The sequence below is a fragment of the Gavia stellata genome, chromosome 6, assembly GCF_030936135.1.
Source record: "Gavia stellata isolate bGavSte3 chromosome 6, bGavSte3.hap2, whole genome shotgun sequence".
In the NCBI taxonomy this organism is placed as follows: domain Eukaryota; kingdom Metazoa; phylum Chordata; class Aves; order Gaviiformes; family Gaviidae; genus Gavia; species Gavia stellata.
This window is the reverse complement of record NC_082599.1, coordinates 62,245,162-62,770,864: the sequence shown is the minus strand read 5'-3', so window position 1 is coordinate 62,770,864 and position 525,703 is coordinate 62,245,162. Positions and strand designations below refer to the sequence as shown.

Sequence of the window (525,703 nt, the reverse complement as noted above, 5' to 3'; positions counted from 1 at the left end):
ATTAACTGGCAATTGGGTTTCTTGTGTTTCCCTGCAGGAAAAGAATACCCAGATCCTGAGGGCAAAAGTCTGCCCTGGGATCTTCTCCGGGCTGTCTTCCCCATTTCAGCACCCCATGTGGGTTGGTCTGGACTCCCATGTTTCTGGTTTTACAGTGAGTGAGGCATCACAGCACAGCCCCAGCCCAATACTCCTACACCACTGCAGCTCTGTCTTGCCAGATGCCAAGACTGTACCTCTACCTCAGCCTTTGTCTCCCCGCCCCTCTATGCTCCCAGACAAATACAGTGATCCTGTGGATGTCTGTGAGAAGAAGGAGGCAGAAAACACTACTGTCCCGTTACTCATGACTGCCACGCTGACCTGGCACCAGGAAAGGGGGTGTCCTTCAGGTACGTCTTTGCCTTATAGCACTCTGAATTAGCAGCCTGCAGACCTCAAGGACTGTCTGGCATGTAGGTTTATCCACCCCTCCCATGTCCCTGCTTGGGCCCCGATTTTTTTTTCCTTCTTAAAAAAAAAAAAAAGTCGCTGTGTAGATTGCAGTGAGCTGAACGGCACCATGGTAAAGAGCTGGCACCCTCTGCCTCTTGCCCTGGAGTTCTATGAATATCTGTAGGGAGCTTGCTGGTCCACAAAGCTAGACCTGTGAGAGGCCTGGCAGAAGAATGAATGGAAAACTGCTTTTCACACCACGTACAGCGGCTAAGAGTATGTGGTGATGCCGCCTGCTCTCTGCAATGCTCCAGCTGACTTCTAGCATATTGTAAATGATGTTATGAAGGACCTGCTTCATTACTACAGCAGCATGTCCAGATGACATCTTTGATATTCTGCACCACTTAAGAGGCATATGTAGACCATGTCTGGGAGGTCTTGAGTTTCCTGTGGCAGCACGGAATGCTATGCCAAACTCCTCAAGTTGTGCCAGGGGAGGTTCAGGCTGGATATTAGGAAAAATTTCTTTACTGAGAGAGTGGTGAAACACTGGAGTAAGCTGCCCAGGGAGACGGTGGAGTCACCATCATTGGAGGTGTTCGAGGAACATGTGGACAAGGCATTGTGGGACATGGTTTAACGGGCATGGTGGTGTTAGTTGATGGTTGGACTTGATGATCTTACAGGTCTTTTCCAACCTTAATGATTCTGTGATTCTGTGATTTGAGAAATGGTCCTTTGACCAGCAGAGGGTGGAGTTCCTGAGGCCCCAACATCTTGCGTATGGACCCCAAAAAAGTTGAAGCCATCACTTTCTGGTGTGCAGGCAGTGCAAAGGATCTTAGGGTTTGCTCCACAGACTGCCTCACCCTTCCCATAGCATGTTTTATGATGCCGTGGCCTCCTAGACAGCATAATTAGTGACCAAGGGGCCCACGTAACAGCCAGATTTTTAAAGGAGCTTATGGGCCTTCCTCCAAGTGCAAACACTCCTCTCCCTGTACCACCTCCCAGACGAGTCATCAGACTGAACATCATTCAAATCCTGGATCAATAAATCCAGCATTACAGCAACTTTCTCCAAAGATGAGGGGGCCACCATCTTCCTATTGATAGTATTTGTCCATACTAACGACATCCACATATTTACACAGCAGACTCCATTCCTTGCTTATTTGGTTTCCTCCTGTGATGTCATCCAGCCACACCAGCTGCTTTGTGCTTACTTGCAAGTCGGAGATCTGCTCACACAACACCAACAGGGTTCAATCCTCCCGTACCTCAGCTGGACAAGGCCCAAAGGGCCTATAAAAGATGAGTCTTGGCTGGTTCTTGGCAGTTCTCCTGGGACATGGTCTGCAGAGGAACAAATCTAGCTCAAGCCTCCTCCAGCTCTGTTGCAAGCTGAAGTCTTGGAATACTCGTGTCGACAGGGAGGAAGAATATGGGCAATGCTGTGCTGTAGTGTTTATCTCCAGACAACACCAAGAAACATGTCTCTCCCAATATTCTTTCTCCACAGGGGCATTTGAGATTGGAAACCACAGGAGTCAGGATGAAGCTAGAGGTTGCCCTTATCAGGGTGGTAGGAGTGAAGATGATGGCTCTTCACCCCATTTCCTGGAAAGACTCTTACAAGGGAAGGGGCAAGCTCAAGAGCGGGCATTAGCTCAGGAGCAGCCGGGACACAGTGCCGACGTGCCGTGGCATTGTGTGCTCTCAGCTCTACACTAGCAGAATTTCTCAATTCTCAACAGCCAACTCTTCTAGCAGGTGGAACAGCTCAAGGGACAGATAGACAAGCAGTTCCTTTGGAAGATCTCTGTGCCCCTTTCTGTTGAAACACTGCAGAGCAGCGCTACCTCCTGCAGCCACAGTTCAGGAAGGCCCAACTCTTGGGAGCAGCCCCAAGGCCAGCTGTGCTCTGTACAACTTGGCAGAGGAAAGACATCAGCAGCCTCAGCAGGAAGCGGAAGCGGACACATCCTGCGAGATTGCTGCTATGGATATAAATTGTGGTTGCCTGCACATGCATTGGAGAGGCAGAAATGGAGAGAAGAGACCGAATGTGTCTGTGGAGAACGTGGCTAGGGAAGGGAGCTGGAGGAAGCTTGCAGAACTTGCCGGCATATGGATGCAGATGGAGAGAGGGAAATCAGAGCTTTTTGTTTATTTAATTTTGGGCTACAGTCTAGGTAGGCTAAAAGGCCTGTGCAGCCCTAGCAACGTGGTCACCACAGACCAGACATGGTTCATGTCTATCATGAGCTGGCCAACCCCTAATAGTCTTCCCACAGACTGGTAAGAGTCAGACATAGGAAGGCTCCAGTGGCTTCTTTTCTTTCCAGAGTGATGTGCTTACAAAAGGCAGTGGCCCAGCAGAGAGTCTCAGAGATGACTTTTCACACGTTGAAATTCTGTACCCACTTCTGATTTCTGAGGCGCATAGCACAAGCTGATCCTACCTTTGGTCCTGGTGTCCCAGGTCCCAACACTGCTTTCCCTGATGACCAGCTTATGGAGGACAAGTTCTAAAGTCCCCCCCCAGCCCTTTTACCCAGACAAAAAGAGGTGACCTGCAGCAGCTGTTCCCTTTTACACATTGCTGAGATATGGGACAGGGCTCCACAGAGCTTGTGTCTTGGTTTGGAGCTTCCAGCAAGCAGCAGCTCTGCTCTCCTAGGTGGAAGAAAGAGGCAGGTCCCTCCACCCCAGCCTGAGCAGGTGGTGAAAGCTGTCTGGCATGAACACAAACAGCAAACGAGGTGGGAACGTGCATCACCCACAGACGGCATGTTGTGTTACCAGGAACTAAGCACAGACCACCGGTCTGCAGGGACAGAGGAAGTTTCGGTTTAGAACGGCATCCACAGGGAGGTAAGGAAAGGGAGATGTGCATGGCATACTAGAAAGACATGCTGGCAGTTAGGACCAAAGGCCTTTACGCTAAAGGATTCCTGGCAACTAGCTTCTGATGTGCATGCAGCAGATATCCTATTTTGTGAGAAGAAGAATTTAGTTGTATAAGCATAAACTACATCTTGTTACAAAGTTTCTGAGCATCCATTGTTCTATCTGGGAGATCTCAGAGAGTAGTATTATCTGCTGCTGAGATGCCCGGTATGAACACAAAGCATCTCCAATGCCCATGCAAAATCCAACATACTGGGCTTACCATGCATATATTTCTCAGTTAACTACACTTCTAACCAGAACACAAGGCACTTGCTCCACATGCATCTGTCACGTGTACAGCTGACGTGCAGTGGATCTGTAAGCACTGAGTAATCACATCCCTGTGATTTCTAGTCAACCCTTCCTACATTACGTAGTTTCCAGGAAAAGAATACAAGAGGATTCTACCAATGTTGTGTCACCTAACTGACTACAGTAAGTTTAGGCTTTTTTTTAAGAAAGGTCTTAAAATTTAAACATGGTGGATTTCAAATAGATCTGTGTAACCAGTACACTCTCCTTCCTCTACCACTTACCATTCAAATATCAGAGGCAAACAAGTAAAAGAATTCACTGCACACAGTAAAAGTATACAGGAGGACCATGCCAGATAATTTACCACCTGGATGTTCTCCCAATACTGAGAAGAGGCACTAAGAATGATATTTCAGGAATGATACAGAAAAAAACCTTCGATGTCATGGTAACAGAACAAAGAACCAGAGCCCCTCTCAGAGTTATTTTCATAAGCAAAAGAAACTGTACCTCTGAATTGATGAGCAGCCTGTGGCAACAGAGCTGCTTTCCAACATCTGACAAATCAGAGAGGAAAAGAAAAAAAAAAATCTAAAAAGGTATTTCAGTACTGAAGAAATATGCACAGAGCACTCAGAAAATAGGGTAAAGGAGAAAGCCTGAGAGGGAGATAAAAATACGGCACATAATTTTCCCCCTCAACTAGGAGTTGACTCACCCCGACTGCTACACAGTGTCCATGAGACTATAGGAACCAGAAGCTTTTTGTGTCCTGTACTACACTCACCTGAAAAAACTCCTATATATTTATTCTCAGGACTCTGAACACTATGCAGTGACAACCCAGCAGACAAGTCTGCAACGCTGTGTGTACCGTTCAACTGGTGTGTCTGGATTTGTCTTACACTAGAGGAAAAACTTGAAAAAGCAGGTGAAAATAGAGCCATTCAGAAGAGCACAAAATAGCGTACTCTGTCTCAAATTCCTTTACTGTCAATTTATGTAACAGAAACTCAAAATTCTGCAGAATGTGTGCATGTACATATCTGTATAGAGAATGAGGGAGAGAAAGAGAAAGAAGAAAAATAGGAAGAAGAGAAGTTTGGGTATACCAGAGAGACAAAAGGTAAAGGACTCCTCTATGACTAACCGTCAGTGATCGTCCAGCTGGCAGCCTGATTAAATAGCATTTCTTAAGGGTCAACACTGAGGCTGACACTGTTTAACAACTTCACCAATGACCTGGCCAAGGGGATGGAAGGACCCTGGGCGAGTTTGCATGTGACACAAAATTGCAGGGAGCACGTGATAGGCTCAAAGGCAGGCCTGTCATTCAGATCAACCTTGACAAGTTGGAAGAATGGGCCACCAGGCACCTCATAATATACGCAGGGAGAGGTTGAGGTAACTGGGTTTGTCCAGCCAAGAGAGGAGAAGACTAAATGAGAGATCTGATTGCCATCTTCAACTACCTCAGGGGGTTTATAGAGATGCACAGCTAAACAAGAAGCAACAGACTCAAACTGAAACAACAGAAATTCTGACTGGAGAGGAGAAAAAGATTCTTCACTCTTAGAACAGTTGAACAGGTTGGCCAGAGAGATGGTAGGATCTACATCCTTGGAGATTTTAAAAAAATCACCTGTCCAGGGCCTTGAGCAACCTGATCTAGCCCGTAGTTAAATCCACTTGGAGCAGGATGGACTACAGACCTTTAGAGGTCCCTTGCAAGCTAAATATTTTCTATGGTGCTGTAATATTACTTATAATCATAAAATGATAATATCCTTGCCTGCTAATGTCTAAAGAAAATAGCTGTTTCAAGTCTGTCTTAAATGAGTTGTTTCCTTACCACTATTGCATCCCAGGGTACTGGGGATAGGAAGCAAGAAAAAGTGAATATTGCACTTCTATCCCAACGTGTTGTCTCCTTAGTGAGAAGAGCAGGATCCTATTTGTCTGCATTTCCATTCTGGAGATATGAAGTACTTCAAAGACCTTGTACATCAGACTGTCAATAGGGGAACACCACAAGAATCAGAAATCAGCAAGAGCAGCTGAAACAAGAGATTCCACTGCAAGACTGCACAGAAATTCTGCATAGGAAGTACCTCTGCGTATCACCACAGCTGGTATAGGTGGAAGTGGCACATCTCCTTGGAGTAATATTACTCATTTGATATTTTCATTCAACATCAGGTAAGACATTTGGATGCCAGTAAAGCCTTTGAAAGAGTTTAGTGTAGGCAAAGGATTAATTATACCAGTGGAAATTCGTAGTGGTACAAGAACTGTAGGGGTGTAAGGTTAAAGGGAAAAAAACCCAAAACCAGGTGAGAGGGATATCAGGCCAAGGAACTTCATTTACATAAATCCTTAATAATCAGTCCAGTATATATCAGTCCAATAATATTTCTGATTTCACAGCAGATTAAGTCCATGATAATAGAATTTTCTGAGGACACTAAGCATTGTCCATGGGGAACTGCAACACCATCCAGAATTACTTGGATATTATACAGAATGAAGTGATAGCATCTCAGTGAAAGGTAATGGCTCAATATCCAGGCTGTGCAAATAGTTGCAAACCAGTCACAATGTTTAGAAACTCAAGAAGAAGGCGGCAAGTAGGATCTTCAGTTGCAAGAGGAAATGAACTGCCTGCAAAGTTAAAAAAATTGAGTTGCCATTACCCAAAGCACAAGTAAAACTCATCTGGAATTTCCTCATACGGAATTTAATTTGTGTACATCCCTGGTCACCTATGTTTAAGAAAATGTGATCCACAATTCAGGGAACAGAAGATTTCTCCTAAGAGATAAAGCAAAACCAGCTCAGAGTGCTCAGCCTATCAGAACCCAAAACAAAAGACGACAGGGTCAAGAGAAGCCAAGATAGAGTTTGGTTTTGTTCTTTGTAAATACAGCATAGGGGTACACAGCTGGAAGTGAGGAGAACGATTTAAGGTAACAGAAGAATTGGCAGAAGAACAACAAGATATAAATTGGCTATGATTAAATTTAAACTGGAAATTAAAAATGGGCTTCTAACAATCAGGGAGTGACATTCTGGACCAGCTCCCAATAAACATAGACAGAATAACAAATCTGAATAGCTGATAATTGCTGTAAAGGATTACATGTGACTGCAAGATGCTTGACTCAATGATCAACAGATTTCTTCCAGCTCCCATCAGCCTAATTCCTATATAAATTATGAATACATGGTAGCTTCCTAAACTTCCACCAATGTATCTCTCAAGGACATTGTCTTCGTCACCTTATCAAGAGTTTAGTAATAAAATTCAGTACTGTATGGTGGCCTGGAAGCAGTAATATGTCACTGAAGCATGAAGCATGAGCAGGGATGTCATTAGCCACTGCCCAGAATGAATTTTAACACAATGCTACTCAAGAAAATTTTCCCAGATCATCTTGTTGATCAGGTCTGATCACTGTGCTAAGCTGTAACTTTCCCTCTGCTTGTTGACAGATTGCAGCTGGCATGGCTATTCTGAGCTAGTCATGGGAATAAAAAAAAAAAAAAAATGTGGGTCTAGTAACTGTATTAATGATCCTTGTATTGGCTGAGTGATAAAATTTACATAAGCATTTCATGCTGCTGATAATTTGGAGGCAGAAGGACAATGCAGTTTTTCCTCCTCCGTGGTAATAACTTGGAAAAGATTACATGCAAGCTAGTAGAGTGAGAAAGTAAGAGCTTTCAAATGCCATATGCCAAAAGTGTCAAAGCTGACAACAAGAATACGTCACTGCTGGCTGCAACAGTTGTCCCGGTCGATTCTGGAATGCCAAACCAAGGCATCTGCAAGAAGGGAAAACTACTATTCATGTTTTGAATAGTTGACCTTATTCAAGGTCAGTCAAGTAAAACTGGTTTTTATCTGTGACTAAAATTTTCTTTGCAGATAGATTTTATAAAATGATTTTTTAAATAATTGGCAGTTGTATGTATATTTGGTTAAAATAAACAAATTGTACTCTCAGTTATATGAATGTTACTTTCATGGACCTCACTGGGGTTTACTGCATGATAGACGTGTCCATAATTACATCAATATGTTTTCAAAGTCAGCAGAGACACCTAAATCAGAAGACAAGCTGCCTGGCAACAAAACTATAGCTGCTCAGCCTCTCTGAAGGTAAAGTTACCTGGAGATGAACAATAAACAGCAGAATTATGGGATTATCAATCAATTAACTGAAGGTGAAAAAAACAAATATAGCTTTACACTGTCCAGACAAAAGTTCCTGATTAAGCAGTTACGGCTTTGTGTTATTTTACTTGTGTGTTTATAGCCGCCCTCCCTACTTCTTCTGGAACATGGAACAAATGTCAGATGACACAATTTAAAACATTGTTCCCCGTTCTGGAAAAGGAACAGGTCCAGATGGTCATCATTTGATACCCCAGACTGGACTTGGTACCAAAATAGATGAAATCTCCTTAAGACATATGAATCTATCGTTGTCAATCACTCTCACGTTCTCTTCACTGTGGAATCATTTGGTGGGACTGAATGGGCTGGATGCCAGGATACCGCTTTTGATCTCAGGCCTGGGCTTTCGTTCTCTGCCCAAGCGATGTCACAGGAGTACCAGTCTCCAGCTCTGTCACAGCCATGCCTGTGTCTGGCCATGGACTTCATGGATCTGGATCCTGCCCTGCAGACTTGTTTTCCCAGGTTGGCCTCAGAGGTGCCTCATCACCGTGATCTGGATTCTTGGCTGAACCCGGCTGCCAACCCTGGGTCTGCCCTGCTTGTTTGGCTGGTAAGGACCCTGCCCTCCCAGTCTTGTTATCGTGCTCGGCCCCTGGCTGGTCCTCGCTGCTCCCTGACATCTTTCCCAAACCCATTCCCTCTTGGACTTTTGAAAGACTTCCCTTCTTCAGAAGCAGGCGGATAAGAATACTGGCTTTTTCTGTATTCTCTACACAGCATGGGAACAGAGGCAAAACCTGGCTGCACAGTCCAAATGCTCTGAGCCTACACAACTTTTCAGGCATGCTGATATTTTTTCCTCAGGGCATGGAATACGTTATCTTAGCATTAAAAGTACAGTAAGAATGTAATTTTTTTTTCTTCACTAATGTCACTAATTTTAGCCAGGAAAAAGCATTTATGTAAGAGTTACACCCCCTCATCCTCCAAAAATATTTGTTTCCTTGTATTGTCTGCAAGCAGCCGAGCTTTAAGTAACTACTTTTCCCTAAAGACAATCTCAATTACATGGAAAATCTCATGAGTTTCGGCAGCTTGTGACTGGAAGGCCATAAAGGAAATTTACAGAAATCCTAGCCCCCTCTTACACAGGATGCGTTTCTAATGATAGTATGAACCTTGTGCTTATTCTAAAATAGAGATTTAAGAACATCGTCACATGCAAGTCTGATCATTTTGTTCTAAAATTGAGTAGAAGTAACTCACGAAGAACGTTGGTTATTCATGTATCAGTTTTTCATCCAATGATAATTTAGCTTTCTTTTCTGATTGCCATAGGAAAAAAATAATTGCAAGTTTGATGCTGTCTTCTGAGCTTCATCGGAATTGATATGCACAAAACAAATCTACTCTTCTCTTTTCAGTGGTCAAGCCTGACTGGTAGCCTTCTTAGGTGAAGCTCAGGGCTGAGATAGTTCATTTGGATCATACTAAGTTTAATTTACAAGTGCTGGGTGATACAAGATAAAAAGCTGTGGATTAGTCAGCAGCTTCAGAAGAAAGTGTCTCAATCTTCAGTTTTTCCCTACTAACCTCGTCAAAACTAGTGTCATATTTCCAGCACTAAATTCAAAATGACGGCTTTTTTCCTTGTGTAGATTCAGAAATTTGCAGGAGTAAAACCAGATTCAGGACCAATATCTTTAACATGAGCAATGAAATTTTCTTTTCTGTTTTCTGTCAGTGAATTGAACTAAAAAATTGGTCATTTCATGGGAATTTACTTTTCTGATAGATCCCTGCACTTAAATTTAATGATGAAATCACCATGGCAATCCTTTTTGATTTTCTGTTTAAAGCCTTCCTCTCACCTTGTTTAGTCCAAAATGTTTTTTAGTTTTGTGAAGCTTTCATAAAGAAAAGCACGCATACATTACAATTTTTACTTTTTTTCCTGACAAATATAGTCAGTGTATGATCATCTGAACAGGCATTCATTTCTAAGTTTGTGATCCATTTGTCTTTCCCTGCAAAGATGGGATCTCATATAAAATTTCCTCCCATTGGACACATTTTTTGCAGTACAAAATTGTCATTCATAATAGAGACAGCTGTAAAATCAATTCAGAGAGCAAGCTGGTATGACTCTTTGGGAGAGTACACTTTTAGCATCTGTAGTATCCTGTGTCAAGGATTCCCATAGTTTAACTGAATATTATGTTAAGAACTATTTTTTTGTTTGTCTGTTTTGAAATGCTTACTCAGCAACTTTATTTGATGTCCTCAGTTCTTACATCAGAAGGCAAAGTAAACAGTTATTCATGCAGCTCAAGTTCTGATAGGCTTTTCTAAAAATACCTCAGTCATCTCTCTTCTGTCAGAGTTCTTGCATGTTCTTGCATGTATTACCGACCTCTGTTTCTCCTTTATACCCCTCTCAGAATCTTTCTGACTGTGCTAGATCCATTTTTTAGACTGCTGAAGTGAGAAGAGGGGAAAAAAGAACAACTTACAACATATCAGATGCAGGCATGTAATGGGTTTATACAGTGGCTTAGCGATAATTTCTTTTCTCTGCTTACTACCATCAAATACAATGTCACATAATTAATAGACGAAAAAATATTTCAGGGATGAGGGAATGGATGACACACACAATGTAACGGCATATCTTTCATTCCTCCAGGAAACTAAGTTAAAATTACTTAAGAGAATCATGTTACTGTTTCCGTAGAGGATACTTTTTTTATCTGTTGTAGCAATGTAGTATTGGTAGTTTTGGATGTGTGCAAACTCGTGTTGGAGGGTATATGAGAAAACTTCCTTTGATGGCAGACCACCCATTCACTTACCTATTTTACAGATTGTCATTAGTCTGACATCAAATGAAGCAATGAATTTCCTTCAAAATGCAGGTAACTTGTTTTATCATAACTAGCTTTTTATTGGTAACTGGGAAAGTTCACCAACTGTGAATCATTTAGGATTCAAAGGACAGAAGTTACTTCTGTCTTTGCGTAAAACAATACCTATGTCTTGCGTCACCTTTTTGTCACTTGAACAACTCAGGTTCCCCTCTGCTCCTTACTATTCTGCATAATTTCCTATATTATCTAATGCAATGTTATATACTAAGGCTTAGTAAAAAGCCCAGTTAAATGATAGCCCTACAGTTTACAAAGCTGGCACTGGTCTCTTCAGCGGTATTAGTTTCTGCTGATCATTTTAGCACCTGGAATCCCATGGTCTATGTTAGAGCCGATTCCTCCTGCCTAGATTACTCTTTGCGATTCACTTCCAACCATTCACTGCAGAGCTGTCATTTTGGCAGTCCAGCTTTTCTTACGCTGGGTCCATGGGGCACCACGTAGATGGTATAGGAAGACCAAAAGCTGGATCCAAATTTTGGTACTGAGGGCTCAAACAGATAAAACTCAGAATATACTTTTTCTTGCGATTTCCCTTGAAAAAATCAGCTCTGAAGCCCATACGGTACCCAGGGGAAGATCCCAATTTCCACAGGAGCCGCCCCTCTTACAATTACGCGTAGCTCATTGAAAGACAGGAGACCCGTATTTGAGCTTAAATGCAGTTCCTGGGCAGAGGGCATGTATAGCGGTCTCAAGTGAGGCTACTCCGAGCAGTCAAACCCTACTTGCGCCCTTGGGGCTCTGCTAGCAGCCCCCCTCTTAGGTCCTCCTGTCTCACTGTCACATAGAGACTCCAGACAGGTGATACGGGGCTTTTTCTTAGCCTCTGCAGTGGGGTTCGAGTGCTGTTTTATTGATGGTATGTTTGGCACGTCCTAGGTATGGTGTGTAACAGGGTGTATGCGTGTTTGATCCCAGAGCACGCCAAGAGGACCGTTTTAAAGGGTACTTGCCAAAAGAACAGACGCTTGTCCACACTGCTACCTCAGTCCTCTCCCAATAGCTATCCAATAGTTAGCCAAGGCTTGTTTGGAAGAATGTTGGCTAATACAGCCCCAAAGCACTGTGCAAACAGTTAAACAACTGGGATGATCATATGCCCTGTTTACTCCTGTAGAGTATGATTATACTGACTCCTGCATCCAGATGCTACCAGAGTGGATTACTGAAGAGGGAGAAGCAATAGGTTTGGTAAATCCTCTCTAGCAGAGGCTGTCTGTGGTGGGTTGACCTTGGCTGGCTGTCAGGTGCCCACCAAGCCGTTCTATCACTCCTCCCCTCCTCAACAGGACGAGGGGAGCAAATGTGACAAAAAGCTTGTGGATCGAGAAAAGGACAGGGAGATCACTCACCAATTACCGTCATGGGCAAAACAGACTCGACTTGGGGAAATTAGTTTAATTTATTGCCAATTAAACAGAGTAGGATAACAAGAAATAAGAACAAATCTAGAAACACCTTTCCGCCACCCATCCCGTCTCCCCAGGCTCAACTTCACTCCCAACTTCTCTACCTCCTCCCCCCAAGCAGCACAGGGTGACGGGGAATGGGGGTTGCAGTCAGTTCATCACACATTGTCTCTGTTGCTCCTTCCTCCTCACGCTCTTCCCCCGCTCCAGCGTGGGGTCCCTCCCACGGGAGACAGTCCTTCATGACCTTCTCCAATACAGGGTCCTTCCTATAGGCTGCAGTTCTTCAAGAACTGCTCCAGGATGGGTCCTTTCCATGGGGTCACCAGTCCTTCAGGAGCGGAATGCTCCATCGTGGGTCCCCCATGAGGTCACAGGTCCTGCCAGAAAACCTGCTCCTGCGTGGGCCTCTCTCCATGGGGCCACCGTTCCTGCCAGGAGCTTGCTCCAGTGTGGGCTCTCCACGGGCTGCAGCTTCCTTCAGGGCATGTCCACCTGCTCCGGCATGGGGTCCTCCATGGGCTGCAGGTGGATATCTGCTCCACCGTGGACCTCCACGGGCTGCAGGTGGATATCTGCTCCACCGTGGACCTCCATGGGCTGCAGGGGCACAGCCTGCCTCACCATGGTCTTCACCACGGGCCGCAAGGGAATCTCTGCTCTGGCGCCTGGAGCACCTCCTACCCCTCCTTCTTCACTGACCTTGGGGTCTGCAGGGCTGTTTCTCTCACGTATTTTCCCTCCTCTCTTCACAGCTGCTGTACAGCATATTTTTTCCCCTTCTTAGACATGTTATCACAGGGGCACCACCCTGGGCTCAGCTTTGGCCAGTGGTAGGTCCATCTTGGAGCCGGCTGGAACTGGCTCTCATGGGGGCAGCTCCTGGTCTCTTCTCACAGAAGCCACCCCTGCAGCGCACCCCCTACCAAAACCTTGCCACGCAAACCCAAGACACTATGATAGATACCTGTTGAATGCCAATTGTAAATAATAAGCATTATTATAACTTAACTATGACAGGACTGAAACAAAACCCAAGTTCTAAGCACAAAACAACCGCAATTCCAAATACTGACTAAATCAATCCACTTTTAATGTTTATTTTCTTGCTATTGCTGAAAAGATTTGTAGCATAGTCAATACGTAGTCATTGGCATCAGAGCACTGGCTGTGAATACTAAAACAAAACCAAGATTCCAACTATGAAATCATTTACCTTTCAAAACACTTACTAAAGAAATAATTTTGTGGCTTACATCACACAGTTTGAATACTTTATTTCCTATTTTCTTAAAAATATTTATAAAAGAATCAGGGCTTCCTTGCCTACTAATGGAAGTATTTAACCCAGGACTAATATGTAACTGAAGCCTTACTGTGGGAAAATTTTCTGTTTGTCGAGAGAATTTGAACTGACTTAATCTATAAAAAGCCACAGTTTGTTGGTTGAAAATATTATAGTTATTTGAAATGTTCCACTTTTTGAGCGATTCCTCCAGAAAAATACAAAGCATAAGTGTAACAAGCAAGAACCAAAATCGACTGAAATAAGCAGGAGTCTTTAATTAACTACACTTTGATGAAACCCTGAAACTATCTAGGAAGAAGGGTGACACACTATATTGAAATAGTTTCTACTTCCTTGCACAGAACCTAAGACAGAAGCAGCTCGGAGACCAATGGCCTAATCCAGAATAGAATCATAGAATCATTTAGCTTGAAAAAGACCCTTAAGATCACTGGGTCCAACCATAAACCTAACACTGCCAAGTCCACCACTAAACCATGTCCCTAAGTGCCATGTCTACATGTCTTTTAAATACCTCCAGGGATGGTGCCTCCACCACAGAATCACAGAACCACTATGGTTGGAAAAGACCTGTAAGATCATCAAGTCCAACCATCACCCCAACCCCACCATGCCCACTAAACCATGTCCCGCAGTGCCACGTCCACATGTTCCTTGAACACCTACAGGGATGGTGACTCCACCACCTCCCTGGGCAGCCTGTTCCAATGCTTGATAACCCTTTCAGTGAAGAAATTTTTCCTCATATCCAGCCTGAACCTCCCCTGGTGCAACTTGAGGCCATTTCCTCTTGTCCTGTCGCTTGTTACTTGGGAGAAGAGACCAACACCCACCTCACCACAACCCCCTTTCAGGCAGTTGTAGAGAGCGATGAGGTGTCCCCTCAGCCTCTTCTTCTCCAGACTGAACAACCCCAGCTCCCTCAGCCGCTCCTCATCAGACTTGTGCTCCAGACCCCTCACCAGCTTCGTCGCCCTTCTCTGGACACACTCCAGCACCTCAATGTCCTTCTTGTAGTGAGGGGCCCAAAACTGAACACCGCATTCGAGGTGCGGCCTCACCAGTGCCGAGTACAGGGGCACGATCCCCTCCCTACTCCCGCTGGCCACACTATTTCTGATACAGGCCAGGATGGCGTTGGCCTTCTTGGCCACCTGGGCACACTGCTGGCTCATATTCAGCCGGCTGTCGATCAACACCCCCAGGTCCTTTTCTGCCGGGCAGCTTTCCAGCCACTCGTCCCCAAGCCTGTAGCGTTGCATGGGGTTGTTGTGACCCAAGTGCAGGACCCGGCACTTGGCCTTGTTGAACCTCACACAATTGCCCTCGGCCCATCGATCCAGCCTGTCCAGATCCCTCTGCAGAGCCTTCCGACCTAAACGGTTCTATGATTCTACGATTCTGAATGAAAAGCCTCATCTCCTGCCGTGACTAGCAGGCTCCCACAAGCCGCCGCCTGAGGGAGCTGAACCGGCTCGCTCCCGCCTTCAGAACTCCTTTCGTCTCCCTCAGGGAACAGCAACAGCTCAGCATGGCCACGCCCAGGCGGCTGCTCCAGCTCGCCAGCAGCCAGCGGCGGAGCAGCGGGAGGCTGGCTCGGCTCGGCTCGGCTCTCCAGGCCCAGCGTCCCGCCGGTCCCGGTGCCGGGCCCGGCCCCCGCGCAGCCCGTCCCGCCCCGCGCCACCGCCCAGCAGCTACGCCCACCCCGGGCCGCAAGGGGCGGGGCAATCGAGGGCGCAGGCCCCGCCCCCCTGGCGCCCCGCCCCGCCGCGGCCCCGTCCAGCCTGGCGCGGCAGGCGAGAGCGGCTACCCCAGGGCTACCCGAGCGCGCGCCTGCGCCAGGACGGCAGCAGCGCCCTTCAGAAGTGCCCGCGCGTAAAAGGAAAAAAAAAATAAATAGTACTCGCGGAAGGGCGTGGCCGGTGCGGGAGGAACCGCTCCCTTCAGTCGGTCAAGACGGGCGCTTTCAACGCTCGGCCTCTGCAGGGAGCGCCTTCTGCCGTCTTTTCCGCTGCCACTAGTCAGGCAGCGGCGAGGTCACCCCCGAGGCGGCGCAGGCTCGCTGGGTCCTCGCTGAGGCGGCGGCGCGCCGTGTGACGCACTGCGGCCGCGCCCCCGCGCCGCTGCCGGGGCTGGGCGGAGGGACGCGTGTGGCTGCGCCGGGCGCCGCCGGGCAGCGGGGCCGGCGTCGGGCGCGGCGGCCACTATGATGCCTGGAGAGACACCGCCGCCGCCGGCCGGGACTGCAGCCGCCGCCGCGGCCTGCGCCAACTGCGGTGTTCTCCAGCAGGTAGCGACCGGCCGCCGTCCCCGTGGCGCTGGAGCGCCTGGGGCGGGGTTTTTGCTGAGGGACGCGACCGTGGGGCTGCGCCGGGCCGCTGGCGGGCGGGAAGCGCGGGGGGCCGCGGTCACCGCCGCCGGTGCGGCGGGAGTTGGGATAGCGAACGTGGCGAAGGGGCTCTGTAAAGGGAGCGGCGGGACCTGCTCGGGGCTTTCTGGGCGTATCCTTTCGAGTTTGCTGCGGCGCGGTGGAAGGAGCGTCGTCGTGTCCCTCCGTTATTCAGCGCCCTTAAGCGAGCTGTCGTTTGAGAGTACGACGCTTTGGGCAGCGTTTGTTTCCCCTTTAAATGAGGGGAAGGTCCCGCGGAGAGTTCGGAGGGCGGAGGAGATCTTCGGACACACTTAAAATGAGTATGGGTTGAGGATCTGGGAAGTCCATGGGCTCAGATGCCCTTTCTTGGTAACGTTCTGCCAAAGCTTGACTTGATTTTGGGAGAAAAAGTTACGGGGGTTTTAGTATGTCATCTACCGTAAAGGCAAAGCTTGAAGAGCTGTTGTAGTAAAGCCTCACCTAAGTACGCGTACTTTCTCGTGGAGCCTGCGTCCTCTGGATGTATTTGTACGAGTGTATTGTTGGTGAATTAGTAACTTGTCACTAAGAGAACTGAAAAAAAAAGAAGACAGGTTATTTTATTGCGTAGAACATTAGCAATCAATTTAGGGGTTATTTACAGTATTATAGTACTGTTTTTTGGGGTGAAACGTCTTTACCAACTTGAGACTCTTCCTTACAGAATATAAATGAATACGTAGCCGCGTTAATTGCACTGAAGCAAAAAATGATTGATGGAGAGTAAGTACAATTGCACAAGTGTTATTTTTTTGTTTTGGTTTTTATTGCTCTTACGTTCTTAAAGCAATGCAGCGAATACGTCTTGGGGAATGTAGATATTCGTTGATGCGCAAGACTTAATCCTCCTCAAAATGAAAGTAACTTCTTTGCGAACAGGTCCTAAATCTAGACTGTAAGACTTCTTTAATTTATGCCCTAAACCATCTGTGTGTAATGGTAGTAAAGCAGGGCTATTTTGTGTAGCTATAATAGCTTATATATTATTATGAATACTAGCAGAAGCAGCTCTTTGAGGAGATTTATTTCATTTTATCTGTTGTGAAGAATATAATATGAGATCTACAAGTCAAGCAGAGGTGTATATGAACCTTTTCAACAGAATTTAGTCCCAGCATTAAGGTGTGAAGTGCTGTTGGGATTAAATAGCAGAATATGAAAAGTGATGCCGAACATCAGTCAGAACAGTAAGGTTCTAAAATGCTTCTCGTAGTTTGCTTTCTTTTCTGTGATTGCTTCCACTTCTCAATAACCATCAACGTATGTTTGTATGGAATAATGTATGGAGATATGTCATGTATACTTCCATACCATGGCCTAATATCCTTGCTATGTCTCCTAATTGTAACAGTTTATTTCTCATGTCCCCTTTCCCAGATACACGTCAATCCGGCTTTAGCAAATCTAAATTCCAGTCCTGCATTCTGGTTTCCAAAAAGTATTTAAGAGAGCCCTCACTGTCTTAACTGGGACCCTTTTCTTCAAAGCTCCTTTACTCCGTGTCCATAGAATCCTTTTCTTACCTCCAAACTTTGCGTCTCTCTTCTCTCTGCCAGTGCATGCGTTTCTTGTGGGAATTACCTCTCCTTTAACTATTTGCAGCTCAGCCCCTTTCTTCTTTGCCTTATTTGATTACTCTTAACTGTTGCGAGAGAAAGCAATGCAGCCCTCTCTGTACTGGAGTAACTGCCACGGTACTTCTTTTTCTTGTCCTTTCTTAAAAACCGTAACATTTGAGGAAAGGAGAGAATAGCTTTCCTTGGTGCTGTCCCGTGGCTCACTGTACACCTTGGGTACAGTTACCCTCTTATGGCTGCTAGGAGAATAGTGTAAAGATTTAAGCCTTTTAGGGTCTTTTGAACTATTTTTCTTACAGTTATGTGTTCTTTCCTAGAAAAACATCCTTTTAAGTTTGGGAACTAGGATATGATCTTCTGATTATACGTGTATTTTTTGATTATATGTCTATTACGTTCTTTACTTAAATAATGCTTTTTGGGTGGTTGTTTTTTTTTTTAAGGCTGCGAATAGTTAATGGCTACAAATTCATGTAATTGCCAGTTGGTTTTTTTTCTATTTTAAAGCAGCCTGCTTTGAGGTTTAAATGGCTTAACGAAACAAAAGGGTTATATAGACTGCTATCAGAAAATGCAAACCAATTTTACACTTTCTGTATTTATCTATAAAGCAAAAGGAAAGGTATCCTAGGACATGATTGTCAAAATCAGGTGAGAAAATGAGTAATGTCTTTTTTTTTCCTTGCAGTCGTTTGCTGACAGAGTATCAACAGAAATGCACTGATATCCTTTACTTTTCTGTTAGTGTTCTTACAGAATGAGTATATCCATATTTCTTATAAGAGGGCTGGAGGCTTTTTATCTAAGGTTTAATTTAAGAGATGATGCCTCTAGTAAAAAAACAGACTGGATAGGTTTTGTAAAGAAAATAGGGCTTTGGAATTAAAACTGTCCACTTAAGATCTGTCTGGGTCTAATATATGGCTTAATATGGACTATTTGAAATCTGTGTTGCTGAGAATGGCTCAAGTGTTTTCATGTAACAGAAGCTCTGCTTATTCACTTCAAAAGTATTGAAATGTTTCAATTAAACACTTAGTTCTGCAAGTCCTGTGTTTTTTGGGTGGAAGCCTTTCTTGGATGTTTCTTTGCAAGTGGCGATTGGATTGAAATATACTTAAGGACGTTCGATAAACTGTTTTAAATTTCTACCTTAACAAGAGATTACAGCTTCAATTTGCTGAACGGTAAGTTTGATTTAACCTGTTTACTAAAGATGCTATGTTCTCTGTGTCTTGGACGGTTTTAGGAGTCTGTCATTGTAACAGCAACAGCCCTGGGTCTAGGCTGAGCTTTTAATATGGTCCTTTCTTTTACCATGCTTCCTAGGCCATAGTTAGCAAAGATACCCTTGATGAGGAGAGAAATCTGTCCTTCTTCTACAATACCTGTGTGAAATTCTTTCCTGGCCCGTGTTATGTAAGAGTCTAAAGTGACCAAGTGGAGATGTGGATCTCATCTTTTGGTGGTGGTTAAATGCAAGTGTATTTGGGGTGGTCCTATGTGTATGAAGCATTTTGTCTTAGAGTTGTGGCTGTGTGCCCTTGCCTACTCGATTATAGAGGAAGAGGCAGCATATAATCTTTATGGACTCCATCCTGCCTGCTGAAAAATCCTGCAGTTGGACTCTGCTCTTATTTCACAGCGCTACCTATGTCGAGACACTTACTCCTGGCACTTCAGTGTAGGCAGCTGGGCACTACTCCTGTGTGGCACATGCCATCTGCTTGCATCTAGCTTTAGGCTCAGTTTAATTTTTTTAAACCGGATCTTGAATTTTCTTTGAATCTAGAATGATGGATGGAAAAATGAGAACACTTACACTGTTAAAAGCCTTTGGGTATCTCTCACAGCATTTTTTCCATAGAGAAGAGCAAAATACTCAAGACACTTGCCTGAAGAATCAGAACATTGAGTTTGAAAGCACCCATGGGTTTTGGCAACTTTTTTTTTTAATTACACTTCCCATTTCAGGGAGATCTCTGCTCTTCGCTGCCAAGTGGAGCAGATGCTACAGAAAATCCTGCCTCTGGAAAAGTGCCAGGAAGAGTTGGGTTCCTTGAAAGCGGAGCTGGAAGAGAAAAAGGTGTGCTTGTAAGGTTTAAATAACTTGCACTTTTTCTGCTGAAGGAAATGTATATATTTAAAGCTCGTCTTAATGAGGCAGGCTTTAATGATCCCTGTTGTTATTTCCAGCTCATTGGGACAGGCAGGTCTGGTTTTAGGTGAAATTAATTAAATGGTAGCAGGTTTCAGATAGGCAAAAAGTTCAGGCTTTTGTAGTTCCTATGACTTTTTTTATCAGATTATTTGGGTTTTCTTTCCTTATTTAGGAAGGAAAGAGATGCGTTCCTTTGGTTTTCTGTTGTGATCTTATTAGATTACTGAACTCTCTCTAACTTGTACTACTAAAAGGTGCAAAGAGGGCCTGTGCAGAATAGGATTTGGCTTCTGTTCCCATTTTGAACATATGCTTTTCCATTATTAGCTACTCGAGTTTATTCCTAGTTTCTCTCCCATCTCTTAGCTGAGATTTAGTCTACAGAAGAAATGCTTTTGACTGTTCAAATCACCTAAATACATGTATTTTCTAGACATTAACTATTATTTCTGCAAAAAATACCCCACCCTCTTTCTTATAGTTTTTTCATGCTGGTACAAGGTAGGATATTAACATTTGTCTTGTCGCTGTACCTAGTTTTTCTTCTGTGTTAGAACTGGTTTTGAAATCCTTTTCCCTCACCATGCATTAGTAGCTAATGTCCTGATGGCACTTTTTCAGAAAAAGCAGGATTATATGTGTGGTGTATAAAAGTTGTTCTATTGACTTCAGCTTTGAGTTCCTATCCAGATAGGTGTTGGAGGCACATACTCAAAAGATGGATATAAATTTATTTATTTGGTTATTATAACTTTTGCCTTTAAAGAAGAATAACCTGACTTGTCAACTTGCTTGTTTTCTCATTGAATATGCTTTTTTGGCTCTGCACTGTTTTCATTAGAACAGGTAAAGTGTCTGCCATTTTTTTTTTTTTTTTTGCCCTCAGTAAGGACATATTTTAACTGTGCTTTCCTTCTCCGCAGAGTTCTCTCAAGATTTATCGGGAGAGTCAACTGGAATATGTTAAAATTAAAGAAGAGATAGTAAACAGTGATGCTGTGTGAGTGGTGCTTCTTTTTTTCACAACCTTGCTTTCCCCCTCTTACCTCTTCCAGAACTTGGTCTTGTATGTTATCTAGTTATGCTTTCCATTTTGCTAAAACTTTTATACTTAGGCATTCTTAGAACAGGAAGTTGATAGAAGAATGGTCTTAAATTTTGTAGCAAACACTCTGGAAGGTAGTATTAGTTTAATTATTATCCTGTCTTGAAGTGGCTTTTGGTGGTTGTTTAGTGAAGGTTTTTAAGAACAGGATGAGATTGGAGAATGAGCTGTAGTTTCTCCAGCTTTAAGTGGTTCTTAGTCTTGGCTTTTTGATATTGCCGTCCGTTTCTGTTGTGCTGATAAGTCCGTGAGCCCAATATGTAAATGACATTGCCAAAGTGATCTGCACTTGAAATCAGTCCTTAAAATAATTGTTTTTAAAGAAACAGCTCAGCAGGCCCTAAACTGTCCCTCATGTTTGGAAATGGCCAGGAGGGATTTGGCACCAAAAATGCAGAAGCCATTTTTGCTGCTGTAGTACAGAATATTGTGAAGCTGTGCCTTGATAATTCCCAAAGTTTGTTCTTCCAGTAACAAGTCACTCAAATGCTTCCTTGCCTGGAGCATATGTGTGTGTTATCATGTCTTACAGCTCTGGATGGACTCTCCGGTGAATTTATCTAATTGCTTTTTAACCCTGTTATACTCCTAGCCTCTAAATCACCTGTATTGGGGAACTGTGACTTCTCAGTATTGTATGGAAAGGTACTTATGCTCTCAAAAGAGAAGCAGCTAACATACAGCTGGGTGTTGTGAGTTTGTAGTTGTGGTTATTTTTTTCCACGTGCATCACTTTGCACTTACCAGCACCAATGATTGCTCTCTAGTCACTTGGGATTCTAAGACACTTCTGCTGTTTTTTGTAGTCAGCTTTTATTTCTGATGTGTTCCAGCACACATTCCAATGGTGACTCCTTCCTTCCTTCCTTGTAAACTGGCTATAATTTTTAACTTTGGTGTTTCTAAGCTATTTTTGGTGTTACCAGCAGGTTGAGGGAGGTTATCATTCTCCTCTACTCAGCACTGGTGAGACCACCCGTGGAGTACTGTGTCCAGGTCTGGGCTCCCCAGTACAAGAGAGACATGGACACACTGGAGAGAGTCCAACGAAGGGCCCTGGAGGTGATCAAGGGACTGAAGCATTTCTCGAATGAGATACCCTAGTATCTTTACATGGCTTATGAAACGTGCTGTACTCACAAGAGCAGCAGCAAGCCACTGTCATCCAAAAGATTGTACAAATAGATGATCATTGTTGTCACTTGCTGTTGTGACTTCTGCTAGACTGCACTTATTTAATGTATAGGTACTCTATGTCCTCTGAGTTTAAAGGAATCTTTAGCATGTTATCCTATGTAAGAGCAGCAGAGAGCAGCTACCCCATTGCTAACTGCATCTTAAGAGGGAACTGACCACCCTAATGTGCTGCCAATATACTGTGTCAATATAGATATATCGCCTATCTCCTATCTGTCACTCATATCTTCAAGAAGGAGGAGCCAGGGAACTAGAGGCTGGTCAGTCTCACCTTCATCCCTGGGAAGGTGACGGAGCAGCTCATCCTGGAACCCATTTCTAGGCACACAGAGGACAAGAAACTCCTCGGGAGTAGCCAGCATGGCTTCAGCGACTTAATAAACTTCTGTGATGAACTGGTGCACCTGGTAGATGGGGGGAGAGCAGTGGCTGGTGTCTGCCAGGCCTTCAGTAAGGCCTCTGACACTGTCTCCCCCACGAGCCTCGTAGCCCCTCAAGCTGTTGCTGCGGGGGCTGGATGAGCAGGCGGTGAAGTGGATTGAAAACCGGCTGAATGGCCGGTCCCTGAGGGCGGTGATGGGCAGCACGGAGTCTAGTTGGAGGCTGGTAACTAGCAGTGAACCCTGGGGGGAGAGGAGGGCCACGTACTTGGTCCAGTCCTGTTCAACATCTTCATTAGTGATCTGCACGATGGGGCCGAGCGTACCCTCAGTGACGTTGCCAGTGACACAAAGGGGAAGGAGTGGCTGGTATAGGCCAGAGGGGCACGCGGCCATCCAGCGCGAGCTTGATGGGCTGGAGACATGGGCTGACAGAAAGCTTGGCAAGTTCAGCACGGAGAAGTGCAAAGTCCCACACCTGGCGAGGAACAGCCCCACGCAGCAGTATATGCTGGGGGCCACCCAGCCGGAAAGCAGCTTGGCAGAAAAGGACCTGGGTGTCCCACTGGACACCAAGTTGGACGTGAGCCAGCGATGTGTGCTTGCAGCAGAGGAGGCTACTAATATCCTGGGCTGCATTAGGCAAAGTATTGCAGGCAGGCTGAGGGAGGTGATCCTTCCTCTCTACTCAGCACTGGTGAGGCCACCCCCGGAGCACTGTGTCCAGTTCTGGGCTCCCCAGTACAGGAGAGACATGGACACACTGGAGAGAGTCCAGTGAAGGGCCATGAAGATGACTGGGGGACTGGAGCATCTCTCCATTAAGGAAAGGCTGAGAGAGCTGGGGCTGTTCAGCCTGGAGAGGAGACGGCTCAGGGGCGGTATTATCAATGTCTATAAATACCTGAAGGGAGGGTGCAAAGAGGACAGAGCCATGCTTTTTTCCATGGTGCCCAGTGACAAGACAAGAGGCAACGGGCACCAACTGAAACACAGGAGGTTCCCTCTGAACATCAGGAAACACTCTTCTTACTGGGAGGATGACTGAGCATTGGGACAGTTTGCCCAGGGAGGTTGTGGCCTCTCTGTCCTTGGAGATATTCAGCAGCCGTTTGGTCGTGGTCCTGGGCAGTGAGCTCTAGGTAGCTCTGCTTGAGCAGGGTTGGTTGGACAAGATGATTTCCACAGGTCCCTTCTGACCTCAACCATTCTGTGATGGTATAGCTATTTTATATACCATTTTAAGCAGTAGGTCACATAAGTTCAGTAATTTGAGAGCTGAGTTTCTTCAGAAGCAGAATTCTAGTGAATTGTTCATAAAACGAATGTTAATCTACAGTTACTGTAAAATAATTTAGGTCAAAAATTATCTCTCAAGTCCTTTGATCCAATCTGCCATTCAGAGCCAGTGTCAAAGTTAGGTTGCTCAGGACCTTGTCTAGTTGTTTTGAATATTTACAAGGATAGCAATTCCCCAATTCTGAGCCTATAACAAGTGTGATAACTTGAGACAAATATGCATGTCCATTGTGAAGAAGGTTTTAAGTATGAAATCACTCCTATGGACAAGCTTTGAAAGAAGTACTCAAAATGTTAGACTGTTCCAGCAGTAAGGTTGCTCATTTAAATTTAAAGATCACATTCTCTTTAAGGATGAAATAAATGACCGACACAGTTGTTGTTTGTATTTCTATTTTTCAACTTTTGAGTATTACAAATATAGTCACATTATGTTTTTTGTAGTTTGGGTAGATTATAATACTGTATGTATTCTGCTTCTGAATGCAACTTCTGTTAGCGTAGGTTTCTGTCAGCTGAAGTTGTGCATGCATCTTAAAGATCAGATGGGAGCTTGAGTTGCATAGCATAAGAGGAGTTCTGTCCAAATGCATCATCTACAGACCTTGCTTTCTGAGAATTACTGGATTTAACATTTACTTATTTTCTTTCTTAATGTAATTGCATGTGTTGATGAAATTAGTCAGCATACTGCTGCACCTGTAAAATTAACTATTTTGTCTGTAAATACCATTGCAATGATAAATGTTGGCATTTAGTGGCTGTCTGGTTATTCAGATTCTTAGTTGTTTGTATCATAGAATTTCTGTCTCCAGTTGAAAAGGACCTATAAGGATCACTGAGTCCAGCTCCCCACTCCTTACAGGACTGCCTAAAATTAAACCATCTGACTAAGAGCGTCGTTCAGATGCTCCTTGAACTCTGACAGGCTTGGTGCCCCCCTTCCCTGCGGAGCCTGTTCCAGGGACCGACCACTTTCTCAGTGAAGAACCTTTTCCTAATGTCCAGTCTGAATTTCCCCTGACGCAGCTTCATTCCATTCCCTCGTGTCCTACCGCTGGTCACCAGAGAGAGATCAGCACCTCTCCCTCCACTGCCCCCCTTGAGGAAGTTGTAGACTGCAATGAGGGCACCCCTCAGCCTTCTCTAAGCCATACAAACCAAGTGACCTCAGCTGCCCCTCATAAGTCTCGCTCTTGAGACCACTCCCCATCTTGGTCACCCTTCTGTGGACACACTCTAATAGTTTGATGTCCTTCTTATATTGAGGTGCCCAAAACTGCACACAGGACTCAAGGTGGGGCCACACCAGTGCAGTGTGGAGTGGGACAATCACCTCCCTTGACCAGCTAGCGATGCTGTGCTTGATGCACCCCAGGACACGGTTGGCCCTTTTGGCTGCTAGGGCACACTGTTGACTCACATTCAACTTGCCATCAACTCAACCCCCCACAGGCTGCTCTCCAGCCTCTCATCCCCCTATTTGTATGTATAACCAGGATTACCCTATCCCAGGTGGAGAATCTGGCACTTGCTCTCGTTAAATATTGCACCGTTGGTGATTGCCCAGCTCTCTAGCCTATCCAGATCTCTCTGTAAGGCCTTCCTACCATCGAGGGAATCCAAAGCTCCTACTCTTATATCACCGGCAAACTTACTTAATGTACACGTTTGACTTGTGTCCAGATCATTTATAAAAACATTAAAGAGCACTGGCCCTAAAATTGAGCTCTGAGGAACCCCACTGGTGTCTGACTGCCAGCCTGATGTAACCCCATTTACTGTAACTCTTTGAGCCCGACCTGTCAGCCAGTTGCTCACCCAATGTGTTATGGACTTGTCTAGCTGTGTGCTGGACATTTTGTCCGGAAGGATACTGTGAGAGACAGTATCAAAAACTTTGTTAAAATCCAAAAATATCCACATCTACTGGCTTCCCTTGGTCAACTAGATGGGTGACCTTGTTGTAAAAGAAAATCAAGATGGTTAAGCAGGACTTTCCCTTTGCTGGCTATGACCAATGACTGCTTTCTCTCTTGAGTGTTTTTCAATAACTCCCAGAATAACCTTCTCCATCATTTTACCAGGCACTGGAGTGAGACTGACAGGCCTGCAATTAGCAGGGTCTTCCTTACCCTTCTTGAAAATCGGGACATTTACCAGCTTCCAGTCAACAGGGACCTCTCCAGACTCCCAAGCCCATTGAAAAATACAGGAGAGGGGTCCTGTGATAACATTGGCCAGGTCTTCTAGTACCCTGGGATGAATCCCATCAGGCCCTATAGACGTACGTGCATCCAGCTGGAGCAGCAAGTCTTGAAGAAGTTCAAAGTTGGCTGGGAGTTTATCATCCCCCCAGTCACGGTCTTCTAACACATGGCTCTGGGGAATCCCAGGGCCCATCGTCGGTGTTAAAGACAGAGGCATTGAACGTCTCTGCTTTGTCTATGTCCCTATTTGTTAGGTGACCGACCTTATCAAGTAATGGACCAATGTTATCTCTGATCCTCCTTTTGCTGTTAACATGTTTTAAAAAACCCTTTTTGTTGTCCTTCGGAGTACTGGCCAGCTTGAACTCTAATCGCGCTTTGGTTGCACGAATCTTTTCCCTACAATGGTGAACGGCATCTTTGTAGTCCTCCTGTGTTGCCTGTCCTTGCTTCCAATATCCATACCTTGTAGGTGCAGTACTTCTATGCGTTGGTCAGAAGATAATATACAGAGAAACAGAAGTTCGTTACCAGCTATTTTTTAAAGGACAACCCCCCCTCTTTTTTTTTTTTGCTGCAAAGATGTTTTATGAGAATTTTTTCCTGAAATTCTCACCTATGGCTTGACTGTCAGAGCCATCATCTGAGCATAGAGAGACTTAAGTATGAGCCTGTTCTGGCTGAGAAGGCCCAAAAGCATCCATCTATTACTTTATAGTATAAATGCTTTGACCACTGAACATGCCAAAGGTGGTCAATCATCCTGTTTCTGAGTGGGTTTTCAAATGTATTCCAGTTAATGTCTGAAGTAATGAGGAAAGCTTGCACATCCCGAAAGGCTTAGGCTGTAAATCTCAATCCGTTATACAAGTTTTAATATGGGGAATGGATGAACAGTGTTCTTCATGCAAGGGATCAGTGAGCGTTGGTAGCTTGTGTTTGTCAGGACAGAGTCCTCTACTTATCACAAGAGTTTAAGAACTGTTTCTGGGCTATTGGGATTTAACAGAAGGCAATAATAGAAGTATTTCCTTTTTTTTTAATTTTCCAGTTCTGCGTATGTTTTACGTATAAGGTAGGATTGGAAGTGCTGAAGTCAAAATTGTTCAGGATGCATATTTTTTTTTGGTTTGGGTTGGCTTTAGTAAACACCTGGATATTCTGAACAAAAAGCTGTGGGACATAAGTGATCCTGGTTATCTCATTGCTTAGGTCTTATTGACTCTACAGTTACCTGAAAGGGGGTTGCAGAGAGGTGGGTGTTGGTCTCTTCTCCCAAGTGACAAGCGACAGGACAAGAGGAAATGGCCTCAAGTTGCACCAGGGGAGGTTCAGGCTGGATATTAGGAGAAATTTCTTTGCTGAGAGAGTGGTGAATCATTGGAACAGGCTGCCCAGGGAGGTGGTCGAGTCACCATCCCTGGAGGTGTTCAAGGAATGTGTGGACGTGGCATTGTGGGACATGGTTTAGTGGGCATGGTGGGGTTGGGGTGATGGTTGGACTTGATGATCTTACAGGTCTTTTCCAACTGTAGTGATTCTGTGATTCTGTCACTGTAAGCAAGGCTTAATTGGTTTTAAGGAGTAAAACTAACCTGTTTGCATTACACTGTAGAAATGCAAAAACCAGAAGCCAGTTTTCTTGGCTTTTGTTTGTAACTCCAGGTTGTAGCTGGAGGTATATTTATGTACCTGGATTGGTGGAGTGACTCTCTTAAGAGCAAACTCTACCTCTGTAACAGATACAGCTGTTTGGGTGAGAATGTCTGCAACATGCCACTGATTTAAGTTTTCAACTTCAGGGGGACATTGGTCTCGCAGGTCGTCGGTCTAAGAAGTGTGTTTTCCCTGAAATGGCTAGATTTTTTTTTCCTGGCTTTTTATGCAACGTAATTCTATAAAACAATGATGTATTAATGCCTTCTTTTTAACAGGAGAAAGAAACTGGAAACAAAAGTGAAGAAACTTGAAGGTAACTTTCTACATTGTGTTACTGTGCTGTTGTCCTACTCCATCTCTTGATTCCTTTTTTATCCAACGAAGTAATTGCAACTTTCTAACTCTGAGGCCCCAAGGAGCAAGGCAGGGCAGTACTATGTGAGGTGCTTAGTCTCTGAATTACATCAGCCCTCCTGCAAAATGGTTTCTGTTGAGTATCTTAGGCACGTGGTGTAACTGAAGTTGGAAGGGAACTTCTGGTCATTAAAACCTCAGAGGATGGAGTCTGCCCAGCCTGGTCAGGCAACCTGATTCACTGCAGGACTGTCTTCATGGTGAAAAAGCTTTTCCTTATAGCCAGTTGGAAATGCTCTTGTTTCAACCTATGCCTGATGTCTCTCGTCCTCCCACCATGCACCACTGAACAGTCTCATTCCATCTTCTTGATGGTACCATGTAGGTACAGGAAAGCTGCTTTTGGATCCCTTCTAAGGTTTTTTTGTTGTTTTTTTTTTCCCTCTCAAGCTAAGTAAGTCTAGTTCAATGAGCCTGTTTTCATAGGGCATGTGCTCCAGCGTTCTAATAATCTTGACCAGATTCTTCTCGTCATGTTTATAATCATATTTAAATATGTAGTGATCCTGACACATGTTTTCTGATTTTTAAATGTTCTGGCAGTTGGTTTTTGGTTGGTTGGTTTGTTTGTTTGTTTTGTTTTTAAGTAGAGATAAAGCACTTGCCTTGTGGCACTGTGTTTTTCTTGTTTTGCTGGTGGAGGGTGGATACGCATAAAGCATCCTGATACTTAACTTGCTGTACTGTTAGTTGGCGAGGCAAATATTTTCATTCATGGCACACTTAACAGCTGTGCTTACCACAGTTTTAAAGTACAATGAACTGAGTGACTTGTATCTTAGGGTTAGAAACCCCCCAAATCCTACTGTAAAGTACAGGTGCGGGGTGTTTATTTTGACGAGCATTTTGGAGTTCCATTACGTGGCAGCAAGGTTTTTATACCGTCTTGCCCCAAAAACTCAAATTCTGGCAGAGCTAGAACAAAATACTGTGAGAGAGTTTGCATCAGGCCCAACCTGAGTGACTAGTTTATCTGTTTTGTTCTTTTCTATGTTCATTAAATATCCCAGACCTCATATTTTAGCCTGGTGTCTTTTGCCAATCTGAAATTTTCCCATGATTGTTTTTTGTCAGCCTACCACCTGAGCTGCCTTTTTAATGCTCTTTCTTTTGATACGCTCTCTTCTGTGACCTGATCTGATCAGCAGGCAAGTTCCATCTGTCTTTTCTCTGCTGTCCATGTGTAAGTCACCAAGCTGATCTCTCAGGAGTTCTCTCAAGTATCTCTCTCGCTTGAGAATTTCCCTAGGAACCTCACATTCAATCCGCACTTACCTGCCCTGTACTTTTTATTCGCACCCATCTGCACTCTTCCTGGGTGTCTGTTAGACATTAAGACATAAAGTACTCATCTCTGTTTATTAGTCTTGAGTGCTATCTACATCTTTCTAATGCAGTTGGCTATGGTGTTTTCGTCTTTGAACCAGAGTCCTCTTTTTAAATAAGAGAATAAAAGGCATGAAAAAAAACATTGCACCTCATTCTTAATTTCATTCCCTTTTTTCACTTGGTGTATATTGTTCTACAGTACAGTATCCTTACAGTATGACCCACTCTTCATTCTTGCTTGTAAGTGAGAAAAGTAATAAATGTATTTCGGTAGTTCAGAACAGTAATTATGCTGTGGAAGATGACATACTTGTATGCATGAGTTGTCTTAATGAGCCAAAGAAAACTTCAATAGATTTGTATTTCACACTATCTATTTTTTTTCCTGTTGATTTGATTTGCAAACTGGTGACCAATACTACTTAAATTAGTTGTCTCTTATATTGTCGTTTCTAACTTCAATTTTGGTTCTCGAAGAGGCAGCAACAAAGCATACACAGGACGTCAGACAACTGAAAACTGAAAAGAAAAGGCTTGAAAAGGAGCTAAAGAAGGCACAAGTAAGACTTGCCTGGTCTTTTGGATGAAGCTTCTTTTAGTATTTGGGAGGGGAAAGGAAGCTACTGGTAATAGAGATACTGAAATAGTAGAATTACATTTGTTGGGGATATTGAGTAACTAAACATAGCAGTTCACCTTAAGAGATAGAAATTTTCCAACTGAAGCATGACCTTTGAAATGTTGATTTAGATTTCATGCTAATTAAGAGTAGATGCTCTACAAACTACGTATGGCATGAAAAATTAATATTATTTAATTTTAACAGGGAAAACTTGATGGTGTACTTAAAGAGAAGTTCAGAAAAGGTAAGTGTTCACCTTTGATTGCCTTCAGATTCATGTGTGGTATTGCTCCATTTGAACATTTCCTTTGCTCCCTCTCCTCTTTTTAATAGTTAAGCATGTGGAGACCCAGAGTTCAAGTGAAGATCTTACAACAGATATAGACAAAGGTAAGATTTTTTGCAAGATTGTTCTCTGTGCGGAACCAACCATTATGAATATACTGCAACTCTTCTGGGGTTGCATTTTTGGAAACAGAGGATACTTACAGAAATGCTTTAAGAGCAGATGTGCTTGATACAAAAATGTTACACTGATGAGGGGCTAATGTCATAGATGACAATTTGAGTTTTGCAGTAAGTAAAACACTTGATTCATTAAAATGACTAGTCTACCCCACGTGTGTGTGAAGTCGATCAATGTGCAATTATAAAACACAACGCAAACACTGAGAAAAATACAAACGATCTCGTTGTCTTTGAAGCTTATTGAAATCATAAAGGAAGCATGCAAAGCAAAAGACACAAGAGAGGAGTGTAATCTGCTACAATTTCTATGTGAAGCTCTGTAAATCAAGTGGAAATCCAGGATGTGTAGTTGTTTCTTATCCTATTGACTTTTTTCCCCCAATGATGTAAAATACCTGCTACAAATTATCTGAATCTAACTGTGTAGTGGAGCAAACTCCTTCTAAACTTCCTCTGAAGTACTGCAGCCAAACTTTAAGCAAATTTATTTTTTGCATTTTTGCAGTCTTTTAAAATACTGGTATTGGTTTTGAATTGTTTAGAAATTCTGAAGGCAATTTTCAGGCAAAAGAAGAACTTTCCTGTTCTATTTCTTGCTTTGTAATATTTGTATATAAAGTTTGTTGACAAAATTAAACTTTTCTGAAAAAGGTAGACCTTGTCAGTTCTTGTTTGTCTTGGCATATTTTTATTGCCTTTTGGATTGTACTAAATTGGTACCCAATTTCATCCTTTAATTTTTAATTAATGGCAAAATGGGGAAATTAAGATCTGAGCTCTAATTTGAGCTTCAAAAAGCAGCAAGGCGTTATTACTAATGAGAAATAGTTAGCGTTGTTAATAGCTGTCATGCAAAATTTGGCACGTTTTCCTCTTATGTCCTGAGGTTTTTGTAATATGTCTCTTCATAAAAGAGTAGCAGTTTGCTGTGGTCTTCGACTTACGGAATTGGCACAAAACCAATAGTCTCAGTTCCTGATTGTTGGATCTGATGGTAGTTTTGGCATAAGTAGGTGACATGCTTGTGTATTTTATGCACCTGCCCTTCTGATTCTGGAACTAGGTTGTTCGGTGTCACCTAGCAATGGTGCTGTTAGGACTCCAGACAATGTCTACTAATGTTGTGGCCTGATAATTAATTCAGATACATTTAATGTGCTGTTACTCCATGGTAAGACTAAGATGAGTTACTACTGAGCAGGCATAAAGAAAGAACGTGATACAAGTACTTTCTTCCTAAAAGATTTCCTCCCCCATTTATGCTCGTCACCTGTTTTAGAAAGCTATTTATTTCCCCTAATGCTACATTCAAATCTGCTTTTATATTTTATTCTGGCAGCTGCTACAACTTTTTGCCACCCTCACTATAGAAAGGAAAAGCTAAAGCATTTTGCAACTGTTCCTTCAGTCTGCTGTGTGGCTGTGGCCAATACAGGATCCATTCCCTCAATGGCATCTAGCATTTCTCTTTCTCTGAAGCTAAAATGCCCTTATGTCCCTTGTCTTAATTTTTGTTGTGGGTATTTTGTTGTAGGCATGTCTGTGTTCTGAGTAAAAATAAAGAAACATAAATTCTTAGCTCTCTGAGCAAATGAGGTTTTCCTCAATTTATAAAAATATTTATTTTAACAGAAAAAATAAGGCTCTTGTTAGAAGAACTCTGGATGTGCATTGACAGTGCAACAGGAAAAAGAGAGAATCAGGAAAACGATCCTGTCTTGGGTGAGATGGCATGCAGTCGTGAAATTTTCTTGGAGCTGTCTCTTTTTCTGACCAAAAATAAATATTGGTACGTTTTTTCAGCTTCTGTTCAGGATAAGGCATGGCCTGAAAAAAGAAGACTGACTGTTACGGAAGGTAAGTTCCAGTAAATGTGAATTTATTAATATGCAAGTGGATTAATTTAGTCTTACTGGGATATCATCAGGTTGGGTACTATTTGCATAACACTTTTTTGACAGACTTAAATACTTTCCTTGGTGATTGCCTGGTCAAGTACATGTGTGATTAGAATATTTGAAAATAATTGCAAATATTAATTTGAACAACCAAGTAAACTGGAATGCTCTTCTGAATAAAAGCTGTTGTAATCTACTGCTGGAATTGAGAAGTCAAATTATTTTACTATCAGCTGCTTTGACTGTTTCTAAGTAGTCAAAACTCACCTCTCATGTTTATACCTTCATTATTATATCATTATAAACTCTGCAGTATGTAAGGTGAAATACAGGATGCAAGTGCTCTTTTTAGTCTGAAACAAACGCATGGTAACATAGTTGGATTGTAAAATTTAAGAAGCCATTATCACCATTTTCTTCAGTCATACCTGCCTGAATAATAATAGATAACAGTGCATTGATTTTCATATTCGTGATATAGAGAGACAAAAGGTATAATTTGGTGACAGCTTTAATTTTGTACCGTGATATTCGGTATAATAATAAAACATAATCTGAGTAGTTATCCACATGCACATTCACAGCAAACTTGAACGGCTTTAACTTCACTTAACAGATGTCATTTTCCTTCTGCCCTCAAGAGTAATAGGTGCCTTGAAACTGCTTTAGTATTTCTGTAGTTGTCTCTCCACAGTGTGCCTATTAATCTTTCATTTTTATTTTATTTTCTCTACTACTTTGGTTTTCTGTAGCTCAGGCTGTCGAGATACTGTCTGGGATAAGTACCCTGCCTTATTAAGAGCTTTGAAGCTGAACTGTTATCCTGTCTCCCCACCCTGTTAAGTCTGGAGATTTGCTACCAGTGTAGATCCCAATGAATCTAGTTTCAGATGGTGTTCCAGTCAAATCCACTTAAGAGGTGCCAAAATCTAAGGACCGGCTCATAAGCCAGTTTATCAACCTCACTGCCACCAGTTTAATCCAGCAGATCTGTGGCTTCAGCTCCAGCTTCAAAACTGAGCTAGACAGTTGTCCCCTAAGATCCTGAATTTGATTTCTTGATCAATGGTCAGTCAAATGACAAGAACAAGCACAAGAAACTGAAGAGTTTGAAATACGGGTGATTTCAAGGGTATCGGGTCCTAGTGTCATCCCTGTGCCATCCATCACAAGGGGACCTTTAGATTCCAGGAGTCCTGTCCCATCTTTCCTATTGACATCTTCTCAAGGAAACTACAGTGCTTTCACCAAAGGGAAAAATTGTCCATAACGGTCCCTTCTAGTCAGTCCCTCTTTTGCTTTTGTTGGAGTGGCTAGATACCATAGAAATACATCTTGCTTTCTGTTGCTTTGGGTTTGGTTTTTTCCCTCTTCAAGCCTAGGACAGACATCTTCTTGTTCTGCCTCTCATGAAAGCGGCCATTACCTTGGATTCGTAATAACAAAATGCTTATGTTTACCAATGCAATCTTCTAGGAAAACAAAGGATCTTAATGAGCTTGCCCTAATTGCTTGTCCCATATTATAATGGTTTCATCTTAGAGAGCAAATCAGCTTGATGGTAGTATTGCTGAAGCACCTTCTCCAGAGAATGTCAGTTCATCTGTCTGCCTGGATCTAGCCTTTCAGAAAGATATGTTTTTGGCCGATTTCTCCATACACTCCAGTGTGCTGTAAAATATCCACAGCTTTCCTTTACAATCACTGCCTTCTCTGTTCCACCAAGGTTGATACCGCTTTGAATGGCTTTCTTGAAGAACATGTTCATGTATGAAAACTGGAAGACCCATCAGGCTTTTTCCAAGAAACGTGCCATTGTGAAAGCCTCATAGGACAATGAGGTTTTGCCAAACTGAATTTAAAAGCATTTTTGCTTGGTCTTGGTAGCATTGTTACAAATCTGCCAGTAATAAAGTTTACTGTACCTGCAGTTGACTGCCAGACCAATAACCTTAGACCATAATCTAAGGTTAATAAGACATTGCTGGTTTTTTAGACATCGGAAAACTGTTTCCCATGTAATTTGTGCATAAAGTCACCTACATTGCAAATGGGCCTGTGAAGAAGCATTTGAAGAATCTTGCAGCCCAGTGCTGAAGATTTTGGTAGTTTGGATTCTCCCAACACGCACTGTTCATATACAGGCTTATGGTGTGAGAGGAGATGAGGGAAGATGGGAAGACCATGTCTGGGAGGAGCTGAGCCTCTTCAAGTAGTATGTATAACGGGGTTCTGAGCTAAATCTGGCCTACTGCAGAGCTATACCCATCTTATCTCATCTTCCTTCTCGTTTGGGGATCTAGGATAGGAGAGAAGCTGCATATAGATTTTAAGAGCAGGGATGGAAAGGAGCGCGCTGGAGGTACCTTGGTGTCTGCTTTAATACAAGATAAAAGGAGATGCAAGGCAGGGGCATTACATGTAAAATACAAAGATAAGACTGTGTAGGACCTGTGTATGATTTATGATCCTGAGATTAAAGTCCATAGGATGTGAGTGATTTAAGAAGCAGACCTCTTTTCTGTCTTGAAGACCACATGAAAATCTTTCAAGATAACATCTTTTTAGATAGCGTAGCATTGCTTATTTAGTTTCAGGTATGCAGCGTTCACCATAATTATTTGTTTCATATGATGGAATGCGTGAATTTGCTGTCTCGAAAAACAGAATACTGTTTAGTACCAAGGCAACCGATGTTAGCATTGGATTGCTTATTTAATCTCTGCTCTCCTTTCTCCATTCTTCATCAAGAAAGTATTTCACAGTAGCGTGTGGTAGATTGTGATGGTGTTTTCAGATCAGAGTAATCTCAGAAGTGGGAGAAGGCCGCAATGTAAGGGTTTGAAGCTATGTGGACTAGATTCCAGCTTGTAGATCTGAGGACAAAACTTAATCATTTTGGCAAGTGAAGTAATGAAAAAAGGCGTGATTCCCTGGATAAAGTAAAATTTGTGAAATACGATCTTTGAGAGGATACTTCTCATGAGAAGGGCTCGATATCAGTAGGGCTTTTCCTGGACCTGAAGTTCAGGCCAAGGTGCCAAAGAGTTGGCTGTTTCCTATGGAGAAGTTACTATATCTTGAACCTTTGAAAACTGCAATGACAACTCTTCCTACAGATGAAGGGGTAACCATAAGAAAAGCATCTCATTCCTAAAGAAATTCAAGGTTACCAGGGACTGGGTTAAAACGGGACAAGGAGAGAAGGATGAAGAATCTCTTAGTTATTCAGAAGTTTTATCTTTGATCCATTTCTCAGAGGAAGCTTTTCAGTGGATGGTGTGTATCAATATTCTTGGGCTCCTTATTAGGCGTATGACTGACCTTGAGAGTATAGATAGGATGTAAAGTTCCTGATAACTTAGTGCTGTTGTGTAGGTCACTGTGCAGAGTAAACTTCCCAATAGTCTAATTGAAGTTCTTCTAGGGGCAAAATATAGAACTGTGTGTTTCTGCCCGCTTCAGTGTGGAGAAAGTTCTGAACTTAAAACTGGTTGGCACAACGGAGCATGAAAGAAATCTGATATAATCTATGATTATATCTTAGAGAGAACCACCTTCTGAATTTTCCTTCTTCTCTTTGTTCCTGCTTGTGAAGGATCTCCTTTTCCCTTGGATGTTATAATGGGACTCAAATTGTAAGAGGGATCTAGGTTTTTCATGACGAGATGTAGAACATCCTGGAAGCTCTATGTGTCTGTGGCTCTTAAACAGCTTTATAAAACAGTGTGTGATCTTAAGGCCTGTAAGATGCTGCTTTGACTAAAGGAGATACCAGAGCTTACTTATCTTTGGGGAAAATGAGGTGGTAAGGCCCTTTAGGCTGAACAGTTTCTGCCTCTTCCTACTGTCCGTTGCAGCAATTGAGATTTTGATATGGAGCTGCTCTGTGAAGTGACTGAGATGGATCTTGGAAACAGCGTTTTGATAGTTTTCCTACTAAATACTTTAGTGGAGCCAACGTATCAGAATGTGCTTGAAGGTTATTGGGAGACAGATCTCTGGGAGGTCAGTTTCACCTCTCAAATTAAATTAGTATTTTTGAATCTGATACTACCATTGATGCTGCTGCAGGAGTACTGTGCCCAGTTCTGGGCTCCCCAGTTCAAGAAGGACCGGGAGCTGCTGGAGAGGGTACAGCAAAGGGCTACAAGGATGGTTAGGGGACTGGAACATCTTTGTTATGAGGAAAGGCTGAGGGACTTGGGGCTTTTCAGTCTGGAGAAGAGAAGACTGAGGGGGGATCTTACTAATGCTTATCAATACTTCAGGGGTGGGTGCCAGGAGGACGGAGCCAGTCTTTTTTCAGTGGTGCCCAGTGACAGGACAAGAGGTAACGGGCACAAACTTGGTCATAGGAAGTTCCATCTAAACATGAGGAGGAACTTCTTTACTTTGAGGGTGGCAGAGCACTGGAACAAGCTGCCCAGAGAGGTTGTGGGGTCTCCTTCTCTGCAGATATTCAAAACTCGCCTGGACGCATTCCTGTGCAACCTGCTCTAGGTGACCCTTCTCTGGTGGGTGGGTTGGACTAGAGGATCTCCACGGGTCCCTTCCAACCCCTGTCATTCTGTAATTCTGCAAGTTCTAGTAGTGGATAAACACCAGCAGCAATAATGAAGCACACTGTTCTTTTTTATTTTTCAAACAGCATGCAAGTTGTGCCAATTAAATCAATACATCCTCTGTTCAAAACCATTTTGTGCATGTGCTGTTCTTTATACTGTGGGATGGTACTTGGATGTACACAGAATAGGCTTGATCCTTGCTTGAATACTGCTGATTCTGTGTCCGGTAGTGTTTGAGAGCACTGTAAACAAGATCACACATACAAATGGCATATAAGAATTGCAAATACTACGTAGTAGGTTCTAGTTCCATGTGGTACACTGGGGTTTCGGGCTATTGATTTCTACTGTTTTATTGGAGGTCATATTTTCTTTTTATAATACCACAGAATTTAAATTTCAGAAAACCGGGCCATCTTTTCACTGTTAAAAGTATCTAGCACAATTATAATCAATATTTAAATTGTCTCTACTGTTTAGACTTTCCTGGGGCAATGTGTTTTGCCTGCATGCATAAGAAATGGCTTACTGTGTAATAGTCAAAAGTGTGATTTGAAAAGGAACAAAACAAAAGTACAATGCAAAGAATCACACAGAGCATTTGGACATGTTTTCTTGCTGCTAGAATAACTTTGTAAAACTGGTATAGTTGACATAATCTTGAAAGGGTTGTCAACTGCTTGGTAGCTTTCATTGTCTTAGTGGTTTAAACTCCTTTGTGCATAGGTATGTCGTGGGGGAACCTCACTTCTAAGAAGGTTCTTTTTAAGGGTTCAGCTTTAACTAAGTTACATCATTAAAGACAAAGTTTTGTATGATTAGACTCAATATTGGAATTTAAAGAACAAACACTTTAAAAGTGTATGCGTATTAAATAATAAAACTAGGAATATAGCTAAGAGCTCCCTTACTGGGTTTCTGGCAGGGTATGATTGTAACTGGCCTGCAAGTGCAGCTGCTGGCTCAAAGCTGCAGGTTGCTTTAAGCTGAGAGTGGGGAATGTCACTGCATGCTTGTCCTGCTTTTCCTGAACATCAGTTACGGGGCTAAAACTAAAATAAATCATTGAGCTATATGGACCTTCAGTCCTACCCAGTATGGCCCTTCCTGATAAGAAAAACGGGGAAGAATAATAGTCTTAATAGTCAGAAAGTGGTTGGGCGGAGCTCTTTGCACATACATACACCTTTTTCATGACAAAAGAATTGTTTGTGAATAACAATATCTGATGTCTATAAGGAAAATATTTCTGAAAGTGACATTAAGTGCTTCTTATTACTAGTCTCTGGGAACATCCCTTGAAAAGTTGGTAATGCATTCTTATTACTATGATGTATTATCTCTATAAAGAAAAATGGGAAATTCTTAACAATATTTTTGTGTCTTAGAAACTGTACAAATCCACCAAAAGATCAGGAGGTGTGATGGCAAAACGCTACCTTGGTATTCCTCACTAGAAAGTGCTGGAAAGCAAAATTCTGTCACAGCCATGCAACTTCAAGCGAGTACCGAGCCTTTTGGAGGTGACCGTGTTGAGAACAGGACTACTGAAGAACGTCTGCATGGTGGTGAGGATGAAACTGTAGATGCAATCATACAGACAGATGGGGCACACAGCAGTTCAGACTTTTCTGACCAGGAGCAAAAGGGCCCAGGTGGAAATGTGATAGATATATTGAACTGGGCCAGGCCTCTCCCTGCTCTACTTTCTCCAGTACAGCTTTCACCACTAACTACACAGGTGAGTTTCAGGATGTGTCTGACTTGGCACTAAGTTGGTCGTATAATTACTGCAAAAATAGTGATTTGCTATTCCTGGGCTTTTTAGGTTTTTTGAGTATCAGTATTAGTTACTCATGCACTCAGAAGGTTTCTGTGTGAGTGTTTAGATCCATATGGATACTATTTTATCTTCTAGCATACTGCCTGTGGAAGGGGGCAAAACATAATTTTCAGAAGTATATTTAAAACAAAGTCAGCCGTGTCTCAACTGCTGTCATAGTTTCTTTTCCTGATGTTGCAGACTTACAGTCCCAACTCCTGTTGGGTATAAGTGTGGCTTTCATAGCAAAATTCCACAGCTTGGAAGTCAAGGGGAACCTACTCAGATGTTGTTTTCCAGTAATCTTAAAGTGCGAGTAGGTGGGTAAAGAAGTCTCTGACTTTTCACAGAGGTACTTCCCATTTGCTATGAAAAACAATGATGAAGAAGGATGTCATTCTGTTGATCAGCCTTAATCTCTCAAAAGCACTGCACGTCAGGGCCACCAGTGTATTTGTTTAGAGAAACAGATCTTAAAACCGATACCAGGCTTTGGAATATTAATTTTGTATTTTTCATTAAAGGATCTATTGTTTGGAGAAGTCACAGGTTCCAGCGACGAAGAAGTTGATTGCAGTGCTTCTGCAGTGGAGGATATTTTACAAGAAGACCAAGTTCAACCTCAGAGTTATAATGTATTCAGCCTCAATGAGGAGTGTAACAGACAGAGCAAATCACGTGAGCATGGTCTTGATGCAGAAAACTCATGTAACCTGAGTTGGAATGAAAAGAATGTTCATATCGGGCCAAAGATGTCAAGCAAGGAGGAGAGAGATGCTGAAACAGAGCAAGCTGAAGCTGCTACTTTAATTACAAACATGCACACTAACAAAGATTGTTTGGAGGAGAATTCTGAGAAAATGGAAACCGAGAAGAGAGAACTAACTGAAGCAACAGCGTATGAACTGCAAGCCATCGAAGAACAGAAACGAGATAGTGAGGACTTGCACAGTGAAGAGGGAGGCTCTTCAGCTGACTGTATGTTACACAGTTTCAAGCTTCAGAATCAGGTTGAAAAATGTAGTGAGGTAGAGCAAACAGAGGAGAATGTAATCTTAATCAGAGCTGTTGATTATGAGGGTACGCATGAAAAGCATGGTGAATTAATGAAAGCAGAAAGAGATGGATTATCAGGAGAGAGAGAAACTCCCAGGGCAGTATCTGTTCCCCAAAATGTTACTCATTTGCCACCTGAGCAATGCATTGTGCTTCAAAGTGAAGATGCTGAGGAGAAATTTGATGTGTTGATACAGAATGAAGGGGTTGAAAATGAGTCAAAAAATGTAATCAAAGTAACTAATATGGCAAATGATGTACGGGAAAACATAAAACAAGTGATAACTGGAGAGGAAATAACAGCTGCGATACAGATGAAAGGACTTTGTGCAGAGGCAAATAATGAGAGACAGCTCTCTGAAAATGTATCGTCTGATTTCAGTAGTTCAAAATCCTTCTGTGAAGTGGAGTGTCCTAAAGACCTAATGACACAGCGTGATGGTGAGGGAATAATTATGGAGACTGAGGCAGGCACTGGAGCTATTGAGATCTCAGCACACTCTCAGAGCTCTGAAATAAAACCAGTCAGTGAAGAGATACTGGAGAAACAATGTGTGCAAACAATAAAAGATGAAGCGGACAGAGAATGCGAACCAGAGACTGTTAAAGTCTCTAGACTTTACTTACCTGTATCTGCTATTGAAGGAATCAGAAATTCATTGTCTATGGATGTCATAGACAAAAATGTAGGTATGGAGAGGACTGCTTTGTCAGCCTTTCCAAAAGATGATGAACAGCTCAAAATTGAAGATGTGAATATAACCAGACCTGAGACTACTGAACTAGCCATGAAATTTAACAGAGAAAGTGTTCTAGAAATAGCTGAATCATCAGAGCTACTCCATAGTGCAGAAAATGGAAAATTAGTAGAGATAAAGGAGGGGGGATATTTAAAAGGCAAAGCACAGCAGGAAGAAAATGGTAGTAATTTATTGCAAGGGAAGTCAGACTTGGAAAGTATACTTGCGCTACCGAAGATGGCCTGCATTACTGATGCAGAAAGCAGTGTAGCTAAGTGCGAATCCTCCGTGTTAGATTTTACAGAAATAAAAGGTGAAATAAAACAACCTGAAAACCCGTGTAGTACATTAGAATGTAGGTTGTCCAAAACTCAAAACTTTAGAGAGTTTGAATCGCAAGAGACTGAATTCAAAGTTAATCCAGAAGATTTCGGAGAGGAAAGCAGTGAGCTGTTAGAAAGAGCGGATACCATTGACTCTGTCTTAGTAGAAAGTAATCTTACTTCTCAGGCACAGTTTGCAAAACCTCTGAATCAGGTCTTGGTAACTGAAAATGTTAAATGTGATGAAATAAAAGGGGAATTAAATAAACAAAGCAAGGAATTGGTGACTGAGACTTGTTCCAGTTCATTTAACTGGGAAGAGAATGTTGCGAAGAAAAATAATATTTCAGAGATCATCTGCCAGCCTGCTTCAGAAATGGATTTTAATAGTGGCTTGGCTTTTTCTACTCAAGAGGACTTGGAGATGGGCTGTATAAATACTGAAGAAACAGATTCTCCTGTGCAAGTGGGAGTTGGCTTGGAATCCACAGTGCCTCCTGATCTAAATTTCAGTCTTCAGAAAACTGACAGTTTTGTTGAAACTAATTTCACAGAAAAGGCTGCTTTTTCCCATACATGGGAAAACAAAGGAGATAAAATTTGTGTTACGGGTAGTGCATTTAACTGTTCTTCAGAAAGCTTGGAAGAGGGTGCTGAGATCCCATCTGCTGAAAAAGACAACATGTGCGAAGACCTGGACTGCCCTGAGAGGGAATATATACACAAAAATGAAGTGAAAATTCCAGATGAGAAGGAGCAGCCAGTGGACAAAGAACCTCAGGCATCTGATAAATCACAGATCTTGGATGCAAACTCGTGTAATAAGGATACTTTTCTTCTCCAAAAGTTTGATTGTCAAGAATCAGGATGCAGGACTTCTACGTGGGAGGTTAGAACAGATCCTCCTAGAACTGGTTCACTAACAGCTGGGGAAGAAAGCGAAGAATTGAATAGTTTTGAGGCGTCTGGGAAAAATGCCATAAAAAGGTCTAAAAATGATTTTGATACGCCAGAGCAGAGCAATGAATCTGAAGAGAAAGACTGTTCTATACAAAAAGTTAGATATGCAAACAGTTCTGAATGTGTTCCCATGTTCAGAAAGGAACTGAGAGCTTCCACGAGAATTGCAGTGAGTGCTCTGGGAAGTGGTGCAGTTGTTGATGCTGATTACCAAGCATGTGAACCTCATTCAACAATGCACCCAGGAAATACTTTGGCAGTTAGTCATCTAAAAGCAGACACTATGGTGAACGTGGATACACACTGTGAAACAAACGCCTCTCCAGATACTGCAAATAAGTCGCTAAGTGTGGTTGGGGAGGGTTATGCTAAAAACTTACCCTCTAGGGAAAGAGAGTGTATATTAGAAACCTCTGAAAATACTGAGGGTGCTAGTAAATGCATGGTAGATTCTAACAGAGCTGGATGCATCAATGACAGCGAAGAAAGTCTGTTAAAAACTGAGACATCAAAAGAAAGCCCTGTACTATGCCAGATGTTAACCACATTCTCAGAAACTTGCAGCATGGCTGTAAAACCCAGTAAATTAAATACAAGAATGTTAGCACTTGGCAATTCCTCAGAAGAAAAGGATTCTGAAAAACTTCAGTCCAACGTGGAGCAAAGTCTACTACATGGTGTTGATGCGGGGGTCTCAGTGTTCAAAGAATATAATCGTAATCGAACTTGCACTGCTTGCAACACAAGAGAAAACAACACTGATGTTATCTTAGATGGTAGCAGTAGTAAAAACCTTTTTGTCAAGTATCTTCCAAATCCAGCCCTATCAGATGTAGAGTGCAATTGTCAGACAGTTCGGCAGCCTTCTGAGCCACAAAAAACAGTATTTGAGAAGCTACGTATGTTGGAGTCAGAGTCTGGTGTGGATGTTGCTCTCAAAAAGAGCAATAAATTGAAGTGCAAAGAGCAAGAACCATCTGGAATCTCGACTGTTTCAACCAAGACAGCTGCCCAAATAATGCATGCCAAGCTATCAAAGAGGCTGTTTCAAGGTAAAAGAAAAACAAAGACTCTCAAAGTTAAGCTAACTCAGCCAGTTCTTGCAAATGCTGATACTTCTGTGCCAACAAAATGCTCATCCGAGACTATAAATAAAATTAGGCAAGAGATGGGTCCTCCTCTGCCCCCCTTGCTACTGCCTTTGGTTGCTACTCCTCCAAAAGCTGCATGTCCCATGTCCCCAGTAATGTCTTCTACTGATCGATCCTCTTTGCTTTCCCCTCTTGATGACCTCATATCCCCACTCCGTGAAACTCCTGTTCCTCCTCTCATGTCTCCGTTAACAGATACTCCAACAGTAAAATCTGCTCTTTTATTTTCTCCTCCCTCACCCTCAGAACTGGCAGTAGGTAGAAGGATTCGCTCCTCACCTTTGAAATTTTGTACTTCCATTCCAAAGCATGCACTTCCTGTCCCAGGAAGATTTCCTCTGTTTGCAGCCGACAGTGCTGCTCCAGGTGCTCCTCAGGAGAACTCTGTGAAAATATTGGACACTATGTATCCCGAGCTGTCTGCAAGGGCAAGGACACTGAACATTCTGAAAGGCAATATTCAGCTTAACCGATGTGCTTTTTCAGACAGCCAAAGTTTGCCAGGACCTGTGGCTCAAATAGGTGGGTTCAAAGCGATTGCATCTACATCAACTGCTTTTGTTAAAACTGGGAGCAATTTGAAATCTGATAGCAGCAAAGATCAGGACAAAGATGTGCAAAATCAGCGATCATTTTCAAGCTCATCAAATAGTCTTGAAAAACGGACGCTATTGCCAGTATCTATGCCAAGAAGTGCAAAGAGACTGAGGTTGGACAGTGAACCACCAAAGCTGGAGCCCAATGATATTGCTGCTATCGGTAATTCTAAAAATACAATCTCTGAAATGCAGGAGGCTTTGCGTGACAAAAGCTGTGAAGTCAGTGATTCGGCACACAGTTCCAGTTTAGAAGCATCACTACCGGTAAAGAAGGTTATTGATCCTGAGTGCCAGAAAGTTTCTTTGGCATTGAAGAAAATTGCTGAATCCTGTTTTGACTTGTTACCAGTTATTAAAGGTCATGTGTATGTCAGGAATATCTCCAAGATTCCAATAATGAGAGATGAAGAGAAAGAAGTTGTTTATGAGTTTGGTATAAAAAACAAAGTAAGTAGCATAATTTTTAATTTTGTGTTTTAATAATGACTTCTGTGCAGATGAAAAGAGTATGAGTATGTAGTATTTGAATTCTCAATTGTTCAGGCAATATGCAGTGCCAAAGTGTAGTCTTAAAAGGTTATCAGACATCCAAACTTGTATGACTTAAGAAAATACAGAACTTCACAAGAAATTACTGTTCAGTGGTGTCCAAGATGCAAAACTGCATTTGTAAATACGTTTGCTTTCCTGAAGTATGCATAAACCACTTTATTTTTGCAGCATTTTTTGTAGTGGATAGCATTAACAATTGTAGGAGGAGTTCCTCTAAAAGTGTGAGGTTCGATTACCTTTTTTTAATTTTTCAATAAAATAAGAAAAAACTGCATTGTATATACAATAGTGACATACCCTTTCATTCCATGTTTACCTTTATTATTCCACATCAGGTTGTTTAAATGAATTTTATTGGAAAAACCTTTCATTAGTTCGTTTCTTAGAACTTGCTTAGCATCGGTGTTGAAAAAATTCACTGTAATTGCCATCTTTCTCATAGATAATTTGTAGTCTGCAGCAGAGCAATTCACCAACTGATGCATGGCTGCATTTTGCCCTGCTTCAGTTCTTGAACGTCATTAAGCTCTCCACAGAAGTTGCTACCAAGTTCTTGGGTTATCTTTGTTAGGAGTTGCCAAATCTGGTAACTTCACAGAAGCAAGGCTGCGGCAACTTTATGTTTCCAGGTCCAGCCAGTAGCCAGGCTGAGTACGTACTCCTGATAGGCACACACGCACAGGTTCCCTTCTCTGGCTGATCAGGGTGAAAGCCTGGTAGTGGAAAATACATACCTGCGCATACAGATGGTATGGATCCCTCCAGCAGCTAACGTTAGACCCTCAGTATATCCAGTAGTTGACTCCTGTTGTCCCCACTTGTGTCACGCACTGACAGACTTACAGACACAGAAGCGCACACACGTCCCTCCAGTAGCTGGTCCAGACCTATGGCCTTACCTGCCTCTGACCCTCAGACCCCCGGTCTTTCAGGTAGCTGGCTTGGACCTTCTGGTTCCTCGTGAAGCCAACATTCAGACTCCCTGGTGTCTGCAGGTACCCAGTCTAAACCAGTGGCCTCTCCAGCACCTGGCTTCTAAGCCTCTTCACAGAATGACAGAATCACAGAATCACTACAGTTGGAAAAGACCTGTAAGATCATCAAGTCCAACCATCACCCCAACCCCACCATGCCCACTAAACCATGTCCTGCAGTGCCACGTCCACACGTTCCTTGAACACCTCCAGGGATGGTGACTCCCCCACTTCCCTGGGCAGCCTGTTCCAGTGTTTCACCACTGCTGGTGAACTGTTGTTCTACTCCACACTTTTAGCCCTCCCTCTAAAAATCCTGTAGTAAGTCTTGCACAATCCCAGTATTCTCCTTCCTTGCATCTCACATTGAGTCCCACGTTACTGTAGACAGTAACCCCCCCTCCCCACCTCCTGCAGTGTGTAAGGTGATCTGGGGTGAGACTCTGCTGTTGATTAATCACAGTCTCACACCTGGACAATGGGCTGTTTGTCCTCCTGTGACAGCTCTGGGAGTCACCAAGTCAGGGTGCTCCATTTGCTCTAATTAGGTTCTTGGTGCTCCTCTACCTGGAAGTGCTCAAAGCCAGGTTGGACGGGTCTTTGAGCAACCTGGTCTGGTGGAAGGTGTCCCTGCCCATGGCAGCGGGGGTTGGAACTAGATGACCTTTAAGGTCCCTTCCAACCCAAACCATTCTATGATTCTGTGATTATTCCTCTCCTCACTTTTTGTTTAAGGAAGATAATTTTTAATCACATAACTAAACGATTTATATTTAAAGAATAGTAGTCCTATTCTGCATCTGTTTAAGGCATGTTTATTCTGGGAAGTTACTCCTCACTCTTTTTTCTTTCGCTGCTTGCCTCTAATTTACTTTTCTGCATTTTTATATGTATGCAAACAGTATTACTGCAAATAAGATAGTGGTTCTTTTTACTTGTCATACTACTATAATGTGATCAAATATTCTCAAGTGTTTAATAGTCTAACAATATTTTTTGTGCCTTATAGCATTTAGCAGAGTCGTTGCTGGATGTTATTCTCAATAAACTCAAGGCTCAGAAGAATGCCACAAATTACATTTTCAATCAGGCTCTGTGTCGAGTCTACACAGGAATTTGTCGACAGTTGGGAGATTTGGAAAGAGCCCGCCTTTTCTGCTATAGCCTACTTAAAGAAGGTATAGTATGGCTTAGTGGTCTTGTATCTTAAATATGCTGTGTGTCTTTGCTGTAGTGTTCGGGAATGATTATGTTTGTAAAAAAAAACCAAAAATCCTGTGAAAGGGACATTTTCCTTAGAACTTTTTATATAGTGCAGAAATATAGACTGTTCCAGAAGAAATTTCCCTTCTCACAGTTCCTTCACACCTGTGTCTCAGTTTGGTGATGGCCTGGGCTCTTAGTAGCATACTCATTTTTCCAAAGAAGTATTTTATTTAGGATCCTCTGTGCTTTTGTTTTTGCCCCACCATCTCCAAAATGATAATGTGATTCCAGGGAATTTTGTACTTTTTGCTTATTAGTATTTTCTTATTTTAACTGAGTAAACAGTGATTCATAAACCAAGTGTGATTTAAAAATATGGATTGGCTTAAAATAGTGTCAGGAGTTGGACAATACCTTGATGCTTTTGTACAACATGTCCTCCTTAAAGTTTTATTACTTCCCATTATCCAAAGTCTTGCTTGGTTGAGGGGTTTTGTCTTTTTGGTTCCTTTCCTCTCACCCCCCTGCCCTTTGTTCCCAGTAACAAAGGTAATACATACATACTATCACTGTACTAAATTAAGAGTCTGTCTTAGTTCTGGAAGGACTTCACTTAGTTTGAAAATACCGAGCCATCCAGGGCTCAAAACAGTACACTGGTATCTGTATTTCAAATTAAAATAAAATAAAATTTGAGAGCACTGAGGAGCAAAACGCTACAGCTTTTGATTGCTTCAGTTAGTCGTTATCTTCCATGTAACATCCACATCTTTTTTCTTTTTTGTTATTTTTATCTTATTAAGGATTGTGATTTTATTTTGTTCTTAATTATCTTCTTTTTTTTGTTGGGTTGGGATATTTTTGTTTAGGGTTTTTTGCTTGGGTTCTTTTTGGAATTCCTGTTTTCTTACCTGTTTTTCTGTCCTTCATGCAATCCATCATAACTCGCCTTTCACTTTTTTCATGTTAATAGTTTTAATACTGCACCATGTTGGAAACTATTACTTACCAAATATCTTTTCTTAGTCTAAATTAACAATTAAGCCTTTTTTTTGCAGTACCTTGGTACTTTGTCTTTTTGTGGGCTCTTGCAAATATCAAACATTCCCCTTTTTTTCCTTTCTTTTTCTGGGTAAGACCCAAACTTCAGTAGCTAAATGCAGATTTTTGTTGAATGATTTTCTATTCTATACTTTGAATTGCATAAATTCCTATTGCGGTTCTTCTGTGGTTTTATTGTTATCTTCTGAGTGTGAACAGCTGTAAACACATCTTAAGGGTTGTTTGTTTTTTTAATTTGTTTATTTTGATTTGATTACAATGCATTCATTTTAGGGTTTTTTCTTTCATGTGGTTTCACATATTAATTCCCATCAGAATTATGGCAACAGAAGTGTGAGCTATGTGCCAGCTACACAATTGCCAAATTGACTGTAAACAGTCAGTACTACCTCATTAAACTTGACTCATCTGTTCTCTTGACTTCTTGTCCATCCTTTTTTGTTCTGTTCTTTCAGGTATTCTGCCTTAAATGACTATAAATTAGATGTTAACTTTCTTTGGTTGTTTTTCCTTTAATGCCTCCTCTGTTCTCCTCCTTTTTTCTTTTTTTCATTTCTTCTTTTGATGCCCTTTAACTCTTACTGATCACTGAATGAGTCTTTTAAGTGTTCCAAATTCATGGGCAGGCAATTCAAGTTGTAGCATGTAGATAATTCTAGTTTAGCAACAGTCCTTGTTCTGGAAAAAAAAAGTTTATTCTTCTGTGATGAGGGGCTTCAAAGTAGAGAAGGTCCATCCAAGACACTGGATGGAACTGTAAAATCTTTATACTCAGTGAACCCATTAAAGCCTCTTGATTTGATGTATTTTCGTATGCTCTCTAGTTCTTAGAATCATAGAATCATTTAGCTTGAAAAAGACCCTTAATATCATCAAGTCCAACCATAAACCTAACACTGCCAAGTCCACCACTAAACCATGTCCCTAAGTGCCACATCTACTCAACTTTTAAATACCTCCATGGTGCCTCCACCACCTCCCTGGGTAGCCTTTTCCAATGCTTGATAACCCTTTCGGTGAAGAAATTTTTCCTAACATCCAATCTAAACCTCCCCTGGTGCAACTTGAGGCCATTTCCTCTTGTCCTGTCACTAGTCACTTGGGAGAAGAGACCAGCACCCACCTCACCACAACCCCCTTTCCGGTAGTTGTAGAGAGCAATAAGGTCTCCCCTCAGCCTCCTCTTCTCCAGGCTGAACAACCCCAGCTCCCTCAGCCGCTCCTCATCAGACTTGTGCTCCAGACCCCTCACCAGCTCCGTCGCCCTTCTCTGGACATGCTCCAGCACCTCGATGTCCTTCTTGGAGTGAGGGGCCCAAAACTGAACACAGCATTCGAGGTGCGGCCTCACCAGTGCCGAGTACAGGGGCACGATCACCTCCCTGCTCCTGCTGCCCACACCATTTCTGATACAGGCCAGGATGCCATTGGCCTTCTTGGCCACCTGGGCACACTGCTGGCTCATATTCAGCTGGCTGTCAGCCAGCACCCCCAGGTCCTTTTCCGCCAGGCAGCTTTCCAGCCACTCGTCCCCAAGCCTGTAGCGTTGCATGGGGTTGTTGTGACCCAAGTGCAGGACCCGGCACTTGGCCTTGTTGAACCTCACACAATTGCCCTCGGCCCATCCATCCAGCCTGTCCGGATCCCTCTGCAGAGCCTTCCTACCCTCCAGCAGATCAACACTCCCGCCCAACTTGGTGTCATCTGCAAACTTACTGAGGGAGCACTCGATCCCCTCATCCAGATCATCGATAAAGATATTAAACAGAATTGGCCCCAGTACCAAGCCCTGGGGGACTCCGCTTGTGACCGGCCGCCAACTGGATTTAACTCCGTTCACCACAACCCTTTGGGCCTGACCATCCAGCCAGTTTTTTACCCCACGAAGAGTACGCTCATCCAAGCCATGAGCAGTCAGTTTCTCCAGGAGAATGCTGTGGGAAATGGTGTCAAAGGCTTTGCTAAAGTCCAGGTAGACAACATCCACAGCCTTTCCCTCATCCACTAAGCGGGTCACCTTGTCACAGAAGGAGATCAGATTAGTCAGGCAGGACCTGCCTTTCATAAACCCATGCTGACTGGGCCTCATCGCCTGGTATGTGCTGGCGATGGCACTCAAGATGATCTGCTCCATAACCTTCCCTGGCTCTTTCCAGCCCTTCTCGTAGATGGGCATCACATTTGCTAACCTCCAGTCCACTGGGACCTCCCCAGTTAGCCAGGATTGCTGGTAGATGATGGATAGTGACTTGGTGAGCACTTCCACCAGCTTCCACAGTATCCTTGGGTGGATCCTGTCCGGTCCCATGGACTTGTGGGTGTCTTAAGTGGTGCAACAGGTCGCTAACCATTTGCCCTTGGACTGTGGGGGCTTCATTCTGCTCCCTGTCTCTGTCTTCCAGCTCAGGGGGCTGGGTACCCAGAGAACAACTTATCTTACTATTAAAGACTGAGGCAAGGGCGGCATTAAGTACCTCAGCCTTTTCCTCATCCTTTGTCACTACGTTTCCCCCCACATCCAGTAAAGGATGAAGATTCTCCTCAGCCCTCCTTTTGTTGCTAATGTATTTATAGAAACATTTTTTATCGTCTTTTGCAGCAGTCGCCAGATTAAGTTCTGGTTGGGCTTTGGCCCTTCTAATTTTCTCCCTGCATAACCTCACGACATCCTTGTAGTCGTCCTGAGCTGCCTGCCCCTTCTTCTAAAGGTCATAAACTCTCTTTTTTTTCCCTGAGTTCCAGCCAAAGCTCTCTGTTCAGCCAGGCCGGTCTTCTTCCCCCCCAGCTCGTCTTTTGGCACATGGGGACAGCCTGCTCCTGCGCCTTTAAGACTTCCGTCTTGAAGAATGTCCAGCCTTCCTGGACTCCTTTGCCCTTCAGGACTGCCTCCCAAGGGACTCTGTCAACCAGGCTCCTAAACAGGCCAAAGTCAGCCCTCCGGAAGTCCAAGGTAGCAGTTCTGCTCACCCCTCTCCTTCTCCAAGAATCGAAAGCTCATATCATTTTGTGATCGCTATGCCCAAGACAGCCTCCAACCATCGCATCACCCACAAGTCCTTCTCTGTTCACAAACAACAGGTCCAGCGGGGCGCCTTCCCTAGTTGTCTCACTCACCAGCTGTGTCAGGAAATTCTCTTCCACACACTCCAGGAACCTCCTAGACTGTTCCTTCTCTGCTGTATTGTATTTCCAGCAGACATCTGGTAAGTTGAAGTACCCCACAAGAACAAGGGCTAGCGATCATGAGACTTCCTCCAGCTGCTTACAGAATATTTTGTCTGCCTCTTCATCCTGGTAGGGTGATCTATAACAGACTCCCACCGTGATGTCTGCCTTGTTGGCCATCCCCCTGATGCTCACCCACAGACATTCAACCCTATCGTCACCATCATTAACCTTTAGACAGTCAAAACACTCCATAACATACAGGGCTACCCCACTGCCTCACCTTTCTTGCCTATCCCTTCTGAAAAGTTTATAGCCATCCACTGCAGCACTCCAGTTGTGCGAGTCATCCCACCATGTTTCCATGATTACAATTATATCATAGTTTCCCAGCTGCAGAATGTCTTCCAGCTCCTTGTGTTAGTTGCCCCTGCTGCGTGCATTGGTGTAGATGCACTTAGTTGGGCTATTGATCCTGCCACCTTTTTGTGGAGAGAAACCCTAATTCCTGTGTGACTATTCTTAGGCGCTTCCGTGGTTTCTAACACTATCAGTAACCCTCGCATGGCTTTCCATCCCCTACCTCCACTGAGACGGCTGACCGAAGGACCTCACTGGCCCACCGCCCCTAAAACATTGGCGTGCTGCCCCCAGGCTTATCTCTAGCGAGCCTGGTTTTATCCCTTTCGCCCTTCAAATCTAGTTTAAAGCTCTTTCAGTGAGCCCTGCTAACTCCTGTGCAAAGATCCTTTTCCCCCTTTGAGACAGCTGTACCCTGTCTGTCGCCAGCAGGCCTGGTGTCACGTAAACCGACCCATGATCAAAAAACCCAAAATTCTGCCAGTGACACCGGGCTGGGAGCCAGGTATTGATCTGCTGGCTCTTTCTGTTTCTTCCCTCATTCCCTGCAACTGGAAGGATAGACGAGAACACTACTTGTGCTCCTGATCCCTTAACCAGTCATCCTAAGGCCCTGATCTTTCTTAAGATCTTTCTAAAACTGTAGAAGTTATGCTGGAGTGAAGAGGGAAGACACATTTAGGTTTTCAGTTTTCATTGGGTTTTGCAGCTTTTTATAGTGACAGTAGTGTTTCAGGCATATGTATTGCAGTATTGCATTTCGTGCATGAAAGTGACGTCTACTTCTTGCTTATTCCAATGTACTTTTTATTGCTTGCAGTCTACACACTCATGTTTTATCTTAATATTTTGTCTTGAAGATCTCTGCTTTGGTGTTCAGAAGGGTCTATTAGCTTCCCTTTGATAGCCTGGAACTCTGTCCTCTCTTACTCATCTAGTTTTCACAGATTTCACAGAATGACAGGGGTTGGAAGGGACCTCTGGAGATCCTCTAGTCCAACCCACCCGCCAGGGCAGGTTCACCTAGAGCAGGTTGCACAGGAATGCGTCCAGGCGAGTTTTGAATATCTGCAGAGAAGGAGACCCCACAACCTCTCTGGGCAGCTTGTTCCAGTGCTCTGCCACCCTCAAAGTAAAGAAGTTCCTCCTCATGTTTAGATGGAACTTCCTATGACCAAGTTTGTGCCCGTTACCTCTTGTCCTGTCACTGGGCACCACTGAAAAAAGACTGGCTCCGTCCTCCTGGCACCCACCCCTGAAGTATTGATAAGCATTAGTGAGATCCCTCCTCAGTCTTCTCTTCTCCAGACTAAAAAGCCCCAAGTCCCTCAGCCTTTCCTCATAACAAAGATGTTCCAGTCCCCTAATCATCTTTGTACCCTCTCCGGCAGTTTCCTGTCCTTCTTGAACCGGGGAGCCCAGAACTGGACACAGTACTCCAGACACGGCCTCACCAGGGCAGAGTTGAGGGGGAGGATAACCTCCCTCGCCCTGCCTGCCACACTCTTCTTGATGCACCCCAGGATGCCATTGGCCTTCTTGGCCCCAAGGGCACATTGCTATATATATATTTGTCAGATACTTGCTCTGAATTAATTTAATGAGGTTTCTTCCATTATATCAGTAGCACACATATTTGTCTATGGAAGTACAAATTTTGACGTGCATCATTCATATATGCTCACTTACAACTTGTAGAATTTCCCTGACAGAGTCTGGAAAATGGCTGAGCAATATCAGATTTCATATTTGAATTGTATGAAAGTTCTTTGCAAAGGTTTTTTTTTTTCCATGTGGATTTCATAGGTGCATGGGTGCAAGGTGTTAGCAAGTACTGGGGATTTGTACTGAAGACCTGATTTTCACGGTATTACGCATCTCAGCATTATTTTTTTCGTTTGGACTAGCTCTAGTTTGATCCAGTGTATTAGGTAGGCTTCTGGACTGCATCTTCCAGTTTAATTTCATCCTAAAAGAATCCAGTTGCAATGCTCCAAGACCTCTCTCCTTAGTGAAATACAGTGTAGTAAGAAGGATGAAGGGAGACTAACCTCAAAATGCAAAAGGAAAGGTCCTTTTGCGCTGTCGTTACACAGCGAAGTCCAGTGAAGCCTTTTTTTTTTTTCCCTTAAAAAAAAGAGTGAAATTACAATGGGGGAGGTGGCTTGGGGCAGTGTTTTTTTTTTTCTTGGGTGCTTTTTTTTAGTCAGTCTCAGGACTGAGGTGTGCTAGTATGACTCCCCTTCCCTGGGCTGCAGTTGTTAGGTGACTTCTATGCTTTCTTTCCTAGTTATCTTGCTGAAGAGTGTACTAGCTTTTAATGCCTGAGTATTATTTTTTTGTTTTTAGATGTTAAAAACTTACTTTATTCTCTCTTTTTTTCCTTAGACTTTCCAGACTCAGAAAAATTGATTTTATTTATCACGAATGTATGGTCTGACATATTTGTCTTCCAAGGTGCAATTAACAAAGCTATGCAAGTAGTTGTCAGGCAGAGTGCAAGCAATGAGATGGTGGCCTGTTTGAGTGCTTATCTCAACTGGGAACAGGTAACGTCTACGTTCATTGTCCGTATTAGGTTTTGTCTGCATTGGTGGCTTTGCTGGCTGAATCAAATCAAGCCGCTTACTTCTGATGGAGGGTGGGAAGATACCCTGTGAATCTCCCATGGAGTCTGTACAATTGCACATCTAATGGTGCTTCAAGACTTTTTCCTTTGTCTAGACCCTACTAGAACACAACACTTTTCTTGTTTTCCCTATTAAATACTAATCCCTCTATTAAACATTAAAAGTAAACATGGTTTTTAAACTTCGACTGGAGTATTCTTGGACTAGGGAATTCTGTCCCTCTGTGGAACTGTGACTTCGATGTTCTTCGAGGTGTTTTGTTTTGTTTTGCTTGAGATTTTTAGTATGTGTTGGGCTTGTCTGTCTTTTATAGTTCTCTGTGTAACAGGTAATTATCACAGTTAATTTCAAGATGAGCCTCTGTCTTTTTACTCATGATCTTTCTGTGAGGTAGACTGTAAATACCCATTTATCTCCAAAAAAACACCAGCCGATTAATTTCATAAGCAGTTGGCACGATCAGTACAAAACTGCAGTGATGGCAGAAGAAGGATGACCAATGTTAAGGACTTCAGGACTTCTGAGATTTGACTTCAAGTCTTTGAGCCCTTGGGCAAGTCATTTAATTTCTGTCAGTTTTCAGCAGGCACATATTACCATCCTGAAAGGGATGTTGCAAAGATGAAAAATTGGGACACACTTGATACCCGTAGGAGCAAATTTATATCATCCAGATGAAAAGCCGTACTTTGCTTATGGAGAAGGAGTTTGTGTACCAGGCTTGTGTGTCTGCTTTAAAGGCTAAGGCCCCGGTAGTTTTGAAAACCCTGCATTGATGCCAGGCTTGCTTGGTGGAAGTGCTATAGTTCTGTAAATACCAAGTGAACAAAATCATCTTGATTTGTAGCTCACCTATTTCCTATCCCAACATGCTGCTCCACAACTGCCTTGGGGGCTGCAGCTGGGCTTAGTGCTCTCAGCGTAACCTTTAGGTGTTGTACCCACTAGAAAAAGCATGATTTTTAGATCTGAAACCAGTCCTGAATTTAATATGGTACCACTGGAATTACAGCCCCTATAACCCTCCCGATTTAGTGCAGGTTTACAGTGGAGTGAGTTAAGAGGGCATGGATTTGTATCTGTTTCTTTTTTTGATTAAATTGCAGTTGTGATGGCGCATTAAGCGCCGATATTCAGAGTTATGCTGTGCTGCAATCCCTGTTTAGCAAAGAATTTGTATTCTCCATTCTGTTAGGTTACAGCTTTCAATCTCATGCCGATAGAGATGCACATAAGTATGTCTCAGTAAACGTTCCTGGAAATATTAATTCTGTGCACTCACACTACCTGCTTTCTGTATGGATCTCTATGAAATGTGAGAGCTGCTGCAGCTGGGGAGAAGGACCTCAGGAATTTCTATATTGACAATAGCAGATGGCATCATCCTACCTGTAAGATGTTTTTTACTTAGGTGGAAATACAGGGACAAATTTCAAGTGGATTGTGGTCGACAGTCTGTTATAATTTTAGGAGAAGATTATTCCACTTATGAAAGTAAAGCTCATGTAGAATGGGTATTTAGTTCTTGGTCAAAGTATGCCATTTCAGTGACTTGCACCACTGCAGAACTTGCCAGTTACAGAATCACTAAGGTTGGAAAAGACCTGTAAGATCATCAAGTCCAACCATCACCCCAACCCCACCATGCCCACTAAACCATGTCCCGCAGTGCCACGTCCACATGTTCCTTGAACACCTCCAGGGATGGTGACTCCACCACCTCCCTGGGCAGCCTGATCCAGTGTCTCACTGCTCTCTTCGGAAAGACATTTTTCCTAATATCCAGCCTAAAACCTTCCCGGCTGCAACTTGAGGCCATTTCCTCTCATCCTGTCACTTGTCACTTGGGAGAAGAGACCAACACCCACCTCACCACAACCCCCTTTCACGTAGTTGTAGAGAGCGAGAAGGTCTCCCCTCAGCCTCCTCTTCTCCAGGCTAAACAACCCCAGCTCCCTCAGCCGCTCCTCATCAGACTTGTGCTCCAGACCCCTCACCAGCTCCGTCGCCCTTCTCTGGACACGCTCCAGCACCTCAATGTCCTTCTTGGAGTGAGGGGCCCAAAGCTGAACACAGCATTCGAGGTGCGGCCTCACCAGCGCCGAGTACAGGGGCACGATCCCCTCCCTACTCCTGCTGCCCACACTGTTTCTGATCCAGGCCAGGATGCCGTTGGCCTTCTTGGCCACCTGGGCACACTGCTGGCTCATCTTCAGCCGGCTGTCGACCAACATCCCCAGGTCCTTTTCTGCAGGGCAGCTTTCCAGCCACTCGTCCCCAAGCCTGTAGCGTTGCATGGCGTTGTTGTGACCAAAGCTACGAGTGCTTTTGTACTGAGAAGATACGCTGTGAACCCACTTTGTTCGTGTGATAAGCCTAGATTGTTTTCTTAATACTTCAGATATTCAAAGGATGCTTCTTTTTAAATTTCCTTCCCTGGCCTAGCTATTTAATTAGCCAAATTGTTTCACATGACATGTTTTCAGTTATTACTACCTCAACTATTGAAAGTACTTGCTTGGAAATTAGCCCCTAATGAACAATAAACAGTAACAAATTTCAGCATCAGCAAATCATTTAAAAAAAAAAAATTAGAAAGTGAGCAGGATTAGTCTAATCTTCTTGCATTGGAAAACACTCTTCTGTCCTTAAAGCTTCATTGAGAGTAACAAAAATCGCCAAATGGTAGGAGGAGAGAAGAGAGTGGGTGTAGGGTTTGTGGGTTTTGTTGGGGTTTTTTTCCAAACTCTCCTTTTAGTAAAAGCATCGAGAAAAATACTGAGTACTTGAAGATTTTAGTTTAGGTACTCTTTTTGTTTGTGTTCAGTCAAACCCAAAGTTGAATTTATGGTGTGAGATGCTGTGGACAGTCAGAATCAAATATAGGTAAAGAGTTTGGTTCTGGGCTGGTAACTTTTCATGCATTAAGATAATCACCTTCTAAAATTCCAGAGTTCCTCTTTAGATGCTGGCGTTATGGTCTCAAACCTGCTTTTAGAAATGCAGTCATGTCCAAAAGTAGAATTTCAACTGAGTGAGCAATATGGAGAAGATCTGAGTGAAGATGCCTGGCAGTACATATTTGCTGTTGACCTGCTCTGCTCTCACCTGAAGTGGGACTGGACACATGACAATGTTATAAGGTACTGTGGCAAGCAGTTCTTTCCAATGTTTTCCTGTGTTGGGTTTTTGTGGTTTGTTTTGGTGTTGGGGTTTTTTTTTTCCGACTTTGAGATGTTAGGGCTTAGCTTTTAATATAATAAAACATTGCATAGATGCTTAGAAATGAGGGCGTTTTTTACCTGATGAGACCTAGGCTGCTGTGTTTGTGTGCCTTATTTTAAGATAGAATGAGACATCAATGAGGAAATGTAGGATTTTATGGTACCGGTCCAAGAAATTAACCCTGTTTGGACCACTCTAATAAAGAATTGCTTTTAAAATAGCTACATGTGGACAATTGTGAAAGAATTTGAGTTGGGTTGTTCGTCAACAAAGCAAAATGATTGTCTTCCTCTGAACACAATTGTTGGATTCCCCTCTCCCCCATCACGAGAAAATAAGGGTGGAAATTTTGTTGTGTAAATAGCACTCCTTCGGTGCTGGAAGGGGAATGTAACCATACTCATTTGTGTACTATCCCGATTTCAGTCTGATTTTAATTCTAAAATCATTATAATACTTAGATGCAATGTCTTAAATTTTCTGTGAACCCTATAATCCAGTGCACGGACTGTTACCGGACTTAGCTTGGTTTGAAAGACTTCATTTTGATACCTACACTGATCTTTGATACCTACGCTGATCTGACAGCCCCTATTTTCTATGTAGAGGTTACATAACCTAGTAGAATCTCCAAAAATATGGCATTTGTTTATCTATGACATAACATAATCATTGAGTATAAAGTAAATGTATAAATCATCATCAAGTCTTTTATACAAATTCCATGCTTTCAGATAGTAAAGAAGTTACTTTTAGTGAAATACTTTTAAAATGAGTACCAATTAGCTTTGGTGAAAAGTATCTCATTTTAACTAAAGCCATACAGAGTTGATTGTCTGTGGAGTTGTGCTGATAATAGGTAACTAGGTCTATTAGCGTCATTTTAAGGATGAAAAAAGTCTTATCTCAGGTTCTTTCCAGTTCAAAAACAAGCATCAGATCCTACTTGTAACATGCAAACTGAATTTTCAGTCATTTAAGAAGCTTGCATAACATCTCAGCATGACGTTTGAAAGTAACGTGATTTCATACACGTCTATGAAGTCAGTGAAGTTCTTGACTTTAGGTAGAGATGCAGAATGCTGCAGGGAAATGAATGGAAGATGAACAGGAATACTATTCTGAACAGGAATGATTCTTCCAAAAGTTAGCTTTGATTGTTTGGGTTTAAAACCTTCTTTACATTACTCAGATTTGTGGATGCTTGGAATATTATGAGTTTCCCTAGAAAGTGAATTAAAGATGCAAGTGGAGCGAGGGAAATACATGGTAAACAGAAGAACCATTTGCGTTCATTATTGTATAAATATTGTACCACCCCTTCATGCAGTATCAGATTTTCAAATTCATTTGTCGTTCACAGCAAAGTGCTTTGGCCTTCTATGGATAAATGGGTAAAGAAGAGAAAGGGACATGAAACTGCTCAATCCATTCCTGATAGTGTTATAGCACTGACACTCAGGCTGATCGGTGAGTAATCTAAATTCTTGGTTGAACTTCTGCTTTGTGTAAGTATGTCCTTTGAAAGTGTCAGCCTGCTTGGAAAGTGAATTAAAGTATTTTTGCTTTTTTTTGGATCTTGATTGGGTTTTTTCCCCTACTTTCTTCAAAAATTTTCGCCTTAAAAGCCAAACTTTTACAATCCTATGCAGATATTTTCTGTTTGTCAGCCCGTGGAAAGCATGTACTTAAGTTTTGAGAGATGTTACTCTGATTTCACGACAACGAATACCAACATGTTTGATGTATTTAAAATGAAATAATCTGTAGCTGCGTATGCTTTATAGCAAAGTGTATAAAATAAGGTTTTATATACAACATAGTAGTTCTTCCTGCAATTTTAAGTGAAATTCATTTATTTGGGACCTAGACGGCATTCAAGGTAAATAGATAAACTTTGGGTTTCCATAGATATTTTCAGTATGTAGGCTATATAATATTGTGTGTTAAACAGAAATTGCCGTCTTTGAGAGTTTTACACTTACAAATTGTAAACCTGCGGGAGGTTGGATCAATCTGATGAAAAATGCCTTGGGGTCTTTAGTCACAAGAGGAATAGGACAACTGTTGTTCCCAAGACAATATGGTAACAAGAATGACTAATTTTTGTGATTGAAATTTGCATTTTCTGTTGATACTTTTAACAGACAATCAGTCAGTCTAAAAATTTGGAAGTTGACTGTCTAAACATCAGATAGATAGTAACTTTTTTTTCCTTTCAGGTCGATTGGGCCAAATAGGTTTGAAGGAAGGCTATCTGGCTGCAGTGAAGAATATTAGTTCTGTAATTGGACTGTTTGTACAGCATGCGAAAGAGGAAGGTAATGTTTATTAGAGGAATTTTAGTGTAACATCTGCAATGTGAAGTTTTGCCAGTGTAGACAGAACACACACAAATAAGGGTTGTTGGACACTGGAACAGGCTGCCCAGGGAGGTGGTTGAGTCACCATCCCTGGAGGTATTTAAAAGACGTCTGGATGAGGCGCTTAGGGAGATGGTTTAGTGGTGCACTTACCAAGGTTAGGTCTATGGCTGGACTTGATCTTAAAGGTTTTTTCCAACCTAAATGATTCTATGAAATTGAGACGCGCATGCCAGAACAGCCTGCTTGTGTAGTTTTATGTTAGTGTGTAACAGCACAAACAGTTTCCAGTTTGAGTCCCTTTCTCTTCCAAAGGTAACGAAGCAAGTGCACTACCTTCTGCTTGAGACAGAGGACAACTCTGCGGTAATTTCAGCCACCTTGGAATTACACTGCTTCATATAACAGTGTTATCAGCTTCCTCAGAGAACTTAAAGGGGGATCTTAACTTGAGCAGGAATAGCTAATTTGTTACCTGAGCAGCTCATGCTGAAGCTTGCTACTAGCAAGATTGCGGTATTGGGAGAGGGTTGCAGTGCAGTCCAAATTCCTGACTGAGACACAACAAGGCAATTAGGGCAGCACAAATCTATATTCCTAAGTTATTCTGGATGTTAAATACGTTTTGCAGTGAAGCATTGGTTGATGTTAGAGAGCACTTTTGAACCACTTGTACAGTTTCTCTTCCTTGCAATCTCAGGTTCTTCCAAGTAAGTGCTGTATGTCTGTGTCTGTTTCAGACTCTGTGTAAACCTGACTGTTTTCATAAAAGTTGGATCACCCTTAACTAGAGTAAAATCACTAAACGCTCAAATTTTTATGCCCTTTGAATACTGAAAACCTGCTGAATTCAGAAGACTGGGAAGTGCTAGTATAAAATGAGGTGTTAGGAAATTTGTGTGCAGGTGGTCATCTTGCTGCTTTCTGGCTTTAGGCATCCCAATTGTTGACGTGTTTTAATTCCAATTCTTGAACTAATAGTTTCTTTAGATTCAGGTTTCCCAAAAACATTATTGCATATCAAAGTTTCTATAAGCTGATTTGTGTTAACTTCTTGCAGGTGTTCCCTGGGGTGTGCAGCTGGCAGCCATATATTCACTGTGTGACTTGGGTTCAAGCGATCCAGAAGGTATTATTGAGGCCATCCATGCCTGGCGAGCAACAGCTCTTAACAACATCCCTTTTGCTGTCACAAGTAGCATAGCTGAAATCACTTCTCTGTGTAAAATGGAGCTAAACTAAAACCTAGGGAAGTGGACTGATCTAAAGGAAGAAGTGCCTTATTTTACTAAGCAGTAGTTGGTTCCAGTTAAAAACAATACAAAGTGGTGTGTCCTCTTTTATTTTTTTTTTTTTTTATCAGAATGTCTGATGACACAAAGCAAGCTCAAGTATTTTATTTGGCTTTTGTGTTTGAGGGAAGAGTTTTAAAAAAATAAGTAAAAAGACTTGCTTTTCCTAATAACTGATCGGCGATCTGCAAACCAGTGCACCTCTGACTCCTGAGATATTTCTGGTTTGATGTCAATAAAAATCACTAATAGTTTCCATTATTTTACTTCCATCAATTTGGAGCATGGGCTATTTGACACAACAGAAGATTGAACCTGGCTGAAAACCTGGCTCTGTTATTTTGTACTATATTTATAAAGTAACCGTTCAGATAGCAGAACTTTGCCCAGATTCTGCTTTATTTTGCTTGAGGAGTCTCATGACCTTAATTTAAAATACTTGTGTAAGACTGGTAGGAATTGACTTTTTGTGTAACAATCATGTATAGAGTAACAGAGATGTTAAATCTCTGAACTTGTATATATGGCGTATTCTGATAATGTGGCTCACATTTGATATTGTTCCACTTGGGGAATTTTGTGTATGTAAATAGAAAGTTGGTTCAAAAAAAGTTCACGTTTCTAATGATAGCTTCACTACACTCTGTGTTTTTGTATCTTTCATAATAAAAGAAGCAAACACCATTGTGTTCTTGTTGGTCTTTTTAAGTAACACAGAATGAACTGTTCTTTCCAGCTTGCATAAATACTACTTGAGGGGGGCAGAAGGAAATTACCTTTGAGGTCATTTCACTGAATGAACTGCGGTTCTGGCCACTGAAAGAGGGTATGTTGCATCTCCAGAATTTTCTGGAATGCCTTGGGGGCTGGGGAGGTAGTTTTAAAAAATCCATTGAAAACTTCTATTTTCAACCCCTGCTTATAACCGTAGGAAGCGGTGAGCTTTGCTAATGCAGATTCTCATTGTCGTGGGACCTACACTCTGACAGAGCTTTGATGTGGAATCAGTCTTTTTTCCATTTTATTTTGCTCATAAAAAGGTCAAAAGGCTTTTAGTTTGCTGAAGCCAGCTGTGAACTTGGATAATGAAATCTTTAACTCAGAGTGAATCCAACAACATACGGTTTACACCTAATTCTTTCTCCTACGCATTGTGTCCTTCCAGGCGCATCTATGCTTTCAGGCTTGTCTTCAGTCACTTCAGTATCTTTCAGTTGCAGCAAGCACTTTGCAATTTCTTCTGCTTCTTGTAAACTTTTTTGGCACCTGAGGACCAAGTTGTGTTTCTTGGTCCTCTCAGTGGTTTCGGAGTTGCTGCATGAGCTGTAGGCCCTCAGCTCTTGTTGTCTGATCTTGTGTTCCCTGGAGGTTCTGCTCTGCAGCATGCTGAGTTGCTCATTAAAGAAAGGTCATCCCCTTTCTGCAGTTCTGCTTAATTAAGCGCTGCTGTCTTCAACAGACAGGATGCATGCTGCTTTTGGTATTGCCTTTTCTATCGATGCCTGTAGCATCATACTTTAAATTTAACTTAGACACAAGCTTTAGCTTATTCTGCCTTGCCAGTTTGTTTTTACACCTACTTCAGATTAATGTCTTAAAACCTACAGGCTGGTTTTAGTTTGAATGGAATTTTAGAAGAACCTCCCTTATATCTTATGCCTCTTATTCTAGACTCCCTGATAAAGACAAGAAGTAAAATCAATTCACTAATGTTTCTAAATATTCACTGGAAATGTAAAATTCTGGGTTGGAATAGCTGGTACTGACAGTTCAAAATTTATAGCAAAATCATGTATTTTATAAAATATCAATTGTGTATTTTGTGTATTTGTGTATTGTGCAAATATTTTGTTTCTGTTCAAATTGCTTTACACTCTGTTGCTTATCTACAGAAGCATGTTCTTAGTTCACACACCCATTCTTCAGGTCTGCCACCAGAGTTAGTCGGTCTTTGGGGTGTCTGTAGCTGGCATGTTCTCTATGCTCTGTGTGTGACATAAGGGGTAACACATAAGCTGAACCTTCACTTCTTCTCATTTCCTCGCTGAATTGCAATACTTTGTGTCTGACTCCTTTTGATTGTATTTTGATTTCAAAGGCATCTTTCTGTACCGCTTGTCATAGTCATGTTCCATCATATGACTTTCATTCCAGGCGTATTTGTATTGGCACAGCTTAGAACAATGTGCCTGAGAAATGCCACTGCTCTTCTGTATCAAAGATGAAGCATAGTAGCTTCTGAGTTACAGGGCTTCATGCTAGAAGGATTAAGTCTTCAGCTCTAGGAGGCTGGGTCATTTCATCTGTGCCAGATCATTCTCCCTTGCCCTTGATATCTTTGAAAGCTACTAGCTTAAGAAAGACCAAATGAGAAGTGCCTTACAAGCCATCTGGCCTTCTTACCTGCTTTTTCTGGATTCCAGCACTCTTTGGCTGCAGACCAATGCTTAGCTATTCAGGCCATGCTTCAGCACTGACAATTGGTCCTTCCAGCGACACCTGAGGCAAAACTTTACGAGACTGCTTTCTGCCAGCACCAGCGATGCGAAGGCTTTGGTTGCCTTAGTGTTGATTTTTCTTCGGTGCTGCCATGGCCCTCAGCCATTTCCAGCTTTGTGCTAGTACTGTAGGCTGGGGCGTTCAACTCTGTCTTCATTTCTGCTGCTGGTGCTGCTGGCGTGGTCAGCTCTGGTGCAAAGAGCTGGTGTTGATACGCATTGTGACTTTTGTGCCTCTTCAGAACCTGGCTACCAATGCAGTCTCCCAGCCCTCTGAGAGGTTCTTTCCTCTGAAGTGAAACAGAATCAGAATCGCTAAGGTTGGAAAAGCCCTGTAAGATCATCAAGTCCAACCACCAAACCAACCCCACCATGCCCACTAAACCATGTCCCGCAGTGCCACGTGCACACGTTCCTTGAACACGTTCCTTGAAGTTCCTTGAAACCATGCGGAGCAAAGCATCCGCTGATTTCCGCTGCAGCATCCCGGGCATCGCACTGACCTAAGTGAGTTCAACACATTGACCAACTAGGTCAATGAAAAATGTCTAGTAGTGTCGATAACACCTCCGCACAGCAGGCACTGCTACAGATGTCTATCATGAAGGCTTCCAATAAGGATCTGTAGAAATTAATCTGCCTCAGGTTGAAGGTGTGTGATGTCTGGGACACTGGGCACTTTTGATTGTGAGGTCTATGGGGATTTTACGTAGAGCCTTTGCTTATCTTTCTTGCATTAAAATGAGCACAGAATATCTGGAGTGGAAGAAGGACAAAAGTAAGCAAATGTTGACAATAAAAGTATTGCTAATAAATCTGGTAAAGAAAATGAATGGGAAATTGATCAAATAAAAGAACAACGTGAGAAAAGGATCCTAGGTGTTTCAATGCAAAAACATTCCAACCCAAAAATCTTCACAGCAAACAGAAAATCCTGTTGCCTTTAGAATTTTTATAAAACACTGACATTTGAAGTCTCTGAAATTCACAGGGGAAATATCAACGTTTTCCAAGACCAAAAATCTACAGCTATACTAATTTGGAAACAAAAAACAAAGAAAAACCCACAAAGCCATTCACATGAAAAATCTTCTGTTCTGCTAATGTGGCTGTAAGAATAATTTTTTCGTGTGCCAGAATGTGAGCCTGATTTTAATTCTGTTGTTACTCTCTGCTGTCCAATCAAACTGCATTTGAAGAAGCAAAATCAGAATCATTAATACCTGAAGGTGTTTGCTGCTGTTAAATACTAAGCACTCATATAAAAATAATACTTGCACCTCCCACACACAGCGTCAAATTTACGGTATTTAAAGAGCTGTAAAATGTCGATGTCCATAAATAGGTGAAGAAAGTATAGCGATTTTCACCATATGGAAAACTTTATCTGCATAATTCTCATTAATCAGAAATTGCGTAAGTAAATTTCTCATCCAGATATGTGCTCTGAATACTAAAATCCTGTTTTGTGTAAAATACTTAGTCCATTAAAGCAGGGATTTGCAGACTTCTATCATCATTTGCAGATTTTGCTTTCTTGTGTTCTCATACGAACATTCACCTCGAATCCTGTGTTCAGTTTTGGGCCCCTCACTCCAAGAAGAACATTGAGGTGCTGGAGCGTGTCCAGAGAAGGGCGACGAAGCTGGTGAGGGGTCTGGAGCACAAGTCTGATGAGGAGCGGCTGAGGGAGCTGGGGTTGTTCAGTGTGGAGAAGAGGAGGCTGAGGGGAGACCTCATCGCTCTCTACAATTACCTGAAAGGGGGTTGTGGTGAGGTGGGTGTTGGTCTCTTCTCTCAAGTGACTAGTGACAGGACAAGAGGAAATGGCCTCAAGTTGCGCCAGGGGAGGTTCAGGCTGGATATTAGGAAAAATGTCTTTACTGAGAGAGCGGTGAAGCATTGGAACAGGCTGCCCAGGGAGGTGGTGGAGTCACCATCACTGGAGGCATTCATAAAACGTGTAGACGTGGCACTGCAGGACATGGTTTAGTGGTAGAGAGCGATGAGGTCTCCCCTCAGCCTCCTCTTCTCCAGACTGAACAACCCCAGCTCCCTCAGCCGCTCCTCATCAGACTTGTGCTCCAGACCCCTCACCAGCTTCGTCGCCCTTCTCTGGACACGCTCCAGCACCTCAATGTCCTTCTTGGAGTGAGGGGCCCAAAACTGAACACAGCATTCGAGGTGCGGCCTCACCAGTGCCGAGTACAGGGGCACGATCACCTCCCTACTCCTGCTGCCCACACTGTTTCTGATCCAGGCCAGGATGGTGTTGGCCTTCTTGGCCACCTGGGCACAGGGCTGGCTCATATTCAGCCATCTGTGAGCCAGCACCCCCAGGTCCTTTTCTGCCGGGCAGCTTTCCAGCCACTCTTCAACAAGGCCAAAGCAGTTACAAGTTTTCCAGTTTGTAATGACTAATGAAATTACATGCTCTAGCCTCAGTTTTAACTGATGAAATTGCATGTGTGAATGGAAGCCAATCACAGAACCTGAAGTTTTGTTTTCAAAGGGCTGAAATTAGGTGGTTAAATCCATTCAGAATATCACCACACAGCTTCACATTCTTCTCATCCTACCTAACTTTTCAAGAGAAGTCAGTGACTACTATCAGAAGACTGTCAAAGAGAAAAGGGTTCTTCAGAGACAGGCTTCGTAATGCTGCTGTTATTGCACTGGTAGGCTGAGGTCTCCATCTGAAAAATGCTGACCCTTGTTTAATTGCTCAAGGTTTCATACAGCCATGAAATGTTAATGCTTTTGGGTGTTCCGAGCCCATCTGTGGCACTCAACTTAATGCAACTCGCTTTGTGACATTAGTTTTTGCACTTTTTAAATTTAATTTTTTTAACAACCCTTCTGGAGCTTAATGAAGCAAACAGGTACTTAATGGGAGTTAGAAAGAAAATAAGGGAGATATTTACACAAATGGACTAATTTTGGATTATTTTGATTTTTAGTCTTAGATGGCTCAAATTCCTTGAGCTGCCACATCACCCTGGAGATGTCTAAATGTTTGCTGCTGAAAATGGCCTGGGCTTTCTAAATAAAACCTGCATTTTGTTGGCATGCTTTGGCTTGGACAGAATGAATTCTGACGTGGTTTAAGCATCAAGTAGGAGACAGCTCAGTACTTGGCGCAACCTGTCTCCTTGGGCTTCACGTACAGCCACGACCCTGGCTCCAGAGAGCTGTTGATGGTGGTGGATTCCCTATTGATTGCAGAGGCAGTAATCTGTTTGGTTTGGGTTTGGGTTTTTTAAACCTCAGCATGCCAGGGACAAATGCATAGTGTTCATTTAGGGCTCTTCTGAGCTTCTGTAATTGCTCTCCACTTCAATGGTGGTGTGGCATTAGTGGGCAGCTCCATAACACTGCCAGAATATTGGCCCAACAGCAAATCTCTGTCTGAAGACAAGATCCCTACATATGTTAGTAAAGTTCTGAGTCTCTTTGGACCGCCATATACCCCTTCTTTATAACAAACATGAGCACAAATATGGAGACAGATGCCTCTTAGGCTATCGGCCTATCTGTAGATCTGCCATATTCTTTTCTGATTTGGTAGGTTTTCTCTGCAAGCTGGTAGGATTTCTCACCGGAGGTTTTATGTGATTCACTCGATATTAAAGCCCAAAAGTAAAACAGCATGTAGGCAGCATATAGACAAAGTCCCTGAATTGAAAATGAATGGGAATGACTTAGCCATGAAGGTACAAAGAGGAGCAAGCTCTGCCTCCCTGAGGCTTCTGAAGGTAATGTTATTTTAATAAAACACACACAACTGGTTTTAGGTAAAATTATTTCATTCAACTCAAAACAGTTTCTTGTGGCTGTCCATATATTCAAAACTACTTCAGTTTCAGTTTTGTGTAAAGGTGATAGAAAATAAAGCTTGAAGTTCTTTTACTTTATCAATAACATACTGCAGGTTGTGTTTTATTCTTAATTTCTTTTTCACTTTTAATGTTTTTTCCATACATAAATCACTATCCATTTTCTTATTTGTGGTGCATCACAATGGAGCCATTAACCATATCATTAAAAAGATGTGTTAAAGACTGTATTTGGAATCTGAGCATTGGTTTGTGGCCTGTATAGGCTTACGTTGTACTTACTAATTTCTTGCTCAAAGCACCACTTAACATAGGGGTTTTCACTAGTAACGTTGAAACAAAGCATATGAGAAAGGCGTGTTTCATTCAATGTCCAGTTTCAAATTGGAAACACTGATTAACCTCAACATCTAGATAAGAACAAAGTAATAAAAAATAAATAGCCTGTGATCTTAAAGAAAAAAATCTTTGAACATTTGTAAACAGTTTAATTTCTTTAGGTCTTATGACAGATTTTTTCCTCTATCATATTACGTAGCAGCTAGCATGAGTTAAGCCTAGTTAGCACTGCTGTTAGCATAAGCCTATGAACTTCAATGACTTTTTGTTTTAGAAGAAGTAGATAAAATGTAACCAACCTCTTGTCCCAGACAACAAGAAATGTGTTCAAGAAAATAGACAGCGCAACTGTGCAAACAACCAGTTAGTCATCAAGAGGTGTGAACATGTCCAGAAGTGTTTGGAACAGGCAGATTGTGAATGCCAAAAACAGTCGCAGAAAACAACAGCACAATTTGAGCAGACTAATCACCAACAGAGCATTGCGTACTGAGTCCTAAAACTAAGGACACAGGGGCACGTTGCGGGTAATGCACTATACTTGAAACACTTGTTCAGGGAGGAACTCCACTACTGTGCATCAGGACCCAAGACCACCTCCCCAACCCCCATGGAGAGAGTTGGTAGAGTATTTTGTAAGATGAACTTAAATCTTTCCAGGAAAAGTGAATGTTTTTTTTTTCTTTAGATGTAGAAAGAAACTCTGATTCACCAATTCTCTTCAAACACTGAACAAATTCTGCAGATAAATTGTAAGCATTTTAATATTCAGCAGAATATTCTGCGATTCATGACCTGAAGCTTTTCCTGGGTCATTTTGCACTCTGCAGCAGAAGAGTGTGCTCCTCTGACACGGCCCTTTGAAACAGACCTCCAGCACCGCCCTGATGCCTCAGGTGGTTTAGTGGTGGACTTGGCAGTGTTAGGTTAACAGTTGGACTTGATGATCTTAAAGGTCTTTTCCAACCTAAATGACTCTATGAAAGCTATGCTGGCTTCACGCTGTGCAGCTGCTTGCAGTCACTGGCATTACCAGCCAAGGACCCTGGGCATCCTCCAGCATTTGCCTATGTGAATCTCCCCCATTTCCAGGAACTTCCCCTCATTTCCAGGATCCTCCTCTCTCTTCCAGGATCTTTCTTCCAGCCAGGACCTTCACCTTCTTCTTTGCAAGCCCCCAGCCCCCGGTCTCCCAATCTAAATCTATGTGCAGAAATACAATCTATGATGAGTTTCCTAATAGGTGGTTCTGCCTCTTGTTTCTTTATTAATCAGACGATTCAGAACTTGCCACTTTTGTTTAGTTCAGGTCTCATCAAAATTTACAGCCAGCCTGTACGGGCTGTAGCTAGCAAACAGTGGGCTTGTGCACAGTTCAGATGTTCAGTTTCAGAGATTCACACACAAACACACATCCACAATTTTAACTCCTTCTCACATCCCACAGAAAAGCAATAGGATATTTTTTTTGTGCAAGGATCTATTTCGTCCTGCTTCAGGGACAGTAAGTTTACTAGAGATGCTGTAGCCCCAGCCTGTGTAGCCTCGTAAATACGATTTTTGCCATGACTAATGAAAGGTCACAGATTTTGTACTGGCCTGACAGTGCATGGTCTCAGGACTGTCCTGGCCTGTGCTGGTTTTAGCTTGTCAATTTGTCAAGTGATTACTGTCTCATCTGTTTTAGCTTTAGCTCTGGGAATATCCCATACGGTAAAAGTCTGACACAGCTAGGTAGTCAGCGCATAACAAACAGCCCGTTGTGTTAAATAGGCTGGGAGAGGTCAAACTGCAACTTTCAAACTTTACCTGGAAATGAATGAGAAGGGAGCAGGTTGAGATGAGAAAACATACAAATATAGCCCGTTTCAGGTGGCATAGAAATATATGAGGGGGTTTTCTCAGCTTTTAAGACAAGAATGAAAGTGGTGCATTAAATTGAGCATGTCAAGAATAATTTCTTAATCCAGGTGATAGACAGCCCGACCAGAGGAGAAGCATTACTGGACCTGTTGCTCACCAACACAGAAGAACTAATGAGAGATGTCAAAATTGGTGGCAGCTTGGGCTGCAGTGGTCACGCCATGATGGAATTCACAATCTTGAGGGATATGGGCCAGGTGAAGTGTAGAGTCACAACCCTGAATTTCAGGAGAGCAAACTTTCAGTTGTTTAAGGAATTAGTGGATGGGACCCCCTGGGAAACTTCCTTCAGGGACAAAGGAGCTGAATGGAGCTGATACTTTTTAAGGGCATTTTTCTTAAAACACAAGAGCTCTCGATTCCCACATGTAAGAAATCAGGCAAGGAAGACAGGAGACCAGCCTAGCTGAGTAAGGACCTCCTGGTCAAACGGAAGTGTAAGAAGGAAATGCACAGGCAGTGGAACCAGGGACATGTATCCTGGGGAGAATACAAGGACACTACCTGGATGTGTAGGGATGGGATCAGGAAAGCTAAGGCACAATTGGAGCTGAATTTGGCAAGGGATGCGAAGAATAAGAAGGGCTTTTACAGGTATGTTGACCAGAAAAGGAAGATTAAAGGAAATGTACCCACCCTGGTACATAAGACAGGAGAGCTGGTGACAACCAACAAGGCAAAGGCTGAGGTACTCAACAATTGTTTTGCCTCAGTTTTCAGTGGTAATCCCTCTTCCTACATCTCTCAAGCCCCTGAACTTCAAGGCAGGGACTGGGGGAATGAAGTCTTTCCCATCATAGGAGAAGATCAAGTTCGAGACTACCTAAGGAACCTGAACATAAATAAGTCCATGGGACCTGATGAGATACATCCCATGGTCCTGAGAGAATCGGCTGAGGTAGGTGCCAAGCCAGTCTCCATCGTATTTGAAAAGTTATGGCAGTCAGGTGAAGTCCTCAGTGACTGGAAACAGAGGAACATCACACCCATTATTAAAAAGGGTGAAAAGGAGGACCCTGGGAACTACTGGCCAGTCAGCCTCACTCTATGCCTGGTAAAATCGTGGAGAAGATCCTCCTGGAAGATACATTGAAACATATGGAAGACAGGGAGGTGATTAGAGACAGCCAACATGGCTTCACCAATCATGCATCAGTGGAGAAGGGAAGAACTACAGATGTCATCTATCTTAACTTAAGGAACATGTGGATGTGTCATTGCGGGACATGGCATTGCGGGACATGGTTTAATGGGCATGGTGGTGTTAGTTGATGGTTGGACTTGATGATCTTACAGGTCTTTTCCAACTGTAGTGATTCTGTGATTCTGTGACTTCTGAAAGGCCTTTGATACAGCTCCCCACAATGTTCTTGCCACTAAATTGGAGTGATATGGGTTTGACAGATGGACTATTAGATGGATAAGGAACTGGCTGGATGACCACATGCAGACAGTTATAATCAAAGGCTCAACGTCCAAGTGGAAACCAGTAACGAGTGGCATCCCACAAGGGTCTGTACTGGGACCAATACTATTTAATATCTTCATCAATGACATAAACAGTGGGATTGAGTGCACCCTCAGCAAGTTTGCAGATGACACCAAGCTGAGTGGCGTGATTGATTCACTGGAGGGAAGGGATGCCATCCAGAGGGACTGTGACAGGCATGAGGGGTGGGTCCGTGCAAACCTCATGAAGTTCAACAAGTGCAAGGTCCTGCACCTGGGTATGGGCAATCCCCAACATCAATACAGACTGGAGGATGAATGGATTGAGAGCAGCCGTGTGGAGAAGGACTCAGGGATACTGGTGGGTGACAAACTGGATATGAGCTGGCAATGTGCGCTTGCAGCCCAGAAAACCAATCACATCCTGGGCTGCATAAAAAGAAGTGTGAGCAGCAGTTTGAGGAGGTGATTCTCCCCCTCTACTCCTCTATCCTGAGACCCCACCTGGAGTACTGCATCCAGCTCTGGGGTCCTCACACAAGAAAGACATGGACCTGTTAGTGTAGGTCCAGAGGAGGGCCACAAAAATGATAAGATGGCTGGAACACCTCTCTTATGAAGAAAGGTTGAGAGAGTTGGGGTTGTTCAGCCTGGAGAAGAGAAGGCTCCAGGGAGATCTTATTGCGGTCTTTCATTATATAAAGGGGGCTTATAAGAAAGACGGAGAGATTTTTTACCAGCGCCTGTAGTGACAGGACAAGGGGCAACAGTTTTAAACTGCAAGAGGGTAGATTTAGATTGGATATAAGGAAGAAATTTTTTATGGTGAGGCTGGTAAGACACTGGAACAGATTGTCCAGCGAAGTTGTGGATGCCCCATCACTGGAAGTGTTCAAGGTCAGGTTGGACGGGGCTTTGAGCAGCCTGGTCTAGTGAAGGATGTCCTTGTCCATGGCAGGGGGGTTGGACTAGATGATCTTTAAAGGTCCCTTCCAACCCAAATCATACTATGATTCTATGATTCTCTTCTATGGTTTGAGTATGGGTTAGGGGTTAGGGTTAGAAGGGTTAGGGTTTGGCTGAGGAATAGGGTTAGGGTTAGTGTTAACATTAGGGGAAAACATAAAATCATTGCTTTTGAAACACAGAAAGACAGGTTGTGGTTATTTGATCTCATTGCGAATTGCCCCATTCCCAGGGGGAAAAAAAATAAAATATTAATTCAGAGAGGAAATGACTGATCAGAGTTTGTGATGTCAGTCAAGAAAGGAGCTATATAAGTAATAGCAAATCTATAAACCCCTCTGTAATGAGAGGTCTGAGAAGAGGGGCTAACCTATAATATTCAAATGGAAATGAAACATTTGAAAATTCACTAGAAATGCCACATCACCGAGGCACTTTCCATTTATTTTCTTATCTGGTTTTAATGTTATAGCAAGTTCATAATGTGTAGCTTGAGTTATTTCTTATTTTGTAATTGTCTGCATATAAATGACTCACTGGAATATAAAGCATGAACAGAACGTAGATATTACCTGAACATACACGTTCTTTTCCCTGCTTCAATACATTGCCTAAGTAAATTTTTTAAAGTACATTTATACAAATTCTTGTACGGTGTCTCTTCCTTGATTACCTAGTCCTTTTTAATCAGGTATGTATAGTATGTATGCCCTATCACAGTGCTTAAGCATCAAATAGCTGTTTCTAAATGGATGACAAATATAGATAATATGATTCAGCAGATTAATTTCTTAGAAGCTCTAATAAATTCTAAAGAAGTTCCATTGTCAAATACAATTAAGACCTACAGCATAACTTACTAGACAAAACTAAAACAACATTTTGCAGTGTTAACTTCTATCCCTCTGACTGGGAACAGAGTTGGAAACACATCTCATTCTATTCTCCTTTCTGTGAAGCCGTTGGTACTTTAGGCTTGGCTGCTTTAAAAATATTTCTAAGCTTGATGGTTAAGGACTAAGATGGTAGAGTTAGGCAAACAGCCTACATCTTCTTCCAACCCTAAGTACTCCGGAAAGGAAAAGCTCACCATCCCAAAAGTGCTCTGTTGACATCCATCTGGTAGAACACAGAAGAGATAGACAGGATTGACAAGCAGGCAAGCCTAAACCATGACTGCTTTGCAGGTATTTGTAACACATAGCTGTTAAAAAATAATTCATCTAAAAAGGTGGGCAAAAACCACATGTACTTGTAGTAATGTAGAAAAGTCTAGGCCATTTAATTCCATCTCAGTGTGCCCCATTGAGAAGTTGCCCTGATCTCAAGCAACAGCTTTGATCACTGGAGTGCCATGGTTGGGTTCTGAAAATAAAAAGTAGAACATTTTGTAGAATGGCTATAAAAAAAGGGAGAACTAGTATCCGCAGAGAAATTGGAAACTAACTATTTCCCAGAGTTATGTGTGCTCTTGTCAGAGCTGACATAACAAAGAAACATCAAAGGCCATGGAGTTGCTTTCACTGGCTGTCAGATGGTGGGGACTGCTGTGTGAAATGCTGGGATGCACCACTAGCAGAAATTATAGCGGACCGCAGAGTAGAAATAATTGTCAGGCAAGGAAAGGAGAGAAAGGAACAGTTAGTTTTGAAGACCTTGACTTGGCTTAAATTGGAACTTGAGACCCTGAAAGAAATCAAGACATTAAGTGTGAATGAAGGTTAATGCAGGAAGAGGTTAACCTAGAAGGTGAGCTACCAGTTGTATCTCAAGATGAAGACTATAAAATTCTTGCTGTTCTTCCTAGTTATTCTTGCAATCTGGGCAAGTAAACTCCAGCGCGCTGACCACCTAGTTCCTCCTTATTCACCCCTGACTTAGCAAGAATTTCCAAATCACTCTGCTAGGAATAATTTTTTTCCACCTTTGCTGTTGCTACTTTCCCGCTTTACCTCCCCTTTTCCTGCTACACCTATCAGTGATCCCCCATCCTCCAGTGTAGCCATACCCTCACCCCAGGGGTCTACTGATTAAAGTAGAGCCTGGAGTGATAAAGAACCATTTCTGCGGTCCTGGGGACGTCTGACGCCTCTCAGACCAATTTGACAACAGCAGCTAACAGAAATGGGAACTCACAAAAGTCAAGGGTGTAATATACTCACATTGTGTAAGAGATTTGAGAGGGAACTATCATCTTGTTAGGATGACTTTTATCAGGGAAATACCACTCTGAAAAATACAGTGTGTGTCAAACCACAGTGCTGAGTTTATCGATTGAAGGTTTGAATCAGGATTGGTTCTGCAGAACCCTGCTGCACTGGAGTGGTTTCTCTAGGAAAATCTTCAGCTGATTTCTGCAAAGAGCACAGGGCCTGGCAGCAACACAGCCAGAAAACAACCTCTCCAGAAACTATTGCTCTTTCTGTCAATAAGTAGACCCAAGGTTGTTTCTTTTGTTCTTTAATTTTCTTCATAATGAATGTATAGGAAGATGGCATCGAGGCACTGTGAGCAGCATCGCAAGAGTATTGCAAAATCAAACGAAAGAAAGGCAATTTAGCTGACCTAGGGAACTTGCAGCGTGAGAAAAGCACACCAGACAATCCTGGGGAACCTAAGAGGACAGCACAAGAGAATTGGCTCTGCAAACGCTGCCGTTTTCAAGGACCGCAAGGAACCAAGACCACCACAGAGGCGAAGGACCAAGCCTCCCGTAGGAAACAGGCATGCTGCACCGGGACAGGGACAGGTAAAGCAAGGTTCTCCCTCACTTCGTACGGCCTCGAACTATTCCAGTCTCTGCATAAACCCCTGCACACCATGCACTAAGCTGAAACAGCCCTGGGCGAGGGAGACCATCAGCATGAGGCGCCCGGTGTGACAGGGAGCTCCTTTCTCAAAACCCTTTCGGTGGTCCAGCCCTTTCTGGGCGGCGCGGCTGGCGACGGGGGAGAGGAAAGGCCCGTTAGAGAGCTCCTTTCTCTCTACTTTCTTATGTGACTGTTGCTTTCCTCCCTCGCCACCGCTTCATGGCGGCCATAGCGCTGGGCCTAGGGGCAGAGCCTGGGCCTGGCCCCTGCCAGGGGCTGGCGGCTTCTGCTGCCAGCGGCCCCTCGGGTCTGAGGAAGAAAACTCCTCGAGGGGTGTCTGCAGTTACACCCAGCTCCTGCGGGCGCCGAGGCGACCTCTCCGGCCCTGGCTCCGGGGAGAGCCCGCCCTGCGGAAGGAGCCGGGCCCGGGCCCCGCCGCCGGGCCCGCCCCCGCGCAGCAGGAGGGCGGCTGCCGCGGCTGCTCCCCGCGCGGGGCCCTGCGGGCGGCGGCCGCGCTTTCCCTGAGCGGCCTCTGCCCGCGCCCGCGAGCGGCGGGCGGTGCTGCGGCAGCGGGCGGGACCGGCGCCGGAGCGGGCGCCGCGATGCGATTTCGCGCTAAGATCGTGGATCTCGCCTGCCTCAACCACTTCAGCCGTGAGTATGCCAGGGCGGGGGGGCCGGGCCGGGGGACGGCTGTGGCTCGGCGAGCGACCGCGGCCGCCGTTCCCGGAGAAGCGGAGGAGGAAGGGCTGTGCGCGCCGGCGGCCCCCGGGCCGTGGCGGGCGCCGTCAGGCCCAGGCCGCGGGCCCAGAGGCCTTTCCCGGGCGGAGGCAGCGTGAGGCGCTTCCCTTCGTCCCGAGGTGTTCGGGAGCTTCCTCAGCAACACGAGCTGCGTTTTTGTGGAGACTGAACGCTTCTCCCCTGCCCCCCCGGGACGAGGTGTGCGAAGCGGTTGCAGCTGTAACGGCCCCCTCCCTCCATCAGGTGTAATGAACACCATCGCCAAGTTAGCCAGAACCTGCACCCTGCGCCTGACCGTCAGCAAGCTGTATTTCATCCTCTCCGACAAAGTAGCAAACGGAGGCGTCAGTATGTGGTGTGAGCTGTGCCAGGTAAGCCCAGGGAAGTTCAATAACCACACATCGTTGAAAACGTTGGGTCTGGCGCACGAGGCGTTTCTTGTGCACGTAGGCCTCGCCGGAGATGTGCCAGGTCTCTGGAGGCCCGGCCGGTCGCTGAAGGCACTCTGTTTTGCGGGACTGCCTCTCAGTTGCACAGGCCTGGCATGTCTGGCTTTTACCTTGGTTGTCACTTCAGTGTAAAGCTTCCGTGTGTGCTGGTCCACAAGGGCCTGCCCAAAATTGGAAGCAGGAAAGTGTAACTCGCCCGTCATACCCCTTGTTTTAAGGACTGATACGTGTTAGGGGAGGATCTGAAGTTAATAGGTTTAGCCTGAAGCAATGGGCCTTCATGCTTATGCAGCCTGTCTTCATTCCTGCAGGTGATGCCGGGCAGAAGCAAGCTTCCCATTGTACACGTGCAGTTCTAAGCTTAAGATCTGATGCATAAAACTTGCCCCTCTGTCTTTTTTTTATTTATTATTTGCTTTATTTTCTTTCCCAACTTTCAAAAATTGTAGGGGAATTTCTTCGATGAATTTCAGATGGAAGGAGTAGCTGCAGAGCACAATGAAATCTATTTAGAGTTGGTGCCTGAGAACCTGTCAAGAGCATTGAAAACTGCCCAGAGTGCCAAGGCAGTGAAGATCAAGTTGACTAACAAACACTGTCCCTGTCTCAGAGTTGCTGTGGAGCTAGTAAGTGCAACCATGCTTTTATCTTCATTATTAAGAAAAAGCGCTTAAGTGCTTTTCCTAAGATCAAATAGAAGCTTTGGTAGTCTTTGAAACACCTTTTTCTAATGTCTACTTTTCTCTGTTCCTTCATTCTGTAACTCTTCTGTGGATTATTGCCTTCTCATTGAAGCCATTAGGTGAAGGAGGTTTCAGTGTAGTGTTTGGCTCTTCGTTTTGCTTTTGATTGTCCTGCCATTCTGTTTCAAACTGCTGTCTTCCGAATTTTTGTTGTTGTTAACACCTCTTCACTGATTCATCTCTTCAGCTCTAAGGATAGCTTATAGATAGTAATGACCGACACCTCACAATCTCCTCCTTACTAAAAAGGGAAGTCCGCTTAGTATCGGGCCGATAGGAATCTATGGAAAACTGGAACTGCGTGTTTGAGGCACTCAGTTATAGTATGTCCCAGAGTGGGTCTGAAAAGTTTGAATTCAGAATTCAAGTCCTCTTTTTAACTGCAAAAGCATCTTCTCTCTCCCTCAAGCCATCCTTATCAAGCAGCAGTAGGATTGTGACACATGACATTCCTGTGGGGGTTATTCCCAGAAGATTATGGAATGACTTCAGAGAGCCCAGTGTGCCAGACTTTGATGTAAGCCTCTGTTTTTGTATTCCCTATGGAAAGGGGAGGTTGCAAGTGGGATGCTATTGCTGCGGAGTATGCTACCGGTGGGTTTTGGAGAGGAGGTGAAAGAAGAGGGAGGGTTGGAGGCTAGCGGTTTGGAGAGGGATGGGACGTGCCTTCCATCTTGACAAGAGAGTCCAGATCCTGTAAAAGGAGAGCAGGTGGTTACCTGTTGTTGCTGTGATATTCAGGGTGGAAGAAGGGAGGAGCAAAGGACTTGCATGGCTTTAGGCAGGAGCACCTCCAAACCACACAGGTTTAGACTGTTTCCGCTGTTTCGGTACCAAGTGGCCCAAATAATCTGTTCTTTCTGAAATTCATGGCCTACCTGGCAGTTAGGTATATACGTGTTTCCTCCTGATTTTTATATATCCTTTTTGACTTTTAGCAGAGTTGCAAGGAAAGGTCTTTGTGCAAATTAACTCAAAATATTTGAGTTAATGGATGTCTGTTACCTCTATAGCTAAGAGTATTTAAATTCTGAAGACATGACTCAGTAGAAACTTGATGTATTTTGTTCTGTTGTTTCAGATTTACACTGATGCAATTCCAGAAATTATTACAGTACCATGGGAATCATGTTCTTTCCTTTTTGGCTATAGTAACTATTAACTGCTCAGTAACACAGATGAGGGTTCACATGAGAATCTGATCTGCAAAAACCTCTCTCTACTTTATTTTGAACACAGACTTGGGATAGTATGTCTGAAGCAAGTGCTAGAACGGTGGCCTGTTGGTATAATGGGGAAGAGTTCCTCTTTTCCTGAGTCATTTGCTGGTTTCAGTTAAATATGGTGCTCCCTGCACTCAATAGATAACTGAGTCTAAAATAAGATAGAATTGAAGAGAGAAATAAATGCATCACATCCCAGTCACACATGAAATATTTGTGCGAATGCAGTCCTTGTGTCGTTTTAGGTCAGTATTTACCTACCAGTGCTGAAAACAATGAAGAGTGTCGTGGAGAGAATGAAGAATCTCAGCAATTCCATTGTAAGTTAAGGCACTTCAGATGTGTGTCCTACAGACCTTACTTTATCTTGGACATAGTATGTTTCCCTGTTGCCCGGACTGGTGCCCCTGTATTATATCTTATTTTGGGATGGGTCAGGCATTGAGCTAAAGGCACCTTGAAGACTGTGTAAGGGCTGAAGAGAATAATGGGATTTATTTTAGGATTTACACTGAAGAGCTTGTCTTGGTCTTCCCAGAAAGTGGTGCTCTTTACACTGAATCCTTAAAAGAACATGGCATTGTGTTGCTACAAGCCACTCTTTAGAGCTGGTAAGAAATCATGGTCCTTCAGAAAGCTAGCTGGAGATTTTCCAGGTGATTTCATTAAAGAAAGGCCTATTAAGTGAGTCTTGTGTTAGGTGTCTGTGTGAATGAACTTCAGATAAACTTGAGGTAGGATTTAAAGGAAGTCCTACTAATAGCTCCTGGATGTCAGCCTGTGCTTTAGACTCTGACATGGTGGGTTTACAGACCACCCTGGGTTTCTGGAGTGCTTATGGGTCTTCCATTGAAATAGTCCCTCTGCAGTTGGCCAGAAAAGGGGTTTGTTTTTTTTTTAAGTTGTTGTGGCTCACAGTCACCAGAATTGACTGACATGAAAGTTAGTAAGTAAGCATAGCGCTTTGGAATAGTTTGGGGACAGTTTTGGGGCTGTTCATACCAGTTTTGATAAACGGGGAATTTTCTGTAAACTGAGAATACTGAAATTGGGACAGTCTTCGTCTTCCAAGGCTTGGAAGAGTTGAGATTACCCTGGGTTTCTGGCAATTTTGCAAATGGCAGTCATCTTGCAAATAAAAGAGTACGCACTTGAAACTCTTCTCCTTTGTCAGTCTTTTGGGGGGGTTTTTTTTTCTCTCTCCTTCCTTCCCCGTGTGTCCTCAGTGGACGTGCTTACACACAACTAAACACAGTGTATAACAGAGTTGAGGATATTCTCACGCAGGATAGCTGTATGACGGGATTGAACTTTGGTGTTCAGCAACACTCCGAAGAGGTATCGTATCAACACTGGGCATACCCACATTCCTAAGTTCCTTACCTCCTGCTCCAAAGCAGGAAAATAAATAAATGTCTGTGAAATAGCTTTGATAGCTCTAAGGGAGGAGGCAGACTACATGCATCCTCTACATGCTTTCCTGTTATTAAAGAACAAAACCATCAAGTGTCAAAACTAATTATTTGTGCTCGATGCATCTTGGTAGTAAAACTGGTCAAGATCAGTACTGCAAAAGGGCTTAGAAGCTCTTTCAAATAGTACTTGGCCGTTGTTTGTGAGCATTCATCTGTGGGCATCTCCCATTCTATAGGAGATTCTGGTTGTGATTATGAGTGTCTTTTAAAATTTTTGAGAGTACTTCTAATCACAGAAATTAAGTGCTTAGATGTGCTTTAGGAATCCTCTGGTCTGCTTGGGATTTGTGTAAGATATGTACAGTCTCCTTCTAGCTGGACACTTTGTAAGGATGGAAGTTGAAACCTTTCAGCACTTTTCCAGGATTTCTAGCAGTTCAAAGTCCTGCTTGGAGTTGCTGCTCTGGTGCAGCTGTTGTCTGTTTTTAAGTCTTGGAAAGCAACACTGCAACTGCAGGTCAGCTCTTGGTGCATCCCATTTTCTGTGTGTGTCATATGGACTGTGTAGGTGCCTGTTTGTTGAAAAGCTGGATGAAAATGCAGGAAACTGCATTTCTCCAGATTCAGTCTCTCACTCCTAAAGCCTTTTCCTCAGCACATGAACTTCACAAAGCCAGTACTTGTTCTAAAAGTACTGGAGAGCAATTGAATTTCTTTCTTTTCATAATTTCAGGGGGCTTGGTCTAGGATAATTCACACAGGAATGATGAGAAATGCATTTTGTAGCTGAACACACAAATGCTCAAAGAGTACAGTGGAAGCTTGTATTTGAACAAAGCTGCACTTTATTCTTCTGTAATTCTGCAGTGCGAAAGTGGCTTGTCTAAAATTGAGATTGATTGTATTGCAGGTGATTGAAGCAAACTTGAGTGGAGAAATGAACTTGAAAATAGAAACTGACTTAGTATCTGTAACAACACATTTTAAAGACTTGGGAAATCCTCCCTGGGGTAAGTTTCCCTGTTTGTTGCCTCTCTTGTATGTCTGATCTCGCTGATTAAGTGGGATCCTGATAACAGTAGTCACCTTCTGTTAGTCGTTACAAAATAACATCAAGCACTTTGAAGTCTTTAAATGAAACCTTAAAAAGAAAAGTGGCCAATGGCTGTTTCATGTTTGTGGGGGGAATCTCTTCCAGTATCCTTGACAACTCTGTAGGAAAACTGGGCTTTCTCTTCCTTGCACTGCTGTTTCTGAAAAACAATCCCTTTGAGTACCAGCTGTTCAGTGACTATCAGGTGTGTCCTTATAGGTGTTGAAACTCCTTCTGATGTTTTGACTAAGTGTTGTGTTGTTACGCTTTTAGCGTCAGAAGATGGATGTCAAAGTTCTGCTCAAGGCAGAGATCTGGAAAGCATGGCTGAGGCACGCATAGACATCAAGAAGCTGCAGCAGCTGCTTGCTGGACAGCAGGTCAATCCCACAAAAGCATTGTGCAGTAAGTTCGACAGCTCTGCTTGCAAATTCCAGTTAAGGAGGGATGTTTGCCATACTTGTAGTCTCAGCAGAATAGCATATATTCTCTTTTGTCTGTTTGAAACTTGATTGGTTTTGCTGTACCTGAGGACTTTTAATATTTCTATTTTTAGGCAGTAAGCATCAGGCCTTAAGCGTTTGGGGAAGAAGAAAACCATTAAGAAAAATTAAGCCAGGCCCTTTTATAAGTATCAAGTTGAATACTCAGACTGACTAATCTTGGGTGTCTTTTTGTTGTCTCTGTTTTGAAGTTATTATTTTTTATTATTTTGAGGTATTATTTTTTCAAAAGTCTTAAAACAAAGCCCATAGTTTCTCGCAGAGAAACTGGGATTTACTGACATGTTTGTTTTGGGGTTTTTTCTCAGGTGCTTTCTTACATTCAGCACCAAATTGGTTCTTATACCAAAATGCTTTTTATGCAGCAAGTGTTTCTAACCATAGAAAGCCTATCCTATTTTGGTAACTCTATATACTTTTCCTGAGAACATCTGTGTGTTATGGTTTAGTGCAGATGGTAAGAATTTCCCAGGGAAGATTTAAATCATGAGTATAGCATTATAAGCCTATACATCACAGAATCACAGAATGACAGGGATTGGAAGGACCTCTGGAGATCATCTAGTCCAACCCCCCACCAGAGCAGGGTCACATACAGCAGGTTGCACACAGTGTGTCCAGGTGAGTTTTGAATATCTCCAGAGAAGGAGACTCCACAGCCTCTGTGGGCAGCTTGTTCCAGTGCTCTGCCACCCTCAAAGTAAGGAAGTTCCTCCTCATGTTTAGGTGGAACTTCCTATGACCAAGTTTGTGCCCGTTACCTCTTGTCCTGTCACTGGGCACCACTGAAAAAAGACTGGCCCCATCCTCCTGGCACCCACCCCTGAGGTATTTATAAGCATTGATAAGATTCCCCCCTCAGTCTTCTCTTCTCCAGACTAAAAAGCCCCAAGTCCCTCAGCCTTTCCTCATAAGAAAGATGTTCCAGTCCTCTAATCATCTTCGTAGCCCTTTGCTGTACCCTCTCCAGCAGCTCCCGGTCCTTCTTGAACCAGGGAGCCCAGAACTGGACACAGTACTCCAGATGCACCTCACCAGGGCAGAGTGGAGGGGGAGGATAACCTCCCTCACCCTGCTAGCCACACTCTTCTTGATGCACCCCAGGATGCCATTGGCATTCTTGGCCCCAAGGGCACACTGCTGGCTCATGGTCATCCGTTGTCCCCCAGGACTCCCAGGTCCCTTTCCACAGAGCTGCTCTCCAGCAGGTCAGCCCCCAACCCGTACTGATGCATGGGGTTATTCCTCCCCAGGTGCAGTACCCTACACTTGCATTTGTTGAATTTCATAAGGTTCCTCTCTGCCCAACTCTCCAGCATGTCCAGGTCACTCTGAATGGCAACGCAGCCTTCCGGTGTGTCCGCCGCTCCTCCCAGTTTTGTCATCAGCAAACTTGCTGAGGGCACACTCTATCCCTTCATCCAGGTCATTGATGAACATACTGAACAGGACTGGACTCAGTACTGACCCCTGGGCAACATCGCTTGTTACAGACCTCCAACTAGACTCTGTGCCACTAATCACAACCCTCGGAGCTTTATCTATCAGCCAGTTTTCAATCCACCCCCCTGTCCGTTCATCTAACCCGCACTTCCTTTGTCTATGAGTATGATGGGGGAGACGGTGTCGAAAGTCTTACTGAAGTCGAGGTAGACAACATCCACTGCCCTCCCCTCATCTATCCATCCAGTCATGCCATCGTAGAAGGCTATCAGATTGGTCAGACATGACTTCCCCTTGGTGAATCCATGTTGACGACTTCTGATAACCTTCTTTTCCTCCAGATGCTTTGAGGTGATGCCCAAAACGAGTTGTTCCATCATCTTTCCAGGGATGGAGGTGAGGCTGACTGGCCTGTAGTTTCCTGGGTCTTCCTTCTTGCCCTTTTTGAAGACTGGAGTGACACTGGCTTTCCTCCAGTCCTCAGGCACTTCGCCTGTTCTCCAGGACCTTTCAAAGATGATGGAGAGTGGCCCAGCAATGACTTCTGCCAGCTCTCTCAGCACTCGCGGGTGCATCCCGTCAGGACCCATGGACTTGTGGATGTCCAGTTTACTTAACTGGTCTCTAACTTGATCCTCCTCAACCAAGGGAAAGTCTTCCTTCTTCCAGACTTTCTCTGTTACCTCCAAAGTCTGGGACTCGTGAGGGCTGGCCGGAGCAGTAAAGACTGAAGCAAAGGCAGCATTCAGTAACTCTGCCTTCTCTGCATCATCTGTCACCATGGCACCTGTCTCAATCAACAGCAGGACCACATTTTCTCTAGTTTTCCTTTTGTCTCCGATGTACTTGAAGAGACCCTTCCTGTTGACCTTGACATCCCTTGCCAGGTTTAATTCCAAGGAGGCCTTGGCTTTCCTCGTTTCATCCCTGCATACTCTGACAGCATTTTTGTAATCTTCCCAAGTGGTCAGACCCTTCTTCCACATACTGTAAACTTCCTTCTTCCACTTGAGCTTTTTCAGAAGCTCCCTGCTCAACCATGCAGGTCTCCTGCTTCCCTTGCATGATTTCTTGGTCTTAGGGATGCACCGATCCTGAGCTTGGAGGAAGTGGGACTTTAATATCACCCAGCTCTCTTGAGCCCCCCTACCCTCTAGAGCCCTAACCCATGGGATTTCTCCAAGCAGTTCCTTGAGGAGATCAAAGTTAGCCCTCCTCAAGTCCAAGGTTGCAATCCTACTTGTTTTGTGCATACTGCACATGATCCTAAGCTCTGTCTTCTCATGATCGCTACAGCCAAGGCTGCCCCCAACCTTAATGTCCCTCTTTGTTTGTCAGTACTAGGTCCAGTAGTACACCCCTCCTTGTTGGCTCCTCCACCACCTGAGTCAAAAAGTTACCATCAATACACTGGAGGAACCTCCTGGACTGTACATGCCTGGCTGTGTGTCCTTCCCAGCAGATATCAGGGTGATTGAAGTCCCCCATGAGAACCAAGGCCTGTGATTGTGAGGCGACTCTCAGCTGTCGGGTTTTTTTTTTTTTACATATTTCGTTTTTGGTATCCAACTTTCATAGCCTCTTTAGTAATGCTTCATAGACTCTCAAGGACGTGAATATTACAGGATGATATGTCTAGTCATCCTTCTGTCAGAAGTGGCAGAAGCATTGTATTCTTATGGTGGCATTCTGCAGAAGATGTAATTTTAAAGTATTTTTCCTGCTTTAAACTGGATTTGTGGGGGGTTTTTTTGTCTTTACAGATATTGTAAGTAATAGAATTGTCCATTTCATCTTGCTCCATGAGGATGTTTCGCTTCAATATTTTATTCCGGCACTTGCCTGAATGTTTTGGAATCTCAGTCGTTTTCCAGCCTGAGGCCTTTTCCACGAAGTCTGAACACTTTCATGAGTTGCTGGAGTACTCTCATGTGATGTGCTGTTAGATGCAGGCATCAGGTGGACATTATTTCCATATTTATTAAATTATTCAAAATACCTCCTCATCCAGGTGGCCATTTCTGCGAAGAGTTACATGTTATGAAAGACACAACACCGGGGAGCTGGTGTATCTGAGCGTTACGGGGAGCAAAACTGGAATTTGTATGTGCTTTTGGGATGCTTTGGGCTGTGGGGAGGGCAACATAGGATTTTTTTTCTCATTGAGAAAACATAAAGGTAGAATTGACCTGTGGAGCTGCTGCTGGGTGTATTCGTTATTCTCCGAACAAGCTATTGTACCTCCGTGGAGCAGGAGAGCCCTCTGGAGGGTTGACAGATTGGTATTTGCCTGGGCAGGTGAGCACAGCCCTCCTGACGTGGTACTGGATTGACATCTCTTCCAGCAGTGATGTACATGGACCTGATGCTACTGCATGTTGTGCAGCAGAAATGTGTCTGAAGCAGAGGAGCTTCCTGTGGCTGCCAGCGTGTGACAGGGTGTAACAGATGCGAAGGAGCACCAACAGCTCAGCAGCATCTGTTTGTACCTGGTTGTATCTTTTCCTTGCTCCAGCATACCTCAGTAGTTCTGTTAGTGCTTGAACTGATGTGTTTAGCTCTTGGCCTAAGAGGATGAGATAAACACTCTGAATTACCTTGTTAATGCGGGCAGCGAAGGTCTCTGTCTACGTACAGAATGAGTATTGTATGAGGATAAGCGTGAACACAGCCATTGGTGTGAACTAAAGGGCAAGTTATCCGTGGATCGCGTTTTTTTCCCCTTTCCAGATGGAAAGCATCGTACAACCTGTGTCGTCATGGTGTCAGACACAGTGAGATTGCATCTAGGCTCTGATGCCAAGCAGCCAAGAGCGTGACTAAGTCTCACTGACAGGAGTGCTGCCCCTGCTTCTACTTCCTGGCTACCTCCTTTTCCTCCTTATTCCATGTGTGGTTGTATTTGTTATCCAGCCATGTTCCATATGCCTTTAGTGTTCCACAGGGTTTTGAGCATCTCGTGAAACATCCTGGTTTAGAAATAGTGAGCCTTTGCTGCCAAATGGGATTGGGAGTCTCTGAGTAACTCTTGTTGTGGTCAAAAATGCTGGGTTTTGGGTTGTTTGGGTTTTGTTTTTTTTTTTTTCTCCCAAAGGGTGTTGAGGTTAAGGGAGCAATTAATCTTTGTTCTTGCAGATGCAAATGGTCAAGAGAAGGCTGAAGGAGAGGCAGTGGTTTGGGAATGTGTTGCGGATGGAGTGATAGTGCACTTCACTCATAAGAGAGAAGCAACAATGTATTTTATTGATATAAAAGTGAGTTAAAGTTCAAGGGTAAACGTGACAGTGGTTTAACAAGCTTCAATGGAAAGATACAGGTGGATTATTTGCTGCATAGAGGACAGGGTCAGACCAAACTGTTGGGGTGACCCTCCCATTGAGTCATGAGGTTCAGAGAGGACCCCCTTGTGTTCTGAACTCCTTCTCAGAGAGGAGTCTAGGTGTGGCTGGATCGAGTCCTACTCCCTGACTTGGCCAATGGTTTATGTCTAAAGGAATATATACGCGCAATCAATCCTTTGTATCACTTAGCTAAGGTTTCGAAGTTTAGCATGCTCTTAGCCACTTACTGAGAATCTGTCACAGCAAGGAATCTCTCAACCTCGAGGAGTAACCTTGAGAGGTGTCCCTACTTGAAGGGAGATCCTGGTGTGCAGCCTGCTGTCGTTTCAGGCGAGCTCAATGGGCTGTGGGCTGTCCACTATTTATAGAGTAAGATAATTGACTTATAGTTGTATTTGCATACCAGCGAGGGGGCTGGTCACTGCTCCATACAGCCCTTGGCTGCTGCGTTGCCATCCATCTCCGCAAAGTCCACCTCAAACTGGATGCAGCCATCACAACCCCCAGTGGTGCTTATGGCTTAAGGGAGGTGGGGGGGCACACCGCTGCAGAATGTTACCCTTCTTTGCCTTCTCCCACCATTTCGAGCAGACTAACCAGAAAGCATCTTCCAAATCCTGTTAGTTTTCATGGGCAACTGCAATTACCCAAAAAATCTGTGTAAGATGAAAATAGCTGTACACCAGGTTTCAGCAATTGCATGGTAAGAGGTATGTGGTAAATACTCCTGGGTTTTCTCCTGAGGAGAGGGGGAAAGCTGTCAGAGTATGACACAGAGTATGCACTGTGAAAGTAGGCTTTGAAATCTTTGTATTTTCTCCTTTGAAAAACGCATTCTTTATAACCTGATGGAAATGGCTTTTTCTGATATAGCATAAGAACTAGTAATGATGGCCTCTCAGCTATGCGGGCTCTATGTTTGCTATTTTAAAAAAGAGATCAGAAGTTATAATTGCAAGAAAATGTGTTGGTTTTTTTTTAATAAAAAATAAATACAAGTGGGAGTAATGCTGATACAGGTCAGGACTGTAGAGTGAGATGTCCATTTTGTATTCTGGAGGGGAGAAGGCTAGATGGTCCACAGAGGTGAAGTCTCTCCAGCCCCAGTGCTTTCTTACCCATCCCACCTAAATACAGCACAAGGATAGAGCTCAGCTCTGCCGTCCAGTTGACACGTACATGCTGATCAGAGGGAGGATAATACTTATTCAGGTTTAAACCTGCTGTCATCTGTTGTCAGAGCCCAGAAGGCAGTATTGGGCCTTAACGGCCCTAAGCAGCCTCACCAGGGACGCCTACCTCCCCTCCCTGTCCACGGGCCTGCAGATCCTATTTCAGCTCCTGCTGTGGCATCCTGTACTCCCCTGAGCTCTGTTGTAGGTGGGCCTGGGTCCAGCCCTGTTCCTGAATTGGTGTTTGGATTTCCTAGATTGGCTTTGGATGGGAGCTGTTGCTCTCACCACCTGGTTCTGCTTGCCTGGTTCAGGTTCTGTGGCCCTGTGCCCCAGCTGTAGGGGTGCCGCCTAGCCTGCATTGTGGCCACCCTCTGCTCCTGGCTCCTCGCTCCTGGAGCAGCCTCGCTCTTGCTGCTCCCTGACACCAATCGTGAAGAAATTCTTCTCATTAACGGCCCTAGCTGGTTCCACATGACGAACCAATTGTTTTGTGCCAGAAACATTTTTGTTGTGGCTTAAGCCACCAAGACAAAACAGTTAGGAGCTACTGGTGGGACTACAAAAGAAGACCATCCAGCTTCTCTCCAACACTTTGTTCTCCTAACGCACATTTCTGTTACGGGATGTTGGGAGCAGCCACCACCTCCAGCAGCAGCTCTGGCCCAGGGCTCCTCCTGCACGGCTACTGGAGCCTAGCCTCAAGTACCTGCGTACCAGGGATGTGTATGCCCTGGGCTGAGGGACATAGCTGCTGCTTTCCCACTTGCAGATTCAACCAGCGGAGAAGCTGAGCTTTTGTCCCAGCGACTCGTACAGACACACATAGGACACTGACGTGGCTGGTCACAGTCTGCCACAGACAAGCCGTACCTTCAACTGCATCTACGTACAGGACCCGCGTAAAACAAGCACAGGCAGCCACATCCCCTTCCTCCTCTTCATCTGGCGGAGACAGAAGGTCAGTAGTGCAGGCACACACACGATGCTCTCTAGGTTCACAAGCACATCATTTGTCGAGCCCTCCAGTACTGGCACTGTCTGCCTAGTACCCCTGCCCAGCTCCTGGCCCTCTTACCCGCCCCATGGGTCCCCTGTTTGCTGGCTCATCCAGGTGAGTGCTCTCTAGCAAACGTGCAGCACTCCCACTGTTGCCCCACAGGCATCCCATACCCACAAGTCGCTCTGGCTATAAGCACAGACCCTTCGCCTGCCTAATACCCCAGCTCTGACCCAGGCCTATGTACTCACTGGCTCATCCAGCTTCAGGTTTGACAGCAAATGCGCACCCCACACACACCGGGTTTGGGGAACACACAAACACTTGCACCTCCCCATCAGTCATCATCCATGGTCCTGCTCCATCTGCTGGGACCAAGCCCTGCACATGCCTCACTCATGCCAGTCCCCCCCAGTAGTTGATTTTTGGGACACACACCATTCCCACCCCAGTGGCTGGCGGCTGGGACCCCTGCACTCGCTCCGGTAGCTGACACCACAGCCCTGGGGCACCTACAGCCCCGGTCTGACTCCAGTAGCTGGCACCAATCCCACTCATGCTGTTCCCCCCTGTAGCTGGCACCTAGTCCTTGCAGCACACAGACACAGAGGATAAAGAGGGAGGTTATGCAGAGATAGTGAAGAAAGGACTTAAGAAGAAGATAGGACAGGCGGCGGCGATGAGTGTATTGACCGACCCCCTTTATATGCCTTTCTGCCTACTCCCCCTTTGTTCCTCCCTGCTCCCCCTTGCCCTGCGTATTGCCTCATCAGTTGGCGTATATCCACCCACCCCCTCCAACATGCTGGTCCCTGAGGTTTGCATCTTTACCGGTTGCAAAGTCCAATTTTGCCTGTGTTGTGGGTTGACCCCAGTAGGGAGCTCAGGCCCACGCAGCCACTCGCTCGCTCCCCCCGGTAGGATGGGGGAGAGAATTGGAAGGGTAAAAGTGACAAAACTCGTGGGTTGCGATAAAGACAGTTTAATAGGTAAAGCAAAAGCTGTATGCGCAAGCAAAGCAAAATACGGAATTCATTCACTACTTCCCATCGGCAGGCAGGTGTTCAGCAATCTCCAGGAAAGCAGGGCTCCATCACGTGTAACCCTTACTTGGAAGACAGACTCCAGAACTCCAAATATCCTCTCCTTCCTTCTTCTTTTCACCCAGCTGAGCACAATGCCGTAAGGTATGGAATATCCCTTTGGTCAGTTGTGGTCAGTTGTCCCGGCTGTGTCCCCTCCCAACCTCTTGTGCACCCCCAGCCTACTCGCTGGCGGGGCGGTGTGAGAAACGAAGTCGTTGTCGCTGTGTAAGCACTGCTCAGCAATAACTAAAATATGGGTGTGTTACCAACACTGTTTCGACGACAAATCCAGAACATAGCACCACATGAGCTACTATGAAGAAAATTAACTCTATCCCAGCCAAAAGCAATAGAGCCTGCACTTTCTTGATAGCCCAACAGTTAGTGTGAATGACCAGTTTTGGGGTTTTTTTCTGGTTATTGTCTTTGTTAATGCTAATTGGTCAGGTTTTATACCTGTGTGTCTCCTTCCTTTTCCCTATCATCCCAATATAGGATATGATTAGTCAGATACTTAAAATTTTGTCCAGAGCAATCAACTTCTTCCGTGATGAGTCAATGGGATACCAGCTCCCAAAACTGTGCAGGTACAGTTCTACATTTTAGGTAAGTGTTATTTTGTAACTGGTTACTTGCTAGACCCAAAAATCAAAACCAGGGAGAAGAGGGAATTTTTCCCCTCCATTTTTAAGGGAGCTCCTTCTTTTGTGTACGACTCCGCTGCACGTCCACTTGGTAATGGATAGTGAGGGTGGTGAGTGGTAGGTATTATTCAATTCCATTTCGAGATCACATTTGTTGGCTCTAAGTATACCTGTTAGTATGTGTCCCAAGCAATTCTGTACTTCATATGAGTGATCCCAGTTGATTACTTGGTGCCTTCCTCAAAATATCTGTTAATTTTGGAGAATGTTTCTTGGAAACATCGCTCGACAAATTCAGCATCTGTTTTATGGATTGGAAATTTGACAACTCGCTGTTGGCAGGCAGTGTAAACAGTTCAGTGCAAATACATTTACACTGATGCGGACCATACACTTTTCAAGCTGTAGTCCCATTTCTGCCAAGTTATTAAATCACAGCATCACTATGGTTGGAAAAGACCTATAAGACTATCAAGTCCGACCATCAACCCAACACCACGCCCATTAAACCATGTCCCACAGTGCCACGTCCACACATTCCTTGAAGACCCAATGAGACCAAAAAAAAGATACTTTATTTGGGTTTCTGAGCCACATTGGTTTACTTTGATGTATAAACAGTTATTGCCAGAATGGAAGGGAGATAATGATGTTTAGCAGAGAAGTACGCTCTAGACTTACTGATGGAATACATGGAAGGACATTGCTGTCTGGGTTGGAAGTCCAAGCACAGGGACTGAGAATCACACCTAAATGTATCAGGCAGATAACAACCTCAAATTCTCTCTTGATATTAACATCTGTGTGTAACACCATTCTTTCAAACAAGTGAGTTGCATGTCCTCTGACATTCCATAACCTATATTCCATAACCATAACTTCTAACCAAAAGTTAGAAGTAATTTAATTTTATGTGATTGAGACATCAACAGTATTGGGAGGGGGGATAGCAAATTCTGCAGGTGTTGCCTGTTCGGTTTATATATAAATTTCTGATTTTTTAATTATAGCCTACTTGGCTCCGTAAATCTTACTCTACCCCTCTGTAAGATGGGCTGGGGGAAAAGGATCACTGTTCTTCGTATCATAAACTTTAAGATATAATCAAGCAATTCAGGCAAATGTATGCTTTATACTGTCGTTTTGAACCGACTGACGCTTGGGCTGTTGAGTCACTAGGTCTGCAGAAATCTCAGGAGTAACTGTTCATCTCCTTAATAGAGCTGCTTGTACATAACTCTGCCTCCAGAAAGGGCGAGAGGGTTTTTTTCTTTTCTGCTTTGTTAGGAATATTTATTTGAATGTGTGGGATGTTCAGCCTCTGGGTTTTCAGGTTGAGTGTTTTTTGCTTTGTCAGAAAACAGAACGAGTTGAGGTGTGACACGACCATGCGTTACAGTCAGGAAGGTGTTTGCTGCTTGCATTGACTTGAGGTCACGCAGCACTGAGCATCGGACAATGCTTAAGCCATGGGCTTGGGGTTTCAGTATTATGCTCTTGGGAAGCAATTGTGCAAGATTGCTGCCTCCAATGGCAGAAAATCTTGGAAGTAGAAAACTTGACATAAATTTTCTAATTATCCTGAGATTTGTGTTTGAGATGAGCTGAGTTATGCTTCTGGAGAGATTTCTAGCTTCCTGACCTTCTATTTCAGTTAAAATAGTAGTAGTGCAGGAGAAGGCAGGCATTTAGCAGATGAATAATCTGGAATTGAAGCTTTTTGGACTGGTGAGGGGTTTGGGATCATAATGTGGAATTGTTCTTGGGGGGGGGCGGAAATACCAATTTGCCATGCAGCTGTTAAGAGAAGTTTAGAAGCAGTCTTGCCAGGCGAAGTGGCTTTAAAACATTGTTTTGTTGTTGCGTACTAGAAAAATCAGGAGAACAGGCATCATGTTCCTGTGTATTGTTTTATTATCTGCAAAAAGACCCAAAGTTTAAGATAAGAATGTGGAGAAAAAGGATTAACATCTGCTACTCTACATCACTGAGTTTAGGTCTCTAGTTTAGGAGAGCTGTGCGACTGGAATAGCTTGTCAAATAGCACCAGTGATTTGCATTCTCAAAAATTGGCCTGAAGAGGCTGCTCACCCACCCCGACCAACACCTGCTGCTCTCTGCTTTCCCAGTTCCTCCCCTGAGTTTACATGCTGATGAATTTTTCTTTCTTTGGAGCCGGGGAACTGATTCTGGGTGTCCCTGCCTTGTAAAACCTAGCAGATTCCTTAATTCCTACTGAGGAGCCAGATCCATGCATTCTAATGCCCTGGTGAGAGGACGGAGACAGGCGCTGAGGGACAGGAGGGAAGCTGCCGTACCTCTGTGCTAACTTCTGTTACTCTGAAAAGCTGCATCATGAGCTCCTCGGATTCCCTCTGAACTTTGCTTACCTCTGAGGGGCTTTTCCGTCCTCTTCTTAGGGCCTTCCTCTGGTTTGTGGCTTAAATGTGTGTACCAAGGCTGTATATGTCTATGTTCTTCTGCTGGCAATTGCCCTTTCACTGAGATAGGTTTTATTTTTTCCCTCTTCTTAGTGAGAAAAGCCCTCCTCTGTACCACAAGATGTTTACTGAAGCCAGTTTTATGCCTGTGCTAGCTTCATTTTGCTAAGCAGAATACGATAGAAGATTTTTTTACTCTGTTGCTGGAGGTGATGCTATTGACCTCTTTCTGTGCTGGTACATACTTGAAGCAGTTGCTCCTGAACGTAAGTGTGTAGTACACAAGGTTATGTGTGTACTTTTTGTATGGTTACTGGAAGTTTGTGCCTTAATTTTAATCCAACACCTGTTACATTAACACCTCTGCAGCTGAGTCAGAGCTTTTGCTTTTTATGCCATTTTGAACTGACACATTCCTACATCACATTGGTGTATTTTGGTTCTGCTTCCTAAGGGAACGGTGCTGCATTTTGCTCTTGTTCTCTTCAGATTTCATCCATGTATGTAATTCTAGTCCTTCTGATCACCCAGTTCTTCTTCTGTAGCATTCTCGCTCTCCTGTCCTCTTCATCTGTTTTGCGCCGGGAGGTGCTGGTTTGTTACGATCCCAGTGAAAAAGGCCGCACGCTGTACAGATCCCATCCGTGGAAGGGTTCTCCCATTTTGGGATTCTTACTACGTTGTAATATTTTTGCCTACTTTCAGTGTGGGACCCGTGCCTCTGTGTGTGTGGAGACTGGGACATGTTAGACCTTGGCCCGTCAGTCTTGGGATGCGCTGGACCTGGCATGAGGAAAACGTGTTGGAAGAGTGCTTGAGTGCAAGGGGGAGTTGATAGCCATGCTTCCATGCCTGGCCTATGGAAGGGAGCGTGCCTTTTGGCATAGAGAAGTGAAGACAGGGCATACCTTACTCAGCCCCCAGACTGGGAGAGCGGTGCATAATGTGGTAGTAGGGATATCTTGCTGCAAACTGAAGGCGGGCAGGCAGGGCACCCCATCCTCCATCATACTTGCTTCCCACCCAGTGGAAGGAACAGTCTTGTTGTGTTTTCTGGTGAGGTTCTCCCCAGGTTACACAATGTTTGTTTTCAAGGGATGAATTAAAAAGAGCTAGTACTTCTTTCCCCATTCCCCTTTATTTGGATGAAATGGGTGTCATGGCAGCTGTGCTTCTCACAAAATGAGTTACAAGATAGTGGAGGATCTGTCCCAGCACAACAAAGTGTTGTTAAATATTAATGATTTTTTCTTCTAAAGAGTCTCTACTCATTTATTGCAATCAAAGAACTTGAAAAGCTGGTGCAGATATAGTTACCATTCAAAACAGAGGAGGCAAATAGGACTTAATGATCTTACAGGTCTTTTCCAACCGTAGTGATTCTGTGAAATGCTGAAGTTATATTCAGCTTATATTGCTGAAGTGCTAGTTTTGCTTCTTTTTTGCAGTAGGCTGGCTGGGTTGACTGTAATCTTTGGATTCATTTCAGAGTAATGTCATTGCCATTGATCTATATTTAAGTCACAGTATTGTCCAGAAACATTAATCAAAACAGTTGTTCTGGGTGCAATGCAAATTGGAAGTTATTTATGGAGCATAGAAACAGGTTTTTACAGAAGCTTATAATATTGATCTATCTGTTGATCTTTTGAAAACGAGTGGAAATCCCTCACTATTGCCATTAGATATTGCCTAAGATATCTCCACCCATTGTTATCAGGCACTGTATTAATTTCCTATTGCAGGGCCTTGGTTTTCAAGAAATCTTTCATGTAGATGTTAACTGTCCATTTTGATACACTACCAACCTCTGCTATCTTATATTCTTTTCATCCCTTTTTTTCAAAGTATGTCTTAGAGGGGCATTGAAGAGTGTGAGAGTATAAGAACTCTCTGAACCAACCACCAGCTGCTAAGATAGTAATGAAAAATAATAACTTTATTTACAAGTTATTTCATTCTGGCACTGCGGGGTTAACGCAGAAAATTATTTGCTCCACCATTTCACATGCTATCTCACTCCTGGCTAAATAGAGTTTAAGTTCAGATGCTGCAGTATCTGCTCTCATCTGACATTTAGCAGTACTTCCATTTAATCAAATTTCCTCTGATTTGGAACACCCAAGATTCTGTCAGGGTTAGGTAACAAGAGAAGACAAATCTGAAATGTGAAAAGTTAAATTCTAAATATAAGACAGGGGATTTAGACGAGATGTTGGCCTTGTTCTACCATCTGTCCCAGGGACCAGAAGAAGCTCTCCATCCCTCACATCCAATCCCATCGGTCTTATTCTGGCACGAGCCAATTCTGTGGAGCAGCCTTACACAAGCAAGTCCCTGGCAAGTTTTCTGCCCTGTTGAGAAAGCCCAGGAGGAAGTTAGATTTATCTTTCATTGCTTTTGACTTGCTCCTGATTTTTCAGAGGTACTTGCTTTTAAATTCACCTCCACGTTGATCTCTGTCTGGCCCAAAACAATTTTTGTATCTTTGCATTGAGTTACAATAGTTGTTAAAGAGCTCGGACCTTTCATGACTCTTGGATTTGATTTTTGACTCTGTATATCTTCCATTAAAATTTATCAAGCTCTACATTTTTGATCTATCCAAATGTATATGTGTCACTTTAATATTTGGTTATATTCCTCAGTTAGAAGGTAATAAAAGTTAATTCAGAGAATGATGGCAAGTTTGTGAGTTCGATTGAAACAAGCATTTTAAGCAGCAGCCATAAAAATTGTTCTTGAGCAGCTTCAGAGGTTTAAGGAATTTCTAGAAGATCCTTGGATCAATTGTATTTCTTCACACGCAAACAGACTTTGTCCAATTCAAAGTTAAATCTTGCTTTGAGTGTGTGGTTTGTGTGTTGGGCTTTTTGGTGCCCCCCTTGAAGTTTCTAGCAAGTAATAATAACGTGTAGCCATGCAATGGCTGCATAACTGTCTGACAAACTGAATGCATTTGGCATTTTTTATAACCACCCAAAACAGACTTATGTCTTACAAGTTTGGCATTTGAGAACACTTGACAAATCTTTAGACCTATTTCACGTTGTTTATAGTTGTCCTAGTATAATGTTATGTGTTTTGGTTTCCAGTTTACATCTACAAGGTTAAATTCTGCAGCCACTACTCAGGTCTTATTAGACAAAACTTCTGCAGTCATAGGCTCAGCTGTTTGCTGAAGTGGGTAGGAAAAATCTCTCTGCCTTCAAGAAAGCGTTTTTGTGTGAGTCGGTGAATTGGTATAGAAACTTACCTATAACCTTCTCTTGTTTTCCTTGCTTTCCAGTTACACACTACTGTATTACTGATCCTGATTTTTATGCTGCTTTAGAAAAAGACTTTGCATGTATTCTTTTTTTTTTAATGCCACAGCAATTCAAAAAGAGTGACATTTTGATTAGAAACAGAAAACAATAGAGGGTGCTAAAGAGCTGTGAGAAAACATGTTACTCTGCTCTCCTAAGAAAAACAAAGCTAGGAACAAGCAGTGGAACTCAGTGAACACTTGTGAGAGAGTGCGATTTTTTTTATCGTTTTTCATAAATGACATTTCTCAAACGGGCAGGTTGCCGGTGACTAAATGTAAGACTGGAATTGTTTAAACTTTGTAAGCTATGGAAGAAATATTGTTTCTAGAGCAAGCATCGTGAATGAGCCGGGTCAAGTCATATAGGCACAGACCCTGAGAGATGCTGAACTCAACTGAGATTAGGTGGCTAAATAGCTTACAGGAGCTGGACTTAAGCCTCTCTGTGCTTCAGTGCTTCTTCTGTAAAACAAGAATCTTTGTACTCTACAGCTGGATGCAATATGTGGCAAATAAATGCATGAAGGAATTCCAGTGCATTTGGCTTCTCTGATAGAGGCCTAAATCTAAATTCTAGCCTTCACTTCATAGGTATTTACTCAGGGACATCTTTATTCATGCGCATGTCTCAGTGAATAATCAAGGAAACAAACTGTGTGAATGTGTGTGGGCTGGTGCTGTAAACGTTTGCCTCTCCTTTCCTTTCGTGGCAGGACACCTGTGTTCAGCTCATAGTTAATTAATTAATTCATCTCTCACTTTGTGATGTACTATTGATGACAATCTGAAGCACAATTTATTGCAGTTTGCTAAAGGAATGTTGGACTTCCCCACTTTTTGTACCAAGTCATTGACTAATGAGTTGATTTTTCTTACACTTAACAGATTTAAAAACTAAATTCTATGAGCTTGTATGGTTTACTGTCATGTCTTACAACTATGGAAGATGCCAAGCTGGAGCTCCAAGTAATTTATTCTGATACTTAAGAATCAGGTAGACCTCCAGCAATGGAAACTGTGGGATACTAAATGTAATCAGTCAAATGCAGGAGTCTTTTCCAAAAATGAAAACAGACAGGAAAGAAAATCTTATCTTATACAAGCAAAAGTTAAATCACACTTAGGTCTTAAAGCATTTTAAGCGATGTCCAGTCATGTGCTGGCACTTGTATAATTTGCAGCAAAAACTGGGAACAACTTTAGCCTTTGTTTCACTCAAAATAACTGGCAATGGTAGCAATTGCTAGAAAAATTTTACTTACCACTGTCCCTTTGGTGAATTCATCCCTCCTCAAAGAACACAGAAGCAAACTAGCAACTCAGGAAATTATCTCCGATTTTGTGAAATAGTAGGGAATAATTTGTACACAGGTCTTAGCCTTCTGAGCGGCTCAGAAATAACTGTTAATTTATAGTTGCCAGCTCTCAGCTGGCATAAATCAGTGTAATTCATTTGACATCTGTAGTTACGCCAGTTTATGCCAGCTGAAAGGTATGGCTCTGTGAAGCTTTCAGTAATTCAGATCAGGGAGGTGGTCTGCCTGGTGGCATGGGAACCTTCTTCGTAGATCTCATTTGTGACATTTCTTTTGGAAGCTGAAAATAAATCCCAAATTCCAGTCATGACATTTGAATTTCCAGGAGGCGCTGGCATTTCTGATGAAGACACAAACATCGACATGCCATTGGCACGGCGGTTTGTTATGAGTTGACTTGGCTTCTACCCCGCCAATGGTAGCTATTTGGTTTGTAGTGGCCGTGAGCCTGGGTGGCTTCAGCACAAGATCGAATATTAACAGAATGGAGGGCACTTAGTTTCTCCAGAGCAAAATTAATCCTCGTGGCAGTGTCTGTAGACAAGAAAGTCATAGAATGCCTGCCTCGGGCCCAGGCCAGTGTGCTGACCAAGATCAAGCAGAGTCATGATTACAAGAGGTTTTTCCACTGCTGTGAGGCAAGGCTTCCTCTCAGGGGCTGGGACTTGGTGAAGTGCTCATTTTTCAGGAGGTGGTACTGATCCCTGCAAAGCTTGTCTCCCCAGAAGTCGTTCAGATTGATGGAGTCAGAGATTCAAGAGGGCATTTTGGAAGGGAGGGATGCATTCAGTAATGAGGGAGACGTGGAGCCCATGCGACACGTTACTTGCTTCATTCTAGTCTGAAGATGTTTCATTTTTGGGAGGAAACCCGTATTTGGGAAGTTCAAATGTTTACCTTTAAAGATGTAGAGATAAGGAAGAACATTATGGTTCATTAAATCTCCACCATGGAGCCACACTGGCTCCAAGTCTTTCCATAAACAATTCTCAGATTTGTATCTTTTTCGCCTGCGTCATGTAATGTAGGCACCCCACCAGGCAGGGGTGGTAGTGTTGTCCAAAAATTTGGCTACAGCTTCAGTGCTCGAGTCAGCCAGAGGATAGGAAAGCAAAGTTTCCTGCATCTGTAACTGATGCTGTTAAAGGCAATTTCTGTATTGATTTGGATTCTTAGGGAACAAGCATCATTACAATGACCCTTCCCCATCTCTGTATAGTCTCTCTGTCTCTGGGAGATAGCCGAGGGGTTTTGAACTTACTATATGAAAGGGGGTTGCAGAGAGGTGGGAGTTGCTCTCTTCTCCCAAGTGACAAGTGACAGGACAAGAGGAAATGGCCTCAAGTTGTGCCAGGGGAGGTTTAGACTGGATATTAGGAAAAACGTCTTTACTGAGAGAGTGGTGAAGCACTGGAAGAGGCTGCCCAGGGAGGTGGTGGAGTCCCCATCCCTGGAGGTGTTCAAGGAACGTGTGGACGTGGCACTGGGGGACATGGTTTAGTGGGCATGGTGGGGTTGGGGTCATGGTTGGACTTGATGATCTTACAGGTCTTTTCCAACCTTAGTGATTCTGTGATTCTGTGATATCAGAGTGCCTTCAGGACAGTTTCTGTGAGTGAGCTGCCTTTCAGAGTCTTTGCACATTGCCCCTTGTTTGCAAGTTCACGATCTGAGTCTTTAAGGCTAAAGTCTCAATGGGTAAAAATCTGTAAGTTTCCATGAGAGAAATTAGTTTGCATCAGATGGGCCCTTAAATACTACAACAGCGCAGAAGAGAGTGAAGGCAGATGGAAGATAGGCCCCTTACAGGGGGAACGAGTGATTAATTCCCTCAAGCATGGTATATATTGCTACAGTTGCCAATATTTTAAGAAGAGGTCACCACAAAAACTTGTTTCCTTCATTCTGTGATAGCGTGTTAGTTGCAGAGGATGAATGTATTTACGGAGAGGAGAGAGGAGGCTGCAGAGATGCTATTCATTTGGATTTTTCTTTTACACAAAACCACTTTCTCACAACCAGACTAGTTGGCAAATGAGCTTCTACTTGGCCGCTTTGCACTGGTGGCATGGAAATCTCATCAGACGCAGACAGGGTGCTCCGTCCGATCACCACCACTGTAGGCTTGAAGTAGAGAGAGGTAATCCTTCCCTGTGGATTTGCTATATACTCAAACTGAAAACACCTGTACAATATGTAAGTGGGCAATTTGGTTGTGTAGGGTGTTGCTTTTTCAAAGGACTTCAACACATTCTGTTTTCTAGCCCAGCTCAAGCATATGCTTAGGAGGTCCACTGATTTTAATGAGAATTAAGGAACGCTTCAAGTTAAGGATGAATTTATCGCTAGGCTGAATGTTTTGCCAAATAAGGTCCTAAAATACTTCAGCATGGAAGTTCAACATCATCTTTGACATAATTTCCCTCATTTTTGAAGTGTAAACCACACATTCAGACTTGACTGAAGGAATATTACCAGATGGTGATGTCACTTTTGTAAAGAGCTTTCGCAAGAATAAGAAAATATTGGAAAGAATTTTATTTCATTTACTAAGGTATAGGAGGATTGTTGCTATAATGCCAAAGGAGAAAATCTCATAGATGTGGAAACAAATCTGTTCTGCTGGTGTCCTTCTCCAGCTTTATGCCAACATGTCCATACTTTGATATCCACCACCACCACCTCGCCAAAAAAACCTACAGCTCCTGTACATCTGGAAAGTTTCATGTACTTGGTTTGTGCTATACTATAGCAATCCTGTCAGCGAAATGGTGGGGATGATTACTCACAATTTGCTTGTTGTTAAATTAAATCAGAGAACTCTGTCACGCCATGAGTTAGAATGAGGAGGTGAATTTCATCTTCTTACTGCTGGTAGTTGTTACATGTATTGTAGAAAAATGACAAGAATACTTTCATGGAAGTTTTGTAGGGACTGCACTTTGACAGTGTCACTGAATTTTTTAATTCAGTAGATCTTTTCTTAGAAGGAAGTAGCTGTCAGAACCTGGGAGAAAACTAATTTTCTGATACAACAACTGATTTATGCTAGCAAGCCAGCAGAGGAACTGTTTAAAACTTAATCATTTATACCATCTAAATTATAAAAAGCAGGAGATAATTTACACGCTGGTGGTATCATTTGGTGCTGCTCTATTGCATTCGTTGCAGTTCAGTTGACTCACACCCACGGATGGGTTTGGTTTCTGATGAACTGTCCTTACCCTGGGAAGAACTCTGAGAGTTTCTTTATCAGATTTCCATTTTTTTTTTTGCACTGTATGCACTAGCAGCATAGCTAATAGGAAGAAACAAAAATCTTTGTGAAAAAATAACAGATTTCACTCACTTCCACACTCTGGTATCTCCTTTTCTTTAGCATTTCATCTCTCCTACTTTTACTTGATTTCTGAAAGCTAAAATGTCTGTCAGAGAATGTGCGCTGTCATAATTTATAATGTCAGTATTTACCATATCAATTCTTTCTACAGTTAACTGTCATGGTTTCAGAGACAAGATTTATTTCTATTTGTGGTCTTAATTAGATGTCTCTGACATCTCTATTCTCTTAAAAGTTTTAATGACAGTAACGACAGCTTTTGTTTATTGTCTTTTCATTTATAAAGGCTGATCTGCTTCTGATATCTTAATTTGATCAAAGTGATGCCCTTCATATAGCAAGTTAATGTTCAGCTGTCTTGGTGTGGGGCCAGGGGGAGGCTTACCTAAGCTAACTAACTTGGAAAAGTGTCCACTGTAATATCTGCAAGCGTTGTTCGTACAGCATGCTCTGACACTAAACAGTGGTTAGGAAACGGGATATCTTAAGTACGCTGGGAAAATCCTGAGGAAATTCATTGTACCTATCTCAAATTCCTTAAAATTATACTTGGATTTTGCAGTTTATGGATTGTCCTGGTGTTTAGCATCTCCCAGGAAGCAACTGGCAAGTCACAGAATCAAACACCTGATAATAGACACTGGGTTTTGTTTTGCCTTGAAATATAGCAATTGTAACAAGTTAAATTTTGGATTCAGGATTGGGGATTTTTTTTTACAGTTCTCTCGGATTTGACCTACTTCCTTCTGTTGTGTATTCATAATGTTGATAAGCTGTAAGTATTATTAATTGGCATATTGTCAAGGCCTATTTCATCAAGCCTTTGACACCGTTTCCCACAACATTCTCCTGGAGAAACTGCCTCCTCATGGCTTGGAAGGGTACACTCTTCGCTGGGTAAAAAACTGGCTGGATGGTCGGGCCCAAAGGGTTGTGGTGAATGGAGTTAAATCCAGTTGGCGGCCGGTCATAAGTGATGTTCCCCAGGGCGCGGTGCTGGGGCCAGTTCTGTTTAATATCTTCATCAATGATCTGGATGAGGGGATCGAGTGCTCCCTCTGTAGGTTTGCAGACGACATCAAGTTGGGCGGGAGTGTTGATCTGCTGGAGGGTAGGAAGGCTCTGCAGAGGGATCTGGACAGGCTGGATCGATGGGCCGAGGGCAATTGTGTGAGGTTCAACAAGGCCAAGTGCCGGGTCCTGCACTTGGGTCACAACAACCCCATCCAACCCTACAGGCTTGGGGACGAGTGGCTGGAAAGCTGCCCGGCAGAAAAGGACCTGGGGGTGTTGGTCAACAGCCGGCTGAATATGAGCCAGCAGTGTGCCCAGGTGGCCAAGAAGGCCAACGGCATCCTGGCCTGTATCAGAAAGAGTGTGGCCAGCAGGAGTAGGGAGGGGATCGTGCCCCTGTACTCGGCACTGGTGAGGCCGCACCTCGAATGCTGTGTTCAGTTTTGGGCCCCTCACTCCAAGAAGGACACTGAGGTGCTGGAGCGTGTCCAGAGAAGGGCGACGAAGCTGGTGAGGGGTCTGGAGCACAAGTCTGATGAGGAGCGGCTGAGGGAGCTGGGGTTGTTCAGTCTGGAGAAGAGGAGGCTGAGGGGAGACCTCATCGCTCTCTACAACTACCGGAAAGGGGGTTGTGGTGAGGTGGGTGTTGGTCTCTTCTCCCAAGTGACGAGTGACAGGACAAGAGGAAACGGCCTCAAGTTGTGCAAGGGGAGGTTTAGCTGGATATTAGGAAAATCTTCTTCACTGAAAGGGTTGTCAGACACTGGAACAGGCTGCCCAGGGAGGCGGTTGAGTCACCATCACTGGAGGTGTTTAAAAGACGTGTGGATGAGGTGCTTAGGGACATGGTTTAGTGGTGGACTTGGCAGTGTTAATTAACAATTGGACTTGATGATCTTAAAGGTCTTTTCCAACCTACATGATTCTATGATTTTATGATTCTAAGGTAAAAAATATGCAGCAGGTGATTAATACTTTAGTAATTATGTAGCTTATCCTACCATACTTTTCTTATCCCTGGCTTATTTCGTCTGATTAATTTAAACTTGTAAATTAATCAAATTGTTCTTGATGTGTGTGTTTGGAAAAACACTCAAGTAATACCTGTGTGCATCGTTTTGTGGTAGAACTCTGTTTGCCGTGAGTGTACTGGAGAAAAGTTCTCTAAACTGTGAGAGATAACTGCTGGAGAACCTAAAATTAAAAGCTATGCTAACCTGTCTTTTAATCTTAAGAAAAGCCCAAATTTTAATTGTACCCCCAAGAATCTCTCTTTTAAAAATTATGGAGAAAAAAGGAGAGTGGAGGAGGTGTGGGCTGGGTTGCAATTTCTTGTGGGGAGCAAATCTTTTCCCTAGTTTTCTCTGTCAGTAGTAGATGTGTTACTGACTGAGGTATTTATTCTAGAAGTATAGAAACCAAAACATGTACATTATTGTCTAAAATAGTGCTTAACAGTTAAAAATAGCCATCGAAAAATGTCCATCAAAAAAACTTTTGGATGAAAAATCATATTTTCAGTTAGGATTTTTAAATTATAAATATTAATATCTGAAATGCCAGCTATTTTATTTCTGAAAATTTTAAATTTTGTGTTTTTTTGCTGCCTCTGATTTTCTTCTCCCTTATGGGTCAGGTTCCTTGTGCAGACTTTCTTTCCCAGTACAAAACTACTTCTTACCAGAAAGGGAAGCTACAAGGTATGTGTGTATATAGCTATATAATGGAAGTTTTAGTTAATCAATGAGTCTAAAGTGAGTGGGAGGGGGACAGGGCAAGCCCAGAGTCTGCGCTACCCTCCTGTAAGGGACTGCAGCTGTTGCAGATCTCTGTAGAATATCAGATTTGTAATATTTCCGCTGTAAATTCTTTATGCGAAGTTTAACATTTTTGTCGGTGAAAGAAATGCATTGTCCGACCTGTTCTGCTCAAAACTGTTTTTCCAGAACTTCTAATCTACTCTCTATGAACATACAGAAACTGTTTGGTCCCATTCATGCAAAGTGCAACAGACTAGAACAAAATTCTGCCTTCTCTCATCTCGGAGGCCTGCACAGGGTGACTGTATTTCTCCTGTTAGTCTGCTTCCTAGCAAACCAGAAGGAATGTGTCTGGGTTGGGCTTGGATCACCCAGGGAGCTGTGACACATATGGCAGCACCCGCTGGTGAGTATCTTATCTGCAGCAGGTCCTGTGGCATCAGGAATCTTCCTGCAAACTGCTGCTCAAGCAGCACTGGCCTTCCCGCTCTGAAGAGGGGCTCTGACGCTTTTATGGAAGTAGGGAACACTGGGAGAGATTTCTGCTCCTGAGCCTGGAATTTTGACCTAGTCAATTTTAATCAAGATTCAATTGCTTTATCCAAATAAGTTTATGTAATGCCTTAGTTAAAGACTGGCTGGAACTGTAGCGTATCTAAAACCCCAGTGGTTTCCCTACAATATTCCCTAACAGTCTGTAGGCTTCTTAAGTCATCTGCCATATCTTCCCAGACGATGGAAGCGTTCATCTTGGAGATATGTGAAATGGCTGAACTGTTTAAAAAATCTCACCGATTATTCAGCACTTGTAATAGTGAAAATCTCTGAAATGACTTTGCATTTTACAAAGTCCATTTTTCACTCCAGCCAAACTTGTTCGAATCAGTAGATGATTTTCAACCCTCCTCACTGGCACTTCACATCGGTCTTTACTTTTCATTCTGAAAAATAGCATTCAGTCCATTCTGGTTTTGTTAATGAGAAATTCTTCTCCCTGTTTCCTGGGGCCTTTGCTTGTTTATTTGAAGGTTGATGGTCCCATACTATTCTTTTGTGACTGCACAGCACAGTGCCTTCGGACAGTGCTGGGGTTTTTCCTGGGAAGTAATGTATCCTTCCAACAGATTTCTTTGCAGTTTGTTAGTGTATAACTGGTAGGTTTTGGTGTGGAATGTGCTATAACATTCTAAAGCTAAATTTTGTGAAAAACACTAGGTAAAAACATAGGCTTAAATCTTTCTCTGATGTTCAGTCTGGTTTTACTTGTTATATATGTAATTATTTACAGTGTCACTTAACCATTATTTAAAAAAAAAAATAGGCGGAATTTAAAACTGCAAGTCTGCTAAGAGCTGGAATTGACAGTTTCTATTCATTGGTTGTTGACTACCAAAGTGTAAGCCAAGGGCAACCACACTCCTAACTTAATGTCTCTGGTAAGTGCTTAAACATATCATCCAGAATGTTTGCAATAATCAGGGAAGTCAGGATCTGTACTTGGTTTAAGATGTTTTCTCACTAATTATTATGAGGAAAAAGTCAACTGATAGAGATGTAGCGCTCATTAGTATAAAGAATTCTTGATGGCAGAAATTCCTCATTCCAGAACTCATTGTTATTTGTAGAAGGAGAAGCTGAATTATCTGCTAAGCATAAACTAACGGAGTTAAAGCAGTAGAGAGGCTGTCTTAAACTACTTATTCCTTAGTATCTAAAAAATTCCTACTTACCCTTTCTGCTTTCTCTTGAAGTTATGCAGCAGTAATGCAAGTGGCTTTTCAAGTAGGAATGTCCTATTACGGGCATCACAGAAGTGAAGAAATGCAATGTAATGGGATCATTCTGGACCTATTAGGAAAAACACTGATTATGTTTCACCATTCTTGCTTGTGCCACACCATAAAAAGAAGTGCAGTAGAGAATGTGGAAATGTGACTGAGATAATTAATGTTCTTGTCTACTATTTTCATCACTGGCCACTAAGTATGGGTGACTTTCATAAAGTAACTACTTTAATTTTATTCTTTTCCTGCACATTTCCTATCTGAAAATATGGTAGATTGGCTGCTGATCTGGAATAGTGATCTGTAGCTAGCTGCTTCTTCCCTTTCTACACCTCGGGAAGAAGCTCTTTGAACATCTCTCTCGATTCACCCTACGTATCAGTTGCTAAGATTGGCAAAGACATCTAATTTTGGATTGCTCTGATGAACAGATTGAGATTAGGTATTTAACATACTGGTGAATTTTCCTTAAGGGATGTACTCTGCATCAAGAAACGCCTAATATTCACGGTCCACGTGTACATGCTTAGGTTTGGAAAAAGCTGCTGTTAATAATAGTTAACATGGTTGTTGAAAGTGTAATCACATCAAACTTCAAAATTTTATTTCAGAAGCAGCTTATTTTCAGGAAGCAAGATGGGTCGGACCTTCAGCCGTTGCAACGTGGCACAGACCCTCAGACATGAGTAGGATGACATTGATTTACATCCACCGAGGATCTGATCCTTTGAGGGAGGATGGGAGAAAGTACAGCCGTGGTGGCTGGGAAGGCTAAATCCCATGCCAATGAGGTGTTGCGTGGACTACAGACCTCAGAGAGAGAAGGTAGTTGAAAATCCTATTGTATTTTGCTAGTCCCTGGATGGAAGGAATGGTCTGATCCCTTGAAGAGATTTAGAGTTTTTGGAGTTTCTCAGATTTGTACCTGGTTAGTTGTGCTTTTGTAAACATTCCAGCAGCTGCAGATGAACAAAACGCAATCACCCTTTGACCACGTCTCCTCTTCCCTAGATATCCCCTTTCTGTCTAGAGCTGCAAGGAGGGTAGTACCACAGTTACAACCTTGAAAGCATGCTCCATCACTGTGGTCTGCTGTCTTTGCGGAGTGTTATCTGCAGGGGCGGATACAAGTCATACTTCTGCTTCCTGTCTTGGAGAAGGTTAAATGTGAGATGCAGTGACTGATACTCTCTAACATGAAATGACATAACAGGCATCTTTAGGTTTTACATACTGGTCTACAACACAGTCTGCAAAGCTTAGAGTAATGCATTTCTCAAGTCATAGCTAAATTTTTTTAATTAGTAACTTTTTCTTCATGTCGCACATTTTAAAGACTCTCACAGAACACAGCAATTTAAATGCAACAGTTTTAGACACCGCAACCTGTGGCTGTGTGATTTTCAAGGCTGACAAGCTTTTCCATCATCAACGATAAACTCCATAGGCTGAGGTTTTACCTAGGTGTCGTGAAAGGAAATCTGGTCATGAGGGAGCGGTCACATCCTGAGTTGCAGTTCTCCCACTCCCCCTACACCAGCAGTGTTGATTCAACCAGAGATATCAACTTGTCAAGGTAAAAATCTCACAGCAAAGATAATTTTGACCTTTTTTTCCAGAAAGATGCCTATATTTTAGCCGTGCAGTTAGCATGTTTCCCCAGTTGCACTAAGATGTACTTATTTACTTCTTTGGAGGATCTAGGCTTTAGTGTCCTTCAGTAACATCCCACTGACTTCAGAGTTCCATTTGCATGTTATATACTCATTTAAAAAAAAAAAAAGAGTGCTCAAGTTGATGGTTTAAGCACTTGTTTTCCACACAAGATTTAAAGCTGCAAACTGATTTTTCTTTAGAAATAGAAGGCTTCTGCTTGTGATGTGAACAGTTTCCCCCCTTATTTTGCACTATAAAATGACGTTTGTACCACATAATTGGGCTTGCATTTCCCTAGTGGTAAAAGCCACATGTTGCATCTTCCTTCTTTACGTCATATTTTCAAGCTGCTTGTCGATAATGATTTACCTTTGACAATGCTGCCTTTTGTGATTTTTTTTTATGGATAAAACCTGCAATTTTTATCATTCTCATATATTGCTTTTATTCCCAATAAAACTGCTTTTTGGGCTAGACATCCAGCCAGAATACTGTTGTAATGGAAATAGTGAGGGCTTACTGTATTGCTTCTGTCTGAACTTGAATTTGAGCCTGTTCCCATGTAAATCGGTAGCAAAACTTCCCCTGGCATCTGTGAGAACTGTGTTGGTTGGCTGTCTATCCTATAGACCATACCATACCATACTTCAAGACTACTGTCATTGTTTTAAATCTTTTCCTGATTCGTAATTATGAACAAACTTTTTGCCCCAGTGTAACTGTCTTAATCTCTGCTACTAAGAGTTATCAACTGTTGTTATCATGAAACCAAAAATGTGTATAATCATATTGTGAACAAAGACTCCTACTTCAGAGAGAAAAATGCTTTTTTCGCTGTTATTCATGAGGCATTTTTATGCTAAGAATGAAAATCATTAGAAGGATACGAGAGTATGTGGGAACCTGATCCTGTGTAGACCGCTGGTGATTTTTCCACCAAATTACTTCTACTGATTTCAGGAGACACATCTAAGAAACATGTGACAAACAACTACTTTGGCATAAAGATCCCGTTAATCCCTGTGCCACAAACTGTGTTGGTTATCACCGGCGTCCTGCTGATCATTACCACTCTGAGAGAAAAGAAAGTGAACGTTGTTGATGTGCAAGATCAATTCCTGCTCAGTGCAGAGGCTGTATTATGCACTTACCTCACTTGTTTCTTGGGTGACTCTTTTTTCCACTGCCCATGCACATCTGAATTATCATAAATGAAGGCAGTGTTATAAGGAGGTTTGGTGCCTGTTTGTTGGCAGTTCTGCTGGCCGTGCATCTTGTGCTTCCCAGGATGTGCCATGAAGTTGCAATTGTACCACCTCCTCATGACTCACAGCCCAGCTCTATCCACGTCGCCTCTGGCCACAGCTGTCCATACCCAGCCAGTGGCCGCTTTTTAGTAAGGGTTGTACAGAATTCAGGAATCAAATTTCCTGCATAAATGTGTGCGCTTGCACTTAATTAAAGATAATCCAACTTTCAGTGTAGGCAAAATTTTCTTCCTGAATTCATGAAATGTATGTTGGTCCCACATTTTGTGGCATCCTCTAATGCCAGGGTCTTGGTTACCTGCCTGTGTTTTCCCACGACTCAGCTTCTTCTTCAAACTGGAGTGATTCTAGCATTTTTCTGAGGTGAAAACAGTGAAATCATCAAACTATATGTTTGTCTTTTACTGATTTATAGAACTTGTTCAGAACCTCTTTCCAGGATGAAGAGGGCTTTGCAAGTAGTTGTGACTGGATCATGAGGTTGGTAAAAGAACTGGAGTCTGACTGAAGATGAAGCCCTGAAAAGCTATTTTGAAGAGGTCTGGCATACGCACATGGCAGCAAAACTCTTCATGGGCCTGGAGATGCCTAGATGTCAGGTCAGCGGGGTCCCTTCTGCACCTCTCAGGTGAATATGTTATATCTTTTCGCTCCATCTGTACAACGCAGCTTGACACCTCCCTGGAGAGTTGGAGATCTGTCACAACTTAAATGAATGATTTGATGGTCAAACCATTTCTGATTCCTGGTCAGGAGAAAAATTCCTCTTTTAGCTTTGATTGTAAAACTTAGATGCCCCTTTTGCCTGACAGAAACAGAGGAACAGGAACCAATTATAGGTGTTCTTAAATGGTTTATATATTCAAAGGCATTAGAATGTCTTCAAATATATTAAATAACAAGTTTCTGTCATTCTCATCCCAGTGTGTGTCCAGGAAAACAGATCTTTTGAAGCACAATTTCTCCAAGCTTCTTCTATGCCTTTTCTAATAAGAAAGTAGTCTTCCAAATAATGTTTGGTTTTGGTTTATCAGAAAGGAAAATGTCTTCAGCATGAAAAGGCTATGTCCTATTGTAAAAATAATATAACAGAAAAAACCCCACTAATGCTATAGAGCGCCGTACTCTTTCTTTAAACAGCAATTCCTTAACTGTATTCACAGACTGGCTTAAAACATATATCATCCTTTATCCTCAATCCACATTAGCAAAGGGCTGGTGCAGATCTGAGGATTAGACACCAGAATGACAACTGTGTTTCCCCTCCCAGTTCCAGAAGAAAGTCTCTGATAACTTTATGATGCACAGCTGATCGGCAAATTTTACAAAAGCTTCTATTTTTTCTTAAAAAAAATCAGATAATGTTTGGACTTCAGGGGCAAGATGAAACTCTGCATTAGATTGCACAAGACAAGAAGCCAGGGATAATTTGTGGCAGTAATCTGAAAATACACATGCTGCTTAAAAAGTGAGGTGTAAATAATATATAAATATAAATATAACTAATAACAAAAATCATCAGAAACCTGGTCTTCTCCCAGTGTTAGTGTCGTTCCATCATAATGCAGATTAAGATGTCTATATCTATGTCAGGGTATTTCTAGTGAAATGTTCCAATGCCTTGCCATCAAGGCCAGACCAAGAGTTTTCATATAATTCACTGAGCAAAGACCAGATGAAGTGATGACATGCAAATCAGCAGTTTTGTCAGCCCTATAGTATGGTCTAGGTATCATTTTATCTTGTATAACTACTTAACTAACTCTGTGGCAAAGATGTCAGTTCAACTGAATGGGCTATCATAAGTGCACCTACCTTTTGGCTGCAGTTTGATTCCCGAACTGACCATGAATGGCGATAAAATCATATCCCAAATTGACAGAATGATTTTAACTGACATTCACCAGTAAAGTGTTAGAGATTAGAGCCATCTGCACAGGGAGCAAAAGCGTAACATCCTACAGAGGGCTGAGTGTCCTGGAGTTTAGTTAATTTTTAAAGTCTATTATTTACTTTCTGCTTCCCCTGTTCCAATTATTTTGCACTTCTTGTCAAGAGAAACAGTATGAACTTGTTTAATGAAATTAAGTACACTTTCAAAAAAGCATCAGTCTGAATGGCTTGACAGAAATTAACAAATACAGTAATATCGACATCAAGAGGCCTGCACTTTATTGTAATTCGTGTTCTTAAATAAAGTAGCGTTGTCTGCACCTTACAGATTTTTTTTGGGTTGGTGACCAACATGTGCTTGTTTTTATTACAGACCTTTTATATTATCCTGCCTAAATCTGGATTTTCAGCCTTTTCTGGACTGAAAAATGAGTTCAACAATACCTGTGTATATAAAATTGAAATAGTGATATTTTAAGATTTAAAGTAATGAAACTGAGAAACTTACTTAACTATATGCTGCTGCTGCAGTAGGAAGTTGTTAAATGCAATCAGTTACTCTTAGAAACTGGAGTCTTGAAAGATAATCCCATAGACAGAGACTTGTTTTATTAATAGGAATTATCTTGTGTGGTGGTATGTTTCACTTTCTCCTATTAAGGTTTACAGGATTAGACCTACGGGATTGTTATGTTGAGGTTTGTGTGAGAGTGGTAAAGGCACTGGAATTTCTTTATATAATCTAAACCCACTTCATTTAAATACAGTCAATGACTTCATGAAAAAAAAGAAATAAACGTAATGAAAATGAGTTACTGCGAACTAGAAGACTAAGCACAGGAGATGGTGCCAGGACAACTCAATTATATCTCATCCTTCCCTTGGGATAAACTACTTGGAGAGAACACAGAGAACTTGAGATAAGTTTTAGACCTTGACTTTGTTTGGTTCTTAATCTTGCCAGGTCTTCTGAGCTTATCTTGAGATGCTGAAGAACCCTGCCTCATCTCACAGCCCCCGACCCTGGCTCACGGCAACCCAGGGATGTCTTCAGAGTGGGCAGTTCTGAGGCATTTATTACTGTGTTGGCAAAGGTGGTTCTCAATAACCCGGTGGCATTGGAGTGTAAGTTTCCATCTGCCACGTCAGGAGTCAGTGACATTGCTGGGGAAGAAGCTTACTCAGTTGCTAGCGGAATAGGTCAGCGGTCTTTTGAGGTAGGTGGCAAATGTATTTCAGCAGGTAAGGGACCAAGCATGGAAGATTTCCTCATCTTCTGAGAGGAATGAAGAACAGGAAAGCTGCAGCAGAGCTGGCGCTCTGCTTCTCTCTTCTCTGCGCATTGATAAATTGAAGTGAGGAATGGGTGAACTTACTCAATTAGAGCAACAAGAGAGTTTCTCCTTTTCTTCATGTGTGGTCAACCTGTCAAAACCTAACACGTACACTCCTGCCTGCCTCGACAGAAGACTGGATGCCAGGTTACATTTGCCTGGCATGTTTGCCTGTCACATCATGAATGTTTTTTCAAAATTCAGGAGACAAAAATGAGACTCGATAGAGCTTGTAACCAGATTAACATAGCCAAATGCCTCTTCCATTATTCCTCCCACCCTGGCATGAGGTCTCTGGTCCTCCTCAAACAGCTGCCTCACTTAATAGAACATTCGCAGTGACCTTTCACCATAATTAACAACTATTACTCCTGCATCCAACCGTTCAGAACTGTAAGCTTCTCCCAGACTTGTAATATGTAGACAAACATTGCTGTCTGCAGTACTTACGAGAAGTAGGGAAACGGGCTCAGCCTCATTACTGAATAAGGGCAGCACTCAGAAATTCCAGGGGAAAAGCAGAATCAGGTTATCTTAGTGGGTATTATGTGAGGTAGTATTCACAGCAGCTTCTTCTTTTCCAAACTGAAAAAGAAATTCAAAATTCCAAAGTGAAAACACAAAATTCTGAAAAAGTAAAAAAGGGGACCTTTAATTTTATGCTGTCATGTAAAACAGTTGATTATACTTTTGTCTTCACTGTCTGGCCTTCATTGCTCTTGCTTCTTTTCCCTGCTGGCTTTTTTTCTTGTGAAAATATTTTCACAATTTATTTAAATACATTTATTTATTAAAAAAAAAAATCACATTTCATTTCCACAGACATAAATGCTCTTACATTTTCATTAAGCCCTGTAAATCTACTTGAAGTGTGTAAACAGGAAGAAGATCAGATCTCCAGAGAACTCGGGAGCTGAAAAGGAGAAATGCAGATGCGGAGGTTTTCAGGTGTGTGCCACATCAATTAGACCACTCCCTCTTGAGAAAACAACGGGTCAAAGCAGAAGTCAAGCTCCAGAGCCTCTTACATTATCTGTGCCAAGATCCAGAGTGGTGGTTCAATCTCCAATGCTTTTCTTTAATGCTCCGTGATAGGGATTTTGACAGTTATGAGACGTATTTTCTTTCAGGCAGTTAACAGCAATAGAAGCTTCTGGGAGGTAAATGTCTTCAGCAGTAAAGACCACAAGGTGCTTTGTCATCTTGAGTAACTTAGTGGAGATTCAACAGACAACCGTGGGGAAATGTGGGATCAAAAATGCAAATTTGCGTGTATTTCAGCAGCGGCAATAGCTGGTGAAGGTAACTGGATGTCCCTCTTACCAGAACTTCTATTGCCTCTCTTTAATTTTTGCCCAATAGTTATGATCACTGGTCGTTCCATTCGCTCCCTCTTTGAACCTGATTTTGTTGCCTCCCATTAAGTCAGATCAAGGTTGTTATATCCCTTACCCTGCCTCCCCACAATCTTGCCTGCTCAGACTGCTTAAAGCAGCATCTGTGACCCTTTACTTCATGAAAAAAGTAATACGAAGTTAAACTACAGAAATGAGAGGAGTTCCTACCTTCTGCCTCAGAAATGCCTGAAAACAAAGCAGTCAGTGAGATTCCTTTGCAGGCTGTACAAATTCAGTTATTTCGGGCACTGTGAGACTGTTACAGTTGTCCAGTCAGACCTGCAGTTTAACACAGGCTCTAGAGGCTCTTCAAGTGATTTTCACACCAGCCCACAATACGTGTTCAAGCTCTGCAAACCTCATGGAAAGAGTCAGTCTTGAGCAGTTAGACCAGAGCAAGCTAGAAGGCATTACAACTCACTATAAAATGCTAACATACAATAAACAGAAAGTATCTAGATTCACTAAAGACGCAGAAGGGAGGGAGGATTTAGTTCATGGTCATGTAAGTCTGGTTCCATTAAAGCCTATAGGAAATATCCAAATATACCCAAATATGACCTTATTATATCGTATAGTGATTAAGGAGCTTTAGAATGGATGGCAGGACCAAGTCCTTCTACTATTCAATGTCTGGCTAACTGCATTGGAGTGTTTATATTACAGAAGTTAAATTGATTATACTCTTTTGTTTACCTTTTAAGTAGATACTGTTTCTAGGGGGAAATTGAATAGATCTTAATTAATTTATTTTCATTACAGAAATGCAAGCTATGTATAAATGCTAGATCAGTGGCGGGGGCGGAGGGGGAGGCTAGTGGGGGCTGGCTGGGATTTTATAAATGCAGTTATCACAGAGAAGCAGTGATGCCCAGCCCAATGGAAACAGCCGAGACTGACTCCAAGTTCCTGTAAATTTGTTCTCCTTTCCTTAAAATGTACACTGTGTTTTGCATCAGAACGACCACCTTCTTCAAAACCTGTATGACCGCTTCAATGTGCTGATCGTTTCCACATTTTAACAAATGCATTCGATCGGTATCAATAAAAAGCTACTGTTCATTTGATTAATACTGAATATTTTAGGATGTCATAAAACTCGATTTATATATAAAACCTAATTGCACACAAATCTATTACAACTGTGAAATGCTGCTCGTAAGTGATAAAGCATTCCACACTGTTCCCCTCTATCCTCTTCAGTGAAAGAAAGATCAGATTAGGATTATTACGTAGCCCTGAAAAAATGGGACCGGCCAATCAAAAGATTTTATAGGTGAACTTATTTAATCTCAGATTTTAGGGTATTTTTCTTGCAGAATCACCAGCTACTGCTTCTTAGTTACACTAAGGTCTTCCCAGGCAGATACAGCAGCGTGTAAGTGCCTTAAAATCACAGTCAGCACTTTCCTTGTGCAGAAATGCAGCCAAAGGTCTTTGTGTCGTGCATGTCCTCTGCTTTCAAGAGATCAAAGGGATGTCTCAAAAGATTCCAAAAGCTAGCAGCTCCTGGGCTGTATAACTGTAGCAATTAATGGTTTACTGCAACTTTTTTGTTTGTTTGTTTTTTGCATAGGCTTTCCCACAGCAGTTGTCTATCTGCCACTAACAAATCATTTTAGGGCTGATTTTGGAGTCCTTTCTGTCTGCATCAAAGACATTTGTCTCCTGGACAAATTACAATTCTTCCTAAGGCCACAGGTCCTTGGCCATGGGGAATTACGAACTGTTAATGAAAGAGCTCTGCTCTACTATACCTTTCACTGGGATAATGGTATTCTCCTGTCTTCACTGGCTTCTGATGCTCTGTTTAAACCACTGTAGGTCTCACATGTTTACTGAAAACTGACTGTAGCTTCCTGTTCACAAGGCAGCACAGAGACTTCATGCTGACGGAGTTGGTAGAGGCGATCAAATGTCTTTTCAAAGACCGGTTCCCCAAAAAGTCCAGTCTGTCAAAGTTAAAACTTTTCTTTTTTGACCTTGTTTTTGATAGAAGTGTATTTTAAGGGAAAATCTTGACCTTGTCCAATGGCCTTCGAGTATTAGTAACCATTTTTTGTTACCGTTCCTACCCAAAGCAAATGCCCTTTCTATCTGCTACATGCTGTTGCCAGGGTGGTTCAGCTTCTCTTCAAACACCTAAAGCCTTAGAAGGGCCTAGAAAGCCAGTTTCTTTCCATGATTTAATCCTTTCGTTCAAAAGACACTAAGTTTGTAACAGCTGCTGAAGTATTTCAGGAAAATAGCTGTTTCTACCGTGTTTTATTACATCTGATGCATCCACGCAGCCACCCAAGAATGATTGCATTAGCAGGAGTAACAGTAATAAATAGCTATAATCTGTGTTTGGATGGCAATTACATCATTTCTAAACAATTCCAGAAATTTCTTTTAATGTAATTTCTGCAGCATAAATTGGGGGCAAACTTATAGGACTGGATGGCCATTCTGCATCTGGTTTCTGTTACCAAGAAGCTGACAGACACCATTTGCTCAGACCATCTGCAGAGAAAAAGGTCGGGGTTTTTTTTTTCTTTTAAGACAGACCGCGTTTGCTTTCAGCATCTCAGGCTTGAAGTAACACAAGGCACATGTTACTTCCAGATAAGTGTGGGAATGGTATTGTTAAAATTGTTCCGTGTAGCACTTAGGCCTACACTTGACATGTGAAGGATACGCTCTTGAGAAACTGAATGTCTCATTTTAAATATTTGGTGTGCATTAAGGGGCTGCTGTAATAGGTGTGTGTCTCCCTAACTTTACTAGCATGTAGCAGATCCTCAGTCCTTTTTGAAGTTTGCTAATAGACCCAGATTTTAATTTTAATAATTTGTCTGCCTTTTCACTTGCAACATCCGAACTATGTTAAAATATTTTCTTAATGGATGCCCAGAGTTAAGGAAGACTATAGAACTCTTTTAAACTATCCTAAATAAGAAAGAAACAAGGAGAGCACCTTATGTTACTTGTCACCACGACAATCTTTACCAACTGTTTTTTGTCTGAAGTCCAAATGATGTTGATACCCTAAGGCTTTGTTGACCTGCAGCAGTGACCCAGAGGACAAAGCTGATGCCACATCCCATCCCTTGCCGGCAGAACGAGACCTCCGGATGCCAATGTTGACTGCATCTTCCAAAGCTGGGTGTGCACTGGAGCTGATGTTTGGGAGTGAAGTACACAAAGAGATTAAAAGATTATTGGCTCTTCCTGCAAGGGACTGCCAAACCATCTAACAACCCCTGAAGACAGAGAACAAAATCTCCATGCTGGGTAATAAACTCCACAAATGCATGGATTCTGTTAGATTAGGGGCCAAATTCAGAGAAAGCCACACCCAGTCCGTGAACAGTCAAGTGGATATGCTAAAAAATTATATTCTATTGATACATTTATGAAACAGAAATCCCATCCCTCTTTCAGCCGGTTTTCAGGGTCCAAAATAGATTAAGTACCAAATTTACTTTTGCCAGTGTGGCAGGTGCACCCGCCCTGACAGGAGACCGGGAGTATTAGGACCGCGTTATCCTTACTTTTTGCGCCCTTACCTTCATGCCTTTAGGATGACGACCCTCATGTACACACCTCAGTGTAGGGGCAGGAAAGGCAGGGCCCTTTGGTCAACAGATGAGGCAGGCGGCCAGTTGGTAATGTCCCGAGTGACTTCTTGGCCTGGGGCTATGGACCCCAAAGGAGGAGGAGAGCCTATTACTGTCCAGGTAAAAGGGTTGTCAGAGTTAGTGGAAGGAATACAGAAAGCTGCTTGTATTCAGGCGGTGTATGAAAGGGGGCGGCAAGGGACCCCAGCCACCTTAGACCTCTTATTAGGGGATCACCAGATGCTTTAAAAATACATGTTCAGTCCCCTAACGACAGAATTCGGAGTGCCACAGAACACAATCAACAAAACCCTCAGAACCTGCCTGTGCACCTACTGACTTGGGCAGAGACTTCATGTGACGTAATGACTCACGGGCGCGGGATGGGATGGGCTGATCCGGCTGGTGACGCAGCGGGGTCCGACAAGCCAGTCGCAAACCTCACCCCGGATGGGCCCCCGGCCTGGGATTCTGAACCTTCCCGAGGTAAAACAAACGGATTGAACCCACCATCCGGGAAGCAAGGATCTGTGGCGAAAGGCACTGGCCTTGGGAGTGCCCCGGGCAACGCTGCAGGGGCAATCCACCAATCTTATGCGGAAAATGGTGGAATTGCTAGAGAGGAAAACCAAAGATCAAGGGGAAACATCGACAACTGCCCTTCCTCACAATAGCACAGACACAATTAACCCTTTCACGTCCCTGCAAGGGGAAATGAACGAGTTAAAAAACTAGAAGTCGCAGTTTGGGGTTTGGGAGTGGAATTCCTGCCAATGGTCACTTGATAAGGAACCTTGTATACATATACCCATGGGCCCAAAGAGAGTAAGTTTATAGTTCTTAATAGATACAGGGGCCCAGATTACTGTTTTAAATAAGCAACAAGCCAATGAGTTAGGAATTAAACCATCAAGAAAGACTATAAACATCACCGGGGTGCAGCAGAAAAGCGTCCCATAGCTCAAACTCAACTTCAGCTACCTGGGGAAAAGCAGATGACAGCCATGGAGGTGGCTCTAAGCCCTCGTAAGGGAAATGTATTGGGATTTGACGTATTAGCAGGCAAGCAGTGCTATCTGCCTGATGGCAAGTTGTAGAGCTTCGGAAGCAGAGAAGCAGAGGTCGTCCATGTTAGGACCCTGCAGCTACTACAATTGCAATCCAAAGTAACCCACATTTCTCAGAATCACACAGAATCACACAGAATCACTAAGATTGGAAAAGACCTGTAAGATCATCAAGTCCAACCATCAACTAACACCACCATGCCCACTAAACCATGTCCCACAATGCCACGTCCACACGTTCCTTGAACAGTTCCAGGGATGGTGAAGGTTCTCCGTACCCTCTTGCCAACCGCTGCCAAACAACGCATTTCAGAGGTAATTAGCAACCTGGAAAAAGAGACAGATAATAAGCCGCACTCATTGCCCTTACGATTCTCCAGTCTGGCCGGTTTGTAAGCCTGATGGGTGGTGGTGCTTAACGATTGACTATTGAAAATTAAACAATAACGCCCCGCCACTAACAGCTGCTGTCCTGAGTATAACCTCAATAGTAACAGCAATACAGGCAGCCGCCCATCCATGGATGGCCGCCCTAGATGCCAAGGATATGTTTTTCATGATCCCATTAAGGGAAGAGGATAAGCCTCAGTTTGCCTTTTCTTGGGAAGGGACCCAATCCACCTTTAATCGACTCCCACAAGGATACAAACACTCCCCCCCCACTATTGTCCACAATGCCTTGGCCAAACTCCTCGACACGGTGGAGGTGCCATCAGACATCCACATATACCAGGACATAGATGACATCCTAGTTGGTGGAGATAATAAAGAACAGGTAGGGCAAGTGGCCAAAGCCATCTGGAACCTCTTGACTAAAAATGGGCTGGACATTCCACCTTCCAAATGTCAAGGTCCTGGGCAAGAAATTAAATTCCTAGGAGCCTGGTGGATAGCTGGAGCAGTTGCGGTACCTGATGATTTTTTTTTTTTTCTTTTATTAAAGAGTCTTTCAGGAATACCTAATTTCTTTTTTCACAGTGTAATAATATCCCGCCTCACAGATGTAGTAAGCATTATGGCAAAAGACATGAGCTACATGATACCCCTCCACACTTTGAGATACACAGCAATTACCAACAGCTTTGCCATTTGTATGACAGAGCTTGTTTGGAGGAGGTCCTTGAAGCTGTATGCCAGTGACCATCTACACCCACCTACAGCTGCGGTGCCACTTAGCCCACAACACTTAAATCCTTTATACAGCCTGCTCCTTGGTATTTGATTTAGTCCTTGCGATAGGAGGTTGACATTGCTAGTTTTGGAGGCTGAAAGTCTGCTTCTTCCTAGAAATAATGAGAGAAGGCAGCCAGTATTTCCTCCTGCAGAACAAGTGATGGTAGAGGCGAACTTTCCCAGCTATCTCAGTCTTGTAGCTTAACCTCCATCCAGATGGACTAATTAGTAAATGGCATGTGCCTCAGCACTTTCCACAGAGACATCCACAGGATGTTTACTGCTGCCAGGGATGATAAGGTTTGCTGCGCTGGATTTCTAAAGTGAGTAGTATTACATTCGAATGTTAGAAGCCCTCCTTCAAAGTAGGTTAGCTGTTTACAGGCGAAGAGCTAAGAACTAAAAATATGAGGGTAGGCAGGAGGAATGCTCTCCAGAGATGCAGAAATGTTTTTGTGGCTCTCAGTGTCAGTTCAGTAAAGTGGAGACAAATAGAACAGGTTTAAGACACGTTAGGAAAAAGTATTTTAAGTTTTTTGGCAGCAACACCTGTTTCTATTCTGTCTTATAGGAAAAATAGCAACTGTCTACACATGACAGTAGCTAAACCACTCAAAAAGGCAGAAGTACTACTGCAACACACTGTGCCCTAAAGAACACTATGTCCTGTTGCAGACAGAAAGCGTAAATTTTTTTGCAGATAGTCTTCAGAGAAGTTTCTGACTTTAAGTATTTGATTTGACTGTTGTTAGAATAACGTGGGCAAAGCACAGCACCGTCTTCCAGATGGAAATCTCTTTACTAATTTGGTTTAGTACAGGAAATTCTGTGCTTCTTATTAGGAAGAAGAACAAGCTCCTTTATCACTGTCTTGTTTGGATTGTAACTCTCCTCTTCCCAGCCTGCCTTTTCAGAAACATCACTGTTATGGTCTGCTGTCACATCAGCTTGGGCTATAATGACCTCATATCCCAAGCAATGTTAAACCTTCTCTGGGACTGGCTGGGTGAATTCCAAGAAAAATTTAAGGTGCCACAGGAGCCATTTCTGATGCTTTCAATATGTGACCTTTGGCTGATCTTGAATTGTACCAATAACCCAGTCCGGTGGTAACGATATCCTCTTCTAAATCAGAAGTAAAACTCGGATTTTGATCTTAGGAGGTAATGAGGGAGCCCATTACCTAGTTTTGACTTGACTTTTTGGCCTCCGTGTTTTTCCAGCACCCCACCAGGGGCTTTGCACCCAGCCTACAGCATTTTACCCACAGCCTGCAGTACTAGAGGCTTTATATTTTAGCACGTGTGCACACAAATCAGTTTCATAAAACTCAGTCTTTTTGTTGTAGAGCATCAGGCAGCAATGCACTGCTCCATTGTAACCAAATGGGACAAACAAAAGGTAAATCTATGCATCATGTTTATTTTGGTGTTACAGAAAAATACTTTCATAGTATTTATAAAATCACAGAATCATAGAATCATTATGGTTGGTAAAGACCTTTAAGATCATCAAGTCCAACCATCAACAAACACCACCATGCCCATTAAACCACGTCCCACAATGCCACGTCCACACGTTCCTTGAACAATAAATTCCTATAAAAATATAGTGACATTTAGGAAGGAGCATTATTAAATTTTTGGCTAACAGTGGCTGGGAAATAATTTTTGTCTTAAAACAAAGCCCTTTCTAGTAGTATTACTACTACAGTTACGACACCTGACCTTCCAAAATACCAAGGGAGTGTTCTGATGCTCTGAACATCTGCAATTACACAGAAAAATTAGTCTGCTTGTTTGGATCAGGAAGGTGCTCTTGATGCGAAGCTCCTGGCAGCCTGCTTTTACAGCACTTCAGTTCACATTGTGGGGTGGCCTTGGAGCGCATCAACTGGATTCCTTCTGGATGAAGCTAAGTAAGAAGATGTGCTTCAAGTGCAAGTGGGCATTTGGTCTTTGGGACCCCTCTGAAGCTAGGCCAAGAGTGGGGAACGCCCTGTCCCCAAATGCAACATACTGAAAACGGCACAGTGAGGATGCCAGGTTCTCAACACCAACTGTTACACCGTTAGGATCCGCTCCTGCTGGTCTGCTCTGTCTGCTAAGGTCGGCGTAGGCTAGGGCACCACTTTGTAGTTGACAGCATGGGCTTGCTATGGGCTCTCTGTGTGCCATGAGCCCTGTAACAGGGCAGCATCTTCAAAGGAAATTGCTTCCACACTCAGTTCTGCAGGCATGCTTTCCGTCTGAAAGAGGGACATTTGTTTCTGAAATGTTGAGATGAACAGACAATTTCTTTCTGTGCCGTGATGTTTTTCAAAAAGCAGCTGCCCCATACTTTGCCATGATCCTGATTATAGTGTTTAAAGCCACCTCTCAAAATGTCTTGTTAGAGGCAATTCACATTTATTTATTCAGAAGAAAAGATGAGGTGAGAACATTGTACTCATGCAGATTTTATTGGCTGTTGATCTTATATTTTACTGCTGGTCTCAATGAACTTCACTAACTTCTACAAAGTTCTTTCCAGTTTGACTCTACCCTTTGGACCAGTCTGAGAAATATTCGGGCCCCTACCCTTCTGTGAATCCTCAGACCTGTATCTTGATTTGAAGCTCTCCAATGTTTGGGAAGGCTATCATCAATGTTAGTTTTAATAACTATAAAACATATGTTATTAAATTATTATTTTTATTACATATTCTGATAGTATCAAAAGCACTTGTGGGACTGAGCATCTACTTACCAACTGTCTCCTTTGAAGGTGTTCATGTATAAAAAAAAGAACGTGTACCTGCATTGAATCTGCAACTTCAATTTTACTTTCTAAAGAGCTTTGTGGAGATCCTAAAAGCATTCAAAGTCTAGACTAATTGTGACTGTCAATTATATTTACAGATTTTGAAAAGTTTAGTGCTCTCTTGATTAGAATACTACTACAGAAAATTTTTTCACTACATTTTGGATAAGTTGTCAAATCATTGGCGCTTGTCAGTAAAGAAATAAGTTGCTCCTACTTTATTTCCCAGGTATTGCTGAACAAGAAATACAACACGTTTGAGGAGTGCTTTGAATTTTTTTATTTTCAGTCGGTCATGACTTGACCAAAGCAAATGGAAGTCAATTCCATAAAATATTTCTGGCAGATAATACCATCTCCTTTGTTAAGGATAATGCATGCTGTTACTAATCACAGAATCATGGCAGGGGTGTATTTCCAGTGCATCACCATGACTTAACGTGGTACGAATTTTTGCATACCCTGACAGCTTACCTTCCCCCCTCCCTCAGTGACTCAAAGGAAGTTGGGAAGTGTGAGGGATTTGTATGTTTTTAAAAGAAATTGTGCCTGTAGTTACCTTTTATTCTAAAACAAAGGTTGGAAGCTTGAAAAAACCACATGAGCAATTACTTTGCCTTGTACTGCGGCTTTGACGTTAGGTATTTGTCAAACTGTTGCAGACGAAGGCACTGCCATTAACACAACTTCCATCCAAAGGAACATTTGAAGTTTATTTTTCTGAAGGCAATTTAGTTTTCCAAGTCTCTGAAAGGAAAGAGTATAGAAATTCCCTTCTGCTTTGCAAACAGGTGGTCTAAGGATAAACTTACCTTGTGATCCACAAAAGTTAAATTGAAAAGCAGATGGCTAGAAATTGTCCTCTACCATAGAAATTACGGACGCCTTTTTGAATACCCCTTTCTATTCCTCACCCACACAAGAACATCGTACTCACAGAACCCCTCACTTTACCAGTGAAATAAATGGGATTATTAATGTTCTGAAAGAGGAGTATTCAACACAGTAATGTAGAGGAAAAGCAACTCACCCTCCCCAACACTTTAAACCTATTGGTGAAGAAAGCATATTGTGTTTGTATTACCTGAAAAACTGAAAAAGCTTTTTCTCTTTTTACATTTAGTTTTCCTTTATTTTCCTTTTTATTTTTTCTTTTCTTTTTCTTTTTTTTTTTATTTCCTCTTTTTCTTTTCATTCTTTTTTTTTCTTTGCACATGTGAAAATGCATTACCAAGATTACAAAATGCAGCCCACCTAAATTCGGCAATGTCAGACTAACTTTGAGGTACCATACAAAACTGATTTGTGTGTTTGTGCACGTGTACTATGATACAGTCAACAAATAGATCACTTAGTTCCACTGTTTACCTTGGGTACCTGCCAGTACATGGACAGAAGTTGCTCAGTCATGGAGTACTAAAGTACTTTTCTGGCCACCTTTGTTATATGGGGCCAAAATCCCTGCCTTATTTACTGCACATCAGTTCTCCTTCAGAGTAGGGTTTGAATTATTTCACCACCTCACTCTTTTTTTTAAAAAAAGCAGCCATCAGTACAATTTGTAAAACATTATTATTATTATTATTATTATATCAATATTAATATTAATCGTAATATTAATGTTAATAATAGTGATAGCATTTTTTTTGTAGATGTAAAAGCAAATGGAGAGATTCATGTTCAAACTTTTTATTTTGGGCACTCAGTTAGGAACACTGAAGACCTGATTTTTCAAGGGAATATGTAACAGCTATTCATATATTCAAAGCACAGCTCCCAGAGGATTTAATATCATTTGGAAATTTTTCCACATCTTAAAATCAGAAATGTCTTCCATTAGGTACTCGGCCAATAAGGATCGCAATTAGTGACCACATAAGGTAAGTTTGATTTACGCATCTTTGACTCCCTGCAGTTCCTTTGGTAGAGGCCGAAGCAGAATATAATTTTTCAGAGAATCTATAAAACTATATAATGTTTTTCTCTTCATGCACTCCTCTACATCATTATTTTCACAACTTCGAGATTCCTACAGTCAAGTCGTCTCCATTGTATAACTCTGTCCTGTGTCCAGCATTGTTCCAGCCCTCGATGGCCAAAAAAAAATAATCCCTGCTTAGCCTAAGAGTGGTTTATTATCAATAGATAGGGAAATTCTTGACAATGTGGCAAACGGACAATATGCAAACTTCTTTTTGTTTTTCCCGTAAGGACTATAAAAGGAACATATAAGACGTCTTTTGTTTGCTTGCCTCAAACAGGGCCACTCTCAGCTCTGTAGAGAAGGTAGTTTTTAACAGGGGAAGAATATTTTTTCCCTCTCCAATTCTCCGAAATTGCAGAAAATTTTCAGGAAGTTTTAGTCTGAGGAGATATAAAATATAAAAATTATTATCCCAAAAACTTAAACCTTGGTAAAAATTAAAGGCAATTTGAAGTATCAGCAGTCTTGACACTTAAGCCACAGTGTTAAACTACGTCAGCATAATGAATGTACTATTTACAAGGGAGATGGTGATAGCTTTATCCTGACTACCATGGGATGAAAGAACACTTTACTGTTAAGAGGTAATTATCTAAAAGTGTATTAACAAGTGCTTGCTTTGTTTTATAAAAAAAAAAATTGAACTGTGATCAAGATAAACTGGAAAAGTCTGAGGAGGCTTAGCAATTGTACAACAGAGAAAGGAGTTGAAAGAAGTTGACAAAGCCTGAAACAGAGAATAAAGTTTCTGAACACATATCTTGCAGTTGTGTTGTCAGACTAATTGCTGTGTTTTCATGGATATAACCAATATGTTAGAAACAAACAGGTTTTTTCATCAATTGTAGGCAATGTTATAAATATGTATGATATATGCAAGGGGGATTTTACTCAAGACCCTCACTTGCACAGGAGCACTCCCATATCTCCTGGTCTTTGGTCCTCTGTAAATCCACCATTTGCCCTGTCTTCAATTCTCCTTTGCCTCCACTTCACCAATCTTCTAGGATTGCTAGGGAGGCATCTCCACCCACAGCTGCCTCCTCCAGGGCAGCCTTTCAGCTGCAACAGGTTATATATACGTGTGACTACTTATCTTCAAGAAATGATACTTGAAAGGGCTGCAAGTTATCCATGTGAAAATACATTAAGTATGTGACAAACTCTAATATTAGCTGAAACAATAAATTATCCTCATAGGTCTTTCCAACCAGCAACCAGCAGCAACATCTGGTACCTGACAGAGGAGAGAAAATTATCCAGCCAAACATTAGGCAATTTACTCTTTAGGACTGTGTAAGTGTGAAGAGAACTTAATCTGCAGACAAAGCTAAGGAAATACAGTCACAGAAAAAAAATAAAATAAAATAAAATAAAATAAAATAAAATAAAATAAAATAAAATAAAATAAAATAAAATAAAATAAAATAAAATTATAGGTTCTTTGTGCAAATTGGTGCAATCAATTATGGATTTAAAGTAAGGGAGGTAGCCTTTTGTAATTATTTTTGGAAATGGATATATATAAAACCCAGATCTGCCCGTGAGCATCTCATGACAGTAATCTCTCTGTACGTGGTATGCAATATGGACAAAGGATATTTCTGTGCCAGTGACAAGCAAAGACTTTTTTTAATTAAACAACAACACACCCCAATATCATGTCTGTGCCAGAAATGACTGTAGCAATCAATATTAAATTTAAAACTCAGTTACTGCAAATATAAGCTTTTGTAATCGTGATCCAGGATGCAAGCAACCATGAGACAAATCAGAGAAGCCTTTAACTTTCTTTTTTACTTAGCCTGTCCCAATTCCAGCTTTTCATGCACGTGGATGTGTCAACACTAGTTGCCTACAGCTGCAAGCGCCTCTTTCCTGCAAACAAAATGAGAGAAGAGTTCCCCATTGGGTAACTCAGCACATCATTCTGTGTTCCCCTTGGAGTAAAGGGTAGTCAGATCATAAAACGGGAACAAGCAAAAAGAATGGATTTTTTAATGAAGTTACAGACTGGATTCTTCTTTAAATCGTAAGTTTAATTCCTTACTGCTTAAGCTGATGTAGGAAGCTCCCTGTAACACAAGACGTAAAATATAAGTTGTATCAGACAGGCCTTTTCCCCTTTTCAAAATATTTGCATTAATGCAGTCACAGAAGAGGCCTGTGCAGAGGCATTTTCGCACCTCGAGTAGCTGCAACTGTTCATCTTGATTGTTTTCCTGCCACACATGAAAAGAGTGGTGACTGCAAAACCCCGTCTGCCACCCCTTATTGCTTAATTTAATAATACCCCAGGCTGTTCTTGCTCTTTTCTTCTTTCAGCAGCATGCAGGACTGAGGCTAATAGCAATGTCTCAACTTCTCAGATGGCAACAATCTTCTTCCACTGCTGTCTGGTTTCCACATCTGGTGAACAAATCCCAAGGGCACTGTAGTCTTGGCAGTGCTGTAATTTTACATGACCTTTCATGCCATGATGTCATAATTATTCAAGCTATTACTTGCCTGCTATAATCCTGAAGGTCGATGCCTGTGTTCCTGCCCTGATAATTAAATCCACCTTTTTAGGGTTGCAAGAAAAACTGTCATTTAAACTGTGATGCTTGTGGCCAAAAAGTTAGATTTGCCTTGTATTTGGAAATGCCCAATGTGCACAGGGGCATGTGCATATAGCTGAGATGTGCTGAGATGCAGACGCACCGCCCGGAATGCCCAGAGGGCTTACCTGGAAAGCGCTTGTCTCAAAGCATGTGTATTTACAGAGGTGGTCGAGAAATGTGTTAGATCATAATGCACCGAAACCTTGTTTTCTCATGAAATATTCACCTGTGAAAGCGCTGAGTAACTGACAGCTTCGACTACTTCAAGCACAGTTTGATGACAGTATGGCTGGACTAAATGAATCTGTTATTTTCTCTAGAGATGGTGCCTTACAATGAGATACATTTACAAGAGGCAGTGGTAAAAGTAAGTATTTCTTTCTCTTCAGTGCTTGCTGGGTAACCATATCCATACAGGATGATAGAGAAAAAATATTTTCTACTTAGAAACTTCCCATTTGTTTATTTCTTGATATAGCACTTGGGAGTCCCAGTTGTGATGTTAGAGAACATGCTTGGTAGCTGTAAGGGTGACAAAGCTTTGAAATAGATTACCTAGAGCAGGTGTTAAACTTCCATCAATCAAGGATTTCAAGAACTGATTAGGTCATCATCTCTCCGAAATGACATCGGTGTAGTGATGTGTCACGAGGTTTGGAGACAGACTAGGCAAACTCCTGAAGTCCCTTCTGGCCCTGTTTCCTACGATTTTTCCGGTTGGTGTGCAGGACTCCCTGGGAAACAAAGGGACGTTAAAGTACAATAAAATCAGACCAACGGAAGAGGAAAGGCTATGTTATGCTGAAGTCAGTGATGTTGTCGAGTTTGACAAACAGTATGGGTGATTTTTTTTTTAAATAAGACTTTACTCCATTGTTTCATTTGTGCTCAAGTATTACTGTTTTTCCCCCAGTGCCCCTGATGGAAAGAGCATGGAATTGAGGAGAGTAGGTGAAAACTGACTATTGCAGGAATAATGATTCCTGAGTAACATTTCCAAACTATATGCCTTGTACTTCTTTATTTCGTTATGATGCCCCAAATAGCATCTGCGCATGCTTGCCCTTGAGCAAGTGCCCAATGGCGCACACTGTGACAGAGCCATCACCCTAGCATCTGCAGTCGTGGTCTCTTGAACCTCTTGTCAGGGAACTAAAAGCAAGTTTTGCCCTCAAGCCTGATGTGTAGACAACCACCATGGGATGAACTGGCAAAAAGAATGAGACCCCTTCTGGGATATCTTCTGATCCCCCCCCGCCCAGTTCCATAAGCACGGAAAAGATGAGAAACGGTCGAGCTTGGTGAGAAAAACCCACAAAGCAACCCATGCTTCAGAGGCTAAGACTGGACAAGTCAGGAAAAGATTTGGGCCAGTATCTTCTCCTACAAACAATGATCCAGCTGGCTGGTGGGAAGTCGGGTGGAATGTCTCCTGTCTCTTCTCATGTCTCTTTCATGTCTCTCTCATTCATGTCTCTTCTCCCAAGTGACTAGCGACAGGACAAGAGGAAATGGCCTCAAGTTGTGCCAGGGGAGGTTCAGGCTGGATATTAGGAGAAATTTCTTTGCTGAGAGAGTGGTGAATCATTGGAAGAGGCTGCCCAGGGAGGTGGTGGAGTCACCATCCCTGGAGGTGTTCAAGGAACATGTGGATGAGGCATTGTGGGACATGGTTTAATGGGCATGGTGGGGTTTGTTGATGGTTGGACTTGATGATCTTACAGGTTTTTTCCAACCATAGTTATTCTGTGATTCTGTGATTGTTTTCCCTTTTACCTCTAACTAATTTAAGTGTAGATATTGTTTTCATTCCTCCTTGATAAGCCATTTGCTTCAACAGAGCTGTTTACACTCTTTACTTTCGCGTCTTGCCTTTCCTACCTAGGAGCAAACAGGTCTGACAGCAGCAGAGTGGTCTGGACAGAAAAATCAAAGCGGGGCCTTCAGGGATGCTCACTCAGGTACAAGCATTCCTATTCCTGTTCGGTGTAATCTGACATCCCCGCTGCGCAATGGCAGCACTATGGGATGTGGCAGGCCTGGAGCGCAGCGTCAAGGACTGACGCAGCTAAACTGAAACAGAGCAAGTGTTTTTACGTGAATACCCATGGAGGTAAAATTAATAGGCATACAGAGCACATAACAGAACAGTTTTCCCTGAAAAGCTTCAGGGGTTAATACAAGCACTGCTGGGTTGGCAGTGGATTGTCCCTGGAATAACATCCTTCCCTTTTCACTGAGTGTTTGCTCTAAAAACCCAAACCTTGCTGTTTGCTCTGTGCCTCCAGAAAGGCTTTGCAGATTGCAGCGTCCAGTGGAAGTGACAAAGCAGGATGTTTTCTTTGTGAGAAGGTACCCTGAGTACACAGCCCATCATCACTATTCAACTTCCAAAACAGGGGTGACATGGTGGGAGAGTGCCAGGGAAAGGGCTGGATGTCGTCATCGTCAGCTGTCCTGGCTCAGCAGCGGCAGGAGAAGAGCCGGACAGACGTGACCCCGGGCAGACACCCTGGGTGACTGGTGCGGCAGTGAGGTGGCAGGGTTCTCCAGAGCTCCGAGGAGGCTCTAAAGGCAAGTGCAAAGAGCAAGTCGATTTCCTCCCTTTAAAATCTAATATTTTGTAATATACAGTAACTTTGTTTTATTTTATTGTATCTTGCACTTTTCTGCGTTGCAGCTTCATTCCAGTCAATATTACTGACGTTGCTGAATTAACTCCAGGTCAATAAGTAAAACCAGGTGTGATGCTGGACCCACAGGTTTAAAAAAGCAGGCTCTGCTTTGGAACAGCTCTACGGAGTAATCCCATTTTCCTATGCTGCCAGCGACATGGCATATTCGCAGTTAGCAGCAAAACCACGTTACATGTGTTTTTGCCTCGGTAGCGCAGAACCACAGTGGTTGTGGCAGAGTTTGCTGGACCCTCTTCCATGGCACCCACCAATGATGCAGCTATTGCATTTCATTCCCAAGATCAAAGCCTTGCCTCATTTACATGCGAGCAATTCTATTGAGAAACTCAAATGTAAGTAAGGGAAATGCTGGTCCTGCAGAACTTTTATTCCAAAAGCATTGCACAGCCTTACTTAAGGGGAACGACAGGTCTGACAGTCAAAACAGGTCCTTTTTTTGAGGTTTGAGTACGTGTGCTAAGGAATCATGAGAAAAAAAGAGCGTGGAATGCCAGCCTGCTGTTGGAGCAAAGTTGGGCTCCTAAGTTGCCTTGAAACAACAAAGTATACACAACGTGAAGTTTGTTCCACCTACTCCTTTGAAAGGTCACAGCATCGCAATGAAGCGTAACGTGAGGGTTGATTTTTATGAGGCAGGTTCAGGATGTAAATTTTCCTTTTTTTCATCAGTATCGCTGCGTGAATTTATCTGTTATAAATGCCACAGCAGCCAGTGGAATCCGTGCCTGGGTGGTGCAAATGGTAAATCATTTAACCACCTTCCTTTGCTTTCCACAGCCTTGATTATTACATAGGACCCGTGAGGCATAATATTTGCAAGTGCTAGGCCTTGAGTTAATAGGTATTCTGGTTCTGTTTGATCCTTTCCATTAACAGATGGAAAGGAACATTGATAGAAGACAGTGGCTTGTCTAAAGTACGTCGGATTAGACTTATCCACATAATTTACAGTAGCTGGAATGTAGGATCGGATGATCTCAGTAGATACATATTCATACATTCAGTAGTTTGGCGGATCACTCTGGGGAAAAGAGATGGAAACATAGCTATTTATCTCCCTGTCGCGAAGACTAAAGACAAAAATCTGCAAAACAAAGGCTCAGGTTTGAATTCCAGGTCACATACAAACTGCTGTGGAATAGCAAAATTAGTCACCGCTCCAGCATTAATCTAAGAGGTATGATGGGACTGGCATGCCAGAAAACTTATGTTACTGAGAAATTTGAATATGGTTTGAGTACTCAATTTTAAAAACATAAACTTCAGCCCTTTGTCTCAAGGAGGAGGATTATAAAGATATCCTTAAATGCGCGTCTTCTTGCATTTGCACTGGAAAAAACAACAAGGACTGTGGTTAATCTCTTAGAGCCTCCACATTCTGAACCTTTAAAAATACCCCAATAATTCAGCTGTCTCCACAGGTGTTTGCTGCGTATGTTTTGGGTTTTTTTTTCCCCCATTTCCTGAAAAGCTTTTTCCCATGGAGATGGACGGGGGGCACAGCAGACAAAAATCTATCTTCCCCCTCACCCCAGCTGGAGCGCAGGGCAGAGAATTTGCTGGAGCCAGAGTAACTTGAGAAGCTGTCAGGGCTGCTGGCAGCAGACGGCGGCAGGAGGTAAAAAAGGCTCCGCTTCTGGGGTCTGTTAATTATTAAAGTGCTTGCTAACCGGCTCAGCTCCTTCACTGACTGTTGCTATGAGCCGCTTGCACAAGCTGCGTAGGTTTGTCTCTGCTGGAAGTATGTAGGAATTCCAGAAGCTTGCAGACAAAATGACCACCGAAGTGCAGAATAATAGTTAATTGGCCCAGCTTCTGTCACATCGCACAGAAAATAGGGAGTGACACACTTTTAATGTCAAGGGCCCTATGCTTTGCTGAACTTGTCACGTCTGATGAACTAAAGGCACCCAGGGAGCCTGGCGGTTTCATCTGTTTCCACACAGGGTCTGTCTTCGTTCAGTGTTTTCAGAAGTTGTAAGAAGGGCGGGGGGCGGGGGGGGGGGAAGAGGCAGATGACCCCCAGGCGAAGAACTTAAGATTTTGAAGTCTGAAGTCTGAAACTTTACTTTTCTTCTTTTCATGAGCTACACATTTAACCAGCTATTATTCTCATTAACATAAATCCGGTACAAATACAATGGGAATGTGTATTAGCACGTAAAACTTTATTCGTCTTATGAAAGTGATGTAAGAGTCCAGCTATGGACTTGGACCCCCTGAAATACACGTGTAGCTGCCGCAGTTTCCCTCCAGTTAATAACGCAGCTGAGAATAATATTTTGTTCTATGAAAGACATGCTGTGAGAGTTGTTTCTGAAGTGTAATGAAGACAACATTTCATGTGCTGGTAACTCTTTGCTTCCAGGTGAGGACACTGTACTGCAGATTACCCCAAGAGAAAGGGGGCAAACCCAGTCTTGTAATGACTCAGCTACAACAGCTACTTTGTTTTTCTGTCAATGAAAAATGTTTTTTTCACCTTAATTGAATCAACCAGTTCAAAAAATAACAACAATTGCTTGCAACAACCTGCATCTCACTCTGAGAGCGAGCTATTCCTGCAAACCAGGCTGGGTTATAACATTGTCAAGAGTAATGATTTTTCTACCTGTAAACCCTTTACCTATTCTCTTTAAGGAGTATTTAATATTTTTGTGCCGTAATTATCCCCTTCCAAATTTATAAATAGCTAGTAATTAATACAAACTCTGTGCTTGGAAGATGCACAGTGCATCAATAGGATTCACAAGCTTGAAATCAAGTACGTGTGTAAACATTTAACAGGCTGAGCGCATCGGATCAATTTTTTTTTTTTTGCAAGACGACAGGACGCTTGAAATAACCTATTTTATTTTGCGGCAGCTTTTCCTTGAAACATATTTGACACCAGCAGGCAAAGAGAGAAATACGAGGGCAGAGCTGTAGTCATTACTCCTCTGAGAGCCAGCATGGATCAGCGGCTCCCTGAAGCAAGGACGGGCTCTGATGTGTTTATACAGCGCCTCAAACAAAGGAGCTCTGCTCTCTGGCGGACGCCCCAAAGAGCCACTTTAATACAACCAGTAGTAAGTTACCATGGTGTGGTATCAGACTACACCGTGGTATGTTCCATTCTAAAGATAAGAAATATTTCAAACGGTGCAGAGGTTTAACTGAGTGGAACGCTGCCACACAGCTGATTTACCGGAGGAGAGCAGTGTGTTAGGATAAATGGTGTGGGAATGCAAGTTTTAGAGCCAAGTTGCTGTTGGGTGCTGCGTGGAGCAAAACAGCGCTGGTATCAGTGTACCACAGGCACACCTGTGTAGCTCTGGCTCTTTTCCAAATAGCTCATTGCTAAAGAATCGTACTGCATACATGTCTCTATTTTTAGAGATATATTTAGAATATTTTCTCACTTTCTTCTACTGTTTTCTCTCCACAGTTTTCTTGGGTTTCTCAGGTTGTTTGATAACTTTCAGGTCATACTGTCACAGTAATTTGATGCAGAGATGTCTGTTATGCCCTCTGCACATTGCGTTGCATTTCACGTAACACCTCCTTTTGACACCACATCAAAATGACCTTTACTTCTCTATCATGGGGACTGAAGTGAAAGGGAGGTTTTAAAGCTATACATTGAGACTATCTGGTAATGAAACTTGTGGTGGTTTTCTCTCTGTTACTGTAGTCCTCCCACCATCCCCAAGCCTGATCTACATTACAAAATTTGCAGCTGGGCAGTATCCATGGACGGCAACGCAAACTAGCCAAAAGGGTGTTTCTGCCTTTGAAATAACACCATCTTACTGCCCACGACGCGCTTGCTCCTGGCGTGTGCAATGCTAACAGATACTCAGTTCTCCGTGCCCACCGCAGCATGCCTCTCCGAGCAATCCTGTGCCCCGTCTCACAACACTGACCACCCTTGAAACAGTTTGGAAACTTAACGACGCTATGTGACAACACGCCTGTCTTCCCCCCCCCCGCCCCCCCGCCTTAAAATCTGTCTTTACTTTCTAATCTGTGCTTGCGAACAAAAAGGTCTGGTTTCGCATTAAAAGAGACAATCGCTTAATATTCTGCTCCTGCCTGATCTGCCCATAGAGATACTCCTGGGCAGTCGGGTGGCTGTGGGAAGAGATCAGTGATCCAATAGCCAAGTTATGGGGCTAGCAGAGAAACAGGGAAGCAGAATGAGGGTTGGAAAGCCGCAGTCGCCAAAACAAGAGGTCTGCAGCAGGCTGACCATAGGGCAAGGCTCTGAAGCAGGAGAGGTGAAGCTGTCCCCAAGACATATTCTCCTTATGACAGCCTGCATAGCAGATATGCATTCCAGACACGATGGGAAATGCACCTTCCCTTTGCTCTTTTCCATGGATATCTCATGAGCACTCAATTAAGTACTCTCTATGTGAAGCGTGATGGCAGGGAAACGCGGTCGGTATTTCAAAGAGCAAGTTGGGTTCACAGGAACCACAATGAGAGAAGCAGGGAAGGGAATGGAGGGGAAACTCAGTTAATTTCAACCATGCATTTCCGGACGCATGTGTTTTTAATTCATGTCAGCATCCCAACCCTTCCCCCTTTATTTGAAAGTGCTGCCTTTACATGTAGTCCCAGAGCAAAAGAATAGGGGATTCTAAAGTAGGGATTTTATCTTACACAAATGTAAGAGAAATAAAATAAATTAATATAAATATAATAAATGAAATAAAGTAATATTAGGGCTACATGCTAAACTGCATCTGTTACAAACCAGCAGCAACCCAGAAATATTATGTTATATTGCAAAGACAGAGCAAGAAAAGGACCTTTACACTATACTCTGCCTCTTACAGGGGCATAATTCATGCAGGTAGATGAACCCCTGTATGTAATAGTGATTCCCTTGCTGCCTCTCCTTTTCTTTAAGGAGAAAAATGTAAATGTGTTAAAGATCATGGCCCATTCACAAATGAATCCTCTCAGACAGCACTGGGGTGCTCCTCGTGCCTAGACCTGGGCCAAGCCAACACAGGCCCATTTTGCCTTTGTCGGTAAAGACAAAGAAAGCTCTTATCACAGGCAGACACAGAATAATCTTGGAGTATTTGCCTCCAGGATTGCAACCAGTAAAATACTTTCTTAAATCACAGCAAATTATTTTTATTCCTACTCAAGTATTCCTATTCAGTATCAAGTATTGGCACAGTGCTAAATTATATTTTCTGTGGTTTTTTTCAAAAATAAATTTCTGGCTCAGTAGCAACATTTTTACAGCATGCTTTTTCATAGATTTAGCATCCCTACAGTATCTATACCGACCCACAATGGATGGTTGCGTATGACTCCTTATTTTAATTCCATAATTTTGTCAGTTAAAACATGAGTGCAAAATTCAGCTTGCCAAACTCTTCCCTGGCAGAAATGTAGATAGTTTAAATACAATCATTCATCATAGTCTAATGATTATAGATAAAATATTAGAGTTATAACCCAGCGAGAGTTACAGAACTGTTCGCTTTACAGAGATCTGTTTAAATGATGGGGCATTACAAGGAAGATTTCAGTCAGCCAAAAGCATCCTGCATCTACTTAAGAAGTGGCAGCTGTATCTTTTCTAGCAGCTGCCTCATCTTTTTTGTGAGCCCCGGCAGAGACGTGTGGGCAGGGGCCCCAGAATCGTTGAGGCCATCTCCTCACCCCTAGCAAGGAACTCTGTAGGCAGCCTTTCCAGAAACTTAGGGTTCATCATAAGAGATTTATGGTTTTTCTCCAGCCAGCCAGTGCTCCTGTCCTCCAAAGTTCCCTGCAATTCATCAACAGTTGCATACCACAGAACAGTCATCTCTTCTGTTTATGCATCAGAGGAGTCCGAAATGGGATACTTCAAATCCCTCTCTTATTTCCAGTGCACTGACCAGGTCACAGCTCAGCTGGACACAATCTTGCTCAACAGGCTGTTCTTACCCTGGTGCCCATTGCCTTACCGTGACTTTGCCCCGTCCTAAAAGTCTTGCCTTGTGTTCCTGGGACTCCTGGTTTCCAGCAGACAGCTGGAAAACCCCTTTTTCTGTATCAGGGCAACACTTTCCGGTGGCTTTGGGTTGAAGGGCTGGAGTTAGTACACTTGCAGTTAGGCTCCTTCTGTCTCCTGTGCCCTTCGCAGATTCCCCACATGGTTGCTGGCTGTGGCACACACCGGTAAACGCCTGGGGCAATTCGGGACGTTTAAGCATTTGCTGTCCTGCTCCTTCAAGTGTCCAGCAGCAGTGCTTTCCTATTTGAGGTCCAAGGCACTGTGGGGCCTTGCTTCGAAGGGCCCTAGCCGGGGGTGTGCTCCTTGCAGCGCATGGCCATGGCGGGGGGCATCGAATGGTTCCTCTACTGAACAGTGCTCTACGATGTCAAAAAACCCCTCAAAGTGAATCACTGTCTTGGGTCATCTGCACTACACCATTCCTTGTTGTGGGTAGGCATTTTAATTCCATCAGTGAGTGGAAATCCACCACTTACCTGCAAAGCGAAATAGGCAAGAGAAAGTGTCGGAGTCAGGAAACAATAGCACAGCTTGCAAATTCCTTATGTAGACATAGGCCTAGAGTCCTTGGGAGCGATGCCTTTAAATTTTCATTGTGTTTCAACATTAAATCCCCACTGAGAGGAACAGGATAATTCATCAAAGGCCTAGATAAGTGAACAAAGAACCTCTTCCAGATCTAACTGTGCCAGCGGAGGATACTACACCCAAGAGCAATCTGTCATTGTTTTCTGCCAGAACTACTGGCAAAGCTGGTAGAGTGAGAGCACCAACCCCTGCTTACTCACCAAGACCATAAATGCCAAGATTTACTATTATTTCAGCTGTTGCAGCTAATGCAGGTTGTTTGTTCTTCTTTTTTTTTTTTTTAATAAACTGGCTGATAAAAGGGGCGGTATCCTTTGGTAGATAACGTGATATCAGCTGGGAGCCATAGCTTCTTCCACCAGTGAGAGCAGTGTGTAGGGACCGTGCTTATCGATAGCCCGGGTTAATGGATGATGCACAGAGATGCAAAGAGGATTTGGATAAAGAGGTATCCTGTCCACAGCCGAAGCGGTAGCTTGGAGCAGAGCAGTGATTGAACTCATGCTGTGCTTGTGCTACAGCCTGGGAGCATCAACAGCATCCAGGAGCCCTGTGTCCCCACCGCAGCAGGGAGGGCAAGCCTCTGCACACACGCCGTCATAAACAAACAGCTCTTGGGCTTCTTGCCTTCGGAGAAAGGAGGCGTGGGAAGGAGTTAAGGACAATGTCTGCTTTTCTGTTGGCCTATAATTAAGGTTAAACTATAGAACTAGAGAACTTCTTACTGTAGTTTTTTTATTAAACTTTTCTTTTTAGCTCAGTACTTTTAACAGGGAATGGCAAAAATAGTGTCAGAAATATTCAATCCCGTACCGAAACTATTTTAAATCACTAACCGTATTTTAGTGCACAAAACCTGCATAGATTTTTATCATGAACTCAAACAACGTCACAGCAGTACAGCTATGCATGTTCTTAAGTATTTTCATGTTGACAGACTAACAATCCATTGCATATAGCCAATCACAATATTTTAACGGAAATGATTTAATACAAAATTTGGCCACTTTCTGGGGGAGGGGGGAGAAGTATACCAGCCATTTCTGTATTAGTTTCTACTGCTCTGGATTTGGTTATAGGATATAAATACTACTATACCTCTATTATCCTGATGTGCTAATTACAGTCTTCATATTATCGATTGGTATACTAATTAATAGTACACTAATAATACTAATAAGAATGTTAATTGACTGATTCTACAATTAGCGGTAGAACGACACAATCATACTTTGCCCAAAAGATGGAGCCAGTGGCACTCTGAGGTCTCAGCTTTGTGGCAGGTTGTGGTTTAATAACCAAGTCCCTTAGGCAGCTGGGGAACTCTGACTCCCTGGGCACCATGGCTGCCTTGTAGGAAAAATGCAGCTTCGTTACACTGACTCGTTTCCCGTTTGTCTAACAAATGGTGGCAGATCTGCTTTAAAGTATGTGTACATTTATGTAGTCCGTCTCTTTAGTGGGCTAGATCAGAGCTCAGCCTTAATATATACTTTCAAAATGTACAAAAGCATGTAAGTAAATATGCGTAGACAGTCTGAGTCATGCCATCTACGGCAGAAAGTTAGGTGAAGTAAAATGGCACGCAGTCTGGAGTTAATCATATGTGTTTGTATGTTGTATATGTTAACTACAAGTTTCACTAATCTTTATTTCCTCTTGTATTCTACATCTTACTTGAGTCATCTTCACTCACCTGTAGGGAAAAAAACGTGATCTTCTGAGCAATTAACTAATGACTGCATGATCTTAAAATAAACTGAGGGCTCATGTAGACTTGAACATAGGATGAAAGAGAGATTAAGACTTTGGCATGTTAGTCCTTTAACTAAATTACTTTTGCCTGAAAACTTCCTCCTGTTTGGATTTTAAAGACACATCCTTTGATATGATAAAGCTCCAGCTCTCCTAAATATCCCTCAGCTCTCTCCCTGTCATGTTCTGCACGCTGAGACCTGGCATGAGCATGTTATTGCAAAGGTGAAGCTGGAGGGAGGCCATGGAAGATGGGGGCCAGTCCCACTGACCCCACACCAAAGCCAGCAATGCATTTCAGTATTTTCGGGGACTATAAGAAGCTTTGAAAAAAGAGCTGTTAGAAAGGAAAGGAGACTAGGATGGGTGCAATCCTGAAAGCCAGCTAGCAAAGGAGTGCCAGTTGTGGTGGATATTAGGAGGAGCAGAGTAAAAATAGAACCAAAGAGTAGTTGTTTGTACATAAGAATATAAGTAGAACGTACCAGTGCTATCAATGTGCCAAGTATAGGGAGGTGTATCCCATAATACTATATAAAGTATGTATGTCCTTCCACACTCCTCAATTCATTCCAATACACCTAGAGAAGGTATTTGATTTATATTTGTTTGGCTACCTACAACTATTTATATATCTTGATTTTTAAAAGTGGTAGAGGTGTCACTTCAAATCCTTCTGTCTCCATCTCTTCAATAAAGGTGGGCAGCGCTGATTAAATACCCTCTCCTTACTTAACTTTGGCTTTTAGACAGCATTTTCCTGCCTGGAAGCTCTCCTTTCAATAAATAAGTAAAATACATCTTTGAATATAATGCAGATTACTCAACCAACAGAAGGTGAGAAGAGCAGTGTGGATGCTAGTCCTAAAGAAAGCAACCTTGTGGGGTACAGGCAGCTGGTGAAATGAGGCAGTCTGATAGCCTCAGTGAAGGAAGTAATGAATTTTCCAAGTAGATGTCATGACTGGCGTCTTACAGTGTTTCAAACTCAAAAATGCCTTGCATCCACACAGGAAAGTTTCCATCTTGCTGCAAGCTTAAACCCCAGCAGTCCTGTACTCCCATGCAACATCTAAATCCACATGGACACAAAGAGTATGCAGGATTCCAGGCTTGAGCAGGGTTGACTGGCTCTGTAGATCTCTGCCAGATGTGTAAAGTGCTCTCTAATGTGACTGTCTCATCAGTGATCCCCAAGAAGACTCTCTGAAATTACTGCGCTACAAGTAATAGAGTACAGGAAAAGGAGTATGCATTTTATATAAACAAGCAAACAAAAGACCTCAGATTTAAGACTTGAAGTTGTTAGAAAATGGTAGCGTATGATTGCTGCAGAGTATCTTTCCTGGTTTGGACAAGAGGAAATGGCCTCAAGTTGTGAAGGGAAGGTTCAGGCTGGATATTAGGAAAAATGTCTTTACTGAGAGAGCGGTGAAGCACTGGAAGAGGCTGCCCAGGGAGGTGGTGGAGTCCCCATCCCTGGAGGTGTTCAAGGAACGTGTGGACGTGGCATTGTGGGACATGGTTTAGTGGGCATGGTGGGGTTGGGGTGATGGTTGGACTTGATGATCTTACAGGTCTTTTCCAACCTTAGTGATTCTGTGATTCTGTGGTTCTGTGATTTTTTGCACCAGCTAAACTTAACATAAGACCATGCATATTAGCTATGTACACAATTATTGCTAGTGCTAGAAATGACTGCTTCTATGGACAGACTTCTCACGTAGCTGTATGGGGGGATCTAAACTTAGCAGTCATGAAGGTGTTGTCAAGTCCTGGAACAGGCTGCCCAGGGAGGTGGTTGAGTCACCACCCCTGGAGGTATTTAAAAGATATCTGGATGAGGCGCTTCGGGACATGGTTTAGTGGTGGATGGTAGTTAGGTTAACAGTTGGGCTTGATGATCTTAAGGGTCTTTTCCAACCTAAACGATTCTATGAAATCAAAATGAGAATCACAGAAACAATATGGCATGTCTATGCTGATGCATATAGATAGCAGAAACAACCTGAATTTCAGTAAGAAAAAAAATTTGTGGAAATAGGCAAGTTTGGAAAGGTAGAAAATCACTAGGACATTGTTGAGAGTCTGCAGCAAGAATCTCAGTCTATTCTCTAGGCGTAAAGAGTGGTTTTTTGCCACAGGAAGAAGCACAGGATCTTACAAATGCAGAACTTTTCCATGTCCCTACTTGACACAAAATAAGCAAGCAATTGTCTGAAATACCATTCATGCCAAATGGTTTGTGAAAAGGAGTGTGTTACCTGTCTAATGAAAAAAAATTACACATGCTAAAATAACTAATTAGATAATACATAAGCCATGTAATAACAATTAAAATTATTATGTAAAATGAAAGGCTTAGTTGCAGTTTGAAGACAAATTTAGAAAATAGGATTCCATACCTATTAGAGGTACTTGAAATTCACGTATATTATGGGTGTTCAACATCGGACTGCCAGTTTTGCCTGTGTTCCCTTTGAATGTATGAGGCTGAACAGAAACCACTGACTCCAACACGTTTTCATTTTGGAGTGTATTTGATTCTGAACCTGTCTCAGCTGTAAGGAGTTACCAGGCACTCAAACTTGCACAGAAAAATGAGATAAAAAATACCTCTGTGTTTTTGAAGACTTAACCAAACTATCCCATTTCTGTTTTGACTGCTTTTCATCATTCTGTTCCAGCTTGTGGTTTGTCTTGTGATTCCATGTCTGGCTGTGAATGAATTAAGCCTCTCAATATCCTTTTGATCTCTCATTAATCAGGAGGTTCACCTTTCACAGCTGTCTCTTTCCCCCACTGCCTTTCCTGCTGATCTTCAGACTCCCATGGGGACATCTCTCAGGATGTCTGGGTGTCACCAAGAGGGGAGCAGCTCCGTAACTAGCTGCTCCTCCCAAGGTAGCATTCCCTGAGCCAGCAGCAAAAGCCAATTTCCAGCAGGCAAAGTGTTGCTGTTGGTTATTTTTCTCACCTCCAGATACGTAACTGCTTCCCTTCCCACTTGAGTAGAAAAAAAGTCCCTTTTAACCCTCTCTTTTGTTTTGCCTTGTGAAAGAAGAGGTAAGTGCAATTAGCAGTGACCTCCAAGAAAGCTCAAATGATCGATCAGCCTCATCTCACACTAGTTCTCTGCTTGTACAAAGCTGCTGCTGGCTGCTGGTTGTAAATATTAGCAAGGGACATGTAACAAGCTTTGTTTGTGATGACTGGGAACAAACCTGAATTCGTGTATCCCATTCTAATTCATGGCATATATTCTATACCATTTTAATTAAGGTTCTGATTTTGTTCCAAAGTTTAGACTGACAACACAGTAGCACTGAGCAGATGCGCTGGTCCTGCACGCTCCAGCAAGATACCTCCCTTCTTTGCAGTAACACCAACTAATGGTGGTTTTGCTGAGTGGGAATACAAAAAGACCTCCTGTGTAGTACACGAAGATGAGTAAACCTGAGAATGGTAAACACATTTTAAGATTATACTGTACAGGAAGCTGCCAAGCTCAACCAAAATAAAATGCTGAATAAAGGAGTATGTCATAAATTGTCCTCCTTCCTGGTACGTGTGCATTAGAGTTAGATTCAGGGAGGTGCATCTGTCTGAACTAGTCTTCAGAGTACCTCCTTCGAGGGTTAGATGCTTTTACCATCTATTTCTCACTTGGTGCTGTTGGAGGGAAGGTGATCTTGCATCACGCATCTGCAAGAAGGCTCTAACTATGCAGTCCCTCTTCCAGAAACCAGTTCAACTTCCAAAGGGTACTATTAACTGCTTCTTGGAAGAGTCTGCTGGTTATTGCACACAGTTATAAGGGCAAGACTTGCATTTCAGTCTTATCCACTTCTTTACTAGCATAAAAAATTGCAACATACAAAGAAGCAGGGACTGGATCCCAGGCCCACCCTATCTTGGGCAATGTGGATCTTTTAAGAACAATCCACAGTTACCTCTCACTGAAATCTAACAGGGTTTTGACTCAATTTCTATAAAAAGCCTGTGAGCTTTCCAAAGTCCCAACCAAAAATTATATCTGGATGTAGTCCAGTAAAATGTGATACATTCACAGAATCACAGAATCACTACAGTTGGAAAAGACCTGTAAGATCATCAAGTCCAACCATCAACTAACACCACCATGCCCATTAAAACGTGTCCCACAATGCCACGTCCACACGTTCCTTGAACACCTAAATTGTTGCTTAATGTTTATTTACTGCCAGATATATTTGCCTACTATTTAATATAAGTACCTGGAGATTCTTCCAAGAACTATTACCGCAAACCTCTATATGTGACTATTGCAGAGATTTTTTTTAATCAAGTATCAAAATGATAAAGAATCTGGAAGGAGGAATAAGACAGTCACTTTTTGCTTTGTTTATTTTATTTTTAAGGCAGAATAAAATGGAATGTGCCACTGCTTGGCAATGTTAACCATAGGAGCCAAACAACATCTGTATCAATAAAAAAAGCTGTTATGAACTTACACATATATGGCAGGGGATGTTTCATCTACTAGAGAATGGAGATTAAATGCACTGCATGTTCACACTTTGTGCATGTGGATTTCCAAACTGCATTCAGGAAAGATGGTAGATCTCAGCATAAATACAGTGAATACTGGAACAGGCTTCCCGGAGAGGTGGTCGATGCCCCGTGCCTGTCAGTGTTTCAGAGGCATTTGGACAATGGTCTTAATAACTGTGCTTTAACTTTTGGTCAGTGCTGCAGTGGTCAGGCAGTTGGACTAGGTGATCATTGTAGGTCCCTTCCAACTCCACTATTCTCTTCTCCTCCCTTCTCTTCTCTTCTCTTCTCTTCTCTTCTCTTCTCTTCTCTTCTCTTCTCTTCTCTTCTCTTCTCTTCTCTTCTCTTCTCTTCTCTTCTCTTCTCTTCTCTTCTCTTCTCTTCTCTTTTCTCTTCTCTTCTCTTCTCTTCTCTTCTCTTCTCTTCTCTTCTCTTCTCTTCTCTTCTCTTCTTTCGCTTCGCTTTCTCTTCTCTTCTGTTACGATGAGTCAAATAACGAGACCGTTATTTGCCTGACACGCCAGGGGTTTTTCAGCTCCAAAAACACGTTCAGGGACACAAATCTCAAAGGTTACAAGTGGAAACAGAATTTTACTTTATTTTTCTGAATCCCTTTCAGAGCTGATGCCCACAGGCACTCACACAATGCACATGTGTAGCCAGGAGCAGGCTAATGCATCCTTCAGTTTAGCTTGAAAAAACATCCCTTGCTGTCTGGCAAAGGAAAGCCACAGAGCCACGGAAAGTCACAGCAGGAATATAGGCCAAGAGCCTCTGGTTCCTGAAGAGTGAGAATTTGAAGAATGAAGATAGGTACCGATTACACACAAAACAAGAAGGAGAAGAAGAAGAAGAAGAAGAAGAAGAAAAGGAGGTGTGCGGTACTGTGTGGTGTTTTCAAAAGTATGACACATATTGATGACACGCATACTTTTTGCCTGCTGTGCTTCTTGGCCAATGATGTATGAAAAGTGCTCTCATGCCTGCCTTGCGCTTGTATTGCACGCAGGGAGAGCTAAAAAGTGGCAGCTCCGGATGGTGCAGCGAGCCTGGAGCCCTTCCAAGCACAGAATGATTTGCACAAGCAAGAACCCCTGGGGAAATGGAGCCGAGGGAAGAGCAGAGATCGCTCCTCCTCCAAATGGGCACTGGGCAAGAGAGCCCGAGGGATCCAGGGCACGAGCAGTGCTTTGGAGGTGCAAGAGCAGCAGGCAAGAACTGAGCCAAAAGGGCCCGGAGGAGCCCTGGGAAGGGGCTGTGCTCAATGCTACAGAGGACAAGAAGCAACCCCTGGGGGCCACGCTGGGGGCCCACCCTGGGAGTCCAGAAAGCTTCCTCCCCCCGGATGCGGGGCACGAGGGCCACCTTCGTGGAGCAGGAGCAGCAGGCACCTAGCCAAAATGGCCCAAAGGAGCCCTGGCAGGTGGCCGTGCTCAGTGCTGCAGAGGAAGGCAAAAAAACCCCGGGGACACTGGCTAGCCCACCCTGGGGGAAAAAAAGCCTTCCTCCCCCCAGCTGCAGGGCACGAGGGGCCGTCTTCGTGGTGCATGAGCAGCAGGCAGTGACCCAGCCAAAAGGGACCCGAGGAGCCCTGACAAGTGGCCATGCTCAATGCTGCAGAGGAAGGCAAAAAACCCCCGGGGACCAGTGCCAATCCGCCCCGGGGGAAAATTCCTTCCTGACCCCAGCGCTGGCGATCGGCTAGTCCCTGAGCATGGGAGCAAGACCTGCCTCCTCGTCCCACGGGCTGGTCACGCCTCCCAGGAGATGCCTGAGCCCTACTCTCCCTCAACCTGGAGCCACCTCAGGGGCTTCCCAGAGTGGCCAAAGGCCCCCGGCCTGATCGACCTCGGGGGCAAGAATCCGTCCCGCGCCGGGCAGGGCACCAGTGGGTGCTCCAAAGCCCTGGGACCCCTGCCAACATCTCTGCATCCCATTTCTTACAGCTACTGCCCCTGGCTCCGCAGAGCATGAGGACGGTGAGCTCTGCAGCACTCCTCGAGAAGCCATTCCCTTGGTCTGGCCACTGCTTATCCAGCTGAAAAGGCCTGATGGCCTCGGGCACCTCCAGGGCTTGGTGGTTCTTCTCATCTCCTGAGCAGCTGGTGTCTGTTCCCTAAAGGCTGAGGCAGGATTGCCATCCATCAGATGAGCTTTGAAAGGGCCCCGTTGGGAGCTGGCCTTGCAGCAGAGAGCCTCCAGCAGCCTCGTCCCACCTCCTCCGCTCTTCCTCCCTCAGCCCCCTCTCCAAGTAATTCCACCAGCTCCTCAAGGGCTTCCTCTGGGATGTCTTCGGGCTGCCCCCAGGCCATCTCTGGCAGGGGGACACGGGACGGTGCTCCCTTTTATCCTGTCCCAGGGCATTGTGACTGCTGCGTTGCCGGGTGGTGGCCCTATGACATGGGGGTGACAGGGCCCCCATGCGCAGCCCCACCCACCGCCCCTCCGCCCAGCACCCTTTGGAGGAAGGCCTTTGGGGTGCTGGCCCCGAGGCAGTCCCTGTGCCCAGGAGGCCCAGGGGACTGTCCCTGCCCGTGGTGGCCATGCGCTGGGCACAGCTGCTGGGCCTCCCCGCAAATTCACCTGCACGGCCAGACTAGGGGGAAGGCATTTACACCCTAGACATTCCTCTGGATGTGGGGATGCCCGAGGTGAAAGAAAGGCTTTTGGTTCCCTCTGCATGAACTCTGCAGAGACGTACAGAGCATGCAGCATTTCCTCCCCATTCCTTCCCAGTGCACCAAGGGACATTTGCTACTACCCTGCTTACGCTGAGGTCTTCTTCTTGGAAAGAAGTCCTCAATTGTTTTGTGTTCTCGACCATCTTTTTCCCAGCACTTCAGTAGCTCTTTTCCTCCTCTGGCCTTCAGCCTTGATACCTTTCTTGAAAGTGATGGCAGCCCTCTCAGCCTTTGTCTTGCTCCTGCTAGTCGCCTCCATCTGTAAGCCCTCCATGCCCCTGATCAACTGCTTAGTCTTTCTTTGCCTTCATCCCAGATGGAATTTGTCTTTCGTGAACCTGAGGAATGAGAAACGTCCCACGTGGTGCAGGTCACTTCTCACCAGGGCTTTGCCCAATGCTTGCCTTCCCTATGGAAAGATCTGGCCTGACACACAAGAATGCATTGGCCTCTCTCGTATCTGTGGCTCACAGTCACCCTGTCGTCTACTCATGCCTCCAGGAACGTTTGCCCGCTTTGATGTTTCCAAACTGGAGCAGAAACTCATGGCGCTCCACCTGAGGTTGTGTTACCTGCAGTTCTTCACACGCATGGTTTATTGAGGTGGGGGCTGTCTTTTCCATCAGAGCTCCAGCTGGTAGGGACTATGGGGTCACAGAAACATACCATGAGATACAGCTTGACCCCGCTTCAGTTTGATTTACGGAAGCTAACTCCAGTTCTCAGGTTGGATATCATTCTTCATATCTGTTCTCTGCCCCTGTGCTAGATCCATCACAGTGTTTGGGAATTACTGCCAAATTGGAAACACGGGTTTTCACAAATGAAGAGCAGCTTGCTAGGAATTGTTTAAGGTTCCTCCCTCTTCTCAGTTCATGTTATAAAAATGTTTGGAAAAACTGCGTTCTAATGATTTCTAACCCAGATTCCCTCTGGTGTTAACTGGTGTTCTGGAGCCAAACACCCCAGCATAGCACCTTCACAATACTCACAAGCTCTCAACCCACCCCCAACTAACATTGTTTAGCCACATATTAAAACAAACACACACATGCAAATAAAAAGCATCAGCAACAAACTTTATTGAACTATGTGAAAAGCCAGGCAATACAAAACTGCAATGGAATAATGTGTAGGAGTATTCATACGTGGGTTCAGCGGGGGAAGATTTATAGAACACACAGAAGGGATTCTTTCTGAAGACTTCTTTTTTTTTTGTAATTCTTTGGTCTCTACTAATTCTTATTAATGCAGGTTTGTCTTCTTAAAGGACTTGTTTTGCTCCTATACTCTTTTCTGTGATTTTCCCCTTAAAGATGGCTTAGGAAAGCAGCTTCAGCCATTTGGTAAGGGCTTGCTTTTTGTTCTTCTTTTCTGTGTAGTAGCTGCTACTTCTCAAAAAGAGACAGTTTTTACAGTTCCTCATGTAAGATTACTGCTCTATATGTGTTTTGATTTTTGGCACATAGCCTGGCCACTTCAGAACCATCTTCCTGAGCTGTTTCTCTCCCTGTTGTTCCCAAGGTTTTAAACTTACCATTCTCATGAGATTCTAGTTGCAGGGAGACTAAGTCGTTTTTCGTAGCATATTTAGCCTACATTGTGCATTTGTCTGATCGTTGGAGGAAAGAACAGGGTATCTTGTGGTTTGGTGAAATGCATATGATGATTAGCTTTCCATGCACTTTATACCTGCTATAATTACAGCAGCTGACAGTTTATGTGTCTAACACCACATGTGGGGCTTTAGAGAGCATCGCATGTACTTCAGTGGGAAAAATAACACAGTCTGTCTCCAACACGCAAGTGCTGAAGGTCTCTTACCTCAAAACTTGCTGGGGAGGGTGGGAGGCCAAGTTTCTCTCTCCCATCATAAATCCAAATTACTTAAAATTAGAGTAGGAAATAAAAAACCCCTTGATCCTTCCACTGTCTGTCAGAAAATAGAAGTGTCGGTGTGCTTGCTTTCTGAAGTACCCCTGAAAGTAATATCAATTTATTTTGTGCATTTTCTCTCTCCTTTAAATGCCATTCATATGAAGAAGCAATCTGGATTCCCATTTTCTCTTTAGCACTTTAAAAAGTCTTTACAGGTGTTTAGAGTTTAATAGTTTCAGCTTTCCTGTAGCTCAAGAACTAATATAAAAATAATCTTTTTTTAGTCTCTTATGCAATACACATGGCTTTAGGGGTACTGCAGCTTTGCCACACTAAATACTTTCAGGAAAAAGTCTTAAATTTAGCTCCACCAAAATTAAATTTTTCTGTTGTTTTCTAGGGATGACAGATTTTTTTCACATACTGTAATATGTCCTCATTTTCTTTTCTAAGAAGCCAGAATGCGTAAATTCTCTAAAAGTGCCCTAAACTGTCTGGCAGCACTAGTATGTTTAACATTCCTTCACAGAGCAAGTTTCTCATGCTAAGCATTTCATTTTGTATCTTGCTGCAACAGGAATTTTAAATAATAAGCAGAGTCATAAAAATATGCGGTATATTTAATTTAGAAGGATCAAATTTAGAAAGAATAGTTTTTTAAAAGCTATGCCACACTTTTCTTTTATCTGTAACTTTCTGTGCAATTGAAAACGCAAGGTTATTTTTCCCTGCCTCTATTTTTACATATTATGCCCAATCTCTTCTTTGTAAGAGAAGCCACTTTTCTCTTAAGCGGGTATCCAAATTAGAGTCTGAAATTAAAAATGCAGGAAGCAGAGACACATACAACTGCTAATCTATTTGTGCCTCGTAAACAACGCCAAGCATGCTCTTTTCAGGAGCACAGCGCACACCGAGGCTAACTGTTCTTTCTTAGATGATACGGTATGTTATTCCCATTCGGTTTACTACGCTTCCTGAGCGAGCAACAGTCTGTTCAGTATAAAGACATCACAGGAGAACAAGGACCCTTTGCGCCAGGTGGCCTTATTCATGAAGGTTTTTAGGTACCTATCGGGATTTAAACTAAATAAACTGGGCAGCAAACTCCGATGCCATAATTCACCTGAGTGCCTTAGACATGCTGAGCTCCAATTCTGACAGTCTGAAATGCAGTATCTAACTTCCAAAACCTGAGGATTCCTCCATCTCACACCCATGGGAGCTAGCTCACAATTCAGCTCTTAGCATTTTCTCTAGGCAGACATTTTAGTTAGAGCAAATCTATTTAATATCAGTAATCAGCTAGAGCATGAATAATGCTGATTACATGGGTAGCCTCAGACTGACCCCCTTGTCTGTGACTGCTCTGAATGGAGTCATTTGATGGCAGCCCAACAAATACCACCTCCAGGTTGCCTGGCGTTAATTTAGAGAATGACTCCACAGCGTTTCACTAATCCATCAAATTTATATGCTCAGGCACCACAAGAGCAGAGAACAGGACTCTGGGTTTTATCATTAAGGCTGCTTGGGAACCAGCTCCTGTGAGACAGGGTGACCAATACATCCTAAGAGGAACTTGGTAAATGGCTGTGTACCTGTCTGTGGCCCTTTTGTAAATGGCAGAGAAGCACATGCTATGGCATGCACCTAATTCTGTGATTCTGTAATTCTGTGAATTGCTTGAGATGCAAACTTCTCTAGGGAACTGGAAAACTCTCAACTCTTCCTTTCAAGGGATTAATATACTGGTGCCACTTCAAAATAAATCACAGAATCACAGAATCACTAAGGTTGGAAAAGACCTGTAAGATCATCAAGTCCAACCATCACCCCAACACCACCATGCCCACTAAACCATGTCCCGCAGTGCCACATCCACACGTTCCTTGAACGCTTCCAGTGATGGTGACTCCACCACCTCCCTGGGCAGCCTCTGCCAGTGCTTCACCACTCTCTCAGTAAAGACATTTTTCCTGATATCCAGCCTGAACCTCCCCTGGTGCAACTTGAGGCCATTTCCTCTTGTCCTGTCGCTAGTCACTTGGGAGAAGAGACCAACACCCACCTCACCACAACCCCCTTTCAGGCAGTTGTAGAGAGCGATGAGGTCTCCCCTCAGCCTCCTCTTCTCCAGACTGAACAACCCCAGCTCCATCAGCCGCTCCTCATCAGACTTGTGCTCCAGACCCCTCACCAGCATACGGGGAAACATGTTTAGCTTACTAGCTCGTTTGTGAAAAATATACAAACTATGGCTTGTTTTTTGCAGATGAGGTCTCTATCTCCTCTTAATCTTGAACTGGACGTTAAAGTGGTCATTTCTACGTAAAGGCCTGAGGCAAGAGCTCCTCTATGAAGTTCAGACATCTGTTCAAGCCCCAAGCAGTGGTAAACGGAGACCACATTAGCTATTTGTGTCACTGTTTATAGTAGAAGTCCTGGTGCCGTCTCTCATGGTCTGTGAGGCTTTTTACAGTATACGCTATGATTCCTGTAGTCTGAAACTGGCAGTGGCATTTGTACAGTTCCTGGCAGGTTCTTTATTTGCAGCGGCATAACCACAGCCGAAGCTAGGTAAGCTCTGTTAAATTCACAATTATTTCAAGGATTTTCTGTGAGGCAATGAAGAACTGCCGGTCAGAATGCCGCAACCTACATTTCTTGAGGAAATCTGAAAGGTAGGGAAAGGTGAAGGAAAAAGGTTCACTGCTGCCACGACAGCCTCTTTTGAGAAGGGACTTCAGCGTGGTGCTTATGCTGCCCTTGTCTATGCCCACCATGCATTCTTTACTGCTTTTTGCTGAAAAAGGAAGCACTTCTGTGTGCCATATCGTGTACCTGAAACCCAGCACACATGAATCTAGCAGATGTTGACTACGAAAACCAGAAAAATTTGGCAAACCCCTACAAAAAAAAAGAGTATCTTTTTAAAATTCCCACTCTGGAAAGCGAACACAGATAGTCATTCCCATTTTTTCTACCATTTTTCAAGAAACAACGAGTACCTATAGGCTTCTTGATAAGTAATATCACCAGTGGGAAAGCAAATCTTAAATTTTAAGCCCTCTTGCCTCATCTAAATAAACTCCCAGCATTACAGGGGCTGCTCAGGAGCTCAGGTGGATCCATGGACGGGGGCAAGATGAATGCAGCTGGCAGGGCAGCTGCGGCGAGGGCATGCCTGGTGTTTCTCTCCCAGGCGGATGCTCGTCGACGTGTTGGAAATGCGTGGTGACATCCGAAATGCCCCGGGGAGCCCCTGGGGTCAGGGAGCCGGCCAATCCCGGGCAGGGGGGATTAGGCTGTGTGGGCTGGGAGGGGGCTGCCAGCCCTTGGTTAGCCAGCAGAAAGCGAGGCCACTGCCCCGCACCACCCAGAATGGACTAGGACGGTGGGCTGGACGGGTGGGCTTTCCTCCAGCCCCCAGCGTCCCCCCGCTGCGTGCGGGTCCCCCCCGGAGAAGATGCGAGGGGTTGGTTTTCTTTGCTGCAGGAAGAGCAGCAGCAAGCTGCCACTGGAACGCTCTCTGCCGTTACTGGAACCCAGCCTGACACAGGTACAGGGGAGGGTGTCCTCCGCAGCTTCGCGCGCAGGGCTCTGCCCGTCTCCTCCCTTTCGGCAGCAAAAGTGACAGCTCGATAACCAGGGTTCTGCTAGAGTCCTGCCGTGTTTGTGTTGGGCTGTACTTCCCACACATTCACATCTCAGCGTTTTAAATGACATCCAATAATCCCTTTTCTCGCTCTTCTTTTAGATCTGGCACAGTCCGCTCTCACATGTCTCGAGGGAGCGTTGTAGGGCTGCTGCCGTCTGTAACAGCAGAGTAGATGCTGAGCGAAAGATTTAACTCATCGTTTTTCTTACGCCTGCAGAAGTATTTGGAGAGAGAAAAGGTGGTGCAGAATGAGAAAGGGGTTCTGATTTGCTTTCAGTTGGTCACTGTATTCTCAGAAGGCAATGTGACTTGCTGGGGGGGTTTATTGAGAGAATAATGTTGGAGCAGCCCTTTAAGTTAAGACCCTCACCATAAGGGCTGCACTCCAGGCTGTTTGAGTGTTGTACTAACCAATAAGCACTATAGCATACCTAGTCTTAGCAACAGTCCTGCTCAGTTTATCTCTAGCTGAAGGTTTCTATTCAAGAGTGGGGAGAAATGGTGGATCCACTTTCTTATCTAATTTGGAGTACCAAGCTTTACAACCTTTCTTGAAGTTTATTCTTGCTTCAGCTTTTACTAGTGCAGGATATTAGCAAACTAATACTGAAGGAAATGCCTGCAACTGGAGTCACATTACTGGAATACCTTCTGTATGTATATGAGCATGTGTGTAACAGATACAGTATGTGTGTTTGTCTTTTTACAGAATTTTCTAGCAGCATTTATATTTATGTCTCTTTACGATGATGTTTAGATGGGCACATACACAGCATGTATGTCTTAATAGTCTGAAACTATTACAGCAGTTTCTGTGCTTGCCTGATACTCCATCTGTCAGGCACCCTCTTACAGAAAATAAAAATCAGTTGTTACACTGCAGGTTTTCTGGCTGTATTTTGGGTATGTTTCTTTGGTCTTCACCTAAAAGTTAAATAAAAAATTGTTCCATACAGCATAGATTCTATTTTTCTCTCTCCTTTTTTTCCTTTCTAAGAGTAGGCATCATTCACACATTTAACTAAACAGGATGCTTAGATGTTATTATGGTTAAAACCAGAGTTGGTAACATTTCAAAGATATGTGTCTTCTAGGAATACATAGCTGTACATATGAAGTGTAAACACATATGAAGTATTCTGATTTTTAGGAACAAATCTTTATATAATGCCATACTTTGCACAGTTTCTGCTCTCCAAGCCTGCCAACTCCACTGCTGTTACAATCAATATTTGTTATAAGGAAATGTCTCATTACAACAAAGTACAGAATCCTATTTGATCAATTCTTTTTTTTTTGAAGAAAACTATTTCTGACTTAGAAATTCTCCATGAGCATCCGTGCCTACAAGTAAAGCTTTGATTTTGTGCAGCTATTGTTACAATTATTGCTTAACTGCACCACATGTTGGGATCTTGAAAGCAAAGTTCCTGGCATGAGTGGATTTATATAACCTACTGAATACTCTGATTTATATAACCTACTGAATACCTACTGAAAGTGCACCCTATCCTTAACTGAACGACACATAACTTAAACCTGTCTCTGCCTGTTCCCACTTTGAGTAGCGACGAGACATCGTGTTTCCTTGAGCTGCACAAGTATTTCACTATGCAACTCCAGGGAATGCTTTGGAGCACCACACCTGGGGTGGTAACTCACAAATTTCCCAACATTCTTTTTTTCTGATCTTAAAATTGCAAAAATAACGTGAGAGGGCTCTCATGTGCTGTAAGGATAAAATGCAGGTATACGCCAGACTTATGAAATGAGCTCTTTGGAAACTGTCTACAAAATAACGTACAGTCTGAACAATGTGTTCTGCAAATTTGGATAGGGATGGACTTAAGAAAAATCATGGTGTATTTAAAAAAAAAAAGCTGCCTTTTTGGTGCTATCTAACTTCATGTTTCGACTAATAGGATTTTTGAATATTTCTTCAATCCTTTTCCTCTGTGCCTTTTTAGTTCCTAACACAACAGGGTCTTCATCCAGCTAGTGACTCCTCTGCTGCACTGCTAATTAAAACAATCCCACACTCATGCAAAAAGGAAGTGAAAGCTGTGGAATTAGAAGTAGCTCACGATACATTAACTCAGAGTTATTCTAAAAACAAGGATCAGATACCCATGTTCCGGAAAGTGTGCCGTGTACCTTATATGACACTAGAGCTCTCCTCTTTGTCCATCGGGTGGAAAAGGTGCAAGTTAAAAACGTGTATTCAAAGCCCGCAGTAGAGCAAGTGGAAAGCAAATATATTTGTATCTCAACTCAAAAAGCCAGTATTAATAGTAACTTTTTTCTCTCCGCTCTTCTCCAGCTCATACCTTTAAAGGTCAGTGGAGTTTTGCCCTTCACCTGAACAGGTTTTCATTCTTGATGCTATTTTGGAAGATGAAGTTGTACATTCATTTGAGTTTTCTGAGAAATTATGCTGCTAATATCATATTTGTGAAACATTTTGGAGGTCTAAACAGTGAATTTCACTGTCCGCAATGTAGTTAAAGTAAGGTTTTTCTTCTAAGGTCTTCTTACTTGCTATTAATTAAAAAAAGGCATTAGAAAGAAATATCACTATTTGGAAAAATGTAGCAATGAAAAAATGAAATTTCCAGATTGAGATATTATTTATGGACCATATGAAGAATTCTGCTAGGTCTGTTATAATTATTCATTCTCATGCACACTCGGACTAATGCCCTGATAACATTGGGGCTTGAGATTTGTGAAAATACAAATTTTTTTTGCCTGTAAAGTAATCCAGACATGGTCCGTAGCCAATCTCATTCTAGTATTGAAATGCATAGGAGTCTTCTAGGATATTTACCATGTTGATGTTAAAAGTTAATTTAACACAGTAACATAAGCTTTCATTTCTTTATCCTTCAGAAAAATCAGCTGTACATTTCCACCTATTGATGGGGTGTATCCTGGGGCAAAACTTTAGTGTTTGCAGTTACTTGGTTATAATACCATTTCACTAGCAAAGAGACTATGCTTAACTAGCATAGATGGTCATTCATTATTACTTGTCTCATTCATCAAATGAACAGTCCTACCAAAGCTAGTTTGTTGTGTGAGGTTTGAGGCAAGTTTTTTCTTTATATTTTATGTGAATGACATCATTTGTAATAATAAAAGAAGCATAAAAAATGGACCATGGCACCCAAAAATACCAAACAATGATTTGTAACAGAGAAGACAGGAAAAAAACCCCCACATTTTTTGGTCGTAGAGGATGAATCGACATTTTTTTTAAACACAACCACACTAATAATTTTCATGCTAGTGCACAAACATGTTCTGAGATGCTTCATTATTTCATTTAATACAAGTTACATGATCTTCAAAGGCATATGGGTTGTGTCTCCTCAGAGAAGCTGTGCAATTTCTCGGGACCCTTCCCTGAATGCCTGGCTGTCCCCACTTGAAGGTGGGCAAGGTGTTATGGCCGCATTTTGTGATGAAATTTCTATTTAGAAATGGCACCTCCTGACTTCCAGGGTCAAGACTCTTCATGCTAGTTATAGTATTTTGCGATAGCTTCTTGACTCCTTTAGTACTACTTGAGCTGCGCACTTCAGGAAGCAGGAGCTGGAGTCCGCTATATTGTTTGATATCCTCACTACAGTTGCTGTGGCTAGTTACACAAGTGTAAATCCAGCGACAGCAACTGAACTGCAGTCTTGCTTCAATGGGTCATATTCTAGGAAAGAAAACTCTCTGTCCTAAGTGATGCATGAGAATGAACGAATGCAACTTTGGCTGTTAGCTTTAGACTGAATTTGCAAGGCTTCGCACTGGGAGAGACAGTTCTTCAGTTACAAGCTGTGCACACGCAGGATAAAATCACCGTTCCAGTCACAAACATGAATCCCCACAGCATTTTTACTCACCTTCCGAAGTTCAACTGTACTTTTAAGAAGGAGTCTCAAATTGCAGCGTGCACCATACTGTCTCTGATGTAGCCTCCTGAGGCCTCTGTGCCCTTTTATTTCAGGAAACGAGCGTTTTGCATTGGTGCAGCTGTTATCATCTGGGTGGTTTATTTATCTACTGTCTCAGCTTCCACTTAATTCTGGGACAAAGGAGGTGTTCTTAAAAATCATAGCTTACATGTAATAATGTACATGTACGAACATGTAATACACTATTATAAATGCATACACTGGATCTGGCGCTCAATTGCAGGTACCTCTGTAGCTGCTTCCTGTTGGGTTTTGTGCTAAGGTTGATGTATTATCTGAAATTTAACAAGCTTGTTATGAACCAGGCTAATGGGGATAATTCTTACCTCGCTGTGATGCCTTATTAAAGCCATGAAGAGAGGTCAGCGGGAGGCATGACTCGTTTCAAACAAGCCATTCATAAAGCCATAAATTGGTAAGACTTTAAAAGTGCAGGTTTTCAAGCTGCAATTAAGGACATTTTAATACTGGGTTCCTCTCCAGGGCAAATTTCCCTCTTTGCAAAAGTCCCTCAGAATAGTGTCTTTATAACAGGTCTTAAATGCAACTGGCTTTGCACGGCTTCCACAACACAACTTCAATTTTCCTGTTTAATTACAGCTGCTTGCCCATTAATAAAAATAATGTGATTATGAACAACAAAGCCATAATTGGGAACTGTGGGAAGTTCAAAAAGGACAATTCTGTAACTAGTAAAACAACAGGTACTGTCAGCCACATAATGTTTCAGATGGAAGCCCTGTTTTCTCTTAATATTTTGGTGTAAATACAAATAGTAATCCTTTCTTATCATTGCACCCATTGTTATCTAGATTCTTTCATATCATCTCCTTTAATTCACAGAACTTAAGTTATTCACAGAACTCAAGTTATTCACAGAACTCAAGTTTTTCATGACCCTGCCCTTTTGACTGTGTTGATTCCACCATGTTGATACCATGATTGCTCATGATTCTCTTAAACTCTTGGTGGGATTTATGTGAACCTTTTGCTAATTCTTTGAAAAAAAGTATGTTTGTGTTCTGTAGAGCTGCAGGAAAGAATCTTGAGTAACTTGGACAAAGCAGGTAGAAAAAACCAAATTTTTTCAAGTAGTGACAAAGAAAGTGATGGTAAGCCAGTGCGTTGATATCGTGGGGTTTTGGGTTTTTTTCAGAATTTAAGATAGGTAGTACCATTTCCCCATAAGGGCTACCCCTGTTTTCAAAAACAGATTAATGCTAAATCTGTTTCAGAGTTTCCTTCTTCTATTTTGTCTTGGTGATAAACTTCACGTCCCCCTTTGCTCAGTTAAAGTGCAGTAACAGGATGTTCTGCACTTCTCAGCATGGAAGATACAGCAAGATTAAGTGACAATCACCAGGGAAATCAGAAATTCGGTGGCTATGAAACTGAATATCTGAAATGATCCTTGAGAACATGAGTACTGTTACAACACAGTGAATCAAACTGAAAAGATGGCCAAGTTTGAGGAAAAGCAAAGAATGGCTGCAGGGTCATCCTTTTGTACAAGGGGATTTGCATTGCTGTCTTGCAAGCTGGAGCTCCCTGGGTGGAGAAATTCAGCCGTTAATGATTTACAGATCAAAGTCAGTAGCAAGATAATTGAATAACGTTATTCATGTCACTGAACCTGGGATAGGCTTAAATCTGACAGTCAGCCTGCTGGATGTCAATCTGTCCTGTGACAGTGATAAAATGATGCATTCAGTATTCAGGCATAGGTGTGCTAACATAGAAAATGGCTAGTGGTATTAAAAAAAAATATAATCTGGTGTGCTGCATAGAAGCATGCCAGCCAGGAGCTGTAAGGCTTATTTTGTCCACTTATATAATAATTTTACTCTCTTGTAAATTCTATTTTTTATTAAATGTCTATTAACTGGTTTCCAAGCCCTACAACATTTCATAGAATCACAGAATCATTTAGGTTGGAAAAGACCCTTAAGATCATCAAATCCAACCGTAAACCTAAGCCTGCCAAGTCCACCACTAAACCATGTCCCTAAGCGCCTCACCCACACGTCTTTTAAATACCTCCAGTGATGGTGACTCAACCACTTCTCTGGACAGCCTGTTCCAATGCTTGATAACCCTTTCGGTGAAGAAATTTTTCCTAACATCCAATCTAAACCTCCCCTGGTGCAACTTGAGGCTGTTTCCACTCGTCCCATCACTAGTCACTTGGGAGCAGAGACCAACACCCACCTCTCTGCAACCCCCTTTCAGGCAGTTGTAGAGAGCGATGAGGTCTCCCCTCAGCCTCCTCTTCTCCAGACTGAACAACCCCAGCTCCCTCAGCCGCTCCTCAGCAGACTTGTGCTCCAGACCCCTCACCAGCTTCGTCGCCCTTCTCTGGACACGCTCCAGCACCTCAATGTCCTTCTTGTAGTGAGGGGCCCAACATTGAACACAGCATTCGAGGTGTGGCCTCACCAGTGCCGAGTACAGGGGCACGATCCCCTCCCTGCTCCTGCTGGCCACACTGTTTCTGATACAAGCCAGGATGGCGTTGGCCTTCTTGGCCACCTGGGCACACTGCTGGCTCATCTTCAGCCGGCTGTCAATCAACACCCCCAGGTCCTTTTCTGCGGGGCAGCTTTCCAGCCACTCGTCCCCAAGCCTGCAGCATTGCATGGGGTTGTTGTCACCCAAGTGCAGAACCCGGCACTTGGCCTTGTTGAACCTCACACAATTGCCCTCAGCCCATCCATCCAGCCTGTCCAGATCCCTCTGCAGAGCCTTCCTACCCTCCAGCAGATCAACACTCCCGCCCAACTTGGTGTCATCTGCAAACTTACTGAGGGAGCACTCGATCCCCTCATCCAGATCATTGATGAAGATGTTAAACAGAACTGGCCCCAAAACTGAGCCCTGGGGGACTCCGCTTGTGACCGGCCACCAACTGGATTTAACTCCATTCACCACAACCCTTTGGGCCTGACCATCCAGCCAGCTTTTTACCCCATGAAGAGTACGCTCATCCAAGCCATGAGCAGTCAGTTTCTCCAGGAGAATGCTGTGGGAAATGATGTCAAAGGCTTTACTAAAGTCCAGGTAGACAATATCCACAGCCTTTTCCTCATCCACTAAGCGGATCACCTTGTCACAGAAGGAGATCAGATTAGTCAGGCAGGACCTGCCTTTCATAAACCCGTGCTGACTGGGCCTGATCGTCTGGTTGTCCTGTACGTGCCGGTGATGGCACTCAAGATGATCTGCTAGTGAAATACTAGAAAATGGAGCAGAGAAGCTTAGTTTGTTCAACTTAGTCCAAGCTATTGTCTGTCCTAATCCCAAGGCTTGACTTTTCCCTTGGTGTAAGTGACTAGTCTTTCCTTCTACAGTGTCAAGGATGTGCAGCTCTGCCCATGTCCCCCTGCCCAATAGGACATGTGAGATGCAGTAAAACTTGCAGGCCTCAGAGATCAAATTCCAGGGCACAGGAGAGAAAACCGTGGGCCTGCTAAGCAGTGCAATGAACTGGAGGAGATCCTTGTTATCCTTCTCCCCTCGCAGTTCTCATTTCAAACCTCCGCAGTGTCAGTTCATATCTTTACCTTTTTTTGACTTGGAGGCTTCACTGGCAAAATTTTAGTTATAATATTTAATGCTTAATTTCTTTGCTTTGCCAGCAATTGTCTATGTTCTTTTAAACTTTGTATTCTGTTTAGAATTGCTTAAACAACTTTTTTTGCAAACTGGATTTATTTCTTCATCTTTGCATTGAAAAGAGATCTATGCCAGGCCCCTGTGAGTCTTGAGGTTTGTTCTGAAGTATCCTACAGACAAATTTGCCAGCCAGAAGCCTTCAGTGACTACACAGACATAGGAGCTTCCCTCAGCCAGCTGGCACGAGAAGGAGAAACATTCCAGAAGAGCTTCTTGCCTCCAAATGCCCAGTGCTCCCACCCCCACTTCATCAAACAAATAGCTTCTGCAGCATGCCTGGAAGTACATCAAATTGAGGCTATTTTCAACCAAGGGGAAGGAGTACATTCCAGACTCCTGGGGCCTCGACTGAGAATATGCAGCTGCCAGCGCCCTTTCTCTTTGTGAGGGAGGGATCCAGACCAAACTCTGCCCCTGGCCACAGCTGTAGCAGCGTTATATTGTGTGGATTTCTCTGCAGTATTTGCTTTGAGCAGGTTGTTGGACATTTACTATTCAGAGGGTGGTATTCAGGTTGAACGAACTGGTCCCTTTTGCCTTTTCTACAACAAAGATTACGCTTTGGCTGCAGCTATAGCTTCACAGGGAAGTGGGATGCATCCCACTGATGACGAGTTACAAATTAGGTGCAGAAATTCTGAATCGGGGTAGGTGTTGGTGTTTATTTTTGTTTTCTTATTGTCTAGTAAAATGGACATCTGCCTGCATTCAAATAATTCCATGCTTTGACTGGGCTGTGAAGGCTGCCTCTAGACCTGTGTTCACTTAATCACACGGACTGTGACCAGGGTGACTGTGGCTCCTGCGGTTAACAGCGAACTTCCAATTGATTTTGAAAGGCTAACCTCAGAGTTTGACCAAAGGTCAAATTAGAAGGTAGGAGGGCTACCACTTCTGTAATTTTGCCTACCTGGTGGTGATATTGTGGCTGCATCTGACCTTGGCATTGCACTCCAAGGCTAGGGGTACATTTCAGGACAAGTTCGTTCAACCTGAATGAACGACATGTGGATGTAGTGCCATGTCTCTCTAAAGTGTTGATTGAGATAGCCAAGGCTACGTCCAAATACTTAAAATATAATCACAGTCTTCACATCCTTCTAATATTTGAACATTTTGCTAAACAGAGGTGAGAGATGAGCTTGTAACTACATTTAAGGAACCTAAGTGATTTTTTTAATCACTGGAATACTATTTTTAGTTCTGTACGTGTACTGTCACTTCAGAAAGCAGAAGCAGAATGTTGTTCTTTTACTCCAAATGGGTTTTCTTGAAGACAAAATCTAGGGAAAGAGGTAAACATCTTTATACAAATGATGGCCCCCTCATCCTTCCTCAGTGCCTATACTGAAGGATTTCCGTGCCATGCATTGTGGGGCCAGTCTGTTGAGATGGGCAGGTTGAGCTGCAGGATGACGGTTTCCCCTGGTGATTACAGATGCTGTCTATCTTTTCTGGTTCACATTTTCCCCTTTCCCTTGGAGTACAATCAGATTCTCATTAATAGGGGTTAGAAAAAGCAGTGCTTCAAAAAACACAGGGGTGTATGCGCTGATGTTCTTTTCTTTCAGGGCATTAATGATCTAGGTTTCAAGTACAGCTTGGCAATTTCTGCTATGTTTACTGCTTTCAGCTCTGTAACCACTTTACAGATAACATTTCTGCCAGTGGAGTGGTACCGCAAGCTGCAAGGCTCTCTGTAACAGATGTAGTTGGATATCGATAGTGTAAAGCTTTCAGAAAAAACGATGCTACTACATGATAACTGCAACACCTCATGTGATAGACTAAGTCAGATTTTCCAAAAGAACAGTATGCTTTAAGAGTTTGTACCCTGATGCTGCAATTCCAAGTTTTGCCTTATTTTTACTTCACTTTTGGTTAAGCTCTGCTTAGGTTAGCATGCAGAAAACCTCATCCTTCCCAGGGTAAAATATCTTCAAGCCTTCAAGCATTTACCTGCTTCTGGCTACCATACATGCAAAAGATTGCGAATTAAGCAACTGTATAGATTTACCAAATGCTAACTATAGCTCCTGGGGACCTCAGCTCAACGTAAGCACATTGCAGCTTGGCTCACCTTCACTGAGGGGTAAGTTGCTGTGCAGTCGCCTTCAGGTGAGAGCAGTCACATGGACACTTACAGTGCAATAAGTAGTCTTCTGAGATACTCATACAGCAAATTTTTAAGGCAGCCATACTGTACAGTACTGTTGTACTGTATGGTATCGCCATATTGCAAGGTACCAGTAGCAGAATGGTTCCACTATAGACAGCAGTGTTTCAAGCATACGACTGCACTGCAGGAAACTTCCCTCAGAAAATCTTTGGCTTCAAACACTCACTCGAGTTGGAGACAGTGATGTCTCTTCTCAGGGTTTGGCCACCTGACACAGCTAACTGGTTTAGAAGATGCACTGGTCTTCAGTTCTTTGGTTTAGGTATTTGTTCTTAGTTACTTCTGGTTTGTTTTGATCACCAGAATGTTTCTCACAGGACTGAAGCATTTTAAAGAGAAGAATAGTGCATGCTGAGCTTTGTATGTTTATTTGTACAAATGACGTTTCCTCACAAAAATTAGTCAAATTTCCTGGATTCAGAAAAAAAATAATCATAAGTATACAGCAATTGTTCAAATGCTTGTTTGTAATGGAAATGAAAGAGTTTTTCTCAAGATTTTAGTTTTGGTGACCTGCCCCAGAAACTAAGATCTGAAAAAAAAAATCACTTCTTTGTAGGCTACCTCTTTGGTAAGTGATAGAGATGTCATTAGGACTGTTTAGGCCTTAGACAGAAAGCTCTTTTCTTCTTCTGCCGTCTTCTTCCCTGAAGTCATACGCCACCACACACCATGATGCTGTGAGACCCTTTGGTCAGTGGGGCCCAGGTTCTGCTGTTGAGGGCATGGGCGTCCCTCACACTGGTGTCTCTGGGAGGGTTTAGACAGGATCTGTCCTGACCAGACTGTGTTTGGAGATGATGGAGCCTCTCTCCCTCCCTGAGATCCCACCATCCAGTTGAATCGCAGCCTCACCCTCTTGCTCCGTGCAGGGGAGCCCACACCGACTTCAGCAGGTAAGAGTCGCTCCACGGTGGAGCTCGGCCAGGTGCATGTCTCCAGTTCCTTGATTCCTTTGTCACTGGAGGCCCTGCAGCTGGCATGACATACAGCTGGCTTGGTGCATGTTTATAGGTACTGCTGTAGTGTCTGTACATCTCCCACTACTATTAAAAATGGGATTTACGCATCCCCATGGGTGCTCTAAATGACTTCAAGACCCCACAATGACTGCCAGGGACCTGGTGTATTGGAGATCTACTGCAGAAGGAGTCTAAGGCACGAAAAAGTACCACTCTGTCTAGTAAATAGATGCGTTTAATAGAGGGCTTCAGGGAGGTTGCTGCCTCTCGGATGTCAACACCACCCTAGCCAGAATAGGGTGGCTTAGGTGGCTTAGGTGGCAGGGAAGGGTGAAAGTTACAGAGCTGGGGCTCAGGCTGGGATTGGGGAGCCACATGACAGGTTATGAGAGGAAGGATGAGGAATCTAGTTTGTTCTAATAGCATTTTGTCAGTGATTATTCCTATGTGGATGCTGGAGTGTTACTTTATATATGAAGCTGCGAGCGTTTCAGATCAGATTCTGGTTGCACTGAGTTCTCCTTTTACTGTTTGACTTCAGCTATAGGCAGTAACAGGAAAATGTGGACCTGCAGGATGAAACTCCAACACACCGTGTCCTAAGCTTAGCCCTCTCACTGCGTATGGTAAGAATCAACTTTTAGCTGTTTGACTCCTACAGATCAGTCTCTCCTAGCACTACGCATTCAGATGGATAGGATGAAGACTGCCTTAGATTTTAAATTGATCTTGAGGATTTTTTCAAGGTTTAATAGTAGCAAGGCTGTAGTGTCAGCTCTCACACTGGTTGCATAGTCATTACAGGACGTTTCTGCAGAGACAGAATTAGCTTTGTGTAACAAAACTAAGAGCAACATTGGTATTATGCTTATGGTCACCAGCAGAAGTGTCTGGTTTTGAACCGCTTTCCACACTCAGTCCCCTTGTTCCCACAACCTCACTTTCTCGCTTTCTGCTTTACTTGGAAAGTGTTTCTCCTTCCAGCCAGTTCCTCACAGTGTTTTTACAGTTTAGCTTCTTGTTTCTGCCACTGTGATTCCCTGAACCTTCTGTGGTTTTTTTATGAATAAGTCACCATGCCTAAACTAGATAAAGAGATGTTTTTTTCCTCACTGATGTGATGATCTTATGCTCAGAATACGGATCTTTTTTTTTGGTTGTTTCATTTTGGGCAGTGTCTCCCACTTGGGCGCTTTCCATTGGGGGCAACATAAAGCTGTCACTGGAGATGTTCAGTACACCTCATTTGAACGTGCTTTGCATTTTCTTTATCACATGTCTGTTAAGTCTATGTCCGATGTGTGACTTTGAACCCATTTGTTTTTGTGGCTGGAGGAGGGGCTGGCACCTGGGCAAGCATCCATCTCAGGTGAGTTGATGCCTGTGGGGCCATAGAGCAGAGCTCACATTAGTAGCATAAGTGCTAGGAGACTGCCTGCTCGCAAACCTCTGAGCCCCATTAGCTGGCATTCCCTGCCTGTGCCGGGGTGCTCAAGGCTCCTACCAGTGCTGACGTCTTCTGCTTTAGGGATGCAAAGATCGTGGAAATGAAATTCCCAGACTGCACACGGCGTTACCGAGAAAAGGAGCTACCTCCCGCACCTCCTCGCCTGCCCTGGCAGCCCAGCTCTATTCCCCATGCCTCTGCTGTTAGCCACAACTTCTTCTCTCTGTCTTCTTCCAGAATGACCCGCATCATCCTCTTTTCTTTTTCTTTTCTCCTTTCCCAGAAGTTTTATACGATACTCCAGGCTTCTGTGTGTAATTGTAAATGGGAGGGGTTACTGTCAGTCTGTAATCTCAGTTCTGTACTGCTAGGGCACAATTCATACTCTCCAGTTAAGCCATCGTTGATTTTAATATTTTCCCATATGTTTAACACTAAAAAATCATGGTTATGTGGCTGATGTCCATTAAAAACTACCACAAATTCTTGTCTAAATGATTAAAATTTTCCAACCATAGTACAATGACAGTATAGTAAAAAAACTTGGTCACATCACTTTTACATTTTTCTGTGATTTTATTTCTTCTTCACTCTTTGTGACTGGGGTGTTATTGAATCGAGAACAACAAAAGCGAAATATAAATTAAGCCTGGTAATTTTCATTACATTCCTTCTCCAGATGGATTCTGAGAGGTTTTGGAAGACCTTAATCCAGAATATATGAACAAAGCCTACAGAATGTAATAGTGATAGAACCAGTAGAGTTTTATAAACCTAAGGATAAAGACTGTGTCTTTTGTGTCGAGATTTTTTGAACCAGCCTGTTGAATTTGAGAGCAGGGATCAAATTTTTTATTAAATTCTACACATGCTAAATAAAAATCTATAAAAAGATATCACTTTATATTAAATTCTGAAGTTTTTACAGAAAGGAAAATGAGGAACCAGTTATCACAAGATTTATAATGAAAGCAAAGTGAAAAAAATGAAGGGAAAGTCTTGAGAAATGTTACTGTAGAAGGCAGAAAAATATTTTTATGCTGAGTTAATGTCAATGTAAGCCTTTTTTTTGCTTATGGAATGAAACACCATTAATCATTCATTGTTTGGTGGCTGCTTGATTAAACATAATGCTGACACAATTTCTTTTCAATGTGACTGGTGGAAAATGTCTGCAACACAGCAGAAATCAACATCTGTCATCCATCTTATTCCATACCTGTCCTTTCAATAATCTGCTTGTTTGTGCCACTCACTATGTTGGCTTTTTCTTTCATCTTCTTAGACTGTACATTGCAAAGAGCAAGGTCTGTTTTTCAGGCTATCCCGTGAGTAACTCAATGGTTCTCCGGCAAATTTAAGATGCTATTGCAATAATAGGTGACAGTAATAATGTTTTGAAACTAACATTTTTCCTAAATGTTTTTACATCTTTTCTTCTTGCAGATATATCTAGTATCTTTAATCCTTTCTAAGTTTCATGTTGCACACAGTGTGCAAAGATATAATATAGTAGGCGTTAGTATGTTGGGCCACATATGAAGAGATACAAGCGTACTAGGGATCTCTCTGTATAACCTTTTTCTCAGGAGATGGAATACTGGCAGTTCTAACTGCTCTTTTATTTGCTTTATAAATGTGTGTATTTTCTTTTGTTTTCTTCCCTGACTTTGGCTGGCAATGGTCTGGCTAATTTCTACTCAGCACGTTTAAATCTGCTTTGATATCTCATTAGGGTTTCCACCATACGTGGGAACAGGTGGGAAGCGGAAGCCGCTGTTTGATAGCATTTCCAGCCTTACGTTCAGAAAGGCTGGGGCTAGATCAAGATGCAGATGCCAATTAACTCTCTAAGTGCAGGCTAAGATGGAAAGATGCAGCGGGAGGAGGAAAGGCAGGGGAGAGGATAATTCAGTACCCCGGGGGGGATCTCTCAAGGCATCAGCTCCCACCACAGAAGGGACTGTCTCCAACCCAGCCCCCTGGGCACCTGAACACGCGGCACCTCGCGTCCCCTCAGTCCGGCTTTCTCTCTGGCTTTAAATGCAGAGGCCAGAGAGGTAAAGTAAATGCTTTGCATGGAAAATTTTGGCTGCTTCAGGGCATGAAAAGGAGGCTCTCAATGAGCCTCCACCTCTCCCTGCCACGTATTGCATTGACTCCATGAAGCTCAGAGAGGGGAGTTCTATACCAGAGACATCAGCTGTGTGCATCTCAGTTTCTGTGTCCTCCTGGGGGTTTTTGTGTAAGAATGAATATCTGTTTATTCTGTCTCATCTGAAGCTTTTCCATGGTAAAGTTTAACATGGTCAAGGTGATGGCAGGCCAAAAGGAAAGTATTTGCTCGGTAAACTGCTAGGAAGCACTTCTAGAAGTGTTGTTCTTCATAAGCAATTAAGTCATAATTACAGAGAATGCGCTTCCACGTCCCCTGAGAAATCAGTCTCCAAAGACAAGTGGTGTTTGCGATGGGCTGATAATTCAAATCCCCTATTTCTCACAGTCATCCTAGAGGTGGGCCTGAGGTGCAATGTGACACTGGAGCACCTGTTTCATAGTTTTCCAAATGTAGTTCTAGATGCAGAAGTCAAAGTATTTCCACTGCTCACCTCCTTCCACAGCCCAGACTTGATTTCCTCCGTGTCCTTTCTCTCTTAGAGAACATCTGTAGTATGGAGGATACTCTTTGGTCAGGTGCCAGACACATTAAAGTCATGATTTTCAGTGAATAGAAGAGAAGATGTGGTAATAAATTGATTGCCCTGAAAATAAATGGAGAAAAACTAAGCCATATAAGCTGTTGATATTTGGCTCAAATGCGAGTCCTGTCTAGAAAGATGTGATAATTCTCACTAATTTGGTTTCCTTACTTAGTTCAATATAATGAGCTTGAAATAAATTTTAAAAGGAAAAGCACAGAATTAATATCCAAAGACAGCTATGCCTCATTATTCCTTGCACTGACCAGCGTAAATGACCACTGGAGATCCAGGAAAATAGTGCATCCATCCTATATGCCCGGTAGTAATTATAACTACTCGTAAATGCTATAAGGTGAATGAAGCAACTTGCCTCAAGAAAGACAGGATGAATGCAATGTCTTTGATACTTTATTTTGGTATGTATGTACCTTTTTAATACTCCTTCCCCAGGATGGGACCATGAAAAATGGTGGGCAGGGGAGGTGTTCCCTCCGTGCTGCCAGGCTGGGGTGGCTCAGGTGTGCCAGAACGTGACACACTCGGATGCAGCATTTTCAAGCAGCGCTTCCTTCCAGTGTTAAGTCTTTGAAAACGATAGTTAGCAAAATGCCGTGAGAAGCGTCAACATGAGAGCCATGCAGGCCAACGGTCCTGTGCCTGCCGCTGTCGCCCTGGTTCACAGTACAGCGAGAGGGCAACACTCTTGGATGTCCCTCTGTGTGCTCTCCTCTCCATAGTGTACACCCCGCCACGCCATTAGAGTCCTTGGGCTCTGCGGAGAAGGTGCTTGAGGTTGGGGGGTGTTACCTGGTATGGACAAGAGGACATCATGGGGTCATTGTGTAGTATTGATCATTTCTTTCTCAGAATGAAGCCAATCAAGCGTTAATCAGCTTCGAGGGTAGACCAGGCTTTGGTTTTCTTTTGCCTGATTAAGTTAGCAATTACGGTTTTGACCGTAGTTACTACCTTACTGTTTACCTACGTCTCCTGTTTGATCTAGTCATGCTAAAGGACTAAATTTTCCTCTCTCAAATTTAACTGTCCTCTAGCCAGCCTAAGTGAATACTTTGCCCAGGAATTAAAAAATGGTGTCTGTAATATAATTTGGGGTTTTGATTTCAGTGCAGGATGATTAAAGTGAAATTGGACTGGAAAGAGGAGTCAGTAAAGCAGAAATATTTTTCATCATTAGAAAGAGCATTCCAAAAATAATTCCTTGTGTGCTTCCTCCACTACAGGGCTCTTTTCTTCCAAGTTTAGCTACGTGTTAAAATTTCCAAAGGTAAGGGAAAAACAGTGGAAGAAATGCATTTCCCAACACTTAAATAGCACCGCTGAGTACATGCAGTGCAAAGGAATGCTCTCACCCAAGAATTCCACCATATTTGTCTTTTTTTCAGTACCTTCCTTCTCAGCACAGACAAGTATTTAAATCCTTGCCGCAAGCTTTAGCTGGCGTGGAAAAAGATTACAGAGGGAAAAATAACAAGAAGAGACTTTTTATAACTTGTAGAAAAACACATGCTTGTTTGCATGACCAAATGTGGTGCGGAATAGTTTATTTGCTAAGAAGGCCCTAAACAGTGTCAGTACAGATGGCAATTGAATAAGAACACTTCAATGTATGGCAACACTTGATCAATAAATGTGTGCAGAGACATTGGGAGGATGTCAGCTTTTCAGCTGGCTGCTAATATAAAGAGGTATAGTTTATGCATTGGAGTTCCCCAAAGGTCACACGTAATGGCCCAGAGCCATAAATTAGAAGCCTCGGCTAATAAAGAGGCTGTTTAGTTAAGGCAGAGGTCCAGTTTTCAGGGTTGAAAAATGTTTCCGGTTTCATTTACCATGAAAGGAATTTGGAGAGGACAGGGAAGGGCAGCTGATGATGGATAACGATACAGATACATGGAGGAGAAGGCAAAAAATGTTTACATTGTAACAGGAGAATGGATTAAAAGAACAAGTTGTTGGTTTTCCTCTGCCTGTTCCGATATAAGAGGAAGATGCGGGTTTTATTACATTAAGGACATATTACATTACATATTACATTTTATTACATTAATTAATTAATTTTCCTTGCTTAGAAATCAAGTTCAGGAAAATATTGCTGAATATTGCCCGGAACATGAATATTGGAGGCCAAGCGAGGAGGCCTTGCTGTTGTACAGTCAGGTTGGTCTCCGATGGCGTATCTCGCTGTAGATGGAGATTTTGCCATAGAAGTCTCTGTGGCTGCAATTATTAATATAACTGCCCCCCTCCCCCCCCAAGCTGTGCAATGTTACATGTAACATTTCTGATATTAGTAATTCGTTGATTGGATACTTTTCCTGGCTATTATCACATAAAAGAAATACAGAAGTTAAATTGAATGCTGGTATATAAAAAAATTCCTCCCTCAATCGCACCGTACGACACCTGGGAGGAGGGAAGAGAGAACTTTGTGCTGAATGACTTCCTTTTCAGGGCTTCTTTTATATTGAGCTTAAACAAACCAAACAGTTATGCAACCTGGAAAGTATTACATTTCAGGAAGTCTGGAGTTCTGGAAGTGTTACCCAGCCATGAGGCACTGCAAAGGTATTTAAATGCTTCTCATGGGTCTCCTTTTATGGAGATCAGGTAGTATAGGCAGAAGTTTAAAAAAAAAACCAACAAAAAGCAAACCACCCCAAAACCAACTCCCCCCTGCCAAAAAAAAATCCTAAACCCAGAAGAGATACGGCAACATGAAGTAGTGTTACGATAAATAGGCGACTTTGAAGTAATCAAGCTTCTTTAAAGCCTTGCAGGCCTCTACTCAGGAGCTTGAGACTTTTTTAAACATTTGATTATATGAGGAAGGGATACATACACATAGAGTTACTAGAGATACTATGAATACAGTGAAGGAGGAATGATGCAGCTTGTATTAGACGACTTTATAAAAAATACAATTCTGGCAAGGATAATAGAAATGAAATCCTAATGCACTAGAGGAAGGAAAACACATTTAAACAAACCTGATTTTGAAGCTGAATAAGCTGCATGTAATTTTTCTTTGTTGCACAATATGTGAGCAGCATCTTTCCATCAGACCGAACACATCCTTTCAGAGTGCCAAGATCTGTCGTAGCGTCACCTTTCTCAGCTATTTTGAAGCAGGACCCCCCCCCCCCCCCCGCCCCGTCCCCTTCCCTACACATGCATGTATGTGCTTGTACACCTGCTGCCTTGCAAGGAAAAACTGCATCTGCCTTGACATACCAGCCAGGATAAGGTATTTCGTGTGCATAGCTGTAAGGAAATTGAAAGATCGGCTTGCTTGTATTTTCTTAACAGGTTCATCACAGCTCCAGATAGTCAGGACTACAAATCCTTGTTGTCTTTTTCCAGAGACCTCTTTTTGAGTGTATTTGAAAAGCCTTTCAGGGGATTGTGCAAGTCAGGCACAGAGCAGTGTTAAGGCAATTTGATGAAATTCAACGATATCTCAGTTTAAATAACTCTTCACAGAGCAAGCACAGAATCAGTTGTCTTAAGGATCCGCACAAGTTCCCCTCAAGGAAGGGCTGCCTTGTCCAGAACCACGTATGACCTCAGGAAAAAGAAGACATACAGCTTATTTTTGCATTTTCTTCCCATGATTTAAATATCTACTGCACCAGGTACCTTACATGGGCCTTACAGGAATACACGGCTAAAAGAAGACCCAGATTTCCCTGATGAATGATGGTATATACGTAGGGTAATAGGCTTAAAGTCTGTTGTTTTAAGCCTTATTACTGTGAGACCTTGTAACTGTTCAGCAGCAAGGCTGGAGAAAATACCATGGCTTTAAAACAGAGGTAATGAAAGAAAGTCAATGTACTGCTGTTCGCAAAGCTCACAAGCCATGAGCAAATGGATCATTTCTCTATTTTGATTTTGATAGAGAGAGATCTAAAATTGACTAAGAAGTGAGTATTCACAAAGCAGTCAAAGTGTGGAAACTAAAATGAAAATGAAGTATTTTACAAAACAAAATAATCAGGCTACCTTTAAACAATCATTGCAGAACTAAGAAAAAACAGGTGATTAAAGGATTCACGAATCTTGTCCATTCTGATTAGTATAGCTAGTCAGTGTTTCAAGTTCTTCCACAATCCTGGAAGATAAATAAGGCGTCAGGTTGGCTTCAGACTTGCACTTATCGCTGGCAGTGCTAGTGAAGGCTTCAGCCGGTGCCCACATGCATGTAAATAGCTGCGATCGGAAAGAGGGGACAACAAATAGCGAGTGCCCAGTCTCCTGCTGTTCCCAAAGCTTACTCTTACTAACAGACCCGTACCTCACCATGCTTTCTTGCCCTTTCCAAGTCCAGCATGTTTGATTAATCTTGCCACTTATTAGTTACTATCATTTTATCTCCCAGAATAGGATAATCCCCATCATAATTAGCTGCTCCAGTGTCTTGCCCTAAATGATCCCCTGCGGTGTTGTATCATCATTAATTGGTAAAATGCTTTAGATCTTCCTCAAAAGAGAAGGAAACTGAGCACGGAGTCTCAATCTGTCAGCAGAAGGCCAGCCAGGGCAATTTTCTGCTCTGCATGATAGGGCCCTGAAGCATTTTTCTTGTGTGCCTGACGCTCGGTGTAGAGAGAAGGCTTTTGTATATATTTGCCCTGTTTTTTTTTCCAGATTCTGTTTGCTCAGTAATATCAAGTTTAAGAAACTACAGATATTAAAATATGTTCCATCAAAGAAAAATTAATTTCTTACCGTTCCTAGAATACCTGCAATGCAATTATCTTATTAGTAGCTTCTGTAATTAGAGCAAAAGAGCTCTTCACTGCTCTTCACTGCTATAAACAAGGAATAATTATCACAACTTGATAGTAAAATAGTCAAGGGGTGGGGCGTGTGGTACTTTCAGAGGCAGAAGGATACCAGAAGTGTTAATTGTGGTGCCGCCAATACTGCCAAGCTGTGTTTGCAAACAGAGGGGCCCAGGGCCAGCACTGGCCGAGCACCGAAGCCTCTTGCCAGTGTTGGAGACGGTATGACAGTGCTCACGAAGAGCCCAGGGACAGCACAGTCATTTCTGTGTATCCCAGAGCCGGGTTTCTGTTCAGTTGTTGCTTGTCCACAATTGACCTTTTTCTCTATTGTACTCACCCTTAAATCCTTTCTTGTTTCTGATCTGGTTAAATACCAGTTTCTTTCTACAAAATGGTGTTTGTCAAAATGACACAAACATAATTCTTCATCTAACACACCCACCTTTTTTCCCTTAGCCTTCATCTTGTTCTCTAATCTTTCCTCCGCAATCTTCCCTGCATATTCTGATTTCTGTTGCTTGCTGTAGGCTTTTACTTTTCAGTCATTCTTCAACCCTTGTATTTGGCAGAGTTCCTTGCTTCTTCACTGCCAAACATCTTCACAGTTCTCTTCAGAAAGTTTAATCCAAATAAGTAAAATTTGCTCCTATGAGAAACTTGATTTTCATCTTTACAAGCTCCCTTTTCTTCCTGTACTCAGCGATCGTATCTTTAGGATCAGGAGCACGCGAGAGATGGCTTTATGTCCAACTAGTGTATGCAACTGGGCCTTGCTAAGCTATAGACGGTATTTCTGCTTAGTCTAGTCTGCTCTAAGAGATGGCTCATCATGGTGTGAGTCATTACTTGAGCAGACACAGATGAGGTTCAGCTTGTTGTGAAGATGCTGTCTGTCTTTTCAGGCAGGCTGTGAGCCACCACCAGCATCAGACCTGCCAAGGAAGAGGATTACAGGTGAATGGGAAGAGCGAAACCTGTTTGCCAAATGGTAGGTTTCTCAACAAAGAGTGACTGGCACTAGAAAAAATGGTCTTCTTTTTTCTGCCAGTGAGATGCCGCTGATAATTTGTCATTTGGCAAAGCTAATAACTGGTAATAAGGGATGTCAAGATTTGAGGCAAACTGTGTGAAGATTAAGGAAGTATCCTGGGGGGGACACGTGAGTTTTTGCCCTCTTACTATCTTAAGAGGATCCTGTTACTTACTGACATCAGTCCACCTATAAAGCATAACGCTAAACAACATTTCTGTGTAAATTCCTTCACTGCACTAGATCAGGTGAAAAAACTCTCTTTCATAGCTTTGGTTTCTCTAGAAACCATGGCACGCTGGCTTTCCCCAAAGGATCGGAAAATCTGGCTTTTATGTGTTACATTGAGGAGCTGCTGTCATCATTTACATCACTCATTGCTTGGTAGAACTGGGCCGTGTGGGAAGTACTTTGGATTCGTTGTTCAACAGTGGACTACTGATTTATTTTAGCTTTAGAATAAAATAAAATGTATTTCCTATGAAATGCAAATCCAAGAAGCCAAGAACTGTCGCTAAACATGAAGATTCCTTTTTTTTTTCTCTTTCCTTTTTTTTTTTTTTTCCTTTTTTCTTTAAATTTCTGCTCACCAAGACTTTAAAGTCAGGAATATGAAGAGGAAGATAACTATACTGTTACCACAGCTGTAAAATGGTATAATTGTTGTGTATTCCTTGGAGATGATGCTCTCTGTTTGAGCCATGTCCTGGGATTCAGTCTGGCGCTCTGTGTAAGTATCAGTTAAACCACCAGTCGCAGCATGAACCTAACATGCTCTGAAACTTGTGGTAGGAACCCAAACAAAAGAATAAGCACGTGTAAGCCTCTCCAAGGTTACGTACTGCTGAAAATGCTTCCAGTATGGCAAATGAAATATGAGATGCGTATCCTATATGCATCCTATATGCATATGAGTAAAGCTTAGCTTTTCCTATATAGAATTAGTAAAATGATAACCAATGTCATGAATGAACATTCAGCTGGTCTAAGCAGCAACTTGACTCAATGTAGGGTGCTGGAAAACTTGTTTCTGAGGAGCAGGAGCTCCTGCATAGGCAGCAGTGCCCTGGACCGTGTGCCTTTTGTCACCAAACCCATCTTCCAGAGTTGCGGGGGAAAGCATCCCCGCCATTCTGGCTGTGATTCAAGCCCACACGATGACAACATGCTGTTGTACACCTCTCAATCAACAGGCCCAATATATCTCTCAGTGACAGAGGAACAAACATAAAGGCATCTAGAATTTATGGAAGATTTGACATGAGATACCATCCTATTGCATCCTATATGCAATCCTATTGTATTGATATTTACCAGGAGTAAAATCCTGGCACTGCAAGAAGTCAAGTGGGGACTTTGTCATTGATTTCAGTGGAGTCAAGACTTAATCCTCATGAACCTTGTCCTGTCAAATCATTGGTTAAATTTACCTGGTGTAGAAAGCCAGTACTAGATGTAGACACCAGCCCAATTTTTAAAAGAACCATGAAACTGAGGTTTGAGCTCTTTTCAAAATTCCTTTTGAAGAGAACAGTAGTGCTCATGAAGACCACTTGCAGACCAAGCACCTGGTCAGAGGTTTCTAGAGGAAATGCCACTAAACACCTTGAAAGAAGTAAATTATTTCCTAACTTCAAATGCATGAAAAAATTATGTTAATGTCTGGAGGAAATTAAGAAATCTTTTAAAAACCACTCACCCAAATAAATTAGTAGAGGGGGAGTTATTTGTGGGAAACCCTCCCCCCCACAAACCCAGAAAACACTTTATAAGACATTTAAAGGGGCAGAAAAAGCTTTTTCCCCCCCCTCAATATATCCATATTTCTATCTTTCCATAGTGAAATGTCATTAACATATTTTCTTTACTAAAAATTGCACTACGAGTCTTGATACTTGCCATAAGAAAACTATTTGACAAAGCCGACACTTTTTTTTTAATTGGATTTGAACAAATTTCTTTCAGAGAGAAGAGAAGCCCTCTCCCTCATGTGAAAGTGTTTTAAATACAGGGCCTTTCTGTAGGAAAAAGAAATACTTTTCTGGTGAAGAATGAGCTCTTTTGCCTACCTGAACCTGAGGAAAAGCTTTCTAGCTGAAACACGGGCAGTTACATCATTCTGGTGCCTGCCATAAAAATGTTCAGATTTATGGGAAAGGAAGGGAAATTCAAGCCATGCTGTTGTAGACAAGTTTGTGGCTTAACTGGGGTGTATGTCATCGGAACAGCTGAAGTCTTGGGAGAGAAGATTCTTCAATGATGAAGAATGACCCTGTGGTTCAAGTGCTGTGGGTTTGTACCCTGGCTCTGCCAGAGACTTCCAGTGTGTTCTTGGAGAAGGTTCTCATCCATGTTGGGCTTTAGATCATCTTCTGTGAAATGGGAATAATGACTATTCCTCTCTGCATCCTTTCCTCTATTTAACCTAATTGTTTTCCAATCCACGCACGTAATTTACTTCATGCACACCCACATTCACATCCGCAATTCACATTCACAATCCTACTTGCTTCACTCCTTTTCTAATTTAAAGAGTTAGTCTGGAGAGAAACTATGCCACTTTTTGTCTATTGACAGAGTCACAGACATGACTAAAGACTTCATATTTTAATTTATTTTTTTCCTTAACAAACCACTTTGATAAAACATGCATGAAGAGATCTGGTTGTATCCCATTATATTTCACTCCTGTTGGTTTTTGTTTAGTGCGCACATGTCAAAAACTCTTAATGAGAGCTTTTACCTATTATTTAACGTGATAACTATTCCCATAGTTCCGTACTTTGCCAGGGTGGAAGATTGCACTTGGCAGCCTTACAGAGGGTCGGGGCAGAAGTAAAGGGGGAGCTCTTTTCCGTGCTCTTGGAGAGCATTTCTGAGAGGGTTTAGTGAGAAACAGCCATCATTCCTACTTGCTGCCAAGGAAGACCAGGGGGTCTTTCCTGAGCGTCCCTTCAGCGTTGGAAACTTGTCTCCTGTCTCTTACCCAGGTCACGTCCTTCATATGTTTGGCATTAAAATAATTTTCACTCTGCTGGAAAGGCAGTATTTGGTGGGCTGGTGGGTCATTTCAAGTGCTTATTTAGTCATAACCCTAGGCAGGCTCTTTGAGTGAGTCTGTTTTAAACAAAGGCCTTGCCAGTGTGTGGACTTCCAAACAGCGTAACTGCCCTTCCAGGCGCACGACTGGATTTTCTGAAACCAAGCCAGCTTCTACAACCAACATATAAGAGAGGGTATTTGCTGAACGGCTGTGCTCCCTGGACGGTGACTACCTACACTGAGAGCCTTCCTCATGGCAGAGCCCACATCAGCGGGAGCAGCGGGCTGCCAGCGTAAGCGAGCTTTCCGGCCAAGTCATTAGAGCTCCTCAAAACAGATAAGCACCACGTTTGATGACAACGAGCATTAAAGGTCCAGCCCCAGCCATACGTACTTTGCTTAACACATAGCTTTAAGATTTTGCTTTGAAGCCATAACACACTTCAACATTTTATTTCATCTACGTGTAAGATGACTGGGAACTAAATTTATATTTTGGCTATCAATGTTTTGACTTTTCAAGTTGCTCTTAAACATCTCCTGTTCTGTTCTCCTAAAGCATTTGCAGACAGCTTTTGCCCAGACCATTCCAAGTCTAGTCTGTCAAAAGAGTGGCTTATCTGTTAAGACAGAGAGAAAGGGGAAGATGGTTTTGAGAGGGCAGTAGAAGGGGGATATATTGGAGGTATGTAAAAACAAAAGAAAAAAACTAATGCCTGCCTCTTTTCAACATCCCTTAAGCCCAAAGAAAAGCTGATAAAAAGGTAAAATTTCACTTGAATAAAATCCCAGATTCAATCACATTTGTGCCTTTCAGTGTTTCAACAGCAGTCTTTTTTAATTTTTGTGTTACAATGCTTCAACTTCAAAGCTTTTTTGCTACATATTCTTTTTTAGAATAGCTGAATAATAATAATTCTCCTTACACGTTAGTAATATTTGGATTCAAACAGAATGGAATTTTCACAACTTTATAAACCAGGAAAAATATTGATTTGTTTTAATGCGCCAGTGGTACAACAGCATACGATCCGGAAGGCAACAACTCTCCAGAAGAGACCTGCCACATTTCATATGACGCTATAAACTGCATACAGTATAGGATCAGGCATTGCGCCTTGCCCTGCTTTGTGAAACATCCTTTAATAGCGAGTTCCTTTTGTCCTTCTTAGTCATGAGATAAACAGAAAAGGCCAAGGGATTAATCTGAACCTAGCTCTTTGACATCTTAGGCTGTTCTGCTGAGCATTCAGTCCTCTCTTTAGTCTACAAGTCTGACTGTCTCCAGTGGAATTTATAAACAGCTGTAATGCTGGTCCAAAGATTTATTCTTCCAGTTCATTTTTCTCTAAGAGGACAGAGATGAACTCCAGCAATGGTACCTTGTAAGGCATACAACCCACTCTCCAAATGAATATTTATCACTGATGACTAATAAGAAATGGCATCTCGTAGCCTGAAATAGCCTTTATACATTATAAGGATGAATGATCCATCAGGAACTTGCATAATGCAACTAGATAGAAAATATATTAATTGTGCAAGGATGCCAAATGGTGAGAACAGCCTGCCTGACAACCGGAGCAAGCTGAGGAACCTTTGGAAAAAGTTGCAGATTGTGGTTTGGTTTGAAACAAATTTGCTGAAATCCGTGCATTTATATAGCATACCAAGGGGTTTCCTTAGACGTCTAGTCTCTTAGACGTCTGCCCTGAGCCTGCTGAATGGCTAAAATACCCGTGAAAGCTGCTAAAGTCCCTTTAAAGATTTTAGCACTATTTCTGCTTTACTGTCTTGCCTTTGGTGTTTTTAAAGATTCTCTCCCTTTCCTGATTGCTCTGCCTCTATGTTTGCTAAATACAAAGTAAACCAGCTTAGAACACAGAGGAACCAAGCACTGATGGTGCTGAGGGGATTATTCCAAACCACTTCTCCACTTTCACCCGCAGATGGTTCAATCTTCTTGCTGTGACTCACGCGCCGTTGCCTTTGTCTGGAAAGTGGAAAGTGAATGGTTCAGTAGTGATATTCAGAAAAGACATTTCGAGACTAGAGAAGGATTTAAGACCCATGAAAATTATGCTGCTTCATGGGACCGCTGCGCGGTGCTCGGGAAGCGGGGCTGCTTGCTGGTTTGAGGAGATCCTCCATGTTACACCACAGTCTGTTTTAATACAGAGGGTCACGGTCTCAACCAGATCCTGAGGAGCTTGTGAATTCCCAGCTGTTACACCCCTTGTGCTCCTGCTGTGGCTGGCTGTAGCCAGGATAACCGCCCAGAGGGTTTTTTTCTGACTCTCTGTGAACTCATTTTCCTTCCGAGCAGTAACTTGGAAAGAGAGCAGACTGGTTTTAACTGGCATTGCAAGAAGAAAATAAAAAGGGATTAAATGCTTGAAGCAAACCGGTTCATTTATAAAATTCAGTGTTTTCAACTCTTTCTAATCTTTAGACACGGATTTCTAAAAATTAATAGCTTATTTTTGTAACAGATGAGTGGTCAAATGTATTCATTGTTGGCATAACTCTGCTGTTGTGGAAACCAGTAGTAAAAACTCATATTGACTTCATCCGGACCGGAGGTAGAGCAGTACTAAACGCTTGTGGAAAAAGTGTCTTGAAACTATTGTTCATGAAAAATAGATGAAAGCAGAGAACTCTGAGTATACATTCTTATTATAAGAAGTTTATTAGCTTTGCTGCACCATCAACTAGAGAAAACAGGGGGAAAAAAATAGTTCACTAGTTTAAAGAGGTATAACGTATTTGTGATCTTGACTTCTCAGCTGGCTTTGTAGTATGCGTTTCCAACCACAAAATCTCAGTGCAGAATTTTGGACAAGACTGACACGTTGGATATGACCTTCGGTCTTAGAAAAATCCAAGCAGTAAAATTTGCTGGCTGGGAGTGAACCTACTGCTGAATTCTTGCAGCTCGTAGGAGATTCTTACCGGACACCAGTGCCCAGGCCAAGAGAGGACTGAAGCAGTGGGCTGCTGAAGCACAATTCCTGTGTGGCAGTGCATCACCGTAAAGTAATGCAGTTTAACACTGAAATAGCATGAAATAAAACAGTTGCTAAGCTGAAATATTTCACTTCAGGCCAAATCAGCCTAAAGCAAAATGTTTTATTCCAAGCTACATAGCCCTGGATAAAATCAGCAAAGCTAAAATGCACTTTTTCTATCAGAAAATAATCTGGTAGAAAATTTCTGACCTGCCCTCTCTCTTGTATCAGTATTCCGACCCTATATAAAACCAGTTCTTAATATGTTAGGAGCCTGAGAACCCACAGGAAAAATTTGTAACCACTTGGGAGGGGCCATCAAAATGCTTTAACACTCAGCCCTGTGCTTCGAAGAAGTTATTCTGTTTGCATTAGACCTCTTGTCCAGAAGCAGTTGTGTTAGAGCAAGTCAGTGCCCCCCAGCTCCAGTTTCCCAGCTGTGCATGAGCTGAGTCCGACAGTTCTCAAGGCAGGCGAGGATTCACGGCCCCTGAAGCACATTTTCTTCCAGTATGAGACGGATAGCACCATCCCGGGTTTACCCTGGTTTTCCATAGGCCATTGTTTGTTGAATAAACATAGGGAACAGGATGTGAAAGCTCAGATTCAGCTGACTCCATACAGGTTGGTGAAGTCTTAACCTCTACGATGTGACATGTTTTTACAAGTTGCTGAAAAAATCCCTAGTTTACCATGCAAGAAAAATAAAAATAAGGTAAATACCATGAAATATGTAACTGGAAGTGGACTTTGTTTCTAATTAACATGCAAGAAGGGGAAGCAGGAGATTAAGGGTTCTGATCAGATTTCTGATCTTTATCACTGGCATTAGTAGAACTAATCAAATGGGAAAATTGTGCAAGATTTGGAGCATGATCCTGTTTTCTGTGCAGTCACTGGTGGTTTTATCACCCATTTCTTTGGATAAGATTCCTGGCCCTTAGCCCTTTCAGTTTTGTTGTATAGAAGCTTAGACCTGCTTTTAATTATTTAATTATCCTTTTCTGAATTAGCTTTAATGTTCTTCCTATTTATTTGTACTAAAGAAACTACAACTATTCTTTCAAGTGCTTAAGTGCTGTCTGGATGGGTGGTCCTATTCTTCTTAAAAGACAAAAGTGTTGAAAAAACCCCATCAAGTCCTGACATTAATTAGCTATTTATGGTCTCTTATTAAATGTCAGATTGTCATTTAGTGTAGCCTACACAGCTTAAAAAACTTTAGTTTGGGTTATAAAGTAGACCCTGATTATATGGGACTTACCTTATCCTCCCTGAAATTATTTCTTTCTGTAGACAACTGGATGAAAGACTTTTAGCTGTAGTTTCTAGGCATTTTTTCAGTATTTTTCCATTTTCTTAAGTAAAAGAAGCCAAATAATCCTAGGCAGAAAAACAAATTACTGAAAAGATCATGGCTTCAGCAAGCCAAGGAGAGACTCTGTTTCAAAAGGCTATAAGTAGTAACTAATTAGATAAATTCAAGAAATAAACAATTTAGCATAAATATAAACTCTTGATGTTCAGAATATTGAACATGGAAACGTAAGGGTGAGATTCTGCTGCCATCAAGGGCAATCCCGAATGCACTAAAACCAGTGGAAAGAGTTCAGCTTCACACTTGCGCAAAATCGGTGTTATACCCAAAGACCCTGTTGCACTGGATTAACTTGTAACAGCATCTATTCACTTTTTTTTTCTTAGATCTTAAAAAGACTTAAAGGTTCCAGGCAAAGATCACTCTGCTATGCAATTTATTTATCCGTAAGGAAATGACAGTCCTTTCCCATAAACATTAGAGTCTAAATATATATACCCATACAAATATTTAAAATCTTTTCAACTAGTTTTTAATTTGGTACTTAAATTAAGCAGATGCATTTCTTAAGTAAATCAGAATGTGAAAAAGCTTCAGAATAGTGTACTACAACCTGCAGAAACTGCCCGCTTTGTGAAATGACATGTGGAAAATAGGGCTACAGTCCAGCTCCACAGTGGGGCTTAAGGACTGACAAGGGGCTGCGAGAGCTTCTAGGGAGGCAATTCATCTGCCCAAACACGGATGTCTAGTGCGGGTTAAGGTGCACCCCCTCTTCCCCCAAACCCAAAAGCTGACATTTCATTTGAAAATGAGAGATGGATGTGCCCCTCACACCGCCCCTCCTTCAGGTCAAAAGTGGAGGCTTAGCGCACACCTCCCAGGTCTGGAGGAGCGGTTCTGTGCCCTCAGTGGGGCACACTGATTCCAGGACCCACAGAATTAGTAGCTGATTGGCGACTCCAGTACCAATACATTTTGTGCTGTTTTTCCCGGGGTCTTTGCAGGTGCCTGCCAGAATTCTTAATGCTGGCACCGAGGCATAACATAAGGTCCTATTTACATGCTTCTTATGTAAGTATTTGTATATCTTTCCTGTTAGGAACCTACATCTTGATTGATCTGGTTCATCTTTTAATAGCCCCTGCCCATTTATGTTAGCCAGGGGTAAAAATAAAACTGGATCTTACAGTCCTTCGGTTACTTGGCTGGCTCCCAGGCTTGGAGCTTGTTCTGAAGATTTCAGGAGCAATCTGTTTGTTCTTTGCAGAAGAAACTCTAAGATGCATTGCCTGGCAGCCTTCGTTGTCCAGGTCAAGCCCATACCACCTTCTACACATTTAAATAGGACTGAGACATGCAATTGCAATATGGTGGTCGAACCCAAGCATTGCCTTTCGGTTGAGCTGGCATAACTGCCTTTGCGTGCTTTTTGATCAATGGCAAGTGCAAAGCAAACACATTAACCTAAGTCTCAGAGTCTAGAGGGCTGAAAGCTCAGACACAGGTGCAGACTTCTGCCAGCAGTAAATCATTAAGCTGGGCTATAATATTAATAAAGATTAAAAAAACAAAGCATTTACTGAAAGCAAGAAACAGGGGCTGATTCATAAAAGTAATGAAGGTTAAAAAAAAAAAAATCTCTGTTTTTTAGATGTGATTTCGCTGGGTAAAAAACTGGCTGGATGGCCGGGCCCATAGGGTCGTGGTGAATGGAGTGAAATCCAGTTGGCGGCCGGTCACAAGTGGTGTTCCCCAGGACTCAGTTTTGGGGCCAGTTCTGTTCAATATCTTCATCAATGGTCTGGATGAGGGGATCGAGTGCTCCCTCAGTAAGTTTGCAGATGACAGCAAGTTGGGAGGGAGCGTTGATCTGCTGGAGGGTAGAAGGGCTCTGCAGAGGGATCTGGACAGGCTGGATGGATGGGCCGAGGCCAATTGTATGTGCCTAGTAGTTTCCTCATCAAAGAGGACTCAGTAGCAATCTCTTTTTAAATGCAGGCTTGTCTTACCCCCTACCAAAAAAAAAAGAAGCACCCAAACAAAACTTCCAGATGCACAAAAGTATGTTTTTTTCAACATGACAGGGTTGGGTTTGCTGTGCCAAATTTTGACATAGTCTTTTATTTTAAATGCTCTTCAAATAACATTTTGCAATAATTTTGGTTGTATTTATTCAAGTATAAAAAATAAATGTGGATGGAGAAATGTAGTGGTTAATTGAGTTAGGTATGATAGTGGGAAAAGGCACAGTTTCTTATGCAGTCAATTTTGACTGAACTTTAATCTACTAACTAAATCCATCTCAAATAACCAGTAAAATAAACCAAAAGTTTGCTGCCTTAATCACACTTTTTTATCCCATCCTTTACCCCATGTCTCCTCTCTTTGCCAATTTGTACTGTAAGCTTTTGAGGGCTAGCTACTTGGCAGGGTTTGTCCAGCGCCTAGCATTATCAGCCTTCATTCTGACCTGCTGCTTGGACATCATTTCAATGCACAGGATTAATAATGTGTGGTTATGAGAAAAGTGCCTCCTGAACGAGTTTTGCTATATTTAGATTTAGTGTCATTCTGTTTAGGTACTTCTATATGCCTTGCATTATCTGTGACTTAACACTAATAAAGGGATGAATTCTACCTTCATGTTCTTTACTAATGTTAACCTGATAACATGACTTTTTCAGGCATAAGAGAAAGGTCATGCAAGCTGAGTCTCCTACAGCAAGCAGCTATCCCATAGCTATCTTCATTTTCCATCCATGTTAACATCATCTGTGCTAGTAAAAGCATGGCAGGTACTATCAGCTTCTGGTATTTCTTGTGGAAAAATTATGAAAGCATAAATTCCAATTTCGTCTTCAGGGGAAAAACGCGCATAACAAAAATCAAAGCAAGCTGTCTGTGGTTGATGTTAAATGCAGCTCTGCATAGCTGGTATGCTAAATGAATGCTCAGGGAGGGGTTCTGGATATTGCCTTTCATAAGATACATAACCTGTGGGAACTTTGTTCCTTTTCTCCTTACCATACAGAAGAAAGCCTCTCATAGCCCTTTCTTATGACCACAGCCCCCTGACTTCCATTCAAGCCATAGGATGTTGTATTCTTCCATCTTTAACTTCTCTATGGTAGAGTAGGGGGATTACATCTTCTTCCCCCCTCCCTATTTTCTTCTATCTAACTTCCAGACCTAACCCCAGCGTGGGCTGCAGAAGGACGTTGAGATCTACCATTCAGGAGGCAATGTGGCAGAGCTTAGTGATCTTCGTCTCCCCGCCAGCGAACCCCATGGAGTTTCCACTTAGGATAGAAAAGGTTGATGGTTTCACTTAGAAAAAATAACATCTAAATGTGGGGAGAAAGGCAAGAACAGACATTGCTTTGAGTACTTAAACCCTCACTACTTGTTTTGCTTAGGAGATTAAAAACTGTTTACAGTTTCTGGCAAATTAAGAACAGCTGCTTATAAGCGTAAGGGCCTGTCCTGGTCTTAACCCCCCCCTCCAAGTTATTTAAAAGGCAACAATGAATTTTCGCATAGTTTGATGACTTATGCACTGTGTTTCTATTATAGTACTTTACTCTTTACTCGCTTCCTTTGAGATTTGACCTTGCAAAGCATTTATACAGATGAACACAAGTATGTCATTTATTATTAAAACTTTCTACGGTTAAGACTCGGGCCTTTGGGATATCTGTGCTTTTGTGTGCTAAAAAGGCAAAAGTGACAGCTTTAGTTTCGCCTGAAGAATCCAACAAAATAACACTGCTTCTTTCATTGGGCTCCAAGGTATTCTTGCAGAAGTGCATCATTCTTTTGTGAATTGTTATAATCTCACATATTGTTTTCCTCTCTGAAATCATTGCCACGTTTCACCACATGAATCTTTTATAACTTGTTTTTGCTCATTCTGGTGCTGGGAGCAAGGAGAGGAATCTCTCTGGTGGTACTGTGTGTGTGTGGTCTGGAGCGTGTAGCCGTACATCTTAGCTCTTTGTGAAGAACAAAAGGGCTGCAAGTAAATTTTGTTGATGATAGTATTGCAACATAGATCCGGTATGGCCATGCATCTGCAAAATGAGATTCTTCCTGTGACCTGCGGGAAATTGCATTCCAACAGAAGACCAGATGACATGGTCATTTTTATAAACCAGAGGGTCTCATGTCTCGTGTAGGTGTATCTCGAGCGTTGGCAGATGGGTTCTTTAAGCCTCTGCTGTCTGCTTTTTATCTTTTGCACTGGAATGAATTTAACCTCAGCCGAAGACACAGCAGGAGAGGGGTTATTATTCTGTGTATTACAGTACAGGCAGCAGCCAAAATTGCTATCACCTGGGCTCCAGAAAACCTTTATTATTGCACAGCTTTCTGCAGGTGGCCAAATGTCCCCCCTCACTTCTCCAGCGCACACTACACAAAGTGTATCTACCAACAAAGTGGAAAGGAAGGAAAGAAAATAATCACACAGGTCATATTCTCTTCCTTTGGGTTATTCTCTTCCTGCGCCCTTTGGTTGCGTTTACCGTTCCTTCCCCGGGGTGCTGTATCATCCTTTACATAGTTGCCCCCAAATGACTAATGCGCTGTTCAATCCTACTATATTTACCTACCTTCTGTGTTGATGTGCCAAAAATCTCTTTTCTGATTCTAAAGCCGCCAAGGGAGAAGAGCACAGTGAATGCTAAAGGCTATTTAGAGTAGCTTGTAGGACAGGTACCGAGATGAAAAAACGATCAGTAATATATTACTTTTCCAGTGGGGAAAAATCCAGGCGCTGGCATGCTCTAATAGGAGTATATTTTGTCTACAGGACATTCACATTCTGCTTTTTGGTTTAGTGGTTTGGGGTGGGGGTTAAGTGGAACGCTCAGCCAAACTGCGCCATAAACAATCTCTACCTAGTGAATGATGCCCAGTCTATCTTATCATGACTTAACTAATGTTCATAGTCTACCTGCACGTCTCATGCTTATATTTTATGGAGAACAAAATGCAAAAAAAATGCACGTTTAAACTGTAAACCGCACACATAGAAAATAGCAGAAGCTAAGTTTTTTCAGCCACTGAAGGCATGTAGCCATGTGAAACAGATTCCTCTTTACACCGCTGAACAGCACGCTAGCTAGCATCCTCTTCTGTTTGATGTGCTCACAGAAGCTTTAGTTCCTAAGTATATATACTAATGTTTACACACACTAATGGTAGGAGGACTGAGGTCTTAAGGAACAAGAAACTAGCAAAAAAGAAACCCTTTCAACCTCCTTCCCCTCATCCCCTCTCTGCCTCACTTGGGCCACACAGATTTAAAAACTACTTTCAGATCCATAAGGATGCATCTTAATGGATTTGCAAGAATAACTAATTCTTGTTTTTACAGAGCATTTCTTTGATTTGGAATTTTCAAAGTGTTGCAGAAACACTGATTAATTCAACTTAACCGTATTTACCGTGTGAAAGATACTGCAGTGTTATACCAACCTCACAACATAGGAAACGAGACTAGACAGGTTCAGTGTGAAATTGGGAATGATTAAAACTAGACATCTTAACAAGTGGTCCAATTTTCAGAAAGTCTTAGTCCTCGTTAGTGGTACAAGTTTCACAAGTATCTACTTATGGCCACTAATAAAACTGAATTGGCCAACTATAGGATAGGAAACAGAATACTTAAAATACTTTTTTCTCACCTTTCACAATTAATCTTTTTGTTTACTATAATTGTTTTACTACTTTCCAAACACATTTTCAGAAGATACTGCAAGAAGAGATGCAGCAAGGCTATTTTCTACAGATTTAGTGGCTTTATTATTTTCTCTAATACTTTTTACTTCGTTTAAATATAGGCATGCAGGAAAAACATAGTCTGTATTAACCATTGGAATGAACATAAGTCTTAGGTGGTTGACCCCAATCTATCTTTCATGACAACTGAACAAAGAAATACAAACTCACTTCCATATGTTGCTTACTATTTGCACTCAACCAGATATCTAAACATTCTGAGAATCTGGTCATTCAGCATTGCATGGAAACTTCAATGAGCTTTTGGGGGAACAAGGGATGCAGGATGTGATCCCCTAATGGGAAGCTTGCCAGACTGAAATTAGATGCATTAAGCAATGTGTACAGACACTTGCAACTAACTCTGTTTCTTCTCAGATGGCAGAGACATTCAACAAAATTAGTCTTTATGTCTTAGACCAGCTGGGGAAAAAAACTTTAAATCTTTCAAAATCTTCATTATTTCTTTGTTTAGATCTAGACACAGTCTGGTTGCAAAAACTTAGTTTTCCTATGATCAATGATTTTTAATCAGTCTTTTTACCCTTAAAATTTTAAGACAATAAAATACTCTGTACAAAGTTAGAGGGTAAAACTTTGGCAAAGTCCTGCTGTGTAAGGACACACGGTTACATTTTAAATTAAATGCTTAATGAAAGAAGGTAGTTGTCTTTGGAATTTTGATTTGGGAACTACAGTTCTGACTTTGGACTTTTTTTAGTTCAGCATTTTAACTTCTTTTTTTTGGAGAGACTTTTCGCTTTCATTGACTTTACCATTAGGGATTAAAAGAATGAAAACCAAAAGACAGTGTTTGTTTCTGCTGTAAAAAACATACTTTGAGACCCATCCCCAAGATGTATATATACAAATGTGGCTTTTTTTCACAGAGATTTTTGAGCATGGTAGGGGGATTTTTAATTTGGAATTCAGGCAAATTTAGAAATTATGGATAGCCTGCATGAGATGATAGAAAACTCATTCTTCACATAGCCTGATTGGTTATTCGTGTACTTTTAGCATGTGCAAAAAGCCTAAACATTTTGCTATTTGACAGTGTCCAAGTAGAGGAAATAAGACTTAACTTTTATCGAAGGGAAATTTGAATATGTCCTAGAAATTGCAACGGAATAGTTGGGAGTAAGTAACTATAGAAATGGTGGCGTTGCTGCTCTAGGAGCACTGAGTAGATGCCCAGGCTGCAGTTACACAGTCAGAGCAGTTCTGAGATGTTTGCAGTATAAGGATGATGGGGGTATGGAGGGCTTGTTTGTATGACTTTGAAGCACACCCTCATTGGTTTTCCTCATTTTTCTGCCACGCTTGTTTTCTAACATATTAGCTGCACTAGGAATTTATGAAAGTTGAAGCAGCTGAAAGCCATGGACCGCTTTCAGCTCGGCGCATCCGTCTTTAACCCAGCCTGCTATAGTCTCTCTTGATGCCCTTATGGCAAGTGACTTTGAGTTTTTGTGTCTGCAATGGAAGTTTTTTGACCTTGCATTTGGCAGGCAAGAGGTCTGGGAGAATTCAGGAGCGTATGGATTATAGGAACAGGCAGTACAACCACATTGGTTCACATGAGCCCCTTGCAAGGGACTTAGATGGAAAACTACAAAGATGGGAAAAGAGACGGGTAAAATTGGAGGGGGCAGAAGTTTTATTCCTTCAGCCAGCACACGTGCATTCACATAAAAACTAGTTAGTTTGCACAGGTAGAGCGTTGTGCGGCTGGAGGCTCCAGAACCAGGTGATGAGTGTGCACCCTTTGGTCTGGCATGGATCAGGCTCTCTTTCCTCCACCTATCTTTCCGGGGAGGTGAAAGACAGAGGTGAAGACTTGGCATCAAGCTGGGATTCGCTTGAAGATGGCAAAGTGTGGAGAGGGCAAGGCCCCTCCTGGCCTCTTTAGCTGTCACTCTTGAGAGGAGATCGGTGGCAAGAAAGAGTAACACAAACTTGCTGCTCTGCGCCGGGGTGACTGAAAGCAGAGGAATAGTGACTTTCAAAGGCTAAGGTTGCAGCCTCCACAGTTAATCAGACCCCATTGTTTGTGGCTTTTCTGCTGTCCCCATCAAGGAGACTGCCTGACAGCTTTGCAAAAGGGACACATGAATACTCACACAAATTAAATTACCCGGCTTGCTGATGCTGGAACCTACTTCAAGAGCAGCATTACGTACACGTGTAAGCGCTGGCACTTCGGAGCCGCCAGTAGAATGCATATACTTTGTCCATTAAATGGTACTTTTGTTTTACTTTGAAATCTCACTTTTCTCTCCTTCCTCCTCTTGGATATTTATTCTCGTACATTTGTAAGACTTCACTAGCAGTGCTGCTCTGGACCTGCATATCTTATCACCTGTTCAACAACCCATGGGAGACCAGAGAAGCTAAGTACCATTGAGTAGAACCAAATATTTTTTCTTTAAAAATAATGGGATAAACATATCAAACACAGCTTTTCCTTTTTCCTTTGGTGTAAGCAAGCAAATGTCATTGGGAAGGGTGTTTTTGATCACACGCTTAGGAGAAAGGGTGGTTTTGATGATATGTTTAGGAGTGGGGAGACAGCCTTGCAAGGGGAAAGTTTATTGGGTACTTGGAGGGAGCAGCCTGTATAAACTGTCCCCAGTTCACAGAATCACTGAATCACTAAGGTTGGAAAAAACCTGTAAGATCATCAAGTCCAACCATCACCCCAACCCCACCATGCCCACTAAACCATGTCCCGCAGTGCCACGTCCACACGTTCCTTGAACAGCTCCAGTGATGGTGACTCCACCACCTCCCTGGGCAGCCTCTTCCAATGCTTCACCACTCTCTCAGTAAAGACATTTTTCCTGATATCCAGTCTAAACCTCCCCTGGAGCAACTTAAGGCTGTTTCCTCTTGTGCTGTCGCTACTCACTTGGGAGAAGAGACCAACTTCTGCAGAGCCGCTCTTTGCACGCGTTGTTGGGTTGGGTTTTTTTCCTGAAGGCAGCCTGCGGAGCTGAGTTTTGCTGTGAGTAACAAAAGCCTGGCAGAGAGCAAGGCCAAGTCACCTGCCTGCTCCTGGAATGCCCAAAGCAGCAGAAGGCTGGGGCAGAGGGGCTGGGGAACAGCTCAAAAGCTCGGACACAGGGCAAATGAAAACATTACCGTGGCCGAGGACCGTTTCCTGGTATTTCACTGCTGGTTTTTAGCAAGCAGGGGTGGGAGGGGGAAGGGTCTGGAAAATATTAAATTGGCCCCAGAGGGCATTTTAAAAAAAATCTGGAATTTTGCAGACATTAACTGTCTGTGGCATGGCTGTGTGTTTTTCTTGGAAATCCAGCACAGTTATGTAACGTGTTTGGGCTTTTTTAGCTTTCCTTTCTTTTCAAGGTACCACCAGAGCTTTTGGCTAATGTTTTCATCATTGAAACAAAGCAAGCTTTAAGTATGTGTTCTTACTTTTCATGAATAGCTAAGGTGATTTAAGAACAAACACAAAACCTGCACAATTCTCATTCAGATCTGCATTTATGCAGAGGTTTGCCGTTCTCTTTCTGCTGTGTGAGTCCCCCTGTAAAGCGGCTTTTGACAAAAGACGATACTCTTAGTTTATTTACTTTCAGGGTGAGGTTTTATTTGGGGTGGGAGAGTTAAAGACATAACTATAGGGGGAGCAGTTTAAACGGTTTAGCATAACCCCCTTTTCTTTCTAATCTTTCCAGGCACATATACTGGGATTATAAAACACATGTCTTTTCATTATGTTTCCCAGACACAGTGAAGTTGTTAAGTCTGTCACATCTGTCTGTCCTTTCTCGACCTCCCACATTTTTGGCTTGGGGTGAAAGAGCAGTGTTTCCCCCATAATCGGATGGCAGAGCAGGGAAGGGGGTGTTCCTGCAGCTGAATAGCAGAGCACGATAAATGACATCTTTTCTGAAGCCTTTTAACGCTGGCCCCTTTGGGGGGAAAATTCTTTTGGTTAGGTTTAATTTTGGGGTATCAAAAGGAGAGGTTATGGAGGTAGTGGGTAGAGATAAGAGAACGGCCAGAGTGTTTCTTTTTGACATGTGAAGATCGCTCAGTTCTTTCTCCAAAACAATCCACAGGAATTAGTTTATTTGTATATGCTGGTCTCAGGTTGTGACCCGGGGTAGTTACAGCTCTTGGGTAAGCAGGTCATGGAGATTCAGTTATTAGGTCTTGATGGGAATTACGTTCACACAGGTTTTTTTCTAAACAAAGATCAGAACAGCTTTTAAAAGTATCTCAATAATAATGTTACTTATTAGAGGAACAGAGGAATTAGAGGGATTTTGACAATGTAAAGAGGCTATGCTTGCCTTGGAAAACTTTCCATTTCTGGCTCTAATGTACAGCTCACCCATATGTGTGTCAAGATGAGAGTCAGGCTTATTTTATTCCACCTCCTTCATACTCATGCTGTATTCAGATCTGGAACCTGATTAGGATAGCCAGGCTATCAGCCCTGCCATGGTAGAGCTCTTTACTGCTATTGGCATAAAACTGCTGGTACCAGAGCCAACCAGGGTAATGTATAGTAACTTTTCCATGGGCCCTGATGGGAAGCACCCACGAGTGCTGAGGGAGCTGGCAGATGTCATGGCAAGGCCACTCTCAATAATCTTTGCTCAATCATGGTGGCTGGGAGAAGTGCCTGAAGACTGGAGGAAAGAAAATGTCAATCCTATCTTCAAGGCGGGCGAGAAGGAGGAGCCAGGGAACTACAAGCTGCTCAGCCTCACCTCGGTCCCTGGGAAAGTGGTGGAGCAGCTCATCCTGGAAACCATTTCCAGGCACATGAAGGACAAGAAACTCCTCAGGAGTAGTCAGCGTGGCTTCACCAAGGGGAAGTCATGCTTGACCAACCTGATAACTGTCTACAATGAACTGATGCACCTGGTAGATGAGGGGAGAGCAGTGGCTGCTGTCTGCCAGACCTTCAGTAAGGCCTCTGACACTGTCTCCCCCAAGAGCCTCGTAGCCCCTCAAGCTGTTGCTGCAGGGGCTGGATGAGCAGGCGGTGAGGTGGATTGAAAACCGGCTGAATGGCCGGTCCCTGAGGGCGGTGATGGGCAGCACGGAGTCTAGTTGGAGGCCGGTAAGTAGCCGGGTACCCCAGGAGTCAATACTGGGTCCAGTCCTGTTCAACATCTTCATTAGTGATCTGCACGATGGGGCCGAGCGTACCCTCAGTGACGTTGCCAGTGACACAAAGTGGAAGGAGTGGCTGGTATAGGCCAGAGGGGCACGCGGCCATCCAGCGCGAGCTTGATGGGCTGGAGACATGGGCTGACAGAAAGCTTGGCAAGTTCAGCACGGAGAAGTGCAAAGTCCCACACCTGGCGAGGAACAGCCCCACGCAGCAGTATATGCTGGGGGCCACCCAGCCGGAAAGCAGCTTGGCAGAAAAGGACCGGGGGGGTCGTGGTGGACACCAAGTTGGACGTGAGCCAGCGATGTGTGCTTGCAGCAGAGGAGGCTACCAATATCCTGGGCTGCATTAGGCAAAGTATTGCAGGCAGGCTGAGGGAGGTGATCCTTCCCCTCTATTCAGCACTGGTGAGGCCACCCCCGGAGCACTGTGTCCAGTTCTGGGCTCCCCAGTACAGGAGAGACATGGACACACTGGAGAGAGTCCAGTGAAGGGCCATGAAGATGAATGGGGGACTGGAGCATCTCTCCATTGAGGAAAGGCTGAGAGAGCTGGGGCTGTTCAGCCTGGAGAGGAGACGGCTCAGGGGCGGTATTATCAATGTCTATAAATACCTGAAGGGAGGGTGCAAAGAGGACAGAGCCAGGCTCTTTTCCGTGGTGCCCAGTGACAAGAGGCAACGGGCACCAACTGAAACACAGGAGGTTCCCTCTGAACATCAGGAAATGCTCTTCTTACTGGGAGGATGACTGAGCACTGGGACAGCTTGCCCAAAGATGGTAGAGTCTCCACCCTTGGAGATATTCAAAAGCCGTCTGGATGCGGTCCTGGGCAACTGGTGCTAGGTGGTCCTGGTTGATCAAGGAGTTGGACCAGGTGACCTCCAGAGGTTCTTTCCAACCTCAACCACTCTGTGATTCTGTGATAAGTTAGTATTTAATGATTATTATTATGAGTCTGGAATTCACTCTGGAAACATTAAACCTGATAAACCTAATTTTCCCTCAACTCTACATACTCACATTCCTTCTCAGGAAAAAACAGTGTTTGGGAAAAATTAACAGCAGGGCTGCTCTTGCACAGTTATCAGACTCAGGGCTTGTGACTGACACGAATGCATCACTCTGTCATTCCACCGGTGTCAGAAGGTCTAGGTACCGCTCTGCAGAGCTGAGGTACCATTTCACCTCCTCCAGAAGAGAGTACTTAGTTTCTTCAGCCTTTACAACTGGACGCTCCCTCTAAACTCCTCACCAAAAAGCAGTACTGTTTGTGCAGACTTTGAAAAATGTGAAGTGTTATAGAAGAGCACATTCCTTCTTATTTCTGCCTGGCTCTTAGACGGTGCCATTTAAAGCAGCATGCATGAAAGGCAATGTATTATTGCTCACACAAAACGCTGTTGATTGAGCTCTGTTCAAAACTGGCATAGATTGATCTATCCTATTTAATACTTATTTTTTGTCAGCCCAAGCAGAATGAGATGGCTGACATTTTTCTTCCAAAACTCTAATTTTTGTTATGATGTCCAGATAATCTGAATAATAAGAAACAGCCTGTTAACACATACTGCTAAGGCTGATGGGAGTCTTTTGGCAGTCATACTCTGGAATAACAAAACTGTTTAGTACAGAGGGAAGCTAAGTATTTGAAGAACAGAAGGCTGAGAATTGCACAACCCTGACAATATGTGCAAAATTTAGGAGCTGCTCCTGTTCCCACTGCAACAACGCTAAAAATTCCCTGAGCTTTTGAAAGAATTTTGAGTAACTTCTGTGCAATCCATTTTTTCTCTGTAGATGTTCCAACACAGAAGCAGGGTCATGAAATGAATATATTTTTTGTGCTGCTCAGTAAAAATAATGACACCACAAGGAAAACGTTCCTCTTGCCCGACTAATCCCTCTCCCACCAAATAACTGGCTATAATTTCATTAATGACTTCAGACTGGTGCATTTCCTGGAGAGTTAATGGCAGACTTGATGCTAATACGCCTAGCTTTGCCTCGGGCTGTGGTCATTATTCTCTAGGAAGCGATCTATGTCTTAGCCACAGTTAGTTAATTTGAAATCACTACACATCTGTGCATTTTTTGTTACTTCTTTCCCCACGCTTCTCAGTCCTCCCCAACCTCCCTCTGGTTTTGCTGGTGGCAAGGCTGAAACCCATCTTTTCTAACTGCTAACAAGGGTGGAGGAAGCAGGAGGGGGACTGAATAGTTAAGGAAACTCTTCCATTCCTATTCACTTAAATAATGATGGGACATTAATGCTTGCCTGCCCCTCCTATAAATAAAACCACATTTACCACCTTCTTTAAAAAACCACCCTTTTCATTGCAGGCACTGCACTGGATCAGGTTTGTGGTAACGAGCTCCCTGAATTACCAGTTAATGGAAGTTGACAGTGTTTGGCACATCAAGGAGAGGGTCACCACCTTGTGGAACCCACAGATAAAATTCCCTTCTAATTATCAAGAAATAACCGCTGAGTATTTTTGCATCTAGGTGCCAGAGTCAAGGACTAATCCAGAAGGGAACTTGGCATTTGAGTCCCAAAATGCTCTTTGTTACCTCTGTTAAAGAACGTTGTAATAAAGTCCTGCCATCTCTTTTGCAAGGTTAGCTGCCGAGCTGCCCAGCTGCATTTGAAGAATCTATATACAATGGGAAGTGGTAGCGCTAGTCAAGAAAGCTATAACCTTAGTTATGTACCAGCGGCGTGACTCACTGTCCCCTTCTAATTCTTGATTCTACTTTGCTTTTGAGAAAACAAATACTGTTTTTTCAAAAATACCAGAACAAGCAGCAGAGCCAGAGGAAGCATTGGCTTGATCAGTTAAGCTTTGCAAACCCTTTCACTCATACCAAGTCATATTTAGAAGACGACAGTAACTATAAGTAGGGTCAAAGCACTAAAGCAATGGAAGTGATCATTCCGGTAAGGTAGAACAGCAAAAGTCTTTCAGAAGGGGTTGCCGTTTCCACATTTATGCCATTTAATTTCTGCAGAGGGGTTTCAAACCTGTCCATAGCCATTCCTATACTGTCAAAGTAACAATACTGACTTCAGTTCTCTCCTCTGTCTGCCTTTTATTTGCGGATCAGTCAACAAGGACCAGATGAACTCCCCTTGGAGTGGATGAGCCAGTACAGCTGCCAGCTGGCGAGGTTGCTTTTGTCTAGCTCCTAAAAGTCACCTTCGCATAGACGTTCCCGTATTCTGACTCCAGCCAGTTTGGGATGTTTCAAATACAGCTCATTAGTCATGATTTGCGACTTCTCAAGGAAAAGCTTACATGACAGTATCAGACCTTCGAGTTATCTAAGAATAGCTCTTCCTGCACAGTGACCCTTTCTCCCTTCATCTGTTCCTCATCCTGCAGAAATAACCCATTTGTGCATTCAGACTCTTTGAACACGGAGTTCAGGCAATGGAGGGTGGGGGGAGAAACATGGGAAGATTTATGCAGCGAAAATAAGCTGACAGCCCAGAAACGACCCCGTGTAGGCTACGCAGTGTGTACCTGAACTCCTTCATGCACAAGATCAACTCATTTTATGAAGTAAAATGACTTAAGTCACTTGAAGTCAAATGCCTGGCATAATGGGGGCCAAGTACTCAATTAGAACATCCAAATGGTACAAATAAATAACAGTGTTAAAACCCATGTAATTAATTTCCCTTCTTAGCTGTATAAAAGACATATTGTTTGGACCTGAATCATAACACGCCAGATGTTATCACAACACAAATGTTCAGAAATGATTTCTCATCTCTTCTGTTGCTTGAGGAAAAACCAAAACTGATCGACCCAGTTCCTCCAAATCTATTTTAAGACGCCTCTGCTAGAAGGCTGAAATTCAAATGTTTGGAAATAGGTAATGAACTCTCTTTGCTGTTCAGTTACAGACATCTTTTCCAGCGTGACAGTCAAGTAAACGCGTCTTGAAGTTCTCAGGACGTGTCAGAGGCAGGGAAGCGTTGATTTATACCGTGTCCTTTTTTTGCAGAGGAGGAAACTTGGAAACCCGCAGAGAAGACAGCTGAAAGTTTTTGCCTACGATCCCTTAATTACAGTAGCAAGAGTTATCCAGCGTTACGCCCTCAGGTCCTGGTGGGAGCTACAGCTTCTCAGCACTGTGGGTAAAGCAGCTGTGCCTTTCCTAAAGCTGGAGGCCTAAGAATTAAACCATGCAAAATCACAGCACATTTCTGCAAACTTAAATTGCACGGGAGAGCAAACGCCTTTGGCAAAGAGGGAAACAGAGCCCCTGTCTCTATGCTCGCGGTGCGGCGCTTCCATCACACGGTTATCCTTCCTGCTCCTTAGCAATGCGCATCTTCTTGCAGGCAGGGAAAATAAGTTCTGTTAAAAACTAAAGGGACTTAAGGAACGTACACAGGCGGGCAGATTACACAAAGCAGCAGGAAATTCCTGCAGGTTCTCCCCTTCTGAAACTGTTTTCCAAGTCACGGTGTCAACTTTAAATACCCATTTTTCTCTCCCAAGTTGCTTGGGTAGGGTCAGCTTGCTTTAGCGACAGATTGCTGGGAAGCTCGCTGTTCTTCTGCGCGAAAGCAGCGCTCCCTCCGAAGCGGACTCTTTCGCCAGTTATTAGTGTCGTTGTTATTGTATCCATACCACTCAGTGATGCAAAAACCCTCCCACCCGGCCAGGGAAGGCTAAGTTTCCCCAGCTGGAGACAGCGCTGTCGGCACCGGCTCTCTGATTTGTCGTCCTGGCCCCGGAGGGGGCACGGTGTGGTCAGCTCGGGAGCCCGGTAACAAAAGGGGGAGCGAGAGGGAAGGAGCTCGGAGAGCGGCCGGCAGCCGGGGGAGCTCGGCCCGGCGGGGGAAGCCCAGCGCCGGCCGCGCAGGGGCGGGGGCTCATGGCTGCCGGCGGCGGCTGAGGAGCGGGCAGAGCCCCGGGGCCGCGCTGGAGGCGAGGAGCGGCCGGGAGCGCCCCATGGGCGGCCGGGCGAGCCTGGCGTGCCGCGGGAGGGAGCTCCGTCCCCTGCCCCGTCGCCGCCCGCCGCAAGAGGAGGCTGAGACGATGATTCAGGTACGCGGGACGCGCTTCCCCGGCCCCGGCGCGGAGGGGGCGGCGGGGCGGGCGGCGGAGCTGCCGGGGCCGCGGCCGCCCGCGCCGGGCTCGGCGCCGCCGAAGGGCGGGCCGCGGGGAGGTGCCTGCGCCGGGAGCCTCGCCTCGCCTCGCCCCGCCGGGCCCGGCCGCGCGGCGCCGGCGGCAGCTCCGCTCCGCTCCCTTCGGCGCCGCCCGGGGCGGCGGGGGCTGAGGCAGCGCGGGGCGTGCGCGGCAGCGCCCGCCTCTCCCCGCGGCGGTGAGGAAAACGAAGGCGCGGGGATGCGGGGCGGCGTCTCGGCGCCCTGCCCGACTCCCCGCCGGGGCCTCCCCGGCGCCCGGGCCGAGCCCGGCGCAGCCCCGCGCTCGGCCCCAGGGCGCGCAGGCGGCAGCTCGCTTCCCCCGCTGCGCCGGCGGCTGAGGGGTGCGGAGCCCGCCGGGCCCGTCAGCAGCGGGCGCGCGCCTTCGCCTCCCCCCGCCCGCCTAAATACCCCCCGTTACCTTTGAGCAGACACCCACATCGCTTTTTGGGGCAGCTGCGGAAACGTCCGAACAGGAGGGTGGGCTGGCAATGCTGAGGTGCGCCTACCAGCTTTTCACGGGTGCGAGAGTGCCATCGACTTCGCTTCTGGTTTTCAACCCGTGTGATGTCGGTGAGGGCTTCCCTTTGGCTCTGCGGGGAGAAAACCAGAGAAACTGCCAGAACAGCAGCCCCTGCGCACAACCGCGGACAGGCGGTACCAGAAACCTCTCCTGAGCGTCGGCCCAGAGGCTTTGCGCCACGCAACCCCGGCCGGGGGCTCGCTCCAGCACCCCCGTTCCTGGTTTGCTAAGCAAACCTCTGGACCTTTGAGTTTTCATGTGCTTCCTTCTGGGTTGCCTCTGAAGGCTTGATTCAACGAGGGATTTAAATTAATTTTAAGCCTGTGTTTCAATGTTTGTGCTGACTCGGGTTCGGCACGCTGTAGCGGTCTCCTCTTGCGTGCTCAAGCGAGCAACCTCTTTCATTTCCAGTCCCTTCTGAAAACGTACCATTTCCAGTGAAACCTTTTAGGATTAGTTTCCCAGAAATTCATGAATAATATACCACACAAGTGGTAAAGGGTGGAGATATGCACTAAATAATCTTTACTGGTTTCAGGCTCCCTTTGGCCATCTCACGCGCGCTCTATCTGTGAAACCATCTCCATCACTCTTCTGTCTAACCTTTCAAACCAAGCAGCTTCAAATAACCATTTTATTATAAAAAGCTGCCAAGGAAATAGATGAGTGTATGTTTTCCTGCCAGAATTGCTTTCCTCTGAGGCGCAAGACGGCCAGCGTTCAGTTGTAGACAAGTGACTCATTTAAAGGGCTGAAGTTTTTGCCTTCTCGGAATTAGAAGAAGGAGCTTTATTCCATTTGAAAGCCTATACGATGATCTCCAGTGATTTCTTGCCAAAGAAACATTAGTCTGTGACCTTAGGCATAATATTAAACCTGAAAATCATAATGTTACAATGGAAAGAAAAAAATTATAGTTACAAACTTTTTTTTTCCCCCAGGGATTGATAAATATAAATTTTCTAGTAACTCTCAGCTCCAGCACCATGAGTCTGATTTTTAGAATCTTAATGGAGCATGCTTTACTAGAGGGAAGATGACTAGTTGGTCATTGCGCGGTGATTCGGTCGGCACCAGGGCCCCAAATTTGCTGGATGCTCTTGAAACGCATTAAGAAAACGTTCCATTCTGTATGACTTTGGGAGCAATAGCCGTGCCTTGTTCTCTTTTTCACGCCAGCACTTCTATTACTAGGACTTAGTTAGGGATGGGTAACGCTATTGCTCAGGAACGGTGCCACGCTGCTGTGGTACCTGTTCACCGTGGCAGTTTTGTGTCCCCCCCCCCCTTCGGTTCCTGCTTTTCTTTGTGGCTGCCTGGGGCTGCTAATTGAGAGTCTGCTGCTCAGAGGGCTCTCCAGCTAATTAATGTTATTAGTATTGCTTAGGAGTAACTCTTTTTAAGCTAGATTTTAGTTCCAAGTTTGTTCTTGATTCTTCCTTTCCTTGTTAAAATATCCTGAAGGGTTGAGCGAACCTGAGCATTGAACCCAGGAGCAAGAGAACAAGCTAAACGATGTTCACCTCCTCTTTCTGTGACACTTAAAAGGACAGGGAGAGGGTAACACCAAGCAACAAGATCAAGAAATCCGGTAGTTCCTTAGCACCAGTCCGTAGGGATGTAGCAGGGTAAGCAGAGCTTCACCACCCCCATACCAAGTTCCATGGAATGGATGGTCTGCATTCCTCTCTTATTATACATTAGTATAAATCAAGAATTTCTTCTCTGAAACCAATTGCATTTCATCAGTTTTAAATTAGTATGAGTGATGGGGGAAGCTGGGCCAGTAATTCTCAAAATATTGGTTATAAAATGAGTTCAAATGATGGAGTAGCCCACAAAGCTGGCATAGGCTCCAATTTATGCTGCTGTTACAGAGCAGGAAACATGTGGGCAGGATGTATTAACATCAGTGGCTTTATTTTACATCTGGAACATGAAAAAGGAGGCAACAAGCAACAGCTTAAAATATGAGCTTTCTGTATTGTTGAATTCCTATTGATCTTTCTCTTCCAGCAGGAAGATGTATAATTATACAATAGGCCATCTGAATTTCTACCACTGGGTGGTTGAAATAATTGTAATATTAGACATTCTGCCTCGGAATATGCCAAAAGGTCTTAACAAAGAGTCGAGGGGAAAATGGCATAAATTTGCCTCTAGGAAGGTGTTTTAAAGAGTGAGGGGGTTTGTTCGGTTTGTATTTTCAAGGGGAAGGGTAGATTCAAAGGGAGGGTACGAGTACACTAGACAAGTATTCTTCTCTTGGAGTCGATGGAGTTAAGCTAACTTAAAATCGGCACTAATGCCACAGGTTTGCAGTTATGTTTTTTGCTTAGGCCTCGTCCTGGGGTGGTTTATCAGCTTTCTGTGAGGGGCTGCTGTGACAGCGACAAGTGAATTCCTGGGTCAGTGTGGACTGGAGTCAGGATGCCACGCAAGCGCCAGCCCTGGCTCAGTTTCTGTAGGCAATCCTTCCTGCGCAGATCCCAGTGTTACCTGAAAACTCACTGTCTTAATCTGTCCTTTTTAACCACGTCTTGAAATTTCTCTTTCTTTGTGTATAGTATCGTAAAGGAGGTCAGACTCCCTGAACAATCTTTAGTGAGGACAGACTTCTCAGAGGAGCAGTTCTTGGGAATTTTTTTTTTTTTTTCCTTGGAAGTTGAGTGTGGGAGATAGGAACTTGTTTGCATATAGTTTCTGATAATTCCAGTTCAAGGACTGGTGTTCTTACAGCTCATAACATTTTATGATAAACACCTGTGTTTTGCATTGCTGATACTCTCTTGAAAAAAAAGGTCTGTCAGTCCTGCTCTCTTTTATATCAGCAAGGAAAAAAGCAATAGTGAAAACTGAAGTGCAAAGTAAATAAAGTAACTTTTTCAGAGTTGCTTAGCAAAGGCATAAAAGACTTCAGGTTTCCTGATCCTCGGTGTAATGCTTTTCCGCTGAAGCATATAACTTTGTGAGTAATGAGTTGTCGCTTGTGCAAAGCAAGGAAAAAGGGCAGTCTCAATGGATCTCTGTCCTGTCTTCTCTGTGCGGCTTGTATCTCTGACGCCGGGTGAAAGTGTGCGAATGTGAGGTGCTCCTCTACATCAGAGAGTAGTCAGCAATATTACACAGTCCGTAATCTCCCTGCAAGAATAATCTTGCTTCTGCTGCTGACGATTTATTTGTACAGATGGAAAGAATAGGAAGAAAAGTCGTTCTTCCAGGAACAAGAATTTTAAAGGGTTTTTGGATTGAATACTAAGCAAATAGCAGCATCGGCCCAAAATGCCCACAAGCTCAGAAGTCTTTAGCATCATTTCCTTGTATTGTGTTATACAACAGAAAAGTCGGAATAAAACAACAAGAATCCTTAAGAATAATTCTTTTTGCCAGTGCTAGGTCCTCTGTGCAGATTGCAGGCCAAGATGATGACAACTGTAGAAGACCCAGCCAGTGGGGACATTATTAGTCAAATCCTACTCAAGAAGCTGATGAATCCTGCGGGCCAATCACCCTTTTGTTAATAAATGTGTTCTTTCATCTAATGAACACATTCTGGAGGAAAGTGGCATTGTTTTTGTTGTCGTATGTAGATGGGAAATTCCTCGGACTATGTATCTTGTTCCCACTCTGTTGTTATTGTTTGACCGGTCAGGTTAATTCGTGTAATGTGTCCCTATTGCTCACGTTACTTAGTACGTGAGAATCGTGGGTAAAGTGGAAGCTAGCCTAACACAGACTACCTAACAGTATGCAACTGAAGTTCTTGTCCAGGTTTTCAGCACAATGTCTGGTTCCTTAACTGCAAGTTGTCGATCGTATTTTTAATGACCAAGGAAAGGAAAAAGCTTTTCAAAAACCTCAATCAATTTTTAGCTGCTGTATCAGTTAGGTTTCCAAGTGGTCTCAGACAGGTGAAGCACACTGAAACATAACGGCTGTTACTGGAAGGTATTACATCTTCACTTCAGTATCCTGCCTTCTCTCTGACGGCTGGGATCTGTCCTGTGGAAAATGGGCTGCGTAATTTTCAGTCATTTTAATCTAGTTTTATAGTGGTTTTCAGCAAGAGGGAAGTAAAGATTCTTGTAGAAAAATAAATGCAGCTTCAAAACTTAACAAAAATAATTGCTTAGAGGAACCGATAAATAAAGAAGGATTTAAATCACTTTTTCCTTCCAGAAGAATATTAAGTGAATAGCAGGAAAGAGAAAGTTCCCCAAACGGCTCAGTTACTGCCCTCAAGTGACATCCCGTGAGATGCACAACTTTCCCATGAAACTTACAATAGAAAACAATATTTTTTTAGAGTTTGTGGGTTACTTTGAGCATTGCTGTTGCTTTATAATTTCAGAATTGTTTCTTCCCACAGACTATGAATGTCAAATTGTATTATTCTAAAAGGAAAATTTTATTGTCGGTTCTGTTTTTTTATCTAAATAGGGAGGTTTCCTGGATCTTGGACAGTCTTTGGTTATCCAGAAAACTGATAGAATAAAAGTCTCTGAGAACAGTGAGGGAGAAACAAATGTGTTGAATATAAGTAGGTACAATCTGCTTCAAATCTAGCTGGTTAAAAGCAAGGAGGTTAAATAGTTTCAGGCACCCCACCATTTCATAAAGCTGTTCCGTTGCACAGACGGTTCGGATCACAATTCCATCACCGATACACATTGTTTAATCATCCAAACCAATGATTAAATTAGCGTAATTGTTATTCAAAACATGTGAGTTCTTTTATGATATGTGGAATGAGAGTCATGCTCCTTTTCCTATTTCTTCTTCATTCCAGCTGGTCCTTCCTCCTGGCCTCAGGGCTAATGCAGATCCCACGGCCCTCCAACAGCAGAGAGAGCTCCTGCTGATTTTAATAAATGCTTGAGTAGCACTGGTGCCTGAGCAGCCCTGGCCTCTCTCATGAAAAAGTGAAATGTTACTGGCATTTCCCTTCCTCCTCCACTCTGCTCTGTTCATGCAAGAGGTTGAGGAATGATCATGTGTCTGCCATAGCCGAATGTGTACTCGGTTCCAGCAGCAGCAGGGTTCTGCATTCAACAAAGCACTTGAACATTAAGCAATTTCTTAAGCCTGTTCCTATACAATAAAATAAAACCAGGCTCATGCGATCTTGACATCTCTAGAAATTGAAAATTAATTTTAAAGAGGATTTAATATATTTAACTGAATTAAAGTTTAATCCCCTAGTGACCCATGTATGGTGCTGGTCATGATAAATGTCCCCCTCCTCCCCAAACATAACACCACTTACCATTATGCCCTCTTTTATTTTCCTCCGAAGAGATGACTACTTGATATTTCCTTTTGCTTTGTGGCATCTTCTTAGATACCCTTACAAAACCAGCTTTCTTGCCCACTGCCCTCCTTTTTCCCCTAATGTGGGTACGTAGATAGCATGATGCTTGCGTGTGAAACTGTATCTGTGATGTGTCCTGGTACAGATTTTTCGCTCGTTTAATCCTGGTATTTCATACTGTAACATGCTTAGTTGTTTCTGTATAATATAGGCCCTGGTTTAAGTATCTGCAGTTGCTGAATTGGGGTCTGATTCTATGGCTCTTACAGCAACAACACTTTCGGTGCCGAACCCAGCTCTTTGTGGATTTCTTACAGCATTGTAAGAGTCTGCTGGTGGAACATAAAACACATAAATAAGGTTTAAGAAACGTGATTCAGTCTCATACAAAGCTGATAATGACTGCTCAAAAACTCCAGGCAAGTGAAGCTATCTCTTACCCAGGAAATAATTTATAAGAGGCTATAGTGCCCTGGCAGTTAAAATACAGTTAAAATACCCTGCAGAAAATTAAACTTAGATTTCGGGGGGGGCTTTTTCAGCTTTAGCATGGGTGGTAGTTAACAATATTCTTCATGTTAACCTTCTTATGTGTGGGCATATGTGGGAGGGACCAAGGGAGGAAAATGAGATTTAAGTTAGAAGCTAGCTAACAGCTTGCAAGAAGCTCTGTAAGCCCATATGTTGTAGTCCTGCTTTATTTATGTGAATTCCCACTCTCTAGGTTTGACCATTAGAAGAGTCTGTGGTACATAGTACACGACAAGACTTGAGTCCCAGCGGCTGGATGTTGCAGCTCCTTACATGTTGTGAATTCATTTTACGTGACCTGCCACTTTCTGTAATTGATCACTTCTGGAAAAAACTTTTCCCCTCCACATGGTCAAAAAAACCCCAAATGTGAAGTGGCCTTCTGTTAAAAACAGATGAAGAGAAGACAGCAGTGCACCAACTTTTTGTTGCTTTTCTCCTTCCAGCCTGCTCTGTTTTTAATACATAAAGAGGCACAATAAGTGGGACTAGATTTTCCAGCTAGGCGCAATTTTGCCACGCTAACTCAAGTAAACACAGTGGGGATGTAAAAAGTGAGCACGTGCCTGGTGCTGAGTGTATGCTAGGTGTTTCTCAGCGTGTGTGAGGGGTTGAGATGATTTTTGTCTTAGTTTGTGCCCCCTGTAGTTCCTTGCAAGATGGTGGGGAGGGGAGATTGACTCCGCTTTGTGACAACTGAAGGCATTACGAGATGCTCTTTGGCAGCTCACCCATTTAGGACTTCAATAATGTTTTTGTCCTTAGAAAAAATAATTCAAATACTCCAGGACTTCTTGCATTTGTTGCCTAGCGTTCCATGCAGTCTCTGCCCTACTATTCCACCAATTTCTGAGCCAGCGATTATTATTCTGCTTAACTGGTAGCTCATTTTTCTTGGAGGATTACTATGGGGTGTGTTTATGAAACCCTGTTTTCTTGTTCAGTGACCTGCCACTTGTAAGATCAGATGGGAAAGGAAGTTTGACCTGGAAGGCGCAGTGCAAATTTTATCACCATAGAAGGACGGCAAGTATAAGCATGACAATCACCTGAAATGTGTACGTCCACCTTTATGCTTTATGTCCGAGACAATTACTTTTAATTAAAAGTTCTGCTTGAAATCTGTTCGGATGATCATTGAGAATACCTCTACTTTCAAAATTAGTGGCATCCAAAATAAAACTTGTATGTAAAGTCCTAGAGGTTCTTTTTCAAATGAAGCAAATGACAACCTGAGATGCCACTTATAAGAAGTATGGGAATTTTTAAGTCATCATTTTGATTCCAGTTTTGCAGATTTTCCATTGTCTCTGTCACAACGCAGCACTTTTTCATCTTGGCTGTAATGAAATAAATGGAATGGTGAAAAGACACTTAACAAAAACCAGATCTTCTTACTTCAGTTTATCTGTGCTTTAACCATCAGTCAATACGGCTTTCTACAATAATGGGTTCCTGGCTATTTGTTTTATTCTTATAAGGTCTTTGCAATTAAAGCCAAATACCACTGCCTTGTGGACCTTCCCTTTTGGATTAAGGGCATAAATAGCTGTTTTCAGCTAGCACAAATAACAGAGATGTGAAATGTTTTAGAGAGTCAACTGCCACTATTGTTTATCAGAGCTGTTCCAGATCTGGGGAGAAAAAAATTGAATGAAGCTGGAGGTAACTGAAGTGAATAGGCACTCTCATTTGTTCGTGGCCTGCTTCATTTTATAACACATACATAAAACTGAAGGAAGAAGTCTTTAAGGTGATAGGGTAAAGTGAAGTTTATGTAAAAGTCTTCGACATTCCTACTTATTATCAGCCATCCAGTACCTTTTCCTGTGAGGACTCACATCAAACCTCAAGAGCTCGCTATGGCAAGGATGACCGCTTCAAATCATGATGGTCAGGAGGTGGTCCTGCCTGGTATTTCTGAATTGGCTTTCGAAAACAGAGTTCATTCCCAAATCCCATGTGATGACCAGCTTTGAGCATGCCTTGCTCTCTGACAATGCTGCTGTTAATCCACAGATTTGTCATGCCGCTGTACTTGGTTTGTAGATCTTCCCCCTGGCCCTGGCCCAGCTGGTCATGGAAGTTGCTCCCCCTCTGGGGAAGGGCCAACCGCTATTCCATCCCAGTCTTTTCTGGCTTCCAACCTCAGCCAGCTGGTAAAATAAGGAGAGCTGATAATACAAGAGTCACCCCAAGGTGACATACTGTTTTCTAAAACCCTTTTGGACCCTGCAGGCTTTAGGAAAAGTTACTTACGTCCCAGATCCCCTTCAAAGTTGCCAAAGCTAGGACTTCTCTGTCACTTCTTGAACACTTAAGTTATAATGTTAATCCTAATTGCACCTTTACTCCCTGGGTATGAGTATGAGCAGTTTCTGTAGCAAGAGTTTAGGTTTTAAAAAAAAAATTGTACATACATTTTAGAAAATGCAGCACATAATCTGCATGTGTACATGTGAGAGTACATGTGTGGATGTATTCACATGCCCACAGTGGTTGTTGCTCATATCTCAAGTTACTTGCGAACCCCAGAATGTATTTGACCATGTGGCTAAACTGGTGGTGTATTAATTTTAAGTAATGCAACATAAAGCAGTAAGTCATGATCATGGTGGATCTAGGGCACACCACAGAGCTGTTCCTCTCCTTAGGTCATGATTTTTAACAGCTGAATTATGCCTTTGTATGTGCTGCCTTACAGATGGTGTGAAGTCAGCCACTTTTTCAGGAGCCGTGACACACTGAGCAAGATGTATCTTTGGTTCCCAAATAGATCTTGGGATGGAGGGACCAGGTTGGTTATGTTTTGCCTGTGGGACTTGCAAGAGCTCTGTTAAACTGCTGTGTCCTGCTCTCACAAGTAGCTGGCCTTGGCCCTTTTGTACCTTCTGCCTTGAGAAGGCTGTCATCCACAAACCTTCCCAGCACTAACCTATTCCAAATGCGTCTAACGCTGTGGAGGTGTTAGCCCTCTGGTATGGCAGGAATGTGGATCACAGCCGATGGAAAATGAGCTGTTGCTTTTGGATCTCCACTGTTATCAGTACTTGCCATACTGTTCCGCTGTGCCACCAGGTATGTGACATTCAGGGAGAAAACACGTGGAGAGAATTGGGGCGATATGTGGAAATACTACATATTCTTTCCTTTCTGTTAATTGATGGAGAGCTGCCAGTGATGAATGAGAGCTTGATGTCATAAGCCACTTCTTATTTATCAAAAACAGTTGTAAGGGGGACAGCAAGCAAATGTGCTGTTCAGCATCTTGTTTCTGTCGCTCCCTGTTCTCCGTCATCCAGCTACAGAACACTGACGAAGAGCCTGCTCCTAATGCTTTTTTGTCAGTTATCCAAGCAATCAGAGCCAACAAATGCTTTTTTAAAGTAATAGACTCTCAGAAACTAATGCAAGTTTGGGACTTGAAAGAGCAAAAGGTTTTCATTATGTTTTTAAAGCAAATGTCAAAAATAAACTCTTTTTCATGTCCGTATAAGCCCAACGGGCATGGAATGCCTGCTTCCTGCCAAATCTGGTATTAACTATGGCTATCACTTAGAGGGAAATTAAAACCATTTGGGTCTTTGTCCTTGAAGGCTCCCCATACGATTTATGAAGGCTCTCTGTAGATTTAGTGCAATGTCAGTTCATGGGGTTTCAGTGCACGTATTCAGTGTGGTGCTTCAGCGACGGGCTGATCATGTTGCGGTCTTGAATGCAGTGGTCCAAGGGCCTCATTTAAGTATATGCACAGGGGCACCAGGACCTTGACGTGGGGGGATGTGTGCATGCGTGCATATGGGAGAGAGAAAGAAAGATGATACAGAAGATGAGTGAGTTCAACCTGGGGATTTTGACCTGGATTTCATACAGCTGTAATTTCGGTGGGCGGTTAAACAAAGGGTTGTATTTTTAGCCTGTCTTTAAGGTATTTGGAACAGTTTTTTCTTGCCTTTGTGCTTGAGCGGGGGAAAGTGCTACTTTGTGCATGAGTGTTTTTGATGGGCACTGTAAGAAGACCTATATTCATGTGAAAATAATGATAGTGAGTATAGCACTTCACTCAGCTCTTCCAGCGCCGAGGCACCAGTGGCAGGGCTAACTTGAGGAGGGCTGAAGTCATGCAGAGGGAAGTCTGGTGGCCTATCTGTTGCCCTGAGGTCCTGTGGTTGTAACTTGCCTAAGTAGCAGGAAGCTGAGGTTCACAGTTACTCTGACACTAAAGCATGTCTTCTGTTAACTGCTTATGAGATATTTGACCCATAACTTTTCCCTGAGTCAGTCCTAACTTATTTTCTGTTGACTTCTGGGTAGTTTTAGTTGCAGCAAGTGTGTCCCCACCTGGGAAAAGAAGAGAATCTGTTGGCTCAAACTGAACAAAACTTGCGGTACTTTAGGGTTTGTGGGTTGCGGTGTTTTAAAACCAGGGATCTGAAGGCAAAAGCTGTAGTGTTCTTGGGTTGGAAGGGACCTTGAAGGTCATCTAGTTCCAACCACCCTGCCATGGGCAGGGACACCTTCCACCAGATTAGGTTGCTCAAAGCCCCGTCCAACCTGGCCTTGAACACTTCCAGAGTTGGGACATCTACAACTTCTCTGGGCAACCTGTTCCAGTGCCTCGTCACCCTCATGGTGAAGAATTTCTTCCTAATACCTAATCTAAATCTCCCCTCTTTCAGCTTAAAGCCATTACCCCTTGTGCTATCACTACATACCCTTGTAAAAAGTCCCTCTCCAGCTTTCTTGTAGGCCCCTTCAGGTACTGGAAGGCTGCTAGAAGGTCTCCCCGGAGCCTTCTCTTCTCCAGGCTGAACAACCCCAGCTCTCTCAGCCTGTCTTCACAGGAGAGGTGCTCCAGCCCTCTAATCATCTTTGTGGCCCTCCTCTGGACTTGCTCCAACAGGTCCATGTCCTTATGTTGGGGGCCCCAGAGCTGAACACAGGATTGCAGGTGGGGTCTCATGAGAGTGGAGTAGAGAGGGAGAATCCCCTCCCTTGACCTGCTGGCGACGCTTCTTTTGATGCAGCCCAGGACAGGGTTGGCTTTCTGGGCTGCAAGTGCGCACTGCCGGCTCCTGTTGAGCTTCTCGTCAACCAGCGTCCCCAAGTCCTTCTCCTCAGGGCTCCTCTCAATCCATTCTCTGCCCAGCCTGTATTTGTGCTTGGGATTACCCCAACCCACGTGCAGGACCTTGCACTTGGTCTTGTTGAATTTCACAGAATCACTAAGGTTGGAAAAGACCTGTAAGATCATCAAGTCCAACCATCAACTAACCCCACCCATGCCCACTAAACCATGTCCCACAATGCCACGTCCACACGTTCCTTGAACACCTACAGGGATGGTGACTCCACCACCTCCCTGGGCAGCCTGTTCCAATGCTTGATAACCCTTTCAGTGAAGAAATTTTTCCTAATATCCAGCCTGAACCTCCCCTGGCACAACCTGAGGCCATTTCCTCTTGTCCTGTCACTTGTCACTTGGGAGAAGAGACCAACACCCACCTCCCCACAACCCCCTTTCAGGTAGTTGTAGAGAGCGATGAGGTCTCCCCTCAGCCTCCTCTTCTCCAGACTGAACAACCCCAGCTCCCTCAGCCGCTCCTCATCAGACTTGTGCTCCAGACCCCTCACCAGCTTCGTCGCCCTTCTCTGGACACGCTCCAGCACCTCAATGTCCTTCTTGGAGTGAGGGGCCCAAAACTGAACACAGCATTCGAGGTGTGGCCTCACCAGCGCCGAGTACAGGGGCACGATCCCCTCCCTACTCCTGCAGGCCACACTGTTTCTGATCCAGGCCAGGATGCCATTGGCCTTCTTGGCCACCTGGGCACACTGCTGGCTCATATTCAGCTGGTTGTTGATCAACACCCCCAGGTCCTTTTCTGCGGGGCAGCTTTCCAGCCACTCGTCCCCAAGCCTGTAGCGTTGCCTGGGGTTGTTGTGACCCAAGTGCAGGACCCGGCACTTGGCCTTGTTGAACCTCACACAATTGCCCTCGGCCCATCGATCCAGCCTGTCCAGATCCCTCTGCAGAGCCTTCCTACCCTCCAGCAGATCAACACTCCCGCCCAACTTGGTGTCATCTGCAAACTTGCTGAGGGAGCACTCGATCCCCTCATCCAGATCATCGATAAAGACATTAAACAAGACCAGCCCCAAAACTGAGCCCTGGGGGACTCCACTTGTGACCGGCCGCCAGCTGGATTTAACTCCATTCACCAGAACTCTCTGGGCTCGGCTGTCCAGCCAGTTTTTTACCCAGCGAAGAGTACACCTGTCTAAGCCACGAGCCACCAGCTTCTCCAGGAGAATACTGTGGGGGACAGTGTCAAAGGCTTTACTAAAGTCCAGGTAGACAACATCCACATCATGAGGTTCGCACGGGCCCCACCTCTCAAGCCAGTCAAGGTCCCTCTGGATGGCATCCCTTCCCTCCAGCATGTCGACCGCACCACACAGCTTGGTGTCGTCGGCAAACTTGCTGAGGGTGCACTCAGTCCGTGTCGCTGACTAAGACGTTAAACAGCGCTGGTCCCAATACCGATCCCTGAGGAATGCCACTTGTAACTGGTTGCCACTTGGACATCGAAGTGCTGACCGCAACTCTTTGAGTGCAACCATCCCGCCAATTCCTTATCCACTGAGTGGTCCATCCGTCAAATCCATGTCTCGCCAATTTAGAGACAAGGATGTCGTGCGGGACAGTGTCAAATGCTTTGCTCAAGTCCAGGTAGATGATGTTAGTCGCTCTTCCCATATTCACCAATGCTGTAACCCCATCATAGAAGGCCACCAAATTTGTCAGGCACCATTTGCCCTTGGTGAAGCCATCTTGGCTGTCACCAATCACCTCTGTTTTTCCATGTGCCCTAGCATAGTTTCCAGGAGGATTTGCTCCATGATCTTGCTGGGCACAGAGGTGGGACTGACTGGCCTGTAGCTCCCCAAGTCTTCCTTTTCCCCTTTTTTAAAAATGGGGATGGCTTTATTTTCTCAGCCCTCATGTGGAAAGAATTCCTATTTAGGGATGCATTTACACATGTAGCATGAAGATGTGAGAGTCTGGACAAAAGGAACGCTGATAGAACCCTCAAAAAGAGTGATGGGGTAGCTTCTGTGTCACCAAACCATGCCACTTTGCTGTTTTCCCCCCAGAAAAAGGAGCATGTTTTTCATGTATCAGCTGGGATCAGTGAATGCACTGAACATCCGTAAAAGGAGAAATGGAAGAATACTGTTTTGAAAGCAAAAAGATGTTTTCCTTACTCATCTTATTTCTGCCTTGCAACCCATCTTGAAAGGTCATTGATGCTAAATATTCATTAAAATGTAGAATTAATTGACCAGGACCAAGTGCTTGGCTTCATTGTGGATGGCCCCCATTTTGAGAGGCAGAGGCCCTTCTAGAAGGGCAGACACTGAGCCTTAGGCAGCTCCGACTGAGATTCCAGCAACGCTTGCTGCTTCTTGGGTTTTGCAGCTCTATTGAAGTTGTCAGTGTAACAGCATTGGAATGTCATTCAAAAACTCAGCAAACCTGAACTCGTTTCAGCAATGTCGGGGGGCATTAGATGGAAAAAGGAATTACGTGGAACTCACCAGAGGACAGTATTTTCAGTTTAAATTGTTTTAAACTCCTTTTAATTCCAGCTGAGTTAAAGTTAGCTGCAAAAGGCTGGCTCACGAGATTTAAAAATAGAATCTTAACTTTTTGCTGAAACATGGTGAGAATAAGAAAACAGGATGAGAACGATTAACCTTGCTGCAGGATTGCACACAAAATACTTTGAAGTGGTAGCTGTTACGAAATACGGTGTGGATTTAATAATTTCCTTACAAATATTCATATTCCCCTCTGTTGCGTCCACATACTGTAGAAATTTTCACTAAGAAATTTATGTATTATACTTTGTCACAAAAAAATAAATGCAAGGAATAAATAAATAGCAAGAATCCTTGTTAATACTACTACAGTTGTATTTCAGTGCTATCTTCAGTGTTTTGATCAATTATCACCATAACATTTTAAAGCTAAAGGCCTACTTAATTGAATTATTGCCTTCAACACTTTCGTATCTTGGATGTGACTGCAAACTAAAACCTGGCTTATACCTGTCAAACACTGACAGGGCAAATATGAAAAGTGCATTTTCAGTCTATGTTTACTGAGAAGGAAGATTTGAGTTGGGATTTTGTGGTATGAAGCTGGGATCCCGACTTGAATAAGCATCAATTCACAGGGATTTGACACAGATGAATGGACTGCTGGCTGCTGGATTCTTGAAAATTCTTTGAACCTCTGTTTTTGGCTAACGGTTGGGGGAGAATCACATCTTGCCCTTCCTGTAATAAGTCAGAAAAAAACTTGCCACAAGGCATTCCTCCTCTAAAATCCTGTTGGCAGTTTGGGCCATTATACAGAAACTGGGAGCCAGGATTAGAGAGGAAACCTTGCCAAGAAATCCTAAAAATAGCTGAAAAATATTACTGGTGTCACTGGAAGACTTACGCTTCTAATTACTTTCATATTGTGCCCTTAAACTCTATGGAAATCAGAGTGCATTGAAAGCATTCTTCTGAAAATACTTGCAGATTTTTAAAAAAAACTTGCAAGCTGGACATTGAGCTGTGGATCCGATTCTCCTAGATGTTAAGAAGTCTGACTGCCCTCAGTATACAAGGTAAAATTTAGAAATCATACTACATAGGTGGTTTCCCACCCCCATTCCACCCGTTATACTGTCCCTTTAGCTGAGGGGATAATTGGATTCTGGAATGCAGAGGAATTTATGGTTACATCTCTCTTGATCCAAATATTAATACTTTTTTCTTATTTGAAGGGGGATAACTTTGCTGTAAGCTAAATTTTAAAAAGAAAACACAAAAAATCATGCTGAAAAAATATTTAATGTGTAAATAATTCTAATACTTTTTAAAGGCTGTGCATTTTTGCCCTCCACATGACTTTTGCCTGCTCTGTGTAAGCTATTTTTCATGTATGCTCTTTCTTGTAGACTAAATATTGATCTAATAGAGTATAGGAGCTGCAGAAGTGTTCAGGGTGTTTGGCAAGACACATAGTGACTATTTACTTCATCATGCTTCCATTGAAGATAAGTTCTTAATGGATATAAAAATCAAATTACTTGGGAAAGGAGGGCCAGTAAAGTGTTACTGCTTTGTTAATAAGATGGGTTATTGGCTTTTTTTCTGATTTTTTTTTCTTTTCTGGAAACTCTGAATAAATGAAAACATTGTGATGGTTCAGAGATTCAGTACCGAGAAGAACAATTGAAGAATAATAGAATCCTTACAGGGAACTGGTTTAGCCTCATATTGCGTCCTTTTTCTGTGCTGTCTCAGTCCTTTGCATGAAGAAAGGCAGAGGTTGACTGACTAATGCAGCAGTGGCGATTGTAGTTTTTGGTAGTGACAAAAAAGGGACGTATCACTCAGTGAAGGAAGATCTTTGCGTTGAGCTCATGTGCTTCCTTACATGTGTCCTAGGTTTAGCTTAGCTGTTTGTTTTCTAGAGTATATCCCAAATGGTGGGGTGTATAATGTCTGTACTGAATATCAGACTTGCAAATCAGAAACCTCAGCATCAACATCCAGCATCAGGATGTTGGATTTTATATCTTATTCTTAAGTGAAACTACAGGAGAACCCTATTCTGATCAGAGTGTGCGTGGTGGTGTTGAGGATGTGATGGATTAGAAATCCAAGTACCTTTTACATGCTGAGTTGTTGCTGCTGTTGATAATAACAGTAATTCTGAAACCCATCTATCCATCTTCTGGTCCCACCAGGTAAGAAAAACTTTCTGTATGTGGCCTGCAGATTAAAATGATACTTGCAGCATCAGTTAATACTTCATCTGCCCACCTTGCTTGACTGACAGCCTATGCTTTTGGAGAGACTTCTCAACTGATTTTCGAACCACAGGTATTTAACTTAAGGAGCTGGGATGCCAACATCCAAAACCATGTTCCCAAAAAGTCCTGCTAAAAGGTTGCCTTTCTGCTGGAGAGGGCTGGCCTCACTGCGTGCTTCCTTCGCAGCTTTTGCAGTATGTCCGGTTTTAGCAGTGGCTAGATCAAACAGATCTGGTAGTGTCTAAATCGCTAGTGGAATGACTCTGGGGTGCAGTCGTTGCTCACATGGGTTAGAAATTCTTACAGGGCCTCTTTGCCTAAGAGGGAACTTTCTACAGCTGAAGTCATGCTGTACGTGCCGCAGAGGCACACAGAGATTGGGGGATTGAGGAAAAACACTGTACCCTGTGTAACTGTGCATCCTGGCCATGCTATTACGGTGACTGGAAGAGCACCTCAAAGTACTGATTAGGATATAGTCTCACGGGCTGCTGGACTATGTATATTTTGAGGCACGCTTATTCTGACTTCCATTGACTGACCTCTTTATTGGCTTGAAAGACGTCATGCAAAAACCTACACAAGAGAAGCAAATGACATTAGGACAAGGTACAAATCTACAAATGGGCTTACGACCTGTTTTGCTTCTCTTTTAAATCACGCATGAAAATGTTTAACTGGGACATAACATTGTGAGCTGTGGAATACTTGCAAGCCTAGTTCTCACAGCTGGGTACCGTGCAGAGTGTGGGAAAAAACGGAAACCCAGCTGTAGAGAGAGGCTTCTTCTGAGCCAAAGGGATGACTTCTGAGACCTCAGATGGAAGTGCAAGAGGAGGAAAGAGTTGGTAATTGCAGCATCAGATACATACAACTCTCGGGACATAGCAGAAATGATAGGTTGCAAGCAGAACTGGCAGAGGGCACCCAGAAGTAAGTTCACAGGGGTGTATTTTCATTCTGTCCAGACAGGGTGAGGTTTAGCGGCTGCGCTTATCAGGAAGAGAGTTCAGGCTTCTGAGGCGATACGGTGCTTTCAGTTGCAAGAAGTGCAAAAGGCAACATAACGTCTTGCTTTCTGACAGACTTAAGAAAAAACGTGGTGCAGCAGTTTGGTGTTGCTTACTGCATTTATTGTACGTTCTCGAAACACTGTCCTCGGGAGCTGAATAGTCAGCGTCAGCAAAGAAGTGCTCTGGCTTTTGCCCCCTGGCTTTTTCTGCCCCGGTGCGCGTTGCACACATTCTCCTACCATTACGGCCATCTGAAGGGACAGGTGTTCATAAAGGCGCAAAAATAATTCGCAAGGAGATGAGAATGATTTTACTTTTTAGCCTCTGTCAAAACGATCGAGAAGACAAGTACAAAGATCAAGGGAGGGAAATCCAGACTCCCCCGGAGTAGCAAATCTCTTCTTGGGTTGCTGGTGCCAGAGCATCAGCCCCAGACCTTTTGTTCGGTGAGGCCTCTGTCTCTCAGGTCCTTGCCCTGCTGGTTGGTACCCCCGTTCCTGGTCGGGATATCCCCGAATAGCTGGGGTATCTATTTGCAGCACACATTGCTGGTGGTGCAAGTTTTCGGGCACCGGGCAGGAGGTGTGGGTTGAGAACGCTGCGCTTTCCTCGTGAAGGCGGGGGGGTGAGGTGGGAGCAGCAGCCGCCAGCTATTCCGACCAGCACGGGTCCAGTGCTGGGCCCGAGTGGGACGCCCCGAGTGGGTTGCTCCCCTTCCATCCTCAAACGCCAGACAGACGTAGTGGGAGGTTGGTGGGTTAAGAGCCAGCTCAGTGGCCGTCTGCTTGCACTAGAAAGCGCCAGGTGAAAACACAGCAAATGAAGCCTGAGAAAGCCTGGCTCCTGGAGGAGCGGACGAAGGCAAATGAATCCTAAGATGAGTTCCACAATATGTTTTCCAACACTTCAGCTCGTGATAGATCTATCGTAATTAAAGCTAATTACCAAAAGAAGAAAAGGGAATATAGAGAGTTACGCTGGTTTGGGCCACTGAAGACTGTGTTGGTTCCCCAGCGTTTGTATGCGATGTGGCCTGCTCTAACCAAACCCTCCAGTGGTGGCAGGCAAAGGGAAATAGCCATGGAAGCAAATATGAAAGTCTTCTGTATGCTTTAATCCCATCTAAGGGAGGGGAGACCTCATCGCTCTCTACAACTACCTGAAAGGGGGTTGTGGTGAGGTGGGTGTTGGTCTCTTCTCCCAAGTGACAAGCGACAGGACAAGAGGAAATGGCCTCAAGTTGGTCCAGGGGAGGTTTAGATTGGATATTAGGAAAAATATCTTTCCTGAGAGAGTGGTGAGACACTGGAATAAGCTGCCCAGGAAAGTGGTGGAGTCACCATCACTGGAGGTGTTCAAGGAATGTGTGGACGAGGCACTGCGGGACATGGTTTAGTGGGCACAGGGGTGTTGGGGTGATGGTTGGACTTGATGATCTTACAGGTCTTTCCCAACCTTAGTGATTCTGTGATTCTGATCTAATACCTGGCCGTGACAGTTTTGTCAGCGAAAACCACAGGAACACAAGTTCCGTTGCCGCTGCCTTCCTCCTGTTCAGCCTTTCTCTCCTGCCCTGCAGTGCCCGCACTGTTTGCTGTGGGATTGCTTGTTGTGATGTACAAATGAGTTGCTACAGGCAGTTAGAAGACATCCATCTAACACTGATTCTGGAGAGCCTGAGAGAAGTTTCACTGAAACTGTGACCATTTATCCAAAGGTTGGCTGTTCCTGTTTTAAGAGTTTAATTTGTACTGAGGGAAGGAAAAAAAATAAAGGGACCCTGAGCTACAATATATTCACAAACCAGAAGGAATAAACAAATTCTGTTCCGTTTCTAACTAATTTTTATTATAACTTAATTCTTTTCTTTTTACTTTAAAATTACATCCCGCTGCAGCAGACTTGAATTTTTAGTGAAAAAAATATTTAATCATTTCCTTCCTTTTCAGCTGTTGTAACTGTACTCTGTGAGTTACTACAGGAAGAGTATCTTATTCCTGACTTCCTGATCTGCCTGCAAGCTGATATCTGGTGTCCTCCTGAAACGCACAATTTTGATTGCTGCTCCACCCGGCCATGCCAGGTTTCTGTAAACAAGGTTTATACATCTGAAGATGCCAGAGAAGCAGACGTTTTATGTTTACTCAGGGGTTTTTGGCATCAGGAATTAGCAAACAAACTTAGCACATCCAAAGCCACATGCCTTCTTTAATTGCTCCTATATTAGATTTGGTGAAGGATCACCGTTTTGTCACGCAAGAGATTTTACTGATTAAATTACCGATTGGTGGCTGTGCAAGCAGGCTCAGTCCTGAGTCTCTTTTCGGCTCTCAACAGAAGGAGAAACTGATCTTTAACAGATACTACTGTTCCCTCTGCTTTCTTCCTACCCCATCTGTGTAACAAAGCTGCTGCTTGATCACTCTCTTGACCTTAAACCTTTGGCGACTGGGAGAGAGGAATAAAGAGAGGGTAGAGTAGGGGGGACTCTGAAGTCAGAGGCAGGGAGTGAATGATTTGTACATGGAGATGCAGAAGGGAAGGGAGAGAGCAAAGGAGATCCTGATCGGGAAGGCCCAGACGTTAGATATGAAAGCAAGAGCTGCAAACAAAAGTGGATGAGAAGTGAAACATAAAAATAGCTGAGGAAGTCAGAGATGGGGTGGGGAAGAGACAGGAAGAGGGAGCAAAAGATGAGAAACCAAGAAGTGATAACTTACCACAAGCTGCATAAATTTCTGTAATATGTTTGTATTGGCTTACATTAATATTTATCTAAAAGTTATGCATCTAGGCCATTAAGAATTTAGGCTCCCTACTTAAGTATCCCAAAAAGTGATTTATTTAACCCATGTTAAGATTGCCTACTGCTGTTCGCTGACTACAGAGGGAGCTCAGACAGTTTAAACTTGAAGGCCAGCTTTTAGCTGGCTAAAGTTTGGTAAAATGATTTCTACTTACTGTACTAGAGTTGGATATTTTTGTTTTAAAAATGGTAAAAGATGTGGCTTTCTTAGAGAGAAGAGATCTTGGCGTTCTTGTGGGATCAGGATGGAACTGTAGGTTAGCACCCTTACTGATGGGAAGGAAGAACTGTTTGGGTCAAAATAATCTCGCTTGATGCTTATACTTTCTTTTCACCTGTGTGTGAAGAATATAACAATGTTTGATTTGTGCGTGTGCTTTGTCTATCACTAAAGAATCAACTCTAATAGCTTTTTAGAGATCTTGCCAAATTGTGAGGGTGTAAATAAAAGTATGGGAAGGGTCTCTGAGCACAGCACCTTAGAATGGAGATCATAAAAAAAAAAAGCTGTCCCAGTCGCCACACTTGCAATTATCATCTCCCAAAACTTCAGTTCCCGTGACTGAGAATATAAACCTTAGTTAGTTATTCAATGTAAATTAAGGGATCTCAGTATGTTTCTTTGTCATCTGACTTCTAATTACTTACGTAGCAGCACTGAAAGCTGTGGGCTTCTCTTCCCGTTGAGAAAGGGAAAGCATTGCTTTGAATTCAGTTGTGTTAATCTGGGATGTTTATGGAAAAAACACTGGTAATTGTTTTTGAGGGGTGAAATGAAGAATTTTTCACACACACGTGCACTTGTGCCACATTTAAATGTGTGTCTATAAGTGCCGGTGTTTCTCCGTCCCTGTTGTTTCAAAGTAAAGTATTAGGAACTTTTCTTTTTGCTTCCCTGAAGAAGTCTTGCGCCTCTGAGTAGGGACCCACTAGAAAATGTCTGAGTATAAATAATTTTGCTAAAATGCTGCAAGTAGGCTTGAGCACTTAGGACCATCACAGGGTTTAGGTTCAATTGGCTCTGTTTGTGTACCTTCTTATTTGGAAAACCAGAAGTACATGGTGATGTTTGCCTTGGCTATGCTAAGACAAAAAAGCAGTGGGGTTACTGTGTGTATGTGAAAGATTAAAACACCAAAAAAGTAGAAAGATATAGAGTATTTCTGTGGGAAGTGGAACGATTAAGTAGGCAAACAAAATTATACATAGGAAAGAAGAAAACTTACTGGAATATACGACTTCGGGATTAAATGTTTCGTATTCCTCTCTACATCTCTGAAGACTGAACCACACAAATGAAATTTGCACAGTACAGCCTAGCAGACATCCTGACACAGATTAGCCAAAGCCTTTCCTATGTTTCCTGTATGATTCCAAGCCTGTGTTTGGCGATTTTTATTATGAAGTCTGTGAGAAGTGAAATGCGTGCATAGGTGCTGGATCCTCCGTATTGAAGTTTTGTGTAACCTTTTCTCCGGACGCTTGTGCAGCACGCTCTCGTAGCCCTCGTCCTGCGTGTCCCATCCACGCAGCCAGCGCCCTCATGCTGACTGAAGCTGTGGCGGTGGTTTTTATTGCTCAGAACAGCATCACCTTATTGTATAAGCATCGTCGGGTGCCAACACTCGGACTTCATCCTGGAGGGAGTAAAAATGGATCAATTATTAGTTATTATTAATTATTAGTTATTAGTAACTCTGACCAACGTGCGCGTTGAGAAGAGAGCAGATGGTTTTTGCAGGGTTAGCCCGTCGGCTATCATCCGCTGTTGTAGCGGAGGTGGAAAGAGGAGAGGCTCGGAAAAGCCCCGGCAGCAGCCCCCTCCCTGGCCGGCAAGCCTGCGGGGAGCGGGCGCTGCTGCCGCCCAAGGGCACTGCAGTCCTCCTGCTCCCTAGGCAATTCCCAGGCACGGCCTCGTTTCTGGGAGATATTGTGAAGTTTCAGGAGGAAGCATGTATTTTTATATTTTTTTTAAACATCAAAAAGCTAGCTCCGCCTCATTCTAGAACTAATTAAGCTGGCTCTCTTTTTAGTTGTATTCCAGTATTTACATGTTTACATGGTTTCATAATGGTTACCATGAACAGCTTGCGACTTGATCTCCTTTCGCTATTACTCCATCCTTTTCACTCTCCCTAATTAACCATTGCTGCCTCTTGTTTCCCTGTATATGCTTTTACATTCCTTTTTATCCTAATTTTTCAGGGTGACTGTGTATTGTTTTATTTATTGTAACCAAAATAAAAGAATAAAACCATAACACAATCCTATACAAACCACCTATATTTAAGATAATGGTTTTGTAAATCAGGAAATGGCAATGTTAAGGATGCCCATGCAAAGAACCCGAAGGAAAGCAAAACCAAACCCCAAACTCACCACCAAGAACGAATGCAAATATCTTTTCCTTAGGCCTGTAAATAGCTCCTCTTTGACCTGTAGCTATCCTAAATAAATTTGTAACCTGAAAAGCATGTATTTATTTAACTTGACGATTTCTCTGCTGAAAATGGAACTGCTTAAAAGCGAAAGTCTGGGATCTATGAGACCACAACCTGAACAGAAATGTTATAAATGTTTCCAGAAACAGAAAAATTTGTGGTAATTATAGCTTTTGTAATATACCCTGCTTTTGGTTACACCAAGTGTTCTTTTCTCCATGTGTGATGAAAGCTGGCTGCCGTGGGGAGAGAGGTCTCCCTGGATGAGGTGCCACGTGCCAAAGAGCCTGACTTTCATTTTTGTCAAACTCGGAGCCGTGTCAAGCTGTACCGTAGCCCTGCTGAAAGACAGGCAAGTGACTCTGAATGGCTTGCAAGCACAGAGATACTCAGCGTTACATGCCCGCTTTGTTACTCCTTCCAGCTTGTTTCCTGCTGATTTTTAGCTTGTAAGCAAGCTATCTCCATAAAATAAGTTGTGTCAGCTGTCAAGCTGACTCTGTTATACAGTAAGTGTGACATTTTCCAAGCCTCTGTTCTGCAGCCTGAAGGAGCTGTTGCACACTGCCATTAAGGCTGGGTATTAGGAAAAACTTCTTTACTGAGAGAGTGGTGAGACACTGGAATAAGCTGCCCAGGGAAGTGGTGGAGTCACCATCACTGGAGGTGTTCAAGGAACATGTGGACGAGGCACTGTGGGACATGGTTTAATGGGCATGGTGGTGTTGGTTGATGGTTGGACTTGATGATCTTACAGGTCTTTTCCAACCGTAGTGATTCTGTGTGATTCTGTGATTAAGCCCAGGGCCCCTTCCATCCCCTCCCTTGGGCTACCACGGCCATGGCTTGACCCTAAACAGTCTCCATCTCCATCAAGTTAGTCTCGATCTGCTGGTTTCTGTACATCTCTGCTGTGGTTCATTTTGTAGCTCTCTGTGAGTTTGACTGGTCCTTGATTCCCCTGGCCCTAGAAAAGGAGCAGCAAAACATTAGAGATGGCATGTTCATCACCGACACAGAGAATGTGGTCTCAAATGTCATAGTATTTTCGTAATCCAGAGGAAATGAATGAGAGACAGAAAAGCTTCTCTTGGCTCAGGTGTGCTTGTAATTTGATGCAGGTCTTGGTCAACACAACGCACAAGCATCGGCAGTGACGATTTCCTTCAAAGGTTGCTATTTCATGCTAACTTCTGCTTGGAACGTGAAGGAAAAGAGTATGGAAGAATTTTCACTAGCACAGTCGGAGGACTTCAGCTGTCTTAAAGATCCTGTCCCAGGTTTTCACCCAGTTTAGTGTTATGCCTCCAGAGGGAGAGGTAGTGAGGGGGAAGGAGGCCTTGTTAACCAGGAATGGGGTGATTCATGGACCCTTTGCCATGGTACAGGGCCACTGGCAGGAGGGAGGGGGGTGGCAGAGGCCAAATTTTTGGCAGGTTTGTGAAAGGCAGAACTCTTCTGTGTGTCCCTCTTATCACTGAAGGACGGTGTTAAATTTGAATTCAGCTCTGGCAAACACTGTTTTTCTCTTTTGTGCTCTAGATGCTAATGTTTCTTTGCTGTGAAGAGCCAAGGAAGTGAATGCCCTTTGGTTTGGAAAAGGCGGAAACAGAAGTAGCAAGTGCATGGAAAACAAAGATTTCTATAAGCAGCAAAGTTAATCTGTATTCCTGTGCTTTAGTGTCTTGAGGTCAGTCTCCTCAGTGGACTCTTTGATGGGCAAGGATGTTCTCTCACGGTGGTATTCTTTTGACGGAGGCATTAGTATAGCTTGCTGTCCTCCAGCTAACTCCTGTTTTCAGATAACCTGAAGGAACCATCCAGGATCGAAGTTGCTGAGTTTAAAACCCACTAGAGAAGACACAAAAGACAAGAGATCTAAAGCAAGTTAATTTTTGTACTCACAAGTAATAGTTAGGAAACCAAGCTAAAAATAAAAGACAGACAAATGCATTGTGCAAGGCCACCACGGCCTGCGTTCTTGCAGTCAGATGTTTCGGATCTGCTGCCTCTCACACTACCTCTTGCTGTGAACTTTCAGCTTGTCACAAACATTAAACAAGCACATGTTTTATAGTAAGCTGGAAGGCTTCTGGGAATAAACGAACAGCTCCAGCCAAAGATGAGTCAGAAGAATCTGGCAAACTTGCATGAGGATGCTCTGTAATAGGCATGTTTAAAACCCTCAGGCAGTTCTGATGCCACTGAGAGGTACTTTTTAAGAGGAGTACATATAAATTCAACACATTTACATCCTCTTTCATGATAATTAAACCTTTATTACTGTTAAACACTTTTTATAATGGATATCCAGGCTACAGGCAAAAGTGCTACTGGAATCTTTATCTCCCTATAAAACTTTTAAGTAATTTTGCTCTGATTTTAACTGTTCTAGCTGATTATTAGAGACAGTAAAAGATTCACCTTTTGAGGCAGGTGGCATTTGACCCATCTATACCTCAGGGAGAAGAAAGCTGTTGACTGGCAAGCTTGAGACAGGAGTTGAAAACTCTCGCATCAAAACGCTCAGTACAGCCTCAGAAATTAGGATGATTTGGTTAAATATCTGAATAGCCTTACTGGAAGAGAAGGGCCAGAGCCACTGCAATTAATCTTTTCAAGGAGATTCTTTTCTCAAGTGTCAGCCATAATTATCTGCATTTCTACTGTACTAAGAAAGGGAACGCTTTAACACAAGACGTGGTTGGTTGTGTCCTTCATATTACAGTCACTGGTATATCGCCGATGGTTTCCCATGTAATCGACTGAGACACAGCCAGTCAAGCTCACGGTGTATTTCAGATCTCAGTGCCTAAATCCATGTTGCAAGTATGGGGGTTTGTTATTACTAGTTGGTACTCCTTTCTTTATTTTCTTATTTGTATCTCCAGGTTTTCTTGGTGAGAAAGACATTGGTGTGAACAGAATAAGAAAAGTGATTGATGTTTTATCTTTCTGTGTAGTTTTAAATTCTTTTCCTTCCTCTCAGTCTTTATTCACAGCGATTTTCTTGTCCTATAGTGACAGTGAAAGTGACAGCCTGTACAGTGAAGCATTAGGCACATCTGTCTTGAATATGTCTTTCCCTGGTGACTGAAATGAAAGAAATGAAAGGAGGTTGCAGAGAGGTGGGTGTTGGTCTCTTCTCCCAAGTGACAAGTGACAGGACAAGAGGAAATGGCCTCAAGTTGCGCCAGGGGAGGTTCAGGCTGGATATTAGGAAAAATGTCTTTCCTGAGAGAGTGGTGAAGCATTGGAAGAGGCTGCCCAGGGAGGTGGTGGAGTCCCCATCCCTGGAGGTGTTCAAGGAACGTGTGGACGTGGCACTGCGGGACATGGTTTAGTGGGCATGGTGGGGTTGGGGTGACGGTTGGACTTGATGATCTTACAGGTCTTTTCCAACCTTAATAATGATTCTGTGAAAGGGAATGTGGTCTATGTGAGGCTATAGAATGAGCTGAATGGAAGTAGGTGGTTTAAGATATGCAGTGGTGTATCTTAAGATACACAAGTCGCATACATTTAATAGCTGCCTATGGAGCTACAGAAGGTGTCACAAGCTATGTGTGGGACACCCAGACCCTGCTGGCAGTGTTACAGCCGTCTGCCTGCAGCACTGGGGATGCTGAAGGCCAAAGAGAGGTGGCATAAATACTTCAAGACCAAAATATCATCAAAATGTGTGCAAATTACTTAAAACATTGTAAAGACTTGTACTGAAGAAAGACATTAGTGTCCAGGGAAGTTTCTAACCTGCTAGTTTGTTGCTTTTGCTAGATTCTTTCCTCTAAACACTGGCAAAAAGTTTTTGTAAGGTATTATTTATCTACAAAAAAACAGACTAAACAGGAGTTAGCCTTATTGCTAAAATCAAAGTTAATGGACATTAAATATGAACTTAAATAAATCTGAATTAAATATGAAATATGATAATCTGGAGATAGCACTAAAAATGGAATGAAGAGGGGAAAATGACAAACTTAGCAAAGGGGGTGATTGATTTAAAATGACTGTGCAGATCCAGGCATTTATGGAAATACAAAAGCTTGAGCTAAGTGAAAGGGCAGATGTAAAAACAAAATAAATGGATAGAAACTAATATAATTCTGCTTTATGTGCTACCCAGAGTTTATGTGCAAATACTCTGGTGGCAGAAAGGCACCCCAGGTTCTGAGAGGCCTTGCAGGGCAGGAGGAAGCGAGGAGTGGATCCCAGTTAGGATGAACTGTGTTGTTCCGCTAAAGGATGGGCACATCCATAATTGACAAAAAGGTGGACACCAGCAAGAGCAAAGCAGGCACCGTATGCATCAGCTCTAACAGCAACTACATACGTGGTGGTCAAAGCTGAGGATAATAAAAAGGTGCCGTAAAGGAAACATGGTAAATACAGAAGAAATAAGGACCAGTATTGATCCCAAAGAGTATCCATGGTGGACAGGACAAAAAGTGTAACAGGGGATTCCACTAGAAATGAAAGAGTCGCTGTTGGGTAAACCTTATTTCAAACCATAGCACTCTTCAAAATTGATCAATCAGTCAGTTGTGCCAAAGTAGTTATTTACATGTTTCCCTGATTCTTCTGTCTATATCAAGGTTGTTCTGAAAATGGGACAAAAATTCCTATGTCCAAAATTTTGGGAAGTATTTGAATCCTAAAATGAATATGTAGAGAAGTTCCTCTTACTCTTTGTATGGAGAAGGCAGTGGCTGACAGAATGGGGCTTACAAGACCTGGGCATGGGTTAATACTACGCTAGGAAAAATTGTCTGTAGTTGTAAAGTCAGTCTACTTCACCGTATATCACTTTCAGTGATAACTCACTGAAAAATGGCAAGATGCTTTGGATGTAGGAATAAAGACATGGATTTAATTCTACCTCAAGTCACTGGTATAGTGATAAACTGTGTCGTCCCCCCCTCTAACACAGCTAGGGATTAGCTGTAAGCAAACGCTGTTATCTGATCAGTACTGTTCTGTGATCTATGCAAAATAAGCTGTGACTTTAATACAGCTCGTACTGAACAGGTGGCTGGTTTGAGTGAGTATCGAAAACCCGAACTGAAATGGTGCTTATTTAGCATTTTTGGCATTTCAGCTTTTTCATCGAAATGCTGAAGTTTCATCAAAATGGTCAAACGAGGTCAAATGGGCTGAGTCTCTTGATGGGAGAAGTAACCTCTCTATTTGGTAATCTTTGCTGTTGGAAGAACCTGGGCAGAACAGTAGTAGGGTACTTGCGCTCCTAATTAAACCTGGCTCTGGGGCCTAAGCCAAGGAAAAGAAAGTAGCCTTCCTTTGGACAAGGGCATTCCCTTTCTTTACTTGAGTTTAGTTTCAGATATATCATTACCAAATGCTGAACACGGGATCTCCCCTCCACTCCTATACCTATAAATTACAGAGCAGTAGGTTAGTAGAATTCCTCAGGGCACAAGAGTTAAGGCTGCATGGTGTGCACACTTGAGGTTTCTGTGGCCACATTTGCAAACAATAAATGTTGTCTTTTTATCTTGTTTCCCTTGGGGAACATTTTTTGAGTAATCTGGTTAAATGGTACAAGGATTATAAGTGTGTGTATAAATATATACCCACAATTTATCCCCAGGCAGAAAGATGAATAAAACGTTAAAGGTCAACAGTTGCCTTGTTGCTGAGCCAGTAGTAAGAGGCTGTCTTCTGAGGAGCCAAAGAATTATGCTTTCTTAGTTATGTTCACTCAGATAAGTTACACAAATGTGACTGAAAAGTCCTCTTGAAGTTTGTTAAGGCGCTAACTAACATATCTTAAGACATGTTTGTTGCCCGTATTGTAACTTACTCCTAGCGTGCATCATGGAGGCCTGATAACCTGACTTTAGATGTTCTGTGAAGTTACAAACACAATGCTGTCATCTCAAAACACGCTCTTCGGTGTGTTTCAAGTTGTTTGAGTTTTGTACCTTTTCATGGGGGCTGTTTAAAATACAACCTTAGAAGCCCACCAAGTTTCCTTTTCTAGACCCTCTCTCCTCCACTAAACGCATTAAGCATTGCTGCAATGAGTGTTGGAAGAAAAGGGGAGAAGCCTTGAAAAGAGCAGTCACAAACATCGGAGTCATGCAGTTAGGCTACCACTGTACACTCGTCTGCTATTGCGGCAGGCGTAGGAATGATCCACAATAGCCGTAAGCTTGATAGAGCCTGAAAGAGAAATTCCCTTATTGCACAAGAAATTTGAGTGTGAGGTAACGTCCCTTATTTTAGGCTTAGTTCTGTTCTGCTTACTGAATGAGAGAAAAGCACTGTACCTAGCTCATTTCAGTGGTGCTGCTTTTGGAATAATGCAAGATCAGGAAGATCTGGCAGTCTGTAAATTTGATATACATCAGCTATTCTGTATGAATTTTGCTGACATGAGCAAACAAGTAGATATGCCTTGCCCATAGCAACTTTCTGTAGTCCTAGGCAACATCTTGTTCCGCCTGTAGCTTTGAGAAAGTGGACGTGCTTAGCTGTCCTGTTCATTTTATCATGAGTCTTGGTGTGGGTGTTTTTATCATGAGGTTGGTGTTTTTATAAAGTGCATGTTCTGAAGGTAAGTAATAACATTAATCCCAGTTTTCTTTTTATGAGGAAGGGTCCTGGTTCTGGAGAAAAGCTTGAAAATGTGACCTCTCCAGGCTTACAAAAGAGATGGCAAAGAAAAGGAAGTAAAATGAAGGTTATTATGGATGAAGGGGGAGTTAGTCTTAGAATTTTGTCTTGCTCTACATTGTAAAGTTGCAAAGTTGGCCTGGCACAGCCATGTCAACTGGCAGTCCTTGTATGGAAAATCCCCTTTTCTAAACTGATGGAGCACTGCTGCCAAAGCCTCAGCGGAGATGGCAGAAGAGGAATTCTCTGTGTGCGGCTCCTGTTGTTTGAATAGGTGAGATGGCTGTAGCGGCAGAAGAGACCCTTTAGGCCGGCGCAAACTAAGTCTGCGCTAGGAAGCTATGTTAGCATAAGCGGGCCAAAAGTGTGGGGCAGCACCAATTAGTGGTTCCCAAGCTCTGCCCCAGAAGTTAAGGGCTTTCCCAGGTGCCTGAATGGGCCTAGAAACAGCTCGTGCCAGTGCTTCCTGCACTTACTGTGAATAACATCTTTGCCTCTGCTTGTGTAAGAGCGGCGTAATCTAACAGGTAGGCAGAAGGCAACTTTTCAGAAACGTCTGCTGGGAATGCTGATTTGTAAGAAGGTGGTGTTTTGTCCTCGTTGAGTACAATGAGACAATATGAGTACCAAAGATGCAGTGAAACTGTTAAAACATTCTCCATCCCTACAACAGATTTCAGTGAGAGAATTTTTTGTTTTCTATCCTGAATTTTTCTTGGCTGGTACTACGCTGAGATTGGGTATTGCACAAGTAGCTAATGTGATCCCCTGTGCTTTATAATTGCTGCTGTGCTAAAACTTTTCCTCCTTCTCATTCAACTCTTGTAGTTTTCATTTGTCTTGCAGAGTTGAATGGAAGTCCTGGGAAGATACAACAGGCTTATTTGTGTCTCTTGTTCACCCAGAGTAACGCTGTTCCTCTGTTCTATTTTGTTACAGCTAATTGGAGATATTTTTCTAATTCATTGCGACCACAGTTACATTACTGCAACTCTCCTGAAGTCATTGGACAACGTAAGCCCACACCAGACTTGAAATCGGTGTCTTGCCCTCTCCCCATATGATTCACAGTGGGGAGGAAAAGACTATTTTGATTTATAAACTGTGGAGTGTGGAGGGGAAAGGATACAGGAGTTAGAAACAGGATTTGGTGCCTGGACCCTGGAGGCAGCCATCTGTCAACTCACAGGAAGATATTTTATAAAAAATTTGGTCTTGTTGCATCTCCCATTCATAACGTACATTTACAGGTTAGGTTCCTCTTCTTTGAATCATGTCATTGTGAATTAGAAAGGAGACATCCTATTCCCTGAGGAGACTAACTACCATCCCTATAATCTAAGTGAATGATAGGTGAGCCGTTCAAATCCTTAATGCTTCTCTACAGCTGACATGATAATGAAAGCTGACGAAACTTCCTTAAACTGGAGATGGTATGTAGGGCTGTAAAAAGGAGCCAGGCAACAGTGGAGTCACTGGACAAAGATTTAAGCTCCTTGGGGCACGGTCATTGGTTTTACGTATTACAGAGACATAGCATACTATGCTTAAGAAGGGATAATTACAAGGAAACCCTTGGTTAAATAAATGTCTTGTTTATAGTATTTAAAGAGCGTGGCTCTATCTACCCTTATCTAAAGAATCTTATTTTCAAACTAATGCCTGAAAACCCAGTTCTCTGCCTCCGTATTCTAGAAAACAGTGCTGGCTGACCTGCAGTCCATGAAGGGTCTAAATGGACATGTAAACTTGTGGCTACTCATCTCCAAGGTATTGTGTGGCTTCGCTGATAATTGGGAACTGATACTACTGGACCATAACTGGGAGGTAGGATGCTATGCACAGGCTTGGAGGAAGCTTGCTTTCTTGCTTGGTTTAAGGCAATCCACCCATCTCCACTAATAATTAGTGTATATACATAGTGACGTTGTTCGTAGGCACGCAAATTGTACAGCAGATTCTGTCTCAGAGCTGGTATCTCAAAAATAACATGTCCTCTACTCATTGTTCTGAGTTGGGCCCTGTTTCACTGTGTGAAGACGGGAGGTGGAGGAGGAGGAATATATCATTCTGAAGCGCCCGTGTCACCAAAAAAAAAGGCAGTCGCCAGTGCTTAGAGTACACAAGGAGCGATGCAGCAAGGTTTGATAAGGCATGTTACAACATCACGCTCTTGGTTCTCTGTTTTCTTGAACTTTGTGTAGCCAGCTGCAGCAATGTTTTTGTGCTCTGCCCTAAATTTCCAGTCACGTTGCACTCGGTATATGATACATGGCATTTGATTCATCGTTGCCTCTCATCGCAAAAGTTGAAGAATTGCGCAACTGATCCCTGTGGGTGGAACTTCTGTCCGAGTCCTGTGAGAGGAACTGATTGAGTTCTGAGAAGAGTGAAAAGCAGCAACTGTTCTACTTTTCATTTAGTTCTCTTTCCTACAAGTTTTCTCTGTATCGAGTTACACTTGACTTCCCTCACTCAGTACCACCAGACTTGTGTTGAAAGCGTCTTCTGGATTTGGGGTTTTTTCTGGACTACAGTCGTGCTAGTGTATGATATACAAAGCATCAGTTATACCATGCATCAGAGGCTTTTCTGCAGCCTTCACAATTTCACTTTTAAACTTGCCACTTGCAGCGTTTCTCACTAGTTTCTTCTTAATGCTTCTTTGTTCTTTCAAGAAAAACAAAAAGGAGGAACAGTTCTAGGAAACTGGAGAAGAGCAAAATGTTTATCGGCTAACGTTAAGTACCAGGCATTTTTTGTTATATCACAGGGCATTAAGTATTGGATGACATGAATAATTACACATACAGTGCTCATTGTATCAATATAAATGAGCCTACCTTAAAACTGCATAGTCCTACTCCTGCTTTTTATGGTTATTTTCAGCATGCCATACTATCGCGTAGTGGGCAATGTAGACGTGCCCTTACTTCTGCCTCGCAAGCTGATAACCTGCAAAAATGCAGTCATTTATTAGGAAAATGTGGTAAACTAGTGCAAGGAGAAAATGTTGTAAATACTGTGCAAGATTCTTGTCCGTTCTTCATAAAGAATCAGAGCACCAAATGAGAATCAGATTAATGATAGATTTTTCTGCAGCACACGGTAGGTGTGGGCTGAAGTTATTCGTACGGTTTAGAGAGATCTGGTATTTCTCTTTTGGTTGTGTACCAGTTGAATGTTTCAGAAGGTTAATGTAGATTGATGTTTGATTGCCGCACCTGTAACACAACCACTGGTGTGTTTGGTCAGTCAGCGGATTTAACGTCAGCTTTTTGACCACCACAGATACCGTGTTCCCTACCAGTAAGTCAGTGATGGAAAACAGGTCGTGTGGGTTGATTCCTGGAACGTAGAACATGGGGTTAAATATGGTCAGTTGGTGTGGTAGCTTGAAAATATATGAAATTGTGGCTTAGCGCCCGAAGTTGACATATGCAGGGGCAGTTCTGTAAACAGTACGTGAATGAGATGATTATTACTTGTACAGCACTGCAGCTGTAAGGATTCGTTTTATAGAAAATGAAAGAAAACAATAAAACCTAGTTACCAGAGAACTCTCCTTTTTTCTTGTTGCAAATAAAAATGTAAGCACTGTTAATTTGTGCCTTTTCTTTTTTTCCCCACTAACTGCTTATGGAAATAATTTTAAGATCCTAAGTTCAGGCTAAGTTTGAAACTGTTTCTCACGGTCTTTTGTCAAGATTAAGGTATCATCTGAGTAAGGCAGTTTCCTGGAAATCTTCTCCAAATCAGAGCAGTAGGTTCTGGGAATTGCCTAACTTGCAGATGCATAGAAAAGTGCCCCTGAAAGAAAACTTGGTAAACTGCTTCTGTGGGAAACTAATGCACATTTTGGCAGTACTCTGAGGTACTGATTATAATTTATTTTTGTATTAGCAGAGTAATCCATGAACCATTTTCTCCTCTCCTGAGGGAACCGATTGTTTTGCTTTAGATCAGATTTAAGAAAACCAGAGCCGATCAATTGAATATTCTCTTATATTACCACCTGGAGGGGTTTTTATATTGCTTTTACTATAAAGTACTTCACTTCATTTTACAACTCTTCCATTATAAAATACTCTAGCAGAAAGGTAAAACTTTACTGCCTGTCTTTGTTATCTTGGGAAGAGGCCTTCCCAATGAAAGGTAAAATCATATTGCAGCAAAATAAGCGTTGCACGAAGAATAGGGAGCCTGTAGTACAGACTGGGATTTAGTGGTGGTTGTTCATGCCAGAATACAGAGCTGCTGGGGAGACGTTTATGAAACACTATAAATTCTTACGCTACTGTTTATGTTACATAGCGTTAAGAAGCTCCAAAGAAACTATTATTTTGTGATCTCTGACACTGAAGTCCGATTACAAATTTGTATGAAGTGGCCTGCTTTGAAAGCGAGTACCGAGCTCTAGGAGCCTTGCCCAAGGGAAAGTTGGGATATGTCAAGTACTCTTGACACAAACGTGATGTGTATCTGTATGCCTTACGAGTGGTTATAAACATAGCACGTCAGCACTGTATGTATTTTATGCACATGAAAGAATACTCTTTTGGTTTGGATTTGTGTTATTCAAGCAAAATGGCAACAGGTAGATAGGACTGAAAACCATTTTCCTGTGCCCTGATTTCTGCATAACTCGCTCTCCAAGTTCTTGGTTGCTGACGAGTATGGATGGCTAGTTTCAGCTCAGTGATGATTGAATAAGCAGTCCTCTTCATACCCATTCAAAATCTTCATTGTTTACCTGATACATTACTCAAATTTGGGTGCTCCTATAGAAACCAGTAAGAAAAAAGCACCATGCAAAATCAGGGGCAAGTGACCCCCAGCATGTAAAAGGTATGAGTCACTATCATCACTCCTCTTACTCCATGCTTTGGAATTTTTAAAAGTGTTTGTGGTGTCATTAAGGTAGAAAGCAAGACTATTTTGTTTACCAGGTTAGCTTAGCAACTCCCTTCACACAGTAGATTCCTTGATTCAGCAAGTGTGTATCTGAGATGAATGTTTAACTTGGTCATTGACTACACCTCTAGGCAGGCTCAAATACGTTTAAAGCTCTTTAAAACACAGACACAGATTTTCTCTCTCCCTTCCCATTCTTCCCCATTCCTAGAGAAAGCAAGATGGGGAGGAATTCAGAATATAGAGGTGGTAATTAGGGATGTAAATGTATAAGAAGATACTGTTTGTCAAAGCCGTGTGTTGTAAAATGTAAAGAACACGTAGCTACGCTAAGCTAACACTGCGGCAGTAACCCTCCATACTGAACGTCCTGACATCGAGTCTTCACATCGTATTGCAGCTGGTATGCAAAAATAAATACTTTTTTTCCTTTGGATAGTGTCACTTATGTGTAGAAATATGTGCATCTGCGAGGTGCTATCTGCATATATATGAAGTATTGCCAAAGTGCAAGCGTTTCAAAGTCAAGTGTCAGAGTGCTAAATCACATGATGGTTCAAATTTTTTAAGAGACAATAATTTCTGCCTTCTCTCCTTGGGGTTCAAGTTTTGAAACTTTTGCTTGGAAGCTAGAAGCTGATTGTCATCTTTTTTTTTTGTTTTGCTGGTGAAATTTTCAGGTAATCACGTGATCCACGTGATGGGGCTTTAAGAAAAACACCGACCGTTGGGAGGCTTTGAAGATGCTGATTGTGGGCACCTATGCACTGCTGATTACGAGCTTGATCCCCTTCCCAGAGGCCCTTGGCTTGATTTAGGGACACGTTAGGTTATATTTAAATATGAGCCGTACAGTGGGGTCATGCAGATGACATTGATCCGGCAGGAAGTTTAAGAGAAGCCGTGTCTCGGAGAACGGTGAGATGCACGTGTCTAAAAGGTTTGTAACACATGTTCTCTTTCTCTGCTTGGCACAAAGGGAGAGAAGAGATTTAAGATGTGATGATGAATAAAGGATGTTGATTATGTCTGGCTTCTAAATGTGCCAGAGCTTTCCTAGCAATACAATATAGTCTTGTCCAAGTGAGACACTAAGCATGTCTGGGACAGTTTGTCCGCTGTTCGCTCAGTGTTATTATATTGCTACCTCTCAGTAAGTATCAGTATTTGAATGTCATTGCCTTGCATATGGTCACCTGTCTGCCTAAATATGAAGCCTTGCAAAGAACAGACTTGGATTTGCAAAGAACAGACTTGGATTTGAACTTTGAAGCCCAGCTCTGGGATCTCTAGAGATCTCTGTTTCTTGGGGGTCCTTCCTCCTGAATCCAAAGGATTTGCAAATATTAACCGCTGCATTGCCTAAATCAGCCAGGGGGAAATGCCCAGTGCTAGAATGGGCTGGCTGTAAATCTCGCTTCTAAGAGTGGTAGGGTAAGGTATCTATTCCTGCTTCCGATTCACTTCCATGACCTTGGTTCTGGATCAAGCTACGAAGTGGTCACGTTGATACGGACACCCCGTTTACAGGGGGTCCCAGTCACAAGAGGCGTGTTCAAATCCTTTCCTTTGTCTCTAGTGATAACGCATCCACCTCTCCGGTGAGGCCCCAGCTGTCAGCTGATAGCGTGATCTGGGTTAGGCATCTCAATCCTGTTAATCAAATTCCACTTCGCTTCAGTGAGTATTTGATTACTTTTATTTAACGCGAGGAACGAGCCTCAGGTTATGCCTGTTTCAGCTAAGCTTCGGGATGACTTTGGGGACGGAATTCTTCGCCACAGGAAGGACTCAAACTCTCAGTTCTTGCATCTTGGGTGAGACCTCTGCCTTCTGAAACGCTGAGCAGGACAGTCGTACCTCTCGTTCCGCCCTGCCCGGCTCTGTGGCAGTTCAGGTCATGCAGGTTAGCCCGACCCGCAAGCGGCGGCTGTGATCCGGGATGGCTCCTGGTTTGTGGATCCTGCAGCAGCTCCAGGTGCGGAGCTGCCCTTTCTTGAGCTCCCTCAAGAGCGAGGCAATTCTTGGTGTGTAAGTAGCATAAATGTCAGCGCGCTGAAGAACCGTACTTGCGCGAACACGTGCACGCAGGGAATCTGCGGCCTTAGGCAGCGTCTGAGCTGCGATTTTTGGGGATCGTCCCGGCACCTCAGACGCCGCGCTGAGAAACCGGGGCCGGTGCAGGCCCCTCAGCACCCCGCCGCTCTTGGCCTCCTTGCTGCGGCCGCTTCGCAGCTGCCCGCCCGCGCCTGGTGAGCTCAGGGCTCCGCCGGCAGCCATGGCCGGCCCTCGCCGAGAGAGGTAAGCGCTGGTGCCCCAAGCGCCGCGGCGCCCAGCCTGCACCTAAGCTTCACTCCGCCGGGGCACGAAAGCGCGGCCCTGCGGGGCGGCGGCGCTCCCCGAGACCCCCCCCCCCGCCCCTCAGGGACGAGCCTCCCGGGTGGGGGCCGGGCCTGTCCCGGCGCGGCGGGGGGATCGCCCAGGTAGCAGGGCCGGGGGAGGGCGGTGCCGCCGCCGCAGGGTGAGCGCGGCGGGGCCCGGCCCGCTGGGGCTGCCCCGCGCTTCGCTCCCCCCCCCCCATCCCGCCCTGAGGCGGGAGCGGTGCTACGCGCCTCTTCCCCGCCTCCTCCTCAGCCTCGACCGAGGCGCTGGAGGTTTCTCCCCGGCGGGAGGGACCGTAGGAAATAAAAACAAGTGTGTGCGGCGCGGGGGGAGGAGGATCGCTGCTCCCGCTCTCCGGCCGAGCCGCCCTGCCCTGCCCCGCCGGGGAAGCGAGGTAAACTCGGGCGGCCGTCGGGACCCGGCAGCGTGCCCGGCCGGTGCGGCGGCGCGGGGCTTTGTTTCCTGGTGGGGCGGAGGAGGTCGGGCGGCGGGGAGCGAGGCCCCTCGACGGGCCGCGGTGCCTCCGCGGTGGGGTCCACCCGCCACCGGCCGCGGGAGGGGGGGGGGGGGGGGGGGCGCGCTCTCTCCCCCGGGGCGCGTTAGGGTGGGAGGGGCGTTGTTGCCGGCGGCGGGCCGGAGCGCCCCCCGGGGCCGGCCGGCCTCCCCCGGCGGTGCGGGCCGCGGCAGACGCGGGGGGAGGATCGGGAACGCCGTCCGCTGGGAGAGCGTTCAAGGGTTCGCCTTACGGGGAGGGCAAAGGTAGCGGGGCGCCGGCGCGGGGAGGGCAGGGTGGCGGCGGGCCGGGGGCCGCGCCGTCGGCGGGAGGGGTCCGGCTGAGGGGCCGGGAAGGCGCTGCCGCCTCTCCGCCGCCGGGCTGGGTCTCTCCCCGCCGGGCAGCTTGGCGGTGAGGCGGGCGTTTCGCTCCTGGAAAGTTACTGAACCCTGCGGGCTTGTCAGGCGGGGGCAGCCCCCGGTGCGGGGCTGCGGTGCGCGGGTCGCCGGCTGCCCTCGGCCCCGGCCCCTCGGGCTCACCCCAGAGCGCTGCGGCGCATCTCTACAGCGGCTGTGGTAAATGGGGTTCTCTTCCGTACCCGTCCGGATCTCTCCCGATGCCCAACTTCTAGCCGTTGGCGGTGGTTTGCCATCGCTTGGCTAAAACTGCCGGCTGTCTTACAGAAAGGCCGGAACCTCTAGCTGTGTACTGGTGCTTTTCTTAGATAAATGATCCGTGCGGAGGATCGAGGTTCAGGATCTTTGTGTGTCTTCTGACAACTGCCCAGGTCGTGAGCAGCTTTTGGCATCGGCACTGACCAGGAGCGCAGGCCGCCGTCATCCTCCGAGTCGGGATGGTCTCCTGAGCGGTAAGCAGTTGCGCCTCAACCAAGTGTCTCGTTTCCAAGCCTAGCATTAGGTGATAATTACAGCGTTTTGTGTAATTTGAAATGCGCTTTTTTTTTTTTTGGAAGCTGCTTGCACCTTAAACAGTATATTTTTTTTTTTTTGGTGTTGAGGAGTGCCTGGTGGTAGTCATTACACTTGTAATGGCAGTGTTTACATTTTACTAGGTATGAAACGAAACAGTGGCGAGAGCCACAAGGGATGTAGCTGTACAAACGAGACTTTGGGTCTGGTTTATGTGCTGTTTGATAGGAAACTTCTGGATACTGCTCAAGACCATGACTGATTACAGATGTCTTAAGCTGGCTAATTTTTAAAAGAAACTGCTGCAGTTAGTTAGTCAAGTTTATTGTATAGAAGGCCAAGTGGGGCTTTTGCTGAAACTAATGAAATTCTTGATGACTTTGAAGCCGTGGACTAGAACCTCTGAAGTATTGGAAGTAGTGAGTTTTTCATCCTACATAGCCAAAAGGGGGGTTTTGTTTGTTGTAATTAAATGGATTACTTCTAATAACTAATGTTTATTGGAAGGCTTAATTAGTTATTTGATTTGTTGGAAGTACAGGTGCTCACGAATCGGTGCTGCATTGCCAAGAGTTTTCCATGAGTTAAATTAAAACAATCCGTTTCGGCGTAGATGTGTGTGTGCCAGAGGGAACGATTATGGAGAGAAGGCGGTGGCCACAAGTGGTTTAATCAGTGTTCCTTGCAGTCTCTGACTTAATCCAAAGTACCTTTCTGCAGTTCACGCTTTGTTTTACTGAACGACTGTGATATTTTGGGATATTGTTACCGTTGGCATTATCTTCTTTGGCCTGCTCTTGTCTCCTGGTCATGCAGAAAATATTCATAGCTGGAACATAGAAGCAGCTCCCTGTTGTGGGTTGTTTCTTTGGCTGTGCTGCTTGCAGAGTGGCACATGAGTCCATCCCTCAGGCTTATCTCTCCGGCTTACCTCTCTCTTTGACCGTAAGCTCTACGTCTGGCAGAAGGCGCAGTATCACTGAGATAGTGATAGAATAGCACAGAAGATTGGAAGAATACAGGAATTTCTTTGGCATCTGACAAAGCTGATGGAGAGTTTCTTCTCTTGTGTGTCTGACTTTCCTTCTCTGGAAACGACCAAAACGACAGAGAATGAGGTGGTATTTTGGAGAGATCGGTGAGGCTTATTTGAGTAAAACATTATTAGTATAATTACTTGTGTGTCTGCTAAACATACTCTTTAACAAAAACAGAGATGGTAACCAAAACAGCAAGCAGTGCTAAAATTGCAGAACAGGTGTAATGAAGGAAAACCAAATGTGGTCAAACACTTGCAATACAAGGAAATTAATTTAGAAGTCACTAAACATACTACAAGAAGTGTAATGGTTGGTTAGGCATTTAATTTTAGGGCTAGAGTTCCGTTCTATTCCTAGTGAGAATTTCTCGTGGTGTTTTGCTGGCTGCCAGTTGAAGAATCAAATTGTTAACTTCTTCGCATGTTGGAAGAATATCCTGATCCTTAATGAGTACCTACTGAGAAGGTACAGCTCCTACTGTAGTAACGAGTGCTGAATGTGCCTTATCCATCAGCTTCACAAAGCTTGTCAGAAATTCACATTTTTGTTTTTTTGGGCGGAGAAAAAAAAAGTACTGAAACAGCTTGCGCGTTACTGTTTGCCATTGTCGTCTTGTGATATGAAAAACGCTACGTATAGCTGTAAGTACAGCTTTGCCACACTTCTGCTCTTTAAGTGCAACCTAAAATACTGCATGGGTAGTCTGATTCCTAATTCTGACACTGAGTCTTTGAGTAAAGCTGGGAAGATCTGGATAAACACTTACACTGTGATGTTAAGTAAACCATCAACATGAGGCAAATGAGTAGCTTAAGAATTAAAATGAATTGCTTGAGTGAAATAGCACAGTGGAGCAATTCCTGTTGTTTACCATTCAGAAATGTCAGGCCTTTCTAGCACTAGGGTGGGTTGATAGGTGAAGACTGACCGGCAACGAGGAAGTGAAGCCTAGAACAGAAGAACCTTTGCAGGTCAAGTTAACCTCAGCCTTCTATACAGAGGGCTGAACTACAGGACAAAAGGTAACCAGAAATTATCGCTGAAGAACCTTTTCATTGAAAATCCTTCATGATGGAGACTCTCCATCCATGAAGGAAGATGTGTGTGGTAGGAGAGGTGGGGGACAAGGAGTGAGTTAGTGGTTCAGACTTTTTTTTTGGTTGTTGTTGGGGGTTTTTTTGTTGGTTTTGGGTGGTTTTTTGTTGGTGGTTTTGGGTTTGTTTTTTGGTTGGTTGGTTTGGGGTTTTTTTGTTTTGGTTGGGCTTTTTTTTGTTGTTTTTTTGTTTCTCCTGGCCTTAGTCTCTTTCTGGCTGGAAGGCGAGAAGCAAGCCGGGTGACTGTACAGCCTCTCTGAAAGTCAGTTTGGTCCCTGCTTAATTGTTTCTTACACAGCAGGCCTGTGACAGGGATTTGCATGTAAGTATTTGCAGGTGTTTAGCAGCAAATTATTTTAATGAGGGGTAGAGGATAAGGTGGGGGGAAGCAAGCATCCTGGAAATGTCAAAGCTGTGAAAGTTTTGGCAGGCCAATGTCCCCAAAGTGAGGTCTGCTGTTTGATGGCGAATGAAAACTGAATTTCAGAAGAACAGCCTGGAAGATGATATTTCGCACCTGGGGATAGAGCAATCTGCTACCCTGCTCCTTGCAACACCCCTAACACTCTGACAGGAGCGTACTTCATTGTATTCATTTTGGCTTTTAAAATGAATCCTTTAGTGCAGTGCTTGGAATGGCAGAATAAACATAATACACTATGTCTGATAAATGAGAGAGCGAGGAGGTTTTCTTGCGTTTAAACTACCTTTATGGCAGTGTGGGGGAGTCTGCGGTGATAATGGTAATGCAGTTCGTGTGCGTAAGTGCCCCCTCTCCCTTTTTCCCCCCACTTGATTTGGTAGTCTCCTGTACTGATACATTGCACCATGTAACTGGCCTTTTAAAGTTGCTAATTTTTTTGCACAGTTTAAGAAAATAACTGGACTTGCACACTCCGGACTTCTTAAATTCCAGAAAGGGGTATGGCTGTTCTGTGCTTGATGTATTAAGGCAGAATTTCCATAGCCTGCGGGGTCTGTTGTAGTGATCTGCCAGGGGTAGGAAATGAACATTGCCTTGCTTCACCAGGACTAGGTGGTCACCTTTCTTTTTTCCTTTTTCTTTTTTTTCCTGCCCATGCTACTATCTAATTACCCTGCGGGTACAGACCTGTGTGATAACAGAATTGAGATAATGAATTGCTTGAGGCATGAGGTGACAGATTGATTTGCAGTAATCTAATGGACAGGTGTGTTGATGCAGCCTGCTTCCAGTGCTCCTCTGCTGGAAAAGATCTGAGGAAACTAAGCAGCCTCGGAGACAGGCGAAGGGAAGATGCTGTTACGTCTTTGTAGTTCCTTAAGCTACGTAGACACTCCTGGCTTTGGCGATGGCAGAAAGAGGATGTTAATCCATTTAGGAATGTATTTATTTGTGATTTTGGGGAATGAGAGAGAATGGTGGTGTTTGGAGAGCAGTCTATTAGGTTTACATATTCAGGAGGTGCTTCTAGAGCTTAGCTTTGTTATTTAATCTATCGGTCTTGCATTGATTTCCTGAAAGACAAAGGTGGCAGTGATATCTTTAAGCCTTAACCTCAGAAACAAACAAAAAAAATTAGAGTTGAGGTCATCTCTTTTTTTCTCCAGTTTGTTGAAAGCTGTATGCTTGTGGACAGAGTGAAAAAGTGAGTGATCGTGACTTTAACCTGCAGACATATGTTTTTACTTTCAATTAAAATGCTGCATTTTCTTTTTTCTTGAAGGAGGTAATTTTAATTGGAGAAACTGTGGAATCCTGCAATGTAAGTGAATCTGTAGTTCTCCCTTGTGTTGACAAAAGTCATTAAACCATATATAAAACTTTCAATGTGCCATCCTGCCCTCTTGTCCCTTGCCTACCATTTCTCAGACTGTATGTTCTATAAGCATGTTCCTGCTGATCAATAGAAGTGTATTTACAGCTGTGTTTTTAGTTGATTTAATATGGGTTGGCTTCCTTCTTCCATAGTACTTGCCCTTTTTCTGCAGCTAGCACTGCTAAAATTCATTTGAGAAGGTAAGGTGAAAAAAGAAGCCGCTAGTGTGTAATTTCATGAGGGCTATTTACATTTGCATAATACCGTCTTGTTGGATATGAGGATCTCTGCAGAAATACTTTCTTTAGCAGTGTTTCTTTGCACCAGTGTTTCTTTGCACCAATAAAAAAGTAAAGCACGTTCCACCTTCTGTCTTGCAGCATGAAAATATCTCAGACAGAACCTTCAGGTTTTTGCAAGGCTTCTTGATTGCTGAATTAGGACGCTTTTGTGTCCGAATCACCCGTATTCATCCAGTTTAATACATTTTGAGGCTTTTTTCCTGCTCTCAGGTTTCTGTGTCTCTGTTTTAGTGATTCAGCAGGTGGCTGCAGTTGACAGTGGCTCAGGGAGGGGATGCTTCCCTCTGGCTTGCCACCTTTTCTCTGCAAGGGTGAGGAGGGCCCAGACAGCTGTGTGCTACGTTCTGCACCTCCTTCCAGCATCAGGTTGCCGCTGTTGCTTCTTGCCAGTGCAGAAGCGGCTGCCTCCTCTTCCTCCTGTCCTCTGGCAGCTGCAGTGTCAGTGGCTCAGTCCTGTGTGCTGGCTAGCGTAAGTCCTCCTTTCTCAGGGGAGCAGCTGGGTTTGTGATGGCCAGCGGAGCCTGCTTGTTGCTATCGGGCAGAAAAGTTGGGAGGGTGGGGGGAATTGAGGGCATCCCACTGGGAAGGAGGGAGGGGGAGAAGTTGGTTTTGGGATCTGAGACTAGACCATTGTTGTAAATAATCCAGCGTTCACAGAGCCTGGGAGAGACAGCTACTCTAGCACTGTGTTTGGGGTGCTGTTCTGCAGCGTGGAAGCAAGGGAGAGCAGGAGCTTGAACCTGAGCCTTCCGCGTCACAGGAGCGCGTGCTGGCTTAGAGGTCCTGTGGTCCTCCCGCTTCGGACGCCGTGCGTGCAGACTCTCCCCTTCCCACTTGGGCGCTTTAGTGCGAAGTGGAATTGCTGTACCAGGAGAGACTGAGAGGTGCTCTGGCCAGGCGTAGCTCAAGCATTCCTGGCTGTTTGATACCAACCACAAGCTAACAGATTACTTCGTGAGAAGTTTCTTCTGGAGGTGGGGTGGTTTCTAACAGCTAGCTCTAGCAGTGTTAGGCTCTGTACCACGTTGTGGGCATCCTTGTTTTCTGCCCTTCCTGGGGCTAGTGAAGGGGGAGGCATGATCTGTGTTCCACAGCCTTACATGAGTCCAAATTGTAAAGGACTTAGTCATGGAAACACAACTTGTGTGCATCCAAGCTTTTGTTTTGTCTAGCTTTAATGATTAATAGGTGCCGGTGGCTTGTTACAGGATACTTTCCTAGCAGTCAGTGTCCTGAAAATAGTAACTATGAGAGCAAAGAATATCTTTGTGTGTGTTGTGTGCTTGTACGTCTGGGAACGTGTGATTTCCTGAACATATGTGTTAGGTTTTGTTTACCTGGTGTATCTGAGCCTTTCTATAGTGTTTGCAATCCAAATGTAATTTTTTACAAATTGTTGACATTGTACTTTTGCCAGATTATGGGTAATTCACCTTTATTTTATCTATTTGAAGAAACTTCAGCTGCCTGGATTTTGGTAACAAACTGTTCCCTTTGGGTTTGATGAAGGAGTTGTTATCTGATTTTAGTTCATAAACACACAGTCTGTTGCTATGGTCAAGAAGTGAGAGCCTGGAACCTGACTAGGTCTGTGGTTAAATTCATTGCTGTTGATTTTAGTATGTGCAATCAATTTAATTTGTGTTTGAAAAACCTCTGAAAACACTTCCTTATGAACACGAGGTATCTCACTAATTAAAAATAAGCCTTTCCTTGAGGTGTGCTATCTTTTTTGCAGTCATTAACTTATTCTTGCAGATATCAGCAACTCTCAGCCTTTAGAATTATTTTTATTTTCAGTTGAGACAGATTTGATTTGGAAGATGAAAAGTCAAATACAATTTATGACCTGTTACTGCAGCTTCTGGAAAACCTGGCATTTCCAGTGACAGTTTCAGTAGATTAGGGTGTTGAAGATCAAATTCAGGGGGAAGGATGTATGTTTTTAGTAGTAGACTGAATTTTAAGTAATAATTTTTTTAGATTAGCACATTTCAGTCAAAACGCTGAGATCGTTATTAGTCTGTTTCTTAAAATTCCTCTCTGCTTTCTCCTGGCTAGTCCAAATACTGGATTTTTTTTGAGCAGTAAGGTTATAAGCACCTAGAAAACTGCTGTTCTGTTTTAGCTGCTCTTGCTCTCTGATTATGGTTTGTTGAAAGCAAAATTGTATTTTTCAAATATCAGCAATACACCTGTTTTTGAAGTGCATCTTCAATCTGTAAGTAAAATACGACAAGTAAATATTGGCAAGTCTCATACACTTTCTTTATCAGTTATGACTCTGGAAAGAAGTGTCTGACAGTAATTCTGTAGTTGTTTTCAAAAGAGTGTTCCATGTTTTGTGCTTTTTGTAACCTTGCAGGTGTTCCCTTTCAGCAGATACTCAGCAGTGGCCTTGCTGCAGCTTGAATCCAGCTGTTCTGCATTATTTGGAGAGCTTTTCATGTTCTGCAGTATTTTTATGGATGCCAATATTCTTTTACTTATTTCTTGCTTTCTAATACACCACGGTTACTTAACATACTTTGGAGCTATCCTGTCACTCCTTTGTCTGCCTGCTCTACAAATGCATACTTAAGTGTGTAGGCTTGAATCTTACGTTAAGATTTGTCTGTCTATGTTAAATTACATCTGTGTTTCAAGATGCTTAATGATGGAGCAGGGGAAGAAATAGGTTAACTTCTGGCTGGAAACTTAATTTTCTTCCCTAGAGCTCTTGCCTTTAGAGGCTTAAAAATTTTGCATTTTCAGTCTAATATTTTGCTTTTACTTCTGTGCTGCTTCATGGGATATGCTTCATTTGTGTATTATTATTTTTTTTCCCCTCTTGGTAAGCGCTGGACTCTTCTCCAAGTAGTGGCTTTCCTGAAGCAGAATGGTTTTAGCGTTAGCGTTGATGAAGTGCATCATGGGAGTTGTAGTTCTTGCTAAAGAAACTAATCTCTAGAGGAATTATGCCAGAAGCCAACTAGAACTCCATCCCCCAGGAAGCGCAAGAGTAGCGTGCCAAAATCTTTTGGCTTTTGCTGTGAGTATTCTTTTGTCAAATACCTGCTCTCTCTGCTATGCAAATTTCATTTTGAAGAAAACAGTAATTTTTAAAAATGCAGTTTTGACTTTTTATTTCTATGCAAGTGAAACACTTTGACTGTTTCCTGTGTGTATGCGTGCTGTTACTTGCAGTTTTATTTTGAAATGCAGATGCTTGTTCTGTCCTGAAGAGATAATGGCCGTTCTTTTTTGCACATTAGGGGCATAAAGCGTGTCAACAAGCTGACCTTTCCTGAAAGCTAGAGACTAGATCATGAGGTACCCCAGCTTTGGTTATAGCCTGCAGGAGATAGTGTGCTACTCCCCAAGAAAGAAAACTTGGTTGCTAATTGGGCAAGAACGGTTGCCTTCAGCTGCGACATCTGGAATCTGCAAGTACAGAACAGTACTTCTGGGGAAAAACAGGACTGAAACGTTGGTTCATAGTTTAAGATAATAGTGTCAGACTAGTCAGTGATCATGTGGTTAAAGAAATGTGTTGCCAGAAGGAACTGACAAATAATCAGAAGCAACTTTGAGAATTGTTTTTTAATGGCTTGTGCTCATTTGAGAAGGGGAAAGCACCTTGTCATCCCTAGGTTAATGAATTAACACTTCGTATAAACACCCAGTTGAGCTGGTTAGTGCTTTATCAGTGTGTTTTTAAGTGAAACTGTGTTCCCTGCAGGTGGGAGATTCTATGAAAACATAACTATTCTGCTTAATAGAAAACATAGTTAGGCTGAGCTGGTATGACTTGCCGTGTCATGGAAAAGCCATGGTATGGCTTTTCTTCCTTTTAATAGATTCTTTATTGAGTTTTATTTTGTTTTTGAAGAATGTGGTGATTAATGCTTGGAGCACAGGACTGAAATTCAAGTAAAGCAGACTTTACTGTTATACGTTCTCCATGTCACTGACTCATGCTAAGATTGTCATCAGTAACATAGCTTGTAATGTAAAAGGATATACAGTGAGAGAGTTTGATACATAGCCTCATTGGGATCCATTTTCTGTCTTTTTGGAGGCGATAATCGTTCCTACCTCTTGCAAAGCACCTCCAGGTTCTCAGGTGTCATCTGCACAGTGACGCTCGTCGTTTTTTCGCCAGGCGGAATTGTGCATCCTGTGCTTGGAGCAGGGCTGTGGGTGCTGCTGCGGGGGGAGAAGGGGAAGGGAAGGGCTCTGCCTGCTGGGAGGCCCAGTGAAGTGTGCTGCCTGGGGAGGCTGGGCAAGCTCTTAACAGGCAGAAAGCCCCCCTGGTTCCTTTTAAGCTTGGCGTTTAGAAAGAGAGCTGGAGGGCCTTGTCGCTCTTGAGACTCAGACCCTTGCCAGTGAGAAAACGTGGTTTCCCTTTCCTGATGGCACTTCGGAGCTTTGAGGTGCGTTCCTCTGCTTTCGGCTTCCGTTCTGAGCGTCGCGAATGTCGTTCCTTCCCTGGGCATCCTGGAGCAACTTCTTTCTCCTTTAAGTCCTTCAAGGAAATGGATGTTTCTTTTACAGTTTGCTTGTAGAGGGAGCGTTGCCTGTATAAACATTTTTCACGTTGTTCAGTTTACTTGCTTTGGCTTACCTATGTGGGTGCAGTTACAGTTATTTGTAGTTGTTCCCTAATAAGTGCTCTGAAGACTTGTAGAGCTGAGAAGAGAGAAACATTTCAAAATGGAGTGCGAGTGTTCAAGCAGGCAGAATTTTTCACTTCGTTGTACTCAAAACGGTGAGGGAAACGAAGCACGTGTGCAGAGCAAATCGAGGTTTTCCTATGAGTCATTAACTATCTTTTGACAGCTCTCAGAAGAGTGGTGAGCTTGCTCCATTTATTTCTTAATGACACCAAATTGGGCACCAGTTTTGTTTGTTTACCATGGCCATGAAATTTGCTGTACGTGCTAATAGATTTGGGAGTTTCAGTTCAAGTAACTCTGACTGTATTCAGAACTGAAGTTCTCCTGCACTTTCTGAAAGAAAAGCGTTATGCTCAGGTGAAGATTGAGTGCAACTTCAGTGTGATACAGCTGATACAACGAAGTATTTCAGGTGTAGCTGGATCCATTAGTTAATGAAGAAATTTAATGGTTGGGAAAAGCGTGAATTCACCTGACTGAGGTTACAAGAATACAAACTGAGGATTTCACAGATTTAGGCTTGTTGCCTAGAGGCATAGACAATTTCCTAGGTATCGTAACTATTGCTGAGCAGCATTCAGCAAGAGAAAAGGTATTCAAGAGAGAGGCGGTCAGTGGGAAAGCAGGGGAAAAATGAAAATGCTCCTGCTTAAAAGCGGTATGAAAAGGCATAGAGAAGAAAAGAAAGAGCGTTTCTGGGGTGATACTTTCAACCTGCGTAGATCTTTGGATGTAGGGTTCCTGAGAAATCTAACAGTTGAGATCATTTCGGGGCCACAGAGTCTGTGTATGCTGCTATGCCTTTGTGTTGATGCAGAATTGGCAGACCTGAGTTATGTGTCGTTTAACCCAGACTTCAGGAGTAAAAAGAGTGTTTCTTGATTGTATTTTGGCTCTGTTAGTTATTTGTCCTTTGCTAGGAATCAAGTTTCCATTTTTAGGGTGATGTGTTTGTAATGAATGAATTGGGGGGGAAGTGGGCAATGACAGGTGAACTTTACAGATACAGACTTCAGCAAGATACTCTGAAGAATAGTACGTTATTTGGCTATGATGTCTATACCAGGTGGTGAAGTACTTCAAGATGCTTTTTGTATTTCTCTTTGTTACTTGTAGTTGAGTAACTTTTTTAAGGTGTGCTGTATTCTATTAGTTACCCAAGTTGTAGCAACAAGGTTATTGATTAATCATGAATAGTTGTATACAAATTTGTTTCCCAACCAAATGACTGAAACGTTCTAAAGGGGAAAGAAAAATATATTAGCTCACTGAAGAAAGAACCACACCTTTTCTTCTATTAATTCTGATGTTCATATACACAGCAGTGCTTCCAAAAATGTGATACAATTTTAGAAACCAGTCCTCGGAGTACCTCCTCCTTTATTGCTAGCTTTCTTTTATAAGTGTAGTGAAACTGGATTACTGCTGACGTTTCAAGTATGTTCATGCACAGATATATTAACCTACCTTCCTGCCTGTTACGTTATATGTTACTGGGGTATCTGGACGGTTTATGCTCCTTCTCGAAGTTACTTAGCTGCATGTCATCCCAATATTAAAAAAAATTGTGTGTCTCCGTTTTCGAGATGATGCACAGCTGTGTGGGAAAACTAAGCCATTTGTCCTTGTTTCCCCAGAGGTCTGTGGTGGGGCAGGGAGCTTTTGACATTTCCGAGATCCAAATGGCGGGATGGTAGCTGAAACGGTTTGTGTCTTAGCCCCCTTTTATCTAATTTTGTGTATGGTCTCTCTGCAAAGGAGGCAGCGGCAAACTTGCGAGCGGTAATGAAATGAGAGAACTTCAAAGCCCAAGGATGGATTTAGCAGGTGGAATTTGAAAGTAAAGCCCCTGTTCCCAGTCCATAACTTCTTCCTGTTAACGCTGCCTGGCACAACTCCTGTTGTTTCATGAGTTGTTGGAGCAACTGATGTTGCTTGTCAGTGAGCCACATCATTCTGTACGGGGCAATTTCCCAAATTATCAACTCTTCAGTATAGTGGAGCTGAGGGATGTAACGTGGGTGATAGCAGGATAGATTTGCTTGTAAACTCCCAGTAGCATTGCCTCCTTAATCTGGCCGGTGTTCTGATGTGGTGAGAATTAGCTGTATTAAGGTTACTCTTGTAGCTCTTGCCAACCTCATCAGCTACTAGGTTTCCTGTTTCTAACCTGTTTTGTGAAAAATGGGAATTTTGACACTTCTGTAGGAATGAAACTGGGCCGTTACGCTAACACTGAGCTTCTTCAGGCTTTTTTGGGAAAAGCGTAGCTTATTTTTGTCCCTAGTTTAGCAGAACAAGAATCTCTTTTTCAGGCCCTCTCCAAGTCATGATAGTTTTCAGCTTGCCTAGGAGAAAGATGTAGGAGAGTTGGACATTGCAGATGCCCTTTTGACATCTAACTAAGGTATTGTGTAAAATACAGTTGAGCAGTGGCAGCTCAAATGTGAATAATATCCTGGAAATACTAGAAGAACTGCCTGTCATAATGCATATATTTGCTTTTTAAAATAGCTTCTCACATTCGCTTTTTCCTGTTTATAAAGGAAATTTGCTTCAAAGAGTCTATTACAGATGATAAATATTACTTTTGCTGTTCTAGCATTTGGAAAGGACAGCCCTATCTCTGGGATGCAGGTGCCATTTCCAACCTGAACCTGCAGTGAATCTTTTTGATGAAGCGTAGTATCTCGTTTGATAGACAATGGGGATAGAACTGTCTCTCGGCTATCTGCATGTGCACGTCTGGGGATGGAGGGGGAAGGGGGAAGAACATAGTCTTTCAAAGAGAAAAGGAGGGTGTGTGTATTCTGGGGAGTATCATATTAATCTAAAAGAGCTAGATGCATTCTTTGAGCTTGACTTTTTGCTCTGGGAGGGACTGGGGGGACGTAGTGTGTATGTGTGTATGGGGGGGTGGTGAACATTCCTGGAGGGGATTAATTTTGAGGTGACTCAAACAGACACTTTGATCCTTTCCATCTGCAGGTTGGCTTGTTTTAGCTTGTTAATATATGGATAGCAAATTCCCTCCTTCCTTTTATGTTTGGAAAATTGCTCATAGCCCACACATGGCTCTGTAATTGGGGAGAGATTGTTCATTCTTGCCTGCAGGAAGACATTTCTCTGTCTGCTGAGCTGGAGTTCCAGACTAGATAGAGGGAATGCAAGAAAAACGTAGATGGGAAGCAGGGCTACACAACTCTTATTTAAGCGATGATTCTTGAAAAAATGGCCACTAATGTATCTGTGTTCCCATCCAGAACACCGTGTATTGAGGATGAGGGAAGTAAAATTGCTCAGTAGTGTTCTCAGCCTCCCCTGTGCCTCAGTGTGTAATGGTGTGGTTGCCTGTAGAACACAGATACTGCGTGGAAACCTCAGTGAGTTTAGGAAAGTTTTCTTTATTGATAATCCGCAATAGTTAAATACCCTCATGAATATCATCAGGTTTTCTTGTTTATTTCCACTTCAGACATCTTAAATACAAGTAGGAATGATTATATATATATATATATTTTTATATATATATATATATAAAAAAAAAATATTCAAGTGACCTGAAGGTAGGCAAGGGTTTGGCGGTATCAAATATTATGCTCTGTTTCTCAACCAAACTTTTTAAAGATTGTTAAAACGTGTATTCTGTTGAACTCGTATTGCCCTGCCTCCTCTCAAGTTGCTCTTTTAAGTCAAGATTTTCCAAAAGTATCAGGATTTTCTTCACACTGGATTTTCTCAGAATTCTGCCTGGGTGCTTATCATGCAGGTAACATAGCACTGGTCAGGTTACAGAGATACTTGATCTCCTACCTCTTCCCCCACCCCAGAAGGCGCTTTGGAAAGGTTTGTGTGTGTGCATGTGTCGTTTGGAACTTTTCGTCTCTGTGAGGGTATATCATGCCACAAGTGAAGATTTTATTTCTTGTTGAAGATAGAAAATAGCAGCACATAACAACCAGAGTCCTGGCGTAAGCTTACAGTATTTAGTTAGTGGAATTTTTTCCCTGTGTTGCTTGTACATCTACATTTAAAGATTTCAGGAGCTTGCTTTGGCTTGGAGTGTTGCAGTTCTCTCTCTGATTATTTTAAGGTCTCACAGAATTCTGTCCATAAATGTGATTGACCAAGGGGTCTGACTGCGTTCCAGGATGAATAATTGCAGTCTGTCCTCAGTTTTGATTAGATGCAAGACTATTCCCTTATCTCTCTGCTTTTGTAGTTGGTGGCTCACTCTGGCTGCTTTGGGGTCCTGACGAAAGAGTACAAGGACTCTTCTCGCCCACCTCACAGAGGCCTTTTTAAAAGAAACTGTGGGGGCAATTTAATCCCCCTAAATTCAAGGTAACCTTTTGTCACCCGCTGGTGGCTGAGCCTCTGCTAGCAGGAGTTTGTGTATTTGAGGTTAAATTTGAGTAAACCAAGTAAAGCATGGGTTTTTTTATGTCTGAGAGGTCTTGCATTTGACCTTCATAGGTGCTATGGTAGTGTTTTAAAAAAGAAAAAAATAATAATCGACAAATCCCACCATTTTACACAAGCATTAAGTGGTTCATAATAATTGAATTGCTTTCTTAACAAATGTCTCTTGAACAAAAGAAGTTGATGACTAAAGTAAGTTGAGTGAGTGAAAGAAAATGAACTGTGTAACAGCTGCAAAAATGAGGTTTTTGGGACTTACTGTATGAGGATCTTTGGAGGTCCTTGGAGGATGATTGCATGTGGCTGTCTCTGTGGAAATACTTGCTTCTAGATTTAGATAGATCAGTCAACAGTGAAGAGCAAGTCATAGCATAGGTCATGATGTAAGTAAGCACTGCTGTAGGTTGTAAGCCACACAAGCTCTTGTTGGCCATAATGCTTGGAAATCATGGCTGCTATAAATAATGGCATGAGTTGGATAACTGTAAGTGCAAGCTTACATTCCAGATAGTCTGATTCTGCTAGAAATTTTCACCTAGATGACCTTGCAGGATCACCTTTCCTGTCTGGGACTGGAGTCAGTGGAAAACCAAGTTGCATGAATCAAATCTTAATCGCAGTTCAGGGAGCCTTATGTTTGGGGAATAACTCACATAAAGCAAGACGTCTGTAAGCAGTCCTCTCCTTCTCACAGAGGATGCTCCTGTGACCACACTCAATCACAGAGAGAAAGTTAAACACAGGCATCCTCCAAAGAGGCAGAGTAATAGAAAGATCTTAAATTTTCTGTAAAATGTCATTATGACAAGATATTTAATTTAGTCTGAAGGCATCTGTCTGTACATGCAGCACATGCCAGCAGTAAGAACAAAAAGGGCATCTGTATGTTGTTTTATAGGTATTATACAATTAATATCTTGGGTATATGTGCATGTTTTGCATGGAACAGATTCATTTGTCGTGCTTGAGTGTGTAGAGTACAGTAGTTTAGGTTACTCAATCCCAGGGTTTGGTTTGGCTTAACTTTAAAGACTTGTTCTAAGAAAAAAATACTAAGCTCCGCCCTTTATTTGCTTGCAAAATGATATTTCTTTGTTTAAAAAGATCTGCACTGGTATTGATGTCTTACTACCTGTTCTGTCAGCAGTAAATTTTGATTTTGATTTTGATTTCAACAGTTCAAGTTGCTATCGTACACAAACACAACACACTGGTGGCTATGTGGGGACAGGTTGAAGTCTCGTGGGCGCGTGGTGAACCGTGGCCTGTTAGGTTGCTCACGGTGGTGAAAGAATAACCGAACAATTTCGAGAAAGTGAAAAGATGGAAAATTAATTGCAGCTAGGGGTGACAACTACAGTCAGTATAGTAATCAGCTGTGAATTGAGCTCAACCTGAACTGAAAACTGGTTGGAACAGCCATTTGGCATTTTGCTTTCCTTTATGCTTCCCTTCCCCTCCTCACCCCTGTTAAACTCAATGCGGAGCTAGGCTGGATGAACTTCAGTCCCAGTGGGATCTGAAACAGGACTGAAATGAAATGTTGCCTTGATCTTCTGGTAATAATATTGGGAAGCTTTTTCAGATGCTTTGGGAAACATTTTTATTGCTTACTTAACTGTTGTTTGATGTACAGAGGAGAAATGGATATACTTAGAGCACACCCATGTGGCCGTGTAGGGGTTAAATGCTATTTAAAAATTGTTTTAATGGGGGGGAAAAGGTTTCTAATTGTAGTGAAGTATTTTTGGAATTTGCCCTGTCAGTTAGTAATATTTCACTAATTAAAGCAACCCTTTGTTTAAACCAGGCTGACAACAGTTCGTCTGGAGAGTTGGCTGGTGGACAAACCGAGGTATGTTCATTCCTCAGCAATTCAACCCATTTTATATGCTGATGTTTCTGAAGTAATGCTTTTAACTTGGAAGAAGGTAATCGCATCTGTGAATTCCTTGCGGTTTCTCTGCTGCTGAGGGTTGCAGCTTATAAACAATTTTATTGCCTTAAAGCCTTGTGTGTAATGAAAATTAACAAATAAAACAAGCATACAGGCACTAGGCTCTTTATGGCTGGAGGCATCAGGTTTGTTTGAATGGCAAAATTAAGGGATTATAAATTTTTGCTGAAAGAATGTTAGCAGAAGGCAGTTCTCCTCCCTTTCTCTTGCTCCCTTTCTCTTGCGTACGCTCTTGCTCAGGAGAACAGTCTGTGTTCTGACTGTGGTTTGGTCAATAAGTTTTTATGTGTTTGTGGAAAAGTGGGTTCTCGTTTGGAAATTGTACATTTGCTGTAAAGGAGAGGGAGGGGGCTACCTTGGTATATAGTGTCAGGTTGAACAACAAAAACAGACTGAAAACTTTACAGATTTTTCTGCCCTGAGCTGCATTATATGAAGAAAGTCACATAATGTTAAAAGGCCAACATACACATTTTGCATAGCTAACTGTACACTTGCAGGTTGTATTTGCCCAAGGCGGCGATATCGCCGCCTGCTCTTAGTTGCTTGGTTTTGTTAAATGGCTGGCTGCTTGTAAAGAAGCCTACTTTGCCAGATCAGAGATCCTTAAAGAGTAAAACTTCTGACTGTCCTGGCATTTTGAGTGAAATCTGTTGAGTGATGAATACCTGCTGACTAATGCTTCTGGCTAGGCTGAGACTTGGTAGCTTTCTTTTGAAAGATTACCCCTTCTTCATTAATAGACATTCAGAGATACACCTCAAGTCTTGAAAAAGCAGAATTTGTGTTTTCTCTTCACAACATTTATAAAAACACCAGCCAACAGATCTGCCGTGTCAACAGATCTGCCGTGTCAACAGATCTGCCATGTCAACAGATCTGCAAACGAGCATGTCCAGGCAGTGAAGATAATTCAAAAGTTTTATTTGATTTCAGTAGCAATATTGATATCCTACATGACATGCTCTGTAATAATGAAGAACATAATGGAACGTTTGGATGTCAGAACCAGGATGAGCCTTTGAAATGAGCGTTCTCTACTCTCACTTGTATTTTGTTGTACATTCCCATGAAATTATTTCAAGTTTTGGCAAGTGTGCCATGGGACTGGTACTCTTGTAAATTGCTGTGATCTAGAAATTTGCTTTATTTGAAGAAACTATTCTAGGTATGGTTTTTTTTCTGTGGGGCAGAGGGAGCAGTAACTGTCGTGATGATGAATTAAATCCTTTAAAAGTGCAAGAAAAGAAGTCAAAGCTACAATGGAGTAAAAATTATGAATGCTTTAAAGGAAACTGTCATTGTTCTGAGAGAAGGGGGAGAGAACTGAGTACTTTTCCAGCATGCTGGTATGGAAGTACCCTTGGTGCAACAGACAAGAGAATGGAAACTGAAGAACCCTGATAGAAGTGGTACTGATGAGATTGGAGAGTATTTGATAAGAGACTAAGGGCTTGTGGAGCGAGCTTCCTGGTTGTTAGAAGGAAGAACTTAGGGTTTCAAGTGGATTCTTTGGGCCTTTAAAAAGGATCATGAAAGTCAAGTTCAACATATGTTTTAGAGAGTTTTTCTTTACTCACTGTGATAAGAGATCCTGATTTTAGTGCCCGGGAAAAAACAGGGAGAGTTATTTGGCGATGTAAAGTGATAGTTATTTTGAGCTACAAGGAAGGAGCAGGTCAGTTGAGTTAAGTAACAGTTGCGTTTTATGTAATTGTTTTTCTCAAGGTAGTAGTTTAACTATTTGTCCTTGGGTGAGTGAGCAAGTTAATCAGCTACAGAGCAGGCACGGTATAATAACTTTATAAATGTCTATTGTGCTTGATTTCCATTTCCACAAGAGCTTTAGGTCTTGTAGCTGAATGTGATCCTTGTGCTTAAGCCGTTTTACATTATCCTGGTTCATTCCCATTGCAGAGGAGAGGAATTGAAGTTCCAAGCCTCAGGCCAGTAGCAACAAATCTTTTCCTGGCTGGGTGGGAGCACACTGGGCTCCCAGTTAGTAGCAACCTGCACTAGTCAGTGACCAGAATTGATGTCATTTGTCAAGATAGCTATTTTCTTGTATCCCTACTAAAGGTTAATGTTTGAATGGGAATAGCTAATTGGGAAGGTGGAGTCCATTCGAACAGGCAGGTAAGGTTGTTATCCTATCTCCAGGCTGTAATTGAAGTGACTTTGAAAACTGTTACAATAATAAGGTGGAGGTAAGGGTAACTTAATTCAAATTTTTTTAGGTATAAAAATCTGCAGTTCAGCAGAAATAGGTATAATTATGATGATTAGCTTGCTATAGACGCATTCATTTACTGTCACATGGTATGCTTTGCTGTTGAATTTTTCTTATTCTCAGAGCTGCAGGCCAAACATCAGAATGTCTATCTGAACTGAACGTTGTATGATTTAACACATTTACCGTGAGTTCCTCTCAAAGGCAAAGCTTGACTCTGACGTGGCGAGCACTTTCTCTTTCCGCATGGAAAAATGTGACTGCGTCTTGTGCTAAGCTTGTCTGCCATAGCCTGAATAGCCTGTTCTGCATCGTACTGATTTGAGTACCAGAGTGGGAAGGATGGTTAGAGCTGGAAGCAGCGCGAGGATCAGAAGAGGAGCCTTATTTTGCTGTTTGCTGCAGTGAGCAATGCATCTGTTGCCATCAGGCTACCCTTGATTCCTCCTTAGCATTTTTTTAAATAGTTGTGCCTCGTGAAAGCGGTGGCATACTATGAATGATAGTTTTAATCAGAAAGTTTTGACTGTTGCTTGGGGTTTTTTTTCCGCTTTTTGTGTGCGCGTGGTTCATCTTTTTCAGTAAAAACACAAACCTACCTAGTACTAGCCTTTGCTCTCTCAGAGTTTCCTCTGATTTGCCTGTTAGGGCTTAGGTGAGCGCGGACTCTGTACAGTACAATTTGTGGTTAGTAGCAATAAGGGAATATGGTTGAGACTTTCTGATTTAGTATACTGTTATCACATGATAAACACTTTGAGAGATGTCTTCAGAGTGGTCGGTACCCCTAATCTTGTAATATTGGAGGAAATTAAATAGAAGGTATGCAAGGAGAGTGTTTTTCATCAGCTTGTGTTCCCATAGACTCACCTGACAAGACCACACAGGAACACCAGGAAAAATAGAAAATAAATGGCTAACCACAAGTTGTCTGCTGTCCGATGAAAGTAATGAAATTACAACCTGGAGCAGGATTGTTGAGTAAACATTTCTGATTTTTTGGAGTGGCACTTACATAAAATTACATAAAAAAATTTTTGTAGAAGTCTGTGCAATATTAGTTTGCTTTTGTTTCCTGAAAATGGTTGATCATAACTTTATGGAAAAAAGTGGCAAAGCTTCAGTAAAATAGCAGCAAAAAGGTGAAACTAGATATTATGAAAGAAATGAAGTTCTACCCAAAAGTGCACAATAAAAATTTTCACGTTCCACATTGGATTCTCCCCCACTTCTTAAATTGCTGAATACAAAATATTGTAAGCCAAAAACTTTGGGGCCTCAGGTTTAATAAAGTGCAGAAAATGTGCCTAATTTAAGTTGTTTTGTAAAAGATACTGGTTTAGATTACTGATTGGAACAGTCTTAACTATATGAAGTAAGATAACTTCAGAAAAGGAGGAAATAGCTAAGGACATAATTCCAGTCGTACACACACCCACCCATGGAGTGCTGTTTTCTATAGTATTTGCTATCACTAGTGCTGATGGTAATCTGTATGGGATTGCATGTTTAACTAGGGCTGTGTACATACTGAACCAGAAGTGTTTGGAATCCCTTTGGAATCCCGTTGCTTCTGGCCTGGGGAAATAAATTGAAGTACGTTCTTTGGGGTGGGGAGCCTAGGTGTTGAGTGAAGATGTTCTGGCCACAGATGCTGGTCTGCACTCCCTTCCCTGCTTAGTGTAGCGCTCTAGCTTCTCAAAGTACAACGGCCGGGTAGACTTCACGCCGTCGTTGATACTGTCTGTGTCAGTAGGCCCCAAGAGCCACACTGACAGCCTGGGTTGAAATAAAGTAGTTAAATAAGGATGTGCGTGGGGAGAGGGGGAAACTGAAGTGAGGTTGCCGTTTTTTCCGTCCTACTGAATCACCTTCAATGAGATTTTACCACAGACTTGGAAAGCGTGTTATTTTCTGCTGCTTGAAGATGGAACGTGGTGATGTTAGAGAACACAGATCCTGACTGATGACCGATATTTCCCTGATAGACTCACCTTCCGTGTGCGTGCCTCCTTAGCACAGCAGCTGCTAAACGCGTGTGTATATGATTGTGCAGCTCTCAGCTTGCTTACCTCTGTGTACGTCTAGCCTGGATGCTGACTTTATCAGGAGGATGGAGGGGGAAAAGATACATCTGGAAGGTAGCAGTGCTGACAACAGAGTACCTGCGTGAACTCGAAGTGCCAAATTGAGTGTGTATTGGTGTAGCACACCTGCCTCAAGCAGGATTGTGAGGGTAAGAGGGAAAGCTCAAGCTGTGTGGCAAAATTAGCCTATATGGCATTGCTAAAACGATTCACTGCATTAGTATTAATAATATTTCTTCCGTTTCTCAGTGACTGATTTACTGGCATGGATCTTCATCCCTCTCAGCTGTTTTTCCTGGTCAGTGTTCTGGCACCCAGCTGCCGCCGTCTGTCCTTGTTCAAGCCTGGCGCTGACCTCTTCTTTTGCTTCTGCTCTCCCTTTTTCCACTTGCTTTGCAGATTTTGGTAACTTTCCCGGTTGTTTGTTTGGTGTGGTGTTTTTTTTTTTTGTTTGGGTTTTTTTAATCTTTTTTTTATTGTTGTTTGTTAATATCTGGTTCTTTCTTACCATACCAGAAATTACTTACTAGGAGACATAGCTCTTTTGGTAGCGCTTTGGTATTTGGCTGGGTAACCAACTGCATCATGTCGTCGGAGGGTTCAGTTGTACATTGCTGCAGTCCTTTGTCATTTGCTGCTTTTGTAAACAGGTTCATTAGGGACTATTGAGACAGAGGGAGGAAATATGCATAGAAGTATGTACTTTGCTCGATGTTTTTGTGTACCTGCAAGAATTCATCTGCAGTGGGAAAAGATTTGATTAGAGATTCTAGGTGAAGATGATTTAAAAATAAAAATTAACTGTCAGCATCAGGGTAGACACCTGATGCCTCTGGATTTTTATTTTTGTTATGTCCTTCAACATTTTTTTTTTTCGGTGAACTGAAGATAAACCAGGTATATTCAGAAATAGCCTTTTTTCCCCTGTTATTTAAAGACATGAATTCTAGCCTTCAGATGTCTAGCTCTGAATATGTGGGAGTTCCAGTCTTCATGTAATAAAAGCAGTGTTGTAGCCTCAGAGATGTCAAGGCCAGTTCATTTAACAAAAAAAGAAGAAAGCCATTGACAAACACTGAGCTTTCATGATGCACATAGTCCTTTGCTGCTTTCAGGCGTTTCCTTTGTACAGTATTTTCCCACACAGAACAAAGTGTCGGTTTGCCAATGAGATGAGGATGAAAGAGACAAGTTTTCCAGTGTCTAGAGTAACAATTGTCTTGATGGACTTTCCATCTGTCTCCTAACTGCTTTTCCACCAATACAGATTCGTGCGCAGTGGAGAAATGAAGGTGTTGAAACAAAAATGCAAAGAAATGGAAAAATGTGAGAGCTGCTGCTATTTTACATGAGGAGCGACCATAGCCCCCTCTGTTTGTGCCTGCTGGGAGGAGAGGGGATGAACCACCACTCTCTACAGGCAAGCGATTCCTAGGGGTGTTCGGATGGAGGAGAGCAGTGAGGATTCGGCCGGAGAAAGGCAGCCGCCTTGCCTTTCTCCTGCAGGTGTGCTGCTCCGCCTGCATCCTGCTGGAGGGAGTGCCGGGGCTGTGAACGGGCATGCATTCAGACCCCCTTGGGCACTGTTTTTCTTCAGCGGCTCTCACCCACCTCTAGGCAGAGCTGGACCTATTGTTTTCTGGACTGAAATCTCAGCCAGATCAGAAGGGGAAGGACTTGAAACTCTCTGGGAAAGCAGCAAATACAAAAAAGTTCCTGTATGTTGTTTAAAGTTTGAGGTGGCCAAGCTCAAACTTTAAAGTGGGGAGAGAGATTTATCTGATGATCAGTCCTTTCCAAACACTACTCTCTTATGTTACGTCTGCATCCTGTGGAAACCATCTTTCAACGAAAGCTGATACTGCTTTGTCTCAAGAATTTAAAACTTTGAGAAGAGTACATGCAGTTGATGCTCTAGATGAAGGAGCTCCTCCAAGGTGAACTGTCTACAGATGACAAACGTAAATGTACGTGGCATGAAAGAATAGTACATGAGGCATAGGTCCTGTCTCTTGTTAGAGAGTAGTGAAGTTGCTCTTATGTTCTGTTGCTGTGGAGCGGATCTGTCCTTTTCAGTTGTTAACTTGAAGCTCTGAAACATTATATACATCAGGTCTCAGCACCTGTAAAAGCATATGGTAGAACAAGAGCATGTCCAGAAAGGGATGATCAAAATGGTCAAAGGGGTGGAACAGCTGCGTTTTGGGAAGAGACTGAAAAGGCTGGGACTCTTCATTTTGGAAAACGGAAAGTTTAGGGGGAGTAAGATCAAGGTTTTACAAAAACGTAAAGATGGGGGGTAGGTTGAACTAGGCAGAACTAGTCATGCAATCCCACAGTGCAGAAAGTAGCAAGTGTCAGAACTGGTGGGAGTTGACTTTAAAAGGAACAAACGAAGGTACTTTAAACAAGGGAGAGCGTGACCTTCTGGAACTTGCTGCCGCAGAAGGTCATGGGGCAGACGGTACCAGCATGTTCAGAGCAGAATTCGACAAAATTAGTGGAAGACGGGTCCATGAACAGACACTAAGAGGATGGGTCAGGGATGGACCTTCCAGCATCCCTGGTACAGCAGGAGCATGGAGGGAGCGGGACACAGAAGGGGCAGGGCTGGCTTGCTCTGTTTGAATAGTGTCTCCCTTTGACCCGGCGATGAAGTGCTTGGGTGGGTGAGACGGACGTTGTGCTGACCCACTAAGGCATAACTTATGTTTTGAGCCATATTTTCTACAGTTGGTTGTTGATGCACTGAGTAAACCTTGAATGTAGGTGCTTTGCACATCTCTGACCTCTTTCTTTAAATCTACATTAAGTCCTGGAAGGTCATTTGGACAGAAACTTCCTTTTTAGTTTTGTTTTGGAAAAGAGTACAGTTTGAAAGCCTGGTACCCAGGCAGAGTTTCTTATTAAAGCAATGAAGACCACTGATTTCTTTTGTCTGAGAAAACTACAAAGGCTTCTGCTGCTTAAAATTACAGCACCAAATATTCTAAATGAGGGGAAGTACTGTCTTTCTGTGGTTTGCCATTATTCTTTGGATCCATATGCTCATATAGTAAGGCAGTTTTGTACGACCAAATCATAGGATTTTTTTCCTCTCGACATGAACTTTACTCAGCTGGTTCAGTGAGACCTTTTTTTCCTCACCAGCATCTCCATGTGTCCTCGCTTGAGTCACAAGTCAGGAGCAGACTCCACTGGGAGGGATATTGCCAGCTCAGGCTGCATGATCCCAAGTCAAATCTCTCTTCTCTAGCTTGGGCTGCTTGTCTGTCTTGCTGTGAAATGCCTTGAATGAATGGGGAGTAAACAGGGCGTTTAGCAAATAATCTCTTGTCTTGGCGATCCCTCTGAAGTTACTTGGTAATAGTAAATGGTAGCGATAGTAGTACAACTAGCTATTTGTGTACATTTTAGTGGGTGTGTATGTAAATAGATGTATTTATGTGCTGTGTCTGTCACTGTAGAAATAATCTCTGAATGCGAGTGAAACAGCCAGAAATGCCCTATTTCAATCTGCGTAGAAATCCTTTGGTGTTCTGAGTTTTTTTGGCACCATCCCGAATTCTTGTCATGTAGCATGGGCTCTGCAAAACATATATTCACTGGTGATAGTTGTGGATGTACTTAAACGTGTGTGATCTGGTCAGTTAATGTCATTTGGCTAAAATACTGTGCTACTTTTGAAGCAATAGTATGTTTTCCAAGAACTTATTCTCATAATGGAAGAGCTGCAGAGAATTTCATGTGTTATGCTATTTCTGGAAAATTCTTCATTGTATGTTCATCTTGTCCTTGTGTGAGTGAGACTTTTGACATAATAGCTTTTTATAGTTACCAAAAAGTTACGGTCAGCCCTGTTATTCTAAAAGCCATTTTAGAGAGTGGATGGATAATATCCTATTACTTGGCCTGTATGCACGGCAGGCACTCTTAAATATTTTTCTGGAAATGAAACCTGCAGCAAATGTGGAACACTGGTTGAGGGGTAGGAAAGTTAAAAATGCTGTTTACTGTGGGGAGGGAAGAGAAAAGCTCTAAACTATTTTGTGTTCTCAGTAATAACCAACTGTTGTATTCTGGACAGTCCTGTCTCAACCAGTATTCGCTTCAGGAATGCTAGTTACAGGGAACTGCGGGTAACCTGATGGGGTTTTATTCTTTGATTTTTCTTATGGGATCTCTAGGTTCAGAAATCATGGGACTTTTGCCGAGCAGACTTCGAGTAAGAGATGGGAGGAGAGGAAGTAGAGAGGTGACAGAAGTAGCGATGAGTAACCTTAACTGAAAGGGGAAGAGTTGTCCGGCATTCCCCTCAGCCAGCTGCGCTGTTTTTTCCTTAGTCGTGTGATTTATTTTTGGAGCGATCTCACAGAAATAGATATATAGCTTTGTTTTGCAAAGGTTTTTTTAAGTGGGGCTCTTTTCATGAAGACTGCTTTCGGTCATCCCTTACTTGAACTTTCTTTTGGCCATCCCCTATGGGCATTTCCCTAGCCCGTAAAAGGTGGTGAAATACCCTTTCTGCTAATACACTCCTACCCGCTCCCTCCATGTATTTAAAATAATAGTCATAAGCATTATATCAGCCAGCGGATTTAAAGCTGCCTTGGAGAGTAGAGGAATGCACAAAGAGAGTCCCAGGAAATCGCAGTGTTGTTCGGTAAGTTATTTAGAGAGAGGGTAGGGAAAAGGGGTCGTGTTTGCCTGACATGGATGGGAAGTGAACAAAACGTATCTTTGCTTTATATGATTTTGCTGCTGTGCTAACAGGGTTTTTACAGGCCATGTAAAATTCAGCAGGAGTAGAGTCTGACGTGGGGAAAGTTTATGGGGCTTTGCGTGTATGTTTATAATTTTCTCGTAGCTGGAATATATGATATGTATTGTTACAAGTTTTGGAGATAAATAATGTACAAACAGTTTTTGGCTTTTTTTTCCTCTCCACATAGAGTAACATCTGGAATTAACGATTTCATTTAAAAAGTCTAATTATTTTTGTTGAGACTTGTATTATGAAGTATAACTTAGTCACCACCTGGATCACTTTGGAGGGGACCGATTCTGTGGAAGTAATAAATAATTAGCTAAGTTTGATTATACTTTTTTGTATTGAGCCTGTATGTATGTGAATATAGTTATACACTTTTCTTGCAGATTATTTAAACTGTTTTCATTTTACAGTATTTGCTTGATTCTTTGAGCACAGATCTAAGCCCTGTGACTATCTTTCTAAAGAATGAACCATTATCACAATTGCAGTTTACATGTTGGAAACATGGAGTTGAAATAAACAATGTTGCTTGGTTCTGTTCTTCATTGAAAAATTAACTGTTATGATGTAGTATGGTATTTGGGAATAGCATCGTGAATGCCTCTTCCATAGATGTAATGAACCAGTGTTAAGCCTCTGCCAAGGAGAAATTTCTGTACCAGTATTGCCAAAACCCAAGTTGTGTATCTTGAGTGCTTTAGTCTGTATTGGCTTAAGTGAAATCTGGAGAGTGTTTTTGTGTAAACTGCTTTTCTCTTCTCAAAACGTTACGTCTCTCAAAAGTTTTTGATAAGAGTTGCTGTGAACCTTTTATCTGATGATGATCAGCACCAGGCTATGTAATGAAAATGCTCAGTGATGAGGAGTATGTGAAATTCATCATAGCTGAGGATGCCCATGTAAATCTTTACACAGTCTGCTGTCTTACATTGATGCGAGTCTGGGATAAACTTTCAGCTTCATTAGCTTTCTGTGTGCTGTAGAGAGCCAAGCATGGCCAAAAATATTTCCTTGCGTGGTAAACAAAAGAGAGTTTCATAACGCTAGCAATTGAGACCAGACTTAATTACAGCCTCTTCCTCGGGCAAAAGCTCAGTCTGTAACCTGTGGTTCTGCACTGTTTTCTTCCAGTTTTTGCTCCTAACAATTACATGCGGTTTAGATTCCAGTCTTGAGCCTCATGAAAGGAGCATTGCTTGCTGCCTGCCGTAGTTGTTTCCCTTTTTTTTTTTCCCTTTTTTTTCTTTTTCCCTTTCTTTTTCCTTGGCATCTTCCTTAGTGGAGAACCACAAAAGCTGTACCAGGTGACAACAAAGAAACCTTGGTCTGGGATCCTCTAGGTTTCACAGTAGATTACGCAGAGTTCTTGTATAAATGGCTGTGAGTGCTGAATCTCCTAAATGAACTGTTTAACTGAATTGCTTGGAGAGCCCATAGTGGAACGTACTTAAAATGAACAACAGGGAACAAAAAGGGCACATTTTTTTAATTCGGATGCAAAGGCTGCATTGCAGAATATTGCCAAAATGCCGCAGAGGAACATTACTTTATTTGATGTTTACTTTACAAATGAAATGGACAGATTGACCAGTTGATCAATTAATGTCAAGACCTGCTTACAATAAACTCCAGTATCCAAGCAGTGAGTTCTCATGACAGTTGTCTTGCTTCAGAACAGTGCAAGCGTCAAAGCTTGCGAAGAAGTGTTTGGGAGGTGGGAGATAAGGAGAAGCAGGCTTAGATACAGAATAAACATTCTGTGAAGTTTATCCATGAATTTCTTCAAAACTGCAAGCTCTGCAAAACTTTCCTTTTCAGAGAATGTCACAGGCATGTCCTGTAAACTTCACCCAGAAGGAGAGCTCTGTAGGGAAGAAGAGTGGAGGAGCAGCTGAGGGAGCTGGGGTTGTTCAGTCTGGAGAAGAGGAGGCTGAGGGGAGACCTCATCGCTCTCTACAACGACCTGAAAGGGGGTGGTGGTGAGGTGGGTGTTGGTCTCTTCTCCCAAGCGACTAGTGACAGGACAAGAGGAAACATTCTCAAGTTGCCCCAGGGGAGGTTCAGGCTGGATATTAGGAGAAATGTCTTTACTGAGAGAGCGGTGAAGCATTGGAAGAGGCTGCCCAGGGAGGTGGTGGCGTCACCGTCACTGGAGGTGTTCAAGGAATGTGTGGACGTGGCACTGTGGGACATGGTTTAGTGGGCATGGTGGGGTTGGGGTGACGGCTGGACTTGATGATCTTACAGGTCTTTTCCAACCTCTGTGATTCTGCGAGAATTCTGTTTTTGTCTGTATATCTACAAAGCAGAGAAACTGCAGCACCCAGTGGAGATGGTGGCGTTGCTGATTTTTTTTTCTTTTTTTACATAGAAGAGGCTGTGGTGGTGAGGAACACAGCTCTTTGGGCACAATGCCTGAACCCGTTACGGTGCAGAACCTCCTCACATCAGATTAGTGAAGCTACCTAGATATAATGACATTTCTCCTTCCTCCTAGACTTCTGTCTCTTCAGAAACATCTCCCATGTTTTCAAACGCAAAAAACCCAATCATGACAGATTTTTCGAAAATTATAAATTTGATCTGTTTGCCATCAAGTATGTTCCTACATAATGCTGGAGTTCAGCTGTTCTCTTTCTTTATGGTTTACTTTTAATGTGAATCATCATTCTGACAACATCTTTCAATTTAACCTGAAGTAACACGATGCAGATGTCAGCAGTGGGGGTTACAGGGGAATTTGTGACTTCGGCTTCTACAGTGAGCGGTCGAAGTGTCTAATGAAGTATTTTAATTACAATTCAAATTTATTTCTCAAGTGTTTCATCCCCCGCTTCAGCCTTTTGGGGGCGTGGGCTATTATACGATTTCTCTCACTAATTTCTGCTGATTAATATGCTTCACTGCTGGAAAGATTTTCCTGAGAGTCCAGCTTGAGTTTTATTCCTTCAGCCTAAATAATTTTTACTGTGGTGTTTATGGAAGTATGTTAATTATCTTGGCTTTGCACTGTGGGTAAGACCAACAACGTTTGCTGAAGCTCTTCTTAAGGCCAGGCTGACTGCGCATCCCCACCGGCGAGCACGGCCTCCGAGCACCCGGGCCTGCTCGGGGTGGACAGTCACTGCCATTTGTGTTCCTCGGGGCTCCTCTAGAGATTGGGGTAGACCCATATGGAGACAGCGCTTGGAAGGTAACATCGGTTTTTATGGCTGTTCTTGTGCCTGTGGCGCAGCTGCGTTGTAGACTTTTTTTTGGAGAGGCGTGTTGAATTGCTGAAAGCCACGAAGAAATCCCGCCTTACCTTATTGCCGTAAACTTGTGCGTTGCACCACGCCAGGAAACTTTCTCATCAGATGTACGGGTGGAAGCCTCGCGCTGCGGAGGGACAGCCTTCTGCTTGTAGACACTTGTGCCGCTAAAGCTCGGCACGGGTTTTGAAGTGCTGCATGCAAGCCTGTTTGCAGTACTGAATTTAAGGACAGTAAGGTGCAAATGTGCAACGAAAATGAAGAACGTGGAGAATCATTTGGGGATTTTCATGGTCTGGCAAAATATATTTTTGGTTTTGAGTAGGTAACTGATACTTCCAAAAAGTCTGCCAATGAAAATGAAGGTTGTTACACCCTTCCAGAGGAGATACTGACTCTGTCATAGGCTTTTGGTAGCCCCCTCTGTTGTGTTACCTAAATGTTTCCTAAGTTATAGAAGCCATATAATATCCTTCGCATATATAGTATAGATTTTTGCAGTTCTGTCCCCAATTAGAAATTTCATTATTGCGTTATATTTTAACATGATATTTCAGCTACTGTGACACACTGTGGAAATAATGTTACTTTAAACTAATGTACTTTTCTGCGAGAAAGAAGCAAAAGTGATTTTAAAGTTAGCAATCTGTGCCAGAGTCAGCTTGCATGGACGCTTTTCATCAGTTAAATGAAAAGCCTGAGCTCGCTTCTGCACCAGATGAGTTAAATTTGGTACTGTAATAGAGCATTACTTAGGTTATTTCTAACCAGTTTAAGCTGAAGCTTTTACGTAGGTAAGTTTTTATGTAGATAAGAGATAAGGCCTTAACTCAGAAGGTTGTTGGTTCAGATCATAAAGATTATCCTGTATTTCCTCTTAAAAGATAAGTCATAGAGTGAATTCTGAAGTTATGATATAAAATGTCTTGCAGTGTCTGTGTCACGAGAGGTTCCTCACGCTCTGTTGCTTCCCACACTTGAGAATGGAAAGCTCATGTTACTGAATAAGAGTGAGGATGAGAGAGAGTGAGAGCGCTTTGACATGCTACTACTATGCTACTGACATACTACTGTTATATAGATAATTTAAAATTACGTATTTCACTTAAAAGAGGGAAGGTCTGATGTTATTCCCCTTGCTTTCAGCCTCAAGAAACAGCTTCAAGGTCTCATACCTTCAAAACCAAGTCTTTTAAGAAATCCAAAATTTGTGGAATCTGCAAAGAAGTAATTGCTAGCCAAGGCGTTTCCTGCAGAGGTGAGTAACGCATGATGTGCTGCTTACTTTCTTGCTGTGTGAAGGAAATTAATTTTATATTAACGTTAAAGTTTTTAGGAATCCGTGTTTCTGGAATTCCCCCTGGACTAAGCATAAATGGTACCTCGGTTTATTTCGTTCCTTTGTACACTAATGTTCCCTGCTTCCGTTGAGGAACGGGGTGCCGTAGTAGGTAATTGGACTGTATAATGATGTGCTTTTCTTACTGTGCTGTTCAGGCAGGTTCCAGACTAAGGCAGTGCCTGCGGGGGCTCTCTGAGGAGCGTGTGAGTGATATGTGTGCACAGTGGGTGATGGATGCCTCTGGAATTCAGTCTCCAAATGAGGAAGTGTGTGACCCTCACTCACTGAGGCATGAAGGTTTTCTCTGCATTAATTTGCAAACATTCACAAAAGCAGCCATCTATTTATTTACTTTAACTTTTCCAGTTGTGTTATGCTCTGTCTAATCCTTAGTCCTTCAGTCTAATCGCTCACAGAAGCAATAAAGAGATCGTCCTCCTTGGATGCACAGACTACAGAGACTCGGCTGCCTCTGGCATTGCTGCCTGCTCCTTGCTGGTGTTTTCCCTCGCTCTTCTCCCTTGCTGTGCAGAATTGAGCATACTTGCCTCTTCTCCATGGGATAACTGTGGCGGAACTGAATCTTGGGAAGGCTCAATAGGTCCTTTCTTCTAGTCGTCCAGGGATAGGGGTTTCGATCCCCTGTACTGGTTTAGCCTGGTTAATGTTCAACTCCTGTGACTCTGTGTTAATAAAACTGTCTCTTTACTTGCCGCATGCGTGGTTCACCTCCTAGTAAGAGAATGCTACTGTCTCTTCACTTGAAGTGTAGTCGCTGTTTCCACTTAGAAGCGTTTGCACCACTGCCCGGTTCTAGATGGATCTTTCTCCCACCTCCTCCCTCCCATATTCTTCAGGCACCTTAGGATCCCTCTGAGGGTTTGAGAGGGAGGTGAGAGGTTTGGAGGTGGAAGGAATGTGGCCATTTCCTGAGCTAAGGTACAGCCTTTACAGATGAACAGCTAAATGTAAAATACCTCACTTGTTCAGCATTAGTTATCATCATGGTAGTTATGTGTGTGTTTCTTCAACATATTTCTTCTGTCTGTCCTTCTGGAGGTTGGTTCCAAAGTTCTTAGGATTTAGTTGTTTTCAACTTAGCAGAAGTAGTAGTGTTGGAAAGAAGCGTGCTTAGTGAAGGAACTGCCTGAAGACCCTCTTGATTGGGTTCAGCGTGAAAAGCACTGTACCAGGAGCGAGTCAGTACTTTGAAGGGAATAGAAAAAAAGTTTGTCAGTTTGCTCTGGATTTGAGTTCTCGCAGCCCAGAGCTGCAAGTCTCAAATTCACAAAAGCTGTGTCGGTGTGCTTACCTGCCAGAGCTGCCAAGGGCTTTACCGTGTGTCTGGTCAACGGGTCAGAGGTTAGGATGAGTCTGAGCAAGTTCTCCTTTTGCCCCAGCGTGTAATAGCTTTGGTTCAAACACAGAAACCAACAGTACAGGTAATTTAACACCTCTTTGGCCAGTGTTTATACACAGTTCAAAATATCAGGAAGAAAGCAAAATTCGCATGTATTCAACCCATCAAGGAAAAAAGCTTTCAGGAAAACCAAAAAAACTGAGGAACTACAATCCTACAAGCACTCTTACTGGGATCCCTCCAATACACTCTCCAAACCAATACGTTCACGGCTATGATACATCTGTGCTCATATCCACGCCTCCCTGGGATAATTTCCTGCAGGTTTCTGGGTGCGGTTCTCAGAAGGAGTCCCTTGGTGGTATCTCATAGCCCCTCCTGTTGATGCCAGCCCCAGGCAGACCCACCATCCTTCTTTGCTCCTGGTACGTTTGGATTGTTAGTTGCTTGATATGTACCTGTGGGATGGGAACAACAGGGGTTGCGCAGAGTGAAGTGATGACTCCAAGCAGTTTCAGTTTAATAAGAACCCATCTGTATTTTAACTTACAGCATGGGCTTTATAAAGCAGAGTTTTGGAAAAGATAGAACTAAAAGTTGTCTGTTCCCTTGCCAGCGCTGCAGTACTTGAAACGTACCCTAGTACTGTGAAACTCTGTTAATACGAAGAAAAAGAAACCAGCTGTTTCAGAGCCAACTCCTGGTGCTGCTGCTTCTGGTAAATTCTCCCTGATGTTGCTGACTGAAAGTGAGTGAGTTGGCATTGGGGGCAGGGAGGGGAGAAGAAAAGCCTTTAGTTAAGAAGAAATAAAGTTCCTTTGTGTATCAATGAGAAAATCTTGCTTTTTAACAGTTTCTCCTCGGAAAATAATAGCTCTTTGTACAGACTGCAGGTTCCTTCCAGGCTATAATATCTTATCGGTTAAAGGAAAGTTATGTGTCAAGAGAAACGAGGGGAGGGGAAAGGCTCCAGATTGGTCACTACGTAGTATTTGCTGTTTATCTAGTAATGAATCATCTACCCGTTGTAAGAAAAAAATAAATAGCAAGCCATAACTGGGTGTTGCGTTGGTTAGATAAGTTTTCGTTAGGATGCAGCAGTCATTTTGGGGGTGTGTTGTTTGCAAAATGCGTCCTTTGCTAGTAGCCAGGTCTGAACACAGCGTCTAAAAGCTTTCTATGAAAAATGAATGATTGACTGAAAGGTACGCTTGAATGAGGACGTCCCTTTGTCCTTGTATACTTCAGTTCACCTCAGTAAAGCATACTCAGTTGCAGTGAATTTCTTTTTAACAAGCTCTGCAAAACCAGTGGCAAAAAGGAAAGGCAGATTTGAAGAAGGGGAAGCTCCTGCCTATCTCCCTGCCTGGTAAGCGTGTTTGTAGCTGGGCTGTGTCTTTGATGCAGCTCCTCATTATGAAGAAAGGCCAAAGAGCTGTTGATAGATTTCTACAGTACCTGCCCATGCTGCAGTAAACCGAGGACCACGCGGCTCCCCACGTCTCTTCAGCATTACCTCAGTCTTAAATGCTTTTGAGCTCTGGTTTGGTCTTCTCTGCAGTACAGTTTGATTTCATTCAGGGCTAAGCAGATGCGCATCCTGATCGTGCACATTGACATAGTTAGCCAAAGGGCTGCAGTGTTACAAAAGCCTTTTGATCTTATCTTTTTTTTTAAGCTGCTTACCCTAGATATTGAATAGTCAGTATTTATTTGTAAACAAGCTGTCATAATGATGTAATTTCTATGTAATTTCCATGTGAATTTCCATTTATTATATTGCTTTTATGTTCTAGATACACAAAATATAAATTTTTTTAATTTATATTTTACTTTCTTTTCCTTTGCTTTTTAAAATTATCATTTATCTTTTGTTATGATGTGATCAAATGACTGTTAGTGTAGAACAGAGAGCTTTTTTAGATGCTCTGAATCTTCCCGGTCTCTAGAAAGTACTTTTCTGGCAAATTTAAAAACTAGAGATCAGATCTGGGAAACTCAGGTAGTTTTAAATAATGCAGTATTATTTCCTAGCTCTTAGAGCGTTGATGGGTGAAATAAGTATGAAGAATTGAAATGCTTTACACATTTCTGTTGATGAAGCTCCACTCCCCTCCAGTTGATGATGAAGTTAACGTGTTCAGGTGCTGCTAGTGAGGCTTTAGATGCAATACAAAGCATTGCATGAACTAGATCTTGAACTTGCAGCAACTAATGGTAGTTGGCTGATCTGAGTATCTTTTTGTTAATCTAACCTAGCCGTGAATATGTTGGTTTTGGGAATATGTGTTGGAGTGATCCCAGTAGGAGAGCTTGTAGACTTTTACTTTCTTGTTGTTTTTTTTTTTATTTCTCCTGAAAGCCTTTTTCCCTTCATGGGTTGAATACATGTGAATTTTGCTTTCTTTCTGATACTTTGAACCACGTGTAAATGCTAGCCAAAGAGGTGTTAAATTACAGTCGCATGTACCGTTAGCTGTCTTGTGAGCAGAGAAATGCTTACCATGATATCGTGTGCAAGCTGAGTGTAATAAAGAATACAATCCACCTTCTTTACCTAAAATTAATCTGTATAATAACTTCTGTCTTGTAAGTTGTGTTAACGTATGGTCTCATACAAGTGTTGATTGGCTTACCGCAAGTCCTGCACCGTTTCCTTGAGCATTTAGCATGAAGTAATAGTAGAAAGTACATTTTCTAATCCAATTATAATATCTGTGTTTAATCAAGAGCTTCCAGCTGCTTACAGATCAGTATTTGAAGACAATTGGAGCGGTTTTGCTTCTTAAAGAGGTTTGGTATTTTCCTTTGAAATTCACTTGCTTGTTTGTGATTGTGCTTGTGGTCACGGCTAGTGATTCGCTTAAAATCTCGTTTTGGGTTAGTTGGAGTTACCCCATAGAAAGAGTTCTCTGTATTTAATCAAATGTTTATTGCTTCTGGCAAGACAAAAATACATTTTTATATTGAGACTCATTTGGAGCTGACAAACTGTTCTTAAGGCTTGTTTGTGCATACTGTGTGTGTAAATATATGCATATTTAATGTTATATGATAGCAGGTGGTTTTATATACTCTCAGTAAGTGCTAAGTTCAGTAATAACGTATTAGTATCTTAATAATGTGCAAAGCATGTCTGTGGTTACAGTTCTGGCAGACAAACTAGAAAGTTAGAAATGTCAAAGGAATTTGTATCCTGCTCGCGCCAGTGGCATTACAGTTGACTCTAAATGGCGAAGCATGTCGTGTGTATTTGTGGGGTAGGGGTGTTTGTGTCACCCTGGTTTCCATGGAGTGATCCTTGTGAAATAAGATCCTGTATTACTGGGCACTTATACGGTTGTATTATGAGATCTGTCCATCTATTGATCTTATAATAGATTTTGTATAAGATATATATTAACTGTAATTTCAACATAAATATAACATAACCATCTTACGGTTAATTATGGCAATAGGCATTGGTTAATTAACCATAAGATGGTGAATTATGGCAATAGGCATACCCATATAATTATGTTAATGCTATAATATGGGAGATCCTTGAGAGAATGAAAAGACTACCAAATTAAAAGGGTTTTTTCATCGTATCAGTCTTGCTTTCTGTGTGATGTTTGTATGTACACTTACATGTTTTCTTGAGCACCGATCCAGCAAATTTTATTGCCTTCCATGGGACTGTTTTAAGATGGTTTTAGGATAACTGCTTCAGTTAATACTTTTAAAATTTGTGACGATGGATCTCTTGCATGTATGGCTCAGACTCGTCAAGAAACAGCAGAAAACAAACAAACCAGAGAACCTTACTATTCTCCTAAGCAATTAACTGCTAATTACCTCCAAATTTAAAAGGTATATGGACTTGTGAGGAAATGAGACCTAGAATTTTTTTTTGCTAGCGCTGTGCGTTTTTGGTTGGACCAATATTTGATGATACGACAGGCAGACAACTGCCTGTAAACCAGGATATGGAGGCTGTAGGGCCAAGAAGTGTGGTCTGTTGTTGTCCCTAGAGCATATTACTAGCTTGTAACTGCTGTGAACCCCAAGGAGGAGGGATTATGGAATGCCCAAGCAAGGTTGGGTTAGGTAGGGACCCGGGCTCTTGCTATAAAACCTCCCTTGACTGTCAGCCTTGTTTGTGAGAGGCATCTGGGAGGATGTCCAAGGGAGACTGCATGAATTGATCTAGTGGCAGCAGAGAGGTCTTTTTAGGAACCCCTCAGGAACGGGTGGATGTTGACCTGGATGTGAGTGACACAGAGTGTACTGTTCTGGGGAGGAGGAGGCTGGAAAGAGAAACATGGCCTGCGGCCCGTCTGTGACACCAGAAGCCTGGGAAGGTCAGCCTCTCTCCTCTAGACAAGAGGTGCACACAGTGAATAGCAACTTCCACCAGATCAGTAGAATGTACTCTAATTAACACAGCTGTACACGCTCTGCATTCATATTTCAGCGCAGAGCTTAGATAGCGAAACATGGAAGCTATGTGCATAACAACAGCAAAGACATGAAAGGGAAGGATGAATAAAGACTTACTGAAGCATACAGAGATAGAGAAGAAGCCACTGTAATTAGTGGGTGCGACACAAGTGGTACATGAGCATCCTGGCTGAACACAGTCCTCTCTGGAGCTGGGAGAAGCGCTAAAATTGACATCCTTTGATGGCATGTTGTTACCCCAGTGGGAACTGGGGGAGGAATTTTGGCAGGAATCTCTAAGGTAAGTTCCTACTAATTTAAAAATAAGAAAAATACACACGGCAAAAACCTCTAGTAGAGCGTTTAATGTTCATAGCAGCTGTGCTGCATCACAAATATTAGATGATGTTTCAGAAAGTTGTCTGTAGTGAAAACATGAGCTCCCTATTTGTTTACCTCATAAGGACCGACTTCATCATGCCAGAATTTGATCAGTGGTTGTAAAATTTATTTTAAAGTTCAAACCGCTAAGGTTCATTACAGCTAATAAATTAAAAAGGAAAGAAAAAAGCACAAAGTAAATGGGATCCCTTGTGGCCCCCCCCTGCATTTTTTCCAGGAAAACCAATGACTGCTATGTGATCTGGTATACCTGCAATTTTATAAACTTAGCCCACTTGAAGAGAACCCAAAATTCCTAAGGGTAAATTGAAGGTAGACTTACCTGCTTTATCCCAAAAATCTGAAATGAAACGTTAACCATCATCAGAGTGTATAATTTGAGTGCGATGAACTTGATATGCCATGCGGGGAAAGGAACCTTAAAATAAATCTTGATGCGTTTGGCTAAAACATCATGCTTCTAATTGGCTTCGAACCAAGAAGGGTGGTGGAGTGGGAACTACCATGAGAGGCAGAAATAATGTATAGGAAGATAAAGTTTAAATAAAGAAGAGATGGGTGAAGAAATCTGTTGTACGTAATGCTGAAGAGTTTGTTCTGGTACATGAAGAAAGCTTCAAGAAACTAAGCCAGGCTACGAACATAACTCCATTTAGACACACTCAGGATCTGAACCCTATAAATAGGTAAGAGGGGGAGCTCTTAGCTGATTTTATGCCGAGTCCCCATTAATTATCATTAATGAGATTTAAAAAATACCCTTGGAAAACATGCCTACAACTGTGTAAGTACTTGAAGGATCACGTTGATGACCTCCTTTGCATAGCCTTTACTGTTTTCTCTTCTGGCGAAGGTCGTTGTCACTCACGTTTTCTGTGGGAGCTTAGGAACAGCTGCGACTCAAAACTTCCAGGCCCACGAGGTCTTATCCACATAATAAATAAGTCTTTAAGAACATCAGCTTTCTTATTTTGAAGATCACCCATTTTAAGGCAATCTTATTTTTCTCTGATCCTTGCTCTTAGCATAATTTATGCAGGATATGTTTTCAGGATCCATCACAGGCAGGCAGACTCCTAGAGTTCTTGCACTGTCTGCAGCCACGAGAAAAACCTGGAGCCAGTCCAGCTGTTAAAAAAAAAAGGCTTCATGTTTTCATGGTTTCATGTGGTTTGCTGGCTATGGTAAACCATAGTCTGGTGAAATGGTTTTGTGGATGAAATGTTGCAACATGGGGTTGTCTGTTCAGCTGGAGGGAGGAGGTCTAAAAATAACCTTTGGTTCCAAACTGGATTAAGGTTTAATAATTTCCTACCTGCCTTGCAAGCGTAGCTTAAAAAGGTGAGAAAAAGTTGCTGTATGGGTACTTTCATTTAAAAATGTGAAAACATTTTCACTGTGCTAATGTTCTGCCTTTGTAATGGCATCTACGGGAAATTAAACAAAAAAACAAACAAAACAAAAAAAAAAAACAAAACACCCCACCCAGGAGTTTTCAGGCTGCAGTTAAAATGATAAAGTTAGACTATAAATTTCCCAGGAAAAAACCCCAAACCAAAAGAAAAAAAACAAACAAACCAAAAAATCCTTGGTGGTCAATAGTCTTCCTACAAGACAGGAAGACAGTGGGAGTAAAGGAAAAGAACAGCCATACTATCGCAGCAGTAGTGCCAAAATACTTTTCTCTTAATAAAGATTTTTCCACTGCTGTTGTCAGCAACAGCAAGTGGAATATTTCATCTGCGGGAAAGCTCATTCACAACGCTCTCCTGTATAGCCAGCCCAAGGAAAAATTGCTGAAGCTTTGCACAAAGCTTTTAGCCTTCATCTTCAGTAACAATGTCTGCAGCCCCTGTCATGAACTGCTGGGAGGAATATTCAGCTGAAGAGACAATGGTTGGCTGAATATGAGAAAAGAAGAAAAGAAAACCTAGGAAAATGTTTGAGGCGCAGGAAACGCACCAGCAGATGTTGTTGCTGTCGTGTGGCTGCTAGACTTGCGACATCTTTGGCATGTGACTGATGATAACTTCTTAAAAATAGAAGTGTTTACTTTTGCAGCTAAAGCCCAATATTTCTGGCTAGAGGACTCTTCCCCCACCCCACACCCAAAGGTATCTCTGCCCCACTCAAAACTGCATGCCGTCTTATTTTTAATGCTGCAGTTGTTAATTTCCGCGTGTCTATTTTTCATACTGCTTTCATTTTGGATCTTTATCTTGAGTTGAATTGTTGCAGAGCTGGCAGGAACAGGAAAAGCAGAAAACCAGAAACAGCAGAAAAGTGTGTGTTGGGGTGAGTTTTTTCTAATAATCTGATCACGGTGTTATTCAACACTTGTCGAAATAGAAATGGCCGGCACATTGCACCGTTCTCTCCATTTGGGATATTTTGGTCATGGACGTCTTTGTGTACCAAGCTCTGCCTGGAGAAGACCCTGTCATGGTGGCCTTGCTATGCATTTGTTAAAACATCTTGATTTCCTTTCTGAAAAAAAGGAAAACATCTTTTCTTCAGCACCAGTGAACGAGCGGTGAAGCACTGGCAGAGGCTGCCCAGGGAGGTGGTGGAGTCCCCATCCCTGGAGGTGTTCAAGGAACGTGTGGACGTGGCACTGTGGGACATGGTTTAGTGGGCATGGTGGTGTTGGGGTGATGGTTGGACTTGATGATCTTACAGGTCTTTTCCAACCGTAGTGATTCTGTGATTTCCTGCAGGAGGGAGGTGTTGCTCAGTAGTGGTATCACTAGCCTAGCTACTATAATAGCTGGGCTTTACCACGCCTGCGACGCTGACACCCATCTTTCCGTGGTATTAAGAGAGAAGACTGCAATTGCGAACTATAAAAGCTAAGTCTTGATTACACAAATCTTTTTATATGCTCGGTTTAGATTACATTTTGTCGTGAATCATCGAGGACTCTTCCATTACGGTCAAAAAATAGCTGTAATAGCGTGTGTCTGTTTTGGGGAAGCTGAGTTGGAGATGCTGAGGGCAAGAACATCTCTCAAGCAGCTAGGCCTATTCCTCGGTATCCTAATTTATTATTTTTCACCAGGAAGTTAAAAATTAATATCAAGAGCGGCAAAGTATATGCTTTTGGGGCAAGTGATCTTTTTCAGGGATTAGTAAGGTATTAAACTGAGTTACAGCTCTTAGATTCTCTATTTATATGCAAGTGTCTGCCCCAAGAGGATTTCTGAATTGCCGTGTTTGTACCCTTGCTACACGTAGAGCCATTTAAAAACAAACGCGCACAGACCCACCATGGAGAACCACTGATAAAAGCTGTGGTTAAGTGCGAGGCTGGCCTTAGAAACTAGTTGTGTTTTAATGCTCGCTGCGCGTGCAGTGTGACAGAACGTTTGTATGGAATATATAGAATATATTGCCATACCGTATGCCCATTAAATGCTAAAATGTGACAAGGTGAGCAGTCCACACAGGGAAAAACTTAAGCTCTTTGTCCTGGTAAACTGTAAATCATTCTGTGGTTAGTTTACAGAAGTACTCTCTTACTTTGGAAATGGTTTTCAGAGAGCATCTTAGATGTGTGAATGTCAAAAGTAGAACTTCCATTTCATAAAAATTTTGGAGCTTAAGTCTGAAAAATACGATTCACCATGCTTATCCTTCTGCCTTTAGTCTGGCAGCAGTATTGTTGACTTGCAGGAGTTAACACATCTTCATTTGGATGCAGAGAAATGTCTTTTTGGCTTTTTTTCTTTCTTCCCCTTTAAAAAAAAAAAAAAAGGGATTCTCAGAGCTATTGTTTAGGAACTGTTTTGAAGTGTAGTAAATTGACTAAATATGGCTTGGCTTCCATTTCGTTGCCAGCCAGCTTGGGACAGTTGTTCTTGGAACTGATGCCACAATCCTTAAACACAAATTTGGAAAGTCTGGTATTTGACGAGAGCTGATGTGTGGGATGCAGACATTCAGCTGTTCGCTTGAAGAACTGAAGTAGCCTTCCTGAGTGTGACATTGATTAAGTCCTCCGGACTGTCTCAGGCACTTTTTTTTTAAAATTCAAATACACTTGGGCTGTAGTCCTGGAAGGAGCTGAGTGCTATTTCGCTTGTAAGCTTTGCCTGAAGAATGCCAACATTCGGTAGAAGCTGCTTGTTGAGATCTTTTAACTGTAAGTTGCGTGTATTTTCCTTAACAATTGATGTGCTGTGAGTACGCTCGGTCGTTCTTACGTTTTTGCCTTGCATGGTTGTCGCACTGAAAAGGTGCGAGTTGCACGATCGTGGTATAATGCTGCTTTTTTGGCTTTAGAAATTTTCTGGAAGTGCATCTCTTTACTGCTTGAGGCTTTCCATAAAAACAGCTGGCATGTTGAAACGTCGTCCAGTCTCTCTGGCAATCTAATGATTGAGGTAATCCATCTCTTTGCCAGTACTGGGAATGCTTGGGCTGAGACAAACCCAGCCTTGGGCTGAGGGGCTGCAACCACCCGGGCAGGATGGTTCTGCAAGGTGGTAGCGTTAGCTCCGGCAAGACGAATTCTAAGTAACGAAATACCAAGCAAATTGATTTTTCTCCCTGCGTGAGTGCTAATTTGCTGGCGTTGGTGAAGGGTTCTCTCACCGTTCATGATGTTAGCAGCTATAGCGGAGAAACCCATACACGTTGCACTGTAGGAGGATGCGTCTGGGAAGGCAGCGGTGCTTCTCTCCACTAACTCTTCCGTGCTCGGATACTTGGAGAGTTGTGGCTGCTGCAGCACAGCCCTTTTTCCATTCGCTTTCTCTCTATGTGCCTGCGTCGTGCCTTCTCGTACCCAATTCATGGCATTTTCTTGCTACCTCCCTTTCTTTCTAATGCTGCTGATACTGCCTCCCCCTCACCCCCCCACATGTGTATATCTACTTTTTCCCCCCCCCTCCCTTCTGGAGGGTGTGGGAAATAGAGGAGACAAGAAAACAGAAGAAGGAATTAGTTTGGAAGTATTCTGACTTAACTCTATCTGTACTTTAAAAACAACCTCAAAAGTTTATTCTCATGACTCTATTGCACTAGCAATAAAATTGTTGGTAGGAATTATCATCTAGATATTGATAACTGGCTGCAGGTTAGTCATCCAAGGTATACTTTCTTCCAGTCAGTTAATTCTTAAGCAGTGTTCTATGGTAACAGCCGCTGCCTTTTTTTTTCCTTTTTTTTTTTTCCCCAGTTGGTTTTAGCAAGTGGTTGTATGTTTACTACAAACGAGGCTTTTGTGGGTTTTGGTGTGTGTATATGTGTGCATATGCATGTATATATTTGTGTACATATGTTCACACGTGTATATATATATTTGTAAATGTGTTTAAATACACACACTTATATAGACCTTCATATACATAAAAAGATGACCTGACCGGCAAATGAAAACTTGTGACGCTTGCTGTACCTCAGCGGGACGTACGTAGATTATGCAAAATGCTTTGGATGCTTGAGCATCTGGGAAATGCCAAGAAGGGTCCGTCAAAATGGGCTCAGTCATTTCAAGTTGTGTTGTTCTGGGCAGAGATTTGGTCTGCTGGTGGAACTCAGACCTGTCGAGAAAAGGGAATTGGTGTTTGGATCTGTTAGGCTTGGGGATCCGTTTCTGTCACTGGGAGGTGGCTGGTGTGCTTTTTTGGAGCGAGCTGTGCAATGAGCAGTCCGATGGTCAGCCGGGAGGGAAGGGGGAGAACCTCCTTTCGGCTTCTGAGCACAAAGGGCTGCTTTGTTTGCTCCCAGCACCTGGACAGTCAGTGATCTCATTTCAGAGTGCTTTTTTCTCTCCAGTTTTATTATGATAATCAGCTTTATTAGACAGGGAGAGAAGGTAATGACTTAACTCAGTCTAATCCATGAAAGTGCTGGATTTGGATATGAACAGGGTATTTCTGGATGCTGAGGAGGAGTGAAGCTGTCTTTGTGAACGAATCGGATCTCTATCCTCAGAATTTTACGGATTTAAATACCTGAAAAAATACGCAGTTTGTTTCAGCCGGCGGAGAGCTTTGCCTGATGTGTATTTGGCTAATTACCTCTTGAGGCTTTAGCCCTTGTTTCCTTTGAGTCTTGGAAATACAGCAATGCTTGTTCCTAATGCGGTCTTCCTTGAATTACGTATGGAGTTGGTACGCCATACGTCTGTGTTGCTTACGAGTTTGAATGGGACGCTGCTGCAAGACTCAGTCATCCTGTTGCTGTCCAGGCTAAACTCATGCCTGACCTCGGTGGTTTCTTTCCAGAAAAGACAGTACTGTTGTGTTACACAAGGGCAGCAAACTCTGACTTTTCGTGTACGTGGAAACGCAATGGCTGCATTTACTGGTATCTACATCTTTAATAAAGATATTGTGTATTACAGAATCACTAAGGTTGGAAAAGACCTGTAAGATCACCAAGTCCAACCATCAACTAACCCCACCATGCCCACTAAAACATGTCCCACAATGCCACATCCACACGTTCCTCGAACACCTCCAGGGATGGTGACTCCACCACCTCCCTGGGCAGCCTGTTCCAATGCTTCACCACTCTCTCAGGAAAGACATTTTTCCTAATATCCAGCCTGAACCTCCCCTGGCGCAACTTGAGGCCATTTCCTCTTGTCCTGTCGCTTGTCACCTGGGAGAAGAGAGCAACACCCACCTCACCACAACCCCCTTTCAGGCAGTTGTAGAGAGCGATGAGGTCTCCCCTCAGCCTCCTCTTCTCCAGACTGAACAACCCCAGCTCCCTCAGCCGCTCCTCATCAGACTTGTGCTCCAGACCCCTCACCAGCTTCGTCGCCCTTCTCTGGACACGCTCCAGCACCTCAATGTCCTTCTTGTAGGGAGGGGCCCAACACTGAACACAACATTCGAGGTGAATTGTTGGTGACATTCGTGATTTGGTTTTGCATGAGCCAGTAGCAAAATCATGGAAGGTGTCATGGAATGAAATCGATTTTTGTTTTGTATTTCACCTTGCCCCCCAGAAATGTAGGCATAAGCAACAGTGAAGAAGAGGAGAACCTTGCCTCTAATATCAGGGCTTCCTGAGAGATTTACTGTTTTATTCTTTACCTTTTGTGATTGTCTTTTTTTCTGTTGTTGTTCTCATTTGGTTCCACTGTTTTGCAGGAGATCTCAAAGTAGGTTATAGAAGAAACAGATAGCATGTACGCATATTTTTAGAGCATCTGTTAGCCTTTTGCAAAGTCAAAGCTAATCATGCTGATATTTAAAATACGGATTCTACTAAATATGTAGTTTTGGTGCGTGAAAACACTTAATGAATTTAGGCATCCCCCATGCTGTCACGCAAGAAAATGAAGTTTTTACTATGGATTAAAAGCCGTCTTCCATTTGCCTGAAGGTTGATAGCGTTTGTAAGTGGTATGCGGCTATTGATCAGTATCAGTGCTAATAGAGCAGCATGTTTGTGTGAACACTAATTCATTTTTAGGATAAGACTCTTGATCCTGTGAAGCACGATAAATAAAGACCTCATTCTTAACTTCTATCTGGGGAAAATAAGTGAACGCAGCACCTGCAAGATGGCATAAGAAAATGGGTCAGTAAGCCTTACTTTTTTTTTCCACTGAGAAGTGACTGGAGCGTGAAGGTTTTTCATGCAGTAGTCGATGCACTGGAATCCGAAATGGGCATGGCTGGCCTCACATCTTGGTAGCTGGATCTTTCCTGTTGGGTCAGGCTGTAGAGTATCCCTCTCTCGGTCGAAGCACCGAGAAATGAGCACGGCTTTCAGCTTCAGTGGTCTAAGGTTAGGTCCCAGTTAATCTTCTGGCTAAACCTCTCTGGTATTCTGCGGCTTGCTGATCCTGGAGATTGAATAAGTAAATTTTTCCTGAATTTCAAATACAGTTTAGCTCACAGTAACCCAAAGGATAGGCATTGCAGGGAAATAAAGCAAATTTCAGGGTAAAGAAGGAAGTGCATATAAATGGAAAAGCTATTAAAACCAGCCTGTGTTGGATTCTAGCTGTTAGGCTCTTGCATCCTAGTTACGTGGGTGCTCATCTGGCTACTTGGTAGGTTAGGTGCTGTTTTCTGAATCCAGACTTGCTAGTATGATTCATCCTTTCCTGCTCTTAGGTCAGCAGGAATTTAAAAGAAATCAAGTGCTTACTTCTTGGAAGTAATGTTTGCACCACTGTGTAAACGGTATTTCCCAATCAGGAGTTAAAGTCTGAACAGTCACGGTCGCTTGTGAGTTTGCAGTCGCCCTGCTTTTCTTAGGTCTCTGGAACTGCTGATACGACTGAGATTCACCGGTTGCATCGGGAACAGTTTGATCCTGATACCTGCATTATTCAGGTGGTAGCGCTTCTGGTGAACGTCAAGCTGTAAAGGTTGGGTGTCAAGATAATCAGCCCATGAAGTTTAACCAGACATACCTTATCAGAAGCTGATGGAATGCGCAGATCTGATAATGTTGCTGTAATTAACTTAATGTTTCAGGAAGGGGGGAAAAACTAACTGCTTTTCTTTTTAGGGTTTTTTGGTTTGGTTTGAAGTATGTGAATGCTTTTTATACGTACAGACTTGAGTTTGGCCAGCTCTCTAGTAGAAAGCTGTTCTAAAGAAATGGAGGGGACAATCCACCTGCTCTTTTACTCATATATTTTATTTGCTTTTGTTTTAGTTTGCAAGTATGCCTGCCACAGGAAATGTGAAGAAAAGGTAAGCAGATTTATTTGCCTCCTGTCTTGCTGTTGATCCACATGTATTTGAAGTTGAGACTACAAAAGCTGTATCAACTAATTAAGAATAAGATGATTATTAAATTGGATGCCTAGCTGTCAAAAAATAATATTTTTGTAATTGCAGAGGTATAGTTCTTGCTGTTAATAAAAAATAGGTCCCTATGTAGTCAAAACATCTGCATCAGTGGTTGAGTTTCTCATTCCTCCCACAGGAGGATGTATTTCAAGTTGAAAACAGCAAGTTAAGTGGGTGAAATACAAACCACACAGTTCTACCAGAAAAGAAGAAAACATGTATCTGAGTGAATAAAGTGTATATATGTATACACACCCCCCTCTATATATATATATACACACCCCACCGTGTGTGTGTGCGCGCATATACAAACGCACCTATATATATATATACAAATTTTTTTACAGCAACAGAGATTTAAAGGCAAACTTTTGGCATTGGATTATGAAAAGTATAAGCATATTACTAATTTATTTTCAGTGTCTACTGTAGATAGTTTCCACCCAGTTCAGTTTCATTACTAGATTTTTGTTAGTTTTTAAAATCTCGGAGTCCCTTTCACACAAGGTGAGATCGGTACTTCCATGGTCTCAGATGATTTAAAATTTCCCCATCCCTAGATTTGTGTAAATCAAAGACATTTACAGAGTGTTGCAGCCTAAATTTAGCAGTCTTGGAGGGATTTACTATTTTACCAGAACCACTCTCATGGGATAATACTCCCTGCTTTTAACTAAACCTTTTGATTAGTACTTGCTGTCTATGAAGACAGCATTTTTTTGGAGTTAGAGCACTAGAGCTTCTGGAGACCACGGATCTAGTCCTACTACCGGCGTTGTTGACTTGATGTTTGACTTGTGCAAGGATTTGGTTGTTTCAGTGCTTCCAAGAAATAAAACTAAATTCAAGAGAAGAACCTCTACTTAGAGATTTGTCAGGCCATTTGGGGCAATTCTAGTAAATAAAATTGTCAGCTGGCTGAGCGTCTCCCATTTTGAGTGAAAATGGTACTCATGCGTTTGAAAATCGCCGTGTTATGCGGTATGTTGGAAAAATGCAGAATTTTGGTTTTTTCGTGAAATAAGATGATGAAGTACACGCAGCGGTAATTAAGTTTGCAAGTAAGGTATTACTTTTTGAAGGTTTTCATCAACTCTGTACGTACAATAATGATTAGTATTAATACTATAGTAATAGTGCTCTAGAAGTAGAAGGGAAACAGTTTGGTAGATGACCAGATGCTGTAATTGATCCTTCTTTGCACAGGAGCTTTGGTCCTCTAAATAGCACTTGCAGTACGGAGTTCTACCAGCTTCACTGGGGAAGGATCTGGTTTGTTGATAACATTGGTAGCTTGCACATTTGCTTGGGTAGGTGCTGCATAGATCTAGAGTTTCCAGAAGTGATGGTGCTGGAGACTGTGGTAAGAAATTCTTTAAACTTGTTTTGGAGACAAATAATCTCATACGCGTGCCATATGTTAAAAACGGGAAACGGTATTTCAACTAGTATTTATGCTCTCGGGCATTTGGGTGTTGAGTGTTGAAAAGACTGATATATGGAGTGCCAAAAGTCTATAGTAGCGTAACTATCATCGAGATACTGGTATATTTTATAGTTTTTAAATAATTGAAAAGAAATTACTAGCCTGTATTACAGAAGATAAAAGAATAAGGTATGGGAACAAGACCAAATTTAATAATCAATTATTTCTTACAAGAGGCTTTTTTCTGATTTTCAGAGTAGTAGTAAGCCACCAAGTAGCTTAAATTTGGAATTTTTCTAGGAGTCTTTTTTTCTGACTACTTGTAGGAGGCTTACAGCAACGTTGTGTATTGTTCATCACGATTCAGATCTGAATTTTGCCTTTATTGCCTGAAATGGTGTTTGTATTTTCCTTTATCAGTTTAAGGCAGGAATGATTCTGGTGGGTTTTAAGCTGGACTGAGGCTATACTAACACCATCTAAGGATGTTGCAGGCAACCTTGAGGATACCTGTAGCCATAATCATATGCGTTGATTCAGACCCACGTGTGTCGAAAGAGTTTCATGGCCTCCAGCTGATGGGCAAGTATCTCTTCTCCCTAGAACATATTTTACTTCCAAGACAAGTATTACTCCTTGCGTTTTCTATAAAACTACCTATCCACATCTTATGGGGAGTAACTATTTTTGCATTAGTTGAACATCCCCCAAGACAAGATGTGTAAGCAGTTAGTCAGCTGACGGTCATGTGGAAAGGGAGTGAATGAGAACAAAGAGCATCGCGCTTACGAGATCCTTCAGTCGTTTTGGAAGAGAATGCGTCGGCATGGTAAAGCATTACTGGAAAGACGACGGGGGTCATGACTGTTCAGAAAAGCATTATTATGTGCAAGTCTAGCCATAAAGCCCCATAACGAAACCGATGATGTCATAAATGTGTTCAGGTAAAAAGAGCAGCTCAGGCCTTACACTGGCAACACAACAGTGCAGGTTTTCCAGAGTTTGTCGAGACAATACCGCTATTACGCTTGCAAATGAAAACCAAAAATGTCTTGTTCTATAAATCATCCATGAAAATAAAGTTTACGCAGACCTGAAAATAAAGTGGACTCTGAATTTGATCAGAAGGTACAAACGAAGGAAGAATCACGTTTTGGAATTGTTTGGGGTGTCAGCTGCTGCCATGGAGGATGAACCCTGAATCGGTTCTGTGGGGGCTCTCCAGTTGCCCTGACTTAACAGCGAGTACAAAATAACAAATGCAGACAAGCACTGTAGCGATACTTCAAAACCTAGGGCACAACTGGAAGAAAATCTGAAGTTACAAAAACAAAAGAAAAGAAGCCGAGATTAGCTTGCACCAATTTAGGCTGTTCCGTTTGGTGCCGTTATATCAGTTGCAGAAAGATTGTAACATTTGAAATGACGTAGCATAAATCCACTACACGGTGCGGATAGATACCGGCGTGGGAATTGGGTGAGCTGTAAAAGAAAGTTACCCAAAAACCCAACCAAAACAAAAGTGCCAGAAGCCCAGACTCCGCTGTCTTGGAATTGTCTGTGGAAAGAAAAACAAACAAAGAAGTGAACATAGTGGATGCCTGGATATAAAACCTTAAGAGGTATATCCATCTCTGTCAGGTTACTGTTTGTGATTTAGCCCTGAAGGGGAGGGCGGGTGCGTGGCTACAGGGATGAATTAATGGAAATTAAGGATCCACAAATTCAGAACAGATGTCAGGAAGCAGTATTTCACACAGAGAGCCACAAATATCTGAACCAAGTCTCCCAGGCAAGTTTGTTCAGATAAAAAGCAGTGAGGTGCATCCTGGCCTGTGCAACGTTGGAGATCTCGGTGCACGCCGGGGTCCATAGAAGCATTTGATTCCGGTACAGCCTCTGAGGACAGCTGTTTTGCCTGCGTACTGCTCGATGGGCTGCTTCTGCACCCCTCAGCGTGGTGTGCCTTGGCAGCGCTGAGCTAGGATAGCCCCATTGCTCTGGGCCGCGGAAACTTGATACGTGTTAATAAAGGCACACGGTTGTATCCGTAACGTGACTTTTCTGGTATTCTTGCTGTCCGTACTCATGGTCAGGTGTTGTCCTGCTGACACATATGCGTGCTCATTGAGGAGGGGTGCTGAACCATGCTTCTCTGCATGTTAATAGAAAAGAGAGCCTAAAAATGCTGCCCTGCTTGAACGGTACCGGGGTGGTGTTAACCTGCTGGACCATAGTGATGTCTCTTCTGATCATGGGAAGCCTGCATAAACTTGCCATTGACCTTGCACAGATTAAGCTATTGTAGTATATTTGGTTTTGCAGCAGGCTTATTTAGAACTAAAGCCAACATTTCAAATTGTTATGTTATACCAGCTTATAACTGGTATAGCTTATAACCTATCTCAATTGACTATAAAAAAAATGAATTTTTTTGTGCTTTAGTCATCTGTGCTTTTTTCTTTGAAGTGATGGGGGCAGAAAACCATTCTAGAGGAAAGTGTTTGCTCTTCCTCTATGTGCTGTATTTTAAAACTCCCTCTAAAAGACAACGTTTTTGTTTTCACTCTGAAAAACATCTGAAGAATGAATTCTGAAAGAATTTCGTTTTGCCGTACAAATCCCAGTTCATTTAGGTAACTGCTATCCTCTATGGCCTCGGTCCGTGCGTGTTTAACTTGGAAGTGTTTCTGTATGCCTATGCGTTCAGACGCACGTGTGTAATTAGTGCTTCCTGAGGTTTCTGAAGGTACAGCATGTCTAATGCCCCGCGGCTTTACTCCGGATTTTGCTCCGGGAACTTGAGTGCCCTTTGTTTTGTAGCTTTGTCTCGGGCATGTCTCTCTGCGTATGATATAGGAATACTTGTTTGTCCCACCGCAAGGCTTTCACATCGCTCTCTGTCCTGGGATACCATTTTTTCCATCTTTTACTCGGTCAGTTAGGTATGTGGTACAGAGCTGGGGCTTCGAAAGGCATCATCTCATGACTCTAGCCAAACTTTATTCTTTGAAGTCTGGGAATTTGAAAATCAGTTTCTATCTCCAGTCCTGTGGGAAGACTGAAAGTGGGAGGGGGAACCTCTTGACCATGTTTTCTTGACCTGTTTCTTGTATGTTAATTCTCCTTCTTGAGAACTTTATTAAGTTTGTAAGCCAATGCTTAAATTCTCTTACAATCAGTAAGCTTAAGTATTTGCTGAAGTCTTTTGCTGAATCAGGTGTGATCCAGCTTTATGCCTTTGCCTAGCAAACATTGCACGTGTCCTTAATTCAACCTGGAAGATATTTTTGCTACGCTTAAGCCAAAAAGGCATTTTTTTTACATAATACAGTTTGACTCTTTGCTAGTCTGAAATGATCTGTCAAAGAAACCAATACCCTAGGCAGATGGCACTCTGGCTTTTTCCAGTTCCAGTAAAATCAATTTATATATGGGTTTGATTCAGCACCCTTCCTCCTTTGCCTTTCAAGAAGCTGTCTTGGACATCTCAGTGGAGTGCAGATTTAATCAAAGCTTCAGAATTTTGTATTAATGGTCTAAACCTCTTGTTTAGACTAGTTTCCTGAGCTGTAGTGTGCCACTTGAATGCTGGTAAAGGTAGACCAAATAATTTATTACTTTCAAATTCTATAGTTTATTTTTTGTAGAGAAATAATAGATTTATATTTTTAACATTTTATCATTTATAAAGCCACCAAAATTGTTTTGATCATAAAAGGTATAAACTCTGATGTGACACTTTGTCCTGCTACTTTGCTCAAAGGCCATGTTGTTTCTAATTTATTTTCCTAGGTATTTCTGTCCGAGCAAATGTAATTCTTCCCTTGACCCTGCTCTTCCTTTTTCTTTAAACTGTTCAAGCTGTTGCTGATTGAAGAGGATTGAAGGAAGGCTCCTCACTGCCCCCAAATCCATAGTCCCTTGTGATAGCCTAATCTTTTTCTTTCTTAGTCTCTTTAACAGTCTAGGAAATACAGACATCATTACAGAAAAACTCATAGAAATAAAGAGAAATTTAACTTGGATTACTGTAAAACACCATGACTAGCAGCACTATAGACGGGAGAGTGCAGTAGTTATGTTCAAAAAATGTGTGGACGTGGCACTGCGGGACATGGTTTAGTGGGCATGGTGGGGTTGGGGTGATGGTTGGACTTGATGATCTTAAAGGTCTTTTCCAACCGTAGTGATTCTGTAATCACGGCAATAAAAATTAGCAAGGAGGTGATAGATGGTTTTGGTCCGGGGTTGCGTGTTCAACTTGTATAGTGAAAATAAAGAACTTCCTATCTACCTATCTATATATATATCTGTATGTATAGACGGACTAATATTTGTCCGATATTTTCAGTTTGGAGATTTAAATCGCAAGCTGTATTACCTCTCAAAAGGCTCTATTGACTTTTGTCACTTGGGTACTTGGACCGGTTTGTGATCAAACCTTGTGCTTACTTGGGGCAGCCTTATTGAGGCTGTAAGGCTGGGCTCGGGCTTTGGCAGTGGAGGGGCATGAAGGCAGATGCTTTTACCCAGTGAAGAGAATCAGCGGCCCTTGGCAGTCCCGTGGGACAGATACTTAGGGGAGAAACCTACACTGCACTGCCTTGTCACAATTTCTCTTGTGTGTTTTTGGAGCAAGAAGGAAAGGTCCTTCTCTCTCTTGTGTAAGGTTGAGGAAAAGAGACGGCGTGGTTTTTGTTATCCTTGCCAAGAGTTCCAAGGCAAGTCATGTGGGCTATTGCTTCATTTACCTTCCTGAAATCGAGCTTAGGCTCCTGAAATCACATCTAACGTGGTAGTTCCCACCAAGTGGCTGATGGATACACATGCTCGTGTTCCCTCTCTTACACGCATTTGTAACATACACACCCATGCAGACAAGGCAACTACGTGAGCTACTTCTTCCCCCCCGCCCAGTCTGGCTTCTCTATAAAGAGGTCTGATGTCATGCACTGTAATTCATCGTAACTGGAACGTCCCCTGAACTTCATCAGGAATTCAGCGTTATCTGAATTTAACGTTATTGCACCCTGGTCCATCTTTTAAACAGCTCAATTAACTGTTCAGAATTGAGTTATGGACAGTGCATTCTTATTAGTCATATAATAACCAAAACTATATTTCATTTGTGGTTGTGGATTAGTTTCATGTTTTCCTACTACTTGTGTAAATAATGTCTAAATGAAAAAAAAAAAAACAACCACCCCCCCAACCCAAATATTTTACCCTTAGTCCTCTTTTCTCTTAAGAATGCTAAATCTAATTTTTGCTCTGCGCATTGCCCTCTCTGCTTCTGTTTTTACTTTTATGCCTCCTGTATCAGGAGTTTAGTTTAAATCCTAACCTCAAATGTTCACGCTGGGCTTTGATTTTTGTAAGAAAGATTGGAAAGAAGCCTTTCTGTTTAAAAGTTCTTCACTTCTAGTTCCTCCGTATTGCACTGAAGTCAGAAGAGCAGGAGGGTGGTGACTCTCACTCCGTGTGCAGTGCACGGTACGTCTTGGTTGCAGGACGCTACTTACTGTTCTTTGCTAATGAGTAAGGTACGTAAAGGAGCAACTCTCTAGGCTTCCATTAGGGCTCTAAGAGAGAATTTTTTCCTTGTCATCCCAGGTGAGGGGACTGAAAAAAATAATTAACTGACTTTAACGCAAGTGCCCATCTTGTTGGATTACTGGTTCCATTAGGAAGGTGAAAGCAGGGAAGAGACTGGTAGCAGAAGCGAATAAGCGGTGGGCTGGACTCTTCAGAGTGGTGGTGAGGCACTGTCTGCTCAAGTGACCAAAAGAAAAAAAAAGGCACTGAGTTTCCAAGGTTACTGTGTCCCTGCTAGTGTCTGATCTCTGCTGCCTCTTCAATTACTGCGCCGAAATCGGTGTGAATCTTGGCCCAGTACGCTGACGGTGATACTTGGTTGCTTTGGAAAGGGAAGCAACCCTATCTTAGATGTTACAGTTTCTCAGACTATTGCCAACGTTCTCTCTTTCTGAGGGTGATAATTATTTATTGCTTTTCTATCTGATTTGCATGCTGCGCCAGCTTGCTATTGAGGGAATTCAGCGTGCCTATTCGAAAGGGTGGAAGGAACTCCTCTTTGGATGTACCACAGAATCACTAAGGTTGGAAAAGATCTGTAAGATCACCAAGTCCAACCATCACCCCAACCCCACCATGCCCACTAAACCATGTCCCGCAGTGCCACGTCCACGCGTTCCTTGAACACCTCCAGGGATGGTGACTCCACCACCTCTGGGCAGCCTCTTCCAGTGCTTCACCACTCTCTCCATAAAGACATTTTTCCTAAAAATATGTTTCCTGTTGTTTAAAACAATACAAAATTCGAGCAGAAGCCAGATTTGCAAGATGGCAAAACGTGTATTGCTTTTTAGAGAGATGGCTGCTACTTTGGCCGTGACAGTTTTAAACAATCACAGTTTCTCTTGAACTTTGTAGCCTTGTTTCATACTTACACTCAGTTGCGTTTCGAGCACTGCGGGTAACGGGTCAAACTTTCTCATGAAAAAATGAAGGCAGTTTTGGGGAAAGAGACGCAAACAGAAGACCACAAACTTTTCACCTGAATGCCCAGGGTTTGTCAATCATTACATTGTTGTTTTGAAGAGATTTTTGAAGTAAAGCTCTTACAGTTTTAAAACTATGATTCAGCAACCTGGAAAAGATCTGCTTTGTGGAGATCAGCAAAATACTCTCAACTTTTACACCTCGGTTCACATGGCACTGTTGAAAGTGTAGATTAAAACTATCATGACCAGCAGTGGACCGGGTAGTGGCGACTTTGCTTCTCAAATAGGTTCACGTGAGTTTGGTTTTGGGTTTTGTTTTGGGTTTTTTCAGTATGGGTTCTCCGTAACCCTCTCAGATTTTGGGCAGAGGGAGTCAAGGACTTAAATGAGAACGTGTGTCACGTTGTTTCCAGGAGACAGCTGTGTGAATGAACCTCTGTGGTTGACACATTTTTGTGGGAATCCATGAATCCGAACACATTTGGTAAGGCTGAAGACTTCAAGGATTTTTTTCTTCACGGGCAGTGTTTAGCTTGTTATATTACTGTGCATGCAACCCTTTTAGTGCTGCCTGGCATTGGGCTAGAATAGAAATGTTTGCCATTAAAGTCCAAGGGATTACTGTATGAGTTTTGTAACTGACATTTGCAGCTCAAAGGGGTCTTCAGATTTTTCCTGATTGTACCCAGGAGCAGTATTTTGCAGGTCCTCCTGTCTGCAAAATATTTTGCCCTCTGTGAGATATAATATCACTGTGATGAACTGTGTAATGAATAAACCTTCAGATTCGAGCAGAACTGGAAGCTATTGAGGGACACGAGGACTTGAAATTGCTTTTTATGGGCATAAACCTTGCATTGTTTAAGTAGCAGAAGTGCTGTGCTGGAGCGTTGTGTATTTGGCAGTTAATTTGCTGGGGATTTCCAAAACTAAAAAAAGGATTTTAAAGTATGCTAGTGTTTTTAGATAAGAACTCTCATTTAGGCTTACTGTTTGAGATAGCTGGCTATGTTGTGCAAGACCCAGCTGGTACATGTACAACTTCAAGGTTGGTTTGTTTCCTTGCTGATTTTCCTTTAAAAAATAAATCTAGCTGTTGGCAAGGGGGAAAGGATAAGACGATGTTAGTGAGGGAAGGGAACAAAACTATTTTTGCTTTTCTTTGTACGCCACCAAAATACGGATACGTTACGTTTTCATGACAGATGTGAACTTTCCACTGGAAAATCTTTGGATGTTTTAGGAGAGTTGGGGGTTTTTTTTGTTTGGTTTTTCCTCCCATGCCCTGTCCAGTTTTGGCTGATTTTGGGAAGGACCTCTTCACTGGTCCAGTTATTTTCTGGCTAGCTCTGATCATTTCTGTATGGAGGGCGACGAAGCTGGTGAGGGGTCTGGAGCACAAGTCTGATGAGGAGCGGCTGAGGGAGCTGGGGTTGTTCAGTCTGGAGAAGAGGAGGCTGAGGGGAGACCTCATCGCTCTCTACAACTACCTGAAAGGGTGTTGTGTTGAGGTGGGTGTTGCTCTCTTCTCCCAGGTGACTAGCAACAGGACAAGAGGAAATGGCCTCAAGTTGCGCCAGGGGAGGTTCAGGCTGGATATTAGGAAAAATGTCTTTCCTGAGAGAGCGGTGAAGCATTGGAAGAGGCTGCCCAGGGAGGTGGTGGAGTCCCCATCCCTGGAGGTATTCAAGGAATGTGTGGACGTGGCACTGTGGGACATGGTTTAGTGGGCATGGTGGGGTTGGGGTGATGGTTGGACTTGATGATCTTACAGGTCTTTTCCAACCTCTGTGATTCTGTGATACAGCAGATCTCACACACACTTGCCGTGTAACTTTTATTTTGAGAGAGGCAGAAAGGCATTTGTCAGTCTTTTAAAGTGGGATCAAAGAACCCGAGGATGATGCATTTTATATTGCTGCTGCTTGGAATGTTCCCATAGGTCACGTTATATAGCTCATGCCACATTTGTCTCTAGGAAATGGGAATCTAAGTAGCTTACAAGAATATACCACTCCTTTCTTCGTGAGTTAGTGTTCTAAAAAGTTGTTTACCCTTACTGTACATGATGCGCTTGGCTTTTATGCAAGAGGCATTGCTTTTGCGTCTGCTGTTACAGCTAAAGGCCATAGCAACGTCTTGAAGGGTGCTCTGAGCATTGACAGTGGCTGTAATTGGGTAGCCGGCAAAAAGTCCCAAGGACGTATAGCGTTTTGCACTATTGTTGTGTCATGCTGTATTGCTTTTGCCGGGGGTTTTGATGAAGAATGTGTAGTCCTAGGAAGTGGTTGAATTCCCTCTTGCATCGTAAAAAGTTGGAGCTGCCCCAGCAAGGAGCTGCCTTCCCGACTTGATGGAAGAATGGAAACTGGGTTACATCATCATCATGAACAGCCACAGTTTTGTGGAAATGTAGAATGAGAGAGAGTGAGTATTGTGTGTTTCGAACATTGTGAGCTCCATCCCAGAAGTCCTCACTGTTTTCTATCACCAAGCTGAAATGTCTAAGCTTTGTTAGAATTTGCTTTTACTACTTCTGTGTGATAACACAGCATTTTGTAGTATTTTACTAGTAATTATTTCTAAGAGGCTGCTTCCCTTGTCTTGTTCTGTCTTGCTGAAGAAAACCTTTAATTATCTCCCACAGTTAAAGCATAATAAAGCAAATTCTGTCTTAGTGAAAACTGTCCGTTTGGGAGAGCTAGTTTTGATGCTAAAAAATATGTATTTAAGTCTGTCATAGGGAGAGCATTCTGTACTCTTCTGTTGCGTTATCTCTTTTCTGAATAGCTGGAAAATTGAAGATATATTTGGAACGTACATGTTTAAGACTTTGTTTTAATATATTTCGAGAGGAGGGAGATTTTAAAAAGTGACTAGAGGGCTGTGAAAGTCAGGATTGTGAGATAAGGAAGTCAGAAATACTGTAATAAAATCCAGGCGCTTCCAGTGCCTTCATGCCGGCCTCCAACAAAGCGCGCTCAGTCTCAAAAACGGGTGAACTGGGGCTTTGTAGAGGGACCCCTTCTTTACAACACAAGAATATGTTTTGGTGGGAAAGTGGAAGGTTCCTCCTTGGTTCTCAAGCCTTTGGGCTACTTTGGCCTCCTTTGGCTTGCTGAGCAGCGTACTCCAGCAGCTTTTCCAAAGGATTTCTGTAAACTCCCTGCTGGAGAGGTCACTCTGCCTCTTTGACATGACTCTTGCAGACCTTCCGTCACAGACTGAAACCAGGCCTGTGCTAAATTGCTGCACGTATCTTTGGATTGCCCGAGTCAAAGAGCTAGCTTTCCTTCTTGGGATTTAACGCATTTATGCGTTAAGTGGCCTTAGTGAGATGCAGAGAGTCGTCCTGCAGATGGACAGTTTTCAACTCCAGGGGAATAAAACAAAAAACGAATAAAAAAACCCCAAACTCGTTACTTTACCGACAAGTCTGACATGGGACTTCTGCCTTCCTATCTTTCTGTGATGTCGAGTAGAAAAGACTGGCATTGTCACCTTCTGGAGCCCTCCTCCTCTACCACGTTTCCCTCTTCTCTGTAATATGTATTAAGAAAAAAAATCACACACATCCCCCCTTTTAACCTGTTTATTGCTTAAATATTGCTTTCATGTTCTCTTTAATACTTTCATTTGATGGACATCTATCTGTCCCAGATGTTAGAGGCACTCTGGAAGCAGGGAAACCTGCAGGCTGAGCAGTGACCTCTGCAGTTTGTCGTGACAAAGCTCCTGTCTCCTCCTAAAACTTCTGATACCGGTGACTACCTGGTGCCATTTGTGACCGCAGGAACCGTATCGCCTGTAGCACTTACCGCCATTGCTCAGATGTTGGAAGCAGACTGAAACCCTGAAGAATCACACCAACATATGTGTTAACGGTTCAAAATTCTGAGGTGCAACAGGGCTGGTGCACAGCTTGTTTCTGCTCAAGAAAATCCAATCCATGGTGGTAGTTTGTTGCTTTGGGAGAGGAAAATGTCCGTGGAACCGTATCCCCGTTGCTTGCAAGGGCCCTCCCTGTCTGGTGATGTTGCAAGATTTGCTTGACTTTGCAAATGAAGCATGTTTTCTCATGGGGATTATACCAAAATAAATAGGCCTGGAATCCTGAAAGGATAACATAGTTCCCTGAGGAATGTGTACCTAATTAAGCTTGGAGAGGTCAGATCTGATACAAAGAAAGCAGGAGTCACGTCTCTCAAAGATGTATGCAACCGCCAAAATTAGGATTACTTTTCTTAACTGTTTTTTAAAGAAGCAGCAAAATGAGATATTTTGAGCAAAGTTACTCTGGTTTTGCACTCGTTCAGCATCAAATCATTTCAACCTGCTTTATAAACCTGTGGTTAAACAGGTAAGCTCAGGAGGGACAGTAGCGAGCACTCCATTTGCAGGTCAGACTGGCTCCCTAAACCACGGAGCAGAGGACTAGTGCAAAGCCCAGTAAAAATCTCGTTTTAGGGTCTTGGCTCCCGCTGGCTGGTTTAACCCTGCTAGCTACACCCAGGTTCTGACTGAGTTTCTTGTCCTTTGCTTCTGAACTCTTTTGGAGCAAATAGTGATCTGATAAAAGAAGGGACTTCATCTCTGGTTACTGGCTTACAGTTATCGGGAGAAACTCATCCATTTTTTGTTCTAGGAGTCTTCTGTTTCATTGGAGTTTTGAAGAGGTTCTTCTATTTTACCCTTTTTTCCAAACAACCTGCGTACCAAATGTCTCGCCCTGTACGTGTTCTTCAGAGAGTTGGAGAACAACTTTCATGACGTAGGTCAAGACCGTGACTTTGCAAGATCAAATATCATAGCACGGAAGAAAGCCAGACTTTGAGGTGGCAACGATAAGTGAACAATACATTTCTGTACCTTGGGATAACTGCATTCCTGGTTACTTGTGAAAGGTTTCTTTTCCTTCAGCGTCTTTGTTTCAAACAGCTTTGTTGCCTTGTCTCGGGAAACGGGGATTTGTATGTATATAAATACGCTAGATTTTGAAATCCCTCCTGAAGGTGCGTAACTTCTCGTTTCAGGTGCTAATTTCAGACTTCGTTTCGTAAGGTGTAATCCCAAGTAGGCAGAAAGGAGTTGTGCGTGGGTCAGGACTGTAGGAATGTGGCTTAGATGTTACAGTACTCACTCACTCATATGTTTTTTCCAAGAAACTCATGGAGAGTTTCCCAATCTTCAGCTGATCCTCTTTACACCTTGATGAGGTGCATGCATACAGTGTTAGCGTTATTTCAGCAAACAAAAAATACTGAAGCTGAGTAATTAATACAAGGGCGCTAAAACGTAACTGTTGGAATTTGGTTTTGAATTCAGAGAGCTCCTGGCTGTGTGCGTTCTGTCTTTCCCTGTGGCAACTTTATCACAGAACTCGGTGAGAGAAAAAAATGCAGTGTGGTAAGAAGCTTTTCTGGTGTTACTTGGCTCTGCTTGCTGTATGATAGCATTCTATGTGAATAAATCTTTGCATTTTATTGATAATCACGAGCCAAGCCCGTTAACAGTTTCTCAACTGTAGTTGACTTTGCGACTTACAATGCAATTTTTTTGTTTCTTTCTTCCAAACTTAACTTCAAAACTGCTTTACGCTGATCAAGTCGGAGGGTTGTTTCCATAGGGCAAAAGAATTTGTTGTTTTGAAGTGAGAGTGGAAATGGTGTGGAGCTGCGCCGAATCTCCGTGCTGATTTTACTGTAGCTATTCTCTTTTTTTTCTTTTTGGGAACACAATTATATCTTGTTTATTAAAATATTGTAGTGACTGCAAAGTGCTTGTTCAGTTTCTGCTGTGTTTGATACGTCTTCCTTTAAGGCTGCTGTTTTCGATGTGTCCAAAAATGCTTAATTTGAAGAGGAAAATTCAGTGGGTTTCGGGCACGCTTTAGAGCTGTTCTGTCTGGCATGAAGCACTGAGGATACTTGATATCTCCGGGGCAAAAGTCTGAGTTAGATACTAATATCACACAACTGGAGATGTTCTATTTAAAAAAAAAAAAAAAAAAGTTGTGTTTTACTATTATAGCTTTTTAATCCCAAGTTAATATCCCAATAATGTCCCTTTTTAATTTAGAATTTGGATCTGCGTTTTTAATTTTGTCATGTTACAAGTTGTATCTCTGAGAGCACAGAGTTCTCTGAAGATACACCACACTCGGTGTCCTTCCCTTTGTTTCCTTGGTGAGTAAGGGGGTTCATGATTTGAGTGTTTTGGGGGGCGGCTTGGAGAAGGGGGACGATAACTGACAGGCCCGTCAAAAGAAGAAAAGGAAAAGAAATTTCTGAAGTTTTTCAAGACTTTACTCCAAAGCTGTAGATTTCAATAAATAATGTGTGTGTGTGTGTATAAATATGTGTGTGTATATGTATGTGGATGTATGTGTGTGTGTATATATATCTTTTTATATGTGTGTATATATTTATATATAAAGATGCATGTTAAATATTTCCATGAGCTTACCATTTGGGCTCTTGACAGTCATTTATGCAAGAGTCACAAGGTGTCCTAACGTTGCTCTAACTTTATGTTATTTGGAGGATGTCAGTGGCTTCATTTTGCTGCTCTTTTCACCCTTTCTCATCAATTTTGTAACATGATTAGTAGTGAACTAGAAGGAACAGCTTTTTTTAGCAGGTCACGTATATATTTGATGAAGATTCCTCCCCCTGCACGTCCTTTGGGTTACCTGTGGCAGGCACGCCAGCGTTTCTGACGTGAATCACTTTCTTCCAAGCTACGGTTTTATCGTTATAGCCAAATGGTTAAATTGCTTTGCAAAAGCAATATTACAGTGTTTGAGGTTTGGACTTTGAAATGCACCTTTGGTAATAACTGGCTCATTCTTTGAAGATGGTTCTTCCTCTGCAAGATCACCTGCTTCTTGCAAAGAGAAGATAAAAAGCGAGGAAGATAAATATGAAAGATGCAGCGGGGAGTGGAAAAGAAGCATTGACACGTAAATACCGGCTCTCCCAGCAAACAACCTGTTGTGCAGCGGCAGGGGGGGCACTCTTGTGTCTCTGCTACAGCAAGTGGGGACAGATTTTCTTTCCATAGTGCCAGATATCCTGCCATTTGTTGACATTTTTTCTTGTTTGAGTTAACATTTATCTCGTGTCGGTCGGTTACTCATTAACTGATGTGACTGGTGTTACAGTCGTAGGGAGGAAAATTAGCCGCAGATTCATTGGAGTCAGAATTCTTCATTGAAGTAATTATTTTAAAACTTTTTCCATCAATATGGGACTTTTTCAAACTAAGGCTCGATTCAGGAAGTGTCACGCCAGGAAAGTGTTTCCATATTAACTGTGTATGCAAGAACAGGTAGTTTGTCTTTCACATTTGCTTGGTTATTTGTGGGTATACTAATGTGTCTATATGCATGTGTGTGTACGCGCCGGGCACTGAAGAGGTAACTGTTTCTGAAAATCAGGCAAGGCATTCCCATATTCTGGTGTTGCTTGTTAATACGTGAATGTGCAGAAGTACAGAAGCTAAACGCACCTTGGTTGTGTTGACCTGTGAAATATTACACTAAGGCACAGCCAGTATATTTCTTACAAGAATAAAGATCCTATTGAAAGCTGCCAAACCAGGTGATTGCAAATGTCTTTTTTAAGATTAGCTGTAGCTTCAGTTGGGGGATCAGAAAAGCCATTCTGAAGTTTACTGTTTTGGGCAGTTGGTACACAGTGCGTGTAACTTCTTAAACCAACGAACGAGATGTTTATACTCCATTTTCTATCTCTGCATTGATACCGAAGTCCTGCGATCTTGTTTTCCAGCTCTATACTTTTTCTCTAAATGCTGATTATTATTTTTTTTAGCACGTCTCAGACCTTTGCAAACCAGGAAAAAGAGTTGGAGCCACTCGCGTATCCTCAACTTAGGTTGTCTAGACCTCGTGATAGCCTCTCTGTTATCTCTGAACACGTCAGCTCTTTTGTTTTTAACCTGTGTCTGGATTAACAGTGGAAGAATTTGCTGCAACCGCTCGTGAGAACTGGAATTGGGATACATAGAGACCTTGACTATTTTGCTTCATCTGGGAAGAAATATGCTATTTGTGTCTATGGAGTCAGAGGAAAAAGAGTCAGTGCACCTTGAGTGATTCGGTGCGTCTTGCACTGAGTGTTGTAGCGTGAAAGCAGACGCGGTGCATCCAAGTCTTTGGCCGTCTGATGCATTTTGAGTGCTCTGCATTTAGTGACAGTTCGACATGGTGGTAAGTGGCAGCGTGCAAGGGCAAAGGGATTGCTGTATACAGTGGAAAGGGTATTATGTGACTCTGGTAGTGCTAGAACAGTACCGTCTAATGCAGGTGTTGATCTTTGTAAAAAAGAAAGTGCAAAAGACCACAACCAGCAGAAGACGGAGTCTATCTGTAAAGTCAGGTTGCTGTAGATAGGCATTGGAGGCATAGTGAAGCTCAGAGAATTAAAAATCAAGCAAGTGTTACCCGTAACGTTAGCTCTCATCTTCTTACAGCCCTGAGTCTCTGTGAGTTGCCTGAATAAGATGCCACAAGTCTGCCAAAGAAGATCCGTAATTGTCTGATGAAGTTCTTTTCCAGTGGATGTCCCCAGTGCTCTTGTGTCAGAATAAAGGGGATTTTTCTTTTTCTTAGGCAGTGAGTCAGCTGTAATTATCGAGGAGGTCACAGCAGAGTTGTGTTTTGATTAGCCAAGGGGAAAGGAAATGCTTGATTCCTCCAGGGTTTTTAACAGCGGAGGGAAGGGGGGGAGTAGAGATGATATTTATGTGCTCCAGTGATGACAATTTTATTCCACAGTGGTTCCAATTATTAATTACATTAGCATGTAATATTAGTTCATCTCTGCTTTTCCACTGCGCTACCCAGCCAGCTTGCAAACTCCTTGGGGTTTCCATTAATTTTTTCATGGAATTAAATTTTAAAATTAACTTTTCTTCCTAGTATAGGTAGTGAGAGAAACAAGATAGTTGAAATTTCAAGTTTTATCCATTTTAACCTTAGGTGTTGCTAATGAGAACACTAGCAAAAACTGATTTTTAGCACTTCGAATAAGCACTAGGTAATCGCGTGGTCAGGACCACTGGGGCCGGTCTCTCCTCCATAGCACCCGCGTTTGCTGCCCGCGGTGGTGGTGCAGGCTGCTCGTGGCTTCGGTTCTTCCTCCTGCCGACGGCTCTGCCCAAGGGTTTGCCACTTTGCCTCGCGAGGAGAATCGGTGGTTGGAATTGAAGGTGGCCTGTGAAGGTTTACACGCTGCGTCAGGCAAGAGGTCGCGGAGGCAGGTGTTGTCTTCGCTTTCCACAACGGGAACGCTGTCGTGACAGCGGAGTTAACTTCTTCCGCAGGTTTCATATGGGTGTTCAGTTGGATGGGCTAGTGAATCGTGAGCGGCAGTCGTGAAATGGGCTGCAGAAATGCAGCTTATTAAGAACTTGGACTTGCAAGCCCAATGAGGAGTCAGAGGAGACAGACCTCAAGGGTTTGTATCTGTCCTGTTTCCCTTAGGGATAGTGTGGAGATCTCGAGGAGGCTGGGAGCTGAAAATCAATGCGCTACTTTTTTTTTTTTTACTTTTTATACGTACTTTGTGATTTAAGAAGCATTGAGAATCACAGATTTTTCACAAGCAGTTATGGAGGCAGATGCCATCCCTTCCATGCTGGCAGTTAAAAGCTGTTCCGGAGAGTTACGACCGGAGTGGGTTGTCCTGGTGTGGTCAGGTCTTGTCTCTTTTTGTCTGTGCTGTCTGCAGGGCGGATGTTTCTTTTTGTTCTTGCCGCTTGCTCTGTTGCGTGGACTGCATCTTCTTTTTATTATTCTAAGAATTATAAATGCCGCATCAGGCCCCTTCTGCTCAGTAACCCGCTCCGTATACCATGACTTGAGAGTTGGTAGGAGAGCTCACCAACAGCTCCTGGGAGAAAACTCTGCCTTTCTAGTCCAGATGTTGCCCCAGAGTTTCTGGCTCCGCTCAGCTGGCCGGGAGGCGAGTCTCTCGTGGAGAGCCGTAATTGTGAACGCGTTCAGTGAAGCAGTTTTCACTGGGGTTAACCTCACGGTGCTTGTTAAAGCGAGCGTGAATGGTGACTCTTACTGAAGCTCAGTCGAGTGGCATAAATTGATGACCCACAGTCTTTTGACTGTATGTGTGAGATCTGAGGGTGCCTGCTGTACGGGACCGTAGAAAGAAGCTAACACTTGATTTTCCCGAGATCATCACGTAATCCGAGTCAGTCATACTTTTCCTGGCTTTCTTCGTGTTTTGGTTTTTGAATATTGAAACAAGGCTGGTTGGGGTTTTTTTGGTGTGATGTATACAGGACAGGTTCTCCATAGGAAGTGTTTTAACTTGGAGCCAAGCCTCTGAAATTATGTCAGTCCACAGAGTATCTGTTTTGCTTGCTCTGCTCAGCCCACACCCCATAAATAAATCCAGGACAAGGATAAGGTATTGGGAGCTGCTGAAGTTCTAGAGTACTTGAAAAGCAGGATACTTATTTATTAACTAAAACTGAGCTATTAGAAGAATGCTGGAAAGGATGGAGGGGGGGAGAGAGCCCTCCATGTTTCCCTGCATATGTGACCTGTGGGAGGGCATTACTCTTCTACAGCGCGTGAGCAGGGCGCTGGTGTAGCCTTGAGCTCATGCTTCAGGGAGCTGAGAGAAAGTCACGCAGCCGAAAGCAGCTGTGGACACTCAGATTCTGCACCTGGTCTGGATGGTGCCCCTTTAGAATCATAGAATCGTTTAGGTTGGAAAAGACCTTTAAGGTCATCAAGTCCAACTGTAGACCTAATGCTGCTAAATCCACCACTAAACCATGTCCCTAAGCGCCTCACCCCCACGTCTTTTAAATACCTCCAGGGAGGGTGACTCAAACACTTCTCTGGGCAGCTTGTTCCAATGCTTGATAACCCTTTTGGTGAAGAAATTTTTCCTAATATCCAATCTAAACCTCCCCTGGCACAACTTGAGGCCATTTCCTCTTGTCCTGTCGCTAGTCACTTGGGAGAAGAGACCAACACCCACCTCCCCACAACCCCCTTTCAGGTAATTGTAGAGAGCGATGAGGTGTCCCCTCAGCCTCCTCTTCTCCAGACTGAACAACCCCAGCTCCCTCAACTGCTCCTCATAAGGCACGTTCTCCAAAGCCTTTGACTCCGCCTGGATTTTGCAGTATTTGAGGGAGCTCAGTCAACGGGATTGGGTCATCTCCAAAGGAAGTATCTTATTTTCCTTATTTTATTATTATTTTTTATTCCAGGTGGTGACACCCTGCTTTTATCCAAGCAACTACGAACTGGTAAGTATTTTTGGAATCACAGAATCAGTACGGTTGGAAAAGACCTGTAAGATCATCGAGTCCAACCTGGGGGGGGGGAAAAAAAAAAAAAAAAAAAAACCACCAAAAAAAACCACAAAACCCACGCCACACAACAACAATAACAAGCCACAACCCACCCAACACCACACAGCACCATGTCCATCAAGCTACATCCCACAATGCCACATCCACACGCTCCTTGAATACCTCCAGGGAGGGTGACTCTACCACCTCCCTGGGCAGCCTATTCCAGTGTTTCACCACTCTCTCAGTGAAGAACTTTTTCCTAATGTCTAGCCTGAACCTCCCCTGTCGCAACTGATACCCACCAGGTTTTATGAGGTTATCGGTTAGGTTATTCCGGTAATCTCTTGTTATTTCAGTACTGTGCCATCATCTTTCCCCTGTGAGGGCTTGGCAAATCAAGGGTCTATTCCTGAAGCTTGGTGCTGTGTCCTGTCCCGTTCAGGAATCTGGTTACTGAGTATTTTGCCAGGCTAAGGAGTAACTGGGTGAAACATTTTCTGCTGTTTAGGATTCTTCTTAAACTGGACTGGATGACCTGCCTGCGATGCAGCAACTGTGCGCAGTTGTCGATATTACGTTATCTGCTTTTGTTTGCGTGTTTTAAATAAAAAAAAGGAAGACATTAATTATTTCAACATACCAATGTCTTGTGTCAGTTTGAAAGTACAAATAACAGATGATGTGGTTGTTATTTTTTGTTGATGGTGGAAGAGAGGAGGTTAACCCACGCTTGCTCAGGATAGGAAAAATGATAAGCTTTTTCTGGTTGGCGTGACTAAATTTGGTTATTTTAGCTGCAAGGGTAACATGAGTGATGCCTGGAGGATGGGACGGAACAGTTACTTATGGAACCACCCGCTAGTGTCATTGCTAGGACTAACCAGCCAACAGTTGATGCCCAAGCGTCAGCCAAGAATGCTGTGGACTGTAGGTGTGGGATGCAGCCGCTGGCTATTGGGAATCCTACGTCTCGCTTCTGCCTTGCTATGTGAATTGGCCTAGTCACTTTGCATAGTCTTCTGTCTCGATATCCCTGCTGGAAAAAAAATACAGGTAGTGATACTTACCTAATGTGAACCGCAGAAGTAAAAAGGTGCTATAGAAGTGTTGGTTCACGCTGTTTTTTTTACTTCTTACCCTTTAAAAGAAAGGCTGGAAACCTAAATTGTTGATTCATGGTATTGTGAGGATCAACTTGTGGGAGGTCTCTCCTAGTTTTGACCCAGTAATTTTATGAATTAACCCACGTCAGAGTCTGAGGATCCTGTACAGCATTACTGCTACAATTATAAATAGAAAAGAAACCCTTTCTTACGTCCGCAGCTCGCAGCGTTAGACGTATACTGGCAACCACGGCTGCTGTTCCTTTTGTGTTTTGCACACAACCTGAATATTGATTCCGACATGGAAAATTTGTCGTTGTGGTTCAGCAACAATTTTAAGCTTAGAGCAACCTGTGGGATGCGTTGCGGGTCATCGCCGTTACTAACTCTGGTTGAACTTGGTGTACGTGAGCTGTGAACACAGAGCAGCGCTGGTGATCTGCGCCCAGCGACTCTCTTGACCTGCGGGCGGTTGAGCAGTACGGGCGGCAGCAGTGGCCTAACCTGTTGCGGTTTCCGAGCAGGGATGCAGCCAGAGGTGTATTCAGTCCCCGAATAAAACATTTACCAGTTTCAGGCAGAAGAAAGGATGGAATTCTATCTAATTTCTTGCAGGGAAAGCTGTAGGTGAAATATTGTCACTACCTACCACACACCACGTATCGTGTGCGATACGTTCTTATTACTGAGAGTGACACCGAGCAACGTGTTTTGCTTTTGGTGTGAAATTTAGATTAGGAGTCTGCCTTCTGCACAAATAAATTTTATCTGTTTAGTGATGAGTTCTGTTGTTCTGAAGGAAGGTAAGCTGTGACCACATTACAACCGTTTCGAGTGTAAAATATTGAGAAGATCAAGAGGAAGAAGCTGAGAGCTTTAGATAATGGGGAGGGCAGTATGCTATTCAAATGAACCAAAACTTCATTGCATCCAAATGTGCTGCTGAACCGTGGATTTATCCCCATTCATTCCAGCAGAGGAATTCCAACCTTTTAGTTCCCATGTACATAAACGACACATACGCCTGCTCTAAACCTGTGCTACGTACATTTAGCCAGCGTAACGGTTGCCTGTGCCGCTCTACGTGGCGTGGCTCGGCACAAGAACCGTAGTTAAACTCTCAACAGCGTGTTTGTCGGAAGACTGTTGAAGCCCGATGAAACTCACAGATGCTCTTTTTTTCTTCAGAATGTAGGGTTTGTGGATTATTTTCAGCTTGGGTGCCTGTTTCCAAAGAGGCCCTTTTTTGCCCATTTCTCACGAGCCGTGAAGCTTTGTGATGACGTCGGGACCCTCATATATCAACCCGATGCAGCTGTTAGGAGTTTCAGGTGCTAAAATATAAACCAGCTGCTGTTAAGTGTTCTAATACCGCTTACTTTATGTTGTCGTGCATGTTCCTCTGACCGGAGAAAGGGGGACGATGTTAGACCGGCTCCGTTAAGTCAAATGTTCAGCAAAGGCGACCTATTCTGGTGGACTTCGTTTTATTTCCTGAAGAAGCAATGGGTTATTTGTGGCAAAGGACTTTCATTGCAGAGATGTCTAGCATCAGCCAAGGATTTTGAAAAAGGGGGAAAAAAAGTGCCGTGGTCACTGGTTTGTTTTTTTTTATCTAAGAGCTGACTTCACCTATATAACAGTTTTCCTAAAATTTGATAAAAATCCAAGACGGCAAGTCTGTTGAAAAAGCCTTTTCTGGAATTGTTGGATCTTCTTTTGAAAGATTGACAATTACTCAGTTGCTCTTCTTTTTTTTAAAATGAGTATTTGTAATTAAAAAAAATTCACTAACAAGTACACACATTTTTCTTAAACAACACTTTTTCTGTAGTGCTGCAAAAAGAAGAGAAGGTTTAGGCCTTAACCTTAAAGCTCTAAATACTTTTTGTTCCATCTATTACTTTAAAAAGATAAAAATAAAAGGAAAACCAATGGAAGGAGACTATTTTTTAGGTAATTTTTAGATTCTAGGAAGGATTCTAGGACAGTTTAAGATGCTTCAAGAGGGCAGTAAGTTGGTCTCCTTAACTAAAATAATTTTTCCGTCCTTCCTGATAAGAGTATCTTTGAAAAGAATAAAGGAAGTGAATTCCTCAGAGGCCCTTTGCAAATCCTGCTGAGTATCTTACGGAGATGAAACGGGGGGTGAAGGCCCGGGCGTGGATTCTTACCGTGGGATTACTGCCTTGGGGAGGGGTCCTTGGCACGGCAGCACCTGGCAGTGGTCGGGCATGGTGACGTACTGATCTGAACCCGGGAAATTTCTGAGTTAACCTTTAGAACCTTCTTTTCTGGGCCCCCCCCCCCTTCTTTTCTGGGCCCCCCCCCCCCCCTTCTTTTCTGGGCCCCCCCCTTCTTTTCTTGGGGGCCCCCCCCCTTCTTTTCTTGGGGGCCCCCCCCTTCTTTTCTTGGGGGCCCCCCCTTCTTTTCTTGGGCGCCCCCCCCCCTTCTTTTCTTGGGCGCCCCCCCCTTCTTTTCTTGGGGGCGCCCCCCCCCTTCTTTTCTTGGGGGCGCCCCCCCCTTCTTTTCTTGGGGGCGCCCCCCCCCTTCTTTTCTTGGGGGCGCCGCCCCCCCCCTTCTTTTCTTGGCGCCGCCCCCCGCCCCCTTCTTTGCCACCCCCCCCCCCCCCCCCGCCCCCTTCTTTGCCACCCCCCCCCCCCTTTGCTTCTTGAACGTGCCCGAGAAGTGAGCGTTTGTGGCAATGTGTCCTGGTACAAAGCAAAGGAAAAGTGAAACTCCACGTGTGTGCGGGGAGAGAGGGTATGGTGACAGTCACTGCGCTGAATTAGGGACTGATACACGGAACGATTTTGCTCTGCCAGCTTCGAATTTGGTTTCTGGCTTAAATCAGTAAAAGCTTTGCTGAAAAATTGTGTCAAGTGGGTTTGATTTGTAATAAGTTTCTGTGACTTACAGCTAATTCGGTTTTGGCTTTTCCTTTTTCTTCCTCCTTTCAAGCAATAGTATGGAAATCTTACGGAAAACTAGAAAATACCCAACTCAAATTTACAGGGACTTACTTTTTTCCCCGTATTGCTCAAGTCTGATGAGGAGCTGTGTTGAATGCTGTGTTCAGTGTTGGGCCCCTCACTCCAAGAAGGACATTGAGGTGCTGGAGCGTGTCCAGAGAAGGGCGACGAAGCTGGTGAGGGGTCTGGAGCACAAGTCTGATGAGGAGCGGCTGAGGGAGCTGGGGTTGTTCAGTCTGGAGAAGAGGAGGCTGAGGAGAGACCTCATCGCTCTCTACAACTACCTGAAAGGGGGTTGTGGGGAGGTGGGTGTTGGTCTCTTCTCCCAAGTGACAAGTGACAGGACAAGAGGATATGGCCTCAAGTTGTGCCAGGGGAGGTTCAGGCTGGATATTAGGGAAAACTTTTTTCCGGAGAGAGTGCTGAAGCACTGGAAGAGGCTGCCCAGGGCAGTGTTGGAGTCCCCATCCCTGGAGGTGTTCAAGGAACGTGTGGACGTGGCACTGCGGGACATGGTTTAGTGGGCATGGTGGGGTTGGGGTGATGGTTGGACTTGATGATCTTACAGCTCTTTTCCAACCTCTGTGATTCTGTGATCTATCACTCTTGACATAAGCTATGAAAGAATAGCAAGTGATGCCAAAAAAGCCTACCCCTGTTCTATGATAGTGCTGCTTCTCTTGCAAAATGCCAAATCTTGACTTTGTTGAAGTCTTAGGCAAACATTTTGAGGGTTTTTTTTAAACTCAGTTTTACCGCAGTACTTCCCCGTGACATTACCTTGATTCTATGCTGATTGTAGTAATCAATAAAAAAGCATGTGCTGATGGAAGGTGGTGCTTCCGGTGATTTGTGTTGGATTTTCGTAGTAATGGATTGGCTCATTTCTTTTCAAAAGTTTTGTTTTAAACTTCCACAGATACAACTTGGCATGTTTTAAAGCCGTGAACAGAGATTTTATACAGTGCTTAAAGAAAATCCTAGGCAGGTCACTGTATCAATACCCACACCAGCGCCTGTTTTCCTGCAAGACTGTGAAATGAGAGATGGGGGAAAAATGCAACAGGGAATACATGGTTAATATCTCCAGGTGTATTGTAACGTGGAGTAAGCACCCTCAGTAGCCGAGTGCTGGCTTACAAGACCTGAATAGGCAGGATGATAATGTAAAATCAATTTGGTTTCTGTATCTGTTTGAAAGAGAGTCTGGTTATTAACACTGTAGAATCTGAATGGTTTATTTTATTTGTTGTGTGTGTACATGAGGAGGGGATTTTTTAGAATATAGTTAAATTTTCTGAAAAATTAAAGTCAGTTTTGTTAACTCTTCTCCTTTTGCAGGCTAATAACTCTGAGGCCGTTAAAAATCATGTAACCAGAACTGTAAGTAATTCCATTTTATTTCTTTCTTTTTCCTTTACTTTGCCTGATCTATTTTCCTGTTTGCGGCTGCTTATTTTTATTACATCTTCACAAAGCGTTCGTTGCTAGCCATTTTCAAAGCACGCACTTTGGTTTCTATACTGTGTGAAATTAGCCTTTGATTAGGATAATTAGTGAGTTTTCCCCCCTGAGTTTATCCAGGAACAATGAAATGAACTCTGTCTTCCTTATTTCTAAATCAAGCAGGGGAGAAGTAAAGAGGAACATTAAAATCTTCATAGACTGATTGTATGCAGAGGAGTTCAGAAATTCAAGAGACACTTTTTTTCAGGAGGAAGAATATTAGTTCTTGTATTGTCGCCGCTATGCAATTGATTTTTTAGCCTTTATTTGTTCAAGTTACTGTGCCATACTATTTACAAAGCAAATTAAATGCCCCTTCCCAACCTTTTACTGCTGCTGTAGCACTACTGGTACAAGTAGTGTTAAATACATGTATTGAGGTGCAATTGAACCCAGTTTTCTAGGCGACGGAGAAATTTCTGCAAATGGGAAGTATTGCACGTTTCAATACTGATAGCACTTAGTAGTATACGTTTAGCACCATTTCTGTGAAATAGGCAAGACAAACAAAGGAGAAGAGACATTTTGAAGTCCTTTGCAGTTGCCTTTTATCAGAGATGGCAAGTTTCTTTGATTTCTAAATCAATCAGGGGAGATGCCTATCGTTAACTATCTGTTAGGCGACTGTGGTGCAGGTAGTTGACCCACCGCTGTAAAGATGAAGTTAACATTTAAAAAAGGGACGGAGAGAAGGACTTGCAAGATGCAGACGGTCTTCACCGATTGATTGATCAACTCAAGAGCAGCTCTCTGTTGCAATAAATGAGCCTCTGTTTCCCAGCGTTAGCCTTGTGCGCGTTGCATTTGTCTGTTGTCCGCGGTTCAGCGCCGCAGGCTTCTGCTGGTGCCGCTCTGTGCAGCGCGTGAAGACTTCTGATCCTTGACCACCCTTATAGGCAGGAGACCTTCGCAGAGGTTGCTTTGGTATTAGCAGTATAGTTTGTTTACTTGGGGTGGCGATAAATGTTTTTGTACAACCGAGGTCAGCTCTGGGGTTGGATCCATGCTATTATCCACACTGTTCCAGTAAAATTATAATTATTTTGCAGTTGCTGGAATATATTTGATATTGAAACCAGCTAAAATGCTTAGTGACAAGATTGCTTCTCCTTTCGCTTCACTCTTCCTTAACTAGACAAATTAACTGAAATAAAAAAATCGGAACAGAGCAAACGTCTTACTTGTCTGCATGTGAATAATTGGTTTTGACAGCTGCTTCTAGTGTAACAAATGTGAAGCAAAATAATGAGATACATTGTGAGGAAAATAATTGCAGATCATTTTCTATTGTTAGTTGGAAGTTTTTAGCTTCGTTGCATTACATCTGAATACTTCAGAGGGTTTTCTATTTGTATTGCTTGCTTATCGCACCAGCCAAGGTCGTACGTTTTGGGGTTTTTTCTGTATGTGTAGCTCATGCACAGCCATTTGGAAGGCAGCCTTAATGGCAAGCAGTGCTTCTCCAGCTGTGCCTTTTGTCCTATTACATTTTGCATTGGTTATTATTTGACTATTAGCAAGTTTCCTGAAATCTTTGGTAGTTACTTTCCATGGACTAGGATAACCCGGGAGCAAAGGGTGGCATGGATGACGGACAGGGGGTCGCTGGGGAAGAGAAGAAGGTTCCCAGCTGAAACACGGTGGGAGGAACGCCTATTCCTGTTTGGAAAAGAGAGGCGGTGTAAAGCTGCGAGGCTGGGGGATTCAGAAGCAAGTGCTGTCTCCAGGCGGTGGGGCTAGATGCAGCCGTGGCCTGGATGAGGTGTTTTTGGTTTATTAACTAAATTGGAAGAGACTGCTTTAACCTGCCTGACCCTCTTTTGGCTCTGGGATTTCTTCTCCCTTTCTCTCTTTCCTTTGCATCTTATTCCACGGCATCTAGTCTGGGAAAGAAAAGCTCTCATACTTTTTCCTAGCAGTGTGACTGCTAATGGAATATTTCTAGCACCAGCCCTTGCTGCTTTATCAGAAAGCTGTGTAAACACCAGCAAAGAGAGTTTGGCTTGAATTCTAGGTAGTGTCAGAACGAAAATTTTGTTAGCTTAATTCTAATGTTTGGGATAGCTCTCAGGCATGGATAACACTTTCTTCCTCAGGAAGTGCATTTTCTTACATTTAGAGGGCTTGCTCATGCCCCTGTGGACCGGATTCTTATTTAATCCTTAATATTAACATATTAAAAACAAATAAATTAGGCTTCTTGTTTCAGCTGGCTTAGACAGGCACGCTCTTCACTGGGTAAAAAACTGGCTGGATGGCCGGGCCCAAAGGGTTGTGGTGAATGGGGTGAAATCCAGTTGGCGGCCGGTCACAAGTGGAGTCCCCCAGGGCTCAGTTTTGGGACCGGTCTTGTTTAAGATATTTGTCGATGATCTGGATGAGAGGATCGAGTGCACCCTCAGCAAGTTTGCAGACGACACGAAGTTGGGCGGGAGTGTTGATCTGCTGGAGGGCAGGAAGGCTCTGCAGAGGGATCTGGACAGGCTGGATGGATGGGCTGAGGGCAATTGTATGAGGTTCAACAAGGCCAAGTGCCGGGTCCTGCACTTGGGTCACAACAACCCCATGCAACGCTACAGGCTTGGGGACGAGTGGCTGGAAAGCTGCCCCACAGAAAAGGACCTGGGGGTGTTGATTGACAGCTGGCTGAAGATGAGCCAGCAGTGTGCCCAGGTGGCCAAGAAGGCCAACACCATCCTGGCCTGGATCAGAAACAGTGTGGGCAGCAGGAGTAGGGAGGGGATCGTGCCCCTGTACTCAGCGCTGGTGAGGCCGCACCTCGAATGCTGTGTTCAGTGTTGGGCCCCTCACTCCAAGAAGGACATTGAGGTGCTGGAGCGTGTCCAGAGAAGGGCGACGGAGCTGGTGAGGGGTCTGGAGCACAAGTCTGCTGAGGAGCGGCTGAGGGAGCTGGGGTTGTTCAGTCTGGAGAAGAGGAGGCTGAGGGGAGACCTTCTCGCTCTCTACAACTACCTGAAAGGGGGTTGTGGTGAGGTGGGTGTTGGTCTCTTCTCCCAAGTGACAAGCGACAGGACAAGAGGAAATGGCCTCAAGTTGCACGAGGGGAGGTTCAGGCTGGATATTAGGAAAAATGTCTTTACTGAGAGAGCGGTGAAGCATTGGAACAGGCTGCCCAGGGAGGTGGTGGAGTCCCCATCCCTGGAGGTGTTCAAGGAACGTGTGGACGTGGCACTGCGGGACATGGTTTAATGGGCGTAGTGGGGTTGGGGTGATGGTTGGACTTGATGATCTTGCAGGTCTTTTCCAACCTTAATGATTCTGTGATTCTGTGAACTAAAGGCTGGTAGAAGTGATCCTATCACTTTCTATCCATGAATTGCATGTGATTTTCTGTTAGTTAATAGGGTGCTAAATTTGTTGTGAAAGTTTGCTTCAGTTTTGATCTCTTGCGTATTAACGAGGTAGAGAGAAACTCGGGAGATCCACTTCTGAAATCTCTCCCTCCACCACCACATGTTTTCTTTCCACTGTGGACGTCACTGTATCTTTTTACAGAGTTGTGAAGTAGAGCACCTACGTATATGTTTCAAAGCTCTGGAGGAATTATGAAGCTATGCTACAACCCGAGCTGGAGCACATGTATTATTTTAGTTGGTTGAGGTAAACACCTTACCTAACGCTTAACATGGTAATACTTAAATACGGACATTTGCCCATAGGTTTGCAGGGGAACACAGACATTCGAGCATTGACACGACTCTAACTCACCCAGGCAGCGGTGCTCCTGTTCTGTGTGTGCAAGAGAGTGTCACACGGCACTGGTTAGGGCTAGGTTCTGTCCTCACCAAGCTCGGTGTAAACTCCTAGTCGTAAGACATTGTAGAACTAAGGCTTCAGGAATATTACGGTTTTCCAAATGTGAATACGTGTATCTGTAAAATTGGATATGAAGTAAAACATCAATTGTGCCTCATTCTCACTTGAATATGGACTTTTCATGCATTCAGTATTCTCTCCTGAAGAGCCCTTAGTAGCAAAAAGTTGCTACGTGCCTTCTCTTGGCTATGATATTTTAAAAGAAGAGAAAAGGATGGATAGAAGACCCGCTGTACCAGGAACTTTCAGGCTGTTCTGTGTCTAAGTGAGTTGGAAGATGATTCTCCTGCCCCGGTTGGTTCCTTGTTGCCCTGGCAGATTGGTAGATGGAACTCCATATCCAAGTACACCCCAAACTTGATAAATACGAGCTGGATTACAAAGCCCTACAGTGAACTTGTTTAGGGGAGCCTGGCCTGTCTTGGCTGAAGTGTTAGAGGGAAGAATCGTGGGAGCAGCTTTGCTAGCAGCTAAGAGTCAGGGTAGGTTTTGGTAGGGAGACAGCAAGCTGGGATTTATAACTTCTGCAGACGCTGCTACTTGCGAGGGGCACATCTGTCTGGACTCTTGGTGTTACACCACACAGGGGAACAGATCATTATTTTTACGGGACACAGTATACAGAACAAAAGTCAAATGTACAGCCAAACAAATAGCTGTGTTCAGTAGAAATAATGATGAATCTCTTCTGTAGAGAGTCAACGCCAAAAAAGATTTTTTTAATTATTTTTTTAATAGTTACTGCAGGAATAGAAACACAGTAACATAGAGACATTTGTATTCACAAGGCATGAATCTTTGCTTTCCACATTAGGAATCATTCTAGAGCCAGAGGCCAAAAGATTATGCAAATTTTGGTTCTCATCCAAGACATCCAAACATGTGTTTTACTGTAGCTTCTAAAAGCAACTACTGTGTCAGTAGGAATTACCATGGTGGAGCAGTCCAACGATCAGTGTAGTTCATTGTCCTGTCTTTTCCGCAGTACCCCGGAGCCTATAGAACTGTTACGCTCTGCCTTAGAATAGGTTAGAGAATTTCTTATGATTCCTCTCCATGGCTTGGGGAACGAAAATACCATCACAAATCTGCTTAAAATGCATTCAGGTCTCCCGCTGATCAGTCTGTCTATTCATATTCTTATTTGTGGCTGTTTGAATGGTGAACAATCACGTGGAAGAAAGTTTCATAAGCTAATTAAAAGCAACGTAAAATGTAGTAGTTTTATGACAGATTAGCTAATCAAGTTTTCTGATGCTTATATCACCATTAAAAATAGGCACAATTAAAGTCTTTCTATCCCAAATAGATCCATGTCATTCTTCCAAAGTATGTCCTGATACCTTTATGTCACAGATTACTCACTGATTTACATTTCATATAGTTGTAGTTTCTACTCATTGATCCTCACGCTCGTTAATGCTCCCGTTCAAGGAGGAGCCCAGGAGAGAAATCGCTGAGCTGCATGAATGCGCGTCAGATCCGTGAGCCATGCGTTTTCGGTAGTACTGGTCCTCGGAGGAGCATATAGTTGATGTACAGCTGTCTCAGCTGTTTAAAACAACCCGGTCCTTGAAACCAGTAGTTCTTCTATTCTGCTGAGATCACTTTTAAGCAGATACTGTATTATTATATTACAGTTCAATGCCAGGAGTTGCGCCTTGGGAAAGGCTACCAAATGATTTTTCATTTGACTCCCTTAGCCTGCCTTTGATTCTAGTCTCAAGAGGGGTAAGTTGTTATCCCCCCTGGTATTTCTAAGCCCATGTGTGGTCCACGTGTCTAGTTTTACTTTGGTGTTGGAAACTAGCAGTTTACCTATTAGGTTTTTGATTATTATTTTTTTCCCAGAGCTGTCATATAAAAGATAGTAAATCAGTGTACAGACAAAATGCAGATGAATTTATCTGGGGCAAAACTGATCTCCCTTCCGTTGTCCCTTCCATGATCTTTCTGGTCTCTGAAGCTCTACTACAGAGGACTTTAACCTCTGAAGTGTGTAAGCCTACTAGCCGTAAGCCTAGTTCCCTTACTCAGTTTTTGGAAAGTTTGAGGATGATCATCTTGCTGAGAGACACGATTTTTTTACAGAAATGACTTTTTATTTATTTATTTTTACAGGCATTATTTTTTTCTCGATTGTCCCCATTTATTTCCTTGAGAGGAAAGAAATTATTCCTTCTGTTTCTGGACTAGCGCAGAAGTTGTCTCAATGCCACCTCGGTGCCACGCTGTGTGAGATGGCCTGTACTATACCTGCGCCACATTTTTGCTCCGAAGCTGTGGCAAGACTGGGAGATTGAAAAGGTGTGAGATGCAGCCTGCTGCCTGGGACAACGCAAGTTTGCGATGTGAGGCAGATCGGGTAATCCGTCAGCAGGTTCACCCTCTTCAGTGTCAGAGGAAGGCGAATAAGCAGGACCGATCTGCAAAGCCTGGTCTATCCAAGCTGTGCTTTAATTGCTGTCGCGCCCACTGCCTATGCTTCCGTTGACAGCAGGCTGTGCTGGAAAACTGACCTTCTGGTGACTGTCGTGACCTTGGGAAAATGATGTAGAATTAAATGCGGGCCTGTGTCTTAGCTTCTGTATCGCGTCTAGGCTGTGCTGGATTCTGGGATGGTCTCATCTGAGGACTGCCTCTTTGAGAAAGATGGGATAGCAAGCTCTGCAACGTGCCCAGGACTAGCAGGAGCCGAAGATGGTAAAAGAAGCAGTAAGGGGGATGTCAAAGGAAAGAGTTGCGTGGCTTGAGTTTTCACTGGGAAAGGGCAATGACGCATCGTTGGATGCAATGAATTTGCTCGTTGAGATCATTCTGCGGCCGGAGAGAAGACCTTTTTGTCTTTTGAGAAGCAATTGCTTCCCCCTGCTGGCTTTCATACAGCTGCAGCTAAATTGGGCTGCCCAAAACGCTCTTGGCACTTGTTTTCATAGGGATAACTATTACGTGTCATTGTTTGGGATTGATCTGTTTGTCTGGGATAGAAAAATTCCTTAAAACTGAATGAATGGGTAAATGGGAAGTGTTTCCTTTTTTCAAAACTCCACCTTTCAAATGACTGGTTATACTGTCTGCATTGCCGGGCAGCGCCAGGGAACCAGGGAAACAAGGATTGTGCGGAGAAGCTCAAGGAAGAAGAATAATCTCAGGGTGGTCTGTCCTGGCAACAAATCAAGCGCTAGTCCCACTGGATCTATCCTCGTTACAACTCCAAACTTTTAGTCGGGGTGGTTAAACACCCCATTTTAAGCCATTATTTTTCTGTTCCCCTTCATCTTCTCTACTGCGGTTGGTTGAGAGGAAATGAAAATTGTATCTAGTTTTGCAAGATTTTCTGTGTAATTGCCCATCCTGGGAGATGCCAGATGGCATTGGCTGTCTTGGAAGCTTAGCCAAATGTTTTGCCGTTATCCCTCCAGCGAGGCAGAAAATAGTGGAGTTTGTTTACTTGGCTGGAGATTATTTGCCTTTATGGATAGCCTGCCCTGTGCCATTGAATCCTGTGCTTGGTGAAGCTCATATTCTGCTGGTAGGTGTGTATGACTTGGTCCAGAATGAAGAAGAATCCCTTCTTAGCAGTGAAATGACCCTGAAACCACTCAGAAACGTTGGGGAGAAAAGGAGAGGTAGTCACAGAAGTTCAAGATTGATTTTACCTGACTATGAAACCTGAATTCAGTCAGAAGCGTGGTAAGATATGGCTCACGTTTACGGGTTGCCTGTTGTGAGAAATGCTGTAACAGCTTCTTCATGTGTTTGAGAACACGTTGTAGGGGTGTGTGCGCATATGGTATGTGTTTCATCAAACCTTTCAAAAGCTTTTGCAGTAACCATTTTGCCTCTGTAGTAAGTCATATATTACATCTTTGTTGGATTTTGCTAAATATTTTAGCTGTGAGCGGAAAAGTTAGTGGTATAGTCATTGATAATCAGTAAATAAAAAAATAGTAGAAAGAAAAACTGAAGAAAAAAGAAGGCATTGCTAGCTACAAGATAAGTAAGCCATGGAAGAGAGGGGGAAGTGACTATAATCTAGAGGATGCGCGGAAAAACGGAGGCGTGTCCTTGGCTGTTTGACCATTTGCCAACAAGTCATTGACTGTAGTCAACACAGCGTGTACAAGGTGATCTTGACCTTATGAAGGATTCAGTAAAATTTGGTAGTTTGGCGCACTGTATATAGGCAGTGGGAAGTTTCCTGGTCTGGATCAAAGTATCTTTTGAAGCTGGTAGGGTTCTGTTGATTTTGGGAGCTGTCCAGAATTTCCATAAAAGCGTACCCCTAATGACAGGCTGAAGAGTATTGCAGCTATTCGAGACCCTGCAATGAAACGTGATAGCCAGATGAGATTTCAGAAGAGTCCTTTTAAACTGATACATTTCTATATTTATATGTGCAGCCAATCAGCTAGAGTTTTAAACTGTATTGTGGGTCCTCAAAGAAAATTTCTTTTCAAACAGCAGTGGTAATTTAAGTTTGAAGTTGTACCAGCAGTTGAATTGTGGAAGTTGTCAGGGTTATCCATTTTTGTACACAGAGCAGGAAAGGCTATATAGTACTGCGCATTTCGGTAGGTGACGTGGCATGCATACGGTAAACATAGACCTCACTCACAACATGTTTTTCTGCTAGTGCTTTGCATTACGTTATTGTTCATACGTTTATACACTGCACGCTACCAGGTTATATGCTAGTTTATATGCTGTAGCAGTGTGCAATAGAGAATGATTTTATCACTTCGCGGCTTGCTCTGGTAAGAAAATAAGTGACTGATTATTCAGGTTACATGGAGGTTTAGTCGTAAAATTTATTTTAAAATGGTGGAAGTACTCCTGAAGCAATGGATATGTCTGTGTGACCAAGGAAGTGGAGGGAGAGGCGTGTTCAACTTACTGCTTTCTAGTTATAAAAACCAAACACGCCAAAAGCTTTGTCTTGAATTTCAGTTATTAGTTATTTACTCGTTTTTGGCACCCATGGTGTGTATTACCTACAGCCTTTAAAATCCTAAGAAAGGATTGACTAAAAAGAAGCTGAAAATACCATGAAGTTTCCTCATTTTCTCTTAAGTAAAGACAAGAACTAGTGGAACTGGGACGCGGCACTTAGGCGAGGTGCACCTTACCCCATCAGATGTACTTTAAAATTTGCCAGAACAGCTCATTTCCAGAAATTCTGGAAGGAAACGTGCCACTTGCATGCTCATATGTGTCCTAACTGTTCCCGGATTTTGATAATACAGCCTCACTATATGGAAAGTTCTAAGGCCTCTTCCATTCGAACACAATTTATTTGGTTTGGGAATATTTGTCATGTGTGTAGCCAAAATAGAGAGGGTTTATCAGCTTTCCAGCTCTTACCCTTCATCTAAATAAGCTTTTCTGTGCATTTTTTTGTATAGTAAGTGTAAATTCAGGGCAGGAAGATGAGTGGATACTCTTTCTCTTATGGAGTTACTGATGCATGATATTAAATTGAACTCCCGATTTTCTATATAAGAAGATATATCTGAACGTAAAGGAAATATTTTTATTTAGGTTACTTAGTATAGTAATAGCTGTCTTTTTCTAAAAACCTGCCCTGGAAGGAAGGGGTGCTGCCCCCTCTAGATGTCTCTGTTTCTCTCCATTACGTACAGAGAGCTTGGGTGACTGTCACACTGGAGCTTAATTCTGAGACAGCTAAATTTAGGTGAGAAAAATTCTATGGCTAAGGTTCACGGGGGGAGAACATTTTGAACTTTTTAATGCATAGTTACCACTACTGAACAAATGGAACTACAAAAGACACACACGAAATTCTCATAAAGCAAAATCATTGCAACTCCGGCTTTTATTCATACTCCCGGGACTCTGATACTGGAATAAATTGAGAATATTTTTCAGTATTGTTGTAAGAGAGTCACTTGAGAGGAATTTACTTTTGCAGGTTTATTCAGAAATTCAAGCTCTGTCTTCTCGGAAGTCTTATTGAATGTTTTCTTTAATCTTAATGCAGTTACCAAGAAGAGCCCAAAAGACGACCAGTCCTTCTCTGTCAGTAGGGAGTTGGAAGAGGTAGCAGTGAGTCTGTATGAAGAGTTGGCCATAACCTGGCCATAACCAGTGTTTTGAAGGCAAAACATAAGGCGATGGTGCTCTCTTATCCTATTGTTGGTATAGTTTTCTGCAGTATGGACATCATAAGTGAGGAAAAAAGGCAGGAAGGTACCGGATTGACTGCTCTGCTTTCTTTGTTCCAGAATTCCAGCAGTGCTTCGAAGAACTCCTCCGTCAGTTGTGACAAAGGATCACGGCAAGTATTTCTTTCAGATGTTGTGTAGTAGTGTCACGTAATGCTGTGGTGAGTTTAGGTTTTGTTATTTGTGGTTGTGATTTCTGTGAGTTCAGTCTTCTGCAAGACATGTCCTGCTGCGCAACAACTATTATTACAATCCCTGTCTGAGAAAACAACTGGGCATATTTGCTGAGCTTACTTTTGACTTAATGAATGTAATCTTCTGATTATCCTATTGAGAAGGACAAGGTAAGGTGCCTGGTTGTGCCCTCAGCCCGGAAAAGGAGGAGAAGTTAGAGTAAACGGTATCGATAGACTAACCTGTGAGATTAATTGCATTACATTGGTGTCTGTTGCAGTTCGGGGACTGGTTTTGGATTCGCTTCAGTGTTACTCAGAGCAGATTTCAAGCTGGTATCTATCTGCAGTGTTTTACAGATTACTGGTCAATCTACCAATTTGTAAAGCATTTGCAGAATTCTACAGAAAGAGAGATTTGTGCAGGCATAAGTACCTGCGTGTTTTCTATTTAACTCTCAATTTCGTTGCACTGGTGTTTGTCGAAGTTGCTTGTGTTCATTTTACTGCTTTTCTACGTTACTGGTTGCAGAGATTTTTTTTCCACTGTAGTTCTGATGTGAAGAACTCTGATGTTTGGCTGGCTCCATTTGTGTACTGAACTGAATAATTTGAGCTCTGTAGGCATTGAGTAAGTTGTAAGGAAAATATTGGAAACGTCAGATGCTTGACTGTATGTGTCCAAGTTGCAGTTTCTTCCCATTGATACGCAATGTTTGTTCTCGACTGCTTTGCTCTGAACTGCCACATCTTATTTCTTCACAGAAGTGCAGACTTTGATCACATTATGGAGGAAGGCTATGAACTTGACCTCACTTACATCACAGAGCGGATCATCGCTGTATCCTTCCCTGCTAGCTGTTCTGAGGAAACTTACCTCCACAATCTACAAGATGTAACCCGAATGCTCAAATCCAAACATGGGGATAATTACTTGGTACGTGTAGGATCAGTCTTTTGTGATACATCTTCTTCTGTCCTGCAGGAAGACCGCTTGTAGGTCTACATACACCATTACAAACTAAAAGTCACTCACTTAAAGCGTCTTTGGTCCACCTTCACAGCTTTGCGAGCAAGAGCAAGATTTTCAGTAGTGGTTTTAAGCTGTTAGTGAAGGACAGATATTAAAAGCTGGTGGCACTGCAGTCTCTGATGTGATAGCACATAGTCAAATGCTGTAGAATAATTGCACTCACTGTTTTCATTGTCCAAAGCATGCTTTGAAAAGATACACACCCTGCAACGTGGAGCGTGTTCTTTTTTTCTAGCAGCCAGCTACAGCTGGGTCCTTGGCTGGGTACCTGATGGTCTTTCCCCATCATGTCTTGGCTGTCTCTACTATAGATTGTGAAACAACATACAAAAGTAGGGTTGCTCTTTGTGTGTTCTGTCCAGCTCTTTCTCATTAACTTGATTTAGAAGCATTTTTTTCCTGCTGTTTAGTTTTCTATAGGAAATTAAGTTGTAAGCAAATCTATAATGAGTTCCATGTACAGGATTTTTAATTTTTTTTAAATGATGACCGAAACTGTTGATCTCCTGTGCTGTTTTCTGGCCAGTGCATCTAAACCCTATGGCATGCATTGTCTCAGCTTGTTCTATGAAGATGAATTTAAAACAGGGCCAATATTTTATTTACTTTTCTCTTGTACTGTCTTTTTAGTTAGCGTGTGTAAACTATTAGAATCAAATCCACGGCTCCAGGAGCATGGACATGACTCATAGTGGAAATTAGTTTCTGGAGAGATTCTACCTAACTATTTAAATACATTACATTTTGCTCATAAACTGAGGTGTCGTAGATGCATTATGAACCAGCTATTGTCCTCAAGATGTACTTACAACACTTGTAATGTGGTCTGATGTCCTCAGCATGCCGCCTTCTTGCTCTTGGCTTCCCTTCCATCAGGCGTGGGTAGCTTGTAAGGCACAGGATAGTAATAGTTTGAAGGTGACCTGTATGTAGAGCTTTACTGGTTCAAATTCACCCGTTCTTGGCGGCCTTTCCCACGCGACAGCATTGTTTTGGCATTTGTGACATGAGCTTGTAGTCTCAGTCCACTATCTCACTAAATCCCTGTTGTATTACGAAAATCTGAGATGTGGTGAGTCTTGTTTAGGGTGCCCGCTCTCTAAGTGGGATTGCAGTCAGTTTCTCTTGCAAAGTTTGGATCTGTGGGGTTTTTTGTTTTAGTTTTGTTGTATTAATTTATTTGTATTCTAATGAGTACTTAGGAAATCGGCTGGCTTGGTCAAAAGAAAGTTTGATGCAATCTGCTCCAAGTATGTTCCTGCAAATTTGCAAGATAACCTGGCAAACCACAGCCAGCTTGTAGATCCAGAGAGCTCATTTTTAAACCATCTGTTCTTTCTTGTGTTTCAAAGACCCCTTTCAGTCTGCTCAAGAGGCAGGTGTATAGCAGCAAAAACCAAAAAACAAACCAAAAAACCCCAACCCCCCCAAAAAAGGTACGCAAGTGAACAGTTCTGCTGAAGTTGATGAGAACAGTTTTACTCTTTCACTGGGTCAGGGTCTCAGCTAGCAGAACATGTACTACAAATCAGCATTTGTCATTTCTTATCTTAGCTGTTCTCCCTCCAGATTTCCATATATGTTAAATATATAGTTGATAGTGAGGACAGAGAAGGGGAATGATACACCCAAAGAATTGGGTGAGTGTGTTGTTGCCTGTTTGAGTCTGTTTCTTACGAAGAGTACGAACAAAAAAATCATAAGTATCTCATTTACTCTTAACAGTAGAGGATTATACTTTGACAGTCTAAAACCAGAGTCCTTTATGGAGAGATGGAAGCCTGTCCATAGCTTAGAGTAATTTTTTCTCTGCTCTGTTGACCTAAAAAAAAAAGCTTCCCAGAAGGCTTTGCTTCCTAGAAGAAACGTGACTTTTCTCCAACAAAGGAAAACTTCAAAACTGAATTTTTGTAGGATCTGTATAGTGCTTTCATCAGTTTATTCTGTTTGTATGTGTGTGGCCTTGGTCAGCAAGAGGGAAGTCGCATTATGTTGATAATGACGTTGAAGATGACGTTAACTCCAGAAGAACCCAGTGATGTGTCAAAATTCATGTAGAGTTGTAAAAGCCTGTTCTTTAAATGCTGATAGCCTTCAGAAATTGGCTGTTACAACAAGCAAGCTTTTATATCAAAAATAGCAAAAGACTTTTTCAATCATAGAATAGAATCAGAGAATCATGTAGGTTGGAAAAGACCTTTAAGATCATCAAGTCCAACCGTAAACCGAACCCTGCTAAGCCCACCGCTAAACCATGTCCCTAAGCGTCATATCCTGACGTCTTTTAAATACCTCCAGGGATGGGGACTCCGCCACCTCCCTGGGCAGCCTTTTCCAGTGTCTGACAACCCTTTCGGTGATGAAATTTTTCCTAATATCCGGTCTAAACCTCCTCTGGCGCAACTTGAGGCTGTTCCTTCCTGTCCTTAAGTTATTATTTTATATTAAACATGAATTGTGAATCTCTGGATTAGACAGAGAAAAGAAAGAAATGAGAGATAAAAGATTCCATAATACATTTGTTAAAAAACAGTTTTTAAAGTGGCCAAGAAGCAGTAGTGGATTGATACTTTTGCTTTCGTGCAGCCTGTTTTCATTGACAGATTCTTTCTGCCACAAATGTTTATTTGAAAACCCAAACCTTTCATAGTAAGGAGATTTAAAAGATAAAATGAAGCATCCTTTTATTCCCTAATAAAATTGTCTCTTGGTTGCAAAGGAATGCATACATTATTGCAAGATTCAAAGGCTTGATTCCAAGTGAATGCTGTTTTACACCAGTACTTTCAAAATACACACAGTGCAAACGTCTGTCAGAAGGCAAAAACCGGTTTAAATGACACAATTTCAACTGAAAAACTCAGTTTGCAAAAATAAATTCACCACTATGGTACCGTTTTGATCAACTTCATCAGTAATGTATTTGTCATGCTGTTTGGACTAAAACGTTTGCCATGCGTTGCACTTGCAGGAGGGGAGCAATGCTCAATTGTTCAGATATTTTGAGCTTTTGACCAAAAAAAACCCAGCCATTATAAGCTTGTCTGTATACTTGTCTGATTTTATGCCCTTTTCCTAAAACCGAATGTTTTGGTGTTTAAAGTAGATAAGTATGTATAGTTTTTTCAGAGTCTCTAACAGGTTTTATTGCCATGTTTATTACTTACGGTTGTCAAAGCAGTTCTCTTGATGTTGAGTCAGAGCGGCCATAAATGAGCGAGTTGCCTTATTTTTGTCTGCTGCTGTATTAGTGTGCTCCAGTTTCGGTCACTGTGGATACAAAAATGTAAGGCAATCAATTTTTTTGAGGAGTAAACGATTCTAAACTAGCTCACTAGTTCGAGACGTGTCTACATAGGGGCAGACGGAGCAGCTGATGAACTCGTTAAGTCAAAGGCGTTAGGAATCTGGCAGGAAATACGATTGTTTAAATTCATGGTTAGTTTTTTAAAAAAAGTGAAACAAACCCCAAACCCACTGCCACAATTCATAAAAAGATTTTAGTGGTTACACTGCGGTCGTAGCATATTTGTTACTAGGTTAGACTAATGGATCTGCTGTGCATTTTCTTGGTCTCGCGTATGTAAATGATGTGGTAATGCCTGTGTATTGCTGTTGCTTTACTAGTTGGAACTATTTGTTCATTTTAGCTTATCTCATGTTTTGCCCACCTTCCTCTTTGCCCTTCCCTTTGCTCACCACAAGGCTCCCACTGTTTTCAACAAGCAAGTTTGGTCCCACCTGGTAGAAGAGTTTTGCCTGGCTGCTCTCCCAGTCTCTTCTTAATGGAACGGGCTGGGGGCTGGTGAATTGTTCCCCAGTCGGTACTTTGCGTCGTGTGACCACAGTCCATCTTTCATCTTCCGAAATTGCCAGCTGCATGCTCTTTGTTTCTGCTCTTTGGTGTGAGGTTTGGTATTTCTGGGCATCTGATTAAGGAGCAGACCAAATCTAAGACCCTTTAGTACCTTCATAAAGGTCTCTTCTCCAGCTAAAAGGTCACCTTATTTTTGTTCTACAGTGTTGCTGAGCATTCAGCAGAGTGAGAGAAATAATACTGTCTTCGTAGTACGCGTTACTTCCCAGTTCAGGATTAAATCATATGAGAAGGGGGATGTTTCCTCTCTGCTCTGTATAGGGAGGAAGGTTGGGTTCACAGAATCACTAAGGTTGGAAAAGAGCTGTAAGATCATCAAGTCCAACCATCACCCCAACCCCACCATGCCCACTAAACCATGTCCCACAATGCCACGTCCACATGTTCCTTGAACACCTCCAGGGATGGTGACTCCACCATCTCCCTGGGCAGCCTGTTCCAGTGTTTCCTCTTATTCTATCACTAGTCACTTGGGAGAAGAGACCAACACCCACCTCTCTGCAACTTCCTTTCAGGTAGTTGTAGAGAGCGATGAGGTCTCCCCTCAGCCTCCTCTTCTCCAGACTGAACAACCCCAGCTCCCTCAGCCGCTCCTCATCAGACTTGTGCTCCAGACCCCTCACCAGCTCCGTCACCCTTCTCTGGACACGCTCCAGCACCTCAATGTCCTTCTTGTAGCGAGAGGCCCAAAACTGAACACAGTATTTGAGGTGCGGCCTCACCAGTGCCGAGTACAGGGGCACGATCCCCTCCCTACTCCTGCTGCCCACACTATTTCTGATACAGGCCAGGATGCCGTTGGCCGCCTTGGCCACCTGGGCACACTGCTGGCTCATCTTCAGCCGGCTGTTTTATCGTACTTAATTTTTATTCTTAAATGAGGTCCTAAAATTTAGCGCAAAATCATTGAAGTTTCATAGAACGGAAGGCTAATGCTCCTTTTTCTTGTACCAAAATATAAGTAAGTAGACATAGGCTATGCCAAAAAGGGGCTAAAAAGGATCCAGTTGATCTTCCACTGACATCTCGTTATAGCATACGCTTCTTTTCAAAGCCTTCGGGGACCTCTTGTTTTTTTGTTGTATGCGAAATGTTGGTTCCTGTACCTTCTGGTCTCTATTCTGCGCTGGTAGGTCTCCTGGAGTATCTCAGTTTGATCTCTACTCCGTAGCTTGACGAGAGCTTGGGTACAACAGCGTCTCCGAGTCTGGCAGCTGATCCGGAAGGGATAAATACCATCATGAACAGGGCCGTATCCTGACACACAGGAATTGTCAACTGCTCTTACATGTAAATACAACAAGAAGGATGAATAAAAAAAAGTTATCAGCAAATAGCACTCTTTTTTCTGTGGAAAATTTTAGGTAATTGATCTCTTAACATAGCTTTAACACTCATTTTAAGAAAACTGTACGGAGAAATACAACTCTCCACTAAATTGTTTTGGAAATATTAAGACTGGTGGAAAATTAGAGAAATTTTTGTGAGACATTTGTATAAGAAGCTTCTGGTTCAATCCTGTTAAATTACAGTTGGTATTTCTGGAAGGATAACCATAGTCTTAATTGTAAATGTCGATAGAGCTTCCTGATCCAAAATAATATGGACAGTGCACATCAGAATTTTTGATTGCCGTTTACCTCTTCAGCAGTGATCTGTTTAAAATGCAAACAATATATTGGAATAAAGACCATGTTCCTCATAACATAAAGATGTTTTATGCTTTCTTTTGGGATTGGAGGTCAATGAAACTGGTGTATACCCTTTATGGTCAACATCACGTGTGATTCCAGAACCTTATGCAGCTTAAAATAGAAGCTGTTTTCTTGGGTACCTTGTTAATTCGGGGGTTTCTTCTTTCTCTGGATGAATTTCTTGTTCAAAAAGTTTTTTCCTAAAGATGGTATCATGTCTTCCTGCTTCCACCGTGTCCATGGTGGGGTTGCACGTTCAACGTATTTAAGTAGCACATCAGCGAGCAGCAGGCACCAGCTTCTAGAAGCTTCTGTAGCCCATTCAGTTCTTGGCTTCTTTGCTGAGACTGCTGATGAGAGTGCTGGTTAATGCCAAACGGGACGATACGCTTTAGAAAAGGGTTCTTAAATTGTCCTAAACTGTATTATGGACATCTCTCGTATTTACTATTTCTCATATTTATGGTCTGTTTATCCCATTCTGGCAGTGCAATGAGACTTAAAATTTAATTTTAAAGACTTAAATTTAAAATTTAAAATTAGTGTGAATGTCACCTGTACTTAACTCATTGTGATGGGAAACAGCCACGCTAGGAAAGAGAATCTGCCTCTAGCGTTGTTTCAGTTGTTGCGTATTGATATTTCAGCTTTTTGTTACTGGTACTGATTTAAAGTACTTCCTAAAGAAAGAGTCAGATATGCTTGTATACATGGCTTTATTTTTATTGTTCTTTATGTTCACGTAGCAGTCTCTCTCTTTAACTGTTCCTTATTAACCACGAAGTGTATGAGAACTTACTAACGGGTTAGCAGAAGAGTTGGAAGATCTCACAGGCTAAGCTCTACTTAAATAGCTATGCTGTATCTTCCCTGTGAAGTTTTGACAGACCAATATTTTCGTGCCAGGCACACACATTCAAATATTTCAGACTGTATCATCCTCCCAGACTTCCCTTTGTTAATTCTTCTGCCGTGCAGTTATTTTGCGTGGTGCCCAGGTCTCTCGATACACTAAAATAAAACTGTGTGAAATAACTAAAATGTAGCAGAATTTTAATTGTCCTTTTTCAAAATGTGCATTTAGTTTCATCGTATAATAACCGAATTCCTGAAATACGTTCGCTAGTGCTATCTGACTTCAAATGTTAATTCAGTTTAGTAAAACAGTAGGTAAACCTGTAATTTATCTTGTAATTGTCGTGTGTTTCAAATACAGCTATTTACTACAGAATTTGATTGCTACATGAATTATGATGGTTGATATTTTTTTCTTTCTTTCTGAACAGGTGTTAAACCTCTCTGAAAAGAGATATGACCTTGCCAAGCTTAACCCAAAGGTATCGGTCGTCTTCCATAACATACCTCTCTTTCTAGTGTTAAATACAAGTCAAATGGCCTGATAAGCCCCGAAGCTATGCAAGCGTTGATACACACAGTAAGAGACCAACTTTTGGAAGATGATAAAAAACCCCACATGCATCCCTTCTCATTTTTTCCTGAGTTCTTTTGTGTCCGTTAGCTTTACATAGCCGTTCCTGTTGTTTTCTTCGACTTTGCATGCAGGACCTGAAGCCCGTAGTGACTGCTGAAAAATTCCTATACGAATTTTACTCCGAGTATACTTTCTTTGTGCGGTCACAGGATACTAGGGGCTGTATACTGTAACGTACAGCCGATAGCTGAAGCTAGCGAACTCGGTTCAGGTATAGACTTCCCCTTTTGTACGATCTTTTCATAGCTGCTTCTCCGCACAACAGAGACGTAAGGCAGGGAGCTGTTGATGTCTGTCTTTTCTTCCTCCTCACCAATTGTTGTATTTGTTGTAAAAAATGATATGCAGGTACTCTTCAGCAGCTATTATAAGGCCAGAGTAGCACAGATGTATATTTATATATACATACATTATCTATATAGATACAGATTTACAGGGATATACGCTACCTGAGCAAAATATTAAAAGAACTCTTAATTTTGACCTTTTGAATGCTTTATTGCTCCTGAAGTATTTAAGTTGCTCATGGTTACTGGTTTTGTTAGGGTTCAATGTGCATGTAATAATAATAGGTTGAGTAAACACTACTATACAGTGACTAAAGTTGAATCGAAAATACGAACAGAATTTTGAGATGTGAAATCTGTTGCACGTGAAGGAAATAAATTGCAAATTCAATAACACCAATCACACAATACTGGACTGGGCCAGTTAACATTCTTTGTTCTAATTTTGACCTTCTAAATATTTTGCCATTATAAAATACCGGAATTTCTAATTGAGAATTCTTCAAGAAATACAGATCTTCAGAAACGTTGTCACTTGCGAGTGGTTGATGGGTTTTGGGGGGAGTTTTTTGTTTGTTTGTTTTTTAGAAATGTACTAGTATCTTAAAAAAAAAAAAAAAACCCAAACAAATCCCCTACTTCCCCTGCAAGCATGTTTCAGCTACATCATGGCATTCGAATGGCATGATTATCAGGGGTTGCAAAAAATGTGGAGGCATTTCACCATCACAATTATTTGAAGCCAGATTTTAATACGTAGTATTAGGGTGAGGGTGTCTCTTGTGAATATTCCTTGTTTAATTGCAGATTATGGATGTGGGGTGGCCTGATCTCCACGCTCCGCCTCTCGATAAGGTGTGCACCATCTGCAAGGCTATGGAGTCGTGGCTGAACGATGATCCTCAACATGTGGTGGTGATCCATTGCAGGGTAAGCGAGCTCTGCGTACGCACGTCGCCTGTCAGTTTGTATTCGTTTTCAAAACCCTCGTCCTTTATTCTTACTCGTTTTAAAACGTAAAAAAAGAAGTTTGATCTGGTTTCGATGTTGGAAACGGTGTGCCAAATCTTCAGTTTAATTGAACTTAAATCCACTGACCTTGCACGCTTGCCATTTATTGCGGTTTATGATAACTAACGTTCTAGCCTCTGCTCTGCCTGGCAGTGATGTTAGTTTGCTTCCTTCAAAGGTCCGCGCTACTTTTGCGAGCATATTTAGACGCTTGAGGTTTTTCCAGCTCAACAGCAAACTCTTCAGCAGCTCTTCATGTTCTGTGACATTCATGGATTTTGTCGCAGGATAAGGATAGGCAGCAAAGCACAGCTCATCCCTTTAGACTGTCGTGGGGTTGTAGGGAATGAGGGCATTAAGTACCTCCTGTACGTCGGACAGGTCGTGACTGCTGGCATCGTTGCAGTGCCTTACAGCAAAGCTACCATTGTGCAGTGTGGCAGCTTCTCCGTGCTTGCTCACAGTGAAGGTGAATAAAGAGAAACCTTAACGAAATACAGATAAAATGAATTCAGGACTGAGTTGGTAGCTGTGCCGGTGATACTCGAGGCAAATCTGTCTCTGTATCACTGGCAAATGCTGCTCTAAACAGAAGGAGGGTGATAATGGGACCAAAACTTCGCTTCAAGTCAGGTTGTACAGTCCTCAGTCCTGAATTGCTTGCAGGCAGAACACCGCGATCGTGTGACACACTATTGAATTCTTCCTAGTTGCAGAACGGCAGCCAGGAGAATGGCCCGTACGTGGGCAAAAGAAAAGGGGGCAAAGTATTCCTAGGTCTTTTATATACAAATTGGTAATGCAGCTGGTTGATTAATGCCTTTCGGTAATGACTTTAAAGTTCCCAACCACGAAGATAGATACAGCTCCTTGTATCAGCTGAGAGACTGAAATTGTTTTGAAATCTGTGAGAATTACCGCTTGGTAAATTGTACTGAATTGATGACATGTGAATTATTTAATAAGATTCTGGAATATTTTTTAAATTACTTGTAGAAAAATAAGTAGTAGCTGTTAATAAATCTCAGGTGCTGGGGAGGTAAAAATGCCCAAACCTGTCAGAAACTCCTCTGCTTTCCGAAATAGGTATTTTATAGCATTTCATGCCAGCAATTGCAACATTGTCTAGACTTGTCTTAAATCATCTCTGGAAAAAGTACTATAAAATTAGAATAGTTGATACAATGTTTCTTCTGCTGGTCAAGATTTTTTATTTTTTTTTAAATTATTTCCTCTCAGTCAGTAAGACCTGACAGAGATGCACGTAGAACTCCTGCTTCGTGTTTTTTGTCACTTGTCAGCCAGCTTGCGCAGACAGGCAAGCTGCTGCCCATCGTTACCCGCCTTTCCAACAACACAGGGGATGCGTGAGCAAAAGGACTCTCTGAATCTCCTGTCTTGAAGTTGTGTTTAGTATGGGTCCTAAATAAAATAATGCCCAATAATATAATAAATTAAGTAAGTTACTGTTCCCTTTTTCCTAATACAGGGAGGAAAAGGAAGGATAGGCGTTGTCATATCATCATATATGCACTTCACCAATGTTTCTGCGAGGTAAGTTGTGAATAATGCATATTGTGTGGTTTTTAGAATTAAGGAAACGTCAGAAAAAGATGCCTTTGAATTGTAGTACTGTTTGCCAGCTTACTGTTTGTCGGTTAAGGTTTGTCAGGTTTTCTGCTCAAGGAGTCTTGGAGCATGACTTGAAGGAGCCTCCTCTCAGGACAGAGTTCCTTTGTGGTCCTGCTTTCAGCTGGAGGCTGGACTAGGTCCCTTCTAATCTGAGATATTCAGTGATTCTGCAGGAAAATTCTCTGAAGGGTCTTTTGAGATGAATGAAAAAATGTGCAAGAAACCATTTTTATATAACGATACCATCTTTATTCTATTAAACCCACGTATTTGCCACATCCATCAGGTTGCCTCTTTTGAACCAGTGAGAAGCTATTCCTAAAGTACTTAAGGGAAACAGTCACTAGAATATGGAATCAGTATTTGAATAGAGAATTTCTAGACATTGATCAAAGTGCAGAATGCAGTTTAAGAAATAATCTAGACTTTATCTTGCAGTCAGTTCAGACAACAGGTGTCTGATGACTTGGTTTTAATTGTTTCTTTTAGAGCACTCGAATTATGAAATGGCAATTGACAATTTACGTCAACAAAGATAAAATTTGATAAATGGTCTCAAGAGGACGAAATGTGGTTTGTTTTGGGGTTTTTGTTTGGTTTTTAATCAAATTGTTTTCCCCGGTCTCTTTTATATATGCATATATGAATGTATTAAAATAAAAATGCACTGTAAAGGCCGTGGTTAAATCAAATTTGGTTCTGAATTAACACGGTCTGTCAGTAATAGATATGATCCAGTACTGTAGTAGATGAAGTCCTGAATCACTGTAGGCTGATGGCAAATTACTCCTGGATTTGAGTAAAACCAGCGTCTCAGAAAATGATCTGTGTTCACACTGGTAGGTCCGATTGACAGCTAATTGTAGGCTAAGAAATTAGGTGCATTATACGCACCAGTATGTGCTGAAAAAATAAATACATGTATCTTCAAGTAGTAATTGGGACAGTGATTACCAGGCTTTTATAATATTTTGTTGAGGAGTATTGGGAACGACAGAATCTGTCAAGTGAGGATAGGACAGTACTGCGTTGTGATCTCAGTGTTGCAATATTGTGTCATCCTTAAAGGTGGTACCTGGCTATAAATACATTTTAGTAATGCCATAACAGAACAACACCTGGATGTGATTGTAAAGCCCAACGATGAAAGGTGTCATCTTTTACCCCAGACGAATTGAGGATACCTCCAGTGAGGTCGCAGGGGAGGAGTGAGTTTGGAAGCCGTCCTTTAAATTTCTGGATATCTGTCAGCTCCTATCCAAAAATTAACTTTTCTGTGTAAGAATGAGGCTGGGGAAGTTTCCCAGCTAGGATTTGTATATCCCTAGCACTACCAAGGTTCTTCTAAATGGTACACGGCAACCCCACAGAAGCAGAAATTACTGCAGGTGCTGCTGTGTCAGAAACGGTACTCGGAAGACTTTGAGGATGTTCACCCTAAATCGAGTTCCTAATTGTCTGCATGCACATGCCGAAAAATCTAGGCTTAGTGAAAAAGTCTTAGGCTGCAACCCCCTTTTGTTTATGTGTTATAACTACCTGATTTTTGTTGTTAGGAAGTAATAATGTGCCGTCAGATTTAACGAGGGCAAACAGAGCTCTTCGTAATAGTTGGTAAACTCTGTTTTAACAAGTGAAGTAGTAGCAGTCTTTGGCCAGTTACGAGTGGGCTGCCTAAATTCCGGGTGGTAGTGTGGGTGGAGATGTATGAAGACATATGATGGGCTGGGTGAAGAAAAGCGTTTTTGGGTCAAGGATATCCTAAGCACACACTGTGTAATCTTTAACATCCGTGAGGAAGAGGCATGACTTTACAGCCCGATCCAGCACCCCGTCAAGACAATCAGTAACTTCTGATTAATTTTTGGAAAAGGTATCAATTCCATTTTTAGCCTGATATGCCTGTGTATACTTTGCACAGTTTTTTCCCTTGGAACTCATTCAGGTTGAACTAGGTGTGGAATTTAAAATTTGAGATTCCAGAGTCTAATTATTTTGAAACTTCTGCTTTTTTTTATGTCCTGATGTTAATTAACGCTATCAACTATATCTGTTAAGAGACACATTGTTTTTATCTGGTACAGACACAACAGAATCAGCATAGCATGTTTCTTGGCATATGTGATTAACAACATTCTTTCCGCTTTTTGGTGCTTCTATTTCTTTTTTCTATACCCTCTTGCCTTCCTCCGCACAGATGCAGAAGACCCACGTCAGAGCCACTCTGGATAGAGAATGGAAGAAAATGTATTTTTCTGAATATCTCGCTCATTAATTGTGCCTTTGAAGAGTTTGTGGTTGTCTGATGCAAAACATTTCTTTTCCAAAGATGGACAACTTTTATTTTAAACGTTCTCTCCCTTGGTGGCTCAGGGCACAGGAAACAAAGACTGAATGAATTATTTGACTGCTTAAATGATCCTCTAGCCCGGCATCCTTTGCACCTCGTGTACTGTACTACAGTCAGAGCTAGGCAGTGGTTTTCATCTCCATAACGTTGCTGCTGCTTTTTTAAAAAGAGAATAAATTTATATTTGGCAGAGAGAACTCCCCAGTGGCACTCTTAGGAGATTATGGCAAGTATCCTTCTTTTGCAGCCTGAGCTGCTTGGCTTTGCTAAAGTCTATTGCATTATGACTTTAACATATATTCACGTTGGAAATATGCAATCCAGTTAATTGAGTGAGGGAGTGGGTGCTTTGCCTCAGGAAGGAAACTGCCTTCAGGTGTGGAATGAGAAGGTGTCAGTGAAAAAACCATTCTTGGCTGGCCTGTGTTGGAGTTGCTCGTTAAGTGCTTCTTTCTTTTCTTTTTCCTTCCTTTCCTTCTTTTTCCTTCCAAATATTTTGGCATATTTCAAGCAGTAACCTGCTGAATTTCCAAGATAACCCCGAGCTGGAATAACATGGTATCTGTGTCTCTGTTTTGACAGTGCTGATCAGGCTCTAGACAGATTTGCTATGAAGAAATTCTTTGATGATAAAGTTTCAGCTTTAATGCAGCCATCCCAAAGAAGGTATTTCATTTGTTTCTACTTCATACCAGTAAGAAATGTCATCGTTATCTTCTGCCCCCATCCGTTACCCCCTCCCCTGCTACGTGAAGGCTATTTCCACAAGATCCTCCAGTGATTTCTGAACTCTCAGCACTTTATCTTATATTAATATTCCTTGATTGATGAGATCTCTCCTTCAGTTGCTGCACGTGGCCCAAGATAGATAAGACCTTTTGTACCACACTGGTATCGACGTGTGTTCTTACTGCATTGTTTGTTAACAAAAAGAGATGTCACAATCTATTTTTTGATTGCTCCAAGATAATAATAAACTCATTTTTCTGTGGCGTAAATGATGTGTATGGAATGTGTGTTGATTAGTGTGCAATAAAGATCTTATTACCACTTGTTTGGAGGATCTGCAGACTATGCATCTGCCCCACGTCCATGCCAGTAAATGTTTGTCAAAGCACACATTATTCTTTCTGTCTCTCTGGATGTCTTAACCTTTTCAGTCTTTCTGCATGAATAAGGTTGAGTTAGGACTCAAAGTGTAAGCCGTTTTGAAAGTGAATAGTTCTGGGGTTCGCTCTTTACCTCATTTTGATGAGAGGTAATGAAGGATTCCATAAGAAAAGAGATTGATATCCATCAGACAGGTAATTGTGATATAGGTGACTCTTCTTTTAGTAACAGAAAATAACAACTGGATTTAATTTAGTAATTACTGTTGGGTTTTGGTCTTAATCAGTGCTTATACAGCAGGTTTTTTAGAAGTTGTTTAAAGGGTAAGGATAAGCTAGTAATTAAACTAGAAAAATAAGTAGTAACATCTAGCATAAATCATTTGGTTCTGTTAATCTCTAAACAAGAAGAACTTTTCTGTTACTTCTTGAACCCGTTTGGTGACCTGCACGGGTCTTTTTCAGTTGAAAAAGAGTAGCGCAGCATTCCATTAGACTTGAAATAAACTTCCCATAACTAGAAGTTTACTGGCCTTTTTTTTTTTTCCCCCCAGTTTTATGTCTGCGTATATCTGTATTGCATTTTAATACTAGGGATCTGAGAGGGAGATGTGTGAACTGTAGGCACAAAAGGAAATAGATGTTCTTGATCCTTCCCGTCAAGAAGCCTTTCGCAGCCGGTCCGTTTCCAGGAGAGCCGGGGACACTCACAGCGGCCTCTGCGAGTTGTGCATCAGGGCAGTTTGTACAACCATCTTGACAGGGAGCTGCCGACCTAGGTGATCTGCATGCGAGCCCTAAAGCTAGAGGTGAAATAGGTGTTAGCGGTGGTGTCTAGCTTTCCCACCCTCCTCAAGGACACTTGCTTAATTCTCCTGGGGGTGGAAGTCTGAGGGAGGCTCGGTTCACCTCCTGACTGATGGAGTTAGCATCTTGGCTCAGCCTTAAGCAACCGGAGCTGCCCTTGCCGTCTTCCAGACACGTGTGCGCTGTGGAGTGTCGCTGCCCGCAAGAGGAGAGGAGATTCTCCAAACCGTTTGTCAGAAGCGTTCTCCTCCTGGACCTGGCCTTGCTTGCCTTGGCAGTGGCTACCGAGCCTATTGCAGAGAAAGGAAAACCACCTCTGTAATATCTCTGGGTAGTTTTAGAATCCTTTTTTGATCAGTTAGTGGCCTGAATCACCTTTTCAATGTGCTTTTTGTCTGAAACCATTCCTGGATAATTAATTAGTGATGTCCTTGTTAAAATCCAGTTGATGTATAAACAGGTGTAATTTAGGGGAATATCGAAAGGATAAAATTTGGAAATACACCCACTATTTGTATTTTGAAGCTTCTTCTCCACTAAGTTTTGTCCAGAAAGAAAGTAAATTGGGGCTGTTAAGTGCATCAGCCCTGAAAATACCGCTTGGCTTTTCCCCACTGCTACTGGATGCTGTAACAGTGGCAAGAAGAGCATCTATAGACGCGATGTCCTATTCTGAATCCATTCTGACAGTACTTAAAATGGATACTTATTTTCAGATAAGCAGCTGAAGGTTTGACTAAGTAAGTACAGAAAGAGACCCTTCACATTTAAAAATTTCTCATAAACCCTTGGGATAAATCTTTGAACACGTGTCTCAAAAATAAGCCAACTGCCTGTAAGGCTCTGAAACGCACTGCCTTGAAAGGTGTGCAAAAATTCAGTCGCCTTTTTGGAATAATTAAAAACAGGTCACAGTAGAGAGAAAAACATTCAGACTGAGAGGTCACGGACAGAATGTTTTACCACGCTTGCTTTTTGTCACGTAGGTGTGACAAGCTGTCAATCTGTGCTTTTGATGTACCGAGTATTTTCAGAAAGACTGAAGGAGGAAACCAAAAAGCAAAGTCATCTGTCTTTACCATTTCAAACTAAAGCGAGCTTTGCTAGCTGTCTATGAAATGAAACCTATTTTAAACCACCGCAACCCCCATTCTGGGCAAGTAAAGCTGTTGTCGTTGGGCAGGATATCTTTAGGTGTGGTGTTACCGGGAGCATGCAGTAAGGGATCGGTTAATGAGATCTGTGCGGGAAGGGGGAAAAAGAGGTGATTTTCTGTTTTTTGTACATGCCTGAGAGTGAAGTTAAATGAAGGTCGTGTCATGGGCATGGAAAGAAGGGCCTCAAAGCCAGTGGAAAAATTAAAGGAGACCGATTTCCCTTGGTTATTTAAGGAGATAGGAGGAATTTGTTTGACAAACAGTGCAGTGATGTTCACTTGTGTGTACTTGCTCACGAGCCTGTCACCAAACCAGGTATTAAATAGCAGAAATACAGTGACTTTCACGTTTCTGTGGTAGTTTTCCTCCGGTTGGTGCTGAATGAGTTCACTTCTCGTTATGAAGGTGTTATTTGCCTGCATTGGCCTTAATGCAAAGATTCCTGAGAAGGGCACTTCTTGCTCTTGTTTTCACGAAGTGCGCTTCTCTGTACGCGGAGCGGGACCTGTGTCGTGCTGCGGCGAAAGCCAGTTGAGACCTTCAGTTGCAACTAGAAATGCGTACCAAAATGACTGACTGTACTATCTCTGCTACTTCCTTTCTTATTTAGAGTAGTGGTGTAAATAACTAAAATGAAGACATCGACGATAGCGATGTAAGAGCCATGGATTTAATAAAGTGGTAAATTAAAGCGTCTTTTCACGCTGTTTTGCGAAGATTATTCTTTTGTAGTTATGCGTAACGTCACAGTGCTATTCACTACCCATGGCCTAGAAATACTAACATGTAAAGAATGTATTTCCCTGATACGGTTGCATTACTGTTTTTATTGTATTTTTAGATACGTGCAATTCTTAAGTGGCCTTCTGTCTGGATCTGTGAAAATGAATGCAACCCCTCTTTTCCTGCACTATGTTATCCTTCATGGCGTCCCAAGCTTCGATGCCGGGGGAGGTAAGTTACCTGACTTTTCCTATCCAAGTGTAGGCTCAAAGTCTTGTTTCATTTTGGAGCTTTCTAGAAAGCCTGTGTGAATCTCAAAGTAGAGTTGATGCTTCTTGATACCAGTCCAAATACTCCTAATAAAAGAACCAAGAGAAGAGAAATAGCCTAAAAGTAAAGATTACAGCAGGTGAAGTAAACTTCTTGTCCTTTGTTAAATGAAGAGTTGATGCTATTCCTGTCTGCTTAGGGTCTGAACAGTTGTGATCCAGTCCCTGCAAAAGAACCTGGTCAGGTTTCGCAGTCACTTCCTCCTTGTTTAGGAAATAATCATAAATACAATCTTTTTTCTGTTTTGAGATTGGATTTGCTGTAGAAAAGCCATTTGGGTATGGTGTGCTTCTAAGGTGGCCAGCTATAATAAGTGGCTTTAAAATTAAAATGCTAAACCAAGATACTGTGCTAGATCATAGTAAAGAAGTATGACTCTGTATTTTTATCATCCAAGAATTAAATAGCCTCTGTCGTTTGAAATGTCGTCAGCATCCATTGTCATTGTTGTTTAGTCTGGTTTTAGTTCTAAAATAACAGTTTCAATAAAGACAAGGTATTGTTTGTTGTAGTAAGAAATTTAAGGAACTTGCTAGTTTTGAAACAAAACTGTAGATCAGATGTTTTGTTTAATTTTGAAAATGCTTTTTATTTTGTTTTGGGGTTTGGTTTGGGTTTTTTTGTTTTGTTTTGGCCGTTCTCTTTCTTCCCTTAATTTTGTTTTTCTGTAGAAAAACTGGGAAGGCAGGCAGACAGACAGACAATAAGGAGCAAAGTGTTCCCTCTTTCTTTCCTTACCCCAATCCTTTAAAATCCCCTCCTCCCCAATTCAGAACTAGTCTGAAGATCAGGAAAAAGTGACTTTTTCATAACATATAATCAAGTACTTTTTTTGGGGAAAATGAATCTGTCAAAGCCAATTTTGCTTTGAAGGATATTTTGACCGTCAACATTGTGCCACTTGTGTGCCACTTTCCTCGGTCTGGATGTGCATGAAGCTTCCTACTTGTAATAAAAAGATAAAGGAAAATAATTACAAAAACGGTCTTTTCTGTTGACTTTTTTTCAGCTTGCCGGCCTTTTCTGAAGTTATACCAGGCTATGCAACCGGTTTATACATCTGGAATATAGTAAGTCGCAAGCATTTTCCTTCATGTTTGAATCCAGGGTTTAATTCTCATAATTGCAGAATTACATAGTTTTTTGTTTCATTTTGATTTGGTTTTGTTGTTTCTTTAAACCATAAATCGTAAATTTTATTTTTCTTTTCTCTCTTGTTAAGTAGTGTAGGGCCGGAAAATCAAAGCCGAATCTGCATTGCTATAGACCCTGCCCAGCTTTTGAAGGGAGATATTATGGTAAGTTAATTGTATGGGATGAAAATCTAGTACTGCGCCATATAGTTTACTGTCTCTGATCTGTTTTGCGTTCTTGTAAAAAAAAAAAAAAAAAAAAAAAAAAAACAACCCACAATAGGGCAAATGGTTGCAGACATACTACAAAATAGGTTATTAAGTTAATTTAGTCATCATCCTTGAGTTTTATAGGAATCAAAATTCCTATAAAACTCGAACTAGAAGGTTTTTAGGAGCTGCAACAATTGCTCTCTGCATTCCCATTTCATAGCATCACCGAGTACAGTAAAGCCTGTATCGCTATTTCCTTCATAAAAATTGCTTTGGGGAGTACTTGTAACTGGGCATTAAAATATCCCTGTCCTGTAACTTGGCAGGCAGCGTGCACCATCGTAAAACTATATGTGGTGAAGAAAATGCCTAATTCTAAATCACACCTTTTTGGGACTCAAAAAGGTGTGACGCCAAATAAAAGCTTTCTGATTCTACAAGCACGTGCAGTATTTAGAAAGCAATTTATACACGCTAATCTAGTGCGTGTAATTCCCTGTGTGCAAAACGTAACTGTGGTTGAATGCCGGCCCTATCATTTTAAATCTCTTTGCTTTCTGTCTTGCTTGGCATCCACAGTTGTGCATAGGGAAAGTGAAGAAAGGTGGTTGCTGTGCCTTTCAACTTGTTAAACTAAGAGGACAGAAGAACATGCAGAATGAATGGTGGGGGGAAGTATTGTCAGAAAGTATTCCCGGTCTATTGCTGGTTTCAGAATGTTTTTTTTTATTTTATGTACTACTTTGAGAAATCTTGGACCTCAATGTAAGGGGTCCTTGATGTCAGATTCTCTTTTTTCTTTTGAAATAATCTTTTTTATTATCCTTTCTCCTTCTCCCTTTCCTACTTCCTGTTCAGTTTAGTATATTGTTCTTTCTTTCACTGAAAAATGGAGAAACAATTTTTAACTATACTGCTATAAATTGGTGTACTCTGGAGGTTTGGGACAGTTTCAAATTCAGGAAGATTTGTTACTCATTCGAGGGCTGTTGGTGCCTAAGGAAATGGAATAGATCACAAAAGAAATCAGTCTGAGACAAATTCAGTATCTGTCAAATGTGTGTTTGGAATGAAAAACGAGCACGTAGCTTTTCAGTAATACTTGCATCATTTTAAGAGATCAACGTCATTAATCCCATGCTATTACTGGAGCTAATTCTTCTGAGCAAGACAGCATCTTATTCAGCATGGTAGTATTTCCTAAACAAAGACTTAACTGCAGTTCTGAATATTTTTTTACTATGTCTAAGCAAAAACATCAGTGGCTTCAGGAAAAAGAAAAATCTATAGGATGTTCACAGAATCACTAAGGTTGGAAAAGACCTGTAAGATCATCAAGTCCAACCATCAACCCCAACCCCACCATGCCCACTGAACCATGTCCCGCAGTGCCACGTCCACACGTTCCTTGAACGCCTCCAGGGATGATGACTCCTCCACCTCCCTGGGCAGCCTCTTCCAGCGTTTCACCACTCTCTCAGGAAAGACATTTTTCCTACTATCCAGCCTGAACCTCCCCTGGTGCAACTTGAGGCCATTTCCTCTTGTCCTGTCACTTGTCACTTGGGAGAAGAGACCAGCACCCACCTCACCACAACCCCCTTTTGGGTAGTTGTAGAGAGCGATGAGGTCTCCCCTCAGCCTCCTCTTCTCCAGACTGAACAACCCCAGCTCCCTCAGCCGCTCCTCATCAGACTTGTGCTCCAGACCCCTCACCAGCTCCGTCGCCCTTCTCTGGACACGCTCCAGCACCTCAGTGTCCTTCTTGGAGTGAGGGGCCCAACACTGAACACAGCATTCGAGGTGCGGCCTCACCAGCGCCGAGTACAGGGGCACGATCCCCTCCCTACTCCTGCTGCCCACACCATTTCTGATCCAGGCCAGGATGCCGTTGGCCTTCTTGGCCACCTGGGCACACTGCTGGCTCATATTCAGCCGACTGTCAACCCAGACCCCCAGGTCCTTTTCTCCGGGGCAGCTTTCCAGCCACTCGTCCCCAAGCCTGTAGGGTTGGATGGGGTTGTTGTGACCCAAGTGCAGGACCCGGCACTTGGCCTTGTTGAACCTCATACAATTGGCCTCAGCCCATCCATCCAGCCTGTCCAGATCCCTCTGCAGAGCCTTCCTGCCCTCCAGCAGATCAACACTCCCGCCCAACTTGCTGTCGTCTGCAAATGCCTCCAGCTCCAAAAGGTTTAACCGCTTGAAATGCATGGGTTCAAAAAAAAAAAGACTTGCTTGTCTTAGGTTTAGAGAATTTGTTAACACAACGTGACTAGTATGTGGTAATACAGCGCAGCCACAGCTGTTGAAAAGCTGCATTGACATCTGTGAGTGCACGTAGGTATTTCCCAGCATATTACAGTGGCTTGCATTAATTCTTGAATATGGCATCAGAAGGTAGAGGCAGAATTCAAAGTTAAGCTTTGCCTTCAGTGAAAGCAGTAAAAGATGTTTTTGGTATCCTGGGTGTAGATGTACACTGTTGCTGATTTTAAGAGAGGCCAGCTTTTCATAAAGAATTACAATGCTATATAAGTAAGTTGTTTAGCATACGCAAAGTCAAAATTATTCAAGGCTGTTACTTTGAAGTAGAAAGTATAAAGAAGCACAAACTACATGTTCCCTGAGGTGACCCAGATTCAACGTTTTTATAAAAACGATGATGCAAAAGACGGTAGATTCTGAGTAAATCCAGCAAGCATGCAAAGCCAAAACTCTTGACGAGTTGGAGGATAAAATGTATTTGTCAGGTAGTTAGTCTTCTGCATCTTCAGAAACTCTCATGTATGATCCGCATGGAAAAATAACGGGATTGTTGAAACAGCTAAAGAGGTTAATGGTTTAACGCAAAATTGTGGAGGAATATATATAACCTTAAAGAAGCTCTTCAGTGTTTTCAGGCTTCTTTTTGTTCACATAGTATAATTAAATGGAATGATCATAGTTATTTTCAGGCTGATGATACATTTTGGAGCAGGTTAGTTCTAGTATCTCTCATCGGGGGCTCTCTTAATCCCCTTTCTGGCCATTTTTCACTTCTGGGCAAACTTGTAGTTTTCATCCTTTATGATGGTGTTTTATCTTTACACAGAGTTGCTGGGCATAGTGGAGAATGAGCGTTTATTTATTTATTCTTAAATCAAGCAGTCTTAACTGTTTCTCCTATCTTAGATTTCGGTAATTTGAGGGACTGACTTGCGGCCGTGGTTCTAGCAAAACGATGCTGGTAGTTGTAGTTGTGTTGGACTAAAAGGAGATAGATCCCTTCAATAGGTGGGGGTTTGTATGCTGTGTTAATTTTAGCGGGTGCAAAGCACTGTTTAAAATAAGAAGCAAATACCATTTTACCTGGTATTACCGCTATGCTGTAGGAGATTCTCTTTCAAAAACCGAAGAAGCCAACAACCCCAAATCCTCACTTTCAGAGAAAATAATGCTTGCTTGTGTAGAGAATCTCCCAGCCTTTATAAAGGGTTAGGAATATGTGGTTTGCCTAGAGAATACCTGAAAAAACCCTGTCTCTGGTATACGGGCTGAAATATTTCAGAAGTTGTCCTCTGTGCCATGTATATGGTCAGCGCTGATTAACTTCTGGAATTTGAGGTTGCGATAATGAAGGGTAGAGAGCGACAGCTTATGTTAGGTTTTTCAAATCCTGTAGTGAGAAGAATTTCATAACTATGTTTTAATTCCCACTTTCAGAAGCATCCCTCCTAAACATCTTTCTTTTATGACTTCAGTTTGAATAACCATTAGCTCTTCAGTTATTCACTATCTTCTGTCTAGAATGCTTTTCTCAGTCTGCCTTAAAAAAAGGGGATTTTTGTTGTCTTTTTGATGCGTTTCAGTAGCATCTGCTTCATCATAAAATCCTGATACCATCAGGATAATGTCACAAAACTTGAAAATTCTATGATTAAGGTTACCAAAATTTTTACGTATTCCTGTAAGAATGTTGAGTGGTTTTGTATTACAGTTGACTCAGAGAATCAGTAGGTAAAATATCCGTAGGTCTAGTCTAAGGGAAGGTGGTGTTAGAGAGTAGGTGTATTGTGTTCACCTTCAGCTGCTGAAATTCATGCTAGATGTTATTTTTACAGAGTTCTGTGGTGTTCTAGCCAAGGTGTCAAAACTGCTACCGGCTTCCCACAGTAACGTAAAACAAGATCCTGTCGTCACTAGAGTAGGTTTTTAAAAAGTCCTAAAATAGATATAATCAGCTTGCAGCCTTGCTTCTGAAAACTCTGCGTATTCTTCAGTTATTTAGAAATGGGTGTGCTATAATTCAGTTTTACATTAATTTGGTACCGTGAAGAAGTATGGATTCAAGTCAGCATTCCAACGTTGTACTGACAAACGTTGTGATTCTGAATCATAATCTGCTGATTGGTGACTGATAGTGATGAAAATAGCAATTATTATTTTTACACATCCAGAACTATCTTGCCTTGGGCCTGTATAATTTTAAAGGATTGAGTAACGCATACCCTGCTTGTTACAACATCGGAGGTGTCTGCAGTAAATTGCGCTGGGGCTGCTTTACTTAGCAACTAATGCGTACACACGCGCGCTTGTTCAGGTTTGTAAGAAATGACTTCCTGACGTGTTTCTCTCTTTCTAGCTGAAGTGTTATCACAAAAAATACCGGTCAGCTACTCGTGATGTGATTTTTCGCCTTCAGTTTCACACTGGAGCTATTCAAGGACATAGCCTGGTGTTTGGCAAAGAGGACTTGGACAACGCCAACAAAGGTGCTTGCCGTTCGGGGTTGGTTGGCTGCGTATGTGTGCGGGGGTGCCTGTGTGTGCCTGTGCATGTGGTGATCATCTTCAGGACCTGTTTTCAAATGCTTTTGTGGGTTTTTTTTCCAATCCCTATTTTTAGGGAAAAGGAGAGTGCATTGTGTTAGTTAACTCATAGCATGTAACACAGGTAAACCCCTAAGGAGAAGAAGAGCTCTTGAAGTGAGTTAAGTTGTCAAAATAATTCAGATACTCCTGCATAGTCCTTATCGCCTCCTCTCACATTTGTAAAAACAACAGACATTTGTTTAAAATGGTGATTCTGTTAGTCGCCATTACAGGAATTAAGATAAGCGAAGCCGATCCCTTTTTTGCCTGATGAAGACGGTCACAAGGTCTGATACCGTGTTTGTGACCTAGTCTGCTTGAGTACGGAGAGCTTTTAATACGCTTCAGGACATCCAAAAATGGAGGCAAAGTTTTCAGACGCATTTGAAAATGTGTTGTGCTAGCTTTTGTGTTTCCCAAATTATTGCTTCTGTTTTATTTTTACGTTCATATGCAGGGTTGTAACTCCCCCACCCTACGTTACTAGCAAATTAAATCAAACATATTTTCCTGCAACACGTGGCTGTGCAGAAGTTTTGTGGTCAAGTATTGCAATTTGGCCAATATAGAGAATGATTTTTGTTTGCTCCTGGGTGCGTTTTCCTTTAAAAGCCAAAGCCAGCCGTGTCTGTTTAGAGAGAGGTTTGGGAACTTTACGTCTCTTCTGCTTTTGACTGTTCTTGGAGGTAAACAGAACTCCAGCTGACACATTCATGGTCTTTTCTGGAGAATGCGTGGGGCAAAGAATGTGGCTCTTTTAGAAGCAAATCGCTAAACTGCGAGTGAGGAGGGAAGAGTGACGAGGGTACGTGTATTAATAGCTACAGCAAATCCTGATTTCTGAGTCCCTTGGAACTGCTTTCGTGGAAGACAGCTTGCTGAAATACTGTCCTTTGTTTTCAGATGACCGTTTCCCTGATTACGGTAAAGTGGAATTAGTGTTTTCAGGAACTCCAGAGAAAATTCAAGGTGAGTATACAGAAGAAAAAATTTACTTAGTTTGAAAATAAACCCCATTGAAATCTGTATTTTTTAAAAAAAAATCCTTTTTTTCCTCTTATTCCACTTCTCGTGTAAGAGACCTGAAATTCAACTTCGCTGTTAAAATATGTAATAGAGTTACTGGTTTAAATTTGAACAATTTAATGAAGACTCTTCATTTACATTGGCATAGGCTTGATCAGATTTTGTTTTAAAACTCTACCAGAATGGTTGCTGATGACTAGTAGAAAACATCTGTATATCTGTGTAAAACATGTATAGTACAGGTAGCTTGGCCTGGCGTAAGTGACAGCAGTGGCTTATCCCATAACCTTCTTTGGATGTCGTCATAACTGATTATGTTTGCAGTGGTGAAGTTTGGACTGTCTTCAGTTTAGCATAAAGAGATACAGCTATAGCTTTGTTAGAAATGCTTCTGCTCTGAAGTTGGCTTGTAGGGTATATCCTGTATGCCTCCAGAATTCTATTGCCATATGTCTAAGATCATAGATAATTATGACCTGAAATAAGAACTTAAGATCATGCTTTATATCGCAGTTTAAGTCTGTCGGTGGATGTGTTCTTACTCATTTTATGGTGTCCCAAAAAGTGTGGATTCTGCCTGAGACTGAATGAAAACCAAGTATTCTTAACTATCTGTCTCATACATATTCACATTCAGTGTCCTGTGAATTGCATGTTTTCCTTTTTTTTTCCCACCGGTTTGATCACTGAGAAACTTGTAGTAGCAGCCAGGGAGAAGTTGGATTCTGTCCAGCTGAACACGAAGATCTCAGTTAGCCTGTTGGAAAGCCGTATAAGAAAAACAGTTTTATAAATAAATTTGTCCAGCTTGTTCTAAACGTTTCCGCATAGTAAATGCTTGAAGAGAGGCCGGCTGATGTGTCTGAAAAAGGAGCAGAACTTTTTCAAGTCTCCCTTCCTTAGATGGTAAATCAGAGGTGTCGCCTTGAGCAGGCTCCAAGTTCTTGAAAAGTAAGGTTCTGAGTAATTGGAAATTCATATTCAGTTGCTATCTAAGGGAGAAGAGTTCACCTTGAAATATTTATTTACAATTTCTACATAATTACTTATCCGCACCTGAAAATACTATAGAATCGTGGAATAACTGTAGGGTATCTCTAGTCCATCCTCCTGCCGAAAGCAGGGTCATCTGTGCGATTGGACCAGGTTCACCTTGAAATATTTATTTACAATTTCTGCAAAATTACTTTTCCGCACCTGAAAATACTATAAAATCTTGGAATAACTGTAGGATATCTCTAGTCCATCCTCCTGCCGAAAGCAGGGTCATCTGTGCTATCGGACCAGGTTGCCCAGAGCTTTGTCCAGTCAAATCTTGAAAACCTCCAAGGATGGAGACTTCACAGCCTCATTGGGCAGACTATTCCAGTGTCCCACTGTCCTCACGGTGGATTTATTTTTCCCTTATATTGTCTCTAAAGTTCTCTAGATTCAATTTATGCCTGTTCCTTGTTGTCCTTCCGCCTTGCTCCCACCTGGCTCTGTCTCCTCCCTGGTCTTTGGGGGGCTGCTTGTCAGGTCCCCCCCAAGACCATCTCATCTCCAGACTGAAGAAGCCCTGGTCTCTCAGCCTTTCCTCACGGGCAAGTCCTTCAGTCCTGGCCACCCTGGTCGCCCTCCCCTGAACTTGCTTCACTTTGTTCGTATCTTTCTTGTATTGTGTAGCTGGAAACTGGACACAGTATTCTAGAAAATGACTGTGATACAGTTTTTAAGAAAGAACGCACTAGCCAAGAAGGTGAGACAGCTAAACAATTGGGTAACAAACTTCATAAATCTGCCTTGTGACAAACGTCATCGCAGAAACTCTCTACAGACAGCTTTTTCCACCTGCATATGAAGGTACAGGACCATAGCATTCTTGTCCTTCTGATTTTAACTATCCTTGTTTTGAAAGTCACAGCATGTGCACAACCCTCTGCTGCTTTAGAACGATTTGCAGTAGGACTTGCTTCTCCAGATACAGCCGAAGAGTTGATGACTGAGGATTTCCTTGTACCCTAATCTAGACAGAGGAGCAAAGGCAGAAAGCCGATTTGGTTTGTATCAGCGTCAAAGCCAAGTCCAAGGTCATGAGTTCTTGATGCCTGTGCTTTGCTTTTGAATCACTGGACCACATTTAAATTCCTCATGGGATACATTTAAAAGCTGTATAGTATCTTATGCCTAGTCAAGGGCACAAAAATGTGGGTTACTGCTGAAAATTCCAGGTATGTTTGGCAGAACGTACTTAAGCGTGGCCAAATACATCGAAGGCAAGCCGCCCCAGCTCAGGTTGTGCCAGGAGGCTGGAGAATGGGTGAAACAGCATAGTTGGCACCTTGGGGGAGCTGGGAGGGATGCGGAGTGGCAGTTTTCAGCTCTCCCTAGTCATCTTTAGTGGTAAGTTGCTCTGGTATCTGAATGATAATCTGTAACAAGGTCTTATTTTATCGTTCCTTTAGTACCATCTCTTTATAGGTACTTGTGGTTTCACTCTGAAAAGCTGTTTGTTTTGTCGTGCCTGCCCACAGGGCTGGGTGGATCATCTGTGTCAGGGGCTGATCCAAGTTATCAGAGCTACATCGTAATCGAAAAGCTCAAGATAAAATTCTCTGCTTGTACCTTCTGTGATGAAACACAAATGAAGCCCGTTTTTTAGCTGGTTTATATAACCTTTCTTCCCCTATTGCTGCTGCTTACGTTTCAGAATCTGGTATGGCAGCTTGGGGAGCAAACTTCTGTCCGAAGGCCCCGTACACAGAATCACAGAATCACTAAGGTTGGAAAAGACCTGTAAGATCATCAAGTCCAACCTAAAAAAAAAAACAAACAAAAAAAACCCAAAACAAAACAAAAAAACCCACACAACACACCAAAACCCAACCCACCCAACACCACACAGCACCATGCCCATCAAGCCACATCCCACAATGCCACATCCACAAGCTCCTTGAATACCTCCAGGGAGGGTGACTCTACCACCTCCCTGGGCAGCCTATTCCAATGTTTCACTACTCTCTCAGTAAAGAACTTTTTCCTAGTATCTAGCCTGAACCTCCCCTGGTGCAACTTCAGGCCATTTCCTCTTGTCCTGTCACTAGTCACTTGGGAGAAGAGACCAACACCCACCTCACCACAACCCCCTTTCCGGTAGTTGTAGAGAGCGAGAAGGTCTCCCTTCAGCCTCCTCTTCTCCAGGCTAAACAACCCCAGCTCCCTCAGCCGCTCCTCATCAGACTTGTGCTCCAGACCCCTCACCAGCTCCGTCGCCCTTCTCTGGACACGCTCCGGCACCTCAATGTCCTTCTTGGAGTGAGGGGCCCTAAACTGAACACAGCATTCGAGGTGCGGCCTCACCAGCGCCGAGTACAGGGGCACGATCCCCTCCCTACTCCTGCTGCCCACACTGTTTCTGATCCAGGCCAGGATGCCGTTGGCCTTCTTGGCCACCTGGGCACACTGCTGGCTCATATTCAGCCGGCTGTCGATCAACACCCCCAGGTCCTTTTCTGTGGGGCAGCTTTCCAGCCACTCGTCCCCAAGCCTGTAGTGTTGCATGGGGTTGTTGTGACCAAAGTGTAGAACCCGGCACTTGGCCTTGTTGCACCTCATACCATTGGCCTCGGCCCATCAATCCAGCCTGTCCAGATCCCTCTGCAGAGCCTTCCTACCCTCCATCAGATAACACTCCCTCCCAACTTGCTGTCGTCTGCAAACTTGCTGAGGGTGCACTCTATCCCCTCATCTAGATCATCGATAAAGACATTAAACAAGACCGGCCCCAAAACTGAGCCCTGGGGAACACCACTTGTGACCGGCCGCCAGCCGGATTTCACCCCATTCACCACAACTTTCTGGGCTCAGCCATCCAGCCAGTTTTTTACCCAGCGAAGAGTGTACCTGTCTAAACCACGGGCTGCCAGCTTCTCCAGGAGACTACTGTGGGGCATGTGTATGTCATTTCAAATGTGCCTATGATAACTTTAGATCTCAAACAGATGTTTATTTTTTAGGATGCGAACACCTTCAGAATGACCATGGAGTGATAGTCGATTACAATACCTCAGACCCACTAATCCGCTGGGATTCCTACGAAAATATGAGCCCTGATGGGGAAGGTGAGTAATGCGGTCACGAGAGCAAGGCAAAACCTTTCGCAACTACGCCAGAGCGTCTGAAAGGGAGGAGGGAGAGCTCATTTGCTTGAACCTAATGCCACTTCACTGGTGTGTTAAGTAGCTGCCTACCCTTCCCTACTGAGCTGTAGTGGCTGTAATGGAAGGAAAACTGTAGTAGGTGGTTGAGAGAGATTCTTGTTGGTGCGCCAAATTGGACTGAGAAATGACCGGTTACTTTATTCGTTACTTTATTAGTTGTACAATTGCTTAGATGCTTTTTTTTTTGTTCTAAAGCTTCTAGTTGGAAACCTAATACAGAATTTTAAGAACAACAAAGTGATGTGGTGAGTTTGTAGCCTTCAGTACTTACTATGTTATCTGCAGTCTTCCAGGAGGCACGCCAGGCTGTAAAGTTACGGATAAACAAGCAGCAAAGGATGTGTGTATTTGCGTATTTCCCCTCATAAATTTACCTGTTTCCGAATTGCCCTTTTATTTCTTAGATTTTTCTTCTGTAATATGCTGATACATAGAGAAGATAAAAGCCTCCAGTAGCTGCCTTTGGATTCTGACTCCAATGCGGATGCTTTCCTGAGGCTTTGTTTGAGTGAACGTTGTGCTTTTAATGGATCTACTTTTCCTGTCAGGACTCAGAATACGTCACACCGTGTCTGCACACCTCAGTGCACGTGCAAGCCTGATATTGTTGCAAGTAAAAACATGAGAGAAGGTATTGAATGGATGCCCAAGTTCTTGTTTTTACAACTCTCTTGTTATGAAATGAGAGAGAGGTAGAGCTAGGATTCTTAATTAGCCACTCTCTAGGCTCAGTTTCCGTTGATTTTTATAATCGGAATTCAGCATTGACCATCTAATGACTACATCCGTGCGGGTTTTAGGGGCAGAGGCATACTGGGAGCTTGCCTTTTTTCCACTGCACCACTCTTGTACAAGGGTATTTCCTAATCCACAGCAGACTCCAGTCTTCAGAAAACTAGGGAAAAATGGAGGGTGGGAAGAGAACAGCCATTTGGCACCGTTACATGGGGCAGGTAGAGCACTCTGCAGGGAGTCATCAGAGGTTTTATGGTTGGGTGAGACTGTGCAGTGTCTTGTAGAAGGAGTAACATCAGAGAGAGACGGAATCTTGGCTGAAGAAGATGTCTCAATTTCTACCCAGGCTGTTCCCATACCATTTGCTTCCTTTTTTTCCCCCGCATCCTTTTCCACCCTCATTGTATATACATAGCCCTCAGCAAGCAATGCCTTGATGTCAGATATTTTTTAATTGCTAAGATTGATCGGATAGATGACTCTGACCTTCCCGTCCTCATGCATTGCGTTGTAGGTAACTACATCAGTACAGGAAACGGAAAGCAGAGATAAATGTATAGGCAGCACACTGTTGGAAGATACAGAACCGTATGCTGCTCATGTCGTGTAGAAGACTCGATCACGGACCATTCACAAGTACAATTAGCTGTTTCCCTGGTGTTCACAATCACACGTGCCACTTAATAGGCTTTTATGTGTCATTTGTGTGCATGACATATTTTTAATTACCTGAGATGTGACATAAATATGATACGTTAGCATAGACACTGAGAAGTTTATTGTGCATCTGCAGAGAAATCGCTAGAGTTGAAGCTAGAGAATCTACCATAAGAACATGAGATGTATCCAGATACTCTTTTTCTCAAGCAAACGTTTAGGAGGCAGGGTGTTAATCCTCTGATGCTCAACAACCGAATTGCAGGCAGAGCGTTTGTCTCTGCATAGGCTGGGCAGATCGGGAGGGGTTAAAGCACATACACAGGGGACAGCTAGAGTTTTCCATTAAGGGTGAGATCTGTACTCAACACAGAGGGAAGCTTAGTCTGCTGCTTCAGGTAAACATAGTTTGCTTTGGTCTTCTTTTACGAAGGATTTAGAAACACCAGGGCGGACTTCTCTTATGGTTTGTTACAGCGGTTCAATATCGTGCTTTTGCATTATAAAGATGTATTGAGTCCTAGTTTTCACCACCGGTGAGAGACCGCTAAGAGGAGATGCTGACTTCACATCCAGAAAGTGAGCAGAGTCAAAAACCTTACAGTCCGAAGCCTTTAGCTACAATCCTGAAGGCAGAGAGAGAATCTTTTCGGCACCTCAGAAAAGATTACGGTACAAGATAGCGGCGCATTTGGTGTGTCTGCATCACTGTGGTGGTATGTTTAAGATGCAGCGAAGTCTCATACGGAGTGCCTGTTTCAGATCTACTCCATGTTAAGTTAAACTCCTAGCCTTATGTAGGAACTGGTCTTCATGGTTTTACTTGTACCTGTTTTCCTACAGCAATTTCAACAGGAATAATATGAGATGTGAGTGTGACAGATGATTCCTGGTTTACGGTTCTACACCTTTTTGTTCCTTTCAAAAATGCGTGCCTGTGAAATTCCAGATGAAGGTGGCCAGGAAGGCTACAGCAGAGCTTTGTGAATTGAACAGGATTTGCTTTGTAGGTATACGTGTGTGGAATGGCTGTTCTCAAGCTGATGTGTTAAAATGGAAAATTAGAAGTGAACAAGAAAGCAGTACGTCTCTTTTGAAATCCTACACCTATTTGGCCTTGTTACCAAAAGAACAAAAGATGAAAGGACATGATAAAAGAAAAATGTACCCAAAGTATCTTGGTTTGTTGGCATGATACGGTATTGCAGACAGTATCAATGATCTTGAACCCTTTGATGATGGTAATAAGGCTTTGTACCTTTGTGTTGAATATAGCCAGGCTTTGGACGGTTTACTCTCTGGATTTAGTTCCTTATCCCTCGTTCCTAACAGTATAAGAATTTTGACAATTGGAAAGCAATAAATGAATTGAATTTCTTCTCATAGATACTGTTTGTCTTCAGATCCCTTGCGAGGTGTCTCTTGTATAGTGCACTCATGGTTCTCCATAATAGACTGAAGGTTTTATTATGTTTCTAATTCTAAGTTTGTATCGGATCTCCTCTTCCTCGAGCAGTACGTTCACACAGAGACTTCTGTTACGCCGATTTAAAAGTATGCAGTCAAACACAGGATTTGGAACCACAAGAATCAGAAGGTCTTCCTACTGCCGTGTAGAAGTCTGAGATAGTTGCCATTGGTTTTCTTGTGGTTTTAAAGTCATGGTACTCACCAGGTCTTGTGTGTGTTTTGTGGGCAGGAAGGAACAGAAATGACTTTTGATCTTGCTGAGTACTCTCATTATTTTTTTTTTGCCTTAAGGCATCACTTACCGTACAATAGATGTGTATGGCGTTACAAAAGGTTGCTCATTTGCTGCAAAATAGCGAGTCGACCACGAAGATATACCACCTGTGGCCACAAATGAGTGGTACCTACTGTAATGTCAAGAGATTTAAATGTGTCCCAATTCCTCTTGATAGTCATGGTTTTTGGTTTGTAACTTGGCTATTGTAGCTCACATACTTTCAGCCGCATGTCACTGTCTTCCTTTTGATTGCTAAGGTCATATGTGTCTCCTTCATATTTAGACTGATTTGGGGATTGGGATTGTTCGCGATAGTATTTTGGGAGTAATGCGAAGTGAAGTGATGGACTAAGCTAACGTGGGCTTAGGAGCTATTGTTGTCATTAAAAACTAGTAATTATGGCATTTGGGGCAGGGAGAGGGGGAGTAGTGATAAATGAGGATGAAGTGTTTTCTGTGGGAACAGAAAGTTGAAAGAAACAAGTAATCCCTTCCCCCTTTCTAGATGAAAAACTTTTCATATGCGTTACACTTACTAGTATTTCTCTCTCAAATACCAAATGACAACTAGTTTTGAAAAAAGCTCCCCTGACCAGAGGGAAGAGGTAAATGGAAAAGGTTTGACTTGTCTTTTGTTGAGGTATTTTTTTAGTTCTCAGTGATAATTTTCAGGATTGTTACTTGGTGTAGTGAGTAAGAGATACTATTGCTAAAACAAACATTTCCCTCCTGCTGAAAATGCAAGTCTCCTTTTGGCTAGCAACCATCAGTTTGTGTGGACCCCACTGGCAGATCCTGGTACAAGCTTGGGCTCTGAGGTGTTCCGAAAATAAAATCAGAGGTATGAAAATAAAAATTAAATGTAATGCCAAAGAGCAGAAACTTGTTTTGATAGAGAAGGTGAATAACAAGAAGAAAAGATGACTGCTGCTGTTCCTTTTGCACTGTCTATGACTCCTTTATCTCAGGTTTATTCTAAGTATCGTGATTGGACCCCTCACTCCAAGAAGGACCTTGAGGTGCTGGAGCGTGACCAGAGAAGAGCGACGAACCTGGTGAGGGGTCTGGAGCACAAGTCTGATGAGGAGCGGCTGAGGGAGCTGGGGTTGTTCAGTCTGGAGAAGAGGAGGCTGAGGGGAGACCTCATCGCTCTCTACAACTGCCTGAAAGGGGGTGGTGGTGAGGTGGGTGTTGGTCTCTTCTCCCAAGTGGCAAGTGACAGGACAAGAGGAAATGGCCTCAAGTTGCGCCAGGGGAGGTTCAGGCTGGATATTAGGAAAAATGTGTTTCCTGAGAGAGCGTTGAAGCACTGGAACAGGCTGCCCAGGGAGGTGGTTGAGTCACCATCCCTGGAGGTGTTCAAGGAACGTGTGGACATGGCATTGTGGGACATGTTTTAGTGGGCATGGTGGTGTTGGGTTGATGGTTGGACTTGATGATCTTACAGGTCTTTTCCAACCATAGTGATTCTGTGTGATTCTGTGATAGCACGCTAAGATTATTCTAGAGAGAGAATGAATCTACCGTGAAGGTCGTTTCATCGTCTGTCTTAAGATGATGACTCTGGGATGTGTGTCACTGGGATGCTACGCTGCCATTTGTGTGTGCAGCATTCGGTTAGTCGAGATGCAGGATTTTTTTGGTTTGGTTTTTTAATAAAGAAAACCCGTAAGTGTCAAAGATCATAGTTAGCCAAACTAGTATTTGTTTTAGTTTGACCGAATTCAGTGGATTGGCAACAGAAAAGCACCTGGTTCTTGTTCAGTGTTCCATTTTAAGACATTTCACTTATTGTAACAACCACTAAATCCCTCTGCCCTCTTTTGTCTGCCAGCTCTACAATCTGTGGAAAGAAAAGAATACGCGCACATGTTAGAAAATGCTTAAAATGACAAGAGAAGGACTCTCAGCAGGTCTTTACAAGGCAGGAGCTGAAGGATCTCTCTCAACAGAACCTCACTGTTTGTTTCCTAGCAAGTGGGTTTGCTCGCTTAACCGTATTTGATAATTAGAAAAGAAACGACTTTGGAAACAAAAGGATGTTTTTAATTCAAGCCAAATAGGGTAGGGCTGAATGAATCCAAATTCCTATATCTCGAGAGTGTTCCTTTACAAATTTTCTGGCCTTCCGTAACTGTAATCAACATCAATTAGTCAAAAATTGCCAAATATTTATGAACTGGTTTGCTCCTGCTCTTTTTCTTTTCATAAGGGAAAGTATCTGAGAAGTGTCTCCAGGTAGGCAATAAGCAGCATTCTGGTATGCACCCTTCTCATGTGATTAGATGGGACGTTTGACTTTTATTGAAATTTTTTCTTCTCTTCAACCCAAAGTAAATAGCTATTTAATAGGGAGGTGCCCTCTCATGTAGTTGAACGCTTGTTTTCCCAGAGGGCCCCTTCAATATTGCAAAATTCAAGGGCTGAGGCAAAACTGCTTGGCTGTGGTACCTTAACAGGAATGCAGATGCCTACCAAAGAAAACAGCAGGTTTGATGCCATTTCTGGTGAGTGAAGCTGAAGGATAAATTGGTAGTGAATGAGTGGTAATTCCAGCTTTTAGTCACCGGCTGGATGCAGTATTCTTTGAGACAAAGAGAGATTTGTTAGAAGGTAGGGATGGAAAGGTGTCCTGCAGCGATTTCCCCTCTTTCTATTTGACACTGAAAATAGAAACATCTATAGAAAACAGAAAAATTTACCCTATAAAATGTTGCCAACTGGAAACTGTATCTGGAATACCTTGCAGTGTCTGCCTGTAATTGAGGAAACTTAAGTCTTCTATTTCTTGAAGTTTTGTATGGTCTTTTTATATATATATGATTTAAAACTGGTTAGTCGTCTTAATCACGAGTCTGACGATGAGTTGGAGATAAATGAATATGAAACGGTTTCTTTTGTATGTCAGTAATACTGAATGCAAACATAGGATTACAAGGTTTCATTTCTACTTGCGCAGAAAGAGGTCATTCTCTCTCTCCTCCTTTAATACAGCACGGATTGCGAAAGGACTGTGGCTTAAGTATTTTTTATTTAGCTCAATATGTTAGGGACTTCAATGTAAGTTCATGCAGGTGTTTTCAAGATTGTGCTTGACGAGCTAAGATTGCTCTGGACCGTAATATCTTATTTTCATGTTTTGGGGTTTTTTTGTTGTTTTTGTTAACCAAAAACGTATTCAAGTGTTTTGTCAGGAGCTGACAGTTAAGTGCAAAGAGGGGCCAGACTTTCAAAGGATTTACTGATTCAAAGTGACTTTTTTTTGTCTCATTTTTAAAGAGTATCTCTCAAGATATACTGAACACCTTCTTGAAAGTCTTGAGTGTTTACTGAAGTGCTAAGCTAAGCTCCAGAATTTGGCCTGTCAAGTTCTATTGAAAAATACTTTTTTCCTTTTACCCAAAAACGTGAGCGTATCTATAAGGCAGTGCCTGAAGTGAGGAATTATGTGCATTTTACGTAGTGCCCTGGGACACTGATTTTGCTGGGTACCATTTGTCAGTTCTGCTGAGTCTCAATTTATCTCGAATAAAACCAGAACCCCCTCAAAATGCTTAGTGCCAGAGAGGGATGGTTGTACCGAAGGGAAATACTGGAAGTCTTATGTCTGAAAACAAGAACAGATTAGAAGCGGGGTTCCTTAGACATTTACACCCCGCTATCAATGTCTTTAACAGTGCGCAGGTTTATTTGAAGCACAGGCTGCACATGTCAAATACTTTCAGAGCTACTGCAGAGCCAATTATTTTTGCTTTAAAAAAAAATATGCATTTTTAATGTCCTCCAATTCATTTCTGTCCTGTCTCAGTAATAGGCAGTGCTGTTATCCCGAGGATTTATCCCCTAACCCTTTGTCAAAGGCTTTCATTAGACTTTTAGACCCAAAGACCACAGGGCGAAATTTGAGTGGTTTAAGAGACGTTTGTGGTAAGTTTATGGTACGTTCAGGTATCTTTGCAGTTCTATTTTTGTAAGACCGTGCAAAAGACGTCTCTCTTCAGCACAAGAGGATTCAGACAGTAGAAACTCGGAGGAAGGTAACACATGTGACTGCGGCTAGCATTCTCTCCTTCCCATATTCTTGACGTATCACCCAAAGGCCGTTACCTCGGGGCCGGGTAACACTGCTTTTTCAAGCAAGTCTTTCTTCGCCCAACTTTTTTGGGTTCCTGAGCAGGCTTGCGTTTACCTTTTAGCATGTGCCTGTTTCCCCGTCGTATCAACTACAGTCTATGGTTGCTCATGTTGTTAATTTAAACGCAACTGTCCAAATCAGTATCTCCTTCCGTGTACGGGTACCACAGGAGAAGTCACTTCACCCAGTCTTCCAATCTGCTGATGGCCCCGGTTGAATTAGGAGTCCTGAAATGCAAACCTCTTCCACAGGCGTGTGTTCTTCCCTGCATCTGCTTCCTGAACAACTCTTCCTCTCTCTTGTGAAGGCAATAGGGCATCCCACCTTTGTTAGACAAGGAAAAATAACCTTCATGATGGTGTAGGTATTGGATATCTTCTTTTTCCCGTAACACCTTACTCGCTTGGGAGTAAAATCAGCGTGGCAGCATCAGAGATTGAAAGTGTAACTGGAAGAGACAACCCAAAACACCGTAGTACGAATTTGGTGCTTGTTTGTTCTGTGACTTTCCTAAGACCGGAAAGAGAAGCAATTAAGTGCCCTCTCTGTGCCTGCACCCGCGCACCCATACACTGAACTACCTGGTGCATCACGCTTCCTATGTGCATGTTCAGTCCAGTAACCGGAGCGAATGTGAATAGAGGGCATCAGCAGTCGTGGTGCCATTTGCATGTGACGTAAGAGGTCGTACGATCTCTTAAATGAATGCACGTGCGTGAATGAACTCACGATTCATGATAATCCCCAAATGGCAAATCTCTGCGAAGACTTACGAAACAAAAGACAGACTTCAGCGTGAAAGTGGTTGGAGTTTCTTGGGGTTTTTAGGCCGCCATGAAGCAATAGCAATCCTTTTTCTAGCAATCCTTTTTCTGGTAGATCCCTGAAGTAATCCAATTGTTCTGAGGGACTGTTCCTGGGTTTGGGTGTAATTACTGCCCGTTTTGCTGGTCGTTTAACATCATGCACCTCGCCTCTTCCAGCTAGATTCCTTTTCAGTGACTCTCTCCTCCTGGTCATGCTTCAGGGTTTCAGCTAGCCACTACCCCACTCCCTTCGTAAGAAGACTAATGACTTTGTGGTGCAGTGTTGACCCTTCTCTCCCCATTGGCAAGCACGTTCTGTTGATTCAAAAGGCCTGATGAGTTTCTCATTACGGCTTGTGCAAAATGTTTCGGTTTGTTATGGAGGTGCTTTGGTCAGGAAGGCTTGGTTCTATAATGAGTGTTGGTTTTTGAAGGAGGACTCTTCCAGCAAATCAGGCGTGCGTTACTGTTGGGATTATCCTGGAACTGTCTGTTTTGTTGAGAGTCTGGCACGCTGGTTAATGAAACGTAGGTGTTAGTTTCTGCCGTTGAATACGTACAGCAGGTACTGAAGAACTGAGGGCTCTCCTGGAAAGGTTTCTGCAGCAAGCATCTTCTGCAAACAGTGGTTCTCTTCAGTGAACCATAGAAAGATACAGAGAGAGGTTTTTTCCCCCTTGCATGTGTTTCCAAAGTGGTGTTAATTCTTGCACAACCACTTCGTATATGTGCTGGTGGATTTTTTTCTTGACTTTGGAGAAGAGCAGACTGAAGGACTAGCCTTCCTGAATTCCAAAACTTTTGATTTCAGTGTCTCATTTTTAAGAGGTACCTGTTATATTTGATATAGTCTGTACAGAATGAAGCGTACCAGTCTGTAAGTGTCCTTTTAGCACTATAAACCACAGGCACTTCTGATAGTAAAATGTGGTTGAATAAATTCCTCCAAACCATGCGATAATAAGGTTTTTTTAAGTGACCAACAGCAGAATTTTAGCTGTACCAGTAACAGTAGCAGCCTTTAGTGCAGTCAGCTGTACCGTTTTGCTCGTTCTTCAGTGGTACCTGGTAGCTGCAAGTGAAGCTTTGCTAGAGATAGTACACTTGTTATTCACGGATCGATCCCAGAAAGCTGTCTTGGGAATCTCTACCCCTGCTCCAGCAGTTTCACTTGTTGAGTGTTAAATGTTTATCTGTGATCCCTTCTATTTAAGGCTTAAGTTCTTTGCAAAGATTTCCATGAACATCAGAGAGCTTTGGGTCAGGCTGCAAAGCAATAAGGGGGAATTGAGAGATGGGGCAGACTTCAGGTCTGCCTGCATATCAATGATACCTCCTCTAGATTCTGCTTTCAAATGTGGACAGTGTCCAAACGCTGAGGAAGTGCAGCTAGTTCAAACTCCTTCCAGACTGAACAGGAGGAGGCAACATCCAGTAAACAGAGGGAAGGTTTTTCTGTCAGAACCCAGGTCTACTTCTTGTTGTGGACATCTTCCCTCCAACTGTGAAAGCAAAAATTGCGTTACTAGAGCTCTTCTATATTGTTCCTGGAGTCTGTCAATATATAAACATGTTGCCTGCTGAAAGGGCAGGTCTTTGTTTTCTTACTAGGCACAGGTGGAAGCACTGTGGCATAATCTTTCATATGTGCAGTTTCTGAGATCAAAGAATCACTAAGATTGGAAAAGACCTTTAAGATCATCAAGTCCAACCATCAACCCAACACCACCATGCCCACTAAACCATGTCCCGCAATGTCATGTCCACATGTTCCTTGGTCCTGGGCACTGAGCCGTCTCTCGAGTAGTACAGGCTAGACTGTATCTCCAGGATCTTCATGTTCTATGATGTTTCTCTGTCTTATTCTGGACCTTGGAGAATGTTTCCTGATCTATTACCCATTTAAGAGACTTGCTAAACTTCTGAAGCTCATGTTAGGTTTCTGGCGTCAAGCTATTCCTTGCGCTTCTTTTAGTAAATACGCATAAAGTGTTCTTTGTAGCAAGAACTTTTGTCTCCAAGTCATTTAGGCACAGTAGAAATTTTCCACCAAAACTACATACTTTATTATGTTAGTATCTGCTTGTATTGAGCATGTGTAGATCATCTACAAATACTCTTTTTGGGAAAGGTAAATACTATATATTATCATATAAGGTTAGATATATTACTTCTACTATTGCCCTAATGCCTGAAAATAAGCCACAAGTCTCTCGAGTGCCAGTGCAAAACCCTCTCAGTTTAATTAGTAAGGAAATCAAAGAGCTTTGCTAAATATATCTGTGCCTTAGCTTCCCTTTCCGATACGTGGACTTGTTTAGAAACACCTGAAGATCAGTTTATTGAAAGCGCCATAGAGTGGTGGAGCAATGTGGAGGAATGGCTTAGTAACAAGAGACACGATCTGATTCCCATGAGCAAACCAGTCTCTGATGAGGGGGAAGGCTCAGAGGAAACCGTTAACTGTCCTTGAAAGCCTGTTGTGATAAGAGACAGTGGAATGGTAAACAAGAAGAAGGAACTATATCTGCGAAGAGGAGAAGTGCACAAGAGCACTGTACCAATCACACTCGCCGCCTTGGCGCGTGAACAGAGGCTGTAAGCCAATTATACAACTGTTGCGGACGCGTGTTCTTGGCATCTGTCTATATATACTCTGTAAGCTTGAATAAAGGGGAGAACGACTATACTCATATTGAGATTCCATCATTACTCCGGGTCCATCTCCCACTCCAACAGAGCAATTTTATTAATAATGGTAATACTGTTAAATTACATGTTCTATACTCAATAGAATGAGTAAATTCATTATGTTGACCTTTTAGACAGCCCTTTTAAGCCCTCTCGGTTTTTTACTGTGGTTGTGTACAGCCTCCAGCAACCATGTAGAGTCATCAGTGTTTTTCTGCTGCTTCGCATTTAATGACCATAACTAATTTTTGCTGGAAGCCTGACAGTGCAGTAAGAGAAAAGCCATGACTCAAGGTGAGTGTGCTGTACCAGCTGTAAGGAGGAATAATCGTGAATTCTGAACCTCAGCGTTTGGAGTACGCACTTGCAGATTAATGGAGTGTTCCTGAAGATGGGCTTTGGTTTTGGAATGAGTGAAAGGAAATAGTTTCATGTAGTTCAGTGACTTCTGTAATGCCCTTAAACTTTGCTTAGCGTTTTGTACTTGTGGTGATGTTTCTGTACCACAATGTTTTGTTATTCTTTTGCTGGTTATCCAAGCAGAAGCTACTTCAAGTTCGGTCTATGCTTAAACGGCTGAGAAAAGTTTGCAGAAGTAGAAGTAAAATGACGCAGCAGGTACTAACTTCTGTATATCGGGTTGCAGCTATACATGTATCAATCTTTTCTTTGTACTTTGGATCATGGCACAAGTATTATTTTCTTGTGATCCCAGGTGGGCGAAAGTGGGAGAATATATTACAGTACTGTTCTACGGGTGAGTCGGTGCTGGCTGGCTTGGCCTGTGTTCTGTGCTGGCTGGGCAGCAGCCAGCCTCTGCTCTAGAGGCTGTGCTTTGTGAAGCAGTATTTTCTTACTCCAGAGCACTTGTAAAATCATTAAAGTACAAATGTCATCCTTTTGAATGGCTGGGAAATATATGTTGGCATTTGCACAGCGTAAAGATTCTGTAGGGTCTTGGATGCCCTCTCCTTCGCTTCTCAAAAGAGTCAAGGTTTAAGGACCTCATGTGAGCGTGAGGGTCCTGCTTGTTAGCATATTGCTAACAGCAGCCCCCTCGGCTTCAGAGAATCACAGAATCGTTTAGGTTGGAAGAGACCCTTAAGATCAAGTCCAACCGTAAACCTAACACTGCCAAGTCCACCTCTAAACCCTGTCCCTAAGCGCCTCATCCACACGTCTTTTAAATACCTCCAGGGATGGTGACTCCACCACCTCCCTGGGCAGCCTGCTCCAGTGTCTGACAACCCTTTCAGTGAAGACATTTTTCCTAATACCCAGCCTGAACCTCCCGTGGCGCAACTTGAGGCCGTTTCCTCTTGTGCTATCACTTGTCACTTGGGAGAAGAGACCAACACCCACCTCACTACAACCCCCTTTCAGGTAGCTGTAGAGAGTGATAAGGTTTCCCGTCAGCCTCCTCTTCTCCAGGCTACTTGCTTTCAGAGTATTTGTTCACTTTTTGTTTTTGTGATACATGCCGCCTTTTCTTCAGCCTCCTTTATTTTTCTGTTAGAGTCAGGGACTTGAGAAGCGTAGCAAACCAAACAGCCGCCCGATGACGTAGCTACTGCTATTTCATGTTGGAAAACTAGTTCTTTAGAATGGAATGCATATATGAACATGAGCGTTTGCTTGGACGTCTTGGATAGTCAGTTTTAGGTTTCCAAATTGTAGAAAGCACCACGATTGGGCAGTGCAGAGGTCTAAGATGATATGCATTCACAATGCTGACCCATATCTTTTCCCCAAAACTTTTGATCAGTTCATTTGCAGGACCCTTCCCTGCCACTCGCCACCAGACCAGGTATCATCTGTACTCTCAGAATCACACACAGAATCATTAAGATTGGAAAAGACCTGTAAGATCATCAAGTCCAACCATTGACCAACACCACCATGTCCATTAAACCATGTCCCACAATGCCACGTCCACATGTTCCTTGAACACCTCCAGGGATGGTGACTCCATCACCTCCCTGGGCAGCCTGTTCCGATGCTTCACCACTCTCTCAGTAAAGACATTTTTCCTAATATCCAGCCTGAACCTCCCCTGGAGCAACTTGAGGCCGTTTCCACTTGCCCTCTCACAGCATAAAAGCTTTGAAGAGGTATATATTGTACCCTAGCTTACAGAATGTAAATGTTCACACCTGAACTGGAGCAGACTGGCACACCCAGTAATCCGATAGTCCTCAGATGTGGGAACGTGCGCACAACGAGGAGTACCCAGTACTGCAAAGGGTGATGTGTCCCAGAAAGCCTGGAACGGATAACAGAGGAAGCATCAGCATCGGTTGAGTGATACGGTTTGAGAACATCTTCCTAAACACCTCCGTGGATAGGTTTAACCTGTGGTTAGACAGGGCTTGCTTGAGTTCCCAACACTTTCTTGTGATGATTGTGTGGAGCACTGCTGGGGCTCTCTAGAACCATGTCAGCAGCATGGTGATCTGTCGGAATGAATCTCTTGCAGGTAAACTAGCCATAGGATAAGTTAATTTATGCAGAGCTGCTCTTACCTTGTCCAGGTTTCTTCTTGTAATCTAGCTGGTGCAGGTGTGGGTGTTGAGCCTCAGCCTGCGTTCCCGCACGCCGAGTGCTAACGGTCCGAGGTCGCCAGCACGCACGAGCAGTACAGGCTTGTGATGGAGCAGAAGAGGCCTGTAATTGAGGCGAGGAATACAGTTGGGGTTTTTTTTCTCCCGGAGAACCAAAAAGTCAGCGAGACCAAAACTAAATTTGCATCTTAAGCGAGATTCATCGGTTTGCATTGAGAGTTTTGGATATGGTTTTTTTTTTTGTTTCTTTTCATATCTTCGAGGCAGATGCTGGAAGTTCCCAGCTTGCAAGCAATTCTGCATCGTCCCAGAGGAGAGAGCCAGTTTTCTGGGAAAGTACTGCCGGCGTAGCTTGTGTCATGTGGTTTGTGTCTTTTGTCAGATTCCTGACCGCTTTCATGTGTGGCCCTTTCCTGATTCGCAAGAACAGCAACACTTCAACAGGAAAGCGTGTACTTTCTGAATTAGGTTTGAACTTAACTTCTAACTCTTTCGTAAGCAACAAACAGGTAGATGTGGCTGCAAGAGCCACTTTTTATCCTTCGTTCAACGGAGAAGTCACTAAAGTGTTGACGGTCCCTGAAGCAGAAAATGAACATTGCCTTGGGGCCCGGCTGTTGGGTGGTGATGCACGCGTACGTTTGTAATAGCGTTTAGAGCAGAAGTTTGCGGGCTGCCGCGCTGTGAGATACAGCTGTTAGGGAAGGAGGAACTAACAGGCTCGCTCCCCCTAGTTTGAGCTGATTCATTCCGGAGACGGAGAAGGAGGCAAAGCCTGCTGGGGTTTGGGAGCTTGGGAGCAGCAGCTGCTACATAAAAACAAGCATTCTCGTTGCAGGACTTCCAGAAAGCTTTTCTTGCCCGAGAACTCCAATAATAGACAAATTCTTGAAGACGTGGATGAGAGTGTCTGACCTGATTGTTCAGTGTTGGAAGCACAATGTTTCCTAAAGGCTGTTTGTTTTAGGAAAAAGGCATCAAAAGCAAGCGATCCGAAGCGTGTGGCTAAATGATCTGGGAGCTGAAACTCCCTCGGCTTCATCTGGATATTGAAACGGACTGAGAAAAGACCCACTGTAAGGAAATGGCTTGTAGGCTGAATTACCTTTTCAGCCAACGCGTTTCCACTCCTCCTCGGCTCCAGGAGTTCAGGTTTCATTGAACCTGATTGTCCCCTCGGGCTCCTCCCTCGTGTTTACATTTTCATTTGCTTTTTCTGGCCGATACAAGTCCCACGCTTCTTCGGCAAGACCGTTTTACCTCCAGGAGCAGGAACAGCGGCTGCGGCTCAAGCAGCAGGAGCAGAGACACTTCTTGCCATTTTAAGCTGGGCTTTCCTCTGGGCAGGGTTTTTGCTTAGAGAATATTAGTAGGTTTTAACTGAGCCAGTGATTGACGATTGCTGAAAGTTGCTGAGCGTGCCTAGCAAAGAGGTAAGAAGCTTTGTTGTGGTTCAAGAGCTGGAGATACAAACCACGTGTATTTCTGTATGGATTTTATCGGAATGGTACGGGAAGAGTTTGCACGGAATGAGGGCCTGTGTTTGGGAGGGAGGGAGAAAGGAAAAGACAAGCACACAGGAAAAGATTTAACTTTGAAGGAATGCAGCTCTGGACTTGTCCAGGTTTGCCTGAAGGTAGAAATATTTATTTATGAGGTTGAAAAAAATAATCCCCATCTCCTGTAACGTTTCCTGCTGCAACATGAACGAGGGTACAGCGTGCAAAGGTCTGTGTATTTGCAACCTTCTTCTTTTTGTTCAGGTGGACTGGGTCAGAACGGCTCTGGCTGAATTTGCGGTCTGCGTGTTTACCTAGCTGGCTTGCGTTTGTACGTGTTTTCACAAGCGGTGAATGGACAGGGGGTGGCTGTGGGGACACGTCAAAGGGCTGAAAGACTGAAACCTCTTTTTAACTCGCAAGCCTGCCTTTGGGTGTTTGGATTTCAAGGAGGGAAGTGCCAGGAAAGCCAGGCTTGGAAGGGAGCCACTGAATTTGGTATGTGTTGGTATTTCAGCTCCTAATTTTTATATAAGTTGCTCTTTGTGCGTTAGGCACGGGAGCGAAAATACACACGTACCCTTTGCTCTGAGGCTTCCATTTATAAGAGTTCCTGATGCTGGGAAGGGGGGGGTGTGTAATTCCGATTCAGTGTGGGAATTGTGTCAGGCTTCAGCCCGGGCAGTTCGGGGAGTTGGAACAGCTCCTGGGAAGAGAGGTCAGGTTGAAAGAAAGTGGGCCCCTTTGGTTTGCTTAACTAAATTCCAGCATTACTTAGGTCTCCACCGTTGTGAACTTCCCTTGTTTTTTGACAGCTGTGTTCCTCCCGCATTGTACAGAGTGTTGCTTCCTCGGAAAAAAAGAGAGTGGGGATCGAGTTGTGCGTTGAGATGAGGTATCGGATGCGTAAGGCCTCTACAGTACCGTTACTTAGCAAGGTGCACAGAATAAAATTTTGCATTGCTAGTATATTTTCTCATTTTCTTGGGTCAAAAAAGCTTCACTTTTGCGATTAAGTTGGTTAACACTTTTGCGATTAAGTTGGTTAACACTTTTGCGATTAAGTTGGTTAACACTGTTTGGGGGAAAACGTGGATGAAGACCGGAGTAAAGTGAAGCCCGAAAGTCTCAGTAGCGCAGAGGTATTCCAAAATTATGATTTAGAAAAAGGTAGAATATGAAATGAAGGTGTTACGTAGTGTGAGAAGAACTTCAAAACCTATTTTGAAGGTTTATAGTGTTTGAATAGCTCATTTATCCTGGTTTTATGAACAAATAAACTGTATATACATCATTTTTCTACCTAAAATAAGTCCTATCTAAGTATTGTCTATATTACATATCCCTATGTTACATATCACAGGCTGCCCAGTATAAAATTCGGGTAAAACCCCTGATATATACATGGGCTTTATAAATGCTGACTTTGTCAACAGAGTGTGATACTGTGTATTTAATTCCCCCATGGCAGAAATGCTAGATTTTATTTTAAAATCACGATTTTTGCCTGATACAGCATTTCATATTCCCTTTAAACCAAGTTAGGAGGGAAAAAATTCTATGTAGAGTTGATTTCTCACCTCAGCTACGTTGTATTCTTTCCACTGGGCTTGCAGTGACAAATCTTAAGGGAAAACTAAATTCCTAATGCTGTTCAGGATCACACACCAGAATTATTTTTTTTTAATCATTATTGGGTAATTACATGTAAGTGCTTGTCATAATTAAATAAAAAACCCTCAAATTAATCTAAGAATGCTTTCCTACAACTGTGCAAATTTGGAAATAATTTAAATTTGTTAGATGCGACATCCATTGTGTCTTCATGATCAGGAGCTGCAAGTTTCAATATCAGACTCCTCAGGAGCAGCTGGATTTTTGTTTAGCTGTGGGTCTTATGCTTTCTCATCTCTTTATAATGCAGAATGATGATTTTTTGGTGACTGTCTGAGGTTTCTAAAAAGGCAGCTGCCTACTAGAGCAAAACGGTCTAGTTGCAATTAAATAGCAGGTCTTTCCTTGTCAAGTCTAACAATATTGTCTTCATCTTTAAGTTCACAGCCAAAAGCCAGCAGCTCCCAAACGTTTCTGTTTCTCGCTTCACCTGTAGACAGATAACATAATACGACGTCTCAACTTCTAGCAGAAATACCACAGGTAGTGTCTGTTAGGCTCACCGTCCTACTTGGGACGGTGCGACATCTGGTTGGGGAGCCACTGCTTTGAGAAATTGCCCGAGGGATTTTTGAAGCTTGGCAGTGGACCAGACTTTCGGATAGGGATACTTAGGTAGATCCCACGCTTTACTGACTACATTCTCCTTGTGCAGCTTAAATGCCTTTTTTTCTATAGCTGGGTGCTCATCTTAAATGGTTCGTGCAGGACTGGGAATCCTGGTAAATTGTTTGCTTATTTAGTCAAGTTGAGTTCTTGGTTCTCCTCTCATGTATATGCATTTCCTTCCAAGTTAGATAATCTGTATTTATCAGATAATATTGCAGGGTGTATAAAATATTTCAAGCTGTTAGTTTCTTTCCTCCTGAAGTTCTGCTTAATAAGTGGCATAGCTAGGCTGGTTGTCTTGGGTATGAACAGAGTTGGGCTGATGCTCAGTAAGATAGTAGTCATGTCCGCGGCTGTTCGGGCTTTTTAATCCACTGGCATTCCACATACCGACAATCTTGAGGTAACAGGGGGAGACACTGAATGCCACAAAAACTAGCTGCCGGTTTTATGGTGCCGAAATATTTCACAGAGATGCTAGTGCGCAGACATCATCCCTTCTGCCAGTGCTGTGTGATTCATTAGCACGTGGAGCAATTGGGAAGCCCAGGCAGCTCACAGTTGTCGGTTGCTTATACAAAGTGGTTCCTAGTCATCTTGGGAGAATCTAAAATTTCAGAGATTTTATGTTTTAATAGGGACCATATGTAGCAAAAACATGGTTACTACTGCTGAAGCTTCAGATGAGATTTACTGAGTTTCCCCGTAAAAATGGGGATGTTTCCCTATACAGACTCACGGACATACACAGACTCGCGTGTGTAAGATTTCCTCTCCTGGCCATGAACCTTTCCGTCTCCTAAGTTTGCTGGCTCTGGTCTAAGGAAATGTTGTGTTGAGCCATCCTGAGCCAAACCCTGTGAGAAGTCCCAGAAAGACTCGTGTTGTTCCCAGTAGTCTCTCTCTATCGATCAGGCTTCTAATGAGCACAGATGCCATTCTTCAGTGTAGTAGAGATCTATACTTTTATTTTTGAAAAGCTCTGTTTGCAAAAAAAGACATTTCCGTCCATCTACCTGACAAGTTAGGGGAGGGAAAAATACCTCTAGCAAAATTTTTCCTCCATTCTGTCGTGGTTTAACCCCAGCCAGCAACTAACCCCCACACAGCCGCTCGCTCGCTCCCCCCCAGCAGGGTGGGGGAGAGAGTCGGAAAAAAGGTAAAACTCATGGGTTGAGATAAAACCAATTTAATAGGACAGAAAAGGAAGAAAATAATAATAACAACGATAAAAGAATATAAAGAACAAGTGATGCACAGTGCAGTTGCTCACCACCCGCTAACCGGTGCCCAGCCAGTTCCCGAGTGATGACTGTGCCCCTCCCACCAGCTCCCCCCAGTTTTTTTTTATTCAGCATGACACCATATGGTATGGAACATCCCTTTGGCTAGGTTGGGTCGGTTGGGTCAGCTGTCCCGGCAGCGTCCCCTCCCAGCCTCTTCACAGAATCACTAAGGTTGGAAAAGACCTGTAAGATCATCAAGTCCAACCATCACCCCAACCCCACCATGCCCACTAAACCATATCCCGCAGTGCCACGTCCACACGTTCCTTGAGCACCTTCAGGAATGGTGACTCCACCACCTCCCTGGGCAGCCTCTTCCAATGCTTCACCGCTCTCAGTGAAGACATTTTTCCTAATATCCAGCCTGCACCTCCCCTGGCACAACTTGAGGCCATTTCTTCTTATCCTATCTTGTCCTCGCGCACCCTCAGCCTTCTCGCTGGCGGGCCGGTGCGAGATGCTGAAAAAGCCTTGACTTAGTGTAAGCGCTGCTCAGCAACAACTAACACATCAGTGTGTTACCAACGTTATTCTCATCCTAAATCCAAAACACAGGACTATAGCAGCTCCTAGGAAGAAAATTAACTCTATCCCAGCCAAAGCCAGGACACTGTAATCTGATTTACTTCTCCAAAACATTTCTACAACCTTCCTTGAGGCTTACCAGTTAACACTGACTATTCAGAGGAACATGAAACTTTTTACAATCTCTTCTTAGTGTTTGCTGTGAACTATAGCTCAGATTAAAACTGGCATTTGAATAGTAATTCATTAAATGTCTTAGCCAGCAATGGGATCATTTGAGAGTTCAAAGGCAGCCATTTAACTTCTACATTTATCAGAAAAAGGTGCTTTTAAATTTACTTAAAAGGCATCTTGGAATTCTGAAGTAGTTTAAGTCCAAGCCTTGTACTGACACGTAAATGCAGTATGGAAAGGAACAGTCTTGAAGGAATGTAAATTGTTCAGAATTTGAAAATAACAAAACAAAACCCCAACAAACTCCTGAGTATTGTAAAGCTGGTGTATCCAGTCCAAAGTCCGATGGAAAGAAGCACTGGCTGTAGTGCTCTGGTTTGCATACTTGATAGGTGAACAGCAAACAAAGATAATAAGCAACCAAACCCCATCCTCTGCTGAAATCTGTTTTCATATTTATGTCCAGTGGTGCTAATTCTTAACACCATTAAAAATACATTGAGGAGTTATTTTTGCACACTTCCCAATTTGTGTGTTTCTAAAACAGCTTTCTTTGTTTGAGATGGAAACATAAAATGGGAGATGAACAGTTCTTGAGATTTAGAATCCACTTATGTGGTTTGTATTTTATTTTCTGGGTTTTTTTCCCAAATGAAATGGCCTGGGTTTAAGCAGAGATGCTACTGGTGAGGTGAACTCATGTCTCTTCTTCAGAACGGAAGCTGTACAGTTCACAGTTGGGAGACCCCCAAATGGTTTCTGGTTGCTCAGCATTCCGGGCAACCTACAGAATAAATCTGATAATTTTGTATTAGTGGAAGAAGTACCGGGCAGGGTTCTCGCTGAACCTTACAGAGCGCACACGTGCAAGACCCCCGGGTCAGTCGTCCCCTGGCAGTCTGTCCACCTTTTCGCCCATGCTCCTGGTGCTGTGCTTGGATGGCACTGTGTGACGGTGCGGGGAGGGCTAACGGGGGGAAATGCACCAAGGTTTTCCATTGCCTCCATGACCGTACTTGCGAATTTGACAGATTTTCTACTTAACTTTTCTATATGGTGAACCAAATTTGCATGCTAGAATGTTTCCTCTGCTGTGAAAGCATTGAGAGTGGTGAAGCACTGGAAGAGGCTGCCCAGGGAGGTGGTGGAGTCCCCATCCCTGGAGGTGTTCAAGCACTGGAAGAGGCTGCCCAGGGAGGTGGTGGAGTCCCCATCCCTGGAGGTGTTCAAGGAACGTGTGGACGTGGCACTGCGGGACATGGTTTAGTGGGCATGGTGGGGTTGGGGTGATGGTTGGACTTGATGATCTTACAGGTCTTTTCCAACCTTAATGATTCTGTGTGAGGGGTTTACGGCTGACTAGCGTGTTTGAAGGATTTACAGCGCTGTGCCTACTTTTGGGTAGCAGAAGAGTTGGACAGGAAGACTTATTCATGGTTCAAGTGGACTAGTCCTGTATTTACTTAACTGCGTTCCAGTTCAGACCTGTAACCTCTTCAAGTCTGTTTTGTGTCAGGATATTCAGCTATTCAAAACAAAGCAGTTTTGTATTGTTTGATTTTCTAGTTTTTAAACTCAAAACAAAGGATACAGAAAAGAAAAAAAAAATCACCTAAGAGTTACTCTTAGTGTTGTTTTTTTTTTTTTAAATTTTCACAATTTATTGTGGTAACTGTATTAAATAATTCCACATGAAGCGCCAAGTGTGCTTCATTGCCTTAGCAGTAGTGACAGCTTGTGAGAAACCACAGCATGAAAGAGGTTGAGAAATTGTCAATTGGCTGTATTTTCCTTAGGTATGGTATTTTTTTCATAAATATTGTTTTTAAATATTTGTACACAGACGTTCAGCCTCGTGCATAGCAGCTCTTTTCACCATGGGATTTACACATCATAAACTTCAGCAAACTTCTAACAATTCGCCCATAGAGAAATCCTACGGCAAGGGGAATTGCTTTCTTTTTTCCCTAGCGTGATGACTTCTTCGGAAAAGGAGTATTCTGGTCTTTTGCATGTGCTGTTTTTAAAATCAACATCAGAAAAGTAACAGCACCTAGTCCTTAAAAAGTAAAAAGTTGTCCATTAATTATTAGCTAAAATCTATTAAACCTATCATATAACCTCCAGTGTGTAAGTATTTTAACTGATGGAAACTTGGCAGTGTGTCCCATAATGAAGGCTTTTTCCAACCAGACCACTTTTCTTGCCATTATAAACCGATGAATTCATTTCCATCGTGGGTACAGTTTCTGAATAATGCTTTTTCTAAAATGGTATTGCCTAGAAAAGCCTCCTAGTTCGGAAGCTTCACGATCACGATGTTTTAACTGTATTTTGAAAATGTGTGGGAGAGTTGATGTTGAAATGCATTGGGGTCTCCACGGCTCTCTTGATTCTGGAACTGCCACAGATGTAGACTAAGCTGTTGACAAAAACCTGCCTCTTCCTAAATTGTAATGGTCTAATTTTCTTATTTTCAAACAATTCTCAAACTGTGGGTAGGAAAAGTTGTTCAGAAACTACTGCTTAATATGAATCTTTTGGTAAATAAGCATTAAATCCTTTGAAAATAGAACCACTCACTTTACTTTCTCAGCTTGGCGGACAGTAGAAATACCTATACCTGAAGCTTTTCATAAGAAACAGAATTAATTGTCTTCATTTTCAGCACTGGGTGAGAGCCCAGTAGCCATACTCTACCTCAGGTTGGTTTAACCTGTGTGATGTGGGTGGGAGTTGGACAACGAAGTCCAATAAAGGATCATAAGAATGTGCCTCCCACAGCGTCGTTTCTTCTTCTTGATCTATAACGTCAAGGAGAGCTTGAAAAAGCCCTGACAGGCAGAGGTAGGAAAAAGTGGTTTGGATAAAATAAGCTGGATTCAAAGAAACTTTTGAGCTTTTAAAATGTTCCAGAGGGAAATTGCTGTATTCAGTGTTCTGTGGTTTTATCCATTGCCAGTGTTAGTAGTACTGAAATAACATGGAAGAGATTATCCTCACAGTAGTATTTTTAACTCAAATGGATTTTTTACTTCCTGATTGTATATAAAAATCTGCTCAAGTTTGTGGTGGTTTTTTTCTGGCAAGCAAAAAGAGATTTTTTCCAACAACTTTAATTATCCATTTTGTATGTATTTCGTATTTGTTATTGTTGACTATGTATTTTATGTGATTCCTGTTAGCAGTAAAGCATAATATCTAAAATACTACATACGTGATAAAACATGTAGAGGTATGTACATAGGAGACAGTTCTAAGGCTGAGATTTTAGTCTCTAACTTGTGATTCTCTTGACTTTCTGCTCTATGTTCTGCATTCTTTTTGTGTTGCTTATTGAAAAGAAATAATTAAGATGGGCTGGTGGCTGCGGCATAAAAGAAGATCAGTGTATCAGATTAAAAAATACAGGATGCGTGCCTCGAGATCGCAAGAGGTAGCAGGGCTCGTGGGTGCCAGTAACAGTTCTGGGATCAAAAGCAATATAGGCACTTCAGTGAAGCCCTCCACTTGAGTTCATTAGCCCCGTAAGAAGGCAAAACTTGGCTCACCCAGCTCTTCTGCGCATAGTTGACATCAGTGAAGCGTGCTGAGTTGTGCTCATGCAGCTGGAAGCAGGAGTTTGTCTGGTCTCAACACCCAGCCTTAGTAAACTTAGTAGATGCATTTTCCTGCAAAATTGTTCTATTTTTGAAAGATGTTCTGAACAGAAAGTTCTAGCCCATATTTCTTATGAATGGTTATTCATAAACTTCGGTTGAGTGAGTACCTCCGAGATCAGAGATAAAGTTAGATTCTTCCCATCATTGATGAGGAAGGAGTTATATTCTGATTTTTAAGGGATTCTGGCCTTGCTTATTAAAATGGAAAGGTGAAATGCATACCAGATCCTCCACACAGGTGTAGAAATTTCATAGTCTAAAATTTCCACGTGCGTGCTTTTGTGAAGAGACCTTAAGTATATTCTGAGGGCTGCAGCTCTGGTCTGTTTTTTCCTTGCACCACCAAGAAAAGGAGTACCTGATTCTTCATAGCATAGTTGGACCATCAAGTAGAAATGGAGGAACTGGTAATTGCATGATAAATGTTCAAGGTAGGTATTGCTGGTAGGTTCCTACCATTCTTGCTCTGAATGGAATGCATGGCAGCTGCCTCTCAAATTTCTAGCGTTGTAATAGCGTAATTCTTCAAATTAGTGTGAAGACTTTGTGGAGCCATAAACACGCATTCAAAAGAGCATAAAAAGAGAGAACTGTGTGTGATCTTGAACTATGAATGGCATATTTCCATCAAGAAAACTGTTATAAATTGAAATCTAAAATGAAAGAAGATAATGCCATTGGGTGATGCTGTATTTGCAGAACCAATTTAGTTTTGCAGAAACAATACCATTAGTATTAGCAGTACTTCTGTCGTGTGGTACGACACCAGTCAAAGTCCTAATATAATGCCTTGTCCTTTTCTCTCCCTTTTCCGTGTTACTTACCTCTCCGCAGTGCTGCATACCCAAGGTCCCATTGATGGCAGTCTGTATGCAAAAGTGAGAAAGAAGAGCTCTTCGGACAGCAGCATCCCTGGTGTTGCGCAGGGTGTTCCCGTGGCTGGCAGTCCGGATCACAGCGATCATACCCTGTCTGTCAGCAGTGATTCAGGACACTCAACAGCTTCCATCAGGACAGACAAGACTGAGGAGCGCCTTGGGCCAGGAGTCAAACGGGGTCTGAGCCCCCAAGAGAAGGCAGAACTGGACCAGCTACTCAGCGGCTTTGGTCTGGAGGATTCTGTCAGCACCACCAAGGATATGACTGATGCCCGAAGCAAGTACAGTGGGACGCGCCACATAGTGCCAGCTCAAGTTCACGTGAATGGAGACACCAAACTGAAGGACAGGGAGACTGATATTCTGGATGACGAAATGCCTAATCATGACCTTCACAGCGTGGACAGCATTGGGACTTTGTCTTCCTCCGAAGGGCAACACTCCACCCACCTAGGGAACTTCAGTTGCCACAAGAGCAGTCAGAACTCACTTCTCTCAGATGGCTTTGGAAGCAACACTGGGGAAGAGCATCACAACGCTTTTGCCCCAGACCTGGGAATTGGCGTGGATCCCCTCTATGAGAGATCATTTGGAAGCACTGAGCCGAAGTCAGCTCAGCAACTGCAACGGAATCCTCCTGTCTCACCCCAGCCTCAAGCCTATGGCCCAAGTAACTACTCTACTCAGACCTGGGTACGCCAGCAGCAGATGGTCACTGCTCACCAGTATGGTTTTGCCCCAGAGAATGAAATTAGGGTTGGCATTCATAACACCGTGGAGAATTCGGACAGTGTCCAGAGCCAGTCCCGAGTCCCGGACACCCCAACCCGTGGCTCCAGCAGCAGACATGCTGTGCAGAGGGGGCTAGGAAGCGTGCCAGGTGCTGCTGAAGCTCTAGAACGTGCCAGTGCCGAGAGTTTTAAGTCAAGGCCGGTGCCTCAGAGGGACACAAATGGCCTGGACCTAGGACGGAATGCAGGGGACTTGCCAGCTTCTCCAACTTTGGATATTGATCAGTCCATTGAACAACTGAACAGGCTGATCTTGGAGTTAGACCCTACATTTGAACCTATCCCGACCCGCATTAACACTGTCACCAGGGACAGAAATCAAATAAATGGCTTCACCAGCCTCGATGCAGATGTGGAAGGGCTTGGCAGGAGTCCTGGCTTCCATGACAAATTAGATGTCACAAACAGGAATCCCTCCCGGCACGGTAAGCTGTTGTAACACTTTCTGAATCCGATGTTTTTCCTAGCACTTGTGTGTTCTTGATACAGTACAGCAGGACCTCAGGTCATGACTTACAACTTTCAGGATGATTATCAAGGGATTATTTCTGATGCCCTCTTTACATAACCATCCAAGAAATTATGGAATCCAACTGATGTAAGATAAAGGAGTTTTGCAGGTACTTGGATTTTGCTTGAAACAAAGTACTGTTGAGCAAATTCATACCTGTTACAGATCATCAGCTGGGATTTTTTGCTACTGTAAGTTTAAGTGATAAGGGAGCAGAATTCCTACAGTTCCTATATTGAGACATTTTTAGAAGGCTTCTGTAGTGAAATGGTTTATGATTTATCATTATATGCTTTTTATTATTATTATTTTTTATGATTTCCACTTAAAGCGGGAGAAAAAGCTCCGACAATTTTATCTTCAAATTTAGTGTAATGCTGCTGGCATTAAATTTCTAGGCAGTATTTTCATAAATAATGTAATCTTTGCCAGTAAAGTATTTTAAAACATACTCTTTCGGAAACTTTTTTCTGTTTAAAAATTCAGAAGTCACAGTGTTTGCTTGTTATCTCTGGGTCTGGTATGATTGCAGAAATCAACTGGTGGAATTAAATATGCGACACTTGCCGACTATATTGCCTAAGTAACGCTACTAGAACTAGCAGCTTTGCAAAAGGATGAGTAGTCTGTCTCTGCTTAAGTCCACTGAAACCTTTCATTAATGCTGTAGCTGAAATTTGTGACAAACAAGTTCTTGCTGGTCTTGCTGTCATTTTTGAAAATGCTGTGGGGTCTAGTTCCTCTGGCAGAACATATCCCCGTCCCTTCCCTCCCTCCTTTCCCTCTTCTCCCTCTTCCTACCTCCGGTCTCAGTGCAGTGAAAGACTCGCCGTGTCTCCAGGATTTGCTTCAGTATCAGCCAACATGCCAGAACACGTGTCTGTGGCCCCAGCGGACCCCAGTGAGCTGCTTCGGCTAAGCCCAGTGGGTTATGCCAACCCATTCGATGCTGACTCTGCCTAATGACTGTGTGGTTTCCACTAATGCGCAGGCCTATGTGATCAAGGGTGGGGATTCTTGCAGAGAAGGTGAAATCACAATTTTTTGTTTAGGAGGGGATAACTGAGGACTGAAGTCCAGAAATCCGTGAGGAATATATGTCAGCTGCTTCGCTCTTTGTTTGGTTTTAACATGCGGTGTGCGTTCTGTGGCTCTTACAGGATTAAATTCATTAGTTCGTAATTCTGTTTGCAGAAGCCCCTACCACCTCCCCAGCCTCAGCTGTATGAGAAAATAGGTAGATAAACTGAAATAGCAAAATTAGTCTATTTTGACCATGGGTGGGAAAAGAAGCAGGAAGCCTGAAGTTTGAGAAACAAGGAAATACTCTTTATTGGTTCCCTTCCTTCTTCAAACATGCTTGACAGTTCACTTTTGAGGACCATAGGTATGCGATATCTATGCGAGGAGGCATAGAGAAAGTGGCCTTAGGGTATGCGGGTCTGTCAAATGCTCTAGAGTTTGTGTGCAAACCCAAGCCCTTAAAACGTCTGTCGTCTCCATACTCCTACTGAGAATTAGTGCTTCTCTGCAAGGATTCATAAATAACGAGAAATATCCTCTGTACTCACTGGGATAAATGGCAAGTGTTAAAGAGTTTTAAAAAACCCAAATCTGATAAAAACATAACTCATTGTGCTTGGTTAAAGTCAAAAGTCTATTCCTGCCTGTGTGGGAACAAGCTAACGTATAATGTCATGGAAAGTTCCTCTTCAGACTTTAAGATCGCTTTCCCTCCACAGCTGGAGCATCGGTTTGGCCTGGCTCCGTCCCCCGGCACATGCACACACGGGCGGTAAGGCTGAAGTATTCCCTGTGCTTGCAGTGAAAGGCTGTACACATGTGCTACGCTGGAAAGAAAAGAAAACCTTGCAATATAAGCTAAAGAATCCCTTAAAATAACAATAATACGTTGTTGTTCGTTGCCAGTTTGTGGTAACAGAGCACAGGCCTTCTGGATGTGGGTTACCTTACCTTGGAGTAGACGGATAGAATTCGGAGAAGCAGGAGATTCTCCAAGGCGATTAATTAGCTGCTGAAACGACTGCAGCACAGGAGGTGTAATTGATAGCACAAAGAAATGCTGGCTGCCATGGGGATGAGGAAATAGCCATGAATAAAGGATAACCGGAACAGCAGTTGTTCACTGATGAGTGATGGTTGGTCTTAGAGGTTTTAGGGGGAGCTCTACACCCAGTGACTTAAAGAGTCCTTGACCTCGCAAGTACCTCAAGGGAATGAATTGGCCTGTGATGGAGGGAGCGCAGATCCCGGCTGAATGCCCTGAGGGAGGTTGAATGGACGGACGAGGTCTTGTGAGCGGGAGCAGAGAGTGCCGGAGATGAATGGGGTTGACGTGGCATGGGGTGCGTGTGCCTAACCTGAGGGCTGAATTACGAGAGGATGGTGGGGTTATCTGGTTTCCTGCATGAGCGTGCAGAAAATGCATGCCTTAAGAAGACGTGTCCGTGTTTCCCGTGCCCTGCGAAGCTGGAAGAATGAGCTTAAGAACGAAACGTGCGTGTGTCAGCTGGGACGTACGTTGTGGCGCATTCTTACCTCTCTTTGCTTCTGTGTTTCGGCACTGATGGACAGCTACCTCAACTTTCACCCTTCTTCCTAGAGGTTTTCAGACACATGTAGCCTTAACGTAGGTTAACGTGGCACAAACTACTGACTGCCCGTGTAGCAGAGTTCTGGGTTGTGTCCGAAATGATGTCTTGGGTTAAGTGCTCAGTGTTTTTGAGAACAGGAGGAGGCAGACAGTGATCCTTGAATTCTTTTCTGCTAAGATGTGTCTTTATGAACCATGCAGAACAGTGGCTGATGACCTCTTTTCTCCTTCAGTGCTATGTGCGTCGCTTATCAGAGGTGAATCAGTGCACTTTGTATTAAGTTTTTCTGATTTTTTTGAGCTGAGTTACGTGGAGGTGAGTTTCCGGTAGTAAACGAAGCTGCCATTTACGAGTAACACAGTGCTGCAGTAGTTCTTAATTCTAAATAACAGGAAAGTTCGTAGCCTGAGGAAATTTCGATGCGTATGTAAGCTTTTCTCTGCAGCCTTATGTTCCCCCTTCACTTCACTCTCTGTAGATTCTTTCATGCCTAATAAGACGTGACCTCAGTCTGCTGTTAAAGATCATTCGTAAGACTTGTTTCCTTGAACCAGCCAGCTTTTATCACAAAGCTTATGCTTATTGGGTAGAGAAGGAAAGCTAAAATAATGTTTCGCTTCTACCTAGAGATCTGTTAATAAATGTAGAGAACGTGAAGGTTTTCACCCATTTTCAGTAAAACCTACCGTTATTGTCACCCACGTCTCATCCCCGCCCTCCACTTTTTCACTCGTAAAATGTTACAATTTGCGTCTTTAGAAAAATGCTAGAAGCAGTTGAAGAATTATGTGATCAAACGAAGGCAAAGCACATGAACACATGCATTCAACATGTGGGGGCAGCCTCTTCCCATTGCCATGACCAAGAGATGCATGTCTGTCGAAATCCGCCAACATGAGGAAGAGAGGGACTGTATTTTCCATAAGGTTGAAATTATATTGTTGCTCTCAGCTAATTCTGATTCTTCTTCATGCATGAGTTATTGTGTTTGAAAATACCATCTTCAAACATCCTTAGGTCACCGAATGTGGTGGGGACAGCACAGATACACGGTTCGCACAGCCTTCCATTTTGCATGGAGTTTATATAGTTCATCAGCTCCATAAAGAACTGAGCATTAAACAAAGCCATCTTCCCTCCCTCAAAAAAATCCTAACATGCGAAATGAATAAAAATGAGGTGGCGAAACATTGGATTACAAGTGTCTGGAACATCGTCAGAGATCTTTCCTCTATGGAAAATAAATCTTTGAAGATGGTCCAAATTACGGTATCATAAATCGTGCTACAGTGTATCTGCAGACAGAGGAGAGGGGAAGCAATCCTTTTTGTATGCTTTATTAAATAATAATTTTTAAAAGCATTGATCTGTTCCAGATGTTCCCGTTCACTCCACGATATTCTGTGGGAGGGCAAACCCAGTCCATCTGAAATAAGTTGTAAAGTGGCAGGAGAACCAAGCTTGTCCGAACCCTCATGTGCCTTATTTGCGTGTGCTAACAATACACTACAAAACCTGTTGTAGTTTCCATCGCACAGGAGAATTTTGGTACCTGACTTGGATTTAATTTTACAGTGGTTAACAGTAAATTTAACTAGTTAAAAACTGAATTTTTAAGTTAAAACTGGAGTTTTAACTAAATTCAGTTTTTTAAACTAAACTAACTTTAGTTAAACTAATTTTTAAACTAAAATTAAAAATGGAATTTTAGTTATGTTTAGCAACATAGTGATTTTTAATTTCATTTATGTCATGTACTTATTCCACAAATTTTTATCAGTCCTGTAACTTCCAGGGTGTGGACCTGAGCGTCGCATCGCTATGACATCTCTGTACGGGTTCAGAGACACCCGTTGGCATTTTGCAACAGGCTTGGTGGCCGTGCTTGGCACAGCGTAAAAGGGCTAAGAAACTAAAGCGGTGTCCTACGCGGACAGGTTTAATGGCCAGCCTGGGTTTGGGGTAGAGTTTAGACCTTTTCATTTGCTTGTTAAACTAATGGGTTAGAAGGAGTTTGGACTCCTAGTCTACTACGCATTCTAGATAGGGGAAAAAAGAATAGTTTGCTCATGAATCGTTGCTAAACATAGAGTATTTTTTCAAGAACAAAGAGATTTTTCTGGTTATAACAGCGATTCCTGCTACATTTTAGAAAGATTAAGGCAGTGAAGATACAACAGACACAGCTCCGTTGGCTTTTGTTCTGATCAATGCCTTTGAAAGAGCGTTCCTATAGAGCTGTGAATCTGAAAATTTGAACATAACAAGATGCTGTTAGCACTTGCATCGGAAATCCATCATTTTGTTTCAACTGGCTATACGTTTGCCCGTCTGTCCTTCGTCCACCACAACAATGTTTAGCTTGAGTTTTGTCTTGCGATCTTTGAAGATGTTCTGTCTCCTCTAATTTGTAACCGTGGTTGTAAAGCTGATTCTAAATTCTTAAAAGAGGTTTGTTTTGGTTTAAGCCTAAAGATATCTTGAAAGCTTGATCATTAAATGCCTTCTGCAAAAATCTTAAACTTTGTAGAAGATAAATGGTGCCAGAGAAGGAAATCACTTTTGATTTGGATAGTGTTGTAACATTTTTTGGTATGTGGGGCAGTCCCCCAAGGCTCCTCTGTTAGAAGTTAATTTACGGACTTTTTTTTTTCTTGATGAATTGTTAAGCCTCCTGTTGGATTGAATCCCCGTGTTTCACAGTAACGGGTAGTTGGAGTTATGCGGGTCTTTTTAAACCGCTGTATAGGCAGCGGCATCAGGAATTTCTGCAATGCTAACATAATTCTCCCCAGAGTCTTATTTCAGCGTTCATGACTGTGCTGAGGTCTGTGAAAGGGGCACTGGAAAAACAGCCCTGTGGGAGTTTTCTGTGGGAGTTTTCCCATGTGTGGATGAGGCGCTTAGGGACATGGTTTAGTGGTGGACTTGCCAGTGCTAGGTTGACGGTTGGATGTGATGATCTTAAAGGTCTTTTCTAACCTAAACGATTCTGTGGTTCACTGTACCTTTCTCAAGAGGACCCTGAGTTTTATCGATCTGTGGGTTGAAGTGGTAGAGCCTCTTTTATGTCACGCTAACTTTTCGCACAGGTTGAAGCTATGTCGAGAAGCTCACTTGAAGCGCGTCTGCTTTGTCTGTTCCTCTCTACGCTCCTCTGGATGTGGCATGCTTGTACACATCAACGATTGCCAAGTTGTCTGTCTGCAGAGTCTGTTACTTGTGGGGATTATTTTTTTAATTACAGTATCTGTTAAGTTGTGTTGGTTGGTTGACTGATTAAACATAATCCTAGTAAGCTTTCTTTTTTCAACCCGCATGTGGTTTTCTTAAACCATGTACATGTGGCTTGTGTATGTGCTTGTCAGATTTTCTTAAACGTATAGGTGTTACCTTTTGTCCCTTGTGAAAGGGATAGTGTTGAAATGAATTCAGTATTCCAAAAATTCTGCTGGGGAATAAATGAAGTTAACAAAGTGAGAAGCTCTCTGTGAAATAATAGTTAACATCGCTTAAGCTCTATCCAGAGAAAGATGATCTTAACTGTTACTCAAGTGTTGATGACTGAGGTGGTTAAAATTAGTTTTACAAGTTCGGACATTTAAATTTCAATGCCGTAACAATTCACCATGTTTGCAACCTGTCGGATAATTTCAGCACCGAACTTCTAAGAATAGTATCTTGTAAAAACTGAATAATCAATTTCTTCCCTTTCAAAGGCAGCAATTCTTGCTTTCTAGATTTTCAGTACGATAGAATTTTTCAAACTTGTTAAGTTCAATGTGAAATTTCAGTTAATAATACTAGGCTCAAAGCTTGATAGCTTTTGATTTAGAAAAGCAAAATGTCATTTATATACAAGCTTTGATCTCCAACTTTGTTAGATTTTGTTTGTAATTTTACAACTATCTAAGACATTTTCATTAAGCATTGAAGCTGATGTAGATCTTTGTTCACTTCCAAAAGACACTGTAAAGGAAAACATGTTTGGTCTTACCTTTAAATTACAATCAATGGCTCCAGTCTGAAGTTAATTCCTGATGATTTGATATCATCTGGCATTGTCTAAAATGCTCTGCAGTTGATTGGAGGCACTGTTGTCAAATAAAACTGCTTTAGAAGGTCATTATCCCGCTGTATTTAGCGTTGGTGTGGCCTCACCTTGAGTATTGTGTGTGGTTCAGCACCCCACAATGTAAAAAGGATGTTAAGGTATGTGAATGTGTCCCGAGAAGGGCACCAAAGCCGGGGAAGGGGCTGGCAGGCATGTCCTGTGAGGAGCGCCTGAGGACTCGGGCTTTGTCTAGTTTGCGGAGGAGGAGGCTGAGGGGCGACCTCACCGCTCTCTGCAGCTTCCTGAGGAGGGGACGTGGAGAGGGAGGTGCTGAGCTCTTCTCCCTGGGACCCAGGGCCAGGACGCATGGGAACGGCTCGAAGCTGCGACCCTCAGGGGAGGTTTGGCCTTGACATGAGGAAACCTTTCTCTACCAAGAGGGTGGTCCAACCCTGGAACAGGCTTCCTGGAGAGGTGGTTGCTGCCCCGTGCCTGTCAGTGTTTAAGAGGCATTTGGACAACGCCTTTAATGCCCATGCTTTAACTTTGGTCAGCCCTGAAGGGGTCAGGCAGTTGGACTCGATGCTCCTCGTAGGTCCTTTCCAACAGAAATATTCTATTCTAATTTGTGCGTACAGAATCAGAGTGTGATTCAGGTTGAAAGGAACCTCAGAAGGTCATTGCGTCCAACCTCCTGCTCAGAGCAGGGCTCAGTTAGGTCAAGTTGCCCACGGTTGTATCCAGTCCAGTTTTTAAAACCTCCAAGGTTGCAGATTTCCCATCGTTTCCAGACACCTGCTCCAGGGGATTGACCTTTCTCCCTGTGCAGCTCTTTTTTCTTGTGTCTGGTCAGAATTCTCCTTGCTGCAACTTGGCTGTTGCCTCTTGTCCTACCATTTTGCACCTCTGAGAAGAGTCTGGCTGCATCTCCGTAAATGCCTCCTGTAGGCAGTTGAAGACAGCAGTGAGGGCCCGTTTCACCTTCTGATACTGAGAGCGAGCAAGCCGATTTCCCCAGCCTCCTCTCGTGTCGTGTACTCCAGTCCCTGACTGGTTTGGTAACCCTTTGCTGGATTCAGTCCAATTTTTTGTACTTTGGGACCCAAAACTGGATGCAGCGCTCCAGATGTGGCCTCACAAATACTGAATAAGGGAATTGCTTGACCTCGTGGCTACTGTCTTGCTGTTGCGGTTCAGTGTGCAGTTGGACTTTTGCCACAAGGGCAACAACCAAGATCGCCAGGTCGTCTTCCGCATAGCTGCTTTCTATTCTGCTTTTCTATCTGGTTCTAGTCATAGCTGCTTTCTATTCTACCAAGCCTGTATGGTTTCATGGGATTACTCCATCCCAGTGCCATAAATTAAGAAAAAGCAGTGTGTCTCGCAGTACAATGAAGTGCGTGTAATCTTAATTGAATTTAATCCTAATTTAAACTTTACAATACTTTGCTTTTTCTAGCAGCTGATTATTACAAGACAAGTTTCTACAGAGACACGTTACGATTGAATGAACTGAATTATGGAACAGAATGTGCAAACCTTACATCTTCATGGGACTTCTGAATATTTTGGGTGGTTTGTTTGTTGGTGGGTTGTTTTGTTTTTTTGTGGCGTAGTCTTCTTAGGCTAGTGTAACTAAAAAAGGCAGAGTTCATACTGAATTCTCACTGCAGCTTAGTAGGGACTTTTAATCAGGTGGGACACTGAAGGCCAGGACTCTTCACAGCACTTTTCATACTCTGCCATTATTTTGTTTATATTTCACATTTTGACAACCTTTTTTAATCACTATGCATGCACCTCAGTATATGTAATGAATGAGGATATGCATTTTGCAGAGCGGCTGGGAGAATGTGGGTCCTGGTGGCGGTATCCACAGCAGATGGAACTGGGAGCTCCTGTGCAGGGATCGCTCCTGATGCTCCCATACCCACTGAATGGGCTTTGACACTGTGAAGAGACTTGATGGAAAAGCACACTGTACGGAATGCAGAGATCATAACTGTAGCTTCTGAAAACTGAGACACTTTGGATAAGTTTCTTGTTTCACTTATGGAGTGGAGGATATGCATAGATCACCGATTGGACAGAAGTGCCTGTTAATCAACATTTACATGACTGTGACCTGTTTCTTCTTTCCTTGTAAGAGACAATACACCAGTGAATTTCCATCTGAAGACAATTTATGTGAAGGGTCAGATGAATGTTTTTCTAGTGCCGAATAATTTTTCTAGTTGATAGTTGACAAGGAAAGTTAACAGAAAAAAAATGTTAAACAATTCGGAGAAAGGTAATACAATGTGGTTATTTATTCTTAGACCACTTCAGAGGCTTTAAATTTTCTTAGAAAAAATAACCCTGTTTTTTAGGGTTGATCTAAAACTTGCTGAAGTTATCATTTGCTTCAGTTGGCTTTGGTGGAGCTCATAGTCCAAAACAGTAAGGCTTTTTGTTTTAGTATTGGTAGCAATAATGGGCATTCCAGTGACCTTTCAAACTAGCTGCAAAGTCATATATAAATTTTTGTTGAAAGGGAGACTGTTTGGATCATTATCTTTCAGTAACTGAACCTAAAATTAACCACTTTAAAACAAAGGAGTTGACTGAGCTTCTGAAATGTACGGTTCAGGTCGTGTTTTTTCATACCAATATTATTTCATGTTGTGAAGCTCAGTGTCTTCAATCCTGTTAGAAGATTGACTTTCATGTTTAATTGGAATCATAGAATGGTTTGGGTTGGAAGGGACCTTAAAGGTCATCTAGTTCCAACCCCCCTGCCATGGGCAGGGACACCTTCCACCAGACCAGGTTGCTCAAAGCCCTGTCCAACCTGACCTTGAACACTTCCAGAGTTGGGACATCTACAGCTTCTCTGGGCAACCTGTTCCAGTGCCTCGTCACCCTCATGGTGAAGAATTTCTTCCTAATACCTAATCTAAATCTCCCCTCTTTCAGCTTAAAGCCATTACCCCTTGTGCTATCACTACATACCCTTGTAAAAAGTCCCTCTCCAACTTTCTTGTAGGCCCCTTCAGGTACTGGAAGGCTGCTAGAAGGTCTCCCCGGAGCCTTCTCTTCTCCAGGCTGAACAACCCCAACTCTCTCAGCCTGTCTTCACAGGAGAGGTGCTCCAGCCCTCTAATCATCTTTGTGGCCCTCCTCTGGACTTGCTCCAACAGGTCCATGTCCTTCTTATGTTGGGGGCCCCAGAGCTGAACACAGGATTGCAGGTGGGGTCTCATGAGAGTGGAGTAGAGAGGGAGAATCCCCTCCCTTGACCTGCTGGCGACGCTTCTTTTGATGCAGCCCGGGATAGGGTTGGCTTTCTGGGCTGCAAGTGCGCACTGCCGGCTCCTGTTGAGCTTCTCGTCAACCAGCGTCCCCAAGTCCTTCTCCTCAGGGCTCCTCTCAATCCATTCTCCGCCTGTATTTGTGTTTGGGATTGCCCTGACCCACGACTTTCTGAAATTACAACTACTTTTTAGCCCTCTGAAGGTGGGATGACCTGATATTATGAACCTGTGAGATCAATGTATTGGTGAACTGTGTTTAGATGGATGAGGTGAAACATAAAATCAGATCATGTTGGAACAATTCATATTTTTAAAATATTTTTAGCTAATACTATGTTTTGAGTGTTGTGACTGTTGTGACTGTATTATCAATGGTATTTCTGTTGTGAAGAGCGACTTCTGGTTGTGCAATGCATAGGGTAAGTGGTGCTAAAGGAGTTAAAAAATACAGAAATTTGGGGAAAATGAGGACCCAACACATCTTTGCTTTCTTGAGACTATAAATTTAAAGACATTTGACTAGTTGAGTGGCCACTACAAATCAAGGAGAGTTATCTAAACCATAAAAACTTTATGATTGTTTAGTTTGTGATGGAATAGGAGTATAAGGGAGTTTCCTACTTTTTTTTTTCCCCGCCATGTGAACTGTTTGTTTATTCTGCAGAGACGGCCATAAAAAAAGATTTTTATCACTTACCATAAGGTTCCTGCAACCACCTTTTCCTCTTTACGTCCTCCTTAGGCCCTATGCCTTTTAGGTTGTAAGGTTAAACATAAAGTTAATTTTACATTTTGGAATTTCAAATTAATGTAATGGTATTAGTATTCTGGAATGTATAAATTTGTTTTAAATGACCACTTAGAAGCATTTCTTAACCAGAAATAGAGTTTTGTAAATGTAAACTGAGTCCTTGTAAATTAAGTCCTTAATCTCATTTACAGAAATACATATAATACTCCTAGTCCCTCACAGGACTGATGCTTGAAGATCGTCAGCTAACTAACAGGGAAGAAGAAAGAGCAGATGCATTCAATGCTTTTTTTGCCGTAGTCTTTAATAACACCAAGAGACCTCGGGCTGCCCGGTCCCCTGAGCTGGAGGACCACGAGTGTGGGAAGAGTGACTTTCCCTTTGTGGACACGAAATTGTCAGGGACCAGCTCTATCAGCTGAATGCTCACAAGTCCATGGGGCCTGATGGAATTCATCCCAGAGTGCTGAAGGAGCGAGCGGATGTTACGGCAGGACCCCTCTCGATCATCTACCAAAGGTCTTGGGAGTCTGGGGAGGTCCCCGATGACTGGAAGCTCACCAGCGTTACTCCAATTTACAAGAAGGGTGTGAGGGAAGACCCAGGGAACTACAGACCTGTTAGTCTAACCTCAGTTCCTGGAAAGATTATGGAGGAGCCTATACTGGGTGCTGTTGAAAAGCATTTGAAGAATAATGCAATCATCAGGCACAGTCCACACAGGAGCCTATACTGGGTGCTGTTGAAAAGCATTTGAAGAATAATGCAATCATCAGGCACAGTCCACACGGGTTCACAAAGGGCAAGTCCAGTTTAACTAATTTGATATCCTTCCATGATGAGGTCACCTGCCTGGTGGATGAAGGGAAGGTGGTGGATGTAGTTTTCCTGGATTTTAGTAAGGCTTTTGATCCTGTCCCTCCCAGCATCCTTCTGGAGCAGTTGTCCAGCTGTGGGATGAGCAGGTAGATGGTGCGCTGGGTGAAGAACTGGCTGAAGGGCAGACCTCGAAGGGTTGCAGTGAACAGGGCTACATCTGGCTGGTGACCTGTCACCAGCACTATTCCTCAGGGCTCAAATCTGGGGCCAGTTTTGTTCAATCTTTTTATCAGCGATCTGGATGCAAGATTTGAATGCACCCTTAGCAAGTTTGCTGATGATACCAAACTGGGAGGTGCTGCTGACTCTCTTGAGGGACAAGATGCCTTGCAGAAGGGATGTGGATAGATTGGAGCATAGGGCAATGATTAACGGGATGAAATTGAACAAGACCAAATGCCGGATTCTGCACCTGGGACGGAGTAACGCTGGGCACAAGTCTAAATTGGGAGAGGAGTGGCTGAGAGCAGCCCTGCAGAAAGGGGTCTGGGGGTGCTGGTTGGCAGGGGGCTCAACAGGAGTCAGCAGTGTGGGCTGGCAGCCAAGAGGGCAAACCCCATCCTGGGGTGCATCAAACACACCATAACCAGCCGGTCAAAAGAGGTGATTGTCCTGCTATATTTAACATCGGTGCAGCCTCACCTTTAGTATTGTGTGCGGTTCAGCACCCCACAATGTAAAAAGGATGTTAAGGTATGTTAATGCGTCCCAAGAAGGGCACCAAAGCCGGGGAAGGGGCTGGCAGGCATGTCCTGTGAGGAGCGCCTGAGGACTCGGGCTTTGTCTAGTTTGCAGAGGAGGAGGCTGAGGGGCGACCTCACCGCTCTCTGCAGCTTCCTGAGGAGGGGACGTGGAGAGGGAGGTGCTGAGCTCTTCTCCCTGGGACCCAGGGCCAGGACGCGTGGGAACGGCTCGAAGCTGCGTCCCTCAGGGGAGGTTGATGATCTTACAGGTCTTTTCCAACCTTAGTGATTCTGATTCTGTGAATACCAATGCCACAAGTGTATGAATATCATTGATGATGAAGCCCTCTTGTTAATGTGGCAAGTAAAATCTGTGCTAAATCTTAAGGCCTGTTTTGACCCATCCAAAAGATAGACATTCTCTCTCATAAAATAGTCTACAGGGCTGTGTTAAGTAGGAGAGGCATGTTCCAAAAGAAATGGAACCTTTAATAGCTTGGTTACAAATGGAGCGAAACTCTCATGTGTTGTTCCTGGCTCCCATTGTCTCCTGTGGAAGAGTGGTGGGACTGGCTCTCAGATGGTCTCTTCGAGGGCTGAGATTCTGCACGGTGATTCCCACTCATTTTTCTTCACAGAAATTAAGAATACAAAAAGAATTCCAATGCAAAAAGTTGGTAAGTTCTGGAGTAGTGTGAACTCTTCATTCCTAAGTGTCTTCAGTTTCAGTAGAAATCTTTGTGACTTTTTAGCATCACTTAAGAGGTTTGGAAGATATTAGGTATCCAAGGAACATGTGGATGTCACATTGTGGGACATGGTTCAATGGGCATGGTGGGGTTGGGGTGATGGTTGGACTTGATGATCTTACAGGTCTTTTCCAACCGTAGTGATTCTGTGATTCATGTGCTTTTCTTTCCTGGCTTCAAAGATTTGTTTGATGCATATAGTTTGGTCACGATGTCTTCAGAAGAGACTCTTTCCACCTGAAAGACCACACATAAAGTTTCTAGGCAGGGGAAAAAGGGTTAAATAAGTGTTTAAATTATGGGTGCTTAAAAAGTATTTTAGTTCTCAAAATTGTACCATAAAACCAGAAACTCAGCTGTGTCTTATCCAAGATGTGCTAAGTATATTTATATTGACTTGGTAAAATAAATAACTGGCTAAATTTGGACCCTGAAATTTAACCCTGTTGGTGGAATTTTCAAAAGTGAATAGCAGGGTTTTATTTATTTATTGGCTTTAGTAGTAGTGACTGTCACACTGGCCTTGATGGCAGCAGAGCTGGATTTTTGAAAGTGTCTAATTCTGTAGTTTTACAAGAGATTTATTAATATTTTTAGGATAAGCCACTATTTGCCAGCAAGTTATTCAGGTTGATACGTATGTATGTCAATGCAGAATCACTTAAGTACCACAGATTTTAGTCTGAAATCCCTGTCTATATATTAACCTTGAATAAAAAATGTTCTCCTATACAGAGACCTGTTTGTGCATTGATGCTCTGGAATTGTGCTGTATAATCAAGGTGAAATGTCTATAATAGAGGCACTTACGCTGCACGCCAGATTTTACACCTTGGTTTCTGTCAGCTCCTTCAGATGAGGAAATGGATGTGTGCGGAAGGTACTCTCCCGCAGCGGCTGGTTCAGCCCTCGTGCTGATTTAGATGAAGGGCACACTTTGGACTCCTACTGTTACGTGTCTGTGAGCAGGGTGTGTAGGAGATGTGCTTAATCAACACGTACTTACAGTGGGAAATGATTAAAAGAGTTTAAATGACACCAAGCAATGAAAATAAGGTCTTTTAGAAATCCTCAGCTCTTCTAAGAGACATAGCTAATTCTCAAAGATCTTTTTGCATGTATAGACAATAATAACTCTCAGAGGAGTATCTGAAAAGTTGCTACGCATAGTGTTATTTTTGCGCTGTCCTTGTGACTACACAGTAAGGACTGCTGCGGGATCCTTATCGTTGACTTATTCTTACGACGAAGGGTGGAAAAAGCAGTTGCCACAGGAATATTCTGAAAGTGCCTCTTGGTGGGAGTGGATGACTAAGTATAAAGTCCTGCTAATCATAAAGCTGTATCTAATGACACTCTCTTAATAGTGGCTTTGGAAACAAATACTACTTTATGCCTTGAATATCCTGGATTGTTCTGCTGGCTCGGCTTACTCTTGTGCTCCGTTCCTCAGACTCCAAAAGGTTACAGCTCCTGTGTGTATCTGTTTGACAGGCTGGATAGATGGGAACGTGTGGACCTGGCATTGTGGGACATGGTTTGGTGGGCATGGAGGTGTTGGTGTGGTGGTTGGACTTGATGATCTTACAGGTCTTTTCCAACCTTAATGATTCTGTGATTCTGTAATACCTAATCTTTGTGATTAAGCATGATTGGCATGTGTGTCACAAAAGGTGTACAGTGAGCTGGGTTTAGAAGGGCCAGGGTCTGCATTAGGTAAAAAGCAGCTGGTTTTTGGGGGGGACAGTGCAGTCCTGGAAAGCATTTGCTGCTGAGAGCTGCTGCGTGTTAGAGATAGGAGGAGAGGTGCCCCATTTGGCCCCTGCTGCCAGGCTCTCCTGGTGGCACGGGGCATAGCCTCTTCCAAAAATGAAGCAGCAAAACATGCTGCTTCACTCCTCTGGAACCAGGTGTACTGCAAATATGTTCCAACTTGTGTCAGCAAGCTAACTACAACTGACTAGGTTTTTTTTTCCCCACCTGTGTGGTTTTGTAAAGCAGTTGTGAAACCAGTTATTTCATGAGCATTCTTGAACGGAATCACTGTGAAGGCACAACAGTGAAGTTTGTTTTAACAGCTCTAACTGAAAAAAAGAAAAAAATAGTTTATTAATTAGTTTACCTATTTTATTTCAGCAACAGGTATGCAAGATGACGATGCAACAGCGGGAAGGATCAGAAAGTTAAGCGTCGGGCAGTATGACAATGATGTCCCTGGGCAGCCATCGTATAGCAGGTGTGGATGGCTGAAGTCTCCTGCTGCTGACCAGCCTGTAAATCCAGGATCACCCATTCCTGCAGGGGAGACTAAGGAGGTAAACAAAAAAGAATATTTTAAAGAAATATTTATTGAGGTGGATGGCTAATAGGGAGTCCCATGTTCATCTTCAGTGTCCACAATCAACGTGAAGCAATTGGGCAGTTGCATCGTGGCAGTAAGAAGAGCAAAAGACTGTAGTCGTCTCAGAAATGCAGTTCAGTGTTTAAGGATGTGCTGCTGTTGTCCTCTCTGTGTGTTTGCATGGTTTCAGTGTTCCAAGATCTCTCTGCTGGAACAGTGGATCAGATTATATGAAACCTTCTGTAATCTGATGAAAAATGCCCCCCTGTGTTGTAGAGTTAAGTGGGAATTTTCACTGTAATTTTGCTGCTTTATGCCCTTTCCAGATGGCTGTTGCACGGTACCAAGATGAAATAGATGGGGGAATCTTCTCCCCAACAAAAAATGGAAATGAAGCTGCCCCATCCACACCAGCTTTTCCCCTGTCACCAGAAACATCATATGGTAAGGAAATGTCTGTCTCTATTTATTTATTTTAATAGCACTATCAATATTTTAGCTGTTACTGAAGAGGAATTGTACTTTTCCTTCTCTCCTAGTGAAAACACCTCCACTATACCATCAGCGGATTCCCTCCAGCCAAAAGGTCAGCAGCCCGTCTGAGCTGTACAGAACCAGTCCTGGTAAGGCACCCCTACTTCTTAAATAATTTGAAACTGAACCGTCTATGAAGGCAACTAACACAACAGCAGTTATTCCTTTATAAATAGGACATACACCTGGTGAATTAAGGCTGTGCATGTCGGAGAAATAGAATTTTGCAGTACTATTTTAAACATATCAAAAAGAAGTAAACAATGAAGAATTATCCAAGAAAGATTTAATGCTGCTAATTGCCAACAGGGAGTCTTATGTTCACGTTCAGCGTCCAAAATCAGCGTGGAGCAATTAGGTTGTCGCATCATGGCCGTAAGAGGAAACGCAGTTCAGTGTTTGAGGCCATTCTACTCTTGTTCTCCATATGTGTTCGCGTGGTTTCAGTGTTCCACAATCTCTCTGTTGATACTTGATAATATCAAAATAGTACTGTCAGGAGACTTGAGTTCCTTGTGATTTTTAGTAGGTTTTATCTCCGTCTGAGGGAAGAGAGGTAATATCCATGTTGCCATCTTGCCAGGCAAGTGAAGCTGACAACAGAGCTTGGCAGTAGCTGTGCTCAAGTCAAGGAGATCCTTAATCAAAGGAATTTGATTCCTTTGGAAATGGAAAGCAAGCATGGAAAAGTAGTTGGTAAGAGATGATTACGTGGTTAAAGATTTAATGTGATCTAGCTATGAATTTTATTAATAAAGTATTCTTCTTTGAGGCCTTAACTCTTTGCTGCTAAAAATAGCAGCAAAGCTATTGTTAACTGTCACCTTTTCTGTGTGAAATTATTTTAAAACAATAATTTTTAAAAAAAAAACTATTTCACGTGACTCCATCAGAAAGTGCTGGACATAGAAGGAAGCCAACATAATTTATTTAAAACCTGAATAAAAATCACAGACATTCATTTAAATTGTATGCATTAGAAGATGTTCCGATGATAATTCATGGGTATATATAGTTTTATTGCTTAGGCTATGACTCTTTTCTCAGGCAGGATCTTGATAGTAAAGTTTCCAATAAATGTAACGGTGGATTTTGATTCAATAAGAGTTACAGTGTTGTGGTTTTAACTTTGAAAAAAAACCCTTCCTGTTTAATTTGTCTCATTTAATAGTTATCAAAAGCGAATAGCATCAACACAGAATAAAATTGCCTTTAGTAATAAAGCAATCTTCTGCCCAGTTCAAGACATCTCTTAATGGTTCAGTTGCTGTGGCTTTGCCCTTTGCTCTCTCAACTCTTAACCAATTAGTGGTAGATACCCTCCTGAGGGCAGCTTCAGCAAATCAATTACAGGTTGCTTACAGTGAGTTAATCTACTAAACACTTTGTTGTTAAATGGTTTCCATTGCTGTGGCTAAGAGTTAGGACTCACCCTGGAAAATGTTGTGGCTTTCATTGTATTTTGTTGGTGATTCTCCTTGCTTAATTCCAAATGCTGTCATCTCTCAAACGCTGGGTTTAGATACTCAGTTAATGGGATGCTAAAAATAATTCACTCTAGCTTAGACCAAAGCAGGTAATTCTCCCTTTGAATGCCCCTTTAAAAATGGTGCTCAAGGCGTACTGAATGCTACAGGTTACGTGCTCAGCTCCTTATGGCTTTGCTTCTAGCTGCAAACATCATGTGCTTTGGCACTAAGGTTAATATACTGTGTTTTGTTTTGGGCCCCTCACTGAAGAAGGACATTGAGGTGCTGGAGCGTGTCCAGAGAAGGGCGACGAAGCTGGTGAGGGGTCTGGAGCACAAGTCTGCTGAGGAGCGGCTGAGGGAACTGGGGTTGTTCAGTCTGGAGAAGAGGAGGCTGAGGGGAGACCTCATCGCTCTCTACAACTGCCTGAAAGGGGGTTGTGGTGAGGTGGGTGTTGGTCCCTTCTCCCAAGTGACAAGCGACAGGACAAGAGGAAATGGCCTCAAGTTGCGCCAGGGGAGGTTTAGGCTGGATATTAGGAAAAATGTCTTTCCTGAGAGAGTGGTGAAACGCTGGAAGAGGCTGCCCAGGGAGGTGTTGGAGTCCCCATCCCTGGAGGTGTTCAAGGAACATGTGGACGTGGCACTGTGGGACATGGTTTAGTGGGCATGGTGGGGTTGGGGTGATGGTTGGACTTGATGATCTTACAGCTCTTTTCCAACCTCTGTGATTCTGTGATTAAAGGCGTATGAGGTGGGTCAGCTAGAAAACATGCAATACACATACAATTAGCAAGCAATTCCAATTAGCGAGCACTTCTAAGAAATGTTAGTTGAGTGGCTTTTCCACCAGAGCACAGAAACTTCTATTACCGGAGGCAATATTAGAATCCTACTTTAAAGATTTTTTTTCTTTTCTCTCTTTTCCCTTCACTATTCTACTTTATTTATTGCCTTTATCTACAGTATCTATTTTCTGTTATTTACTTGCTTCTGTGTCTTCTCACTTCGGCAAGAAGTGAAGAAGACATCTTCTCATTACTTTTGCTAGCAATCCCTAACTCATGGCCAGAGCAAGAACGTTGTGTTTTGTGTGTTGAATGAGGCCAAGAATCTGAAGGGAAACGAAATAGCTGTTCCTCTACTTGAGACTGCTCTAATGCCCATGCGACAAAAATGACTAACAGTGTGCACTTTGCAAGAATTCTTAAAACAACGATTTGTAGTACTTTCCAGCCTTGCTCTTCTTTTAAATGCTTTCATGGCTTTTATTTGGGTAGAAGTTGGGAAACATACTGCTTTCTCAGAGATTTTCAACAGATTGAGGCCTTCGGAGTCATGGACTCTGGAGTCGTAATTTCTGCCATTAAGATATTGCCCCTTTTGTCTCAGTTCAGATCAACCTCGAATTCAAAATTGTTTTGTTCTGCATCTCAGCTTTGCTGCTTATCTGCATTCCAAGTTAGTAGTGAGGATGCTGTAGCATCTGGCTACCAATTATCTAGATTTCCTCCCCACTTCCTTGTAGAGAGTAGCTATCAAGTATATCAAGCTATCAAGTATATCAAGGTTTTAGAAAAGTATAAAAGAGTACATTTTAAAAGAATAATACATGGTTTTGTGTAGTCCATATTCAAGAATTACAATGACATCCAGTCTTTATGTACACAAAATGATAATATTATCTGTTCTTTTGTAAGTTATTTTTGTTGTAAACTGTGTAGCTTATATCTTGAATGCATCCGATTCTGATTCTTAAACTATTTATTGAAGTGAGGGGCACTATCTTCACTAAAGCCTGACAAAACCCTGTATGAAATGGTGCTCTGTTAGCCCTAGAAATCTTGATTTTCTTTCCAGGTGAAACCACTTCATTAGGGAAAGTTAGTCCAGTGTATCCATCTCCCTTTCGTTAGCTATGCCCTACCTCTTCTTTCTCGCCGTACATTTCTTCCTAGCTGGCGCAGGCAGGGCATCTTAAAGAGCAGGATTCCTTTCCAGGCCCTTGTTCTTTCTCAGACGGGAGCAAGTTTAACCTCCCACCGTCTGTGTTGAGGCACGCAGACCTTCCGTGTCAGCGCTGCCGCTCCAGTCATCACTGGCTGCCATGGTTTCACTGCCCTTTTCCTCGCTTTACATAGCTTGCAAGTAATACAGCACCCACGGAGTTCATTCTGAATTATTTTTTGAAAGACACCTTGTTTCTCAAGACAAATTTGAGCAGTCTATAAATTGGCTAGTGTTATAAATGCCCCACGAAAAAGCAGGCTCTGGATAGAACCCGGATACGGCTCTCTGAGTAACATAATAGCCATTGTATATCCCACGGGAGAGTCCCGCGCGTCAGTGAAGGAACAGAAGCGCTGTGTGTAGGCCATTTTGAAGTTTATAAAGGCTCTCTTGTCTCAGACCGCATACAGCTAATTGAAGTCCCTTTGTCTATAGAAGTAACAGATAAAACTCTAGCAAGCTCTTTGCCAGAGGACTGAACTCGGGCTAACCGCCCTTGCCGCTGGACATGAGGAGCTGCCCCTTCTTCAGCCCTGGCCGAAGCAGACAGAGCTTGGCAGAACATCTGCCTTCACAAACGGGCACTGTCTTGCAGCAGAAGGCAGGGATCTGTGGGACAAGGGGAGATTGTCTATAATCCTTCATCGATGGACTGACAAAGGGAAGACACGACGTCCTGGTTTTCCGTCTTTTCTGAACAGCCGAAGTAAACTTGCGTAGTTCAAGCAGTGCGTATGGCGGAATGATAGCAGTGCTGCTGGTGTGAGGAATCTCGGAGCCTTCCAGCGTGTATAAGGCCTTGCCTTTTCATACCCGCCAGGGAGCTTAGCCTAGGTACTGTACTCAAAGCTTGTGTTATGCCTAAGAGCTGCATCTTTTCTAAAAATTGTTGAAAGGTCATCTTTTCTCCTCATGCTGTTGTGGAACTCTTCAAGACCAGACGCTGGCGTATTTCCACGGTTTTTCTCATACAGACTCTGGTTTTATCTGACAGAGACATTGTAATCCTAAATTCCCCCCATTGACTAACATGGGCTTACTCTGTTACATCACCCAGTGGAGTGATGAGTGTTTCATAAATCTCTTAGAAGGCAAAACCACAGCCTACCAGATAACCTCATTACTGCATAATTCTATTACTGATTATAATTTTATACTGTTGTAATTTCATACTGTTATTCCAGGATTGTAATTTCTTCCAGTCACTGAGTTGCAAGGGAAATGTGCAATTGTTCGGTAAAAAAAGTCAAGGTTCTGAACTGAAAAAGTTTTCTCTGTGTCAGGAGGGTTAGTAGCATAGGGAATAGAAGTGATGCTAATTTGTGAGAGGGAAAAATTCCCTGTTTCTGATGCGCAAAAACTTTCTCAATAATATGAAAAGGTTTCATATGATATTGATTTATACCTGCCTTTCTCTCCTCCCTTAACTGCTTATATACGGTATACATGTCCAAAGCAAGAGATAGGTGTGGAACTTTTCCAGGCGTCTGGGTTTATTGGCTTAGAATATGAGTGCATCCACTTCAGTGGATGGTTATCATGAGCTCTGTCCTCCTGGAAATAAGGTGCATTTCGTTTTTTGCTGTTGTGATTTTGGGTTTGTGTTTTTTGGGGTGGTTTTGTTTTCTTTTGTTAGTTTTGTGGGGGTTTTGTTTGTTTGCTTTAAACATGGAGGCTATTAATGAGCAATAAAAAATACAAGTAGAGACAAGAAATTTATGTTGTTTACTACAAGGCAGATAGACAAGGTCCGTGTTATGTTTTTCATTGTCCTGCAGTTGACCTTGACACGTTTATCTCCTGGCTAAATACAGTGCTCATTTCCACAATATTTTTATAATGAAACAGCTAACGTTTCTTAGGTGTGATAAAATACACCATTTACTAGTGCATGTGCAGCCTTCATAGGCTTCAGGAGCAAGTAGGAAGGGACTCAGTTCTCCTGTTCGGATTCTACCAACATGAACATAATCAGGTCTTCCAGAAAGAGCACGTGGAATGCGGTAAAGCATAGTAATAAATGTCCAGAAGCCGATCCTCGGTCGTTGTAAAGACTGAAGTCAATATAATGTGCTATGATCTGTGTCACACTTTTTCCTCCCTAGATTACTTTCATTGACACATTCAGCTCAGTAAAACTAACCTTTATATAAACTTTTTATTGCACAAAGTCTGGAGATGACTTGATGTATTTTCAAGTCTTTACTGTCACAGACCTCCTTCCTTTTGCGCCACTGATCATAATACAGTTCTTAACATATCTTTCAAATACAAACATGGAAATTTTGTATCTTGTCTGGCCTGCGGAGAAAGAAGCAATGCATATTGTCAAAGATTTCAGTCTGGTAATCCAAATTCACAGCAAAGGTAACAGTGTTCCATCTCGCATGCTGAATAGATTAACAGTTTCATTTAATTTGCGACAGTCTGAATAGTGGAAAATTTGTTGTAATGGAAGAATAACAGATATTAACCAAAATACTTACAGTTTAAGTGTCTACAACTGAGCTGTTTGGTAATCAGCTTTAATTGAGCTTTTTTTTGTCCCCACTCAGTTTGGCTAAGACTTTAATGGGAGGTACTTTCCCAGTGCACACCAATTAACTTACCAAAGCTTTATTCTCTGGCTTAGAGATCAGAATGACATGATTTCGAGACTAATCCATTTAGCTAGCTAAATATGGACTGGTTTTGTTTATAGCCATGTTATGTGTTTCTACATAAAACTTTATAAAATCTGGGCGTATTTTAGCCGCTCATTAAAAATTCTAACGTGTCATTGATTCAGAGGAGTAAGGAATACAAATATGCATACCTGAATAAAAAAAGCTAGGGAGTGCCAAGTCCATGGAAGATAGTGTGTGATGAAGAAGTGGGACAATATAAATATGTTTTTCTTTGGCTGGTATGTTAAAGCTGACAAAAGATGCCATTCTTGTTAGTGAATTGTCATAAGAAAGCTCATTGTCTAAAGTCTACTCTGTCTTGCATTGGTTTTGGATACTGTCATTTGATAAAATATTCTGGAACAAGAATATATTTTGGTTTGTAACCAATGTTGTATCACATCACAGAATCAAAAATTCTTTAAATCTGATGTTTATGTCAAGACAAAGATATTTCATGGTAAAGCATTCTTATGGCCCTGTGAGCTAAACTTCTGCAAGAGGCGGGGTTTGGTGTGACCTACAGGTTGAACATCATCTTGAACATGAGACAAATACATGTGCTACAGATGGTCATGGAAAATACGTTGATTCTGACTGCTAGCAGAATGCATAATTTAGTGCGCATATACGGAATTCCATGTGCAGCTGCTCTATAATCCTGCAGAATTAAAACAAAAAAAACAGAGGATGGTTAGGTGCTTCAGCCATTACATTGAAGAGACGATCAGTGAAGCTAGTCACTGTCTCATCTACCTCCCACCCTCTCTTTGTAGCAGGATTTCCATCTGCACAGAAACACTGTGATCGCAGATCAGAACGAGCTTTAAGCCGTATCCTGCCCTGTTAAAATTGCATTGGAAAACAAATCACACACTGATTTGGAAAGACTTTTGGTTTATACTGTGAAAGTATTCACATTGCTCTTTTTTCTTGGTTTTCCTGGATGACTTTTCATTCCATGCAGGGAAGGTGCTGACTGATAAGCAAATACAAGAACTGAGACTGTCCCTCTAAAAAGGGAGGTTAACAGCCCTCTCAGAGGCCGGTTGGCACTGTCTGCATTATCCATTTGATCCAAGGCACTGCTGAAAAGTTACACAGAGTCTTCTGCCTAAAATAGAAATGTGAATTAACTTTTCTCACAGGGAAATGAGTGGCAGGGACCCTAAACGTAGAAACAAGCTCTCTGCTTTTTCACCCGCGCATTTTCTCCTCAAGTCAAATGTTGAACTGTGAAAAAGGCATGGCAGATCTTGTGATGAAAATGCTGTCCTGCAGGAATTCATTTGTAATCAGATTTTTAACTCAGGACATCTTTAAAGTCTCTTACACGTTAGAAGTCTTCCATCAATGGTAGCTCAACAGGTCTGACCACTCCTCGGTCCCACGCTGATACCATTAAAGCAAATAACTGCTGATAGGTTCTCTGCCAAGAAGAGCCACTCTGTAGACTTTATCCCTTATTTGGGGCACCTCACTTTAATCCAGTCTGTCTACTATTTGTTTGGTCTTGACTCATTTTTTATAACACTGTGAATTTAAAATGAAACAACTGCCTTTTTTCAAAAGGAGTTATTAACTGAGAAAAACCTGGAACCAGCAGCAACACAGAAAACAGCACCTGCATGCTTGGCAATACAGTCCACTGGAAACTCGCTTAATGGTGTATCTTGGCAGTTGACAGCCACACAATATTAAGGCTTTGATTCTGTCTTCAAAGCCTGTGTTGGAGATGCTCCCAAGCTCTTCAAAGACTGTCTGGCCGTCGGTGGCCTTGAGTGCCCCACGTGGACTGCAAGAATGGAAGTGGCTGCCACCAAAGTAAGACTAGGGAGTATTTAGGACAGATGCTTTTCAACCGATGGCCTACAAGTGTAGAATTTACTCACAGTGCCTAACAGAATGACCACGAACCTTGTGGCATTTTCAACAAATGACAAAGCACGCTGCTTCTGTGTAATTTTCCTGCATAACAAAGCATTTGAGGGGGGAAAACCCCCAAGAATATAAGGGAAATGGCAGGGGTGGGGCCTGAGCTTTGCGCATTTTGTCTAATGCGTTTATATGATGAAATGCTTCACTGGTGACTGCAAAATAAACATGAGACAGACCAATGAACCCTCAACATTTGACTTCGAAATATGTGGGCAATTTGATGACTTACCGACATTTCAAAATGGCACACAAAAAAGCTCGTGACTTGTATAAAAGGCTGTGTTGCGTTAATCTCTGTGCACTGTCAGCATTGCCAGTTGAAGCACACAAATACGCTACTAATAAATGTGCTAAATATACCTATGAGTTATAGTAGCAACTTGGAAAAATAAGTGGTCCACCATTTACAACAAACAATTCAAACTTCTGATTTAAGTATTGGATTTCAGGTTAATCCTTACTGTCTGCATATTGCTTACTTATTTTCAAAAAGTCTTGAAAAGAATCACAGAATCACAGAATCAGTACGGTTGGAAAAGACCTGTAAGATCATCGAGTCCAACCTGGGGGGGGGGGGGGGGGGGAAACAACACAACCACAAAACCCACGCCACACAACAACAATAACAAGCCACAACCCACCCAACACCACACAGCACCATGTCCATCAAGCTACATCCCACAATGCCACATCCACACGCTCCTTGAATACCTCCAGGGAGGGTGACTCTACCACCTCCCTGGGCAGCCTATTCCAGTGTTTCACCACTCTCTCAGTGAAGAACTTTTTCCTAATGTCTAGCCTGAACCTCCCCTGTCGCAACTTGAGGCCATTTCCTCTAGTCCTGTCACTAGTCACTTGGGAGAAGAGACCAACACCCACCTCTCTGCAACCCCCTTTCAGGTAGTTGTAGAGAGCGATAAGGTCTCCCCTCAGCCTCCTCTTCTCCAGGCTAAACAACCCCAGCTCGCTCAGCCGCTCCTCATAAGACTTGTGTTCCAGACCCCTCACCAGCTTCGTCGCCCTTCTCTGGACACGCTCCAGCACCTCAATGTCCTTCTTGTAGTGAGGGGCCCAAAACTGAACACAGTATTCGAGGTGCGGCCTCACCAGAGCCGAGTACAGAGGCACGATCACCTCCCTGCTCCTGCTGGCCACACCATTTCTGATGCAAGCCAGGATGCCGTTGGCCTTCTTGGCCACCTGGGCACACTGCTGGCTCATATTCAGCCGGGTGTCGATCAACACCCCCAGGTCCTTTTCTGCGGGGGAACTTTCCAGCCACTCATCCCCAAGCCTGTAGCGTTGCCTGGGGTTGTTGTGGCCGAAGTGTAGAACCCGGCACTTGGCCTTATTGAACTTCATCCGGTTGGCCTCAGCCCATCGATCCAGCCTGTCCAGATCCCTCTGCAGAGCCTTCCTACCCTCAAGCAGATCAACACTCCCTCCCAACTTGGTGTCATCTGCAAACTTGCTGAGGGAGCACTCTATCCCCTCATCCAGATCATCAATGAAGATATTAAACAAGACCGGTCCCAAAACCGAGCCCTGGGGGACTCCGCTTGTGACCGGCCGCCAGCTGGATTTCACCCCATTCACCACAACCCTCTGGGCTCGGCCATCCAGCCAGTTTTTTACCCAGCGAAGAGTGTACCTGTCTAAACCACAGGCCGCCAGCTTCTCTAGGAGAATACTGTGGGGAACAGTGTCAAAGGCTTTGCTGAAGTCCAGGTAGACAACATCAACAGCCTTCCCCTCATCCACTAGGCGGGTCACCTGGTCATAGAAGGAGATCAGGTTGGTCAAGCAGGACCTGCCTTTCATGAACCCGTGCTGGCTGGGCCTGATCCCTTGGGTAACCTGCACGTGTCCCGTGAGCGCCCTCAAGATGAGCCTCTCCATAACCTTCCCCGGCACCGAGGTCAGGCTGACAGGCCTGTAGTTCCCCGGATCCTCCTTCCGACCCTTCTTGTAGATGGGCGTCACGTTGGCAAGCCTCCAGTCATCCGGGACCTCCCCCGTTGACCAGGACTGTTGATAAATGATGGAGAGCGGCTTGGCAAGCTCTTCCGCCAGTTCCCTCAGCACCCTTGGGTGGATGCCATCAGGCCCCATAGACTTATGAGTGTCCAGGTGGCATAGCAGGTCGTTAACTGCTTCCTCCTGGATCATGGGGTGCCTATTTTGCCCTCCATCCCTGTCATCCAGCTCAGGGGGACGGATACCCTGAGGATACCCGGTGTGGCTGTTAAAGACTGAGGCAAAGAAGGCATTAAGTACCTCAGCCTTTTCCTCATCCTTCGTGACAAGGTTCCCCGCCGCATCCAGTAGAGGATGGAGATCCTCCTTGGCCCTCTTTTTGCTGTTAATGTATTTATAGAAGCTTTTTTTGTTGTCCCTCACGACCGTGGCCAGGTTGAGCTCTAGCTGGGCTTTCGCCTTCCTAATTCCCTCCCTGCATGACCTAACGAGGTCCTTGTACTCTTCTTCACTTGCCTGCCCCTTTTTCCAGAGGTGGTAAGTTCTCTTTTTTTCCCCAAGCCTCAGCATAAGCTCCTTGTTGAGCCAGGCCGGCCGTCTTCCCCGCCGGCTCTTCTTACGGCACACGGGCACTGCCTGCTCCTGCGACTTCAAGATTTCCTTCTTGAAGAACGTCCATCCTTCCTGGGCCCCTTTGCCCTTCAGGACCGTCTCCCAAGGGACCCTCCCGACCAGTGTCCTGAACAGGGCAAAGTCTGCCCTCCGGAAGTCCATGGTAACGGTGTTGCTCACCCGCCTCCTTACTTGGCTAAATATTGAAAACTCTATCATATCATGGTCGCTAAGCCCAAGACGGCCTCCGACCTTCACTTCACCCACCAGACCCTCTCTGTTCGTAAACAGCAGGTCAAGCAGGGCACCTTCCCTTGTAGGCTCGCTTACCAGCTGCGTCAGGAAGTTATCTTCGACACACTCGAGGAACCTCCGGGACTGTTTCCTCTTAGCAGTGTTGTACTTCCAGCAGACATCCGGTAAGTTGAAGTCCCCCACAAGAACAAGGGCTTGCGACTGCGAGACTTCTGCCAGTCGCTTGAAGAACACTTCATCAGCTTCTACGCCCTGGTCGGGTGGTCTATAACAGACCCCCAGCAGGATATCCGGCTTGTTGGCCTTCCCCCTCATCCTTGCCCATAAGCATTCAACCCCGTCGTGACAATCATCCAGCTCTATACAATCAAAGCACTCCTTGACGTACAGAGCCACCCCACCGCCTCTCCTTCCTTGCCTGTCCCTCCTGAAGAGCTTATAGCCCTCCATTGCAGCACTCCAGCCATGCGAGTCGTCCCACCATGTTTCTGTGATGGCGACCACGTCATAGCTGCCCTGCCGCACGATGGCTTCCAGCTCCTCCTGTTTGCCGCCCATGCTGCGTGCATTGGAGTAGATGCACTTGAGCTGGGCTATCGGTCTTGCCCCCGGCAATGGCATGCCACCCCTAGGCTCACCTCTGGGTAGCCTGGCTTCATCCCCTTCCCCCTTCGAGTCTAGTTTAAAGCCCTCCTGATGAGGTTTGCCAACTTACGGGCAAGGATTCTTTTCCCCCTTGGGGACAGCTGGACACCACCTGCACTCAGCAGGCCTGGTGCCACGGAGACCACCCCATGGTCAAAGAATCCAAAATTCCTCTGGTGGCACCAGTCTCTGAGCCACGCGTTGACCATGTTTGCTTTCTTATTCCTTTCAGTGTTCCTCCCCGCCACTGAAGGGATTGCAGAAAACACCACCTGCGCACCCGATCCATCAATCAGTCTCCCCAGCGCCTTAAAATCCTTCTTCATCCCTTTCACGCTTCTTTGCTCTATCTCCTCGCTGCCAACCTGCAAAACTACCAGCGGGTAGTAATCGGTGGGCCGTACCAGACTGGGGAGTTTCCTCATGACCTCCCTCACCCGGGCCCCAGGGAGGCACAATTTCTTTAACACAATCACACAATTTCTTTAACAGCCTTTGGAACTGTCAGTTTGCTTTCATTTATTTTCACCTCCTGCCCTCTTCCACCACCCCCTGCTCTGAAAACCTGATATATGAGATTTTTCTAATACATATATATACACACACACACACTTTTTTTCCAAGTGACTTCAGGGTCCCTGAGGGGCCACAGGTACATTGAATTTTTTCCCCTCCGTTCCCAGAAAGTTTGGCACTGACTTAGCACTTGGAATGGGAAAAGTGGGAGAAAATTCCTGGAGAGGAAAAAACTGCGTGCGTGTGTTGGGGGAGAAACAGCAGGAAGGAAGCTGGGGAGGAGGAGAGTGGCTGTAGCTGGGGTTGAGGGATGTAATGAAGGTATGTTAAGAAGAACTAGTACAGAAAGCAGAATAGATTCTTGGCTTTTTTCAGTCCTTCATCAAACACTCTGTTAAAAGCACAAACTCTAAATGGGGTGTAAATAAGTCTGAATAGTACTGAATCTGTAGCATTTCAAGAAAAACAACGTGAAGGCAATCTGAGTATTTCACTCGCACTGCTACTCTGTGCCCGCTATTGTCACTGGATTTCCTGAATATTCTCAGTTTGTGTCAGTGCTCTCACAATGTTTTAAGAATTTGTCCAGAAAGCTTCAAGAATAAAGTAAATGAAAATGAAATTCTTTGCTGGTAGATTAAAAATCAGCTATGACGATAACGTAGTGCTGCAGGTGAGATGTTCTGCATCTGTGGGAGAGTCATTGGGATCCCTGAATTGATCCAGATAAACTGTAGGAAATAAAAATTATAATAGAAAGATTATATAGACTTCTTTATTTATAAGAAGATGAAATTGCACCATATGAGTTTTAGTGCTTTCAAAAAGCCTGAAAAATTTTGTGATTTCTTGTTATTATCATTTATTCTAATCAGATTTTTGTTCACACTGTTTTTTTCTTTAAAGATAAATGGAGAACAAGTTAATGCAACATGTAAGAAGGTTAAGGGAACATTCATTCAGATGTCTTTAAGTACTGGAGCCAAGCTGAGCTTTCATTTGTATGCATTTACCCACAATATCAGAAAGCTGAATCGTATAAATGACAGTAAAGTTTATGTTGTGTTTATTTTGTTAAAACTGTTTAATGCAAAAATTGGACTAAATGATGTCAAGAAAAGGTTTGTTTCTCCTGAGCACTCAAGAACCCCTTTGTACTGAGCGTAGAGAATAGATGCAGCTCCTAGTTTCCTAAGATGGAATGCCTTAGTTTATAAATCCTTTCTACAGTTGGTCACAGCAAAATGTTATCTGAAGATTAGCAAAATATTTTTTGTTCTGGAAAACAGTGGGAGTATTTTAAAAATAGCTTGAGATTACACATGCGTTGTGGCTTTCTTTTTTCATTGTTGTTATTTGGATGCTTTCATATCTGGTCAAAAGAGAGTGTGTTATTAATACCTTTCATTCAGTGCTTTTGAAGGGTGTCTGTGGGTTGTAATTCTCTGCAAACTGATTTGATGCCCAGTCGGGAGACGACACACTCAGAGAGTTGGTAAAACTGCCCAGTACTAAGGTATGCGTAAAGTGTGCATTTTAATGAAAGCTGAGACCTGTGTAAGTAAGAGGGACCTCCTGCTGCGCTCACATCGCTTGAAATGATAAGATCAAGCTCAAACACTATATGAAACGGCAAAGTATAATGTTAATGAGATTGTTTCTGCTGTGCTTAGATTTTATTTCTTTTATCTTACCATTTGTTTCTCTGTCTGAGTGGCAGCCTAGCAATTTGAAAACTGCCTGCCTGTGTTCAATTGCCACAAATGTTTTGGCAATGAATTTGTTATAAAGGATGTTTGAAAAAGACAACAAAGTTTGAGAAAACATTAGAAAACAAACTAGAGAGTGTTGAATATATTCAAAATAACGTCCTCTGTATCCAATATTTGTTCTAGAAATTTCATTACAATTTATATTTGCTCTCTCTGGGAGTATACTATACGACCAGTCTATTTGGATCATTGCTCAGCACCAGAGTCAGCTTACCAAGGAGACGTGCTAAGAGACTTGTAAATACCTGCATGTCAAAGAACTGTTTCCAGACGTCATTCAGGAAATTGATGCATTTTGGAAACTTCAGGTTGAGTTACTCTGAGAGGAAAAGCAGGTCAGAAAAGACCCGTGGGTCGCCAGAAGAGAATAATACCAAAGCAAGGGAGTGTTAGCGCTGACGGTTGCAGCTCTGGCACTTCACAGTCTGAGGAATCCTCCTCGTCCTCCTCCTCCTCCCACTGCCCAGTGCTGAGGGCTGTGAGCTCGGCGGGCATCAGCGTTGCAACCAGCAAAGTAAATATTGGGACTTCAATGCAGTGACATTCTATGTGATCGCTCAGGTCTTGACAGGTCTCTACAGTCATGCTGTTAAAGCCAGTGGCATTTACAAGCGAGGCTGTCTTCTCCATTTTCCACCATCTGAACCTAAATCTTATAAATCACATTTAGAAGGAGGAGGAGCTTTTTCCATGCAAATCTAATAGCCAATTAGAGTATTCATATGTCACGGGAGAGGTCCAAGGTCATCTCCCTCTTCCGCGTGATTATCAGCAGAACTTGAACCAGGCTTTCTTATACAAGTCTGAAAACTGTGATACTTTTGAGCCAAATTTCTTTTTCTGGCTTAGTTCGTGCACGTTACTATTTAATACAAGTTAGAATAACGGTAGAGCAGGCTTCTCACAGGAGGAAAACCTGAATTCACATCTGTGGCCTGATTTAGAGGAGGTCCTCTGAATAGGCTAGAGGATGAAGGGCTAACTCTATTAGACTACTTAAAGTCCGTAAGCGTGAAACTCGTGTAAAAATATTCCTTTGGTCTGGAATTGTCAGCTTTCTACAGCAGCATAAAACCTCCCTTACCTAGCCTTAGGTGACCAAATGAAGGTGATTCTTCCAAAGGTTGCGTTTCGCATTACATGGCAAATCCAGGCTTGTGCCCTGGGGCTTTGCATTCCATTCAGCAGCAGTACCTCTGAAAGTGTAGTTGTGCAGCTTACATCCTTCCTGTAGCTCCAGTCTGAAGGCATTTTCTCTCGAGAGAAAGCAGTAGCATTATCTGGTATTTATTTGGTTTTTATATTTGCCATCCAAGGTAATTGGCTGTACTTGGAATATGCACCTATTAGCTGAAAAGATGATGGCATTTCCAAAGGTGCTGAACACGTTATCTTCACTGGTATCTATGAGAGCTCATCATTTCTAAACTTCAGGCGATAAAATAAACAGTGTCATTCTGAAGTTGTAAATGCCAAAAAAATGTTGTTTACATAATCAAATTATTACACAGGAAAAAATGTGTTTATACAAGCCTTCAGCGTTGTAACTTTTGATCACGGTCTCAAAGCAGATGTGCGTCTTCAGTTAAACTTGAAATACACCCTGATAATAGACTGGTGTGGGGGGGTAGTGGTCTTCGTTTTTGTCTTTTTTGTCTTTTTTTTTTCTCCTCTGTGAGAACCAGTGAAAAATGGATTACTTGAGAGGTTTCTGAAGTGTTAAAGTTTTCTGAAGTCTTAAAGTTTTCTGAAGTGTTAAAGAGTTTGGTTTCTATTTTTCCCTTTCAGTGGGAAGAAGTAACGCATTTCCCCCACATAAATCTGTCATTTGACCAATAACTATCTACGCATGTATTCACTGAAGTATATATGAGTAATATCTTACACATATATAAAAAAGAGAAGAATCTAAAGCTGAGAAGTCGTCCACCACTAATTTTTGCTTGTTCTGAAGATGCAAGAGATAAGCCATTGGCAGAAATTTATCAGCAGTTTGACAGAAGCACAGAATTGGATGAGCAGGCAGTCTGGCAGATGTGGATTGTTTTTACACGTACCTGTTGATGCTAGTTAGCAGTGCACGTGGGTAGCATGCATTTTTGAGATGTTACTAGTCCTTTTGTCTGGAAAAACTTAAATTAACAAAAATCCATGGGAACAACTACTTCCCTGGTTATGATTATATGAAAAGAGCTTTTTCAAATTTTCCAGGGTGAGGCCTTCTACTATATGACGTAGCACTCGATGACTGGGATGTGCCAGAGTAATCCGTGTAGTTTGAGGGAAGGCTGAAGGAGAAGAAAGCTCCAAAAACTGAAGTACAGCTGTGAGCACACCTTTTGAAAACAAAGTCTTAAAACGATCCTGCATTTGCGTGCTTGGGAAGGTCTGGTCTGCTGCATTCACAAGTCAAAGATGTTCTGTCGTTTCAGAATTACAGAGCTGCCAGTGTCGAGTGAGGACATGGAGGAAATACGCATTCAGGCCCACTTAAATGTTTACAGTCCAAAGGCCATATTGCTCTATGGTTTTTAAGATGCTGGTCTCCCCTGCGATAGTTCTCTTTGTGTTTATTCCCTCTTGCAGAAGATGAGAAAACTAAACTAGTCTGTGTTTTTCTACACCTGAGTTAGGCATGTTATTTCACAAAGCCATTCGTATTCAGACACCTAGTAGACAAAACCTGAAATGGCCTATCACTTGAGATTGACTCCCACGTTTCTGTCCATCGTGAGAGTCGCCGGGAAAGGTATGCCGTTCCTTCACAAATCGTGGAGTTTCCTGAATTTACATCCGAGGGCCAGGGTATAGCCACCCTCCTGCCGGGTTCACTGTCGGAGAAAGGTGCATGTTAGGATTCAAGCCCTGCATTTTAAGCTGCTTTGGCTAGATCTTGCAGTGTGACGGTTCTGATCAAACTGGGAATCTAGTGCACTTCACCTAGGAGAACTGCACGCAGGCCTTGCTACGTGAGTAAATACTACCACCTGGCAGGGGATGGAGGGCCTGATCCTTGTCTTTGTGCTGTGCCTGGCACAGCCACGAAACTAATTCTCCTTGCCAAATGACAGACCTTCTCCTTTTGGGATGGCATTATCTCACAAACTGCACTCACCTAAACCCAACCAGTTCCTCACCTGAGACATCCAACACCCCCCTCCCCTTCCTAACTCTTACTTCTATGCTTTTGTATACCGTAACATTTCCGTCTGGCCCTTTGTATCTCCTGGCTTTAGAGTTTCAGATATTTATTTTTTTTCTTTTCCCTGGAACTCATCTCAGCTGGTTGAAACCTTGAACTTGTGACAGAAGGATAAACAAAAGGTGAGTTTTTGTGTCAAGCGCCTTTTTTTTGTCGTTAAAAGCATTCGTGTCAAAGAGGTTTCATTGACAAACAGCCCCCTAAGTACAACCAAGTCTGATTCTGCTAGAAAGCTCCGTGCAAAAAAAAAAAAATCGTAACAAAGAGTGAATTTGATAAAATGTTGACAAAACTCAAGTATATTAATGATTTTAATTCCCTGGTTTCTACTTACATTACATTCATATATTACTTGGGAAATGAATGCTTTCTCGCTTAACGCAGCCTTGGCATGGTGTCTCCGACCACTGTTACCTTCTTGGTTAAATGTTACTACCCTTGTTCTCTTCTAATTCAGTAACCGTAAATAGCTGAACAAGCAAGGCTTCCAGACTTGAAAATTAGGAAGGAAATGGGACATCCAAAGGTTTCCTGTGATTACAGTGCTTTTTATGCAGAGCCAGGAATGCTTTCTATGGAGAGCGATTTTTCTCTAGTAGTTACTGTTTGTAGGAGTTTGAAGACTCTGTTCAACTGCATTTGTCTTTGCCAGGAAGCATCCAAGACAAAGAGAAAGTGTGGTTGTGTAATAAATTAATCAGAGTATGCGATGGCGATTCTGGGCTGCTGCACTGATAACCTGTTCAGCCCCTGGGGCAAGGATTGTCCCTCGTTTTTTTTACCTGGTAGTATGGTGTATATCACAACCAGCTTGCTGTTTGGGTCTCCTGGGTGCAAGCATTAGGAAATTGTTTAACAGGAGCAGCTGCTATGAAGAAAATCAGTGGTGGGAGTGAATATTCTTTTAAAGGAATAGTTCCACCTTTTGGTCTGTGGAAGAAAGCAAAATGCTAATTAGTTTACCAGTACTCCTCTCTATAATCGAGACAATTTGTATGTTTTCAAGCTATCAGAAGGGTTTAGTACACATGTTCAAAATAGGTTGCTGGTAGAAATTTGAGAGCAGTTGAGTAATTCACTACAGGAAAGCTGTAACCGGTCCTATTTGTTTCTGTCCATACCAAGTAATTTCCTACAGTCCTCCGTTCAGCAAATCCGGTGCCCTGGGCCACTGGAGAACAATCCGAGGAGGAAACGTGCAGCCCGCTGCGGTGCTGCGGGCTTTCCACTCATCTTCCGGACCCCTAAATAAAACCTGCTCTTAACAATGCCGGGGTGATGCCGAATGCCACGCAGCGGGGTGGTTTGTCAAAGAAATCTTGGGAAGTGAGTCAAACTCGGAGTCAGAGCTCTGGATGCTAAATTTATCGGAGCGCGTTGAGCCAGTTTGGCGTTAACCGAGCAGCTGGGCTGTGGTCCACGTCCGAAAGCCTTTATCCGGCTGTTCTCCGTTGCGCGTCCTGCATCTCTCTGGAAGAAACAAATCTGTGATGTCAAGCGCGGCGGTGGGGGAGCGGGGCATCTCCTTGAATTAAAAAACATCCAAGAACACCCCCCCAAAGGCCGGGGCTTGTGTGGCGGGCCTGGGGGCAGGGCGGCGAGCTTCCCAGCCCCGCGGGGCCGCTGCGCTGCCCGGCGCGGAGGATGCGCGGGCAGGGGCGCTGTGCGCGGCTGAGGCGCGCGGGGGGCCGGTCAGCCTCGAGTGAGGTGGAGCCAACCGCGCAGCGCTGCGCGGGGCGGGCGGCGGAGCTCCGCCGCAGTCGGGGCTTTGCTTCCCGCCCGCAGGGAGCGGGCTGCGCCTCAGCGGCCGCGCCGGCAGCGGGAGCCGGGTTGTCTCTGGCTGCAGGCGCGGGACTCCTTGGCTGTGAGGCGCTAGGAGAGGAGCGGGGGAGAGCAGATGGTGAACGTGGGGAGCGGTTCTCCCTCAGGCTCTGCGCGGCGGAGCCGCCCTGCCCTGAGCCGCGGCCGGCCCCGAAGGTTCCGCACGGCCCGTGCCCCGTGAGGCAGCTCCTGTCACGATGGCTTCCGTAGGTGGGTGCTTGGTTTCGCGCTCTCCCCTCTTCTTTTTTTGCGGTGCGTTTTCCTCAGTTCCAAAGCCCGTTTTGTGGGGCTCGCCTTCCGCCGGCCGCCTCCCCGGCCCCGCGGGCGGGCGGGGGTTACCTCCCGCCGAGGCCAAGGCGCTGCCGGGCTGCCCTCTGCGGGGGGCGGGGGGGGCCTGCGGGGAGCTGCTGCGTGGGCCGCGACCCCCCAAAAAAAGGAGGAAGGGGGAGAACGCCGCCCCGCGTGGCCGTGCCCCAGCGCCTGCAGCCCGCAGAGGCACTGCAAAGCCTCGCAGGCGGGGAGTTTTGTCAGCCTGAGGGAGGGCAGGAGGCAGGGTCCGAGCTTCGTGAGGTTACTCTTCTACTGAGGAAGACTTCTGGCTTTTTGTGCTGTTTGTTGGGTTTTTTTTTTTTCAAAGCAGAAGTGGGCCCTGCCTGGAACATACATAATTGCTGACTACATACAAAAACTTACTCTTTGTCCAGGCTGATTCGTTTCCCTCCTCCCTCGAGGAGATCCTAGTAACGTTATAGCCCCGTTAAATTTCCTTTCAAAAGCATGAAAAATGAACTGACTTTGTAAGCGTAAATCTCTCCTGAACAAGGAGTATCACATCATTTTCCTGCTTTCGCGCTTAATGAGAAAAACAGCGTGTTGTGCCACTAGCATTGGCAGAGTAATTCCTCTAATTCAGGCAGCAAATGTAAAACATTCTCGCTTTCTTACTCCAGATCTGAATTTTCCATCAAAATATAATACAGCCTCAGAGCAGCCAACTAGTGCAGGGTGTGATGTGCAGGATGCACCAGAAGACTTTACAGAGTCTGATTCTTACAGCCTTAATGCAAACAGTTTTTCTGTTCAGTCAGTAGCAGCAGATGCTCCCGTAAGGACTGCAATCCTAAAAGGAGAGTTGCTGAATCCTAGTTCTTAAGAGACAGACCAAGAAAACACCTAATAGCTTCACTTCTTAGTCCTGTTGTGTGACACTGAACAACGCCGAAGAGAAACTGAACTGAGATTTCTACCTGTTTCAATTCCCGATTATTAAAATCAGGTCCTTTTCTGGATCTAAAATGAAAATGGTTTAGGTATGCTACTTCAAAACTAAAAAGCGGCCATCGCTTGTGGTGTTCCGGCTGCAGTGAGCTGGGTTCAGCCATTTGTTACAGGCAGGTGACTCCAGAAGAGTGAACAGGTTGAAGAGGGCCACGTTTAGGCAGAATTTTTCTGACAGCAGAAGAGCAGGACCAAAATGAGACTTTCAGTGGAAGGCCCGAACATCAGTTGGATTGCTGCCATTCCTCCTGCTAGGTAAGAACTCCTCAGGCATCCAGAGCTGCATACTCCGACCTCTCTGGTGCCTGCTGGCTCCAGGGAACTGGACTGAGGCAGGAAAGGGGGAGTTCAGACTCCCTCTCTCCCTCTTTTTCGCCTTGGGAAGAATAGATAGGATCATACCACGAAGCTGAAAATTTCACTGATGAGTCTTGGTGCTTGCCCCACGTCAGCCCCAAGCTCAGCCCCTTCTTCGTCCACTCAGCATTTGTTACAGTTTGCCCCCTCCTTACCCCCTTCGCATTGGCTTTGCAGCGGATCCGTCAGTAGACATGAGTTGCGTTTTTCAGTTCAGCACAGACAACCCAGACCTGCATCTCCCACATCTCAAGCAATTCTAATGGCTAACGAACTTCGTCGCACAGGGTAGACGTTTTACTCTCTCTTTTCTTGAAAGGTGCTTGGTCTTTCAGGGCGTTCTGCCTGAAAAACTGTTACTATTCATTTTGAAGGTACCAGTTTATACACTTCTGATTCCTAGTGGGTTTTTTCGCCTCTAAAACTATTGCAATTTAATTTTACAATTTGATGAAAATTGTCGTGTTCAGCAACATGAATATCTGAAATTCCGTTATGACATAAACCACAATAAGAATGGAATTGGCTGTCTCTAAAGCCACTTAACTAATTTGCTGTGAAAACTTAGTGCGGGCATGTTAATAATTGTAGTTTAATTGTTTTGTTGGTTTTGTTCATCACTGAATGATCTGCTGTACTTAAAGGCAGAATAGTGGTGCTCTTGTTTACGCATTACGGACTGACAGTGGCTGCCTCCTAAAGAGTGTTTTAATAAATGTCACATTTCATGTTTGCATGTGACCCGGATGGCTTGAGGAGATGCCTCCGCAGCTGATTTGCATTCCTAAGACAGCAAAGCTATGCCTAAAGTCAATAGCAGAGCATCTGCAAGATTTTCTAAAATACATGAGAAGACATGTGCAGCTGATTGCTTTAGTCCCTGGGGAAGTTTTTGGTTTTTTTTCCCTGGTACTATTTGGGAAAATAAAACAAATTAGTATAAGAAAGTCCTTCAGAAAGGCGTGATTAGAATTTTCCTGCTTTGAAGATGTTGTATTGCAAACTCTATTCCGCAAATATGAGTTATTTGTATTTTGGTATTTTTGAATGAATGTACAATACCAAGTATCTGTAAAACTGTGTAAGTGCCTGTCAATGGAACGGCTATTTCCTCAGTGGAAAAGAAGCCGGATAGTAAGATCTTCAGGGCAGGGACTGTGGGTGGGGGAGAGCAGGGTCTGGTAAATCATCCTTTTGATACTTATCCCTGTGCAGACAGGGGCAGAGGGTAAGTGCAGTTAATTCCCCGATCCTAGGGTTGCCTGGAGATAAGCTGACTCCTGGCACAGCTTCAGAGGCTGCATTTGTTTGTTACTGGCAGGAGCCTCTGTGGGCCGTTATGGGAGCTAGAAGTTGCCGGAACACAGGAATGTCCCAGTGTGCACCCACTCTTGTCATGCATCTTGCCAGCCGGCCAGAATCTCCCATGGAGGTGGCGAAGCGCCAGCTTTGCTCACCCAGCGCTTGCTGGGGAGCGCTGCCATGCCAAGGATATTCCCTCAAGGGGCAATGAGGATGATTTACAGCCTTCTTGAGGCATAAGGCAAGAATGGATTTTTTTATTCTAAATACATTTGAAAGGTTCCCAAAACCACAGTGAACACTTTCTAAATGCACACAATAAATAATCGCGTGAAGTTAGAAGCCTTCAGTACTGCAGTGTAGCTTACCTTTAATTACTAGCAGTTTGGGTTCTAACTGTTGAATGTGTTAGTTCTTCCACCAAATAAATGTCTCTGAGAGATACTTTACCGCCTCTCCAGATTTGCTGTTTTATTTCCCAGGTTGTCAGCCACCACATTGTTGTGTTTTCTGTAAGAGCCAAGCACATCATATATATTCCGCTGAGATCCTTTTCTGTGCTATTTAATGAAGCAACTGACTTTTCCAGTGCAGAGAGGTTAGTATGTGGATGCTAGAGCCACCATCTTCATAGCTTCTCCAAGTTCAGCCCGACTGATCTGGTTACTTGCAAAGAGAGTTGGTCCACTCAAACAGGCATTGCAGAATCTCCAAGCAATAGTAACTTTGTCTTTTCCTTCAGAAGCATGAAAAAAACCTGTTGTATTATATCTGTTTGCTGTTGGTGGGTTTTTGAAAAGTGGGGGAGCTGCAGGTGCCTCGGTGGTGGTACATGGTTTTGGCCTGTGACGTGTTCTCCTGAAAGAATGCAGGCAATTTTGAAGAACAGTTTATGGATGTGCATAAAAATCAGCAGATTCCAGGCCAACAAAGAAACTGTCCCTGTTCCATCCATTAAAAAAACCCACAAACACCCAAAAGCTAACCCCCCCTCTTTTTATCCCTTTTTTTGTCCCCTGCATGCCCTTTTTTTCTGTCAGTGTGTTAGTCCAGTGGTCTCCAAAGTGGGGTGTGTGCACCCCAGGTGATGCACAGGACGATCCATTGAGGTGTGGGAAGAAAATAGCAGAACTTCAGTAGTACATGTATACAATTCATAATTAAATAAATATATTGGGGGTGGGTGTTCAAAAATTTCTCATTGATGGGACATGCAACTAAAAAGTTTGGAAATGACTGTGTTGGACTCTTTTCACAGAATCACAGAATCATTAAGGTTGGAAAAGACCTATAAGATCATCAAGTCCAACCATTAACCCAACAAGTTATGCATGAGGAAATCAGTGTTACCGTATAAAGATAGCAGTGATGTTTGGGAAGCACTTCTGGGAGGGGTGTAGTCCAACCTGTGACTCAGAACAGGACCGTCACAAGTACTGGATCCTGGTTTATCTGAGTCAGAAAACCCCTCCTGATGGAGGTTCCACCACAACCCTGGCTAACCTCTTCCAGTGTTGCACTGCCCGTGGCGACAAAGCTCTTTTTGATTTCTAATGAGACTTTCCCAAGACCTTTTTGTCTGTCACTGTTGAGAAGGATTTGGCTCTGTTGTCTCTTCTGGTAGAGAAGGGACCCTCTTCTAGTAGTTTTAGGCTGCTTTTAGATTCCCCACCTAGCTGCTTTTCTTCTCCAGACTAAACAATCCCAGCTCCATCATTCTGTCATCACGGGTTGTGTGAGCAAGGCCCCTGGTCATCTTGGTAGCCTTCCACTGGATCCCTTCCAGTTTCTCATGTTCCTGAACTGCTGGCTTAAAGCTGAGTTTAGTATTCCAGGTGAAGCTTTCCCAGCAGCAAATACGGAGGGGTAATAACCAGCTTCCTTCGGTCTGCTGGCCATGTTCCTCCTGCTGTAGCTCAGTACGTCTTATTTGGGACGAGAGCAAAGCAAAGATTCTCGTTCAGCCTGATACCCACTGCAATTCCTGATCCTTTTCAGCAGGGCTGCTAATTACCAGTTGGATTCCAGCCTGTGTTGTTGCAAGGTCTTGTTCTGCCCCAGGTACAGATTCTTTTTACTTCATGTTGATCTTAAATAAGATTTCTGTTGGTCCTGTCCTCAAATTCACCAAGGTCCCAATACTCGTTGTTGCCATTCTTAAAGGTGGACTTACTATTACTTCTTTTGTCGTTAAAAGTATGGCTCAGTGAAGCAGAATCGTTGGTATGGACATTAACCCTTCTTTCAAGTACTCATATTTTCTTAAAAAAATTAAAAAGGTAGATTTCCAAATTTCTTGTAGATTGATAATATTCAGCTGTGGGAGGGGGAGGTAATCTGAGCAGAACAGGGTCTTTATACCCAAGTTGGTATACCTTTGTTTTTGCTGTTTAAGGTGACATAAAAAGCAAAAAATGTGAAAAGAAGATAAAAACTGTTAGCATTTTAGGATTATTTGTTTTTTCTAAATATTAGAGTTTCGAAGAAATACTGGGAAAAGCAGGGGTTCTGTTGCTATAGTCAAAGTCAGTAAAATAGCTGTCTAATCTTAAAGGATAAAATCCAGTTTGTACTTGTAGAAAATGTTGCAGATTTCCATGCTTCCTCAGAGCTCTGTGGCAGTGGAGACTTTATATAGCTTGGTGACTACGGTGGGCCAAATGATGAGGTGCTGATTCAGCATTTGGTTGCTGCAGGTTTTGGGGGGAGATTGCCGGAAAGAAAAGCAAGCTAACGATGACAATTGTTACCTCACTCTACAAGTTGTTATTTGGAAAGTTTCTTAACAGATACCTGTTCCTCTGAAATACAAACCCTCCAAATCTATCCTATCAGAAATGTGAAGAGCATAAAGCAATTAACTTCTTTTTTGAGGACAATGAACAGGAAGGCATTTTGTTGCTGCCTGGGGTTGTTGGGGGATTTGCTTTCAGTGTGTATGGCTTAGGTCAGCTTACTTGTGTTTTAACTCTTCTCAACCAAAAGAAGCAGTAATACAGTAAATTAGCTGCTGTTCTCAGAACTCTTTGTTTGAAACGCTTAAGAAATAATGGTGGAAGCTGGCTAGCAGCAATAGCTTGGGGGCATTTAGCCCTGAATGAGAGGTGGGACAACTTGGGTTGGATAGGATAGCATATACTTTGCAAAAGGGGTAATAAAAAAGTTATTCACTTCCCTGGCAGGTGAAATTACAAAAGACAAGACCTTAAGCAGCTTTCATTGATTTCCACATATTTTATGGAAAGGAAGGAACAGCGGGACCAAAGTTGATGGGTTTTGTGGAAGGAAATAATTTGGTTCACTGTTTTTTTGTGAAATTGAAAGCGGAATATAGCAAGTCTAAAAGGTCAAAGTTTCAGTAAAGTCAGTAGTTTGCAGGCTGACTGAAAGCAAGAGAGAGTTTAAGCATTATCTCAGTCTCTCTTACTAATTTTGGCACCTTAGCATTTGGAAAAGCAGGAGAGATAGTGAAAGGGAAGATGGCTACCCAGTAAGAATGTTGCAATGCTACTGGACTTGGAAAGGTGTTAGTTTGTAAACTAGTTCAAGCGTGCCATCTTGCTGTCTGCTTTCTCCATATGCAGGGGTTTTAATTCTGGCCTTCCTTCCCTGTGAGCTCCGTAGAGATTGCTAAGGAGCTCCTTAGCTTCACCGGTGCCAATTCTGTAGTTAGCACTCTGTCAGCTGCTGGAGGGACTCTTTTTCTAGGGAGCCAAATCCTTTTGTCATGAACTCACTGTTTCCAGGGTTTCTGGCTTTACATAGTAGCATAAGCCTCTGCTACTCTATGCTCACACTGTGCAGTTGGAATTGTGCGCTCCTTCTCACTTCATCCAGTCCAATTAGCTGTCACTGGACGTTGCACATCAGTACCTCTTTTCCACTGAAGCCCTCTTCCTTGCTCCAATTTTTTTTTTTGAAACTGTGATTTTCCAACTGATCTTTCCGTCAAAATTTCCTTTGCTGAAATATTGGCAAAATGTCTTAGAAGAACTAAAATTGTGCCTACTCAGTATCATTAGCTCTGAACTTTGCTTGTTGGTGTTTTTGGTTTCATTGATTGTTTCCCTGATAAAGCCGCCTCCACTTTTTTTCTTTTTGTAGATTTTAAGGTTTGGAAAGAAACCTAACTAAACAAACCTCTTTCATAAAATGTGCTTAAGATCTTAATCTGGTACTTTTTGTCTTACTGATACACTTAAAGCCATGGAGCCATCCACTGTGTCTCTAGAGAGGTTGTTCTGATGCTTAATACTAAAGACTAGGGTTTTCTTCCATCCTTGCTCTACCTTTCCTTGTATGTGTAACATCTCAGCTCTGAGTTGAGCCTAAATCTTCAGCAAGACATTCAGGTGAATGGCAGAGTAACGTGCTTAATGAGTAATAAAATCTAATATGGGAAAAAGGAAGTGGCCATCTTTTGACCCTTGGTCTCCTGGATGAAATAAAGTTGTATCAGCAGAGGCTATTGTCACAAAAACTCTTACAGTTCCCTAGATGTGGGAAGGAGAGATGAACAGCTCAGCACTGCGGTGGAGTTTGCGTTGGTAGTAATGTAAACTCCTAATGATAGTTGGAGCCAGCTGGATGCCAAGCTGCAAAGTGCCATGGAGTTTTTGGTGAATGCTGGGGAGTACTGTGTGCTTTTTTTCAGAGATGTTTCAAAGGGAAGAAGATCTTGAGAATGCTTGTCTGGGAGGACAAGTCCAAGGTGAGTCCTGGGAGAATGAGAAATACCAAGTCCTTAGAGGAATGCAACTATCCAAAACAAAAAAAAATTATATTTCTACTGTGTAGAGAGGATACCGATCGCTCTTCCATTAAATTCCTAGATGCCTTCAGTTCTGTTTTTGTAGATGAGTTTGTCAGGAAATCTGTCTAAAGGAATGGGCTCATCGACTGTTCGTGCCAACAGTGAGAGGTGGAAGCAGAGAGACCTCTGAATGAGAGTGTGCATACGAGCAACGTTTTGCAGACACATCTGATGTGGCTTCTTGCATGTCTTTCGTTAGGCCGGATTTTTTCGTCATTGCTGAAGCCATCAAAGGATGGATCAAGAAATAGACGGTGAAATTTAAAAGTATTGCGCAAAGCTTCTTATCCTTCTGCTGCTCTTTAGCGCTGGCAGTGGCTCGGTTACTTCGGCTTACTTTAGAGCAATATGCTTTTTTGTGTCCATTCAGCTTTTAGGCTGGCCTGAGATAGTTTGGGGGTGGTCAGCTCAGGGTTTTGGGAGCGGAACGGTCACTTAGAGCTCCCTTTCCCCAAAAGATGTAACTGAGGATCTTGACTGGAGTTTTCAAGCTCACGCAAATGCAGGTTAGCTGTCACCTTCTCACAAAAAGGACTACAAAGATGGGAATGTATGAGAAGCTGCTAAAATACAAGGTATGATAGTGGAATGACTGCTCCTTTTGCTTCCCTGCCCTTGTTGGACCATTGTCTCCAAAGCTGTGAGGGGATTTTGCCCTTCAGCTGCCACGAGAAAGAGGAAAAGGAACAGGAACGTTTTTACATCTGGAGCATGACGTGGGTTAAGCCGCTCTGGGGTTTTTTGATGGATTTTTTTGGGGGGTTCCTTTTTCTTTTTTGTTTTAACAGATTTAGCAGATTAAAATGCAAGTTAATCTGTAACATCTTAACTTCATATAGCTGTGTCCTGGGCACATCCAGGAGTTTCTGCTTACAACTGAAAGAAGCTTGCAACTCATACAAGTATTTGCCCTTTGCTGCCAAGTGGGACAGTAGAAGAGTGAGCTTGATGTTTTCTTGCCTTGCGTGTGGGCACAATAGTATTTGTTTTCTTCCTGAATGTCATTTTTCAGTAGTATATGATGCAAAGAGTCCCGTTCCTCTCTTAGATTCTGCCTGTAAAGTTGATGATCAGTGATAGTGAATGTAGATATGCAGGTCTGACCCGGGGGCGTGAAGAGCTATGAACATGAATCATCCTGGTTTTGTCACTTCTTTAAGTGGGGAGCTGCACTTTCACATTGTCAGTGTTCTCACAGATACAATGGCGTAGATTTAGTAGGGGCCTGCAGCAAGGAGCACCGATGCTTTGCAGCAAACATGCCAGGGGAGTTTGTACCATGCATACAGAAATCCTGTAGAAGCTATGAGATTGCACCGAGTTAATGATTCCATGAGATAAAGGGTTAACAGCTGGCCGGTGAGTGTGGACTCTGCTGTCAGACAATGGAGGAGACATAGCTGAAATATTCAGCAAGCTTGTTTTCAATTGAAATATAAACAAAGCTGCTTTCATGGGAAGTGCCTTTCAGATATACTTGTTTCTAGCCTGGGAAGAGTTGTACAGAGTTTGCGTTCTTTCTGCAGATTACATGCCTGGCTGCCAGTGGCTTTTCACTCTTAGTTTAGTATTTTACACCTGTGAAAATTGGCTGTGAAAAGAAATGCTGCATCTGTGAGCATGACAGCGGTCCTTCCCTCACGCAGCGTTCCGTGCTCTAAAGGTAATAGCAACAGTCCAAGGCCTGACACAGGGAGGAATCAAGTCTCTGTCCATTTCTTCAAGCAAGTGCTGTTATTGTTTGGAGAAGGAGAGGACTTTGCTGTGTAAATGCTTTAAATTAACTCTTATGCGCATAGCTGAGGTCTCCTTAGAGTGGGAGAAGATTTTAAGTTATTTCAGAAGGAGTGCCACTCCCCTTCCTGCCCCCCAGGTTCTGGCTAACTGTGGTCCAGTGACTCCCCTGTAGAGTCTGGTATCAGGGGAACAGACATAGAGGCATGAAAACAAGCAAGCGTATCAAGTTAAGCTTGTGATCATAATTCTTGTGCCTGCAGGGAATGCATTAACCTTTACAGTAGCGGAGTCATCTCAACCTGCAGTAGAATTGGGAAGCATCTGCAGGTGCATGTGCAGAGATGAGGTGCCTGTTGCACTTCTGATACGTTGTCTTACAGCTGCTGCTCTCAGTAGATTCATCTGCTTTTAGCCTAGTGAAAGTTGTGTTTCTCGGGAGCCTCTAACAGTCTTCAGACATACAACATTAGTTTGACCAAGCCACCTTCAAGTAATCGGCTTTTTTCTCAGATAATAGTTAAGGCAAAGTAATATTACTTTATTATATATTGAAATCATTGCTCAAGGCTTAACAACAAGCTTTATAATACTTGGGTAAACAGTCAATCTTGGTAATACTTGCATAAAGAAGCACCACTGATGTCAGTAGGAATATGGCCTAACTCATGGGTTTATGCAGCCAGCTTTTTCTGACTGTGTTTGCACCAGTATGAGAATGACTGTAGTATATCTGATCTGTCAGATAGATACAGATTCCGATTTCTCTAGCTCTTCCACACCACACACATTGCTACAGTATTTCCTTAAAGTTCACTTTTATGGCTGGCATGGATATAGTTAAAGTAGTGGGTATAGTTAAAAGACAGTGTTGCAGCTTTCTCATGTTTCCCTCATCCAATTAAATGTTTGCTCTGTACAGTATGTGTGCTATGTGAGGAATTCAAATGGTTTTCAGTCAGGACACTGATTTGCAGATTTTCTTATCTCAGGCATTTCTTTCAAGTACCTTGCACCCTCCTCATTCAAATAATAGCAGAGCCAGACTGCCATGAATTGAAGGGAAAAGAAGATTTATTCAGACTTGTTTCAGTGACTCTCACAGAAACAGTGAGAACCTTCCTCCTTTTTACATTAGAAAGATTTCCTGATGGAATAGATGCATTAACATGATCTTAAGTCTTTGTAGGACTGGAATTGTTTCGTAACTTTCTTGTGTATTTTTTCTCAATCTTTTCAAGTGTATCTACTCAAGATACAGTCATTAGAGATTGTTTCATCTATGACCGTCTTACTGGGTTCCAGTCCTGGAAGCGTTGAGGTCAGCAGAACTATTCAGGTGTATGAAGCTATTCAGATGTGCAGGCATTTGCAGTATCTTAGATCATGGCCTTTTCTGTGGTAGAAAATAATGCCGTTGAACCTGGGCTTATGTGAGTAGGTGTTGGATTGCTTTAGACTATACCAGAATAATTAAATGTAATCCTCTTTAGAGCGTGACTGCTTGTTAGAATGTACCTGCAAAGAAGGGGATTGAACTGTTCCGGTATAAAGCTCTTCAGTAATAGCATCCACATTATTCCTCATTCAAATGCATCTGTTTTAACTATATCCTATAGTATTTATTACCAGTATAATTAAGTTGAACATAGTTCAGACTTGAATCAATTTAGAAACCAATTACTCTGATGCTATTAGCAAGTTATTAGAAAAGAAAGGTTTGCAGTTGCTTTACTTTTTTGTCTGTGTGGTGTGAACAAAGTCACACCTGAAATTTGTAGCTGTACTGGTAACCCCCCGTGCTGCTCTGTGCTGCTCAACTGCCTTTCAACCCCAGTTCTGTCCTTTTCCCCTCATGTGAACAGAAGAGTGAGAGAAGACTGGCTCCCTCATCTTCATTCCCTCCCATCAGGTTTTTATACACAGTGATAATATAACCCTGAGCCTTCTCTTCTCCAGACTGAACAGTACCAGCTCTCTCAGCCCTTGCTCACGGTCAGCTTGCTGACCCCCAGGACCCCCAGGTCCTTCTCTGCAGAGCTGTCTTACAGCCAGTTGGCCCCCAGCATATACTGGTGCCTGGGATTATTCCTTCCCAGGTGCAGGAGTTTGCATTTCCCCTTGTTGAACGTCTTGAGATTCCTCATGGCCCATTTCTCCCACTTCTAAATGGCAGCACAACCATCTGGTTTATCAGTCACTCCTCACAGTTTTCTATTGTCTGCAAACTTGCTGACGAAACTTTATCCCATCATCCAGGTTGCCAGTGAAGGTGTTGAACAGTATTGACCCCAGTATCAACCCCTGGGGTGTAATGCTGGTGGCTTGCCTCCCAGTAGAATTGGTGCAGCTGATCACAAGCCTCTGGGCCCAGACATTCAGCCAGTTTTCAGTCCACCTCACTGTCTACTAACCCATGCTTTGTCAGCTTGTTTATGAGGATATTATGGGAGACTGTGATAAAAGCCTTACTAAAGTCAAGATAAGCAACATCCACTGCTCTTCCCTTAGCGACTAAGCTAGCCAGTTCGCTGAAGAAGGCTATCAGGGTAGATAAACACGATTTCCCCTTCGTAAATCCATGCTGACAACTCTCAATCATCTTTCCTTCATGTGTTGGGAAATGGTTTCCAGGGCTAGTCGCTCCATCACGTTCCCAGAGACTGAGGTTAGGCTAGCCAAAGCGGCAGTTCCCTGGCCCGTCCTTCATGTCCTTCCTGAAGACAGGAGCAACGCTTGCTCCCTTCCAGTCTTCAGGAATCTCTCCCAATCGTTGTGACCTTTTAAAGATTATCAAGAGTGGCCTTGCAGTGGTATCAGCTAGCTCCCTCAGCTCTTGTGGGTGCAACCTGTCAGTCCCCAGTGTACTTACATAAGTCTGGTTTAAGTGCTCCTTTGCTTGGTCCTCCTTCACCAAGGGTAAGTCTTCCTTGATCAGATTTTTTCTATGGTCTCAGGGGCTTGAGATTCCCAAAAGCCTGTCTTACTGGTAAAGACTGAGGTCAAGAAGGTTTTGAGTACCTCAGTGTTTTCTGTGTCATTTTCCACCAGGTCCCCTGCCCCGTTCAGCAGTGGGCTGAATGGGTGGGCTGAATTCGTACTCCAGTTTTCTATCACTCTGGCGTTTAAGTCCACACTGACGGTGTGTATAGTCACATAGGACACTTGACTAGACATACCTGATTAACACTGTGGACTGTGGAATGCCAGACAACTTGGAACAGACGGGTCTGTTCTCATCTTTAGGGCTAGAGAATGTGCCCCGGAGAACTGGTCAAACAGTTTGAGTGGTGCAATTCTGTAATCTTTATTCCCTCTGCCATTTGTCCTGTTGGATGTTTTCAGCAATCAAGGTAATGTTGGGAAATAAAATGTTACTGCTCAAACAAATAAAAACTCTTTCTTTATAGTCCTATTAAGAGAAAAACAGATTGTTTTATAAACACTTCTTTCAGTATAAGGTCCATAAAAACGTGAGTTATTTTTTAACTTGCCGTTTCCTTTGTTCCCTTTGCTGCAGAGTCTCGAAGTTACACAGAAGCCATTAACCACTCTATGGTGATGTCTGACAGCACTGTGGGCACTAACCCTGCGTTGCTGAGGGCCAACATGCAGACGGATCCCTCCTTTCAGCGCTGTTTTGCATCTTCGTGTACTGTTTCCAGTAACAGTCCTGTCCCAGGGGGAGAAAGGTAGGAAAAGATTCTCCTACCTTATTGTTTAATTCTCGTAGCTCTAGTTTCCAGCCAACGTATTACGCTTGCGTCTTCATTGTAGAGGGTTTGTCCAAGGACTTCGAGGTTGGTTGTGACATTTTGTGATGATGATGATGTCCACCAGCTGGAATTTACCACATACACAGATGTTATTTATATGTTAGGGACACAATTAGCTTTGAAGATAAATAGGAATACAAAAATAAATAGAAATTTATAGCTCAGTTACTTTATTATGTGCTAGCACAAGCTTATACATATTTTCCTGTGTGCTTAACCCGGTTCTCTAATGCTTTACTGAAAAGCATTTAATGAAATTTCTTATTGGAGTAAGTTGTATATGAGAGAGAGGACTCCCACTACAGTACATGCGTTTCTAGCCAGTAAAATGTCAGAGGACTTGGTTTTGATAATGAATAGCTCACTCCCTTTCAACTGCTGAGCAGGCTGAGAGGTTTTATTATTTTCTATTTGTATTGTGGTAAGCATGCAGGGCTCTGGACCAGAGCCTGAATAATACAAATTTACAAAATGGTCCTTGTCCCAAAGAGCTTACAGGGATGAGAAATAGCAGGAAACAGCAAACAAGCAGGGAGTCACAGGTTACTGTTAGAAGGTGCAGAAGACCATGACAATGAATGGTCAGTCATTAGCTGTGCCCTATATTTACTTAATAGATGAGGTGTTAACATTACAGCTGACTGGGTTTCCTTCGGTGTCACTCTGCAACAACATTCCTTTGTGGCTAATTATCCTGTCCTTGTTCTTGGGCAATTGACTCCTTTTTCACAGTAAGTATTTGGCATGCTGTTGGTTGGTGTGTCAGACTCTCAGTGAGGACTTCAAGTATGTTGATACCTATCTTTTATTTATCTTCCCATCTGATTGATTTCATTTTCAATCAGTACTTGGACTGTGAAAGAATGTTTTCATTTTGTGATTATGAATGTGAATCATAAGACTGAACAAAGTATGTTGGTATTTTCTGAGGAGGAGGCAATGTAACATTTCATTATAAGTTGATAAGAATTAAAAGTTTATCAGGCAATGCAGTCATTATCAAGTTTACATTCCTACTTCAGACTTTATCTAGAAAATTTTGTTCCCTTCTTTCTAAATATTTTTTCTGTCATTTTTCATTTCATCTAGCAGATAGCTACAACTGTGGGGGTTTTTTCTTGCAATGATGTCTTCTTCTGTTTGCTTCCCTTCCATTTCTTTATGGCCCTTCTACATTGACCTGTTCACATCTACTGGTATCCATTTCCACAGTTCCCTTTTAATTAAAAATCCTTTCTTTTTTTATGTATCTTATATCAGCTCTTTTCCTTTTGCATCTCACAGTGAGTTTGTTCTCTCCACATTTGATATTGCTGGTAATGTTTTCCAGCTACAGTCTAAGGGCATTTCACTTATAGAAGCAAGGAGACAATTTTAAACTTCTATTGGATGGTTTATTCAGAAACTTAGTTTGTCTTGTTTAGAAGGATATTTGTTATTCTTCACTTGAGCAGGTGGAATTGCTACCCAGTAGAAAAACCTAGTGTTTACTGTTGAAATATTTAATTCCATCAATCGAAATGATTCCATCATCAAATAAATTAACCACTGGACCTGGCTCCCTTCTTTTTTTAATATAAATTGTATTAAAAGGGACCTGGTCTAAGAGTTGGCTCTTGTGGACTGTGTTCTTATCATAGTTATTCATTTATTGTGTGATGATGGACAGCTACCTCCTTAGCATATTTCTTTTCTTTTTTCTTCTTTTTTCTTTAAATGAGCATAAGAGACTCTGCATGTGAGAACTGCTGCGGCAGTGTCAGTTTTCTTCCATAAACCTCTGCCTTTGATGGCAGCCTTAGCTTAAGAAATTCTTGCCTCCTACTGCTCTTTTCCAGGTAGCACTTCAGCTCACCATGTAGAGATCTCCAGGACCACTGTATGTGAAGCAATGCTGTGAACGGCCTCACTGAATTGGTTCATATTAAAAGTAACCCTCTCAAACAGGGGGAAGGAGGAGTATTTTTAACTGTGATTAATTTGATGGCCTGGTTTACAGTGCAAACTCAGAAACTGTCCCATCAGCATGGCTAGGTGGAGGGTGAGCTGAGGCAGAAAGTAATGACCTACACTGAAGAAATGAGTGATCAGGGTGGGGCTGGGATCCCATGATCCAGCGGCATCACCAGGTCCAGCATGTTGTCAAAGAGCATCCTGAGCTATTGCCCTGGGTGAGGTGATCCATTGCTTTCAATGATTGCTGCAGTCTGGCTTGTACAGTGACGTTTTAAGGGGATGATTTGGCTTTTGTTTTATTTTTGTGTTCAATTTTTGGCTTTTTTTGACAGCTCTTCTGCTACAGAACGTCCTTGGCTTGAAAGCAGCCCTAAAGCTTCCCCGTCGCTCCAGCTTTCAATGGGAAACAACAGGCCGCCGGGAGGTTACCTTGTGCCCTCTGAATTTTCAAACGCCGTGCAAGATGTCTCTCTCTTGTCTCATTTCCAAACTCCAGGACTGCAAGTCGTCACCCTGAGCAGCCTGGAGAATTCACCAGCAGAGCCACAACAAGAACCTGCTGTCAGCAGCAGTGCCCGGGCCTACCTGAGCTACAGCGGGGGCAACAGGGGCAGTGGCTCCCCCCGAGAGGAGAAACAAGCTACTTTCATAGCCAGTACTAGCATCTCTCCTAAAACCATGAGCTCATCAGTGGCAAGTGCCGAGGACAATGGCTTTTTGACACAAAACTTTCTTACAGTGGCCCCTGGACACAATAGCCAGAACAGTGCGGTTCAGCAGCACCATGGAGGGAACCTACATGCTCAACCGCCTCTTCCAGAGAAAAAGAGGTCCTCTGAAGGAGACCGTTCCTTTGCTTCCGTGTCACCTTCTTCAAGTGGCTTCTCTAGCCCTCACAGTGGAAGCACAATCAGCATCCCCTTCCCAAATGTCCTCCCAGATTTCTCAAAAATGTTAAGCACTTCCCCAGTGCCAGGTAGGTTCTGCATCAGAGAACTGCAAAATACAGCAGATTTTATAAGAGTGTATAAAAAACATTTAGAGGATTTTAAAAGGGGGGGGGGTGGTGTAAAAAAGCAATGGAATGAAAATGGCACAGAGGACTTTTGAATGTTTGCAGTAAGTGGCGCCGGTTCACTGGCTTTCGATTCAGAGAACGAGGCTGCAGAATTCTTTCTGCGCTTTCCTAGATGTCAGCCAAGGGCAGCCTACCTTTTGAACTGCCAAAGCAGAAGCGAGCGGTGTGGAGTCAAACTTCTTTTCATAAGGGCTGGCTTCTGTCTGCACCTTTCTGGGCTTCTCAAGAATAGTTAAAAATGTAGATGTGTATTCACTGGACCCCATTGAGAAGCTTTGTGTTTAATACAGCTTTATAAATATAAGAGGTTTTCATATTTTATGGGTTTTGCAAAATGAAACTTCAAGAATGCTTTCAGAACCTTAGTGTATGGTATCGTATTTGCTGGTTCTAAACCAGTTCAGAGTTTCTCTAGATTGTCCTTCTAATCATGAGGTTTTTTTGAATAATTGAGGTAATTGGAAGTTGGAAAGAAAAGTGAAAAATGCTTTTGTGTTCAAAAAATTTCTTGACTTTTTTTCCCTTTTATTTTACAGAAAACACAACTGATAAACATGTGACCGTAAAATTTGTCCAGGACACATCCAAGTTCTGGTATAAGCCAGATATTTCAAGAGAACAAGGTATATCAACTGATACATATTCTGGCATATCCATTCACAGAAAGGCCAGTTGGTGAATTCTCCTTAAATTTTGTTGATGCATACCTGATGTCTAAAAGAAATACAAGATGAAATATAAAACCTAGAAGGGCCACAGACAACCTCACTTAATTTCTTGTGTCCAAAGGCTGAATTTGAGAGTGGAGGGCAGTCAAGCAGTCCTTAAAAAATACTCAGTTAATCAGACAAATTATTAGCCTAACTGAACTAACTTCAGAGTACTTTAAATTGCCTGTGGTAGCTGCTGCAAATGTACTTTACTGAAAAGCTCCAGGTTTTGGAATGGCAGGTATGTGTGATGCGGTAACCAAACAACTGTCTGCTCTCAGAAACCTTCTGAGTTCAGGTGTGCTGCTCTGGCATGATCTCAGCCATGTGTGTTTCCCTGCACAGGTAATAGGTTGAGAGATGCTAAATATCAGAGAAGAATTCATTAGCTAGATGGCATCATAAAAGCACCCTCATCTACCAGTCATTCTGTAGCCTGAATTTCATTGTCAGCTGCAAGTGACATACATTATTTCTTAAAGGTCACGAAATAACACCCCCATGGAAGAACATCTTTATGATGTACAATACAGATACAGTACATCTCTAGGTAGATGTTTTATTGAATGAGATGGAGAAAGCTTTTATTATGTATGTGAAAATGTATACCTACGAACTTATACCTTGTCCCTGCAACAATGCATAAATAAAGCATGCTGGGTGCTTTGCAAATGCAATTGGTCTGACGGTTCTTGTGTCCGTGTGGTAATATTCAGCTATACTGAATTGTATTTAATGAGTTATGGCAGGATTTTAAACTGGGATTCTTAAAATGTGGTTGTCAAAAAGGAAGAAGGACAGATCAGTTCTGCATTGGGAAGGAAGTTTGCACTAAACCAAAATAGCCTTCAGCTATTGGCAAACGATGAATTGCTATGTCTGTCTAGTTCACAGTTTCTCAAATGGTGAGGATGCCTCTTATAGTGGAGTGGTAAATATGAGCCCAGGGTAATAAAGGTCATAGAAAACAGATCATTAATTCATCTTCGGATGATGTTTTACTGGTCCTTTCACTCCAGTCCCCTTCCCCTTGTTTGCTCCCCACTCTTAATGAGAACTGAGTCTTTAAATGTGCAAAAAGAATGTCCTGAATGATGCGAGTCCAGAGAGGAGAGTAGATCATGAAGGAAGTTTAAACCTAGCTGCTTAAACAAATGAAAAGAAAATCTTCCCAATGTTTTAGTATGCCTCTTTTCACTCTACCAAGTAAAATGCCTTTTAAAAAGTGTTTTAAGATACTGTTGCTGAGGAGGGGGAGCACTTGTTCTTTTTTCCTGTGCTTAATGGACTGCTCCTGTGACAAATTCTTACTGTCCCCCTGCGGATTTAGAAGTGGTGTGCGAGTACTGCTGAATCGCAGGGTTTTCTATAGTCATCCTCCTCTTCTCAACACGTGACAGGTTGTTGTGAAAACAGTTTTCTTCACCATCTGACAAATGAATAGAACAGAATATATACGCATTTGCTTTACTTGCTCAAACAGGAGAGTCAGTTATGTCTGGATTTTCCCTATTTTTCTGTTACTACTCTTTTTTCCATGGAAAAATATGTGTGAGTGTGTGTGTTTATGATGTAATCATTGCTCAGGCCTTGCAAAATATGGCTTCATGCCCCATATGTGTAATTTCCATGTTCTTTGTATACAGACAGTTAAGAACTCCATGGTCAAATTTGGGCTTTTTCCAGGGTTTCTTTGAAGGCTTGCTGATTCTGGAGACAAACACAAGTATTTCCAAAAAGTTTAAGGAAAAAAAAAAGCAAAGCACTTAAGTTTTATTAAGATCAAATTAGGATCAATCATTAGATAAACCTTTTGTCTTTTTTCAAAGTGAGTTTAAGATTTTGGGCTACTAGATTTCAAAGTCTGCAGCAGACTCATGCAAACCAAGAGCAGTTTCCCTGCAAATGGTTCCTCCTGGGGATGACTTCATATCACACCTCCAGCAGAAATCACAGAATGTAGATGTAAAATATTTCAATGCTTGGGCAGACAAAGAGCAAATACTCACTTGCATCCCTTCCCTTGCTTTAAAACTAGTAAGGGAGTGAGACCGCTTTGCAGGGACAGAAACTTGGTGGTGTATGGAAACGGATCTGCTCCGCCTGTTGAAGCTGCATAGGAAAAGAAAAACAGTGCTGTGTGGTCAGCCTGGGAATTAGGTAGAGCTGTGTTCTCTGTCATGCTTCTAACAAGTTGACAAAATGTAAGTGGGAATCGACTTGCTCTTGCACTGGTTGTAGAGATCCTGGTGGGACCTGCACGTCCTTCTCAGTTTAAAAATCAGTAGGGATCTGTACTTCAGGCTTCTCTTGAAATAAGTGCCTGTGAGATTTGCACAAGATGATTCCACTCAGATCCCCCAAGTATGCTTGCTTGTATTCTGTTCTGCAGCAATGGAGACAGAGAAAAGGATCATATTTCCTTTAGTCTCCTCTTAATTACAGATTTGCACTAATGTACTTTTTGGGTGTGTGCATTGTTCTGGAACTGTTCTCTCTCTTTCCTGGAATCCCTTGCAGCCATTGCTGTTCTCAAGGACAAGGAACCTGGGTCGTTCATTGTTCGAGACAGTCATTCTTTCCGGGGAGCCTATGGGCTAGCGATGAAAGTTGCTACACCACCTCCTTCTGTGCTGCAGTTAAACAAGAAAGGTACTGTATGCCTTCTATCTATTATTTATCAGGCCATACATAGTAGGAAGTCCTCATTACTGGGTAATAATCTGGAGGAATCTCCTCTCTTCTAGTAGGTGCAACTTGAATTACAGGCTCCATTTGGTACCTTGTTAAATGAGACTGGATAAGATGTCTGTTGTACTTCACAGTTTCACCATGACTTGTAAATGTATGTTCATTGTGGCTATGCCTGTATTGTACCTTATCAACCTAATAGAAAACCAGTGTCATCTCAGTGATGTGTCCTACCTAGCAATCAGAAGTCTGCATTTGATCCACATACCACCATGTAAAGCTTTCACTTGGCTGGAAGGTTGAATATTTTTGACCCCAAGGATTTGTTTTGAGGCAGTTCTACGTTAGATATAACTCTGAGGAGGTTCCCTAAGGAAAGATGATAGTTGTTTAAAAGAAGTGATAAAATACACCTACTCTCCCAGCTCCACTGCCTCCATGTAAAACTTGTGCCTGATAGTTGTGAAAGGTAAAATGAGAAAGAACATAGGGAAAGCATTAATCAGCGTATGGAAACTCAGCAGCCAGTATCTGTAGTGTTCTTGGCTCCATTTGTGCTACTACAAAGGTAGTGGGGTTGTTTTCATTGCTGCCGTTTTCCTTTTACAAAGCTTATTATGTTTCGTTAGTACGTGCTGCCTGGTGAGGTAAGCAACTGAGATCACAGGAAAGCAGTGACTCTTAGCGTCATGGTTATGGAAGTGTGGTTTTGGTTGGTTGGCTGTTGGTTTTGGGTTTTTTTAAGATCTCATGCTTACTCTGGGGCAAGGTTAGCAGTCCACCTCTATTACAAGAACAGTTTCAAATTCTGTACACTTAATCTGGTATCTCAAGACAATTTATAATAAAAATGTGCCATGTAAAGCTTCTTTTTATTGCTAAGAAACATCAGCAGAACCACTGCAATGTCTTATTTAATGAAGACAACAGGGGTGTACTGGGGTGGTGATAGCAACCAGGAAGCAAATAGAGAGTGGCTGTAGGGTTTTTTTTAGTATTCGTTTTTTATCATCAGACTGGTTAAGTCCGGGAAGACATGAAAATTCGAACTCTACTAGCCTTTCAGAGTTAGTTTATGTTGGTTGTACCACAGGCAAGCGGTAGTTAAGAGAAAATTTTAGTTAAGACTGTAGCATTCTTCTGCTTCTCGGTCTGTGATATTTAGCTTTTTTGGTTCCCACTGTTTCATCCCAGAAGGCACAAATTTGTTCAGTCTTCTGCAGGGTTTCTTGTTCCAGGCTTCCCTTTCCCACATACCCGTGTAGTCATTTATTTTTAATACGGTGAGAGCATAATGGCAAACAGTAAGCTGTTTGAAAAGGTGATCTTTGCAGTATTTGCTTGCCTAGAAGTTTCTGCTGTCCAGATTAATGTGTTCATCTGTATTAGCCTGAAAGTCAGCCCTTGATGTCATGTGTTTCCTGGACTGTGGCTGATAGATCAGAGTCAAAGGGAGCATTTGTGTTTGTGGCTCTTTTGTTAAGGTTTGAATGGTTGGGTAGCTTTGTCCCGTTGCTATGAAATAACCCTTTAGTTACTTGGAGAGAGATTCAGTTTGTAGTCAGGTGTGAAATAGTGTGAACCAGTCTTTCAAGAAATAATGAACTCGTCTTAATTCTATGTGTGCATATGTATGTATCTGTTTAAAAGAATGTGAAATCTCAAGGGAATTTTTATGTGCCTCTTGGACTTTGAATCTCCTCATTACATCTAACTTAACAATTTTGATTTGTCCTAGTTCCTGAGAGATAAAAACTGCCTTTAAAAATCTAGTGAAACCTGAGCGTTTCATGTAGTTAATTGTTTTCAGGAGCAAAGACTTAGCATAAAACTGCAAACATTATAAAACTTAAAAATTCACTGAGAGACTTGGCATCATTAACTTCCTGTAGCTAAATCTTCTATTGTTTTAATCTGGAAAAGTTCTGCAAGCAGAACTGTCGCTAGAAATATGAGTATTTTATCATACTTTTACTCCCTTGTCACATTGGATACCAGTTCTTCTAATGGGCAAGTGCATCAGAATTTCTAACGATTTATTTTCCAGATTTCTTTTCCTGTCTGTAGTTGGGGCCATGCTTGGACATTTTGGACACCAGTGTATATTCGGATGTCAGTCACTTATGATTATAAAACCTTTTCCTCTGGTTGTCTAAAGTGAGCTATTTGCTTGTTTGTTTTTTTGCAAAATGGCCTTTTTACTACAGCTTGTAACCTTGCAGCAGAGCACGTCTAATGTATTCTTTGTATACGGTATAGAAAACTTTTGGTGGTAATGTGGAAAACGGCTTCATAAAGACCTGCTAATTTGTGAGTCTGTTGTCTGTTCATTGCTTCTCTTCATGAGCTTTCTTTTTCTTTTTCAACACAGTTGGAGATTTGTCAAATGAACTTGTAAGGCATTTTCTGATTGAATGCACTCACAAGGGGGTGCGCTTGAAAGGATGCCCAAATGAACCATATTTTGGTAAGTACTGTGCATCACAGGGACACAGAAAATGGAAACAGTTTGCATTTGCCAGAGCTGTTTTATAGACTTGGATGGAGTGCAAGTGAGAGAATACTTCGCTCAAGTCCTGATGATTTCTGTAGGAACCCGTTCTAAGGTTATAGGAGCCTTGTACACATTTACCTTAAGCGTATGTGCAGGACACTCTAGCACAGATGCACATGACCAAGCTTCAAGCGGTCAAGCTTGTCTGCTGCTACCAGTGCCGCTGCAGACAGCTGAGCTAGATGACTGTTACGGGCCTTACTGATTCAGGACCTTTGCCTTATTTTGTCCTGTGCTGTATTTATACTGTACACTAGCTGGCTAAAATGACACCAAAGTGAGACATTCACAACGTACAGTATGCTGTGTCAGCCTACCTAATGTAATATGTTGAAAGCGCATTACTTGTTGTGGCAAACAGATGAATACCTACCTAGGTGCTCACGCATTTGCCCTCCTTAGTGGGGCAGGAGGGAAAAATAGGATAAGAAAGCTCATGGGTTGAGATAAAGACAGGGAGGATGCTAACCAGTTGATACCGTGGGCAAAAGAGACTAAACTTGGGGAAAATTAATTGAAATTTTTGCCAATTAAAATGGATGTTCAGGTAGCGAGAAATAAACATTAAAATAACACTTTTCCTTCCCGCTTCCCCAGCTCAACTTCACTGCTTTCCCCCAGAATCCTCACCCCCACCACAGGCAGTGCAGGAGGGGTTGGGGGGCGTACGGTCATTACAGAACAGTTCCTCCCCGCTGCCTCATCCCTCTCACACTTTTTCCCTGCTGAGGTGTGGGCTTTCCCCATGGGCTGCCATCCTTCAGGAAAAAAAATCTGCTCCAGCATGCACGCTCCATGGGAAGCAGTTCCTTCAGGAAACATCCATCTGCTCCAACGTGAGGTCCTCCACAGGCTGCAGGGTGGGGCATGTCAGCTTGGGCACCTGGAGCACCTCCTTCTCCTCCTTCTCCTCTGACTGTGGTGTTCCCTGTTCTGTGTCTCACCCTTTTTGTTCCCTTCTTGTCTCTCTGCGGCCTTTTCTGCCCTTTCTTAGACACACTGTCCCTGAGGCATCCCACCCCTGGCTCAGTGGTGCTCTGCAGTGCTTCTGCTGGAGCTGGCTGTGTCCTGCATGGGGCAGCCCCTGGCCTCTTCCCACAGAGACCACCCTGCAGCCCTCCCACCCCCTGCTACCAGCCTTGTCACGTACACCCAATACACCCGTGAAGGGGTCATCTACCATAAAATGAACAGGTATAAAATGACAGATCGTATTTGAAGTAAAGGTAGATTGAGTTTTGTCAGTGTTTGGCATGAGTCTTACTTGAAAACAGAATTTTTAGCCCAGTCCTACCTTGATCTTGGAAGTACCTGTTTATGGCACATATATAGCCCTACTAATCATTTAGTTTGAGCATCTCCTAATCTTTCAATGTATGCAGCCTCAAAACTGCTTCACAAAGTAGGTTGGCAGGCACTGTCACACACTTGTATGGATAAGACAGTGAAGGACTAATAGTATCAGTTGTTCTTTGTGTTTGTGTAAGACCCTTGCAGAATGAGGTCATCTTCACATTTTGAAGAAATTTTTGATGGGCTGTAAGAATGTGGTTGGTTTTGGCTGAACTGTGGTTTTTCTCAAGCGCATGATTATAATGTTCAATGTTTGTTCGTAAACGGGATCGGAGGATGGCTTTTTGTACAAACAGGCTGATGAACATTACACCTTCCTCTCACTCCTTATAGTCTCATGTGCTAATGTCAAGGATGACTCATGTTTAATTATTTTAATTAAGCCAAATCCAAATGACAAAAGTGACTTTGAACAGAAAAGAAGAATAACTTAATAGAGCATGCTACGTACATCACTGCCGCATTGCATGGAGGAGGTTTTATCTAGACTCTTATACTTTCAGAAGCACAAATAGAGGTGGGTGTAGACAAAGCACTAGACAGTGGAGACTAGGTGGCCAAGAGGCAGAACTCCTCGCTTTTTCTCTGCCTTATCACATAGCATTGACCCCTTGTGGTCTTACCATCTTCATAAGATTTTACTACATTTAATGTAGCAGAAGTTAAGAGCATTGAAAGGAATTTAGTGACTTCCATATGTTACTGGTTTTGTCACTTTCGTGCTTTCTCCATCTGAAGCAAAGCCATTTAGGTTAGGGTTTAAGCAGGGAAGGGGAGCGTATGATTGTGATTGATGAGTTCAAGTACATCCAACTGGGACAGTGTTAAGAAACATGAATACACTGACGTTGACCAAAGAAGGTGTTGGCTTAGGTGCCAAGAGAATTTTTTTTAAAGGGCAGGTGGGGGAGGCCCCTTGGTCTATAAAATACTTGAGAGCCAACATAACTGTTAAGCGTTCTTGTTGTCTACCAAGTTAACTGTGCATGTCTTGTTGCTCTTCTGACCACAGGGAGTTTGACAGCTCTGGTGTATCAGCATTCCATCACTCCGCTGGCATTGCCCTGCAAGCTCCTCATCCCAGACAGAGGTATGCTTGTTAAAGTACAGAAGAGATATACCCAGCCAAGCTTTGCTTCAAAGTGCCAGTGTCTGAAGGCAGGTGAACATGTCACAAGTCAAGATCTAAGCAAGAAAGCACAGGGGAGGAAGCTGTGTTTTGAAAGTGGTTCTTCAGTACTGCTGACGGCTCTTATCCAAGCTGTAGTTGTGAGCAGACTAGTACTGTGATATTCCAGTCATAAACATGTATGCGTCATGGAAATCCGCACGGTAATCTAGCATGTGGGAAGACAGATGTACTTCTCAGACATGAAATTATGCCCATGTATGGTTAGATGTAACCACTCATCCAGGTCTGGGTGGCAAAAGGGCTTTAGGGAAAGCAAGTACATAAAGAACAGAAGGTGCCCTGAGTGTGACACTGGCAGGAAGGAAGTAGCAACTTACACAGGTCCAAATATTGTTTAAGTAAATGATCAAAAAGCCTATGTTGCACCATGGGACTGTAATTCTAATTTTGGTTATGGTGATTTCATAAACCACTCTAAGACAACAGCAAAATGTAGCTATGCTTGCCCCAATATTCAGTTGTCTGTTACTTTCCCACATAAAGTTAACACCAGATGTATTATTGAAATGTTAAACATTCTTGTGGTTTTCTACTGAGCTCTTTAAACTTTTGTTAAAGGCCATATGTCAATGTTCAAACATAGCATTTGAATTATGCAAATACATTAATGAAACCATTTTAGCACAAAAACATGCTATGGTAGATGTGACCAGAGATCTCTTTATATGGCAAACCAGTGTGGTAGGTGGGCTTGTTCTCCTTAACCTCCTCACCTAAAATGGAAAGCTCCTTCTGTTCTGGCAGGAGGTGCAGGTCTGAAACATTTGCCTTGTCCTGAATAAGCATACCACAGTGACACTTTATTTTGGATTTATTTTTGAGCCCAATACGATCACGCATTTTTAAGATGAGCTTGTGTGGTTCATGATTCTGGACACAGTGCGTGGAGTATTTAAACCATATGGATAACTCTAAACATGCGAACAGTGTCACACACCGTGTTACTGTTCTCTTCCTCATTTGAATGTAGTCAAAGACAGCATAGATCATGTTAAATACAGCAGTAAGTGAGATCTTTTTATATGCATTTATATCACTGAAATAACATACTGATGGACAGTTTTCTCACTAATGTTAACAGAAGATTGAGAGGCAAACATTCCACTGCTGTCTTAATAGTTCAGATGTTTGTTTTCTACGTAAGTGTGAAGAAAGAAGGATTATGTTGGCATTTTCTGCATCAAAATACAATTGTTTTCATCGTAGAAAGACAAAGTCTTTGTGCCTAAATTAGTGTTAATTATAGAAATTAAATGAGATAATTAAAATTGCACTATTTAAAAAATTTCTAGGTTGTAATGAGGGAAGATAGCTATTAGTATCGTTTTAATGTGACATCATGTGTGTCCCTGCAGCATGTGCTACGTAGTTACGTCTTTTACTGTCAGGAAATAAAGGTTGAGCATCCTTCCTGCAGTGCTGGATGCAGGAAAACTGATGCGGCACAAAAGCCACATGAATGATTATAGTTGCAGATACAAGATTGTTTCATGTTTCTGGTCAAGAGTTGCCCAGAAGATGGGATCACAATTACAAAAGCTAAACTCATACTTGACCGTGTGCATTGATTTGTCAATTCAAGTCCAAACAAGACATGGACAGTGTTTTCTGTTTGCAGATCCCTTGGAGGAGATAGCAGAAACTTCTCCACAAACTGCTGCAAACTCGGCAGCGGAGCTTCTCAAGCAGGGTGCAGGTCTGTTAAACTTTTTCCTTCTATTTGACTGTCACCAAATTTTGTATCTTACAGGTTGGGAGTAGCTGGAGCTTAGACTGGACTGAAGGATGTTTAAAGGGAGCAGTTTAAATTTAGAGGGCTGTGTAAGGGGTGCTGTGAGGATGTGTGCCAAGTTCTTTCTGTTTTCTGCAGCCAGCTCCTAAGTTCTACGACCATGTGTTTGCTTTTCAGTCCTGTCTCCCATGAGAATATGAGGTACACATAGGTTGGTTCAAGCACAGCAATTTTTAAGCAGTGACATTGCTTTCATAACTGATGAACTTTGAGAAGATGTATTTCAACCTGTGGTTGCAGAGGTTCATGAACTATGTGTGAGGTCTGCAAAAGGCAACTAAAAGGAAAGTGTTCAGTAGGGTTAAATTCTCAGCATATGGGTCAACAGTACCACTGGAAAATGCTTACTGTCCCATCAAACTGAAAAAAAAATACTAAAAAATACTGCCCTGTGCTTCCCTTGATGCTGCATATTGTTAGGAAATGCCCAGTGTCTTTTCCATTGGATGCTGTTTTATGGATTCTCATGCATACTGCAGCACCCATTCTGGCAAGCTAAGTTGTCTTACCGTGAGCTTACTGATGTGACAGAAGAACCCTGACAAGATTGCCTCGAAATGATGTGATGCTCTGCATTGGTACCATCTGTATCGCTCTCAGATAGAAGTATTTGCAGCTGTTGTGTAGAGATGTGCTCTGCTTCTCATCTGCTTTGTTTGTATGCAGCTGACCCAGAGAGCTGGTGAAATAGCCTGTCTGAAAAAGTGTGGCGGCGTCCTAACCCACCATTACCGGACATGGTGCTCTGAGTACCCCTTTGTAATCTTAAGGCTGTCCTTAGTAGAAACGCAGCCACTGTGTTATTCCTCTGTACAGTGGGCATGCCTAGGGGATCCTGTCCACGACCTCCCATGGTCCCTGGTTCTCAGGCTCCTATGAATCCTCCCCAGGATCTGTCTGTCTACCCGATGAGTCCCATTAGAGCAGGAGAATACACTACATTTGCCACTCTCCTTTGAGTTTAGCCTACCACTGGAGCCACAAGCAAAAGTGTTGTGGCCTTTATAAGAATACTGCCTCGTTGCCCTCACCCATTTTAGGGCACTTCTGAAGGGGGCAGTTGCCAAGCTGAGCAGCTCTGGAGAAGAAGGAGTGTTGCTCCTCGCTTTGGCAGCAATCTGCTTTGACTCTAAAATTTGAAGTACTGCTTTGAGTGCTGTAATCACACAGGAATGTGTGGCTGCGGCAATGGCAAGCCTTCGGGAGGCTGTGCCAGGAGTGCGCACGTGTTGGCCTTTCTGTCTGCCAGTGCTGCTAGTGGTGGTTGTGGCCAACGGGAAAAAAACAAGGAGAGCGAATTTTTGTAGATTTTTCCTCTTGAAAACCCAGCAAAAGGGGCATGTGTTGTCTTTTGAGAAATGTTGGTTTCTCCTTACTCAGGCAATGCTTTTCAAGGAAAAAGAAACAATTCTTTCTTTAGTTGGAGCACTAGTGAGCTAACTCCATGGGGGCTGTCACATCCTGGATCATTTGGGGAACTTAGTACATTTGTTTTTTCCCTGTTTTGTTGGTGGTGGTTTTGTTTTTAAACAAGGGTTTGAACCTGAGTAGATAAATCAGCTAGGAGAGATTCTCCGGGGGGTTTTTTTGCCCTGATAACGTCATTTCCCACTGATTTTTCCACGTTTCAGAGGTCCCCCTCCAGTCACAGAGACGTTCAAGTTGTGGAGTTCAACACTGAAGTGCGGATCCAAAACATGTAGATTGTTTCTTTTCAAACTGTCTGAGCTTGTGTGAGCACCTGCAGTTTAGTCAAAGCAGATGCACTTTTTCCCTGCCCTACTTGACCCCACCCTTCTCCCACTCCACAAGCTAAAAAAAAGATGCGTTTTCCTGGAATGATCATTTTTTATAGCTGTCTGAAAAACCTAATGAGCATTTCCAGTCATTATCTAAATGCGGAAGCTGACGAGAAATCCTTTGCTTTCTAGAGAGTGACAATTGAAGACTAGAAACTATACAGTCAAGTGGCTTTTCCCTAGAACAGACCCTGCTATCTTAACCTTCCTTTTCAGCAGCAAAATTTTCCGCTCTGAATAAATCCCAGTTCTTCATATCTGTTTCCACTAATACAGTCAAGGGACTGAGCATTCTGAACACAGCACATTCCCAGCCTAAAAGCAGCAGGGGTTATTTGAAATGGCCACATTGCGTAGCTGTTGGTGGTAGCACGGACGTGACTACAAAATGCCACCTGTGGAAGACGAGAGCAGCAGCATTGCACGGAAGACACAGATGTCTTCCTTTTGTTCTAGCCTTGAGTACGGTTTCTGTGGGATTGCTGTCATTCGATACCCCATCAGACCGGGCATGATGTTCTTACATGAGAAATCTTCCAGCCTTTCTCATTACCTTTCCTTTCCTGTAATCTCCTTTTTAAGCTGACATTTTTGCACTTTCCAACACTTTTGAAAAAGGTTCCATTTATTATTTTTGTGCTACAGAAGTAAAGGAACCTATTGTATTTGGTGACTGCTTTTGAACTATCACACCGAGGGCAATCTAGACAAAATGCTTGGCTATTTCACTTAGAAACAAAACCTGAACACAGTCTGTTGGCACCAGTGCGACGTGTGGCAGAAGAGGAAGGGAAACCCTTCATCTGGGTCTCAGAAGTGGTGAGGAGTGTGACTGTGAAACAAGGCAAGCTTCCTGTGGTGGGAAAGGCTCACATGATAATGAAGAGCTTTAGATCTGTACCAAACATACACAATAATGATGTGAGAAGAGGAGAGCTTATGGTTTGGAATGTTATTTACAATTTTGGATAGACATGACAGAAGGCTGTTCAGCCAGGAAGGCCTCGTTGAACTCGCCATTCATTGTCTTAAATCCCTCTCAGCATGAACTGTACAGTAATTGATTCAAACAAAGGTTATTGAAACTGTCACACCAATGCGCAAATGCATTTGGGAAATTTTAACACTTACAAATCAAATAAATCTCTGGATCCCTTCTTTCACTGACAGACTCCAGAGCTTGAAGTTATTGGGCTGATCATCATGCTGGAATCAAACTTTACGCTTACACAGTCTTTAACTGTACGATTGCTTGGTTGTTTTGAAAGTGCAATGTCTGGCTGTGTGTTTTATGTAGATAGTCACAGGAGAAGGCTTTAGTCAGATTACAGAATAGCCGTATGAAAAGAGAAGCTATTAGATATAACTTAATCTTTGCTTTCACAGTAAGGTTGACAAGCCAAGCTAAACTGAATGAAAAATTTTCATGGTAATTTACATGTGTCAGCTGCCAGAGTTGTAAATTCTGTCCTGGATACCTACACAAATGTTTTGGTAAAAACACGAAGTCTGTTGGTACCAGTGTTTAGCTTGTGCTGTAGAATACATTCTTGCTTGTGCTGTAGAATAAGAGGGCTTTTCAGTTTCACAAATGTTCTTAATCTGTTTGTAAATTTGACTTTATACCACAGTCCCAAAGTATTTAAGCATGTGAATAATTCTATTAATACATATAGTATATATGATTAATACTGTATAATGTTATATGGCACTGTTCCCATGTAGTACTATGTAATATTATACAGTACTATAGTACCACTATAGAACGCTATATAATATTAGTACTGCTTTTCCTAGTGCTCTCTGCAGATTTGATACGAGACCAGGTAAAAGAATTAACTGTTTTGTAGCCTTAGAAACCAATGAGTTTCTATTTTATAGAGATACTTCGGAAGTTACTAATATTTCTAGGAGAGGAATAGGGCTTTTAAAAGTAAGTGCATGCTGAGGTAAAAATAGACCTAAAAATACATTAAGTCAGTAATTTTTCTCAATGTGGAAGTTTTGTTTGCCCTAAAATTGCTAAACATACAACACACCATGGAATTAATGAGAAGTGAGCTTTGCAGCAACCCTCAATTCTTTATGGGGTGAAAACATTCTTGTCTTGCCAAAAAAGTGAATGGTTTCCTTTGAATATAGTTTAAATACCATTTGAAAGTGTAAAATGTGTGAACGTATGCTGCAAAAATGTGTGTCTTCTTATTGGCTGCTGTAATTGAACTTAAAAGCGAAATATCCTCCTTCTTTCCCCTCAGGAATGCCTTCGCTGTAGTAGTAGCTGTGAGTGGCCTCTCTCTCTGCTGCTGTATTGTATTTATTTAAATTTCAGGATCTCTGGGTAATAGATAAATACAGTCATTGGCTTAAATATAAAGGTATTAAAAACAGAGGGACAGCACAAGACCTATGACCTCCAAAATTATGGTCTTAAACTATGACGCAACAGTGGGACAAGGTGAGGCACACGTAGAAGGTTTGGTAGTTTGCTTTACAAAGGTGCAAATTTACATTTTGTTTGGTTTTCAGGTATTCGGGTATTCAGAAGATACCCGTTTGCTTGCTGTTGGGTAATGACCTCTCAAAGTCTTTCTCCTCTTTCATTACAGCGTGTAACGTTTGGTACCTGAATTCGGTGGAGATGGAGTCCCTCACAGGCTACCAGGCAGTACAGAAAGCCTTGAGCCTGACGCTGATGCAAGATCCCTCTCCCATCTCAACCGTTGTCCATTTCAAGGTGTCTGCGCAGGGAATCACGTTGACAGATAATCAAAGAAAGTAAGCAAAAGAGGGTTGGGAAGAGAATATCCAGCCTTGTCCCCAGCAAGTGTTGGCTGCTGTAGATTGGATTTTCCTAGTTACGTTCTGCGGTTTCTGTCTCAGAGGATAATAGGATTGTCTAAAGAATGACAGTGACAGTGTCAGCTGTCTGCAGTACTGGAGAATGAATGTTTTAAGCTAAGGACATTACTTCCACATGGCAGCTTTTACCTCTGGAAGGTCACTTTGCCATGGCATTTTTTTCATTGTTGTTATTTCTTATAAAAAGGGAAAGTAATGGCTTTGCCAGCATTTGATACTCAGCCTATTCAGTGAAATAATTTATCTTCACGGCATCTTTCACCAGTATCACTGAACAGAGTTGGGCTAAGCATGCACCGTGTATCTCCAGTATTTGAAATAGTGCTTTGGATAGCCTATAAAATAGTACGATAAAAAGTTAATCTGTATTTACTTTATACTGAATCCTGTTAAGGCTACCACGAAGTCTTTAGATTTGAAAACTAACAATAACAAAGGAGGGACAAGAGGAATTCGTTATAGGTTATAAAAAAGAATGAAGTGCCAGACTTGTTAATTCCATGGGGTCTGCAAGTGTTTATAGCAGATCAAGGACAAAACCTTAAATTATAAGGCCTAGGAGTGCTTATATTTTGAAACTTAATTATAATCAAATTATTCACAAGTTCCAAGCAGTTGCATAAGGATCTAAATGGCCGGTTTTTAGAAAAAATACATTTCATACTTCTAGTTCTTTTTCTTAGCTTGAGGGTCAGTTTACTTTTGGTTCAAAAACTTGACGTTACTATTCTAAATGTGGATTTATTTGGTTGGGGCAGTTCAGGTGGCTTTTGAAGCCTTTCAGGGATAGCAAAAAGAATTATTAAATTTAGATGAAATATAATTTATTTTTCAGATCTGTTTATTGTTTAAAATTTTAAGCGTCTTAACTGTTCCTAAATGTTGTTTTATTTCTTCCTATCCAGACTCTTTTTTCGGCGACATTATCCAGTCAACACAGTTATTTTCTGTGCTTTGGATCCACAGGACAGAAAGTAAGGAAGACGAGCAGTATTTTTAATCTGTTGTTTGTATTGTTAATCTACAAAAAAAACTAACATAGGTTTCATTTTTATTTCTCCATTCCTTTTTTTTACTGCTTTCTTAATGGACAACAAGATGGATGAAAGATGGCCTTTCTGCAAAGTAAGTGGACACCTGTCTGAGTCTCTTTAACTGAATATTTTAGGAATATCATTACAGTGATCAGTTTCTTAGTGTTCTATATTATCTTTGTCATTGATGTAGAAGGGAAAGCAGCTGGTCAGAGGCAGACGTCTCTCTGCCCACTGTAATTAGACTTTCGTTACTTCATCTGCACCTCTGCAAGTTAGGGCCTAATCATGTGATGGTGGGATGTCTGGAGCCAGCGCTAGTGTGGTTTATTTAGGTTGCAGGTCTGTGGTTTGACTAAAGTTTCAGAAATGAAAACAGAGCCATTTGCTACTCAGTTTTGTGTTCCCCTTGTCGGACAACGCTAACACAAACTTACTTGTCTCGCTTAGACTGGTAGCTTTAAAAAAAAAATCCCACACACAGCACATAGATGAAAACTCTCCTAGTAATACTAGTGTGTGGCATGAATACATAATTACCGGTGGATTGCGAAAAAGGAAGAAACCTAAACAGAGTGAGCTCAGGCACTGGTTTTGGGAAAGGAACGGAAATAGATGGCTTAAGTCCTATTTCCAGTACTCTGTCCACTGAGATGTGTGGCCCTCAAAACCTCTCTTTAGACAATTCACAGAATTACAGAATCACTAAGGTTGGAAAAGACCTGTAAGATCATCAAGTCCAACCAAGGGGCAGGTAAGAGAACAGCAGTATTAAAGCAGATCAGATACATCCCCAGGGTCAGCAGCATGTCTCTGACAGCAAGCAGTACAGGATGCAATACAGGCAGAGTAGAAGGAAGGGGACAGTCTCCTTCCCTGATTCTGGCCGTCCTGAGCCACCCAGGAGCTCCTGAGTTGGCTGCTGCATGGGGACCACTGTGTTCAGCAGTCACGCGGGACCTTGTCCCTTGGAACAGATGAAGTCTGATTTGTGCGTATGGCTTCTGTGGTGTCTTCGTTGCTTTGTGAAGCGAGGCAATGCCTGTCTGTCTGTTCTCTGATACACTGCGGTTGTTGTCCTTGCAGAGTATTTGGGTTCGTGGCCAGGAAGCAAGGCAGTGCCACAGACAACGTATGCCACCTCTTTGCAGAGCACGATCCAGAGCAACCTGCCAGTGCCATTGTGAACTTTGTATCAAAGGTCATGATCGGATCCCAGAAGAAGATCTGATGCCTTTCCATCCTTGACTCAGAGCTCTTCGCTGACTTCACTGAAGGAAAGCACTGTGAGAGGGAGAAAGCCTATTCAGCGGCAACGTCTGAACCTTGTCATTCCCAAGAAGGAAAGCAGAGGACGGTCTATCTGCGTTGTGTTTGCAAGAGTTCAGCCTTTTTCTTTGAAGATGCCTCTGACTTAACAAAGCCTTATTTCTTTGTTTTTATATCAAAGGACAAAACAAAAGCAGCTGGGTGCCACCCAAACCCATGTAGCCCATACCTGAATGAAGCATAAATGAAAAACTTTTCTCCTGAAGGGTTTCTAATATATTTTCACATGCTGTTTCTCATCATTTATTGGAGCAGAAATACTCACTAGGCTGTGCTACTTTTTTGTGCAGAAAATGTTTTGTATAACCTCCACAAAGACACTTGCCATAGTTGCATCAATGGTAGCTATAGGCCTTGCAAACATGCTCTTAAGAGAATGATGGTCTGAGGAAGACTGTTTGCTCTTCCCTCCGTCTTTACGGGATCAGTGATGGGAACTGAATGGAGAAAGGGGAAGACGTATGTGAAGAGAAGGTTTGTGCAGGTTGATTTCTGAAAAGAAAGGAGCGGCAATGTGGAATATTCAGGGAGATTGCTCTGTATTTAGTGTTAAGAAGGCTGGGCTGCTTTGGTTTGAAAAATTTTCAATAGGGGAGAGGTGGCAGAGCAAGAAAAAAAGGTTGCATGGAAATCTATTCTGTAATTGGGGTTTTTTGTATTATTATTTTTTTATACAGAGAACTAAGCAGGGAAGAGTCTGTATTTTAATAATTACAGGATAAAAATGAGGGAAAAGCAAAGAAGAAAATTTTATAATTTATATATTTTTACCTGTGCCAGATTATTTATAGTAGATCTCAGATCTTGATATGTCATATGGATATTCTTAAAGTAGACCATTGTTGAGCTTTGCCTCTAGCGCTTTTTTGCATAAGTAAAAGTGTGTATAGCCTGTGCCTCGCTATAGACAACAGAGACTGGTATTTTGACTTTTGTCTTACAGTGACAAGATACTTCCCATTTCCCATCTCTGCAATACTGTTTTGGTAGTAACGTTTGTTCCCCTACCTAACACATAATGATATTTGTGGATTCTTTTGGCCCCCTTTTCATTGGAGTTTGGGGTATTTTCTGGCTTTTTTTTTAATCTGTAGGAACTATTTTTGGTTTATAATGGTTTTTTAATAATTCCTTGAGTCAGGAAATCCAAAAGGGAATGGAATTTATTTTGTTTCTCTGTCCCGTTTCTTGAGAGCATTTATGTCATGATTTCTACAACCGTCACACTTGTACATATCTATCTTTCTAAACCCATTGGTATTTTGAATGCATAACAAAGTGCTAGTTAGCTTTATGGAAAATTGATACAGTAGGTGACAGTGGAAACCTCCAGGAGGAGAGTGAGCCGCTGAGGACTGCTGTGCAATTCCCATTCACTCCAAAAAGAGCAGTACTAGACCCCCAGATCAGAACTGATGGTAATAAAGCAGCTTCAGTGTGACAGCGCTGAAAAGTTTCATGGCCTCTATTTCTTTGATGTGTGGCTCTCAACATTGCGTTAATAACCTGAGGAATAAAATGACATGCTGATTACGGCATGCCGATGCGTGAGGCACTAGATTAACTAGGAACTGCACCCGGTTGGAGGATTTAATCCTTTTATCCACTTTTAGTAAATAATGGTTAAATGGAACGGGAAACTCCAGTTGGGCTATGTGGGAAGAAGGTTCCACCAATTTGAACTACGTTTGTCCTGTGTAAATGATGATCTGTTTTTTATTAACGGCTCTCTTCCTATTTCCTGAAGTATTAGGACCATGGAAGCCTTATTCAGTGACCATAGCCAAAGTGTAATCAAATTATTTGTGTAACTGAATTTTGTATAAATAACTTTATACGTTTTAAAAGGAAGGGGGTGGGGAACAGAGGGAGAGAGAAGAAAGATTTGAATTTTAATGTCTTTGGACTGGGGAGTGGTATATTAGTAGCAGCGGGCATTGGATGTGTGTTAGAAGGGTGAAGCAATCCAACGCGTAGTAGCTACCGTTGAAGCAACAAAGGCAAGTGCCTCTGATTTGTACCGAATAATTCTGTTCTGACACAGAGGTATATTACTTAAACGGTGTTTATGTACCATCCAAAAAAGAATGCAGTTCTTTCTTTTAGGAGCTTTGATCCTTTTGAAACATGTGAGGACGAGTTTCCTTTTAATATTCTTCTGATGCACCAAGAACCCAGTTGCCTAATCTAGTCAGCCAGTTGGAGCCCAGTGAATTCCTTCAGCTGACATCTCCATTAGATTTGAGTCTCCATTAGATTTAAATCTGATGTGTTGTGAGCATTGAAATGAGGAGGAATTTTTTACTATATTTTTTCACTTCTGTAGATGATACTTTAATTTTAGTGTGTCTTGTTAGACACCAAGTGTTGGCCTTTGGGCTGAAAGTAAAGTGTCTTTTTTTTCCCCCATCTATTATTGTTTCCATTCAGGGCCTTATTTTTTTATTCCTTGTGCTTTCCCAAGGCCTGCTGAATTCAAGAGCGTAAGGAATTGAACGCTGACGCTCCTGGTGGTGTTTCCTGGGAGTTTAGTCCTACTTGGTAAGTGGGGAAAAAGAAGTTGCCCTGTTTCTAAGGGAGGTTTTCCATTATGCATTCCTTTGGATGGTATATTGCCACGTGCTTTTGCTTTTTAATGAATTAAAAAATGCACAAAGCAGAATAGTTCCATGTGTACCATTGTGTAGTGTATGTAGAAAGATATTCACGAAACTTACGTTCATGGCAGATTCCAGACTAAATAGTTAATGCAGCACTTTCTTTCAAGGTTTTCGGTAGATGTGTATATGCAGTTTCATAACTAATGGCAGCAAGTTGACACATGTATTTAGCCAGACTCCTATTAACCTGCTTAGTAAATGTACTGCTATAATCGTACAGTGTTAAACTACAAAAATGCTAAAAGCCATGTTTTTAATTAAATGGTTTCCGTGTATCCAACAGTATCATTAAAAATTTAATGTTTCCTCCTTGGATTTACCTACTAGTGAAAATTTTTGCCTTTTTCTTGAAACTGTAAAGAAGCATCAAAAGGTCTCCAGTATGTAAATGAATGTTCTATAAATTCTTTGTATAGTCATTTTCTCTGCCCTTCAGATACCGCCTCTATTCAGATTATAATAAAATTATGAACGTGAAATTTCACACCACAATGTTACAGGGCAGTCTGTTCTGTGGCATTCAAAACCAGCTAATGAGCAAAACCTTCTTGGCGAAGTAAGAACAGGTTGTGTGCTGAAGCGGGGGTTTGGGTTTGTTTCTTGAAGATTTCTTTCAAGGACTTGACTTCCCGGGAGTCTGTGTTAGCGGTTCAAGTCCAGTTAAAGCATATGATTTCCTAGTCCATTTGCAGTTACAATGGTATAAAAGTGCCTTTCGCCTGCATTTTGCATATTTCAGTGTAAGAAGGAAGAATAGATGATGTCATCTTCTGAGATGTCTGTACCCATTTAACTGTGCCTCCACAGTGACTACATTGGAAAAACTCCCAGAGGAGCATGAGGGGGGTGAGAACTCTAACCCCTAGCTGAAATAGCTCTCCGAGTACAAAATCTGTGCGTCAGCCACATGTTGAAGGTTGAGTTATACACGTGCTTTATCAGGATTACTTCTGAGACTGATAAACTCTGGTATGTCACGCTGATGCCTTTTCTATGAGGGGTAGGCTGGCAGGAATTTTTCATTCAGCGTGCTTGACTGTCATTCATCACTCCAGGTCATCGTGAGGTTTATGCATGGGCGTAACACACGACAGAGCTATTCGTGAGAAGTATTCATCTTTTATCGGAATGAATTACAATGTGGAACAGATGACAAGGATTGCAGCAGTAAAATGGATCTTCTGTGTCGGAGTCCAGTCTCCTGTTAAGCTCTCGTTCTTGAACGCAGATGCCGTTGTGCGCATGTGTGCTGCTATTGCTCGTCTTTGAAGGGCACTCTGGGGTCTCTCTGCTCCAGTGGATGAGAATCTGCTTTCAGTATTCATCCTACGTGTATTCGCAGCTAGCTGATATGCAATTGTTCTTACGCCAGCATTGTCTCTTAGCATGAATAACTGTTTTCTCCCTGAGGTATTTATAGCAAGAGATCTGACCCCCCTTGTGTCCCTCAGTCTTCCTTTGGCAAGGCTAGACAAGTCAGCACTCAGCCCTTACATTTTTGTCTTTGGAAGGGTGCAGAGGCCTGTTCTTTTTTATTCTTTGTCAGTTAAATCATGTCTCTGGAGGGACCCTGAAGTGAACAGCCAAACTCATTAAAAGGGGCACAAGCTGTCGCCTTGTGATTTTTTTAAATATTTATATTAGAAAACTCTTGGGACAAGACAACTTTGCCCATCAGATAAGCAGAGTAAACCCCTCCTCTGCTTCAGCTGCTGACACCTAGTGCAAGGGTTACAATAGCGTGAACTACATCAGGCAGCGTTATGAGGGCAAATAGCTAAAGAAGTTCTCGAAAGCATAAGTCAGAAACAGGAAGCTTGCAGGAGACTTAGCGAGTCTGGCAGGCTACCAAGAGGGGAAAGGGGAGCTATTGGGGAATTCAAGGATCTTGCTGAAAAACTGAGGAGGGATTTGCATTGCGTGTCACTGCAAGGGATATCAAACCAGGACTATTCCCTTCCTTTGAAGACATTTAGTGTCTTGCATAAAGCGCCAATGTTTGTACCAATTTTAATGTTTTAATAATTGCAGAATCACAGAGTGGTTGAGGTTGGAAGGGACCTCTGGAGGTCACCTGGTCCAGCCCCCCTGGTCAAGCATGGCCATCTAGAGCCAGTTGCCCAGGACCATGTCTAGACGGCTTTTGAGTATCTCCAAGGACGGAGAGGCCGCAACCTCCCTGGGCAACCTGTCCCAGTGCTCAGTCATCCTCCCAGTAAGAAGAGCATTTCCTGATGTTCAGAGGGAACCTCCTGTGTTTCAGTTGGTGCCCATTGCCTCTTGTCTTGTCACTGGGCACCATGGAAAAGAGCCTGACTCTGTCCTCTTTGCACCCTCCCTTCAGGTATGTATAGACCCTGATAATATCACCCCTGAGCTGTCTCTTCTCCAGGCTGAACAGCCCCAGCTCTCTCAGCCTTTCCTCAATGGAGAGATGCTCCAGTCCCCCAGTCATCTTCATGGCCCTTCACTGGACTCTCTCCAGTGTGTCCATGTCTCTCCTGTACTGGGGAGCCCAGAACTGGACACAGTGCTCCGGGGGTGGCCTCACCAGTGCTGAGTAGAGGGGAAGGATCACCTCCCTCAGCCTGCCTGCAATACTTTGCCTAATGCAGCCCAGGATATTGGTAGCCTCCTCTGCTGCAAGCACACATCGCTGGCTCACGTCCAACTTGGTGTCCACCAGGACCCCCAGGTGGTACTGATCATGTAGTGACAAACGAACAGTATATGGTATATACATGCACTGAGACTTGTGGATATGAATTTGTTTCTGTCCAATATATATTTGATCTCACATTAGTTAATTGGAGAACATTCATTTGATACTTGATTTTATTTGTTCGGGGTTGTTTCTTGGAACCATATCCTCAGAAGAAGTGGAACAAATGTGGTTTGTGTCTCTGCAATGGTAATATTTAGTCACAATTCACGATAACTTAGGACTCCTATGCCTCACTTTGTTATAATAACTCATTGAAGAGCTCAGAATTTTGCTTGCTGTTACCGCCGATAAATTCGTCAGATTTGGGATACCTTTACGTTCATGCCTGAACCTCAGTCCAGTTCACCAAGTGACATGCGGTCTGCGTGCACATTTTCCTGTGTGCAGAGTCGCACAAAGGCCTGCCGTAAGGACTGCATTGTCAGTAAGGTTATCTAAGTGCGTCTGTACTTTCAGACTAAAGCAGTATGTTGCTGAGATGTAATAGGTAAGATTTTTAGAAAGCACTGGAGAGAAAAATGCCGCATGAGTTTGCAATGGCTGGAGTCACTGTAAAAGAGAAACCATGTAAAGCGTCTCACAAGACTTTGTTTGGCGATTACGTTTTTTTTAGGGGAGATGATTAATCATATATAAAACTGTAGATTCCTGCATGGAAAAATCCAGTCTCAAGTTCATGTCTATAAACGAGGCGTGCTAGATGTTGTTGGCAAATGCTTTGAGTAGTGGGTCTGTAAACATTAACACTATGTTAAATTTATTAATTGTTCTCATGATATTTGGGGTGGCAGTAAAGTTGTAGGGGTGTGCATCCAAAAAATCAGGACCTTGGCCTATCTTCACCCATTCCTCCAATGTTTAATGGCAGTAGCTGAGGTTGACTTAGCATCTCTGGAGCTGTTTGTATCTCTGTTTGTACATGTTGGGTAGATTCCAGAGCTGTTTTAAGGATGATGGGATTTAACCAGTTTTTAAGCACCCATGGTTTTAACACTCTCCGATTTCACTCATATAGTCCGGGTGAATGTGTGTGTGTATGCTACTTGGCTCAGGAATAGGAGAAATAGTTTATCAAAACTTTCTTTATGAAAAATCCAGCTTGCCCAATGTTCCCAGATAGATTTCCAGGATATGCCCCAAAAAAATGGATTTACCCTTTTTTGCCCTTTCTGAGGACTGGCGGGATTTTCTGGTGCTTGGAGCTGGCTAAGAAGGGCTGTGCTGCACTGGGTGTTGGGCAGGAACACATGCGCTCCCTGACCCAGTGCAGGAGGACACTAAAATAAAGGCTGTTTCATGGCAAAAAGGGAAAAGAGAAAGGAGAGACGAGGAACTTGGACTTCCTGCCACATGCACGTCAGCCAGAGGAAGTGGGGCATTAGGAATATTGTAGCCCAGACCACTAATGCTGCTGCATTGTGTCCAGGATCAAAGCACCCTCCACGCTCTTTCAGTTGAGGTCCAAGCTTCTCCCAAGACCAGGCTCTGCATCAATATTGGATGCCCTGGCTAAGCGCCCACCGCAGCCAAAGGGTAAAGAAACAGGAGAGTCTGGGCACCACCAACGGCTCAAAGCTTCACCTGGGCTAGGCGGCATCAGGGGAGGGAGTACTGCTTGGTCTGCCCAAGGCTTGCCCGAGTCCTGAGCATGGTGCTTTTAAACCAAGCTGCAACCAACAGAGTTAAGAAGTGTGTGGTCTTACGGGCCTTTATGCCCTTAAACCCGTCTAGAAACTTGGCCGCTATCCACAAGGTCTTTTTGGCTGTGCTGAGAAAGAGCAACATGCCTAGAGCGGGAGCTAGCAGTACGGTATGCTGCGGAAAAACATCTAAACTTGAGCCTTGGAAAGAAGGAGTCTACAGAACTAGGCGTGGAGTTTTTGGAAAGTGGGCTGTGGTCAGAAGGGAGAACATGTGGGGATTTAACCTTTTTTTTTTTTTTCTTTTAATACCATCAACATTGCTAGTTCTTATTTCACAGAATCACAGAATCACAGAATCACTAAGGTTGGAAAAGACCTGTAAGATCATCAAGTCCAACCTAAAATAAAAATAAAAAAAAAAAAAAACAAAACCCACACAACACACCAAAAACCAACCCAACCAACACCACACAGCACCATGTCCATCAAGCCACATCCCACAATGCCACATCCACATGCTCCTTGAATACCTCCAGGGAGGGTGACTCTACCACCTCCCTGGGCAGCCTATTCCAATGTTTCACTACTCTCTCGGTAAAGAACTTTTTCCTAATATCTAGCTTGAACCTCCCCTGGTGCAACTGGAGGCCATTTCCTCTAGTCCTGTCACTAGTCACTTGGGAGAAGAGACCAGCACCCACCTCTCTGCAACCCCCTTTCAGGTAGTTGTAGAGAGCGATGAGGTCTCCCCTCAGCCTCCTCTTCTCCAGACTAAACAACCCCAGCTCCCTCAGCCGCTCTTCATCAGACTTGTGCTCCAGACCCCTCACCAGCTTCGTCGCCCTTCTCTGGACACGCTCCAGCACCTCAATGTCCTTCTTGTAGTGAGGGGCCCAACACTGAACACACCATTTGAGGTGCGGCCTCACCAGAGCCGAGTACAGAGGCACGATCCCCTCCCTGCTCCTGCTGCCCACACCATTTCTGATACAGGCCAGGATAGCACTGGCCTTCTTGGCCACCTGGGCACACTGCTGGCTCATCTTCAGCCGGCTGTCGACCAACACCCCCAGGTCCTTTTCTGCGGGGCAGCTTTCCAGCCACTCGTCCCCAAGTCTACTCTACTCTAGTAAATTTCTACTCTAGTAAAAGTATGGGTGGCTTAAGACTTGCATTTGCCTTACATTTAGGTCGACATAATACCAGTAATATAGGAAAAAATTGAAAATACTTTTGAAAATACAGTGGAAATATAGATATAAACAGGTCATTAAGTAAAACATAAAAGACTTTCATTGTTGACAAAAAATGCTGACCTTGAGAACTGCAAAATCACAAAGCCTCCAGACATCAGGAGGATGTCCCCAAAGTCTCTTTGTTGTTTGTTTTTTGGCTTTAGATCTTCAGGAGTTCTTCAGGGTTACAAACATGCTTATTTTTTAAAACTGATAGCTCAGGTTCTCATGTAATTAGCCAACTCTGGGACGTCTATGGGAACACAAGGCGAAGTGCCATGAGACCTTTGATAACGTTGTGAGGGTCAGTAGCATTGTTTATAGGGCTGTTTACAGGATACCTACACTATATAATGGAACTTCGCTTGTATTTCCGCTTCACGTCTCTGTCAACTCTGCCCTGGACCTGGGTGTGCCTGAAGAGCATCCGGGGGGATGGCTCTGACTTTCAAAGTTATCCCTGGGCTTTCTGGTCGTGTGAACAAGGCATTCCCTTTCTGCATGCTCTCGTGTCAAATATTTACAATTGAAAAAACGAGTAAGAAGTGGCGCAGATTTGTTTTGCCCAATCGTCTCTTCCTGGTCTGACCTGTTGTCACCTGGTGGGGTGATGTGGCCGAAGAGCTGTAGCGATGCAGCTCACAGTGGCACGGCCCCATGGAGGAGGATGCCTGAGCAGCTCCTAGGAGGCTGTTAACTCTCGTTTTTTCCACTTCTCAGTTAATAACTATTTGCAACAGAGGCCAGAGCCGTGCGAGGAGCACCAGCAGCGGCAGGACACACGAGGAGGGGACACATGGACAAGGAGAGGCGTGGCTGAACAGGGGGCGTTCCCTGAGCAGCTGACCTGCTGATTGGATGAGACAGCAAGGGGCGGAGCCTGCACCCAGCAGCCCGGGAGATTTAAGCAGGCAAAAACAATCAGCCCGGCTGATTCCAACGGAGGAGCACATACACTTCCCATGGGCAGGTGCGTGGCAGCGTGGTGACCACCCGGCAAAAAGCAGTGTCTCCTGCTTCTCCTGAGCTTCTCACACCTGGTAGGACCAACGCAGCCATGCGGGCAGAGCTCCTGTTCCAGCATGCAACCACCCAGGATTCCAGCTATGGGATGTGTGAATGGATATTCCTGGAGGTGGAAGGTGATTGCAAGCAAGACTGCGGGAGGTGTGACCGGATTGATGTCCGGTGGCCAAGCTGCTGGAGGAGGGGGGCAGACTGAGGAGTATTTGAGAGTCGGAGAGGGAGATTGATTGATGGAGCCATACTCCGCTATCTATGATGCGTGCAAGCCAGCGTGGCCACTATGGAGGCAGGTCCTGGATCTGCTTTGTGCCAGGAGGAAGGCAGCGTCACGAGGGATGAGGAGGGGTGGAAGAAGGTCACAGCACGGAGTGATAAGAGAAACCCCTCCTTACCCTCTAAGGTGCCCTCTAAGATACCCTTACAGAACAGGTACGAGGCCCTGGGCACGGTAGATGAAGCACTTAATGAGAAAGAGGAAGAACCTGCGCAAGTAGTCTTGCCAAGGTCAGAGAGACCAACCCCTCGCAACAAAACCTGCATTACGACCAGCACCGAGAAGAAACAACGTCAAGTTATGGTCATTGGCGGTTCCCTCCTGTGCAGAATGGAAGCACCCATTTGCAGACCAGTCTCTCTTTTCAGGGGGGTTTGCTGCCTCCCTGGGGATGAATTAGGGGTGTCACCACATGACTGAAGAGCCTAGTACGACCTTCAGGCTACTATCTATTCCTGCTCTTTCACGTGGGTACTAATGATGTTGCAACAAAACGTCTGAGGTTGATCAGAAGAAATTTCGGAACCCTGGGAAGAATGCTAAAAGATTTGGGAGCACAGATAGTGTTTTCCTCACTCCTCCCAGTAATGGGGGGAGACTTTGGAAGAAACAAGGAGAGCCCAGGATATCAAGACCTGGCTCCAGGACTGGTGCCTCCACCAAAACTTTGGGGTTTTAAGCCATGAAAGAGCCTTCAAGACACAAGGTATGCTGGGGCCCGATGGGGAAAACGTGTCTTTGGGTGTAAGCTGGTGAGACTGATCAAGAGAACTATAAATGAGAATCGATGGGGGAAGGAGATACCAACGGGATTGCAGTAGGTAAGCCAAGGGTTGGCACAGCATCACCTGAGGGCGGCAATGCTAGTGGGAATATTTACACTGCTCCTGGGAGCACGGAGGGCTCAGGAGCATATCTGAAATGTGTGTACACCAACGCTCATAGTATGAGAAAGAAACAGGATGAACTGGAAGTGTTGGTTAGTTCCCAGAGCTACGATATCATTGGTATTAGGGAGACTTGGTGGAATGAGTCCCACGATTGGAGTGCGGGGATGGAGGGCTACAGGCTGTTCAGGAGGGACAGGTAGAGCAGGCAAGGTGGAGGTGTCACACTGTATGTAAAAGAGAGGTTTGATTGTTCAGCCCTTACAGTTAGTGACAATGTGGTTGAGGGCCTCTGGGTGAGGATTAGGGGGGTGGAAAACAAAGGAGACTTTGTAGTGGGTGTCTACTACCGATGGCCCAGCCAGGATGTAAGCACTGATGAGTTATTCTATAGGTGATGAGGAGAAATTTCTGGATCAGCAGCTCTTGTTCTTATGGGAGATTTCAACTTCCCAGATACCAGCTGGTAGTATCATACTGCTGTGACAAGCAGCCCTTGGAAATTCTTGAAGTCAGCAGGAGATAACATCTTGTCACAAGTATTCAGTGAGCCAACTGGGAAAGATGCCCTCCTAGACTTGCTGTTTGTGCACAGAAAAGGACTTTTGGGAGATGTGATGGTAGGTGGCTGTCTTGGCCACAGTGATCATGAAATGGTTGAGTTTAAAATTTTCAGTGTAATGAGAAAAAAGGACAGCAGAGTTGCTACCCTCGACTTCAGGAGAGCAAACTTTAAGCTACTCAGGGAGCTGTTTAGCAGGGTACGCTGGGAGTCGGCTTTTGAGGGCTTAGGAATCCACGAGTGCTGGTCAGTCTTTAAGAAAGCACAGGAGCAGGCAATCCCATTGTGTTGTAAGTCAAGCAAGCGGGGCAGAAGATCAGCTTGGCTGACCAGGGAACTCCTCGGGGAGCTCAGGTGGAAAAAGAAATTGGATGATCTCTGGAAGGGAGGTCAGGCTATGCAGGAAGCTTTCAAACCTGTGGTTTGCATATGCAGGGAGAAGACACGAAAGGCCAAAGCTCAATTAGAGTTGAAACTGGACAGTGCTGTGTCAGATAACAAGAAGGGCTTTTTAAAGTATGTTAATAGCAAGAGGTCTAAAGAAAGCATTGGACTGATACTTGTTGAAGATGATCACCTGACTAAAAGGGATGAAGAAAAAGTGGAGACATTCAATGCTTTTTTTGCCTCAGTCTTTAATAACACCAACAGACCTCGGGCTGCCCGGTCCCCTGAGCTGGAGGACCATGAGTGTGGGAACAGTGACTTTCCCTTTGTGGACACTGAAATTGTCAGGGACCAGCTCTATCAGCTGAATGCTCACAAGTCCATAGGGCCTGATGGGATTCATCCCAGAGTGCTGAAGGAGCGAGTGGATGTTACGGCAGGACCCCTCTTGATCATCTACCAAAGGTCTTGGGAGTCTGGGGAGGTCCCCGATGATTGGAAGCTCACCAATGTTATTCCAATTTACAAGAAGGGTGTGAGGGAAGACCCAGGGAACTGCAGACCTGTTAGTCTAACCTCAGTTCCTGGGAAGATTATGGAGGAGCCTATACTGGGTGCTGTTGAAAGGCATTTGAAGAATAATGCAATCATCAGGCACAGTCCACATGGGTTCACAAAGGGCAAGTCCAGTTTAACTAATTTGATATCCTTCCATGACGAGGTCACCTGCCTGGTGGATGAAGGGAAGGTGGTGGATGTAGTTTTCCTGGATTTTAGTAAGGCTTTTGATCCTGTCCCTCCCAGCATCCTTCTGGAGCAATTGTCCAACTGTGGGATGAGCAGGTAGATGGTGCGCTGGGTGAAGAACTGGCTGAAGGGCAGAGCTCAAAGGGTTGCAGTGAACGGGGCTGCATCTGGCTGGCGACCTGTCACCAGCGCTATTCCTCAGGGCTCAAATCTGGGGCCAGTTTTGTTCAATCTTTTTATCAGTGATCTGGATGCAGGATTTGAATGCACCCTTAGCAAGTTTGCTGATGATACCAAACTGGGAGGTGCTGCTGACTCTCTTGAGGGACAAGATGCCTTGCAGAAGGGATGTGGATAGATTGGAGCATAGGGCAATGATTAACGGGATGAAATTGAACAAGACCAAATGCCGGATTCTGCACCTGGGACAGAGTAACGCTGGGCACAAGTCTAAATTGGGAGAGAAGTGGCTGAGAGCAGCCCTGCAGAAAGGGGTCTGGGGGTGCTGGTTGGCAGGGGGGTCAACAGGAGTCAGCAGTGTGGGCTGGCAGCCAAGAGGGCAAACCCCATCCTGGGGTGCATCAAACACACCATAACCAGCCGGTCAAAAGAGGTGATTGTCCTGCTATATTTAACATTGGTGCGGTCTCACCTTAAGTACTGAGAGCGGTTCTGGGCCACAACATTTAAAAAGGATGTTAAGGTACGTGAATGTGTCCCGAGAAGGGCAACAAAGGTGAGGAAGGGGCTGGCAGGCATGTCCTGTGAGGAGCGCCTGAGGACTCGGGCTTTGTCTAGTTTGCGGAGGAGGAGGCTGAGGGGCGACCTCACCGCTCTCTGCAGCTTCCTGAGGAGGGGACGTGGAGAGGGAGGTGCTGAGCTCTTCTCCCTGGGACCCAGTGCCAGGACGCGTGGGAACGGCTCGAAGCTGCGACCCTCAGGGGGGGTTCGGCCTTGACATGAGGAAACCTTTCTCTACCAAGAGGGTGGTCCAACCCTGGAACAGGCTTCCTGGAGAGGTGGTCGATGCCCCGTGCCTGTCAGTGTGGGCAACGCCTTTAATGCCATGCTTTAACTTTGGTCAACCCTGAAGGGGTCACGCAGTTTGACTCGATGGTCATTGTAGGTCCCTTCCAACTGAACTATGCTATTCCCGTGTGTGCATGAAATATGCAACTAAGAAATTGAAACATGATTAGATTTTGCTTTATCAGGATTAAATATTGCCCTATTGTTCCTCATAATAATTGTGGCTAGAACTCAAAGTGTTTTGACCTCACAGTTCATATTTGTACACATTTTTGCTGAAGAAGTAAGATTTTCTCCTTCACAGTATTTCACATGATGATGGGAAGAATCTCTTTTTTCCCTCCACTTTGCCAGAACAGCGTAAAAGCCCTTTCAATTCTCTTTGAATTTCACTGCAAGCAATGATCCAAAAGATGAACTTCACTTCCATCTGCTGGTGAAACTAGCATGTAGCTGGTGATTGAGTTGTAGTACACTTCAGGAGTTACCGTAGTTTGAATGCAACAACTATCGTGTTCACTATCCGGTAAGCTGTTTTATTTTTCATAGCATAACTCACCAACAAAGAAAGAACTCAACCCTCCCTCCCCATGGCACTCCTCCAAAACCCTAAGTGCTGGTGAAACATCCAATCTATCTCGTAAGGTACTTTGCCACCTCTGTACTCTCGGAATGGGCTGGATTCTGTTTGTCCCAGGTAAATGATACAGATGCTGTTACACCACTGAAAACTCACGTTTCTTCACCATGAAGCATCAGTACTGCTGAGCCTCTTGGAGTTTTCTGAAGAGCTGGCCATCATTTGTTGGTTGTGGGTTTTTTTAAGGCTTCAAGACCTGGAATCAAGTTAGTAGTTTACTTTTCTTTCTTGTTCAAAAGAAAGGTTATAGCCTTCTAATTTTCAGTGAAAATCTCTCAGTATGAGCACTACATGATCCAGCAATACATATCTAAATGTATTCTGTAATGAATTTTTTTAGACTAATCAGTATTTGAATCTCAATAACAATTTTTAAATGCTGGACACACAGTGAATTGGGTATTAAAAAAAACTGTTAGCAAAAACAATGTCTGCTGGTATGTCTTCTTTCCAAATCTAATTGTCACAGGCACTGAAAAGTCAGGGCTTTCTGTATTAAGATTAGAGACTATATCGAAGTCTGGATATCTGCTATGGGAAGATGTGTCATGCATAGCTGTATTCCTTAATGTATTAAAAAAAGAACAATTATAGTGAGATTTTTTTTTAAGATCACACATTCACACTTCAAAAAAACCCACAATTGCCTTCTGAATATTAGCATTTAACATTTACATATCTCTATCTAATTATCATAGATAACAAGCAAATTTAATTGCTTTGCTGAATCAGTTGCTGTATAAGATAACACTGAAAGAATCATCTGACTTTTACTATCAGTAAGAATTGCCAGTGGCAAACGCACATCTCATGGAACGTATTTAGAAATATGCAGATAACTAATTTTACCAGATAGATCAATGCGCTACATTCTGCCTCTGATAATCTAATACAATGTCACTTATATTCTTGTCTGACTGTATCAAAACACATTTATGGGATGTCCACAGGTTCTTTTGCAATGCAGTTTTGGATAGTTTGGATAAATACAGTATCTGAGTCAGTCTGGGAACTGTGTGTGACACCGCATGTTTCTGAGATTGTCTGGGAGCTGTTTGCTCTGTCTGTCCTTGGAGGTTTACTAGCTTGCATCCTAGCATTCACGCTGTCCCCCTTGCCATTCAGGCAAGGACCCCGCAAGCACTTGGGCTGGCACCAGAGGGGAGAGGGGAGCTGGACGTGTGTCCCTCAACAGCAGGAATCATGCAAGTGCTTGACCAAGTGACAGTGAGGGTGAGGCGTGCTGTGTGCAGGGCAGCTGCTGAGCAGGGAGCAGTCCCCAAAGCATAACCTTGCATCATAAGCACTCCAATGCTTGTTTGAAGGCAAAGCTTGTCCAGGGAGACAGGCCATTTTAGGAGACGGATGTCATTTATCTGTACTATGGTGTTGTCCAACAGCAAGATCATTGTCCGTGTGTGCCACGTATTACTGCAAGCTCAGCCACTCTGAAGGGCAAACAGAGGAGCTAGGAGCCACCTTGCAGAACGTCAAAGGACCTATGCCTTCCCTGCCTTCCCACACCCACTAAGTCAGCACACGGCCCCGTGTGGGGAGGCAGTAAAGATAGTGGGTCCTGCCATTGCCTGGCAGGTGGAAGGCAACGGGTATTGCCAAGTTGTGTGTTCAGCAAACAGACCTCGGTAACGCGGGCACACAGCGCAGCAGTCCCAAGGTCTCCGGCAGCTGTGGCTGACGCTGCTGTCTGTGGCGCAGGCAGCTGTGGGACGTGCTCCTTACCGCCACGAGAGCTAGGGAAGGATTTTGAAACTAGGGAGCTGCAAATCTGCAGGCCCTGGGAAGCTGAGTGAGGCAGGGAGAGTAAAAAAAAAATAACAACTGCAAGAGGCAAGGGATACAGTGGAGGAGGACCTAGCTAAACCCTTGAAGTTTGTTTGCTGTTTATCACCTTGCCTGTGATAAAGGAAGAGGGAGCTGACCTGTCTCACTCCTGCAGAAAGTTTGCCTATTAAAATCAGGAACAGAGGGGCTGTCGGGATGGACTGCCTAGACAAGGCTAGAAATTAGAGGACTAAGAGGTTGCTAATAGGTACCCAAACTCGTGCAAGAAAAGGGAAGAGAGCAAGTGAAGGAATTAGTATCTTTTGGGGTTTTTTTTTCTATCATAAGCAGCATGCATTAGCTTGTTATGGTACTCAGGATGCTGTGTGAACTGGGGAGAAGATTGCTTTCAAATGATACGCAGTTCAGAAAAACAGAAAAATTTTAGTGCTTTGGGGATTTTCTGTGATCAGAAGAGGCTCACAAGACTGTATGATTCCTGTCTGTGCCTGGAGATTGCTTGTAGCATAATGTGAACCCCAGCGCTAGGGCCATAGTGTTGCTGTGGCAGTGGATGCCATGGCTATGCTTTAGGCATTGGTAGGCTGGCATAGACACATGCCTATTTTTTTTTCCCCTTTTTTTTCTTATTCCTGTCTAGGAAGGGCATATGCTGGAACAAGCGTCCCAGGGACATGGCAGAGAGTTTCAAGATGGATTGGGCAGGGTGCTAGATCATCTCATCTAGGCTCCCTTTCCCACAAAAGGTCAGACCAGATAATCTTTCAAGGTCCCTTTCAACCTGGGCTGCCCTGTGATTCCATGTTCTAAAACTGTGAAGCCCACTTGCATCTTCCTTGGAGTCTCCTCCACTGGAGGGTTAAATTGGCCTAGGCAAAGGTGTGAGCTTAAATGCCGTAGCAGCTTTGCAATAATCTCCTCTGTGATGCTCTTACTGTGGAGCAAGAAAGCTGACACGTGTATATAAACCAGGAAATAGATTGCTTTTATTCACTATAACCAAATCTGCTTATCCCTACTTATCTAATTGTCAGCTGTTTGAAGCCACACTGCAGGCATCTTTATTGCCTTTCTTGGTATCTTTTATTGCCAATTTAAAGTAGAGGGTCCCTGCATGAGGGATGCACGTAACCCTATAGAGAGCATTTGTGTGGTAAAGTACAGAGATAAATTTTGTTGGCTTAATTGATGACTTGCTTGAATATGTCATGGAAAGGCATCTGAACACCTTTAATACATGTGCATATACATCAACATATGTCCTATTTATCTGTACATGTGTGTGTATATGTATGTATCTTCTATATAAATTTCACAGTGCCAAAGAGAAGCCATTTTAATATATTACTTTGCTGCTGCATCAGCAATCTTGTATGCACATAATAATATTAAATCTCTATATATGTATCTATGTCTATATGTTTACCTGTTAAGCTTACTAGGCTGTGCATATGGTGCTTATTTCTGCTGTGGGCAGGAATTCCGACGTCTCATTCAAAACTACACTTAAACTGAAGGTCTTCCTTGCTGCAGTCAGCAGCTGATTGTACTTTAGATACTCCATCAGTGGCATGCTCATCAGTGCCTAACGATGTGAGACTGACGGTACAGCTATTGTGTGACAGCTGTCAGTTATCCAGAGGAATGGAGAATTTTTGTTACAACTTGGACAGCTTGGTGGTAGAAAAGGGGTGAGAACAGAGAGGAGCTACTGTTTTAGGGATGTGTGATATAGACATAAAGCTTTTTTTTATAAAGAAGAGGTCTTAGAGGACATGATTAATTTGTTTTTCTGCATTCTCACAGACAAGAACAACCCATCAGGTATCTGATAGTCCAGCGCAGTTTGTAGATTTTTACATAGTTGCTTCTTCCTTGTCATCAGAATTTATCCTGTCTGAGCAGAACTTCTGCTTTTATAGAAATACAGTATACTCACTCACAGGAACTTGAATTTCAGAAGCTGTGCATTTTAATGCAAGCAAAATGGAGATTCAAGAGTTTAGTGCTGCGTGCTGCTCTGTTCAGTGGAGAGTCTGGGTGGTGGGGAGAGTGGCCAGGTGGTTCAGGAGAACGAGAAGACAAGGGGTGCTGTTACCTCCTTCTGGTTTCTTGCTGACTGATGTGATGTGGAGTCACCATCACTGGAGGTGTTCAAGGAACGTGTGGACGTGGTACTGCAGGACATGGTTTAGTGGGCATGGTGGGGTTGGGGTGATGGTTGGACTTGATGATCTTACAGGTCTTTTCCAACCGTAGTGATTCTGTGATTCTGTGATTTCTAAATGTGGGGGAAAAGGTTGGCAGCGTTTAACTAGATCTGTGAGGAGAGCAGAAGTCATTTTGCCTAACGTGTATATAGAGTTTGGTTTTTGTTATGTAACCAAAATGCTAACCAAAGACTTCCAGAATCAAAGTTGTCATGCATGGGCTAATTGTGTTGTATTTTTTATATATATATATATGTGCACTGTATTATATTTTTGTGCATACTGAAATGGAGGGAAATGAAAGCCTGGAAAATTTAAGGAGTCTGGCCATGCAAGGTGATGACAGAGCCAAAAACAAACCTTAACTTCAGAGCCCTTGACAGTCCCAATGGCCATAAAATTACTCCTGTGCCCTAGTTTATTTCAGCTCATTTCCTCAGGACCATCTGCCTTTAGTATTGCTGAGAGAATGCAGTAGGATGAGGATGGTTGGGGTGGAAACTGAACCCTTTCTTGGGAAATTTTTTGCGTTTAATTTACTATTTGTGCTTGGCTGCACTTGGAATTGTACTTAGGTGTTTTAAAGCCACTGATTGTTGTTTAGGGGCCCTCTCTTAGCCTTTGGAATTAACCAGCCATGAAGAAAGGCTCGGCAGTGGGGTCAGGTTGGTTGACTGGGTGTCCCTTAGGTACCAGCACTGTCACCCTTTCATCTCCATTTCCAGCAGTAGCAGTGCCACCTGGTGATCCTATTTCTCCCAACACAATTTTAAAAAAAAAAAAAAAAAAAGTTGTAAAAATTCAGTTGCCAGGACTGCAGTACATCTTCCAAAATGTTACTGATAGCTAAAAATTTCTGCCCAGCAGATGGCACGATTGTACAGTGCTTGAGACCTACTTGGGAATGTAAAACTGTGACTCTCTTAAATTGGACTTTTCCAGGTGCTGTTCAGCTAGTTAAGATTACAGAGTAATTGCACAGTGATACGTACACTTCTTGTTCCACAGCAAACAGGGGGTGTATTGTGTCTGTCAGTATCCTCGGAGGAGATGCTCCTTTTGAACAGCAAGTTGTTCAGCTTTGTGGTATTCTGAAGTTGAAGCCATCATATTTCAACTGACTGGTGCCACTTGGTTTCTAAAATGTAGGAAATGATGGAGGTGGTTTTGGTGGATGTGGGCAATGAAAAGTGTCTGAATGGGTTCTAGAAATCTACTGGGGAGAGCCCTGAGCTCTTGGTGCCCCTCTCCTGGGAGTTGTACCCTCTGCGGTGGTGTGCCCCCCCACCTCCCTTAAGCCATGAGCACCATTGGGGGTTGTGATGGCTGCATCCAGCTTGAGGTGGACTTTGGGGAGATGGATGGCAACGCAGCAGCCAAGGGCTGTATGGAGCAGTGACCAGTCCCCTCGTTGGTATGCAAATACAACTATAAGTCAATTATCTTACTCTATAAATAGTGGACAGCCCACGGCCCATTGAGCTCGCCTGAAACGACAGCAGGCTGCACGCCAGGATCTCCCCTCGAGTAGGGACGCCTCTCAAGGTTACTCCTTGAGGTTGAAAGATGCCTTGGCATGACAGATTCTCAGTAAGTGACTAAGAGCATGCCAAACTTCGAAACCTTAGCTAAGTGATACAAAGGATTGATTGCGCGTATATATTCCTTTAGACATAAACCATTGACCAAGTCCAGGACTAGGATTGGATCCAGCCACACCTAGACTCCTGAGAAGGAGTTTAGAACGCAAGGGGGTCCTTTCTGAACCTCATGACTCAACGGGAGGGTCGCCCTGACAGTTCTGTCTGACCCTCTCCTCTATGCAGTAAATAATCAAGTGTACCTTGCCATCGAATCTCATTAAACCACTGTTGCATTTACTACCAACTTTGTTAACTCACTATTTTGTTTCAACAAAACATATTGTTGCTTCTCTCTTAGGAGTGAAGTGCAGTCTCACTCTATCCGCGACACTCCCTTGCCCCTTTGCTAGCTCACTGCACCTCCTTCCAGCTGCTCACGGTCAAACCTAGAAGTTCCCAGAGGGGAATATGAAGAATTCTGAGTGAGGCAGGATAATGCTTTTTCCTGCTGTATCACTAGCCTCTACCCTGGACTGCGTCTGATTCTTTGCCAGCACACCCTGACATACAGACCTTTGCTTCCTTAAAGACGTTAGTACAGTTCATTTCGGAATGGATTTTACAGTTATTTGATAAATAGCACCTTGTAAGTGAATTTCTGGCAGAATTTGTGCACGATACCATTCTGAAATGCCTCACAGTGTTTGGAGGAAAATTGTATTCTATTGTGCAATTAGAGGCCACTTATGAACTTGCATGTTCTGTGTGTAGTTAAAATTGAAAAAACGTGATGTTTTTTTCAACACTGTTCAGCGGATTGAAACTAAAGGGTCCTAAGGCTTAGATGAAATGAAGTCAAATCTGCTATTAATGGGTGTTCCCTAGACAAGCGTTTTTGCTTTTTCCCTTAAGGACTTTGTGGCATGTTTTTTTGGTTTGGGGTTTTTTGGGTTTTTTTTTTGTTTGTTTGTTTTTGTCTTTATTTCTTTGCCATGAGAACATCCAGAAATGATAAGACATTTGGATTGTGAAGAGAAATAGAAGACCTTCTTAGTATATTGATGCTGCAATGAAGAAACTGCAACGCCCGCTCCCAATTGTGCAAGCAGGCCTTTAAAACCACCTCTTTGAACTCTCACGTATTAGAGTTGTCTCTTCTTACACTTCAAACTGGAAACTTTTTGAATATGCTTGCATACAGCTTCTTTTATCAGTTACCACTTCTAGTGAGTTTAAAATACTAAATCTAAATATGGCAATTATAGAAATCTGTGGGAAATTTGAAAAGCTGGTATTTACTCAAAGGCTTTTTAGGTTGGACTGTTCTCTGCTAATGTTTGTAGTTGCTGTCTACAGGGGTCAGAGTAAATACTTTGATATCATGAGCTGCTTTATATTAAGTATGGAGTTTAAAAATGTAAAAAATTGCTGGTGGCTAGCATAGACACTTTCCTTCCCCACCTCTGCCCTGCATAGCAAACTTGTGGAAAGCAGAGAAATGCTCTCTGAAGAATCCACCACCTGCCTTACTTTTGTTGCTTTTCTCAAAAGAAATAGGGAGAGAGTAACTCAACAGTGAGCTCTCAACATTGTAGTTACTGTCACTGACTCCTCTCATCTGTGAAGATGGATTCAGAGTGTAAATGTAGACGCACGAGTGGAGCTTTTCCAGCTTTGTCACATCTAAAAAACTCTAGCAGAGCAATATAGCCTGAGCCACATCCCTACAATTTTTATGGCTCTCTCATGGAAGATGTCTGTAGAATCTGTGATTAAATTTAAGGAGAAAAACAGTGCACTCACTGCATAATGTTTCTTACTGAACTTTCCAAAAGAGAGTGCTTATGCATATACTGCAAGTCCATGATTGAGCACAGAAGATAATCAGATTTGATAAGCAGAATGATCAATGTCACTTAAATCCCACACATTGAATTGTCCCATTCTGTGCATTCTGATCAAATCTTATTGCAGGTCTTCTTTAAAAATAGGAACTCTGTCAGAAACTGAAACAATCTTATTACTTAGCAGTATTTGCTCGTATCATTGCTGACAATGGTTGTGGAAGCCATTTCATAACTCTCTGAAACTTGAAAAGGCCAAACCTGAAAAAGATGTGATCTGGATATACCCTTATGAAAAATGATCGAACATCCTGGTTACAGGCGAGTACTTAGAAGTCTTTGATTTTGCCTGTACTTATACACTGCAGACCAGAGTGTGTTAGATAGTCGTGGGTTCCTGTTCACCCAAACAGCAGGAGTACAGAAGGGGAGTTGCACTGGGGGAGAATTTACTCTGCTCAGTGAAAATATAACTGCACAGTGCACATCAAAAAACTATCCTCGGTTGCAGCTGTCCAACAGTGCCTCATAAGCTGGATTCATTTTTATACATTCACACTGCCATACACGTGTTTTAGGTTAAAATAACTTAGCTTCTATTAATCTTTGTAATAGACCCTTACAGATCCACTTCAAGGCTGCCTCATCTTGTTCTCCTTTTCTATTAAATCCATGGAAATGTCTTTAGAGGATATTTTCCTAATCCCCTCCTGGATTTGAACTGTTTTCTTTGTACTGTACCTAGCTCCCAGTTGGAGGAGAATTGCTGCTGTTTGCTTGATGAGCTACTCATCTGCCAGGAAGCTCCATGAAGGCAGATCACTTTCTCCTATAGCTATTCACTCAGCCATGCATAGAAGCTGAGTCTTGACATCATGTCATCAGCTACAAGGAGTTAGAAACAGTATTTTGTGTAACTTTTAGAATAGTTTAATAAATAATTTGCCAAGACTGGACAGGCCAAAGTGCTATTACTAGAAGTTTTTATGCCAATTATAAAAAGACCATGCATGGCCGGAAGCCATAGCCAGCAATCGGGGTGTTTAGATGAGATGTTACAGCTGGTGTCCCTACCAGGAAACTTTGGCTGACTCAGAGTTGTTCTAAAGTGGAGGTCAGTAGAGTTTAAAACCTAGTTAGTGTGGTCCTTCGGCCTGCAGCAGCTCTGCTGATTGATACAGGTCTGCTGACACTGGGTGCAACCTTTTTCTTGAAATACTTTGCCCCTTTGGGAGACTCAGACCTTTTGCCAGGCGTTACTTTCCTGCATCCATCCTCGCTTGCGCTACGTGCAGTTCAGCCTTACGGACCAGAAAAGGACATTTACCTACCAATGGCCAACTTTGCTAATGTTTGTGCTTTTTTGTATTTCCTATGAGGATCAAATGCACAATGCTAATTCTTGCTCTAGATAGTGAAACTAAAGATCTTCTTTGTATTCTGCAATAGGCCCATCCCTAAGTGCCTTGCTTTTTCTTCCAGCATAGGAACAAGTGTTAGGATCCAAAAGGCGATTTGGCAAGCTGCACCCTTAGAGATTTTATCCCTTCTCATCTAGATACATCTGCAGAAGTGCATCTAATTGCTGCTTGAATAGCCCTGTTGTTTCTGCCCCAGAAAACTTGCCCGGTGGTTATATAATCAGTGGATGTTTCTTTGACAACCAGCCTGTGCAGCTTCTGCTGCTGGAACTGTTCCAGCTTTTCCCATTCAGTGTGGCTGCAGGCGATTTTCCCAAACTGTGCTTTCCACTTAGAGCTGTAGTGGAAGTATTTCCATTCACTTCAGGGGACAATGGATCAGACCTTAACAAATAACAAAAAGGCTACAGCAACAGATATATGCATTTGCAGGAAAATTTTGATGTAAAAGTTTTCTGATATCTGACATCATTACCGAGCCTCACTCTTCTGTCCTTTCAGGTGCATTAAGTAAATTCTTTGATGTAGCTTGCTCATCTATAGGGTAGTGGTGTGACACCTGTCTATCTATCTACTGCGCTACTTTTTAGGAGGTGTACATTTATAGACTGAAGATGAAGAAAACGAATAATTGGACTGACTGAATAGTTCTTGAGAGCTAAGGAAATCAGGTTTTTTAAATATATGTCTTCAAAGTTATTAAATAATTGTTTTTGCAGCAGTATGGACATTTCTTTGTGAAGATTTGACATAAAAGATAAATTACAAGCTGCATCAAGAAGCCTGAACTGGTCCTTATAGCTAATAAAGTAGTATTCTTTTCCTGTTCTGCCTAAAAGTTAAGATTTAATAATCATCTCAAAGCTTAGAAGTGGTATCAATATGTGAGTATCATTTTTATTAAACCCTTTCTCTTAAAAGGGAATTGAAGGCAAACATATTGGGAGTGTAAGCTACATGAAAATTACTTACTTTATTTGTACAAAATTTTTGGAAAATGTTAAGGGTTTAGATAAATACTGTTCACTTGGGGAAATTAGTTACAATGCACCAGCAAAGAAAAGCACAGAAAATTATGATATTTACTTTTCATATTGAGTTTTCACTCATACGTGCCTAATGGAAGAATGGTGTTACAGCGATTAGCCTACAGTGTTTTCTCCAGTGATACATTAAATTCAATGCAGAAATGAAGTTGTTACAACCTCCAGAGGAAAGTTGCTGCTGATCAGTTTTGGCTAGGCTATAGATGTTGTCTGAGTGCTCACAGTTGGGGCACGCTGTAGGCAGGCCAGGGGAAGGAGCGGCTCAATGTACAACAGCAATCAGAAATGGCAGTTTGTAAATTAGTGCAATGAAGGAACTGTAGAGCCCTTATGGAATTAGAGAGTTGGCTATTCTATCTTGAATGCAGAGTTGGAAATCTAATTTTCAAAGGGTTACAGCAGAAGCTGAAGAGTTTCAATAAAAAGGCAGTGAGATGACAACAGACGCTGAAATCTTGCCCTTACTTTTTTTTTCCTAAGAGATGACTAAGAGATGTAAGAGAAGAAAAGCACTAAACAATAGGAAGATTGTTGTCATTCAAAAATGGTATTTTGATAATGAGCAGTTTTATTTTATAAAGTATTGCACAAGTGATACTTTATAATTTTTTTGGTTTTTTGCTTGAATATCCACTTCTTGTATACGGAGGAAAGAACTCTGATAAAATAAAGCATCTAGAGGACTCACAGAAACATTTAACATTTCTGTGAGAAGATTTTTCAGTCATACAATAGTGAGTAGAATGAAATTGTGAGGGATACCGGCTTTCATCTTTTAGTATAAACTGGGTCAGCGTTGTCTATGGCAACTATTATTATTGCAAAATGTTTCTTTATTTTAAGTAACAGAGTTGGTCTTGCTGGTTACTTGTAAACAGAAGGTATAATGCCTCCTAACTTCTTAAAATTAATTCAGTCACATCCTCTCTTTTCCCCAGAAGTACTGTTTCACTAGATAAGTGATAGTTCTGTGCAAATGTGCTTTGCATTGGGGTAAGAACACTGAATATGGTACTAATCAAACTTTTAACTGGGTCAAATACTCAGCTGAATATAAGCTGGCTGAGGTCCACTGAAGATCTGCCAGTATGCAGATTTGGCCCAGGACATTTGATGAGGCTAAAGTAATGCTGAACGCATTCTTCAAATGGTGCCCTTCCCCATGACTGCATATTAGGTGGAATTCATCAGAGACCAGAACAGATTAACTGCTTAAAATAATAGTAAAGTACAAAAAAGCAAACAAACAAACAACACCCCCCAACCAGGCCACGTGTTTTCCTGTTACAGTCCTTCTCAGTGCCAGTCTCCTCTACTGCTCTAACAATCTTGCAGTTGATCAGGTTGGCCATAACAACAGAAGTTCATTACAGTAATTTCTTTAAAAGAACAACATTGGTTTTGCAAGAGTAATGTGCCCCAGATGCTGTATGCATAGTGGCACTAGGACTCTCCACCTCCTTCCAAGATCACTTGAAAGCAGCTGTGAGAACATGGACCTCATGTGTGTAAGTACCTCATTAGAAATGAGCGCAGTGCAGGGAGAGTGGAGACCAGCCCAAGGCTAGGGCTCACGGGCGTTACCACAGGAAAGCCAGTAAAAGGTATTGTAAGTAAAGCTGCTCAGCTTTGCCTTTGCTTGACAAACTTTTAAAACAGACACCCCCCCCACCCCACCCCTTTCTTTCCCTGATTGCAAGGTAACCACTTCATCCTTTTGAAAGTGCTATTTTGACAATTTGTCATGGTGATTAATTCCTTCTCCTTCTTACATCTTATTTGCACGAAGAAAGAATTGAACAGTACACATCAGCACAGATGTGGCATCATGGGATGTTTACATCAACTTTGCAATTAAAGAAGAATGGTAAATGTGGCATGTCAGTGTAATAAATTAATTAGAATTGCTAGGGGAAAAAAAAGTCTCACTTTCATTCTTTCTTCCACCATGGCCTGGGAAAGATAAAATTTGTTCTTAGCTGTATGTTGAAACACATTCTATTTTGGCAGGGTCTGTATGAACATCAATTTTAGGGTTATATATCAAAAGCAAGACAACAATAAAGCCAACACAGAGTTTCTGAAAGCAGTATTCAAGCTGCAAAGTAAATATCAAGAAGAAGGTGAAGTAACTCATGGAGAGTTGACCTGGAAACGAGTAAAGATACCAGGACCTAAATAACCTTCGTCTCAGATGATAGAAGTTCTTCTGCTGATCCAACATGTGGCAGGCACAAGTCGGTGATATGGGTCTCTTCCAAAATGTAATGATTTCAATTGAAAAATAGTCACTGAGTCCTCAGGGTTGCCTGCAGTCATGGTGGAAATGGTGGGTTTACCTTTGCGTACAAATGCTAAACAAGAGCTCTCCAGGTACTCAACTGATACGTGGTTGGGGATGTGCTTTAGATTTTCAGAAGAGCCTTAATTTTTGAGGTTTTGCTTCAAGTTAGTGGGCTTATCTATATATCATTTTTATGCACCAGTTTCTTAATATCTGCCTTTGTCCTCCATCCACCCCTCTAGCTTTCACCATCATATTTACCACTCTTTGCTAATGTATTGTGGGAGAGATTTTCAGTTGCACAGTTACTGCTGGAGGAAAATTAAATCTTAGTACTAGTGCACTACAACTTCAAAAGAAATATCAGCTTTCCAGTTAGAGAGGCTCATGTAGTCACGGACTTTTTTTCATCTCATCCTTGTTGGCCTTTTTGTGCTTTTAGCTTTAAACACAAATACTAAAGAGACGCGCTGGTGTTTCATAAGATACGTAGTCTGGCTCAAACAAAATGGCATGACCTTCCTTCGGCAGCTTCCCTCAGTTTGCATACCCCCACGCCCGATGTGTGCTGAAAGCTGAAAGGAGGGACTCTCCTTCCTGTTCACGGAATTGTTACTGTTCAGTCTTGTTACTGCGTAAGCACAATGGCTTTATTTCTCTATTCTGATGGAGAATGCCAGCTCCAACCTTAATGGATGCACCTTCAGCCCAGCCCCACCCACCTGCCCTTTCCTCGCCTCAGGTGACTGTGGCAGAGCAGGTGCCTGGTTTTTTCCCAGACCAGTAACCAACCGCTTGTGCATCTGCTTGCTGCTACCAGCTAGGTGAAGGAACCCCATCAGAGCCAAATCAAAAAGCCATTTCACAGAATCACTAAGGTTGGAAAAGACCTGTAAGATCATCAAGTCCAACCATCACCCCAACCCCACCATGCCCACTAAACCATGTCCCACAGTGCCACGTCCACACGTTCCTTGAACACCTCCAGGGATGGGGACTCCACCACCTCCCTGGGCAGCCTCTTCCAATGCTTCACCACTCTCTCAGGAAAGACTTTTTTCCTAATATCCAGCCTGAACCTCCCCTGGCACAACTTGAGGCCATTTCCTCTTGTCCTGTCACTTGTCACTTGGGAGAAGAGACCAACACCCACCTCACCACAACCCCCTTTCAGGTAGTTGTAGAGAGTGATGAGGTCTCCCCTCAGCCTCCTCTTCTCCAGACTGAACAACCCCAGCTCCCTCAGCCGCTCCTCATCAGACTTGTGCTCCAGACCCCTCACCAGCTTCGTCACCCTTCTCTGGACACGCTCCAGCACCTCCATGTCCTTCTTGGAGTGAGGGGCCCAAAACCGAACACAGCATTCGAGGTGCGGCCTCACCAGTGCCAAGTACAGTACTTCACCACGGGCGCACCCTTTCTACCCTGTAAACGGCTAAAATCAGCTTTCCCCTCCGTGAAGCCTGAGCGAACCGAGCTGCCGCCTTCCCGCCAGCCCCTTTTCCCGCCAGAGCGGGCAGGCGGCCGCTCGCGGCCCGGGAGGGACCCGCTGCCGCCGGGCCGGCACTGCCACCTAGCGGGCAAGCAGCGCAAAGCCGGCGGCTTCTGAAGGCTGCCGCCCGTGCTGGGCCGTCGTCTGTGCCGTCCCGGGGCCTGAGTAACGGCGTGCGGGTCACAACCTCGTCTCGGAGGATGCTGACGGTATTACAATGTTTTATTTAAACTCTTCTACCAGTTACGTGAAGCCAGGAGGGCATGAAGCCCTGCGATGCTGGCTCAAAGAGGCGCCTTCACGTTCCCTATCTAAAGGCACCCCTTGTGCCTGACTGAAGCCTGATGCTCCAGAAAGACGGGAGAAATCCTTAAGAGACATCTTCTTTCCGCCATCTGAGTTTTAGCCTTTCACAATCTATTAAAGAAACCCCTTTCTACGGTGAATGTCGCCTCTTACAACAGCCTGTTCAACTGAACTTCAGTTTCCTCACACTGAAGGCGAGAGACAAGTCTCTGCAGGACACCGAAGCCTATTGCATTGCTCCATGTTTGCCTGTGCCTTCTGACTGTTGATTGAAACACCTTACATCACACACCGTAGCGTAAGGGCTGCCTGCAGGCCCAGGCAAAGGCGGCTGCTGCCTCTCATGGTTGGCAGCTAGACCAGGGAAGGGCCAGAAATCAGTTATTTCTGGCTGCTCGTTCTCTGCCAGAAGTCTAGGTTTGGGGAGGTGCAGTGATGGGAGGCTTTGGGAGGGGATGACGTGTGACAGCGGTGGTGACTGCTGATGCTTCTCTTTCCAGCCCAATTGTCCTCGCAGCACTGTCCTGTGCCCCGCTGCAGCGTTCACTCAACACTCTTCGCTAACCTGTCCCGGTAAATGTATTGCTTAGGCAAGTACATGGAGTGGGTTTCCTGTGCCATCAAAAGCAGCGATACGTGTCGTGTCCCAGGTTTGTGTGTAGAAAAAATCCGGGCGTACAATAGCGCGAAAAACAATGTCACATTTACTATAGGACTATGCGGGGGCAAACAAAAGAGAGCTGCACTGTGCGAAGTGCTATCACTGATTAGTGAGGCTATGCTCATATTCAGCCTATGAACTCGCTGTATCTTGACCGAAGTAGAGGAGGCATTTTGCCCTTTTCTCTGTATAGTACAGAAAAACACAATCACACATGCGCTCTCACAGGCAGACACAATCCAGTCTGCAAAGCAGCAGGAGTACCACGATGACATGTAAAGGCTTAGGGATGATGACCGGATTTTTCTAAAAGGGGAGTTAAGCTTCTATAGCAAAAGATGAAGGAGAAGAAAGAAGGCAGTGGGAGGTCAGGAGAGAAGAGGAGTCAGGTGAAATGATTTTGTGCAGGAAGAAAGATGCAAACGCATGGATAGGCTGCAGCTGGGGAAGGTCAGCCCCAACAGCATGAAAAGCCTTTAGGTATCTTCCCTCAGTTCATGTCACTCGAATGTCTCTACACCTACATGAACCCTGTATGCCAGTCACGTAACTATGCATCCCAAGGGCAGCGCCCCAAAGGTAAGTGGGTATGGAAGTGTGTGTTAGGGAAGGGAGAAGAGGAAGGCTAAGAACATTCTGAGAAACAGGGACAAATTTGGAATGTTATTGAAGTATAAAATTTTTTCAATGGTATCTAGAGACTTACTTGCGCCTGTATCTATATCTTTTGGTGCCTAAGTATCTTTAAAAATACAGCTTGAAGATTCAGTTCCTTTTCTGTATGGCTCTTATCCGTAGCTCCTCTAAAATAATTAGATCTATGCTGCTGCTAACTGATGGTGCCTTTTCATAGCGTGGAACTGATGATCTTGAACCTTGTTGTATACGCCTGCTGCTGGTAAGAAGAACTTGAAATGATAGGTCGCACTCTACTTCACTGCAATAATCCTTGGCCTGTGTGTACAGGGGCAACCCTGTGGCTGACGCTTGCGGTACCCTGTAGGGGAGGGCTGAGACAGGCTCTAGCTCTCCTAGGAGCTCAGCAGTTTTCACCAAACTTCCTGATACTTCTCAAAGTCAAGACCACAACATCAAAGTCACTTTTTTCCTGAGGTCTCATCAGGATAAGTTTTTCCATATTCCTTGTTAAGCATTTGAATAAAAATAGTTCCTGGTTGTGTTGTAAATAAATACCCCAAAATATTTAGCATGTGATGGTGGCAGTAGAGGATGTACTGAAAAGGCAAATGACCTGTTTTTCCATCTGATATTGTTTAAAAACAAGTCTTAAATTCAGGATTATCACTCCTAGACACTGTTAATATCAAGTTAGCTTGAGAGAAACAAGTGTTGTGCGTGCATGTTGTGAAAAACATTAAATGGCCACGTGTTTTGGACACAACAATTAAAAATGTCAATAGAAGGGATTCTGTGAAGTACAAATAACTTCCAGTTATTGAGGTGACATGTAAATATTTTAAAGACTTGTGTATTGTAGGGCATAGCCAGCTGTGATTCATTAAAAATACATGAAAAATTACAGAAAATATACTCATTCTTCTGATGTCCCGGAGCAGGAATAAAAAGCCTTGTGCACAGCCCCAAGGAAAGGCTGTGCCAGTACCAGCTTAGCCCCAACCATGTCAAGTACAAGGTGTAGTTTTCCAAGGCTTTACCTGTCTCTGTTTTCTCTCACTGTTTAAGTCATGTAATAAAAATTATTGGTTATCTCTTGTCCTAATCTGGCTGGTCAGTGCATATGGCATGTAATACAATGTCGTTTGCTTTATCCCCGGAGTTCGGTTACTCCTTATCTTTCCATTGGGTTTGTGAAGAAACTAGGGTCAGTTTGATGGTTTTTCCCAATATGTGCATGTCCAGGTAGGCACTCAAAGAATAAAGTTATATTTTTATAAACAGGATCAACTGAACAGTAATACAACCTCATAAACATAACATGGCAAAGATAGAAAACAGGATTGATACATGTTTCTGGATAAACCTGAGATATTGAAAAGACGGTCTTTCAAAAGTGAGGTTCTTGGAGAAAGGATAAAACCTGTTGTGAAAAACTTGTTGCAGATGTGGTTGTTTACTGTTGAAGTATGAACTGTAGCAATATATTAGCAATAATACTTATTAACAGAACAAAACCAGCTTACAATTGATTAATTACAAAGTGCAAAGTGCTCTTGTTAAGCAGAGTTACTTCTGATGCCAGTTAAGAAAACTTACAAATTACTGAACCTAGAACTTCCTATTTCTGTGAAAAATATTATCAATACTGTTCATCTAGGATGCTGTCCAAGTCCATGAGTTCATTATGAAACTGTAGCTCTAGAGCTAATAAAAATAAACAATGCAATGTCCTTTAAAAAGGGGAGAACTAGACATGAAAGATAGCAAATACCTGTAAGTATATTGGTACAAGTGGGTGGAAGAAGACGTGTTTTTGTCACAAAAGTAATTCCAAACAGTGCAAGTATTCCATTCATGACTTCTGACATTCAGCAAAATACGGTAGAAGTGAAATGGCACATTTCACTCTTTAGCTGCTGTTATATGCAGGTTGGAGACCAGTAAGGAAGTGAGGCAAAAGTGGGCTGACTAGACGAGCTTTTCAAGTGGTGCAAATAGCAGAGTTGAAAATTTAGGACTAGACACAAAAATCTGTAAAATGTAGAAAAATCCAAGACAGCTGTTAAAAGATACATACAAGTATTCTTCAACCCAAGTCCCTTGTGGCTGGGGATGACAGCACCAACTAGGTACTCTCAGTGAGTCAAACAGATAAAATCTTTACAACAAAACATTAGCACGAGTGCAAGCATTTAATGTTTCTCAACAGCAGGGTTCTGAGACTGATGGAAGGCAATAGGGGTCCTTTGGAGAACTTTGAACTCTCTTCAGATGTTTCAGCTGTTGTATGTATTTATGCTTTGTATAATTCAGATGTGTAATTGGCAGAACACAGATTTTTAGATACTGTTGTTGTTCCTAGTTAAGGTTCCTCAGCTGGTTGATATCAATGTAGACAAAATTGCAAGTGATACATAAAGATTTGTGTATCTTGCACATACTGACAAACAATAAAAACAAGCAGTACTTTGATACGTAAACTCAATCTGTTCTTATTAAATAGGGCTGAAACTGCTTCAATGGTACAAAAATTTTAAAATGCATCTTTTAATGTTATTTCAGTGAGTTCAGACCATAAAAAAACCTTAGTTGCCTTTCTCCCTTCTGATGTCACTGTAAAGTTAGGTTTATAAATATGCTTGTGGATATGGCCTCTGGTGCCAAGGAATTTTAGCTGTGGATCAGGAACCTGTTATCCAGGCTTTGCATTCTGCAAAACGATTGTCCAACAGTATACGAGAGCAAATATAAAGGAGTTGGCAGGGCAAAGCAGTAAACCAATGGAGCAAGATTGTAGACAACATAATAGTCTGTGAGATCTAGACTACTGGTTCGCAATTTATGTTGAAGATTGGCTGTAGGTTATTTTCTGAGGTATAATGGAAAAGGAAATGTTTAAGATTCTGTGTTTATATGCAGCTTCTTTGCCCAGAACAAACATGATGGTGCAGAGTAAGCTATAAAGGCTTTGCTGGCTTCTCCAAGGGGGGAATTAACCCCCTGTCATGGAATGAGAGACGGTGTGGATAGTGAAGGACAGCTTCTCTTTGATATCACAGGGAAGAAGAAAAAGTAAGGGATGGCCAGGGAAGAACTGTGGACTAGGAAGTCAATGTCTAAATGAATTTAAGCTGTGCAAGCTTGTATTTGTCAAGGCTAGAGAATAGAGTGGTACAATGCAGTGGTGCAAGATGAGAGCCTTCACCAGCCTGTTGATTAGAGAAGAGTTTCTTGGAGATTCTGTTTTTACTGAAGTTTATTAGCAGGGTCACAGTGACAGCGTACTTCTACAGGAACCTCTGTTGTACAGTGTGCTTAAAAATCACCTAGAAAAGCAGATGAGTAGTAAGATGACAATTATTTGCTTATGCCGGTAAGTTACTACAGATACCTTCCTTTTAAGGGACCACTGCGTTAGGATTCTTAATCCTGCAAAAGGTGTGAGGAAGGATATGATAGACGTGTTAAAAAAACATACTAAAAAAATCACTAGGGGCTTGGAAAGGGACTGATTGTGTTGGATAAGGCTGTAATCAAGAATTAGGGCATAACAGGAAGCTAAAGGGTGGCAGGTTTAAAGCAAAGAGAAGGCAGTAATCCTTCAGGCAACATGCAGTTAAGCTGTGGAAATTCTTGCATTCACAGCGTCCTGTGGCTAAAGGTTATGTGGGAGGCAAGATTATTATACGCCACAGAAATCCATTAAGGGCTACTAAATGCACAGGAAATGCGTCTAGCTCCTTAAGTTGCAAATGGGTGAATTGGTCAGAGGAAGGATTAAAATATGCTTCTTTATTCTTCTTTATTCTATTTATTTGTTATCTGTGTTAAGCTGTTGTTGGAGATGAGGCACAGGATTTCATGAACTTCTTGTATGGATTCCTTTAGGGTTGTGATCTGGAAAGATGATAGAGTTGAATTAATGGCATTCCCTTGAAGTCCATTCGAGAAGATGAAGGTGAATGAGGAAAAAAAACCTCCAAAGGTCGCATGAAAGAAATAAACAATGAGAACAGCCAAAAATCAAGGTAGGACAAGATTTTAAAGACAATGAGCGTGGTTGTCACCTAGGCTAAAGTTGAAGAAACAAGGATATTTTAAGGAGTCAGCAGAGATTTTAAGGGTGTTTTAGCTGAGTGTAAATGATAGAAGCTAAAATAAGAGAAGTACACAAATGAACTTGAAAAATACTATCAGTGGATATATACTTTCTATGAGTTGAGGAATAAGAGGAAGTTTTTGAATGAGGAAAGTTACATTAAATGTGATTCTCTTTGGGAGAGGAGAGACTGTATCATACTGTGTTTGATTATATTGCTAAAGAAAAAGGCAGAAGCAAGAAAACAGGAGAGAGTGAATTTCAGGTATATCAGAGATGGAATGGGCATGATGATGGGGACTACAGAAAGTAAATGTTAGATGTGAAACTTGAGTATTTAGTTAGGGTTAGAGGAGGCTCTTAACAAGGAAGGAGGTCTGCTTATGATGCTCAGAAGAACTTCATTTATCCTATGAATGCCATAAACTGGGTCTAAAGTACAAACAAGTGAAAGGATGCTCAAGGTCTTCTAAAAGGATAGATTTTGGGATGACAGCCATATTTCCTCAGGTGAGGCAGTAACTCTAAAAGCTTTTTCACCAGTGATTACAAATTCATCACTGTCACAAAAGTAAAAATGTATATTTTTTTAATTAAAAAAGCTCCTGAGAATTACTGAAAAGGCAGAGATTTAGGTGTTTTAGGCATTAACCAAATGTTCATGGTCAGGTCAGGAGAAGCTATGCAGTTTAAGGGTAGAATGAACTATCCTGATCATGTAGATCACCTGTACTGGAGTTCATAAACTTTGTCCCAAGGGTTTGATCCAATGACTCCAAATAAGACTTTAATTTTGGTTTTGTGGAGTTAAACTTAATTTAGAGACTTAAGATATTATTTCAGTGTCTCAAATATAAGGGAATATAATTTAGTCTGCCTGTAGTATTTCAAACCATAAAAATATCACAGGCTTTTGAGAGACTACAAGGTGATACATTTATAACAAATATTTTAGGTTCCGTTTACCCCAGTTATGAAATTCTGATGAAAGTTTTAAGTAGGTAAGGAAAATAAGATCCTCACTCTGATTAACAAAATTTCAAATGTTTTCATAATTGAAAATATATCTTAGAGAAAGCTGAATGCAGTTCTTATACTTTCTCTTCCAGACAAACAAAATATTGTCATTGAAATACTGATTTCACAATGTAAAACAGACGTATGATTATTTATGGGGATCATAAACTGTTTGGCTAATAAGTATAAAATACGCTAAACTTACTTATTCCAGATCTATCTCTGGCCAACAGCCAGTTGAAAAATTGTTAAAAAAAATGTTCAATGAAACAGTAATATTCTGTCCTCAAAATCATATAAGTGGGTATTTGTGAAAACAGAGATGTCAATCTTCAGGTCACTGTTTCAAAATATAATGAAATTAATTTCATGTTTCGTCATTGGCTGTGTCTTTAAAGAGTCTGACATGATCCAAAATATGCCATGCAAAGAATCAGCAATAGCCTAAAGCTAGCTCAAGAAAAGATTGCACATTCAGATGGGGGGGGGGGGGGGGGGGGGCAAAGGTGGGGGAGTGCAGAGAGGGAGGAGAGAAAGGAAACATGTCTGAAAACTTACATACAAAAAAGTTAGATTTTCATAGCTATATATGTAAAATCACGTAGTAAATTTTTTACTATTTAGATGGTTTTTGATGTCAAGCTACACACGGACACGTAAATGCTTTTGAAAATCTGGATCTGCTCATCTTAAACTACATGTGCAAAAGTACATCTATATTCACACATTCTTCTCCCCCGCAGCTCCTCCACTTTTTTGCCTCAAATTTTATGCAAAATGATCATAACCAAAGGAAAATGTTTTGCAACCTAGCTAGTCCTAAGATAGCTGTCAAATAACACAGAAAATGCAAACAATATTCTTCACAAGAAGTATAAATTAAGAAAGGATATACACCTCTAACAAGTCAGCAGAAAATAAGTAGCTGAACATAGCAGTATGAATTTGAACCCAATGCATGCTATTACTTTAGAAGAGATACTATTTCAAACAGCAAGGCAAAGAGAAGTTACTTGGCATTCAGGTAATATTAAACCAAAGGAAAATCATAATTATTCTGCAGTGAGGCTGTGGTGAGTAATTTGGAAACATGGACCTATTCCAAAGCCCCTTGAACTAGTCATATAATTTCATCCTCTTCAGCAAAGCATTGATCAAGCCTGACATTAAAAGAGAAACATCACACTTTCTGAATGAAAGCTCATTTGAGAAAATAAGTGAATGACTGAGTTCACGGGCAAATCAGTATGGACACAAACTGGTAATGAATGGAAAGAACTGGCTATATTCTCTTGTACAATATTACTTAAATACTGTTACCGCTTTTGACCTGAATTACTAGCTCTAAACCTGATGCCTTGTGGATTTTTCTATATAGGAGGAATGAATGATAAAGAAGATATCTTTGATATATTTCTGTTTGCTTGCAAATGTAAAAGGTCTGGAGGAAAAAAGAAGAAAACCTAACAAATTGGACCAGTTTCCTCTGCTGCATTTCCAAGATCTGTTAGGTGAGAGAAACTCTTTTTTTCTCATTCGCTGTGCTCTGTTGTACTACATTCCCTTTTCTTTTTTCTTCCGTCTATTTTTTTCATTGTTTTTCAGCTCATAGCTTTCTCTTTTAGTGGAGCATGAGAACTTCTTCACTAGAAGACCCTGTAGATCCTAGTAATTCAAATTCTTGTACACAAAAAACATCTCTTCCTGTGTGTTAGAAATGGGTCCATATAGTCCTTCTGTTTTCACATACATGGCATGAAGCCCGTCATTTTGCAGTACTGGAGCTTAACTTTTGACTGTGTGGTATAGCTGGTCTTAAATGGAAAACCTTAGGAAGAAGATTATCTTGACTGAGGTCACTGAAATCCTGTTCTTACAGGATGAATGTGTGTATTTTATCCTGACCTTGCTCCAGCAAGTTCCACCGAATCTTTATTTAGGAGTTTGGTCTTTCAGAGATTTATAGTATTCCCGTAGGTCTAAAAAACTGTATTTCTTGAATACATTTTTCTATTCAGAACATAATATCTAAGAGTAGGTGTCCTAGGAGGCACTTGGAATTGTCAAGGTTAGGTTATTTTTCGAAGTTAATGCTCTTCACCATACAGACACAAAATAATATATACCATGTCATAGATGATGCAGTCATCTCATCCTTTGTATGAGGTCAGAGATGGTCATTAGGCAGAAGTATCAAACATTAACAGTTAAAGTGATGCTGTGAGCACTCTATTTATAGTATGTTTTAAAGAAACTATCCTGTAGATGCCTAAAAAGATTATATTAATGATGACTGATTGCAAGCATTAGACACTCATATTGAAGAGATGAGTACTGCAGCTGATTAGATCAAACAGAAAAAAGTCCTTGAGTTACTTGCACCTATCAAGAACATACCTTGAATCCTCTCCAAATTCTTACAAAAAGTCTTCTAAGAGATGCCAGGGACTTCAGAGTGAAGGCTGTATAATTTACTTCATTTGAGACAGGCAGTTTTCTTTATTTTCTTTTTTCCTTTTTTTTTTTTTCAGAATTCCATACATGCAGTACTTCAGACGAGAAGGCTTTTTTTTTTTCAATAACATGTGGGAAGTCAGGAAAAAGCAGGTTTACTGTAGATGGTTTCCTAATGCTGTCTATGAAGTTACTAGAAGAGTTTCCCAATTTTCTTGTGAGTGTAGCCTATGTTTCACTCTACTTTTTTGTCAGGTGGTGAAACTCAGTTTGAAATTAGAAGGTAATACATACTGCGGAGTTTTGAGAAGTTTTTAATGTCTGTGTCAGTATTTAGAAGTAAGTTACCTGTCATATTGCCAGCTCAGGATCATAGTTCCATGCTCTTAAAGTTAGGTCATTAATTAACTATGCACTAAGATTATCTATCTCATCACTTAAGTTGAGCTACATGACCCCCTGAAGTCCCTTCCAGATTTAGCCACTGATTCTTGATCACTTATCGTGGCTTTACCCAAACATTGCTGGAATTATCCTTATAGTGTCCCACTAAGTTAGAATAACAGTATCTCTTTTTAATAGAGGGGTAGCTGAGGCATGAAGTAGATTCAGTCCTGTCACAGGTGGAACCTGGAATTTAATTTCTTTCTTGTCTACCCTGGAGACTTACTTCAGTAAGTCAGAGTGTGCATTAGCAGAATGTTAGCTAGTCCCCTGAAGTTGCTGCTGCTCATGACCTCCCACACATCCTATCTTCCACTACACTTTGCTGCCCAAAGGTCACAGACATCCAAGCCTTCCACAGCCTAGTTCCTGAACTAGGGGAGCCCAACATATCAGATTAATCTCTTAGCTGCTGGTTGAACTTAATGCTCTGTGCTAAAATGTTTTCTGTTTTCAGGGTTTGACAAGGGGCAGGGGTCTGACAGGTAAGAGCAAGAGATTTAGCCAGCTCATTTTAATTCACCGAAAAATGTCTGTCAAAGGCCTGTGAGTATCCACATATGGCACTATGGTCAAGCAGCTAGTGATCCCTAAATAAATTCCCAATGTTGGTTCGTTTGAGAGGTTACCAGTGGGAGATGAGGACCAGCAAGAGCTTTCAGGGCTGGCACCTTTAGTGTATCACAGAATCAGTACGGTTGGAAAAGACCTGTAAGATCATCGAGTCCAACCTGGGGGAAATGTTAATTTGTAGTGTTTCAGTATAAACAAACTTCTTGCCTCTTGAATGTGTGTGCAGGACTCTGCCCTCTAGACTACTCCTCCTGTTATATGCATGTGGCTGCTACCTATATATAGGCCGACGTTGGTTGAAAACATCCAAAGACTTTTATTATAATATGAATTTCAACTGGGGATAGATTTTTGAGGGACCATCTTCTTCATTTTGCCAGAAGTCTTGTTCAGCACGCAGAAGAGAATTTTCCAGTACATTGCAAATGGGTCAGAGAATGAAAAATAGCACTGACTACTTTTCCAAAAAGTAAAAAGTGGAATAAACTGAAAAAAAAAAGTTTGGTGTTTTAATGAAAATATTTTTTCCATGGCACATGTTTTTGCCAGCTGAACTCCTCCCATTCCACCCCCACTTTCTGGCAGTCAGCAGCCTGAAGCACTTAGGAGAGCAGCAATGGTTTTTTTACAGACAATTCCCTAGAAAGTGACCCTTATAAAAAATATTTTGAAAACAACAAAGAATATTTTAAATGAACCCAAGCAGGCAACCCTCTCCCCACAACCCCCCCTACCTGTCTTACTACTTGCTTCCATAAGTTTGATAGCATCAGAATTTGAGATGAAAAGAAACAGCTAATCAAAGCAATGGCAGTAGATGAGAGACATGGGAGCTTTTGAGTCCAGGCAAAACTCCTGCAAAGAATTCTCTCATGTGAGCGATTGGCTGTCATGTTATTCCTATGACAGCCTTTATGTGGAATTTGATTACAGGGAAAAGGCGATTTGGAAATGAGGGATTTTTTCCCCTGTTATCAGAAAGCTTTCTCATAGTTCACTTTTTCCTTTCAAATTCATTCCTACAGTGTGGGGGCAAGCTCTCAGTTTCCAAGAGGGAAGTGACAGTCTCTATTCCTCAAGACGTGGGTTACATTTGATTTCATTTATGGGGATATTCTGAAAGTGCACAAAAGTAGAAATCCTCAGGTATTTGTCAGGGTAGGTACTCCCAATCTACCATATGGCAATGCATAGTTTTAACTCCCACATGGTCTTACTGTTCTCTGTTCTTGGTGGCAGACTGCTACACAGCATGCTGTGATAGCCGAAGTGCCTTGCTTTAGTTGTGTAAATGTCAGTCTTGAATCACTTAGCTTTTTTGCCTTATTTTCTTCAGTAAATACTACTCCATAGTTTTTTCCTACTCAAAGCTCAGGTAGCAGAACAGAACTGGCTGCTGCTACTTTAAATCAGTGTTTAAAGAATGCTCTACCACAGGAAACCTCTACAATCCTGTGTGAATAAATGAGTAGGACAGGAAGAGAATCGTGGCAACTTTTTCAGAAATCTCTAATTGCACAAAAAGGCCTTAGAGCAAATGTGTATCGATCGGATGGGCACGTGTCACCTTTTGCTCCTTCAGAACAGGGGAGCCAAAGCAAACGAGAGTAGATGTGGTTTCGCCTTTCCACATAGAGTCCACTGGAGCAAGTCAGAAGCACAGTCACTTCTACTTGAGTGTTCCTTAATTTGGCTTAATCTAGCAGAAACATTTTGTCCCTGTTTGTGTGGTCATGGCAGCATAGGGGGGGGAGAACTGTGGCCGGGATCAAGCTCAACTATTACAAATGCTAAGTATGTAAATAGACTATATTTTTGACTATAAATGGGAAGCTGAAAGGATGCCTATGATGTTCAGGCTCAGAACAGTGGCTTGGCAGGAAGCCAGTCTTAAGCTTTAAGCTTTGCCATAAACTTCCTGTGTAAAACAGTGCTCTCTTGGGGTTTCTTTTCCCTGACCGTGTATGTTAGAAATAATCAGATTTTGTTTATTTTAAGAGTATTATGAAAATAAGATCACTGCATTATTCAAAGGACTTTGGTTATCAGATGCAAGTAGACAAACTTCATAGGTTTGAAATGGTTAACCTTAGGGATCAACCTAAGGGAGATAAAATTGATGATAGCATATTATGTAGCCCTTCAGAAAACACAGCTATATCGTACAGATGTTCCCAAAGTATAAGGTATAATTGGGAGGAACAGGGATCACGGAATAGAAAGAAGAGATTCCAACTTTCCTCATCTCTGGGATCGGATTCAGCTTGAATTAATCCATCATGCAAGTGTGTCTTGTGTGATGATACTGTTGACTCATGAGTTAACAAACCATTTTTCAGCCACTGTTTTTGTAACACTAAGCAAGTGAATATTTGATTGATTTTTTTTTTTTGGTCTACTTCTGTCTTTTTTGTTGTCACTGAACCACCATTCTTTTTATGCTATAGAAGTTTGGTGAAATACCTTAAGCTTTTGTTAGTGAGTACTGGTTGGCATAATGGGATGTCAGAACGAGAGAACTGTCTTCAGGTCTGACTGATTTCGGGCATGAAACAAATGTAGGACAATGGCTTTTCAAGGAGTAGTTGTGCCAGACACAAACCACAAAATATGACTTAGTAAGTGGGCAAACTGGCTGGATCTAATAATGTACAGCTTGTGGAACTGCTGTCCATGCTCTGAGCATATGTGAACAAACATAGCACCCAGCGGTCACGGCTTCAGTATGGTGTACACCAGGAATATTATTCCTGGAATAAGTGACTGAAGTTCTTAGAAATCTGTGGTTCTGGGCATATTTTTCCCCTGTGCTACACATAATGTGATATCCTACATCTGGCAGTAGACAGGTCACTGCTTGAATTTTGTGTCCCAAAACACAGAGATCTGGGAAAGAAGAGATGATGACTGCTTCAGAAACCTCTGTAGGAAAACACATTTCCAGAAAAACATAAACAAAATGAAAACAAAGTTTGCAGACATCTAAAAAGCATTTGGTACAATAAAAGGAAAAACAAACAAACAAATCTTCAGCAGCTGATAAATGAGTCAGAAGTCAGTGATCTCTTGTTGCAAAAATAAGGGTGAGACTGGGCCAACAGTGGCTTGTTTTTGATACATGAGTCTGAGACTTGACCTCGGATTGAAGGGTCAGTAGCTGCACATATAAAGGCTAATGTTCTCTGGGATAGAACCCTGCCAACCTTGTTTATAGTGATTAAAACAGCAAGTGCCAACAGGCACTAGTGAAGTCATGCCCAAATCATTTAGAGTGAACAGAAGAACTAACTGTGAAGAAGCTTCTGCTGTTTTGGAAAGGATGAGGAAAACTTATTAGACTATACATAGAATAATGTATTTTCCATCTTTAATTTCTGGGACCTCCAGTAAAATAGTAAACCAAAAACTGCTAGTGGAAGAGAACAAATGTATAAATAGTGGACACCATTTCCACTCTAAAACAGTGAAAATACGCAATAAAGTTAATAAAAATTGCTTTGTGACTTCCCATCTACCCTGTTGCCAGTGAAGAATGAATCACATTTCTTTTTTAGTAGCATATGAAGTGTCTTGCTATAAATCTCAACCAAGGAGATGCTTTATTGTTTCCTTCCCAAACACTAGGAAATGAAAGCATTTTAGCTATTGAGTTTTACTTTTCCTTTCCAACTGTTCAACAAATACTTTTTCAGCCGAGATATACAGTGAGACTCTTTGCCATCCTGCTCTGTGACCTGTAGTAGAGCGGGCATCCCCAGAATGGATGGTTTATCGCTGGTGCTTCACATCTTCTCTACCAAACACGTTTAATACAGATGTAGCTGCTTTTATGCTAAATTATTGTTTTATTGTTACCTTGTTTTCCCAACTCGCTCACATTTCTTTGTTTAAGCCCATCTGCCTGCCTGACATGGCAATTGCAAACCTCCTGAGGCTGGGACTGGTGTGTCTGTACTCGTCTGCATGGCGCCTGGGACATTCCATTTGTCACTTTTGACCAGAGGCTTAGGAAATGCTCTTCACATAATTGATCTCTGTGGTTTTTGTTTTGGTTGGGTTTTTTCCCCCTTGTCACTTCCCTTTCCAGGTTTCTTCTTCCCAATTCAAACTGTTTCATTTTCCCTTCCCAGAAGAAGTAATTTATGTTTCCATATAATTGGATTATTTTGTGTCCATTTCTACCACAGGTATTTTCTTCATTCTGGTTTTGCAACATTTGCCTGTCTGCGCAGCAGCTTCATTTCAGCATATAATAGTTAAGTCTTCCTCCTGGTTATGACAGAACAAGTGCAATAGGGCTGGCTAGTAGCTACCTGTAAACTGTACTTCATTCTACAAATTGAGAGCTTTCTTGCTTTGCTTCAGTTAGTTTGCAATGTATTTGGTAGCTAGTATTTATATCCGAGCCAATCTGAATTAGTTATATGAGTGTGATCTTGCCTCAGATATTTAATTTTAAAAGAAAATCAGGTATTCTTTGTTACACCACCTTTTTTCTCTAGAGTCTTATACAGGTATTCTTGCTGATCATAGCTCTTGAAGCATGGACCTAACACCTGTGTTGTCAGAAACCTGGAAGACGTTAGCGTCACATGAGGTGTTCTTCTTTTAATCCAAGTGTGAACATGATTGCACACGTACCTCTGTGGAGCATGGGTATAAAAGAATGACTTCCCTTTCTAATATGGGTTCCCCAGTTAGACTTACGGTTTGGTAATTGTTGGCATCGTTCCCCCTCTTACTCTGAAGACTGGTAGAGTGCTTCTCTTTCCTTTTACGTCAATAGCTTCTACCTTTTGCTACTTTTGGAGTACTGATTTATTTATTTATTTTAAACTCATCATTTAAAACCCGAATAGTTCTGTTAGCAGCCCTGGCATCGTGTTATCTGTACCTGTTGATCTGTTTCTATTCGTACATGAATTCTAACACTGGCTTTTTAGTAAATAATTGGTTTATTAGATGCTCAATCCTTCCAATAGATATTTGTGGTGGGTTGAGGTTGGCTAGCTGCCAAACCCCCACCCAGCTGCTCTTTTGCTCACCCTCCTCAACAGCACATTGGGAGAAAGTAAAATGAAAAATCTTGTGGGTCAAGACAAAGACAGGGAGGTCATGTACCAGTTGCCATCACAGGCAAACCAGGCTTGAGTTGGGAAAATTAATTTAAGGGCTGTTCCTCATCCTTTTCCCCTCGCCGCCGGGCAGCGTTCTGCCCTCTCTTAGTTGGGCTTTCCCCAGGCGCCCGCCCGTGGCTGTGGGGCTGGGCTGTGCCCTGCGGTGGGGCCGCTGGAGCCAGTGGGAACGGGCTCGGGGCTGCCTGACCTCGCCTCACAGAGACCACCTGGTAAAATATTGCAAGCAGATTTGTGTGTCTATTTTCTCTTAAACAACACAAAGCAAATCTGAGTATATGTATGTAATGTAAATGTCAGCTTAGCACGGATGTATCTGACTTGGCCCATTTAAAGCTAACTCTAAATATTAAAAGAAGCCTGACTGTGGCAAATAAACTTTTATGTAAGGTGAATTAGCACTGGTACCTACGTTGACTTCTCTAAAGTTACATTTGATGATTCATATTATACCGTGGTCTTCCGTGCAGACGTATTTTTGACTCACTGAGACGGAATAACCGTGTTGTGTCTGATCACTTTCTTTTTTATGATGAAATCTTGGCAGGATGCTGAAATAAGAGACACGCGAGGTTAGTGTAGGCAAAGATGTGAACTGAAGCTGAGACTTAGAGCTTCATCTCAATTTGAAGAGGAGCTAGGCATCATGCTGTATTTGAAGGCCAGGCCATTTGAAGCAAGGTTAAGTAGCTTGAAGTAGAGCTTCCTTCATAAAGCCACGGAGTAAAGAAGTACATATTTCTTGCTTGCCGATGAGGAGTCTTTCTACATTATTTTTAATTTCCTTTCACCCATGGGGAATTATTCTCTGTTTTGTAATGAACAGACTCAGTAGCACATGGCTTCAGTGATGCCAAAGCACTGTTCAACTTCCTACTTCTATCAGATTGATATCTACTTTGTTTCCCCAGGGTGTGCTGATGACTCTGACTGCCAAAAACTATGTATGCCTAGAGAGAGAAGAGTATTTCCTCATGATTGCAGCTTTGTAGACGTAGCAATGCCACATATTTAAAACTTGCTCTGCTGCAACACACACCCTCCTGCAAGGTTTAAAAAGCCTGCTTTACCTGAGAGAAGAAAGCAACATATTCACGAACAGGCTTTGAAGGACAAGGAAAATGCTGAATTGTAGATTAATGTCATTGTTAGATGTAAAAATGCTACTATGGCTTATTTTTTGAAATTCCCAGAATGCCCCATTTCATTGGATTGAGTCTGCAATTATTTTGGGGTCAGTAATTAGAGCCTTTGTCCAGAAGTCTCTGTGCACTGCTGTTGGATTTCAAGTGCAACAATAGGCATGGAAATACCAAGGAGCAGAGGCAGTTACGGTACCTGAAGATGCTTTCATCTTTTGCTGGTGACCTGATGAGCAGCAGGGAGCGGGGAGTTTGCAAAGCAAGGTAACTGCGGCTGAAGAAATAACTTTTTCTCACGTCAGGTGAGAGACGGCATGTAGCGTTGAGATAAATCTAGTACATGAGAATCTCATTCCATCTATCAGTATCGGTCAATGTCCTTTCTCAGTTGCATTTCAAAACGGAGGTGAAACCTATTTTACAATGTGCAAAACGAACCTAGGAAGCCACCAAATGTTAGGTGGAAAAGAGAAAAAAGGTGTCTAAAACTGCACGGTCATCTTGTTTGTGCTAGCTTCAACAGATGCTATATTATAAAGCAACTATTATTAAAGTGGTAATGATCAGTTAATCTTAGAGTAACTTGGAAGGTAAGTAATTGCATACTAAAAATGAGGTATTCAGAAAAATAAACTTTGGACCTCTGGCTCTGTTCTGTGCGTGTTCCTTTGGGCTTCCTTCAAAGAAACAGTGTCATTCAGTAGAATTGCAAGTCATGAGGCAGACAGTGGAACTTTAATCATACTGAAAGCAGATGGAAATTCACTCATCATTTCTATACAGGCCATGACTGACTTTCTGGGCCAGTGAAAAGGCCTTGAAGTCTCTGTGCCTCTATTGCTTTTCGCCTGCTCTCCTTCACAAGTTGTTTACTTCTACATAGCCTCTAGTGGACTTCCAACAAAAAATGGATTTTCACACAGTTTTTTTTTTTTTTACATTGGCACATGTTGTTTGACTCAAGTTGTTTTTTATAATTAATATGAGGGATCACAAGGTCCAGACTTCTGACCTCTGATGTGGTTGAAATTCCTGGACAGGACTGAGTTTCTGAGAAGTACACAATCAAGAAAAATTAGACTAAAATGAGTCATTTATTAGACCACTGGCCAAAATAATTATCTTTTCCAATGAGTATATCTTGATGTAAAGTTGTTGTTATATGAGGTTTTTAGAAGTTACGTGACTTGCCCACAGTTTTCTGAGGAGCTGAAAACAAACTGGCATCTTTTCAGCCCTAATCAAGTACCTTAACCAGAACATCAGTACTTGTCTTTAATGTATTACTGAAGAAGGGAATCTGAACGACAAGTCACTGGACAAATTTTGTGACTTAGAGACATGCTGTAAAATGCTATTAAGTTGGAATCTATTTTTTCTGTCTTGTATGTAACTCTTAACATTTGTATTACCTTTGGCCTCAAGCTAGACTTATTTTGATGTAGCTTTTATTTCATTTACATTTAGGCAAATTTAAATGAGGTAAATGTAAATGAAAGGAGATTCTTGATTCTGGTGTCACTGGGTTGCTTGAGAAAGAAGGGAGTGTATGTTGCGCTTGCCGTTGGCTGTAGCATCCTCCTGTGAGGCAGAGTGTGGAGATGAGCTGAACACAGTTCTTGGGCTCTCATGTTAAAATTCCTTCATCTAATTGAAGCAAGGGAGTAGAAATGATTACTCTGGAGTTCTCCTCTCTGGGTAGAGCTAAACTCCCTGTGCCAGATACAACTGATCCCTTAAGGTTCATAAAAATAATTAGGAATGTTTCTTCTTTTTCCCTTTGGAATGACCTTGCACAAACTGGCAAGCGTTTAAAAAATATGCTGTGGGAAGATGTCCCAGGTATCTTCATAAAATATTAACTCAGCTTCTCTTCTATCCAAAGTATTGTGGTTGTTAAGAATACTGGGCTAATTTTATACACAGTTGTATTTTTCAAGAGTATGATATCTAAAAACATTGCCAAAAGATGCTGCCTACTTTCAGTTTAATTCTGACAGATGAATTTTTGGGGCAACTGACCTTGGAGAAAGGGGCCTTTACTGACTGATGTCCAACCGGTGGTAGAAGACTCTGAAACAGAGGAGTTAGTATTCCTTGAAGATATACCAACATATTTTTTTACAGGGAAAATGCAGAAGTAGCTGTTTACTTATTTATTATTGCTACTAAGAGTGAACCTGTAATTCAGGAACTACCATATGATAACTGTTGTTAAAGTCCGGGAAACAGATGCTTTTATGTAGATGAAGAGAGGAAAAGTCTTAGGGAGGAAATACCTCCACTTTGGTACTTCAGATTGCCCCTGAGGAGGATACGTTTCTGGTCTGAATAAATACAGTGCAGCCTTTTTTGAAGATTCTAATTTAGTCACCTAAGTTCAATAATATAAATGTTCCCTGTAGATTGTAATGATATCAAAGTTGATGATATTTTGGTGTGGATTGCTTCATTAGAAAACTTAATTCAAAATTTTTTTAGCAAACCTTCCTTTTGAAACACATAAGATCATTTTTTTGATTATGAGTTACTAGATTATTCTTTTATCAAATCCAACCTTGTATTGCAATTCATATGGTTTTTAAAGGATCCAGTGCAGATTACAGTGTGGACAGGAGTCTGTTTTTTATTTCTAGCAACACTGCTGGTCTTTTTTTTATAACCTCAGTCATTTGACTTCTCACTCTTTGCTGACCTTATATTTGAATAATAAACCCCCTGAATCTTCTGGGATTTTTTTTTTTTTTTTTCCTACTGTGCCTATCCTAATGGCATCCCCATAGTTGGTTGGAGGCTTCTGAGTATTCATATACCTAATAATAGCAGTCCTACAAGAATAACATTCAGAACTCATATTCCAGTTTTAGCTGAGTCCTTTATTTTAGTTAGTTCTGCAGTGGAAAGTTCTGTAAGTCTGTTTAGGAAAAAAGAGGCATGGAGGTATCAATGACACTATTAGTTGGGATGAAGACAGGGCTAGGTAAATGCTTCCCAGCTGGCAGTTTATTGTACTCACACAGTCAGACTCTGACATTAAGTAAGTTTCAACATGATTGAGCAATTGAAGTGTGTTGAAGAAATGAAGAGCTGCATTTTATGTTCAATAGTTATTACAAACACTTAATAGCTACGAGAAGACATTTCATATGTTGCATGATTCTTAAAAAAAAAAAAAGGGCATTAAATGAAGTATTTGGTAAGAAGTGAGAATGTTAGTGCACAGTAAGTCCAGGAAATAGGATGATTTTCTTGATGTGGGGGTAGTAAGAAAAGGGATGGAAAAAGAGACTTCAAGAGATCTTTACTGGCTCTAAGGCCAAAACTAAGAACAACAACTGTGAGAAAGCTGTGCCAAGCCCCTTGTGTTGGCATCTCTACTTGGCAACATGATAGTTAAGATGAAGCAGCTCAAAATTCACTGCCTGGTGGGAACAATTTACTCATGATCACTAACTAATTGATTTATAGGTTTCCAACCTCCCTGCTTTCAAGTATGTTTATGTAATTCCACTGGCTTGTTCTGTTTGCAGACTGTACTGCAAGAAATAACAACATTGGACCAACTGACTTACGATAGCGACCTTCCTACATGTTAAAATTTGAAGTCTAGATTTGGAAAGTTTTTGTGCTTCATAAGTATTAAAGATGGTGCTGGATTAGCAAACAGTGCTGAGTTGTAACAGACTTTTAGGGAGCCATGCAAAAAGTAAAACACAGGAAAGTGTTTTTTACGTCAGTGAACACCTTTCTTTTATCTGGTGATAGAGCTAAAATTATAAAAGTCTTTACAATTTTGCTGTGGGCACTGTTGGTGGAATGAGGACTAATCTGGTTAAATTTGGAGATAAAGACCTGTAACAAAAATCTAACACTCAGGGCTACTACAAGTAACCACAAAAATATTTATCCCAAAACAGAAAATCAAAAAATCCCATTATAATTAGGGTGTCATTCCTATCTCTTGGTTTGTTTGTTTTTGCTTTGACCTCCCGTGTTTCGAGAAGGATGCAGCCCTTATCCTGTTGGTAAGAGTTCCGAGAAGAGCGACAAGGATGACCACAGATTTACTGAAGCATTCACAGAAGGAGTGAAAAATAGTCTTAATGCATGCAAAGACCTTATGCAAAGAGAGAGGAATTTCAAGACCATGGTGAACTGGACTACTACCAGAACGAAATGGCAGCAAGGAAGAGTCAGGTTAGGTATCTGGGAAAACTTGAAAATTGAAATGACAGTAAAGCAGTAAACTGGACTAAGGAATTTATAATATGACATAAAATTCCATGATACTTTTCTCCAAATGTGTGTGAGAACTTCAGGTTCAAAAATCTACTCTTAATATGTGCCTTTCCACTGCTGCTGAGGTGCAGTTGCTAGCTACTCTCCTCTGTCTTCTAAACAGGGAAAACCAACAGTCTTCATTGCCCTACTGATTCCTTTCTATTTTTAGTTTTCTATTTCTTTCCCAAGAAATAAAGGGCAAGATGCCTCCAAAGGAAGACATCTCTGCTTTTCTCTGCGCTATATCCTCCCCACCTCGCATGTCTGTTCCTCTGTGGGAATGCCTGCAATTTTTATAAACTTATGAAAATAATTTCTGACATGCAGTCAAATCCCATCTGTCACACGCGTATTTTTCAAATATAAGGGCAGATAAATTTACAATATTACAGAATTGGGAATAATATATATATGTAATTGCTTTAGGGACTTTTCCCTTGCAAGCGCTGCCTATTGAGAGACCCTTGCACTTTTTGTCAGCCAAGGAGCCAGTAGCACTTTCTGCTGAATGCCTTCCCCCACTCCTGACACCTGTATCATTTCCCTGTCTCCAGACCCAAAAGAATTACACCTCCATCTTTCCTCCTCATCAAATTCCCCCTAATCTTATCTTTTCCTCTATCTGTGCTTCTGCTGCAGCAGGAGCACATCTGGCAGGAACAACCTGCTCCAGGGCCTAATGGCAGAGCCAATCTGTGGATTGTGGCTTAGATATGTGCAATAGCAACTGCCTCGTTTTGGAAAAGGTCGAAATGTATTTCTCACATCTTTGCAAGAGCTTGTTCTGCCTATATCCATGGGAGTTGCAGTTTTATCTTTCATTCCACTGCCTCAGGAGATCTTTCTCATCTTTGCCCTGTATCACCTCTATCTTCAGCTACATGTTGCAGTTCTGTGATAGAGATGTTAGAGAAGGTGCCAAAACCCCTGATATGTCTGCAAGGCACAGTGCTGTACAAGGCAGAGATGCTGGCTTGGATTTTAGTAGCTAAATAAACATGTCAACATGGTGTATTTTGGGGCTCATTACCCCTGTTTTTGACAGCTAACTTAACTGGCATTAACTTGAAAATCCCAGCATGGTCTCAGGTTCTGTGATGCAGATATGTTTTTTAAGGCACTTAGCAGCTTTGCAGCTGCTTTGCTGCTGAGAAAGAGGGGTTGCTCAACAGCAATTATAATTGGGATATTTTTCTTCACTTAAAAATACTTTCTTATAATGGGTATTATTTGGCAGATCATTTTGTATGATAAAGAGGCTATTGTGAATGTCAAGCATGGGAACAGGCTGCCCAGGGAAGTGGTTGAGTCGCCATCCCTGGAGATGTTTAAAAGACCTGTAGATGTGGTGCTTGGGGACATGGTTTAGTGGTAGACTTGGTAGTGTAAGGTTAGCGGTTGGACTTGATATTAAAGATCATTTTCCAACCTAAATGATTCTATGATTCTATATGTGACTGCACAATTGTTGAGTAGAATCATGCTTAATAGTGTTAAATTCATGCCATTTTCTGCAGAGGAAGGAGTGGCTGAGAATTTTTGTTACCTCAAGCGATTTATTTTTGCTAGTTTCTGAGGGCCAATAAGTCTACATTATTTAGTGGTATCTGCAAAAGAGAATAAACTCCAGTTGAAGGCAAAATTGAATCATGTTTTCCCCAAATCTCCTCTGGCTCATCAGTTAGTTGATGGAAGTGTTTACAGGAGTCAGCATCAAATTGTAATGACACAAATGGGGCCTAATGCTTGGGTCAAGTCCAAGGGCATGGGACGGGATTGTCCACATCCATTGTCCATGGCTACAATTAAATGATTTCACAAGTAATTGTAAAATTGTAAAGCCACTATCTCACTGAAGTGTGAGAACACTCAATGGCAAATTTATTTAGGAAAGTGGTAAATGTTGCTGCTATTGTGCAAAACTACACAACAGCAGCGACAACATTTTAGCACTGTAAAAATGCAGTCACAATGCCTCCATCAGGGCATGATAACTATCATAATTGAGAAGGGCTCTATTCGTATACTACAGACTGTTTTTTTAATACCTATTTTCAAGTTGTTTTAGATATAAGAGAGGGAAGAAGACAATGGTTACTTTACCTGTATTTTGTTAATAACAAGTCCTAATATTCCATTTTAAATAAATCTCTTTTAAATGCTTTTTAAAAACTGTTTGACATAACTGTTCCTGCTGAAGTCTGTGACTTTCTGACTTCACAGGAACAAAGCTTAACTAAATACATAAATATATTTGATAATTGTCTTATACAAATTATCTGTGCGATTAATACCATAACACAGCTTACATAAATCCATGTAAATAATGTCTGCAAACATCCTGAAGAATATTCAAATCCTACAGAACTTCGAAGGTAATAAAACCAACAATCCAGGTGAGTTTCCACCCTTCAAGGTCAGGCCCTGAATTCTTACAATGTGTGTCTTAATAGCTTATTTTTCACTCCCGGGGAGATTCTTCAAGTGATTTGCCAGAAGCAGTGCTGGAGCTAGAGCTAAGCAGTTACCATGTTTAAAACTCTGGCCATTTCTTCCTTCCCAGCATCAAGTCATATCTGCTGACTTTTGAAGTAAACATTTTTCTTTTGTAAATAACATTCAGGTTGCCTCTTAACATGTCGGTTGCCATCAGCTGACTGACTTTGTTGAAAGTCGTTGTCTAGTTGAAAAGCCCCTGCACGTGCAGCAGCATCAAGTCAATAATAATTCTGCTGTTTCTAGTTTTCTCCTGTATGCTGTTTATAGAACTACAGATTTTTTTTTCCCCTCTGTACCTTTTCTTCTGTTGATACAAACTTTTTTGGACTTCTTTTAACTTTCCTCAGTACAGGTAGGATATGTCCGTATTTTTCTACCTTTTTAATCGACTTTAAGACTGTATACACATCTCAAAGAGTCAAGATAGACGAAAGACCTTTTTTGTTTGCTTACTTTCTAAATGGTTACTGTTTTCCTTAAAATACTTTCTGTATGAATATTTGCACTTCAGAAATGAAGCTATTTCTCTTCAGTTCAAATATAGTTTTTATCATTTGACAAATAGAGCAGAATTCAAATTGTCTATGAATCTGAGGAAGCATGACTGTTTTGGTCAGGTTTTTTTAAGACTGGAAAGGGTTCACTGGTGTGAAGAGCAGGATTTCCTTTGTGTGGTTCTGTTAAGTATACTGTTGTATACAATTTATTGCCGGCACAAGTGGTCTGAGAGAAACGTGGGAACCACAATTACTGCCGTAATGATTTTCTTGTGAAACAAACATGGTTTGGGAATCTCTGACATGGATTTTACCCAGATCTTAAATAGAGGCTGCAAACCTATGTTTACTACACTACAACAACTATAAAATGTTCTTTCATATGGAATAAGGCCCAGAAGGCCTACAATGACATTCTGACACTTCAGTTGTGTAGCCACTTGGACCGCCAAGAGTGGTAAATTATAGTTCAATGACCTGTACATTTGCTTTGCTTGGTTCTCTGTTTGGACTGTATTTCTGTGGAAGAAGGAGGTTAGGCAGACCTTCCTGGAGGAAAAGGGAGCTCACTATTCTGTCTTGGGAGACTGTGCTATGGGAGAGGAGGTTCACAAGCCTGCACGACAGAGTGCTCAAGATTTACAGGAGGGAGCTCCAGCCCCCTGCTTATGTGCAAAAACTGGCAGTCTGCTGTGAAGAGAGGGGAGTGAACAGTCAGGACGTGTACCTAGAAATACCTTTCCAGGGGTCAGACAGTACCATGCTTTGTTGGCTGCAACTATAGGAAGAGAGTTATGAGTTATGTTTAAGCCTTTTATATATCTTATTATCTTAACCACTGAGGTAAGCTTTTTATATATCTTATTATCTTAACCACTGAGGTTTTCTTCTTCTTCATTTAAACCAAAATAACCTATTTGATATTCTAATGAAACGTCTTTTTTTAGTTATAAACTAGTCTTTTTTTCCAGCAGCTTGCTGTAGGAGAAAGGCCCAGGCAGATCAGCCTTGAAGCTCTAGCTGGTTTGGGGCTCCATCGCATGTTGTCAATGTAGTTAATGAGCTGGCCATTGCATAGAGGAACTCTGTATCTCTGGTCTTTCTGCCGTCTTCAGTAACGAGAAGAGCAGATCTCTAAAATTTTATATTGCATGTTAGCCTGGTGCATCTTTTTATATTGTATTTGTTAGCCTCCATCCCGCATATAATGGGAAAGGAGGACCCCTGAGGGATCTCACAGGGGATTTATGAGTATAAATTCACTGAATATTGGGATATGGAGTGCTATATGAATGTCAAGATTGCTAGGCGTTTTGTGGAGAGCAAGCTGCTTCTGGAGTTCTGAAACTGAAAATCAAACTGAATTGGAGCCAGCTTCACCAATTATGTAGCTGTAATTCACATTAATGCTGTTTAAAAGATGTGTGAAGAAACCTGAAGTGGTAGCTTTGTCAAACTTTAATGCTTGGCCAAAATAAGTTTTTAGTGAAAGCATTTAAAAGACTTATAAAACAAGTAAACGCAAATCTTGATGTAGTTACCCTACAACTAGCACATTGTTTTCCTGTCATTCAAGAATTTGTCTGTGATGGACTGATCTAAGAGAAGCTTCCTCTGTTTGTGACTTTCTTGTGGCATAAGTAACAAGGGACAGTTAAAGCCACGTATTGGCTAAATTCCAGTACATTTTGGGGGTGGTAAACTGAGGTTTGTATTAGCCTGGAAGAAAAGGTAAGAAACGCACAAAGCAAGGAGCTGTCTACAAAATAACACTTTAAAGTTTACTTGGATCCAGGACTGGGTGACTTCCAGCTGTGGGAACGCTTGTGAGGAAACATCACTCACTCCACACTAACATAGGAAGTCCAAGGGCATGTCTGCCATATTATCCAAAAGTGTGAGCACAGTGTAGACAGGGCTATTTGAGCCTGTGTTAATCTGGGTAGCAGTAGAAGTAGCTTCCAGAACAGTATGCAAGCCTTGGCTTGCTGCTATTATTATGGATTCAGATTCACAGACATCCTAAGGCTATCTAATTGCTCTGTCCTGCTGGCAGGTCTTGATTCCAATGTTCCTATCTAACCAGGTAATTTCCTATGTAATTGGAGAACTTAGCCTTGCTACATTACCAAGGTAGGGAGAGATCCAATGAGTAGCAGTTTGAAGGGAATGGGGAATGTGTTGACCATTGAGCTAGGTGAGAGTGGGCAGCATGAACAGGACTTTCCCACCCCCATTTAATAGCAGTGAGTTAGATTTGTTCCCTGCAAATCCCGAAGCTGCAGCCTTCAAAAGCTGAATTGTTCAGAAACTTGTGTTAGGACATCTTAAGTATTACTAAGCATATTTACTGGCTTCACTATGCTTCCTCATGCTATGGACACACTTCAGATGACACTACTTCTCGAACTTTAAGTTTTATGTCCTCCTCCCTTCTCTGAGATGGCGTTCTTCAGGGTTGAGAAGAAAAGACTGACTGTAATTACTAGCTGCAAGTGTTAACAGTTTTCATTGTACATTGACTCCTCAGGCATGAGATGAGAAGCAAGTGAGTTCAAGGAACTAGCTCTAGAGAAACAAGGCTCTTGTGAGTATTTATTTAGCACCTTACCAGGTATTGCTTCATGTTCATTCATTCCACAGCACAGATAAAATGGCAAGGATATGAAGTCTGCAGTTACATAGGTAAAAATTGTGAGGGGAAAAATAAAAATAAGAAGATAAAGCTTTGAATGAGAATTTAAGATTTCTTCTCTAAAAGACTGACTACCTGTCAGTGATCCTCAGTGTAAACCTTATCTAACTCAGCTTAGAGTTTGACTGGAGGTATTGGGTTATGCATAAGCACGTTCACTGGCAGCTTAGAGTTAATGAGCCACTGTGTTCCACTAATAAACTACATTTACTGCACAAAGGTTAGCTGGATGTTAATGCTGTATATGTGGATGGGGCGGATGGGGGTTTGTTCTGTTCATGGGTCTGTTTTGTGATACCTCTCTGGGAGGTGAGGTGGGCAGGCCTCTTCACCATGCTTTGGTTGCTGTCTGGAGGGCTAGGGAAGGCTCTGCCCAAGAGCAGTTTGAGTAAGTGGGAACTGAGTCCCTTCATGAGTTTGAGTTGGTGTCAGCAAGAGTGACCATAGTGGTCAGGGAGCCAGGGGCTTGGGAGGGCTGTGGTGAACTGGGAGCAGCCAAAGTAACCAGGCCTTGCTGGAAGGGAAGATTTTCATCCTAGAGACCAAGGGAAGGCAGCACAGGGTTTGCTGGGATTCCAAAAGTTGCTGAGTTGTTAAATGGAGAGTGTATGTGGAAGGTCTTTGCAAAGAAGCAGCGGGCTGTGCGAGAACTATTTATGACCTCCTTCTATTTCTCTCCTGGCTTGTACCGAATGTGCTCTCCTATGAGAGGTGAACCTAGGAGATAGCCAACCTTTCTGATTCTTGTGGTCCCCGTATCGTTTTTTTGGTTAGAGCTTTACAAAGCTACTTAACATACAGAAAGAAAATTCAAGATTCTCCCCAAAAGGTGAAATGGATAATGTCTTATATTTTTGTCCATAAATGTCACTTACTTGAAAAAGTGTGTTAAACTTCTATCATTAATTTCCCTATTACATTCAATTCCCCCCGTCAGTAGTGGAAGGAGAGAAGGACAGTGGTAGTGGGGCAAAGTCCTTCTCCCCCACCCCTTTTCCCACCTCCTTTGCTTACCCTGGGTCTTTCTATACTCTGGAGACTTTGACCTTGGATTGTCTTTTTTCCTCTTTCTACAAATGAAAAAAATTTTGTTTGTCTATAACCTACTTTGACTCCACCTGGGCCATGCCAGCTGCATGCTCGCTATCAAAGAACTGTTTCCGAAGCCCTCTCCTCTTGGCTATCCCCTTCTGGCTCAAATTAACTTCCCCCAGGACTTTGTTTCTCTTGCTAGGGCTGCAAAATTTAGCTCCAGATCCCTTCTACATAGCACCTCTGTGATGGGGAGAGGGCTGGCAAATGTAATTTGACCCAATTAAATAAGAACACTAAGTCCTTTGGCAAGAATTAGGTAAGGAGTAAGTTTTAGGGTTCACACATCTCTGATTACTGCCACGTGATCGGTGTATGTGCAAAACAAAAAGGAAGTATAAGCAGAAACAAACTGCAGCAGGAGGGTGGTTTTCATATAAGCTGAACTCTGCTTCAGTATTACAGCAGATTTTATTTTTATTTTTTTCTCAGTTCCCCTGCCCTCTTCCCCTCCCCTCCAATTTTAGTCTCGGGTTGCTGTAAACTACTCTGTGAAAGAGACTTTTCTAGGTATAGTTATTCTAAAATTAACAGGCTGATAAACAGTTTGCTTTGAACTATTCAGAATGTAGTTCCTTAGTCAAAGCAGGAAGATTTGGAAAACGTCCAAACTTCAAACTGACTACGAGACATTAGTAGTCTCAGGGATGCAGCTACAGCGTCTGTCAGCTTGGTGGCTTAAATCCATTAGATATGCTTATACATCTGCTCGTTTTAATAACCCTCTTGCCTTTTTTTTCAGAAGGCTCAAAGACCATTAGTAATGGTCAAAACGTACTTAAGAAATCCATTCCACATCTGTTCAGGCCAGACAGCTGAAAAATGAACAACTGAGATGCCTTTTCTCTTACTTGAAGAAATTGGTTAAGCAATCCAAATGTAAATGATAAAGAGTTTAAGAATGAGTGCTTATGGCTGCTTGAGATATTTTTATTTTCTGCATAAATTCACCTACCTAGATGCTGCACTGCCAACAGATGACTCATTGCCATATAAAACAGTTGGTCTCAACTTGGTGAAAGTTGTAATAAATAATTTTTTTCCATTCTGCATTGTCCAACTGAAACTATTTAAATGCTCCGTTGTTTCTAAAACCCACACATTTTTATGATCATCCTTTTAAACAAACTCAGAAGATGAACTAGAGTTGGTCACACAAATATTATAGCAGATCCTTTCTATCAGATGTAGCACACAGCTAAGTGAGTTCAAGTGAGTTATTGGAACTAGATGATGATAGGCAATCTAGGCACAGTTCTCAAATGTTATCTGAAGGTAAGATTTCATTTTACTTTCTTTCTACTTTTACTTTACATTTACTTACTTTCATTGAAGAAGAGAAATTGGAAAAGCTCAAATATAGAACTGCTGTGACGAACTCGAAGATAGGCAAATTAGCACAGAGGTTATAATCTCTGTGTTGCTCCTTTCAGTGTTTGGCTATCATTGCAGAAGCAATAAATACTCATATGATGCCTGCTTGGCAAAATAGACTGTCAAAACCCATTGCATAAATGTGTACAAAGACTGTCTGTAAATAGAAGACATGTAATTGAAAAGCTTCAGTTTCAAGGCACTTCTATGAAGTTTAAAGGATTGTATGCATACAGCACAATTCACATAGGTATAAATGATTGGATGATCTCTTAAACAGACTCGCTGGGGTTAAGGTGGAAGAGACTGTTGGATGCAGCGTCCCTTGTGTTTGGTTATATGGAATAGGACTAGGATTGGACCTCTCCTGTACCACCCATTGCCCTTAGATTATTTGACTGTAAAACGTAGTTCTACAGATGATATCCAGCAGATTTTTGAGAGGCTGGCTTTAGTAAAAATATGTGAAAAAACCTGCAGCAGTAAAATTTATCTCTGTATTCAATGCTATTCTTTTAAAATCATAGGAACTGTCATTTCACATTCTTTAGGAATTCTTTTACATAAAATGAGTAATATTTTAGTTTATTCTCTGACATGAAACATTTGAAATAGAAATAATCAATTAGGTTAATGTTGGAGGTGTAGATGTAATCAGAATGTAGCAATGAAGATCCTACTGTAAAGTTAACACATTTGTGATTAATCACTTCAGTGGATAATTTCAGTCATTTAGTGACCGTTTTTGGTCACAAATATCTCTCTGATTTTTGTCTGCTCGCAAATGTCATGGCCTACTTCGATTTTCATTTTATTGCTGGTGGCAGGGAGCTAGACCCTGCTACTGAAGCAGAGGATTGTACTTGTAAAGATTTCAATTTGCTGATACCAGGCCTCACCTCTCCCCATCCCCCCCAACCCTCTGACATATCTCTTCTACATCTCCCTCCAAAAAAAAATCTCTCTCTGTTTTCCAAAATAACTTATTTTAATTCTGTCCAGGTGACAGGGAAAGCAGTACATGACGTTTTGGTCCAGACACTTGTCCAACTGGTGGCCAGTCAGCTGCCCAGGAACTATATTTTCGCTGCTTAGCTGTCTAGCCTCTCCTTTCTAGTCAGTGGGTAGAACAAACAGCCCTATTGCCCCTTTACTATTTTGTAGGTTCTGAAAAGTGTGCATGGTGTCTTAGCAGCTAAGAGAATGGGTAGCCTTGTGCTGTCTTTTGCTAATTTTTAGTTACAGCTAATTCTTATGATTGTTCATTATTAAAGATAGGCCAGGAATGAAATGCATTATCTCAGAATGATTTCTTTTTTCAGTGATGAGATTTTCTTGTATAGGTCATATTACTGCAGTAGAATCTTTACCATTGGGCTTCTTATCATGAATTAATTCTGCTGAAAAATGGATACAAAATGTGATGTCACTTTCTCTTAGGAGATACCTGTATTTTAGGTACGCTTTGGTGTGCTTATTGTGTCATCAGTGTCATGTCTATCAACTTCCAAAAGCTGAAGCTACTTTACCTCGGAAACTCCTTGAAGCCAGCTGGGGTTAGCTTTGGTCTTTGGAAAACCTAGTGGTATGTGGTTTAATAATGGCACACTCTTCTTCTGGAAGGAACTACAGGAAGTGCCTGTATACAAGATGTACTTTTTCCCTTTATGACTGTATCAGCTGCTTCTGCTCTTGAAGAAAGTCAATGCAGAACAGAGATTTGGGAGCTGATCTCCGCTATATTTGGGGAACAAGGAGTTCACACTTTCTTTTAGGTGGTTTCCCAAAAAAACCCCTAGATTTGAACACCTTTTCTGCCTTCTAAGGTCTGAGATAAACAAGACGAGAAGTAACAGCAGACAGGACAAGAAGAGTCCAGCCTGTTTGATGTATTTACTGTGCTTGCTGCATCACTGCGCCTTTGCGTTTGTCATCAGAAATGTCATGGAGGCTGTTGAAAACTGAGACATCTTTAAAACCAGGATCGTCAACTGTGCTGTGTGTAAACCTGTGTTACTGTATCAGCTTTGACATTCACGATGAGTAGGGTGGGATTGTTCCTAAGAAGTCTTGGAATTATTTTCTGAGCAGACAGAACAAGTTGGTTTGACTCCAAGACCACCATGCTTTTATTAGGAATTACACATCTGTCCTGAAAAACAAAGTTCTGTTGCAATGAAATTACTTAAATGGAACTATTCTGAAGGTGGGAAAGGAAGAAAAAAAAAAAAGGGTAACCAGTTATTTCAGCTTTTCTAAAATATCTGGTCTGGGGGAGAACTTCTACCTAAAAAAAAAATCCCACTGGCTCAGAAGAAATGTCTGTATAGCCTGGGATTCTGCCTCTGACTGTGACTAGTAGTCAGTGCTTAAGGAAAGCATAACATTCAGGGTGAGTAGAATACTACTCCATAGTATGGCCTGTCAGCTCTTCACACTGTGGTTGAAGATATCCCAATGCCAGAGGTTCCAGCTATACCTTAGTGCTCAATGGTCTTTGGTGGGTTTAATGGTGAATTTATTTTTAATCTTTTTTTTTAACCATCGCTAAATGCCTGTGACTCACAATATCCAGAGGCAGTAAATTCAGCTGTTGAGTTACTCATTAAAAAAAAAAAGGAAAACGGGCTTTTGATTCTGTGTAAACAGTATCTCATAGTTTTTTACTTAATAACCCTTAGATGTGAAGGAAGGAGCAAACACTTGTGGGAACATCTCTACTATTCATACTTTTACAGATTTCTTTTACTCTGTCACCTCTTTTTAAAGTCAGAGTTTAATCTCTAATGCGGAAGCTTTTGGTCATACTTCCCACCTTTCTAGCTGTACTATACCCTTCTAGAGATGAGAGAGGTGGCTATGGCAAGTTACGTGAAAGAACAGCTATTGTGTAATATTTTTTCTGTTAGTATCTTTCATTTGTGCAAGACACTAGAATATTACTTACCTGCTTTGGGTAAGCCTGGGGAGGGAGCAGTTTTGCTTTGTCCCATTTTCTCTGGTCCCTGGAAGCTGGCTGTTGAGCTGTGATGGAGTTTCACCCTACTTACGGTGTTTAACAGAGATCACATGGGTGTGTGTGGTTCTAGGTCCTTGTGGCTTTAAAGGCAAAGTTGGTGTAGGTGTTGAAACCTTGGATTATGGTTTAAACAATTTGAATACCTCTGTGAGGTATTGAAACCTGAGATCTGACCTGATTTTTATGGTCAGTAGAAAGTGTTGGGTTTTTTTGTTTGTTTGATTGGGTTTTTTTGTTGTTTTTTTTTTAATAACTGCAGCTTATGGAACATGTGTGAGAACATGGTAACTCAGCTTTCTGTTGTGAATACTTTTCGGAGTACACTTGGAAAGACTAGAAAGCTGCCTTTTTTTTTGTCTTGAATAAGGTTTGGATTTAACTATTAAGTATCTCCTTTACTTACTATAACATGATTACAATTTAAAACTCTAAAACACTATTTTCTGCTATGAGAAAAAGAAATGAACACCGTAACATGACAGCATTTCCAAGTGCTTGTATCGGTTGACTCAAGGTAGGAGTGATACTGAACTGATCCTGTTAAAAGGAAATGCTCTAAAGAAGTGTCGCATTAAAGGGCAAGGCAATTTGGCCGAAAATAAACCCCCTTGCATTCCAGCTTGTTCTTAATATCAGAGGTGCTGGGGGTGGCTGGGCTTAGATTCTGACTGATGCCCAATTCGGTGTTACAAGTCTGGTTGCATTCAATGTATTGAACTCTCACAATTACGATTACGGATACGCTCGTAACACCATACACTTGGGATTTGGTGGCGTTCAATGGGAACTCTCATGGCTAGGTTAGTGAATAGTGCAGTTTATTGAAGCAACAGATAGACAAGTTCTTTTGGATTGCCGGTGATAAAATTACTGCCTGCAAAGCATGTGCAAATACCAAGAATATGCAAGTGTGTTAAGCAACTCTATAGAGACTTCTAAGGTTCCTGGGGAAGCCACTTGGTATAACCAAGTGTTTGAATCTTACCGAAAGGCGTCCCTGTGGCACGGAAGAGAGGCTCAGCCCATCGACTGATCCCAGGTGTCAGAGGTGGTCTGCCATGGTATCTTCCCTGGCATCATCCTCTTTTAAGCCATTTTTATATTATTTGTCCTTACAGGTGGAGCTTGAGTGACTCTAGTCATACATACCTCTATTGTAATTGGTGTAAAAGCTTCTCATTCTGCTTTTAAAGGTATAGACTAAGAAAAATCCAGAGCGCAAGCTCAGTGAGGGGTGGTCGCACCTTGGAGGTGGGTAGCTTTGGGATGGAGGTGCGTTTTTTGGGATTATAATGAGCAAAGTTCACCCAAAGGATACTACTTTATCAAAAAATGACAGACTGTTGGCTCAGGGTGGTAAATATGCAGTTCAGGGTAGTAAATATGCAGCTTGTCAGTTCCATAGTACCTTCCAGCTCTCGTCTTATCACAGAGCCTGGCCGCGGTGTCTTCACTCCACTCCACCCTCCGAGCAGTTTCTCTTAGAGTCAGCGCACCAAGGTGCAAGGTCAGCCAAGCCAGGAGCCGTGGATGATGCTGGTGTTGCCAACATCTAAGGTTGCCTAGGGAACTTCTGTGGGATGGATTCCTTGCATATTTGCCACACTCCACCCTGAAGATTTCTTCAATGCTGTACCTTTAATATAAATTTAATTTCTAAGTTACCTCCAGCAATTATTCCACAAGAAGTTTCGACTGTTATACCTTTATATAGAGTACAACTACTGGTAGATTATGTTGGTCTGAAATTGTTAAGAGACTCCCCCCTGGCATTAGATGAGGGGGAGTGGGTGGTGGTGGTGTAGGAAATGCCAGTTTGTAGGTGGCCACAAGATGGAGCACCAAACCGCTGGGTATCAACCTGACTTTTGTATGTGTGGTGAGGAAGACAGAAGGGAGGAGATGAAAAGGGTGTACTGGCTCATAGGGGAAGGCTGTTTTCTGAGAAGGAGAATGTTCTTTGTGGCTTGTTCTAATGAACAACTGTTCAATGATTGTAAACGGTTTAGTTCCAGCATGTCTTTCTGCTGAGAAATGAAAAGTACAGAGAGAAGACTTTGTATAGCTTTATTTCCAATTTGTTAGAGAAGAATTTTACTTTTTTAAGTATAGTTACAATCAGCACCTCCCATATTGGTTGCTGTTTGCCTCTTCATGAGAATTGTGTTCCTGTATAGTACTTTGGTAGGGATGTTCCCAGCTCCAGAGGTAAAGCTAGTAGTTAGATTACTGCCACGTCGCATATAGGTGCAGGAACTGACTTCTTCACTGCACTGCATATGGGAGATGGATTAAACAAAATAGATGCTGCCTGTTAGAGGCTATATTTTTCCAGATGTTCCCCTTTTGGATCTTATGTATTTACTTTGGACCTGGACACAAAAGTACTGGAAGCTTTTTTCCTTCTCTCTCTGCACTGTATGGTGAATATGTTCGCACTCAAAGTGTAGGTGGTCTTGCAAGGGTACTTTGGCTTATGCCTCACAAGTTCTTGCCTTCTTCGTGTAGTATGTGGTGTGGGGGGATTTGTTTGTTCATTGTTTTTTGTTTGGTTGGTTTTTTTAACACAGGCGTGGAGGTTCAGTCCAGTTGTTTGGCAAATAGTCCTCAGTGGTAAATTCTCAGGGTTGTAGACCAGTAGACCTAGGAAATGGGTTGTTGTCTCCTTATATGAACAATGGCTCTATGGCTGGGCTTATGGTTTTTAACTGTAGCATTGCTACGATTTAATAGAAAATAAATGTGGCTTCTCATTACAGGTGTATACTTTCATGTCTGTTACTGCTTTATATGGTGTTGGGCAGTGAAAGAGCCTATTCCCAGACTCTTCAACCAAATGGTAGTGATTAAAGACTCTTTCTGAAGAGGTGCGAGAAAGATATTTTTCTTCTCATTGAAGTTCCCACCACTTCATTGAAGAAGTTGAGACAGCAAAGCATGCTTTATAAGAATAGTTATTTGTTACTATGGAGATACAGAATGACATAGGGTTACTACTTGCTCCGTGCAGCAAACAAAGGCAGCTAACACAGATGCAACAATTGCTGCAGCAGTTATCCCAGGACAGACACTGGGGCACGGAAACACTGATCAAGACAGCATGGGACTGCTTGACAGCATGCAACTATGGTAGCCATGTGCCATGGGTTCTGATGCCACCTGAAGCCACTGTCCCAGGCACATCAGAGGCCTCAATGCAGACAGGCTCCAGAGGGAGCAGCCAGGTCTGGGGACGAGGGAAGTACTTAGTCCCTCTCCCTGGTGCTGGTGGTGAGTGAGACAAATGGTGGATTTACAGTGCTGGACTTCAGGACAGCAGATTTGAGTTTCTTCAGTAAAGAAGAGCGCAAAGTCCTGTGCCTGGGATGGAATAACCCTATGCACTAGTACAGGCTTGGCAGCTGGAAAGAGGCTATGCGGGATCGGGGGTATTGGTGGAAAACAGGTTGAACATGACCCAGCAATGTGCCCTTGATAGAGGGAAGTGGTTCTTCCCCTCTCTGTGATACTTGTGAGACTGTATCTAGAGTGCTGTGCCTGAATTTTGGCAAGATAAGTAGTGACATACTGGAGCAAGTCCAGTGGATGGCTATGAGTATATGGTGAAGAGGCCCAAGAGGAGAGGTTGAGAGATCAGAATCCCTTCAGCCTTAGGAAGGAAGGCTAAAGGTAGATTTTATTGGTCTCTATACCTACCTGTTGAAGGATGTAGAGAAGAGAAAGCCAGATTATTCTCAAAGGTGTGTGTTGATAGTACAAGAAGCAGCAGATGCAAGCCGCAACATGGAAAATTCCAATCAGAGAGAAAAAAAAAATATCCCCATGATGGTGGTCAAACACCGTAGCACGTTGCCCAGTGAGGCTGTAGTATCTTCATCCTTGGAGGTAATCAAAACTCAGTGGAACAGGGCCCTGAGCAACCTGCTTTGAGCAGAACATGAGTTTGACTAGATGACCTCCAGATATCCCTTCCAATCTTGATAAATCTGTGATTCTGAAAAATACCTGAAGGAAGTATTTTGGGTGAATGTATTCAAACATGTTGTCTCTTAGACCCTTACTGGGTGATATTGGTGAAGATGTCTGAAGTATTACATCCTCGGTACCTTGCTAATATGTTTATGACAGTAAGTCATTAACAACTAGTGTAAAGGTATCGGAAAGTTTCATCACTACAGTTGTCATTACTGCCACTTTTTTAAACTTGATGCTCAAAACTGATGTGAAAATTAACTTTGGTTTATTTAACTCTGGTTATATTACTAGCAAATAAAAGTGAAGACTTTGAAAAATAATTTATGTCAAATTTCTCAGTTACCTAAAATGCATGTAACCTTCTAAATATATACTTTGTGCAATGTTATATATTAAATCTGGGTTTGAGCTCTGAGCTTTGGGTTGGAGAACCACTTGCTCTGTTTCTGTTTCTTTTGCTGAGGGATGCCTGTAGCCTCGCTTGTCCAGCTGTTAGTGCAGCTTCGCTCAATCATTGCATGCAAAGCAGCTGAACTAGAGGCACACAACTGATCTTGAAATGTGCTGTGCGGGAATGGAGGAATGACCTCTTAGTTCTCTAATTCAGCTTCTTTCTGTTCCTCTTCCCAGTGTCCGCTGAGGAGAAGTGCTTAAGCTTAATTAGCACAGAAGCAATACAGCAGTAAATCTGATAGCCTCTAATCTTAGGGCTTGAACTGTTCTTGGTTTGGATTATCTCCTACCACTCCTCCTTCCTCCTCTGCCCTGTTCCAGGAAAAAAAGAGAGAAGGATAAATTAAGGGCCTAATGGGGTGTCCCTCCCCTATGTTCCTTGGAGGGAAGGGTGTTGTTTAGGATACATACAAACACAATGTAGAACTTGGTTTGCCTGTGCTGAACCTTCATCAGCTGAAGACTTCTGGAGCATGGTTAGGGGGGCCAGCTCAGTCTCTTTATGGGCGGCTAGTTGGGCTCAGTTGTTTCTGGCATTTGGTTAGAGATTTTTTTTCCTTCCCCAGTTCTTATTTTGAAACCTTACGGCTTGTGCTGCATCTCAGTAGGTATTTTATCAAGAGGTTAATAAGCCTATAGTTGGAACTTGCATTTCACCAATGTGTCTCTTACAGATGCTTACAAGTCATAGACCTAGGAAAGGGAAAGTAGAGAAAAAAACTCTTGTGTTTCATTTGGGCATTTTTGTTTGTCAGGGAGCAGCAGGAGTGGGGTGGCGCAAGGTCATATAATTATCTTGGTTACATATAAGAGATTAATGGATTTAAGAGGAAAATGTTGAGTAACCACAGGTAGGACAGTAAATAATTTCTCTTCAGGTCCTTTATGTCCCAGTTTGTTGACAGTACATGCCCAGGTAAGAAATAAGGAACAGCCAGTGTACCTGGGGTAATTTGCCACGCTGTCCAATCCCTTTCCTTTGAAAATCCTGGGAGAGGATAACCTGTCAAGATTATATTCTGAATGACAAAAATATGTAATTTGTGATCTGGTATGCATGCCCAGATGTTTTGGCACATGCTGTCTGACTTGGAAACCTCTTGTTGTTTCAGGTACCATGCTTGAATATCTGGCTAATGGTCTACTTGGGGGTCTGCCGGTGCCATAGTATCGTTGTCAGAAGTCAAATCCAAAAGGGAAAGACTTATTTTTTTATTTTTTTTTTTTTTAAATCCTGGCCTGTTGGAGAAAATATAATTATTAAAGTAGTTGCTTTACATCAGGGCCCTGAGGGCACTAATAGGCCCTAACAGCCCTGACCAGCCTGGCCTGGGACCTCCACCCACTACCTACCTGAGGTCCCACTTCAGCTCAGGGATGGGTGTCCTGAGGGGGGCTGTAGGTCAGCTTGGCCCACCCCACCCCTACAGATGACCCCATCTCCTGCTTCTCCTGGCTGGCCCCTGGACCTGGTTCATCCTCTGCAATGATGGGGCCATTGACAGAGCCCGTTATCTGCTTGCAGCTCTGCCTGCCTTGCTCAGGCCTGGGGGGACGGTACCCCATCAGCGAGGCGGTCACCTTGGTGCCCAGCCTACTTCACTACTCCCTGGCATTTTCACATGACACAAGTCTACCTTTAAAAGGAGACAAGCCAAAACTGCACAACCTCTCTGAAAACCCAGTTAGTTACTACTTCTGCACATACTTAGTCCCTAAGAGAAGGTTAGGTTTGTTCTTCTGCCAACTCTAATCTATGCTAGCAAAGATACCCGTCCTTCGCTGTATTTGACTAGATCATAGCCTGGCTGTTTTCGCTCAAAAGCAGTGTTTGTTTTTCTCCTTTTGAGGTCTGCCTTTACAGAGTTAGTCAGGGTTGTCCGCTGTGAACAGATATTGCATTTTCTTCTCTTCTTTCTTCCAGGAAGAACTAACTCAATATGAATGAAATAGTACCTGCTACCAAGAGCTGGGCATGGTACTATCCATGATTTACATAGAATGCAGCCTTATTTCTCAAAGGTCAACATTAAAAAACAAAAACTAAGAAAAAAATTGCAACTGTAAGTAGCCATTAGCCCAAAACATGTTTCAATGATGATACCACAAATGTGTATGAAATCTAACAGCAGAGCCATTTATCATATTTATAGTAAGTGAGAGGCCAGAACTATCACCTGGGGAAAAATTTTTTTTCACTGAGACCTGGTTAAACCATTCTAATCGCAAAACTGAAAAATACTGTTAGTGGTTTTTCTTTCTTTTTTTTTCCCCCCCTCCTCCCTACAACTCCATCTCACTTTTTTTATCATAGAAGCTAGTGAAGATATCTTCTGGGACATCATGTTTTAAACTTGAATTTCTTGGTCTGGGGGTGAAATCCTGGTCCTTCAACACAAGCTGCAGGTGGACAAGTAAGCCTGGTGGCTAGAAGAATCTTGCTCATGGTGGAAATGAATCACCTAGAAGAACAAGCTGTTTTGTTTGTTCATTACATGTTTTGTATTGCACATGACAAGGCAAGTAATGCACTGCCTTGTCATGTGCAATAACTATTTTCTCCCCAGTACCATTTGTGAAACTATCAAGTGCAGAGCAGATGTTCTCAAATTGTTCTTTGCAGAGCACTGCTCTTCGTTTGTGAAACAGTGGCTGAGAGGTCATGGTTGGTCAGATCTTCTTGCACAATTGCGTTTGGAGAATACATGTGTTAAATATTTTTCTATTTGAGCTGTTACAATGACAGGAATGATGTGCAATAGTAAAATCAAAGGAGTGGTCTAGGCAGGTGTGAATTGCAATCCATGGTGCTCATAGTACTATGTCTATTGCTTAAGTCAGGACAGGATAAAAGAAAACATGACAATCCTGGCCTGGGAAACATGAAATTAGTAATGTCTTGAAAGAGAGACACATGGAAAGAAAATCTTTTGTTTCATAACTTCTTGAGAAAAAGGATTTCTTTTACTACCTGGCTTGTATGACTCCAAGTTTGGCCATGGACACCACTGGGGAAATCTAATTTTGTTTGTTGCTTTTATTGGGTTAACCTGAATTTCCTCCACCTTGCTGGAGGCTGCAGCTTCCTCTTATCTTAGAACCGTCTTAAGTGAAAAACTTGCTGTATACTTTACTTCTTTCTGATTGTCTTTAAGATCAGAATATTGGAGCATTTGTGAGGAAACTGGCTAGTGTTCCTTCTCCTTTACTAATTTGCTGAATAGCTCCTGTGATAGAAGAAGAGACCAGTTACACAAAGGGATTTTTGAAGAGGCCATGATGCTTCAGTGTAAAAAAGGCACTTTTTTTTTTGTGTCTGTATGTGGAAATATAATGAATCCTCTTGCTATCCTTATCCACTGACTGTAAGGGGAGAATCTTCCCAAAAGTCTTTTGGCAATTCATGTCCATATACCAACCAGATGAATTGTACTCACAAGCCTGCTGACCCCTTCAGAGGGATCCAATAGGTTTGTGAGGCAAGACTTCTTCCCTTTTCAAAAAAGACCCTATGTTTGTGTGTATACACGTACATTTTGACATGTGTTTGTTAATCATATTCCTTTCTTTTGCCTTTTCCAGTGCTTACCGGACTTACAGGCATGATGTCTCTTGGTGTTCACTCGTAACTTTCTAAATAATAGGTGAACCTTTTTTTGCCATCTTCTGTCCTTAGATACCACAACAGTTTTAAATGAGAGATCAAGTATCATGTGATTTGGCCATCTCTTGAGTCTGGTCAGCAATCTACTCCACAAGCAGTGGGATTGCAGAAGCTTCGTTTCCTTAAGAAAGCAGGGCCAAATAGTAGCTCAAAGTGCAACTTTATCGTCATGGCTTTTTATTAGCATTAAGAAACATTTAATGTACATAACAGAATTCAGTCACAATAGATTGTTAGATTTGCTTTGGTACATGAGCACTAGTTTTTACAGTGCCTCATGAATAGTAAACATAATGTATATTATATACATGGATTGTTTTCTGGTGTTTTTTTTTTTTCCCGAGCATCATTCAAAGAGCTTCAGACAATCAACTATTGATGCTGTATGATTGGACTGATTTGTTTTATTACTGAGATGCCTAGTCCAATACAAGTCTACTTGCAAGGATTGTCATGTTTTGGTGGGAATAAATTATTTGAAACCTGTGATTTACTTGTGACACTACTAGGAAGGACTCTATAAGCAGTACCCAAGTCCTGATGAACTCAAACAAAGGTTAGGAGTCCATGTGTAAAGCAGCCATTAGGTTTTTTGGGTTATTCCTTTTACAGTTCTTGGAGGATCCATATAGAGAAAGACTAAAAAAAATAATATTCCTTGCCTAGAAAATTGAGCAGGTAGATTCTAGGTAAGGTCCTTCATGTTTCCTTGAGCTGTCTTGAGGCATGGTATGAATATGCTACATATCCTTCTGGGGGACTGAGTTTTATCACAGCACTCTTCAACTTGTTCCAGTGGGGAAATGTGTAAAGGAGGAAGACAGGAGTAAAAGTAGTGTTTACAGAAGTAATAACCGATTTATATGAGCTAAAGACTTCACCCATATATTCTATAGTTGGTGATCTAGCTGCCTCTTGAAGTTGACTCTATATTATGGTTCTAATTTGTATTTCTTGGCATTAGTCATCTGACTCCAACTGTTTCTTCTGGCTTACTTTGGCAATTAAAGGGAAAGAAAGAAAATTTCCCCTTTTTCCTTTGTTTTGGTTTTTTTTTTTTTTTTTTCCTTTATCTAAAATTTTTAGAGAACAGCTTTGTTACTTACCAGTTGTAGTGTCACTCCTGGTGTCCACTGATGAGAGTTGTGCAAAGGGTACATTTATATGCTTTGGGCTATATGTATGAATGTCATGTTAATAAAGCCCTCTTTTGATGTGTATTAGTGCTGTGGGAACATTCTGATTTTGTACGTTATCTACAGAAAGCAGTTCAGCCTGGTTTGAGGGGGTTTCCAATGGAACCAGGCAGAGTTCAGGAGGACCTTCCTGACTTCCTACCACCTCAGGCACTTCGCTGTCTGGCAGTTTCTTTGCAGAACTGGACTGCTACCTTTTTCTTTCTTCCTCTCTTTTTCCTTTGTGTTTGTTTTTTTTCCTAACTGGATACGCGTACACCCTTAAAACAAATCTAAGTAATCAGACCCTGGCTGAAAATTGCTACTGGCTCTCTTCCACAGCACCCCACCAGGCAACACGCACTGAAGATGAGGCTCCTTTCTCTTTCCAAGAGGACTTTGAAAACAGTAAGTCTAAAACTGAAATGAAACTATATTTGAAGGTTTTGAACTCTTGCATGACATGTACTTCCCATCTTTGCCTAGTTCTCTGTAGAATACTCTTCCAGACAGAAAATGAGGAGATTAATGTGATAGCTCATTTGTTTCTAGCACAAACTTCACCTGATTTGACTGAGGCCTTTGAAGGCAGATACAATGTTTTGCCTTTTTTTTTTCTTTTTTTTTTTTGAGGAAGCTGTGGGTGTTTTTAAGTTCAGTTTTCTAGAGTAATAAGATTATGGAACTCCAGGGAGATTTATTTTTAAAGCTTATTTTGTCCGGCAGGTGTCACTCATTCATAAAGAATCTTAGAAGGATTTTCCCAGTGCCAATCCTTAGATAAGTGAAGGCAAAGCCTTCAAAAACAATTACCTGCCTTGTCACTTATATCCTCCCATTTAAAAGAGGGTACAAATTGCTATACCATATATTACTGAACTTCGAAATAAAAAAACTTCACAAGAAGTAGCTCCCATTTTGACTGTAGTTCAGTCTGAACAAAACCAATGGAAAGCATTGTAGCTAGGAGAGGCAGTTCTTACTCTGGAACTGGCATGGTGGTGATTCACAGCCATTAGGCCATTCTGACCCGGTTTGAGCAAGGCTTCTTTGAATGGTCACCTGACAACAGCTTTTAAAATGTTTTTGTATATACTTCCTTTGTTTTTTAAACAAATACCTTGTCTGCTCAGTGTCCTATAGAAAAAAACTATTCTTTCTTTTACCTCAACCAACTTTAACATTTTTAGGTGGTGCTGGAGAAGTTAGGTGAAGGTTTGACAGTGTAAGAAGCAGAGGCAGTATGTCTTGGCTAGCTATTGACAGCTGTGCTAATGGCAAAAACATTAAAGGATGGAAAAAGTAGTCATGCTTGCTAAAGTGCACTTGGTTGCCTTTGCAACTGTTTTTTCCTTTCTGAATTTAAAAGTTAAAAGCTATACATTTTTACTGTAAGTGCAGGAAGAAGGAACTATAACTGCTACAACATAAATGAACCACAAATGCCATGATGACTGTACTGAGCAGAGAAGGGTCTATGACATGTGGGAAGCTATGGTTTCTAGGAATACTTTTAGAAAAATAGTGATGTTTGGGTGATATGCTTTAATTGTAGTTAAAGAGTATTTACCTCTTTAAGCTACATCTGCTTGATTCAAATGACTTCTAATCAACAACAGGTCTTCAATAAACCACATGGACAGCACACTGCAATGATGCTTCAGCATTTGCTTTTGGGTATCTAGACAGAGCTAACTGGGTATAGACTGGTGCCTTTGATGGTAACAAAGTACTGCATCACTGTAGTGCAAATTTCCTTTACATATCTGGAATTTGAAATGGCTTAAGCCTTCAACATTAGGGAATCATGGATGTAAGAATTCCCCTATTATCTGCATGAAACTACAGGAGGGGCAGAAATTGGATAGAAACACTGGAAGAGGTAGAGGACAATGAGTTCTATCTTCCCTCTAGACCAAAAACACTCTCACACTCTCAGTGCTTGTCTTAGATTTGTCCATAGGCAACGGTTATCTAAGGTGGATGAGATACTGGCTGGGTGAGGAGGGGAATGTTCTGAAGAATTTGTGTCCTACCGAGGCATTTTCATATATGATAATTTCAATGGTGTAGAGCCAGAAAACTGAATACATGTTGAAAAGCTGCAGCTCATACCAAAAAGAGAAGCCATCCTTAGAATCTATGAGCAGAAGATCTACTCTTCCATTTTCTTCTGTTGGCTATAATGTACAGATCTATTTGAGATTCTGCTTCAAAGACTAGCACCATTTAGCTGAAAAATCTTTTTTTTTCTTTGAGTACCTCACATTAGAATAAGGAAGCTGTGATGAGGTGTAGAGAAAGCTGGTAGTACTGCTGATAGGTGTATTCATGATGGAGGTAGACTTTTACTTTCAGATGTGAATAGCTAACCTAATGTAGAGTCGGTTAATAAGGGATGCAGTTTTTGGTTACAAACAAAACACCAAATCTTCACTATGGGGAAAGTAACAATAAGTGGGAAACTAATTGTTCTCAAAATTAATATACAACTAGTTCTGTGACTTAGGTTATCCTCATGCACAGTTGCTCATACATATACCAACAATTTTTTTGAAAACTAAAATCCTATCAATTAAGCTGCTTCTCGTACATACAGAATAGAAAGAATTTTAAAAACCCCAAAAACATAAGGCAAGAAAGAAAGCATGTTGTTTCTACTTGTAAATATTGGTTGGGCTTAGATACTACAGTGATGAGACCACGTAATTATCTAGCTAACTAGATAAAATCTTTTGTATTGTTTAGCTGTTTAGCTAAATATTCCCCACTCCCCTACTAATTTCCACTCTACAGGAACTTTTCAGACCTTGCTTGCCCTATCTTGGCTGATCACGCGATTGTCAGCAGAGCAAGTAATAGTCATGGAGTCTCTTGCTTTCCCCCTTCCCTCTCGCCACCTCCTTTTGGCAATTGCAGTATTAAAAAGTATTCAAGTGACTCACTCAGTTCCTACTCTGATCCCTGCATGGGGGAAGTAAGGAATATGTGGCTAAAGAGAGTAAATAATGGCAACCTTCTGCAGGCTGAACCGCAAGTCCGTGCTTCCAATGGAGAAAGTGTAAAAGGAGGCCTTTTTGCTCTTACCTGGAAGCTGTGCCGAGCGCACCTCCCTCCCCCATTCAGAAATAACCAGGAAATCAGGAAAAGTGACTGTATTTCATATAGTGGCAAGCCACATTGCAGCAGCTAGGAGCATGGGGCATGACAGAAGAAACAACAGTCAGTGAGTCAAAGGAAAATGGTCTTTCCCTCATCTAGATTATTTTGTCTCTGAGAGGTGCTGTCTCTTGTAGCCTTATTGAAGACTTGATTGCAAAGGCCCCATGAAACCACTGTGATAACAATCTGTTCTCCTTTTGGCTATTTCCACAGTACAACAATCCAAACCTATGGCTTATTGATTTGGGGAAGGCAAAATAACAGCAAGTACTTGAAATTCCTTACATAGCGTTGAAAAATAAGTGTCTTTAGCAAAACACTGCTACTCTGAATGGGAGATCCCAGCTGGGTGCTACACGCTTCAAATCTTGGTCTTTATCAGTATTTAATTGAAGAAGCTGACAATATTTTAGTTGTACTGACTTTGTCTATTGAGCATTGTAATCTCATTGAAGCTTCTGGAAGCTGGAGCTCTTAGAGGCTGGTTGACCCCTAATTTGATTGGTAGGTTATGAAGCTATGCAGCTGTACCTTGTTGGAAAAATAGTTTCTCATGAAAAATACATTCTCATGTTACTGTGGCATGTTAAAATATCTGTGTTCCTTCCTTTAAACCTCTATCTTGTTCAACTCATCCAGAAGAAAGGCTGTAATATGTATAAAATCACCAACTTCTTTACAATACTTGTATTCTAGGTTAGATAGACCAGCACAAATATTGATATGCAAGGTTTTCTGTTAGTGAATCCTAACTGAAGTCTCTTCAGTTTCACATGTAGTGCATGAGCCTCATTTTTCTGGCATTTGTTTCTTTTCCTGATGTCATCACCTGCAACTTCCATATTCTCTCCAGTCAGGGTATCTGCTACAACTTTCTGTTTTTCTGGAGAAAAGCACAGGAATGAGTCGCAATTAAGGAGCACCGGGTGAGGCGCTGTGGGAGGCAGCAACCTCCTACTTGCAGCCTTCTTGTCTTGCTCTTCTGTCTCATGTAACTTAACCTAGGGAGAGTGCTTTCCTTTGCTTTTGTGAGACTCAGTGCATGATGCTCCATAGAAGACAAAGACTGAAAGGTCTGCATGTATTTTGTTTCCTAACTTAGCATTTATATGCTGGAGGAAGGCTCTGGCTGAGTGTTAATGTGTAGGTTCTGGGTGAACACTTCAGCTGCTCACTCTATTCATGGTAATGTTTTGATTCACTTCCAATTCTGTACGTTTGAAAACTTCAGTGTGGGATTTTTTTTTTAATCACATCATTAAATACTGGAAAAAGTTCATGCTACACTCTCTGTAATACACATGAATATTTTTTTCTTGCTCCTTGAAAATTTGGGTGTGCAAGAGAAAAATTAATTGCCAAGTCTCCTCAAGAAATTGTAAAGACTGAGTTACTATGAGCTTCCCTCAAGAAATTGTAAAGACTGAGTTACTATGAGCTTTTCTAAACTTGGACTCTAGGTGCAAAATAGAAACAATAACTCAAAGGAAAAAGTAGTCTAAACTTCCTTGGACTATTCTATTCTAGCCCTTATGTATTCACACATACACACATTTTATCAAAACTCTGTAATTTGTTCTCTGTCAAGAGCCAGCCTTATAATTTTCATTTGACTGAGAAGTTAGACCCTTTTTTTCCCCGTTATCAGCCAGGAGAATCTTACATTATCAGGTACATAAACTTGGACTTTTTATAAGTGGCCCTGGTGTGTTTCAAATTGGCTTCAAAATGCAATCCCTTGTCACATAAGTAATCTGAGCCATAGTCTTAATTTAGAAGAGTGTGAACTAATAAAGAGTGACAAGATGTCCTCATAATTTTAGGAAGCCGTCCTGAATCGTGGCCTAAATGCAGCTTTGGTTTTTTGCTCTGCTGTTCATTCATGTTTTTAGTCAGTTTTAAAGGTTTAAAAGTTGCTTTGTGGCTTCATATTTCTAATTCTGCAAGCAACTTAGGCAGCATAAACCCCTAATTCGTCAGTGATCTTCATATTCTGTGATAAGTAATAGTGCACAGGTACTCAGAGAGATGTGTGTGCATGGCTGCCACCTTGGTTGAGCAAAAGCATTAGCTTCTGCAGGGTGAGTGGAGGCTCTTTAGCAGGGATTGTGTCTACCTCACTCCCCTATGTGACTAAGGCATGGAGGGTTTGTAATGCCCTCACTAGAATCAGGTCCAAACACTTTCAAAGGCTGCAGTTTCCTAACCAAGTATCAGGCAGCAATGCCAACAGCAATACAGGTGGTCCAGTCACGCATTCGTATGTGTTATTTTAGAGGACAAAATGTAGGTGTGGTACCACCACCCTCTTACTGGATTTGTAGTTGACACCTCACATTCTCCTTGAAGACCAGAGGAGGAGAAAAAAAAGAAAGGATCACAGTTCCTCTGCCCTCATCTTTTCTCTTCTCCCACCAATTCCTAAAGAAGGTGTGTTAGAACATTTTTCTTAGAGTTTTCCCAACATGATGCTATTTTTATCTTCTTGTATTTATGTCTTACAGTTGCCAAGTTAGCTGACCCAGGAGCACATGTCTGGTCTACTCCCTGGACAGATCCCACTGCCATCTCTGCCAGGCAGGAAGTGGTGAATGCATATACGGATTAGGGTAGGACCACTAGTAAACATTAGTAGCATATTTGTTAATCAACGGGAAATTACCAGTATGATATATAGCTGGAATGAAATATGGCCTCTCTGGGTTTTGAGCTCTAAGAGGTTAAGAAAGCAGAGCAAGTAATATGAAAAGGACATTGATTTGCTGCCATGAGTTCTAACAGAGAACTACCTAATCATAGCAAAAAAGAGTCCATGGACAGCAAATCCCAGGAATGTAGCCTGAAGCCTCAGACTCTGGAGAGGGGCCAACCATAAAGCTCCCCTCCTTAACTTGAGTCCATTCACTAGGACACAGAGGCCATTTACAGATGCTAAATTTTACTTAGTGGCTATATTGCAAAAGCCAAAAATAAAACGATTTGTTATTTAAACTCCACAAATGCAGTTCGCAGTTGTTTAAAGCTATGGTTCCCAGGCCTGCCAGTGACTCCAAGGTAAGATGTTTTCGGAAATAGACTAATTATCTTTGCAGGCTTTTGTGTAACACATTTGTTGACACATGCAAATTATGGATGCTATAGTATATTTTGGTGTATAATGGCTATACTAATCTTCTGTGAGCAACGAAGTGGTAAATTTTTATGAAAGAAGAAACAGCTGTGCTCCTAAGTGTCCCCTTTACTTTGAGTACAGGATGTCCATTATTTCAGCTTGCTGCATAATATAGGTATTTATTTTTTCTTTGCCTGAATGACTGTGGTTGGAAAATATTTGGTGAAATCAGTGAACCAGGTTATAGGAGGACTAAGCCATCCAGAAAGAAACCCAAAGACAAATCTTATATATCTATTAGACGATATCATAATTATTTAAATAATAGACATGATATTTTAACAATTTCCTTAATTTCCTGTTGTAGAAAAATAGTTATTTTCAGACATCATGTCACTCAAATAAGTACTTACCCATTTTAATGGGGAGCTTGGATATGCCAGGAAATAGAAGGGACCCAAACTACAGAATATGCTGGGCTTTGTGACTTTAAGCATCAAGTATGATATAGCATATGTGGTACAGAATGAAAGAGAAAGGATTTGTTAATGTACCTTATATATTTCATAAAGTTAACTTTGGTGGAATTGCATATAAAGAAATAGAACTAGAATGGCATTCCTATTTTGCCGCAGGTATTTCTTTTTCTTGGAATTCCTTTTCACTTTCTGTGAAAAAAGAAAGTGAAAAACCCTTAGTGTTTAAGGCTGCATCAAGAAAGCGCTTTATCTCCCAGTTGCTACCACTTTAAATATTTTATTTCATATCTTGAAACAGTCTTGGAGTGTAGGAACTAATTCCCTCTCTCTCTCTCCTTCCTCTGCCCCCTGTAAAGCTGTATCAGAAAATGTGCTCCAAAAGTGTACCTAATGCACTCTAACCGCTAATAGGTGCTCAGTACAGGTAGCCAGACTAAAGCTACTCCAAAGTAAAACTCCCCAAATTCATGTGTTATGGACATGGAGTCCTCAGCGCTAACTACCGAGCTGCACAAACCTGCTCTTATTGTGCTGTATTACTTGCTAATGCAGACAAAGACACTGATGCCATGAAAAAATGAAAAAGATAGAGTAGAATGGCAAAATATTTGGGCTAAAAGAATTTTATAACTTTTGCACATCTTAGTGGGGAAGGTACTGGGTTTTAAGCTGATGAACTGAGAGGGGGGAAAAGCATCTTCCTATTGTTTTAGCTAACAACTTCTAGGTTTCAGATTGTGACCTGTTGTATCCGCATAGCATCACCTGTGCATGCAAAGGAGCCTCATGTTCAGGCTGGGTAGACCGTTCTTGTTGTGGTATTTATTTAGTTATTTTTTCTGTTATTTCAGAGATGTGACTATAACTGCTGTCCCTAAATCAGGGTTCTTCACCCAGTGTGCAAAACACCAGTCAACACACTGAGTCGAGATCTTTGTGTTTATTGCCAGTCTGTAGAGTGGGCTGCCGGGCATTTAACATCAGCCAGCGCACCTCTCAGAAACACACAGCATCTTTTGTACAAAACAATAGCAAAGAAAGAATCACATTACAATAACCGATTGGTTGCTCACACTAAAGTTCATCTGCGCATGTCTTAATTTTAATGTAACTCATTATACTAAGGTGGACCTGTATTTGCATCTAAAAATCTCCTCCTAGGGGTGTATTTTTTAATATTAAAATCACCTGAGGTTAGCTTAGGATACAAGTCTTGATTAAATTCCAAAATACTTCTCTACAACAAATCGTATATCACTACACACACTAAATAGGCTATTGTCTACTTGAAGGTTCTTGTACAGTAGCATTGTCTTGACTAGGATGCATATCCTAGTTACCAGGGTGAGTCTCCATCTCCATCCTCAAGGATACCCAAATTCCGTTGCTATAATCTAATTCCACAGACAGCATAATGATGACTACAGATGGAAGTCTTGGTGTACAGATTAGCCCAGTGTGGCTCCCTCTTACTGGTAGCAGAAAAAAATGGTTTATAAGCATGTTTAGCTTCGCTGCGATGTTTATGATTTCATGTCGTGGTTTAGCCTCAGCTACAAACCAAACTCCCACCCAGCTGCTTGCTCATCCCTCCCCTCCCACAGGATGGGGGGAGAAAATAGGAAGAGCAGGAAAGAGAAAGCTTTTGGGTTGAGATACAGATAGAAATTGCTTACCAGTCACTGCCATGGGCAAAACAGATTCATCCTGGGGAAAAATTAACTTAATTGATCGCCAACTAAAATAAAAATGTAACCACTAATTTGAGTAGTGGGAAACAAAGACAAACATTAAAATAACTCCTTTCCTTCCTGCTTTCCCAGACTCAACTTCACTCCTTCGCTCTAGTCTCCCCCTACCCCCACCTCAAGGGGTGCAGGGGGACGACGGGGCGGCTGCAGTCCATCCATAACAGCTCCGTTCTGCCACTCCTTCTTCCTCACACTTTTTCTCTGCTCCAGCATGAGTCCTCTCCACAGGCTGCAGTTCCTGTCAAGAAAATCTGCTCTGGTGTGGGCTCTACACAGTCTGCGATTCCTTCGGGAATACCCATCTGCTCCAGCATGGGGTTGTCCACGGAGTGCGGTGACTATCTGCTCTGGTGCAGGTCCTCCATGGGCTGCTGGAAATCTCTGCTCTGACCTCCTCCTCCCTCTCCTCTTTCTCTGACCTTGGTGTTCCCTCTGTTGTTTCTCACTCTTTTTTTTTGTTCCCTTTTCCTCTTTCTCTCTGGTGCTTTCTGTCTTTTCTTACGTACATTTTTACAGATGCGCTGTTGGACTCAGCTTTGGCCTGTGATGGCTCTGGCTGTGACTGGCCAAGGGCAGCCCCTAGCCTCTTCCCACAGAAGCCACCCCTGCAGCCCTCCTGCTGCCAACATCTTGCCACCTACACCAAATATGCTTCTGTATATTTGGAAGCCTTGTAGGGTAAAATGGATAAATCTTGACTGACTGGTTTATTCTGACCCACAGAGTAGGAGCGTGGTAGCTATCAGCTAGCAAGTGGGAAGGAAGCAAAGAGAGATATGTATTATTGTACACAGGTTTCTTTAACAATGATAGCAGATATGCACAGAATAAAATAAAATATATACAGTATCTTTACTAGCCTCTGTTTCTACTTTGCCTGCCTTTGGACATTTCACTTAGACTAGGGTTAGGTGAGTAGCAAAGTTATGTTAATGGCTTGTGACTGGAAGAACCTTAGACTATATGAGATTTCTTAGAAAGAGAGCAGGAATTTTTGATCAGAAAACAAGAATGCTGCTTTAGCTTGAACCACTAGTAGAGTCTAAATTGCAGATGACAATACCTAATATAGGCAAACATGTATTAAATTAGGATCCATGTATAGCACAAAATGCACAAAAATGTAATGCGCAAAAATGATGCCTAGACTGTACATGGAAAGCCTTGTTCTGTGTTGGAATTTCACAAAATGCCATCACTGCCAAGGGACCTTTCACTCAGACCATGTGTACTGTATATTTGGGAGGGGAATCAATTTATTGTGAGAATATATAAATTTGTGGTATCTGTAGGAAATAGGACTTTGCGTTTCTGCAGAATAACTAAGAGAAAGGAAGGAAAGAGTTTATCCATGATTTTTTATTTTACATTTATTCTCTCTGGTAGTTAGTCATTAATGTTTATATACTGCTTCCACACAGAATTCTCTGCTTTGAATATTTGAGAAGAATAAATCAAAAAAATATGCTCCATTGACAGGTACACATTAGTATGCTCTTTTTAGGGACGTCAGTGACCATGAAAGCTGATTCCTAGCCTTAAAGACTGGAGATCTGTCTCTACTACAGTACAATAAAAGAAATAGTGTAAATTTTATGCTTTTTTTTTTCAGCATACCTCAGCTGAGTTTTGCCATTATTGATAGCTCGTGATCCACGAGGCCCAGATCTACAAAAGCTTCATAACTCCCACTGAGAGTTAAGCATGAGAATTAAGCATCAAAATGTGTTTAGGCATGTGAGACTTAGCAAATCTGCATCTTTGTGTTATTGTTTCATATCTTTAAGTACATTTACACTTATACAACACAGTGTAGTCCTGGAGCATCCAAACTAGAGACACTGTAAATTGTTTCAGGTCTGTATCTAGTATAGTTATTACAGTACGTGCCTGAGACACAACACACCTTAGCTTAGGAGCACCACATTGCTAGCCCAGCTGTTACGGGTTAACCCCGGTAGGCAGCTAAGCCTCGCGCAGCCGCTCACTCACTCCCCTGCAGCGGGATGGGGGAGAGAATCAGAAGTGTAAAAGTGAGAAAACTCATGGCTTGAGATAAAGACGTTTTAATAGGTAAAGCAAAAGCTGCATGTACAAATAAGGAGTTAATTCAGTACTTCGCAGCGCCAGGCAGATACTTAGCCATTGCCAGGAAAGCAGGGCATCATCATGCATAACAGTTACTTGGGAAGACAGACTCCATAACTCCAAATATCCCCCCACTTCCTCCTTCTTTTGCCCCAGCTTTTATTACTGAGCACGACGCCATATGGTATGGAATATCCCTTTGGTCAGTTGGGGTCAGCTGTCTCAGCTGTGTCCCCTCCCAACCTCTTGTGCACCCCCAGCCTACTCGCTGGTGGGGCGGTGTGAGAAACGGAGAAGTCATCGATGCTGTGTGAGCACTGCTCAGCAATAACTAAAATACGGGTGTGTTATCAACACTGTTTCACCGACAAATCCAGAACATAGCACCACATGAGCTACTACAGAGAAAATTAACTCCAGCGCAACCAAAACCAGTACACCAGCTTTAGCGCTTGAGTTCCCCTCATTGACCTGTGCAGATGTTCTGAGCTGGAGCTGCTGGGGCATTTTATACTGCATTGTCATTCAAACACCAGAGAATATCTACTAAGTTGTTGCCATGGTAGAGACTTAGATGTAAAGAAAACAGATGCGAAACTACCTGTTAATAGAACAGAAGTGACTGGTCTGGATTTGAAATGTTTGTCTACATTTTTTTCTCATATCTTAGCAGCTCCCTGCGTCATCAAGTAGCACTGTAGAAGTGTTTCTAAATTATAGTCTTGTATTTTCTAAACTAAGTATTGCTTTTTAACAGAATACTCTTTATTTATTTTGTTCCTGCGGAGAAAGACTTTTCATTAGTCATTAGGATTTTTTCTTTCGATGACTAAAACTTAGAGGAAAAAAAAAATGGAAAAAATATTCAGGTTTTTATGCTTAAAAAATAAAAGGTTGAGAGAACTTGGCTTGCTTCTTAGAATAATATACTTTAATTGGCCAAAATGATGGAGGAAAAATGTTGCTTTCAGTTTGTGTGCCCTGAAATATGTAGAGAGAACTTTCATTATGCTTTATATAACGTGGTTTTGACTGCTAGGCATGTCCCAAATTATGCATAAATAGTTCATTTAAAATGTTTTTCATTAAATATGCTGACTAGTAATTGGGAAGGTATTCTGATTTCCTCTTGAAGGGTGAGTTCTTGTAACTGCACATCTGCACTCAAAATGGCAGCATCCAGCTTTTGCCACTCACTTTATGACATAAATTACTCCTGGCACAAGATAATACCGATGCAGTATACTCATGCTTATTAGACTCCCATGAATTCAAGAGTGATGATACATTTCTCTATGAGGTAAATTTTATACTTCAAAACTAGTGTCACAATATATTAAGTACTGTGTATCAATTAGAAATTGCGATTTAATAATGTCACATATTCAACGCAGAAGCTCAGAAATCCTTATGCAGACATTGTTGCCAAATTCACCATCACAAGAGCACTTGCCCTCCCTTCATACCAGGTGGACATTCTCAATTGATGTTTTGCTATTCTTGCTTTGCTGCCGCGTGGTTTGCAGTACATGCTCGTTTCCTCCTATTTGTCTACCTACTAAATCAAAGGCGTGGCTGAGATGTGGAATAATAGCCACTGGACGTAATTTACCCAATTAAGTAACAGAGAGATTCAGCTTTAAGAGGTTCAACACAAAGCATGTAATTGTGGTCCTAGTTTGGTTTTTAATCTGCTTATTGGGCCAAACTGGAAGCTGTGTGTGGCGGGTTGACCTTGGCTAGCTGCCTGGTGTCCACCAAGCCACTCTAACACTCCGCCTCCTCAATGGGATGGGGGAGAAAATACAATGAAAAGCTCATGGCTCCAGATAAAGGCAGGGAGATCGCTTAACAATTACCACTTAATAATCATGGGCAAACCAGACTGGACTTGGGGAAATTAATTTAATTTATTGCCAATCAGAGTAAGATAATGAGAAATAAGAACAAATCTAAAAACACCTTCCCACCACCCCTCCCTTTTTTTCCCCAGGCTCAACTTCATTCCTGACTTCTCTATCTCCTCCCCCACAGGCGGTGCAGAGGGATGGGGAATGGGGGTTGTGGTCATTTCATAACGTGCTGTGTCTGCTGCTCCTTCCTCCTCACGTTCTTCCTCTGTTGTGGTGTGGGGTCCTTAATGAACGTCTCCAATGTGGGTCCCTCCCATGGGCTGCAGTTCTTCAAGAACTGCTCCAGCATGGTACTTTCCATGGGATCACCAGTCCTTCAGGCACAGACTGCTCCAGCGTGGGTCCCCACGGAGTCACAGGTCCTGCCAGAAAACCTGCTCCTGGGTGGGTTCCTCTCCATGGGTCGCAGTTCCTGCCAGGAGCCTGCTCCAGCCTGGGCTCTTCATGGGCTGCAGCTTCCTTCAGGGCACGTCCACCTGTGCTGGCATGGGGTCCTCCATGGGCTGCAGGTGGATATCTGCTCCACCATGAATCTCCACGGGCTGCAGGGGAATCTCTGCTCTGGCACCTGGAACACCTCCTACCCCTCCTTCTTCACTGACCTTGGGGTCTGCAGAGTTGTTTCTCTTGTGTATTCTCTCTCCTCTCGCCACCAGCTGCTGTTGCGCAGCTTTTCTACTCTTTCTTACATATGTTATCACAGACGCGCTACCAACATTGCTAATTGACTCAGCTTTGGCCAGCATTGGGTCCATCTTGGAGCCAGCTGGAACTGGCTCTGTCCAACACGGGAGCAGCTTTTGGCATCTTCTCACAGAGGTCACCCCTGCAACCCTCCCTCTACCAAAAGCTTGCCACGTAAACCCAATACACTGTGAAACACCACCACTATAATTGTTACATATATTAGCTAGTCTAAAATGTATGTATGTGTATTTAAGTGGGCACTTCCATTTCAGAAAAACTCTTCCGAAGAGTTTAGACAACAAGAGGGATAATACAGGCTCAGCTAACTTTTTTCGTTCTAGTCAAGGGTAGGTGGGCTGTAACAGATGTTTCCTTGTCCTGTGTTGCTTTGTCTCCATGTAGGACAGAAGTTCTGGTTTTCAACTGGTGATGGATGGATCTCTGTAGAACTTCCGAGTGCTTGTGAAGACTGTATGGCAGACAACACAGAAACTAGTTGCTTGTCAGTCAGCTCATGTTTATTATAAAAGGGTCTGCACTTCCATTAGAAAGTTATGAAGCGTTCATGAATTGTGAATTGGTTGAAAATCATAATGCTTTATGTATTTAGGATATACTTAACCTGATGGATATAAAACCTATGAAGGTTTATATATTTAAAAAAAAAAAAGTAAGATAGGAATAATGGGCTGCAGTACCCCTGGCAGACCCTAGTAACGTTGAGCAATAACTGTAAGGGTATTTATGACAAAGTTAATTCAGTGCATTCCATGCAGCTAATAGTTTCCAGAAATCTTATGTATATGTAGTACCTGTGTGAACTGGAGTTTGCATCAGGAAATCCCCAAAGTCAGTCCAGAAATGATGGTCAAACTAAGTCTCCGTGTTATGTAATCACTAACATACATGCTGGTTGACCAAAAATCATTAGCCATCCTGCATGATACACTGCAGTCTAAAGTTGTAATAACATATAAGGCCAGTAGATGGACCCAAAGATATAATATCCATGAGGTACATAAACGAGTTGCACAATAGTTCTCAGTACGCTGACCATATCCTTTTTATTTTCGTAGTGAATGGCTATTTCCTACTGTTTGCATTGCCCTACTTCTACACGGCCTCTGGTAGATTTTCTTTCTGATTCTGTACTTACACTTTTGTTAGATTTTTAAAAGTATTTCTTTATTCCAAGAACAAAATAAATGGCAGTCTGAGGGTTTAGATAATATGATGTCTTAGAATAAGAGCTTGGAGGTGTTGGGAAAGCCACTAAACAAAATAAAATCTGGCCAGTTAATAAATTTATAGCATAGCCGCATTTATGCAAAGGAAACTAAATGCATTGCACATATAGTTAGCTGCTATAGGAATTATAGGAATCACATTCTGAACAGAGGAGAAAATCAATAAAGCTTTGAAATAAGTTTTTTTTTTTCCCTAAACTAGAATGGCAGCAGAATAAAGTAGGTGTGCCTGTTAGTACACACCTTTTGAAAAGGTTCTGATCTTCCCTTTTTTTGACTGGCAATAAAATACATGCTTACTTTTCCAATCTGTTATCATATTGCCGCCTTAGCCAATTGGGGGACAGGTTTATTAGTGACTGAAGAGCTCATCGGAGTGATATATAATATGAGGAAATACAGATGGGCTAACATGGCTTGCAGTGTTGATCCCAGAATGACATGTGCTAAGTGCTATAAATTGCCAACACTATTGGCCCTGTTAAGTAAATCAATTTGAATCTGCTACAGGATACTTAGTCTATACTTGGAATAAATAATTTCTACTGTTTCTAAGTGTGCGTATGTGTATACACACACATTTTTACCTCAGTGCTCCATCCAGCCAATGTAATTTGATCAGTTCTTTCTGCAGGGCTTTTCAAGGTCCTGTTAATCCACTTCAGATTTAGCTGGCTATTTCAATTCTTTATTTTTAACCCTGCCCACCTGTATGCTGTACTTACAGGAATGCAAAATATTGAAACTACACTGTTCAGAAAGTTTGGCAACTGGAACAGTCGGGGAATTCCTTGTTAAACTTCTAAAGAAAGAAGAGATAGCACATTACTTTGAAGACCCCCAAAAAGTTGTAGTAAGGAATAGGATAGAATTCTAACTTTTGAGATCTTTCTATAAAAAAAGATACGTATCTATTGTGAGAACAACACCCAGCAGGGATGTACGGAAAGCTGTTAATTAGCTGGTAATGAGAATACAAGTTTACCCTTTAAGCTCTGGTTTACTTTGAATTGCCTGGAGGCTTGGAGATTCCTTTAGACAGGTAGGGTTATTAATTCTAAATTAAATCAAACTCATTAGAACTTCTTTGATATGGAAATTGGGTAGGAAATTTATTGAGAACAAGATTTGTCATGAGCTTTTCAGTATTCTCTAGATTTGACTGAGTTGGAAACTTATACAAGAATAGCCTTTCTTGTGGTATTCAGACATTCCTTTCTGGCTGAAATGGAAAATCTAAAATACACTATTTAAAATAAAGGAGAAAAAAAAAAAAGAAGTGCTGAACCTCTGAACTTTAAAAGTCTTGTACTACTGTTAAAGGATAAGGGAAGCTTTAAGGTAGTTCCAATTTCATTGTCCCCAGGCTCTGGTTGATTTTCTTTTTTTGGAGTGGCAAGGGAGAAAGTGGAGGACTCACGGATTTTAAGACCTGTTTAATTTGATCTCAAAGAAAGATTTAAGAGAGACCATGTGAACTTCCCAATACTTCATACAAAGTCTGTGACAGAAGCCTGGAATTCCTGAGATCTAAGTCAATGCTTTAACAACATGGCTATTTTTTACATCTTATGCCCCTCTGTTGCCTCCTGAAGTAAAAAATCTATGTGATTCTGAACCAAATGCAACTTAGTCCAATGTCTGCTCTCACTCGGCTGAGATGAGTATAGACGAAAACTGTGGTGTAAATTACCAGTTGGATATACCCTGGTTAGAAAATTGGCCAAGTTCTGTGGTCATCAGCTTCTACACTCAATCACATTATTGTGTATTTGGAATACCTGTAATCAAGTTAAAATAATAAGAAAGGAAAAAATAACATTTGTTAGCAATAAGTGAATGGGAAGTTTTAAAAGCCTGGTGGATTTGGTCTGCATTTACATTGCTGCTGAAGAGGAATGAAACTTAAAAGTCTTTCATTCTTAACTTGCTGAAAACTTGCATCAAGTGACCTGAAAATTATGATGGCAGCTCCCTTAGGTAGTAGACATCACATCCCATAGTACTGTTTCTTGCAGAACAATGACCAGGTTTGGTGGGTTTTTTGTGATTCAGATACCTACTAAGATGGAAAAGTAATGTTTTTAAATAAATTTATCTACCTATATATTAAAGAAACCTCATTAAAATGAAGGAATAAAGTAAAAGCTTTGTTGGACATTTATATTATAATGTGTCCCACCAACTGTAGTACATTAGAAATAACTTAATTTTAGCTTTGACAGATAAATTAATTTTAGCTTTGATAGATGTACTAAGGGAAAGGAAGACAGAAGAAACAAGAGTCTGGTGGCTTGAAGGTAGGGATTTCAGTACACAACTTTGAAGTGCCAATATCAATGGGATTCGTGTGTCCTTAAGCATTTTTGACAAATCTGCCTTACTTCACTGAAATCCTGATTTAGCAAAGCAAAGAGCTACATGGTTTATTAAAGTTAAGCCCTGGGCTTAATATTTGTGAATACTTTCAAAGCCTCTGGTTGAGGCAGTATGGAACAGAAAGTAACTTTATTGCACCCCAGCTTACAGTTTTTAGTACTTGTGGTTTGCATTGCAAAACGAGGAAATTCACATTATCATCTGAATATCCTAAGAATCCTAGAAGTGTAGGGATCTATTCTGGACATCTAAAACTTGAATGGGCAAATAACTTCAGCTAAAATGTCTCATCAGCATCACATTAATATGCAGAGATTTCTTTTTTACAGTGTTAAAATTTTGAGGAGACTTCTTTTACATGTCTGCTCCACTGTTTTAGATATTCCCTGTGATAGAAAGATACCTCTAATGCTCAGAATTATTCTGAAGGAATTTTATCCAGGATTCTGCCAAGCATTCTGGCAGGGTCATCTTTATCCATGTCACAGTTTACTTTCAGTGTGGATGTTGTGTACTTTGCTTGCTTAGCACGTTAGTATCTGGAAGTGCGCATTTTCTTAGCTGTTCACCTGTGTGAAATGTAGTCCCAGATGTATAACCATGTGCTGCATTATCTCTGTTCTAATTCCTAGTACACTGACTCATTGTGTAACTGTTCTGTGCTGGACTTTAAGAATTCCAGGAAATATAAAGCTGAAGCCCGGAATACTGATGCTGCACCTTCCTCATGTTAGAAATATGCTGAATATCACATTCAAGACCTTACTTCCTAGACAAGCTTAAGGAAATATTAATAACTAATAAGAGCTGCTGTCTATTCTATTCTGGTCATGAAAGTATTCTTTTATCATTTAAAGCCAAAACATACTGTCCTTAGGTATGAAAATGTTGTCATGGCCCGGTATTTCAGAGCATTTTCTTTAATGAGCCGCAAGAGGTGATGTGAGCAACCATGGTATTTTTCTCCCATTTCCCTTCATATACAAATAAAAATAAAAAAAAAAGAAAATGCAGCAATACATTGTTTTCCACATTGCTGGGGTTTGGAGTGCATCGGTGCTAATAGTATTGAATTTCTGTCTTATCAATACTACCACTTCCCTATCCTCAAGGAAATTCCATTTATTGAAGACTTATCTTCCCCCCCCCCTTTTTTTTTGTCATTTTTTTGTGTGTGTGTGATTTTTCTAGACACTGAGAATTTTCCTATCCAGTATTCACTGTGGAATCAGAAACGTACGTGGCCTTCTTCAGCATTTCAATTTACAGACTCATCAGATAGATCCAACTAGTCTGACTGTGAAGTTTTTGAACAAACACAGTTACAAGCTAATCAGACTAGACTTTGAAAAGTTCAAATGGAAAAAGTGTATTCCTTCTTTGCTTGGTCTTTTCTGGTTTGTTAGGTCCCACTTACCTGTTTTGATTGAAAATATAGCTTGTTATTTTTGAATGTGTTTGGACTACAAATCAATCAAATTGGTAAAAATTTATAGGAATTAGATCTATTCAAAATTTTATACAAAATTTTCACACAAATATTTTCAAAGATTTGTGGGGTGCTTAGTAGATCCAGGATGCAAGTTGGTTTTGGTTATTTTTCTTTCCCAGCTTCAGAAGCCAACAAGAAGGCAGATGTAGCCTGGGCTTTTTGAGGTTTATTTAAACGTAAAGAACTTAAACCATCTTTTTTTTTAATGACCAATCAGCAAGAAAACAAAGTACTAGGCTATTATGCTAGCGTTCTCTCTACTTTACCGTGCTGAATAAGGAGATGAAGTTTCTAACATTGCCTGTGTTGTGCAGACCGTAAGGACACTCTAGTTTGCTAATCCAGAATGCCTCTGGGTGATTTAGAGTTCTACCTTTTGTAGCAGGAGGCATGCCTCAAGTTTGCCCAGTAGACCATGCTGCCCTGTATAGAAATAGGGCAGGTAGGGGCTGCAGCCATCTTCCTAGTGTATTGGAGCCAGTTTTGATGATAGACCACCCTGATTTCTGTGATATTTTTTAATTGCTAAACAATATTAAACATGCTAATTAATATAGCTAAACAATAGTCAAGAATACTAATCAAAACCCCCTTAACAGGGAAAGTTTGGTCCTTCTGGTACACCTCCCTCCATCTGCATCCATGCAGGACTAACCATAGTACAGCCCTTAATCTGAACAAATCAGTGCTCAAACGGTCTCCTCCTGCTTCAGAATACTTTGTTTATTTTGTCACTCCAGCCAGGCCTGTAGGCATTTTCCCATTTAAAAATCTTCCCCATATATCTCATGCCAATATTTGCATTATGGTAGTTTATGTTTTTCAAGGGTTCTCCCACAGCAGCTGAATTCTGAGAGGTGACTCCCTAAAGAATGCTACTGTGGAATTCTGTGATTTTTCTGTAAAAATAAAGGCTCTTTTTTTCCTAATGACCTTTGCTGCACATCAAGCCTTGGGATCTAGGCAGCAGCCTTTCTGGCTTGTGCTTCATCACATATAGTGCAGATTCCACAACAGAAGCTTAGTAAGGAATTCTGTCAGTCATTGGTGAGGCCGAATAATGATCCGTGTACATTCTGAGGAGGAAAAAAAATATTTTTCATGCCTACGTGGGAACATTTCACTTATGCTGGGCCTGAAATTCTAAGAGCCTACATATTGACTTAGGCCAATAGGTCTGAGCCTGTTGTCAAGAATTTCGATTTTGACAGGCTAGCCTGTCCCCTGGATTATTCCCACACAGGCATGCACTATATTCAGGAGTACTTTTGCAAATTTAGGGACAATATTTGCAGGCCTACTTCCACTATAAAGTTTGGACAGAGGGCTGTGTGGAAGCCGACAGTGCTGTACGCACACAGATACCCTCAGCTCAGCTTTTGTGAAGCACAACCAGCAGAATGGGCAGAAAGGGAACTCTTCACACAATGTATAGCGTACTATGTTCTGCTTTTAATCCCGCAAATAGAAATAATCTAGGTAACTTCTTTGGAGGTCACAGTGAGCAGCTGGGGCAGAACTGGGGATTTACCACAGTTTTCTATGTTATCCTAAGTACTTATTATTCCAAGCACATTACCCGATTCACCCATTAATTTTCCTTCTGTGTTCAAAGGGGTCAAATATAAGTACTCCATCTATATGCCGAATTGACAAGCGCGCCCGTATTTCTTTTTTGCTACAGAAATTAACAAATATGCTCTCGAATATAGAGCAATCAGCTCCATTTACTTGCCAAGAAAGTGCTATTGTTTAGTAACCACTTTTCAAAGCAGAACTGCTCTGCTAGTTGTGGGTTTTCTGTGGCTCCAGTTAGCTTTGACTTCTAGTCAAAGCTTTACTGTGCTATGTTTCTCTCATACTGTGAATGAAAACACTGCGCACACAATGTTCAAAGATTTAATTGAACATATTTCCAGCTTAATTGCTGCATTGGACCTTGCCATTAAGAGTGTTATGTCATGTGACTGCTTGTATTGCTATATGAAGTGTGAGTAGTTAAGGCAAATGCCTCAACAGCATGGAGCTATTTGTATATTGGGTGTGTGGGACAGGGAATAGAGGTCACATAGTTTATATATTTTCCGGGTATTTGGTTTTCTGTCTAATTAATTTTATAACTGAAACACAGATTTGTGTTTAGAGCAGTTGCGATTCATGAAAAAACTAGTTTTACTAAAATATATTATTCCAAGTGGACAAAACTAAGCTATTTGGACAGCATATTTAAACAAGCAAAGAAAGCCAATTGAACAGATTTTCTTGTTTACTTTGCCATACGTGATTAATATGTTGATTCTGGCTTAACCCAGGCATTAATGAAGAAATAATTCAAACCATATTTATTATTATTATTTTTAAAAATAATTAAAACATGTCTGAGGACCTGACTTTCAGAGAAGCCTGAGAGAATTAGAATTAGGTTCCTAAATTCCATTAGGTGATTGTCCATTTTAATGAATTTTAGACTATTTTGAAAATCCAAACCTTGATTGTTAGATTGCTTAAAATTAAGAGCCAAAATCTCACATTCTTTTCTTGAGTTGTCCCAAGACCGGCCAAGTGAGGCTAGGCTTGAGTAAGTATTATCTAGATTGAATACAGGTACTAGGATCTGACCTTACCTTACACTTGTGATTATTGATGAAGAAAAAAATGTTTTGAAGCCTTTTTCAGAAACAAGGCTATCAAGGCATAGATTTATGGACTTATGTGCACAAGGTCAAATCACAAATGGATATTGCAGACATGATTAACACCAGTCTTTCACTATGTGTGTTTTAATAACAATATTTTTTTCCAAACTTTTGATCAGACTTATTTGTTTCAAAACTGAACAAGGAAGGGTGTTCGACTATATAAGGTCTGGGATGTCTTGGTAGTTACGAGAACAGAAGTTGAGGAAGCCATGGAATGAATGGAGAAAGACAAAGACTTTTCACAGAAAAATACCATAGTATGTTGGTCCACAACTGTGTTATCAGTGTTCCCGTAGAATGGCCAAGAATTGGCCACAGCTGAACTGCATTGCCCCGAATTTAAATGTGCTACCGTGCAATATTTGGCAAGGTTGTAAAGATTGGAACTGGTTACAGTACACCCAACTTACACAAATACTACGTACATGTCTACTTATGGACTTCATGGTTGTGCATACAGTGATTGCAGATTTGAATACAGCAAAAAATGGAATTTACTCTCTGTTCGGTGCTGTAATGAATCACATTCCATCATAGTAGTAACCACATCCATCGTAGAAGAAAGTGATTCTAATTCCTGTTTTAAAAAAAGTATTACACTGCATATGTAGATAGTGCTTCACTTACTTCCTCTGTTACAGCATTATAATTTTAACACCCTGTCTCTCCTGTAATTACTAGGCCTGATTGAAATCTTCCTACTGTTTCACAGAAAGTGAAAGACAAGGAGACTAAATTTTTAACCAAGTTAACTTCCTTTATTTTTATAGAACCACTGCAATATTTAAGTGTAAGAAAACCCTATTGATCTATACTTTAAAGCTGCTAAATTAAGAAAACTGTAAATCTGAAAATACATTCTTCTGTGGAGTCTGTGAGGAATCATAGCTTGTATCTTTCAGAAAAGCGATGAATCAAAAACTGGATTAAATACTGTTCCAACCCCTCCTCCCCCCAGAAGAGGACTTGGTTCCTTTTTACCCTTTAGCCCCAATAAGTAAGCAAAGTAGGATACAGAACATTTAAATTCTGCTCTACCATCTTCTTGATTCAGTTGCTGTTTGTGAGAAGTTCCCTGTCTGGCTCTAAGGTATTTTTAGTTGGCTTGTTCTTTCTCCCCAGTGACTGAATGGCCTGAACGCAAAGCTGTTGAGCACTTGTGACTGTTCACTCAACTCCTGCTTAGATTTTGGCTAAGCCGGCTCATGCTAAGGCCCGACGGATGCTGGGACCAGTGCCACTAGGTCAAAGCCAGAGCACCACATCATAGGCAGGATGAGTGGCCAGACAGAGCTAAAGGGCCATCATGCACCCGTTGTCTCCTGCAAAATTGCTATCTCCTGCAGAAATTATGTTTGGTCTTGCAGTTCCGTCAGAATCCACTAACTTATGGAAATGGTACAGACCAGTCCTCCAAGCTGGAAGGTATAAAAAGTCAGCTTACCCAGAAAGCTTTTGAAGTGGATACAACAGCAGCTGGACTCCTGAGGCTTCCATGCTTCCTGGTGTGACCCAGGGGACGCCTGCACCATGACATAGGCAGAAGGATGAGCACTCTCACCGTCAGCTAGATAAATTAATTTTTTATTTTTTTTTCCTCATAAGTGCACAATATTAAGAGTTATGGGTTACAAGTTATAAAACTCTATGACTTGAATGGTGAATAAGCGAATTCACATGCTAGACTGGTCTGGGCAAAAGGGGATTGAGCCCTTCTTTATCATGGTTGTTTGTTTGTTGCATTTCTTAATGAGCTTATGAAATAATGTTTAAATCACAGAGTAGGTTGTCCTATAAATTGGAGAGATCCAAATGGACCATGACAGCACTTTCAAACAAAACATTAATATCATTACCTGAAGGGAAGCCACTTCTTGTAGGATACTCTCGTATCTACTCGCTGTCCAATAAACAGTCTATGAATAAGAATAATTAATCTGATATTAATTACAATAGAATTCCGAATAAGTTTAACACAACCTAAGGCATTGCTACAACACTCCCACAATTCCAGGAACAGTCAGTCTCTCTCTCTCTCTCATTTTTTTTTCTTCCCTTCAGTCTGTACTGATCTTGAACTGCCTCAGATCAATGGCATGGTTCAACTCTCACTTGTGGTGTTGTTACACTGAGCTGAAACTAACGTAAATGACAAGTAAATGTGATTGGGTTTTTTTCCTCCACCTCTCACCTGATTGATCTAGGAGGAGAAAAAATTGAGCACTTAATGCAGAAATATTTCTGTTATTGTAATGTGGTAATAATTAGTTTAATGACACTGGAAAAATGGTAAAGAAATGTTTGGTCTTAACTGCCTGTCTTTCAGAACCATATATTGATTAAAAGAATTAAAAAATAGAACCTGTTTGAGAGTGTTGCTTTGGCACAATAAGAAAATTAAAGCTAATGAGAAAGCCAATATAAAACAGTTTTCTTATAATTCATAAGAAAATAATTTACTCTGAACCGTTTCCTTCTGGAAAAAAAAATATTGCACGCACCCTAAAGACAGATATGTGAAATAAGTACTATAATCGTTGCAAGGGTGCCAAAAATTGGTTAAGTAAGCTTTTCTTTTTATGGCTACTTTCTTCCAATTTCAAACTGGAAATGTAGAATACCAGAGATACTAGGATTCGTTGTACTTTATCGAAGAAAAGGCTAAGTAGAGGATTAATTAATGGAGTAGCTGTTGATTTAAGGAGCCAAAGGGGAATTCAAACTATTCTCCACACTCATATTTTCAAAAGTGGTAAGTACCAGCTAGTCATGTATGGGATTCAGAAGTACCAAACAAGGTTAGGAATCTAATTCACTTTAATTTCAGTGGAAATTATATGCCTAATCTGTTGAAGGACATTTGAAAATCCCCTTATAGAAACATATGCACTTTTATGTTGTTAAATCACTTTAAATATCTTGCCCAAGGTAAGTTACAAGCACAAATTCATTAAGTAATAGCAGATTAGTTTCTACGTTGCTGTAGTTTCTTATTAACTGCAGCTCTCCACTCTGTGCCTTCAGTTACATCACTGCATTCTTGTGTATATCATTGGAAATAACAGCATCTTGTAAATTCAACAGTGTGCTTGCTAGTAGTAGGGACTTAGCAAGGTCCTCTTTGTCACACAGACTAAAAGCATGAAGTTGCATGTGCCAGAAAAAGAAGAATTTGAGGGCAACAGGAAACCTTTTTCCCATTTACCTTTTCCCTGCTCCTGAGGCTCCATATACAAGGTGTAGTTGGTAGGGGCTCCCCAAATGGGCAACGAGTTACAGCCAGGATGGGGCATGGGGAGAGTTGAGGCATCGCAACTGAGATGCAGCAGTAGCTGCTGAAGAGACTGAGAAGCAGAACTCACATAGATGAATCGTGCTCTGTTGGGAAGACTTGACAAAGTTCTAGGAGAATTAAACTTACCACTCTTTTGTATTTAGTTCACTCCTGATGTATTTTCTGCTTGCTAAAAGGTAACAATGCTGATCCTACCACAAACGTACTGTCTCCTACAAAGCCTCATGCTACCTGGCCATGAACGATAAAATTATGTTTTGACATTTCTTCCACATAGGAAGGGTGGGAATTTAGCTTATGAGGAGGCATGTGCTGTTACTATTTGAGCTCTTTGGGGGAAAAAAATGCAGTTTAGTCAGGAAACTGTTGTGAGTAAATTGCATAGCCTTGTTACTTTTCAGCAGGAAGGCTTCATTTCTTTTTTGCAAGTAGATTAATACAAAATAGCTCCATAAAGAATGTAACATTTGAGTTCATTTTTCCTTATTCTAATGTAAATGTTATTAAGTCCTGAAATAATGTATTTTCCTAAATAATTTGTTACTTCTCATGCATCTTTTCCTTCTGTGGGATGATGCCTCTGTCTTTCCTTAGATGTAAATGGAAATAGACAGAGAAAGAATGCTCATTATTAGGGAGACTACCAGTGTATCTGTAATTTTTTACTAGAAGCTGAGTAAACTTAGTTGTGTAATAGTGTACCAGGCTTGACTCTATTTTAAGTTGAAGTGACAAATAATTTTTTATAAAGTACTATCATATCACTTAACGCATTTGTCTTTTGACATGCTGTGTGCACATGTAATCTGATCATTAGGACTGAATAGTTCTTATTCTTTGTTTTTAAGGGAAGGCATGTCTTGCAAATAGGGTATTTACACACGTTGGAGTTA

General features: G+C 42.5%; 3 protein-coding genes across 3 annotated transcripts; all 3 read left to right on the top strand.

Moving 5' to 3' along the window:
* The first annotated feature begins 15,685 nt into the window (after positions 1–15,685).
* ICE1 (interactor of little elongation complex ELL subunit 1) lies at positions 15,686–60,880 on the top strand. The gene is made up of 20 exons (XM_059818668.1): positions 15,686–15,769; positions 16,554–16,612; positions 18,155–18,189; positions 18,635–18,653; positions 19,441–19,552; positions 20,551–20,627; positions 27,753–27,790; positions 29,698–29,780; positions 30,047–30,086; positions 30,176–30,232; positions 31,943–32,032; positions 38,165–38,517; positions 39,123–39,911; positions 40,122–43,874; positions 45,963–46,131; positions 53,135–53,295; positions 56,329–56,519; positions 57,965–58,071; positions 58,824–58,922; positions 60,025–60,880. The coding sequence occupies exons 1-20, from the start codon at positions 15,686–15,688 to the stop codon at positions 60,204–60,206; spliced, it is 6,498 nt and encodes a 2,165-aa protein (XP_059674651.1). The 3' UTR covers positions 60,207–60,880.
* Positions 60,881–74,667: 13,787 nt separating this feature from the next.
* Positions 74,668–84,754, top strand: HUS1 (HUS1 checkpoint clamp component). Its single transcript, XM_059818648.1, has 8 exons — positions 74,668–74,731; positions 75,062–75,189; positions 75,717–75,893; positions 76,420–76,527; positions 77,479–77,553; positions 79,559–79,658; positions 80,015–80,146; positions 83,451–84,754. The coding sequence occupies exons 1-8, from the start codon at positions 74,680–74,682 to the stop codon at positions 83,531–83,533; spliced, it is 855 nt and encodes a 284-aa protein (XP_059674631.1). The 5' UTR covers positions 74,668–74,679; the 3' UTR covers positions 83,534–84,754.
* Positions 84,755–192,513: 107,759 nt separating this feature from the next.
* TNS3 (tensin 3) lies at positions 192,514–434,958 on the top strand. Its single transcript, XM_059819048.1, has 32 exons — positions 192,514–192,609; positions 259,325–259,436; positions 274,336–274,373; positions 293,691–293,729; positions 299,194–299,235; positions 309,441–309,493; positions 310,319–310,490; positions 317,444–317,494; positions 318,744–318,866; positions 320,437–320,501; positions 323,512–323,595; positions 326,844–326,956; positions 328,065–328,125; positions 328,278–328,353; positions 333,026–333,155; positions 334,158–334,223; positions 338,276–338,380; positions 362,075–363,334; positions 378,587–378,759; positions 379,112–379,229; positions 379,325–379,408; positions 411,209–411,380; positions 413,753–414,396; positions 415,035–415,121; positions 417,729–417,860; positions 420,271–420,366; positions 422,819–422,896; positions 424,617–424,694; positions 429,199–429,367; positions 430,357–430,425; positions 430,550–430,576; positions 431,572–434,958. Exons 1-32 carry the CDS (start codon positions 192,514–192,516, stop codon positions 431,714–431,716), a joined length of 4,758 nt encoding a protein of 1,585 aa, XP_059675031.1. The 3' UTR covers positions 431,717–434,958.
* The last annotated feature ends 90,745 nt before the right edge of the window (positions 434,959–525,703 follow it).

Coding starts and splice junctions, on each gene's coding strand:
- TNS3 (XM_059819048.1), top strand. CDS start 192,514: ATGGGCGGCCGGGCGAGCCTGGCGTGCCGCGGGAGGGAGCTCCGTCCC. Junction 323,596..326,843: donor ATGCAGCCATCCCAAAGAAG/GTATTTCATTTG, acceptor TTGTATTTTTAG/ATACGTGCAATTCTTAAGTG. Junction 379,409..411,208: donor GCTGTACAGAACCAGTCCTG/GTAAGGCACCCC, acceptor CCTTTGCTGCAG/AGTCTCGAAGTTACACAGAA.
- HUS1 (XM_059818648.1), top strand. CDS start 74,680: ATGCGATTTCGCGCTAAGATCGTGGATCTCGCCTGCCTCAACCACTTC. Junction 74,732..75,061: donor CTGCCTCAACCACTTCAGCC/GTGAGTATGCCA, acceptor TCCCTCCATCAG/GTGTAATGAACACCATCGCC. Junction 80,147..83,450: donor TCCCACAAAAGCATTGTGCA/GTAAGTTCGACA, acceptor TTGTCTTTACAG/ATATTGTAAGTAATAGAATT.
- ICE1 (XM_059818668.1), top strand. CDS start 15,686: ATGATGCCTGGAGAGACACCGCCGCCGCCGGCCGGGACTGCAGCCGCC. Junction 46,132..53,134: donor CTATAGCCTACTTAAAGAAG/GTATAGTATGGC, acceptor TTTTTTCCTTAG/ACTTTCCAGACTCAGAAAAA. Junction 56,520..57,964: donor ACACATGACAATGTTATAAG/GTACTGTGGCAA, acceptor TGTCGTTCACAG/CAAAGTGCTTTGGCCTTCTA.